The 576716-nt window shown below is 42.7% G+C and overlaps 6 protein-coding genes and 1 long non-coding RNA gene across 10 annotated transcripts; 4 read left to right on the top strand and 3 right to left on the bottom strand.

Annotated features, from left to right (window-relative positions):
* Positions 1-142515: 142515 nt before the first annotated feature.
* Positions 142516-438947, bottom strand: LOC130543018 (uncharacterized). Its single transcript, XR_008958017.1, has 2 exons — positions 438750-438947; positions 142516-144360 (listed from the first exon to the last, which is right to left on the bottom strand). It is a non-coding gene; the product is annotated as an uncharacterized LOC130543018 (long non-coding RNA).
* Positions 438948-473771: 34824 nt separating this feature from the next.
* Positions 473772-491345, top strand: GHITM (growth hormone inducible transmembrane protein). Of its 2 annotated transcripts, none has more exons than XM_057308895.1 (9): positions 473772-473858; positions 475387-475551; positions 476570-476669; positions 478134-478245; positions 478596-478737; positions 482276-482384; positions 487805-487993; positions 488432-488603; positions 489907-491345. In XM_057308895.1, exons 2-9 carry the CDS (start codon positions 475423-475425, stop codon positions 489989-489991), a joined length of 1038 nt encoding a protein of 345 aa, XP_057164878.1. In that variant the 5' UTR covers positions 473772-473858; positions 475387-475422; the 3' UTR covers positions 489992-491345. The 2 variants fall into 2 exon arrangements, with proteins under 2 accessions (XP_057164878.1, XP_026360365.1); XM_026504580.4 differs by having other exon boundaries at positions 473845-473980.
* Positions 491346-495470: 4125 nt separating this feature from the next.
* On the top strand, positions 495471-509029 carry GPR15LG (G protein-coupled receptor 15 ligand). Its single transcript, XM_057308779.1, has 3 exons — positions 495471-500803; positions 502443-502532; positions 508098-509029. The coding sequence occupies exons 1-3, from the start codon at positions 500734-500736 to the stop codon at positions 508181-508183; spliced, it is 246 nt and encodes an 81-aa protein (XP_057164762.1). The 5' UTR covers positions 495471-500733; the 3' UTR covers positions 508184-509029.
* Positions 509030-516138: 7109 nt separating this feature from the next.
* CDHR1 (cadherin related family member 1) lies at positions 516139-537684 on the top strand. The gene is made up of 17 exons (XM_057308572.1): positions 516139-516217; positions 516811-516906; positions 517867-518012; positions 519001-519051; positions 519746-519835; positions 521034-521120; positions 522285-522401; positions 523483-523626; positions 525445-525523; positions 527084-527184; positions 529848-530051; positions 530572-530724; positions 532239-532403; positions 532902-532969; positions 533471-533699; positions 534347-534604; positions 535293-537684. Exons 1-17 carry the CDS (start codon positions 516163-516165, stop codon positions 535827-535829), a joined length of 2580 nt encoding a protein of 859 aa, XP_057164555.1. The 5' UTR covers positions 516139-516162; the 3' UTR covers positions 535830-537684.
* A 4590-nt stretch (positions 537685-542274) lies between these two features.
* LRIT2 (leucine rich repeat, Ig-like and transmembrane domains 2) lies at positions 542275-546450 on the bottom strand. The gene is made up of 3 exons (XM_026503987.2): positions 546341-546450; positions 545031-545812; positions 542275-543035 (listed from the first exon to the last, which is right to left on the bottom strand). Exons 1-3 carry the CDS (start codon positions 546448-546450, stop codon positions 542275-542277), a joined length of 1653 nt encoding a protein of 550 aa, XP_026359772.2.
* A 6121-nt stretch (positions 546451-552571) lies between these two features.
* Positions 552572-561112, bottom strand: LRIT1 (leucine rich repeat, Ig-like and transmembrane domains 1). Its single transcript, XM_026504011.2, has 4 exons — positions 560991-561112; positions 558481-558947; positions 554608-554913; positions 552572-553545 (listed from the first exon to the last, which is right to left on the bottom strand). The coding sequence occupies exons 1-4, from the start codon at positions 561110-561112 to the stop codon at positions 552572-552574; spliced, it is 1869 nt and encodes a 622-aa protein (XP_026359796.2).
* Positions 561113-563922: 2810 nt separating this feature from the next.
* On the top strand, positions 563923-574679 carry RGR (retinal G protein coupled receptor). 3 transcript variants are annotated; one of them, XM_026504583.2, is made up of 7 exons: positions 563923-564001; positions 565859-566015; positions 567145-567266; positions 570188-570341; positions 571778-571895; positions 573996-574109; positions 574548-574679. In XM_026504583.2, exons 1-7 carry the CDS (start codon positions 563923-563925, stop codon positions 574677-574679), a joined length of 876 nt encoding a protein of 291 aa, XP_026360368.1. The 3 variants fall into 3 exon arrangements, with proteins under 3 accessions (XP_026360368.1, XP_044241907.1, XP_044241908.1); XM_044385972.1 differs by having other exon boundaries at positions 567133-567266; XM_044385973.1 differs by lacking the exon at positions 573996-574109.
* The last annotated feature ends 2037 nt before the right edge of the window (positions 574680-576716 follow it).

Raw genomic sequence — 576716 nt, 5'->3', positions numbered from 1 at the left:
GATATGTACTAGATGAAGCTTATATTCAATACCGGGATTCCGGTTTAAAAAAAAAAATGAATAGCTCATGGTAACTCTCATGAAGACAGGAAGTACCTAAACAATAGTCTGGAATATCAGATGAGTTAGGTTTGGGACAAGGTAAATCCAGCTATGATACTCAAGATTAAAAAACAAAAGCGAAAAAGAATAAGGGATGAAAATGTGACATAATCTCTACAGTCAGTGACAGAGTTGTAAATTGAAACCATTAGGGTAGAAGTAATCATTCAGAAATAGTGAATAGTGGGAAGAGGAAGGGATAAGAAAGGGTATTTTAATTAGGAAAAGAGATGCTTGAATTTGTTTCGCTCTGATGCAGCATATTGTCAACTACAGAAAGTGCCATTGGTCTTACAGAAATAGACATAATCACAGTGACATGACTCCAGGTAAGGGGAGACTATAAAGTGTGACAGAGCTTTGCACTAAGAAGGAAAATAAAATGGGTCAACTTCTAGAGAAATTCAAATACATGCGCAGAAGAAAATCTATACAAGATTCCTATTGCAACATTGTTTATGTAAGGAAACCAACAAGGAAAAAAAAGAAACAAACTGTATCTATTAACAGGGGAATAGATTTAAAAACTTATGATTTAGTCACAGGGTAAAATATTATACATAGTTTCAAATGAGTGAACTAAATATGCACATATCAACTTGTCAGAAAAACATAAGACATGTAAGAAAAGGATATTACAAAATTACAGGCAGAGTTTTATAACATTTATGTAAACAAAAAAGCACAATTAAACCCTATGTATAGCATCAAGATATGGATGGGAAGGACACACAGCTAAGCTGCCTATGAGATAGAAAGCAAGAGAATGACTGGGAAGGTTAAAAGAACATTTATGCTTGCACTAATATTTTACTGCTGATAATAAGAAATTATTAATTCAGACCAAATCTGAAGCTGATGATAAAGAAAATGTCTGGGGGAAATAGACAAAAATGTTTACAAAACATCACACAGCTACCAAGATAACGAGGAATGACAGGACGAAGATCTGAGATGATAAAAGTACAACAGATGATGCGGACTGAGAGAACCAAACCACTCAGAGCCGCTCTTGCTCTGGGAGCCTTTCCCAATAAGGAAGAAGTGGGAAAGGGCTGAGTCGCAATTCTGGTAATGCATGAAGCCAGGGAGGCAAAAGTCAGAATCCAGAGCCTGCCTCGGTTAGGAACACTGGATAACACCTCCCTCAATGAACTACTTGAGAACCAAGGGTGAACTGGATGAACTCTAGATGAATGGTTGAGCTACATATTATTTGTATCGTGTTAACTATAAATTCTTCAAGTTAGATAAGTGGATCCAAATTGCTAGCATAATAAACACCCAAACCCTTTACTTTCTCTGGAGGAAGATGCAATCATCATAGAGATTGAATTATTTCTGAAAATAATTTTTCAAATGCAATGTCCCCCAAACTAAAGTTTCTCGGGGCACGTGTGGAGACAAGCTATTGTGAGCAGGAAACAACCTAAACAGAGACAATTAAAACAGTTAATTAATCAAAATTATGAGATAGACTTTAAAAATACTAGACTTCTCTTGTTCAAGGAAATTAGAGCCAATTCTATCAGGAGGCAACAGGAAATAGCAATGTATCTTAAATGATGGCCTATGGCTAAATCTAGCCAACAATTTGTTTTTGTACGGCACATGAGCCAAGAATGGTGTTTACATATTAAATGGCTTACAAATTAAATGTTTATGTGATAATCTACACAATATCCTCGATCTTGCTCCTTGACTGGCAAAGCCTGAAACATTTACTACCTGGCCCCTTAAGACAAAGTTTCCTAGCTCCTGGGGATGAGTTATCTCCAGATATATCTCATGAAGTTTGAGCTTAGAATTAAAAAGATATTTTAAGGACTGAAAGTTCAAAAATACTGTAGTGTATGAACTTATCTGCAATGAAGCCAGGAAGACAAAAAGAGAATAAAGAATATAAGTAAGAAACACAAAAGACACCTTAGGGAAAAAAATGACTAGCAAATAGCAAATATTTAATTGGAGTTTCAGGAGGAGAGGCAAAGGAGAATAAGTAATATTTTAAATGATTATGGATAAAAATTTTCCACAGCTTATGAATGACAGCAATACACAGATTCAAAACCACAATAAATCCAAATCCAGATAAATAAAAAAGAAGTCCACACCTGGACCCAGGACAGTAAAAGTCCATTAAAAAAACTTTATAAAACCAAAGATAAAAGAGAAGATCCACAAGCAGGCAGAGGGAAAAAATAAATAATTTTCCCTTCAAAATAAATGTTAAGACTTACAGTTGACTTTGAAAAGCAAAAAAGGTGATGGTATGGACTTAATTGTTTTCCCCAAATTTATATGTTGAAGCCCTAATTCCAGTGTGACTATATTTGGAGATGGGGCTGTTAAAGAGATAACTGAGGTTAAATGAGGTTGTGAGAATGGGGCCTTCATATAATAGGTCTGGTGACCTTATAAGAAAAGAAAGAGACATCAGAGAACTGATCCCCACCTCTGAGCATACACAGAAGGCCATTTGAGGATGTAACAAGAAGACAATAGCCAGGAAGAGAGGTCTTGCCAGAAACCAACCCTGATGGCATCTTGATTTTGGACTTCTAGGCTTCAGAACTTTGAGAAAATAAGTTTCAGTTGTATAAGCTATGCAGTGTGTCATACATTGTTATGGCAATCCTGGTAGACTAATCTGGTAACCAAAAGGTAGAGAACTGTAGTCAATATATTGAGAAGAAATATTTTCCAGACTAGAAATCTATTATCAGCAAAACTGTTCTTCAAAGATAAAAATAAAAATATAAAAAATGTTTTCTCCCAGAGATCCACGTTACAGGGGATTTTAAAGGTGACATAGCAAAGAAGCTAACCAACCAAAATCTGTTCTCCTCTAAAATGAAGAGATGTGAATGAAAAGTACTTCTCAAGTCAGGGTCTATATATTTTCAGGCCCTTTCATCTAGATGGGAAGAAGTTGACTAGACATAAGCAATGCGAAATTTAAATGTATTATTCACACCAAGATTGTGAAGTGTCTGGAATGGCTTCTGCAATTTCTATTTCCCTTCTTTGGTGACTTACCAGGCTATGTTTTGAAAATGCAATTACCATAAATTGGAAGGATTCTGGACCCCTGAGTCGAGAACTGGAAGAACTTCAACTTATAACTTGATGTTTGGGGTCTCCCAAAATAACCATGCAATCATGAAGATCTCCATATTTACATGAGCAAAATCTAAAATTGCATTGTGTTAAGAACAGATGTTCAGATTGCTTACCACACCATTAAATGTATGCTAACTAATTAGGTTCTTGATTAAGCAAAAAAAGAAATAATCCCAATGTGAGGAAAAGAATACAGGAAGGAAGAAGACTAAAAATTGGGAGCAAAATAAATGAGCAGAGTCCAATGAGACAGAAAGAAAAGAAACGATAGAGAATATTTTAAAAAGACAAACATCAGTTCTTTGAAAATGTTTTTAAAATTAAAAAATTCCTGAAAAGACCAATCAAGAAAAAAAGTGAAAACATCAATTATTACTGTCAAGAATGAAACTGTGACTATCACTGTAGATCTACAGACATTAAAAAGGATAGTAAGAAGTTTGTAAATATAGAAATTCTGAAGAGTTCACAAGGCATTAATGGAACTAATAAATGAATTTAGAAAGATTGCAGGATACAAGGTCAATATTCAAAAATCAACTTTATATCTATGTATGGCAATAAACAATCACAAAATAAAGTTTAAAAATATGTACAGTAGCACAAAATACATCAGATATTCAGAAATATATTTAGCAAAGGATATGCCAATTAGCTACAAAATACAGCTTTGAGAAATTAAATCAGACCCAAACAATATGTTTACAATGTCTTTATAAGACATTGCTCTATAAAATTTTAAGACATAAAATAAATGTAGAGTTCACAGATTGAGAAATTCAAAAATTTTAAGATATCTGTATTCCCCTACTTCATCTAGCAAGTCAATTCAATGCTAATAAAAATTCAATTGGGATATTTTGTAGAAATTGACAAGTGTACTCTAAAATTCCTTTAAAATTATGAAAGACCTATAAAGTCACATAATAAAGAAAAAGTTAAAATTTTACCCTACGTGATTTCTAAAACTAGTATAAAGCTACAGTAATTAAATGTGATATTGACATAAAGATAGATAAATATATCAATGAAATAGAAAAGAGAGTCTGGAAATAGACACAAACGTAGATGCATGCTTGATTTTTGACCAAGGTTTTAGTTTAATTCAAGAGGGAGCCATGCTAAAACAATCAGATATCCGTATGGAAGAGAATGAGCCTTGTACTCTAACTCATACAATAGATACAATTAATTCACATCATACCATGAACCAGAGACCTAAATGTGAAAACTAAATTTTAAGCATCATGAAGAAAAACATAAATGAATATTTCTGTGACTTTTGTCAATAATTTCTTAAGATAAGAAAGACACTAACCTTCAAAAATTAGATATCATGACATTTAAAATTTTCTTCTGAACAAAAATAGTTTTAAGGAAATAAAAAAGCAAACTACACACGGAGAAAATAATAGCAATACATAATTCTACATACAATTCATTTCCGTAAGACAACCCAATAAAAACAAACACTTTACCAACAAACATCACAATGGCCCTTAATTTAATGAAAATTATTAGTTATTAGGGTAATACAAATTAAAAGCACAATGGAATAATACGCCCCTAGAATGGCTTTAATAAAGAGAGAGATAATATCAAGTGTTAGAAAGAGTATCGAGCCAGTCAGGTTTTCATGTATGGCCAATGGAACTATGGGGCACCTGGGTGGCTCAGTCGGTTGGGCGTCTGCCTTTGGTTCAGGTCATGATGTCAAGGTCCTGGAATCGAGTCTGGCATCAGGCACCCTGCTTAGCGGGGAGTCTGCGTCTCCCTTTCCCTCTAACCCTTTCCCCTGCTCATGCTCTCCCTTGCTCTGTCTCTCAACTGAATAAATAAAAAAATCTTTAAAAAAAAAGGAACTATCACAACCAATACAGAAATTGATTTGACAGTTTCATAAAAATTTAAATACTCAATAAAATGATCCCCAAATTCCTCACTTTTGTAATCAACAAAGAAACTAGAACATAGATCTCTAAAATAAATATTCATAGTATAGCACATAGCATAAAATCAATGGGAAAAAAGATTTCTATGCCTTTTATAAAGGTCTAACATATTAATCATAGTAACAAAGAAGAGTAGAAAAAAATTAGAAAAAAATTGGCAAAGATAATGAAAGAGAATTTTCTAAGTCTGTTAAGAGATATTAAACCACAAATACAAGAAGTCCTTTTAACCTACAATGGAATATGTGGAAAAAAGCTACAACATGCACAACATGGTAAAATAGCTTAAAATGACCCAATGAAATAATCTTACTTTTAAACAGGTCAAAATGAGACAAACAGTTGATTTATAACAGAAGACAAATAAATGAATTTTTAGACTGCTAAAATAATTTTCAAGCAGATTCTGTAGCTAACCAAACGCCTTTCCAAAATCTAGCTTTTAGCAGAAGCCTCAAAAGGATCAAACAGATTTCAAATAACTACATTGCCTTCCAGAACAATGCCTGACACTATTTCAAGGAATGCCAAAAAAACGCAGCACTAATAAATGTAAAACTTACAATGTCTGGCATCTAATCAAACATTGCTAGTTATAAAAGGAGCAAGGAAATTTGGCCCAAAATGAGAAAAAAAAATAGAAATAGGGTCCAGAAATAGCAGATAATGGGATTTTCAGACAAGAGCATTAGAAATGTGATCATAAACGTCCACTATGTACAAAGACTGAAAGTGTGAATATAATTTAAAAATGGAGTCTATAAGAACTAAATAGAACATCTAGATATTAAGTGCCATTTTTGAAATACAAATTTTACTAGATGAAAATAATAGCAGATTAGATACCTCAGAAGAAAATGCAAGTATACCTAAAAACATCACAACATAAATTATTTAAAATGAAGACAGAGAAGGGAAAAAAAGGACTGAAAAATAATGAAACACGGCCTTGGGAGTCTATAGAGACATAACGAGAGCACTTGAACTTTATTAGAAGAGGAATAGGGGCACCTGAGTGGCACAGCGGTTAAGCATCTGCCTTCGGCTCAGGGTGTGATCCCGGCGTTATGGGATCGAGCCCCACATCAGGCTCCTTCGCTGGGAGCCTGCTTCTTTCTCTCCCACTCCCCCTGCTTGTGTTCCCTCTCTCGCTGGCTGTCTCTATCTCTGTCGAATAAATAAATAAAATCTTTAAAAAAAAAAAAAGAAGAGGAATAAAAGTCACAGAAAAAATACTTGAAGAAAAAGTACCTGAAAACTTTCCAAACTGGGTATTAAGTCTAAAGCAACAAATCCAAGAAACTTCACAAATTCCATTTAGAATAATTACACATACACAGCACACAACCAGGTGCAACATACATCAGACATTGCTGAACATTAAATACTGAGAGAAGGTCCTAAAAGAAAGGCATAATATGCACACAGAAATAAAGAAACAACGTGAACAGATTTTGTGTCAGAATTATGAAAGCCATGATTTAATGGAATACCATGTACAAAATGCTAAAAAGGAAAAAAAAAGTCATTTATATCCAGTGAAAATTCCTTAAAAAAAAAAAAGGAATATAGAGACCTTTTCAGATGGGAAAAAGCTTTCTGGTGAGAAAGAAAGTTGGATATATGCCCCCCAAATAGAGAAATGGAAATGGTAAATAAGTGCGTAAATACATCAGATGTTAGAATTTCTTTAGAAGGTAATTTATGGGGTGCATGGATTACAGTCTGCTGCATGGATTAAAACATGAAAAAATAATGAATCATGGAACATTACATCAAAAACTAAGGATCTACTTTATGGTGACTAACAATAAAAAATTATTAAAAAAATAAAATAAAACATGAGAAAAGGAATAGCAGTAAGCACGAGGAATGAAAGGGTAGCTAAAGGAAGTATATTGTCGTAAGGTTCTTACATTAGACGAAGAGCTATAATCCTATTTGAGGATACACTGCGCTAAGTTAAAAACATACATGTTCTAAACACTACACATGCACTGAGATTCATGTAAATCAACGGTTAGAGAAAAAAATGGAACCTTGAAATAGTTAATGAAAAGACAACATAAGAGGAAAAAAAACCAGTTGAAAATACACCAAACAAACAAACAATAACAACCGCCACCACCACACAACAAAGACAACAACAACAACAAACCAGAAAAGAAGTGGTAAGATAATAGATTTCAACTCAAATATATTGAGTCTTATGTTTCATATGAATGGTAAAAACCTTCCAATTAAATGGCAGATATTGCCAGACTGGCTAAAAAACAAAACTCAGTTATATGCTGCATATATGCAATTGGCTCTAAATATAAAAGGTCAGCTAGGCTAAAGGTAAAAATAAATACAATGCAAATCCTAATCATAAGAAAATTAGAGTTACTGTATTAATATCAGACAAAGTAGCCTACAGAACAAAAATTATCACCAGGGACAATGTGTGTTATTTCATAATGACCAATGAATGAATGAAGACTTAAAATTCTTAAATGCCCATCTTAAAGCTCAGAAATAGAGCATTAAGATACATGAGGGAAAATCCTGATAGAACTGACAGGAGAAATAGACAAATCCACCATTATAGCTAGGGATTTTAATAGTCATCTCTCAGTAACTTATAAAAGTAGTCAGAAAATCAATAGGTGTATAGAAAACTCTATAGTATCTAATTGATATTTTCAAGGCCTGCCCAACAAGAGGGGGATACACATACTTTCCAATTGCATGTGAAGCATTCAACAAATTAGACTATTAACCTCTAAAGAGTACTAATTTCAAAAACTTGAAATTATAAAAAGGATGTTTCTGACCACACACGAAAAAAATTAAATTAGAAGTAAATTACAAAGAGAGACTGGAAAAACCTGAAATAATTGGAAATTAAACAAAACACAGCTATATAATCCCTGTTCAATTAAGAAATAACACATCTGAACTGAATGAAAATCAAAGCATACTATATCAAAATTTGTATAAGTTATAATAAATAGTTGAGACAATATGGTACTGGCATAACGATAATACACTGATGTTACAGAAGAGAGTCCAGGAATAAACTCACATACATAGTTGCCTGATATTTGAAAATGGTGCCAAGGTAATTCAACAGGTAAAAGACGGACTTTTCAACAAGTAGTGCGGCAGCCACTGGATATACATAAGGAAAAAATGTGACTTTTATCTATGGTTTACACAAAAATTAATCCTAAATATTTCAAAAGTAAAATGTAAAAGATAAATCTCTAAAACTTGTAAAACGAAACATAGGAGGGAAAATTTTTGCAGCTTTGGAGTAGACAAAAGATTTTGTAGGTCAAAAAAGCATGACACAAAAAGAAATATAGTGATAAAACATACTTCACTAAAAGTAAAACATCTGGTCTTCAGAAGACTCCATTATAAAAATGTCCACCTTATAGTAATTTGTTAAATTTTACTTATGCTTTATGTACTTTCTGTGGATATTATATTTTCCAAAACTAGAGTTGAGTAAGGGGTAATTTCTAGTTTATTTCCAAAGGTAATTTAATATTTATCTGAAGCAATATTATAAAAAAAAAATCTCACTATGGGTCAATACAATCTCAGCATGTTTGCGTTTACATTATTACTAATTTCTCTGACATTCTTGATATTTTTCATAACCAAAACACATATGAAGATCATGTGACATAATGAATTTCATGTGATATTATTAAGAAACACAGTATTTAATTGTGGGTTTATTTCTGGGCTCTCCATTTTGTTCAGTTGATCTATGTCTCTGTTTTTGTGCCAGTACCATACTGTTTTGATTACTACAGCTTTGTAATATATCTTGAAATCTGGGACTGTGATACTTCCAACTTTGTTTTTCTTTTTCAAGATTACTTTGGCTATTTGGGGTCTTTTGTGGTTCCATACAAATTTTAGAATTATTTGTTCCAGTTCTGTGAAAAATCCTTGTTGATATTTTGATAGGGATTGCATTAAATCTATAGATTGCTTTAGATAGTACGGATATACTTAATATTTGTTTCTCAAATCCATTTGTGTCATTTTCAATTTCTTTCATCAATATTTTATAGTTTTCAGTACAGGTCTTCACCTCCTTGGTTAAGTTTATTCCTAGGTATTTTATTATTTTTGGCAATTATAAATGGGATTGTTTTCTTAATTTCTTTTTCTGTTACTTCATTATTACTGTATAAAATAAAATGGATTTCTGTATGCTTATTTTGTATACTGCAATCTTACTAAACTCATTTATCAGTTCTAGCAGTTTTTTGGTGGAGTCTTTTGGGTTTTCTAAAGATTTTATCACGCCATCTGCAAATAGTGGAAGTTTTACTTCTTCCTTACCAACCTGGATGTCTTTTATTTCTTTTTGCTATCTGATGGCTGTGGCTAGGACTTCCAGTACTCCATTGAATAAAAGCGGTGAGAGTGGATCCTTGTCTTGTCCTGACATTAGAGGAAAAGCTCTCAGTTTTTCCCCAAGAAGTACGATGTTAGCTGTGGGATTTCATATATGGCCTTTATTATGTTGTGGTATATTCCTCTAAACCTACTTTGTTCAGGGTTCATTCATTCATGATAAACGTCGCACTTTGTCAAATGCTTTTTCTGTGTTTACTGAAACGATCATGACGCATCATGTTGATTAGATCTGCAAAGACTGAGCTACTCTTGCATCCCAGGAATACATGAAAAGAGGCTCAGCATCACTGATCATCAGGGAAATGCAAATCAAAACCACAATGAGGTATCACCTCACACCTGTCAGAATGGCCAAAATCAAAAACATAAGAAATCACGAGTGTTGACGAGGATGTGGAGCCAAAGGAAAGCTCATGCACTGTTGGTGAGAATTAAACTGGTGCAGCTACTTTGGAAAGCAGTATGGAGGTTCCTCAAAAAGTTAAAAATAGAACTACCATATGATCCAGTATTTCCACTACTTGGTATTTACCCAAAGAATATGAAAACACTAATTCAAAAGTATATACGCACCCCTATGTTTACTGTAGCATTATTTACAATAGCCAAATTATGGAAGCAACCCAAGTGTCCATTGATAGATGAAAGGATAAAGAAAATGTGGTACAGATACACACACACACACACACACACACACACACACACACACGAACACAATGGAATATTATTCAGCCATAAAAAGAATGAAATCCTGCCATTTGCAACAGCATGGATAGAGGTACAGAGTACAATGCTAAGTGAAATAAGTCAGTCAGAGAAAGACAAATACCATATGATCTCATTCATATGTGGAATTTAAGAAACAAAACAAAGAAAAAGAAAATAAATCCCCAAAACAGACTTTTAACTATAGAGAACAAACTGGTGGTCGCCAGAGGGGAGGTGGGAAGGAAGATGAGTGAAATAGGTGAAGGGGACTAAGAGGACACTTATCATGATAAGCACTGAGTAATGTACAGAATTGTTGAATCACTACATTGTATACCTGAAACTACTATAACACTATATGATAACTATACTAGAATCAAAATTTAAAAAATAAAAACTAGAAAGAGAATTTCAAAAATATAATATTGTATTTTTAAATTATTTCTATACTATTACTAGCTTCATAAAAACAAGAGATGTATATAAAAAAATCTAAAAATGAAAACTATCAGTTATTTTTTAATGATGGTAGGAAACAATATTTTTTCTTTAAAAAGTCTTAATTTTTTGACTACAGTTTATGTAGTTAGTACATATTATATTTGACACATTCAGAAAAAATATTCTAATGAGCATCATAATTATGGTATTTCAGATATACTCAGGGTAGTGACCCATTCTGAAGAAAACCAGCCCTGTGCATTTCAGAAAAGGTCATCTTAAGTTCTGAAGTAGTGACCTTTCTTTGGGAAGGAGACAAACAAGAAACTCCTGTTAAGACAGAGTCAGGCTAAGGAACCGTTCTCACCAGCAGATTTGCATGTTGCTAACAGCTGATTAATTCAGTGCTCACTGATGGCACAGTGTGGGTGTCATTACACTATTTTTAATGCTTCATACAGATGGCTTTAAATCAACAGTTTTAAATATAGTGGGACTCATATTTATGTTTGAGTGACAGGTTGTCACATACTTCTAATACTATTCTCATTTTTTTATTCAAGTGTCAATTCATAAAATGCATAGATGAATAAAATCTACCTAAAAACTGTGTTAATATATTCACTAAGGATGTCAAGTTCAAACAAAATATCCGCTAAAAACAAAAAACAAAACCAAAAGCTGTGGTGTAACAAAAATAAGGTGTCCATTTATTCAAATTAGAAGATTTTACTATAAAACATGGGTTTGGGTTACAAAATAATACCTAACAACCTACCAAGGCAATCTCATTTAATGCAATACAAGGTTTTTTAAGTACCAACTATTTAGTAGCTACTGTGACAGGAGTCGTACATGGAAGTGGACATTTGGAGAGAGAAAAGAAACGGCCCTTCCCTTGGAATATAGCTCTGTCCTTGCATTCTTCAGTGTTTATGGTGGGTTTCCATTGGAAATACCAAATTTAGATCAAACACCCATGTCACTTCCCTGAAATGAAATCCATTTCAGCCCAGTTTGGCTTCAGGAGCACACCAGTCTGAGCTGGGTTTAACTTCCTGAACTCATGAGGAAAGGATTCCAAAATCACCTGTTCTTGCCTGAAACTGACAAGCTTTTTGAGGAAAAACCAGGGGCCAATGTCTGTTATCAAATCCAGTCTGTTGCATTTATGGACAAACCCTGTGACCTCTGGGACAATAAGGCTCTATAATAGAAGATGGGGAGGGTAAAAGAGTAAATCAGAATTTTTTGCACTAAGTTATTAATTAAAAACAAATGGAAAGTTTGCATTTCTGGGAGGATAGAGTAGACATATTTTCCCTATTCCTTCCACTAAATACTAAAGTAAGCAAACATAAAGAAGACTCTGAAAGATAGAGAGAAGGAAGACTGGCTAGAGGTCTCAGAACCCGAGGAACAAAATGGTGGTGAGTTTTCTGGGTTTTCTTTTTGCCTTATGTATCCCAAACTTGGAGCCTGAAGACGGTGGAGAAGCCAGCAACCAGAATATGCTGCAGGTTCAGACCAAAACAAAACAACAACAAAAGCCTGCTCTCTATGCCCAAAGGGCCCGAACAAATAGATACAGCAAGACAGAAAACTTTGAGGCAACAACTGTTCTACTCCAGCCAAACACCACAGAAATAACTCTGACCTCTCCCCCACCTGTGCCAGTTAAAGGCTAAGTAAGGAGCCTAGAATTCTACCCTCTGGCAACTATAATGAGGTCCATTACCCCTGGTCCCCACCAGAGTAGTGTCAGACAAGGATGAGAAGAGAGTACTTTTATCCCTGATGAGTGGTAACAAGCCACTAATTCCTGATGAGATGTCAATGAAGGCCACGTGAGGAGCCTGGACTTGTACCACTTAATTTCTCTCTTGGAATGGTGTCAGAGGAGGCCAAACGGGGAGCAAGGACTTTTGCCACCACTCAGCTGTAAGACAAAGTCACCTGCCACATCACCTCTATGCTTTATTTCAGAAGGAGGCCATAATGGGAGCAGTAACAAGGTACCTACAGCCAGGGAGGTATCAATGGAGGACTGGTAGGAACTGGCATTCCCACCACCACCCAGCTTTAATAAGGATCCCTGCTTGGGTGTTGACTGAGGACAATGGGGAACATGGTCTTTTATCCCCAGCTAGCAGTAATGAGGTAGTACCCCTCCATTCCCAATGGAAGGCCTCTATGAAAACAGTGTGGTGTTTCCCCCAGGAAATTAAAAATAGAACTGTCATATGATCCAACAATCCTACTTCTGGGGACATATCCAAAGAAAATGAAAACAGAATATTGAAAAGATATCTGCATTCCCATGTTTATTACAGCATTATTTGTAATAGCCAAGATATGGAAATAGTGTAAATGTCCATCAGCAGATGAATGGATAAAGAAGATGTGATTGATACATATATTGGAATCACGGATTACACACACACACACACACACACACACACACACACACACACACACACATATCTCTCCAATAGAATCTCACTCATCCATGAGAAAAAAGGAAATCCTGCCTTTTGTGACAAGATGGATGGATCTGGAAGGTATTATGCTAAGTGAGAAAAGCAAAGAAAGATAAATACTATATGATATCCCTAATGTGTGGAATTGAAAAAGCCCAACTCATCAAAAAAGAAAGTAGAAGGGTGGTTACCAAAGCCTAGGCAGGGGGAGGAACTGGGAAAATGTTGATGAAGGACACAAAAAGATGCGTAAGTTCTGGAGATCTAATGCACAGCACAGTGACTGCAGTCAACAATACTGTATTACATACTTCAAAGTTGTTAAGAGACTAGATCTTAAGTGTTCTTACCACAGAAAAAAAGAAATTATAATCATGTGATATGGTAGAAGTGTTAGCTAATGGGTAATCATATTGCAATATTTAAATATATCAAATCAACATATTGTACGCCTTAAACTTACACAATGTTATATGTCAATTATATCTCAATAAGAAAATTAAAATTTAAAAAAATTAATAAAAGAAAGGAATCAAGTGAGAGGAGCCAGTGTACCTGACACCTAGAATATATAAGGAACTCAAAATGTTTCAAAAATACAATTAGAAAATAGGTAAAATACATGAATAGACATTTCCTGGAAGAAGATAGATGGCATATAATCACATGAAAACATACCCATCCTCTTTAGACATTCAGAACATGCAAATAAAAACTACAGTAAGTTATCACTACCCACCTATAAGAATGGCTAAAATAAAAAAATAATGGCACTGACAAATACTGAGAAGATGTGGAAGAACTGGGTCACTCAGTTCTATACTTTGATAGTGAGAATGTAAAAATGGTACACTGTGGAAGAGTCTGGCAGTTCATTAAAAAACAACAACAACATACGACTACCATAAGACTGAAAAATTGTACTCCTGGACATTTATCCCAGAGTTGGAAACTTATGTTCACACAAAAATCTCTACATTAATATTTAGAAGAGCTCAAGGGGGCACCTGGGTGGCACAGTCAGTTAAGTGTCTGACTTCAGCTCAGGTCATGATCTCAGGGGACTGGGATCGAGTCCCATGTCAGGCTCCACGGCTCAGTGGGGAGTCTGCTTGCCCCTGTCCCTCTCCGTCCACCCCTCCCCCTGCTCGTGCTCTGTCTCTCTCTCAACAAATAAAATCTTAAAAAAATGTTTATAAGAGCTTCATTCATAATAGCCCCCAAATGGGGAAATATCCTTGAATGGATGAATAGTCAGTCACAGAAACTGTGGTATATCCATACATAGATACTATTCAAGGGAAAAAAGAAAGAGAATAGAGTACTCAGACACACAACCACAGCAACCTAGATGAATCTCGAGGGAGTTATGCTCAGTGGAGGAAACCCCCCCCAAATTACATACGGCATGATTCTCTTTATATAGCATTCTTGAAATGACAATGTTACAGACACGAGACCAGATTAGTGTTTGTCAGGGATTAGAGAGGCATCTGGGGAAAAGGTGTGTATGGCTATAAAAGGGCAACATGAAGTATCTTTGTGATAATTGAAATATTGTGTATCTTAACTATGTCAATGTTCATATGCTAGTTGTGATGTTGTATTGTAGTTTTAGCACTTCACTATTGGAGAAAAGTGTGTGAAGGGTACATGGGAATTCTTTGTCTTCCTTTTTTAAATGATTTTATTTATTTTTTTGAGAGAGAGAGAGATAGCAAGAAAGATAGCACAAGCAGGGGGAGAGAGAGAAGCAGGCTCCTCGCTGAGCTGGGAGCCTGACATGAGGCTTGATCCCATGACCCTGGGATCATGACCTGAGCTGAAGGCAGACGCCTAACCGACTGAGCCACCCAGGTGCCGCACTATGTATTATTTCTTATAACAGTGTGGAAATCTACAATTATGTCAAAATAAAAAGTTTAATTTAAAAAATAAACAGGGGACAGCCCACATAATTAGAAGACAGTGTGTGATGGCAAAATGACTATATAAGCAAAGCACTGTTGAATTGAAGAATCTAGTTAAACTCAATAGGGACAGCATCTCAGAAGAGCGGGCATACAGCCAGGCCCACGGAATTAACAAGGTCCTGAAGGACAGAGACTCATGGCCGAAGGATGCTGAAAGCAGCATCAGAGGAGCAGACAGGTGGGTGGAGAAGTGAAAGGGTAGGGGCAGGATGGGGATCCTGTCTGTGGAGGCAGTATGGTGTGGAGGGGGAGAACAACAGGGGGATTTCTGGGAAGCAGCTTCCACAGGGCTAGAAAGGATAAAAACTGGAAATTTCACAAGTTCAGAAGAAGGTGTTCAGTGGCGAAAGGTGTATCAGAACTGTGATTTGTGAATGCCAGAGGACAAGGACACCTCTTACTCAATGTCGTGTCACCAAACTGCTGTCTAATACCTGGCGAACAACACATGCTTCATTAAATTTGTTGATTTCACAAAATGTAATTTTGATACAATGATGGGGCAGTAGACAGATTTCTGTGGGCAAAAGAGTCCAAGGGAAGCGAAAAAAATAAACAACTCTCTTAAAAGACTTGGTTCTGAAGGTAAGAGCAAAAATAAAAATTAGAAGGCAAGGGCATATTTAATACTATGTTCTTTCTGTGATTTTCAGATGTGAGAAACCTGAACATGCTCTTCACTAGGAAAAAGAGCCAAAGAGTTGGTGAGAACTCGAAAATCCGGGAGAGAAGATGAAAGGTAGATATGGAAATGAACCTTAAGGAAGTAAAATAGATGCAGATGTTTGTAGGTGGAGAGGTAGGAGTGCATGCCAGATGGCCTCTATTTTTCACTTAAGTGGGAGGTTGACTGTGCTCTGCCGGAGAGGAGAGGAGAGGAGACAAGAGCAAGAATGCAGGCTGGAAGAAAGCCTCAGGTTTGGAATACGTGGAAAATGAGTAGAAACTGAACTACAAGCGTAAACTCATTTTTCACGGACATTTGTCTCCACTTGAGCCTCACCTTTACTCACTGATGTATGCTTCTTCACTTTGAAACTAATAACCCCAACCCCAAATGAGGTACGTCTCTTCTGAACCAGTTTTCTTCTTACAATAACTGAAGACCAAAAGGGCTCTGTATAAATGTCTAGGACTGTTTTCCAAATCATATTTAATCAACACAGCATATTCTTGAATTTATATAAACATGTTGTTTTTCCAGAGACATATTTCAGCATTATGTTTTGTTCAAGGACAAAATAAACGGAGGAACCTAGAGATGGATTTCCTCACTTACCTTTGTAAGTGCCCTCTATTGAACACAAAATATCTTATGAGTCATAGGACAGTATGATCTATTTTTAGACAAATACTTTTGTAAATTTCATGTACAATGGTAGAAGAGTATTTTAAATCCTAATTGAACTAAGCCATCTCATTACCTGGCTATACTGACCGATGAGCGTTGCCATGGTGATGAGGCAATCAAGTTAGCAGGCCCTACTGTGAGAATTTTCTATTCCAGAGGCTTTATCAAGTTCCATCTTGCTCATCTCCAAACGCTTTCTAATCAGCGGGGATATAAAGAAAATGATTCCGTGATACAGAAATAGGCACCACAAAGGAAAAAAGGTTTTTTTTGAACAAATCTAATGACAGCGTATGCTGACATATAATTTACAAAGAAATAATTTTTTTTAAGTTCTAATGCTTTAAACTTCTCAACAACAAATTAAAACTCTTCAAGCTATATGTATCAATTTTTATATTTTAAAACGTTTATAAATATTCAGGTAAAAATCAGAGCTTAAACAATCAAATGTTTTATTGTCTGCACAAATGGTCTCAAAGATAAATATAACTTGTGTTATCAATTCAATTGTTTCCTCTCCAAATTCATACATTGAAACCTTAATTCCCAATGTAATGGTATTTTGGACATGGGACATTGGGAGATAATTTGGTTGAGGTGAGGTCATGAGGGTGAGGACCCCATGATGGGATTAGTGCCTTTAAAAAAAGAGGAAGAGACACTAGATGATGTCTCTGCCCCCCCTCCCTTTCTCTGCCCCCCTCTCCCTTCATCCTGTGAGGACACACGAAGTCTGCTTTCCCTGCAAGCCAGAAATAGGGCCCTTACCAGGGAAGCAAATCAGCTTGCACTTTAATCTTGGAGTGTCCAGCTTCCAGAATTGTGGGAAATAAATTCCTATGGTTTAAGCTACCAAATCTATGGTATTTTGTTATGGCAGCCCAGATGAATAATACGGATTGTTTAAATGAGAGTTTTGGGACCCAAATACATCTTACGACTTGGTGGAGGTCAGATATTGACAAACACTAAGTAAGTTCCACGCTCAGAAATAAAATCTAAGAGGAAGATTTCAGAGTAGTTTCAATTTTATCTCAAAAAGGGAGTATAGAACTATAAAGCTGTATTTGAAACTATAAAAAAATTTAAAATTTTATCACTTCTATATGTTTGTATTGTTATTTTCTTAGTCTAAGTGGCCATAAAAATTTTCAAATCCTAAGGCATAAAATTGTGTTTAGGAGCAGAAAGAAGAGGAAGAGCCCAAAAAAACTATATCCTTTTTTTTTTTTTTTTGTCATTTGCATTATGGGAGGAAAATGGAATAGAATGCTCGTGACGGGATTTAATAAAAGTTGCAGATAAAAATGGCAATGGACTAACCATGCCAATAAGTGTCCTCTAAATCTCTCATTAAAATTTCTGTGAAGCATACCAAAATATAAAACAAAGATGAACAATCACACTGTAAGCCCAAAAGGATATAGGACAATATGCCCGAATCTGGAGTTCATTTATACTGAGTAGATTCTACGTGCTACAAAGGTGAGTATCCGCTCCGTTTTATTTCACTCATGGATGCCCAGAATCTAGGATAGCCCTTGGCACTCATGAGGTTTTCCATAAACATTTGTCATTATCATTGTTAGCAAGACAGTTACTGGGAATTGATTGAGAAGAACCTTTTGAACCACACAGCATTCGGTTTTCCCTTAGAAAGACAGCATCATGGACAGCTTTTAAAGAAAATAGACACACACGATTCCCCATCTCAATATAAATTCAATGACATAGGGATTACACTGACCAGAGGAAAACACAATATGTAAGTGCTATCATTTAAGCCATTCAGAACAAGAATAACCTATCTATTTCCTTTTAACAACTGTTCTTACATATATCTGGCTCCATAACTCCCAGGACTTCCCAGCACAGTAACAAGAGAGGTGTGTAAGGTAGCATGCCACAATGTGGCGAATACAGATACAGACACCTAGGGAAGTCTGAAATAACAAAATTTAGGAGCAATTAACTCTGGGTTATTTAGACTTTCACATCCTACATGACACAAAGGGGATGATAAACAACATTTGCTTCTTTGGCTTAGCCCTAGAATTGAACTGTCAGAGAAAAGCAGTTCAATTGGAATTAATTCTAACACGTACACACACACAAAAAACAATACCCATTGACATGGCAAACCAGAATGGAGTGGGATGCTTATTCGTATAACCTTCACCTCTAGATCTGAGTGGGAAAAGGTGATAGCATCTAAGTGAACAATGAACAATGAACCTACGGTCACGCCATCTGTGCTTCCTGGAGGCCAACATCAGAACACCAAACTGTGAATTAAATGGAACACTGACCTAAGCAATGATAAACAGGACTTATGGAATGCTAGTTTGAAACTTGGAAGGAGTCACAGGGAAAACGATTGCAAATAACTTTTCTAAAAGGAAAAGAAAAAAATATATATATGTATATATTTATCACCAATGACTTTGCATTATTTTCTTCTTTCATGCACTAAACATAGATTGAGTTTATTCAGTAATAATAAAATTATAACCTCTAATATAAAACTGAACCGTCCTCAAAATATTATTTTAGCAAAAATATGCAGAATGAATGTGTAAAACACTGGTTCATTGGTCAGTGATGAAACTCCTTATCACTGCCTAATTAGCAATGCTATTATTCTATGGGAATTCTGACAATTTTTTATAGCTTTGGACAATCTTGTAAGTTTGTTTTGGTCATTTCAACAAAACACCTTTAGTAAAATGTGGTGTGTCTTGAACAAAGATAAGTGGAGTTCTCAGTGAGAAACCGAAGTCGGTGGAAGTGTTTGTATCACTTACATTTTTACCAACTACTGGCCCACAGCCCTGAGAGGTACGCAGTTACCCCACAGCCCAACTGATTTCCCATTCCCTTTCTCTGTGACAGTACCTACGTCATGTTCTTTCTCTCCCTTCATTTCCTGTCTCACCAGCCAAACGGAAAGCCCATTTATAGCTTAGAGTAGGAAATTCTGATATGATGCATGTAAAGAATAGAATGTTAAGTAACCAAGTGATTCAATAGACTCTTTGTTCTCTGATCTTTTCTATTTGAGCTCCTTTTTTTCCCCTTCAACTTGTAACTCCTCCAAAATTATTATACTGTAAATTCTTACCAACTAATTCTTTTTTCTTCCTTGTTCTTTTCTCTACCTCCCCATAAATCTCTGTAACTTGGGTTTTCTATTAGGCTTGCTAGTGTTTTTATTTGGATGACCATATTAACGCATGAAGTAACCTCTTCCAAAAATTCCTGTAAAAAGAAACCAATTCACTAGATTATCTTAGGATATAGGATAAGATTGTTCTAGTTTTTAATTTTTCTTCCTCCACCCTGTAAAGTATCAAAGATATCCCGACAAAAATTGAGAGAAATAGCTATTGCAGGAAGTTTCATTTTTCTACTTTTCCTTTTTTCTTCCCTCTATATTCAACAATCTACTAGGTTGAGTACCTCTTATAACAATGGATACTAATATTGCAGTAAATAAAATTTTGAAAATATTTCTGGAATTAGTTTTATGAGACATAAAATTTGCGGCTAAATGTTCCTTTAGAATCACCATGGCTAGTCAATATTTCTGATTTGGGGAAATAGATTCCCATCCAATCTCACGATTTAAAGTAATAACTTTGTGGTAAGAGAAATACCTAATTATCCCACTTGTCATAAATGTGTTCTGTGGACAATTAAGTATGTCAACTTTGTACAGACTTACAGAGATAGAAGATGTGACTTTAAAGTATGTGAATCCATGGAGGAATTCTTTATGAGACTGTCTTCTGCATTAGAAAAATGCAAACAAATCTTGCTTATGACCCAGTAGAGCCATATTTCTGACTTGCAGTAAAATCCTTAATTCTCAGATTTCCTGTTTTCCTATGCACACCCTTCTTCCATTCTTTATATTAGCAAACTTTCCACTATATCAGAGGGGCTGGCTTGTGCCAGGCACAGCTTTTTCAAGGCTGTCTCCCTGCTGATTTGTCTCCCCTGACTAGGTTCAGTTGGCTTTAAAAAACACTTTCTGCATCGTTTTGAACTTGATCGATTTCCTTGAGACATGAGCTCACATTAGAAATGCATCTTTCCAGATGCTGAAGCACACGCTTTCTCTTTCTGGATCCCTGTGAGGCATGAACTCTGGTGACCCAGCCTGGCAATTGGAGTTTCTGTAACAATGTATCACTAGTTTTCCTCAAATCATGGCGGCGTGCAAATGCTCGAGCCTTTGCTTAACCAGAGCAAATGAAGAAATGTCCTTAGACCCATCTCCATGCTATGACGTCACTCACCAATGATGCTTTCTCTATGAAGTCAGAAAGAATAGTCTACGTCCCAGACTGGGCCTCTGGTTGTCCCAGAACCACACATGATCATATCAATTTTCTTCCATCAACTACAGCAGATGTTATCTTTAGGATCTCCACTGTTGCTTAAACTTAATGCATTCTAGTATTAGCAACTTGGCATTTCTCAACAAATGGTTGACGGAAAGAAAACAATTCTTTTTCTTCAGCATATATTATACCTCTGATACAGCATATAAGCCATACACCTATGTCAATATGTTAACATCAATGACCTTTGGGAAAAAATATGATTGCTTTTTTACGAACGAAAAAAGATCAAGTTTCAATAGGGCTGATAACTGACTCATGAATACACCACCCCTTATTTGAATAAAGTTTCATTAGGTCTTTACCCTTTTTAAGGCTCCATCCTCCTTTCCCAACATCCACTGGGGACTGTAGAATCCCATTAACAGATTTCATTTCCACCTCAAACCCTGCCATCATCTTAGAAATTCACTAACTGTGTCACACCTGCAGGTACCCCACTTTCAATTTTCAACAAGTTTACAGGAATTACAACAGTACTTAGGTAATTAAGCTATAAGGTCTTAGCAACTAGGATAGTATAGTATTAGTACATGGATAGGCAAATCATTCAATGGAAGATAATAGACGGTCCAGAAATATACCTACATATACACAATCCCCTGATTTGTGACAAAGATGTCATTGCAGAGCAGTGGGAAAGCATGGCCTTTCTAATATATCATGCTGGGTGGGTGGTTATGCATATTAAAAATCTGTGGCCCTATCCACACAAATCAATTCAAGGTGGACTGTACATCTAAATGTAAAAGTTGAAACAATAATTTCTGGAAGAAAATATAAGACAAGAACTTCGTAACCTTGGGGATAAGGAAAGACAGTATAAATGAAGCACAAAAAGCAATAACCTTAGGGGTAATAATTGATAAACTGGTCTACATTAAAATTCTCCTTATCAAAACACAGCAGCAAAGAGTGGAGAAGCAGCCCACAAAATGGGAAAGAATATTTGCAATGTTGTAACTGACCAAGGGATCCTATAAGAAAATACAGAAAGAAATAAGAAAAAAAAAGACACACAGTTGAAAAATGGGCTAGACCCTTAAACAAGCCTTTCAGTAAAGATGATATTCAACTGGCAAATAAACATATAAAAAGAGGTTCAACTTCATTAGTTATCAGTAAATGCAAATTGAGAGCACAAGAAGATATCACTATACTGATCAGAATGGCTAGAATGAAAAAGATTGAGGACACCAAGTGCTGGTGACCATGTGGTGACCAATTCTCAGAATGCTGCAGGGTGGAAGTGTATACTGAAAACACTTGACAAAGATTTCATTGCATATAATACAGCATATACATACCCTATGACCCAACAGTTCTATTTACTGCTATGTATTTTATAAAACTGCATACATATTTATACCAAAAGACATATATAAGAATATTCATACCAACATTTTTTATAAGATCTCCAAAATAAAAATTACCAAATATGTGTATCAACAGTAGAATGGATATAAATGTTGTGGGATATTTATACAATAGGAGAAACTATAAGCTCAAACGTTTGTAACAATGCATAACAAAATGCTTGAATTTGTCAAACATAATTTTGAGTCAAAGAGGTCAGACACAAAAGAATACAAACATTGTATGATTAACATCACGGAAGCACAAAAACAGTGAAGTTTATGATTTCAGAAGTTGAATTGATGCATAGTGACCCGGTAGGAGGCATGAAAATGCTTAGGGATCTGGAATCTTCTATTTCTTGGTCTCAGCGTTATTTACAGGACACTGTGATCACTTAGTGAAAATTTACTAAGCTTACACTTACAATTTGTGTGCTTTTTACTATATATGTATTACTAAAATAGAACAGTTATTAAAAGAAAAAATTCAATCCTATTTCTCCCAATTTTATCACATAAGTACTAATTAAGCCTGCACTTTTTATCCCTCTGTCATTGCCTCAGTTCAATCCCTCATTGTATCTCACTCTTAAAATGCAAGTAGCTTTCCAACTGGTCTTGCTCCACCCAAAGCCATCCCCAGGCAGTCATCTGTGAAAAATCTCTAATGGGCAAATATAACCACCCCTGCGGTCTATTTAAAATGCTTTAATGTCTACCTATTTACAGAATCTGGTATTCAAGCACCTTGCTGGCAAATCTTACATTATTTCTATTTGCCTCAAACTGTGTCTTTGTGCAGAGCTCACTCTCTTGTTTATATCCTCAGTGTACACTAAGAATGGACATATACATTGTATAGTGTTCAAGAGATAATAATAGCCAAGTTGATGTCTGAAACCCAGTGTGCATGGCTCCATAACTCATGTTCTTTCCACAATATCACACTCCCATTATTGCATATATGGGGAACTTGTTTATTACAGAATCAATGTTCTTTAGTTTAATAACATCTAGCTTAGAAGAGTTAAATAAAAAAAAGAAGGGAAAACATAAAGAATCAAAGCTATTACAATTTATTTTTATGGTTTTCCCCAGCTGTTCTTCCATCTCATAGTGTACTTAAAATAGCAGAAACTTTGACATTGTCATTTATCCTAAAGGAAATGACAAACAACTAAAAAAACTTATCAGGGCAGGAGAATAACATAATCAAATTACATTTTTCAAAAACCAGAATGAGAGTAGTGATGAGGTAAATTAGAAGGGGCAAGACTGAAAGTAGAGAGAACAAGTAGAATCTATTTAATTAACACAGATAAAAGTCACCGACAGCTTGAAGATAAATTAAATTAGAAATAAATGATGTAACATTTCAAAGATCATGAAATTTCCATTCTTAGAGGTGATGAGAATACTAATAAATCTAAAGGACATTAAATCATCACTTCCTAAAAAATGTGGGTTAGATCAGATGATCTTTTGATCTATATCATTCAAGTATAAGACTATAAAAAAATCCTCCAGAATCTCACGATCAGGAATCTATCACACCCATGAATGCTGCTTGAAAATATCATTCCTAGATGTTTTGCAAGTGACTAGCAACTTAAAATATTCACAGATTGGGAAGTTATAGAAGAAATGGTGGAGAATCTTAATGGGAGAAATCAATATTCATAATATGTAAATATTAATATGGTGAATGTAGTTGACTGAAATATATAATATTTATTATCAGTAATAATAATAATCCAGGTTTAAAATCCAACCTGATTAAAAACTGGGGCCAAAGGGAGGAAGAAAATAACATGCTCTCCTACTTTGTGGTAATGTATATTACGTACTCTCATAAATAGATGTTGTTCTTTCTTAGGGTGATAAGGAAGTGAAATTTAAAACATGTTTGCTTTTTGAAGGTGATCATACTTAAAGTAATTAGTATGTATAAGATTCAAGTCACTGAAGAAAACAGAAAGCATAAAGAACTTGTTTGATATAGATTAATCTAGGCAAGAGGAGCAATAAAGCCTAAAAAATAGAAAGTATAAAGAGAGCAAAAGTATAATGAAAAATGCCAGTTACCACAATTATTGTAAAAGGATTAAATTTCTCTTGTATTGGTAAGAGAACCTGAACCAATTATATGATGTTCACAACATACACAACAAAAATGGAATGAAACAGAAAAACTAAACATAAAAAGATGGACAATTATATACCAGGCAATTACAAATGAAAAGAAAGCAGTCTTGGCGATATCACTATTATAGATGTCAAGGCAGAAGCATCAAATGGGAAAATGAGTATGCTTTATGTGAATAACAAATGAATGAATGAATACATATAAATGGTAATTATGAATATTTATGTTTCAAATAATTTGGTATCAAAATATTTAAAACAGCGATGTAGAAAAACAAGACAGTTGATAAAATTATAGCCACAGTGAAGGAGTATATCTCAATCTTTAACACAGAAAACAGGAAATAATTAATAGAGATAGATGACTTTAATAAAACAATACAATGAAAACTTACACCTATAGTGTTTACTATGTGTCAGGCACCTGCTATATCTATTATATGTATTATTACAGTTATTAGTTCATTTACCATTTATGACAACCCTCTAGAAAGATACTATTATAATCTCATTTACAGATGAGGGAATTAATGCAAACAAGATTCAGTAGCTAGAATAATGTTACACAGTTGAGATTGGTTGAGTCAAATGTTAAACACAAGCACCTATCACCAGAGTTTTAGCTCTTAGTTACTTTACATAATTTATTCATTAGTAAGTCAAACTGAAGAGGCATAAATAAGTTTTGGGCCTAGATATAGATTGTACACATTCTTTTAAGTGTCTATAATACATTTTTACACATAACAAATTTCAAAACATAAACAAAATGTAAACATAATTTGTTTGCCTCAAATAAGCATAAAACTAAAAATAAAAAATAGAATAAAATATGCTTTGATAAATAAATTTGGAGGTAAAAATGAATTTAATATTGATATTACAGACATTTTACAATGAGAAACCTACAAAACTTTGGGGATCAAAGATGTACACAGAGAAAAATGAATATACTTAAATGAATATATTATCGGATAACAGAGAAGGCCAAGAAAGAAAGAAAAACAAATAATATAAGTGTAGGAAAAGAAAATAAATCTGAAGAAGGCTGAAAGGAGTATTTAATGATTTAGAAATATAGTATAATATCAAGTAAATTTGAAGAATGTACATAAGTCTATAAATGCATGATCCTCATTGTGTTTTTATAAGTAAATGATATATAGAGATTATTAAGTTAGGTCAGAAACATGCTAAATGTACTGTGGTAATACTGTTAGTGGAATTATCAGAAATTATCATTTTTATGCTTTAAAATATATTTTACATGTTCTACACTAAACATTCTCATTCCGTTTGTATGTACAATAACTACTACTTACACAAACTGTGATCAGCACTGAGACATACAATGATGAACAAAATGGACAACAAAAGCAAGAATCCAAAGAACAAATTAAAAAAAAAAAAAAAAGAAACTTTTTTAAAAAGTACACACGCAACAGGGTGGATCACTCAGAAAAGCACTGTTAGACAAAAGAGGCAGAAATTAATTTATGATTCTGTTTATACAAAAATGTACTAAAATGATTTGCAGTGCTAAGATTCAGAATATGGCTTCCCAAAGGACTGGAGAATGGTAGAAAAGAGAATCAATAAGAAAGGAACACAGGAAAACTTCTGGGTTGATGGAAATGTTTTACACCTTGTTTGGAAGAGGATTACCAGAGAGTATGCAATTTTTTGGCAGAACACTTAAGAAGTCTATTTTCCCAATCCTTGAATCTGAGTTGGCCTTGTTATTTGCTTTGGCCAAAAAGATAAGGTAGAAGTGACACTGTGCCACTCCTGAGCCTATGCTTCAAGAGGCATTGCTTGTGACTTTTTCTCAGAACTGTGTTGCTGCCCAGATTAGTCTTTTGGACAGTGAAAGACCATTTGAAAAAGAGCCTAGTTTTCTCAACCTTCCAAATCATGGCCATCCTACACTAGATTGCCCTCAGTCAACTCCCAGCCTACCATGGATACCTGATTCTTGCTGAGACCAGAACTATGCAGCAGACTAATACACTAGTGAGCAATAATAAATGCTTATTGTTTTAAGTCACTTAATTCTAGATTGGTTTGTTATGCAGCATTAGCTAGCTGATACATATGAAAACAAAATTTGTCTTCCACTTTTTTTGTGAAGAAAAAGTGACTTAAAAGACTTAAAGGAGCACTTAAAAGAGAAATGAAAACGACCCTAAAATATAACAATTGATCAGATAAGTATCTCTTTAACAATTTTCTCTGGGTCAACAAATGTACTAAGAAAAAGAATGATAAAATATTAGAGCTGTATTTGAGATCTATTCAGATGCTATTTAGAGATGAGAGACGGACTTTATTATGTCTTATGTAAAATCTCATTGAGTAGGAATAACTGCCTGAGTGCTAAGCTGTGAAAGATTGTATAGTAATAAGTGTACTCAGGAGGAAAGATGACTTACTAATGCCTGCATTAGCATGGAACACAAAACTGGCTTCTATTCCTGGTTTTGTCCAATCTCCTCATTTTGAGAAGAGAAACTGAGACCATGAGAGGGAAAATGTCTTAAAAAGTCATTAGTGGGGACGCCTGGGTGGTTCAGTTGGTTAAGTGTCTGCCTTTGGCTCAGGTCATGATCTCAGTGTCCTGGGATCAAACCCCGCATTGGGCTTCCTGCTCAATGGAGAGTCTGTTACTCCCTCTGCCTCTCTTCTTGCTCATGCTCTTGCTCTCTCTCATGCACACTCTCAAATAAATAAAAAGAAATAAATAAAATCTTAAAAAAAATGTCATTAGTGGCAGATGTAGGTTTTAACCCATGTCTTTTGAGTAAGTCAATCCAAATTTCACCTCACCCACATGTAGTTTTGAAATACTGAAGCCAAAACAATGGTTACTAATAATTATCTAACAATTTTAATATGAGTTAATTGTTGTGTAGTAAATATATTACTACAAAGCAACTGAAGTTGTCAAGTGATCAACAAGCTCCCCTATGACTTCTCACTTCTACGGTTTAAGCCTATGATAAAAAAAAAAAAAAGATAAGCAGAGGGATGCCTGGGTGGGCTAAGTTAGTTAAGCATCTGCCTTTGGCTCAGGTCATGGTCCCAGGGCCCCAGGATTGAATCCCACATTGGGCTCCTTGCTCAGCAGGGAGCCTGCTTCTCCCTCTGCCTGTAGCTCCCCCTGCTTGTGCGCTCTGACAAATAAATAAAATCTGTAAAAGAAAAAGATAAGCAGAAATACAGAAGAACCACTCCTCTCCTTTCCCTCTCCATGTAGAGTGCATTGATACTATGTTCTGTTTCTGAATACTATTAACCTAAGATTTACTATGATAAATACATTTGTTAAAAAGAGGAAGTATCCATTCTTATCTCTGATAATTTCACTTGAAGGGGATGCTGGGTCACCACAATTCCCAGCTGCGGTTAGAGCCAAGTTTTCACCCTGTAGCAGTAAGGAGACCGACTTGTGGAAAATCACTGACTCTGAGATAGGTAGAAACCAAGGAGAGTCCCACGGGAAAATTCAGTCAGAAAAATCAAGCTGATTAGAGGAGAGACAGTTTCACATTGGGAGGGAGATGTCAATTGTACACGCATCGTTTGTGGCGTCCTCAAGAGATATGCAATAGAAACTGGCCTAAAGAAACTGGCCTAAAGTTTGGCCAAAAGACTATGATATTCAGGCTCCAGAGTTACAGTAGTTGACATAGTATATTATTATATTCAACAAATTGGATCCAGGACATATCATTTCATTTACTTTGAATATGAACAACTTTTCATATCAAGGGTGACCAGAGAAAACACTGCCAGAGCTCACTGAAGGCTCTTCATATCAGAGAACGACACGATGTCCTATGGGGCTTCCAAATCTGGATTGAATGAACTCTGGAGTTAAACATTTGAGCATATTATTCTCAGCTGCCCATTTTAATCATGGGTGAGAAAGATCAGGCTTTTTGGCCCTATTATATAGTCTCACATGGGGAATACCTCATTCATCAAAGTTATAGATTTCAGATATGAATGTATCAAAGGGAATTTGTAGGCAGAGCCATTAACATAGTGTGTTTAGTGGATCTGCCAATAGGTGACAGATGTGTCCAGTGTCTAGCCCTGGCAACCATTCTCGATCTTACTTGGGCCCTAACAGATGTCATGCACTTCTCCAAAATGATGTGATGGAAACACTATCGATTTGGGATCAAATAGACTTGAGTTTAATTCTGGCTCTGACACAAACTGCGTGACTTTGCTCAAGTGTATTAACCTCTTAGAATTTCAGTTTCCTCCGTTTTACAATATGAAAATTACCTCATAGGGTTGCTTTAAATGTCAATCTCACAATGTTAAGTCATGAAAGCAAGTAATGTATAAGGAAAGTGTCTAACCTATATCACGGGCTCAGTAACGTCAGTGCCCTTCCACCTAGAAGGCGAGGATCATGCCTCCTCCATCGTTGCCCTCACGGATCAACAAAATGAAAGATACTCAATAAATGATAGCAAAACTGCTATCCCTATTTCCAACACTGATACATTCATTTGAACATGGGAGGCTTTTAACTTTCATCTTCCCGAATCTCTTATTAATTATAAAGTCAGCTGGATGGAGTTTCATCTTAAACTTGAATTGACCAAGCCCCTGGACCTCAATCATGCTGTATGTAGCCGGGGTATTTGTTGTCATCGAATACTAAAGTTGCCAACTTACGAAAACACTATATATGTTTTTGGTATAAATCAGAATTCATCTTATAGTTTCCAGGGCAGACAAGCAACAGCAGAAGGAGATGATTTACGAAAATAAAGGGAATGAAATTTTTTTCCATTAGCAATCTTCTGTATGCTTTGAAAAAACAAACAGGATTCACCCTGTCATACAGTCTCACACTGTGACAGTCTCATTTATCAAAGTTATGGATTTTAGATATGAAGACATCAAAGAGAATTTGCAGGCTCCTCAGTAGAAGCCGATGGTATATTATGTAGTCATGTGTATATTATGGTAGAAGAATATCTCAGTCCAGCTGCGGGAGAAGAAGCAGAGCTGAAGAGCAGCTGAGCTAACACCCTGCCAAGATCTGGACTCTCTGAGACCTGGCATCTTTCCATCCTTCTCACACACCTTCCCCCGACTCCTGGTCCTCTCCTTTTCTAATAGTAGCCTGTAGTATAGCTGCTTCTTTCTGAGAACCATGGACCTTTGACACTTCCTTATTAATCTTTCATTGTTATAATATTTTCAGAGAGAAGGAAGGGTGATTGTAAGTACAAAAACCAGGCTAGATTTAAAATCCATGGACTCCTCTTAGTCCTGTAACTTTTGGGGTCACAGAGTAAATCAACTCACTTACCTGACCTGGAGCAAATCAGTTCACTTTTCTGAGCCTCAGTTTCCCCAAATGTAAAGAAAGGGAGAAGACAAGATGAACTCTTTAGTGTTGAACCAATTCTAAGGCCTTTTCTGATTCATTGTCATCTCCTTTCACAGCTCCACACTCTTCAAATGGAACCAATTCATTTATCTGCTAGAGCAGCCACAGCTTCTGGCCATGGACAAACAGCTGGGGGCAGGCATAGAAAGGCAGTTCTAAGACTAGTTCTCCCTGTTATTGGCTAGTCGGTCACGTAGGAAGAACTTCCAGCGACCACATTTTCAGAACCCAGATACCCTTCTTTTTGGTACTTCAGTACCTCCCGTGGGTAACTTCACTCTCTACTCTGAAACTCTGGGTTTTGTTCACACTTCCATTGTCACTTAGGGGGCTCACAACTCTTTCTGCCCTGTGCTCTTTACTTCAGGTTGTGCTTTAAAACTATTGTGGGGGGCGCCTGGCTGGGTTACTCAGACGAGCATGAGACTCTAGATCTCAGGGTTGTGAACGTGAGCCCCACGTTGGATGCAGAAATTACTTAAAATAAAAAGAAACAAAATAAAATAAAATAAAGTAAAGTAAAAACTATTGTAAAAGCTGTGTCTACATTTTAGGAACAGCTGTTGTGAGTCAAGGTCGTTTCTGTTCCACAGCAATGATTAAGCTCAGACTAACTTTTCCCCCCACAATAATGGGCTTGCTGCAGTCATCCTGTGGGACCAATGTCTGCCAGGGGAAAGTAAGTGGGCAGAACAAGGAAAGGATATGGAACAAGCCAGCAGCCCCTGGATGACAGGTCTCCCCAAGAGAGCCTCCCCCAGCTGGAGCCAGCCAAGCCTAGCCTTTCTGCTGACAAATGCTCCTGCTTCCAGGCATGTGTCTTCCGACATGTTATTTGAAAAGTCCTGCAAGGTAGCTCTGTGGCCTCATTTCTCTGAGGATCTCCAGGGAAGCCAGCTTTTGTGGTGACTATAAAATTTATACCCAATTCCCTTGCTTAAAGGCTCTCAAAGTTTCCCCATCACCTAAAGAATAATATGTAAGCTTTTTGGCATGACCCGCAAACATAGCTTTCTCATCTGTCAAATGGGAATAATAATATCGTACTCACAGGGCTGTTCTGGAAATCACATAATCTACTACTATGCCTAGGTTATTGGACAGTAAGTGGGGGAACTCAAAAATGACCAGCTTTCTTCCCCTTCCTACTTCCTGATCTGGTCCTTATCTATTTTATAGGCACATCGCCTACTATTCACTTCCCTCACTTTGGACAACCTACTTGAATTCTTAAGGCATTTTTCAAATTCTGGTTCTTTCCACTCACAACCTGTCTTGAAACTGATGCTGACCTTTTTTTCTTGGGGAAAAAGCCCCTCATATCCCAGCACTTTAGAGACACCCTCCTTCACCCTTCCTCTCTCTCAAAGAATGCACACTCTCCCTACCCCTTCCAGACCACTGCTGCCCTGATACAGTTCCACGCTGCACTTAGCATTTTGTCATTAATGGTAATAACTATCATCCTGTAAGTGTCTATTATTTACCAGAAACTGTATCATTCACTTTATCAACATTGTCCTTACTCCTCAAAATAATCCTATGATTGTGGCTATGTAGCCTGTAGTTTGGGTAAGGAAAATGAAGTTGAAAGGAGATTGTGTTGCCATAATATACGGCTTAGTTGCCTAATTGTCTTCTCAACTAGACTGTTCTTACATAATTGTGTAAGAGAGCTGGCCCCTCAATGAATGACTACTCACCAAAGATAGGAATGTCTCAGAAAAGACTCATCTTTGGCCCTTGGTTCTTTTCTTGCCCACAGCATGGGCTTCTCTTTTCCTTTAAAGACATTTTTCTTTAACCCAGTTCTGTTTCAGTACATGCCATCAAAGAATTACAGAAGAACGTGATAGATCAAGCAAAACGTTTCTTGTTCTACAGATGTGGAAAAGCCTTGGACATGATGGGCAAACAGCCTCGGAGACATTCAAACCCTTCCTGGGGTCAAAAGTGAAGTAGTTAGGGGGCTGGAATTCCAAAGACATGCACTTTGTTTTCAAGCAGGGGTTCTCTGCACAGCACTGGTTAGCAGGTTTGCAGAAATGATTTCTTTTCAAGTCTATAAAAATTTGAGCACAACTAGAAAGGCTTCACAACCTGTGCAGATAATGGTTGAGAGCTAATCTAAGTCAGGTAGGCCATTTATAGTTAGAATCTTTGGTTAATGTTGGCATCTTCCCCAAAATCAGAGGTAGACAGAAATTATACACATGCTCTCCCCACAAGCCCAACTGAGTGTTATACAATGAAAGCAAGTTCTAGACAAAATACTGTCATCCGAAGGACATTTCCTAGCCAAGCAGGCATATGACCCTATTACTACCAATTCTTTAAACTTGTTGAAGTCCTGACTCTCTGTCAAGCAGAGGCTTGACATGAAGCCCTTGTCTGAAAGACTCACCCCAAGGCAAATGCAACAAATATGTTGATAGCATGATCAACTATTATTCTTACAATGTCCAGTGACCAGATATTCTGTCAATCAAACAGAATTCTAGTTCTAGGATACTAGTTTGTGAGGGGTTGAACTACATCAGAGTAGATGTAAGCACACAAATTATTGTAGCCAAATAGCCAAGTACATATATTAAGCACCATAAGTTTTCACTAATAAAGTGTTTTTTCTAATGTATAATGGGCAACCCCCCTGAACATACTCTGATACCAGTATTTGAAACACACACCTCTAGAGGGCCGACCTCTATGGCTAAAGGTAACTCACCATACCTAGGGCCTGAATTCCTTATTAGAAATCTTTGGGCGTTAACCAATTCTCCTAGCATGTAAGTTAAATTGATTTATATACACACGTATTACCTTGTCTACAGACAAGTAAACTGGGGACAATATAACACTACCGCCTTTGTGATTCTGTTGAAAACTTCATACTTCAATGCTGGAACCTTCAGCGCATGGTGTAGTTGTTCTAGGTAATACGTCCACCTCTGCCAGCAGAAACTTTAGTCATTTCTATCCTCCCAAGCACCCATCTGGCACCATGACTGGCACAAAATGAATAAACAATAAATGCATATGATCTTTGAATGAATGACGGAAGTAATCAATAATACAATGAATAAATTAGAATAAGCAGCTTTAGGAATGACTGCTTGTGTTAGTCAACTCGGGCTGCTTTAACCAAATACCATAAACTGGGTGGCTTAAACAACAGACATGCATTTCTCATAGTCCTAGAGGCTGGAAGTTCAAAGACCATAGTGCCAGCAGGTTCAATTCCTGGTGAGAACCCTTCTTCTGCCTTGCAGATGTCTGCAATCTCTCTGTCCTCCTGTGGCAAAGAGCGAGAGAGAGCTCTGGTCTCTCTTCCTCCCATAAGGACACTACTCCCATCATGGAAGCCCCACTTCCATGATCTCATTTAAGCCTAATTAACTTCCAAAAGTCCTGCCTCCAAATACCATCACATCAAGGGATAGGGCTTCAACATCTGAATTTGAGGGTGGAGGGGTGGGGGGGACACAAACATTCAGTCCATAAGACACTCTAGTCTGCTTCTTCCATTGTGATCATTCTGAACAAAACAGCAAAAATGGTAGGAAAGGTACTCTTCCCTCTTAGAAACAGCCAATGACATAGAAGTGGATGAGAAAAACTAGAGTTCTGTATTAAATTAAATTCCACTTGTATCTGACTTTCTCATCCATCAGAGGAGTCAATATGCTCCTTGGAGAGCCTGTGCCCTAAGGTAGGCTAACCTCACTACAGAAGGCAGAATCTCTGTGGTCAGCTGTGATATCCTGGGAGTGTGCAGGGGCACACACAGGTTCCAGGTTAGTAGACAATTTGCCATTTCCAAACCAGCTTTCCTTCCTACCAGTTAATTCCTACCCCGTTTGCTTTACTTCAAGTCTTGATTCTAATGTTACCCAGATAGAAACTGGCCTTCAGACTTTACTGCATATCCTGAAATGAAGGGTTCTCATCATCTAATTTGCATTCTAATAGGCACAAAATTGATTGACAAAACCTTGGTGCTGCTTAACAGGACAAATGAATCATTTGCTTCCCAAATTACAGGGAGCTTTGAGGTCAGACAGCCTGGGTAACCACAGCGCCTCTCTTTCAAAGACAGAGGAATGCAGACAAGCAGCCCCTGGCTTTGGGAGCCATCTCCATTCTGAGTGGTCATTGTCATCATCCTATTACAATACTCAGGGGATCCGGGTATTAGCGTGCCCAAGCCAGCATATGGTGCACATCTTATTAACTTAATCGTGGGCCAACAGCAAGCTGTTTTCAAGATAATTTGGGCCCCTGTGAATAGTCATCCCTCTTCCCAGCCCCCGTTCAGCTCTGGAAGGGATGATGCATGCACATCTCCTTTGCCCAATAGACTCCGTAGAAATCTTGCCAGTGTTTGTAATATCTGCAAAACCCCTCTGTAAATAACACCGAGGCCACACTGAGCAGATTGAAGGCATGAAGCTCAGTTCCGCCTGACAGCTTTTCCCCCAAGTTGTTATTTTTGCAGTTTGGAAGGAAAGAAAGACCCCTGAACAGAAGATTCACAGCAGTCTTAACTTAGACTTTTTTATGGCTGCTTTATGGAAGGTCATTTTTTATATTTTTGAAGGATAAAGTAAATTCCGCTTCTCTATCTGGAAGCCTCTTTCTATACCGGTCAGAGACAAGTTTTGTTGTTGTTTTTTGTTTTAAGAATAATGTAAAAAGTAGGCCTTAGTTTATAAAAGTACACATGTAAATTGGTCTCTGTTCAGGCAAGGACCTCCTTCCTCAACCTCAATCCCTATCTCTTCAAGCCTTCCAACCATGAATGCCAAGGTTTGCAAGGGATTCTTTAGCAAACAGTGTCCTGGGAAAATCTCATCTGGAAAAATGAGAAATATGTTAAAGATGTATCTTTAAGATGGAATAAGAGACTTCACTCAACTTTCAGAAGGATTTGTGACTGATTCCTAGAAGTAAAAAGGAAGATCAATAGGGACATTTTGGTACCCACAGGTAGAGGAGAAATGGGGACATAGGAGAAGAAACTAACATTTAACATCTACTTAGGGAAATAAACAATGACCACCCAAGTGAGAAGAAGTACAGGCTATTTATTCAGAGCTCATTAAAGCAAAGGAATTAGCGAACATCTCTTGTGTTCAGTAAAGACTCAAAGGTAGGCAGATGAGTGAGAAAGCTTTAGCGTGTGTAAAAAGGGAAGTTTCAGGTGTGCCCTGATTGAAAGCCACTGGTGTGGAAACTGGAGGTGGCTAACTAGAAGTAGGTACATCCTACATGATTGGATTGGGAAGATTATCCAGCTTTCTCTGGTTGGTTCTGTGTCAGAAGCAGAAGAATCCAACTGGGAGTCATTGAGCAAGCCCTGGCCCTTCTGACCAGATTGCTACAAAGGCTATGGCTTGACTTCCCAGACTGCTTGCTGAAGAGCTTATCGGTCAGGGTTCGATTGTCCTGTATTTTGTCCACTTGTCATGTCGTGTCATGTCCATTCACATTTTCTATTTATTCACATAATCTCTCAAATGGCAGTTACCATCATTTTGTTTAATCTTCACAATGGTCCCATAAAAAAAAAAAAAAGACATTATTTCAATGTCTCCCAAAAGAAGAAACTGAGGCAAGCTGTTCAAGGTTAAAGAGCTAGTAAGTGGCAAGTCTAGGTCTTGGATGTTGGGAAGTCTGACCAGAAGCCCCCATTGTTTCTGCAATTCTATGCAGCACCGTTGGCTGGGGTGGGGATGTGCACTCCTGGAGGTCACTGTTGGGAGCATCTGCAGAGATCAGGGAGATGTAGGATGGAACCAGTTCTTCTGTGTCTATGATGTTAGGTCCAGCCTGGCTTCAATATGGCCTTTGCTTCTATCAGCTAATAACTAGAGACTGTACTCCAAAATTTACGCTAAGGTATCTGTTTCTAAATTAAGAGGGCTCTCTAGACAAGTAGGGGATGCCTACTGTTGAGGTCATTCTCTCAAGTAACATAGGCCATTAAAACTTTTTTTTCAATTGAGCTTTTATAATGTGAATGATGCTTTAAGTTGCATTAAGAGGAAACAATATTGAAAAATGGTGCCCCCTACTGCAGATTAAAGGAACTTAAAGTGAAGCCCATGGACTTTTTAAATGTGTACCTCAGGGACTAAAAGATACATCTAAAAGATATGCAAAATATTGTGCTTCTAAATATGTGTGCATTTTTCTCCCTGGGTAAAGTGCTGTACTTTTATAACATTTTGACAGTGTTTACTGACCTCCAGAAACAAAAATCCTATCATCCGTCATTTCAACAAACAACAACAAAAGCATTCCACAGTCTATGGTGATGTGCAGTCAGGATTGAGAACTGCTCTAAAGAGAGAAGAATTTTGTTTTCAGTATGGTTAACTTTGCCATGTCTCTGCCATCTTTGTTCATATTTTGAATGCTGTTAAGTGCTTCCACCTCCAAGATGCCCATGGGAGAGCACCAGCTATCCACTGCTGTAGGCACTGCTGACAGAGAAGCAACTTCTTCCTGCCTCCTGGCCACATTTCTTTTCCTAGATATCTGAAATGTTGACTGGTCTTATGAGTTTCAGGTAATATTTTGTTTGAAAATGGGCTATAGTGCAAATAAAAGTTTTGAAAACCATTAAACGACACTAACTTTAAGGACTCTTTTCACTCTAAAAAATACTAAATTTTATAGGTAACTTTTTTTAAAAAAAGATTTTATTTATTTATTTCACAGAGAGAGAGAGACAGCCAGTGCGAGAGGGAACACAAGCAGGGGGAGTGGGAGAGGAAGAAGCAGGCTCCCAGCATAGGAGCCTGATGCGGGGTTCAATCCCAGGACCCCGGGATCACACCCTGAGCTGAAGGTAGACGCTTAAGGACTGAGCCACCCAGGCGCCCCTATAGGTAACTTTTCTTTAGTGTCTGTCACCCATAGAAGAATCAGGTAAAAGGCCTTCCCAGAAAAAAATATGACGCACCCATCCCGCCTCCCTCCTCCTAACGGTTTCCACAGCTAACCTATTCCCATGATAAGGAAGGGGACATTGAGGGTTAGATTCCGCCACTGGATCCTTTCGATTTAACAACTGTCATGTAACTGTGGTTCTCATGGACAGAACCAGTCTTAGAATTAGGGAAAAGCAAATTAGTTCTTTTAGGAATTTACCTCCTTTTTCCACATACTCCCAATATCAGAAGCACCTGCCCTCCCTATATGCAGATTGTCAGTTGGAGGTATGAGGGGATCATGTATCCCTCTCCCCCAAATCCCATCACTTTACACATTGTTTCCACAGCTGCCATTGGACCTATACTACAAATACTTAGTCTTAAGATTTCTTGTATGATTTTATCTTAACATTTTGAAGCTAGATTATATGACTGTTAAACACTGGTGTTCCTCAGGACTCTGCCCTGGACCGTCTCTGGGGTCTTATCCCTTCTTCTTTTAAACAGATTTATTGAGATATAATTCAAATGTGATACAATTTTTCCACTTAAATTTTACAATTAGAAGGTTTTTAGTATCCTCACAAATATATGCAACCATCTCCACACTCAATTTTAGAATATTTTCATCACCTCAAAAAGAAACCCTATACCTTCTAGCTATTAACCCTCTATCCCTCACCGCCATGCCCAACCCCAGACCTGAGCAACCACTAATACACTTAAAACATCTATAGATTTCCCTATTCTGGACATTATATGAATAGAATCATATAAAATGTGCTCTTCTGCAACTTATTCCTTTCATGACACATGTTTTTAAGTTCATCCATTTTGTAGCATGTATTGACTACTAGATTCCCTTTTTATGGCCAAATAATATCCTATTGTATGTATTACCATATTTTGTTTATCCATTTGTCAGTTGATGGGCATTTAGGTTACTTCCATCTTTGGGCTATTATGAACAATTCTTCTATGAACATTTAGATACATGTTTTTGTATGGGCATATGTTTTTACTTATCTTAGGGATATACCTAGAGGTGTAATTGCTGGGTCATATGGTTACTCTATTTTTACTGGATTGACTGTTAATAGCCAGACTGCTTTCCAAAGTGGCTGCATCATTTTAGATTCCTACTAGCTGTGTTCCAATTTCTCTACATCCTCACCAACACTTTTTGTGATCTGACCTGTTCATTCTCGCTATCTTAGTGACTGTGAAATGGTGTCTTATTGTGATTTTGATATGCATTTTCCTAGTGACAATTGATAATGAACATCTTTTCATGTGCTTATTGACCATTTTTATATCTTTCTGAAATAAAGTCTTTCCTATTCAGAGACGTTGACATTTTTTAATTGGGTTGTCTATTAGTGAGTTGTAAAAGATCATGATCTATTCTAGACGTGAATCCATTATTAGCATACGATAGAAAAAAATTTCTCCCATTCTATGCATTTGATTTTTCACTTTCTTAATGATGTATCTGGAAGAACAAATGTTTAATATTGATGAAGTCCAATCTATTTTTTTATGCCCATGTTTTTGCTGTCACATCTAAAAATCCTTTGCCAAACTGAAGAACAGGAATATTTATCACCGTTTTTTCTAAGAGTTCTATACTTTTAGCTCTTAGTTCTTGATTGATTTGGGGTTCATTTGCCAAATCATGTGAAATGAGATCCAACTTCATTCTTTTGCATGTGACTATCCAGTTGTCTCAGGACTGTTTGTTGAGAAAACAGTATCTATAGTTTTTTTCATTAATAGTCTTGGCACCCTTGTTGAAGATCAAATGACCATAGATTTAAGGGTTTGTTTCTGGATTCTGAATTCTATTCCTTTGATCTGTACATCTATCTTTGTGACAGTTTCTCATTGTCTTGACTATTGTTGTTTCACAGGAAGTTCTGAAATAAAGAAGCGTGAGTCTTCCCACTTGTTCTTTTTAAGAATTGTTTTGGCTATTCTGGGTCCTTTGGAATTCTATAAGAATTCTATATTATTTTAAAGATTTATTTACTTATTTGAGAGAGAGAGAGCACACCTGCAGGGAGAGGAAGAGGGAGTGGGAGAAGGAAAGAAGCAGACTCCCTGCTGAGCATGGAGCCCAAGGCACAGCTTGATCCCAAAACCCTAAGATCGTGACCTGAGCTGAAATCAAGAGTCAGACTCAACAGACTGAGCCACCCAGGTGCCCCAACTATAAGAATTTTAGAATCAGCTTTCAAATTCTACAAAGAAGTCAGTCAGGAGATTGTGCTGAATTTGTAAACTGATTAGAGGAGTATTGCTATCTTGACAATATTAAGTCTTCCAGTCTGTGAACATGGATGATTTCCATTTATTTAAACCTTCTTAATTTCTTTCAACAATGTTTTGGTAGTGTTCAGAGTACAAGTTTTGCACACCTTTTGTTAATTTAATCCTAAGTATTTTGTGCATTTTTATATTTAAAATGTAATTGCTTTATTATCATTTTCAGACTGACTACTGCAAGTGTAGAGAAATACATTTGATAATTGATTTTATATATTAATATTGTATCCTGTAACCTTGCTGAACTCATTGAAGTCTAGGAGTTTTTCAGTGGCTTGCTTAGGCTTTTCCATAAATAAAAATTATGTGATTTTTGTTCTTCAACTCCTCCTTTACTGCTTTATTTTTCATTTTCACTAAGTGAATGTTTTCTAATGGAGTGTTTAACTTAATTAGTGGTATTACCACTATAGTTTTTGAGTTCTTTTTTAGTGGTTGCTCTAGGATTTATCGTATATATTTTATCAGACTCAGCTTCAGATTTATCCTAGTCCAGTTTAAGTGATATAAAGAAATGCTACTCTGATATAATTCAATTCCCTTCTCTACCTCTTGTGGCATTTCTAAAATACACGTACCTATTAACATTACTAGCTCACTTGAACTGCCATAACAAAGTACACAGACTGGGTGGCTTAAACAACAAATTTATCTGCTCACAATTCTGGACACCAGAAGTCAAAGATCAAGGTGTCACTCTGAGGCCTCTCTCCTTGGCTTGCAGATGGCCACTTTCTCACTCCGTCCTCACAGGGTCTTCCCTTTCCCCTGTGCATACACATTCCTGGTATTCTTACCAGCATTTGTGGTTTATTTTGAATTTCTTTAATGACTAATGATGTTGAACATCCTTTAATATCATCATTTGACACTTATGTACCTTTATTGGCATATAAATATACTCTTCAAATATTTTGCCCATTTAAAAAATTGGGTTATTTTGTCATTTTTGAGATTTGAGAGTTCTTTATATATTCTGATATATGTTGCAAATACTTTCCCCAGTCTATGACTTACCCTTTTATTCTCTTAATAGGGTCTTTAAGAGAGCAAAGTTTTTTAAGTTTGATGACATTCATTTTATTTTATTATTTCTTTTATCAATCATGAGTTTGGTGTTGTGTCTAAGAATTCTTGGCTTACCCAAGGTCATGAAGCTTTTTTCCTATGTTCTCTTCTAAGAGTCTAATTATATTTTAATTCTAATTTTTCTTTATTTTTTAGGTCTTACGTCACTCTTTCAGGTAGGCCTTCTCTGACTGCCCAGACAAGTTCAGATCCCTGTGTTATACATCTTTAGAGCATTTTATACATTTTCCCATATGGGTTATAGCTCATGGGTGTCTATTTTACCATTATATCCTTGAGTCTAGTACAGCTTACTCTATAGAAATTAAACAAATCAATAGAAGGATAAGAATGTATAGGTACCACTATACAACATGGAAGACTATAGTAAGAGAAGGTATGTCCTAAGTGCCTTGGCTACTTGAGCTCAACAATTTGTCATGAAGGAATGAGGTCAAGCTGAAGTTATTGTAACACTTCTGCCCCAGGGCCTATTCTAGAGGGGAAAAAATATACAGGGAAACCGCAAAGGGAAAGGAAAAGGGCTAACACTATTTCAGGGTTTATTAGGTCTCAGGCATTCTGTATAAAAATATATCAGGCTCAAGGGTGTTAACCCTTACCTTGACCAAGGTTACTCTTCTAATAAGTTGAGAAATTGGGACACAGCTTGAGGCCTGAATGCAAACTCCAAACTCAATGCTTTCTTCCTATTCTTGTGCTACTTTCCAAAATAAAGACTTAAAAGTCACCTTTTGCAAGTCTATGTAGTTGTCAGAATATACCAATATAAAGCATCTTGAGAAGATTATGGATTTTTTTTCCATATTCCTTGAGAGAATAACAAAGCATCTTAATACAAAAAGCTCATCCTGATCTACCTTGTGGCCAGAGTACTGCTTTAGTCCGCCTGAGTTATCTAATGACAAGAACACTTGCAAGTCATACCAAAAGACAAGAGAGCCTAGAAAATCTGCTCCTAATGGTGGGATAAGCTCTTAAACCCCTTAGAAAATTAAATCAGTTAATTGTAGAATGGTTATGAGAACACGGTTATGAGGCATATGAGGAAAGAGCATAATTCCTCACACATAAGAGAGCTCAGCAAATGAGAGCTTCCTTTTCCCTTCTTTCACAACACTAGGGGCTGCCGCCACTGATAAAAGGTCACAAAATGCAAAAAGAGGCTTTGTGCTGACTTGCTAGCCTCTCGGCCAACTCCTAAAGATATTGTTGAGAATCTCTGCCAAGAAGCCCCACTTGTACCTCAGGAGTACAGCCGAGTCCAGCAACAAGGAGCTTTTTCTCTCTGATTGGAAAGACATTATTGCTCAGGGGTCTTTAGGACATCCCAGCGTCCCAAGCCCAAGTCTGGTTTATATCCTAGCAATGAATAGGGTTTGTAAGTCTTTCTAGGTAAGGTTTTGAGACTGGAGGTTCAAGCACCAACTCCTCTAGGGCTCAGTTCTGCTCAGGGCCAGGACCTCTTCAGGTGGGAAGACATCCAGGCTCTCCATACAGTTGACTCTGCAAACACTTCATGCTGTAGTCTGGCATGAATGTTCTAACCCAACGCTTCTCAAACATTAGGTACACAGGATTCATCTGAGGATATTGTTAACAAGCAGATTTGGACTCAGACTAAGTCTGCATTTTTAACTAATTCCACAGATGGCATTTTGAGTACTAAACTTTTAAAAAAATATTTTATTTATTTATTTGAGAGAGAGAGAGAGAAAGAGCAAGCAAGAAAGCACAAGCAGGGGGGGGAGTGGCAGAGGGAAAGGAAGAAACAGGCTCCCCACTGAGCAGGGAGCCTGACCATGCAGGGCTCGATCCCAGGACCCTGGGATCATGACCAGGAGTCAATCCCAGGACCCTGGGATCATGACCTAGAAAGGTAGATAGATGCTTAACCAACTGAGGCAACCAGGCACCCCTGAGTACTAAATTTCTAAGCCACTGATTCTCAAATTTTAATGAGCATTAGAATCACTTAAAGCCTTGTTAAGCTCTGGCTCCACCCATGGAGTATGTGATTCAGTAAGCTTAGAGTATAGCTCCAAATTTTGCATTTCTAGCAAGTTCCCAGGTAACACTGATACTGTATTTTGAGAACCACTGGTCTAAGACATACATAAAAGGGCCACTGTGATGCAGAATCTCATATTCATGTGATTCTCCTGAACTGACACGCCTAGGCTTGTGCATTGTTCTGGCTTCCTATGACCACTGTGCTTTCAGTCCCACACTTTTTCTTGTGTCACCTTTGTCTTCTGCTCTAATGCTTCAATTTCCTGACTACTGCGGCTTCTGACTGAGAGATTCATTCCCTTCCCCAAATCAACAGAGTGGGAAGGACTACATAGAACATGGATATTGAATTATGTGGTCCACTGGAAGACTGTCTTTGCAGACTAGTTACTATATCATTCCTCTATCCCAACAAATTACACCTGATAATATAATTCATCAGAGACACTTCTTAGAGAAAACATGATCCCACTAAAGGATCATGTTCCAAAAGGAATGGTGGAGAGAACTCCTAGAAGAGGGAACAGAAAGCTAATTCCATCTACCACCCACCAAGGGCTCTGTCCTATGTCCCATCACCACCATGGTGGCCCCATTTTTACATTCTTTCTTCACTGTGTCAGTGATCCCTGAGGGAGATGGAGTAGGAACGGCTCATGTCCATTTCTTGAATTGAAGCAAAAGTTGTTCTTTCCCTTTAACCTTGTCCATCCTGTGACCTAGAAGGGCCCCTCTTGAGCCCAGTCTATAGCTCAACTCGGAAATAGTCAGAGACACGTCATTGCAGCACCAGACAGCTGCTGGCAACTATTAGGAGAAGTGACAGACATTCCCTCCCCAGGCTTTTAATGTGGAATCACTCTTTTCCATCAAATCTGTCTGTCTGCACTTGACCTTTCAGCGAAAAGCATGTAGCTGTTAACAAGCCTCTCCTGGATAAGAAGCAATAAATCCACTCCCACTGCTCCAGCTTCCTTCCATACTGTGGGTGCTCTACTCTGGATACCTCCAGATACCACACTGGGTTCCATTCTGGGCATACTGAGGGACAGGCTTTCTTCATGCCTCATGTACAAATTCAAGTGGAGGTGGAATTCTCCATGTTAGAAAATTTCAAAATGCCATATTCAGTTCTCTGCTACCTCTTAATATTAATTAATCTGTTCCCTGAAGAGCCAAATGGAGTTGGTAATTATAGAAAAAAAAGTGATAAAGATCAACTATTTATTTTCCCAACAAACATTCTCAGCTGACCAATTAAACCTTTACTAGGATCTCAGACTCTCAGCATCATCACCTCAGTTTGGAAAGGATTATAGGTTAATAAAATATATGTTAGTAATTTCTATGAATTATTCACATTTTATAATAAAACGGCAACTGCTTATATCTCACCTTTTACGTGCCAGCCAGTGGTTTTAGTGTCTTATGTATAATAACTAATTTAATTCTCACAACAACTAAATAAATTTGGCATTGCTATTAATTTCATTTTACAGAGAGATTAAGTATTCTACCAGGATCTATTGCGTGCTAGAGGCAGGATTCAAACTCAGGCTCTCTGACTGATTATTTCCTACACTTTACATTTCCTAAATCACTTGCATATGATCTGTTTGCTTTGGAAGGCAGGTAGTATTCTTACAGTTTGCAGGCAAGGAAGGTGAGATTAGGAGAGGTTATGTGATATCTGAGTTTTATGCAGGGCATTTCGGGAATTCATCCAAATCCCCTCTTTAAGAACCATTTTAAGGTAGCCCAGAATTTTTAAATGCATGTTCTCTCACCTTTCCAATACTGAAGTCATGAGACAGAAGACCCAACCAAGGCATAGAGCTTGAGAGAGCCATACACAATCCCATGCACAATTAGAACCAGGGAAGCTCAGCAGAGTAAACTAATTTTTATCCAACAGTTTTAAAGTTTTGATCACCCAGGGTGGGTGGATAAACAAATCAGTGAGAGTTCTTTCTGCATCTTGACACACCAAGCTCCGGGTCCCTGGGTTTCTAGCCACTCATTCATAATGTGATTCCACACAAAGTTTTGGAACTCCCAACCTTACCATTACATTCTACTGGGAGAAACCAGCCAAAGGCAATGGGGGTGAGCCTGGCCTCCCTGCTCCCCCCCCCCCACCGCCATCTGCCTCTCTGCCCTCACTTCCAAACATTGCACTGATGACCCTTAAACACTGAAGGCAGCCCTCTTGGAGGACTAGAAAAACCAGTGGGAGCCAGCAGGGTCTGGTCTTTGAGCCAGCCTGAGTGGGCACTTCTGCCAGAGTCAGGCCGCACGGCACAAAGGGCCCACTCTCCAGAGCACTAGCCGCTGATAACCTACCAGGTAATTCACTGACTGATTCTGTTTGTTGTTTATTTCCTATGTAGGCCCCACAAAGGGAGGGACCTTTTCTTAATTGATGCTACAACTCAGAAGAGTCCTTACGTCATCCCAGAGGCCAGTACAGGAAGTCGAGGAGCAAATGAAGTGCCTTCTAAATATTACCTGTGTCTCCTTAAGCATCTCATATTATTAAAAATAAAACTGGTTATATTTTTGCTAAAACTACGCATGTCCATTTATCCAAACTGGATGGCAGAACGGGCCTGGTATTATTGCAGCCATCCACTTTGCCTCTCTTTCATTTTAAGTCCTCACCATCCCCAATGTCCACTCCTTCAGACCGGGAACTCATTGTCTGGTCTTCGCTTGAGACACTGTAAAGTTTCCCATCTGCTTCCTTGCCTCCTTCTGGTGCTTATTCGATGGTAACACCAAGCCGCAAGGATGATTCTACAACCTACATGTAATCCTGTCACGATTTTGCTTACAATCCTTTCATGATACTCTACACTTTGAGGATAATGGATACCTCCCCCCTCTTGGAATACAGCTTTGTCTATCATCTGGCCCTGCCCTCCCTGTAGCTGCCTTCTTCAGCTTGGGTTTCTCTCTCTGGCCACACCTGACCACCTGCCTGGCATCCCACTGGCTGGCTCATAATTGCTCTTTGTTCTCTGACTTGCCACACACTTTTTCCCTGACCTGGAAATAGCCCTTCTCCACCTGGTTGCTTCCTCTTCTTTAAGGCACAATTCAAGTTTTATCTTCTCAGGCTTAGTTTCATGTCCTTCTTACCCGCTCCCATAAACCTATCGTGCGTGCCCACAGTCGTAATTTTTGGATATTCATCTGTCTCCTCCACTATATTGTAAATTCTTCAGGGCTAAGAGATGTGCTTCAACTGGACGTCATTAGGACCTAGCTCAGGGTCAGGGGTAGAGTCTTCACTGAAGAAATGTTTAATAAGATAATTTGAAAGGAGCAGAGAGAAACGCTTGCGCTTGTCTCTTTCCCCCATCTTCAGATGATTCTCACGAGTCGTGAAACAGCTTAGAAAAAATTGCACTTTCAGCAATTAGGGGCAGTGGAGATGCAGCGTAACTCGAGGGTCAGCTATAACTGGGCGAAATTGTAACTCTTGCAACTTGGTATTTTAGTGGTTTGGACAAGAGCCAGACAGGTTATTTATTTTTTTTCCAGCTAGGCCTTATCCAGGTATTTTCTGACATTTTAAGGAAAATGATAACACCTTCTAATTAACACGTAACATCCTAGACTTAAATTTTTCAATCATTACAGAGCAGCTATGAGCTCCTTCTTCTTTTGTCCTTCCAGGCCCAAGAACCTGGATGCCAAGCCCATCCTCTCTGGCTAAGGTGGGAATGTGTGGGCATTGATCTAAGTTTAATTCAATAAAAAGGCACAAAAAAAGGTACAAAAAAATGTTTAAACATTTTACAAACACTAACATTGTGAATTATGGTTTCCTAACCCACATTAGGAATGGTGTAGCCTAGAGTGGGGTCAGAATGATGAGACAGAGACCGAGGCAGAGAGGACAGAGGCAAGGGTGACCAGCTCTTCTCTCATTCATCTGGACTCCTCTGGACCCCTCCTGCATTGTCATCCCTACACTTGAAAGCCAAGACTGCAGAAGTCAGCATATAGCCATAAAGTGTGGGGGCTCCCACATCCAAGTCACTGGACCTGGGGAACTTTATACAGTTCAGTCTGACTCAACACATCACCATTCAGACAAGTCAATTCTTTCTGCAGTTGAGTCAAAGAGCAAAAGACATGCAAAGAGAGGACAAATTAATAAGAACAATGCTTTATGTACTTACAATTAAGGATAGATAAGAGCCCCTTGAGGCAAATGGGAAAGGGGCAGCTATAGGCAGCCATGGGTGTCCTGCTGCTTCTGGCCCAGAGCTTGGATCTGCCAGAGCAACAGTCAAGCTAAGAATGGCTTGGTTGCTGATACATACAGAGCTCTTTCCTACTTGACACAGTGGAATTTCTCAAGTGCAGCATGCTGACACCTGGCTGGCCTCATCGGCTCCATTCCCTCTAACACATGTACACACACCCCCTGAGGTGTTGGGTTAAGAAGACAAAGAGAGCTTAGGTTTGTTTGACATAGCCCAAACGTCTCGAGCCTCTGACCAGCAGATCCAGTTCCATTCACACGGTATTGTGGTGACATTCCTACAGAAAACCTTTCTTAGTTGCTGAGATCCTGGATCTTGCAGCAGAGAAAAATGAATGGCTTGAAGGCCTAAACGCCCATCTCCAGTGAAGCCCTGGGCAGGTGATGAGGGTGGCCTAGAAGCAAGACAACTATTTGCTGTGCTATCAGAGACGCATTTGCTCTCACCAGAGGCAGGGACAAAAGTGCTTCCAAGCACAGGTATTTTCTCAGTAGAGCTGGCTCTCCCAAAGTCAAAGGGGGTATGTGGAATGGGGGGATCCCTGGTGTTCTCACAGAAAGTAAGACTGGCAGTGTCCCTCTGAAAGTGTAGGGTATTTTCCCCTCTCACTGAAACAGACGTGCTCTGACCATAAGTTCCCCATGTATTCCAAATATTAGTGAGAATGGTAGTATCTCCAGACACAGACAGGATACTGGCCCCTCCTACTGCATCACCTGCTCTCTGGACACGTGGGCCCAGGTACTCTGATGGAGACAGAAATACAGGGGCTTCCAATCCTAGGTATGAACCTGTCAATTCCCATTGCATCATGAGTACTCTGGACAGGTGGGCCTTAGGTGCTCTGAATGGAGACGGGACCAGAAGTAGCTCCAGGCATAGGTATGCTGCTATCCCCCCATATTGCAATACTTATGCTCTGAACAGGTAGGCCCCAGGTGCTCTGACTACAGGCAGGAACGATAATGGCTCTAAGCAAAGGTATGGTGCCAGGCCCTCTGTTGCAGCACATGTGCAGTGGTCAGAGAGTCCCCAGATGTTCTGAAGAAAGGCAGGAAGAAAAGTATCTCCAAACACATCCTTCTGCTTAGGGATGTGCTCGGACCGGAAGGACCTCAGGTGATCTGACCACAAGGAAAAACTGTCCCCTGGAACATGTTTCTTCTCAGTAGTGTTGTCTCCTCCAGTAGTAGCAGGTATGGTTTGGGTGGTCGTGGAGAGGTAAGGGGGCCCCAAGCGCTCTGACCGCTGGCAGGAAGGAAAGTATCTCCCAAGACAGTTTGCTTTTCATATAGCTGGCCTCTCCACCTGCAACCAGGACAGGAGTCTGGTGCTCAGGTGAAGCCTTCCCCCACTCCACAAGAGGCCAGCTGAGCACTGACAGGGATGCCAAAGATCGAACACAGGAAGGTCAAACGGACAAAAACCCATCAAGCTGGGCTGCCAGTGGGTGGCTGGGCTGCATGAGAGGTGAAGTCTGCAGCTTGTGCTAGGCTGCAAAGATTCCAAAAGGGGAAAGAGCTGTCGCAATCAGTGGCTTCAGGCCATAGGCCACCAGGAGACAGTACTGTGGGCCCGGTGGTTTCTCCTGGGTCGAAGGAAAGGTGGAAGTTTGTACTTGGGTCGTCAACTGATGGTGTGGCCAGCTGGTAAAGCCCAGAGTGAAGCAGTGCTGCCGCTGGGCGAAATGTTCTCAGAACAACCAAGTGCCAGGGAGTATGGAAAGAAGCTCTCGCTGGAGACAGGGAAGATGGGGGGAAGGCAGCCAGGGAAGGGGGTGTGGCATCCATATCAATTTCATCAGAGTCAAAGGCAAGCTTGGATGCCGAGTGCGCAGAAGGCTGGCCGCTGGAGTGGAGGCGGGTTCGGAAGCAGTCATGGAGAGGCCACTACGTACTGGGCTGCGCTGAGGAAGAGTGGCTCCTGCCTGCTGCTCTTCAAGGACCCCCAAGGGGGGGGGGTGATTCGTGGGCCAAAAGGAAGGTTGCAAATTGGAGCAAGGCCACTGACCATAAACGCAGGTACGCTGGGCATCTCTGCTGCCCACTGCCATGTGCCTGGACAAGTGGGAGGGAGCTGCCCTCCGAGTCTGGGGGAGACCTGAAGATGAAAGCCTGGGAAGGGGAAGTAGTGGCCAGGATGGCTACGCCCAAGTCCAAAGCAGGCAGGCTGGCTGAGTCAGATGTGCTGGCTGCGACAGCGGACGTGACTGGGAAAGAGCTGGGCTTGATGGCGAAGATGGGTACTGGTGGAAGATCGGAGGAGGGGTCCGTAAGAACAAGGGAGGAGAATCCACACAGTCAGGCATAGGTGACTCCATTCTGCCGGGGAAAGGCCTAGAAGAGAGGGGCGAGGTGCTAGGAGGTGAGAGGGTCCAGAGTTGAGGATGCTGCAGCTGTGACTGCGGGACTGGAAAGCAAAGGACCTCCATGCTCATTTCTAAGTAAAATCCCCAACTATGGTCTTAAGCCTGAAGAGAGAAAGAGATTCCACAGGAAGAGCAAAAAGAAGAAGGAGTTGTACATCTCATTTTACAATCAGTATCTGGTGCGGGGGAAGGTAGAGGGAGACAAGAAGGACTGGGGGCCTGGCAGGCTGGTCCGTCAAGTCAATGACTGATTATGGTTGTGGCCAGCTTCTGCAAAGGCAGAGGTGAGGGCTGGCAATCTGCAGACTCCTGCACAGGCCGGGAGGAAGAACAGGCAGGCTGAGGGGCACTGCAGTCTGAAGGGGCCTTAAGTTGCTCCTCTAAGTCCTTGTGCTTCCATTGGAGCTCAGCGTTCTTCTCAAGCCTAGGACTCCACCATGGGCAAGGAGGAAAGGAAATTAATTCATCTTGACCTTACAAAGCAGCACTGGCAGGCAAGGAAGCATCAGTGAAACTGGCAGTTTCCATTTTGTGGGTGGAGAATTCCCACTGGACAGAGTCTCTGAAAACTTCTCTGCCTGTGTCTTCTTTCCTGACAGAGAGGGGCCAATGGCCTGGCCTTTATCCAGCACTTTCCGTTCACCTCTTATACAGCAGGGAGCAGGATGTGGCTGAGTAGAGAGCCCCGTTGCACCTGGATCACTCCTGCAAACACACAGGTCACCTCTGGCAGGGCTGTAAGGAGCTAGTGAGGGCAAGAGCTAAGAGACACTGAGGATTTCTGACCTCAGTTATCTTCTGGGAGCTTGAACTGAGGTTTCCCTTCAGAGGCCTGAGGCTGCCTGAAAGGCAGGGAAGACTCCAGAGATCTCCAGGAGCCTAGATGCAGATGGTACATTCTCACTGTTGAGGGGGTGGGGAGGGCGTGAGGAGTGGTGGCTGTCCTACTTCTCTGATTGTCCTCCTCTTTTGAGATGCCTTTCTGGCAGTTTTCCTAGAGCCCTGGTTCAGTCTCCTTTAGTCAAGGAAGGGGGGGGTGGTTGTGACCTCATAGAGAAGTCAGGCAGCTCACAAGGCAGAGGGAGTCCACCTGTGCTCTTGTTGGAAGACTCTACCATTCCTGAGTGGTCAAGCATCTTATCATTGCCAACTGACAGCACCAGCTTCTTGGAAGAGTACAACCAGGACACCAGTGGAAGGATCTCCAGAGAGGGGCTCTGAGTCATTGGATGGCACATCGCCTCTCAGGGGCAGTGTCAGAGGGGTAAAGACAGCCATCTCGGTACAATGGCTTGTGAACAGGCTGAGGAGAGGCTCAAGGGCAGCAGGTGACCCCAGCCACACAGGAGCACACCGCGAGGGGGTGAATGGGTGGCCAACATCCGGGCGGAGGCGCAGGGGGGCTGCGGGAATGGCCCCTGAAACTCAGTTTGTGCGTTCTTGAATCTTTGGAGTCGGTACGAAGCATGCCAAGGCCTCTTGCTGCCGCCTCCCGAAGCCAAGCACGCACTCATCTGTCGCACGCTTGTGACGCATCCTTGGCCACGTGACACGGAAAGAGCGCGAGTGAAGGGCACAAAGAAAATGCGCCAAAGGGCAAGGGCAAAGCCAGTGGCCCAGCCTCCGCGGGACTCTCCAGCGCTTCCAACTTTCGGCTCTAGCAGGTTTTTGGCACCGGATGGGCCTTGGACCGTGTCGGGCAAGGTGGGGATCGCTGATACCCAAGTGGGCAGGGCTGGCACCCCCAGGATCCGCAGGCTCCTTGGCAACTGGGCCTGCAAGGTATCTTTGGCAGTCACGTCTATGCATCAGATCCTCCTTTCGGGATAACAGAAATGGTTTTATCTCAATTATGTTGGTGGGTACTTCAGTGAATACGTTTGTCAAAACCTACAGAACTGTATACATCAAATAGGTATCTTCAGTTTGTGTAAATTTTGCCTTAAAAAAGTTTATTTGAAAGCCATTTGATGTAAGAGTATACACAGCATCATTTTAAAGTCATTGTTTTATGGGTAAATATTGTTACACAGGTGAAATTGACAAAAACAACGGCAAAGAAGGCTAACATTTGTTCATAACTGTTATAAGAATTTATAATACATTTCAGAAAATCCAGTCAGGAAAGATAATGTTAATGCAGTGGAATGGCAGGCAATGGGAAGGCAAGACATGTAAGGGTGGGGAGGGAGGAGGGGAAGGGAAGCAAAGCAATTCAAGGAGGAAAACAAAGCGTCAGCAAGCTGGTGCAGAAAAGGCTTGGGGAACATAAGCACAGGTAGCAAGCCCTTCTTACAGTGTCCATCCCAGCATCCACTGATGAGAAGACCATGGGCCATGGGTTCCCAACTGCTGGGACACATGCCTAAACTGTGGGGCCCTAACTCAAGCTGTTCCAGTCAGACCTTCTCTTGCTGAATCAAGACAGCAGGCACAAGGAGAGAATAGCTCAGAACTTAGAGAGAATCATTTATGGGTGGGCCTGTCCTGGTTCCCATCAGCTAACAAATCACTGGTGTCCGACCCCTTTCTACCAATTCTGGTGGTTCAGGGCTTGAGACCCTGACTTCCCCAGATTGACAATCTGCTGACACAAAACCAAAATCAGTATTCTCCAGAAGATTTTTAAAGGACCCAGGATCTCACAGCACATTCAAATTGTCCGGGACATAATCCAAAATTACCACAAAAAGAACAAGCAAAACCTAACACACAGCAGGTGCAAACTCTGAAATGATTGTTAGAATTATCGAAGACTATAAAAAAGCTACCATGATGTAAGGGTGACCACTTTTGAATTCAATGGAGAGAGAAAACTTCTCAACTATAAAAAAAGAGCCAAATTTGAGAAGCATAATATGTAATAAATTTTAAAATTCTGCACGGTGGCTCGATAACAAAATGGAGATACAAAAGAAGAAGAAGAAGAAGAAGAAGAAGAAGAAAAAGAGGAGTCAGTGAACTTGAAGGTAGATTAATAGAAATTATTCAATCTAAACAGAGGGAAAAGGACAGGGCAAAAATTAACAGATTCAGGGACCTAGAGAAAAAGATAAAAAAGGCTACTCTTCAAGCCATCAGAGTACCATAATGAGAGGAAAAGGAGGGGGTTACAAATAGGGAAAGGTGGAAAGCTAAAATTAATCCTGTCCTGCCATATTAGAAATAGAGACAAAAATTTAGAAATTTAATATAGATGACTCCTATGTATGGAAATAGAGAGGTGTATTTGTATATGGGTTTGTGTATTTACCATTTCTGTTTGCTAGAGAGGGTTTGGCAGTAAGGACACCCTAATAGTAATGAGTGTAGCTAGCATCCAGTTTTTAGTTTCTAAATGCCATTCCATCATATAAGGACTCTTTGATCCTTAGGAAAAAATGGCTGATTTCAGACTGGGCTGGAAACTTGCAGGTGAATGGGAAATACCCTGTGGCAGCAAGTGAGGAAATGCTCAAAGAACAGTGGGCTATGTCAATGTAACACTGAAGCCAGAACGAAAGGGCTCACACTGGCCAAATCAGGGAGAATTTCAGCATCAGAGTAACAGTTACAGATTCTGACTCATCAAATAACATAAGAATCCAAGAGTCTGTGGTGATACAAACAAATAAATACAGAAAAACGGAAATAAATTAAATAGAAGGGAGATCTATTCCTTTCACTAGAATGCCAACTAATAAGTGTAGAAGAAATGATGAAATTAGGAAATCATCATTTCATAATAATATAATTTATTTAGTGAGGCACAAATAATGAATAAATTCTAAAATTTGTGGGTGAAAGTGTGAGTAGAATTAGAATATTTACATAGTTTTCAAAATTTAGTAATTACAATGGGAAAAAAGACAGTAATCTTCTAGTCGGAAATCTGGCAGATACAGACACTAATCAAGTATCTCAGCTATGATTAGTAACGGGACAAGTTGACAGCATGTTCTCGCTGGCATGACATACTGAAAAGTATACTTACCACATTACCACTATGATGTTCCTGCCAAAATGGGTAATTTTAGCCACGTCATGACAAAATAACAAAATGAAAATGAAAGATATTCCACAAAATAAGTGGCTTGAACTTTTAAAATTGCCCTCCTCGTGAAAATCAAGGAAAAACTAAGAACCTGTTGTAGATTAAATTATCTAAAGTAAAGGAACGTAACAACTAAATGCAATGTGTGCTTCTGGAGTGGCTCTAGGACCAGAAAAAAAATTTTTTTAATCTTCCCCCACCTTTGGCTATGAAGTGTATTATTAGGACAGTTGGTGAAGATTTGAATAAGATCAATAGAGAATTCTAATAATATCCGCCAAGGTGAACCTTGTAAACTTTCAATTGCAGTGTGATTATGAAAGAAAATGACCTTGATTTGTGCAAAAGACACTGAAGTATTTAAGGAAAAGGGACATCATATCAACAATATATTATCAAATACCAACTAGAAAATGTAATAGAGAAAAAGATACCACTTACAGCTGCAAAAATTCTAAGATATCAATGAATAAATGTATATGTGTTATAAAATGTCACAACAGGAAAGAATATCTGAATAAATAGGTTTTCATAGATAGGAAAAATCAATATCCTAAAATTTCAATTCTTCACAAAGTTATCTCCAATACCAGTAGGAGTCCAATAAACATGTCAATGATATCGTTTGCATTTAGACAAACTTATTCTAAAATCAATGTATACCAATAAGGAGAAAAAATAGATAATCTAAAAAAAGGGAACAGAATGGAATCTTCCTTCACAATTATTAGCATGGTAATTAAGACAGTTGGCTATTAACACAGCAAACAAACAAACAAAAAGCAGATTGTATTAGTCTATTAGAGCTACCATAAAAAAAATACCATAGATTGGATGGCTTACACAACAGATTTGATTTTCTCACAGCTTTGGAGCTAGAAGTCCCAGATCAAATTGGTGCCAACCAATTCCTGGGGAGAGCTTTCCTCCTGGCTTGGACATAATGGCCTACTTATTTATCTTTACATGGCCTTTGCTCTTCACCCACATGGAAGGGAGATGGAGGAGAATAAGAGTTCTGGCATCTCTTCCTCTTCTTCTGAAGACACCAATTCGTTTGGATTAGGGCCTCCCCTTCATGATCGCACGTTTCTTTTCTTTTCTCCCCAATCTCCTTACGGTCACATGGGGAGTTAGGACTTCAATATATGGATTTGTTGGGGGGAACACAACTCAGGCCACAACATAGATCAATGCAGTCAAACAGCCCAGAAACAGGCACACGATATATGAGAACTTGGTTCGTGATGACAACGACGCTGACCAGAATTTGGCCAGACTGCTTTGAGCCCTCCTCATTATGCCTCATCATTGGACTGCTGGGAAGTTTTAGCAAAGAATTTTGCTAAGGCAGTTTATGAAGCATCTCCTCACCCTTGAGTCAATCAAACTTCTGTTCCTCCACCATTAATATCTAACCAAATTCTCCTTTTCTTAATAGCTAACCAAGTTGTTCTTTTTCTTTCTTTTTTTTTTTTTTTTGAAGCAGTGTCTATGCCCAAAGTGTGACTTGAACTCATGACCCCGAGATCAAGAGCTGCAGGCTCTACCGACTGAGCCAGCCAGGTGCCCCTGACCAAGTTGTTCTTAGAAATATTCCATTCTGGGTGTTGTTATATGCAAACAATGAATCATGGAACACTACATCAAAAGCTAATGATGTACTGTATGGTGACTAACATAGCATAATAATTAAAAAAAAGAAAAGAAAAGAAAAAAAAGAAATATTCCATTCTCTCCCTCTTTCTGTCCCCTGGAGATAAATTTCTACTACGCCCTGTTGTATTCTGAGTTGAGTTCAGTCTCTCTCCCCTACAGAAATAGTTTGTTCCCTATTTTATTGAATAAAATCTGTCTTGCTGTTTTTAACAAATGTCGGAATAATTTTCAGATATAAATGGAAATTTAAATCTTAGGGGAAATGGGATATTGAAAAAAGTGGCAGGAGACAACTGGTGTTACACATTCACACCACAAATGATGATGATGACAATGGTGGTGATGATGATGATGATGACAAAACAATATATTAAAACCCTCTTTTATGACCATAGGTTAAATTTTATGATCATAAGTTAAATTATCTGTTATTTTATACCGTAAGGTAAAAATAACTTTCAAATGAAGTAACTGTATGAAAAATAGAAACGTCAATATTTTAAATTCAGTATTAAATAAAACTTAGTTGAATTCAGTATTAATTAAACTTAGTTGAGCAGAGAGACAAGTTTCAGCACGAGGAGCCTTGAAAGGCTATAATGCTGTAGAGAATGTAAAGCCCCGGGTTAACCATTAGCCTTTGCTCGTGTAGATAAGAAGAAGATCAGTGATTATTTACATACCAGTTACCATGAAATATATTATAAATTGTTATTATAAAATTTAGTTTCTGCCTAAGCCTATTTCTTTTTTCTTTTTAAGATTTTATTTATTTGATACAGAGAGACAGAGATAGCAAGAGAGAGCACAAGTGGGGAGGAAAGGGAGAAGCAGGCTCTCCCCAGGAGCCTGACATGGGGCTTGATCCCAGGACCCCGGGATCATGACCTGAGATGAAGGCAGATGCTTAACTGACTGAGCCACCTAGGTGTCACATAAGCCTATTTCTTTTTTTTTTTTTTTTTTTTTTTTTTTAAGATTTTATTTATTTATTCGACAGAGATAGAGACAGCCAGTGAGAGAGGGAACACAAGCAGGGGGAGTGGGAGAGGAAGAAGCAGGCTCATAGCAGAAGAGCCTGATGTGGGGCTCGATCCCAGATCGCCGGGATCACGCCCTGAGCCGAAGGCAGACGCTTAACCGCTGTGCCACCCAGGCGCCCCAATAAGCCTATTTCTTAAAAGAAGGAAAGTACTTTCCAAAAATCATAAAATTTGTTTTCAAATGCCAAGAACTGCTGACTTCTGACTTTGCAATTATGAATATTTACTATAATAAACTATATGTCAGACTGTTTGTTACAGAAAAATGTGTATGTCCCCCTAGAACTATAAATTACTTTCCATGGGAGCCTACTCTTAGCATTTTTTGATGATAAGTTGGCTGGTTATATACTCACTTACCTTGATAAGAATATCTCAACCAGTATAAAAAATACTCTGGGTGCTTGTAAAATTAGAAGAGTATATAAAGGCATTTCTCCTTTAAAATACCATCTTACAAGTAAATTCTAAAAGATTAATTCCAAAACACAATGCAAAAACTTGATTTTTAATGACAACCAAAAATAAAAACACCTTTTGAAACTCTTAGAAGAGGCATCCTACCAGCAAGAAAAGATATACACACACATATATACACACAAACACACAACCCTGAAGAAAGCTATTGATCAAAAAACTTCTGTTTTAACAAAACCGTCATTAACAAACAAAAAAGATAGGAAATATATTTGGAAAGGTATTTACAACATACAAAACAGTTACTGAGAAGCTGTAAAGAGCTCTTAAATTTCAATGTAAAAAGACAAACTTCCTGTAGATTTTTTTTCATATCCCTTGAAGAAGCAGGGCATATGAAATTAAAAGCAGTTCACAAAGGAGGAAACCAAATCACCAAAAAACACAAAAGAAAAATCGCACTCATGATGGGAAGAACCAGAGTAGAAAATATCTGGCATGTCTATTAAAGTTGGCTAGGATTTTAAACAAAAGGCAAGTCTTCCTATCTACTAGTGGAAATATACAACATATATATATATTTACATTACCAAATATACATTTGGTATAGTCAAGTTAAAAACTTGACTGGGTCAGGGTGCCTGGATGGCTCAGTCAGTCAAGCATCTGACTCTTGGTTTTGGCTCAGGTCATGATCTCAGGGTCCTGGGATTGAGCCCCGCATTGGGCCCTGTGCTCAGCACAGAGTCTGCTTGTCCCTCTCCCTCTGCTCCTCTCCCCACTCTCTCTCTCTCTCTCATTAATAGAATCTTAAAACAAAAAATCTTTGCTGTGTCTTCAATGGTAACCCTTCAGTCCTACAACTGGTATATACTTTTGAGAAATCCTTGTGCGTGAACAAGAGTAGACATGTCAAGGATGTTTGTTGTAACAGTGTAACAATAAAAAATTCAACAGCAATTAAATGTCCATCAATAAAATAAACTGTGGACTATTTATATGTTGAAATACCACATAGCATTTAAAATGAATGCATGTGATTTATATATAGCAGTATGGAAAGAAGTCTAAAACCTAATGTTAAGCAAAAAAAAAAAAAATGCAAGTTGCATAAAAAATAATAATTTCTGGGAAATTTAAAAATAGAAATACAAAAAGCAATTTATGTATTAACTCTTCCCAAACACAGCATAAAATTGTACAGCATATGTGCTGATTAATTTTATGTGTCAACTTGGCTAGACTATGATATCCAGCCAGATGTATATATCTATATAGAGAGAGGGAGAGGGAGAAGGAGGGAGAAAAGCAGGGAAGGAGAGGGAAAGTAAGGGTAGGAGGGAGAGGAAGAGAGAAATAGAACTCTGATTAATATAGTATTCAAGTCTCAAACATTCATAGGAAATATGTGAAGCCAACTTCAGGTTTTGGGGGTATGTCTAAGGAGGGAGAGAGGGAAATGTTTTGGGGGCAAGAATTAAAACTTTGGCTTTACCTATGATGTTTTATTAAAATATATATCATATATAATTTCATAGAAGTATGCACATTTATATATCAAACAAAAATGGCAAAACGTTAACATTAGTTCCAGGAGGGAGGAACTGAATGTGATTTCCATTCTCTCTACTTTTTTATTCCTTGAAGCTCAAAGTAAGTACTGCATGAGAGCAGTTTTACCCCAAACACTGAAATGGTGCTGTTTTGTATGGTGTTGATTCACAGGGCTGGGGGAAGGTTGCCTCAGTGAAATGTCCCTCATGCTTCCCTGCAACTGTGTTTCATTTTATTTCATTCAGCAACATTAAGTCTCCTAACACAGTCTCTACTACTGAGGGAAACATGCCTTGGATTGGGGGGGAAAAAAGTTTTGATAACTAAAATTAAGATACCCAATTGCAAATCAGTAACTCTAATTCATTCCTCAATCTCTATCATCTACATCTAGTTGAGTGAATGAGTCGTCTCAGCTAAAAAAAATTGCAGTTTTTCAAGATTAAAAATGTATTAGTTTTTTTTAAAGATTTTATTATTTATATACTGGGGGGGGGGGCAGAACATAGGGAGAGGGACAAGCGGACTCCATACTGAGCATGGAGCCTGACATGGGGCTCGATCTCAGGACCCTACGATCATAACCTGAGGTGAAATCAAGATTTTGTTGCTTAACCGACTGAGCCACCCAGACACATCCCAAAAATGATAGTTTTTGATCCAACAATGCTAAGAGCGAAACAGAGGCCAGGCTATTTCCCTTCTCTCCTACAGCTTCAGAGCTGGAGTTACAAACGAGGTTTCCTCCACCACCTGAGCACATATATGGAGGGTGCCCAGCAGAGCTTGTTACCCACATTATTTAAATGGGTGTTAATATAAAAATGAGATACAAAACTAAGTAAGTTTGGAAATTATTAAGCTAAACAAAACTAAATGGATTTTATGGCAAGATTTCACAGAACATCTTGCATATTGATGTACTTGATAAAATTTCTAAAGAAGGATACAAAATGCAATGTGTCATCTTTTACCCATGTCATCTTATTTCATAAAATGTCTCATAGGACTAGTGTCTGATACAATGTTATGGGAAATGCCAACATAAAGACCATCAGTATCTTTGGGGGCTGAAGCCCTGGTAAATATATTAGCCTCTCTATATATGAAGAAAGTCTTTTAAATGTGTGCAATTTTCCCTTGGGGGGGAAAGAAACCAGGTCTACCTGACATAATGATAGCAGCTAGGCACCATTCTCTGCTTGACAAGCTGTCAAGAATTTGAGGTCACTATGAAGTCACCTTCACTTTCTTCCTCTCTTGGCTAAGTGAGTCAATGGACTTCCTCAGAGGAAAACGAGCCAAAGATAAGTAGAATATACTGGAAATTCATGCCTCGCAGAAAAACATGCGTGACAGGCATTTTTAGAAGCAAGCTTTTTCCTGACAACATACTTTTTCATATTTGTGGAAACAGTGAGCTGTATCCTGTTCTACAACAAAAACACGTATACACATACACACGCACATATGCACACATACATCCCTCCTCACCCCACTATAACATACAATTAAGTTATGGGCTTCCAAAGATTATCCATTTTGTGCAAGATAGCAACTCTCCATTTATTCCCCTGAGCCGCTGATTTTCATGCTTTAATAGCATTACAGAAAATCCATTCCTTGCTCTCTTTAATACAAGGGCATCTGACGAGTTCATCAGTCCTGTCTTCATTTGATGCCAGTCAGCATTTCCCTAGCTCAGTACAGCTGCAAAGAGCTTTCCAATCTGACCTTCTGTATTCCAGTGCGTGTCAAGCTAGTGAGTGGCAGGAACAGGAAGAAAAGGAGTAAGAAAAATAAAAGTTCTTCTAAAATAAATTTCCCACTAGCTTTTGAATCAGAAGCAACAGCAAAGAAGAACAGATAATTTTGTAAGGTGTTTTTTTTTAAGCGTTTTTATTTTTCTTTTCTTTTCTTGTTTTAAAGATTTTATTTATTTATTTGACAGAGATAGAGACAGCGAGAGAGGGAACACAAGCAGGGGGAGTGGGAGAGGAAGAAGCAGGCTCATAGCAGAGGAGCCTGATGTGGGGCTTGATCCCATAACGCTGGGATCACGCTCTGAGCCGAAGGCAGGCGCTTAACCGCTGTGCCACCCAGGCGCCCTGCATTTTTATTTTTCTTTGCCCACCTTCTTTACAGGTGGTTTTCAATATCAACACCTAAGAAAATCAGAGGCAACTAAGATGCTGTAGGATGGTAAAACTGAATTCAATTTCTGATCCCAAAATGCCTCATGTGGAACCTTGGGAGAGCCACTGATTCTCTGAATTCAATTTCTTCATTTTCAAAAGGAGGAAATAATAACTGTGGCAGAGTCCATAAATTTGGTACACTTAATGCCCACTCTAAATCTCTCTTCTGGATCTTCTCTTATCATATTTCCTGGAACACCCAAACTAGACCTTCCAGCAGAGCACCTTTAAAGCAGAGGTCGCCATGTGATATGATTCTGGACAATAAGACCTAAGAGGATTTCTCTGGGGTTTAGAAGAAAGGCTATGCTTTTCTGACCCAGACTTGAGATTCAGTAGGTCTCACAATCTCCCAGGTGATGCCAATGCCTCCATGGATTGCACTTTAGTAGCAAGGGTCTGAGAGGCAAATGATGGAGGACCTTATCCTCCAATGTGGCAGGAGAGGTGCAGCAGAGGGATGGTGTGCAAAGCAAGTAGGGTGCTAAATTCAACATGCTCTTCTTAACAAGCCTGCCCTCAAGAGAATCCATTTTATGAAAGCAAAACTGACTAGGGTTTTATCAGAGCCTACATGATCTGGGGGTGGGGGGGGAGAAGGGAAACACCCAACTCCAGCTGACTCTAGACTTCCAGAGAGGGAAGGAAAATACCTAACTCCAGCTCTCTTTAGCCTTCCTGTCTCACCTAAGGCAGCAAAGCAAAACAAAACCGAGAAGCCCTGTAAAGGCCACAACTCAGGGCATAGGCTCCCTGAAAGACAGGTGTATAATCATAGTTCTTTAGAAGCTTTCCCTCCACCCACACCTTACCATCACAGCATTAGGGCTTCTGTATAATAATACAAGAATCCAATCAAAAGAACTGCCTGATTCAGACTTCATTTAAGAAGGAGTCCCCAGGGAAACTTAAAGCCAATAGGTGAGACAAAAACAAGGACGTCAAAGGAAACTAATCTATGACACCTACAGCTACAATGCATAATGAACATAGCCTAGCCCCAAGCCCGATATACTTAAAACTTTACACTAGAATCTATTTACCTGAGTTCCTTTTACCCAGTACATCATGTCAGGCTTTCCAAAAAAAATTACAAATCATACTAAAAAACAAACAAACAAACAAACAAACAAAAGTTTGAGAAGAGCAAACATCAGAACCACACTCAGACATAGCAAAGATGTTGGGATTGTAGGACTAGGAATTTAAAACAACTATGATTAATAAGCTAACAGCTCTAATGGAAAAAACTCAGTGGCATGCAAGGATAGACAATATAAACAGAGAAATTAAAGTCCTAAGAATGAATCAAAAGCAAAGGCTAGAGGGGCGCCTAGGTAGCTCAGTTGATTAAGTACCCAACTCTTGATTTCCACTCAGGTCATAATCTCAGGGTTGTGAGATCAAGCCTCACACTGAGCTCTGCACTGGGTATGAAAATTCCTTGGGATTCTCTCTCTTCTTCTCCCTCTGCTCCTCCCCCAGCCCTGCTCAGGTTTTCTCTCTCTAAAAAAAAAAAAAAAAAAAAAAAAAAAAAGAACATGCTAGAAACTAAAGACACTGTAACAAAAATGAAGAATGCATTTGATTGACTCACCAGTAGAAAGGAAAGAATCAGTCAGGAAAGAATCAGTAAGCTCAGAAAGGTCAATAGAAACTTTCATAATTGAAATACAAAAGGGAAAGAAAAAAGGATGAAAGGAACAGAATATCAAAGAACTATGGGACAATTATAAAAGGTATAAAAAAACTGCATAATGGGAATACCATCTGGAGAAGACAGTAAGAAATAGAAAAAAATTTGTACCAACAGTAATAGAATTTTCCAAATTAATGATAGACACCAAACCATAGCTGCAGGAAGCTTAGAGAACAGAAAGCAAGATAAATGCTAAAACAAAAACAAAAACAAATGCTGATACCTATGCATATCATATTCAAGTTGCAGAAAATCAACACAAAGAAAGTATTTAAGGAAGCCAGAGAAAAATACCTTACCTACAGAGGAAGGAGAAGAACTACATCAGACTTCTCTGCAGAAATCATACAAGTAAGAAGAGAACAAATTTAAAGTGTTTACAGAATCACCAACATGGAATTCTTTAATCAGCAAGTATCCTTCAAAAGTGGGGGGGAAATAAAGACTTTATCAAGCAAATAAAAGTTTAAAGAATTTCTTGCCAGTAGGCCTGTAAGAAATGTTAAAAGAAATTCTTAAGAAGGAAAATGACAGAGATCAGAAATTCAGATCTACATAAAGAAAGGAAGACCTTCAGAGAAAGAATAAGTGAAGGTAAAATAAAACCTCTTATTTTTCTTATTCTTTATTGACCTAACAGGTAACAGTTTGTTACTAATAGCAACAATGTGTTAAGAGACGATCCCTTAGACAGGTGATATGAACAATGGAGATGTTGTCAGGGATGGGAGAGAGGAGTTGGGTGTGTTCTGTTAAAAGCTACTTGCACTACATAAGAAGTAATACAGCATTACTTGAAAGTGGACTTGTATAAGTTGTCAATGTATATTGCAAACTCAAGAGTAACCACCAAAAAAGTATGTATTTTGCCACCTAATGATCACCACTTTATTTTGATTAGGCTATCCATACACACAAAGACAAGAGAAACAAATGGAATCACACAAAATGCTCAAATAAAACCAGAGAAGGCAGAAAAAGACAAAAAAAAAAAAAAAACCCAATAACAACGAATAATAAACAGTATAATTATGGTAGATATCAATCCCAATATATCAATAGTCCTTTAAAATGTCAATGGTCTAAATACCCACATTAAGGGACTATAAGAGTGGGGGGGAAACAACACACCATTATCCAAATTTATGTTGTCTACAAGAAACCTGTTTTAAATATAAAGACACAGATTAAAAGTAGAGGGATGGAGAAAGATATGCCACTTTTTTTCTGTTTGACTTCTAGGAAAACAATTAGACCCAAATCCATGATGTTCTTTCTCCCAGTAGCCATTGATGTATTGAAGATTAAAACTGTTCTGTGTTTCTTGGTTTAAGGTAAATATATGTGTAGATAAAGTCTTAAATGTTTTATTAGTCTACAGCTAATCAGTTTATTATCATTGTATGTATGGTGAGATGGATGTTTTTGTATTTTCATCCTTTGTGAATTAAAATCATCACTTTTTTTAATGTTTTTTTATTATGTTAGTCACCATACAGTACATCCCTGGTTTCTGATGCAAAGTTCAATGATTCATTAGTTGCGTGTAACACCCAGTGCACCATGCAATACGTGCCCTCCTTACGACCCATCACCAGTCTATCCCATTCCCCCACCCCCACCCCTCTGAAGCCCTCAGTTTGTTTCCCAGAGTCCATAGTCTCTCATGCTTCATTACCCCTTCTGATTCAATACCATTGTCCTGTCTTGAGAGCTTGATTTTTAATAGAAAATAGATATTGGTGGAAATAAATTGTCAAATGGAAATGCATGATCCATGATAGAAAATACTGATAAATTGGACTTCATCAAAATTTAAAACTTCTGATCTGTAAAAGACATGTTAAGAGAAGAAAAGCCACACACTGAGAAACTACCTTTGCAAAATACATATTTGGTAAAGGGCTGATACCCAAAATATACAAAGAATTCTTAAAACTCAACAATAAACAACTTAATTAAAAATGGACAAAAGGTCCAAACAGACACCTCACCAAAGAATATGTACTGATGGCAAGTAAGCTTATGAAAAGATATTAAACATCACATATCATCAAGGAATTGAAAATTAAAACAATGAGACATCACTACACACCTACTAGAATTGCTAAAATCTGAAACATTAACAACACTAGATGTGGGAAACAACGTGGAGCAACAGAAAATCTCATTCACTGATGAGAACACAAAATGGTAGTTATTTTGGAAGAAAGTTTGGCAGTTTCTTGCAAAACTAAGCATACTCTTACCCAGAAAGGGCACGTGTTCCAGTTTATCATTGGAACAAGTCACCTTTCAAGAGTGCAAGAGGGGCATTAAAAACATGAAAATTATAGAGTTTTTAAAATAGTTATTGGCTGATAATTTGGTTTATTAAATTAGCAAATTATGCTATGGAAAAATATCTTCTTTGTGTGTAAATATCTTCCTCCTTCTGGTTTGTTATTCTTTCCCTTCAGAATTTAAGGATGATCGTTTCTTTGAATTGGCTTCTACCATGTGTGTTGAGAAGTCAGCTATCCATTGAATCACTGCTCTTTTCAAATCTAGTGTCTACCCTGGAGAAATAACTTGCACAGATCCACATGGAGAAATGCAAAAAACTGTTCAAGACAGTATTGTTTGTAACAGAAACATTTTGAAATCTTCACATGGAAGTTTTATTTAAAAAATCCACTGGTGGAGCAATATTGAATAAACTATGGCATGTTTTTATCATGGACAGCATCACAACAGATATAAAGTGATGATCTCTATAAACTGACATGAACACATTATTTTATTTATTTTTTATTTTAGAGAGAGAGAATCTGTGGGTGGGGGGAGGGGCAGAAGGAGAAGGTGAGAATCTCAAGCAGACTCCACGCTGAGCACAGAGCATAACGCAGGACTTGATCTAAGGACCCTGAGATCATGACCTGAGCTGAAACCAAGAGCCAGATGCTCAACCGAATGAGCCACCCAGGCGCCCCTACATGAACACATTTTTAAATGAAATACTGATGAGTGGTATATTGTCCCTCCTTTCTGAAAACTTTCTCTTATTCCCTAAGACTGGGTTATGTGTGATTGTCAAGTACCACCCCTTCTTAGCTCTATCCTATCTTGAAATTAATTATTTGTCTAGTTAGTCGTATCTTCCAATAGACTGTAAACTCCACAATTGCAAACATTAGTTTACACTGCTTGAGAAGACTTGAGTGTCCAACCTACCCAGTCCTTCTTCGATCAGCTTCAGTTTCTTCCCTCCTGATCTGTGTTCTTCATAGTCCAGCCACTTAGGTACCACAAGTCTCCACGGGAGTCATGAAAAGATCACCTGGTGGGACCTCAGAGTTTCCTTCCTAATCTGGACGACGACCACAGCAAGCCACAGACGTAACATGCACAGAGTTCCGAGCACTCAGAGTTGCTCCCAGGGTGGGGTTAACTCTGCTCCTTATCAGAGGGGAAAACTCTTCTCTCCTAGGTGGCTCAACTTGTGCCCTGGACCACAGAGCATCACCTGCTGAGTCCACCTTCTAATCGGGTCACTGAGACCTCAACCTCAGCCCAGCCAGACAAAAATGAAGCCTTTTTCCCTCAAGGAAATTTTACCACCTACTGATCACCGATTCATTTTCAGTAGGCTCCAGGTTTGACCAAGGGCAGGAAATTAACATTTTTGAGTCTCTACAGTACGACAGGTGCTGAGTGTGCATTTTACTCCCTTTGTATATTTAAGATCCCCTTGAGACAGGCCATCCCCATTTTAAAAGCAGGCGATTGCAGCACAGAGGTTAAATGGTTTTTCCATAGACACATTAGTATTATTGATCAGATCCATGATTTAAACTTAGAGCTGCCTAATTCCAAAGCCTATGTTTTCTCTACCAAGCCACTAAGATCTACGTACAACTAAAAAACAGGATAAGTTTAAAGCCTTGCTATGCAAAGTATGATCTAAGGATGAGTTGCGTGGCACCATGTGGAAGGTTGTTAAAAATGCAGACTGTCCAACCCCAAAGCAACTGAATCAGAATTAGCATTTTAGAAAGAATCCCCACTCTGGTGATTTTTATGCGCATTAAATTTAAAAGAGCATCCATTAATGATATATGACAGATTTGTAGATCGAATGACCAAAAGGATGGTGATTGGGTATATATTAGGTAACCACCCCTGAAATAGGGCAAAAAGATGAAAGAGTACTTTGGGAGAGGAGAAGAGTGATCCAGTTTCAGATATTTGGAATATATATGAAAGACATTCAAGTGGAGGTATTCAGGGGAAAATTGGATATAGTAGTTTGGAAACCAGAAAGAGTCTCCGGCTGGCGATGCGGACTGGGTAGTTGCCATGCAGTGTGGGACGTAGGGCCATGAATGTGGGTGAGGCTGAAGAGGAAGAACACATAGAAAGAAAAGATCCAAAGACGAAAGTAGCCCAGAGGCTACCATGTGAAAGTTTGCAATTCCTCTGAACCATTTGTCTCCCAAGATTTAGAACTAGAAACCTTATGTTGGAAGATCTTGTTAAAAGTTAAAATTTTTCAGTATGAGAAAGTGGTCTCTAACAGAGCTCTTCCATGAATGAATGGGCTTCCTGGAGAAATAAAGAGGAGTCCTTATTGTATCCCATCTAGCACACACACTTGCCAGGGGTGCTACAGAAATAATTTATAAACGGAAGCCCTGGGACTACGGCAACCCTGAAACTCCACCACTACCCCACTGCCACGGCTAAATGGTGATGTTCGTAGTAAATGTCCCTGCGTGTTCAAATTCCAGTGTGGTTAACCGGAACTGCAATAAAAGCCCAGCAAATTTTGATGTGAAGTGTATGTGCATATATTTTTAATTCTTTATACAGAGAATTAAAATAGATAGCTGCCTCAAGTTTATATATCACAAGGATTTGTTAGAGCCCTTAAAACTTGCTGTTGTAAATCTCTAGCACTGTCCCAATGCAGACTAGGGTTACGTTGGGAAAGTACAATGTGAAATACAGTGAATTGAAAGTCTTAGAAATCTGTCTAATCCCTTCTCTCCATCCTTCCCGATATATAATCTTTACTCTATTGTTAGAACTGTCCAAAAACAAGATCTGAACATGCCAGGTTTGGGATGGAATGGTGGAAAAGGTATTACTTTTGAGGAAAACCTATTGCCTTCATAAAGAACCCAACTCTTGGGCTTTCTAAGTGGTCCTTCACAGACTGACCCAGACCCATCTTTAGGTATCTACTGTTCACATTTTTCTCTCTATAATGGCCTTTGCTTTACTCTTCACCTGGAAGAATTATTCTCATCTTTTAAGATCCCATTTAAATGTTCTTTTCTCACTAATGCTTTCCCAAGTAGATGTAATCCTTTCACAGCAATCTGCACATACTTGTAATAGAGCAATTAAGACACTTTTCTAGTGATGGTCAGCCATGTACTCCAGAGCACTGAATTTAGGAGCAGTTTCTGTTCTTTTCTTCTTGTGTGCATAGCATCGACCGGCTCTAGTTATCCCTAAGGCCTCAAACGTTTATCAGAGAAGTGCCACCCTGGTAAGTGTGTGTGCATGTCTGCCAAACTGTGTGCATGCCTCTGTCCACAAATTTGAATACACGTACACACAAATAAATTCCAAATTGCTTTTTTTCCCTTTTTTTTTTTCAGGTGTGCAAAACTGTAGTTCTAGTCTGGCATTTGCCTGAGTAAGTGGACCCTTTTAAACAAGCCTACAAGAAACGAAGTAAAGATCTGTTTTCAAATTTGAAGAGATTCAGGTAAGTTCTAGGAGATGTACAAAAGGGACTCATTGGGGCGCCTGGATGGCTCAGTTGTTGAGTGTCTGCCTTCAGCTCAGGGTGTGATCCCGGCATTCTGGGATCGAGCCCCACATCAGGCTCCTCCACTGGAATCCTGCTTCTTCCTCTCCCACCACCGCCCCTGCTTATGTTCTCTCTCTCACTGGCTGTCTCTATCTCTGTCAAATAAATAAATAAAAATCTTTAATCAAAAAAAAAAAAGGGACTCATTGTCTTGATTACCTACTCATCAGATGATCTGTGATTTCTCCACTGTCTTCATTTCCCTTATCTCCACCTGGCTTATATGTTGACCGAGGATACAGAAGCACAAAAAGAGTAGCCAAAGCCTATAAAGGAGGACTAACCAATAACTAAATTTGCCCCTTTCATTGTCTGCTCACAACTCAAACTGGGGAGTTAGTTTTGAGGGCACAAATTAGCAGTTAGTGTTGAGGGCAGCAAAATGCAATCCTTAGACAAGGATTTGAAACTTGACTCTTAGTACATATCTGACTCTGGAAAGTCAATTCATCCCTTAGATTTCCAGTTGGCCCATCTGCAAGTGACAACATCTCACATCATGGTTTTAAGATTATGAAATAGCTCATGTGTAACCCACCATTGTGTGTAGAAGGATAGCATGGTAAAAATGATCTTAGTGTTGTCTTATAATTGGCTATATAGGTAATCCTGGGAGTCACTCTGTTAGTCTGAGTTCTCCAGGGAAAAAGAACCAATAGGAGATATATCCATCTGAACATATCTCATACATGACATCTGTCATAAGGTATTTCTCATGCAACTATAGAGGCTAAGAGGTCCGAAGATCTATAGTCTGTAAACCGGAGGCCCAAGAAAGCTGATGACATGGCTCTAGAATCCTAAGGTCTGACAACTAGGAGAACCATTGGTAAAAGTTCCAGTCTGAAACTCAGCAGGCTGAAGACTCAGGAAGGACCAATGTTTAAATTCAAGTCCAAACGCAGGAAAATACCAATGTTCCAGCTCAAACCTCTGAGTAGACAGAGGTTTCTCCTCAGTCTTTTTTGTTCTATTCAGGACTTCAACTGACTAGATGAAGCCCACCCTAATTAGTAAGGGAAGTCCGCTTTACTCTGTCTGCTTATTCAAAGGTTTATCTCATTCAGAAGCATCCTCAAAAACACAGACTAATCTTTGACCAAAAATCTGGGCACCCTATGCCCCAGTCAAGTTGACGCATACCATTAATAATCACACACTTACTACTCCAAATTCAAGCATTGTATTATAACCCTTCTGGAGTTCCTGTCATAGCAGACATTCAGGAGTGTATCTCTAATCAATTAATCTAGTCTCCATGATCGGTCTGCTGTCACTGAGTCCTGAGTTCACCTGGCAACCACCCATTTCTGTTCATATCAGCACAGTCTTGGGGCAATGTCATACAGAACAACCCCTTGCCCTGGTACTATGCTTTTGGTCTACTTACCCAATATTCTGCTAAACACAGCATGATTGTTGATTCCTCCTGGAAGAGCATTAAAAATAAAACCGTATCTTTGGTCTTTTAAGAATCAGGTTAGAACCAGATTTAAAAGTGTGTGTCACTTCTTACCTATCCATTGGTGGGTACCAAGGGGTCTCTGTGTTTGTTTGTTTTTTGTGGTTTTTTTTTGGTTTTTTGTTTTGTTGTTTTTGTTTTTTGTTTTTTGTTTTTTGGTTTTTTTTTTGGAGGAGGTTATCTCAATGCAGAGAGGGGGTCTGCCTTGATTCTAGGGATCAGGCTCCCAGGGTCCTTCCCACCACACTAGCAGGAAAGGCTCAATGATTATTGGGTACCTGCCCAGTTTGATTGTTTGAAAGTAACCATTCACCTCTTAAAGACCTTGAGCTTTTGGCATCATAGACTCTAAATTGTGTTACACAATTCATTTGAAGAGGGCCGATGCCCAATAATGCTGATCTATTTTTTTTTCCCCACTCAGCAAATGGATGATTTGATTTTCTCCTCCTCCCAATTAGCATCAATGGTAGATTTCCTAACGGTGTGATTTGAGCTTGAAGGTTAAACATGGCACGCCTGTCTGTTGTTCAGATCAATGCTGCTCTGACATTGCTATTCCTCACCCTAACTTCCGTCAATGATTTGATTTAAACCAGCTGCTTTTGCTAATTCAGTAATTAGTGACTTGGCAAAGCACTAATTGTATTGGGAGGTAGAAAAAAAAAAACCCTCAGATTTACATATGTAATGAAATTTCAGCATGAGAAGGTTGTTCCAAAGAATTTAATATCTAATATGAAACTCAAATTTAGAAAAAATAAAAAGGAAAAAAAAATTACTAACTGCTCTAGCACCTAAGATCCATACAGTTGTCTTGCTCCATTCTGTGAACGCCAACTGTGTGCCAGGCATTGTGCCAATACATTACTAAAATCCCCACAGTGACCTTAAAGGGTAGTTATCAGCTCAACTCTAGAGATGAGCCACTAAAGCCTAGGGACACTCAATGTTTTTCTCATTATCTCCCGGCCAGAAAATGAAAGAGAAGAAATTCAAATTCCGTGTTCTTTAAATCCCCTTTCACAAGTTTCAGATATTTTTTCGTGCACTCCCAATGGGTAAAATTCTGTGAAAATCACACAGATACCCAGTCAAGAAAACTGAATGTTTTATCCTGATTGTTCATTTGAATGGCTGGGATGTTGTATCCAATGGCTCCACAGACAAAGCCGCATGTATGGAACTTAGGTCCCATTTAAAGATCCAAAATTGTCTGTGTATTTGGTCCTGTGTTAGAAATTACCTAGCACTGTTGAAATTTCTGCTATTAACTGTGTACACCATCTCATATTATAGGTCTAAAAATGTCAATCCACACGCACTAACCTAATTGTAGGCATGAATGAGTATTCCTTTGTCCCCAAGCCTCCTGGCATTGTCTGTATTTTATCCCAAGAAAAATTTCTGAACATTAGAAAAAAAAAAATGTGACTTTTTTCTATTATCCTATGCCAGCTTTGGAAATAAACAGATAAATGATGACTAGACCTGCAACATTTTATACAGAAAATTGCTTAACAATAAATAAATCAATCCAGCAAGAGAAAAAAAGTCTGCTTATTGAAAAAACAACACTCAGTATGGTTTTGCATGCATTATCGCCTTTAATCTTTCTAGGGGCTTTGTCAGGTAGGGTTTATAGGAATGAGGAAATTGGTGCTTGAGAAGGTCAAGTGCCTTGCCCAAGGTCACAGTGCTGGTGAGGACGAATGCTTGTATAACAGAGCCCCTGTGTTCTGTACCCGTGATAAACATAGCTAATTAGTCAGCACACTCTTTTCTGCTAAGCCTGGAAACTTTTTAGAACCCCCTCTCTGCACTGAGTGCCACCCCCCCCCCCCCCGCAAAAAAAAGAAAACCCACAGAGAGCCCTCGGTAGTCAACAATGGACTGATAAGAAGTGGCACACTTTTAAATCTGGTTCTAACCTTACTGCCAAGATATTAATATACTGGCAAAGCCATTTAGACATTTTAAAGGATGAGGCCGGCAGCCACATCATGCTGCTGCCTCACTTTGGTGAGTTAATACATCATGTGTGGTGGATCTGGGTGCCAGCGTCTCTGATAGGTCACTGAGGCTCATAGCAAAGAGGGGATTACTTACACCAGCTGTTTTCCCCAGAGACAAACACCAACTCACCCAAGGCCTTATCAATGGGGGGGGGGGGGGCGACTGTTTACAGAATTGAACTTTTGTTTAACTAAGAAGACACATTTTAAAATTGATTTTCTCTCAAAATGCGCTTGGGTTTTGTAAATGAACACAGGAAGCAGCTTTCTATACTTAAATAACAATTCCCTGGAGAGAGTTTGCAGAGCAGACCCAGAGTTAAAGATACATATATAAACTACACTCCATTTCTTTCCACACCAGGCAACCAGGTCTCTATCATTTAAATTAGGTGATCTGAAGTATGCAGAGAGCCTACACCATGCTGGGACAGTGCTTAGACACTCAAAACTTCCCCTTTTCATTCTGACCTCCTTTGTAAGGATTTCTTCCCTCACATGCCTCCAAAGATCGTTGATAAAGATTTTGAACCAGTAAAACCCAATCTTCTAATTAAATTAAATATAAGTTATGGTACATATAATTCCATTTTAACGTTATTGAGTTCTTTTTAAAAATAACATCACTTTATGAATATTTTCTCTGTTATGGGTCATTATTATACTTTAATTCTTTAATCATGGTTTTCTTTAATTCTTGGAACATATTTATAATAGCTGCTTTAAAACATGCATCTGCTATGTCAACTATACTTAAAAAAAAAAGTCTAAGCAAACAAAACCGTGCATCTGCTAGACACAACATCTAATCTCCCTCACAGTTTTTATTGACTGTGTTTTTCCTGTGAATGAGTCACACCTGTTACACTTTCCTGTTACTTTTTATGTCTCATGAATTATTTTATGGAGAACTGCATCTTCAGATCATACAGCAATTCTAGATTTTGATCCCCCTTGGGTATATATATTTATGTTCTTTATGGGATTTTTTTTTCTGTGATTTGCCTGGTTTGATTATCTATAGAGTCTGTCTCCTCACACTGTACAGAGGCTGAGCTCTCAGGTCATTTATATTTAGTCTCATTTTTATTTTTAGGCATGGTTTCCTAGGGCTCACACCTGGGTCAGCAAATCTTAGTGGTGAGCCAATGATTGGTCGGACGTCTTGCTCAAAAGCCTTGAGTCCATAGTCCTATGGAACAATAAGTTTTCCATAAAGTATTCACAGTTGGGGAAGTTTAAAAATATGTCCCAGGTTGGTTTTTTTTTTCCCCCTTGGGCTTTCTTCTATCTCTTGTGCACATGTGTAGGAGCTCACGTTCAGCCAAGGCTGTGTCGATCGGTACAGCCCTCTCCAACTTCTCCTGTGCTGCACACGGTCTGGCAAAGGCGTGCTGCCTTCTACACAGCTGGGCTTCCCGGGAACTTACATACACTCACTATGACTGTTTCAGTTCTTGGGTTCCCTTCTTATCCTTCTGGCTCGTCCGCCACTCTGTTGCTTGACCCAACCAGTATGATAATTCTAGACCCATGCTGACCTTATACATTCTTTTGCCACCAAGATCACCACTGTTTCAGACTCACAGATATGGGGTTTTTCTAACTTGCAAATCAAGTCAGCCTCCTCCAAAAAAACAAAAATAAAAAAACGGATCCACTGTTTTTCACAGTATTCCTGGCCCTGGTCGAGCTATCACACGTATGAAGATGGGGTAACAGGAATATGAAGCTACTGTCCCATTGATTTCATGCATTCAGTGCTGTATTCTGTGGATCCTGGTGTCAGTCTGCTTGTTTATTTGTTTCAGAGCTACTTTTTTTTTCTTTTTCCTTTTATTGTATATTTTGTATAGGTAATCCCTGCAGGCTCATTCTGAAATTTTTCAAAAATTTCTTCAGTCGGCTCAGCACTCAGTGAGGCCTGTCAACTTAGATTTGTATTTATCTCAGTCAATGAAATATTCTGCCAATTCTTTAATTATTTCCTTCTTGTATATCCTCCAGTGTTTCATCTGGAACTCCCAATAGATAAGTGTGGAAACATCCTATTTCTCAATTTTTTAAAGTTTCCAGATCTTTCTTTCCTTTTTTGTTCTTTATTCTAGAAGAATTTCTCAATCCATCTTCCTGTTTTAATGATTTGCTCTTCAGGAGTGTCTCTGTTCTTTACTATAACTATTGATTTTGTAATGTTTATAGTTTTCCTTTATCAGGTCACTGTTTTATTACATTTAATGACAGGATAGACATCTATGATACAATATCATTTTCTAAATTTCTGTACTTTTTGAAACTCTTTTCATTATTGTACTAACTCTGCTTTTCTCTAATTATATCAGTTTTCCTCAAATGCCTTCTCGTCTTTTATGTGGGTTCTCATCTTTGTTTTTTAGATGCCCTGTAGGCATGTGCGTGAACGCTGTAACTTTGTGGCTATCTCCTTTAGTAGCCATGGGGAAGTAGCAGAAGACAGTATTCAGGAATGTACAGAAATATCTAGTTTTCAGTGAGTAGTGAAGATTGTACCATCTGTAATTTTCAGCCTCCCAGGAAACTACTCTGACTTTCAGGCCCCATACCTCCACTGTTTTCATTATGGTGTAGATGTTTCTGAGACCCAGGGCTTTGCATAAAAAGCAATAGAAGGAAGAGATCAAGGAGTCTGGACACTGATGTGTGGTACTGCAACCACCCAGCTCTGAGGGGTTCCATGCGATCCCTCCATTTCTGAGCTTGGAAAACCTTGTCTACCCTTTTGGGTTTTGATCTAATTCTTTCCTGAGTCTGTTATGGGCTATTTTTTACATCAGGAAAATCTTATCTGCCTTCTGTCCTCCAGGGAAGTTTCATGATATCTGATCTACTAAGGCCACATTTTCTCTTTCACTGTAACATAACAAAGACTGTCATAGATTTAATTTTCTTAAACTATTTTCTGTCAAGTGTTGCTAAGGATATGGAGACAAAGGAAGCTTTACACACTGTTGAGAATGTAAACTGGTACAACCACTGTGGGAAACAGTATGGAGTTTCCTCAAAAAATTAAAAGTAGAAATACCATATGATCCAATAATTCTAATACTAGGAATTTACACAAAGAAAATGAAAAGATTAATTCAAAATATATAATATATATATGTATGCCCCCCCATGTTTGTTGCAGCACGATTTACAACAGCTAAGTTATGGAAGCAGCCCAAGTGTCCATAAATAGATGAATGAGGAAGTGGCGGTACATACATACAATGGAATATTATACAGCCATAAAAAGATGAGATCTTACTATTTGTGACATGAATGGACCTAGAGGGTTTTCTGCTAAGTGAAATAAGTCAGACTGAGAAAGATAAATACCATATGATTTCACTTATATGGGAAATCTAAGAAATAAAACAAATGAATAAACAAAACCAGAATCAGACCCATAATTACCCAGAACTGATGGTTGCCAGAGGGAAGGGATTGGGAGATGGGCCCAATGGGAGAAGAGGAGTGGGAGATACAGGGTTCTAGTTATGGAATGAATAACTCATGGGGATAAAAGGCACAGCATAGGGAATATAGTCGATGATACTGTAACAGCATTGTATAGTGATAGATGGTATCACCTGAGGTGAGCATAAGATAATGTATAGTTGTTGAATCACTATGCTATACACCTGAAACCAATGTAACATTGTGTCAACTATACTCAAAAAACATTTCAATAAAATAAACTCAAGATTGTATAAAGTAAAACAAAATATATTTTCTGTCAATTCAAAGTGTGCTATCTGCCAAAACTACTTACTATTATATAGTCATTTTTTCCCACAAAAGTACATAATCTTGTGGGGTTTTCTGCCTGTTTTTGTACCACCAAAGCCTATTACATTGATTGGGAGTTAATAAATGTCGAATGAGTGAATTATTTCCAGGAACAAGGAATTTTAGAGACTGCATAATTTTTATATATTTTTAAAATGTAATATTTTATAATTTGACATTTATTTAACATTATTAGAAATTTTAGTCGTTTCTTAAATTTCAGTATAAGGTTCCAGTCAACACTTTCTCTTTGTCTCACCGTGTTGCCTTTTAAATAATTTCTTTATAACCTTTTCTAATTCTATAATTCTGTTTATGGTTTTGCTTAACCTGCTATTTCATATTCTTTTCAATATTTAATTGTTCATTTCTGGGAGCTGTTTGTTATTTTTAAATCTCATTTTTCCTACCCATCACCAGCCTCAAAAACTAGAGACGTACTGTATGGTGACTAACATAATATAATAAAAAAATATTATTAAAAAAATAAATCTCATTTTTCCTTTTCATAGTCTTTTGTTTCCATAATCTTAATTCCCTCTTTAAGTTATTTAAAATAGTAAGAATATTTGGATCTAATACACCTGTTCCTAAGCCCTTGAGGGTGTGATTCTACTCTGTTGGTTTTTCTCATTTTTATTTATCCTGCTTTGTGGTGTTTCTTTTTTTTTAATTTGGCTCCTAATTATGAGCTCATCTATCCTTAAAACTCTGCTTGTAGGGATTCTTGAGGTGTTGGGTGAAGCTGGGTTACTCTTGAGAGTCTTTCATTTGCCTCTTCCAGGCTCTTGGGGACAATACAATACCAACTCAGAACCACTTTAACCTAAATTCTTAGCTTCCGGTTTTAATTACCTCTCAGGAAGTGTAAATGTGGGTTGTAAACCCACATGAGTATTGGCTAATGTCTACCTAGTCCAAAGAAAAACTACTTTCTGCTATATTCAGCACGAAAGACCTAGATAGAAATATAAATTCCTTCTTTGATTTATTTGAACATAGTAAAAATATTTGTATATAAGTATACTATTCCTTAAGGGTACAGGGGCAGCTGCCTTATTCGAAGTCCAGGCTGACAATCTTATGTGGACCCTCCTAGTAAACTCTCATTTGAGACTGAGGTTTTCGTTTGTCTATTTGTTTCTTTAAGTCCTTACTCTAGACCATAAGGTCACAAAAACTAAGTCCAAGGTCACTAGAATTCCGCAGAGGATTTATATGTAAAAGTTGCTTATTGCTATGGATTCCCACTTTGACATAGTTTTGGACCTCTAGAACTTACTTCCTTTCTACTCAACAATACTTTTTTTAATCCAGCATTTTTCACTGTTATTAGGAGGGTCTGCCAAGGTATCTACTTTACTGTACAGCCAGAAAGAGAAGGTACCATTTGTCTAATCTCCAAAAGACAAAAATTTTAAAATCAGTTAAATGATATGCTCTAAACGTAGAGCACACTTCATGAAATGCAGCACCATGGCCCCAAGTTGTATATTGTTGCCTGTGATCTTCCATTCAAACTACCCTCTTCATATATATTTTGTTTAGCTAAGTTTAGACCGTCTTCAGTGCTCAAGTTCAAACTTCCAACTTAAAGTCTGTCTGAATATTCTAGCCAATATTAATTTGAAATATCTCTCACTTATCAGACACATAAATAGGTTATATTCCAAACTGAATAATGAATTACCATCTCTATTTTCTATATTGGGAAACAGAGCTTAAGACTATGTAAGTCAGGAAGCACTGAAATTTGTGTTTCCATCTTTCTGCCGCGCCCTCACCTTGGGGCTGCACTAACAGAAAACACCAAAACTTCCTTCTTTGCAGCTTGCAATTTTATCCCCAGCATGTGAACAGTTGTTGTCCTTAAGGGCAGCTTGGGAGGGGGGCTGTTTTAACCCCCAGATTGTGTTTATTAGTAGCCCCAATCAAAAGGAATCCCAAAACATGCAATCTAAGTAAAAAAAGTAGGCCTGTTTCACATCCTGCTTCAACTGTGGAAGAGAAGTAATTGTTATCCAAAGGGGTCACAACAGGCCCTTGGCACTTGCTGGTTCTGAACAGCCCGTCCTCCAACTACCTAGGCTTTGATTTTTTTTTTTTTAAACCTGTGCCTCATCTGCAGGAACAGCAGCTACAACTCCACGGCATCCTCCCTCTTTTTTCCATCTCTGCTTCCTCTACAGAGTGTAGATGATGTTCCAGCTCATGGTAGAGTTTGGTTTTGGGAACCCTGCTCATAGTCATACTACCACCACTGACCTTGCTCTTAAAAATCAATAACATGTAAAGCAACTTTTTGAGGACTGAACCGTGTAGTGTGTGTACATGGTAATACAACTTCACATGTATGATAGGCAAGATGCTATGTTTCACTGAACTACTTTGTAGGATTTGAAAATTCCTCTTTTCTTTTTTAAAGATTTTATTTATTTGAAAGAGAGAGAGGCAGCCAAAGAGAGAGGGAACACAAGCAGGGGGAGTGGGAGAGGAAGAAGCAGGCTCCCAGCAGAGGAGCCCGATGTGGGGCTTGATCCCAGAACACCGGGATCACGCCCTGAGCCGAAGGCAGACGCTTAATGACTGAGCCACCCAGGCGCCCCTGAAAATTCCTCTTGAAAACATCCCTTCCTCTGGGTTCCCATCTGCTCTGTACCATGAAAAGATTAGCACAAATAACCCCCAGAAACGTCCTCCAATGTAACACTTGATCACCAAGTCATTTCCTTTTCCCTGTCTACTCATACTTGGTTGAATTCCTGCTTGATTTTGTCTCTTTCGGGTGTGTTCCTTCCATTACCCTAATGTATGTCTGCAACTTGAGAACAGAGACTGTGTCTGTCCCCTGCGGGTCGTTCCCCATGGCAATGATAACAACAAGGGCACAGGGCAGGCACACAGGGAGTGTGTGGAGGACCAACTTCCATGGGCCTGAGTCACGGGCCACTGTTCCCTTGAGCTCCTCCCTCAACCTCATACCCCATATCCCAGGGTTCCTTAGAAAGCCAGATACCAGATGTGGCTTTCTTATCGCATATGCTCTGTCGTGCCAGAGCTGTGACTTCATCTAGTGTGGTGAGGTCTGACCACACCCACGGGTGTGGACCGCCATTTACATGTCATCCACAACAACCAACAAACACTCACCCCCTTCCCTCTTTTCCATAAAGCCCCCTCGACTAACTGTGCAGCTTAAAATTAGTTAAATATCATCTAGGTACCCTGTTACAGCATACAATTCACTTAAGTTCACTTAATAACAAAGATGTGTGTTACATTGATGTGGAAAGAGGAGTTCAGAAAGACAGAGCGATTCCCAAGGTCACACAGCTATTTAACAGTAGAGTCAGCTCTGGCATCCCATGAGCTTCTATGATCCAAACACCACATTACCCTCCGGAATACAACAGCACTCACGGGGTCTTGCTCAGGGGAAGGAAGAAGAGCAGGTTTCCACATCTTTCTCCCCACCCCCACAGCCCAAAGCAGCCCTAGCACCAGGTCTGTGATTTCTGTGGATGAACGGGATTAGGCATCTTAACTTGTAGGCTTCTGTGGGAGACACGGAAGCTCATGGGGCTGTATTTCTACTTGCGTCGTTTCCTGTGTGTTCATGGCTCAGAGAACATGCTGTGACTGATGAAATAGAAATTTGTCTGTCTTGCACTCCAGGTTTCATGGTAAAGGCTCGAATTCTTGTGGACTACCAGGTATTTTTGTTCGGGATTCAATTTAGACATAGAGCCCATGTCTCTTTGTAACTTTCCTGCATTCTGATCCCAAAAAGTAACCCCAAGGAATAGTTGGAGCCAAAGGAATCTCAAAATTTGCTTGTTTGGAAATTTCAGAAGGGCCAGACAAATTTTTAAAACATTATTTTTTTCTCAAATTAAAAAAAAAAATCCCTCTAATGACCACCTGTTTTCGTCTTCTTTTGGGTTACTACAACAGGATACCTTAGACTCAGGGGTTTATAAGCAACAGAAATTCACTTCTCACAGTTCCAGAGACTGGAAAGCCCAAGATCAAGGTACTAGCAGACCTGATGTCTCGTGAGAAGCCACTTCCTGCTGCATAGACACCCATCTTCTCACTGCGTCCTTATATGGTGGAAGGAACAAGGGAGCTCTCTAGGAGCTCTTCCATCAGGTCACTAATCCCATTTACGAGCACTCACTTTCATGACCTGGTCTTCTCCTAAAGGCCCCATCTCCAAGCACCATCTCACTGGGGATTAGGCTTCATCATATGAATTTGGGGAAGGGGGGGCGGGGAGGAGGACACAAACATTCAGCCTATACCATTTGCCTTATTTGGAAAAACAAAACAACACAAAATCTGTTATGAAAACCAAAGATGCAATTATTTTGTCGTTTTCATTGTGGGGAAAGGCAATTTAGTGGGACGAAGAAGTAAGTAGAACATCGCACAGTGACAACACAGCTTCATTTTCTGGAGCTCGTCTCATCACCTTCCCACGCTCTGACTCTTCAGCTTGTTGGGCTTAAGGATGTTTCTTATATGTTATTTTCTATCTCCCACTTCCTAATAATCTTGATTTAATCCAAGAATATTTTTGTATATTTGCAACAAGCCAAGCACTGTGGCAGGGACTCAGCATTCAGTTCTCAGTTACCTCATTTATTTGTCCACCATTCTAATGAGGCAGGTATTACCTCTAATAAGAAAGCAGGGGCTCAACGAGGCCAAAGGGTCATGGAAACAGTAAACAACAGAATAAACAGGAACTCTACTACACTGAACCAGAGAGCTTCTCCAAGACGTCAGGCTACGCCAGCTGTCAAAGGCCGCCCGTTCCAGCCCTCACAAACTCAGAATCTTAGGACAATTAACAGATAAGAATCAGTTATGCTTCCTGTGCTCCATCATCCTATTTAGATACCTCCGTTCTAAATATCAAGAGAATATTATGCCTCAATTTATCTGATTGCAAGTTAATTCTTACCTACGAGATACGTGCACACACACAATATCCTTTCAATGAGAACATAAATCAGGTCAAAGAAGGTTCAAGATCACTTATTCATATTCTTTCAGTTTCATAAAACCAAGAGCTAACATTTATTAAGCATTTACTATGAGATATAGCAAGCAGGCTGATGAACACTTTGGCAGGCTTTGCGTCATTCAAGTCTCCTGACGACACTGGCATTATCTACGTTTGACAGAGAAAGTTTAAGGGTAGAGCAAGAAACAAATTAGCTTCAATCCAACTAGAAGGGGCGCCTGGGTGGGGCAGGGAGTAAAGCGTCTGACTCTTGCTTTCAGCTCAGGCCCTGATCTCTAGGTCGTGGGATCGAGCCCCGCATCAGGCTCCGTGCTCTGCAGTGTCTTTTCATTTTTCTCTCCTTCTCCCTCTGCCCCTCCCTCCACCTCTCTAAAATAAAAATACATCTTAAAAAAAAAAAAGCATCTATATAACATTCACCTGTTTGCAAAAGGAGGCAATCAGGATTTGTAGAACAGGCACCCATTTTATTGCTGAGCTGAGCTAAGAACGCAGGCCTCTGTCTGCCCACAGTACCACGTGCTCTGCCTCCAGATACCTTAAATTTCTCCGTGTATCTTTATGGTTAAGTTGCCAAACACTAAGACCCAGCCCATAAGAGAGGTGTTTCAAACTCACTCCTTTCAGATTCCTGGGACTTCCACAAGCCTCCTGGGCTGCTTATCATTTAGAATGACCTCTTCGCAGTGCTGATTTCTGGGCTAAACGCTAATAGTAATGAATACAATAATAAACATGATCGATGATGATGATGCTATCACTGCAGTTTCCATTCCAAGGAGCCTCCCTTGTCAGAGAACGAATGTGAGGGGAGAACAAATCTGAAATCTGCAGTGAAAAGGCTTAGCTGGTAAATTACCATATGTGCATCTGCTTTGATTTTTGCATTTGCTGTAAGACAATATGAATTCTAAATGGCACTTCACCCCAGAAAGTGTGAAATCTGAAGTCTGCGCTGTTACAGTCATACAATTGAGTTCTGATAAATAACGTCAAGTAATTGGACACTTCATGCACCATTAAGACCATTTCTGTTCCCACCAACCTGTGTGGCCAATTTTATGTTTAGAAAAGCCTGGGACAATCTTCTAGGACTAGACCGTGAGATGAAGATGCCATCCAGCAGCAGAATAGTGTCCATTTTTAAAGACAGCATTAATGGAGCTCCTCATTTGATCTTATTTAACTGCCATGCCTTGTAAATCAGTTACATGGAGATTTCAAGCTGTGCTGACACATGGTGGTGGCGAGGGGCGATGTACACGGCCCCTCTGCTCTCCGAACTCTTTCTCAAGCTCCATTTCCATAATGAATGAATATTTATTCTCTGGGACATTTTATAAGCAAAATAGTCCTGCTTCAGAAGAAGGAATTAATCCGCAGAAGGTGAAAAAAAGCGCTAATCTTTGAAAAAGAGGATTGAGGCTGAAAATCCCATACTTAAGGCTCAGGGGTATGATCCTAGGCAGTGAGTCAGATATCAAATATAGAATATTGTCATAGCTGAAGAAATGGGCAAAACATCTTTTCATAAAAGAATATTTCTTATCTCCAATTTCATATCACTGCTAAAAAAATGCAGTATCCATGTGGCATGAAATAGCTCTTACACATGCAAATTTTCAGAGAATACATGTTATTTTTTTTCCAAGTTTTTATTTAAATTCCAGCTAGTTAACATACAGTGTAATACTAGTTCCAGGTGTACAACTTAGTGATTCATCCCTTCCATACAACACCCAGTGCTCATCACAAGTGCACTCCTTAATCCCTATCACCTATTTCACCCATCCCCCACCCACGTCCCCTCTAGTAACCATCAGTTTGTTCTCTATAGTTAAGAGTCTGTTTCTTGGTTTGCCTCTCTCCTCCCCTCTTTATTTAAGATTTTATTTATTTGAGAGAGAACGAGCATGTGCAGGAGTGGGGGGGGGCAGAAGGACAAGCAGACTCCCCACTGAGAGGGGAGCCCACCTTGATCCCAGGACCCCGAGATCATGACCTGAAGTCAGATGCTTAACCGACTGAGCCACCCAAGTGCTCCTACTCTTTTGTTTTGTTTCTTAAATTCCACATATTAGTGAAATCATATGGTATTTGACCTAATGCTCATTAGCTCCATCTAAAATGTTATTTTTGTGATCCAAAGCTATACCTTATAATAAGCATAAGGTTTCACTGAATAAATATATATAAATTAATTAGTGCATGCTCTGGTATACCTAAGAAGTGTTACCCTAAGTGTCTTTATTCCTTCTGTTCCAGACAAGCTACTACTGATTTCCTGAGAAAACACACAGGGATTCTATACCGTCTATATGTCAGAGCAGAGCATGGGGCTGCTGGGTAAGACATAGATTGACATAAACCAATGGATGGAAGAAATCCTCAGGGCTCAAACTCTAGCCAGGCTCAAAGTACATCCTTATCACAAGTTCACCAGCTTCTACTCAGGTCCCTTGAAATCCAGAGCTTATACCCACACAAGGTCAATGTATGGCTAATATATTAGCTAAAATACATCTGTATTAAACTTCCCAGAGGCAACCCACTACTGCCTCTTAAAATCACACAGAGCAAGCCCACTCCTTCTTTTATATATGGAAGATGCTAAAAGGTTACTCAGATATTTGTCACCTGAAATAACTTCCAGTCCCATTGGTAACTATGGTCTAAAGATTCAGGAGTGGCAAGGCCCTCGCTGAGAGCTTTGCCCGTTTCATTCATTCCTTGGGCAGCTGATCAATCAGATGGCTATTGGGCATTATCTCTGTGCCACTTCTCTTGAACCTTTAAATGCGACTCTTTCCTAAATGACCTTCTTTTAGTCATAACTAATATTTGTAGTTATTTTAGACTTCACTATAACTCATTACAACCTATACAACCTACAAGTCATTACAATTATAATTTAATTTTCACAACAACCCTATAAGGATTACATTTCCCATCTAAAGGAATAATGGGTTAAGTTTACTAACTTTCCCAAGTTCGCTTAATTATTAAGTTTCAAACATACTTTTGTCTAACTGCAAATATATCCTCAATAATGCTATTTTACTGGGGCCTGAAAATCCCACTCCTTTCTCATCTACTTTTGAATCAGGCATGCTCTCTAAAAAGCCCTTGTTCTTCGGAACATATGCTATCATTTATCCAACAGCCCATTAACGTGAGGCTCATTAGAAATGGACCCCCAAAGCAAGGTTCAGTGAAACAAGTCCCAAGACAAGGGCTGAGGAAAGAAGATGACAGCAGTGGTCCTAAGGCATCTGTGGATGCCAGAGCAACTAGAGATAAAGGTATTCTTTGTAGGATATCATAAAATGCTCACAAATCCACCATATGAATAAGGAATGATTTTTAGGGGCTTAAAAGTTGAGTTCTGTATTTGGAGCACAAAATCAGCCATCAACATGGATTGGTTTCCGTTGAAACTCACTTGATATACACATGTATTTTTTCACTTGAAAATATTTTGACCCCTCTCCATGTATCAGGCATTATACCAGAAGCTATGGAGATGATGTAAGGAGGAAAGTCATGGCCCATATTCTCACAGAGCTTGCTTTCTTACTGGAAAGATAGACAACTCAATAGCTATGTTTTAGCTATCTATGTTTTACCACATTGTAACGTAGTAAGTGGTATGGTTGCTTCTACAGGATCAACGGCCGAGTCCCTAGGCTAGCGTAGGAGAGTCCGGATGGTTGCACTGGAGGAAAAGTTAAGCTTCTGATAATGAGTAAGAATGATCTAAATGAGAGGGAAAGGGCACATTCAGGATCAAAGCAACTCAGAAACTGGTGGGGAAAAGGTGACATAGGAATCTAAGAACATTAGCAGGGGACAGACTAGGAAGTATTTCAGTCATGTCAAGACAACAAAGATCACTCTGAATATTTCAAATTGAACAGAATGTAACACAAGGCATTGATTTTACGAGGGATGAAGAGCTAGAAACAAATCGGACAAGAGAGGGAACCCCGAGCTTCAATAACGGGGCCCTCCAGGCTGAAGGAGCATACGGAGGAGGTGGTGTTACAGGAGCCCTGGGACCAGAACCACACAGCTGCTACCAGAAATGCGTCAGGAGGCAGGAAGAGAGGGAGAAAAGCACCCTGGCTTCTCCCCTTCTTTTAGTTTTCAGCCAGCCCTCCCTGAAAGCCTCATGGTGAGGGAACCTGGGAGGTGCAGTCTCGTGCAACAGCGAGAAGGGCAGGGAAGAACGGTGGTCTGAGAACAAACGGGGAGTGTGTAGCCCTTACCTCTGTGCAAAGAAAAGTCTTTGAAGGGTTGCTTCTTTTGTGTACCGCAAGTACTCCTAACAGAAAATCAGGGGCAAGAACCAAGGCTTAGGGACAGTTATGAATGAAAAAATGTAAACTGAGACAATTATATCCCTTACCCTGTTTTCATTAAAGCTGAAGATGATCCTTACTCAGGGAGGCTCTCTGGCCAGACCAGAATAATAACCTGTGTTCTCTGGGACAGCAGACTGATATCAATGGACCAGAGTGCGGGGCCCCGAGTGCAGAACTCAGGATGGTGGTCATGGAAAGTAGGGAGGAAATAATCAGAACTTCGGATACTTGGTAAGGAACAGGATCAGAGAAGGAATCTGAAAGGAAAGGAAGAGACACTCCCCCTGATCCTGGTTGACTCTTACTTTCTCCATATAAGGTACTTTCCAACCACCCCAGGCAACCCTCGGTCATCTCTTCCACCTGCGAATCTCTAGATTTGCAGCGTTGTCCCATGGAAGGTTCTAGGAGGATGCCAGTGTGCAACATCTGCACAGTCTGATACTTCAACCACTCACCATGTGTGACCACACAAGCATCTGAAATGGAGCTACCTGACTCATTTCTAATTTTATTCATTTTAAATGGATTTAAAATTTAAATAGCTACATGTGGTCAATGGCTAGTGCATTGGCCAGCACAGCTGAAGCACCTACTGTCAATTTTGTGGTAACGATTTGGACAGTTTTAAAGTTACACAGACCTTTCCATTCCCACTCTTCCTCATCCTAGCTGCCGTCTTTAGGTATATTGCAAAATGTTGCCAAACCAGAGTTTCCTCGTCTTTAAAAATTGGAATAAGAGTTGATTCCCCTCAAGGATTGGAAGGATAAAACAGAGAAGTAAATTAGCCAGCACAGTACAGAGCTCTAAGAAGTTTCCAATAAGGATATGTATCCTTTTCCCCAGGATTTACACTCCCCCTCTTGGTGCACTGCTGGGAGTGGTTTTAGATAGATAAAATAACAAGAAAAATAAAATTAAAATTAATTCAATAGAATAAAATATGCATTTTTTATATGAAGACTATAAGAACTCCGTCTGACTCTTTCAAAGATTCAGACTCACTCTTTCTCAAAATTGCTTCCAGAGTCATTTTCCAAGCCATGCAAGAAAAACACTTCATTGGCATTTAGTTGCATTTCTAGCTTTTGAGTCATTTTTATATTAGCCTCTTTTTAAAACTATACATTTTGTATTAAAACTTAGAAGACATAAGAAAGTAAAAATGTCTTATCAACCCACAAACAGGAATTAAGAAGTATTAACATGTTTATAAAAATCAAAATAGGCTTTTTTCCTGGTCTTTTAAAAATTAAAAAAAAATCACATTTTATACACAATTTAGTACCCTAAATTTCTCACAATATTCTCACATGTTTATGTCATTAATTATTCATTAAAATGTTTTTCTAAACAGTTGCAAAATATTCTATCATATGGATATATCAAACCACATGAACTACTCTTATGTGGCTTTTTTTTTTTAATAAAAAATACTTCCTGGTGCCTGGGTGGCCCAGGTCATGGTCTCAGGGTCCTGGGATCAGGTCCCATATTGGGTTCCCTGCTCAGCAGGGAGTCTTCTTCTCTCTCTCCCTCTGCCACTCCCCCTGCTTGTGCTCTCTCTCACTCTAATAAATAAAATATTTAAAAAAAAAAACCTTAATTTTTGAGCCCTGACTTTGAATGTTTTTTGTTTTTTCCAAAATATAACCTACTATAAAAGATATGGAAAGGTAAAGGAGAGTAACAGTTATCAAATATCTGCTATAGAACAAGCTTACTGTATATACTATCTCATTTTGTCCTAGAAATCTTGAGATATGTAATATTATCCAATTTTTAGCCTTTCAGGTATAAAACTGCAAAAAGTTTAAGCCATTCTACCATATATTTAGGAAGGGTCTGAACCAGAATTTGAACCCAGGAGTATCTGATTCCCAGTCCGTCCTTTACACGAGCACATGACAGCCATTGGATGGCTTCAGCAGAAGTATAATGGCAATTCCAAAGTATGTGTGTCATTTTGTATAACTTGGTCAACTCTCAGAATATTCACACAGGTGGCTATGGCAGAAGAGAGGCAAAAGGGTGAGAAGTAATTTGGCTCATGCTAATTAAAAAACATAAAACCAAAATCTTTTTTTTTTTTTAACTTGACTTCTTCATAAGATTGTCCTTGTCAAATATGCCTGAACACATCAGTCAATCCCGCGGCGGCATTTCACTCTCCCTGGCAGCCAGGACCTTTCTGCAACTGCCCAAAGTGACAGTTTGAGCAGTTTTAATTAACAGGCACGATTAGGCTGGAGGAAATTATTTCCCTAAATGCCAATCAGTCTCATTCAGCCTTTCAAGGGATCCCAAACAAAGACTGCAACGGGTACTGCTGCTGGCAGTGGGATACCCAGCCCTCGGGCCAGCGACAGCCACCTTTCCAGACTCCACTGGCCGTAAAGCAGACGGGATCAGGAACGAACTTGGACAAATGGTACAGAAGCCCTTTAATACCTGTCCAAGAAACAATCACAACCAGAAGCGTCTCCAATTTCTGGGATTTCATTTCCAGGAAGAGGGGAAGCTGGCCAGTTAGAAATTCTGTTTCTTTTAACAAAAGAAATTGATCTTTGCAGGTTTCCAGCTCTGCAAGGTTTGCAGGTTTCAATGCGCTTCTCAGATGGAGGGCCTTTGAAGATCCTAATGTAGGGGGGCAACCAATGAAAGAGGGTGGGGTGCAAGTGGCACCGACTAAGCTAATTTACACCTTTGGAAAAATAAAGATGATTTTTTTTTTTTAAATGCAGTAGATTAAGACATCACCCACTAAGTGCACACACTATCAAGTGTTTTGAATAACAACTCCGGGATTTTCTAGCTGATACTGTGTTTCTTTTTGTTCCCTGTGGCTCAAACTAAAAAAGAGCTGGTCCGCCTATAAACTTGGATGAAGATATTTTAGGATGAGATTCAGATAAAGGCCTGAACCTTGAACCTTGTCTTGGTAAATTGCAGATAATACATTGGGGGACCACCTGTACTTCACTGAGACACAACATAATGGGTAAAAACATCCACTGTGGAACCCTGCGGCTGCTTGGGTTGGGAATCCTGGTTTACGTGTACTCACTGTGTGACTTTGACTCAGCTACTTCACCTCCTCGTGACTCAGCTGCTTCGTCTATAAAGTGGGGTCAATCACAATACTTTCCTCCTGGGGTTATTATAAAGATTGAATGAGATACTTTTGTAAATTGCTTTGAACAGTGTCTGAAACACCCAGATAAGATAAGAAAATTACATATTGCGAGTCAGTCACCCTAAGTCTTGAAAAAACAGCAATCCTTGGCAATGCAAAGGGTATATTCCATGGAAGAAGATTCAAGTTTTTAACATGAACTAGAACCATCAGTCTCTCGTAAAAGTCTGAAAGCAAACTCTCAAAGGAATTGAAGAGCTCAGAGTTAGAGACCCTCTTGTACGTCAGATAAGGAGGGAGAGGCAGTGATGAGAGAGAATGAAGACAGCAGAAACCCCTTACTTCTCTATTCTAAGCCAAGTTCATTCTCAGACTCTTTTTCCTCTTGTCCAATATGAATATCAGAAGGAAGAATGGAATAGTTACATCTGTGAATCTTTTCAAGATTAAATGCCTGTCTTAGTTTCTTAGGGTAGCCAAATATGTAGGAACAGGGGACTCTATTCTCTCTCCAAAAATCATTTTTAACAAGAAAAACAAATAGAAAAAAAAATGCTTTGTTAACTTCAGCATATCCTGATTATTCCAAATTATGCCACTTCTAAACCTTCTCGTTGACTGAAATTTTACCCTGATTCACAAAACCTACAAAACCTATCTGGTGATATTAAAGAAATAAAGAGCCTGCAAATCAGCACAGAGAATAGGAATTATTTTCCATGTTTCTTGTCACAGTTTGGAGATATTTTCATCAGAGAACTGTCAATTTTACAGACTGTTGAAGATTTATTCTAGAGTCATCCATTATTCAACTGGAAAAGAGGTGAACAGAAGTGGCAGATCGACTGACCAATGTCATTACAGAGGTAGGATTAACAACAAATTAAAATATCCTGAAGTCCTGGGCAATTTTTTTTAAAGATTCTATGTATGTATGTATGCATGTATGTATTTATTTATTTGAGAGAGAGAGAGCGCGCAGGAGCAAGGGGAGGGATGGAGGGAGAAGCAGACTCCTCGCTGAGCGGGGAGTGGGACTCAATCCCAGGACCTTGGGACCATGACCTGAGCCAAAGGCAGACACTTAACCAACTGAGCCACCCAGGTGCCCCTGGGTGATTTGTTATCCTACAACAGAAACCAAAGGAAATGAGGAACCAGAGCATTACTCTTCTAAGGTAATAACAATGGTTCTTTTCAACTTATGTCATTATAAGCATAGTGTTTCACAGAATTCTCAGAGCTTATCTTTAATTCTTACGGAAGTCAAAGGTGAGATGGAAGTATCTCTAGCAATACTCATAATTCTAGGTGACATTAAAAATGGTTATAATTTTATGTGACTCTAGGGTTTCGTTATACTATCCTAAGCCTTATTTCATCTGATTGACTCAGGACAATCTAATCATTATGCCTATCCTGCTCCTGAATTCTCTCCTGTAGGAATCCTTCAGTCAGGGTTTTTTTGTTTTGTTTTGTTTTGTGTGTGTGCTTATTTTTATTTATTTATTTTTTACCACTGCTACTCTGAATCTTGCCAAATTCAGCACTACAGATCTCTTTTAATGATTTAGATCAGAAATCACCATTACTGGTCTCTTAGACTCCATCCTTGCCCCAGGCCCCACTCAATTCTTCCGATCCCCTGACAACAAGCATTGGGCCCTCCACCCCGCCCCACACACAAAAAAAATTGCCTTCATTCTTTATTTAACCATGTATTTCAGCAGCATTATTGCGTGCTTCTCGAGTGCGGCCGGCTCCCACATCAATATACCAGGCAAGAACAAAAAGGGAAGGAAAGGGTAATGACTTACACCAGAAGACTGCTGTAAAATCTATAGGGTGGAACTTGGAACTCAATTTGAATTACCTTTCCATCTGGCATGATGAGCAGAGCCTGTCTCACATTATGGGCATCAATTTCCTCATAGTGCCTTTAAACAGAAGCCTATCTGAGCTCCGCTCCTGTAGGTCTGAAGATAGGTGCCATGGTGCAGGCCACATCCACGTCTCTTTTCCACGATCACCATATTTGGACACGCTGCAATTTGTCTGTTAGGACAGCGGACTGCAGAAGATCCGTTTATCTACAAGTTGAAAATCCTGGCTGACTCACACACAGAAAGAAGCACGTGACCTCTATGAATCAAGTACGGCTGCTGAAATTAAAAAGTCTCTCCCGGTATGGCCCACATTATACTTTTAAATTGTAGAGCAGGATGAACCAAGTTGTGCAGGAATTGGCTCTTGGAAAAATACCGAGCACAGTTTCGCTTTGGTTGGACTAAATAATTACAACATCCACCCAGAGCCAGGGAAAGGGAGTGCGTCTCCCAGATGAGGGTGTGGGGAGAAGAAGATCTGAAGTGTGGCTTGTGCAGCGTGCCTTGTGAATTTCTGAGTTCATGGCAAACTGTAATAGTTAGGCTGTGTCCCAGAACACAAAACCAAGACCCGGCGTTTATTCTCTTTCTGGGTGCCTTTTATCTGATGTATTTTGGTGAAATGGGGGCAGGTTTTCACCTGGAAATTTTACTACTTGTTTCGCATAATCTCTCTTTCCCTCCTTCCCTTCTGCCTTCCCTTTCCTTCTTCCTCCATCTTTCTGTCCTTTGCCTTTTACTGGAATCTGTGCCATAAATAATGATACGGCCCTTCTGCAGGACTCCAGGCAATATTTGCTTTCTCTCCACAGTGACTTATTGGCTTCTTTCATAAGTCTTCAGCTCCCAAACTCAATTCCTCCTCCTCCTCACTTTCAGGTAGGAGTGATATAACTGGAGCTTGGGAAGAACAGCCAGTGATTACCTGGATCAGAGATCACCTTCACCTCAGACTCTGTCCTTATCCTGAGCCCCCCTCAATTCTTCATTAGCATTTGACAACTGACTTAACCCAAATATGGACATGAAATGTGCAGCTTGATATGCCACTCAAAGTGAAGCTGCCCTTCCTTCACCCTTCCCTTCTCAGCGGTGCAAAGGAATTGGAGAAGGAAATGTCTAAGGAGTACTTTTTAGGGATGCCCGGGTGGCTCAGTCGGTTATGGCTCAGTCGGTTGAGCATATGCCTTCGGCTCAGGGCTCAGGTCATGATCCCACGGTTGTGGCATGGAGCCCCACCTGGGCTCCCTGCTCAGTGGGGAGCCTGCTTCTCCCTCTGCCTCTCAGCTCCTCCCCAGCCCCGCTCATGTTCTCTCTCGCGCTTGAGGTCTCTCTCTCTCACAAGCTCTCAAGTCAATAAATAAAATATTTTTTTTAAAGGGGGGGCTTTTTTTTTTAAGATACTCCCCCACTAAGAAATGCAAAACATTTGCTAACGCAATTTGTAGTCAGCTAGCCTTGGTTCAAGTGCTGGCTCTAGTATCTTCTACCTGTGGCATCACTTCCCTGAGCTCTACTGTTCTCATCTTCAAAGTGGGGTCGATCATAATCCTCTTTCACAAGGTAGTTCTTTCAGTCTGCGTGTGTTTATGGGGCATGAACCCCGTCCAGCATTCTTCTAATCTCCTTACTTGGTTTAACTCAATCTATTCCACCAACAGCCTTCAACATAGGTGCTATTGTGATTCTTATTTTGCCAATGGGGAAAAGAGACAAAAGGACCACGTTATGAGATGCCGGGCTACTGAGGTTGCCGCAGTGCGGGACACTTTAGTGAATCTGGGCTTAGCTTCGGAGTCTCGGAAGCTACTCCGACCTCTCTGATCCTTGTATCTACACCGTAGGATGGCAGCACCCTCCAGCGGGCTGCATGGTGCTGACACCGCACAGTGGAAAATACGCGGCAGCATGCACTAGGGCAGTTTCAATGCACACTGATTCCTCCCTGGCCCAATAAATATCTCCCAGGCCAAAAACTTCTTTCAGAAATGGCTACCCTCTTGCAAGGGGACTAAGGAGAGGATGAAGGAAGAGGCAATGCTGCCAGATTCTAATCTCCCTTCAAATCAGCTTTTGCAGAGAGAGGAAGGGACTCTCACACACAGCTCTGCTGGTTGGCTTTATTATCTCAAATTAATTAGGAAAATACCGAAGACTCTAAGGTGGTAAGTTAATTTGTCCAAGGGTCACCGACAAAATAAGTAGTAGTTACATTTCTAATTGTTTTGAACTCTGAAGAACAAACTCTTCATTATAATACCTTATATTGCTGTGGTAGTTTTAAGGATGCTCACTGATTACTTTTAGCTCTCTACCTGGCACGTGATAGGTCTGCCCCTATATTCAAGTGGGGCTACTTTTCATTTATTTAGTCTACTACTTCTCTTTTCCTCAAGCTGTTATTATTATTATTTAGACGTCTAGGCACAGAGGAATTGGCACTGAGAAGGAGGTAGGCTAGTATATGAGTGTCCCAAAATTTATGACAACTGAGTTGCTTTGTACAAACCTCAATGTGCTTAGGACCTGTGCAAATGAGTGAGGGTTGACTGTGGACCAACTGATAATGGAAGAGCAGAGTAGAGTGATAAAACAGGAAGATCACCAAATCTCCTAGGCAGTCTCTATAGTAGTGTCATTAAAAATCTTGTAATTTTGGGTAAATCACATCATTTCACTGAGTCTCCATTGCATCAACTATAAAATGAAGTTATTTCAACTTTCTATGCCAGAAATCAGTATATGGAATGGAGGGCGAGGTAACTATTACATAAGAGGTCGGTATTAAAAAATTTAAGGAGGGCACGTATTGCATGGTGCACTGGGTGTTATACGCAGCTAATGAATCATCGAACTTTACATCAGAAACCAGGGATGCACTGTATGGTGACTAACATAATATAATAAAAAAACATTAAAAAAATTTCTCTGTGCAGTAATTCATTGACCATTCAGTTTCTGGATTAGTCTGCACTGCTAAAACTGTATCCAATTTTCAAAAGATGCATAGACATTTTCTGATCTCTCTCATCAGAGGAGACAGACCCGTGATATCAGTGATTAAGAGCATCATAGCTGTAGAGTTTCCATACTGGTTTGACCATTTGATTTATCCATCAATATTTGTGTTTATTTGGGGGATTCAACTGCTATTTTCTAGAGCCTTATTCTCTTAAAAAACCACCTGATCTGATCAGTTTGGAATCATCATCAGGCTACTATCCAAATCGACTAAGGGAAAGAATTCCAGAATTCCAGAAAGTTCAGAAAGGTGATGATTATTAATGCCTTGGGTCTTCAGAGCCTACTAGCGTGCCTGGCATTGGCCCTCAAAAAACTGTAATGAATAAAAATGTAACATACTGGGGCGCCTGGGTGGCTCAGTCGTTAAGCGTCTGCCTTCGGCTCAGGGCGTGATCCCGGCGTTATGGGATCGAGCCCCACATCAGGCTCCTCCGCTATGAGCCTGCTTCTTCCTCTCCCACTCCCCCTGCTTGTGTTCCCTCTCTCGCTGGCTGTCTCTGTCTCTGTCGAATAAATAAATAAAATCTTGAAAAAAAATGTAACATACCTAAGGATATATCAACATACATTTTTCCTTCCCTCATCCAGCAGATATTGAGTACTTACTGTGTAGTAGGCATGGGGCTGGGGGCTGGGAACAATGACAAGCAAGTTAGACATGGAGCTTACCTCTTGGTTGAAATGGACACTAAATTATCATTTACACAATTAGATACTGAATTCCACTTGGGGATCTTTTACTACAGAGGTAAATACAGTTTGCCAAGAAAGCATATTACTTGATCCAAGCTCTGTGAGGAGGGTCCAGGGTAAGATTCCCTGATAAAGTGACACTTGAGGAGAGATGTAAAGAATGGTGAGTAATTAATGACAGGTCAGTGTGAAAAAAGGGCATTCTAGAAGAATATGCTTCAGGGCCTCAAAACGTAAAGGATAAATCTGTATTCAAGCCCCTGAGGGAACCCCAGTGTGACCATGATGGAAAGAACCAGCCAGAGTCCTATTTTATACATTTGGTGAGGCGGGCAGGAGACTGCGCCTCTGGGGACTCACAGGCTATGCCAAGATTATCTTCTCACTAAGTCAAGAAGAAAATGAAGCTCTTGAGAGATTGTAAGACCAAGATTTGTTTTTATAAGATCATTCTGGCTGCACAAATGATCAGAGATTGGAGAAAAATAATAAGGGATACAAGGAGACCAGTCGAGATGGGAAGAAAAAAAAAAGAAAGAAAGAAATGCAGGCGATTTGCTATTTGGGGAAAAAATTAACTGGTGAATTTGATGGAATACAGTCATTGAGATGCGCTGATTGATGGAGAGAGAAAATGTTGAGGAAAAATCCCAAATTTCTGACTTGCACTCTTCAGACTGATTCAGGCCTCTTCAGTCCCAACTTATCCATTAGGCTCAGGGGGCACAGTGTCCTGGGCCCACAATATTTATAGAGGCCCACAAAAGTGTTTTAAGTCTTTTTAAATTATAAAAGCAAAATGAACTTTTAGTACAAAGACATTGCTTGAATATATAATAGTAATATATCTATCTTTACCAATGCAGTAAAATGTAATCTTCAATATTTTTATGGAGGAAGCAAAAGTGCCCAGGCCCATGGAAGTTACAATGTGACCCTGGGCCAGTTGTCACGGAGACAGGAAACTGGAGGAAGACCATGGGGCTGGTGGGTTACAGCAGCATGGTGCAAGTCAGTTTTGCCATCAGTTTAAGGTTTTGAGGCACCTGTAAAATATCATAGAAATGACAAGACGTCCTTTAGATATACAACATAAAAATTATGACGGTGTTTTCAAGGTCTAAAAATAATGCTGGATTTGGAGTCATGAAGTACGGATTTCAGTTCCAGCTCTACTAACTATGCTGGACTTTCATGATGATGGTGGTGGTGGTGGTGGTGGTGGTGGTGGTGGTGGTGGTGGTGGTGATTGCCTAAAATAACATCATCTTTCCTCTATGAAATGCTTCAAAACATATGATTGGGTGAGAGGTGACACTTCAGCTGTAGCAAGTGGTTACCTGACCCCCAAAATAAGCCACTCAGAGCCCACCTGTGGGACTTCATATCTGAGGTGGTTGAGAACACCCTTATGCCCTCCAGTAGCAAAGCCATTGGAACGTGCCTTCAGCCTTGCCAGGGGAAGGATAAACTACCACGTGGAGAAACTTGCTTGAGAAAGCAAAGCCAAGCTACAGAATGGGACAGATTCAGCATAGAGCGAGTCCTGATGACTTCAGTGCCCCTATTTCTAATCTTCCCTGGCACATCTACCCCTGTACTTTTCAGATAGTTGACCAATAAATTGTCTATTCTGTTTAGGTCAATTCCAGGTTTTATTTCTATTATTTTCAAAAGCAAGAGTGCTGACCAATATAATCACAAGATACCCATACGATCTTGGGCAGATCATATCATCTCCCCAAGCTTCATTTTCCTGGTCTGTAGCATGAATATGGTAGACCTTACGTCACAATTTTGGGATGATGATTACATGAGAAATTTATGCAAAAATGCTTCAAAGTTCAGTGTATAACATGCATATATTAATTATCATTGTTACTATGAAAGAGAGAGAAGAAGAAGGACACCTAGAGTTGTCAAAGGGGGACTCTTTTGACCCTAGAAGGATGTGGCTCAGTTACTAGAAACCATCAGATGTGGTTTAAAGAGCCCCCCTCAATGTACACTCTTAGATCGAAGAAGTCGCATTATTTTTCTGCAGTGTTCTCTATTCATGTTAATCTTTACTAATTTGCTAGTATTTCCCACAATCAGCCTGCTCTGTAAGAAATTCATATAAGGCTAGAGTGAGTCTGCCATCCACCCCATTCCAATACGCACAACAAAAACAACCTCTCTGCCTTCAACACACCCTGTTCTAACTTTATTGACCTTTATTCATTATAGTATAAATTGCTGATATCTATAGATCTTGAAGTCCTCAAGGGCAACTTCACGGTCTCATTTCTATGCATTCCCAGCACTGCACATAAAAAGGTACTCAACAAATGTTAGTTCAATAAATGGATGAATTCAGTTGTATTATATCTCTAACTCACAAAACACACATTAGTATCTCTAAGGCCAATAATCTGTGTTCCACACCACAGAATCGGAAATAAAATCCAACCAGCTGGATCGAGATTTGAGAGTGTTTGTGAACAGGTGGTGTTGCGCTCGAGGATGGCCTGGAGCCCCTTTATGAGAAAGCAGCCCTGTGTGTCTAGACGTAGATTGTCTGTAACTCAACCTGGGGCAGGCTGAAGACTCTTCTTAAGAGTATCTGAAAAAAACACATTTCCATATAAGATAATTGGCTGCTCAGGACACGGCCACCCACAACCCCCAGTGCTTACTTTTGAAGGCCTATCCTTAAGGCATCTATATTTAATTTCTGTAAAAACTGATAACTGAGTCAGGAACAGCCTGTGGTGGTAACTATTTGTAAATTATATAGGCATAAAAGAGCATCATAAAGACTAGAACTCCAATTTTTCACATTCCAATAAACATAGCATCAATTAAAAGCTGAAGGCCAAGATGCTTAGCCAAGTTTCCATCCAGATGGAATTTATAATAAGTGTTATAAAGCTCTGAAAATCAGAGATTCTAGCCAAAGCAAGGACAAGCTATAAAAGGTGCACACCTCCTTAATGTGACAATAATAACACCACAAACATGGTTCTTAGTTTGCCAGAAATTTTGCTCTTTCTTTTTTTTGTTGTTGTTGTTCAGTAAACATTTATTGAGAGCCTACTATGTGCTGGGGGCTACATTGAGGCTGGGGTGATGAGTGGGCCCCCATGAAGCTGAGAAACATATATATACAAACCCAGACACAGATACACAAGCAAATACCACGTGCAGTTAGTAATTCAAAATCAGTCAGTCTAAAACAGTCTAATTGATGATCAACCCCTTCAAGCCTATGCTGCGGGTTGCATGTACCACCCCAAAATTCATATGCAAAAGTTCTAACCCCACTGTACCTAAATGTAACCTTATTTATAAATAGGGTCATTGCAGATGTAATCAGTTAAGATTGGTCATACGAGGGTAGGGGGTCCCTAATGCAACACGACTGGTGCCCTCATAAGAAGGGGGAATTTAGACACAGACATACACTCAGCAAGAGCGCATATGAAAACCAGAGTTATGTTGCCACATCACAAAGTGGGAGAGAGACCTGGAACAGCTCCTTCACTAGTGCCTTCAGAGGGAACATGGCCCTACAAATACCTTGGTCTCAGACCTCTGGCCTCCTGAACTATGAGACAATAAATTTCTGTTGCTTAAGACACAGAGTTTGGGGGTGCCTGGGTGTCGGACCCTTGGTTTTGGCTCAGATCATGATCTCAGTGTTATGAGATCGAGCCCCACATCTGCCTCCTTGCTCAGCTCAGAGTCTGCTTGAGTTTCTCTCTCCCTCTCCCTCCGCCCCTCCCACTTGTGCTCTCTAAAATAAATAAATAAATCTTTTAAAAAAAAAGACATCCAGTTTGTGCCTTGTTATAGCAGGAAACTAATACATCTTCACTTTCTCTGTACAATGAACACTATAAAACCTACATATTAGTGTTGCACTGATTAAATGAGATAGTGTATATTAAAAGCTTTTTGAACTTCAAATTCAGCGTATAGTACATATAAAGAGGTGCAAAGATGTAGGTCTTCCACAGAGACCTTTTTCATAGCTCAAACCATATTGGGTTTCCAAGCAACTCTGAAACCCAGGTTTCAGATTTTAAGAGCAAACTATGCAGTCTATCTAGACTTGCACTGTCTGATACAACAGCCACTCGCTACATGTGAGCACTTGAAATGTCCCTAGTTCAAAGTGAGATGTGCTGTTAAGTATAAAAAACTCGATTTTAAAGACGGTATGAAAAAAGACAATATCTCGTGCATATTTTTATACTGACTACATGTTGAAAATATAACATTTTGGATATACTAAGTAAAAAATATTAGTAATTTTACATATCTTTTGCTAGTTTTACTTTTTTAATGTGGCTACTGGGAAATCCATGATCACTTCCGCGGCACACATTCTGTATATTGGACAGCACGAGTATAGAGGTAAAATGTGTCCCTCTGTTTTTCTGAAATCACATCCTATTTCCCATCCTGGGTATTTGTGAGTTACAACAGGTTTTCCTTCAGATCACCCCATCGGAGCACACTGTGCAGCTGAGAGCTTAGCAGGGTCTGCCTACTAGAGTTTCCATCAGCTGTGGCCACAACATCAGGGCAGGTTTCAAATGTTCGGAGGTTTGATACCCCTCCTCTGTCTTCCATTCCCACTCTGCTCATTGGAATGGTGGTGGGGCTCAGGTTTCAATTCACAGCTAATTAGGAAACCAATGACCTGTGTTTTTAGGTAAAGGAGGCTGAATATATGAGAAATGACTTCCCCAAGGCCAAACAGAAGAATCTGGATATTCTGACTTTGAAGTCTTGCAGACTAGAGTTCCAGCCTGCCATTTATTTTCCCTGAGATTTTCAACAAATACTTACTGAGGGCCAAGCATTAGTCAGGTGATAGAGATACAGATGAAATCAGCCATGAAGGGACTCAAGATTCAATCTGAGAAACTAATATGTACCTCCAGGTTTACAATGAAAATTGCATAACATCCCATCTGAAAAGTGCCTTGTTCTGCATGGACATATCTATTAGCAGAGTTATCACCCCAGATGACACCCTGCATGAGACAGTTTTAGGGCCCTGACACATTGGAGTTGTCGAGAGTCTTCTTTCTCCCAATTAAGCGAGGCTTCTGGTAACCCCCCATTTCTCCCAAAGTATTCCCTGTAGATGTATAAACATTGAAGCCCAGAACCGTATGCGACATACACCCCCAGATCACACAGACTGTTAGTTTTGTGACTTATTTGAATTATTCTGGCTTCGAAATTTAACCGTTTTGTTCTTAGGTTGTCAATATCAACAGTTACTGAACAGCCCTATGTTCTGTCCTAGACACAAGGAATGCAAATATCTGGTTTATAGCAACCAAGTGCTTAGAGTAGAACATGCATTATCCTTGAAGGAAAACAATGAGTTTTCCATGTGTAAGTGCCATATTTTATCTTCTAACATCCTAGAGCCCAGACACTTGGTAAATATTTTTTAAATTATTATTTTGAATGATAAGAAAAATTCAATATCTGCATTGTGTGTGTGGTATGAAAAATCTTTTTTTCTTCAAGGATCACCCCACGGACATAAACTTCCAGGAGAAGGCATCAGTGGTGTTAGCTGCCATCTGTCTTTTAAGAAGAACAATCTCTGAGGAAGATAACTGAGAGTCTGGTATGGTCTGCATAATTTTCCAGATGTTCAAGAGCAAGTTCCCCACTGGGCCCTCAGGAAGATCTGGGCAGAAATAATTTTTCTACTACTTCAAGTCAGCCTTCAGAGATGGCATAACTCAACAGAACTCCAAGGTTTCTTCATTCCCCATGATTTTGTCACCTCTCCCTTGAGCCTTTAATATTGTATTGCCCCTTTGAATTTACAGCTCCGTGCACTTGTTCCCATGCCTGTTCCCATCACCAGCTTCTCTGCTGCTCCTTGCTCTCCGCTGATATAATGAAAATCACCCAAGAAAACCCTCTGAAAAGCAGGTATGCTGAAGAGTTATGTGTGATGAGGCAACACAAAGCCAGCAAAGATCCCAAAAGCTTAAGAAATTCAGGAAGGTTATTGAGGAACCAGATATAACTACAAAAGCCACCTCTGGTGCAGGAAATACAGACTGCAGGTAACCTCGTGGATTCTGCTCCAGTCCCAAAGCCTTATCCATATAAGACAGAAGGCAGCCAACCAAGGCTGTGAGACAAGTTGCTGTCCTCAGTGAAAGGTTGCCATGAAACAGACAGGACATGCTATTGGGCAGGGATCAACACAGGACAAGAACACAATCCTCATACTGAGGATGCACGACAAAGTCAGGACCTACAGAACTCTAAAAAAAAAAGTTTCGAGGAGACACTTCTGATATCCTTCTGGACACTTTCTTGGAAGCATCTCCTTGCATTCAGGATCCCAAGGCATATACCCTTCTCACTTTATCAGAATGAAAAACAGGATTTGAGAAATAGATAAATCTAAGTTAACTGTAGCCTACTTCCTAGAAGAAAGCAATATTAACATCATAAATATATTTCTTTTATATATATCATATATATACTTATAAACTTTATATAATTGGTATCATTCTATTAATTTTATATTCTGATTTTTCACATAGATTATGTATTACGAATTAGCTCATGTCATATAATGTTCTTTAAAGTATCACTTTTAGTGGAAGACTAATACTTCATTGTATATAGTATGCGCCATGATTTATTTAACACTCTTTTTGGGGGGTTATTTAACACTCTGTATGGTCATCATTTTGTGATAAGGAAAATATGTGATATGGTATAAAAATACCTGACATGAAAATCACTGGTCCGAAATCTTTGAAACTTCCTGAGATTGTATTAAGGAGCATGAACATTTTAAACACCTGTACTATATATTGTCAAACTGCTTTTGAGAAAATACTGACCACTCTTTCCCACTAAGCAAGCTGGGGATGCAGATTTCAGCTAAACCTTCTCATATTAAAAATGACTGGCTTTTAAACTGGTTGCTAAGTAGATATGCAAAAGAATGATATCCAATTTCTGTTTACTATGCTTTTTGGACATAACAAGTAACAAGTTGTTTTTAAAATCTTCATTAGACATGTGACTTTCCTTGAGAAATGACCAGTTCTATTCTTTGCCCATTTTATGATTACTTCAGGTGATGTCTACTACTACTTGTCATACATGTGTTAGTCCTATAGACATTAAGAATATCAATACTTCATGGTTTTGGTCAATAATCTACCTGGTTTTTCTGTTTTTACCTTTTTGAAAATGTTTTGTTGTTTAAGTCTTCAATGTAATCAAAGCCATCATCTATTGTCTTGGCAACTGTCTTGACTGTTTTCATGTGTGAGGAGAATATCTTTTTCCTCAAAAAGTCCAGAAAGATATATAAAATACTTTCACCTTTTTTAGAAATAGCTTTCTCTTTTAATACTTTATTCAATTAATTCACCTGTAAATCAATTTAGTGGGCAATTATCCATGTCCAAAGGCCATTTCTAACACCAAAATAATTGTAGATTATATCGAGAAAAGGAATGTCCTAAAATAACCATATGTAGAAGATTTGATAGAGTGAAATTCCATGTTGTTTTAAAAATCTTTTTCCTGGAGACTATGTTAGGAATCAGAAAAATGCTTATGACATAGTATTAATTGTAAAAATGCAATTTAAAAAATCTTTATAGTTTAACCCCTATTTTATAAATACAACAGTATTTACAGTTCCAATGATGTAAGCAGCTATAAATATGAAATGAATATATGTAGATTCTAAAATGTTACAGACGGTTGTTTCTAGGTTATGAGATTACCATTGATTTTTTTTAAAAAGATTTTATTTATTTATTTGACAGAGACAGAGATAGCCAGCGAGAGAAGGAACACAGACAAGGGGATTGGGAGAGGAAGAAGCAGGCTCATAGCGGAGGAGCCTGATGTGGGGCTCGATCGCATAATGCTGGGATCACGCCCTGAGCCGAAGGCAGACGCTTAACCGCTGTGCCACCCAGGCGCCTCCAACCATTGATTTTTATTTTATACTCTTCAGTATTTTCCAAATTTTCTACATTAGCATTCATGTCTTTTAAAATAAAAATTACAGTTTAAAATAAAAATTACAATTAGTATAGGATAGTTTGAATTGAGAATAAGGTATTGCTTTTTCCATTAATGTTCTCATAAGAATAAACTTTTCCATAGCCAGTTCTATTTTCCAAAGCATTTCATATCAGTTTTCCTTTCTTTCTTTCAGTGATAAAAGAAAATAGATGGAAAATCTTTCTCTTGAAGCATGAGTAAAGGTCTGAGGTTACCTGTTACCACCTCCCAAACTAGCACCCCATTCAGGTTGTGTTGTTTGATTTCCTATGAATACGTTGTATCTTTTCAACCAGTTCATGCTATGGTATATCATGCTCTCTTGCTTTACAATGCATTTCCCCCCTTCGGTCCCCTTCTCCACTGGTTTCTGACTGTTGACAATACTTAAACTCCTTAGGATGTTTTTCTTGATCTCCCTGACCACCTTCCCTCCACCTGCTCTCTCCTGCTTTCTCACACCTTGCAATGTCATGCTCTGTCTCCCTTCTAATCATGAGCTTCCTGGGGGTAGCATCATGATTTATTTATTCTTTGAATAGCGTGAGTCCTGCTCATTTGTAATACTGAATTCAGTGAGTGCAAAATATCTTCACGTGGCTGCATTGCATACATTTCAGTAAACTTTAAAAGGAAAAAAGCAGTACATTTTCTGTATTAAAAATTACTTTATTTCTTTAAATGTTAAACATAGAGCACTAATTCCATTTTTACATATACACCCAAGGGATATGAAAATATATGCCCACCCAAAAGCTTGTATCTGAATGTTCAGAATTATTCTTTAAAGGAAAAAAGTAGAAGCAACCCAAATATCCATCAACTGTGTAATAAACAGAAATGGCATATTCATGCGGTGGAATATTATTTGGCAATGAAGAGGGATAAAGTACTGATGATGTCTTTGATGGCATGGATGAACCTCAAAAATATTGGGCTAACCCAAAGAAGCCAATCACAAAAGATCATGCTATGTGATACCATTGATATGAAGTGTCCAGAATAAGAAAATCTAGAGAGACAGAGAGGAGATTAGTGGTCACTTAGGGCTGGAGGAAAAGTGTGTGTGTGTGTGTGTGTGTGTGTGTGTGTGTGTGTGTAAGAAAGAGAGAGAGAGAGAGAGAATTAGATGGCGTGACTGCTAATGGGTATGACATTTCTTTCCAAGGTGATGAAAACGTTCTAAAATCATGGTGATAAAATTACAGTAAAAGACCATGGTGTTAGTTGTACATCTCTGTAAATATGCTAAAAACCACTGAATTGAACACTTTAAATGGATGAACTTTATGATATGTAAATTATTTCTCAAAAAGCTGTTAAAAAATATATACATACAGTATTACACATATAATGTAATATACAATAGTTGGAGACCTGATAATCTACACCTCTTCCCTGGGTTGCAACCTGTCCTCAAACTCTAACCCGTGGCTTTGCCACTCTCCACAGTGAGGGAGAAATTTAAGGATATAGTGAGGTATGGAGTTGGGCAATACAAGATATAGGGACATCTGTTGTGACTGGCAATATTTTTAAAGCATTTTTACATTCTGAAGCTTCAAATTGGCCACAGCAAATTGTCCCAAAGTCAAAACAACCTCATCAATTCAGCTATATCAAAATGTGCCATTTCTCCAGCTTCTAGCTCCCCAGGGCTTAGCGGTCAGTAGTTTGCTCCTCTGACCTTCCACAGACCCCTATTTATGACTCCATTATGTTGTAGTATTATTGGACTTCGTATATGTTCCTCCTGGAAGGCTCGGCTAGCTAAGCTTGGAGCCCAAAGACCGCAATGGATTTATCACAGAACTCTGTCTTCAAAAAACTATCTGGAAAATGATAGTTATTCTTTATGTGCGCTGAATGAAATGGGGGGGTGGGGAGAAGCAAAAAGAGATGACTTCAATGCCAACTTTAAAAGTGTGCATTTTCCAACCTCCATCCCCCAGAGAGATGTTGAGCAATTTATTTGATGTCCTTCAGAAAAGCTCTGTAACATAAAGCAAGAGAAACTATGATCAGATATGAAAGTGAACCTGCTGCACAGCTCTATAAAAATGCGGACTAAAGAAGGAAGGAGAGTTTTCAGTCACCGCGTGGAAGAAAACCAAATACCCTGGATGTTCTAATTTTACCGGAATGAAATCAAGGGGTAGGCAAGTTGATCGTGAAGATCTTCCTTGCTAGCATTTCTAAGTCTGAAATTTATGAGCCAGCGTTCTTGGTGCTCTGTCCTTACAGACCCCGCACTGTGCCTTCCACACCCTACCTTTCCACCAGCTGCCCAACAACAGATGACAAACAACAATGTAAGAAATTGTCAGGAGACAATGGCCCCTACGAGGTCCACGTATTTACTTGCTCTGAATTAAAATGCTCAAACCGCAGATTCACTCTCATCTCCTGTATTTATGGTTCCTTCTGCCTTGAAGCAAGCACAGTGAGCAAAGCGATAAATCGGCTGAAAGTCTGTCTCATTTCTAGGCAGTCCCTGTAAATTTCCGAGCTGTTCTTTGCAAGCCGTCATTCTGATTTGTAACATTCAACAACACGGTCAATGACGCACGAAGGGTCTGCAGGCCCTTTTCCTCCAGCTGAGCAGCGACCACGGGGCCCTGGCCTCTCACTATTCCCGGAGCGTCACACAGCAGGGCTACTCCAGAGCATCAAGCCCTTCCCAGGGAGACGATGAGCCTGTCCTCCCAGTCAAGACCTTGGTCTAAAATGTGGCCGGCGCTGAATGGGGCATGACCTTGTCTGCATGAGTTTGACGTCACAGACATTGAGAATGCTACAAGTCCTAAATAGAGAGTCCTCTCTATACTTAGGAAAACACCAGGTTCTCTGGGGAAATTCATAAATCCATTCTGTGCCAGCACTCTCATAGAAACTGAGGAAACAGAAGGAAATAAAACAGAGACCTTGACCTCTTGGAGCTTAGATTCTGCTGCCTTGCTTTATTCATTGAGAAAATAAAGGGATAAATTAATGATTAAGCATAATCCTTTCCCTCATAAGAGGTTAGTAATAGCCTTACTAAATTGTACCTGCCGCTCCAAGCCAGGCTATACTGCTCCTACAGCACAACTCAATTAGTGAAAGTAAACTACATGATAAAACAGGTCTTTGAGATTATAACTCTGTAGCTTTTCTTATGTGCAGTACTTGGCCCCCAAATTCTGGCTATCTTTGCCAACTTCAAACCTTTCTTCTGAATCACTATGGTCTTGTTAGGTCTCTAAATATCCTGCTTATTGCCACCTCAATGTTCCTACATAATTTTTCAGTTTTCTTTTCTCCTTCCATTTTTGTAGTCTATAATAATTGAGTCAAGTCTAACACAGGGCAGTGCAGAAATTCACGTACTCCCTAGTCAAGCATCTGCCTTCCTCTTCTGCCGAACACAGAAGGGGGTGGAGTCAGACTCTATAAAATAAATATTTCCTTCCATGGATCCTGGAAAACAAAATAGGGTGGGAAATTAAGAACTTGTCCTCTTCCCACGCCCGAAACAAGGGCACACTTTGATTCTAGGTGTTTACTCATAAAGACTGGACAATAAAACTATTAGGGGCACTCTTAGCAGGTGGGGTGAAGGGAGGCAGAGAAGCTGGATTTGAACCTGAGAAGTCACCGCTCTAGCAGTGTTCACTAGGAGGGGGAATCCTGCGATCAGTCTGAACAGGAGCCTAACACCCAGGAGTTCCAGAAAGCTGAGCCTTACCCAAGTCCCACCAAAAAGTGGGGGCCAGAACTGTAAGAAAAAAAATCAGAAACCAAACACCAAATACTCCAAAGCAAGGCATGAATAAGAAACACTATCACGGGCACAGGTTCATGAAAATAGCAAAGACCAGGCAGTGAAAAAATGAAGAAGGGTAAGAAGGGAAGACACTCAATGCTCATTACTCCCGGGCCACGTGCTGAGCGCTCTCACGTACAATACTTCATATAATCCTCACAATAATTTTTGTGAAATTTATATCATGAAAACCCATTTTGAGAAGGAACAGCAAATCCCCAAGGATCTGAGAAGTGAATAAAACATAAATAAAATCACCCAGATGATAACCAGAAAGCAAGGATTAGAGCTCATGGTTCTCTGACACCAGGAGATCCATGCTCTACTTTCTGCAGCTTTATCCTCAGAGCAGGGGAACATCACCACTACTTTACATGAGAAACTTCCATTTCACTTTACTCTTTTTTCTCTAATCTGATAGGACACAAAACGAATTGACCATAAGGCAGGAGGAACATAAATTACTACTTGATGTTCTTAATTATATACCTTGTAACAGAATCAAAATTAAACCAGAGCTAAAATATTGTCAGCTATGTATGTCCCTCCAGAACAAAATTATCACCAGTTCTCTGCCCATTTAGCAGCAACAGCTTTTCATGATGTTTTAATATGGTGATCCTGCCGGAAACACATTTTTTTTTTAAATTGTAAGACCTTAGAATTGGAAGAAACTTGGGAACTCTCCCAGCCTCAGGAAGGCAAATATCTCATCTCATATACTAACTTCCATGGATGGAAAATGGCTTCAGGAGCCCGGTGTTGAGAAGCACCATAAGGACCACACCCAGCTCCAGAGACGTGGTGTGCCTAGTATGATGGGAGTACTATCGAGGAGTACAAGATATTTGCCAACCTTTAACTGACCTGACACTCTACAACTAGAGAAAGTGCCTCATAATAGGATATAAATACTATTCCCTATACATTACCTACCTTAATCTTCCTAGCTCTCAATGGTTTTGGTGTCACTGTTATTGCCCTTCTATAATAAAGCTAAGAAAACAGAGGCTCTGGAAGGTTAAAACTTTGTCCAAATTATTTTCTAATAGTGAACTAGTTTGTGCTTGTCACCAAGTGTGGCTTCAAAGCCACACTTCTTCCTGGAAAGGACTCACTGCTCACTAGAGGTTTATTATTTCAGACTTTATGTGAGCTGCGAGTGTGGATGGGAATGTGTGCATTGTGTGTGTGTGTGCGTGTGTGTGTGCGCACGCACATGTGTGTATGAGTGTGTGTTTCCCCTTAGCTGACTCACTTGTGGATCCTGCTTGCACAGTCACACACTGGCTCCACTTACCTCTAGGCCACTCTACACCAACAGCATGTGTAGACTCCCATTCAATCCAGATCTCTGAACCTTCCTTAGCTGCATCTTGATGATCCCCCAAGAAAGGATAAATGCACACATTGCAACTAGTTAAGACCCTCGGTGTCATTGTTTTAGAACTGTTAAATAACTCTGAGCTGATAGTGTTGACACATGTATACATTTTTTCTTGGCTCTTTTTTTCCCTTCTACTTCTGAGCTCACTCAGTCTTTTATACACACATACATACACACATATATGGCACTACCATGTGCCAGATACCGTTCCAGGCATCTGGAATACAAAGTGAACAAGACAGACATAAATCTCTGCCCCTGCAGAACTTACTTTTCTACAGAGGGAATTAGAGAATAAGCAATGAAAGTAATACATCATTTGGTATGTTAGGAGTTGAGAAGTGTTATGGAAAGTAGAGCAGCATGCGGAGATTTGAAGAGACACGGGTAAGGTTGCAAGAGCGACTTGTAATTAGGATGGTCAGAGCAGGCCTTGTTGAGAAGATAAAATGTGAGCAAATACTAGAAGGGAGAGAGAGAACTAACCATGAAGACATCGGCGGAAGTGAGTTCATGGAGGAAGAAACAGCCGGCACAAAAGTCGTGAGGCACAGGCATGCTTGACATACATAAGACACAGCAGAGAAATATATTCCTGTACCTGGAACAGAGTCAAAAGGGAAAATAACAGAAGGCAAGGACAGGGGAGTATGAAGGCTGTAAATCATGCAGGGTTATTGTGAGGACTTTGTCATGTACCCTGAGTAAGACAGGGAAATACTGAAGAATTTGAGCAAGGGAATGACTTTATATGACTTGCTTTTTACGACTCCAGCTGCTGTGTTGAGAATAGATAGGGTGCTGGTGGTATGGTTTTGAAAGCACGAAGCCAGTTTGAACACTACTGCAGAAATTCAGGCTACAGATTATGTTGACTTGGGTCAGGACAATAGCAGAGGAGGTGGTAATATGCTGTCGGATGCTGAATTCATTCTGAATATAAATCCGGTAAGATATCCTAACACTTTAGATGTGAGGTATAAATGAAAGATGGCAGTCAAGCAAGATTTCTAAGTTGGGCTTGAGCAACATGAAGGAAATAGTTGCCAATAATTGAGATGGAAAAGTCTGCAGGCTATGTAAATTTAGGGAAGGAGGACAGGATTCTAAAGTTCTGCTTATGCATGTAAGAGTTGAGATGCCTCTTAGACTTCCAAGTGGAAACTTCAGGTGGGCACTCAAATATACACATCTGGACGTGAATGGAAAAGTCTAGCTCAAGAAAAGGATGACAGTAAAGGAATTTCTCAGAATACAAATGCTATATAAGCTTTGTGAATTATACCAAAGGAGAAGTTTCAAAAAGAAGACAACCATTCCCTGGAAAACGCCAACATCTAGAATTTGGGTAAAGGAGGTGAAATGTGAACAAACAAGATAGAAGAACAACAAAATAGTATGCTGCATCACAAAAGCCAAGCAAGAATACTGCTTGTAGAAGGTTTTATGGTTTTGATTACTGAGAAGTTGAGTAATCAGAGAAGGAAGAATGTGTTTGGCAATATGGGGTTCAGAGGACAGCAGGTTTAGTGAACTTGTATGAATGAGAACCAGACAGGACTCAAAGGAAGAGAGACAGGGAGATGAAGACATGTCCCCTCAAATGGACAATCCTTTGCAGGTAAAATAAGCTAAAAGAGAAGACTGTAAACTGAGAAGTCAGTGTACTGTACCTGGTTTCAAATCATGGCCCTATCGCTTATGTATTAACTTTGGAAACCTGGAGACATTATTTCTCTTCATTATTTCACTTGCTAAGTCTAAGTTTTCTTCTCTGGAGAACACAGCTATTGGTAGTACCGATTTCACTGACATTCTGTGGAAATTAAACCTATGTGGACCCCTTAGCAAAGTACCTTGCAGATAGTAGGCTTTCAATAAATGTTAGCTACTATGATTATTTCTATTATAATCATTAATGGCTTTACATTGAGACATTTTACTGTGAAGGGAAACATAGAAGTGGGAGTTGTGGGAAGGAAAGTTACGCATCTTTAAATGTAATTCTAGTTCTTGCTACAAATATACATACAGAATGGCATGCAAATACCACATCTCACAAACATTGCTTGAGATAGGCATAAAAATACCCATCGGGCACATTTTCAGTAAACTTACAACGGTTTCCATTTTAAGATTTGAATATAACAGCACTGGTGATGTCCCTGGAAACATCATTAAATAAGATTCACCTGTAAAACCATTCAGATCAAAGAACATAGTTCTTTGGAGAGGCTTTCAGAAGCACAGAGCTTAGAACTCTGTAAGCTACTAAACTGTCAGATAATTCAAATTGTTAATGGAACATCACTTCTTAAAATAAGTATATGCTGTGTTTGCCTGGAAACTATTTCCCTGTACCTACCTTTGAGTTCCTGATGTTTCTGATCCAGAATTCTACATAAGTGTCAAATATCATTTATTCCTCGGGATGAGGGAATCGAAAATGTCAGTAAGTTCGACCAAAGAACAATGCGACAGAACTGATCCCCAGAGCCAAGCGATGTAAAAAACTGGATTGCAATCCAGGGGATTGAGCCACTTCATTGCCAAAATGAACAGACAGGCATGAGGAAATGGCTACTTTAAAAACTAAAGTTAAAAAATCAATTTTTCCTTATTTCAAAGCCAGATTTGACCACATTTTATTTTCTGCCCCGGGCCCCAGCATCTTACACAGTCTTTAGGCCATTAGGTACCACAGTGAGTAACACTGAACTCAGTTACTCAGTGATTCCAAAAGATATTTAGGTGGTAAAGTTTAGATTTTGGATACTGTGCATAGAGGGAGATGGATTTAGTGATGACATTCACTAAGATGGGGAACAAAACATAACTTCAGTTGTGAACGTGATGAATTTGAGATTCTTGTTAGATCTCTAAGTGGAGGTGTCAAGAAATTTGGATATAAGAATCAGTGGGTCAAAGAAAAAGTCTGGGCTACTTCTAAAAGTTGGGGAGTAACATCATGCAAGTTAGCACTTGCTGCTTTGAACCCAGGGGAAAGGAAGCAGAATGACAAGAGACTAGAGCCTAAGACTCTCCGTCTAAGACTAGAGCCTGAAGAACTCTAACATTCAAAACTCAGATAGGGGATACTGAACAGGTTAAAGTACCTGGGGAGAGTCCAGAGTAATACAAGAAAGACCAAGAGAGTGGTTATTCAAGTCAAAGGAAACACGTGTGAAGAAATGGATCATACTCAACTTGTGGAATTCCATGAATGATTAAAGTGAAATCTGAAATATACTGGAATTGGGGCATGCAGGTCACAGACGATCTCAAAGTATAACTCTAATGCAGTACAGGCATAAGTCAAACGGAAAGTGTTATGGATGAGTGGAAACTGAGAACACGCATACCTCTCTCTTTTGACAAATCTGAGAATGGATAGAAAGAGAGATACCCTTTTCAGATAGACTGTTGTTCATGAAAAGAAACATTACTAGCTTTGTATGTGGATTTTGTACCCTGTGACTTTACTAAAAAGAAATCAAGGAAATAGTGGCATCAAAAAACAAAAAAGAATAAAATACTTAGGAATAAATTTAACCAAGAAGATGAAAGATCTGTACACTGAAAACTACAAGACATTAATGAAAGCAATTGAAGAAGACACAAACACATGGAAAGATATCCCATTTCATGAACTGAAAGAATTAATGTTCGTACTACACACAGTAATCTACAGGTTCAACAAATTCTTTGTTTTGAATAACTAAAAAAGTTATTTATTTATTTATTTATTTATTTATTTATTTATTTATTTGAGAGACAGTGAAATGAGAGAGATCAGAGAGAGGGGGAGAAGCAGACTCACCGCTATGAAGGGATCCCAGTGGGGGGTTTGATCCCAGGACCCTGAAATCATGACCTGATCTTAAAGCAGACACTTAACCAACTGAGCCACTGAGGTGCCCCCAAGACATTCTTTATTAAAAATTCCAATGGCATATTTCACAGAAATAGAAAAACCACCCTAAATTTCATATGGAACCATAAAAAAGCCCCAAATGACCAAAGCAATCTTGAGAAAGAACAAAGCTGGAGGCAACAAACTTTCTGTTTTCAAATGGTATTACAAAGTGATAGCAATTATACAGTATGGTACTGGCATAAAAATAGACATGGTGATAGTGGAATAGAACAGAAAGCCCAGAAATAAGCCCAAGCATATATGGTCAACTAATTTTCAACAAGGACTCCAAGAAAACACAATGGAGAAACAACAGTCTCTTCAATAACTGTTGGGAAACTAGATATATTCATTCGAAAAAATAAAATTGGACCCTTATCTTGCAAAAAATAAATAAAATCCAACTCAAAATAGATTAAAGACTTAAAAATAATACCTAAAACCATAAAACTTCTATAATAAAACCTAGGGGGAAATTCCCTGGTATTCGTTTTGGCAATGATTTTTTGCATATGACACAAAAAGCACAGGCATCTATGGAGCACCTGGGTGGCTCAGTTGGTTAAGCATCTGAGTCTTGGTTTCAGCTCAGGTCATGATCTCAGAGTCTTGGGATTGAGCTCCCTGTGTCAGGCTCCACGCTCAGCATGGAGTCTGCTTGGGACTCTCTCCCTCACCCTCTACTCCTCCCCGCTATGCGAGTGTGTGCACGCTCTCTCTCTCTCAAATAAATAAAACTTTTTTAAAAAGTACACAGGCATCTGAAGCAAAAATAAATGTGGCACTACATCACACTAAAAAGTTTCCGCACAACAAAGAAAACCATCAACAAAATGCAAAGGCAATCTATGGAATGGGAGAAAATATTTGCAAACCATGTATCTGATAAGGGGTTGATAACCAAAGTATATAAGGAACTCAACAGCAAAAAACTCCAAATTACCTGATTGAAAACTGGGCACAGTACCTAAACAGGCATTTTTCCAAAAAATCCATACAAATGGCCGGATATATGAAAAAGTGCTCAACCTCATAATCATCAGGGAAATGCAAATCAAAACTGCAATGAGATATCACCTCATATCTATTAAGATAGTTGTTATCAAAAAGACAAAATATAACAAGGGTTGGTGAGGATACGAAGAGAACTCTTGTACACCGTGGGTGGTCATGTAAATCGGTACAACCATTATGGAGGTTTTTCAAAAAGTTAAAAATAGAACCACCATATGATCCAGCAATTCCACTTCTAGGTTTTTATGCAAAGGAAATAAAATCAGTACCTTGAAGAGATATCTGTGCTCCCACATTCACTGCAGCATTATTCATAATAGGCAACACATAGAAACAACCTGACGCTCAATAAAGCTGGAAAAAATTTTAAAGCCCCCAAAACATCATGTAGTGCAACTTGTAATACAACTTTTATTTAAAAAAAAAAAAATGAGAGGGGCACCTGGGTAGTTCAGTCAGTTAAGCATCTGACTCTTGGTTTTGGCTCAGGTCATGATCTCAGAGTCCTGAGATCAAGCCCTGCAAGACTGCTGGAAATTCTCTCCCTCTTTCTCCCCCTCTGGTCTCCAAACAAACAAACAAACAAACAAACAAACAAATAAAATCTTTTTAAAAAAGGAGAAAGGTAGAGCATAGCTGAAGTAGGGAGGGGAGTCTAGATATATTTGCTCTGGCTTGGTTTTTTGTTACTATCTGCTCTGATGTGACGGAGAGATGGTACAGAAAAGAGGGATGATACAGGGTGATGCAGGTGTAAGTTTCCTGAGAAGGAAGAGAGCAGGGGCTTGGAACCAAGATGCATGATGGACTAGTCATAAATAGAAGGACAGGTATCTCCTCAGTCAGAGAGAGTGGGGGGAGAGAGAATTGGTGCATATAGAGGTTGGTTGTATAGGTCTATGGCCTCAGTCCTCATCGGAGAATTAGGGAGAAGGTAGAAGGATCAGAGTTTTGAGGAATGTGAAGACTTGAAATAGTTTGGGAGGGGGAACTGAGTGGAGAACAATGATCATGAATGGAGTGGTTCTAATTTTCATCAACTGCCTAGGAAAAGGAAGATAGCTAGAAAGTTGTGTTTATTTACAGTTGATGGTTTACTAGCATGAGAAGGGAAGGCCAAGTTACAAGCCTTGAGGACAGTGGGACACGAAAGTATTGGCAGAGAAACAAAAACAGATTTTAATAATGGACCAAAGACAGATCAAGATTCATGGCTTACTCTACAATGTATCACCAGCAACTAGCATCCGTAGCATATAGTTAAGTACTTAGAAATGGTCTGCTGAAACAAAACAAAATAAAACAGTATTGTAGAAAAACTCTCTCTCCTCTTGAAAACAGCTGTAAATTGTAGGGAAGGGAGGGTGTCAAAACAAGAAATTGACTTCCAGGAACTTTGGAAACTCTGCTTGGACAATTGGTATCCATTGATTTCAACATTATAACCCAAGTCCATTACACAAACACAAATTATAAATGTAAATGCTATTCTACATAAACATACTAGCGTAAATAATTTAGGGGAAAATATTTTACTGTAAATCTTAGGGAAGAAGGATTTATCATAAATATAAACCATTAAAGTCACTTTTAAAATATTAATTTATATTCCGTCAAAATTTCTTAATGTTTAATTTCTTTTATAAGTGGTTGTTCGGTCATGTAGTTTGGGTGATTTAAGATTTCGAAACACTGGATTGGCCTTTTTTCGTGAGATAAACATAAGCATTTTAAATTCAGAGCTGCTTTAATCAGTACTAGTGCTAAATTATTTAAAACAGGTATTTTCACATGTCTGGTCCTCAAATGTATTCTATGACTACCCCCACTCCTTAACTGCCAAAGAAAAGAAAAAGTCTAAGTAATTTAGCATGCCATTCATGCCTTCCTCACACTGAGCCCAGCCGACCTTTCTTACCTCATGACTTTTCCAACCCTCCTGCCCCACGGTCTTGTATTCTTTGCCTCAGCAGCAACATCAGAACCCGGAGACTTCTGACTCACCCAATTCCTACTAGGCTCTCAAGCTGGGGCTTCATCATGCCATTCTCCCCCTGTTGAAATTTAGTTCACCCTGAAGCATAAGTTCCTATTTTGCAAGTTTGGGGATGTCTTCTCACATGTCCATGCCCCTACACCCACAAAAAGGAATTCCTCTGCCTTAGGGATCCTTTGGCGTTCTCTTGTAACATATTGGATCTCCCTACAGTACTCTAGGCCAGGACCTGCAAAACACTGCTATAGTAATCATTATTATTTGGCAAATTGGGCATGTGAAAGGCATTTTTTATTGAATTCCAAAGAGAAAACAAACAAAACAAATAATGTGAAGAAGAAAATGAAATTTTGTTTCCTTAGACTGAAACATCTGTCTTTCCTGATAAGCTAGAAAAAACTGAAAGGTGCTTTGCTTCTTTTCCATTTCAAATTTAAAAGTGGCCATTGCTCAGGATATTAAAAAGAAGGAATCCATGTTTGCTGAGATGATTTTGCGTATTATATCCACACTATCTTAAAAACCTAACAACTGGGGCTCCTGGGTGGTTCAGTCAGTTCAGCCTCTGACTTCGGCTCGAGTCATGATCCCAGGGTCCTGGGATCCAGCCCCATATTGGGCTCCCTGCTCAGTGGGGAGCCTGCTTCTTCCTCTCCTACTCCCTCTGCTTGTGCGTGCTCTCTTTCTCTGTCAAATAAATAAAATCTTAAAAACAAACAAAACCCCCACAACAATTGGATTCTAGGGTTCAAGTACACTCTTCCTCTAGCATAGCATCAGAAGTCTGGGAACTTATAATTCATGGTTACTTTTGCATTATTGTTTTTATTTGTAAAATCATTTATTTATTTATTTTTTTACTATGTTCCATTAGCCACTATACAGTACATAATTGGTTTTTGATGTAGTGTTCAATGATTCATTAGTTATGTGTAACACCCAGTGCTCATCACAGCACATGCCCTCCTCAATACCCATCACACTTTTACCCCCTCTCCCCACCCTCCTCCTCTCTGAAACCCTCAGATTGTTTTCCGGGGTCAACAGCCTCTCATGGTTCATCTACCTCTCTGATTTCTCCCCCTTCAGATTTCCCTCCCTTCTCCAATGGTCCTCCGTGCTATTGCTATTAGTTGTATATAACTAGATGAATTTTTACAAAATGTTCATAACCATGTAGGTACCATCCAGAGCGAGATATATGAGCTCCCTGAAGTCTTTCTGTGTTCCTTCCTTACTACCAATGTTCCCAAAGATGACCACTATTTTTGTTTTTGGTTTATGAGTTTTGTACATTTTGAGTATAGTTAACACACAATGTTACATTAGTTTCATGCGTACAGCATAGTAATTCAAATCCTCTGTATGTTATGTTCACCTCAAGTGTAGTTACCATTCATCACTATACAATGCTATTACAATATCATCGACTGTATTCCCTATGCTGTGCCTTTTATTCCCATGACTTAATTATTTCTAACTGGAAGCCTGTGTCCCTCACTCCCCTTACCCCATTTTGCCAATCCTCTCACCCCCTTCCTTCTGGTAACCATCAGTTTGTTCCTTGTATTTATTGGTCTGATTCTGCTTTTTATTTTTTGCTGTTTCTTAGACTCCATATATGAGCCACTATTTTGATCTTTAGTCACCATAGATTAATTTTGGTTCTTTATATATTTAATAAAATGGAAGCACACAGAAAACACTCCATTGTGTCTGGCTTCTTTTCCTAAATACAAATTCATGAGATTCATCCACATTATTGCACACGGCTTGTGTCAGTTTATTTTGGCGGGGGGGTGGTCAGAGGGAGAGAGGGAATCTCGAACAGACTCCCCGCTGTGCATGGAGCCTGATGCAGGGCTCAATCTCAACCCTGAGAACAGGATCTAAGCCTAAATCAAGAGTTGAATGCTTAACTGACTGAGCCACTCAGGTGCCCCAGTAGTTGTTTTCATTGTTGAATGATATTCCATTGTATAAATATACCACCATTTTTTTCTCCTTTCCATTGATGATGAACTTTTGAATTGTTTTCATTTGGGAACTATTGTAAACAATGCTGTGATAAATATTTCTGTACGTGTCTCTTAATGAATATATTTACAGATATTGGTTAGATACTTAGGAGTGAAAATATCCTGGGGTCCTGGGGTATGTTCAGCCTACAGTTAGCTTCAGTAGATAATGCGAATTAGTTTTCCAAAGTAGTTCTATAATTTATACTCCCACTGTCAGTGTATTAGAACTCCCACTGCTTCACCTCCTTACAAAAGATGTCCTTTCGTAAATTTAGAAATTGTGTATGTATATTACAACTTCTCCCATTTTAATTTGCATTTTCCTGATAAAAAATGAAGTACAGCTATTCTTCATATGTCACTTGGATATCCTCTTTGTGAAGTAGCTGATCAAGGTTTTGCCTTTAATTTTACTGTTTTACATGGGTTTCCTTTTTTTTATTGATTTGTGGAAGTTCAGCTAATGTGAAGTATATTGATTGATTTTTGACATGGGAAACCAGCTTTGCATTCCTGGAAAACTGCTAAGGTGGCCACATAGAGCATATGTGGCCTTACTATATGCAATAGTTCATAATGTTTCAGTAATTATTTGCTTTTGTTTTGTTTAGGATCTTAGATATTTCTCTACGAGAGAAATTAGTCTGTGATTTTTGTTATAATATCCTTTTCATGTTTTTATACAAGGTTATTCAGACTTTATAAAATGAGTGCATAAGTGGGTTATCTTTTTTCATTAAATGGTAGACTTGTACATGTTTGGATATTATGCCTTTCTTACTTACTTGGAAAAATTCACCAATAAAACTATCTGAAAATTGAAATTTCTTTGTAGGAATGTTATCAAATTGGAGTCTCTCAGAATTTTATATAGTTTATATAAATTATTAAAGTACCTTTTTTCTTCTTGTGTCACTTTTTATAAATAGTGTTTCCTAGGAATGTGTTTATTCTATTTGGATTTAAAATGTATTTTAAGAATGTTGTTACAAGTTTTTTAATACCTGAAGAATCTATACTGATGCTCCTTTTATACCGATACTGATGATTTACCTTCTTTCATTATTTCTTATCAATTCTGGCAGGATATTGTCAATGTAATTTTTTTTCCTTCAAAGAAGAAACTATTGATTTTCTTCACTCTCTCTGCTGTAGGTTGTTTCCTATATCATTAATTCTTGTTGTTATCTGTTTTACTTTCTTCTTTGTACATTATTAGAATTTAATCTGTTCTGTGGCCTCCTGAGATCAATACATAAAACAATGATTTTAAGACTTTCTCCTTTGCAATATCCATTTAAGGTTAAAATGTCTTTCTTTTTTATTGTGGTTAAATAATATCCCTGAACGCCATAGATCTTAAGTGTGAATTTTGATGAGTCTTGACAGATGTACTTATCCATATAACCACCATCACAATCGAGATACAGAACATTTTTTTCTAACACATCAGAAAGTTGCCTTACAATATTTTCCTGTATTTCTCCAAACCCTAGAGACAACCACTGTTCTGATTTCTAAGCCCATAAATTTTGCTTGGTTCAAACTTCAGATAAATAGAATCATATAGTATATACTACTGTGTCTGTCACCTCTCTTTCAACATAATGCATCTTATTATCTTTTAAAACATTCTTTCTTATTGAGATAAAATTTGCAGACAGTGAAAAATACACAACTTAGGTGCATATTTCAGTGAATTTTGACAAATGCATAACCTCTCTTCTCAATCAAGATATGGAACAATCTAACACTTCAAAAAGGCCTCTAATGTAACCTAAACAACCACTCCTCTGGTTTATATCCTGTACATAGTTTTGCCCCTAATTTCATGTAAGTGTAATATACAATATTGTATATAATGTGTATATAGACCTCTTTGTGTCATTTGACCTAACATTTTGGAGATTCATGCAGGTTGTAACAGATTTTAAGAGTTCAATCTCTTATAGTACTGAGAAGTATTCTAATATGTTAATACACCATCAATTCCTCTTGCACTGTCCTGTAAATGGACATTTGGATCCCCTTCCCCCAGTTTTTGGTATCAATAAATATTTTAAACATTTTTATGCAAATCTATTTGTGGACACATATTTTCTTTTCCTTTGAATAAATGTCTGGAATTACTGGGTCATAGAAGTAGGCTTATATTTATTAAAAAATGCCAAGCAAGTTTTCTAAAATGATTGAATACTTTACTGACCTATAAGCAATGTAGGAGTGTTCTATTTGCTCTACCTCCTATTTAATATTGGGGTTGTCAGCTTTTAAAATTTTAGTCATTCTAATGAGTACAAAGTGTTATCTTAAGGTGGTATTAATTTGCATTTCTCTGATTACTAATAATATTAAGCACTTCTTTATAGGATCATTGGGCATTTATACATCTCTTGTGAAAGTCTGTGTTCAAGGCAAATGTAATTTTTATGTTTTTGTATTACTGATTGGTAGAGGTTCTTTACGTATTTTTGATAAAAGTTTGTCTCCAAGTGCTTTTGCTACCTCCATAAATAATATGCTACTCCCCTTCATTATGTTAATAGGGGTGTAAGGACAGAGCTATTTTACAGCTATTATGCATATACGTATGGATGCCTGGAAATTTAGCACTGACTCTTGACCAAGATAAGGGCAGTGGAATCAGTAACGATTTATTATGTGAAGTTTACTATCTAAAACTTCCCTGGCAACACCTCAAGCTGGCTTGTTTATGAGGGGTGTATACTTGGCATAATCAGCTAGTCTTGTTTGACCACATGGCCAGAGTTGCATGAAAGACTCTGTCGGAATGTTTAGAAAACTCCCCTGAAGCCAAGTTTCACTGCATAAATTTCGGTTGGTTTAATCCTTTGGCTAAGCACATCCTTGTACAAATAAGAAAGACCCTAGGGAACCGTGCCTGGAAGCGTCTTGGACCCTGACGCTTGCCTGCACACTCCTTCTCCTACTGTCCTATATTCTTTGCATTGCTTAAGTATGGTCTGTGAAGTTCATGGGTCCTTTGCTTATCCATTACTGTAATCTTTGCAGTGGGGAATACATCGATCGATGTGCACTAAACCTGTAATCCAAGAACTAACCTGATATGTTGTGCTTTTGTTTCTATCATCAGAACTTGGCCATTTCATCCAAATTGTCAATATCTTATCATGAAAATGTTTCTAATGTTCTCCCATTATCCTTTTAATATTGGTAGCAGTTATAATGATAGCCTCTTTTTCATTTCTCAGACTGATAACTTTCTGTCTCTGCATATCACCCTCCGTATGTGCACGTGTGCATGTGGGCATGTGTGTCCTCTAACTAACCTTCATTTAGGTGTATCAGTTGTATTAATTTTTCCAAAGACCAACCTGGACTTTCTTAATTTTCTCTATTTTATGTGTTACCCACTTTATTATTTCTGCTCTCACCTTTATCATTTCTTTCATTTTATGTATCTTACAGTAATTTATTTTTTCCAAATTAAGCGAAAAAGTGATTTTAAATCTTTCTTCTTTTCTAATAAAAGCACTTCGAGTTATAAATTCTCCTCTACTGCTGTTGAAGCTGCATCTCCCAAATTTAGCTATGTTGTAGTTTCATTTTTAGTCAGTTCAAATCTTTTAAAAATTTTCCTGTGATTTCTTTTTTGACTCATGTGTTTAGAAGAGTAAGGTTAATTACAAATTTTATGGTGTGTCTTGGGTTTTATATTGATATTTTTAATTTCATTCTATTATAAGAGAAGAAACAGTAAGATTTTAAACCATAAGATTTTAAACTCTAAAAATTAAGACCTATTCAATCATCATCATATGGCTTTGTGAAATCTCTTCGTGCACTTACAAAGGATGTCTATTCTCCAGTTGTTTTGTGTAGTTTTAAAAATAGCAATTAGTTCAAAGGTTGTTCATAGTCTTGTCGTTGAAAGAGGAGATTAATATCACCAACAATAATTGTAGGCTTGACTATTCTGTTTTGCTAGTTTTGCTTCATGCATTTTGAAATTTGACTGTTTTAGTGATGTGTGATGTGATGTCTTTTTTAACTCTGAAGTATCACTTTTCTTGAAGTCTATTTAACATTAATTTAGCCACTCCAATTTTACTATGCTTACAGTTTTTATGGTGTATAGTTTTCCCTCATTTAATTTCAGCTTTTCTTGTCCTTAAACTGTGTCTCCTGTTGAAAATACATGGTTGGAAGACCTTGTTTTTTTCATCTAGTCTAACAAATTCTCTCTTATTTGCCTTTTTAGTCTCTTTAATGTAATCGTATACATAGTTACTCCAGATTCACCATTTTGCTACTTGTTTGGTTTAATATTTTTATAGGCAGAGTTTCTGATGCATAAATGAAACCATTTGGCTCCTGCCACCCTGTTACCATGATTCTCATTGAATTCAGGGAGCCCCACTCAATAGTAGCAGCTCCCACTGTCATTCTTGGCCAAAATTATGGACCACTTCATGAATGACAGTGCTGCCCTCATCAATGTACTTTTGATGGCTTGGTAAATGAAATGTCCTCTGCATTCTTCCGTGGGACATAGTTAGGGAGTGGATGAGCAGATCTTCCATAGTAATTTCACTCCAGCATTTCAAATTCCCTCAGCCTTTGGATACTTGCCTCTACAAGACAAGGCAAATTTGGGCATCTCACCTTCAATCATTTAAGTTCGTGTTTCAGTCAACAAACCAAAGCACACTGTTAGAGCCAGCTGATGGCACTAATATAATCCATTAAGAATCTCTCCCAAGGATACCACCATTAATAAATTCAGCCCAACATAATTACATTTATTCTACCTCTTTTCAATATCCCATTTTGTACTTGATCTCTAGGACCTTTTGGGGATTAAGCTCAGTTATAAGTCTAGGAACAACATTTCTAGGGGAGGCACTGGAGGTAGTATCAGGAATTTCCTTCAAGATAACTCCAGAAAGACCATTTAGGCTCTTCTCAAACAAGGGAGGGAAGGCTAGATTCTATTGGCAAAGGAGGCTCAGCAAATATCAAGGTCTTTAGCTTAATAAGAATCTTCCCAATTTACAAGATCCCACCTCTTCACAATCAGTGCCCTAACTTCAACGAAAGAGAACTTCCAAGGTTGTGAATTCATTTCCATTGTAGCCTAGCCATCCGCAGGCTTTGGGTTTATTTTTCCCAAACTTCAATTTTATGGCCAACAGAGATAGAGCTTCTTTCTGGTTTATTACCCGGAATTTGAAGTGAATTCAAAGTCCTAAGGTCAAAATTTTCTTTCCCCACATTCTTCATATAAAACAAACCTTAGTCCCAGTGTTCCATTTCCATGAAATGCTCTATTTGGTCACCCAAAGCTTATTGGCACTTAATTCCTGGTGACCAAGGTAACAAGTTAATTAACTATTTGCTACAACATGTGTTAGGCTACCAATATATATATATTGATGATATACTATCAGCATCAGGGTCATTAACGCCTCTAAACATAGTCAGAGAAGAGAACCAATCCAGATCCCAATCTCTAAGGTTCTGTCCCTCTCAAACTACTTCTGATACTAATAACTGATCAACCAGAGATCAATTGGAAAATCAAAGCCACTGTAAGTACTATGAAATAGGGGGATTGTTTTAAGAATTAGACCTTACTCAATTCTGACAAAGCTGGGAAAATGAAAGTTTAGAAAAGATAATTGGAGTAACAGAGAAAGAACACATGAATCTGTCCTTCTGAACACAGATGTAAGCAGGTGAGTCAGAGCTTAGGAGAACCTAAGAAATCACACATGCCCAACTGCCAGTGAGAGATCATGAGGGGGTAATTTGTAGGGAGGCTGATGGGAAGCTGGGAGTTCCTGTGTAACTACTGCCTCTGTGTGTCTGCAACCAAGCATTTGGTAGTGGACTAAGACCATCTGTTAGTGGCCTTTGTGACTACCTAATAGCATATGGAGGACAGAATCTAGGTGACTGCTGAAGCTAGTACAGCTCCTGCCTGGCTTGTCTTACTGCACTCACTCTTAGAACCCAGCCACCATGCTGTGAGGAATCCCAGACTGCATGGAGACAAACTGAAGTCCTTGGCCCTCTGACACAACTGAGATCCCAGTCAGGAGCAAGTGCCAATGCACCAGGTGAGTGAACCAGATCCTCTAGCCACAGTCAAGACTTTCCAGCTTGACAGTCAGTAAAGAAGAGATAAGCTTTCACCATCAAACCATGCCCAAATAGAAGATTTGCAAGCAAAATAAATTTGTATTGTTTTAGGCCAAGAGTCAACAAACTTTCTATAAAGGGCCAAATAGCAGCATTTTAGGTTTGGCCTTGTTGCCTTCTCCCCCTTTTCTCCCCTTTTTTCTCCTTCCTTCTTTCCTTCCCTCCTTCCTCCCTCCCTCCCTTCTCTCTCTTGCAACATTTTAATAATGGCAAAAAATATTCCTAGCTTATGGGCCACACAAAACAGGCTGTGGGCTGGATTTGATCCATGGGCCATAGTTTGCTGATTCTCTTTTAAGCCACTAAATTTTATAGTAATTTGTTATATAGCAATAGATTATCAGGGCAATCAGTTAAGTAAATTGCACAAAGATGAATTGGCAAACCTAGTGGATAAAGAGGAAATAAAGAATCACACATGTGTGTATGTGTTTGCACACTTACACCCAAAGTGCACTTCATAACAATTTTAATAACTTTGGTAGGCATAAAATATCAAACATAAATACAAAAATAGCAATATACACAAGCTCCCATTGAAAAAAATACATTATTGAAGAGAAGAAAACAAATATCTGTTGAAAGCCTGCTGCATTCCAGAATCTCTGTGGCATAATGACCTGCATGACTGTACTTATCTTCATAAGAACCTTATGAAGGAGGTATTTTTATCCCTATTTTACCGATAATGAAACTCAGGTTTAAAGGCAGCAAATAATTTTGTCAAAGCCTACTGATGAGTAATAGGTGAGCTTAAATTCAAATCCATTCCTAGGTACCAATCTCTAAAGCTTATAGTTTTAAGAATTAGCCAGAGTGGATCTTAAATAAAATCATTTCACCTCAAGTCCATATCTCCAGATTTCACTGGCCTGTTTTACAGGTGAGGAAACAGAGGTTGACAGTTTATTAGAATCTTAGCAGCACACAGCAGGCATTAAAGCTTAGTTCTTCCTCTGCATATAACACCTTCACCTCTATGCTTGGCTGATTTTCAGCCACAGTGTATTTAATATGCACATTTAAATTAGTGATGCCATTTTTTCACCTAATTGGGCATCTAAAATTTTAGATATGGTTCTTATTTATAAGACAATTGTCCTTGAAATTTATGAAAACATCTAAAAATTTCAGCAAATAAATAAGATGTATGTGTATGTATCCTGTTAGACAACAGAAAAGGGGAGATGTTTCTAATGCAACAGTCAGAAGCAGAGCAGATACCCAAAAAGCAGAGCAGATACCCTATGTTGTTTTTGAGTTGGAGAGAATCCTCTGGGAATCAGTGTTGCTTTTTGACTCCATTTTTGTGATACATTTAATTCATGCCAAGCATTAGATGAGTTCATGGCACAGGGATCTCCAGGCAAGTCTTCTTGGGAACATATGCCCATCCTTTTCTTTTTTTTTTTTATTTTTATTTTTGTAATGTTTTATTATATTATGTTAGTCACCATACAGTACATCCCCGGTTTCTGATGTAAAGTTCGATGATTCATTAGTTGCGTATAACACCCAGTGCACCATGCAATACGTGCCCTCCTTACTACCCATCACTGGCCTATCCCATTCCCCCACACCCCTCCCCTCTGAGGCCCTCAGTTTGTTTCTCATAGTCCATAGTCTCTCATGCTTCATTCCCCCTTCTGATTACCCCCCCTTTCTTTATCCCTTTCTTCCCCTACCGATCTTCCTAGTTATGTTCCATAGATGAGAGAAATCATATGATAATTGTCTTTCTCTGCTTAACTTATTTCACTTAGCATTATTTCCTCCAGTGCCATCCATGTTACAGCAAATGTTGAGAACTCGTTCTTTCTGATAGCTGAGTAATATTCCATTGTATATATGGACCACAGCTTCTTAATCCAGTCATCTGTTGAAGGGCATCTCGGTTCCTTCCACGATTTGGCTATTGTGGACAATGCTGCTATGAACATTGGGATGCATATGGCCCTTCTCTTCACTACGTCTGTATCTTTGGGGTAAATACCCAGTAGTGCAATGGCTAGGCCATAGGGTAGCTCAATTTTTAACTTTTTAAGGGACCTCCACACTGTTTTCCAAAGTGGCTGTACCAACTTGCATTCCTACCAACAATGTAGGAGGGATCCCCTTTCTCCACATCCTCTCCAACAATTGTTGTTTCTTGCTTTGTCTATTTTTGCCATTCTAACTGGAGTAAGGTGGTATCTTAGTATGGTTTTGATTTGAATTTCCCTGATGGCTAATGATTTTGAACATTTTTTCATGTGTCTGTTAGCCATTTGTATGTCTTCATTAGAAAAGTGTCTGTTCATATCTTCTGCCCATTTTATGATTTATTTGTTTCTTGTGTATTGAGTTTGAGAAGTTCTCTGTAGATCTTGGATACCAGTCTTTTATCTGTAGCATCATTTGCAAATATATTCTCCCATTCCGTGGGCTGCCTCTTAGTTTTTTTGACTGTTTCCTTGGCTGTGCAGAAGCTTTTTATCTTGATGAAGTCCCACAAGTTCATTTTGTCTTTTGTTTCTCTTGCCTTTGGAGATGTGTCATGAAAAAGGTTGCTTTGGCCGATGTCATATAGGTTGCTGCCTATGTTCTCCTCTAGGATTTTGATGGATTCCTGTCTCACATCGAGGTCTTTCATCCATTTGGAGTTTATTTTTGTGTATGGTGTGAGAGAGTGGTCAAGTTTCATTCTTTTGCATATAGCTGTCCAATTTTCCCAGCACCATTTATTGAAGAGACTGTCTTTTTTCCACCGTATGTTTTTTCCTACTTTATCAAAGATTAGTTGCCCAAAGAGCCAAGGGTCCATTTCTGGGTTCTCTATTCTGTTCCATTGGTCTATGTGTCTGTTTTTGTGCCAGTACCATGCTGTCTTTGTGATCACAGCTTTGTAGTACAGCTCGAAATCTGGCACTGTGATGCCCCCAGCTTTGTTTTTCCTTTTCAACAGTTCCTTGGAGATTTGGGGCCTTTTCTGGTTCCATACAAATTTAAGGACTATTTGTTCCAGTTCTTTGAAAAATGTCATCAGCATTTTGATCGGGATAGCATTGAAAGTGTAGATTGCTCTGGGTAGCGTGGACATTTTAACTATGTTAATTCTTCTGATCCATGAGCATGGAATATTTTTCCATCTTTTTGTGTCTTCCTCAATGTCTTTCAAGAGTGATTTATAGTTTCTAGAATATAGATCCTTTACGTCTCTTCCCTTTCTGCACCTGATACTTTTTGATCTCTTCTGAGCCTACTCTGAGGTGTTCATGCTGGAAAACCTTTATCCAGTGCTTGTAGGACCTGAACTTAGGCCCCTGATGCAGGAGCACCAAAATCTGCCCATCAAAATCTGCCCATCAGAAGGTTCTCGCTGGCCATGGAAACCTGTTCTCTCCCCCTCATTCTTTGTAGAGCAGTAGACAGGGACCAAAAACCCGCCCATCTGAGCTGCTCAACTCCATCTTATCTCTGGCATTATGGGAAAAAAAATCATGAGGGAGCAAAGTCACGGAGACATGGAAGCTGATGTTTAGTTCATCCCCTCTTTACATAGGTGGAATTTGCATTGGTATGTAATTATCTTCTTCTGGCTACAAACTCAAAATTTTAAGTGGTCACATGACCACCTTTTGTCAGCACAATCTGAGCCAAAGCATGTATAAGCTGGTGCACTGTTATCTATGTTCCTTTCTCTGTTTCAGTGGTTGTGGAAACCTGTGGTCAGATGGAGACACCCGAAGATCAAAGCATGCTGGAATGTGAGCCCCACATGAAGGACAGGAACCCTACGATGCTGCCCAGACATACAGCCCACTCTGAGTGAACAAGAAATAAACTGTCCCATCATCAAGTCACTGAGATGTTGATGTTTTCATTTCTGTAGCATAGCCTAATCTATCCTGATTAAACACCAAGCAAATCCAAGGTGTTGGCATCCATCAAGACTCTGCTGATTCTAATGGATCTATTAGGATTTGCTTTCTAGGCTTAGCACTTCAGAATAGTGGTGTCAAAAGATATAAATTCACCGTAAAACCTCTGACCATCTCCTTCCCCTAGTGGTTCTTCCTCCATGACATTTGGTTACCAGTGGGAGACCAAGTCTCCCCTTAAACTAAGGCCCCACTTTGTTAATTTCTGAAAATATAAGCAACATTGTTAAATATTCCTTTCTTAATTTTAGAAAGGTTTACCTTATCAGATGTACATCAAGTATCCTGGGTTATTTTTTTTCTTTTTAAATTCTCAATTTTCTCCCAATGCATTATATATCTAAAATTTAGTAACACTGGCAATCAGGGTCATTATTGTTGATAAAATATCCTTCAGTATCTCCCATTGCTGGTTTTCCAGATGAATTATAGCATTATTTAATCCAAAACTGTATTTGGATCAGAGCTGCAATTGTGCTAATTTTATAAGGTAAACTGGGAATACTAAACCTTTTTACAATATTTAGCCATAGTATCCAGGTACATGATTTATCTGCATCAATTCTCTTTATTTATCCCAATAAAATGTTATAGTTCCCTTTACAAGTATATAATACAATTCTTATTAAGTTCAGCCCTTATTATTTTAGGTAATTTAGTTCAATTATGATTGGAACCTCTTTTATAATTTTATAGTTAATTGTTGCTGGTTTAATGGGATGATTTTATCTTTGATATTTTTATTTTGTTTTGGTGTCTTTATTAAACTCTTAATACTTACAAGAATTTTCATAACATCTGTATCATAAAAATGCAAAACTGGAAATAATTCAAATGTATAGCACAGAGATATGAATAATTAATTATAGTATGTTTATATAACAGGATATTACAATTAAAAAAAAAAACAGAATTAACTAGTGATCCACTCAACCTCATGTTGAGTGAAGATGCCAGACCAAAAGAGAAGATCCTGTATGATTCTATTCACATGAAGTTTGAAAACAGGTAAAACTGTTAATTAGGATGACAGAAGAAGTCAATACGTTGGTTACCTATAAAGTGATATGGACAGAGAAGGGACAAGAAGAACGTCTGGACTGATGGAAATATTTTGTTTTGATTTGTCACATGGATGTATACGTATCAGCTATACATTTCTTTGTCTATTTCCCTATATGCAAATTATGCCTCATTAAAACAAACGCACACCATAGATAGAACTAACCTAATGGACCCAGAATTCTAAAGAGGGTGACACTTTCTGGGGAAGAGCATGTGGGGAACTTGTAGAATTATGAGAATGTACATCTTGATCTGGGTGGTAAATATGGATTAATACAGGTTAAAATTCATCACACCAGGCACATGAGTTTTGTGGACTTTGTGTATATCATATCTCAATGGGAAAAAAAATCTTAAAGCTAACAACTTATTTTTTCACCTGACTCTTTTGAATTCTTAGTACGCAATAATATTCTGCTTTATTTTCTCTCATTTTATTTATATCTTTGGTTCAACTCACCAGAGTTAGTTTCTGTTTGCAAAGGTATATATCTAGTTGATAATATTAAATGACTTCTGATTGGAGATGGTAATTTATGACATGAAACAATACCTTTCTCCAACAATGGATATTAAAACCAACTTAAAAGGCAAATGAACAACTGGGATAAATAGCACAGAGCTTAGAAATAGTATGAAATGCACAATCTCCCCAACAGAATATTCGGAAAAGAGTTGAAAGTGTAATTTATAAAAGTTCAAATATCCAATTAAAATATTTAAAAAGTTTAATCTCACTGATAAGCAAAGAAACAAATTTAAATAAGACATTTTAATTATTAAATTGATTATAGCTCAGTAGTTAATGGTCCAGCTCTGGAATCATACTGATTGACTCTTCTCTGTAATTCAATTTCCTTACATATACTGTAGAACTAGCAATAACATGTCGTGTTTGTAGAAGGATCAACTTTGTTAATATTTATAAAGTACTTAGTGATGTGTCTGGCATAAATACAGTACTCAATAAATATCAACTATTATCAACTATTATCATTATGGCTCAATAAATATCAACTATTATCATTATGGCTTATTATTTTTGGCAAAGATGAAAAGACTGATACTGCTCTGTGATGATAAAGACAGGAAAACAGCAATGGTGAATGTGCCAAATTTTTACATCTTCCTGGAGGACCCATTTGTCAGTATGTATCAAAATTTTAAATGTATATACCTTTAAACTCTGGAATTCCACATCTACAGACTTACCACCAAATCTGCTGGCACTTCAGTTTTGGACTTTTCAGCCTCCCAAATTGTGACAACCAAATTTCTGTTTATAACCCACCCAGTCTATGGTATTTTTGTTATAGTAGTTGAAACAGACTCAGACGGAAATTGGTACCAAGACTGGGTGTTGCTGTAACAAATATCTAAAAATATGGAAGCAGCTTTGGGATAGGTCATCCTGAAAATAAAGACCACAATGAGAGAAAAACAAGTTTATCTGGGATCAAAGAATTGCCATTTGGGGAGCACAGATTCAGGTAAATACCCAAATAGTGTTCCCACTTATAGAGTGAAAGCAAAGGAGTTTTATGAGCAAAAAGATGGAGGTGATTACATTACTCAGATAAAAGAAAGAAAAGTATTGTCAGTTGGTAGTAACAGTTACAGTAACACTTTTTGTTACACATTGATGGACGATTGTGTTGGTGTTAACCAACCAAATACTTCTGGTACGCATTAGTTAACTCCCCCGTTTGCTGAAAGTTCGCAAGCCACAGCCTTATGATCAAGATGCCCACTGTCCTGTGGACCTTTATGAACAACTGCTTGGGAACCAATTGCTATTTTGCCCCTTCCAAAAGTTTTGGCCCAGTTCAGGCAAGGCTGTTTATCTACAATGGACTAACTCTGTTTTCAAATGGTTCTAGCCATGTCAATTTTTCACAGACTGATGATGGGTAGAGGCTGGAAGAGTTGTAAAGTTCATGCCAGAAAAGCTTACGTCGCTATGAATGGAACATTAAGGTACCATCTGGTAAAAGCTCGGAAAGAAAAGAGGCAAACTTTAGAGAAAGCCTCAAGCTTCTTAGAGAATACCTAAGTAATCCTGAGTAAAATGTCTGTAGGAATAGAGAAGATAAAAGCCGTTCTGATGAGATCACAGATGGAAATCTAGAGTGCCCTATGGAACACTGGCGGAAAGGCAATCCTTGTCATAAAGTGGCAAAGAACATGACTAAATTGTATTCATATTGTTGTGTTTTGTGCAAGCCAGAACTTGTGACTGATGGAATTGGATATTTGGCAGAGGAAATCTTTAAACAAAGTATTGAGGGAGTGGCCTGACTACTTCTAACTGCTTATAGTAAAATTTGAGAAGAAAAAAATGACTTAAAGATGGAATTGTCAAGTGAAAAGGAACCAGAATGTAAGATTTGGAAAATGCTCAGCCTGTATTGCAAAGAATGAAAAAGAGTGTTCTGGAGAGATTGCAAAGGGTGTAGCCAAAGGACGACTTGATTTGGAGATTAGTCAGAGAAGCCAGGAACAATGCAAGAGAGGTCCTAAAGGCAATTCAGAGATCATTAGGGCTGCCAAGCCATTGTGGGCCCAGGGTGCAAGGGTCAGGTTGACAATGGATTCAAAGGACAAACACCTGCAGGACTACAGTGTCAGACCACCACTGCTTGACCTACTCGAGGGACCCACTCCCCTCACCCATCTCAGGTGTGGCCCCTCGGGGCCTGTGCAGTATGGGCCACGGTGGCTGCACTGAAGACAGGGCTGGCAGCAAACTCTGGCCGGAAAGGCCCAGGGCTATCTCCAGCAGCACATTGAGTGCACTGGGGGAGTATTACGGCCCACACCCAGGTAGATTTCAAAAGATGGGGTTGCCTGACAGAGCCATGAACTCTAGGTGTATGCCTACAGCTTTCTAATTCATGCACTTTAAGATATCAGTTTTCCTCTAAGACTAATCTTAGACCTATTCCTCATGTTTTGATATATTGTGCTTTCAACGTTAATCAATTTTTAATATTCCATAATTTCTATTTTTATTTCACCTGTTAATAATCTGGAAGTACGTTCTGTAGTTTCTAAATGTATGGCGATTTTTGCTACTGATTTTTATTTTTATTGCTTTTGTGTAATCAATTTTGAGAATGTTTCATTCTCAAGGGGGGGGACTCACTGGTTTTTGAGGGCTAGGGTTGGAGAAATTCCACATTTGCCTCTGTTGGGACCCTATAGGTTTAGCAAACTCAGGGATAATTTTTATGTCAATTCCACCTCTTAGTAGCATAGAAATTTGACCAAACCCCTCCCAATACATAGAGTACATTGTTCACGTTCCAATATTTGTAGGTGCCGTCCCTAGTTATGGCCCCAGGGCAGACTGCTTATCTCCCTGCTGAGCTCCCTGTGGTGAGATCTTTGTGTCCTCTTGCACTACTCCGTAGTCACATCCAGGTTCCCGCCTTTAAGACGGAAACTTGCTTCCAGCTCCTGCTTGTGTACAGAGTGGTCTTTATTAGGCATCAAAACCCCCAGCCTCTTCCTCCTGTGCACAGGTAAGCTTCATTTTATGATTATTACGGATTTGAGTTCCCTTTGTATGTAGCATTGAGTATTTCCTTTTCTTGCTTTCAAGCTCAGATACATGTGGGGTTTTTTCCAATGATTTTTATACATTTAGAGGAAAGTCGGGTGTTAAGCATCTTCTCTGTCTCCCCATTGAGAAACAGTGGTCTGGCTTTGAATTCTGGGATAGCCTTTCTGATACTAAGATCTAGCACATATCGACTGCCTTTTATACCACAGAGTCACAGATAATAATAAATACAAAAGCTAAGATTTGCTAAGCTTTATTGACGATTCTGAGCCTAAAGTCCTGCTTCTGTGTTGTCAGAGGTAGTACGGCATAATGGTTAAGACCGCAGACTCGGGAGCCAGATTGCCCTTAAAAAAAAAAAAAAAAAAATATATACACACACACACACACACACACACACACATATATTTATATTTATTTATTTAGAGAGCGAGTGAGCACGTGTGTGAGCAGGGGGGAGGACAGAGGGAGAATCCCAAGCAGACTCCTCCACGATGAGCACAGAGCCCGATGTAGGGCTTGATCTCATGACCCTGAGATCATGACCTGAGCTGAAACAGAGTGGGATGCTTAACTGACTGAGCCACCCAGGGACCCCTCCAGATTGCCTTCTTTCAAATCTCAGTTCCTTGACTAATTAACCACATGAACTTGGGCTGATGACTTAGCCTCTTCACAAAAGCAGTTTATACATATAATTATAACAATGCTCAGCGCAAGTAAACACTGATGACTTAGCTATGATTCTGTGTCCGTGTACAGGAATGCTATGTCTTTTCATCCGCATTATTCTTATGAATTAGGTCCTATTATGGTCCCTCAACACATTTCCTGGCACAAAACAGGCTCCCAATAAATGTGTTAAACAGATAAGAGAATACTCGGTATTTAAATATGGAAGCAAAAATTTAACGTGGGCAGATTATCGAGCCTATGTCACATAGGTAATTAGAGGTAGAGCGGAGTTTTGATTGGTGTCAATTTTACCATTAATAAACACGAACGTTCCTCAGCACCTGGAAACCTCCCTCCAACCAGCTGGGGCACCACGGAAAAGGGAGTTTGTTCAGCTGTCAGAACCCACATCCCCCCCACCCTTCCCCATCCGTTTCTACCGACCCTCTTTTTACTTTCCTCTTCCCTGTGAAGTAAAAGACATTCATTATCTTTCATTATCTCCCTTCTTCCTCTGGACTTCTAAAATTGCCCTGTTCTCTTATTTTATACCAGTGCTTTTGCTAATGTGACTTCATTGCCTGATGTTTTTTTTCTTCTCTCTTCTCTAGATCAATAGTCTCTGTCCCCCTCACTCGATAATTTCACCAGCTTTCATTTTCATGTCTCTTAAAGCCTGGGGGTGGTGGTGGAGGGAAAGCCATTTGAACCTCTTCCTTTTATAATGTTTTGTTTTCCTCCACAGCAGAGCAGTTTCCTTTATTGTGGTGGCAATTTTGTCCTTTCTGATACCCTTTCTGCCAACGTTTCTCCACCTGCAGAGGTTACTGCAGCCCTTGGCCAGGTTCTAGGATGTTAAGAAAATTGAAAGATGATATTAGGTGGCCAGGCTGGTGAGGATCTAATATGATCAAGGCCAGTAACCTCTGAGGTTTCTATTGCAAAATCTTGCAGGCATTTTATTGTAAGGAAAGTTCTGTCTTTCTCTGGATCTCTTTTTGGTCGTTTTGATTTATAGGAAAGGTGTGCCATCCCAGGATGCCCTGCCAGTGGAAAATGGCAGAGTCATTCCCTTTGTGTAGTATAACAAAAGGAAGAATCTCGACGAGAGAGAACCAATACACGGCCAGTGCCACATGAGATCAAGGCTAGCGTGGCACATACTGTGCCTAGATACCACAGGACAGGGCAACTGCCTCTGTCTTGTTGGTCTCTGTAATACCTTAAGCTTTTGTGAAATCAAATCATGGATGCTAATGATCTCCCTCTCTGAGAGAAAGGAAAATTTTATCATCAGAAAGGAAAACCTAATGGTCATGCATCGTGTGCCTAGTACTGGGAGCCCTAGTGTATGTCTCTCTACGATCATCTAGAAGGTGGGTATGAGGTCTCCATTTTATGAACGAGAAGCACGAGGCTCCCCAACGTTAAGTCATTTGCCTTTAATACCAGCGCTAGAATAAAGTGCCCAAGTTTGCACGGGATTCGAAGCATATTCTCTCCCATTCACACCTCACTTCTTCCACCATTCACAGGTAAGTAGAACCAGTCCATCAGTGGACCACCTCTTCCTGGAACAGAAAAGCAGGGCTGTGACCACACTGGAAGCCCTTTATCTGAGGAGCTCCCTTTGTTTGGGCACCCAGGCTGGAGAGCTCTCCAAGACAAGCAATGAACATAGATTAGGGTCAAGCAACCGGCTTCTCCAATGCTTGAGGAGGACTTGCTTTACTCTGGGATCAGTTTTTGCTGATCTGAGAAAACTGTCTGCTGTGTCTGAGGACAGCGACTATCTCCCTCGAACCTCACCTCTGCCTGTGCCATGGGGCTTGCCAAGAAGAATTACTGCCCACACCACTGCTAAGCTTGGCCGCAGGGCATCCTTGCACCAGGAGACAGTGAGCAGAGGTGATGGTACTTTGCAGCATGAGGTTATGTTATGTTTCTGGTGGTGCTTGCTCTTCTCACCCTCCCCCAAGGGCAGCGTTCAACTAGGGGCAGCCACCAATATGTAGTATGAGCAAGGAACTCGTGTTCAATTTTGTAAGCTACTGACATTCCTTTGGGCTTGTTTTTGTCACAAGAACAAATCTCAATACTGTGTGTGCACCGTGCTTGGCATACCGGCCGTCTTGCTGCCCTTCAAACATACTGATCCACCTACTGTTCCTGCTGTCTGAGAAATCGTGCCCTTTGGTCTACACATACTTTTGAGTTTTCATTATTCAAATTTTTTGGCAACTATCCCTTCCTTGTAGGTAAATTCACTGACTATCAAGACCATAAGATTCATTACTTAATTTTCTAGTGATATTTGATGTCCCCTGAAATTGTATGATGTATGCATTTGTTAACTTGCCTATTGTCTATTTTGTCCCCCCGACTGTAGCTCCATGAGGACAAGTGTAGTGGTCAAGAGCGCAGACCCATCAGCCCAACTGCCTGGGTGAGAATTCTGGCACCAACACTGATTAGCTGCCTGGCCTTGGGTAAGTGATTCAATTTACTGGACTTTTTCACCCTTACTTGTGAAGTTGGAATAAGAATGTAACATTTAACTCATAGGGCTGTTGTTAGGATTAAACGAGTGAAAAATGTAAAGCACTTAGCATGATGCCTAGCACACACTAGGCACTCGATGAAGTTTGGTATTATCATTAGTATTGTACACCATTGCGTTCCAGACCTGAGAACACGGCCTGGCATAAGGTAGTGGCTTGATCATTTTTATAAATGGATACATGAATGACTGCTATGAAGATTCAGGAAATCCTTCCAATAAAAACTAACCTACTTCATAGTTGAGAGCTGATGGCCATCAATGAAAGTCAAGGAACAACGTAAAAAAAAAAAAATGCTTAGCTTCGTTCCTGGTATTTAGTAATAATGGTCCTAATAATGATATTAATAATAACAACAGATATCAATATTACCCTTTAAGCAGTTAATAGTTACTTGCTGCCTACTTCACTACACAACTGTAAGACAGCTATCATTATTTTAGGTGAGAGCACAGACTGGGAGAGAAGTAATGTGGGTTTATCCCAAATTTCATGGCTTACTGGAGCTGGGTTTTGATTCATGTTTCTTTGACTACCTGATGGTGCAGAGCGCTTATTAAATAATCACATCTTTCTTGTCTTCTACTAGCGCTAATTCCCATGATGGAAGTTGGTTATCTGCTATCCCCTTGAATAGGTGTAGCCAAGTGATCCTTTTGTTGTCAGTTTCAGATTTAATACACGTTGAGTTTCAACTCCATAGCATTCACTATGTTGCACTGAGGGTTTGGGGGGAAACAACAGAGAAATTAGATATGTACCTGGCACCTAAGGAGTAGAATAATATATGTAACTGCGAGTCCTAAAAGGAAAGCAGGTGAAATGTGCTCTTTCTATTACTTTCTCTCCTAATCATTACAACCCTCTGTGCTTTACAGACAAATGGAGGCACAGAGATTTCAGGCATTTGCCCAAAGTCATATTTCTAAGGAAGCAAAGGCACCAGGATTCAAATAATAGATGGTCCCAGGTATTTTCTACAGTCTCTCTGCTACAATGTATGATGAACAACTTCTTTTTGTTGTTTGTTTATTTGTTCTTGTCTTAATTGGTGAAGTCAAAGCTGAAGGCAAAGATGGTCAAGGATGAACCATGAGAGACTATGGACTCTGGGAGACAAACTGAGGGTTTTAGGTGGAGGGGGGGTGGGCTAGCCCAGTGATGGGTAGTAAGGAGGGCATGTACTGCATGGAGCACTGGGTGTTATATGCAAGCAATGAATCGTGAACACTACATCAAAAACTAATGATGTACTGTATGGTCACTAACATATCATAATCATAATAATTAAAAAAAAGGATGTACACAGTAAGTAGCATATGAAAATGCATCTAGAGCAGACCATTTCCCACCAAGGTACAGATCACTGCATAGAACACATCTACAGCAACTACGGGATCAGTTAATGCCCTTGTCTTCTCAGTGAGCTCAAACCTGGGGTCTTTTTACTTGCTAGTGCAACTGGGCAGCCAGATGTGGCCTGGGGCCTTTTCCTAATTGCTCTGCTCCAGGCAGCCCTTATTAGGGGCACAGATCATGTATTCCAAGTACAACAGTGTCTATATACCCTTCCTCCACACCTGTTTCTTCAGCCCCTCCCACCTTGTTGTTCCCAGGATGTGGTTTGTCAGAAACACAGCACAAACTCAGGGCCATAAATCACAGCTAACTTGGTAGAATTAGCTCCCCTCCAAAGACAGATACATGGCGGGCACCCCTCTGCTTTGCAGAGAGCCCGCCTGAGAGTCCTATTGCTTCAGCATATAAATCAGTACCAGGCATGCGACAGCATCCTGACAGCAGGACAATTATTGTCCTGAAAATAAGAAATGCAAATTTCTCTTCCCTCATTGCAGAGGCAACTAGCAGACTTATTCTATGATGTTGATCAATGACTTTAATCTATGCCCGCCCACAGTTTATAAAATGCATGTACCACCTGTCACCTTTCTTCCTGTTGGCTCAGGACGGAGGCAGTATTTGATTTCCCTGGGTGTCATATGAGTCATTTGGACTACCTTGAAAAGGTGGCTATTAAAATAGTAAGTTTTAGAGAGCAATTTTTAATAGCAGCTATTTTACTTGTAAACTGAACCCAGGAGGCTTCAACACGTAAGGAGCTGTATGACCTTGACAAGTTAGTTGGCCTCTCTGAGCCAATTTCTCAAAAGCCTGATATAGACAAAAATACCTACAGTGGAGGCTGGCTTTGAGGGTAAAGTAGGAGAATTTCTTTTTTTTTTTTTTTTTTTTAAAGATTTTATTTATTTATGTGACAGAGAGACAGCCAGCGAGAGAGGGAACAGAGCAGGCGAGTGAGAGAGGAAGAAGCAGGCTCCCAGCAGAGGAGCCCGATGTGGGACTCGATCCCGGAACGCCAGGATCACGCCCTGAGCGGAAGGCAGACGCTTTAACGACTGCGCTACCCAGGCGCCCCAAGTAGGAGAATTTCTTACCTTGTGTTTACTAGATTGTATTTAGTATTACTCGGCCAGAGAGCTACGTAATGCTTAGGTAAAACGAGATGAAAAACTGAATTCATACTATTGGATCAGTCAAGGTACAGGAAAAAAAAAAAAAAAAGAATGGCTGCTTTACTAAGAAATTGTTCAACTTTATTTTTCCCATGGCAATTGACAGAAGATCTGGCTGAATAAAAAATGGATGATGATCACTAGAAGAAAAGGAGACTGGCGTGGACTAACTGTACTCTGTTTCAGTCACTGCACAGGACTCTCACCACAGGTAAATTGTATCTATTATCCTGCGCTCTTCTTCAATCCCAAAATAGTCTCAGGAAGCTTCCCTGTGGAAGGGTTGTTTTAATAGCATCATTGGTAAGGTACAAAAAGGTGTATTCTAATTTGTAAATGATGGAGGATTTAAAAAGATTATGATTTGGATGCAGGAATTCTGGGTACTGGAGGAAGACATATGGTTTCTGAAATCCAGATGTGTCTGACACTTAAGGCCAATCAGAGGGCAAAAGACCATAAAATGCCCAAATACATCAGGAAGAGAGGACTTACATCAATCTCTCTGAAGGGGAGCAAAGCTACAACTGCTTCGTCTTCCCTGATAACTCCACGGTCATTTATTAAAGAATGTGAGTTAGGATGATGACAGAAGCTTCCTCAACTGTGCCTTTCTAGGAACCTTCCACTGTCTATCCATGGACATCATGAAGTCAACATAATTTCTGAAAACCAGAATGGTCTACCTTTTTGATGTTCGCCCAGAAACCCAAGTAGCTATTGCAATAAGAAAATCCTTGCAGGACCTAAATTTCAGCTGCAACTCATTGCAAGGAAGCGCAGCAGGTGCATGAGGCCTTGTGCAGCTGTTAAGACCAGAAATGTTCTGGCTCTACCAGAGGAATGATGGACCAGTTGATCATAAAGATAACTGAGGAGGCAGAGAGGTCTGATCGAAGCTTCAGACTCCTATGAAAGAGCCTTGTAAATAGAAAGGTCATCTATGAATACTTCCTCTACAGGCAACTGGCTGGCCATGACCATCAGAGCAATAAATTGTGGAGGTATTCATGGGAAGGGAGTAGGAATAAGAAGGGGCTTTCCTTGATAGTAATGTAACTGTTATGGACTGAATGTTTGTGTCCTACCCTCCTCCCACAACGAAGTCATGTTTTAGCCCTAGCCTCCAGTGTGATGGTATTTGAAAATGGGGCCTTTAGGAGGCCATGAGGGTTAGATGAGGTCATAAAGGTGGGGCTCTCATGATGGGATTAGTGCCCTTATGAGAAGAGACACCTGACAGCTTACTCTCTTTCTCCCTGTGCTTTCACAAAGAGGTTATGGGAGCACCCAACAAAATGGAAGCTACCACCAACCCAAGAGAAGAGGCCTCAGAATGAATCCTACCTTGCGGTATCTTGATCTTGGACTTTCTAGCCTCCAGAATAGCAAAAAATGCATTTCTGTTGCTTAAGCACTTCGTCTACATAACGTTGTGATGGAGGCCCAAGCTAAGAGAGTGATCACGAGTGCTACATCTGCAAACTCCATTGAGTTATTGCCCTTGAAAAACTAACGTTAGCTTTGGACAGTGACATAGAGCAGGCTAACGGAGAATGCAGCGAGCACGTAGCCTCATATGCCGGCGTGTCAAAAATCAGGTGTGTCACTTTAAAGATTTAATCCAAGAAATAGGTAGTCTTGGCAGGAGGTTTGAGCGATGTGATGTGGTGGGAGTTGAGGACAGCTCTGATTGCTACAGCCACCAGTGTGGCTCTGCCCACGCAGCACCCCAGCTCACCAGTCCCCCCCTCCTGGCTTCAGTGGCGTGGCCTGGAAATCTCAGTCATGCTACATGGTAGCCAGTTACGTGACCAAGTGTGGAGGAAGTACTTGGAGAGAAGACGAGGAAAACAGGGTCAGAATTTACTCAGGCACCCAAACTGGAAATCAGTTATTTTCATCCAGACATGCATCTAGCTACTAGCGTCAGCTGTTGCTTCGACAAAAAAAAAAAGCTCTTGAATTCTTTCTCTTGTCTCCCTTTCCATTGCAGCTTCTACTTGTCTTTTAATGTGAAATTCTTTCAATACTTCCTGCCCGCATATCCATGCCTCTTGTTCTTCCTCAAAACCAGCCTCTTATGGGTTTCCTGCAATACCAATAACATGCTTGTCTCATAGATCACTCCATGAACAGTTGATGGCTCCCCACCTCCCGAAAATGCTCTGGCCCTGATCTGTTGCCCCAGCTTCATCTCTAGCCACTTCCCTCTCTAAGCCCTGGGCGAGCTCCCTCATTATATTACCTGCATTTCCCTGAACAAGTCTTTGACAGTCTCACCTGCAGGAATGGCCTTTTTAAACTTTTCCCGGTCCCTAGTGCCCTTACCCTACCGTACATCATCAGAAAGTAATTACTTCTTCTGGCAGGCAGGAGAATGACTCCCCAGAGATGTCCACATCCCATTCCCTGTAACCTGTGAATGCATTATTACCTGGTGAGGGAGAATTACAGTTGCCGAAGGAGGCAATTTGAGCGTTTATCATTATTGTTCCCACACTGTAGATGAAGAGAGAGGTTCAGAGAAATCTAGAGATTAATTCGTGTTCCCTCAGCTCATGAGAGACTGAGATTTGAACCCGGTTTCCCTAATAGGCGCTCCCATTCCATTGTACCATGTTGCTATATAAGGAGCATGTTAGATATTTAAACAGCATTGCCTCATGAAAGTGGTAACCCCCATAAAACTAAACAGCGGGGCAGATGATAACTGCCGGAGGCTAAGCCAGATCTGACTGTGAGTGCCAAACTGCCGTCTCAGCACCGAGGCTGACGCACAGTCTGCTTGCCCGCCCAGGCACTAGAGACAATGAGGAAGACCTTCCACATGGCACGAAAGTCCCCAGAGCTCCAGGAGGCACAGCCATGTGAGTCCACTGAACTCGCTTTAATACTTAAGCCAGATACAGCTAGGGCAAGGGTCTGGCTTTTGTCATCATGAGCTGGGATACTGCCTGCAGAGTTTACCAGATGTCCAGGTCCACGCAGTGCCTTCCTGGCTAAGGCATTCCCCTCAGTTAAGCAAACAGAATAATTACAGAAATTGCAGTTTTGATATTTTATTAACGAACGAGCTTGCACTCGGTATTGAAGGATATCCATGAGCATATGCATATTCATGTCATGAAAGCATTTTGGGTTTACTGGCATCTCAGGACTGCAGGGGCACAGTTGGTACCTGGCAGCTTAAAGCGAATAAAATGAAATCTTGCCCTTTTACAATTATATTAAGCTAACTCATGAATCAGGAAGGTGGCTTTCAATCATCTCATCTCTTACTTGTATTTGATAAATGAGGGGACTGAAGCCTCTGGGGCATTGATGGAACTTGGTTGTAGTCACAAAGCTAATGCACGCTGGAGCCTGGATCTCTACCACGATTGGTGGCCTTGGGCTTCCGCATTCTTGTTTTGAGGGAAAGTCACGCACATATAAGGTCTGAGTTCTCTCTCTCCTTACTTTTCTCCTTTCCTTTTGCTGCTGTTTCTCTCTCATTCTTTTATTCTCCAACTCATTGTTCAGTGATTTTCCTATTTGTTGTCTGTTTCTTGTCCTTTTTCTTTTACTCCCCTTTGAGAAAGAAGAGCAATATTCTCCACATAGTGTGTTCAACATGAACGAGATTTTGTTTCTGTTTTCAGTGCTTGTGAAATGGAAACTCAGGATAAATGTCTTGTCCAAGTTCACACAGCATCCAATACACCGTAGGACTGAAACTCAGCTTCCTTCACCATCAGTCTCATGATTTGTTTTATTTCTTGTAACCACACCACATTTTTCCCGTTATACTGAAAACTTATGACCTATGACTTCCATTACGCTATTAGCAACATGACAGCAATTTTCTTTCTTCAGTACCTCTATAAACTCCAAAAGTTTTAGTCCTTTTTTCTCTGAACTCACTAAAATTTTAAACGAAGGGTTCACACAAATCTCATCAGTGGGACATTATGGCAACTACTTTCAGCATCCACCAGAGGTGTCTGTAAGGCAGAGCCTCTGTTGTGATACCTCATAAAATAAATATTATCCTAATTAGAAAAGCATAAAAAATATTTGCAACAGCTACAGATACATTCATGAACAGATATCACATCATTAGCACATCCGTCTCAATTTATATATACTTTGAAAATCTCATTTACTTAGTTCCTTCTTGTCTTTACTTCAAGGATTACCAATCACTACCTTGATTAGCCTAGATTACCCAGAATATCTTTAAGGAAAAAGAATCGGTTACACGTTCTTCTGACGTAACAGGGCAAGTAAATCTAATCCATTCCCCTGTGCGCAACCAAACTAGACTTTCCTGACCTCATTTCTTTCACCAACCCTCCCTCCTCCCCTCCCTCATGGGCCTCTGGAAATGCCTGGGTGGCTAGTGGGGTAGATTAACAGATTTTCTATTTGCTTGAGGGGTAATGGATCTTGTGGACTGCTAAAGACTGAATGAGTTTAGGCTAATGGCTGCCGACGTAGAAGGCCGTGGCGCTAGAACCTGGTATTTATGCTACTTGCCTGACCACACTCCTTTCTAGAAGAATCTGCCAGTCCTTCAGCCATTATAAGAATCTGCCAGTACTTCTCTCTGGCCCATGATCTCCACTCTTTACAGCTATTTGAACCAAAGATGAGCACTCCGTCCAATGGCAGTAAGATACCAAGCTGGACAGTGATTCATGACTTGACATGAAAAAGTGAATGTGGTCAATTAGAGTCTTCTTCCAGGAATTTGAAATAATAATGAAATAGTTTATGGTGAGGGAGATCTATAACATAAAGATGACAAAGCAAGACTGACACCTTGCCCTGCTTCCATATAAATAAGCATAATTATTTAGTATAATCTTATATATACACACACACATATATAAACTTTGCATTAAGAGATAAACTGAAAAATTCAACACCCTGTCTACCTCTATTCCCCAAAATAAATAGTCTTGAGCCCTTCCTGTGTATTTTTGATCCTCTAATGAAAACAACTTTATCTCAGACTTTCACAATACTGATATCCACAGACATATACCAACCCTTGTTGTAAATTATAATTTGTAGATTATACAATATTGTGGATTATAATTATTATAAGAGGCAACTTTTTTCTACCAATGATCAGACTATTTGCAACTTTCTTTTCCTCTAGAATCTCACTGTACTTTTTATTCAGAGAACCCAGTTCTTCTGAAGACTGACCTTTCTCTGTGGCAAACATTTAAAGTAAACATATTTTTCATTTTTCATCCTCAATATTTTCTTTGATCTCATTTTTTTTTATGTACAAAGATCATGAGTAAGGTCCCATGAAATAAAGAGAGCTTATGATTTCCAGGTCAATACCAGTTTCGGTACACATGTTTACTTAAAATCAACATCCTCTTTTGGGAAATAAAACAGGTGACCTGTTCCTTATAACCAAAGAATGAAACTAAAACATAGCCCAATAAATTGAGAAGGTCTGACCATCTTTAACACTGAGGGGAATCTATAGAATACTCTCGTTCATGGGAGGTCCCCAGCTAAACTGAGGATCTTTGGCTAGGAATCATAAGGGAATGAATTATGAAGTGACACATGAAGGTATACATAAAATTTCTATATAAATAATAGGTAACTTCCAACCAAATGCCTTATGCATTCCTAGAAATGCATTCCGCAGGGACAAGTGTCCATTTGTGATGATTAGTGTAAAAATGAGAAAAAACTATTGTGTGGTTACTTTTTATAAAATACATTTTATGAAATTTAAAGAAATGTTCTTCATTTAAATATCACATCTTTTCTATATTCTGGAGATTAAATATCTTTTATGAAAAGATGGTAATATTAAATACCGTTTTTTTCTCTATGTCTTGACTTGGCCTAGTAAAATATGTCAATCTAAAAGTAGCTTTTATTTTTATTTTTTTTGAGAGACAGAGCGAGCGAGTGAGAGAATCCCAAGCAGGCTCCACATCCAACACAGAGCCCAACACGGGGCTCAATCGCACAACCCTGAGATCACGACCTGAGCCGAAATCAAGAGTTGGACGCTTAACCAACTGAGCCGCCCAGGCGCCCCTAAAAGTACCTTTTAAATTATACTAAAGTTTAAAGTTAAAAAACTGGACCACTGAGGCACAGGGCATGGAATCAAATAAGAAGGTGTTTAGAAGCTTCGGAGTCAATTTCCAAATAAAGGAACTTAACACCAGCCAAAGAAGCCCATTTTCCCTAGTTCAGCATGGAGACAACTAGAGTAGAACCAAGACCTGCTAGGAAAATACCAATGCGCTTGAGCCGTGAGACCAGAACAGAAACCGCTGATATGGCTGTGAACGTGACATCCACACAATAATCAGAGACTCTACTGTGAGCCTTGGTGCAACGAAGGGAAAGAAGGTGCTAATCATAGTGAGGGTGAGGCACAGGTGTCGTTGCTGCTCAGGAGCTGACGGGGTCACCCTGGGAGACTACAGATGATGAGGAGGGAGTGGGGGGGTCGGAGTCCTAGTGATTTTGATGACAAGGTAGGCATCAAAGATTACTCTTCATTATCATCACTATAATCTTCTTCCCGAGGATAGCTCCTGATCAGCGAAGCCTAGGGAAAGTGGCTCATATAAAGAAGTCAGCACTAGGTGGAGTGGACCTGAAGGAAATGGGAAATCCTTTGAACATACACCTTTTCAACTCCTGTGAACTGTTTGACTTTTCCATCTAGATCTATGGTTCTTACTCCTGGCTGCATTTTAGAAATACTTAGGGAATTGAAGTAACCTCCCTAAAGAGTGCAGGATGAGTTTAGAGGCCTTGACCTCATTTCATCCTGGTAAAAGCCAGTTCATTCAGTTCCTCGTTACAAAATGAAGTCATTGGAATAAATGATCTCCTTCTAGCTCAGATATTCTGGGATTCTATTCTCTTGCACACTTCCGTAGTTGTTGTTGTTTTTTTTTTCTCAAAAGTAAATGCCATGACTTGATCCCATACAGAAAAATCAAATAGCTTTTACTGTATTTCCATTCAAATTTTGAATCACATTATGAGACTGAACTCAAGTATCTGAGTTTTTTTGTCTTAAAGGAGAGATGGTGGAGAATAAAAGTATCTTACTTCTCTTTCATTGGGGAGGCACAGCCACAGCTCACTGAAGGGTAGGCAAATCACATGGTGACATATCTAAAGAACTTTCTGGAATTCTACCCTCCAAAACTTTTCAGAAAACTGTTCATAGGGAGGTGTCTCTTTAGAGGCACTCTTCTACATAACTACTTGAGGAGCACTTGAGAAGGAGCTCAAGTGTTGCTGTCTGCTGTATACTGCAGGACTCGGATGCTGGAGAGACTGCACCCACAGCTGGGGACGTCCTGTGAGGGACAGGAGCCAGATCTGGAGAAGCCACACACTCCACAGGAGTCGACCCAAGGAGCACCCTGGAACCAGGAAGCAAAACTCCTTTCTTTCCCCTGCAGTCACTCTCTGTCACCCTCTACTGTCAAAATTTAGCATGTGTTTACTAGCAAAGGAAGAATATTCAAAGATCCCAAATCCATTTTCACAGACGTGGCTAAAGGGGTTAATTAGAAGCTGAGATGCAATGCGCTGATTACTTGCACATGTATCCCTTAAGCCCATTAAGGGATACATGCCTGTTCATGTTTCATTCTGTCTGGGTCAAACGGATTGCAGAATATTGCTGGAACCTGCCATGGATGTATATACCAATTGTTCTCTGTGTGCTGTCCACGAAGTCTCCACTGTATGCGACCTCCCCAGGCAGCTGGATTTTGCTCTGATTCCTAATCTGTACCTATGTCTCCCTGCTGTTCCTATTTTACCACTGGGTCTAAACTCTGGCTGTGGAGTTCTGACCCCTGAATAGCTCCCTCCAAACTCTTCCTTAATATTCTTTAATTCCAGACTCTAAAGTGCAAGGACATTCACTAAAAGGTATTTACTTCAGGTTAAAGCTGCCATGTTCGTCTTCATATCCAGTGTGGAAAGATAGCAGGAGACAATACTGGGTGGAAAGAGGAGCAAATGATTGAGGAAAGGAGAGTTCAGCATTGCAGTCTCTAGGCGGCAGTCCTATGGAGCCACTGCTATTTGCAAACGTCCCATCAAAAGTGCTGTGGAGCTCTGCTGGCGTGAGGGAGGAGTTAGGGCTCCAGAAACCAGAGAGATCATGATGAGAGCCACAGAGTCCATGAAGGCAAATGTAAGGATTCGACACTGCCTTTAACACAACGCCTATGACGTTAATTTTTAAATAAAGTTATTCCCAATATCACAGGGTAGGATAAAAATGACATGGATGGGGGGAAAAGGTGAAACACTGAAAAGTTGGAATTTCAAGGTCAGAAACAATTACTGATACTAAGCAGAACTGAGAATACTAAGAACTGATCAAATACTTAGCATAACTGAGTATAGTTGACCGTGTTCCCTCATTGATTCTCATGATGGATTTTTTCATTTTGCCTGTTTGTTGTTTAGTAGCATCTCCTTAAGCAGAGTGGCTGGGGCACAGACAGCAAGCGTCACGGGTGTGACATTCCCTCGTTTCATACTGACGGAAAGACGGCACTTGACATTTTGACATTTGATTTTAGAACACGATGGAGACAACATATGTTGAGTATGGTTTTTTTTTTTCCTTTACTAGAGCTACATGGTGCAAATGTTCTCCAACTGAAGCTCCCACTGACCCCCCAAAACAAGAAGTACCTTTGGTCCTGGGCTTTGTTTTGTACCGGAACAGGTATTTCTGAAGTGAAGAATACAGAAATCTCACCTGCCTCATACAGGGGCCCACAGCAAAAGGAGATTCTGAACGTGCCAAGTTCCAGAGTCAGCCTTCATCTCTCCAGGTCCTGCAATTAAATCACATTGCAAGCACATCAGTGTGGCCAATGTTAATGAGGAGCTCAGTACCAACTCATTAAAATACCAGTCAAGCCCTTCTGGCCACCTATTTAAACTGACACTAATCATGTGTCTGGTCTGCTGAACATTTCCCTGTGTGGGTGTGTGGGTGTATGCACGCCATATTTTATTTTAGTAAAAATTCAATATTTTGTTCTTTTAACATTTATCTACAGTTAAGGGAATTCAGAATAACACAAAAAAGATCAAAATGTCCTAGAGCCCCACTGCATAGAACAGTTTCATTCTAGAGGTCTACAGATACTGAAATCCAGTATTTTGGTAAGAAAGGGGAAGACGTGAAGGAGGAGTCACTACATATCTCCCTGTTTGTTGCTTCTTATGGTCTTTCTCACTTCCCAGCAGTGCTATCTGGACCCTTACCAAAATTAAGCCAAAAGTTGACACTCAATTTTAACTCTGGCATTTTGGCTGTCAACTTGTATCAAGCGCTTGAGTCTCCCTTTCTTTTCCTCATATATAATGATTTTTTTTTTTTTAATTTGTGCTCACTGGATATGGATGCCCTTAGATATTCATCACAGGACCAAGTAGGGGGCTCTTATACTCCCTCTCGGGCATGGGACTAGTTTGGCCATGACACGAGAGTGGTCCAGACTAGGTCTTAAAAGGGGAGCAGACAGGGACAGAGAGCTCACTGAGGAGGGATTCCTTCACCTGGGTGGAGGAATGGCAGTTGGTAAAATGAAATGTCACAGTGGACATGACATGTGCATGAACTGGAGACCAGACTTAAGGTACAGACAGAATCCGATGGAGCTGGCATAAATTCTGTTTTTACCACTTAACAAAATGTGTACCCTTAGGCGACTTACCTAACAGCTTGTTGTTTCTGTTTGTAAGTAATGGAGGTTAATAATTACACCTTCCTCACTAGATTATTTTCTGTATGCATTAAAAATCAAGGTGAACCCCTAGCACAGGATCTGGTACACAAGAGACGTTAAATAAACACCGTTCCCTCCCCTTTCCTCCTTGCTGCCGATTTATAATCTATTGAGGTCTGGAGTTGAGGGGAGGAGTGCGTTTGAAGTCATTTTTTTCCCTTAGATTTCTTTTGGCTCAATATGCCTGTCTCCCGTTTCCTACCTTAGAGTTTATAACCCCAGGTTAGCAATACCGAAGGTGTTGCTATGGCTACCACTATCCTGTGACTTCAGGTAGTGAGAAAGCAGCAGGAGACTGAGTCTGGGCTTTCGGACAGATGTCCTCAGAACCACAGAGCAGGCAGGGAGAGCCTGGTGAGGACTCCTGGGCATGAGATTCTTGGCCTTCAGTGGGCAAGGCTGAAAGCAAGCCTGTGATGTGAGGTCCATGGGTATCAGGCCCATCCTACGCACCATGATCTCTGCAGCCATCATGCCCTTCTGAATGAGCAACTGTCACATCCGGGACACTCAAAATGCAAATTCAGTTTTCTCTATATTTTTAATCTCTTTTTTCAATTTCTTCTCTATTTCCACCTGACATCCTTTCTTTCTTGCCCTGAAAACAAAGTCTCCCTGTTTTTTAACTCTGGGGGGAAAAAAGAGAGAGAGAGAGAGAGAGGAAAACCTTTTTCCTTTCATTAAAGTTGTTTACTGAATCGTTCAGTTTACGGAAAGCAGCAATAACCAGGCACTTTGTTTTTCTCCGATTCTATACCATACGTTGTGTGATAATAATTCTTCCTTTTTATTTTTTTTTTATTTTTCAGCTACCTTCGGCGTTCTAACAACACAAGTTCACAGTATGAACAGAACTGCTTCATCGATCCAATCAAAATCCTCAACTTGAAAGGCAAACAAACACAAGCAAAACAACACAACACAAATTACCTAGCCACATACTGCTCCAGCCGTTTAACACAAGTTATGCCATTTCATCTTCCCAGCTCATCTGTGGAGTAGCTGACATTTGCTCTTTTTACAGGAGAACTTTGCCTGAGGTCAGAGTTAGTAAGTGTTTAAGCCACTAGATGAGCCCAGGGCCACCTGACTGCAAAGCCAACTCTCTTCCTGTTTAGTTGCCTTACAGTGACATCAACGTGTTGCGCTCAGTACCCAGCACACATGGTGCAAAGGTAGACTCGGCATTAAAAGCCGCCTGTTACAACTGCCCAATATGGCGTCTGAGATTTTTTTCTAAGTCGGTACAGTATTCAGCAGTGCAACCTGTTTCCAGGGTTGCTGGTCTTTGAAAAATATGTATTTAGGGAAGCAGAGGAAAGGGCTGATGTTGCCGGTGGCATTTCATGCCTAATGCATAGTACTATATCCCTCAGCTCTTGGAAAATGAATTGCTTTCTTTTTCTCACTTCTTAGAAGGTTTGGTGACTATTCACACAACAGAAACAAAATACATGAGGTTCTTTTTCAATCTGAGCCCCGCCTCCTGTTAATCTGTAAGAATGACAAGAAATGAGTCTTAAGACCATGAATAAGCAGGGCAGGAGGGCTAGGCAGCTTCAACGACCAGACCTAATTCTTCATCTCTTAAAAGAAGTGAGCAAGGCTCACTCCCGGCCAGGACCAAAGTCCTGCGTGGGATGTGAGGTCTGTGCACGTTAGGCCTACACTTGCTCTGTGTAATATCAGGCCATTCTAAAGAAACAGCTATCACCTTCTGGAGACTCAAGGCACAATTTCATTTTTACCTGTATTTTTATCTCTATTTCTAGCCTAATCTCTAGTTTCAACCATATAACCCTAGTACTATTGCGAGGATTTAATGAAATAACTTATTTGAAGTTCCTGCCTCACTGGCATATACCAGATGCTCAATAAAAAGTTCCTTTTCTCTGCTCCCTTTCCTTTCCGAAATTGAGGACAATTCACTTCTCTCTTTCTGACACGAAGCACTCTTGTCTCATGGCAAATCTAATCCATGTAGGTAATAGTTCTGTGCAAGAATCAGAAGGCCAGCATTTACTCAGCAAAATGGCATTGTAATGTTATTTCCTTTGGGGGTCTAATTACTTGATAAACTGACAAACATCCTATGGAGAGAACAAATCAGAGACTTGGCCCTCACAAAGCTCACAGCCTGGCTGGGGACAGAGCTAAAGAGGGAGTCATGAATGTGGGCCAGGGAATGCTCACCTGACTTGGGGACTCCAGATTAGGACCTTGGGATCATGTGAGTGCAGCAAGCCTTCATTACCTTCAGGCCAAGTGGATTGCTGATGATGGAAAAGAATTGTCCATGACATTTAAAATCCTACAGCTCCTCCACTCTTTTTTTAATAGATTTTTTTTTTTATTTATTTGAGAGAGTGTGAGAGCCAACGGGGGGGAGGCAGAGGGAGAGAATCTCAAGCTGACACCCCGCTCAGCACAGAGCCTGATGCGGGACTCCATCTCCTGACCCTGAGATCATGACCTGAGCGGAAATCAAGAGTCAGACACCTAACTGAATGAGCCATCCAAGTGCCCCCAACTCCTGCACTCTTGAAGATAGGACTGAATCTCCACCACAGAGAAGCCTATTAGCAATCACCCTGATATCCAGAGTTTGCAGTCAAAGAGAACCAGTCCAGGACTCAGCTTATTAAAAATATTAGTTCCTAGTGAATAGTATTTCAATATTTGGACTGTGATCCTGAGAAACTCTGTATAATACATGTAAGCAGAAAATCTGTCTACACTCTTTCTTAAGCTGCACTGACATGGCCCAGTATGAAATAGAAATTAGGCAAATCCCTCAGCTGTCTGAGAAAAAAGCCAATCCAATCTGATGGGCCAGATGTTGGACTAGGTTGGCTGCCACTGGATGAAAGGATGATATACCTTCCCTTCCAGAGATATCTGCAGAGTCTTCTCAGAAGGAAGGCTCTCCACAGGGGAGACTGCTGCTAGAGAGATCCAGGCAATATCTTCACTTCTGAGCCTTGGCTGAAAACACTAGTCATCTTGGCTAGCTTGTTTTTCTTCTCAAATGTCAACAGTCTAGAGAAACCACACGTTGGGAAACAGAGGAAGGCAGCCAATGACTATTCAGTTCACATTTGAGTTAAGGCACTGCTCTGTCTGCTTGTCTCACATCAACCATGCAAGAGGTCATTAACCCTGTTCTGCAGGAACAGAAATCAGGATCACAGGGTTGAAGTGACTTGCCCAAGGTTACTCCACTGGTAAAAAGTAAGATCAGATTCAAGAGCCTGACTCCCTGAATAAAAAAACATACCGTTTTCCATCCCACTGCACGGCACCTCTCCACAGGACAGGCTCCAGCTCTTGTTCACTCTGTTCCTCTTACTTTCCCTTCCCATGTTCTTCTGTCTCTCTTTGTTCCCTCTCCGTCTTTTTCTTCAGGTTCTTCCCTCACTCTTGGCTGTATTTGAGTGGCAGGAGGTCAGGCTTGCTAACACCGGTTCGTGCTTCTCATTGCCCGTTGTTTTAAAGACAGCCAGATTTCTATCTGGGGGACAAAGCTCTCCATGGAAAGTGAGAAGACAACATTGTTCCTTACTGTCGAATGACAAGGATCATTAACTTTCTGATGTTCTTCTTTATCTCTTTTTATATATTTGTGGAGTTATCTATCACTTAAGACACCAGTTTGGCAAATGGCACTTCAGCCATTGCTCCCACAGCATAGGTAGTAACGGGGCCATATGCTTGCAGGCAGTATAAAATTGTCAAAGGAAGATTAACTCTTTTCCCACAATTTAATTCTATAGAAAATTTCCATTATATTCATACTTGTTGTTTTTAGTCATGATTCATTTACAGTGGCTGATAAGCATTATGGCCGCCTTTCATTTCCTGACAGTGTCCAAGACAGTATTTTATTATGATGACATGAGATACAAGGTTAATATTAGCCAACAGGTCACATGCATCATTTGCTGTCCACCGTAAAGAACCGTGATTAAGATTTTAAACAAGCATGCTGTCGGAAAGGAATGCACATTGCTTTTAAAGGCACAACTTCGGTTTCATTGAAGAGCCTAAATGGCTGCAATCCCCGTTAACAACATCATTTATTTTGGAGAGCGGCAGTTTTTTAAACAGCTGTTGGAGCACAAATGTAGGTCAATGTAGGGAAATTATGCAGAAGAATTTGCTCCATACTTCAGAACCGGGCCATGCCTCGAGGTCAGCGCACACATAATAATGCCAACACGTCACTCTTCACACACCTGCTTCTCCTCCTGGCTAGCCCTGCCCAACTCCTGTAAGCAGCCATGTCCAACTTTATGCACGCACTGAATACATAGAAAACAAAACCTACAAATCATCCCGGCTCTCAACTGGTCACCTTGTCCTGGTCCTCCAGCCCGGATCTCCTTGGTCCTGGCTCTCCTGGCCGTGATCTTTTGTTCCTGCCTTGTCTTCACATCAGACTCCTGGCAGACCAGGACTGGGTTCCCCAGGATTATTAGTATGGAGTTTTATGTGGCTTAATGCTTCAGGACCTGTGCCAGGATATATTCTTCCTTCTTACAAGTTAACAGATGAGCATGCAGGAAGTCAGAGTGCAAGTTACTATAGTAGCAAGTAGAAGAGTGTTCCAGTTATCGAATACGGAGTGGCAAACCACCCCAAAACTTAGTGGCTTACAATCACTACATGTATCTGCAGTTTGGGAGGCTGCTAACCTCTGCTCCACTTGGTGTTAACCATTTAAAGACACTGATGCAGTCTATACAGGTGAGCCCCTGGACCTCAGAGAAGGAAATGGGTGGACAATAGAACTGGAGGGGAAAATGTACAGATTCCTCAAAGTCATCAATATAGAAGAGGGTAGGAAAGGAAGAGAAACTATTCACTGAACAGGTAAGTAAGTACAGGAATATCTAATGAAAAGCATCTGGCAAAGTTTATGATGGATAAGGACTTACTAAGGGCTATTTGGACAGCAAGCAACAGAGCAAGAAAGTCCTTGTTGGAGTCCACCTAGACATGTCATGACTCTATGACATGAATTTGAGAGAGTCTGCACTTAGTCCTTGAGACTGTCCTTTGACAGTCTCTTAGCTCTTTACTCTTAGTTAAGAGAATAATACATCTAAAAACCATTTATAAACTATGCAACCATTTTGATTTTGTCTTTTAAACATTCTTTTCTCTTAATAAAAGGAACATTTTTATAATTGTCTAGTTCTAATAAGTTTTGTTGAAACTTCAAAATGGGGGAAGAATAACTTTTGGGGAAAATACACACACACACACACACACACACATATATATATATATGGAAATACATATGTGTGTGTGTGTGTGTACACACATATGGATACATATTTACATATATACATTTATAATTTATATCCTTATATATGAAAAAATTTCTTTTTGCCCAGAATTGTAGACAACAGTTTGTATTTACTAAACATTTTCCCAAAAGTTGTTCTTATACTGTGCATACACACACACACATTTTATATATATATATATATGTATATATATTCTGGGGTGATAAAATCTTAGTCTGGATTTGAGGTCTCTACTACCTGCTTTCTCTGGAGTAGTATCTATATGGTAGTTCAGGTTGGGGGGTGTAGGGGAGATATTTACTCCAGAATGTGCATCATGGCATCTCTTAGGAGGTCTTTCGTTGACAAGCCATGTATACTCTTGAAGAAGTGATCCTTGGTTTGATATTCAAGGATCTTGTAGTTACAGAGGCGCTTTCTAGTACTTCTGAACTCTCTTGAGCACATATAAACATTCCAAGACTCCTGTACCACCTTGTAGCAATACAAAAATTTCCTGAGGTTTCTAAGATCCTACATGCTTTGGCTCAGCAACACTGCCATTATTTCTTAGGAGCACTAGACATTTCAAATAGAAAAAAAAAAAAATAAGACTGTGTGTGACTTCTCAAAAGAAGCCAGAAGACAGTGGAAAGAAATCTATGAAGGGCTAAAGAAATCTAACTGCCAGATATCCCTTTAAACAGAAAGTGAAGTAAAGCTATTTGCAGGCAGAGAAAGAAAGAGAATTAATTTCTAGCAAACTACCATTTCAAAAATACTAGGGAGAGTTTTCATGGAAGAAGGACAATAATCCCAGATGAACCCATGGAAATCAGAAAGAAATGATGAACGATGAGTGGTTTTATATGATAGTAACACTAAATGAGTATTAGTCTTATAAAACTATAGTAACAATATTTTAGAGGTCTTAAATGATACGCCAAATTAACAAATATGATAACAATAACACAGAATGGTGGGCACTTTAAATGAAATAAAAATGTTTTAGCAACTTTCCATTATCTGGGAAGTGGTAAAAAGAAACTAATTCTTGTTAGGCTTAAGTAATTTAAGTTTTGTACCATCTTAGCTAACTACTAACAAGATAGTAAATGGCTATTTAATAAAGGAATATCTAAAGGAAAAGAACATACAATAAAAAGAACTTGATCACTAAAAAATACAAGAGTAATATAAGGAAAGTTGACTAGCTGTGTCAAATTGAAAGCACATATAAAAATGATAGATTTAAAACTTAACATACCATGAATTTAAGGAAACTAAACAATTAAAAGAAAAAAATGGTGAGATGATTAAAAACTGTAACTTAAAAGAGATATTTTTTAAAGATTTTATTTCTATGAGAAAGAGTACATGAACAGTGGTGGGAGGAGCAGAGGGAGAGGGAGAAGCAGACTCCCTGCTGAGCAGAGAGCTGGACACAGGGCTAGATTCCAGGACCCCAAGATCATGACCTGAGCAGAAGGCAGACACTTAACCGACTAAGCCACCCAGGCGCCCCAAAAGAGATAAGTTTTAAACTTTGGAACAAAAATGGGAGTAATTGGTTAAAAATGTATAAATGCAAAAAGCAAAAAATATCAGATATAACTATACTAATTTTTATAAAATTTGATATAAAAACAAAAACTATCACTAGAGCTAAAGAGAAGTCAGTTTCATAATGATAAAAGAGTTAAACCCACAAAGATGATTTCTCAATTCTAAATCTGTGTGCGCCTAGGGATATTGGTTCCAATTCCTTAAAGCACAAATTAACACAATAAAAGGAGCAATAAGCAAATCTCCAATTATTGCGGCGGACATAAACATATCTCCCTCAGAAACTGATATAATAAGAAGACAAAATATTAACAAGCCTATGGAAAAGAATACAGAAAGTTCTTTTGAACTTGACCTAATTGATAAGCACACCACACTACAAAAAGCAGTACATGAGTAAATATTCGTTTCGAGTATGAATATTTACTAATATTGACTAACACTGGATCATAAGGAAATTCAAAAAGTTTTAAATCATTCAGAATATATTCATTGCATATTCTCTAAGCACAGTGGGATTAAGCTAGACACTGATAACAAAAAAACTGGAATCTCCACATATCTGGACATTAAGGAAGAAGAAAATTAGAGAAACTATACTTCTGGATATCAAGATTTTTGTAAAGCTATAAAGCTTCAGATAGTATGGTACTGGCATCAGGAAGATAAAAATAAAACAGAATAAAAGCTCAGAAAGAGATCCACATATAGACATTCACTTGATTTATGACAATGATGACCTCACAGCAAAGGAGAAAGGATATTCTCTGTCAATAAAGAGTCCATTGGATAGTGGTATAAAAATATTTATCCCTAAGCCACATCATATGCAAAAGTTAATTACAGGTGGATTATAGATCCAAATGTGAAAGGTAAAGCAGTAAAGAAAATATATTCATGAACTTGATATGAGAAAGATTTCTTAAAAAGGATACAAAAGGTTAATAAATATAAGACTGTAAAATTGAACTGCATTAAAATCAAGCATTATATTCATCAATAGGCACAATTAAGAGTCAGAAGTCAAGTCATTGCAAGAGTGAAGATATTTGCAGTGTACATCACTGACAAAATATTTATGTGCAGAGGGCTCACCAAAACCATAAGATCCCAATAGAAAACTGAATCAACTACTTGAACTGGCAATTAAGATCCAAATGTCCAATAAACATTTGAAACAGTCTTCAGCTCATCAATCATCAAACACATGCAAATTTTTAAAAAGCAATATAAAATGCCACAATCGGCAATTCAAAAAAATACTAAAAATAACATTTGTTGGGGAAGCATGGAGCAATGGAAACTTTCATAGTTTTCTGTTGATAATATATGTTGGTACAACCACTTAAGTATACTGACAATATCTACTAAAGCTCATCTTACATATATACTCTGACACTGTAATTCTACTCCTCAGTATATTCCGTATGTATTTTTCACAGAAAGACATTTGCAAGAACATTGGCGGCAGCATTGTTCCTGATAATCTCATAATCCCAACAATGCAAATAGCCATCAACACTCGAATGCATCGATCTGTTGTGTCATATTCATCTAATACGGTGTTCCAGAGAATTGAAAATAAGCCTCACACACCAAATACGTGAACATGGATAAGTCCTGGATAATTTGAGCAAAAGAAACCAGACATAAGAGGGTACATATTGCAAAACTTCCTGCAACATACAAAACCATCCAATGGTGTCAGAAGTCACGATGGTGATTACTTTTGGAGGGAAAATGATGGAGAGGGGCACAGAAGCTTTAATTTATGAAAATTAAACCAGCTGACCTTAATTTTTATATCACTTCAACCTTTCACTCTCATGATAAATCTGAAATTTAAAAAAGGAAATGATCTAGCTTTACACTTGTGCCTTGTGCAGAGTGTGAGTGTGTGTGTGTGTGTGTGTGTGTATTTCAAGTTTTTTTAAAGGAAAAACAACTTAAGCCAAAGTTTATTCACTTTTAAAGATTGACTGATTGAAGAGAGAAAGTGAGCATGCATGAGCAGTAGGGGCAGAGGGAGAGGGAGAGAATCTCAGAGTTTGAGCTGAGCCCAATGTGGGGCTCGATCCCAGGACCCTGAGATCATGACACCCGACTTTGGCACCCAGGTGCCCCAAGCCAAAATTTAAATGGTTCACTATAATTTTGCTGTTAACTTTTATGTAACTCTAAATATTTTGTTCAAGTTATATTCTGATAAACAGCGGGAGACCTGGGGTTGTTAGATGACATTAAACCTACCTTCCTCCCCACTCTTCCCTTTCCCCTCTTGGCTCTTGCTCTGCTGAATGTCAGCCACCATGTGCAGAACTACAATGCCCTTCGTTCTGTGAAAGCTGGTCTGTCCTTATTTTCTTTCCTCAGGGAAACCTTTCACAGGATTACAGGGTGGAATGATTAGGTGAGGGGCGAAGGAACTCTAGAAGCCGTCCTCCCCTCCACATTTGCCTGCTAGGGCAGTCGGACTTGAGGAAGGCTTCACTCGTGCAGGGGTACCTTTTACTTGGGAGGCATCTTTGCCCACTGAAAATTAATGGAAGCAAGGCTAGCTGCTCAGTAGTGATCCTACCTCTGGGACTGATGAGAAAGCACTTGGACCAGATCCTAAGATTTCAATTTCCCAGGGCAATAAAGTAAAGGGTTAGAGCATCCCATGCTCTAACAGTTCCTGATACCCAGAGGGTTAAGAGAGATCATTTGGAAAGCTGAGAACCCAGGTGAGAAGGACAGGCACCCACCAGCAGACTCCAAGAGTTATAGGAAGAGTAGCTTTAGAGATTTTGGCCTCACCATATTGTACTTCTGGGTACAGATGCCTTCCCACATCTAAGTCATTTCTCCAGATGACCTGGAGATCGGAACATTAAAATCTGGAAAGTGTGCCTGAGGCTCATTTTTCTTATGGCAGAATAAAATGAACCAAATACCAACACAGAGAATTGCATGTACTTGTAAGCTCTTCTTGACCTCATCCATTTTGACTGTATAAATTACCTGATTTAACGAAACTGTTGGAACAATGCCCCTACTTGAGTGTCTTGGTTCTCTAGTGTGGTTATAGCAGATGGCTGTTGGAACATCTTCCCAGTTCAGTGACATCACTTTAACTACATCCTGGCAGCCTCCCTCCCTCCCTAATTCCCAATGGAGAATTCCTAGTAGGCATTTTGCACATTATGATCATGCCCCTAATCTTGCCCCTGTCTACAGTTGATTGGGCCACATGACCCAAGGTGGGCCAATCAGAAGTTTATCTCTAAGTTTTGAAGTTTAGAGCTGAATAAGAAGTTTTACCTTTTTGGATACCCAACGTGTAAGTCAAAAATGTAGGCCACTTTTCTTTTTTTAATTATATAGGCTTAGAAGTGGAGAAAACTGATCTGCAGAGGAGAGAAATAAGATATATAGAGAGATACTATCAAGTGTAACCACCAGTACTGAATTCTTGCCCTTGGGTTTCAAAAGACACCCCTCTCTCCTCTCAAGTAATGTACCTATTTATGCTGAGTGATGGAAGTGTAAGATCTATATATTTGCTGGAAACAAGTCCTAACATACAGGATACTACCACACTGAAAAAGCAGAGGGATAAGTATTCCATCCTGACACGAGCACTGCTGGCTCAAAATGTCTGCCCTTCTAAATCCATAGTGTAGCTTCAGGTGGGTCTTGTCTGCCCTCTCTCAAAGATCTCTGTATCCTACATGAAAAAGTGAAGCCTTGCTTGTCCTCTGTTTTGCAATTTCCCCCTAGAACCAAATGAGATCAAGGCAGTTACTTTGTTTTGTTTCATAATTGCCTTTCAAGATGATGAAACTTGTAATTTTTTTGTTTACTGAATTTTTTCTTCTTGCAATTTGTTCATGTTTTCATTTGACAGCATCTTACACCGCGGATGAGGGGGAAGGACAGCACCAACTTATTTTCTATTATTGTGCGTGGAGATCTGCCTGTAATTCTCATTCCCAAAAGAGCAAGCACGCAAGGCTACCTTCCCTTGGCAGAGGAAGGAGAAGCAGCTTTCGCGGGCATCCCAGACAGCAACAGAGGAAGTGTCCGCATTATGTGCAGACTTGCTTTCCAAAACCGCGCCTATGTGATCAAGATCGATCTCGTAGGCAGCAATTACAGAATCACCAGGGAATCGATGCAGCTAAATTTACACTGACCTCAGCAGAATAGTTTATAGTGGAGTAAGTACCTCCAGGCTCTTGTCTGGGGAAATTCAAATAGATACAGACACGGATGTTCCTCAGACAATCTTTTTCTGGGAACACATGGTTGGTCAGAAGGATAAAGATAGATCCTGGGCCACGTGGCATCCACAAGACCTTAATTTTTGTGGTTTAGTTTCGGCAGGAAGAGAGAGTATCATGAAGTAATATTACTAACAGACTAGCATTTATTGCGTCTTTAACAAGTACCTAGCATGGTGCTAATAACATATTTCATAATATGAGGAAAAGTATTATTGTCCCCACGTTATTGATGAGCAAACTGCAGCTTAGGGAAGTTAAGTCACAGCCCTGAGTATCAGAGCTGGGACTCAAGGTAGGAAGTCTGACTTCACTGTTCAGGTTGAGAGCTCGCTGTGAGCCATTCCCTCATCTATCCTTCAGACCATAGCACATCCGCTAAGTTTCCACTCCCAAGGTCTAGGCAAGGGCAGACAGAGAATCCCAGGGCTGAGTGTCATCTGAAGAGCAGAGAGAAGCCTGGCATAAAGGCCTGGAGAATCATGTTAGCAGCTGAGTGCAGGAATAGCAAGTAGCCAAACATGCCCAGTGGCCAGAAGGGACACGGAAAGCAGTTGAGTTCATCGTCCATTAAGATCATGGGTAGCAAGTGGGTCCAAACCCCCTTGAATTAATGCAGGGGCCAGGAATAGGTGAAGAAAGTCTTCACTGCTGGGCGTGCAGGGGAGGTGCTCAAGCACCCAGGGCTTTTGTAGACAACGGGAGGAAGCAAGCAAGCATCCTCATACAATCATCAGTTCATTCCACTCTGCAGGGAGCTCTAGCCTCAGAGGCAGAGCCCATGGCATGGTTCTGGCTGTGTCGTTCTGTCTCCATCCAGGTCATGTGACTTTCTAAAGCCCTTTCCTGTGAGAGAGGGCAGAACCCTTACTTCTCCTGGTTTCATAGCCAAGTCACATAAGGAGAAGGAGTAGAACTAGTATCTGTGCTACCCTAACTGTGGGCATGATAAACAAACCCGAAGGGCTTTGCTTCTCCAGGGATCACTTAGCCCACTTCGGCCTCAGAGCAGACTGCTCTACGGCTTCTTCCTGATTTCTTCTCTCGTTCCTTACCTTTGCGTCCCTCCCACATGCCTCGGCTGCTGGTCTCTCTCAGTCCAGTCTCCCTAGAATACCTGGTGAAGTATCTCCAAGTATTTGGGGAACCAAGTCCATGCCTTTTGCAATGCACCTTGATCTTTGGACGTTTCTGGTAGGTCCAGGTCTTTTTCAACACCTTTCTGTGACTTTTACTCCCCTAATGAAACAGCTAGGAAAGCGCCGGTTTTATTTTCCTGGGGAGATTTGGATTTCCCAGAAGCTGGGACTCCATCAATTCAACAACCAACCGTCCAGAATCAGGAGAGCAGAATGTGGAAAGAAAATGAGGAAAATGAAGGAGTTTAACACTTCTGAGGGATAAAGTACAGGTAACAGAGCACCATCTTTCATGTGTTGGAAGTTGGAGGTGAGTTTTGCTTGAACTGGCTAATTATGAAGGCGGTCAGTTTAGCACCAAAGTTAGTCCGTTGACTTTTGAAATCATGCTTATCAAAACAGTCATTCCAGCACTGACTAACCAGTCTATCAGTGGGAATATCTACAGAAATCTAGAACAGAAAAAAAAAAAAAAAAAGTCAGCACAACTCCCATTTGGGAAGTTTACTGCAGGTAGAGGGTGGTTCTCTAATTTGTTGTGTTTCTCTGAAGAGCATTCTAGAATTGAAGGACAACAACAGAGTTGATTCAATGGCTGCATACAGTGCAATTCTAGTTAAGACCCTCACTGGAAACTTCCCACTTCTCTACAGTAAGTGGCTTCAGATGAATACAGTCCAGAACCTCCACATCTGAGCCCCCCAAAGAGAATCTCCAGAGGAGTGATGGCCTTGTGGTGACTACTTCAAATATGTGGAGAGGAGTCTGTTCCTCTAGTTGATGTCACCCACCACCTCTGCCCCCTGAGTGCACTGCTTTGCCTGCAGATCTCTGACTCAAGGGACTGAGGAACCTTAGTCTAGAGGTAACAGCTTAGTATTTGCACAAGACTTACTCGAATTCGAACAGTGATCAATAATGAACAAAGTGCCCCAACACTCTGGCTCATCATACAAAACTTCCCTGACCGTTATCGCTGCTTACTCCTACCCAAGACTCACGGGCCCTGGATGATCATGGTCTATCTTTTAAGATGCAAACTTTTATCCCCAAGAATCATCTGTACTTCTTTTGTTCCTTCCTTCAAGGTTCCAGCCCCACTGGCATACGCAGAGCCCCAGCTAACACGTGAGCTTTTCCCCCAGCACTCTTTCTCGTCTGGCCAAGAGAACTTTCCAACCCTGACATCCACTTCACGCTTACAGCCTGCCCACTCAAATCCCATTTCCAGTTGGAAAGACCTTCAGCAGGACAGATTCTTTGAATGAGCTTTCTCTGTAAATGTGACTTGTCCCTCACACAGGGTATGGGCTGTCCTTTGCAGAGCCATTCTAAGATAGGGGTATCATCATTGTGCCCACTTTACCAATCAACGCACTGAAGAATAAATAAATTAAATGATTTTTCCAAAGTCACACAACTCACCAAGGGTAGGGCTGGGGTTTGAATCCATCCGTATAAATCTGCCTGCTAAGCCACAGTGATTCTCTGCCGGCTTCAGCGGTCTCAAGTCTCTAATGCACATCTTATATTTCATGAAAACAAACGGTCTGTCATAACGAACTCCAAAGCTGCATTGGTATGTTTTGAAGCAGCCAACTTTTATTTATTAAGATCTCTGGGTAAACCTGTTTAGGCTCACTATTTATTATTGTTCTTCTTGCTCTGAAATGGAACTGGCTGGGAACTTGAAAAATGGACGGAGAATTGTATCATTGCATTCTGACTGGTTAAAATCCCTCCTTCCGGGTGGAACTGCGGCTGTTCGCTATCAGTTGTTCTCGACATTCATCGTGGAATTACAGTGCAGACCATTAAGCTTGGGGGTATTCTCAATTCTTTGCAATTTTGAAAGCTGTGGAGGTCCCACTGAGCACACAAGGCTGAGAAGTGAATGTGTATTGTTACTGGAATGCTTTGTGCTTCGAGAATCCCCGTAGAGAAAAGCAAAAGGAGGGAGAATGTTAAACTTGATTCAGACCAAAAAGGATCTGTGACCCCTCTTGTTTGCCTTTACCAGATCTGTCAATGCCTCTTCTCTTCCAGAGCAGCTCTCAGCTGGGCTCTAAAGCCCCCCAAGGGAATGCCTGGTTCTCTAAGACCTCCTGGGTAGTATGTGGGTCCCTTAAAGCCAGGTCCTTCCAAGACCTCAGCTTAGCTGCCTGTTTCGTGGTGAACTTTTCCTCCCCGTTTTCATCTACAGTGCCTTCAGAGTTGTCCTTCAATTTACCTTCTCTCTCCTGTAGCCAGACTTTCTAGCATCCATTTGTGAGAGGCTCACTACAGACAGGAAGCAGGCCCTTTGACTTCTATCCCTCAGCTCCCTCCTATCAAGCTAGTCTCCCTGAATCTCTCTTTCCCCATCTGGTATTGAGCATGATTGATTGCCAACATTGGTAAGATGCACAGACTACCCTGCACTCGCTATGAGGACCGTGATGGCGTGGCCATTCCTAGAGACTAAAGTTTCAAACCATTATAGTCCTCTTCAAACCAATCATTCTACCAATGTGTTCACACGTGTATACGTGTGTGCACGTATGCACGTGTGTGTGGAAATGGGAGAGGCAGAGAGAGCGGACCTTTGACTAACTTTTCATTAACATTACTTGATCCAACAAGTAATTCTAGATAGGAAGCCAGGGCCCTAGTGTGATGCTGTGAATCTCCCATGTATGATTCTATAAATTAGTTTTCACCCCTTTGTCATACTGAGAAGCTCCTTGGGAAGCTTTATGGCTGCTACCCCCTGAAATGCACAGGAAGCTGGTGAAGGACAGTGGGGAAGGAAGGTCAAGGCTGGAGGCCCAAAGGCATGGAGGGTCCTTACCAGGAAGTGCTTGTGGGTCAGAAAGAAACATATCAGAAGCAATTGCTAGCAGACACAAGAGATGATAGGATATTAGAAAATCACCAGTGTCCAGGAATTTGTGAGGGTCAACACAGGACAGTGAGTGAAAAAAACATTTTTAGAGTTTTTCGGCCACACTTTATCACACTTGCAGATCGACAAGGGGAAAGAGGGAAAGCAGCCTCTTAGATCTGCTCCCTGCACACTCCTTGCCCCCGTCAGATTCATTTCGGCTTGTAAGGGGCAGTAGGTCAGTGACTGTGGTTCACTCCTAACTTTAGAAGACACTCTCAGGACACACCATGATTTTCCTCAGTTAGCATGATTGTCACATTAAAAAGCAATGGACATGTTCAGGAAAAGCAAACTGAAGTATCAAATCAGCTGGAAAATTAGAAATTGTCTCTATTTAAATATATACAAAATCTACTTGTTTGTTCTTTTTAAGAAAATTCAAATGTCTGACCATGGACAACTGTCAATTCGAGCTCTGGCACAACAGCTCTCTGCCAGGAGCTCTGACGTCACCGCACCCCCATGTCCTCCGCTCTCCACCCCGCACACTGAGAAGCACACACTCAGCAGTGCCTGTTCTCCCTCTGGAACATGCTGGCCTCTTCCTTCTCCTTACCTGTGCCCTGTGCCCTCCTCCCCAGAGACCTTACGCTTACTCTCTATCCACCTGGAATGATCTTTCCTCCCTTCCTTGCTTCACTGACTCTGTTCACCTCTGCTCACCTCTTCAAGACATACACTCCTAAGTGCTTCCTCATGTGTGATACTAAGCAGAGACACTGTCATGCTGATGTCAGATCTCTGGCAAGCCACTCAGAAGCATACACTGTGAGCTACAGTATTTTCTTGTGCTGCAGGTCTCATTGCAGCTGATAAAAAGTGGGGTTTGGAATGTGATTCAAGTTGTCTCAGTTCCTTTAAAGTTCAGAACATTTTCTTTTTGATAAACTAAGTTAAAATTTCCTAATTCCCTATTGGGTCTTTCTCTCCTCTCTGAAATGTGCCCTCCCTCCCCCACTCCTTCCCAAGGGTTTTTTTTGTTTTTTGTTTTTTGTTTTCTTCCAGGGTAAAATAAGGTCTACACGTGCCCAGGGCACAAGGTAGACCAAAAGGGTCACTTGTCCCCTGCTGCTCTCGAGGTCTTCACTGAACCCTTATCCTGTCGGCTAACCAGGCTCAGGTGAGTCTAGGCCTTCCCAGGTTGTTGGGTATTATGCCACACCCCCTGCCAAGGACCCACACATCTTATCCTCGTCTTCAGCCATGATGCCCCTCTGCTCTCATAGCCTTTTTGTCCATCCCCAGGCCTCTCTGGTCCACTGGACAGTGGTGCTATACCATTAAGCTTTGGAGACAACATGGGGATGAAGCCATCAGTTGGGGAGTTCTCCAGCCAGAGGCAGGCAGGGGAGTCTGCATTCTGACATTAAGAGAAAGAAACACCAAACCTGGTTCTTTGGGCATGACAGTTGGTAACAGCATTTTCCAATGCCATGGAGGCACAGGATCACAGGAATATCTTTAGACTGGCCAGATTCCTGGTCCAGCAGTGACAATGGTCTCCTAGATTTGCTGGCAGCAACAGCTGGCACAATTCTGGACCCTGCTTTATCTAGTAGCTGTGGTCTAATTAACCAGCATCCAGAGAGTACTTCTGAGTACTGACTTAACATCATGAGAGCAATTGAGAACTGATCACTTCAGGTCTAGGGCTTATTATAGAAATATGGACCTGAGAACCAAAGAAAGAAATTCTCACCATAATTCTCACACTCATGTAACTCTAACATTTACTAAACATTCTTTCAGAAAACAGATATTTTGGCAGATACTTTCCTCTTGTTGTAGATTCAAAGCCAAGGGCCTGGCATTGAGGAGCTCACATTGCAATGGAGAAGAGAGAAAGCAACTCAAATGTGATAGATACATTCACAGAGTTCTGGAAGAACTGGATTTTGGGGATGAAAACTCTTTACATAGGCTATCCAGAGTTTTAATTACTATTCATTGTTGTGTTGATATTTTGAATCAAATTTTTAATTACAACACTTTTTTAAAAAAGATTTTATTTATTTGACAGAGAGAGAGACAAGCAGGGGAAGTGGGAGAGAAAGAAGCAGGCTCCCAGCGGAGCAGGGAGCCCAGTGCGGGGCTCGATCCCAGGACTCCAGGATCACACCCTGAGCCGAAGGCAGATGCTTAACAAATGAGCCACCCAGGCGCCCCAAATTATGACACTTTCATGAAATAAAAATAAATTTGGGCTTGGGTAAACACAGATTCTATTCCGAAGGAGTATTACAGGAGGGACTACTGCAGTAATGGGGAGAGACTATTCAATAGGGAGAAGGATCCCACCATGAGATCTGTAAATATCTCCAAGCTCAGGCAGGAAAGGGAGGAGTCAGGTGGGACAGGAAGCACTGAGTGTGAGGAAGAGAGATGTGTGGATGAGAGGTGGCCAGTGGCATGATCTGAGAGATGATCAGAGTGTTCGACCATGAGAATCCATTCCTGGGAGGGGTTGTTAAGGAGAGGCTGTATGCTGGCTCAGTTTGGGGGCAGGCCAAACTTCAAGGAGGGGGAGGAGGAAAGTTAACTAAGTTTGTTAGTTAGGCACAACAATAGGTATTTTGTCCATACTGGTCAGTGAGTATAAACAATCCAGCTGGCTAATCATTTATAGGACAAAGAATGGGAATCTGGACAGTCCGTGTCTGGCCTTGTCATAGGTAAACAAGAAGGACACCTGACAGTCAAATCTAACCCACAAGGCAAAGGATGTTGCTTTGCAGTAAACCATTTCCTGGAACACAAAAAGCAGGGAGATTTCTTAATTGTTGCTGTTTTTCCAAGACTACAGGGCTCAGATAAAATTCAAGTACTTTCTGTGTGAATTTGAGCCTCAGTCTTCTCATAGAAAAACTGGGATAAAAATGGTTTCTGTGTCATGGTGAGGACCTAGATGGAAACTTACATACAAGAAGTTACCATAGTGCCAGGCACATTTGCAGAGTTCAATAACAGTAATCATTATTATTCAGACTTTTTGTTGTTATTATTACTGCATCCTGGGCTTCGTTTTTATTAAAGCAATTTTTATCATCTATTTTTAAATTGAATGCAGGTAAGCAGTCTATAGTGAAGCGTTTAACAAAAAATGAGTATGTAATTAATCTTAATTTGACCCCATTACCATCCAAGAGAGAGCCAATGGCACTGGAAGCATTTGACCAAAATAGGACATAACAGTGAGATCTTGTTAAACTGAATTTTAAGTGTGATTTCATTCAATTCATTCCCCGGAACCCATGCAATGTGCTATTTACAATCTAAATGAGCCCAGGTCTCCGGGGAGCAGAGGCTGGAGGTTTCTCTGCTAGCCTTAGGAGAGGCCAACTCTCTGGGGGTTATTCCTCTGGGTCTCCATGTGTACTCAAATTCATGCTGATGTGGCCACAGCAGCTCTTTCTATGAGCATTCAGATTCTTCCAGATCTTTCTTACACAGGGGACGGAGCTTCTCCTCACATCTTCTTATTGGTTTAGAAAGGATTCCTTAAAGACTTTACACAGGAGCCTTAAATATTTCATGGGCTCATCTGCCTGTTTAATTATGTCTACATGCAAAAAAGGCTTCCTGGCTAGGCATACATTTTGCAATACTGTTATATAAATATTTAAACAGCTGGGCTTCTTTGTATCCTCAAGAAAAGTACCAGTCTTTGCCTGGGAAGAGAGGCTCAAAGAGAAGAAGCTGTGGAAATGTACACATAAGTAGATCTCCACACAGGAGCAGGGCGCCTCATTTTTATTTTTAAAGCTAATTGAACAAAAAAAAAAATATTTGCCCTTTGCCTTGACTATTTGCCAGGGTAGCTTATAAACATGCTATAGTGGGGCTTTGGAGCACAAGACACAAAGGAGAGTCCTGGTTTTACCATTTTCCAAGCAGACAAAACTTTGCCAGTCATTTAACCTCTCTGAGCCTTATTTTCCTCATTTAAAGCACGGAAGGAATAATGGTGCAGTCACTGTGGAAAGCAGTGTGGTTGTTGGTCAAAAACTTAAACATAGATTTACCGTATGGTCCAATAATTCCACCTCTGACTAGATACACCAAAGAACTGAAGGCGAGGACTCAGATTTATACGGCCGTGTTCATCGCAGCACTATTCACAGTAGCTAAAATGTGGAAGCAACTCTAACGTCCATCAACAGGTGGACCAGTGAAATGTGATGTGTACCTACACGAACACACTGAAGTATTATTTAGCCTTAAAAAGGGAGAAGATTCTGATATAGCCACAACACAGATGAACCTGGAAGACATTGTAAAAGGACATTTCAAAATGGAGTAAGCAAGTCTAGCTGAGAGAGTCTCTTTTTAAAACAGGGTCAGGAGGCCATGAGGGAGGAGGAATCTATGCATGTCCTCATTAGAGAAACCATGATTTTTTTTTTTTTTTTTTTTTTTTAAATAAACCTTTCAGCCAGTTGTAAGTCCTCAGCCGGGACTTAACTTCCTCCTCCTCCTGACACCTGATTCTTCCACATTCTTCGCTTCGAAAGAGGTCAATGCATCTTAACAAGTTTCAATCCTGTATTTGCATATTACCTCAACCAATGGTAGTTAACCTCATTTCAATCTCTGTTTTGCATGGAGGACCTGAATGAGAACCACACTCGTAGCCTTTTGCCTATATAACTCTTCCCCTTTTTGTCTTCCTTAGAACCCAATTCAGGTTTCTGCCTGAATCTGTGTCTCCCAATTTGCAATTCAAATTGCCCAAATAAATGCCTATTTGCTTAAATTTTAAGTTCCTTCTTGGTTGACAACATTATGCTAAGAGAAACAAGCCAGACCCCAAAGGACTAATACTGTATGATTCCACTTCTGTGAGGAAACTAGAGTAGTCAAGTTCTAACAGAGGTACAAAGATGGTTGCCAAAGGCTGGGAGGGAAGATGAAAAAGTCCTGCAGGGGGACACTACTGATGGCGGCACTTCAACATGGGTGCAGTTTATGCCACCAAACTGTGCACTTAAAAATGGTTAAAATAGCAAATTCTGCGTTATGTGTATTTCACAATAAAACAATGGGAATAATAATTATATTAGGAAGGAAGCATTTCAAGTGCTAACTAAATCACATATATTAATATGCGAAATACTTTGTGCAGTAGATGGCACTTAGAAGTTACCCAAAAGATAACAATGCCTTTGTCATCCAGGATTCAGAATTACATGGGTGAGGGCTTTGGAGCTTCCTACATTGCCTGTGCCTAGGAGGGCCAGGGAGGAGACTGATCACAGGTGAACAGTGATGGTTCCAGCATGGATGGCTTTACGATCTCAATAGTCAGGCTTTTCATGTATATATCAGGTAAAGCAAACAGACCTTTAAAAACCTAATCTTGGGTACCTGGGTGGCTCAGTCAGTTAAGCGCCTGCCTTTGGCTCAGGTCATGATCCCAGGGTCCTGGGACTGCGTCCCACACCAGGCTCCCTGCTCAATGGGGAGCTGCTTCTGACTCTCCCCACCCCGCTCCTGCTTGTTCTCTCACTCTCTCAAAAATAAAAATACTTAAAAAGACCCTATCTTTTCCATGTGCCTATACATACATTCTAGTTAAACTTTTAAGGTGATGTGGATTCACATACAGTTGTCAGAAATAATGCAGAGATCTTACGCGTTTTTTACCGTCTTCCCCAGTGGTAGCATCTTGCAAAACTTTAGGACACTCTCATTACTAGGATATTGACAACAATATAGGCAAGATCCAGAACACTGTCATCCCCACAAGGATCCCTTTCACTGCCCTTTAATAGCCACACCCAACTCCATGTCACTCCCCCCACCATGTACACACAACCATCCCTAACTCTGGCAATCACTAATCTGTTCTCCATTTTTATAATTTTGTCATTTTAAGAATGTTATATAAATGGAATCATACAGTATGTAACCTTTGGGGAAGTGGCTCTTTTTACTCAGCAAAATCCTTCAATATTCATGCAAGCTTGGCACTGACAATTTTTAAAATAAAAGCATAACTGATTAAAGAAATCGAGGTCCTGATAGAGACTTATTTCTCTCTGAATGGTCACGAAAAGCGAACTTAATGAAGATACATGAGCAGCAACGAAGGAGCCAACAAGGATGTTGACACACTTGGGACAAGCCCCAGTGAGGATGCATGGCCACCCCTAAAACTGAAGCCGAGAGGGAGAAAATCACCTATTACCAGATCCTAGTGAGAGGGGAAGCAGTGGAGGAAAAGGCATGCCTGGCAGGAGCAGGGATCAGGAAAAGACGTAGCTACTCCAGACTGCAGCCAGAAAGACATGCCGTCAGATTCCCTAACTTTAAACTGACCCCAGCAGGAAGACAGTGCACCAGGAAACAAAAGCAGCCTTTAGAAGCCAGCCTTCTTGCGAGGAGGAGGAGGAGGAGGAGGAAGGAGGAGGAAGGAAGGAGGAGGAAGGAGGAAGGAGGAAGGAGGAGGAAGAAGAAGAAGAAGAAAGAAGAAAGAAGAAAGAAGAAGAACAAGTTACAGGTGGATTTAGGGCCAAACAGCAAATAACCAGCACAACAAATAATGCTAAAGTCCTGTCCATTCAACAAATATTTCCTGAATGTTGACTATTGCAAAGCTCTATTCTTAGCATTGGAGAAGCACAGTCAACAAGAACAATTAAGTCTTTGTCTTTAATTCCAAGGAGGAATAGACAATCAGTATTTTGCTGAAGTGATGCTTTTGAGTGGAGAAGAGCTGATGGAATCTAATGCATCAAAGGCAGGTTGGCCTCAGGGGCATGAGCAGTGCCTCCATGATACCAGCTGGGCACGCAGAATAAATGGGCCCAGATAACTATAGGTTTGTAGAGACACAACTGGAGTATATAGAAATTCTCTTCTGTTGGTTTCTATTTTCTCAGCGAGAAATGAAGCAAGCTGAGAGGGAGGATAATTGAGGAGGAGTCTGAGCTTTGAGAAAAGAAACCGAACAAGTCACCTAGGACAGCTGGAGTGTAAATGGATAAGATCACAGGTATCTTTTCAAATATTCAGCCCAGACCACATCCCAGACCAATTAAATCACAACTGTTGGGAGTGGGACATGGGCAGAAGTGTTTTCTGAAGCTTCACAGTTGATAGCAATGTGCAGATAAATTTGGTGAGCATCAGGCCAGAGAAATGAGGCATGGCTGCTGGACAGCATGGAGGTCAGAGGTCATGCTATTAACATAAAACCAGTTGGCATGGTCGGTTTCCACACCAGCTTCAACAGCATGTGTGTACTTAAGGAGTGGGTAGTAGGTTAGACTGAACCAAGGTTGGGTTTATCCAGATGAATATGATGGAGGGAAAGAAAGACAAGGGGGCTGAGATATAGGGGAAATGGTGATTAATATGATGGAGGTTGCACTCTCAGGGCTCCATGTGTGTAATAGTAAGGAAGGACTCAAGGGCTCAATGTGTGTAATAACAGTGAAAAGTCAATAGGATAACAAGACTATAGGCTCCTCTGGGGTCAAAGTTTGGAAGGTCACTATAGGAGTGAGCTGGAAAAGTGGAAGGTGGTGGTCAGATTACAGGAACTTGGAACTGAGACTGCAAATAGAGTACACTTACTGGTAATACTAGATTCTAGAGAATCGCCATGGGAGTGAGTAACTGAGGAAAGCTAAAAGAATATCAGGAAGATCACGTTAGAGACCTGAATGTCCAATATACTATAAAAGGTCCTATGTGTGGATGGTGTAGTCACCAAGAAATATGTCACAGATGGTATTATAAAGAGTGGCATTAAGACAGATACAAAAAATAAAAAAAAAATCATATTTAAATGTATTGAGACAAATCTGAAGGGGGGGGAAACAGAGGCAGATCCTGGCTCTACCATTTCTCTGTATGGGATATTGTGCTGACGACTTCACCTCTCTCCGACCCACTTTATTCATCTATCAATGTAGATGATGGTCGTATCTTCTCAATAGTTTTGTTACAAAAAGTTAGCTGATGCAGAACCTTTAGCATGCTTAGAACACTGCCGGGCATTCCCACACTTCTCTGTGATCCTTGACTGTTCTCGATCTCATGGCTTACTCTAGTGGAGAAGCTCTCAATCTTGAGCACGCATCAGAATCATCCTGAGGGCCAGAAAACATACTGGGCCCCTACCCCAAAGTTTCTACATAAGGTATGGCCTGAGAATTTGCATTTCCAAAAAGTTCTCAGGTGAAGTTGATTCTGCTGGTCTGGGGCCCCGTGCATTAAGAACAACAGCTGGGGATGGGGACCAGAATCTGTGTTTTAACAAACCTCCTCCCCCAGGTTATACTTAGCATGGACAGAAGTTTGAGAACTGTTCTAATGCTTAGTAAAACACACACACGCAACCCTTGTCTGGTTCACCTTAGCCTATCCGTAAGTCCTCAGGCCATGGTGGCATCAAATCTCTCTTTTTCTTTTGCTCCAGTAAAAACTGATTAATCTATTTCTGCTCAGGATCTTCCTTGCTTAGTTGCCTAAATAATTTTCCACATGGCTTGGTAAAAATTGGAAAAGAATGTGTCTCACCAAATGGGTTGAAATGATTTTTGACGTTCAAAGGAAACACGCACTTACCAGCACTCATCTTTCTAGCACTAGAAATGGTAAGATTTAATCATCAAAGGCTTTGCCATGACATCCTCACCACTGCTTAGGAGGATTTTCATTATCAGAAAAAACTATCTAAAACTTGAAAATAAAAATGTGAGTCTCATATCCTTCGAATATCATATAGGGGCAAAGACTAAAGGATTGTTTGGAAGAATATACTTAGTTCATCTCTTTGTTTAAGACAAATTGAACGTTACAGCCTTAATGAAATTCCTTGTTAACACATCTATTTTTGTTCAGTAGTGATGCAGATAATTTGTCAAACAGATAACCCCCACAAATGTATGGGCTATTAGATATTAAACAGTTTCTATCTAACTTAGCAACGGTGTCTTAGCATTTCTTTGTTAAACTGCCCATTAACACTCTGGCTTCTTAAATGCTCTTTCAACCAGTCACAACATTTACTGGTTCCCTCATTAATTAATGAGATAAATCCTTGACAGATGCTCATTTTATATTTGCCTGAGAGTCATGATTTTGCATTTCTGAAAATAGTACTTTGACACTGCTCACTGAAGAACTCATTTCAAGTAATCTTGCAGAGGACTGGGCTTGAAGCTCGGTGAAAACGACCACTCTGTGGCATAAATGCATGACTAGTACAAAGATACGATGCAACGAAGGATGATCCAAGTGCATCAGGATGGGAGAGCTAAAGAGCCTCTTGTTTTGTTTTGTTTGTTATTCTTCCAGTTTCCTTGTGGGAGAGGTACTAGAGTTGTGGCTAGTCAGGTATTCTACCTTTTTCCAGGTAAAGTCCTGCCGAACAGAAAGCAAGAACTCCAGAATGAGGACCCTTGAAGCTCTTTTACTAAGCTATGCTACCTGGAACTAACATCTAGTGCTGGTATAGATTCTAGGTCACTTCTGGCAACATGTCACAGTACTGTCCATGCATCACGCATGTGTGGTCACGCTGTAACCACGTAATGATGACCAGCTGGGACATAAACTAGAATATCCTGCATTATGAGGCAGGGAGGAACTGAGCCCTGCAGGCCTGGCCACATCATATTTATTCAATCTTCTCTTAATTAAATCCAACTTCCCCAGATGGAAGGAACATTTTTAAAACAAAGATACGAAATTATTTTTCCCAGAAAGGAGGATGTTCACTAAAACCTCATTTTCTGAAATGCAAATCAGCAAAGATTTCAGAAGGTGAGAAAAAAGCAACCCCAAGAAAATATGAAGGAATGAAGTAATACACGGAAATGCAGGAAAAATACAGAACTAAGTTAGTAAAATTGATGAGTAAATTCAAAATACGGTTGCTTAAAAAGTTTTAAAAATAGAAAAACTAGTTTAATAAAATAAGATTGATATTAGAAAAGAAGTATAATGGATAGGATGATTAAATTATAATGAATTACCATCACAATTTTGTGATAAAATAAAATCTGCCACTGGAAGACCTTCTTTTTTTTTAAGATTTTATTTATTTGACAGAGACAGCCAGCGAGAGAGGAAACACAAGCAGGGGGAGTGGGACAGGAAGAAGCAGGCTCCCAGCAGAGCAGGGAGCCCGACGCAAGGTTCAGTTCCAGGACCCTGGGATCACACCCTGGGTCGAAGGCAGACGCTTAACGACTGAGCCACCCAGGCGCCCCTGAAAGACCTTTTTCTAAATAAAAGAGACCAACAAGCACTACAATAACAGCACCTTGATAAATAACAGAAAATAGATGTGAGTGATAGGTACACTCACATTTATGGCTGGAACTGGTATCTTAGTACTTACATTTTTTATGTTTTCATATTTCAGAAAGTATTGTCGACATACTTTGTCTATTTTTTGTTAAAACACAATAAAAAGCATCATTTGCTTTTTAAAAAAAAATAACAGCACAACTGGCACCAAAATCAACACAGAAAGAAGTAGAAAGGGGCGCCTGGGTGGCACAGCGGTTAAGCATCTGCCTTCGGCTCAGGGCGTGATCCCGGCGTTGTGGGACCGAGCCCCACATCAGGCTCCTCCGCTATGAGCCTGCTTCTTCCTCTCCCACTCCCCCTGCTTGTGTTCCCTCTCTCACTGGCTGTCTCTATCTCTGTCAAATAAATAAATAAAATCTTAAAAAAAAAAAAGAAAAGAAAAGAAAAGGAAAGGAAAGGAAAGGAAAGGAAAGGAAAGGAAAGAAAAGAAAGTAGAAAGCCTAAACAGAGCAAAAGAGGAATTGTCAAAGGTTATCCAGAGCAGTGAAGGTCACCAGTGTGAGAGGGATTTTCCAAATTATTCCTTAAAGATTTCATATTATCATCTATGCCAAGGCATGGATCAAAAGGAAAGTTATCCAAGATAACTCTACAAGGTAATGAGCACCTCAATCCCTAAAGCTGATAGTTTTCACAAAACCAGAAATGAACTGATCATAGTTAGCCATGTATATGAAAATCTAAACCTACCGAAAATGAACACTAATAAATCAAATTGGGGATTCAAGCCTGATGTAACATGAAAAAATTCATATACATCACATGGTATGTACCAGTTTAAAGAAATCATATTAATTTTATAGGTATAGAAAAGAAATTTGGTTATTTCCAAACTCATGCCAATAGGTAAATAATTCTTTAAAAGACAGGATTCTTCAAGTTATTTTTTTCAAAATGGAAATATCTTTTCTGAATAAAAACACAGAAACATTGTTTGGTAGAACTATACTGATATGATGTGCAAGTGGGATATATCCACGCTCATGGATCTTCTGGGTGGTGTCTGAATCTCTGCAAGTGTGGATGCCTATTCATCAGCTCCTAGCGTCAAGTGGTTTAATTCCCAGGGGAAGCTATGCAGTTAGAGGCAGAAGCTCACGGAAGAGACTCTGGAACTAAGAAAAGCCCAAAAGAATAAGCGGAAGCTGAAAGGAGAAAGGTAAGCTCTTTCCTTTAATGATACTACTTTGCCACAGCAAGAAAGCAAACAAATGAAGGCGACTGGTCTCTTGGTCTGTTAAGGATCTTGTAGGAAGAATAAACAAAAGCCACTGGCAAGGCCAACAGCAAGCTACTCAAACTGCTAGTAAACTTCTTCCAAAGGAAAATAACTACCCTCTCCACTGAAGGAATAAACTAGACTGGGTTGATTCCAAAATGGGGTATGTGTGTGCGTGCCTGTGTGTTTGCGTGTGTTGTAGACAAGATCATCTACTATTATTCCATTTGCATTCACTTAGGCGCTTAGGAAGGTTGCTGTGGATCATTAGATCGAAATACGGGCTGCAGAGGATGCTCTGAGAACATTCTCTGTTCTCTGCGCATCTCCTCAAGCTCACGTCAATGAACAAATACCCTGGACTCTAGGGAACAGCGCGGGTAATGGCTAAGATTCTGACTTGATTATCAAGTAGGGGCAATGGATCCTTTATCAGCTCCACTTATATGTCTTTATACATCATCTTGAAAATGGGATTATGGTCTTACCCGGATAATTTTAAATGTTTGTGGCAACAATATCACTGATCTCCCATTAGAAACTGTTAAGCAGTTTCCTTTTTAATTTTCCTGTATCTAATAATCATTTTATTTTTTTGCAAATACAGACCCAGTAATTTCCACAGTAATGATGGTTTAAACAAACTAACTGAAATAGGTCTAAGGACAAAAGTTGTTCGATAATTACTGAGTTTCAGGGGTCTATGGAATGTTTCAGTCATAAGAAACAGTGCCACTGAGACCAATGAACAAATTAAGGTTGTATTAGATGTAAGAGAACCTAGAGTATTTCCTAGCCAATTAACAATTAAATTAATATCCAAAAGGAAGCTGGGCGGATGTCTAATACCACAGCTGGCTGCCAAGATCAGATCCAGCCAGTTGTCAGTTATGATCGCACTACTTAATACTGTTTGAGAGGAAATTTTAAGAATGACATTAATTTTCAAGTGGAAAGAACATTTGAATAAACTGTATGTTTTGTCCATAGATGCACAATTATGCACTACTGATAAACCTTCCATCTAAGAAAAAATACCAAACTGCTCTGATTTTTAAGGATACCATTTGAAAGATCTTTCAAGTTGCTGAGAAAATAGGTGAAATTGAGAAACTGGGTGCTATGATTGAAGAGTGTGAAAAACTAAAAAAATTGAAGCCCTTTAATCTATGAGAGCAAGTCTGTGGTGAGGACTGTGTAACTGATTGAAAGTGTTTTTCTATAGAGAGAAAAGACAATCAGAACAGCATGCCTACAAACTAAGATTTTTATAAATAAGGCATAAAGTCTTCTTAGGTAAAAAATTGTTTAAGATTTAATTAATTTGGAAAAAAGGAAAGAATGAAGTAATAAAGAAAGGTAGCTTATAAGGAAAAAATACTAATACAGAAGTTAAAAGTAGAAAATAAAAGTATGTCAACTTTATCTTCTCTGCACTATCAAGAGCACAATTTTGTAATAATTTGATATTTATGTTTCATTTACATAGTATATACTTATATCTTTATACACTATATTTCCCATGTGTAATATGGGAATTTGTTACTTTGTCTGCAAAAAATTGGCACATACCATACATATTGCTCTCTAATATTAGTGTATATACTTTATTTTTTTGTTTCTTTGTTGTCTAAAGATTTTATTTATTCATTTGAGAGAGAGAGAGAGAGAGCACAAGCAGGGGGAGAGGCACAGGGAGAAGCAGACTCCCCACTGAGCTGGGAGCCCGACATGGCGCTCCCTCCCAGGACCTGGAGATCATGACCTAAGCTGAAGGCAGATGCCTAGCCATCTGAGCCACCAAGGCGCCCCTAGTGTATATACTTTAAAAATATATCATGGACTTCTGCTGGTGGGAAGCTGGAATAGATAGACTTTTCTCTATTCCTCTCACTAGATACAACTAAAATCCCTGAACATTATATGTAAAACAATGCCAAAAGGCTCTAAAAGATGGAAGAATGCAGACTGCCTAGGAATCTCAGGACCCTAAGAACAGCAAGGTGTTTTTTGGGGGGGTTGGTTTTGCATTTTTGTTTGGCTTGGTTTTTGGTTTTGGGGGCCGGGGGAGGGGGTTGTTGTTGTTGTTTGTTTCGTTTCGTGTAGCGTAGACTTGGAGCCAGGCAACCTATAAGGCCCCAACAAAAGCCTATTCTCTCTACCTAAAGGACCAGGAAAGGAACAGCATAACTAGATAAAAACCTTTTAACCAGTAACTGCTATAGTCTGGCTACCACACACCACAGAAAAATCAGTAGCCCTACTCCTACTCTTGGCAACAAAGGCTGAGTTGGGAGTCTAGATGTCTACTCTTGCAAGACTGCAATGAAGCACCTCAATACCACCTCTACACATGTTAATTTAACAACTTAGAAAAATGGACCAATTCCTTGAAAAACATAAGCTACCACAACTCACCTTATACTGAACAGATCTTTTTCATAGCTCTATAACAACTAAGAAAATCAAATTTGTTATTAGAAATCTCCCAAAAAAGAAATATCCAGGATCAGATGGATTCACTGAAGAATTCTACCAAGTGTTTAAAGAATAATTAACACTAATTCTTTATAATCTCTTTCGTTTAAAAAAAAAAAGGAGAGAAGACTTCCCAATTTATTTTAGGAAGTTAGTAACACTCTGATATCAAAACAGACAGGGACAGGACAAGAAAAAGAAAACTCAGACCCATAACTCATGAATATAAATTAAAAAGTCCTTAACAAAGTATTAGCAAATAGAATTCAGCAATATACAGAAGGACCAAATGGGGTTTATTCCAAGGATGCAATTTTGGTTCAATATTCAAAATCCAATCAGTTTAATCCACCACACTGATAGGCTAAAGAAGAAAAAGAAATCACACGATAGTATTTGTCAATGCAGAAGAACCATCTGACAAACTTTAACACCACTTCATGATAAAATCTCTCAGAAAAATAAGAATATAGGGTAATTTCCTCAACTTCATAAAGACCATCTTCAAAAAAGCTGAAGCTAACATTATACCTACTGTTGACAGACTGAATGCTTGCCCCCTAATATTGAGAAAAAGGCAAGGATACCTGTTTTCACCACACTTATTCAACTTAGTGCTTGAATTTCTAGCCAGCGCAATAGGACAAGAAAAAGAAATGAAAGCATTAAAGTTGGAAAGGAAGAAATAAAACTGTTTTTATTAGCAGATGACATGACTGCCTACATAGAAATCTACAAAAAAACTCCTAAAAATAAGTGAGTTCACTAAGTTCACAGGATACAAGATTCACATACAACACCAACAGTACATAGAAATACCAACACTGAACATGTGGACATTGAAATTCAAAAGTTATAATGCCATTTACAATCTCTAAGAAACATGAAATACTTAGATGTAAATCTAAGAAAGCATCCACAGGATTTGTGTGCTAAAAACTACAAAACACTGATTAAAAAAAAAAACCACCTAATGTCTAAATAAATAGAGATACATACTGTGTTCATGGGTTGGAAGACTCCACATACTAAAGATGTCAATTCTCCCTCAAACTTATATACAGATTTGGTACAATCCTATCAAATTGTTAATAAAATGTTTTTTTCTAGACACACAGATTATCTCAAAACTTATATGGAAAGGCTCAGAAACTAGAATAGCTAAAACCATTTTGAAAACAATAATAAAATGAAGGGGGCCAGTCTACACAATTTCAAGACTTATTTTACAACTATAGTAGTAACACTGGGTGGTATTCTCATAGATGCAGACACATAGATCAATAGAAAAGAATACAGAACCCAGAAATACACCTACACACAGATGCCTGTTTTTGAAAAAAAGTACAAAAGCAATTTGACAGCGAAAAGATGGGCTTTTCAACAAATGGTGCTGGACTGAATTGACGAGCATATGCCAAAAACAAATGTCAGTTTAAATCTCATACCTTACAAAAATTAATTCAAAATGGATCATAGATTTATATTGAAATCTAAAACTATAAAACTGTTAGAAAAAAAGGAGAAACTCTGAGATCTAGGGCTGTACAAAAATTATTTTACTTGGATCCAAAAGCATGACCCATAAAATTAAAATCACACCTCAACATAATTAAAAAATTTTAATTTATAAAAGACCATATTAGGACAATGGAAAGGTAAAGGGGGGGGGATATTTGCAACCCATAGAGACAACAAAAGACTTGTATCTAGAGTATATAAAGAACTCTCAAAAATCCACAGTAAAAAACAAATCAAAACAAACCAAAACCAAAAACAAACAAAAAACCCCAAAACCCAAATAATGCAATTACAGCACAGGCAAAAGAGAACAAGAGAAATTCCACTGAATAAGATTTAAAAAAAATAATAATAATAAGCACATGAAAAGATATTCAACATAATTGACCATTAAAGAAATGAAAATGAAAACCAAATTGAGGTATCACTATATATACCTCTCAGAACAGCGAAAATAAAGAATAGTGAAAATACCAAATGCCAGCAAGGATGTGGTTATAAAAAAAAAAAAAATGAGTGATACAGCCACTCTGGAAAACAATTTGGCAATTTCTTATAAAATCAAATATACAATGACCATGCAGCCCAACAAGTGCACTCTTGGGCATTTATCTTACAGAAATGAACACTTGTGATCACACAAAAATCTATACCTGAATGTCTATAGCAGCTTTACTTTTAATAGCCCAAGATTAAAAATGCCCCTGGTGTCCTTCAACAGGTGAATGGTTAAACTGTAGCAAACCCATCCATGAAATAATTACCCAGCAATAAAAAGGAACTATTGAAACATGTAATAACCCAGAGGAATCACCAGAAAACTACACTGAGTGGGGGGGAAAAAAAGATAATTCCAATTCCAAAAGATTACATGTTTAATGATGAGATATATATAAAAATATATGAATTGGATGGATGGATGGAAATAGAAAGAAAGAAAGAAAGAAAGAAAGAAAGAAAGAAAGAAAGAAAGAGAAAGAAAGAAAGAAAGAAAGAAAGAAAGAAAGAAAGGAAGAAAGAAAGAGTCTAGTGGTTGCTGTGGGGGTTAGAATGAGAGCGGAAGTAGGTGGCCATAAAGGGCACCATGAGGAATACTTGTGATGATGGAAATGCTCTGAATACTATCTCAATTTCAATATCCTCATTGTGATATTGGACTCCAGTTTTGCAAGATGTTATCTTCGCTGGAAACTAAGTAAAGGATATAAATGATTTGTCTATATTATTCTATAACTGTATATGAATATAAAATTATTTTAAAATAAAAGTTTAATTAAAAAAACTCAATGGGCAGAAAGTCATAATCAAGAGGTAAATTTTAATACTAAGTTTTCCATACCTTTCTGGGACCCAGTGATGAGTCATGTAAGAACTACAACACTATGTTGTATCCCAAGTTTTCCTAATGTCTCTTTTTCCTTTTGTATTTATTTCATACACACACACACATGAACAGTTTTTTTCTTTCCATTTCTCCTTGTAGCCCAGTGCTGACTAGAACAATGTGAATTCTCTCAGTTCACAGACATCAATATTTCCTGTCAGCTGGCTCCAAAAATCTTTCTCTGAATTTCTCTATCTCTGGGGATCACCAAACTCTCAGAAACCCCAAAAAGAAGTATTATGATATTTTCTAAGAATTGCTTCCTAAGAGCATTCCTCAGTTTTTTTTTTTTTTGAATTCTCTGATTAACATGTACTACCTTAATGAAAACACCAAAAAAAAAAAGAATCTGGAATGAGTATTAGTACCTAAACTCTTGTATCTCCTCTTCAGAAACTTGTGGAAGATTCTCACAAACAATAACAGCCAATGGGAAACAAAGCACTACTTTATTCAACATTGACAAAGCACTTCCTACATTAATGCAATGCTCTGTTATAAAAGCTATTTGGTAAAATATGGTAGAGGCCAAAGTCTTCAACCATGTTTCTTATTTCTTCCCAGCTAGGCCTTCAGGAAGAATGTGACCTTACAAATTCATTTACCAGATATGGATAAGCCATAACTGAGAAGCTAGGAAGGTGGTGCCCACCTTGAAGAGGCAATGAATTGAGTTTGATATAGAAACATCAAAATTTCATCTAAAGAGACCACTGACTTGTTCTCTTAGCTGTCTTTTTTTTTTCTATGTTAGATTATCTTTCCTTGTCATTATGTAAAAGTAACTAAATGAACAATCTAAGACTATTATATTTCCCCTCAAGAACTGGAGGTAATGCCTGTTAGCACTTTACCTGGCTTATCACTCAGTTTACAGTTAGCAATAATTAAGCATTCTGAAAATTCAAATGGACATCATTACAGATAGATTTTTTTTAAAAAATTATAATCCTATGTAGAAATATAGCAAAAACTTTTAGAGAACACTTTCAAAATCATGTAAGACAAAAGTGTCCAGTTTGACTACTACTTTTCAATACTGAAATGTATCAAAATTAGAGGGAAATAGTATTCAATGCTTTAAAATATTATTCTATTTAATTCTGAATAACTAAAACAATCACCAGGTTCAAAATTCAGGTGTAAAACTCTATATAGTGAAACATCTCTCTCCTATTCCTATCTCTGTTCTGTTCCTTTCCCTGGAGGAATTTATATTAATAGGTTCTTTTATATCTTTCCAGATATAATTTACATACACATATTCAGGAAAGAAGATTATTTAATGATGAACTTTATATCTGAGCAACAATAAGTTTTCTCTCTGTAGCCAATTTCAATTCAATGGGAGCTGGTGCTTAGAATTACTCTAAGGAGGATATTTCAAGTAATACCATGTCTCAGTTGGGTGAAGCAATTTATCAAATTAACAATATCTGCTATGGGCAAGATATCCAATGTGTGGTAACCTGCAGCATATTTTGAATTCCTGAATTATCATTTTTTTAGTTGTCAGGGGAGTTAAACAAAAATACAACAACTCCAAGAGAACAACCCACATAATAAAATAGTCAAGAAAAACTTAAAATCATAATGTAATCTATGATAAAGCCAGATAAACCTCCATACCTAAATAACTTCTTCCTCCTTCTGTTACAAAAGCTAGGGAAGAGAGAGAGATCAGAAATCACTGTGGGAGAAAATTGCCTCATATCTGTAGAAAGAGAAGAATGAGGAGAGAGTATGGAGTATTCCCTTGCCCAGGATTTCTTAGTATTTATAGTTAATAACAGGAAAAACAGTGCTCTTCTCCAGTTTCAGGACTTCTGCCTTTGAGAAGGTGCTTCTGCAATACTTATCAGTGCCCCTTGGATCTTCTTGACCCAGTGAAAGGTGCAGTTCAGCTATTGTCCACAGAAGTCTCTAAAGTAAATTGGAACCAAAAATTAATTAAATTTAACTTCAAGATCATATGTACCCTGGAACTCCAAGGGACCTCAAATGGCCAAAACTTACTACTAAGTCGTCCAAGTAATCAAAAGAATGCAAAACTGGCAAAAAAACAAAAACAAAAACAAAAACAACCCAAACACATAGACCGAGGGAATAGAACAGAGATCCCCAAAATAAATCCTCACATACATAGTACCAAGACCATTTAATGGGAAAAGGCAGTCCTTTTTATGGTGCTAGGAAAACCGGGTATCCACATGCAGAAGAATGAAGTTGGACTCTTACCTTATATGATATACAAAAATTAACTCAAGATGGATCAAAGCTCTTTAATCTATTTGGATTTATTTTTGTGTATGGTATAAAAAATGGTCATTTAATCCAAATGTTGCTATCCAGACCTAAGTGTGAGACAGGAAATCATTAAAATCCTAGAAAAGAACAGAGACAGTAACCTCTTTGACATCAGCCATAGCAACTTCTTACTAGATATGTCTCCTGAAGCAAGGGAAACAAAAGCAAAGATAAATTATTGGGACCTCATCAAAACAAAAAGTTTCTGCACAGCAAAGTAGACAATCAACAAAACTAAAAGACAATCTATGGAATGGGAGAAGGTGTTTGCAAATGACATATCTGAAAAAGGGTTATCATCCAAAATCTATGAAGAACTTATCAAACTCAACACCCAAAAAATAAATAATCCAGTTAAGAATGGGCAGAAGACATGAATAGACATTTCTCCAAAGACAACATACAGAAGACCAACAGACATATGAAAAGATGCTCAATATCACTCATCATCAGAGAAATACAAATCAAAACTACAACGAGATACCACCTCACACTTGTCAGAATGGCTAAAATTAACAAGACAAGAAACAACAGATGTTGGTGAGGATGTGGGGAAATGGGAACTCTCTTCCACTTTTGGTGGGAATGCAAACCAGTGCAGCCATTTGGGAAAACAGTATGAAGGTTCCTCAAAAAGTTAAAAATAGAGCTACCCTCTGATTCAGCAATTGCACTACTACATATTTACCCAAAGAATACAACGACACTAAATCAAAGGGGCCCATGCACCCTGATGTTTATAGCAGCATTATCAACAATAGTCAAATTATGAACAGAGCCCCAATGTCCATCAACTGATGAGTGGATAAAGAAGATGTGGTGTGTGTGTGTGTGTGTGTGTGTGTGTGTGTAGGTATGTATGTATATAACTATGAAATGCTTAGAAGAAAACATAAGGGAAAAGTTTCATGACACCGGATTCAACAATGACTTCTTGGATATGCAAAAGAAAAAATAAATCAGACTACATCAAATTTCAAAATGTTTGCCCATCAAAAGACACTATCAATAGAGTAAAAAGTCAACCCACAAAATAGGAGAAAATATTTTCAAATCATGTATCTGATAAGGGATTAATATCCAGAATATATAAAGAATTCCTACAACACAACAACAACAAAAAAAACCTAAACAACTCAATTAAAAAGTGAGCAAAAGACTTGAATAGCTATGTCTCTAAAGATTTACAAATGGCCAACAAGCATATGAAAAGATGCTCATCATCACTAATCATTAGAAAAATGAATATTAAACCCAAAATTATGATGGATTTTATTTTTAAAAGTTGGCAAGGATGTAAAGAAATTGGAAGCCTTCTGCATTGATGATGAAAATTTAAAATGGTTCAACTGCTATGGAAAATAAGGTGATTCTTCAAAAAATTAAACATAAAAAATTAACCATGTGATACAGCAATTCCACTTCTGCGTATATACCCAAAAGAATGGAGAGAAGGTTCTGGAACAGATATTTGCACACCCATATTCATAGAAGCATTATTCACAGTAGCCAAAAGGAGGTGGCAATCTAAGTGTCCATGAATGTATGATTCATAAACAAAATGTGGCCTATACATTCAATGAAATAATAATATTCAGCCCTAAGAAGGGAAGAAAGCCAGGCAATACTAAAAATAAGCAAACTCAGAACTGGCTACATAATCTGCAGATGTAGGGCCCCTTGTTCACAAGTTATGAAAAATTTCAAGATGGTGATAGCAGAGCATAAAACCAAGCATGGGGCCATGAAACTGGTCCCAAGCAAAGTGATATGGAGTGGTGGAGTATACACAGTAAATGCAAAAAAGTATGAACAAGTGATATAAAGTAACAGGTTTGAGATTTTTAGGGAAGGTGAAGAGGAAAGGCCTCCCTGAGAAAATGACTTCTAACTGAAGATTTGAAGAATGGAGGGATGGTGACATGGAGCATTCCCGAGGGTGCAAAACCCCCAAAATAGAAGCATATCTACACCCACCCTACTGAAGAAACAATGGCTGGAGTAAAAGAGAGAAAGAATAGAAAATATGAAACTGGAGACTTACTGACATGGGGAGAACGATATAAGACAAATATCATGTAAGGCCTTTCAGATCTTACTAAATACTTTGGCTTTTATTATGGGTGGCATCACATAAAATCCCACACACCCAGGATAGTTTCATACCTTTGCTTATCACAGTAAACACTAAAATAGTTTTCCTAAGTATCTATTAACATATCTTGACCTTGAAAGAAGAGGAAGTGGACATGAGATATATATTGAGCTCCTCTTAGAAATCTAAAATCAAACAATGAAATGAATTCAGCAAGGTCTCTCCAAATACTATCATTTGCATTTTGCCATACCTATCTTATGGGGTACCTCAGAGCTCAAAGATCCTTCTGGCTCCCAGGACCATAGTTTGACTCATTCCCTCCTCCTCACCCCCATCCAGTACATTCATTTAGGCCCCACTCCCCCTAATGACAAATGCAATGGTTACTCTTGTTATAAACTCAAAATATCTAAATAATAAGTATTTTCTAAAATGATGTTTCCTTGGAAATTCACCCTTAAAATAAATCTTTCAGCACAATACTGAGATCTATTTGTAGAATTTTCACAGATAGAAACTTGTAACTTCTGATCACATTAAACTGCTATATTAACCATTCTGTATGTACAGTCAGAAACATTTATTGAATAAATGATTCTACCAATTGCAAGCCATTATGCTAAGATTTATGAAGGAGACAATGGTGGAAAAGACATCATCCTTTTATGTAAGGAGCTTCTCCTGTGATACAGAAGAGCAGACAGGCACTCAGCTTGCTGGAAGGAGACGCAGGGACAAATCAGAGTTGGATCAAGTGTGAGGCAGACCCAGGGAAGCAAGAGATCACTTCTGACTGCAGAGTAAGGTGAGGCTTCCTGAAGATGTGGCAAACACAGGGAAATCATAGTCAGGTATATTTTCTACTGCTCATTCATTTGGTGACAGAGAGAGAGAGAGAGGGAGAAGGTAATGAAGAGAAACAGGTGTAAGAAGAGGGAATGAAAGGATAGGAAAAAAAATGGGGAGACATAGTTGGGGAAGAACAGAAAATCAGACAGGAGAAACCTTGGAGAAGAATTATAATTGAGAAGATATATACAAGGAAGAAAAAGGGAGGAGAGAGAAGAGGAAATAGGAAAAAGGGAAAGAATTTGAAAAGACTGAGGGAAATGAGACATAGACAGAAAACCCTCAAAGTGAAGAAATGCCCTGTAAAGTGATGGAACTCCTTACAGTGCACCAAAAGGCATTAGGCTGTGGGTCTCTATCCAAGAGTTCCCCTGAATACATAGCCTTGGGTCTGATATCTTCATCTCCATGTATTTCTAGATCCACTCAGATGAGCATTCCTTTACATTTTGCTTTTATTCAACATAGCAGCAGCAAACACTCTCACTCACATTGCTTAGAAAATTTCTCAGGGTCAAATCTCAAAATCCCATCCCAAGAGGCACTTGGGTTTTTGCCTGGTGGTTGTTTCTCGTTTGTGTGAAAGCCACAGAGCTTCTGCACAAAGGCCCTCGCAAACAGAGGTAGGAATCGAGAACACTTCCACGTGCCCTGAAGCTACCCAGCGGGTCTAGAACTAAAAGTGAAACTTTCCCAGCCACTTTTTCATATACAAATAGTGTTAAATTTGAAACCAGCAGCTGTGCACTTTAACCACTTTCTCTTGCGTGATTTATTCCAATTGCACTTCTTAAATAAAACTTTCATTTTAGATATGGAAATAGATTTCCTTCCTGAACAACTTGTTCTTCTAGAAATAAGTGTTGAGTCAGATATGTGACAATGATTCTCCCAAAAGAAATATGCACCATAAACAGCATCTTCCTATTTGTAGTTGACTCGTGTTCGTCTGTGATGGGAAAGCTTCTTCATCCACATTTTGGGGATGAAAAGGAAGTGTCTCATGGAAACAGAATAAAAGAGATTTCAGAGGAATGAGAATTACCTACGGAGCAATTTAAAATATCTTTCAGAAGCAGGAAAATGCAATTTAAGATATCGGTAGGTACTCAAGCAGGTAGTTCCATGCACCGCTTCTCACAGACATAGAAGCAAAAGTATATTTTATAGTCATTAGTATGGAAAGAGCAATTTTCACATCAGAATTTTCCCTGCTTTATGTTTCCTAGAACAATCTTTGCTTTTACTATTTCATAATAACCGAAAGCTGCTCTTAGTGAACATTTCCCCTACAGCTCACATTATGGTAAACATTCTATGTAAATTATCTCATTTTATCCTTACAACAACCTTAAGATGAAGGCACTCTGATACCCATTAAACAGACCAGGAAACGAGAATTAAGAGACTCACATAAGGCTCCTACGTCATATGCCGGCGAAAGTCAAGACCTGGATAGGCACCAAGCCTAGCACACTCCAAACACTAGGCACTTCACCACTATCCTGTGTGGCCTCTAATTGAAGCTTCCTTATCGGAAGATGTGTTCAGCATGATAGAATGCCAGCTGGGGGGCTAGGTAAGGTAGGAAGCTACCCGAGGGGTCCACATGGGCAGGACTTGTTTGGTGAAGCAGGAAAACGGTGAGGAGAAAAAGTTCAAACAAAGCCCTTGAAAGGAAAAAGCAGATAGCAATTGTGTGGACCAGATGGGGAATAAATGTACTATGATCAAAAGCCAAGTTTCAAAAATATATATGAACTTGAAATAAATAGGAACAGGTCAGAAATAAGTGAGGATTTTCTGGGAGATCTCATTTAATGCCATGTAGGTTGTCCATAGGTTTGTGACAAATGGGTGAATTAGGCTAAAGAATATTGTCCTTTATCAGACAGTAATTAACTCAAAATAGTGACAGGTCTAGAAGGAGCAAATAGGCAGGAAGTTCTACAAACTATAGCGCTATTATCATAATTATCATCATTAATTATGAGAAGCAATATATGGAGTCAGAAATATGCTACATACATAAAAGATGATATTGGACACGAATATTAAATCAACCTCATGCACCGACGTGTCTCTATATAGTATCTTTTCTAGTGCCTTCCAGATTTTCAAATTGTACCTAGCATTATAAGTATTTTTTGTGGAAAATATGACATCCTAAAATTAAAAATATAAAAACTTAAAAATAATAAAATTATCTTAACATTCATAAATCACCATTAACATCTGGTACATATTGCAGCTACCTCTCATCTTTATGCATAAATAAGAAAGAGGGACGGAGAGCAAAAGGAAGAAGACAAGAGAAGGGGAAATAATAAGAAATGTAGAAAATGTAGGAAGACAGTAGGGGAAAAGGAAATGAAAAAATAAATTTATAAACATTATATAATTCTATTCATACTACTTAACTATCTCAATTTATATCTCAAGCTATAAGCTGGTGTTAATTTTTCTGTATAAAATTCTCCTGGGGATTGATGTGCCTTTTTTCCTGGCAGATAACAGTGTTCTTTATTTCAGAAGAAATTTTCTTCAAGTTTATGTATTTCATTACATTTTATATTGTCTTTGGTCTTTTCCAAGGATGCCAATTACATATGTGTCATATCTCCTTTCATCTGTATCTATGATCATTTCTATAATAAATGCTTTTTAAGTTTTATTCTGTTTTGTGTTGCTGTTCGTATGCCTTTCATCTCTCCAAACGATTTTGTTTTTCTCCCATTTTTATCTGCTTTTTGACCCCTACATCTCAGCTCATTTCACAGCTCATTTTTCTTCTCCTCTTGACCCTTTTATTTCTTTTTTGAGATCCTCTGTAAAAGAGAATATGTTGGCTACCACATCCTGGAGGGAAGATGTTTAAACAAAATTCAAATATACAAAAATGTAACTTCCTTTATTGTGTGTAGGTGATCTCATACTGGCTCAAGCCTCTCTTTCTGCCTAGAATAGAAAACATTTTCTATATGACACACTCATATGTTTTCTAGATTTATTAATTTTAAACACAATTGGCTGACTTTCTGTTAAGGTTATTGGTTATTAACTCTCTTACAAATTCACCATGGGATTAAAAGAGAAATTCACAAAACATTAGCAAATACATAAAAAACCGAATCGAGAGACCCCTCAACCAAACCCAGGCTCCTCTGAGCTCTCTTCTCATCTAGGCTGTGTCCCTGGGATGCCATAGTCATTTTAAGTTCCTGTCTGGGAAAGCTCAAACCTGCCAGAAGAATTTCTGATAGCTCTGGCCAACACCTAAATATGGAGTTCCTGTCTCCTGGTCTCTATGGAAAGGTAGAAGCATAATGTCAATACACACCGGTTAGCGACTCCAGACGACCTAATTACACTAATAAACGTCCCAACCTGCTTTCTGTAATCTTCTATTTCCCTGACTTTGCTGGAACCCCTGATCATTCCTCCTCCCTCTGTTCTCCCACTAATATGCCCAGTCACCTCTTCACAGATTGGAATTGAGCTGAATTTGCATTCCCCGTTCTCCTCCCTTCTACAGTAGTTACTGCCTAACATCTATCCACTTTCTGTAACAAGTGTCTGGCTTTGTTTTTCTTTGACAGATGCATCAAGACATACCATGTACATGAATTAAAAGACAGTATTATCATAACAATTCTGTCCAGATTATTCCATAAATTCAATCTATAATGTCAATAAAAATGGGCAATGTATCTGTGTAATTTAATCAGATTCTAATATGGAAAATAAAAAGTTTGATAATAGCCACTATAATTTATTGGAATGTAGAAGGAATTGCCTTATAAAATATCCATTTTATTATAAAGCTATTTTGATTAAGACAATGTAGTACTGACAAGTGAAACCAATGGAGTAGATGGGAATTCAAACTCAAACACTCACATGTAAGTAAGCTTGATACAGTATTGGGATAATTAATCAATGGGAAAGAATGGACTATTTAATATATTATTCTGAGACAATTTATCTACATGGGGAAAAATTAATTTTTTCAGTTTGCCTAATTCATAAAAATAGATTATGATAAAGTTTTAAAATACCTTACACACTTTATGTTTGTTATTCATACACAGATATATAATTAAAATGTATAAATGCATGGAATGATGAGCAAGTAAGAGTAGGGTTACTTCTAGGGAAGGCAGGTGAAAGGTAGTCAGAGATGGGACAGAGAGCTCTGTGCCTGTAATGGTTTATTTCTAAAAAAATAATTTGAGGCAAATTTGACAAGGTATTATCATTTTTAAATGTCTGCTTTATTATTCTCTATAACTATATACAAGTTGGAATTATTCTAAGTAAATTGGAAAAAAGAATTAACATTCATTGAACTCTTACTCTATACCAATCATGACACCTAAGGTCCTAATTTACAATTTCATATATTCCTCACAAAAACTCTACTAAGTGGTCATCATTTAGGTCCATTTTATTTACAAAGAAACTGAATTTCAAAAAGGTTAAATTTCTAAAAGGTTAAAATATCCAGAAATATCTGGTTCCAAACACTGTGTAGACACTAAAGGGTGGATTTTTTAAAATGTGTCTCTGGTGGGTATGTAAGGTGGTATAGCCACCTTGGAAAACAGTATGGAGGTCCCTCAGGACGTTAAAAATAGAGCTACCCTATGATTCAGCAATTGCACTACTGGTTATTTACCCCAAAGACACAGATGTGGTGAAAACAAGAGACACATGCACCCCAATGTTCATAGCAACAATGTCCACAATAGCCAAACTGTGGAAGGAGCGGAGATGTCCTTCGACAGATGAATGGATAAAGAGGATGTAGTTCATACATACGGAATATTACTCAGCCATCAGAAAGGATGAATACCTACAATGTGCACTGACATGGATGGAACAGGAGGGTATTGTGCTAAGTGAAATAAGTCAATGAAAGAAAGACAATTATCCTATGGTTTCACTCATATGTAGAATATAAGGAATAGCATGGAGGACCATAGGGGAAGAGAGGGAAAACTGAATGGGAAGAAATCAGAGAGGACGACAAACCATGAGAGACTCTGGACTCTGGGAAACAAACAGAGTTGCAGAAGGGAGGGGGGTGGGGGAATGCGGTACCTGGGTGATGGGTATTAAGGAGGGTACGTGATATGATGAGCACTGGGTGTTAAGCAACTAATGAATCACTGAACACTACATCAAAAACTAATGATGTACTACATGTTGGCTAATTGAACTTAATAAAACATAAATTTAAAAAAAAATAATAAAATCTGTCTTTGAAGCAAAGTATGATAAACCCAAAGCTCTTATTCAAGTTTGGTTTGTCTCTAAAGTGCCTTCAGTTTTTATTAATATAACATGACAATACATGATGTTTCCAATTTTCCATGGTGCCTTAGAACAAGTTTTCAACACAATCATAAAGACTGTTGCTAATTTGATAAAAATCTTACCATGCATTGCCAAATGGATGGTGTGCCACAAGAGAATGGGAATGATTTCTGAAATATTTTCTGAAGTTATGTGCCATTTTGTCCTTCAGGGTAATTAACAGAAAAATCGCCTAGGTACAAGTCTGGCTGTGATGCTTGCTGTTTCAATTCCTCAGTTTCTGGCTGGCCTGCCCAGACATTTAAACCTAGAACAAGGGTTTCAGATTAGGGAAAGAAAAGGAATTGGAAAAACTGCTTTTCTAGGTAAAATCAGCCAGTAAGGATGATTACAGATAATAGGAAAATCCATTACATTTTTAAGCAACCTTTTTCTGTTCCTATTTCACAATTTCTCTAAGGTAAATACTTCAAGGTGAAATTGCTGTTGTGTCACAGGGAATACAAATATGCAATATTAGATATTTTCAAAATCCTTCCTAGAATGGTCATGCTTACTCAATAACAGTATATGAATTTTCCTATTTCACGCAAATCTAACAAGTGGAATTATCAAGCTTTTTAATTTGTGTGAATCAATGAATCTGATTAGTGTGAAATGCTATTGTTGTTTTAATTCGTACCTCTTGATTCCCCCCAAATTAGAAAGGGATCTTTCCTTTTCTGGCTATTTTAATTTCTTCTGTGAATTGCCCACTCTTATCCCTTATCTACTTTAAAATTGACTTATAATTTTTATATTCATTTCGAGGAGTTCTTTATATACTCTGGATATCAACCTTTTGTCAGTTATATATATTGAAATTATTTTCTCTAAGCTAATAACATACTTGACATTTTGTTTACCTAGAAGCTCTGCCACATTATCTTGTTAAAAAAAAAAAAAAGCTGAAAAATACAAGCACTGAGGGGGATATGATTGATGGATACATTCATTCCAAGTGCTCCAGTGGCTTAATTAAAAACTAAAACTCAGTCCTCTAGCCCTCTGTCTGTCAAACTTAAATGACCAATGCTGGAGCCCTCAGAAATGTCTACTTTTTATGGCTTCCAACCCTCTGAATACTGCCTTTTGCCAGACACACTATACCTTCTCTCAACTCCTTTGACATTGGAAGTGTGTCTCACTACTGAAGTCACATTCTCCTTATCTGTTTTCTCATCTGTAACATGGGAATTTTAATATCTACTCTACATAATGTTAAGGAGGAGTAAATGAGACATGATTGACAAAATTATGATTGATAGAATGCTAAAAAAAGAAAGACCCCAAATTTTATACATTTGAATAATTCTACCCTCCCCCCAAGAGAGGAAAACAGAACCTACTAAGGCCAAAAACATGTGTGGCCATGAGCTTATGAAAATGAGCAAGCACTGATGCTATCAAGATTACTAGGACATGTTAAAGATCCAGGTCTCCTGGTCTCCTGTGAACAGGACACAGAGGAGCAAAGCCTTGACCCTGCCCCAGGCATAAAGTCTGATTAGATATACTACCACATATCTAGGACCCAAAATGGCCTACCCCATCAAAGAAAATTAAAATACATTAAGAATATTTGTTTGATTTAGCCCAAAGAAACATTAAATGTAAATAGTCTAAACACACCAATTAAAAGACAGAGGTTTGCAGAATAGGTTTAATTTTTTTTGTTTGTTTGTTTAATGACCTGACTACTACCTGACTATATGAAACTCACTTCAAACATAGGGTAGATGTAAAAGAATAGAAAAATATATACCATGAAAACACTAATCAAAAGAAATCTCGAGTGCGTATATTAGTACATAAAGTAGACTTCAGAGAAGAGAAAATTAGCAGGGACAGGAGATATACTAACAATGATAAAGTAATCCATTCATTATCAAGAAGACATGATAATCTTAAATATGTATGTGTGTATAAACCAAACAATAGTGTTGCAAAGCACATAAAACAAAAATAAGCAAAAATCTGAAACCAAAACAAAACAAAACGGAAGAAATAGAGTAATCTATAACTATACTTGAGGACTTCAATACCATTCTATCAGTAACTGACAGAACCACTAGACAAAATGTCAGTTATGATAGAGAAGAACTGAACAATGCTATCAATCAACAGAATCTGACATCTATAGTACACTCAACAGCAGAATATGCATTCTTTTAAAACATGTATGGAAAATTCACTAAAATAGACCATACTGGGGTCATAAAACACCTTAAAAATATAAAATCACATAATATTCTCTGACCATAATATATTCAAACTAGAAATCAATAATGGAAAGATAACAGAAAAATCTCCAAACATTTACAAGCTTAACAACACACTTCTAAATAGTATGGATCAAAGAGATGTCTCAAGGGAAATAAATATATTTAAATTAATAAAAATACAACATATCAAATATGTAGGATGAAACTAAAGAAGTGCTTAGAAGGAAATTTAAGTCGATAAGTGTTTATGTTAGAAGAGAAGTCTCAAAGTAATGATCTAAGTTGCCACCTAAAGAAACAAGAAAAAGAACAATGTAAATCCCAAACTGGCAGAAGGAAGAAAATAAAGAGCAGAAATTAATAAAATGGAAAATATAAACAGAATAGAAAAAAACAAATTTTGGGGGGGAAAACTAATAATATTGATCAATCTCTAGCAAGAGTGATAAAGTTTTTAAAAAAGAGAAAACACAAATTACCAATATCAGGAATGTATCAGACTGTATCATTACAGATTGCACAGACATTAAAAGAAAATAAAGGTACATCATAAACTAATCCTGCACACATAGATTTGACTACTTAGATGAAATGAACTAGTTCATCAAAAATGATAAACTACCAAAACTCATCCAAGATGGTATAGATAATACAATTAATCCTATAACTATAAAAGAAAAGGAATGCATAGTTGAAAACTCAAAGCATCAATCTCCAAGACAATATGGTTTCCCTGGAGAATTCTGTCAAATAGTTAAGAAATTCTACACAACTTTGTCCAGAAAATAGGAGAGAATACAACCTACTCATTTTACTTTGCCAGCACCAACTTAATACCAAAATCAAAGATAGTATTTTTTTAAAAGGCCAACATTCTTCATGAACAACAGTTCCCAACCAAATATTAGTAAGGTATGCTGTTGTTGTTTTAATTCATATATTATATATATTTGTATATATATAATATATATTTGTATATATACACATATATTATATATAGTGTATATATATAATATATATATTTGTATATATAAATCTGGTTCAAAATTTTTAAAATCAACATAATTCATCACATTAACTTTCTAAGAAGAATAAAATCACATAATTGTATTAACTGATATTAATGGAAGAGCTATTTGACAAAAATATTTAAAAGCCACTGTTGAAAATCTTCAGAAAACTTTACATAGAAGAGAAATCCCTCTATTTGATAATGATCATCTATAACACACCTACAGCTAATATCATACTTAATGGTTGAAAAATGGAATTCTTGCCACCTAAGACTAGGAACAAGACAAAGATGTTCACTGTCACCACTCAAATTTTACATAGTACTGGAAGTTTCAGACAGTGTAATAAGGCAAGAAAAGGAAATATAAGGTATACTCATTAGAAAGAAAAAAACCCCACAAACCTGACCTACTTGCAGATAGTATAATTTTCTATGTAGAAAATCATAAGAAATGTATATACAAAAAACTCCTAAAATTAATAAGTGATTTTGATGAAGTCATAAGATACAAGGTTAATGCATAAAAATCAAACATTTCTATATTCTAGCAATGAACAATTGGAAAGCAAAATTAAAATGTTATATCATTTAGAATCACTACAAATTAAAAAAACAATTGAGTATATATTTAAAAATGTACAGGAGCTACATTATAAGAAAATAAATCTACAGACCATTATCTCTCATAAATATAGATACAAAAATCCTCAATATTAGATATCAAATACAATGTATAAAATTATTAATTTTAAATTAAATATTAATAAATTAAAATTTATTAATAAGTTAAATTACACCACAAACAAGTTAAATTTATACCAGTTATGCATAGTTAGTTCAACATTCCAAAATCAGTTAATGTATTCCAATGCATGAACAGGATCCAGGGCGGGGAGGGGGAGAATGCACATATAATTGTAACTGATGCAGAAAAGGTTTGACAATATCTAACATCCATTTTTCCAGCAGAGTAATCCTGAGCATGGTCCTTACCCTGCCAAACTCAGAGGTACTGAAAAATCAACAGATTTTGTATTTTTATCATATGCCTATATGATAACAGAGGCTATTATCACTTAAACATATAACTGTATGTTTATATTGTATAAACCTTACAATTTTTACTGGAATATTTCCTGGTGCCATTTTCCTCAATTTCTTTATCCCTTGGAATACTTGAAATACAAAACAAATAATCTTGTCAGATATAAAGGTAAAGATGTATGTTTTAGAAAAAGGCTCCTAACATTTATTTACATCTTCACAGAGTAAATACTGAGTATTTCAAAATGAACTTCGAATAGGAAATGGATTCTCCTGACTCACAAATCCTGATTCCAGAGTCTTTTCCAGAATAGGTAAATGAGATCTGGACATGCACTCTACTGTTTGCTTCTCCTGGGACTTGAATGCACATGCTGAACAGTGAAAGCAGCTAGAAACTTCCTTTCACCTCAACCTCAGAGTTGAAACTGAGACCAAAGGACCCCCTCTTTGGGCAACTGCAAAGACTAAATGAGTAATTGAAGCATAAATTCTTATCACCATCCTTTCCATCAGCAGAGACACTACTACTCAGATAGCTTGTGCTAGGATTGCCTCGTTTCCAAGGCTCCAGTAGTAAATCTAATCTTTTGCTTGTCTTTATCTCAGACTCTCAGATACAAAAGAATCCCAGAAGGTCTCTCAAGTGGCACCAAGGGAAAACCCTTTAATTCCACTTATTGTTCTCATGACTACATTTCTCTTCTATCAGCTGTTTCTTCTGGTCCAAGAATCCCTTCCTGTATCATGTATCTATGAAAGCTACACTGATTTGATTGCCATCTACTGTTTTCATTGGTATAAAGAGTATCATTCTCATGCTCTGAAAAGGGCCCCTAGTACAAAGGAAGACCCCATGTGACTGTGTCTCTGCCACATGGCCTCTCCCCCTGAACAAGATGGTAACTAGTGACTCTCACAGAGAAGCCCAAAACTGACAAAGACAGAGACACCATGTCATGTGCAGTAAGTCACACTCATGCTAATGCCAGGAAAGAAAGTTTATGAACTTCTGCTGCTGAGATTCTTAGAGCTCTCTTGATTCCTCCTTGTGACTCAATGTTCAGCTCTGTGATTGTACATGACACACCACGAAGCTTCCTATAACATTGCTTACTTTCCTTAAGCTAAGCAGAGTTGCTCTCTGTTGACTGCAACCAAAAAACAACAAAACACACCTAATTTTTTTTTGCCAGGGAGACAAAAAAAAAATTGTAGAGATGGGGATAAGGACAAGTTTCATCCACTTTACGATTTTGGAAGGTCTGGCAATGCTTCTGCCTTTAATGTAATGGTGGAGGTCTGTGCTGGAAAAAAAACAGAATCTGGGGATTTTTAGTCCTATGGTTCTTCAGCTGGCTATGAATCTCTGCCCTCTGATTCACCTTCTCCAGAGTTCACATTATGCCTTTTTGTTTTGAAATAAAGAAAATGAGCAATAAATAGTATTCCCAGCAAAGTGAGTATATTCATTTATTAAGAAGTAATTATTGAAGAACTGTTATTATATAGTAATTAGAGTTTATAAATTAATTTCAAATATATTACTTTCAATCCACATGGACTATTTAGGAGATAAATATTGGTAAAATGGGGATAGTAATAACTATTTTCTCATTAAATTTATCATTTCATAATTAACTAGTGTAAGTCAATTCTAACATTTTAAACTTTTAGAAATAAACTGGAGGCTCCTATGAGTTAGGTATATCAAAGAATATAAGAGCTATCTAACTCTTCTTCCATCTCCTCAATTCTCTTCCTATTGAAATCATCCCAGGAATAAGAAAAGGCTAAAGCAGAAATAGTACACCTATATTTACTAAGTGAAAAATGCCAATCTGAAAGTTAACATACATTATTCCAGCTATGTGACATTCTGGAAAAGGCAAAACTATAGAAACAGTAAAAACATCAGTGGGCAACGGGACTTAGTGGGGTGAGAGGGATGAGTAGGTAGAGCAAAGAGGATGTTTAGAGCAGTGAAACTACTGTATGTAAGGGTGCATACACGCCATTATACATTTATCCAAACCCATGGAATGTACAACACCAAGAGTGAACCCTAATGGAAACTATGGACTTTGGTGTATAATGACGTGTCAGTGTCAGTTCATAAACTAAACAAATGTACCACTCTGGTTGGTAAGATGCATGATATGCGTGAGGGGAGGCAGGGGAAATATGGGAAATCTCTGTACATTTTCCCTCAATTTTGCTGGGAAACTAAAATTGCTCTAAAGAATAAATTCTTTAAAAAAAAAAAAAGAAAAAGAAAAAGAAATAGATGCAACTGAAAACCAGAAACTCCTAAGAAATTGTATGAAATTTTGTTCCCTGCAGCATGAGTATTACCAGGCTAAAGACTGAGGTTAAAAAAAATTGTAAGGCAAAAGATAAATTTATGAGCCTCCTTCCCAATAAAGTAGCCCATCCTCATAGGAAGAAAACTGAGGAGATCCTGATGCAACTACATCCAACTCAATTAGGAGAATCAGGCACTGAAAGGAGGGAGAGCCGGGGAAGTCCTCTCAGGATCCCTCCCCCCGCCCCCGCCCCAGGGTTCACACATCCATGAGAAAACTCTCAGAGCATCACCTGGAGTTTAGCCAAGGTTACAACTTTTATTAGGAAAAAAAATACTTCAATTTAAAAAACAAGAATCATTGGACTGAATAATACATAGAAACCAATGGTTTTGATTCTTCACACTATACATAAGACAGTGAGCGGCCATTGCTCTCTTCTACTCCCAGATGGCCCGTGAAATCCCACAGTGACTTTGGCTAAAAGCCCTGAGAGTGGATGGAGCCAGAGGGTATTATGCTAAGTGAAATAAGTCAGCCAGAGAAAGACAAATACCATATGATTTCACTCACATGTGGAATTTAAGAAACAAAGCAGATGAACATATGGGGGGGGGAGTACAGGAAGGAGAAAGGGAAACAAATCATAAGGGACTCCTAATGATAGAGAACAAACTGAGGGCTGATGGAGGGAGATGGGTGATGGGTATTAAAGAGGACACTTGTAATGAGCACTGGGTGCTGTAAGTGATGAATCACTGAATTCTACTCCAGAAACCAATATTGCATTGTATGTTAATTAACTAAAATTTAAATAAAAAGTATAAAAGAGGAATATGAAGCAAGGACACAGATGTACAAGTGACTTCAGCAGAGGACAACACAGTGAGACTGGGTTGGCCCCTAATTTTTTTTAATAATAATATTTTTTATTATGTTAGTCACCATACAGTACATCCCCAGTTTTTGATGTAAAGTTCCATGATTCATTACTTGCATATAACACCCAGTGCACCATGAAATACATGCCCTCCTTAAGGCCCCTAATTTTAAACAACACTGAGGTTAAATGTTCACTTGCTACCTGAAATGAATTGGAATAAACTTAATCTTTCATTATCAAAAAAAGAAAAGTCCTGAGAAACATGTCGGGATGATAGAGAATCCCAAAAAGGGGAAGGGTGCCCAGGAAATCAGGGCTCTCTTTCTAAAATGTCATCAGAATGAACATTCACACTACCATTTAGATAGGTAGGTAGTTGGGCTTTTGTTTTCCTCAACATGCTAGACCCAAGGGAGTTATGTTTGGCAAGCGCCATTGCAGTAAGGTACTCAAGTTCCTATTACTACCCCTTGGTTATTTATTCGGCTTTAGCTATTATGTAGTTGGTCTGGGAAGGAACTATTGTTAGAGATCTGCTAATTAAGACAGTTTCATTTTTAAATTTATTAATTCAATATTCAATAAATATTTGTTTTTACTGCAAATGACATACTAGGCAATATGCTTTGTCTTGGGAATATGACAGGCAAGAATAACTGATTGTGGGAGAAACATACAAATGAAACGATCCCATAAATATGCACTTACAAAGTACAACACAGCCGATGGTGGAAAACGAGAGTGTCTACTAGGAAGACCAGGTCTGGGAGTCAGTCTAGGAAGACCAAGGCTAGCATTAAGATCCAAAGAATGAGCTGGAGGCAGGTCCTATATGTGCACCCCCATAGAAGGCATCACCGTGCTGTGCAGAGCTGAGCAAGACATAGTGCTGAGCCCTAGAGCTCACAATAGGCACAGGTACTAGACCTTGAAGAATGAAAAGACTCAAGGACAGAGAACAAAGGAAGGGGGATTCCAAACCGAGGGAGCTGAAGTATGGTTTCCCCACTTCCTAAAATGTTATCTTTGAAATACAAAGAAAGGAACCAGGCTAGGAGCAAGGAAAACCTAGCTCCCATCAGATAGAGAAAATCCTTCCTGTGTAATATGTTAATCTTGCCTGCTTGAGGCACAGCCAAGGTCAGGGCTCACTTACCCATGTGCTTTGCATTCTTAAACTCAGATACTTTTTTTATAATAATATTTTTTTATATTATGTTAGTCACCATACAGTACATCCCTGGTTTTTGATGTAAAGTTCGATGATTCATTAGTTGTGTATAACACCCAGTGCACCATGCAATACGTGCCCTCCTCACTACCCATCACCAGCCTATCCCATTCCCCCACCCCCCCTCCCCTCTGAACTCAGATACTTTTAACCTGCCTTCTGTGGGAACAAACAAAGTGAAGGTCCTCAAGAAGATGCTGCTCTTGGCCAGTGGGGGACCCCAGAATATCATGACAGAATCCACCACTACTCACTCTTTACTGAAGATGAGCTTTGTCACAGAAAAAGGGAGATTATCACAGACCTGCTTCTATCAGTAGACCTAGCTATTGTTCACAGGCTTCAGTTTTAAATTCCATTTCTTTTCAGTTTTTAGTCAGGAAGTCAGATATATATCCTGTAGTGTGTATAAAGGGGCCATTATGGCAGGATAAATTTAGCCTTAACGAAGGACTGTTTTTGAAGGCTGTCTTAATCCTGATTCATTTTACTGCTTCCTTCCATGGCCTGATACATGGCACTAGGAACCCACTGAGAATGATTGTTGGTGAGGAAAGTGGTCCTTCTGTTTTAAACAAAACATCTTTGTTTCATATATAATCACTCCAAAAAAGAACCATGTAACTGGACTATTGATATAAACAGCTCTACAACAGATGCGGTATTTCCCTCTCTATAGCCAATTGGGACCTCAAATACCTTGATGATGATCAACTTTCTCTCACCTTACATTAGATGCGGAAAATACAGCAGTTTCCTCTCCTTGTTACATGTTGAGAAGCTAGTTTTATCTGTGGGGCATCTGATTTAAAAGGTGTTAATTGTGTAGCAGAAGAATATAATCTCAAGAGGCAAAGAAAAAGGAGCATTTGAAAAATGAGAAGGTGATTGTGTTGGTGAATAGTGTCCCGGTAACAAGCATTTCTCTGTGTAAGAAGTCGTCTCTATCTATCACTCAATCTCTATCCTTCAGGGTAGAGATCAGGTCCCAAACATCATTTAAATAAAATGAATCCATATGGTAAGCATGGGTACTGAGTGGAAAGTCATGTTTATTATTAATTAGATGTTTCCTATAATCTCTCTTTAAAAATTAGCATTTAAGTAGAGAAAAAAGAGTACAGAATTTGGGCTTACAGAGACCTGGGTTTGAATCCTGACTTGGTCTTAAAGAGCTGAGTGACCTTAGGCAATTACATTCATTTTCTCACTATTTTAATAAATTCAACCCCAGGAGTTTAGATTCAAGCAATAGGAGAGTGACCCATTTCTCCTAGCTCCTCCCTGCTAAGCAAAACTATAAGCCTTAGAATGACTCAAAAGAGAACAAGGGAGAATTCTGAAAAGTGGTTAAGAAGAAAGCGAGGTGTTTGGGACCCCAAGATTGGAGGAATAGCACCATGGCAGGGCATCTTACAACCCACACACATCAGAAGGCAGCAACCCCACATGCTATGGTTCATGACCTCCAACCTAGCACTAGAAATCAGCCCAGGTGGGCTCATCCCTCCCCCAGATTGACAGGAGCCCCCTCAGACAACAGGTGAGCCCAACACCATTAGCAAAGGGGATAATTTGGGACCACCAGCCAAAATAAGCAACAAGAGGAGCACTGATCTTCTTCATTAAGCCTGAGGACTCTACTTTCCCTCAAAGAGACACCAAGGTGGGCAGGCAGAACAGGACAAAAGAAACCCAACTACATCAAGTGGCCTGGTCCAGAAAATGTCTTTGTCCATGCATTCTAAAGTCACTCTGTACCTATCCAGAGATACCTGAGCAGTGTGGGGGAAAGAGCTTGAGAAGGAACCAGGAGAGGGATTCCCTCCATCTCATGGTCCAACAAGAAGATACATCCAGCAGATCGACCTGGAAAATCCCTTTCACCTCTCAGGAAGCACGCACAGGACCAGTGGGAGCCCCATGGGCACCAGAGAAACCAAACAAACTAAAAGAGCACTCCAAAACTGCCACTGGAATGACAATGCACATGCCAGGACCCTCATGCTAAAACTCAACACAGTGACTGCACGCAGAAATAAAGGATTTAAATAAGACTAAATATCCCCTAACACAATAAAGTGTCCAAAAATCACTCATCATACAAAGAATGAGGAAAATCACCACTAGAATGAGAAGTCAGTCAACTGATACCAGTACCAAGATGAATCAGTTGATGAATTATCTGACAAGGATTTTAAAGCAGCCATCATAGAAATGCTTTGACAACCAATTATGAATTCTCACAAATGAAAAAAATCTTAGCAAAGAACCAGATATTTTTTTTAAAAATGTAAATTATAGAATTGAAAAATAAGAGTATTAAATTCAACCCCAGGATGGTGTGTTTGTTGTTTGAGTTTTAAGTAAGATGGCACATGGCAAAATGCACAGCATGGTCCCTACTACAGAATATAAGCCCAGTGAAGCTTAAAATTGTTTCTTTTAAATAAGTCTTACAACTTTTGACACCAAGAGATGCTATATTCTTATAGCTAATCACAAGTTGAATCAAAGAAATCATTTCAGGGATGCCTGGGTGGCTCAGTTGGTTAGGCGACTGCCTTTGGCTTGGGTCATGATTCTGGAGTCCCAGGATCGAGTCCTGCATCAGGCTCCCAGCTCAGTGGGGAATCTGCTTCTCCCTCTGACCCTCTCCCCTCTCATGCTCTCTATCTCTCACTCAAATAAAATCTTAAAAAAAAAAAAAGAAAGAAAGAAATCATTTCAACATCAACCCAAGCAAAATGTTTTCCCTTAATTATGCCCCTTGTTGCCTTCTACAGGTAACAAAATTAATCTGCAAATAATAATTAAGAAAACTTAAAGGATTTTATTCACCCTTAAATTCGTAATTTGATACTGTCAATATTTATATTGGTGGAACCAATGACCTCCTTAATAGAAGCAGGACTCTAGTCTTGTACATCCACTGTTGGTGATTACCACAGACAAGCTCATTATACAAGCCTTATGGTTTATTCAGAGCCAGGTTTCCCTACCCAACTCCTTCCCACCCTCCCACCAATTCCAAGTTAGAGCCATCCAGTGAAGCTTGGAAGCCATGGCTCCCAGCGTCCCGTGCACCAGCCAGGTCAGCCACAACCTCCCATTCAAAAATGCTGCTAGCGCTCTAGTGTGGCACATAAATGGGAAAAAGGTGTCATACACAGACATTACACAAATCTCTGTTACCTTTCTAGTATTGGAAAAACTGGTCCTCTCACAGTGAGACTAAACCAGTTCTTCTTTCTTAATTGCCAGCACTTTCCGTGAGCCTAAAACTCCCAATCCAAACTCTGAGTAAATTATCCTACCTTTTTGGATTTAACATATGAAAATTCAAAAAGGAATACAAGATCAGGCTGTGTTATCTGATAGCAGACACTGGTGAAATAGCTGATCATACCATAATCTGTAATCACCAGAATTAAAGCGCCAAGTGAAAGCAAAATTTGGGAAGACTGAATAGTCATACCCACAGACCAGTATGAAAGGCATTTAAAAAAAAAATCAAGGGTTGTGGGACAGAATGTTTATTATTAGCAGTAGATAGGTTTATTTAAAAAGTTCAAAATAATTCTCAAGACACATACTGAAAATTTGGGACTTGTTATGACTATACTCCAAAAGTAAAATTGGCAGTTAGGGTTGAAATAGCAGAAATTAAACTAAGATTTTTGAAGAAGGGGTTGCAAATTACAATACCAGGTAAATGCACAGTCTTACCAGGTCTTTCATATGGAAATTAATACTTCAATTGAGAAAGCATGGAATCCTAAAAATTAGAATGAGGATCAACCCAGAAGACTGAAACTCCTCACACTGACTGAACTCCCCGTGCCGGGTCTGATGAGTTATTCCCGACATTCTTAAAGAGCCTGTAAACATCTTCACTCATGGAGTCATTTTCATTGCTTCTCATATACCCTCTGTCTTCTCATTCCTTTCAATCGAATATCCTTCAGTGTGTGTAATCCTAGACATAGAGTCAGATGTCAGTGCTCCCCAAGGGCCAATAATGATGTCAGACCTATGAAAGGAAACTTTTCCTCCAAAAGAACTGAAGGGCTTTGTCTCTATCTGCAACATTCTAGAAATACATGTAGGGATGGATTCTGACGGTGCCATGCAAAAACATAAAAACAAAAAAGAGCATAGCATTAAATTTCACTTAATAAATCTATTACATGCTTTGAAGCATTTCTGAATTCAATGTGTTAGCACAAACAGCAAGGAGTAGTTCTAACTGGTTGCTTGGTCGATTAACTGAAACCTGGGTTTGACAAAGGCCCACGCTAAATAAAGATGCCAGCAATTTCTTAATGCACTATTAAAGAAAGACTCCAGAGACTTAGGCAGATGCAAATATTGAAGTGGATTTAACACATGCCATCCCCTGTCCAAAGCAAGCTCTTCTCTTGGGGCCAAGGATGCTGGTAGGAGCTCCTATGACTGTAATAGTTTCCTTAATTAGAGTGGGAATAACACAATCACAAGTAGTTGGTGCCAGGGAATGGTTGCCAGAGTCAGGAGAGTATGGGGGCCAAAAACACAGCATTAGGGATCAGAATGACCTGCTGTGAAATGACCTTCATGAGGGATAATTAATAAATAGATGGGCACCCCACTAAGTTCCCCATGTAACTAGCGAGAAAACAAAACAAAGAAAAAGTTCTATGAACATAAGGCAATCAAGAGAGTAATAATCCCTCATCTAATACCCTAATCTAAGCCTGTTCAAAGACTCCAAGGTTTATCGACTAAAGGGGAGGCTGGGTAACCTTAAGGTCTCCAAGAACATCAGCAGCAAGAACTCCGGATCTTACTCCTAGACTCTCATAAAGGGGCCTGTGGCCACTTTCCAGGGTAACTATGCAATGGGGAAAGGAAAATACTCTCTTCAGAATTTATTAATCACTGCTGCCTGGGGTAACACTTATTCTTTGGGCCCCCTAACAGCACTACATTCCACCATTCAGAGTATGGACCTAGTATTCTCTATTGCTCTCATCTAAAATTATCTATATATCCTCTATTGTAGAACTAGTACGATGCTGTACACATGCCAGATACAGAGCCCTTAGCAGGAATGGCTATCCTCAATGGCTAGTAAAACCTACACACTCACTTCTTGACACATAAAGCAAGGACCAAGTGGAAGCATCTGATCATAATATAATATCAAATCCTATTCCTATCCCTGAGGAACTGCAGAAACATGTTCTACCATGGAAAACTTGGGGTACACAGGAGATAATGATCCAGGTTGTTCACAAAAGATATGGATCTTAAAGAATGACAGACAACACAAACATTACCAGATAGTGATCACTGTAGCTATCTGTTTGAGATGCAAACTATTTTCCAAAACTTAGCCATATAATTCCTTGATCCTGATACTGAGTTACTGCTCTGGTGGATATTTTCCCCTATGACCACGGCAAGGGAAGACCATTCATTAAGTGGTCCTCACTTGTTCTAGAATTCAAGGTCTGGCAAGAAAATGATGGCATATTCAAAATGTGTAGTAAAAGACAGTTCACCGATAACACTATTTACAAAGGTCTAAACAGGATTAAAGAGCAGCAGGGAGAGATGTTAGAGTAGCCTGGGGTTAACAATAGCAGGAAGCCATTATCACCCCCAGATCTGAAGACACAAATGCAAGACAAATTAATCGGACCTGTAGTTGTATGATGGGGCAGTCAGTGGAAGTTGTGATCTTCAGTGGAGTAATAAAACCATGGCCAACTGAAGGGCTGGTGGGAGAGAGCCAGGGGAAAGCACCACCTTGATCTCGTTCCTCCCCACCTTCGATATCCCGCCAGTACATTCTGCTAGCTAAACCCAGCGGGAATCCAGACAGCGAAGGAGCCTTAGAGCTCATCCTCAAAGGTCATAGATCAGGGTGGAGAAGCAGAGAAATTTGATTTATAAGGGGCAGCGAGAGAAACTTCATTATACTTGTTTAATGTAATGATGCCATCTTGGGAAAGGGCTGGGAGACCAGGAAGTGTCAGATTTCCCAGATGACATGGTAGGAGTTACACACGCCAGAGTGTGGGAAACAATCTACACCGTACAAGGGCAGCCACCTCCACACGGTTGTAGTGTCCAGTAATCTGGGATGGATCCGAGTACATTTTCAGAAGAGAAGGACAAGTTGCTACACGCACTGCAACCTCTCACAAAGGAACTGGCCTAATGGCAAGCCCATTTTAATTTCTGAGGTGACATATACACATTGAGATGTGCTATTCTGATGAATTTACCTAGAGAATAGAGACTGTCCGCTTAGAGCAGGACCTAGAGCAAGGCAGGGTATCCAGATGGTCCAAGCTAGCAGTCAAATTTTATGACCCGGAGGATCCAATGATGCTTAAAACGTTTGTGCAAGATCAAGGTGCTTCACAGAGCCCAGGTCCATCGCCCCCAGGGCAGTAGGGATGCTTTGGGGCCCGAGGTCATGCGGTTAGGGACCTGGGCCCAGAATGGCAGCAGATGTGGCAGCTGCATCATCTGCAGGCTTTCGGGCTGCGTGCTGAGATGCTGTGGGAGGTCACTTGTCATCTATCCCTGGAGCCCTTCACCGCAGCCTCTGCACAAATATTAACTCCACCCTCAGGACCGGACAGGAGCGCCACCGCTCAGGCCGAAAGCTTTGTCAGTAAATCATTACAAAATAATAGCGGCCGCATGGACATTGCAATAAAACATATCAGGGAGTTATTTAGATTCTTCAAAGAATTTAGAATCTCCAGCTCAGAAAACTGCAATATTGCAAAGCAAATAGAAATTAAATTTAAAGATCATGGCATTCCACAGAAAAGAACACTATTTTCAAAAGAAGCTTCAGTTGAACCAATTATTAATGAGGAAGACAATTTCAAAATGAATGTTTCCTTTTTAATTGAAAATGCAATGATAGACTGCATAAACAGGCATTCTGAATTATAGACAAAGCAGGAAGGCACTTTCAGTTTCTTGTCCAATCTCCATACACCACAGAAAATGTCAGAGGAGACATTAAAATGCCACCGTACAAATTTACATTTAAAACTGATTTTACACAAAACTGATTTCAGAAAAAAAGTGCTCCATGAGAATCAACTTTAGATGTACTAAAATTTATATTTCAAAATAAGTCATCAAAAAATCTTTCCCATGTTGTCACAGTCCATAAAATGCTCTTAACAGCTCCTGTGACAGTGCCACCAGTAGAAAAGTATTTCCCCATATTAAAAAATTATCAGAAATTATTTGCAGTCTAGAAGGGGATTAAGAGGACGCTTATCATGATGAGCACTGAGTAACATACAGAACTGCTGAATCGCTATGTTGGTACACCTGAAGCTAATACAACACTGTATGTTAACTCTATTGGAATTAAAACTTTTTAAAAAATTTTTTGCAGTCTTGCATTTGCCAAGAGTGACTGGTGTTGCTTTCAGTTCTATTGATTGAAAGTGAATTTACTGTTAGTATAAATTCTGATGACCTAATAAGTGAAATTGCAGAAAAGAAAAATAGTATAATCAAGATATCACATTAATTACTGGTATTTATTGTTTTATATAATTTATGGTACCAAAATGGGTAGGTTTTTTTTTTTTTTGTAATTGATAAGTTTATGTTACTTGTTTTTTGGTTTTTTTAAAGATTTTATTTATTTATTTGACAGAGAGAGAGAGACAGCCAGAGAGAGAGGGAACACAGGCAGGGGGAGTGGGAGAGGAAGAGGCAGGCTCCCAGCAGAGGAGCCTAACGTGGGGCTCAATCCCAGGACTCCGGGATCAGGTCCTGAGCCGAAGGCAGATGCTTAACGACTGAGCCACCCAGGCGCCCCTATGTTGTTACTTGTATCTCACTGTTACTTTTTTATAATAAAATATTTTTAAAGGAAGAATTTTTTTTTATTAATATCTTTAAACATCACTTTTTTCCTACTTTATGAGCAAGGGCTCCACAGTTTCCTTGTTCAGTGCTCTCGTCAACTACGGGGCCAGCCCTGACAGACACTGCCATCTTCTTTTTATCCTGACCTGAATGCAGATGTGTTATCTAGAGGTACAGGAGTCATTCTGAAATCAGGAGGAGAAAATCCAACATACTGAAAATGAACCATCAGAAATAAGGGGAGTCTCTGCTCTTGATACTGCCATTGAACTAATCCATTGTTTCTAACCTGCCTACCTCTAGATACCCCATATATGCCCAAAGGTAAAATAAAACAGCAATAATTTGAAGTACAATTCATCTACTTTTCTGTAATGTCTATGCATCACTCAGAAATCAGTTCATATGTCCCAGTTTGAAGAGAAATTTCCTGATTCCTTAAAAATTTCCCTTCCATGTCATATTCATTCCGTTACCATTTATTACATACATTACCATCTTCAATGCTCTCATTGTTTGAATGACTGTTTTCTCTGAACTAAATTATGAGAGCTCCATAAGGACGGAAATATTTTGTCTTATTTACCGTGACACACCCAGCCCCTGACACAAAGCACCCACTCAAGAAATATTTGTTGAATGAGTGAATGAATGAATGAATCAAAGACTTCCCTCAGCGAAGACACCAGGCTCAGATCACAAAACAGGAAAGGGAAAAACGCCTCTCAATCATTTCTTCAGCAGCGAGAACAAAAGAATATTTTTCTACAAATACTTACAACAAGCGTAAGTTATTGTGGGCTCTAAATTACCTTATCCTTTTTGGGGAGAACGTCTCTTACCTAAGTCCAAAATGTACCAAACTGGGTTTCTGTGAAGGCAGAGGGAGCCTGTTCTCTCTCCTTCAGAGCTGGACCTGTTGTCATCATGCCACCAGACGTCACCACCCCACCTGCCACCATTACAAGGCCCCCAGTGTTCCAAATGCTCAGCGTCTGGGAGAGCAGCCCATGGACACTGATGCATCTAAGATTGTCTTTTGACTATCATTTTTCAGCTGTTGTAGGAACAACCACATACCAGGGAGCTAAATTCATGATATAGAAAGAAAAAGCTCATCATTAGCGCTACCCTTTCCTCCTTGAAGCATAAAGGGCTCTCACAACCCATCTTCCTGAGAACATGCATATATAACCCCATCTTTATTCCCCCATCCCAACTGGACCTTGAGATGTGTTCTTCGGTTATCTTATTCATCACCTCAATATTTGTCTCTGCTTTGAATACATGACGCATTTGATCTCCGCATCCCACAGGACCTCCTTGCCCCTTCCTTTTAGTCGAGTTCAGATTGTTCTTCACAAAAATTCGGTGCTCGTTCATTCACATCAATGAAGGTTCCCTTCCAATCGGAGGGTCAGAATCTCTTCCCAAAGTGAGACAATTAGATTCAGGTAGGACTACAAATCCAGTGGTTGCCCCACCCACGCAGATCAGGCACGTGTCATTCAGCCAGGCATTTGAAACATAGAAGGCCCAGGAGACCACATCAGGGTGATCAGCATTCTGATTTAGAAGTTAGAGCTGGCAATATACAAATGCAATCTAAAGTCCTGCAAATATATTCTTTGAAGAAAAGATAAACTTTCAAAAAAACGCACATGCGCATACACACACACCCTGCTAACAATAATGATCAGGATATTAGCAAGTCTCAAATCTCATATATTCAATATTTATAGGAAAACAAGATTTCCGGGAACAAGGATGACTTTTTTTAATTAACTGTTGGCATTGCTTCAACATAGACTTTTATAGGATGTAAGAAAGCATTTGGTAGTACACATCTATTCTGTGGGGTGATACAGACACAAACAATTTCTACTTCCTCGTTTTTATAAGTCCCAAAGCTCTCTCCTGTCCGTTTTATACTTGGAATGCCCCTGTAAAGGGAATACATTATTATCAACCCAATTATACGGTAAGAAAGCTGAGATGGGATAAGTTTAAGGAACTTGCCCAAGTTTCATCAGGCCCATGTCCTTCCTCCCGCCATGATGATGAAGTGCCCTTCTCAGTTTAAAAACGCCCCAGGATATAACAACATTGAGTTTGGGTATCATAGAGTTCTTTGTGTTTTTTGGCTAATTTGAGAGTCTTTTTTGTATAACAAAACACTCTTCTAGTGTGTGGCAGTATGTGTGGAAACACAGAAAATGGAAGGTAACAATGAGACAAAGCATTTATGTGGCTCTAACTTCCCAAGCTCTCAGAATTCTAGAGATAACCCCTGCTGTCCCCACACATTAATATGCAGTATTCCTATTTGACGGATTAGGTCCAAAAAGTTTGTGAATTTAAAGAAGCGAAGCTAGCAATTTGGTGACAGAGCAAAGTGCAGTTTTCATCAAATACTTCGTCTGGTCGCATGAGCTGACCAGCTCATGTTTGCAGAAAAAAACTGTTTGCAGTTTTATTCAAGAAAACAATAAGGCTGAAACTGCAATATAAATGTCCTAATACATCAAATTCCTGTCTTTGAAAAGGCAGAAAACCAATAACTGAATGAGATCTCCTGGCTGAGAGCAGTTTTTGGTTTTTGTTTTTGAACTTCAATGACACTGAGCCCACTGGAAATATTGACCTGGAGCCCAAAAGTGTTACTTGATGAAGACAAACATACTAGGATAGACAGAATTAAGTGGCCAAATCACTCACTCATCAATTCATTTAATAAATACTTTCTGAGAACGCATTTTGTTCTGTGAATTGAGAAAGGCAGGAGATAAATTAGATGAGTTTGCTTAAGGCGAGCAGAAAGAGAAGTGCACTAGGGACAAAAAGTTGATGTATCTATTTGGAATCAAATTTAGCTGCAGGAAACAGAAAACATTACAGTAACTGAAAGAAACAGGGTTGATTTTTCTCTGTACAATAAAATACCCAAAGAAGGTAGTTGTTGACATTGATTCTGCTGACCAGAGATACCATCTGGGACACCTATTTTTATTTACCTTTCTGTTCCACAACATTTAGCATTGTATCCATTGGTTTTTATTACATTAAAAAAAAAAGCCTCCCCAAACTTAATGGCTTAATCAACAATTGATTGCCTCCTGCATGTGGCCAGTTGTGACGTTCTGGTTCAAGTCAAGCCTTCCTCGGCTACCGTCAGTGGGATCCACCCAGGTGTTTGCCATCAGCTGACATCACTGGGGGAGGACTGGCTTTGCTGATGTTAACTGAGCTCTCTTGTCTAGGGTCTTGGCTGGAGCACCTGGGCTCATTGTGTCCCTTGTGATTTCTAATTACCCAGTAGGCTAACTGAGGCTTGTGTGCAGAGGTGGGCAGGGATTCCAAAGACTGAGTGAAAACGTGTAAGTCTTCATGAGGCTCAGAATTGGCCCACTGCACTGTACTGAGTTCTACTGGGAAGAGAAAGTCACAAGGGCAGCCCAAACTTAAGAGGAAGGGGAATGGACTTCAAATTTCAACAAGAACAACAATGTGGACTGAATACAAAAGGAGAAGAGTTGTTGTCATTTTTGTAAAATAATCTACCAATCTCTGCTCTGGCCAAAATTATTCATAACCTTCCTATATGGAAAAGATGCTCATTCCCATCGGACTTCTGCAAAAGCCTCCTGCAATCACGCCATCACTCTTAAAGTCTGGGTTTTGATGATCTTCATCCAGGGTACAGGTTATTTGCCTCCACAGACTCAACAAATAGTGAGACAGAGAATGGGGAAAGCCACAACAGGCGGTTTTATTTAATGAGGAGAAATGACAGTGCATGGCATTCTCTGGTCCACAGCAATTTTAAATTTCCACCCAACAAATGTTCCCAGACCCTCAAACAGCGGAGCAGGAAATGTTTCTTAATTACAGCTCAGTTCCATTCTCTGGGGCTGTCCTTTAGTCCAACATCCTCTAGGAATTCTAGGAATGGATCACAAATCCATTCTCTATGTTATTCACTTTTCCCTCCAGGTTCTTGATGTCACCTTCTGAGATAACCTTTCTTTCATGCAAGAAATAACCTGTGTGTGCGGCTGAGTAGCCTTTGTCAGCCTGCACCCTTCCTGTGCAATTTATAAAACCTGAGTCCCTCTGAACTCAGTTAGTGATGTTTCTGCCATTACCAGTCCCTTAAAAACGTTGTGAGCTTTCTATATGTCTGAGTATATTCTATTCCATTTGGGGAAAATACCACACCTACCACTAGTTTTCAATACATGCCTCTCTGTGTCTTTTAATTCACAGCACTTTGGGCATGGCGGTTTCCTGTGGGACACTGCCCTTCAGATTCCTATAAAACATTTTTCTAGCTGAGGGTTTCTTCTAGATGTCTCCTTAATTCTTTCAGACATCCTGACAAAGGATCTTACAGGCGCACTCCTGATTTGCTTGATACCCTTAGGCTATATTCTACCTTAAGAACCTGCTACTGGATGAGAATACTGGAGATAATAGTTTCATTTTCTATCCCTGCCAGTCCTGGTTCCTCCATATTCCCTCTAAATTCCACTTGCCAATTAATAGTTCTTATTTTAGCTTATGTGTCCCCTGTAGTTCCTTATTATGTGCAGCAAAAATAATCTAACTGACGAGTTCATCAAGTATATTTTTTTAACCTTCCAAGTTACTAAAGGCAACATTTGCCAATGATTTCACAACTATATAACATAAGGCTTCACTTTCCAGACTCCAGTTTTCAGCTTCTATTAATTGCTCATTATTTTCCCAGCTATTTGTAGCTCCCTGGCCCCAAAGCCCATGTTTCTACTCTCCCAGGCCCATTTCTGAATCAGTTAGATTTTGCTTTGCAACAAGTCACTTCAAAATCTGGTAGAAAAAAAGCAAGGAGTGCGCAGGTCATCTGGGCAGATCTTCTGGGTGTGCTGGCCTCAAGTCTTTCAGCAAGGCTCACTCATGCACCTGTGGACAGCTGCAGCTTGACTAGTGCTGACTTTGCTGATCTTGGCAAGAATATCTCCTGTGTCTGAGGCTTTGTAACAGCTGGACCAGCTCCCCGCTTGTGGTCTCTCATCCTCCAGCAGGTTAATCCTGATGTGTTCTCATGGCATGGCAGAAATCCAATCAAATGAGCAGAAACACACATGCCTCTTGAGACCAAGACTCAGAACTGAACAGCATCACTCCTGCCATGTTCTATTGCCCAAAGGAGGTCATAAATTCATTTCAGATTCAAGGGTGGGGAAACAGACTCCACATCTTGATGACACTTGCTGCAAAGCCAGGTACAAAGGGAAATAGGGAGAAGGAAAGAATGGGCGGTTTTTGCAGACATTTCACAGAAGCATGTAGGGTTTTATTCTGTTATGTAACACTTCATTATTCCAGATAACTTTAGCAATAATCTGAGGGTGATCCTTTGCCGCTATGTGAATAACCTGTTTTATATACTTTCATGCAATGGGTTTAATATTCCCTGACAGTGAGTTATTAAATTATCACACTGGAGTTTTCAAAATAACGATTTTGTAATTATACCGTGTTTTCTCCATTTACTAGCTTGTAGATTTTGGTAAGAGCACTTTCCTTTTTCTTTCATTCCTTTTCACTCTTTTAGTTTGTGTGTGACTGAATACATGGATAATTTCATTCAAAGTGTTATAATCAGTTAGTCACGATTCTTTTAGATGTTCGAATTGTTCTAAATATGGCCAGTGGGAAGTGCATCAAGCTGGCTCTTTTGTAATTTTGGCGTGACTCATTGGTGTTTGCACACCTCGTTTTGTCTTTAGAGTGCATCCCATCAAAAAGTAGTTAGAGTGCTCTGTTCAAAAGTTACTTGAAATAGTTACTTCCTCCACGTAACTGAGTTATCAATTTGATATAGTTAGGTTCATTTGTTTTGATTTACATGCAGTTAAGGGTTTAATTTTTTCCATTTTCATTTTTGAATATGTAAGACATTTACACGGCTTCAAATTAATTTAAAAATGTATACAGAGTATACACTCATTCCTATCCACAGTCCCTCCACTGCATTCCTACCTATCCCTATCGTAATATATCCAGTCCTGAATATATCCTTCCTGTTTCTTTTGCAAAAATAAGCAAATATAAAATATTACTGTGACCACGAGATATCACTTAGAAAAAGTTGAATCCATATCTCAAACTATACTCAGAATAACCAAATGTAAAAATGAAGTCATACAAGTTACAAAAAAAACATGAGTAAATATTTTTTTATAATCCAGGGATAGGGGAGGTTTTTATAAATGTCACTCAAAATCTAAAAGTAGTAAGATAAGAGCACCTGGGAAGATGGCTGAATAAGAGGACCCTAAGCTCATAAAGATATTCACTAGACTTGAGAAAAGAGTGGAGGACATCAGTGAGACCCTTAACAAAGACATAAAAAAAAAAAAAAGACCCAATCAGAGACAAACACAATAAGAAATTAAAATACACTAGATGGAATTAATAGCAGACTAGAAGAAGCAGAATGAATTAGCAACCTGAAGGACAGGGTAACGGAAAGTAATCAAGCTGAGAAGGTGAGAGTAAAAAGGTTATGCAAAATGAGAACAGACTTAGGGAACTCGTTGACTCCATCAAGCGTAAAAACATTCACTTTATAGGGATACCAGAAGAGAGAGAAAGGAGGGGCAGAACATTTACTTGAAGAAAAAACAGCTGAAAACTTTCCTAATCTGAGAAAGAGAACAGATATCCAGATCCAGGAGGCACAGGCATCCCCCAACAAAATCAATCCAAGGAGGTCCACACCAAGACACATAGGAATTAAAATGGCAAAAAAAAGTAGTGATAAAGAGGGAACTTTAAAAGAAGCAAAAGAAAAGAAGACAATTACATACAGGGGAAACCCCATAAGACTATTAGCAGATTTTTCGGCAGAAACTTTAAAGGCCAGAAAAAAGTGGCATGATCTAGTCAAAGTGCTAAAAAGAAAAATATCTGCAGCCATAAATACTCTATCTAGAAAGACTATCATTCAGAATAGAAGAGATAAAGTGTTTCTCAGACAAAAACTAAAGGAATACAAGACCACAAAACCAGCCCTATGAGAAATGTTAGAGGGGACTCTGAATAGAAAGGAAAGACCAGAAGTAAGAGTATGAAAATTAGGAAACACAAAAGCAGTAAAAGTGAGTATACCTGTAAAAATCAGTCAAGGGATTCACAAAACAAAAGGATGTAAAATACAACACCATATACCTAAAATGTTGGGGGGCGGTAGTAGAGAATGGGTTCAATCTTAAGTGATAATTGACTTAATATAGACTGCTATATGCAGAATATGTTATATATAAACTTAATGGTAACCATAAATCAAAAACTAGTGCAGACCTGCAAAGAAACAAAGAGAAAGGAATCCACTAAAGAAACCCAGGAAACCATGAAAGAGAACAAGAGAAGAAAGGGTCAGAGAAAAACTGCAAAACCCACCACCACAAAACAAGTAACAAAATAATATATATCTACCAATAATTACTTTGAATGTAAATGGACTAAATGCTCTAAAAGACACAGGGTGACCGGGATGGCTTCATCATACATGATGGAATATTACTCAGCCACCAAAAATGAATGAAATCTTGCCATTCGCAGTAATGTGTATGAAACTAGAGTGTATTATACATTTGTTGGGATGATCACTGGGTGTTATATGTGTTACATGAATCACTAAATTCTACTCCTGATACCAACACTACACCATATCTTAACTTGAATTTAAATTAAAAAATATCAAAATAAAAAATAAAGCCTGTAATCCAATTTAAAAAATAAATTTAAAAAAGACACAGAATAGAATGGATAAAAAAAAAAAAAAACACCACAAGACCCATCCATATGCTGCCTACAAGAGACTCATTTCAGACCAACTGACACCTAGAGATTGAACATGAGGGGATAGAGAAATATTTATTATGCGAATGGATGTCAAAAGTTAGTCAGTGTAGCAATACCTACATAGGACAAAACAGACTTTAAAACAAAGACTGTAAAAAGAGGTAAAGGACACTATATAATAATAAAGGGGAAAATCCAACGAGAAGATATAACAATTGTAAATCCAACTTGGGAGCACCCAAATACATAAAACAGTTAATGACAAACATAAAAGAATTAACTGATAGTAATACAAAAATAGTAGGGGACTTAAAAACTCCACTTATATCGACGGACAGATCATCCAAACAGAAAATCAACAAGGAAACCACGGCTTATGAATGTTAAGCTGGACCAGACAGATTTAACAGATATATTCAGAACATTCCATCCTAAAAGAGCAGAACACACCTTCTTTTCAAGCGTGCACGGTACATCCTCCAGAAGAGATCACATATTAGGCCACAAAACAAACCTCAACAAATTAAAAAAAAAATCAAAGTCATATCATGTATCTTTTCTGACCAAATACTATAAAACTAGAAATCAATAAGAAAAAATCTGGAAAGATCACAAAGATATGTAGATTAAATAACACGCTACTAAACTAGAGAGACCAGTTGGAGACTGTGGGAACAATCTAGGATGGTCATTAAATGGAAAAATCTGAGAAATGTCTTGTAGAGAAAAACCATGAGAAAATGCCCCCAAAAGTCTTTGGCCATAACTGGGAGGCCACACTGAAGGTGATTAATTGTTTTATGGTTAGATTACTAGGCAAATATTCAAAAAGATTATAGATTTAAAAGAAGAAGTCACTCTTGTGTCATCATGGCCAAGCGAGGCTGCTGATGCTTGGGTTAAACCCACGAAGTGGTTCCACATTCTAGAACCCTCCTCAGCTGAGAAACCTCCTCATCCTATAAAGCTCAGCCAACCCACCACACATCTTTGCCTTCGGGGAGGATTTCTGGCCCACTGTCTCCTGGACCTCTTTTCTTGAGGCTTCCATGACGCCTTGTGCATATTTCTACCACCATACGCGCCACATTGTTATAAAATGTTCTGCTTATACACCTCTCTTACCCACAAAATATGGCCATCTTCAAGGGAATATAATTTTACCCATCCATGTCTCCAGTGTGACAAGCCAAGCCCCCAGCATGTGGAAGGTGCTCAGTAAGTATTGCTAAATGAATGAGGAAAGGACTGAATGAGTTCAATTTGGCAGGGAAAAAAATGCAAAATCTGCTTTTTTTGGTTAAAGAATGAACAAGTAGATTGAATTAAATCATCAAGCCTGGCTGAGTGCTGTAGCCTGGAAAAGATGTGAACATTTTTTAGATTTATTTTCTCTGGAAAATGAAAATACTTATTATTGGTAGAATTAGTCACTGAATCTGTCTTCTAATTTTCTTACTGATAGCTTTCTTAATGATAGTCATGAAGACAGTCCCCATAGAGCCGAGGAAATCATCCAAACTTCATCAATCCAAAATCCTAGTAAGGACGATTCATTAGATCAGACTGCTGCCTTCACTTTGGATTCTTTCAGAACAAGCTAATATTAGGCCACAGAATTCTATGTGCTGAAATCAATTCCACACACAGCCACACATAATCTATGTATTCCACTGATGATGTCAATACCTCAGTTTTAGGAACTGGAAGTTTTGTGAAGCCAAATGCACTCATTTACACCCTGGGCTCTCTATCTAGACCTTTGCAGCATTTTTCAGCCAGACCATTACTGTAACATTTTTTCTCTTAACTGAGTTTAAACAAGTGAATTCATTCTTTAAAAAAAGTTAAAAATAATTCTTAAAGGAATGAGAAAGTACAAAGTAGAAAACATTTTTTTTCTAATTCAGAGACTTTATCCCAAGGAAATGGCCATAAATAGAATTATTTTGTTGCAAAGACTGTTCACTGTTCAACATATCACTGTTTTAAATATCAGTAAACCGTGCCCAAGTGCCCAAACAACAGAAGCCTATTTAAGAGAACTATGGTATACACTGTGTGAACTTTTCAAACCTCTGATTTCTTTTTCTTCTCTCCCTACCCCCATCAACCTACTCTCCACTGACAGTGAAACTTTTTGTAGTCCTTCATAAAGAAAAACAGAAGTCGTCAGAAGTAAATATCCCCTTTTCTCATCAAACTAAGAAACTCACCACACCTGTCATCTCACCTTTCTTAGAGTTACAAAGGAAGACATGTCCAAAAACCAAATTCCCCAAATGGCCCTGGATTTTTCCAATTCCATTTTCTTAGGGAACTTTCCACTCTACTCTTCTGGATTATTCTGCTCACTCAAGATTCTTTTAAAAAGGCAAACAGATACATACTCATTTTTGCTACTACCCTATCTTCCCCTAAAGATCATACTTCATAATAATAAATTCTAAGCTGATGCCACTTCCTACCTCCCATCCCCTCCTCAGTAGATATACCAATAAGGCCTTTTCCCCCACCAATCAATTGAAAATAATCTTTTATTTATTTGAGAGAGAGAGAGAGAGAGAGAGAGAGAGAGAGAGAGACAACAAGCAGGGAGAGCAGCAGGCAGAGGCAGAGGGAGAAGCAGGCTCCCCGCAGAGCAGGGAGCCCAATGCTGATGCAGGACTTGATCCCAGGACCCGAGATCATGACTTGAGCTGAAGGCAGATGCCCAACCGACTGAGCCACCCAGGCATTGTGAACATAATCTTAATAAGGGCAGCAATGATTTTACTGCAGCTAAATCAAAATGAACAATTTTCTGTTCTCACCTTACTAGAGTTGTCAATAATACTCTATGCCAGGACTGGCAAAGTATATCCCATCACATGTTTTGGAAATAAAGTTTCATTTTTTTTAATGTTTTTTTATTATATTATGTTAGTCACCATACAGTACATCCCTGGTTTCTGATGTAAAGTTCGATGACTCATTAGTTGCGTATAACACCCAGTGCACCATGCAATACGTGCCCTCCTTACTACCCATCACCAACCTCTCCCATTCCCCCAGCCCCCTCCCCTCTGAAGCCCTCAGTTTGTTTCTCAGAGTCCATAGTCTCTCATGCTTCATTCCCCCTTCTGATCACCCCCCTTCCCTATCCCCCCTCCCCTACCGATCTTCCTAGTTCTTATGTTCCATAGATGAGAGAAATCATATGATAATTGTCTTTCTCTGCTTGACTTATTTCACTTAGCATTATTTCCTCCAGGGCCGTCCATGTTGCAGCAAATGCTGAGAACTCGTTCTTTCTGATAGCTGAGTAATATTCCATTGTATATATGGACCTACAGCTTCTTAATCCAGTCATCTGTTGAAGGGCATCTCAGTTCCTTCCATGATTTAGCTATTGTGGACAATGCTGCTATGAACACTGGGATGCATATGGCCCTTCTCTTCACTACGTCTGTATCTTTGGGGTAAATACCCAGTAGTGCAATGGCTGGGTCATAGGGTAGCTCAATTTTTAACTTTTTAAGGGACCTCCACACTGTTTTCCAGAGTCACTGCACCAACCTGCATTCCCACCAACAATGTAGGAGGGATCCCCTTTCTCTACATCCTCTCCAGCAATTGTTGTTTCTTGCCTTGTCAATTTTTGCCATTCTAACTGGCATAAGGTGGTATCTTAGTGTGGTTTTGATTTGAATTTCCCTGATGGCTAATGATTTTGAACATTTTTTCATGTGTCTGTTAGCCATTTGTATGTCTTCATTAGAAAAGTGTCTGTTCATATCTTCTGTCCATTTTATGATTTATTTGTTTCTCACGTATTGAGTTTGACAAGTTCTTTGTAGATCTTGGATACCAGTCTTTTATCTGTAGCATCATTTGCAAATATATTCTCCCATTCCGTGGGCTGCCTCTTAGTTTTTTTGACTGTTTCCTTGGCTGTGCAGAAGCTTTTTATCTTGATGAAGTCCCACAAGTTCATTTTGTCTTTTGTTTCTCTTGCCTTTGGAGATGTGTCATGAAAAAGGTTGCTTTGGCCGATGTCATAGAGATTGCTGCCTATGTTCTCCTCTAGGACTTTGATGGATTCCTGTCTCACATCGAGGTCTTTCATCCATTTGGAGTTTATCTTTGTGTATGGTGTGAGAGAGTGGTCAAGTTTCATTCGTTTGCATGTGTCCAATGTTCCCAGCACCATTTATTGAAGAGACTGTCTTTTTTTCCACTGGATGTTTTTTCCTGCTTTATCAAAGATTAGTTGCCCAAAGAGCCGAGGGTCCATTTCTGGGTTCTCTATTCTGTTCCATTGGTCTATGTGTCTGTTTTTGTGCCAGTACCATGCTGTCTTTGTGATCACAGCTTTGTAGTACAGCTCGAAATAAAGTTTCATTTGAACACAGCCAGGATCATTCGCTTACATAGTATCTAGGGCTACTTTTGGGCTATCATGGCAGTGTATTCTCTCCCTGAACCACTCTCCTCCCTTAGCTTCTCTAACAACGATCTCTTGGGTTTCCTTCCATTTCTCTGGCTCCTCTGATTTCCCTCTTGGTCTCCTTTTCTGGCTCCACTTCGTCTGCCAGTCTTTAAACAGCAGAGTTTCAGGGCTTAATCCTGAATCTTCTCTTCATATACTTTACCCCTACATAGCCTCATCTATTCCTTTAGCTGAAATAGCAAATCTAGTTTGACAATTCATAAGGCCTATCACCAACTCAGATTCTCTCCTGGGCTCCAGAATCATTTAGCACTGCATATAAAACAACTCCATGCGGATGCTTCACTGGCTTCTCAAACGTGAATACCCAGAAGTGCACTCTTACTATTCCCCACCCACACCCAGCCACACACACACACATAGTCTGTTCCTCTTGAAGTATGTCTTATGTAAGTTCGTGGATTTCCATAGCTCTATTAGCTCATACTAGAAACCTGGAAATTATACTTGGAAAATTCTTCCTCAATTCAGTACTGTCAATTTCATTGTTGGGATAGGTCTTGAATCTACTGAATCTTCTTTATATCACTGCATCATTTCTGCAAGCAACTAGCATTCCTGCACTGAAGTATTGTTCTAGTCACCTTCTAAATGAATACCTTATTTCTAGCCTCTGATCAAGCCATTCTCCACGAATCTTCCAGAGAACATGTTAGATATGGCCTGTGCTTCCCATTGTAGGGTTCTACATAATCTGATTCCCGTCCGCACCTCCTCCTCATCAGGACATTCTTCCATTGTCCATTATGTACCCACCCACGCTAATCTTTAAGACCATAGGAGATACCAAGTTATTTCCTGCCTTAGAGATTTTCACTCTTTCTTTCTCCTCTTCAGCTGATTAACTCCCATGCATCCTTCAATTCTCAGCTTCATTGTCACTTTCTCAGAGAGGCTTTCCTTGACCACATAGTGGAAACCAGGTTCTTTGTTATAACTTCTCATTACGCTTGAACTTTCTCTTGATAAAGTACCAAGTATGACTCAGAGCCAAGAGAAGTGCTCAAAAATTAGATATCTTTATTTGGATGATATCAAATTAATTCTGCCTCTATCCAATCTCCCAGGCAAATGAGAAATTCAACTTTAATAATCCTCAGAAATTCCTGACATGGGGCTATGACAAATATTAGGGTAATTATACAGCAGCAGGAAGTATAAGAAACTTTCGGTTATTGGCCACCTGTGCAACAGGTTAGTGTTGAGATGCTCATTGCCCAAGTTCATGCAGTCAATGCTTTCTAGTTAGAGAGGACTACTACTGTGCCATGCTGGGGCCCAAAATCCCTGGGAGCACCTCCCTAGGCACATCACACTTTTCTCTGAGGACTTGCCATTCTCCTGAAGTCCCAGTGTTCCAGAACCCCTTGGTGCTCTTCCTCCTAGTCAAGAATCTCACTTCCCAACTTCATTGCTTCTCTTTTCTCTCCCCTCATTTGGGTCACCTCCCTAATCCAAAAGCTTTGCTTTCTGATCCTTCCTGGAGGAAATATTCTATCCCAGTATGACTGAACTTCCCTTAAGGTCATGGACCTTAGACTGGCTCTCAACCCTGCTTAGCAACCCAAACAAGTTTCTCTAGTAAGCTTGCTTTCCTGTTGCCCAAAGAACTCCTCCATACCGTCTTTTCTCTCCCCTAACTGCTCTCACATCCCTCCAGACTTCAACTAATGACTCTCTTCATACATCATTAGGAAAAATAAACCAAGCACACAAATGTCTTCAAATTCCCTTACCACATTTATAAACCTACTTGAAGCCAACTTCTTAATTCTTGCGACAAATAAGGAAATTTCCTAATTCCCATTAAATACCAATTTATCCAACTGTCCTGTGGATTCTTTTACTTTTTGCTGTCTTCAAGAATTTGCTTCTTCAGTTATCCATTCTCTGTTGCATTACCAATCTCGCCTCTCATCTGTGTTTTTCATCAGCAGACTTGCTTATGACTTTTCATTTTAAAGTTAAAAATAACTCTCCTGTATTTTTCAGCCACTGTGCCATTTCTCTGATTCCTTTGATGGCCCCATCTAAATGTTCTAGTTTTCTACATATACTACCTTTAGCTCCTTACCTCACAGTGATACCTCATCCTATATCATTATGGGTTTTGTCTTTATCATTTAAACAAATGTTATCAAAATCACCAAAAAAGTACATGTTGCCAGATCTTGACATTTTTAAACAACATTTTCAATCTCTCAAAATCCTTCTACACATTTTATCCTCCTCAAAACACCCTCCATTTTTGCTTTTATAATACACTCCCCTAATTTTCCTCAAATCAGGCCTAACCATATCTTTTCAGCTACTTTTTCAGGTTTCTCTTCTACCAGATATATAAATATTTAAGTTGTCCAGATCCTGAGGAGACAGGCATTACAGAAGCCACTTCTCAGAACTGACTGACTTTCTGGGCCCTCTTCTGTCTAGGCTAGAAATGTATGGGTTGTTCTGGGGTTAGAATGCCAGGTAACCCTAAAGACAAATACTTCATTAGTGCAATTGATTTGACTCTTGGTCTATTCTGAGATGACAGATTTAATCATTGGGTTTCTTGATTCGCATTCTAGGGACTAATATCCTTACTTAGTTCTGCCTCAAACCTGTCCTGTTTGGGAAAGACTCCTATCACCAACGTAACGGTAGGGCCCATTCCTTAAGAGGGAAATTTCACTTTCAAGGATCTCTTTCTTCTGTGTCCCTCCTTCTCTGAGGTACCCATAGTTGAGCCCATCTGCAGCCTAGAACAGACAAAATAATTGCTAAATTTAGTACGTGTCAGGATAGATGACCAATTTTATTGGATACTTGACTTTTAATATGTTGACACTTCCAATCCCCAAGACTACTAGGCAGAATCTTCTTGTTAAAACCTGAATTCTAGTGTTGCATGTGTGGCTATACCCAGGTGACTATCCCTCTGGAAAATCTGACCCAGTCAGCACCATCTACAGTAACAGTACTCTGTTGAATGCAGCAAATAGACACATGGATCTCTGTGTTCAGCTGTACTCCAGGAATTTCCAAGGTCGTTCAGGGGGAGAGCTGGGAAAGGTACTATTCTGAGAGGTCATATTCTACATGAAAAGGTGGCTGTCAGTCAAAGGGATCCAGGAGGCAGTGTTGTCCTAATGATTCAGCAGCACCCCACTTGCCTTCACTTTCCAAGATTGTCCAGTTAAAAATCTGCGTGTGACCCTAGGACTCCTGGCAGTCCCACATTAAAACCACAAACACCTACAACACCTTTTCCATAGCTACGGTGTCTCCAGGGCTGTTATAAACTCTCTCAATCCCTTGAAGCAACTAAGGAAAAACTGCTCTGAAATTTATCTTTCACCTTTCTGTCTCAAAATAACAGATTCCAATTGCATGGTACTTACTGGTTTTCAGGGATTTTTTAATGCTAGAATTGGCAGGAAGGTTTGAATGAATTTGCAGTCCTATATTCTTTTTTCTTCTTTACATATTTGGAATGCTTGCATTTAGTTTCAGGGACAGACCTGAGGCAAGACTGACCTAGAAATTTCTATAGCATAGTATAGTCTCTCTGTGGACCTCTGCACCATGTACGTTCAAATTGATTCAACGAACAATATATAAATACTGAATGATGGCTGAGGATCACAGAGACTCAAAATGCAGGTTCAATCATAGTGAAAGAACAAATTGGCAATAGAAATGTGTGAGTAGGGCAGCTGAAAAACCTAATAAAGTAAGATACTTCAAGATGTCACCTGTAAACAGTTAACTATCATTTGGGCCTTGGAACTAAGATATCAGAAACTTAGTGAAGAAAAATAACTTAAAGAAAAAAGGAAGGCTTTGCTTTGTGTTCAAGCCCTATGAGGAAGAGAAAAGACCTTCCAACCCAATAAATATAAGTATTGGCCCTACGGACAGGAGAGGAGGGAAAAGTTTAATCTGTGCAGCAGTCTTCAGTTGTGGGCTTAACTTACGTGAAAGAAGAAAGCTCTTGACAGAGAAGAATAAAAAGAGGACCTAGAGGGAGAAAGGGTCATCACAAATACAACTTGCAGAGATTTCTGGCTACAGTGGAGGAACAAAACTTACTCAGACCTTATAGAACATGAAAGCTGAGGGAAGACAAAGTGCAGGGAAAGGAACAAATGGCAGAGCTCACACCCCTCTCATGAAGAACCTAAGGGTCCAGTCTTTGGATCAACAGCCATGTACAGTAAGACATGGCGAGAAGACACTTTTGTGCCTAGTTTAAGAAAATATTTTCCCTAAGGAGGTGTGACTTATTCAATTAGGCTTTAATTTCTCTTGGAAAAATAAATCGTTTCTATAGGGAGTAGGGGATCAAATAGTTTTAAAGAGTCACCGCAAATTCCAGGCATATAACATTGCTGACAGTTTATTACATGGACGATGTCATCTGGTACCCATTGTTCAAGTCTCTGATGAGCTTGTTTATGAAGAGGTTGCATCTATTTTGAAATGAGAGACAGAATCATGGATGAATCTCAGCCTGATATACCTGTGCCCTTGTAGACATGTGATGTCCTGAAGAGATCTAGGTCAGAAGTTTCTAGGGCAAAAATTTGGCTTGTCATTGTCTTAAGTAAATGAACCACCCAATCCTCCTTCCAAACAGGAAAGTAACAAAGAAACAGGGGTAAGGATGACAGAAACAGCTGGGGTTCTCCAGCACCCAGGCTCTTTCTCTACAGCACTTAGCCATACCCTCAGGATGCCCACAGAATTGACTCTGAGGTTCATTATGTTAACAAAAAGAAAAAGAAGGAAATTATTGGTCCTACCAGGAGAAGCTCAAGGCTTTCCTCAAAGCTCAAGGACCACAGTGAAGGTTAGCTTTTAGGATAACTATTGGCTATGTTCACGGTTAGAGCAAGACACTGGTACAATCTTATGTCCATGAAGTAGAGGTAAAACATTTGTTTCAGCTTCTTCTATTGCCACCCCTCTGTAAATAGTTTGAAAAAGCAACATATAAAACTTTGGTAAGCTTAAAGTGTTTGAAGATGGGACTGGTGTGATCAGATGTACATTTTGTAGATATATCTGGGACTACGGTATGAAGGGTGGATTGGAAAGAATTAATTATCAGGGAGATCAATTAATACACAAGACAGGATAAGTCTCTGAATCCGAAAGTTCACCATCCTTTGTGAGCGCACATATTTTAAGGATTTGCTCTAAAGTTTTCTCAAACTCTAAAATTGTCCTTATATTTACATGGAGCTAAGTGAACAAAATTCACACTACTGACTGTTTTTGTAGACTTCAACCACAGGCATTGGGCTGCTCCACTGCCTTAGCCCAGACCAAAGTCCTGTTCTGTGTGATTTGATTTCCCATGCAAGTGTCTCCATCCTCTGGTTCCTGTAGCTTGCATTTTCTCTCTCTCTCTCTCTCTCTCTCTCTCTCTCTCTGCTTTCTACAACACATCTACAATCTTTCTTTTAGATATAGAAACCAGTGCAGCACATACAGCAGAGCTGTGGGGAAAGGGTTTTCTGCTGGGTTTCCAATATCTTTTGTAAGACTGCCTAGAGATTAGTTGATCTTTGGGGCTGCCTAACTGCATCTTGAGTGGTCCATCACCATTTGTCACTTAAATGTATTAATCAGGGTTTTCTAAAGAAACAGAACCATTAGGATATACAGAGATATACACAATAAGAAATTTATTGTAGGAATTGGTTTGTACAAGCATGGAGGCCAACAAGTCCAACAGAAGCAGGAAACTCCGTGGTGTAATTCACCTGAGTTCAAATGACTGAGAACCAGGAATGCCAATCTCCAAGAGCAGGCGAAGATGCATGTCTCAACTAAAGCATGGAGAGAAAATCTGCCCATCTCCCACCTTTTTGTTTCAACTCAGGCCCTCTACAGATTGGATAATGCCCACCCATATTCAGAAGACAATCTTTTTTACTCAGTCTACTGATTCAAAGACTAATCTCTTCTGGAGACATCCTCATAGACACACTCAGGAAATATGTTTTACCAGGTATTTTCAACCATCACGATGAGAGTAGCAGAATAACTCATTTACCTTCTCTGTATGCAAAGACCACACACTTCCCTCCTCTAAGGAAGAACTCGCTTTAGATTGGTTTTAGGTATTGACTGCACACACATCAAAAGTAGAAAGTTAAGAGCAATAGTAATGACACTCATATTAACTTCTCCTATTTCTAATGTTCTTTACAAATTATACAGCATTTTCAAATGAATTATATTATTTGTTGGCCAAAACAACCTTTTTTAAGTAGCTTCACCAATCTAGAGACTGGGATTCAGAGAAGTTATCTGCCTAATGTAACACAGCTGAATGTGGCCGAGCTGGGGTTGTACAGTATCTCCTGGATCGCAGCTTTTCCCCTCCTCCACCCTGGAAAAATGGGTAAGTATGAAGTCAACTGACTCTACTTTATCCTTTTGAAAGGTGAAGAATCATTCACTTTGTCTTCCCACCTTAGTATTTCCTAAACACTTTCATTAGCAAGCACTCCGCTTTAAAGAATTTTCCAGTCTGCCAAAGCTTGTTACACTCTTCAGTATTCACACATCATTATGATTTTCCTATAAAACTGAATAATCTGTGTATTTAGTGTGCTCACTCATGCTGAGTTGGAGAGAAAAGGGCATCTTTCAATGTGTCACATTGCTGTAATTCTTGTAGGTCATGGCTATTTAAATCCTCACATCTATACATCAGTTATCACATAACTGTCTCCAGGGATTCTTCCAGTTAAAAAAAATTACAACTTTAATTTTCAGGTCCAGCATCCAAATTGAGAAGGGGGTGGTTACTTTCCATCATCTAACTGCTGCCATGAAAAAAAGCCAGTTCACTGGAAATTTTACATTCTGTGGGTTTTTGTTTCCTGTGAAAAATATTTCTAAAATCCGTACTTGCCCAGAACCCTTTTCTTTATGAACAGCTGGACCATCCTGCAGCCTTGGTTTTCTGTGCCTGGTCTTCCAGGCATAGAAGTGGCTCTAGAGCCGTTCACCCAGCTGGTCTCTCCCCTCATCTCCAACCAAGCAACGTGATTGGGAATACCAGAATTTCTTTCCTTTGCTCTTGCCTTGTTCACTGAATTTTCAGCAAAACCATGAGTCCTGTCTTGGGATTTGGATTCCATACTCACTCTTAATTTGAGCACATCTGGGCCTTGTCACATAGTGAGAAAAACAAGTGTTATTTCTTAGACATACTGTTAGATAACAACATGACATTAGCCAAGTCTGTTAATTAAAGAAAAGTCTAGATTAACCAAGACTGAAAAACAAAATTATGTAGTATTGGTCTTCTCAGCCTAGATGCAAAGTCGTGTTCCTCATTCCTCCTTCTTTTTGAATTTCTCTTTCAGATCCTTACTGCAGACGGGGTGGGGTTGGCGGGGGGGGGGGGGGGGATCATGTTTGGAGGCCATGAAGGGTAAGAATGTATGAAATGTGAGCTAATTCCATGAGGATGTTTGCCTTCTATGGATCTCTCAGCCATCCATTTCAGAGATCCTGAACAAGATTTTATTCACAACCCTCAACAAAGTATAGTGGATAAAACAAAACCAGCTTTATCTGCTCTACCACAACAACTCACCTTGCCAGATCCTGATTTCACAAGAAATGTTTGAAGGTTACAATAAGTTAGATTACATGAGTGGAGTAATACGTTTTAAAACAAATCACAAAGGCCCACAGGAGATCGTATTAATTCCAATCTACAGGATTTTTTTTATTGCTTCTAACATTTTAAATATTCTACATATTTTTTCAGCACTTTGATTTGGACGTCAGAAGGATATGTTGGGAAAGCAATGACACCACCTACAAAATCCAGGTCCAAGCTTTGGTTTGACCCAAAATATTGACACTTCCAAGTTTGTCCACCAAAAGAGCAGAGAGATGCTTTGGTTCTGAAATCTATGGACATATTACTGTTGAGAGTATCAGGAACCCATCCTCCAATAGTTTCTCATGCTCTTAGCACTGCTTATGGGGGGGGGGGGGCTTGCTGCCCAGGTGCAGTTTACTCCTTATGGTGAGGGAGATCAGGAAAAAGAGAAAGACAAAAGAAGAGAAATAGGGGCAAAGACAGGAAAATGGTATATCAGGACATGCTAAGCTATAATGTGCTAGTGGAAAAAGAAAAACACAAAATCTCAGTGGCTCAAAAGAACAAAGTCTCATTCCTTGCTTGTACTGCATGACCTTCTTTGACAGGATGGAGGCTATGGTTGTATCATCGCATCTTCACTTGAGGATCTAAACTGAGGCAGTGGATACCATTTGGAGCAATGTACCTTCCTATTGCCATGAGAAAAGGAGAATGTGTTGATGCATGCTCTAGCTATTAACACTTTCTCTGGGAAGTGACACATTTTATAGACCAAGCAATAGTCCCATAATCACACCTAATGAGAAGCGTATTCCTACACTGTGCCCAGAAGGGAAGAGCTGAATATTTATCATAATCCTGATGATTACCACAGTCGGAAAAGAAAGAGGTAGAGTCAAGGAATATCCCTGGGTCTGAGCTGTGAGCACTGGGCCCTGGAGGGAAGTATGTGGGCTAAGAAAAGGCAGATTCTACATTAAGTAGGGTGCTTATGTTTACAGCAGGAAATCCAACAGACAGGAGAAGTAATTTCCCCAAATTCCCACAGGAAGGAAATGGCAGAATGAGGCTCTTTGGTTTCCTGTGCCCAAGTCTGCTGTCTCTCCCATGCTCCAAACTGTCCCAGTGAGTAATTAATTGACCATTTGATGTCTGCTTTCCAGGTACTTCCAGGGAAGCAGAGTAAAAACCTAATATAGGGCACACAAGAAATCAGTGAAACTACCAAGTCAGTATAAATTAAAGTTTAAGTTGTGTTACAACAGCCCTAAGAATGAGTGCTTGGTACAGCCAGGGATCACCCTGGGAAGCTTTCCCAAAGGAGACAGGATTCATAATTGCCCTCTAGGGATCAAAAGGATTTGTTTAAGGGAAGAAAAAAGCAGAGAACTTTCAAAATGAGCCGAACAGCAGGAGAAAAGGCAAAAGGGAAGGAGAAAGCCCATGCACCAGTGAGAACCCCTGGGGGAGACTGGGCTGGGGAGGATGGAGGCAGCAGGCAGGGACACAAGCTGATGGGCCCACCCAGCAAGTATTCCTCGGCAGGAGAGCCGGCTTCCTGCAGACAGAGATGGAAACTGTGAAGGGCTCCTGAGCAGAGACATCCTGGTGAGGCTGGTGCTTAAGAAGGTTGACAGCAAGATGATTTGGTGGCGGGCGAGAGAGAGTTTCAAGGAAACTCCCACTCCAAGAAGCCATTATAATGATCCTGATAATAGGCAGATTTGGAGCTGGTTTTTAAGATGCCCAAACTCATCAGGTCAACAGTACTTAAAGTCTTGATTTCAGTTCATTGACAAGGATTGGGTGCTCATTTTCAGGATACAGTTTGTGAGTAACCATCTGGGAAGGGATCCTCCCCTTGGTCTCCAGGATGAGAAGGAGTTAGTGGGGTGAACCTTTGGCATGGGGGTCAGGCAGCAGCCATGCAGCAAACCCCTGCAGCAGGGAGATGAAGAAGTCACCGCCCCAGGATACTGAGCTAACCCTTGAGCAAGACAGAGGGTAACCTCTCTGAACTGACACGACTGGACAATTCTGGGCCTGTCATTATCTCTCTGAACCTGAAAATGAGCCTTGACCCAGACTCACAGCTCCAGCTCCCTGCCATTAACTCCACCAACCAGCACAGCTTTGCTAGAGCCAAGGAACCTTACACACATTCCTTGGGAGAACTTAATTGCCTACTTATTGCTATTACTGTGATTAACGAGGGCAAACCTGCTCCTACCAATACTTTATAAAAAGAGTGGGCAGCCACCTATTAGAACACAGGAGCCAGGAACCATGAATTGCCTTCCAGCCAAGCATCAACACATGACCCCCAAGAGACAGACAGACACATACATGCACACACACATTTCCAGGGACCTCGTGCACACACATTGCTAGGACAGGGCCTGTCTCCCTCTCTCCTCTCCTAGGCCTTCCAAGCCAACGCAGCTCAACTGATTGTCCTATCATCAGGCCCCTGGAAGTCCAGCCACTGAAACAGCTGGAGGTGACAGAGAAGTCAGGCCATTTCCGCCAAGGTGCAATAGAAGAGCTGAGCTGGGACTCATTCAGATTCAATTTATACTCTGCTTCCTTCTGATTTTATGGTGCTTTTACTTTCATGGCCCTGAAAAAGCATCTTTGTCAAAATACACATCATAGTATTAGGCCTGCGGAGGCAGCACTTTACGACACCCTCCCCTGCGAGGGCACAAAGGGGGAGGGGTGTGACATAACTCCTATTTATCCGTTGGCGACTGGCTCCCACTGTAAGGCAGAAAAGATCTTGCTGCTTCCATTAGGAAGCTTTCTCTTCCTGAGGACGGTAATTAGCTAAATGCTCTTAAACTCCAGTATGGAAACAGCTGGGTATATTTCCAGGTGATGGTTCAAAGCTTTGCTTGTAGGGATCCCTGCCTTTCGAGATGTTAATTGCAGTGTGGGAAAAATAGGAAAAACATCTAGTAAATAACAAAGCTAGAGATTCAGGCAGGAGGCAACTGGTCGCAGGAGCAATGCTGGCGGCAGAGGGAAGTGACAGTGAGGGCCAGTTCCTGATATATGGCCTGCCCCGGGCAGGGTGGACCCTGGTGAATGTCAGTTGGCTCCAAGCTGAGCTCCGGCCAGAGCCACATAAGACTCGGACAGAATGAACGGTACGGTCCAATGCTTCTCACAGGCATGTCAAAAGAAAATTATTTTTCAAAATGACATCAACTTTATATATAGGCTAGATTAATATGGCTTTTTTTTTTTTTTCTGGACTTTCTCATGGCAAGGCTATGGATAAGTTTACTTAAACTGAACTGTTCCCCCCTTTTCTGGTAGAGGTGGTGTTCTTCCTTTACCCTAAGCATTTGTTTGCTCGGTCTCGGATTGGCGTTGACCTGGACCCTGGACACAGTTGTCTTGATGATGTGTCACTGATCAGAGGCAGGAATGCCATGAAGAGCTTGAAGCCTGCGACAGGAATTCTGGACAATGTGACAGACTTCTCTCCAGGTAGGAAGCTGTCATGGGGCAATAGTTGGGGTACCCTTCAGTCCTAGAGCCTCTATACTCAAATGTTACCTCCCCAGACAGTTCTTCCCTGATAAATCTCTCACTAGAAGAATTCCTCCTTCCCAATCATTCTCTATGTCTCTACCATGAGTTATTTCCCTTTATAGCACTTACCTAAACATATTATACCGCACCCAAATTCTTTTACCGTATGAAGGTACATGGTAGGCTAAATAAAGTTCACCTAAAGATGCCCATGCTCTAATCCATGCAACCTGTGAACAGGTGACCTTACGTGGCCAAGAGAACTTTGCACATGTGAAGAAGTTCAGAATTTTAAGATGAGGGTATTATCCTGGATTATTTGGGTAGACATGATACAACCAGAGGAGTCCTTATAAGAGGAAGGGGGAAGCTCAGTCAGCAGGAGATAGTGCTACAACGGAAGCAGAAGGACAAAGGCCATGTGTCGTGGAACCATGAGCCAAGGAATGCAGGTGACCTCTAGAAGCTGGAAGAGGTAGGATGGATTCTTCCAGAGGTTCTAGAAGGAACCAGTCCTGCCAACATTTTGAGTTTACCCTTCTGAGGCTCATTTTGGACTTTGGCTCCAAACCTGTAAAATAATAGAATTGTACTGCTTTCAGTCTGTGGTAATGTGTTACAGCAGCAAAAGGGAACTAAGAGAGGATCTACGCTGTGCTCCCGGCCCCTAGACTAATGGGCACAGAGTGGGGAAATAAATGCCACTTGTTGAATGAAGAATGAATTAATGAATTTATTCCACACTTAGCAATATGAAACTACAAAATTTTTGAGGGTAGAATCCAGGCCAGACCTGGCTTTTTCTCCCTAGTTCCTGGCACTTTATAAAAAGTAGTCAGAAAAAAGAAATAATATTTGATTAGTAGTTCAAAAATACTACTTGATTAGTAAGAGGTTCAAAATTGTATTTCCAGCTGCATTCAAGCATCAATTTGCAGAGAACCTGTGTGTATGAGACACTAATAAGCATTAAGAGTAAAGACCAAAGAGACCTCACCTAGTCATACAGTTACTTACAGCTTAGTCAGGAAGAGATGATGGAAACCAAACACTCCACACCGCAAGAAGTGGGGCATAACCTTAACTGAGCACCTACTATGTGACAGGCACTGTGCTGGGATACATTTTAATAGAGTCTAATAAATCCTGAGTTCAAATTTCAGTTTGTGCAAATTACTTCATCTCTCTGAGCCTCAAATACCTCACTGTGACTCTGGGAAAATAATAGCTACCTGACAGGGCTGATGAGAGGGTTGGTTTAAATGAGCTAATGTTCGTGAACATACACATTGTGTTGCTTAATTTCAGGTGTCAAACTTAGGTAGGCCATGGTGCCCAGATATGTGGCCAAACGTTATTCTGGACATTTCTGTGAGGGTGTTTTAAGATGCGATTTACACTGAAATTGGTGGCCTTTAAGTGGAAGATTATCCTCCATAACGTGGGTTGGCTTTATACCATCAGTTGAAGGCCTTCACAGAACGAAGATGAGCAGGAAGGAATTTTGCTAGCTGATGGACTTTGGGTTTCAACTGCAACTTCAGCTCCTACCCGGGTCTCCAGGCTGCTGACTCACTCTACAGATTTTAAACTTGTCAGCCTCTATAATGCAGATAAATCTCTACACACACACACCCTGTTGGTTCTCTTAACAATCCTAATACAAACATATAGAAGTTGTGTAACTTCTTTAGGTATGATTACCCTCATCACACAGAAGAGGAAATTATGGATTAGAGAGAGTAAACATATTGCCTTAAGCCATGCAGATAATGAATGCTAGAGGCATCAGTCACAGCCAGCAGTACCTGCCACCTAAGCCTGGATTCTCCATCTACAATGTTGCCCCCACTCTGCTTTAAAAGCTGGCCAGGCAACATGCTAAGAGAATCGCAGATGTCAAAATTTATTGAAATTCCAGAGTTCTTAATACCTTCCCAAGCACAAACAGATGCTTAATCAATATGTAGTGCTCTGATCCATTACATTGCGTTAGACCACCCAGGCTCTTTGGGACTGCTAAAACGAGCCTCAGAAAGATGCCATGTCATGAAGAGGATGCTCTGAGAAGCACTGCCCCCTTTAACCCCTGCATTTTAACTCTGTATAATCTATTTGTATCCTACTACAAACACAGACCTACTGACTACACTCTCTAAAATTTCTTTCATCTCTTAAATATGCAGATTTACACTGTGCTCATCTACGCTTCCCCTACCCTCAGTAAATATGAATAAGTAAATACAGATTTGTTTTCAAAAGGACTGACTGGCAGATAATTCAAGGATATGATATTTATGAATTGTTAACACTGCTTTACACCAAACTAAGAGTTGGAAGGATCCAAACATTCCTAAATGCAGTCACATCTGTCTCTAGTGCAGATGGAATAACTGGGATAATATCTCTGGGATCATATTTACCTTCCCACCTGAAACAACAAAAATATAGACATAATATATGAAACAATGGCAAGACATTAGACATCAGGAAGGGAGAACATGGATCTTGGATAAATAAGAAATAAGCAAGATGGCCCTAAAATCACCATGGCATCCTTCCTCAATAGAGTTTCCAGACCCCAATGCAACCCAACTCCTTCCTAAACTGAGGAAACTGAACTAAAAGTCCAAGGACTGCAAGGTAGCTAGACTTTACAAAACATAATCCTGGAGAGGAGAGGAACCATGATGTGACAAAACTGTGGAGGTCTTCAGAGAGTCACTCCTGATTGATTAGAACACACATGTGAGGAAAGCACTCAAGAAAGAGAATGACCTTAAGTGGTAGAAGTAACAGTGCTGGGCTTCACAAGACTGGGAAAAATTCCTGTTCCTATGAGCTGGAATGGAAACCCTCAAGAACCATGAGACATTGGGTATAGCACACAAAGGGTCTTACATCAGCAATGGCAGATAACTAGCCCCAGATCAAGCACTGCTCTGGTCCTAACAAATACCAAAAGCAAAACCTAAAAGGATTAAACCATTTCCAAGTAACTATATCACAGGGCGGGGAGGAGGGGGGAGCTCAAGAATATCTATATGAATATAAGAAAAAAAAATCCAGCACTTAATTAGGTAAAATTTATAAGACTGACATCAAATAAAAAATTACCAAGCATTTGAAGAAACATACAAAAAAATATAACACACAATGAAGACATAAATCAATTGAAATTGACCAAGAACTGACATAGATATTAGGACATTATAGTCATTGTAAATGTATTCCAAAGTTTGAAAATGTTAAGTAGAGACATGCACAAATCAATCCTCAAAAAATAAAATCTACAAGGTTTAAGATGAAACGTATACTAGATGTATAGGTTAGACATTATAGGAAGAAAATATCAGTAAACTTGAAAACACAGCACTATTCAAAATGAAACATTTTTTTAAAACAATGAAAGAGTATAAGTAAACTGTGGGATGATTTCAGAGGACTAATATATATGTAGTTGAAGTCCCCAAAGAAGACAGAAGAAAAGACATCTATTTCAAGAAAGAGGCAAAAGCTGTCCAATTTGATGAAAACTATAAATTCACAAATCCAAAAAGCTCAGTGAAACACATTCATAAGAAAAATGAAGAAATATACCAAGACCTATCATAATCAAATTGCTCAAAAGCAGTAATAAATATAAAATGTTAAAGGAGGATCGAGGGGGAGAAAAGACATGCTATGGGAAGAGAAACATTTTTTAAGGCAATAGACTTCCTTTTTGAAACAATACCTATGAGAAGATAGTAACGTAACATCTTTAAAGTACTGAAGGAAAAAAAAACCCTGTCAATTTAGAGTTTTATATCCAGCAAAAATCATCTTTTCATTTGAAGACAAAATAAAATCTTTTCCAGACATCCAAAATCTGAAAGAATACATCACCAGCTGACCTGTACTACAAAAAAAAAAAAAAAAATGTTAAAGAAAGTCCTTCAGGTAGAAAGAAAATAATACCAGACAACAGTATGGATCTACAAAAGGAGTGAAGAACACCAGAAGTGGTAACTCAATGGATAAATATATGAGTTTTTGATATTATCTAAATGTCTTTAAAAGACAACTGACTGTTTCAAAACTATAATGTAGTATGGGGTTAATAGCAACTACAGAAGTAAAATGGATGCAAACAATAGCACAAAGGAACATAGGGGATTGCCTTGCCCTTACCAACCACTTCTCTACTCTTCCCATGAGTTTGACTTTTCATTTAGATTCCACATACCAGTGATATCATGCAGTATTTCTCTTTGTCTGTCTGGCTTCACTTAAAGTAATGCCCTCCATTCATGTTGTTGCAAATGGCAGGATTTTCTTTTTCCCCAGAAGTGAATAGTATTCCCTTGTGTGTGTGTACATGGGTGTGTATAACTGTGTATATACCGTATACATATAATTATGTATATTTAATATACATACATAATATATATATCTTCCTTATCTATTCATCATTGACATACACTTAGATTGCTTCCTCATCTTAGCTCTCATGACTAATGCTGCATTGAACATAGGAGTGCGGATATCTCTTTGATACCCTGTTTAATTTGTAGTTAAAAACTTTCCTACAAAGAAAACTCCAGGACCTGATAGCACTAATGCTGAATTCTACTCAGGAGTTAGGGGAGAAATAATACCAAATTTATTCAAACTCTTCTGGAAAATTGAAAATTAAAGACTGTACCCCAGTTCATTCTCTGAGGCCAGCACTTCCCTGATGTCAAACCAGACAAAAACATTAAAAGAAAAAAAAATACAGACTAATAACCTGTATTCAATTATTAATAACTTCATTGACATAAATGCAAAAATTCTATCCAAAATTTTAACAAATCAAATACAGTGCATAAAAAGGAAAATATAACAAAGTGGGATTTACTCTAAGAATACAGGTTGGTTTTACATTTGAAAAGCAGTAAATGTATTTTGCCATATTAACAAACTAACAAATAAAACCCGTATGATCATCTCAATAGATGCCTATATATATATATATTTAACTGATTTTCAATTAAGATGCAAAGCCGATTCAGTGGAGAAGGGATACATAGTCTTTTCAACAAATGCTGCTGAAACAAGTAGCTATCCAGACATTTAAAAAAGGTGAACTTCAGCCCTTCAATAGTACCATATGCAAAAACTCATTCAAAATGGGTCACAGACCTAAATGTTCAAGCTAAAACTATAGTTTCTAGAAGGCAACATAGGAGAAAAATCTTTGTGACCTTGGCTTAGGAGAATATTTCTTAGACACGACACCAAAGAGATGATCTTGTGGGGGGGGGGGGCGGAACTGTACAGAAAAGAGTTAATGAAACAGGACTGAGACTGCTATCCTTGAAAGACATACTTGAAAGGCTGACCCTTTCTGAGTGTCTGGAAACTTGGACTTCAGGAGGATTCCCACCATGCTCAACTGATAATACTAGCACACTGCGCCCAAACTGTTTGTACAAACAATATGGCTTATGCTGAACACATGCTTTCCTTCAAGCTCCTTCACCAGAATTGGAAACTTCTACTCTTCCAAAGGTACTAAAGACAAGCCAGAGGCTGAGAAAAAAATATCTGCAAAGCCTCTATCTGGTAAAAATACTTTTATCAAGAACATATGAAGAACTCTAAAAACTCAATAATAAATGAAAAAATCAATTTTATAAAAAATGAGAAGATTTGAATAAACATTTCAGCAAAAAAAGGTATATGTATGACAAATAAGCACATGAAAAGATGCTACATATTACTAATTGTTAATATCATTAAAGGAATGCACCTTTTTACCAGTGAGGTATCACTACACACATTAGAACGGCAAAAACAAACCGATCATATGAAGTACTGGTTAGCATGTGGAGGAGCTGAGAATGTAAAACAGTACAACCACTTCGGATAACTGTTTAGTAGTTTCCTAAAAAATTAAACCTACACCTACCGTATCATCTATGCATTCCACTCCTATGTATTTACGCACAATATATGAAAGCATACGTCCATAGGAATACTTGTACATGCATATTCATGGAAGATTTTTTTGAATAACTAAAAACCTGGAAGCAAGCCAAATGTCCAACAAGTGAATGCAATATAATTACACTGACCATAAGACAAGTGTAATTTTATTTAAAAATTAATTCAGTATTCATTGTAGATGGCATACACTCAATGGGACACAAGCTCTAAAAGTTACATACTCTGTATTCTATACACGTATTCTATGTATCTGTGACTATTAAGAATAATCACAGTGGAGATGTCAAAGTCTAAATTTGAGCTCCTTCACAAACATGAGGTTCCTGTCCAAATGGACTTCCTAACCAGCCACACGACACGATCCCCATCTGCCTTGCAGATGTAGTTTGTCGGACTGCTCTCATGCCCAGGCCTAAGGCCCCCCCATTTCTTACCTTTGCTTCAAAGTCCTCTCAAGACCATGCACAAAAGACCCCTATTTATTAAATCTCTGCTTCATCAAAGTTCTACACAAGCCACAGTGAAAGATTCCAGACTGACCTCGATGGAATCTGTCCTCTAGTTTGAAATATAAAGATCAAAACATAGGAAATGCAACAACAAAAGTACAAGTGATGACAATGTATAAAGTACCAGAGCCCAACAGGTAACATTTGGTACAATTACTGATGCCCTTGATGACACTCTGAGGTGATGAATGACTCCCTTGCCCGTCAAATGTTAGAAGTCACCAAAGAGGATAATAAAATTCAATGCTGGGGTGGGGGTGAATATCAGGAGGACCCAAATGGCAGTGAACGTTTTTTTTTAAAGGCAACACTGAGAATATAATAGGAAAATAATGAGACTGGCTTATCTTGCCTTTTCAAGGAGATTCTTGGAGCACCACTCTTCCTAACATTTTCTGCAATAATACTTTTTTCCTTCAGAAAACACACCCAGAATCTGAAATGAAAAATCTGTCAAGCATGTGGTTGTACCACGAAGGATGGTCCGCTGGGGAATGGAAGAGCTGGCATACTGAGAGAGGCATCAATTTCTGGAATCCTAAAGCTTAATTTTTGCTACAGGCTGCCCTCCATTAAAAGGAACTTGGAAAGAAAATCAGCAAAAATTGGTTTCAATATTCCGGAAAATGATATTTTTCATGAGCTTCCAACTTAATGGAAAGCTAAGTGTTTTCAGTTACTGCATCAAACTCTTTCAAAGTTTACTTCTATTAATCACGTAAAATACATTGTTTTCTCTCCTTCCTTTTGTCCAGTTTCTATTTTTTGACTGAAGTACATTCCTCTCCAACCAAAAAATGTCACTTGAAAGATCCCCATGCCCACCCACCTTCCTCAGAGGCATTTCCCTGGTTCTTAGACAAAGAAGTCACAGGCTGAATGAGGCCCCCTTACATCTGAGACAAAGACACAATATCAGACAGAGGACTTGGTCAATAACCATGGATCCATTTATTGATTGTCTATATGAGACAACTTGGGCAAGAAGGTTCCTGTGTGCCTCTTAGGCTATGCCTATTTCCCCAGCCCCCATCTCATCTCTGTTCCCACATGATTTCCACCTTCAAATCCAACCCACTCCTATGCTCTGGAATCAGGTAGGATGTCACACAGAAGAAACTGAAGATGCAAACTGGTGCAATCACTCTGGAAAATAGTATGGAGTTCCTCAAAAAGTTAAAAATAGGGGTGCCTGGCATTGCAGTCTGTTAAGTGTCCTATCTTGGTTTTCAGCTCAGGTCATGATCTCAGCATCATGAGATTGAGCCCCACATCAGACTCCATGCTCAGCACGGAGCTGCTTGAGATTCTCTCTCTCCCTCTGCCCCTCCCACTCATATTCATTCAAGCTCTCCCTCTCTAAAATAAATAAATCTTTAAAAAAGTTAAAAATAGAACTACCCTATGATCCAGCAATTGCACTACTAGGTATTTAACTAAAGAATGCAAAAATACTAATTAAAAGGAATAAATGCGCCGTTTACAGCAGCATTACCTATACAGCCGAATTATGGGAACAATCCAAGTGTCCACTGACTGATGAATGGATAAAGAGGTGGGGTGTGTGGGTGTGTCTTTATGCATACAATGGAATTACTCAGCCATAAAAATGAATGAAATCTTGCCATTTGTAATGACATGGAGAGAGCTTAAGAGTATTAGGAGTATTATGTAATAAAGTCAGTCAGAGAAAGACAATTGCCATATGATTTCACTCATGTTGAATTTAAGAAACAAAACAAAGGAATAAAGGGGGAAAAAAGAGAGAGGGTGGAGGCAAATGGAGAAATGGACTCTTAACTACAGCAAGCAAACTGATGGTTACGAGAGGGGAGGTGAGTTGGGGGACAGGTTAAATAGGAGATAGGAATTAAGGAGGGCACTTGTCCTGATGAGCACTGAGTGATGTATGGAATTTTCAATCATATATTGTACACCTGAAACTAATATCCCGCTGTATGTTAACTGGGAAGTAAAATAAAAACTTAAAAAATAAAAAAAAATTAGAGAGATTTAGAATGCAACATTAATTGCCTGTGATAAAGTTGGAAACAATCTAACAGTCTATCTAGGAGGAAACAGTTAAATATATTATGGTATGCCTATACCATGGGCAACAAGATAACTATTAAAATAATCTATAAAATAATCTATATGTACGGACTTGGGAAGTTGTCCACAACATACTGTGAAGTAATAAAGCAAAGCTACTTACCAAAATGCATAGGCATATGGCAATATCTTTATAAATTTTTATTTTAAAAAACTTCTGAAAGGAATAAACTATGCTTTAGGTGGGATGGAATAGGTAGGGGAAAATTATACTTTTTTATTTTATGAAATTTTGAAGTATTGGGGTTATGATTATTTTTACATGTCTTTTCCTTGTTTTTTCACATAAAAGTTTTTAAAAATCAGTAAGTAATGGAACATGTTTTCATGTTTTCCTTTTATCTTTTCCATCATTTATTATTGAACTAACCTAAGTACATCATGTAGCAGAAACCATGTGTGTCTTGATCACTGTTGTGTCCCTTAGGCCTAAAACAGTATCTGGAATACTGAAAATATTCAATGAATATTTCTTGGATAGATGGGTTAACTAAATAGATTCAGTCCCATCATACTTGGATCTGATGTCTTTGGGCTAATTGCACTCTGCCTTGTTCCCATAATCAAGCACCACCTTGTATCCCATCATCATAATTGTGTCCCCATCTTTTTCTCCTGCATGTGAGATCTTTGTTTTGACTCTTTTCTTGATTACCTGTTCCATTGCTCTCGCTCCCCTCCTACCAGGTGATGGAGTCTTCCCACTTGATTCTAACTAAGCAGTAGAAACAGTGCTACTGGGGCATCTGGGTGGCTCAATCGGTTAAGTGTCTGCCTTCTGCTCTGGTCATAATCCCAGGGTCTTGGGATTGAGCTCCACATTGGGCTTCCTGCTCAGTGGGGACCCTGCTCTCCCTCTCCCTCTGCCTGCCACTTCTCCTGTTTGTGCTCTCTTTGTCAAATAAATAAAATCTTTACAACAAAACAAAAACACTGCTACCTAGGGAAAACTCTTCCATTTTTTACTGCCTACTTACACTCAGATACAGTTAGCCCTGAAGTTACCCATTACATATTTGTCTAGATTCCCCATAAGATGCTTAGATCATTGTACTGCCTGTTCTTTGACTCTTTCTTTCCCTTTGGACAACCCCCTAATTTAGCCCCCTTTCCATGTTCCAAAGGTGGGTCTGTTTTCAGAGGTCCTCCACCAAGGAGCAGATCTGATTCCAAGTTCTGATCTCTTCCAGCCTACCCCAACCCTACTGCAACAAACTCGGTTATCTGTCCTTGGACTGAGAATGTAATACCCATAAGATGTCTTATGAAAACTCAGAAATATCCAACTTTTCCATGATCCTTTTATAGTCATATACATTTTTCTGAATTTTTTTATCCAACTTATTCACCTGAAATGAAAACACATCACCACATAATAGTCTACAAGAACCTTTGTTCCCTTCTGGCCCTGCTCTGTGGGTCTTCCAGCTCAAAAAAGTCATTTTCCCTTTGATTCTTTGTTCATAAATAGAAATCTATGAGACTGTACCTTTGGTTCTAGTCACCTAAGAGACTCTATAGAGTCCATGGGTTCACCCTACTCCTCTGCAGCCTAAATAACCACAACAATGAAAGCGCACTGCTGAAAAGGTTGTGACCCTAGCAAAGATTTAGAATATATTGTCCAAGATTAAAGAGCCAAGTACAGATTCAAGAGAACTCGCGCACGCGTGTATGTGTGTAATAATGGTACTTGTTAGGATCCTGCCCTAAACTACTTTGTCTATTAAATGTTCCATTTAGCAGAAGGCAGCTTTTACTAAGAAATGCATACAGGAAAAAAAAAATCAAGCCACGGTATGTATAAACATAGCTAGATTGAAGTGAGTGAGCAATGATGTTGCAGGTAAGGTCAGGGACCCGGGAACGTCTGAATCTTGCTCTCAGTCCACTCTTTTTTAAGATCTCTGGCAGAAATTCAATCAGAGAATAACACAAAGAATATTTTATATTTGTTGGAGCTTAGGTTCTGAGGCGTAATAGAGCAGGCTGTCTGAAATGGGCCACAGAAGAGAAAGGACACTTCTTCCTAGGCTAAAGAATCCCACAGACTCTGGAAAGATATGCTCCAAGTTTACTGTAGGGCCCTTAGTTGAGTCACATGATTCTTCGCGACAATGGGGGAAACACATTGGCCAACAAGAAGCAAGAGACCCAGTGAAGACCCAGAATGTTTGCAGCAGGCCTCAGTCAACTGGCCATTGGCCTTTTTCAATTCAAACATCATACATATTGATTAGTTATTATGGAAAAAAAAAGATCCTTCAGAATGAGGCTATAAAGAGAAAAATGTGGATGGCTGGGCTTTCTCTCAGAGAATCAGTAATGGAAAGGCTGTCTCCTCCCAGTTATTAGAAAAAAAGAGTTCCCAAAAGTCCACCTCAAAACCACACTGATCCCCACTTCCCCTGAAAGCTGTGCCACTGGGACTGAAGCTCAGTACAATGTCCTGGAATCTGACCCATTCAGAAAAACAGCATTTAAGGGTAGGAAGAAGTGAGAAATAGTAGCTAGAAGCTTCTCTTGACTAGCAGTGTACTTTATTTCATTTCCAGTTATTCCTCCCATAACTAGTCAGATCACAAGAGCTCTGTGCCATAATATGAGACATCATTGCATATCAATCAATGATTATTGACTCTTCAACTCATGACCAGCACATGGATCATCTGTATTCTCAGGACAGTTCTAATGTGACCAAAAACAGAATGTGTATCTCTAACCCAAATAATATTTTTCGTATTTCCTTTCCCTCTGACAGTAGATACCTAATCACATGGTCAAATCACTTTCACCAAGAACGTTCCTCGACTATGAGCTCTCATACTGTAAGACATTCAAGGTCACACATGATCTAACCTTGAATAAAGTTATGAAAGATAAGAACTCTAAGTTTAGATTTCAGTTGCTTTGAGGGTTTTTTTTCCCCACTATGTAAACTCTAAAGAAGGGGGGAAATGTTTAAATTGTAGGGGTTTTAAAATCATAGCTACACCAAAAAACAAAATAGTTTTCCTGCTGAGATATATTTTCAAGTGGCAACACTGCCTCAAGCCAAAGGCAGGAGTATAACCCAAAAGGGACCATTCGAAAGGAAGGAAGGGCCCCAGCCATGCATGCCAGTGAGCTTCACTACTCTGGCTAGCCAACTCAGTAATACCAACGTTCAAGCCAATCCTATAAAATGCTGTCATAGGGATAGGAAATGCTCCCCATTCACAGGAAAACTCTGCAATAGTGCGATTTCCTAAATCAGGAAGCAAATGACCTTCAGGATGCTCTGGATGACCACACACTGGCCAAGCTACAGCCTTCATGCAAGCTTCAGATTTTCCAGATCTTCCCAACATTGTGAATGAGAGGGCTAGTCTTCCTCTCTATCTCTACTCTTCAGCCAAACTGGACATCTTCTAGTTCCCCAGTGAAGACCCCAAGGGCCTCCTTCCCACACACTGTTGTTTGTGTGTCCTAACCTGATTTTAAACAAAGATACTTCCTAAGGGATACTTTTCCTGTGTCCCCAGACACCTTAGTTCTGCTCTCATATGTTCCCAAGGCACTTCTCTTTACTGCAATTGTGTAGCTTGCATTTAATATCGGACTCCCCACCAGACCACGCATTCTACAAAACCCAGGGACCATGCCTATCTTGATTACCTCTTTATCCCAGACTTCTAGCACAGAGCCAAGCACATGGTACTTGCTTAATAGTTTCTCAAATGAATTCATAATTAACCAAGAAAATATAATCCAATAGAAAGTACATGTGAGACAGGAAAAGTTCTCCAACTTTCAGAGAACAGCACCTCCGGTGGACAAAGGTCTTAAGTTAAAAATAAAAAAATTAAAAAAATTCTATGAGTTATACATTTATAACCAATTGTACCATCTCTGTGCAATTTCTGCCTTGGTGTCTGGCTAGGCTTTGTCAGGAAGATTCAGATCCATAAATGAATGCTATAATAGAGCAGGAGATGTGGAAAAAAAAATTCAGCTCTCATTTCTTGGCAGCGTGACCTTGAGGAAGCCATCTGACCTCCCCGAATTCAGTCATTCACCTACAAAAAGATGATAATGATTCCTGAGGTATCCTATATGAAAGAATTTCCCAAATTACAAAAGGCTGGACACACATAAAAAACTACTGTAATGTTGAAAACACATCAGAATTTCAAATAGAAAAAAATATAGAATTGCAGGATTGGAGAGTCCAAACAAATTTCCCTTGCAACCCAATGAATAAATGACAAGGCCAGAGACTGTGAACATGTGGCCTGGGAGGACTCCAGTCACCCTGCCCACCAGACAGCACCACTGTTCCTGCCAAAGGAGAGGCTGGATACTGATTTTATTTAAATAGATTCCATTCCATCAGATTGTCTGATAAAAATATTTTCCCATATTCTCCATGAATTCGCAATGAAGTTCAACAATGTATAAAAGCCACTGAAGCAAGAACACAAGCTAAATGAATCTGGGCTTATGAGTGAGGATGGCCTCACACTTGCAATTCAACCACTGCCTTCTGAGAGGCAAAGCTGACAGGTTTTAATATTAAGGGAAAATGGTCACATTAAGAAAACCTAAGAAGGTAGTATTACAGTACCTGGAGATGACCCAGTTCTGATGTAATCAAGGACATTTTACTACCAATGAGAAACCTGATAGCACCATCCCAGCCCATCCCATGCCAGAGTGGGACAGAAGGGAGAGTCGAAGATTGAACATTTTGTAGCTTGTTTATCTTGAGTCACTCCTTAATCTCTCTGAGATTTTGGTCATAGACATGCATGAGAAGAGACATATGGGGGGCATAACTAGAAGTTCCAACCTGGAGAAGGCACTGCTGGGGACTCGAGGCAGCAAGCATTGGAGGAGAAGCACAGACAGAAGCTGGTGGCTGTGGTCTAGTGGGACTGGCTCAGAAAAAGGCTTCTTCTCATCTGGGATGATGAGGGACTAGGGGACCGTCATGGTGGGAGCAAAGAGTCTGGGCCTAGCTACCTTAGATCACTGCAGAACGAAAGCTGGCCCACAGGACTGACTTTCCATTGGTAGCAACACCTTCAGAAGCTCTGTAGAAAAGCTGCCAGTGGAAATCCAGAGGCTTCCCACTGGGAGTGTTCTCCCAAGTGATGAGTCAGATGTAAACCAAGAGACCTGTGCATTCTTCATTAAAGTATACTGCGACAGGGCGTCCCCGACTCCAAGCTCTTTCGAACTGCTAATCATTTCCTATACTTCTTGCCCCCATCATGGAGTCAGCCAGTAGAGAAACCCAAAGCCCACTCAAATCTGGTGCCTCTGCCTTTGAAGAGATTCAAGTTTAAGTTAGACACTAATGATGTAGCTGTTACCAAATACACAAAGTGAATGCAAATGTTCACCATCGTGTGGGGGCCGCCCGAGGCACCCCAGAAAAATTCACTCTGCTGCCTGTACATTTGGTTAGTGAAGAAACATCAGAGGGAGAAGCCGTTTAGCTTTGGGAAGCAAATCCTCTAATAATCATGGGAACTGTCAGCTTTGAAAAATGGAAATTTTGTGGAACTCCTGTGGGGTCCCCCCAGGGTTTTGCATATGGTTTCAGAAGGGGGATCTTCATTGATATTCTACAGAGATTCCAGGAAAATCTATCCAGGGCCCCAACTTCCTGCAAATCCTCCTAATGAATCCCTGGGCAAAAGAGAACAGTTATGATACTCCCAAAGCAGGCTTCAGACCAAAACACTGACTGTCTCGGTGGAAAATAGAAATAAACCCTAATATTTCCACGTTCTATACACACTTCTTATTTTTCTGGCTGGCCTAGGAGGAGTCATCTGTCTAGATTAGGTGACTAGAGTTTTGGGATTCTTGCAAGAAGCTGCTTATGCCTGTCTGATGCTTGCACCCTAAGATAGCATATAAAACTGAAACGGCCCACCTGAAAGGGGCTTTGGGTTTTCTTCTGAACTGCACAGAGAGACCTGGTTTATTAGGAAGGCTCTGAGCCCCCCATGTAAGGCTTGAATAGCAGGAAACAAGAACAGATTATGAGTAGGAAAAGGCTGCAAGCATGAGCACTTCTAACTCCCCATTCCAGTTCACTAATATACAACAGCAAAATGCATTCTGTCCTCTGCAGCTTGTTTTGATAGCCCTTATATCATTTATCCTTTATCTACTTCCGTATTCTACAAATTGGTCCCATAATTCCCCCCCCCCCCGAAGTTCTTCTCACTAGGAGAAAAAAAGGGAAGAGAGCAAATGGATCTACCAAACATATACAGAACATTTCACCCAAAGCAGCAGAATATACATTCTTCTCAAGCACACATACAACAGTCCCTGGGATAGGTCAGGTGTTAGATAACAAAACAGGTCCTAGTAAAGCGAAGAACACTGACATCACACTATTTTGTCTGACCACCATGGAATGAAACAAGAAATTAACCACAGAAGGAAAACTGGAAAATTCATAAATATGTGAAAATTAAACTACACACTCTTGAACAACCAATAGGTCAACAAAGAAATCAAAAGAGAAATTAGGAAATATCTTGACAAAAGTGAAAACGAACACACAAGAGACATACCAAAACTTAGGAGATGCATCAAAAGCAGTACTAAGAGGGAGGTTTAGAGCTCTAAACACCTAGATTAAAAAAGAAGAAAGGTCTCAAATCACCACTTCATTTTCCACTTTAAGGAACTAGAAAAAGAAGAGCAAAGCCTAAAGTTAGCAGAAGGAAAGAAAAAATAAAAATTAGAACAGATATAAATGAATAGAGAATAAAAAAAATAACTGAGTTGGCTTTTTGAAAACATCAATAAAATTGAAAAACCTATTAGCTAAAAAAAACTAGAAGATTCAAATAAATAAGATTAAAAATGAAAGAAGAGACATGATAACCAATAACACGAAATACACAGGATCACAAGAGACTTCTGTGAACAATTACATGCCAAACAATTGGCCAACCTAGAAGAAATGGGTAAATTTCTAGAAGCCTACAAACTACCAAAACTGAATCATGAAGAAACAGAAAATTGGAACAGACCAATAATGAGTATGGAGATTGAAGCTGTAATCAAAAACTTCCCAACAAAGAGAAGCCCCAGTCCAGATGGCCTCACTGGCAAATCCTATCAAACATTTAAAGAATAATTAACACCAATCCTTCTCAAAGTTTTCCAAAATATTGAAGAGGAGAGAACATTTTCAAATTCATTTTATGAGGCCAGCATTATCCTGATACCAAAGACAGAAAAAGAGACTTAAGACAGAAAACTACAGGCCAAACAGACACATGAAAAAATGTTCAAAATCATTAGCCATCAGGGAAATTCAAATCAAAACCACACTAAGATACCACCTTATGCCAGTTAGAATGGCAAAAATCAACAAGGCAGGAAACAGCAATTGCTGGAGAGGATGTGGAGAAAGGGGATCCCTCCTACATTGTTGGTGGGAATGCAGGTTGGTGCAGCCACTCTGGAAAACAGTGTGGAGGTCCCTTAAAAAGTTAAAAATTGAGCTACCCTATGACCCAGCCATTGCACTACTGGGTATTTACCCCAAAGATACAGACATAGTGAAGAGAAGGGCCATATGCACCCCAATGTTCATAGCAGCATTATCCACAATAGCTACATCGTGGAAGGAACCGAGATGCCCTTCAACAAATGGCTGGATTAAGAAGCTGTGGTCCATATATACAATGGAATATTACTCAGCTATCAGAAAGAACAAGTTCTCAACATTTGCTGCAACATGGATGGCACTGGAGAAGATAATGCTAAGTGAAATAAGTCAAGCAGAGAAAGACAATTATCATATGATTTCTCTCATCTATGGAACATAAGAACTAGGAAGATCGGTAGGGGAAGAAAGGGATAAAGAAAGGGGGGGAATCAGAAGGGGGAGTGAAGCATGGGAGACTATGGACTCTGAGAAACAAACTGAGGGCCTCAGAGGGGAGGGGGGTGGGGGAATGGGATAGACTGGTGATGGGTAGTAAAGGGGGCACATATTGCATGGTGCACTGGGTGTTATACGCAACTAATGAATCATCGAACCTTGCATCAGAAACCAGGGATGTACTGTATGGTGACTAACATAATGTAATAAAAAAACATTAAAAAATACTGTATGGTGACTAACATAATAAAAAATCATTAAAAAAAAAATAGAACTACCCTATAATCCAGTAATCACACTGCTGGATATTTACCCAAAGAAAATGAAAACGCTAATTTAAAAAGACACATATACCTCTATGTTTATTGTAACATTTTCTACAATAGCCAAATTATGGGTACATCCAAGTGCCCATCAATAGATTAATGGATAAAGAAAATGTAATATGTGTACAGAAAGGAATATTACTCAGCCATAATAAAGAATGAGATCTTGCCATTTGCAACATGGATAGACCCAGAGGTTTCAATGCTAAGTGAAATAAGTCTGAGAAAGACAAATATCACACGATTTCACTAAGATCTGGAATTTAAGAAACAAAAAAAAGAAAAAAAAGAGACAAACAATAAAAGAAGATAAACTCTTGAATACAGGGCATAAAGTAGTGGTTGCTAGAGGGAAACTGGGTGGGAAGGTGGGTGAAATAGATAAAGGGGATTAAGAGGTACAAACTTCCATTTACAAAATAAATAAGTTATGGAGATGAAAAGTACAACACAGGGAATACAGTCAATAAGATTATAAGAATGTTTGGTGACAGATGGTGACTACAGTTACCGTGATGAACACTGAGAAATATACGGAAATGCAGAATCATTACATTGTATACCTGAAACAATATAACACTGCATGTTAATTATACTTCAATTAAAATAAATAATAGAAATTTTTAAAAAGAAAAAAAAAGAAAACTACAGGCCAATAATCCTGATAAATAGATGCAAAATATTAGCAAACCAGATTCAACAGCATCATCACCATGACTAAGTAGGAGTTATCCTGAGGATGCAAAGACGGTTCAACATATAAAAATCAATCCAGGTGATACACCACTTACAGGACAAAAGAGTCAAAGCATATGATTATTTCAATAGATGCAGATAATACATTTGTCAACATTCACCACCTTTTCATGATAAAAACATTCAACAAAGTAGGTACAGCAGAGAATTAGCTCAACATAACAAAAGACACATACAAAAATCCCACAGCTAATTTTATACCCAATGGTGAAAACTTGAATGCTCTTCTTCTAAGATCAAGAACAAGGCAATATAAATTGTATATTCAATGTTCTACTGGAAGTCCTAGGCAGAGCAGTTAGGAAAGAAAAGAAAAGGCATCCAAATAGAAAGGGAAGATGTAAAATGACCTCTTAGCAGATGACATTCTCAAACATACAGGAAATCCTAAAGATTTCACAAAGGAACTGTCAGAACCCAAATAGCTAAAATCATGTTGAGAAAGAATAAAGCTGGAGGTCTCACACTGGCTGACTTCAAAACATATTACAAAGCTACAATAGTCAAAACAGTATGGTACTGGCATAACAACAAACATAGAGACCAATGAAACAAAATAGAGAGCTTAGAAAGAAACCTACTCATACACAAATTATCTTCAACAAAAGTGCCAAGATACACAAGGGAGAAAAGATAGTCTCCTCAACAAATGGTGCTGGGGAAAACTGGCTATCCACATGCAAAAATAAAAAAGAAAGAGAGGAAAGAGGAAAAAAAGGAAAGGAAAGGAAAAAGGAAAAAGAAAAGAGGAAAGGAAATTGTACCCTTCTCTTACACCATATACAAAAATCAACTTAAAATATTGTTAAGACCTGAAACTATGAAACTTCTAGAGGAAAACATCGGATGAAAGCTTGACATTAGTCTATGCAATAATTTCTTAGAAATGATAGGCAATAAAGAAAGACAGGCAACAAAAGCAAAAATAAACAAGTGGGACTATATCAAACTAAGAAATTCCTGTACAGCATGGGAAACAACCAGCAGAGTAAAAAGGCAACTTACAGAATGGAAGAAAATATTTGCAAACTCCGTATCTGTTAAGGGCTTAATATCCAAAATATGTAAGGAACTCCTACAACTCAACAGCAAAACAACAGATAACCAGATTTAAAAGATGGGCAAAGGACTTGAATAGACATTTTTACAGAAGAGACATAACAAATGGCCAATGGGTATTTGAAAAGATACTCAACAACAATGCAAACCAAAACCACAATGAGCTATCACCTCACATCTGTTAGGATAGCCATTAACGAAAAATAAATAAAAATAACAAAAATACCAAGTTATAAGGATATGGAGAAATTGAAACCCTTGCACACCATTGGCGGGAATGTAAAATGATACAGCCACCATGTAAAACAGTATGCAGCTTCCTAAAATAATTAAAATTAAACATAAAAATATTTTATGTTCCATCAATCCCACTTCTGACTATTCATCCAAAAGAACTGAAATCAGGATCTCAGAGATATGTGTACTCTCATGTTCATTGCAGCATTATTCACAATAGCCACAGGTGGAAAGAACCCAAATACCCATCAACAGATAAGTGGAAAAAGAAAACGTGCTATATACAAACAATGCAATAAGGCTAGCCTATCACATGCTACAACATGGATAAACCATAAGCACGTTCTACTACATGAAATAAGTCAGCCACAGAAAGAAAATATTGCATGATTCCACTTATAGGAAGTATCTAAAGTAGCCATAGTCATAGAAGCAGAAAGAGAATGGTAGTTGGCAGAGGCTGGGAGTAAGGCGAAATCGGTAGTAAGTATTCAATGGGCATTGAGTTCAGTCACGTAAGAAAAAAGAAAAAGAAATCTAAAAAGACCATTACCTTTTTTTTTTTTTTTTTTTTTTTTTAGATTTTATTTATTTATGTGACAGAGAGACAGCCAGCGAGAGGGAACACAGCAGGGGGAGTGGGAGAGGAAGAAGCAGGCTCCTAGTGGAGGAGCCCGATGTGGGGCTCGATCCCAGAACGCCGGGATCACGCCCTGAGCCGAAGGCAGACGTTTAACGACTGTGCCACCCAGGAGCCCCTAAAAAGACCATTATTTTAACAGTCAGTCTTGCATCCAGTGAGAATCACAGTGCCCCATGACTCTGTGAGGCCTAGTGATGTAAACAGAATTCTAAACAGAATTCAGGTAAATGCCCTTGCTTTTCCCAGCCTCACTCAACCAAAATTTGATTCCTCTCATCATGGACTTAGTCTTACCCAGTGTCCAAGCCATTTGCAATCAAGGCTACCATATCTTGGCATCAGGCTCAGGAGCCTAGGATTGCTGCCCTGAGTCTATGATGGCTGAAATGAGCTTGGGGAACCTGTTTGCGCACTTAGCCTAGTAGAGATCTTACAGTTGTTTAACCATTCTTCCAACGTTAGACTTCCAGTTTGCTTGCATTTTTCATTATAGTCAAATAATAAGCATGCTAACATAAAGTTACTGTGCAGATCTCTGCTAATATTCTTAGAAAACATTTCTAGAAGGGAAATTACTGTGAAGACAGATAGTATCAAAATTGTTTCTAGAAGTGTTACTATCAATTTACACCCTCACCAGTTACCTATGAGTGCCCAATTCATCTTGTCCCTGAGTATTATATATTTTTAAATTATTTTCAAATTTCAGAGGTGAAAATACTTTCTACCTTGAATGTATCTTTTTTGATTACTGGAGAGGTTGAACTGTTTTCCATAGCTCTTGGCCTAATGTATTTCATCTTAGATCATCAGAGATGAAATGTGGTTATTTACTGTTGATAGCCTCTACATTCCCTCATTTACATGACTAGGTAACTGATAATTTCTATCACTGTGATTGAATATATTTTATATTATCTTTGTATTTGCCCTATGCTATGGTGATACATACAAATCAAAAGCTGCTTACACTTTATTATAAATTGCAACTTTAATCAATGTAAAACCATGTTTATAGTCCCTTCTGTAATAGTAATATGTAATGTCCCTTCTGTTAATAGTCCATGTAATAGTCCCTTCTGTTCTTTGTGTTAATTTGATTTGTAAATGTTAATATTTTCTTTTAATATTTTAATATTTTAATATTATAGCAAGTAACAAATCTTGATTGTAACTTTAACCAAATTGTAGAATTTGAATTATTAGTAGGAGACTGAATTAACCCCTTCATAACTGTTACGGTAACTGATATGTACATTGTTATTTTTGTTATTTTGTTTCAAGCTGTATGCTAAGTTTTTCTGTCACTTCTTTTATGCTTCATCTTTGGTGTTATAGACTATGGCTTTTATATTCTCTAGGGTTTGGAAGATAGAAATCACGCTTTTAATCATTAATAGTCTGAATACTATAAATACATAATTAAACTTCCATTTAATAATGAAGAATGAATTACAACTTCCTAATTCTCACAAGCATAGCAAGAATTTTTGTGCACACATCTTTCCCATTCATTCTGTCCCTTTATTTGCAGCAGTCAATAATTTTTTCCTGAATAAGATAATGGGCTGATATTTGGCCACAGACACCCATACATCAAATGGCAGGTGTCCATTCTGATCATTCAGTTTTCCTCACTTACTGGCTAGAAATATCACTGGCTGTGGACTTGGGTTATTACTATACAAGGATTACATTTACAATAAAAATCTTTGTTAAGCAATAGTTTGGGCTTTTATAATACAAATGCTTTTTTAAAAATCCTAATATGTAGATTAGATATTCTATGTTGTTGATTCTATATGTTAAGTCATTCTTGAAAAAAATGCAAAAAATTGGATTACACCTTTAAATTACTTGTATGTTTTAGGACAGTTTGATAGTAGTTGGTTATCCTCTAAGACAAAGGAGAATATCTTTTAGTTGCCTTTTGACATGAGGAACAACTTGACTTAGCATGAATTTTTTTTGTGTTTAAGAAATATTTGAAAAGACAGGTGTTTGGGAGAAAAATAAGCCTGATTATAGTTCACTTTATGAAACTGATTTATTCGGCCATTCTAGGCTGCTTCTTTCTCCTTACAATGAAAAACCTTGACAGTCCTGACTAGTACTTGGCCTCTTTCATTAATTTTATCCACTACTCAATAAGTTCATTTGAATTATAGAGTCAGACTTTTTTAGTTCAAGGACAACTTCTGTGTTACCTTTGGTAATTATTACTCAACAGAACTCAAGTTTATTCCTTTGGAACAACTAAAAGCTTAGGTTGTATTTCCAATATCTGCCTTCTGTATTTATCATTTTCTTTATCTCTTTGCCTTTTCCTCTATCCTGAGACCGATTTTTTTTTTCTTTTTAGCTTATTATTCACATTGCTGAGTCTATTTTGTATATTATCAATTCAGCGCTCTAAGAATCCCAACAGCGATTTATTTCCAGTGTGGCATTTTTGCTTCTTGAACTTTTTTTTTTTTTATTTAAACAAGTTTTCTTTACATCTATGCTTCAATAGTAGTCTTTCATTGCATTATGATTTCCAGTATCTCTATTATAGACCAAACTTAAAACTCTTTGAAGACACCAAGAGGTGTTTTCAATGTTTTCTTTGTTGAAAAAGAAAACTCATCACTTTTAGAGGTATTTTCTTCCTTTCAATCTATAGGGTCATACTCTTTCTCTATTATATTTTTACAAAGCCTAGGAAATTTTCCAGCTTTATTGAAGTACCATTTACACGTAATGAAATTCATCTATTTTAAGCATGCAATGTGATGAATTTTGGTAACTGTATACAATCAGGTATACTCCACCACAATGGAGATAAACAATATTACCACTATCTAAAATGTTTTCTCTTGCTCTTTAATAGACAATCCTCTTTGTCGTCCCTTGTCCCCAGGAAACCTTGAACTGATTTCTGTACCTATAGTTTTGCCTTTCCTGGACCTTCATATCAGCAGAATAATGTAGTATATTTTCATGTGTTTGACTTCTAACACTCAGCATAATGTTTTTGGGAATTACCCTTTTTGTTCTGTGTATTAATATTGCATTGAACTTAAAAAAAGTAGTACGTGTCTTTAATTGTTGAGTAGTAGTCCGTAATTCTATATTTTCTTCATCCATTCACAAGCTGATAAACAGTTGGGTTTCCAGTTTTGGCCTATTACAAATAATGCTTCTAGGAGCATTCATAAATAATACGTAGACACACATTTTCATTTCTGTTGAGTGAATACCTAAGAATGGGGTTTCTGGTTGACAGGGTAGGTATACTTTTAGCTTTAGAGAATACTCACTGTCATCCTATTTTCTGAAGTGTCTGTACCATTTTATACTACCACCACCAATAAAGTATGAAAATTCCAACTGCTTCACATCCTTGCTAATATTTGGTGTCCAGGGGGCACCTGGGTAGCGCAGTCGTTAGGCGTCTGCCTTCGGCTCAGGGCGTGATCCCAGCATTATGGGATGGAGCCCCACATCAGGCTCCTCCGCTGGAAGCCTGCTTCTTCCTCTCCCACTCCCCCTGCTTGTGTTCCCTCTCTCACTGGCTGTCTCTCTCTCTCTGTCAAATAAATAAATAATCTTTAAAAAAAAATATTTGGTGTCCAGGCTTTCTAATTTTAGCTATTCTAGTGGGTTTAGAGTGGCATTTCATTTGTATTTCCCCCATCACTAGTGAAGTTGGCCACCTTTTCATGTACTTATTAGCCATGGGTCTATCTTTTCTACAGTTTCTCTTAGGATCCCCCCACCCTGCCCTTTTTGTTGTCTTTGTCTTTTGACCATTGAGTGGAAGAGTACTTTTTATATTTTGGATACAAAGCAAGAATGTGTTTTGCAACTATTTTCTCTAAGTTCGTGGCTTGCCTTTTCATTTTCTTAATTATATCTTTCAAAGAGGTAAAGTCTTTAACTTTGATAAAGTAAAATTTATCATTTTTATGCCTCATGCTTGTCTTAACCTTACCCAAAGTCACAAAAAAAATTTCTATTGTTTATTCTAGAAGTTTTAGAGTTTTGATTCATATATTTAGGTTTTTGATTGATTTCAAGTAATTTTTTACATGGTGTAACGTAGGGGTCAAAGACTGCTTTTCCCATGCAGGTATTCAGCTTTCCTGGGACCTTTGTTGAAAAGAGTATCTTTTCCCCATTAAGTTACTTTGACACCTTAGGTACAAGCCAAGTGGCCATATATCTATTTCTAACCTCTCCATTCAGTTCCGGTGATCACTGTGTCTGTCTTTACCACAGTATCACCCTGTTGTGATTACTGTCCCCTTAGAGTAAATCTTTATATCAGGTAGTGTTAAATCCTTCAATACATTTTGTGGTTTTCAAAATTGTTTATTCTATTCTAGGCTTAGGTATTCTTTGGTTTTCCACTAAAATTTTAAAATAAACTTGTCAATTTTTGCAAAAGCTCCTAGATTTTTTGATGAAAATTGCATCAAACATACATATTTGGAGTGAATTGACAGCCATGCTGATGCTTGCAATACATAAACACAATATATTCCCTTGATTTATGGTTTCTCTAAATTAGTTTGTGATATTTTGAAGTTTTTAGTGTATATGTCCTAGTCATCTTTAATTTATTCCTAAGTGTATTATTTTGGGTACTATTATAAATTGAGTTCTTAAATTTTGTTTGGATTATTCATTGCCAGTATATAGAAATGTAATTGTTTTTTCGTATCTTCAACTTTGATAAACTTATTCACTCTAACCTACTTATAAATACTTTAGGGTTTTTAATGTACATAAGCATGCAATCTGCAAATAAGGACTGCTGCTTTTTCACCTTCAGTCTTATTCATTTTATTCATTTTCTTGCCTTATTTCACTGGCAGGACTTTCAGTATAATATTAAATAGGAGAAGAGAGCAATCCCATTGCTGAGAAAAGAATTTTAAAACCTCCAACTATTACTGTGGAATTTTTGCCTCAGGTATTTTGAAGCTCTGTCATTAGTTGCTTCCATGTTTATGATCATTATGCCTTCCTGAAATGACCAATGTAAATTACAAAATTTCCCCTTTATCTCTGGCAATACTTAGTCTTAAAATCTATTTTATCTGATATAAATATAGACATTCCAATCTCTGAAAGCTTAGTTGGCAAAATGTATCTTTTCCTATTGATTTACTTTTAATTTTCCTGTGATTAACATGTATAAAGCATCATTTCTAAACAGGATTGTATGCTGGATTTTATGAGAACTAAGTTGTAGAGAATCTGGTCTCTATTATTTTTCCCTGGTGATATTTCTTTTGTTTTAATAAACAATTATCTTAGATGAATTTGAACTATGAAGTCTGTTTTTTATGCAGTATTTCTGTCTCAGTTCAGATCATTTATCTGAGTCACTTTGAGTCTTAGAGAAAATTTGGGGATTTCCTATCTGGATCTTTCCCTCCAGGATCCTCCCACTCTTTTCAGTGGTCACAGTCTCCCTGGCTTAATTTTGTTTATTCCCCAGGCCAAAATACTCCAGATTTTTCTCCTGGTGTCCCTACGCCACTACTGGTGTGGCTCATCAAAGGTGTTTGGGTCCAAGCTAAAAACCATAAATACAGGAATACATTTCATCAAACTTCCTTCCTCTGAATGTGTACTCCACACCACCTGGGCTACTGATGTCACCCTCTAGTACCTCACGGTGCTGTTTTTTAAATTACATATACTCTTTATAGTTATTTTCTGGGAGAGATCCAGTCTAGTAGGATCTTAGACTGACAATATCATCAGATCTCTACCTATTCTCCCATAATGACTGTCTTTTCCATTAACCTTAAATGGGGATGTATCAGTGTAGATCTGACGTTTGTTAAAATGGTAAGCATAGTGTTTCCAGATCATTCTTACTGTCCATTTAGGTTCTTGAAACATCTTCCTTTCAGATCCAGTTAAAGAACAGGTTGAAGTACGCAGTTCCTTGTTCAATAGCAATGCCCAACCAGCCACTGATCCAAGGTCTCCTGCTCCAAAGATCAGGTTTACTGTCCAAACTGACGTATCAGTTACCGTTCAGATACTGTAGCTCATGAAAGCACTGTTACTTCCTGCAACATTTTATGCTTCTGTTCTTGTTTACACTCCTTTTCCCATCTGCTATGAAATTAGAGTGTGACACTGTTTTAAAGCCCTTATGTTTGGGGCACCTGGGTGGCTCAGTTGTTAAGTGTCTGCCTTCGGCTCAGGGCCTGATCCCAGGGTCCTGGGATCAAGCCCCACATCGGGCTCCCTGATCCACTGGGAAGCCTGCTTCTTCCTCTCCCACTCCCCCTGCTTGTGTTCCCTCTCTCACTGGCTGTCTCTCTCTGTCAAATAAATAAATAAAATCTTTATTTAAAAAAAAAAAAAGCCCTTATGTTTACTACTATATTGGATCCTAAAACTTTTGATCCCTGATGGACCCAAATAAAGGGAAGATGATGGTTTTAAAAATAGCTCCTAGGCAACCAGGGAATAACATCCCTTTTTCTGATAAGTCATGCCCCCAGAACACCAGAACTAGAGGTGACTCAATTGATTTCACACATTCTTTGAAGTAGTTTGTCCTGTTTTGTCTTTTTTTTTTTAGAAGATGAAGTATGTAACATATAATAAAAATACAGTCTTCATAACCCATACTCCCCCATGGTTTAGTAAGTAAAAGTTCTACCCTGCCAACCTTAAAATATAAAATAGCCAGTTATCTTACCAGCAAAATGAGTTTATTCAGGACTAGCAAAGGAAATTGCAATTCAAGACAAGCAAACTAAGGTGACCATGGTCAAGTCCAGACAACAAAGGAGAGGAGTGTTCCTTTTATGGAGAAAAAGGGGAGGGGCTCTTTAGGATAAAAGTTCATTGGAGGAAAACGAGAGTTCAGGATAGCAACCACTTCTCACTGACTGAATATGTCCATTTCTCTTTGGCTAGGTTGTTGTTGATGGGCAAGGAGAAAATCTTCCTTCCTCCTGACGGGATACATTAAGTCAGTTTCTTCCTATTGGAAAATGTGATGTAGGATTCTTCTTGCAGGAGTTTGTGAATGGCTGCAAGTGGAGGTGCATGAGAGCTTTGGGGCTTCCAAACCATGTTAAGTAAGGTTTCCTTTGTTCATTTTCGCAACCTGATGTTAACACATCACATTTCTGATGTTTTAGAGAGCAATGACTGATATTTGTTTTATTGTGATTTGTCATTTGTATTTAATGAGAAATCAGGAGATATGTCAGGCCCATGAAGCCTGGCATCACATTAACCCAAGATTATCAATAACCTGATTTCTGATTTAAATTCTCTTCCAGACTTAGATTTGGCTTCTAGTTAAGCTCTTACACTGACTCCCAGTGTGACCTTGGCCAAAGCCTTTCTAGATGAGGACTATAAAATTACCCACCTATGATGAGATGAGGAACTTAACCATAATGTAAATCAGTATACTGCTTCATTCACCAAAGGAAGAAAGAGAGAGAGACCAAGAAACACTCTTAACTGTAGAGAACAAACTGATAGTTACCAGAGGAGAGGGAGTGGGGAATGGGTTAAATAGGTGATGGGGATTAAGAGCACACTTATCATTATGAGCACTGAGTCATGTATAAAATTATTGGATCACTGTATTGTACACCTGAAACTAATATAACACTGTATGTTTACTACTGGAATTGAAATTTTAAAAACTTAATATCACACCAAAAAAAATCCTATGAAAGAAAAGAAAGGAAAAAAGAAAAGAGGAGGGGAGAAAGAAAGGGGGGAAGGGAAGGGAGAAAGGAAGGAAGAAGGGAGGGAGGGAGGGAGGGAGGAAAGGAAGAAAGAAAGGAAGGTCAGCTGAGTGAACAGTGTAATTAGTTATGGATTTTATTTACATTCCTTCATTCTGATGGCTTTTTGCAAACCTAGGACTGAGGAGAACAGCATAATCAGGCTTTAACTTAGACTAATCAAATCTGAAATTTCAAACTTCCTCAATAATGCACTCTTCATATCTCTAATTATAGGTTGATACTGAGGAGAAAGCATTCTTGGGATTCAGTAAAATATTTATTCATTCAACAAATATCTGAGCACCTACTATGCACCTAGTCCAGATACAATAATTGATACATCAGCAAACCAAACAAAAACCCCTGTCCTTGTAGAGCTATCACTGAGTGGAGGGGATGGGGCACAGATAATAATAAATAAATCATTATATTATATTTTAGAAGGTAAAGATTACTCTGGATATATTTTAAAAGAGCAAGAAAGATGATGAGGAAGAAGGGCAGTAATGAACAACAGGTTACAATTTTAGGGTGGCCAGGATTACCCTCATGAAGAATTGAAAAAAACTTTTAAAGAGATGAAGAAACCAGCCATGTGAATAGCTGGGCAAAAAACTATTCCAGAAAAAAATGTCCAGCAAAAAGACCTTAAGAAGTAGGTATGCCTAGAGTGTTTGAGAAATCAAAAATGCCAACAGAGCTGGAGAAAATGGAGTCAGGTAGGGACTAGAAGGAGCCAGGAGGAGACCAGATCACGTAGGGCCTTGTAGAGACTTGCGGTTTTGTCATTAGTCAGCTGGAAGACTTTGGAGGGCTTTTGAACAAAGGGCTTATGCAAAGACTTTAATTTTAAAAGGCTTGATCTAGTTGCTAGGTAGAAAAGAGCCTGAAGCAGGGCAAAGGTAAAGTTAGGGGGCACCTGGGTGGCTCAGTCATTGAGCGTCTGCCTTCGGCTCAAGGGCCTGATCCCAGGGTCCTGGGATCAAGCCCCACATCGGGCTCCCTGACCCACTGGGAGCCTGCTTCTTCCTCTCCCATTCCCCCTGCTTTCGTTCCCTCTCTTGCTGGCTGGCTGGCTCTCTCTCTGTCAAATAAATAAATAAAATCTTAAAAAAGAAAAAAGGAAAAGGAAAGTTAGCAAACTTTCGTAATAGTCTAGGCAAGTCCAGGCAAGTGATGATGGATGGCTCAGACCACGTAGAGGTGGTGAGAAGTAGTTGTACTAGGAATGTATTTTGAAGCTGGAGTCAATGATATTTCCCAATTTATTTTTAGATCAAGCATGAAACAGACAAGAGTCAAGATGACTACAATGAATTTACAGGGAGCAAGAAGAGAGATGGGCTGCCATAAAGGAGGTAGGGAAGGGAGTGTATGAAGATATCTGCAGGTGGGATGGAAATTCTATGAATTTGTTTTCAATATTTAAGCGGAATTGAGAGGAGGGAGTTAGAGATGTACAGGTCTGGAGTTCAAAAAAGAGGTCTGGATTCAAGATAGAGCTCTAGGAGTCATCAGTATATAGAAGGTATTTAAAGTAATGGAAGTAAAAATTACCATTCATGAAACTTCCCAGAAATGTTTTAAACGGAATTCTAATTTTTCTCCATCTCCTACTCCAAACCATTTCCAACACATCCTACAGAGAGATGCTGCTAGTTTATAGGTTTTCAGGGCCCTGGCTCTGTCACCTGGCCTGGATGCGCCTGCTGATACTGACTGGTTGGCAGGTACACATCACCAGTCATCAGGAAGTCATGCAGATGACAGATTTGGCTCTGAGTGCCTGAAGCAATTACACATACCCTAGTCCTGGCAGCTCCTCCAGAATAAAGGCAGGGGGCCTGCCAGGATCCCACCTTGATGGTGTGAATACATAACTGTGTATCACCTAATGAGGCGGCTGCACGCCAATAACATTCTTGCTTGTCAAAAATTTTATACCCTAAAGAAAAACAATACCAAAAGCTGAGAGACTCTATTAAAGCAGTCTGGATAAAGAAGTCATACACCCCACAAATAACCAAATATTAATTCTTAAAGTATTTTCCCCCAAGTAATAGAATAGGTATCTATGGAAACAAGAGAAGGCAAAGATGATTTAAGGCCAGGAAGGACTGGAGAACATCTATGTTTAAGGAAAAAAAAAAAAGTAACATTGACATCACCCATGCAGTCTTGCTGGAATCAGAGAACTCAGGTATATTTGGGGGTGGGGGGAAGAGTAAGCCAAAAGCAAGTAGAACTAACGTTGGAAGCACTAATTGAACTCTCTGGGTGGCCCTCAAATAGGTACAGTTGAGTTCGAAGAGATGCCTTGAACTTGGGCTTGCTTTGGCCTACTATCTATCAGCTCTGGCGTAAAAGGTCATCAGAAAAAGAGCCTCTGAATCAGCCATCTCCAACTGCCCATCAAAATATCCATAAAGTAGCTCAGAAAAACATGAAAAATCAAAAAAGGACTGAAAATAGGTCCTAAAAGTCAGCCAACTGCCAAAAGGGAGTAATGTAAATGTAAAAACCAAGAAAACAATATTCAGTAATATATTCTGTGACCCACCTGGCCTGTTTCCCTGGTGATAGGTACCATGACCTCTCTTCGACCACAAGCTGCCATGGGCAAAGGCCTTGAACAGACATTTCTTCAGAGAAAACATACAAATAGCCAACAGGTATAAGAAAAGATGCTCCATACCGCTAATCATCAGAGAAATACAAATCAAAACCACAATGAGATAGCAACTAAGATCTGTTAGGATGTTATTAAAAAAAAAAAAAGACAACAAGTGTTGGCAAGGATGTGAAGAAATCAGAACCCTTGCACACTGTTGGTAATGCAAATTGGTGCAACAGCCTGGAAAACAATATGGTGGCTCCTCAAAATATTAAAAATAGGATAACTATATGATCCAACAATCCCATTCTGTGTATTTATCCAAAGGAATCAAAATCAGGATCTTGAAGAGATTTGAAAAAATGGGCAGAAGATATGAACAGACATTTTTGTTGGCTATCAAAGAAGATAGCCAACAGAGATATGAAAAGACACTTAACATCATTAATCATCAGGGAAATGTGAATCAAAACCAACTTATACCTGTCAGAATGACTAAAATCAAAAAGACAAGAAATAAGTTCTGGTGAGGATGTGGAGAGAAAGGAATTCTCATACACTGTTGGTGGGAATATAAATTGGTACAGCCACTGTGGAAGACAGTAATGGAGGCTCATCAAAAAACTGAAAATGGAGGTACCATATGATCCAATAATTCCACTACTGGGTATTTATCCCCTGAAAATGAAAACACTAATCCAAAAATATCTATGTAACCCTATGTGTATTACAGCATTATCTATAATAGCCAAGATATGGAAGCAACCTAAGTGTCCACCAATAGAAGAATAAATAAAATGTGATATATAGAGATGCACATATATTACACAATGGAATATTACACAGCCATAAAAAGGATAAGATCTTGCCATTTGCAACAACATGGATGGACCTATTGGGTACTATGCTAAGTGTAGTAAGTCAGACCGAGAAAGACAAATCCCATATAATTCCACTCATGTGGAATCTAAAAAACAAACGAACAAATGAACAAAAAGGCAGAATGAGACTTATAGAGAACTGATGGTTGCCAGAGGGTAGGGGAAATAAACAAAATGAGTGAGGAAGAGTGGGAGATACAAGCTCCCAGTTATGGAATGAATAAGTCACAGAATAAAAGGCACAGCCTAGGGGATCTAGTCAAGGATATTTTACTAGCACTGGATGGTGACAGATGGTGGCTACACTTGTGGCGAGCGTAGATAACACAGAGGGATGTTGAGTCACCATATTGCACACCGAAAGCCAACGTAGCATTGTGTGTTGACTGCACTCACATTTTTATAGATAAAAATTAAAATAAATAAATGCAAAGGCAGTACAACTAGAACACAAGGTAGCTTTCTGACTGCAAGGACTCTGCTTTTGGAAGCTCTCTGAAGGCTATTTCTGCTCTTGCCCTGTCCTTCATCTCCCCGCAATGAGCAAGAATAAAGAAAAGACGTATGAGCACGCAGTTCAGACATAAAGCGGAAGTTATGACAGGGTGTAAGAGAAGCATATAAGCCTGCCTTTGCTGGTGTCCCAGCTCTGCCACCTTTTCCTTATCCACTGCTTTGTTCATACGTTTACTAGAGCTTTCGTCACTGTCTATTGTATTAACTGCTTAGGCCTCTGCTTCCCCACCAGGCTGCATGTGCCTGGAGGGCAGGGACTTTTGGTATTTTCGGGTTGTTCATGCTAGCACAGAGCTTTGTATATATTAAGTTTAATCATATGGAATTGCTGCTTTCAAATATTTTGGCCTACAGAAAAAAAAAAAAAAGGAGCTATTTTCATATAACTCAACCTGATAGGATTCAATGAGTATATATCTAATAAATGATGAATTAAAAAGAGACTGACTCTCCACAGGGTAACCAAAATCAGACTCACAGTACAACTCTAAATATCAAAAGACAAATACCTACAGAATTTTAAGTATTAAAAGCCTAAAATGTATACCCAGGCTGCCTTTCAAATGTGAATGCCACAGAAAAACCGTCTCGGATATTTCCGTTCTCAGAAGTCATACCATTCCTGTAAAATTTATGAAAAAAGATAATTTTGAAGACTTATTCCAAATGGCCAAGATATTCCAAATGGTACTGGCATATTAGTGTTAAGTAAAACTCCTGGCAGAATCTCCAAGGAATATAAAAACTCGGAACAGACCTGCCTAGTGACCTGAAAGGCGGCAGAGGGCCAGGATGCCTTTCACAGCATCCAGATGAAGCTAGAAAGTAAGCTCTCCGGCTCAGGCTAGCTGCCTAGCTCGGGGCAAGTAGAGATCTGGGGAGCTGAACCACCTGAAGGCTTCGGGTCCACGTGTGCGGAGTGGGAATATCCCTCCTCCTCCCTCACCTGTGGTTCAGGCAAAGAGCTGGCTGGAAAGGTTGGCAGGGGAGAGGTTCCAAGATATACTATGGGGTACCCTCCCCCCAAATCAGGTAGAGCCCAGGACTTCAGACTGAATGATACTCAGCTCTAGAAAAACAACAACAAGACCAGACACTGAACTGGAGTTTAGGGGCCCGCCTCTAGTCCCTGAGAATGGAGCGTCCTTCCCAGACCCAAGCAGATCAGAACACGAACATCATAGCAAAGGAAGGAGACAACGGGGACCCCTGGTCAGGTTAGATCCGCAAGAGCGCCCTAAGAAGCTCTTGCTTCACTTCAGTGCCAATCCTCCCAGATCAGAGACTGGAAGTGTGGCTAAGCCAGCAGGTGGGAGTCAGGTGTGAGGACTTAGGAGCACAGAGTCACATGTCAAATGTCTCTCCATGGTCAGGGAACCTGGGTGGCTCAGTCGGTTAAGCGTCCAATTCTTGATTTTGGCCCAGGTCATGATCTCAGGGTCGTTGAGACTGAGCCCCACATTGAGCCCCAATGTGGGGAGATTCTCCCTCTCCCTGCCCCCACTCCCCCCCCCCAGCTCTCTCGCACGTGCTCTCTCTCCCCCTAAAATAAATCTTGAAAAATAAAAGTCTCTCCATGGCTGAAGGATAAATCCTGGAAGATCAGGTCCTGCGTGTCAGCCCTAAGCACTCCAACAGACCTGTGTTTTGTCTCACTGAAGTACACCCACCTCTGGAGTCACCGGCTCCCTCCCCCATGTGACCAGCTCTAAGTCACACACCACACTGCTCTGTGTTTCTGCTCCTTGGCAGGGACCATCTCCCTGCATCTCCAGGGCCTATCACAGAGCCAGACTATAGAAAGATACACAAAATACAGGACATGTGGAGCTACACGTGAGCTCTTCTAAGCTGTTGAGGACAAGGCAGTGTGAGTCCTGAGTGGGGCTGCTGAATTTATTGGCACATGGGGAAAAAAGGGACTTGGGGGCCTAGAGCTTGGACTTTACCCTGACTGCCTCTTTGATCTCAGGCTGTAAATCGTTCATAGAAATTCTCATCTTCACCCTCCTCAAGGCAGGAAGGTGACAGGTGCAACTGGCTGGCATTGAGGAATGCTTATAAATGATGACAAGAACTCGGGGCTTGAAAAGTGTTACGTTTGGGTGTTATTTTTTAACTCCAGGAGACAGCACCTACGAAATATATTTTCTGATTTTATTGCCTCCATGCATGAATAAATAAATATGAGGCAATCTGAGGTAGTGGAACCACTGTAGGCTTGGTTTCACAGATGCGGTTTCAAACTCTAGCTCTACCACTTAATGAGGAAGCAAGGTGATAGGTTTTAAAGCCGGGACACTATCCTTTAGCCCACAGAGCTGTGAAAGTCATTGACAAATCAATGTAACAGGCCTAATTCTGAGCTGGGTTCCTATTACACACCCAGCAAATGTCTATCCCTTCCTCGGGCACCAGGGAGCATCCCCCACCTTTCTGTGTCAGATTCCACTCCAGAGCTTCAGAAATCGATGCATCAAGACAAAATAATTTTTAACTTCAGAATAAATACTACATAATGCCACAAATACCAGAAAGTTCCTTATCCTTAGTGTTTCTTATTCAGCTAAATGATCTGGAGAATCACCCAGGGATTCTGGAATCCATTGGCTGTGGATTTTAAAGTGAAGACTTTAATGTTTCTGCCAAACTGAAAAATGCTGCGAGATGCTTTGGTGACTATGGATAACCTCGATCTGAGAATGAAAAATAATACTTGGATTCACCTCTGTAAGGGCTTCAGCTGCCCACGCCCCGGACCCTGCCGGGACAGCATCCTCCAGAGCACCCATGTTCCTTCGTCAATCCTTCCCTGGGAGTTTGGGAGGCTCAGAGAAAGACTGAAACAGGGTACAAGCCAAACGAGTTTAACTATAAGGCACAGAGGGACCTCAGAGGCTTAGGCACCATGCAGAAGAAAAGCAGCTGTGAGGAGAGGAGTCTGAACTGAAATGCATCTTCCAGGGGTCCCGTTGGCCTGCAAATTGGCACTGTGTCTAAGGCAGTGACTAAGCACGTTTTCCCACCAACACATCTTACTCTCAGAGGAGTTAAAGCTGGTGGCTGCTGAAGCAGGACTGCAGGGGATCCTTAAGCCAAGTGTGATGACCAGGGGCGGGGGAGGTCAAGCAGCCCTGTGCCTTTCTCTGTCCTAATTCCGAAACGCTTAACCCAAGCTGACCTCCTCATTCCTCTCGGCTGTACTGCCCGTGGTTGCTCCGCTGTTTCCTTCCATGCTGCGTTCCTACCAGTAACCCAGACAGGAATTACTATGAGTGAGCAACGCCCGGGGAAGTATTACCATGGCTCCTTTTGTGAACACATGCGCGCTCTCTCCAGGTAAGTAGATTTCAGTGGACTCGGAGCAATACCTCTCATTTAAGCTGATGCTTCAAATCCATCCCTGTCCTCCCTCCTCCTGCTCTCCTTGTGACTAACTTATTCCCGGAGGACCTCAGCATTCTGGGGGATGACTCTGAGTAAGGCCGGAGGTGGAGCTGAGGGTATATTGATGGGTCCAGTCCTGTAGGTATAGGGGTATAGGCTGAGGCTGGGGCAGGGCTCTAACTTAATAGGAAGAGGAGGCTAAGCAGATGTCCAAAACTGGCCAAATCAGAAATCTGAGTTTTGGGGGTCCTAAGTGTACCCTGAGCTTCCCCAAGATACTCAAAATATCAAGTAGACACAGTAACTTGATTCATTTCTCTCCTACTAGTAGGAAGGGTTCTCCCTGTCCTCACAAGGCTTGATCTAGACTGGGGTGATCCTGTAGGAAAAGGGAGCCCTTAATGACTAGGGGCTGCACCCCAAAGCTACATGTCCCCAAGCTCTAGCCACACTGGTCCTCTCCCCCAGGTCGTGGCCTTACACAGCCTCCTTCCCCTGGCCAGAAAGTTCTTCTACTATCCTTGTCTCCATATGGGGGCTTCCTGGTAATCCTTCAGCTTTCAGCTCACCCTAAGCCCCCGATGAGACCAGACCACCCTGTTATTTATTTTAAGGGGGCCCTGCACTTTTCCTAGAGAGCCCTTATCACAGTTGATAATTATCAGTCTCGATACCACTTGATTTATGTCTCTTTCCTCAAGGTTGTGAGATGCATGTGGCAGAGACGGTATGGATTTTATTCCTGACCCCAAGAGCCTAATAGGTGTAACCAATAATTATCGCTTCACAGTTAATGCATCAATGAATTTGTTAAGGACTTCCCTCACAGCAATGTGCTCGGCATCTTCACTGTGCCCCCTCGTACAATGCACACAAGGATCTAACACGGTTGGTAATCTCATCATCCTCACTTTACAGGTGAGGGAACGGAGGCTTAGACAGTTTCGCTAATCTGCCCCAGGAAGGAGTGGTGTCACTATGTGAACTCAGGCCTGCCTGATGCCAGGGGTTGAGCTCTTAGACAATGAGCCACGGTTTTTTGCAAAGGGGACAAACACAGGCATGAAGCCTGAAGTCCTGGCACTGGTGATGGTCTTACTTGCCCTCACGATGTGTGCAGCTTTGGCATGTCACTCCTGTACACTCCCCAGGACTTGGTTTACTTTCCATATGGAGGCAGCTGGACTAGATAATCTCTATTTGGAGCCTACTGGAACCTTCTGGGGAAACTGGAAAGTATCTCCTGGGCAAAGATGGAAGCTACAGGGCCTTTATATCTCTGAAGAGAAATGCTCAGCACACCAGTGAAGGAACAGCAGGAAATAGGGCCTCAGACATTGAGGTGAAGGGAAGCTCTCTTCAGATTACTCCAGTCACAGGCAAGTTCTTCTTTCATGGCCCTTACTCTAAGACCAAGCACTTGGCCTGTACTCTGCCTTCCCTCTACTCTCTGCTGTCGCCATGTTTCAGGCTTGTGGCTCACATCTTAGTGGTCCCCAGACACAGGGATCCATTCCCCAGAGACACACTTCCACCCCCATTTTCAAACACCTCTTAGATACCCACACGTATTGTACCATGATTTCAACTTCACAATGTTTCAAACAATACTCTCCAGCTTTCCTTCTAAACTGACTCTCTTTCAAACTCTTCATATCCTTTAGGGGCCTAACAATGCTCTTGGGCATCAAAGCTAAAAAGTAAAAGTAAAAGTAAAAGTAAAAGTAAAAAAGTAAAAGTAAAAGTAAAAGTAAAAAAGTAAAAGTAAAAAAGTAAAAGTAAAAAAGTAAAAGTAAACGTAAAAAAGTAAAAGTAAAAGTAAAAGTAAAAATAAAAATAAAAATACCTCTTCCAAAGAAAGTCATCCTTAACACCTCTCTTTGCTCCATCCCCTGTATCCGGCCATCCCCAAGTCTTACAATTGCCCTGTTGCAGTATTTCCCAGAGCGATCCCCATCTGTCCCTAGCCATTTCCACTCCCCCAGGGGCAGGCCCAAGTCATATTATACCTAAACTGCTGTGGGAGCCTTCCTGCCAGTCTCCCTGCTTTGGTCTCTCCCAATTCAACCCACACTGCCACCCTTTGTCCAGTCCCAGTCCCTTGGGAGTCATCTGAAATCAAAAGTCAGTTGTCCTTAAGGATCAGAGGTAGTGAGAGAAGAAGAAACCAGGAATGTCGGGTTTCGGTTTGGGCCACAAGATCAATGGAACTTTTCTAGGACATGGTGGAGACATGGCAGGGGCACATTCCTAAAACATGAATTTCCATAGTGGTACCATGCTACCTACAAAAGTAACTGCTGGATCTTTATTATTATTATTATTATTATTATTATTATATTATTATTATTTAATCTATTAACAAGCAAAATGAGGCTTTGAATGCCAATGTAAACTTCACTCTTCTGCAATCCATACCCAGCAACTCCAGTTGGGCTGCTCTGGCGCTGTCCCACCCACAGCACACTTACTCCTGCCTCTTCCATATAATTTGTCTCCACCTGTAAAGACCTCTACCCTCATTTGCCACACACACACAAATCCAAACATCCTTCAAAGCCTAACTATTGCTGCCCTGCCTTAAGTTTCTTCCAACTTTTCCAGGTCAGCCCAGCAACCCCCAAGCACACAGATGACTCTTGGAGTTCCTTTAGCCTGAGCGTGTATCTCCCCAGTGGCTTTTTAACCACTTGCTAACCCATTTACTAGTCACTTCAGGAGGCTAAAGGAAAGGTGAGCTCCTTAAGCATGGGAAAGAACCCTGCCTGATCCTCCCTTGTGTGCTCCCCAGCCCCTCGCACAGCTCTGAGTCTAGGACATAGACTCACCAACAGTTGCCGATTGCTTGGTTGGGATACTGGGTCAGATAAGTTGCTTATCTGAAGTGTGTGCACAGACCCACAACCAAGACATCCTGGAGATGATGGGCAACAGGTTTCTCGTTAGCTCTAAGGCCAGGATCCCCACTTTTATCTACATGGTTGCAGTTCTGGTCCCATATCGCGGAAATAAGTCATGGTTATCTAGATCATTGAATGCCCTCATTGCAACACCCACAACTTGGAGTAGCTGTGTGTATCCTCAACCAGAAAGCTTGGAGTGTGCAGGGATAGAAAACTCCAAGCAACATGTCTATGTAGGTACCACCACTGAAAACTCCACACAGAGAGCTATTTAAGATTCAAGTTGATCTTGCAACTGCCTGCAGCCTGTCTAAATTCTAAAGCCACCTGAAGGATTTACCTTCTTAAGGAAAGGAAGTGCTCAAGCATGGCTCTACTTATCTCTTTTTAAAGGAGCCAAGAGAAGGCACTGAAACATACCATGGATTTCCAGCGACATAAAAAGACTAAAAGACTATTAACAATGAAGGCTACAATAGAAATTGAAGAGTGTTCGTATTCAAGCTCAATATTTGAACTTCCCTCAAGCTCCCAGACCTTCACCCAGATTAAGTGTGTCCTTTTATCTAAAAATGTTTCTGAGCCACTCTGTTCCTGAGATATGAATTTCCTCTTCTTCCTGGAAAAAAAAAAACCCGTTTCCTTTCTCTTCCTTTCTTATTCATTGTCCTTTAATACAATGCCAACTCCAGTGCTTGTCATCCTCAGGCCCAAGACAGTGGCTAGGTCAGCCTCCATAAACATCCTCTAGCTAGACGATGTGCCTGAATGTCATTTCTGCTGCATTTCTGCTCCATGGAGCCACCAGGCAATTCTGAGGGGCTGTGTATTGGGCTGAGGATGCCTGTATCACAGAGACATCTGCTGGAGCCAGCCTCACACCACAGCTGTATGGCACAGGGCAGCCCAGAGATTCATACAACATGTACCAAGAGGCACAATGCAGCCCGATGGCTTCGAAGTTAGCTTATGCCTGTATGTCTAGTTGAGCCTATTTCCTGCCAGCTCTAGAATAAAAAAGCATAAAGAATATTCACTGGGCATCCCTTATGTGTAGATACAATAGTAGGTGCTTTCCATATACCACTGCAAGACCCTGTCATTGCCCCAGAAACAGCTGCTAGAAGTCTCATCCAAACGGAAAGCAGGCACGTGTGACTCGAAGGCTGCTATCTGACTTTCTGGGTCTGCAGATCTGAATGCTCAAGGTCTATCTAGGTAGAGTCCTTGTTTATTGTTCTGCTTTATTCATTAATCTGTGGCATCATCCACTGTTCGACATTCCTTTCCCAACACATGTAACTGTTATCATATGGGGCAGGAAAAAGATGGGGCTTTTATCAAGCATTTACTAAGAGCTAGGCCCATTTCATACACCATCACACTGAGTCCTCAAACAATCAAGTTGCTATCTCCACTTAATAAATGAAGGTTCAAGAAAGCTGATTAAGTTGATGAAGATTGCACAGCTAATTAGCCACTGGCCTGAAATAAAAACTCAACACCCTTTTCCCAATCTACTTGAGACTTGTCCTTTCTACATCATAACACTGTGCTCACACTTCTACAAAGTTGGCCCTCAGCATGTATGGAAAGTAATTTTTCATAGGCAAAGTCAGCTTACTAGTAAGGAACAGAGCCCCAACATCAGCAAGAGTCAGAAAGAGAAATGGAGGCTGAAATTCCATCTGGAGAAGAATTATAGATCAGCTGAGCACATTTTTTTTTTATAACTAAAATGCATCAGTACTTTTTTGTATTTCTTTGTGAAACATCTTAATAAGCAGGGGGTGGAAAATATAGTGGAGGCCATGCTGCGACCATCTAGTTTGCAAGAAATAACAAATGAGCTCAAACCACCAGGAGATAGATTGGTGCAGAGGGAGAGCAGCCCCTGATTCCAAAGTCAGGACTTAAGTGGCTTTAGCACCTGAAACAGGTGGACTTCCCACAGGGATCTCTGATGATGAAGGGGGAAAGCAGCCACACGGGGGAGAAGGAGCAATCACAACAAGGTCAGAGCAGAGACAACCTGCGAAATTCAAGGTCACAAAGGAGCTGCACAATGAAGATGCCAAGGAGACCTGAAAAGAGGAAGCTGTAGAAAGCAAAGGAAAAATCCACTGATGACACCAAAGGTGGTGAAATGCCCCTATCACAAGAGACCAAAGAAGCCAAGCCTGGGATATATGGTATATTGTGTCTGTGTTTGTGAATACGAAAAGCCATAGCTACCCGCATGCAAAAAATCTGAGTAAATGCGTTGGCTACAGTTCCCTGAATCTGCCTAGCAGACTGATAAGCAGGATGGCCCAATCCCCAGGATAGATGTGGACCACACTGAGTACAGACACCCAGGGAATGTTCATGACAGAAATCATCTTAGCACCATAGCCAGGCTGCTGGATGCCCACCCTTCAAGCCTCTCCACTATGGCTCTGTTAGGAATCACAACAATTAGGTCCAGCAAATTGACACACACACACACACACACACACACACACACACACACACACACACAGTATCTTCAAGACTGTATGAACCACTGTCCTCTCCAAATAGCTGTGACCACCACCACCCCAGCCTGGCTGTAAATCAGAAGTTAATCTTAGAGCATCGCAGCTCATGTAAGTGCCTGGGCACTTACTGGTAAGTGTTCCAATGGGGTAAGTTTTCCAAAGGGAACATTTGTTTATAACTTTGTCTCCCTGGGACCTATCATTTTAGTAGGAAGGATAACACCTTTAGCAGATAGCAGTTATTTGTATTACAGTGTGAATCAGGATGAAATCTTTCCTTCACTTTATGAACAAAGAGCAATAAACTTCCCAAGGAGGAGATCTGAGCTCAAAAAATCTGAGACTTACTCCTGCCCCATCCACACTGTATATAACCTCGACTTCTCTGAGCCTCAGCTGTTCTGTAGGTAAAATGAACATTAAAAACTCTCTCGTGAGGTTGGGGAAGGTGGGGTGATATCATGGAAGTAAACATATTGATGTCAATTGGGTATTATTCTATAAGTGTTCTTCCAAATTTGAAAACTGTAAAAGCATTGAAATGGCAATTACAAATTGGAAGTTTTATCTGCCAGCTGGAATGGATTCCAAGCTTGGGAAGAGCGGGAGTCCAGCTCTTCCTCCTCCTCATCTTTTATTGAGCCTACTGTGTGTCAGGGGCTAAGTTTTATACAGTTTCTCAGCGAAACTTCAAAATAACTTCCTGAGGTAGACATTTCTATCCATCCATGGCAGACAATGAAATCAAGGCTCAGAGAAGTGAGGTCCCTTTGCCAAAGTTCTCACAGCCAGTATGTGAGACAATCAGAATATGAACTCAAGTCTCTGAGACAAAGAACATCATTTACCTGCCTTTCAGCAAATGGCCATGGGACTGAGTCCTTCATGGGAACTCTGGCTAATTCTGCACAAGCTAAATTCCCTAACTTCTCAGCTAAACTGTTTAACTCCCAACATCTAGGAATTATTTTATGTGTCTTATGAGTGCTCTAAACCTCAAAGCCACTGAACTGGAGAAAACAAATCACGTTTCCTTCCAAGTGCCAGCACTCTGGGTGTCCCTAGTGCCTGTCTTGCTGAGAAGGATGTTGTCTCTAGGCCCAGGCGACACCCAAGGGGAGAAATGTCAACACTGAATTAGCTGATTGGATTGCCTTATAACCTGGGGACAAGCACATATAGCTCTTTTTCTGTGTGCAGGGATATCAACTAGAATGTCTACAGCTAAGTAGATTCCCTCTTCATTGATCTGCCATGGTTTGCAAATGACCCCTCTGATAACACAAGTTTGGGATCCTTAAAGGAGCCATAAAATCAAATATCCACTAACCTATCACTAACACGGACAATAGCTTAAACCTTTCCTTTCTCAGTGGTGGCCTGGGGCTCCCACCCACAGTCAGGCTCAGAGCTCTGTAGGCACCATTTCTCATGGGGCTTAGTCAGCACTGAAGTCATGGGTATTTCACAAATGGAAACCCTGTTGCCAGGACAAAAAGTGAATGGTGCCAAGATTACACCATCCATGTGGGGCCTCCAGCCAAGGCCAGAAGGATGGAGCAGAAACAAAAGCAAAAACAAAACAATAACAACAACAACAAAGTTTTATGTTCAGGGTTGTTCAGAGCTCACTGATTCATCCAAATATATTTAATGAACACAAACTGTCAGGTGCTTGGTCAGGGGCTCTGGATGAAACAAATGGTTTCTCCAAATGAGTTCCAAGACTATGGATCTGGTTTTATTAAAAGATATATTGAGAGAACGACAATACAGTGTGATAAGCGTATTCATCAAGAGATGCGCAGACACATTTAGGACAACATCAGCCTATTTGCTGATGACCTGGTGGACTTTACAGAGGAGGTGTCGCATGAGCCCAGACCTTAAAGAAAAGAACAATTTCTACTAGAGATCACCTGGAGGTGTTAAGGGAAGGAGAGAATGACAACTTCAAGTTTGGAGTGACTTAGCAGCAGCAGGGAGAGCTGGACAGCAACTTAATATGTCTTTACGTAGCTGCTGAAGAGGGAAAAATTGGTAAAAAGGCTGCCGGGAGTAAGAATTCAAGGCAGAAATGACCATGTCAGGGGCTGAATGGCCAACAGCTTCCCCAGAGACTAGCAGAGTCCAGATTAGGTGCCAGGACCCTGTCTTCTGAGGACACCTGCAAGAAAGATCCTTCACTGTGCTGGAAGGGGAAGGAGAGTTTGTTCCTATGGGATTTTAAAAGTCCATTCCAACACCTATTAATCACATCACCTCGTGAAGGCTGCTCAAAGGGCAGGAAAAGAAAACACTAGTCGGGAAAAGGAGGGTTGCTGCCTCTCCTGTGACCTGCACGACAGATGCAGCTGGCCTTGTTCTTGCCTGCAATGTGGCTCTTGCCACCAGCAAAAAGATGAATTTTTCAGCAAGAGCTCTGCTGATGCTTTTCTCTGTTCAAGCCCAGACAAGAAAAATAATCATCTGTTAAAACAAAAGAGAAAATTAAAAACTATCCTCATTTACAGATTGCTTTCATTAACATACCAATGCCTTAAAGAGGGGGGGAAAATCTTGATAGGATTAGATGAGGCGATTCAAGAAGAGAACAGTCAAGGGAAAATGGAAGGAACTAGTAATTCACCAAGGCCCAGTGATTCTGAGACAATGATGATGGAACGGCTCCGAAGCCAAAGAAGGTGGAGGCTGTTGGTCTGAGTTACTAAGTTATGTTGTGGAGTTCCACGAGGGGTTCTCTGGGCAGTACTTTTCATCCTCCAAGCCCTGCTGGAAAAGCGAAAGCACGTGGGGTTGGCTTGGGTTGTGGTGGCATTGAAGCCTAGGTCAACGACAGCAGTGAAAACTAAGCTGGTCTTCCCCTATACACTTTTCAGGGGGCAGAGCCTCTCTAAACCTTCCCTCACTCCCCAAGTAATTCTCTCAGCCACCCACAAGCTCCCAGAGGACATTATTTACATGCCTATCCCAACACCCACTCTAGTGGCACGTCCTCTGCTTCTGTCCCTCACTGGGACTAGAGTCCCTCACTTGGGGGGGGAGGGGGCACTGATTTTATTCCATATCCCCTGCACCTGATGGAAGACTTGGCACAGAATGGGAACTCTTTTCAGGGTGGTTGAGTATCGTAAGAGCACGTGCTGAGTCCTGTAGTTGGAGCACTGAGCATGTCACTCAAGCTCACTGTATAACCAGGGTCTCTGAACCCCCAAATCCACTGCCCCAGGCAATCTTCAGCGTCAACTGTATACTAAATTGTTCACGATGTGCCAATTGAACTTACTGATTTCTTTTTAATAGAATTTAAGATTTTATTTTATTTTTAAGCAGCCATCATGCCCCACGTGGGGTCCAACATGGGGCTTGAACTCATGACTTTGAGAGCAAGAACTGAGCTAAGATGAAGAGCCAGACACTTAGCCAACTGAGTCACCAAGGCACCCTGAACTCATGGATTTCTTTTCTTGAACTGCTTCTCCTAACTTTCCTCATGCAATTGGTGTCTTTGATGTCAGCTCCTTGGATGTACTGCTAACTCCTCATTCTCCCATGCCTTCCTTATCCCTCCATAGTAGAAAATGGTCACTAAACCATTTAAATCACGGAACATAAGGGGTCCATCCAGCTTCCGTTTCTTGGTGCGCTTGGATTGAATGTAAGCATACCCCCTCATCTCCAGAGAAACTTTGAAGATTGCATTCTCCTGTCCCGTTAAGAAGAGAGAAACAAGGTTTTTCATTGTCAATGACTGGGTTCTAGGTTTAATAAGCCTTCAAGCTCTCCTACAGAAGAACTGGAGAACAGGGCTGATGAGAGGAAAAAGCGAATATACTAGACGGAGCAGTTCTGAAGAAAACACAACTCAAAAGGAATTTTCCTGGGGTTAAAAAAGTCCAAGAATGGGGAAAGGGGGAAACAGTGAGAGTGATGATGGGAAGAGTGTTGGGAACCTGAGGCTTCTCCTCAGGAAGCTGGCTACAAAGAGACAAGGACATGGAGTGTGGGGCTCTAAGGGATCCTGGGAGGGACTGTGTGCAGGTCCTGGGAGCTGAGTCATCACTCAAAGACCCTGCCACCTACACCCAGACTCCCTTATGAAGAGTGGACTTTATCTCCTCTGTATTTAGCCCACTGCCTGACCCCTGGCACGAGAGAGGGACAGTCATCTATGTCCTTAGGCTTCACTCTAGCCGTGGGTAGTAGCCAGCCTCCAAAATGGCCTCCTGTGATTCCTGCCTTGCAGTATTCATACCTGTGTGCTGTTACACACACACACACACTGTACCACAGAATTCTGCAGACATGCTGGTGTACAACTCCCAAAATTATGTTGTAAAAGACTGCAGCTTCTGTCATGTTTCCTCTGTCTCTCCCACACACGTTACACATACTACTTGCTTTGGGGGGTGACCAGCTGCCATATCACGAGAAGCCTCAGACAGTCAATAAAGAGGCCCTTAGGGCAAGGAACTGGGGTATCCAGCCAACAGCCAGTGAGGAACTAAGGCCTCCTTCCAACAACCACCTGAGAGTTCCTGGATGCAGATCTACCCCAAGTTGAGCTTCGAGAGGACTGCAGCCCCAGCCTGGAGTTTAGCTTCAACCTCATGAGAGAGACCGAGCCAGAACCGCTCAGCCAAACTGCTCCCAGATCCTGACCCTTACAAACTATGAAATAGTATCTGCTTTGTGTTTTACACCATTTGGGGGTACTTTGTTATGCAACAAGAAAACACACCATGCACTTTACCCTATGCAGACAACATTTTTTTTTTTTTTTTTTACTTCTAGAATATCTCAGCACCCAAGCATCCTGGAATAGATTGCTGGACACTCGTTGGGGTGGTGGTGAGAATCTCTGCCCCAGCTCATAAACACAGGGCTGAGGGAGCAAAGTTTAAAGCTTACACCAGCCTTGTGGGGGCCCCATCTCTGTCATTTGTCCCAAGCCACACACACTGCCCACTGCCAGATAGAGCCAGAGCCTCTTCTCCAGGCCCCCTGACATCCATCAACCTCTCTTCCCTCCTCCCATACACCTACTGTGCTTGCTGTGAGAGTTCTGAACCACAGCCCTATCATGGCACTTCCCTCCATCATCTTTCACTCACTCCTCTGATTTTTTATAGAATAATGTTTAATTACAATTAGAGCCCAACACTCCCCTACCCCCAGGTAAGCTCCGCCTGCTCTTCCAGCTGTGTTTCCTTTTCCCCTGGAGAGGAAGAGGGGAGAAGGAGGAGGAGACAGAGTGTTTCTGCTTCTGTTTCTGTCCAGCTGTCAGGTTTGTCTGAGGGGAAAAGTAGCATCCCCACTCAAATGCCAGCCCAGAGGGAAGGGGGTGGCTCAGACCTCAATTTCAGCAGGTGTCAGTGTCGCTGGACATCAGATCTGGCATGAAAGGAGGTATTAACAGGAAAAGGGATGGACAACCACAGGTGTCTCCCTGCAGTCCAGCCCTGGCTTCTAGGAACACAGTTTCTGTCAGGAACACGGCCAGGAAGCCAGGAAGCCAGACTGGCAGGCGTCATGCAGTGTGTCAATAGAGCAGGCTGGATCAGCCCGGCACTCAAGCCAGGTATCTAGCAAGCTCAGCAAGGTCCAAGGGTAGCAGCCTACAGGTGCGGGGGATTTAGGCAAAGGCAAGCACCATCGCGCCTGGAAAGCCAGACTAAACGTGCTCTGTTCCTGGCTGGGTGAGCCCTGGCCTGGGCACTCAGGTGGGTGGGGCTGAGCCTACAAGGAGAAGCTCCTGGGGCACAGCCCTTCAGGAACAGAAGCCGGACCTCACTTAACATTTCCCTTAAGGGAGGTTAGCTCCTCTCAAAAACAGCATTCATCCCTTCAGCCATGAGTTTCTATCAGCACAGGGTTACACACACAGTTCCAGAAGCCACGCCTTCAAGTTCAGTGGCAAAGAAGGATGCTCTGGCCAGCAGGGGGAGATGTACTCAGTCCTCACTGAAGCCTGACCAGCAAGTATTATAGGCTCTCTTTTCCTGTTCTTTTATTTCCTTCTGTTTTTGGTTTGTTGTGGTTTCTGTTGTTTCTTTTCCCTTTCATTTTTCTCTCCTCTCATTTCTATCTTTCCCCCTTCCCTCCTCTCCTCTAGACACATACCCCAGTCCCCATCACCCTTTCACCTCCCCTCCCTCCACTCTCTTCCAACTCCCAATCTTTCTGCCTCTCCTGCCACCCTAGCTCATGAGGCCCTGCCCTGCAGTTTTCTAAACTAAGGACGTACAGGAGGAAAGGTCTAACTGCTTCGGCCCGCCACGGACGCCCCTCCACATTCTTGTCAGGCTCTTCAAACTCATTTCCCAACATCTATCTTCCCTTCTCCCAGGTGGCTTCTCCAGGAAAGGCCCACCTCCATCCAGGCTACACCTCTCTGCACCCCCTTGGGGACTGAGCCGGGCTACAGCCTCACACCACATTTGTTAAGACATGAGCGATCTAGCATTAGTCAAATCATTCAAAGGTTAGTGTGAGACAGTGACACAAACAAGACTTCAAACACTGGCTGTGGCGTTCCTCCAAGCTGGGTAGTTTGGGGCATATGACTCACCCTTTCACACCCTCTGTTTCCCAATCTATAGAATAGCTATTCTAACATAACCAAGGTTCCTGCAGGGGCCAGTGAGACAACATAGTAGCACACCCACCCTGCTGCTTGGAACATTGTAAATACTCCAAAATTACCAGGCATTTCATCCTTCACCATATCCCTTCCTTCACCCTCTCTCTCTCTAAACAAACTGAAAATCCCCTAAGAACATGTGCCTTAAATTTGAAGACCCGCCTAGCCTAGCCCTACTATAACGGCCCTGTAAGCTGCTGGTGTCAAAGAAAGGGGAGATTCTGATGACAGTGAGAGCAGCAGTACAAGGCACTCATTACAAGAAGGGTCTGTGGAGAGTCGATGGTCTCACAGATTCACTGTGGGGAAAACAACTCAGAGTTTATCCTCAGCAAAAATCTCCCCACCTCGTTGACCAGACCAGGCACGCTCACCTATGACGTCATCTTCCAGTCTTATACCGGGAACGCCGTCTGTTTTCAGAAAACCTACACTGCCAGCCAAGAAGGCCTCAATACCCAAACGTCACCCTCAGGATCGGTGTGGCCGCGGCTCACAAAGGCTGCTGGAGGGGAGGATTCGCACCAGGGAATCTGTGCCATTTAGACCCCAGCTCACAGGGGCCTCCCACCCAGGCTCTGCCCAGACTGGCAAACCTAACATGCGATGTCTCGGAATTAGTTTGTACTTGTGTTTTTCTTTCCTAGCAGTTAAGAACCGGCCAGAGGATGCTAGGCTGCACTCTTCATCCTCAAAGTAGGCAAACCTTCAGGTAAAAACAGTCGGCAGATGTCATTTACAACCAAAGAGCACCCTTTGGGAACATGAGAACTAATGGCTGGAGGGTCCAAATGTTGCCCACAATTCCGCCCAGGCGGGTAAACTAAACATGCATTTCTTTGGCCCCCAAGGATGGTATCTGGTACCTTTCCTGAAAAAGAAGAGGTTAGGGAATTCAACATCCTACTAAGGCCCTGATCTTCGCTCATCTCTGTCAGGGCTTTCTGTAGCAGAGAATGGCATGCAGAGCTCTAATTACTGGAAGGAGAAAAGAACGAACTGCAAAAGGGCACTGAGTTCTCTCACAGGAAGAGTCATGCCCTAAAACAAAGAGCTCTGGTTTGGGGCATCTATTCTTCCGGTCAGACCCACCCGCTAGATCTGACCAGATTTTCAGCTGTGAAGGTGCAAGACCCCTACTCCTCGCAGCCCTCCTCCTCACGAGGACCCTACCCATTGCTCCACCAGGACACAGTCAGGGACCCTGCCATCTTAACAGTCATTTGCAAGAGCACTGTACCATTTCCAGCCACAGGAACTCCCCTATTTCCTAGCTAACTAGGACTGAGAAGTTGATAGGCTGCTTCTGGAAAAGCGAGTGAATCCAAAAGGCCAACTCTCCAGTTCCCCACTGGGGTAGTAAATGCAGGTAAGCTGGCAACTGGCCTTTTAAATGTCTCACAAAACTCACTGGCTTCAGAAGGATGGGGGGGGGGGAAGCCTGATTCTTTTCCCCTTGTTCTTTCACTTCAGAATCCGCCTCGTTTCTTTAGATTTTTATTTTCCTTTTCCATGGAAGGGACAGAATCATTAACAACCCTTGGGCTTTCCCAGGACCACATTAATCTGATTTGGGGTATTTCCCTTCGGTTAAAAATGGTAAGCAGTGCGCCAACTCCAAGCTCCTGAAATGGAAGGCTGTGTCACTCACTTCTCATGCAAAGCCCCAGGGCTCCCTGGTGGAATTGGAGACTCAAATTGGCCTTGTTCTTTTACCCAGGCAATTAATAATGCATTTGGAAAAAAAAAAAAAAAAAAAACGACTTGTTTGCTAGGCTCCAGAGACAGCTGCCAACATTCCATAATTGAGTCCAACCTGCTCAATTAAGGTGCTTTTCTAGAAGATCTGCTGGGTGGGAGCTGCGGGGGGCCTTGCCAAAGATCTGCTCTCTGGGAAGGACGGTCTGGCTGATTATTTGCATAATCAGACCAACTTCCCCCACACGTGTAGGGCACTTTTCGGCTTACAGAAGGCTTCTCAACAGTTACTTGAGTTAATAGTTACTGCTTGTGTCTCCCATTTGCATTTCCAAAAACCGTGGGCAGGAGCTAAGCCCCACCGTAACTTCTCAGGTGCAATCTGATTTCATACAGGATTGTTCAATTCGATTAGTTAGGTTTGTCTCTGGGTTTTTCCATCCTGTTAACATTCCAAAACTTGGGATACTTCTTTCCACCAAACACCTACCCAAGAAAAATGACTCATCTCCAGAAACAAGTTTTAGGCATATGTGCTTCCTATTTAAATAGAGAGTCCTCTCAACTCTCTGTTCTTCAAAAGATACAATTTAAAATCTTTAGCCAGATTCTCTATTCCTGCATGTAGACCTAAGTGATTAATTTAAACCACTATGTGGTAGTGTTCCGTTGGGTACATAAATCACAGTGTATACATTCATTCCCTTCCTGAGGAGTGGTCCTTTTTGGGTATTTCAAACAGTGTTTAAATTAAAGTGCCTGTACGTGACTCTTGTGTATCACACCAGAGTTTCACCGGGGCTAGAAATAAAATTACTGGTGTTGGGGCACCTGGGTGGCTCACTTGGTTGAGTATCTGCCTTCAGCTCGGGTCATGGTAGCAAGGTCTTGGGATACAGCCCCGCATCAGGCTCCCTGTTCAGTGGGGAAGCTGCTTCTCCCTCTCCCTCTGCTGCTCCCCTGCTTGTGCTCTCTTGCTCTGTAAAATAAATAAAATCTTTAAAAAAAAAAATTTTTTAACTGCTGGTGTAAGAGGGAGAAACTGAGAATGTCTGACTCCATTTTGCTACTATTTCCCTTGCCGATGTGATCTATAGGTTAGAACTTCTGCTTAGCCCTGCACATAAGCATGGTTCGCTAACATTCACAAAAATTACTTTTTAACCAAAATTAACCTCACCTGAGGAGATAAGGAAGTACATACAGAAATGACTCTGCCGGGATGCCTGGGTGGCTCAGTCAGTTAAGCGTCTACCTTCGGCTCAGGTCATGATCCCAGGGTCCTGGGATGGAGTCCCACATTGGGCTCCTTGCTCAGCGGGGAGCCCGCTTCTCCCCCTGCCTGCCCCTCCCCTTGCTTGTGCTTGTGCATGCACTCTGTGTGTCAAATAAAATTTAAAAAAGAAGAAATGACTATGCTATGTTTAAGATTTACAGGTACAACATGACCAGGTTCTTACAAGCAAAGATCAACTGAAGCAGGACAAAGAAGTTACACGACCTTCCTTGACGCAGACATCAACGTACAGACATCAGTACCTTTTGACTTCGGACTCCCCCCTCACCGCCCCGCTTCCTCCTCTTCCTAACATAAAAGAAACTCCAAATCTCATGCTCCGAGAGATGGCTCTTTAGGACAATAGTCCACCACCTCCTTGGTTTGCTGGCTTTCCAAATAAAGTCACTTTCCTCACCCCAACATCTTGCCTCTCCTTTTACTGGCCTGTTGTGTGGCAAGCAGATGAGCTCGGACTTGGTCACAATTTGGCAAGGCAGCCAGGAGCAGCTGCCAGCAGGTGGCCAGCCAGACCTGCCCCAGGGTTCTTTCAGGTAAGTCCCTCGCAGTGGCCAGGACCATCTGCTGGGGGCCTTCCTCTTTGACTTCCTGGAGCGGGACTGACCGCCCCTGTACCCGGCTGTTGGGGCAAGGAACTGACAAACCTTGACAAGTCAACAGACTAGAAAGTAGGGTAAGTCTTACCGGCGTGTACAACCAGGAGCTCCCTTTCCCTTTGTTTGGGCTTTTCCTCCAAAAGAAGCCCCTCTGTGTGCCTTTGTCGGGGGTGCCCTGCTGAAGAGGCAAATAGTTGTGAGACTTTTACCCAGTTTGTTTGTGAACCAGTTCATCCGCATTTGGTTGGTTTGTTGCTGGGGCTTTTGCAGTCTTTGGACAGAACGAGTCATGTTAGATTTGCTTTGTAAAAGGTTTTGAATGTTCTCTCCACAAATAACTAGTGACTCTGAGCTTTCCTCCTCCCATTCGGTTGCCTCCAGATAGAGGTTTGGGTTTGGCTCTCTTCCCTTGTCTAGGAGGCTGTCTGGTTCAGTCTGTGAGGCTCTGACTTTTGGAGAAAAACCAGAAACTAAGAAGCCATTTGGTTCAGTTGGTGAAACTCCAACTTCCGGGAGGAACGAATGCTAGCAGAGGTACTGCGGGCTGCATTCGGTCATAGTTCTGTTTCATCTGTGTTCTGAGCTTTTGCCTAGGAAGATGGGGAATGCTCCTCCTGTCCCCAAAGGAAGTGCATTATTAGCATGTATTTTGAATAAAGGGTACAGAGGGCTGAAAAGCAACCAGAGAAAAAAAGCTTATTCTGCAAGAAGGAGAGACAGAAGACGGAGACTCCGCCTCCACCTCCCCCATTCCTGCACCAGGAGAGCACAGCTCACATCGCCTGCTCCTGTACTGTCCTGGGTGCCTCTGACGCTATTGGCTCCTGCTCCTTTTACCCTCACTATCAAGGAACAAAAAGCACCCCATGCTGTTGGGCCACCTCCTTATGAGGTTCAAACAGAAGCAGCGATCCTATCAGCATAAAGGGTCCCAGGGGCTCCTCTGGATTGAGACCACCCATTTCAGATCTTCCCACAGAAGCCCCAGGTAAAATGGACAGTGGGGAACAAACTGTTTAGTGGACCCAGGTGTGACATATTCAGAATTAAAGCTAATTCAAGGTTGTTAGCTTAATTAAAATAAACATGTCTTTAGAGTTATCAACATCAAACAAAGCTTTTATGCTACCAAGGTTTATTAAAGGTCAAGTAAGCTCATGTTATCTCTGTTGCAATTTATCAGAAAAAAGATGACTTAAAATGATGGTTAATTTCATCTGTCTCATGAAGTTTTCATGAGTAAGTAAATAATAAGTAATTATTATTATTTCATGAGCAAGTAGGTTAATAAAAAGGTTTATAACGAGAGACTATGGACTATGAGAAACAAACTGAGGGCTACAGAGGGGAGGGGGGTGGGGGAATGGGATAGACCGGTGATGGGTAGTAAGGAGGGCACATATTGCATGGTGCACTGGGTGTTATACACAACTAATGAATCATCGAGCCTTACATCGAAAACCGGGGATGTACTGTATGGTGACTAACATAATAAAAAATCATTATTAAAAAATAAATAAATAAAAAAATAAATAAAAAGGTTTATAGGTAAACTTTTAAATAGCTTTCAAAATCTTTGGTAACCTGAAACTTTGATAAATTAAAAGGTAAATTAGGTTAAATTCATTGGATATCTAAGTCTTTTCCAAGTAAGTTAAAATGCTATTAATCACTAAGCATAGGTTTGCCAGCTTTTACCTTATTACAGAAAAACGAGATACTTGGGTCTGTTAATAAACATGATTTATGTTTTACTGAAAGTCGTACTATGAAAAGACACATTTCTAGAAACTATAAAATGTATTTATGAATTTGCCAATCTAAGGAATGCTGGTGTAACAGTTCACAATTGGTTACTACTTAGTATTGATTGGAAACTAAGGTTTCTAAGAGTTAAAATTTTTTTTATAATTTTTATTTTGTTGTATTAGTCACCATACAGTACATCCCCAGTTTTTGATGCAACGTTCCATGATTCATTAGTTGCATATAACACCCAGTGCACCATACAATATGTGCCCTCCTTAATAAGAGTTAAAATTCTGATAAATATAATTAAGACTGGGGAGCCTGGGTGGTTCCGTTGGTTAAGCATTAGACTCTTGATAACAGCTCAGGTCATGATCTCAGGGTTGTGAGATCGATCTCCACGTCAGGCTCTGCGGTGGGCAGGGAATTTGCTTAGGATATTCTCTTCCCCGCGCCCCCCCCCCCCCCACCTCCAGTGCACGCTCGCTTGCTCTCAAAAAAATAAAAAATAAACAAAATATATACATAAGACTGCTAGAAATGATAAGGAAAACAACTCTGCGTGTAGGGAAAGCAGGAGAGGTATAGCAAAGGTATAAGGAATGAAAACACATTTTTGTTGAGGGAAGAGAAAGTAATTTCCTGAAAGGAGACTGGTCCTTTAGCGAGGAAAAACCTAGGACAAAATCTGAATGAAAAAAAGTTGTAGAAAACTTGTGAAGGGGAATCTTTGGAAAAAATTTAATGCATGGTTAGGACTAAGACTGGAATGAATGAGTTGTTAGAGTATACCAGTTTAAGCTTGGAATATTGTTTTTCCCTTGTTAAAAAGACAAAGTTTTCTTGGATTGTTGGTCTAATCTTGAAAAATTGTAAATAAACTTTTTTTCTTTATCTGACCAGAAAAATAAAGTTTCCCTGTTTTGTCTTCATCACATCTTTGTGTACTTAAGAAATTTAAAGCTTCTCAATATTAAAGGAGCTAAGTTTTGCCAAAAACAATATAACCTTCTGTACAGTATCTTCTTGCCCGCCTTGGTTAAATGGATAACATTAAATTTTATAATAATCTATAACCCTATTTAGGCATGTGCTTTAGAACCATCTGAGGTTTTTAACAAACTTCCAAAAAATTCAAATTCTGAATGAAGTCTTTTTGACTACTTAAGTTTATATGGTATGTTAAATTACATGGGAAGCATTGTCAAACAAATGATAAACCTTCCTAGGTAATATTGTGTGGGTAAATGCTGCAACTAATTCCAGAAATTATATAAAATTCCTAAAGTTTTACTATGTCATGGTATGTCATCAGATGTAATTCTAATTATTGAAATATGTGTCACAAAAATAACTGAATTTCCTTGTCAGCTGCATTATAACAAACTCTCATCTCCCATTTTTAGCCATGGCCATTTTTGAGTCTTTTGTCATTTACAGTTGCTGCTTCACCTCAGTGCCCTTGTAAATGTGTTTCAGCTTCAAGCAGATACACGAAAATAACTTTTGGCAAGAACAGGTTTCTGATATCTTTAAGATCATAAAACTAAACTAAGAATTTCCCGAACCAATGGAAAAACTGCATTCACACAGAAGAATTAGTAACATGGGACTGAATGAAGGAAGATGATTATAGTTTTTATGATTCTTATTTGAAACTTTGCTGGTTCTCTAATGTTTGCTCTTCCAGATTTAAAGAAACTTTTTTTCTCTTAAGATACCTAGGACTTACAGAAATATCAAAAAAAAATATTTCTTTGTGAACAAATTGAAATTTATCTTTTCTCCCTACCTGAATCTTCCAGAATTCAGGAACTCTCAGTATTTTTTCTTTCAAGGCAATTTTAATTATTTGCATAAGTTCAATAAGAATCTGTTCTCCTGGGGCACCTGGGTGGCACAGCGGTTGAGCGTCTGCCTTTGGCTCAGGGCATGATCCCGGCGTTATGGGATCGAGCCCCACATCAGGCTCCTCCCCTAGGAGCCTGCTTCTTCCTCTCCCACTCCCCCTGCTCGTGTTCCCTCTCTCGCTGGCTGTCTCTATCTCTGTCGAATAAATAAATAAAATCTTTTAAAAAAAAAAAAAAAGAATCTGTTCTCCTTGTAAGAGGACACCACTGAAAACATTGGTTATTTGACCAAGGCTTTGACTGAAATGTCATATTTGAGACACACATAGACTCAGATATGGCGAGACAGTTTTCAGGAACTAAGGTTGACTTTATGGAGCCAGTAAAGCCCCTTGAAAATGGTGGCCTGATGCTTTGCTTGAAGAGTTCCCAGCAGCCTTGGGATGACTTGGGTTAAGTGGCCAACTCTTGATATTTTGGCTCAGGTCATGATCCCAGGGACATGAGATTGAGCCCCACACTGGACTCCAAATTGGACGTGGAGGCTGCTCTCAAGATTCTCTCTCTCCCACTCCTTCTGCCCCTCCTCCCACACTTGCGTATGCTCGCTCTCTTGCAAATAAAAAATTTTTAAAACGCACAAAAAACACAGACTTCCAAGCAGCCTTACCAGTTTAAGAATGTCAATTCCTGGTAGGTGCAGGAACCTCGGGATATTTCGTAGACCTCAAGAAAAGAGGAATTCACCCAAATACACAAGTATCACAGGCAAATTTGAAGGGGAGGATTTGGCTTGGTTTCTAGCCTTGAAAGGCTATTAGGAGTTCAATCTGAAATTCCCCATAAATCTTCTAGCAAAGCAGGCTTTAAAAGAAGCTACATGGCCACTCTTCCTGCTATACTTATGTAAATAATTAGGCCACATTTGCTAAAATTAGACTTATTTTACAACAAATTAGTCTGAGTTTGGGTATCTTTCATAAAAATAAGTAATTTTAGAGAGAAAATTATGTTTTAAATACACACCTTTGTGGGTGTGGGTCTAGAGTCTAGTTCTGATTGTCTTTGAGTGTTGTTTGCCTATAAAACTGGGCTAGATCCTGAATTCTTCTGGTTTCCTCAAATATCTGGCTATAACTCTCCAAACAAAGGTTTCCAATCTTCTCCCATTCTCTTGAAATCACCGAAAACGAAAACTGCCCTTTTTCCTGAAGTCCTGAAAACTAAAACTAGACAACTTGAGGTAAACTTCAGAGAAATTGCCACAACAGTTCTCATATAGGCAATCTTCATGCCTGCTGCTCTGTGGACCACTCAAAAGGATAGCCAGAGACATTTGAACTACAAAACAGAGGAATCCATTAGGTTGCCACTGCCTGCTCGCACTCCATCTGAGAATGCTTTGAGCCCTTGGGGCACCTGCGTGGCACAGCGGTTAAGTGTCTGCCTTCCACTCAGGGCGTGATCCCGGCGTTATGGGATCGAGCCCCACATCAGGCTCCTCCGCTATGAGCCTGCTTCTTCCTCTCCCACTCCCCCTGCTTGTGTTCCCTCTCTCGCTGTCTCTATCTCTGTCGAATAAATAAATAAAATCTTAAAAAAAAAAAAAAAAAAAAAGAATGCTTTGAGCCCAACACCCAGAATCTCACTGGCAGCACTCAGGACTGATACTAGGCTTATAATTTGCCCCAAACATTAACCTGTGTTTTTCTGTTGTTTCCATAAAAATGCCTATGGTTACTTCTAAGACCCCAAGACCAAAAAGAGGCACAAAGAAATATTTCTTAAGTCAAATGATTCCATTCTGCCATTGCCCTTTCAGAAGGAGGTAGTCAGATGAGAGACGATACGACCCCTTGTCCCTGATCCCATAAGACTGTGGAATGGACCTTTGACAATGGGGAACTGTAACAAGGAGAAACTTAGCATGTCAGACTCCATATTGTTTCCATTTCCCTTGCTGCTGTGATCCATAGCTTAGAAACTTTGCTTAGCCAAGCATGTTCAGCTAAGCTTTGCAAAACCTGATCTTTACCCCAAATCTACCTCACCTGAGAAGATAAGGAAGCATACACAGAAATGATGATGCTATGTTTAAGATTTACAGGAATGACATGACCAAATTCCTGCAAGCAAAGATCAACTGACCTAGAATAAAGACGTTACATGACCTTCCTTGAGGCCTGCAGACATCAGTACATTTTGACTCCGACCCTCTCACTCTTGCCCTTCTTTCTAACATAAGAGAACCTTGAATTTCATACCAAGCGGAAGTGGTTCTTTGAAACAGTAGTCTGCCATCTCCTCAGTTTTCTGGCTTTCTGAACGAAGTCACTTTCCTTACCCTAACACCTTGTCCTTCATGGTCCATCATGTGGTGAGCAGCTGAGCTTGGACTCTGTTACAATGCATCACAGGACATGCGTATTTTCAGTGTTATGAGGAATAGGAAAATAGTTCTGTAAATTGCTTATATAATTGCACTCTCACCAGTAATGTAGGAGTTCATTTTCTCTACATCTTCATCAAACTTGTTACCAGTCAGTAATTTTTAACAATTCTGTAAGTAGGAAATAATCTCGTTTTTGTTTTAGGTTATGCTTCTTTGATTGCCAGACAGATTGATAATTTTTTTTTTCTTTTAGGAGGAGGACATTGGTATTTCCTTCTCTGTGAATTGTCCATATTTCACTTATTTTTCTTTTTCTGAAGTGTTTCTTTTTCTCATTCATTATACAGTGCATAATTTGTTTTATTTTTCTTTGTATATGTTTAAATTTTTTATCTTCTTTCTTTTCATGTTAAGTTGTTGGTCAAAAAATTCTTGAATATCAATTGTACATGATACTACCTAATATCACTATAATGCCTCAAGTGTCCAATGCCACACCAGACAGAAATAGCAATAGAAGGTATTCTTGATTTACTGCTGGCTTTTAAGGTAATGCTTCTAGTATTTCACCACCAAATGCGATAAATGCTGCAGACATTTAGAAGATACCATTTTTAGGAGACATTCCCTTCCATTTCTGTTTTAAAAGACTCTCAGTTATAGTTCTTCAATTAAAACCATCCCAGGACACCTGGGTGGCTCAGCTGGTTAAGCTTCTGACTCTTGGTTTCAGCTCAGATCATGATCTCATAGCTTGTGGGACTGAGCCCTGTGTCAGCCTCTGGGCTCAGCAGGGAGTCTGCTGGAAGAGTCTCTCCCTCTGCCCCTCCCCCCAGCTGAGTGCATGCTTGCACACACACTCAAATAAACTTAAAAAAAAATTCCTGCATTCCTAGGGAATCCATGCAGCATGAATACATTCATGCTGTCAGTGTGTTTTGATACTTATCCTCACACACACACTACACACTTCTACACACTATACATGCACATCCCTGGATTCAGCTTAATAATTCAGGTAGGATTTTAGCCTCTACAATCATAATCAAGCTGCAAGTTTTCTTCTTTTATGCTGACTTTGCCTGATTTTGGAATCAAGGTTATAAGCAGCTCAAAATTCATTGAGATGTTTTCCTTCTTGTCTATTCTCTGAAAATACTCCTATAAGGTAAAGATTATCTATTCCCAGAGGTTTGGAAGAAAAGGTCTGCACATGGTCTGGGTCTATTTTTCATTAGCATTTGGGGCAACTCAGTAGATTTCCAGTAACTGACTTCTCCTTTTAGGGGAATTTCCTATTTATAAGTAATTTTCTAGAAAGAATTTTCTCTTTCCAAATGGTTTTCTAAAATTCTATTCATTAAAAATTACCAATTTGGGGGGACACCTGAGTGGCTGACTTTGGCTGGGGTCATGATCCTGGGGTCCTGGGATTGAGTCCTTGCTCAGTGGGGAGCCTGCTTCTCCTTCTCTCTGCCCCTCCCCCTGCTTGTGCGCGAGCGTGCTCTCTCTCTCTCCGGCAAATAAAAAATCTTTAAAAAAATTTTCCAATTTTTCAGCACATAGTCGTTCATGATTTCTCTCCATAAATATTTAAAATCCCTATTCCCTTCAGCTTGAGGGTCCCTGAACCAACCAATAGTGAAAATTAGATCTTTAACCCTAGGGAGGCTACAGACCTATGGTCACAAATTTTTGTAGGGAACATTTTTCCTATCCAAGGTCCAGGCAGAGACAGACAACTTTTTCTATCTGCCTCGGTGTGTCGAAGGGTATATTTTTTTCTGAACTACTCTGTCACGCTAGTTTACCCTACTACTTTATGCAATGGTCTCAGTTACAACATGATGCCTTATACAACATGCTTTTTGTTCTGCATTTAAGTGTTAAAACACACACTCCTGGAAAGGAGTTAGGATGGCAGAGGAGTAGGGGGACTCTAAGCTTGTCTCATCCCTCGAACACAGCTAGATATCAAATTCTGAACACCCAAGAAATCAATTGGAGGTCCGAGAGAACAAAAATTGAAAGTCTACAAGTAGAAAAGCAATCACCTTTTGGAAGGTGGGAGGTGCAGAGCTGACTTGGGGGAGATATAAGTGTAGGTGCTGTGGTGGGGAGGGAGCCCTGCTTATGGAGGCTACCACAAATATTATAAGCACCAGAGTGCAAAATCTGAAATTTTCGAAGTCTGCTACCATGGGGATGAGCCTGGCTTATGCTGCACAGGTGGTGAAGTGGGGCGGAATCTCAGGAGTCACAGGGTGGTCTGAGGATCCCCTTGGGTCACCAAGCAGGCTTCAACCTGCTGCGCTGATCCCAGGCATAGGAGCAGGGGAGCCACCTGAGAGCACCAAGCCTTGGTGTCAACTTTCTGCTCTGTTTTGCCATAAATCCCAAATCGCTGCACAGTCCATGTGACCACTTTCCTGGAACAGGCCAGCAAATGGCAAAAGCATGGTGAGACCGTCCCTGGAGAATCAGCGCAGGTCCACACTGCAGGGGTCTCTGAAATTTGGAGTTTCAAAACTCAGTTGCATGCCTGAGATTAAAAAAAAAAAAACTGGGACACAGGCAGGGTGAAGGCAGGATTCAGACAGACATCAGGGACACAAAAGGGGTGATTGATTGCTCTCCTTGAGGGATCCCAGAACAGTGGGGGTTGCAAACTTTCAGCTCTGGGGCTAGAGAACTGGGGGCCACCAGCTTCAACCCACCCATCAGCACTAAAAGCCTTTAGGGAGCAAAACAGCGCCACCTAGTGGAGGCCAGAGCCACTTACACGAAGCCCCATCCCCCGCACTCCAGAGAAGCATTTCCAGTGAAACAAGATAGCCTGAGAATCAGCCCGGCAGGCCCTTTCCTCAGAAGACCAGCACAAAGTACTCACACCAAGTCTACTGATCATACAGTGCTACAAAGCTTCAGCTCTAGGGGAAATAGGATCTAGCTTCCTTTTTACTTTTATTCTTTATTCTTTTTACTACTATTCTTTATTTTTTCAATTCTTTTTATTTTTATTAATTTTGAGTTATATATATATATTTATTTTCATTTTATTTTTATTTTGGGATCTAGATTCTTTTAATAAGCAGGCCAAAATACACCCAGGATCGGGGGGGGGGGGGGGGGGGTTGGTGTTTTTCTTTGCTTTTTGTTTTGTTTTCTTTCTTATTTTCTGGACAAAAAGACAAGATGGAGAAATTCACCCCCAAAGAGCAGGAAGTATAACTCATGGCCAGGTAGTTAATCAATACAGATATAAGTTATAGGTTGTCTGAACTAGAATTCAAAACAATGAATATAAGGATACCAGCTGGGCTTGAAAAAAAAAAAGCATAGAAGACACCAGAGAATCCCTTATTGCAGAGATAAAATAACTAAAATCTTGTTAGGCCAAAATTAAAAATGCTACAACCGAGATGCAAACCTAAATGGAGGCCATAAACATGAGGATGGACAAAGCAGAGGAACAAATCACTGAAACATAAGATAAAATTAATAATGAAGCTGAAAAGAAGAAGAGGTAATGGACCACAAAGGTAGACCTACCTTACTCAGCAACTTACTAAAACATGGTAACATTCTTATCATGAGTCCCAGACCATGAGGAGAGAGAGAAAAGGGGGCAGTTTTTTTTAAATTATAGCGGAAAATTTCCCTCATCTGGGGAAGGATACAGACATCAAAATCCAAGAAGCATAGAGAACTCCTGTTAAATTCAACAAAAGCCGACCATTGCCAAGACATACCATAGTCAAATTCACAGAATACACAGACAAGTTAAAAATCCCAAAAGCAGCAAGGGAAAAAAGTCCTTAACCTACAAGGGAAGACAGATCAGGTTCTCAGCAGACCTGTCCACAGAAACTTCACAGGCAAGAGAAGAGTGGCAGGATATATTCAATGTGCTGAATGGGAAAAACATGTAGCCAACAATTCTTTATCCAGCAAGGCTGTCATTCAGAATAGGAGAGATAAAGAGTTTCCTAGACAAATAAAAACTAAAGGAGTTCATGACCACTAAACCAGCCCTGCAAGAAATTTTAAAGGGGACTCTGAGCAGAGAAAAAAGACCCAAAGCAAAAGGACTAGAGGAACAGAGGACATCACCAGAAACACCAACTCTACAGGTAACACAATGGCACTAAATTCATATCTTTCATAATCACTCTGAATGTAAATGGTCTAAATGCTCCAGTCAAAAGACACAGAATATCAGCACAGATAAAAGAACAATATCCATCTATATGCTGCCTACAACAGACTCATTTTAGACCTAAAGACACCTGCAGATTGAAAGTGTGGGGATGGAGAACCATCTATCATCGGAATGGACGTCAAAAGAAAGCCAGAGTAGCTATACTTATATCAGACAAACTAGATTTTAAAACAAAGACTGTAACAAGAGATGAAGAAGGGCATTATATCATAATTATGGGGTATATCCATGAAGAAGATCTAAGAATCATAAATATTTATCCCTCAACTTGGGATCATCCAAATATATAAATCACTTAATAAAAATAAAGAAAGTCATTTTTAATAACACAGTAAAAGTAGGGGACTTTAACACCTCACTTATAGCAATAGACAGATCATCTAAACAGAAAGTCAACAAGGAAACAAGGGCTTTGAATGACAGACTGGACTAGATGGGCTTAGCAGACATATTCAAAACATTTGATCTGAAAGAAGCAGAAAACACATTCTTTTCAAGTGCACATGGAACATTCTCCAGAATAGATCACAAACTGGGTCACAAACCAAACGCCAATAAGTACAAAAAGATTAAGATCATACCATGCATATCTTCAGACCACAGTGCTATGAAACTTGAAGTCAACCACAAGAAAACATTTGGAGAAAACTCAAATACATGCAGGTTAAAGAACATCCTACTAAAGAATGAATGGGTCAACCAGGAAATTAAAGAATAAAAAAAAATACATGGAAGCAAATGAAAATGAGAACATGACAATTCAAAACTTTTGGATGTGGCAAAGACAGTCCTAAGAGGGAAGTATATGGCAAAACAGGCCTTCCTCAAGAAGCAAAAAAAGTCTCAAATATACAACCTACCCTTATACTTAAAGGAGCTAGAGAAGTAAGAGCAAATAAAGCCTAAAGCCAGCAGAAGAGGGGAAATAATAAAGATCAGAGCAGAAGTAAATGATATAAAAACAAAAAGCAACAGTAGAAAAGATGAACAAAACTAAAAGCTGGTTCTTCGAAAGAATTAATAAAATTGGTAAACCCCTAGACAGACTTAAAAGAAAAGAGGATCCAAAGAGATAAAATTACAAATGAAAGAGGAGAGATCACAACGAACACCACAGACATACAAACACTTATAAGAGAACACTATGAAAAGTTATATGTCAACAAACTGGACAATCTGGAAGAAATGGACAAAGCCTAGAAACTTACAAATTCCCAAATTGAAACAGGAAGAAACAGAATGAACAGTATGGAGGTTCCTCAAAAAACTAAAAATAGAACTACCTTGTGATCCAGCAATTGCAGTACTTGGTGTTTACTGAAAGGATACAACAATACAGATTCAAAAGGGTACATGCATCCCGATGTCTGTAACAGCATTATCAACAATAGTTAAATTATGGAGACAGCCCAAATGTCCATCAACTGATGAACGGATAAAGAAGATGTGGTATAGATACACAATGGAAAATCACTCAGCCATCAGAAAGAATGAAATCTTGCCATTTGTGATGACGTGGTTGGAGCTAGATTAGGCTAAGTGAAATAAGTCAGAGAAAGAAAAACACCATATGATCTCACTCTTATGTGGAATTTAAGAAAAAAAAAAAAACAGATGAACATATGGGAAGGGGGAAAAAGGGAGAGAGGGGAAAAAACCATAAGAGACTCTTAATGATGGAGAACAAACTGAGGGCTGCTGGAGGGAGGTGGGTGGTAGATGGGCTAAATGAATGATGGGTATTAAAGAGGGCACTTGTGATGAGTACCAAGTGTTGTATGTAAGTGATGAATCACTAAATTCTCCTGAAACCAATATTGCCCTTTCAATTTAACTAAAATTTGAAGAAAAAGAAAAAAAAAAACTAAGAAACCTAACAAACAAAAAACAAAACTCCCCCCGTTTGCTGAGATAAGTGACCTCCTACCACCAAGGCCACTGAAGGATTTGTCCTCACCCCTACCAGTCTGTTTCCCAGAAACCTTTTCATTTCTAGCATACACCAATTACCCATTCTTTCTTGCAAGTTTAATTCTGCATTTAAAAGGATATTCATTTCATAAGCATTTCTAGCGCTGTAACAATGGCAGGGTCTTCAAGTGTATTTATTTGAGGTATCATGGGAAGACGAGAGTCGACTGGCTCCTAAGGCTGCAGAGTCCTGGAATCTGGGGAAATGGAACCACTGAGAAAACCTAGGCCTACACAGGGAGGCTTCGTTGAGGAAGAAACATTTTAGCTGAGAGCTGATGGACACGCAGGACTATTTATATAGAGCTGGGAAAGAGGAAGGAAGCATGCTTAGTTGTAAACAGATCTTCACAATGTGAATTTAAGGCAACCCCAAATGATAACAGTTTGAAGGGGAAAAGCTAAACAACAACAAAAACAAAAAATCCTGAATAAAATGGAGTAGACATACATTAAGTGAGTAAGAAAGAACTACTGAATGAAGGGAGAAAACGCTCTGGTTGAGACCCCCAGATGAAACAAGGCTGTTTATTTAGCTACGTTCAAACCCTGAGAGCATCAACCCAGAAAAGCCATTCCCAGAACAACTGGCCCCAAACAGACGCTGCTTTGAGTCTGTGTAATTGGTGCTGTGCTAAGAGGCTGGTGGTGAAGTGGCTGGATCCTCGCCGGAAACGGGCCACTTCAGCGTAACTGGAGGAACAAGATGTCCTCAAACGGAGTCCAGTGCCTGCGTAATAAGGGCTGTACTGAGCACATAAAGCCCAAGGTGAAACGAAGCACTCTAGTGAATGACACAAACATTGGCTAAACTTCATCTCACTCTAAGTTCTAGCCCACTTTCCACCTTGTAAAGTGAATCAGAGCCATTTTTATTCATGAAGTGAATAAAACCCAAGGATGAAAACCTACTGTTCCACTTGAAAAGGTGCCTTTTATAGCTGGCTTGAGAGCTGTGAGCAAAGTGATAAAAGGGGCGGGGGTGGCTGGACTATCTCCCCATTCTTGTCAGAACAAATTCACACATACACTAAAGTGTTTTGTCTTTGTCTTAGTTTGGCCCCAAATGCAAGCAGGTGATAAAACAGTTTGTGAGCTAAATCCATTTTGAAAGCAGGTGTTACAGATGCTCCCGGACAGGTGAGGGGATCAGGGCCCGCTCCTATTAAACACTAGTTCTAACCAAGCCCTTTGAACATCCGCATCCCATCCACGGATGAAAATCTTGATTACCTGACAAAAGGCTGTTTAATCACTAAGATCTGAGCAAGCTGAGCAGGTACTGAAAGCCTCCTGCCCTCCCTCCACTTTGCACGTAAAGACGTCGGTGACACTAAGGAAGAAATTGGAGTTGTCCGTCTTGAGCTCTGGACCCATTCCCTCAGCAATATATTCTTTGCAGGGAAAATGCTAGACAGAAATTACATTGCAACTAAATATTTCTTCATCACTAGCAAAATTTCTAGATTCCGATATGGAATTATTTTTTCTTCGTTTTCTACGTCTTCCATCCAAATTTTTTGGGAGGGATCAGAGTTCACTCAAAATCAGTTTGTCAGGACTATTTTGCGGTAGGGATGTGATCTTACCAGCTTTGGTAAAACAGCAATGCAGTACCCCGGGCTTCATGATGGGCCTTAATTACAAATACACAGACACATTAAAGTGCTGAGAGAGAGAAAGAAGAGAAACAGAAAGGAATAAACTGCAATTCAGAAGGAGACGCCCCTTTCCTGTTCGGCATCTTCCAAAACAATTTCAGTCACACTCTAGGCCTTATGGGAAGTTAACAGATGTTATACTTTTTTTTTAAAAAGTGAAACAAATTCAGAAAACACTAGGTTTCTTTTCAGGACTTCTCAAAACTTTTAATATTCAAGTGTACATTATATGCCTTCAAAAAGGGGAAAAGGTATCACTTGCTTTTTCGTATGATTTGCATATGAAACCCATGTTCGTTGAGGGTTTAACGTTGTATCACTTAAGATTAGTGTGGCAGAGAACACTTTCCCGGAAGTTCCTCATACAACTGCTTACCGTGGTCTAGAGCTAACGTGAGGGAAGAGGAGAGCGGTGGGAGGGGTAATGATGGAGGAGGATAGCACAGGACAATAGTGACCTGAGCTGGAAGGGAATTTTTGCTCAGGATGTGGTGTGAAGGAAAGGCACAAAATGCTGGCAAGACCTGTACCCGGAATGTAGAGGAAGAAATGTCAAGGACCCAATTCAGCTGAAGTAGGAGGTAAAAAGACAAACTAAGGGGAATTATGCTTGTAAGATTTTATGGACGCGTTGTTCCCTCAGAATTCATGTTTAAACCTGGGTTTGGTGTTCACTGTACTATTCTTAAACTTCTTACATCTGTAAATTGAGTATTTCACCAAATTTTTCATCTTTCTAGCCTTTATTTCGTCAAGTACCATTTTGGCCCATTCTCTCCCTTCCTTACGGAACCATACTATTTGTTTGTTTGGTGTTGTATTTATCTGAGGTTCTTCTCGGTTTTACCTTCCGATTAGTCATGATCTTATGCTTCATTAAATAAGGTCTAGCTCTTAACCATAAAGATTTTATCCTTAATCCTAGGACATGTTGCCCTCACTCTGAAGACCTAATATTTCTTGGTTTTCCACTGAAAGTCTCAGGTACTTAGAGGCATCTCTTTACTCTGCTCTGGAACTCCACTATCTCCTGTCCTGTCCTATCACCATTCAGCTCTTGACCTATAGGGGAAATCTGTATGAGACCTTATAAGGTCCTTCGCTGGACACATGCAGCTCAGCGTTTGGCCACAGGCCCATGCTGTATCCTCATGTAGACTACAGGGGGTGCTTCCCCTCTACCTCATTTCCACACAACTGTGTCTCCTCAGCTATCTCAAGCTGCAAATTACAACAGCGACTTCATCTTTGAATTCTCAGCTTAGAGGGAATGAGGCTCCATTTGGGATCACCTGCTCTTCTTTACGTCGGGAAAGTGACTCCAGACAAAAAGCCAGAGCAATTGTGGGGGGCTCACCTTGTTCTGTTTCTCTCAAAGATCAGTAGCCTACACTGACTGTTGCCCAATGCTTCATATATTTTGCCTGGGTTTATAGTTATTTTCAGTGGGAGGAAAAATCCAATAGCACTGTCGTGGCTGGAAGCAGAGTACTCTAGAATTTTGATAGCATGTTCATAGTTATTCAAAATTCTATACCCAGTCACCATGTTATTTATGTATAAAAGCCAGCTGAAAGTCTTACACTTGCTAGGGCTCAGAAAACATACCACCCATACAGCTTTCCTGAAAAAGAAGTACCCAAAATTCTGTAACCTCCAGCACTGCGTAAAAATTCAATTATATTTCAGATGCAACGTAAAAGAAATGATGGAGAAGACTGAAACTAGTCAAATTTATATTTGTTTCTAAGTAACTACTGACATAATTATGAAATATTATGCAAATTGGAAATGAAGCCTTTAAAAGATGAAATTAAAATGTTATATATATTCGCTAGACTTATTTTATGTAGCACCCCAAATTTTGCTAGATTCAGTGTATATAACTTTAAGAATTTATTAATTTGACAGACAGAGAGAGGGAGAGCACTAGGGAAAGTGAGAGGGAGAAGAGGATGCCCCAATGAGCCTGACGTGGGGCTCGATCCCGGGACCCTGAGATCATGACCTGAGCCAAAGGCAGATACTCAACCTACTGAGCTACCCAAGTGCCTCCAGTGTATGTAACTTTCATCTAGCTTTCTGAAGCAACCACTTGTACTTTTCTAATTGGACATGGAGGCAGAGTGTTGGTGCCCCCATCCCTGTGGATTTGAGGGGTCTGCTGTGATGAAAGCTTTGGATTCTTCGTATTGCCAACACCAAGTGCCTTTCTCATATATGCAGATCATAGATGCATATGCATCTTGCCACACACAGCTTGCTTCCTATCTCAAAGTTGCCCTGCTATCAACTGTGGAACAGGAAGCCTTGGGACCCAGCCAGCACCCACAAATGCACAGCCCAAAGACAACAGTGTTGATGCTGAGTTAAACTTCGACTAATAGGATACAGGAGTCAAAGGTACCCTTCTCCCCCTTTCTTCTGAATGGATTGTTCAGAAATGCAGAATTTTCTTCCAGCTACTGGGAAAATGTCTTATAAGAAAAAAGCAGTCCACTTGACATGAACTCAGAGCAGCTCAGCCACATATTGCCTTACATTTGGTCTCCCTCCCTCATTCCAGTTCTTCCTCATTCCTGTTTCCCTGGGATTGCATTCTCGCACTGAAGAGGACATAAGAACGTCACATATGATATCATAAGATGGATCGAAAAGCTAAGGCTATCTTAAAATAAGAATATTCTGGGGAAAGAAAAAATGTAAACACATATTAAAACATGTCCTAAAATGGAAGAATCAAATACTGTTTCAATCTTGCCATTGGTAAAGAAATAAAGTTTTAAGTGAAAGATAAAAGTCATTGATATAAAAATAACTTCTGGTCACTTGGGGAAAAAAATCTCAAAGAAAACTTATAAAACGTAGAAAAATATAGGACAAAAAGGGAGAAAAAAACTAGCAGAAAAGAGGGAGAAAAGGAAACATAAAATACAATCAATATACCACAAATGGATTTTTTTTTTTTAAGAGTAAGCACTGCTTGAAACTATGGGTAACAGATATGGACGCCAATCTACTGTACTGGGGGATACAGAAATTAAGCAAGCAAATCAACAAACATGTAACTGCATGCCCCATGATTGCTATGAATGAAAGCGACACTTCCACGTGAGTCTGTAACAGGAGAGCTGACCTAGCTTTAGCTTCGGGTTGGAATCAGAAGCACAGCTCAAGCCCTATGCTTGACAACAGCCTTAATAAGGGGCATGCTCTTCAGCTATCCGAGATTCTGTTTTCTCTCCCATAAAATGACAGCGAGTAATAATTCCTACCTGACAGGGTTTTTTGTGAGAACCAGATGAGATGCTGCTGCTGAGAACATTTTGCCATCTCTAAATCACTTTACCTGAGGATTTGTGACTTGGTTTCTAGGCCCCTTAAAAACCAACACAACCACTTCACACATAGTAAGTGTTCACGACTGAAAAGGTCCTAAAGCTTTTAACCGGCCCCCATAGTGCCAGTCTAACAAATAAAATGATGGAAAGTCAAGCTGATGTTTTCTGTTACTATTCTCTCTCTTGCGTCCCTCCCATCACCACTCACACCCTCAGAAAGATTTTCTTTATGGGAGAAGTTGTGACAAGAGATAGAGTAACACGTGTATTTTTTAAGTAGGAGAGCTAATAGAGTAGCATTTGCTATAATATGTAGTGAAACAAAGCATCCAGGTACCACAAATGACCGGGTCTGCCTCAGTCCATTCACTTAGATGAATCATGAATTGCTTTCGATTCTTGCTTCCACCTAGCTACAGGTTTCCAAACCGAAATCCTGCTACTGCGTTCAATAGGTACAGATGATGGAAAAGCCCTTCCTTTAATGATAATTTGCTAGGAAATAGTTTCTTTGTGACTCCCCTTCCCCCACTGAGTTGTTCCTAGAATTCAAACAGAAAGGGGACTCACTCCTGTCATTTGTCCCAACTACGATATCTTGAAATGACAGATAATGCACAATTTGCTTTTCTGAAATAGAGTCCCATCTCATGAGCTCTGAAGCAGGAATAAACGAATTGACTTTTGAGAAATCAAAAGAGGAAAAAAAAAACCTTTCCAATCTTTGGCAGCACAGGAAAAAAAGTATTTAATTCACTGTAAAACCTGAGCCCTATCACAGGTCATGGTTGGGGCTCACCTCAACGGCAGCTGCTGCCATTCTAATTTGATCGCCTTTTCTAAGTTTTTAGACATACAGTTTGATTCTAGGCCTGAATGTTTTCATGGAAACATTGGAAAATCAATGAGATCAGCTTTACATCTTGCAATCCAGCATCAAGGGATTTTTTTTTAATTTTTAATTTTGAGATAATTATAGATTCATATATGCCGGTACGAATATTAATATATTTCCTCTTTACTCCATTTTCCCCAGGGGTAGCATCTTACAAAACTACCTAGTACAATACCACACCCAGGATATTTACACACTGATGCAATCTATAGATCTTAGATTTCCCCCGTTTTACTTGTGTGTGTTTAGGCTATGAATTTTTTCTCACATGTATAGATTCATGAACCTAACATTCTGTCTCCACAAGCATTCTTTGTGTTGGCGTTTTACAATCTTTCCCACATCCCTTCTTGCCCTCTCTGTAATCTTTTGGGACTTTTTTTTTTTCATCACTCAACAGAATTCCCTTGAGTACTTTCCAAATTGTTGCACATATCAATAGCTTGCTGCTTTATATCATTAAGCAGTATTCTATGGTGTGATGTACCACGGCTTAACCATTCAGCCATAGGAAAACATCGATTGTTCCACATCCTAGGCTATTTCAAATAAAGTTGCTACTTACATTCGTGTACAGATTTTTGTGTAAACATAAATTTTCATTTCTTTGGGATAAATGTCCAAAAGTGCAATTGCTGGGTCCTATGGTAATCGCATGCTGAGTCTTATAAAATCCTGGGGAACTGTTTTCAGAGCGGATAGAACCTCTTACATTCCCACCAGTGTATGAGTGATGTAGTTTCTCTGCAGCTTCATTAGCATTTGTTATTTTATTATTTTAGGCATTTTATCAGACAGGCAGTGATATGGCATTGTGGTTTGCATTTCCCTAATGACTAATGATGCTGAACATTTGCACATGTGCTGTATTTGCTCTTTTCTCATCCTCCTCCTCCTCTTACCTTCTTGTAGGTTGCTTGGGCATTTTTTAGGATTCTATCTTGACTCATTTATTGTGTTTTTATGTATAGTGCTATGTGCAGTTCTGTTGTGGCTGCTCTGTGTCCCAATATACATCAATGATTTTGTCTACTAGTATCAATGTTCTACCACTTGGATGGAAGCATGAAAACCTTACTTAGGTCACTTTACGTGCCCTACTTTTAAATGTCGTGTCTTGAGTATCAGTGTTATAATTTACATTTTAATCATTACATAGGATTTATAAAACTCATGAGAAGGTAGTCTACCCATTTTTCTGTTCTTTCCATGGTTCTTCCTTCCATCCTCATGTTCCAAGATTCTTTCTTCTGTCATATTTCCCTTCTACTTGAAGAAACTTTTTAGCTATTCTTTAAGGACAGTTTTGCTGGTAGCATTTTTTGTTAGTTTTCTCTCAACTTAGAATGTCTTTATTTCCCCTTTATTTATGAAGAACTTTTGCTGGATATAGAATTCTTGGCTAACCATTCTTTTCTTTCACCACTTTAACAGTATTATGACATTTCTGGCATCCATAGTCTCAGATGAAAAACCCAGTCATTTGAATTAATCTTCTCCCACAGGTAATGTGTCATTTCTTTCCTGTTTTTTTGAGGGTGTTTTGTTTTCTTTTGTTTACCTTTTACCCCTGCTTTACCCATTTCTCCCACCCCCCCATCTCTGATTCTATAAGCTTGGTTTTGTTTTAATAGTCCATATATAAAAGAGACCATACAGTATTTGTCTTTCTCTGACTTATTTCACTTGGCATAATGCCCTTGAGGTCTATCCATGTTGTCACAAATGGCAATGATCCATTCCTTTTTATGGCTAAATATTTTACTGTGTATGTATATGTATGTGTATATATACATACACACATAGTTCTTTATCCATTCATCCACTGATGGACACTTAGGTTGTTTCCGTATCTTATGAATTGTAAATAATGCTGCAATAAACGTGTAGGTACAGATATCCTTTTGAGTTAGCAGTTTCATGTTCTTCAAATAAATACCCAGAAATGGAATTGGTGGATATGATCGTTCCATTTTTAATTTGAGGAACATCATACTGTTTTTCATAGTAGCTGAACCAATTTACATTCCCATCAACAGTGCACAAGTGTTCCCTTTTCTTCACATCCTTGCCAATATTTGTTATCTCTTGTCTTTTTGATAACAGCTACTCTAACAGATGTGAGGTGCTGTCTCATTGTGGTTTAGATGTGCATTTCACTGATTAGTGACGCAGACTCTCTTTTCATGTAACTGTTGGCCATCTGTAGGATTTCTTTGGAAAGATGTTCAGATCTTCTGCCCTTTTTTAATTGAGTTTTTCCTATTGAGTTGTAGGAGTTCTTTATATTTTTTGGATATTAACCCCTTATCAGATAGATGATTGGCAAATATGTTCTTCCATTCAGTAGGTTGCCTTCTAATTTTGATGTTTCCCTTACTGTGCAGAAGCTTTTTAGTTTTACATAATCCCACTTGTTTATTTTTGCCTTTGTTACCTTTACTTTTTGTGTCAGATTAAAAAAAAAATCATCACCAAGAGCTTTGTCAAGGAGCTTACCACCTGTTTTCTTCTAGGAGTTTCATGGTCTTAGGTCTTACATTCATTTTACATTAACTTTTGGTATATGGTAGGAGATAATGGTCCAGATTCACCCTTCTGTATGTGGCTGCACAGTTTCCCCAGCATCATTTATTGAAGAGACTGTCCTTTCCCCATTGTATATTCTTAGCACCTTTGTCATAAAATGACCACATGTGTGTGGATATATCTCTGGGCTTTCTATTCTGTTCCATTGAGATACATGTCTGTTTTTATGTCACTACCATCCTATTTTAATTGTTATAGCTTTGTAATGGAGTTTAAAATCAGGGAGGAGCATGGCACCTCCAGTTTCGTTCTTTCTCAAGATTGTTTTGGCCATTCAGGGTCTTTCATGAGTGAATACAAATTTTAGGGTTGCTCTACTGATGTGAAAAATGCCATTGGAATTTTGATAGGGATCACACGGAATCTGTACATTGCTTTGGGTGGTATGGACATTTTAACATTAATTCTTCCAATCCATGAGCATGAAATACCTTTCCATTTATTGTGTCTTCAATTTCTTTCCTTAATGTCTTGCAATTTTTAGTATACAGGACTTTCACTTCCTTGGTTAAATTTATTCCTAGGTATTTTATTCTTTTTGAAGTAATTATGAGATTTTAATTTCTCCTTCTGATAGTTTATTAGTGTATAGAAATGCAACTTTTTGTGTATATTATTTCTAAGTTTTTTAATGGAGTCCTCGGGGTTTTCTACATGTCATCTGCGAAGAGTAATAGTTTTACTTATTTCTTTTTTTTGCCTAATTGCTCTAGCTAGGACTTCCAGTACTATGTTGAATGAAAATGATGAGACTGGGTATCTTTGCCTTTTCCCTGATCTTAAAAAAGCTTTTAACTTTTAACCACTGCTTTAAAGAATTTTTCTTTTAAGTTTTCAGAAGTGTAAGATGAGTTTTGGCATTAATATCTTTGCATTTATTCTATTTGGATTTTGCTCACCTTCAATCTGTCAGCATATGTCTTTCATTGAATTTGAGAAGTTTTCAGCCATTATTTCTTCAAACACTCTTTCACTCTTGCTGTTGTCTCTTCTTCTCGGACTCTACTCATATGTCTGGGTATTTATTGTTCCTCAGATCCCTGAGGATCTTTTTTTCTTTTTTAGTTTATTTTCACTGGGGAAATTCTATTGGTCTGTCCTCAAGTTCACAGTTTTTTTTTTATCTGAAGTTTATTTTTTTAAATAATTTTTATTGTTATGTTAGTCACCATACAGTATATCCTTAGTTTTTGATGTAATGTTCCATGATTCATTATTTGCATATAACGCCCAGTGCACCATGCAATATGTGCCCTCCTTAATACCCATCACCGACCTATCCCAATCCCCCATCCCCTCCCCCTCTGAAGCCCTCAGTTTGTTTCCCAGAGTCCACAGTCTCTCATGGTTCATTCCCCCTTCTGTTTAACACCCTTCATTCTTCCTTCTCCTACAGATCTTCCTATTTCTTATGTTCCATAAATGAGTGAAACCATATAACTGTCTTTCTCTGCTTGACTTATTTCACTTAGCATAATCTCCTCCAGTCCCATTCATGTTGCTGCAAATGTTGGGTAAGTTCTTTCTGATGGCTGAGTAATACTCCATTGTATATATGGACCACATCTTCTTAATCCAGTCATCTGTTGAAGGGCATCTCAGCTCCTTCCACAATTTAGCTATTGTGGACAATGCTGCCATGAACATTGGGGTGCATATGGCCCTTCTCTTCACTACGTCTGTATCTTTGGAGTAAATATCCAGTAGTGCAATTGCTGGATCATAAGGTAGCTCAACTTTTAACTTTTTAAGGGACCTCCACACTGTTTTCCAAAGTGGCTGTGCCAACTTGCATTCCCACCAACAGTGTAAGAGGGTTCCCCTTTCTCCACATCCTCTCCAACATTTGTTGTTTCCTGCCTTGTCCATTTTTGCCATTCTAACTGGCATAAGATGGCAACTCCAGGTGGTTTTGATTTGAATTTCCCTGATGACTAATAATTTTGAACATTTTTTCATGTGTCTGTTAGCCATTTGCATGTCTTCATTGGAAAAGTGTCTGTTCATATCTTCTGCCCCTTTCTTGATTTGTTTCCCGTGTATTGAGCTTGAGAAGTTCTTTGTAGATCTTGGATACTAGTTTTATCTGTAGTTTCATTTGCAAATTTCTCCTCCCATTCTGTGGGCTGCCTCGTAGTTTTTTTTTTTTTGACTGTTTCCTTGGCTGTGCAGAAGCTTTTTATCTTGATGAAGTCCCACAAGTTCATTTTTTCTTTTGTTTCTCTTGCCTTTGGAGATGTGTCATGAAAAAAGTTGCTGTGGCCGATGTCAAAGAGGTTGCAGCCTATGTTCCCCTCTAGGATTTTGATGGATTCCTGTCTCACATCGAGGTCTTTCATCCATTTGGAGTTTATCTTTATGGTGTGAGAGGGTGGTCAAGTTTCATTCTTTTGCATATAGCTGTCCAATTTTCCCAGCACCATTTATTGAAAAGACTGTTTTTTCCATTGGATGTTTTCACAGATTCTTTCCCCTATGATCTCACCTTTATCAGCACTTTGGGGGGGGGGGTTCTTTTCAGTGAATTAATTTTTCAGTTCTATCCTATCACTTGGTTCTTTTCTCAAAAAGAAAAGTAGAGAAGCATCTACTCCTTCACTGAGATTTTTTAACTTTTTCATTTGTTTTATGAATACTTAGAATTAGCAGAGCCTTTAATCTTTGTGAGATAATTTCAACATCTGATTCATCTCAGTGCTGTCATCAGTTATCTAATACCAGTTGTAATTTTCCTGGTTCTTTGTAGGTTGGGCAATTTCCTATAGTATCCTGGACAGTTTACCTATTATGTTAGGAGATCCTAGTTTCTGCTTAAATAATTTTAGTACGCAGTCACCGTGTTTCAGGATCAACACATGGATCCCTGGCCTACTTTTATGGGCTGTAGTTCCAATGCATTTTAATTTTCAGAGTCTTTGGGATGCTATTTTGGTCTATTGGGTTTATCTGATATTGCTGAGATTTCCATTGCTCCCTGCTGATGCTGCCTGAGGGAGAAGGAACTTCCCCAAATGGGCCCCCTGATGCCCCTAGGTGAGGGAACAAAGAGCTCTTCTTGGACCAGATTCTTGTTCTGTCAGGATGCCCCGTACCTGAGCCACTATCTGCTTGAAGTCTCTTGTGGGGGAAATGATTCTCTGGGCTGCAGAATACAGCGGCTTCTTGGGCCAGCTGCTTGTTTTTGCAGGAACCTTCTGCCAAAATCTCCTGGTCACCCCATATCTCTAGGTTAGGAAGGGAAATCTCAGATCCAGCAGGGATGGAAAGTACTCTCTGGGCCAGACCATTTGTTGTGGCAGGACTTTCCCCACTTGCAGATGCTGCCTGGCCACCTGATGTCCTGAGGTAGGAAAAAGGAGTCTCAGGTCTAGTAGGGAGGGAAAGTGCTTCCCTTGGCTCAAGAAGGATCCCATTGGAGTCCTCTTATTAGTTCCACTACTTTTATAGGCGGGACCTCCTATCCAGTTCAGGAGAAGAATGAACCTACCTAAGTCACACTTTCTGTAGTTAGGTTGGAGGTGGGGGGACACCTGGTCTGGGTTCCTTCCTACCAATGGGTGGAGAAGGCTAAGATGTCCTCTATGTTATTCCTTCTGTCCCAGTGTCCCTAACCAGCCCATTTTTCTCTGTTCAGACTTCTCTTTTGGTTACCTCTCTTTTTCTAAGGCTTATAGTTATTCTGAGCAGAGTGGAACAGGGAGAAATGGTTTCGTGCCGTCTTTATGCCTTCAGCTTTGCTTCTGAACCAAATATTAAATTGGCAATGTATAAGACAAAGGCAGGTTGCAGAAGTATTTTGTTTATTCCAAGCTATTTTTTTAATGTGTGTCTAAAGTTAACGACAAACAATTAAAAATTAGAAGTGTTCACAAAAAATTTTGCAGCTCTGGATTCTCTGAGAAAATTAAATGTGGCCACCCAGGCCTGAACTGGGCCACTATCAGCTGAAGAAGTAGAGAAGCATCACTCTTCAGACCCAGCACTTGTACCAAACCCCTGTTTTTAGGCCCAGCTTTCTTAGTCATTTAAATCACCAGTCTGGCTCCTAGAGTTAAGAACCCTGACAGAAGGGGGAATGAACCATGAGACACTATGGACTCTGGGAAACAAACTGAGGGCTTCAGAGGGGAGTGGGGTGGGGAATTGGGATAGGTCGGTGATGGGTATTAAGGAGGGCACATATTGCATGGTGCACTGGGTGTTATACGCAAGTAATAAATCATGGAACTTTACATCAAAAACTAGGGATGTACTGTATGGTGACTAACATAATAAAAAATTATTAAAAAAAATTATTTCACTGTGGGGGGAAAAAAGGACCCTGACTTAGCCTATTAATGAGCAATCACAAACCTTTATAAGTGAATTTTACAAACACTTTCCCATAAATTCTTTCATTTAATTCTCATCATAAAATTTTTTTAAAAAACTGGCACTATTTAATCCTAATTCTAAATAACAGGTTCTATTACTTCCATTTTATAGCTAAGAAAACTATGTTTTAGAATGAGGATGTGATTTACCAAGGTACTGGGCTATTTAGTGGCAGAGTTGGGATTCAACCCTCATCTTCTGACCCCACGTCCAGTGTGCTTTACTTGCCCCCAATGGCAGAGAAGACTAAGATGATATTGCAATAACCAAAATATTGCCACAAATCATAAGGCCACATTGCTCTTATATGTGAATGTCCTTTTGAAAACAGACTTTCAGATTCCCACAGCTACCATTCATTTGCACCTAGGTTGTATACTTACTTCATCAGGGCAGTTAGAACAAAAATCTGAATCGCCCCCAAAATAAACGAGCATGACCTTTCCAATCAATTCTACCAAGCCTTAGGCAGACTGCTTTGCTGACACTTGGGTTGATGGGATGGATACAAACCTACCACACGTTTTCCCACCCCTACAGGTTTTAAATATCATCCAGGAGATTAGACCGACACACTTTTAAACAATCCAAAATATATACATAGGTTGCCATATAGGATAGAAATCTCGGTTGTGTAGATTTGCATGGAGAACAGCTACTGGAAAGCAGGGAAAGTTGAGCTACTTAAGACTTAATGATTTATTCTGTAGTCTCTATCTCCTATAAAAGGGTGACCTTTGATAAAACTACTGGGAGAATGGAAGAAACCAGAAGTGTCTTAGAAACACCATGAATAATGCCTCCTTGTGAATGATCTTTCTGGTGTCACTGCTGCAAACTCAGCCAAATGACAGGTTTTCCTGAGGGATAGATAAAGAATAACCCCATCTCTGCAACCATGCAGCAAGAACTGTAAAACAGATAGGCTCAGACGAATGAGAGAGTGTGTGGCTTGAATAGGGAGGCAGCCTGTTTGAATGGAGAGGACAGAAAGCAGGTGAAGTGTTAGAAGCAGCAACAATCGAGCAAATACAAAGTCCAGAGGGCAGAGTGGTTTTAAACCATGGGCTCAAATTCTAAAATACCCCTTCATTTCCCTTGAAGTTGGCAGGCTTGTTACCACTTCCGACCAGTGGAGTGTGGCAGAAGGGATGCTGTGTGACTTCCACAGCTAGGTCATGATGGCCACGTTCAAACACCTGCTCCTGGAGTCCTGAGCTGCCATGCTGGATGGGCCTCATGTGGGTTTCTCCAGATGGGAGCAAGTGGAGTCCAGCCTTCCTGCCATTCCAGCCCAGGTGGCAGACATATGAATGAAGACGGTTTCAGATAAATCTGATGCCAGCCATTTGAATCATCCCCAAACCCAGTAACTCTTCCCAGATGGGGCCCCAGACATCACAGAGCAGAGACAATCCCTGCCATCCACGTCCTCTCTAAATTTCTGACAGATGAAATCCAATAGCAAATCAAAATTGTTGCACTAAGTCACTAAATTTTGAAGCTGTTTGTTACGCAGAAATAGAGCAGAGGTAGATATAAAAGGCCGAACGGGGGAGAGAAAGAGGTAAGTTTAGTACAGAGCTGGCACAGGAGGTAGAATTAAGCATGACTAGAGAACGTAGCTGAAATGTCAATGGGAAAGTCAGTGGTAGGAAACAACATGAGCTTCTAAGAACTATTAGCCTGTGCTGCAAACCCAATTCTGGGTGCCAGCAACACACACAAAATGCTAGTATTACATTCATTCATGACAGCATGAGGTTATTCTCCAGGAAAATGCCAACTGGTCTTTTATACATTTCCTTCTGGATGAAAGAGACAGCTCTCCCTTTCACCAGAACATGCCTAACCCAGCCCCTCCTCAGCCTGCAGCACCAGGTCTCACAGAGCCTTGTGGGCAAATGTTGCCCAAGGCATCAACTCCTCAGGAAGCTGGAATTCACCAGCACTGGGGGAGGCGGGGGGCTTGGTTCTTGGAGTCCCGTCTCCCAGAGCTACTCTACACCTGAGGGCTCAGTCCACTGGATATCTTGTCCGATGCACCAGCTGAACACAACTGCCCTCATGTCTTGGACCACAACACATGGCTAGGATGTTGGCACCCCCTTTACCTCCCTGGGCTGGACTCGGGCCCACTTGAACTCCTGGTTAGCGTCCTATACGCACCAGGCACGCCACCTGACTTCGATGCTTCCACAGTCAGACCAGAGTCCCCATACCCCACTGAATGTCCATATAGTGAGCAACTGGCCATCCTACTTCGGGGAATTTCCCTAAAGCTCTGTTTGTTCTCCAAACCCCAGTATCTCCTTCCTCCAGCTGACAGTGGACCCACCTACCTTGCAGATAAACCACCAAAGTTGTGATATCTTGCAGGAAGTGCAGCATTTTGACAATAGACCAAACCTTGCCCACCCAGATCCACTGTGAAACCTTTTTTATTTTAAGCACTTCCTCTGTGAGTCCCCAACACCAGTGAGGAAGGTCAAAGACGTATGCCAGCTCAGTGCTTACTTGATTTCCTTGTAGCTAGCTGACTGCAAAGCAAGCCCTCCTCCACGGAGCCATTTGTCTAAGTGGGGTAGTTAAGTTCGGATTTCCAGTTATACCTGTGGAGCCAACCCCCAGCTTACTCAGCTCCGAGACTAGAGGAAAGACTTAATGGACCTCAAAGTCTCACAAGTTGGCAATTTAAGCAGAAATTTCCAAATTTTCCAAAGGAACCGCTTTCCTGCTTCAGCTGCCAGAAGGGAGAACAGAAGGGGAGAATGTGACAGCCTATCGACCTCCCTGCCAAGAACACTGGGCTGCAAGGTTATGGAGCACCACCTTATGGGTCACAAGCATTAGCAGATACCTATCAGCCAATGATAAGCATCAGAGAAACCCGCAACAATGAACTCCTTCTTTCTCCCAGAAAAAGGGACGCAGGAGCAGGTCTGAGGGGCTGGGAGAAGTTCTGAGCCTTGATTGAGCCCCATTGTTGCACGGTCTAGGAAGATTGCACAGCTGGGCTAAGTGTTGTATTCAGCAAAACACATGATGGACAGTGCTTTTGTGCCGGGGACACTCCAGTCAGCACGGAGCCTTAGACGGCTGAGAAAATTAAAAGCCTTTACAGGCCCTTTCACAACACACTTGATTTCTATATTAAATTTGAGTGTGGATGGGCATTGTGTTGGGTAATTGCCAGCCCTGAATGTCACCATAGGTGACAGGCTCGCTCTGATGTCAGACAACGGGGAAAAGCCAGCTTCCCCCACCCAGCTTCCCCCACCCCCAATACTCGGGCAGCCCCAGGTATGAGTGATAGCACGGGTGGGGGAGGCTTTGAAAGAGAGATGACTGGATTCTTGTCCCATTAACTTCCAGCCCCACCTGATCTTGTATAGGAGAATAGGACCTATAGGCTTCTGACCCCTAAGTCACAAGCCCAGGCTGGCAGAAAAGTCACCTGTTTCAACAACACAATTCTCCCCAGGCAGCAAGCATCGAACACCAGGCAGAAGAGAGTCTGGTATTACATGCAGGAAACAGCCAGGTTGGCCCTGAAGCACGCATCATCCCAATCAACAGAAGGTAGATGACTCATCTCCTCAGGTTGATGATTTTTTCATGGGAAATTGGAGACATTCTCAGAATGCACCAGGTGTTATGGCAGTGGCCTGTCCATGGCAGGTCAAGCAGAGCCCAGTCCTAGAGAGACACCTCAACTCCCCTCATCCTCTGTAATAGCTTCTGCAACGTAACGTAATACAAGACGGGGTCCTCCTTGGCTCAGAGCCCCTCTACCCCCAACCCGAGTGAGCCCTCTGAACATAGCCTCCAGTACACCGGGCAGACTAAGGCCAGGAAGCAGGGTCTGAAATCCGCTCGCTGTATGCTTTGGAAAACTCAGGCATTCATGCAAATCCCTCCAGGGCATGGTCTCTACTCATCTTTGCCCCTCCATGTTCCAAATCAATGTCAAAGGGAAGAAGGGACAGCCCAATTCTCTGATGAAGTTCTCAGGAGACTGGTTGGTTTTTCCTTTCTTTTTAAATTATCTTTATCTAGTTATCACTTCTGAGCAGAGGGGCCTAGGAGGGATGTAGCACCTGCCTGAGATCATATATTTGAACCCCAATGCCTGTGACTGCCTCAGGGTTCTCATCCTAGCACTTGGATTCCCAGCCTCCTCAGAGCCTGGGTTTGGGGTAGGGCAGAGGAGATGCTGCCAGCCCTAACCATCACCATGAATTGCAGGGAGCAGCAGAGTTAGGAGAGCGTGTCTCTAATCCCGGGTCCCACGTGTACACAGCTCAGGAGGGGGGTCCCAGCAGACACCATGGTTGAGGTCATCCTCAAACTTCCAAAGCTCATTCCTGCCTTAGAGGATCTGCATTTGCTCCTTCCTCTTCCTGGACCATTTTTTCCAGACCCTTGCTCAGCTGACAACTTCTTTCCCTTCAGATGATAATCCAAATGTCACCTCTTCAGAGAAACCTTCCCTGACCCACCGGAAGCGCAGACCCTCAGTCACTATTCCATCACTAAATCTTAGTGTTCCTTCTTAGCACTTGTCACTATCCAAATTATCCTGTTTATTCATTGTGTCCATGTGCCTTACCGGTCTTTCTTCACAGAACTTCAATTCTGTGAAAGCAAGGACTACATCTCTCACACATGGCTGCCTCACCAGGGCCAACACCACCACCACGCCATATTAAGATCATCCAAAGTTACTTAAGTAGGACAGCAAGGCTTTAGGCCCCTAGTCGACTCCTGAGATGGAATTCTTCACCACAACAGAGAAGAAACTGCTACTTTTCTTTCTGGCTTGGACAGCAGCTCCGTACCCAAAACAGACAGATTCTGTGCCCCAGTCATGGTCTCCATTGCTCAGTACATGAACACGGGGGTTCTGCAGGAATGGGACAGCCCCAAAGCCTTGTCCTTGAGCAGACAACACTTCTGGAAATAAAAGGTACCATGTCAGTCATGCTGAAGCAAACTATAGCCAAACTCTGACGAGACAATTTCCTGCACACCCCGGCACACCACAGTGCCAGGGAAGCAATGTAGACAGCACACACACCAGCCCTCCCTTTCTTTGAAGCTCCAGAACTGCACCAACTCTCCTGAACCAGGGCCTCTGCCTGCTCTTAACCTGGTGACCAGCCTCCTCACCTGAGGGCTCCGGAGCCAACAAGAGATGGGCAGCCTCCAAACGGCTGCCATTCTCCTGTGGCACATACAGCAGCCAGGAGGGGGACCACACACCATTGGTCCTGCAATTCTGCAAGCATTTGTTGAACCCCACTTACGTGCCAGGCACACGAGTAGGCAACAGATAGCAAGTAAAAAAACAATTAGAAGAAAACTCCTGCCCTAATAGACCCTCCCGTGTGTTGGGGAGGGTGAGGGAGTAGAAAACTAGATAAGCAAATACAGCTCCACGTGATACCTGCTGTGATGGGGGAGGTAGACTATGCCTCCACAGCTCCGAGACTGCACCCAAGCCAGGCCTCAGGGACCAGAGAAGGCTTTCCTGCTAAACTAACATCTGAGCTGAGACCTAGAGCAGGAGAAGCGGCTACTGCCCCGAGATGGAGGAAGACAGAGCCGTCTGCTCGGACAACAGACCAGCCATGAGCAAAGGCGGGAAAAACCAAGTCATTCCATGAGACTGGACACAGGAGTCTGAGAGGGAAAAGAAAATAAGCCCAGCAAAGACATACAGATGCAGGTCATCTCGAGGCATTTAGGTATTACCCAAAAGACTGACGGGCAGGCCCTGAAGACGCTAAGGGAAGGAAACACAGTCTGAGCCATGTCAAAGAAAAGCCACACTCTGGCTGACATTTGGGGGTCAAGAAGAGCACGTGAGGCTGAAGGCAAGAGAGCAGTGTAGAGGCCGGCTACACCGCGGTGCCAGCAGCCCAGGAGCAGGGCAGAGGATGGGCAGCAGGTGCTGGGGGACCCGTCCATGCCCCAAGGCCCAGGAGCGGCTACAGCAACAGCAGGATGGAGTGGCCCAGATGCTCAGAGGCTGTGTCCATACAAGCAGGGCTCTGCCTGCACTCTCAGTGCTCCAGAGTGTTCTCTTTCCTGAGGAAACCCTGAGGGTAGCAGCGCTGCCCCCGGAGAAGGGGAAGGGCCCCATTCTGAACATCAGCCAGCCTCAGCATCTCACCTCACGAGGCTGCACAAAGCATACCTGGGGATGGGAGAGCAAGCCGGACACCTGCCTTGTTCTCCAGAAGGCTCTGCACAGGACGACAGTCTCACAGGGCAGCAGGCGAAGCCACAGCCCAGCTCACTGGCTGCCATTCCCACCACTGCCGTGGGGGGTCCCTGCGGAGTGTGCATGACGTGGACGCCCTTCTGCAGGCAACAGGTGAGGAAAGGGATAACATGGTAAAAGGAAGAAGGGTGGCCCTGCCATGGGAGCTTCAGGAAGAGGATCTGGGTGGAGGAGAGGACTGGGCATTTCACATACCCTCCCCCAGGCTTCCGGCCCTCACACTCAGGCATGGCTCTGAGCAACTCCGAAGGGCCCGGCAAGGGCAAGGCTTTGGGCAGACCCGAGTGAGCTCATCAAGCAGGCAGCACACGCAGCTGTTCTGCCCGTGGGTCAGCATCTTGGAGGGGCGCTTGCAATCCAGGCAAGGGTGCTGTGAGTGGGGATTTGGGGACAGTCAGCCATCTTTGACTCTCCAGGCCCACTGTCTTTGATTCCACCTCCAAGTCTGACTTCCTTCCTCAACAAATTCATACCAGAGTTGGTCATCTACTCTCTTTGAATGCTTCCCTGTGTCCGGGGTAATTGGGGTGACAAATGCCTCTCCTGAGTGGGTTCCCATTTCTATCCTTTTCTTCTCAGCAGAAGGGTGAGGACTCCTGCCCTGACGCTACCCCTCTGTCTGGCATGAGGACAGTCACCCTAACTTCTCATTCATGAAGGATTAGGATTATGAACTTCTTTCATGTGTGCCAAATTGCTCACTTTCTAAACAGACTACAATTGCATTTTTTTTCATCTTTCATCCAGCAGTTATGCATGAAAATTATTTTATTCTATTATGGATTTTTTTAAAAATTCTGTTGTATCCCAGTCAGGAAACGTGGCTTGTGCCATGTTATACTCTCCAAAACATACCGAGATTTCCCTTTTGGTGTACGTGATCATGTGCTGTTGAATCCTTGATTTCTCTCTTAGTCAGCTGAAATACATCTTAGCACAGTTTCTAGGAGGAATGAGGAAGTGGCAGACTTTCTGAACCATCGCATTTCTGAAAGTGTCTTTTTATGGATTCACACAAGAAAGACAATTTAGCTGAACACAGCATTCTTGGGTCACAACCTTCTTCATTTAAGCCTCTGGAGACGGTGGTTCTGGCTTGGAGGGGAATCTGAGGTGAGCAGATGTTTCTTCCTTTGTAGGTACCCTGTTCTTCTGTTAAGAGGCTTGCAGGGTTTTGTTGTTTTTTTGTTGTTTTTTTTTTTTTAAACTCCTCTAAATCGTGTCATATTCTCTTATCCTGTGTCACCCCTAGTGGCTCTGGAAACACAGCGATACCTCAGAGCAGGTGAGACACCGTGTAGAGCTGTGCTGGTGGGACCCATAGCTGGTGTGCCAAATCAAAAATGTGCAGACTATACGCTGCTGAGTGAGGAGGTACAAGACACCCACAGGAAGCCAAGAGGTAGCTCCCTAGAATCTGAGCTCCCACTTTGGGCAAGTGAAACCAATAGGGTCTGTTTGACTAAGAACGTAGTTTCAACATGCCTGCACAAAGAAAGTAGAGTCATAAGATTTCTTAGAGACCCCAGAAACAGTGAGTGGGGGGAAGGGTGCTATCCAATGAGCTAGGGGAAGGGCAGTCCTCTAGCCCAGTAATGGAGGAGAGGGGGGGCAAGGTAGCAAGTACCTATTACTTATAAGGTGGTTGGGGCAGAGATCACTAACTTTTCCCAGGCATCACTCTGCTTAGTTTAAAAGGTACCCCCAGTAAAAGTGGGAACTTACAGCAGCCATCCTGAACTCAAGTCCTTATCTGAATGTCCAGACTGTATGTGAACAGGGTTATCATCCTTCAAAATGCCTAGGTAGCAACTCAAAAAAAAAAAAAAATTATTTTTCCCATCACGGAAGGGTGGGGGGTGGGGGGGGATGAGGGAGGTGCTGATGCTAGCTCTGTGGCTTCTGGGAAGTGTTCCCCACAGGGACATGGGGGGGACCCTACTTTCCACAGTAATCTCCCAAGCTACACCAAGTATTAACAATAAGCACAATAACTCAGTCACGCACTCCTACGCACTCATTTCCCTTCCGTGAGCCCAGCTTTATTATAAATCAATAGGATTTCTACAGCAAGGGCAAATGTCACATGTGTGGGACTGAGCAAATAATAAGTTGAACCTTGAAAAGGATTTTCCTAGCTGTTTGATATCTTCTCCTCCGGGCTTTTGTCTCAGTGACAGATGCTGCTGTTCACATCCGTGCCCTGTTTCCCTCTGAGTGTTGCCCCTGTCCTTGCCTGAATCTAGCAGTTTCTCTGCCTCATTTTCCAGAAGGCACACGTAAAGGAGGACAGCTTCACAGGGAAACAGGCCATGCCTGCCCAGCATCAGCACGTGCCACTCCTGCCACTGTTACGTGAATGCTCCCCAGCACACTCCTGTAAGAACATGTATGGCGGCCCCTTTTAGAGGAAACCCCCACCCCAAGATGATGAGTTAGATCAGACCTGAAATTGCTACATGGCATAGTCTGATATACAAGGGTAAAAACCTTAAACTCTCATTTAATATCTATTATGGACTGAATGTGTCCCCCTAAAATTCATACGTCAAAATCTAATCCCTGATGTGATGGTGTTTGGAGGTGGGGACCTTGAGAGGTAATTAAATCCACGGTAGAGCCTCCCCCCTCCCCCACTCATGATGGGGCTGGTGCCCTTATAAAGAGATGAAGAGTCCAGTGTGCTCTGCTGTTTGCCATGTGACAACACAGCAAGATAATAGCTGTCTATGAAATAGGAAATGTGCCCTCACCAGACAGAATCTACCAGTGACTTGATCTTGGACCTCCCAACCTCCAAATAATGAGAAATAAATTTGCTGTAAAGCTACCCAGTCTATGGTGGGTGTTTTTGTTCTAGCAACCCAAACCCAAGACAATAGCTCTTCTGTATCATTCTACCACATATTTGTGACCAGAAAGCACTTCTATGACATACTAGTACAGAGAGGTGTATGCTCCTGAAATTCATCTATTCCCAAGTGCTTCCAGAAATGCCAGACCTAAGAGGTATTCCTTACTAAAATGATGTAACTATCACATGAGTTTCAGTTGAGAAAGCCTATCCTAGGAATTCACAATGCACATTAGTGTTTTAAAGGCTCTGAAAAAGCATAAAGAATACCACTGAACTTTATTTAGCCCAATGGTCCCCAAATTTTTTGACCACAAAGAATCCTTTTCAAGTAATACTCGTTAACATCAGATGGATTCCAGAACACACTTGAAAAAATACTGTGCTAAGAAAACCTTCCAGATCAAAGGATTTGTCACACTGCCTCCTTGCCACATGCCCTCAGCATGGTCCCAGCCGGAAATTAACAAAAGAGGAAGCAGAGTGTAACCTGTTTATTGAATTAGCTGGAGTCGGTAGGGCGCCTTCTCCTCGGGTCTCCTCCTAACTTGCTCAGCCAAATCCAAGGAGTCTGTCCCTGAGTGAAATCCCACACAGATTCAGAGATTTCTCAGTCATTCTAAGGTACTAACAGGGGTCTCATGTTTAAAAAAAAAAGAAAAAGAAAAAAATAGTAAATCCTGTCAACTTGAGCACCATAACTTCAATCTTTCATCCAACTTACAACTTCTCTCCCCAAACCACCACAACAGGGACAGAAGAGAGAACTCACAATGGGAAAAGGAGGGAAATTAGTCTTTTTAGCCTTTTCCTTCATCATTGCCCCAGGTTCTACTGTCCCTCCCCCATGCTCCGTACAGCACCTGGCTGCTCCGATGTTGGGGAAGGAAGAAGAGCCATGGGAGAAGAATGTCAACATGTCTGATATGCTTGGTGCTGTTTCCCATCTTCTCTGGGTTTTTAAATGCCCTTAGTCATAGCAACAACTCTCTTGTCCTATGGGGGCATTCCTGGGGTTTCTTCAAAGATCCCTAGAGCAAAGACATCCTACCCGCACGCGCTGGTTTAGATTTTGTCTCTTCTAGCTAATAGGACAATGCCCTGAACCCGTGGCATCCAGAAGTCCGAGAGGGGTCATCTCACCCTGGTAGGTCAGTCTCTTGGGTGAAGAGCCCTTTTCCAAGGGACCAACACCTGCTGCTCACTCCCACTCCCCACTCTCTGCATAGCTGTCAGAACTAACCCTAGGAAGTGTCCCAGCTGACAGCCTTCTCAGGGATGGGTTAAGTCTATCTCCACATTCTCCAAAATCCAGGGAACACTTTTCATGCTCTCTTTCAGACTCTCCAAAGCTCCCCCTCCCTCTCAACTTGATGGGGAAGAACTCGCTTCGTTCCCTCATGGGAGTGGGAGATGCCCAGCTCACTGACATCTCTGTGCAGGTTGGAGCCCCTGGACATAGACTCTGAAATGGAGATTTACACCAAGGAGTTTTATTGGGGGAGCACAGGCAAGAATGACTCCCATAAAGAAGGAAAAGGACAGACTGACCAAAGGGAGAAGCTGACCTTCTGCATGATTGCATCGGCTCTCAGCTGCTCTCCCAGGAAGCTCTGAAGCTGGACTGGCCCTTCTCAGTTTGCAACAAAGGGTCAAGTCTCGTACCCCTACATGCTGACTGGATACAGGCTGCCCTCAGAAAGTGGGGCACAAACTGAGGGGTACTAACTCTCCCAGTCAAGGATTTTCCGGAGAGGGATGCCTCCGTGAGTCACAGGAGCCAGCTCTCCCAGCAGCAGGTGGCCTGAAGGTCTCCATCCTGAAGGGCGGGACTGGGGGCTACACTACAGTGCAGTGCTTTCAAAGGGCCCCACCAAACAAAGATGAACACCTACTCGACATCCTCTCAGGAAACGAGCACTTGTTATTTTGTGTCGATTCGTGTTGCAGTTTTCCTTCTTGTCAACGGGAACACATCAGGTATTTGTTAAGCTGGTTAGCAGTGGTGTGACCCCCAGGAGGGACGGCAGTGGGTCCCTGCTCTTTCCTGGCTCTGCCCACCATTGTCTGGATCCAACTCATGTCACCCTCTAGTCTCGATTTCCCTAGATATAAATCAAGGCTACAAAAACCACCCTGCCTACCTCTCTTGACCATGGTGACCTACAGATGAGACGTCTGATACACATGAAAGGCCTCAGGATCTGCTACGGACAGACTGGAACCTCTTCAAAGTATTCACATGGTATTAATAGATTTGCTGAGCCTTTTCTGCTCAAGCCCCCTTAGGGTTTGGTGATCAAGTGTCCAAGGAAACAGCATTCATGAAGGAAGTTTTACAGGGTCAGTCTTCATCCCAGGGGAAGCCACCAGGTACCACCTTAAAGGATCGGGACAGAACATGCACGGCTGCGTGTCAGGGTAGGTCAGATGGCAAAGCAATGCCACCAACCCGCCACAGAGGCTGTGTCACAGAGAGCAGGGATGATATCCAGTACTTCTGGCTCTGCCCTTCACAAAGATATGCAAGTCACTCCTCATGCTAGAATCCTCTGCATCTAGGAAATGAAAGCCCTGTCCTAGGGCAGGATTTTCAAACTCTTTCAGGAGCATAACCCTGTTTTTAATTGGAATTTTTTCTCAAACCCTAGTACATGAAAGAGTTAAACAGGGTTCTCATGATGTTTAAATACAGGCTAGTGATGAAGATCTTCTTCAAATTTTGTAGTCTTGGGAAGCCTATTAATGCAATCGCTACAAAAAGTTTCTGTGTGGCTACCATGCACCAGGCACGGCACTAGGCAGGAAGTCCAGCAACGTGTGACAAGTTGGATGGCTACTGCCCGCCTGGAATTCAAGGTCAATCGGGTGGGCCAACTTATGTGCAATTACACTGCAGAATGAGAAGTTCTCAGACCGGAGAATTTTAAGCACATCAGAGATTTTAACCCAGGTTTGGTGTTATGAGAAAGTCATGGTGGATATTCCGGGGAAACTGGGTCTAGAGGAGGTGTTAGAATGACTGGCCACTGGATATGAGGGTGATCTGGCTGTGACATCTGTCACCTGATTGATCACCAGGGTTGATTCAGCTGATCTCGCTGGCTACGCCGTGTCCCCTTCCTCCCTTACCACTCCAGATGTACCCCTCCTAAAGCTATACATTTGAAGAGGACGACCTCCTCAGGAGACGAGGACTATTCTTCGGTCAAAGGTATATGAGCAGCTCTGCTCCCCTGCTAGAGCCTCCAAACAAACTCTCAAGGTCCATTTGTGGGAGGACATAGGATAATCAAGCTTCCAAGACTCCAGATACATCCAAAAGAGGTGCTCATGCGGCGGTCTGCCTTTGGAAGGGAGGAAGGAAAGAGAAAGAACGACGGGCTACTAAGAGAGAAGACTCTTCCTGGTAGAAAACCTTGTTTTTCCAGAGGCCCAGAGGAGGGAAGGAGGGAGGGAAGGAGGGAGGGAGGGACTTTTGAAGAACTGAATAAAAACTGGTTCCAAAATAGAAGAAAGAACTGAAGATAGGAGATGGACGATACAATTAAGCACTGCACAGACCACAAAAGGTCACTCATGAAGTACCAAGAAAATTGGGTTTTATCAAAGTGCCATGAAAAACCACAGATGGATTTTTAGCAAAGCTTAAGAATCGCTAGTCTAGGTGACCTCTCAGAGTGCCTCCAACACTAATGCTTCCAATAACAGATTTCATTAAGCCCGACCAATAAAGTCTTGCACATTAATTAAGCCATCCAACAAATATTTGGTAAACGTAATTAAAAGGTGATTATTTAAATCATAAAGACTTAGTGAAACATCTTTGGGGGGGAGATAAAGGTAAATCTATTTCTGGCAGAAAACCCAATTTATATTCTCAAAGGACCTCATCACATCTCCAGTGGGAAAGGAAAGGAAGGGAGAAGATTCAGAAGGGTACAGCCAAGGAGAAGGAGGCGGCGGCTGCCTAAAACAATGCAGGTCAAGACCAGGACACTTTGGAGCTGAGAGGAAAAAGACTGAGGGCCCACAAAGCACTCAGGGAGAAAGTTAATTGGGATGCTAGGTCAGGGCAGCTAAGAAGGTGAGAGCTTCCTAACCCCCACCAGACCAGTTAGTAGGTGACAGAGATGGTCCCCAAGGACTAGACCAGGGAGTGCGGGTCCCTAGGAGAAGCTGGGCAGCGTCTCAGGTAGGTATTAAATCTGAGAAGAGACAAAAACCTTCCACTCAGATGAGTTATCAGCACCCCGACTTTGATTGACATTGTTGGCCTCCAGAAAACCCTACCTCTCAGTGTTTACACCCTCAAAGAGTACCTTCCCACGCTTGACTCAGGCTTGGCCATGTGAGTTGTGTTGGTCGATGGGACATTATCGGGGTTGATGCAAGTAGGGGCCTGTCCTCTTAGAACGCCCTCTTGGAACCCAGCCGCCATACTGTAAGGAAATTCAGGCTACCTTGTTGGAGAAAAGGGCCACATGGAAAGGCTCTGAAGGATGACATCACATGGAGAGAGAGGCTTCAGGGAAAGAACTTAGATTCCCTTGCCAAGCTCCCAGCTGAATGCAGCCATATGGGTGACCCCAGCCAACACTGCACAGAGCAGGAACGTGGCTTCGTCAACTCCAGAATCATGAAATGTAACAAACTGTTGCCACTTTAAGTCACCAAATTTTCTAGTGGTTTGTCATGTAGCAATACTATTAGAAAGAAATGGAAAGTAAGGAGGCAGGGAAGATTGAAACATGGAGAACAGACGTCGAAGTTCTAGTGTCAGTGAAAGTTCTAGAAGAACAACGCAGAAAGAATGAAGCGGATGAAGTAATAAGAATTTCTCAAGATTCTCAAAACATTATATTCAGACTACATATCCTCACCGAGACGAGACCACACACCTAGATCACAACGGTGATGGTTCAGGACACCAAAGATAAACACAAAATCCTCAAAAACTTCTGCAGATTGTTTTAAATGTCACCCGGAGTAGAATAAAAATACGAACATTAGACTTCTCATTGGAAACACTCGGCGCCAAAAAACAAATTCCTCAAAGTTCTGAAGAAAATTACTTTGAACCTAAAATCTTATGTCCAACCAAACTAATATTCAAGAGGGAAACAAAATATAGATATGTATGGACGTAGAAGGATTCATAGATTTATCTCATTGAACACCTGTGAAAGAACTGAGTACATACACAAAAAAACAAATGAAACAATGTGAGATACAAGAAATAAAGAACAAAGAAATCACTGAAGCTTGTGGTTAAGTATAACCAACCACTGATTCCTGTTTTAAGTTAAGAAGTTACTATGTAGAGCCAAAATGCCCGACAATCTCAAAATAAAATGCACGGCCATGAAAGAGAAGAGGGACATAAAATCATGCTCGGGATTGGGGTAAAGATTCTGAGGGACAAAACCCCAAAAGGGTGAAAACAAAACAAAATGGAATTAAAGAGAATTAAAGGGGAGTATGAGAAAGATTGAGAAACACAAAATAAGGTGACAAGGAGTTTAAACTTTGAAAGTCATAGAAACTGACAGGCTTTACTTCCTTAACTCATTAGCGGAGTTTAAAAAAAAAAAAATCCAGTTACAGATTTTGCTAATGGGACACACGTAAAAGGAACAACAACAAAAAAAAAAGGGTGTTAAAAACAAAGACACAGAAAATGTTTCTATCAGGCAAATGCTAACGACTTTATCAGCTTGGGGGTCTATCAATGATGCAGCAGGAAGTGCCACCGGGATCTCAACTAGTGTCAGCATTGGACTTTACCATAGTTGTCGTCACACCACCTGGGTGTATAAACGAAAAAACCAATAGGTATGGCGTCAAAATTGAGGAGACACATGGTGCTATATCACTCAACCTGGAATAGTCTAAAAGAGGTGAAGTATGTCAAAAAACCCCAGAACCTCCATGTGGCTGGCCACATCTTTCTGGCTTCTCCTGACAGAGAAGGGGAAATATGATAAGGGCCACAAACAGGCTGCTGGGGGTTCCTCCCTCAGCATCCACTGGACGTGTGTGCCACACGGCTTGGAGCTCTGACAGGAATCGTGGGCTTGTCTGAGAAGAACATCGGTTGTCAGGCAGGCCTTTTCGCAGTCCAACCTGGGTCCCCACACCAGTGTTTGCCATTCACTGCCTGAGATCAGGAGGTGTAAACAGAGAGCTTTATGCCAAGTCTGGTCTCAGAATATTTTCTTTGGCTCTCATGATGCCTTTTTAAGTTTTGAATTGCCAGTATTTAAAACTTGGAAAATTCCACTTTAACAATATAAATGTCTGGCTTTTGACAAATCAGGAGATCTGGCCATATCAGGCCAACATTCCCACAAGGCAGCAGTCAGTTCAGTTCAGGGAGAGGAACGGCCCCCCCTCAAAGAGTGCACCCACTTGCCCATCTGTCATTGTGTCTGACTCCAGGTGGTCTCCTAGTCAGGCTTGACAGCTGCTTTGTGACTGAGATCATCTCCAATCTGTGAGCCCAGAATCCAAACCCAAGGATTCCAAAGTCCCCAGGCCTTAGGTGTCTCATGGAGACAACACAGACTTTCCAAGTGGGAAGGAGTCCTAGATCTCCTCTAGACCAAGTTCCATCACTTACCAGTGAGGAGGCAGAGGCCAAAGAGAGAAGGGAGTCTGCAAGGTCACACCATGCATGGCACCAAGAAGGGACAGAGTCCTGGTCTTCCTACCAAAGCTCCATGTTCGCTCCCCCCTTTGACTTAGCAACTTCCTAGGGGGAACAGTATATTGCTCCAGCCTTTTATCCCCACCAGAACTGTCAGGATACATACAAGGGGTCTACTTACTCCCTTTTCACCCAAATGAAGAGAGAAATCGATCTCAGATGCTATTAATAATCATTAAAATTGCCCAGGTTCAGTGTTGGCAAGGACGTGGACAAACTGGAAGCCTTCTGTGCTGCTGGGAGGAATGTAAAATGGTGCAACCATTACGGACAACAGTATGGTGGCTCCCCCAAAAGTTAAAAATAGAATTACCGTATGATCCAGGAATTCTACTTCAGGATATATACCCAAAAGTTTTGAAATCAGGGACCCAAAGAGATATCTGTACACCTGTGTCCACAGCAGCATTATTCACAACAGTCAAAAGGTAAAAACAACCAAGTGTCCGCGGACATACGAATGGATAAACAAAACATGGTAGATAATAAACATACGATGGGTTATTATTAAACTTTGAAAAGGAAATTCTGACGTGTGCCACAATATAGATGAACCTTGAAGATGTTATGCTAAGTGAGATAAGTCACAAAAGGACAAATGTTCTATTATTCCCCTCACAGGAGGTACTCCGATTAGTCCAATTCCTGCAGAGGGTAGACCGATGGTTGCCAGGGGCTGCAGACAGGCGGCCGTGGGGTTATCGGTTAATGACTACGCAATGTCAGTTTTGCGAAATGAAAATGTTCTGAGGATGGGTGGTAAGGATACTTGAACAATGTGAATGTACTTAATGCCACTGAACGGTACACTTAAAAATAGTCTGTGTATCTTATCACAGTTAAGAATAATTGTTTCCACTGCCCCATTTCTAAACTCTGCAGTTGCATGCTTTTGACAGTGTTTCACCTTCCCCCAGGCACCATGGAGCACACAACATGCCCTGTCCTCTAGAGGAAGATGCAAAAGGGATGGAGGGAGACTCCCACCTACTGTGCACCAGGCCAGGGGTTGATTGTCATAGGTGTGCTCCTTTCAAAAAACGGGGGGGGGGGGGGTGTCAGTTTGAGAGTCCTCATTTTAGAGAAGACATCAGTAAAGTCACGCAGCTGACATGAGACACAGCCAGGGTCAGGAGCAGGAAGGGAAGCACTGTCCAGTGATTAGAGCAGACACTCTAGAGAAGGACTGCCTGGCTTCTGATTCTACCTCCCCCAGATCGTCTCTGCACTTGGACAGTTTGCTTAACCTTTCTGGGCCTCAGATAAAAAAGCAGGGACCCTGCAGATAGGAAACAGTGCCAACAGGGACATCTTGCTGTGAGGACTAGAGGAGTTAGAAGTACTTAGAAGAGCACGTGGCCCATAGTAAGAAGCATATACGGTCAAACCTTGAATAACGCAGGGGTTAGGGGTGCTGCACCCCATGCAGCTGAAAATCCATGTAGAATTTGACTTCCCCAAATCCTAACTACTAGTCTACTGTTGACCGGAAGCCTTACCAATAACAGTTGATTAACACGTTTTATATGTTCTACATATTATATGCTGAATTCCTAAAGTAAGCTAAAGAAAATCGGAGAAAATACAGTAACAATACTGTATTTATTGGGGGAAAAAATCCATGTGTAAGTGGACTTGTGCAGTTCAATTCCATGTTGATCAAGGGTCAACTGTTTTCGCTTTCATTATGAATATAATCGTTGTTTTGTTGTTACAGGTTTCTGATACACTTCCCCTGAAACAGAGCTATCTCTACAGAGAAAAACTGTTCTACTCTCTTATGCCTAAAATCCAACTCTACACCTCAAAACCTATTTGCCACATATGCAGAAACACGTCTACTAAAGGAAATAGGGTGTTGTAACACGTTGTCATGATGGCCTTGATGACATTCTTCACTGCCATCAGCTCGTACTGAGAAGGGACAAGAAGGGTCCAGGTGAATGTCTCCTGAGGACTTAGTTTAGAAAGGCTGAGCCCCAAACTCGCTGCTGCTCTTCTCATTTCTATCTCCCAAGCCTGCCTGCCTCCAAGTGTCCCTTGGCATCAGGAGCTGGTGGCAGTGGCCCCATTTCCTCCCTGCTCCTCTAGATGCACCCTGAAGGGGGTGCGCATCCTTTCCCAGACACCCTTGAGTCCACTTAGCCCTCTTTCTCAAAGATGAGTAGGCCCTGAGGTCCACCAGCCTCCCCAGGCCATTCCTGCTGCCACACACTTAGCCCCACGTGCTGCCCTCTCCCCTGACTTGCATTATCTTAGCGGCCAGCTCTGTGCCTGACTGAACAAGCACTCAGACAATACAGTTGTGCTATCCTTCCCTCATGTCAGAGCTCTGATTTCTAATGACGCAAAGACGGAAGACGTGGATAATCCCACTCCTCCTGGAAGACAGGGTTGGAGAGCCTACCTATTAAACCTGCTATTCGTCCCTAAAATGAACAGGTTTCCCTGCAGTGACCTACAGATGTAAAATGGCTATTCTTCCCATGGGCTCTGCAGGTAGGAAGGCAAAAATACAGAGCACAGCCCACTCTGGCCTGCTCCCCTCGTGATGTGGGCCCACAAATGCAGGCAAATGAAATCTGTCTCAACCTTGTGAGTAATCCTGAGTGAGTCCTGTCTCTCTGCTCTCTGCCCAGTCTTGTCTAAATTAAAAAGCCTCAGAGAGCAAGAAGCTGTCCACCGCAGAAACACCAGGCCTACCGAGCAGCAGACAGAAGAAATTTACCTCTTCCATATCCAGAGCGTCTAGGGGGTACAAATGTAATAAGGTCTCTAACCCAGCTCACAGATTGACTTGCAAATGTGCCTTGCCACGGCTCTGCACATTCCCCCTGGAAACCAGGGCTATTTCTTCGTGCTCTTGCTGAGTGTTTGCTCGGATATTGGCTCTATTCCCTGGATTCCCGGTCAGACCCAGGTAGGCATGCTGCACGGTCTCTGCCTCACAAGGGAGGCAAAGCAGGTTCATGGCCACTGATGTTAATCATGCCCATAACCTGATAGCCAGGTTACAATCCTGCACATGAAGGAGGTGCCCCCAGTTCAGCCTGATGGTCTACCTCTGGTTCTGTCAAAGCCTGCATAGCTGGGGTGGGATGGAAGTGGATTTTCTCCCACTCATCAGCTTGACAGAAGTCAATCTGCTTCTCAGAAGAGGTCTGAATAGTAGTTTAAGCACATATAGGATCACCTCCAGATGGTGTCTTTCCCAGCCCCAAATCCAGGAGAAGCACTCTCCGCCAGGAATCTCTCTCCAATATCTTTAATATTTCCAGATAGGTGGAATCATAGCATCAGACTCAGGAAGCCCACTCTGGCCATGGCGAAGAGACAATGGTACTTCTTCCATTGCCCCATTACTCTTTCTCCAATCATGTGCAAAATAACCACAAAGCAGCACAAGTAAACAGAAATGAAAATACCAACCACAAAGTTTTTTTTTTTAGAAACAACAATGATCAAAAAGGCAGGGGAAATGCTGAAGGAAGCCCACGACCTGAAATGGATTTCCCACCAAAAATCAAAATTAAAAAAAAAAAAGTTGTATGTAATTATGTATTATTAGGTAACTAAGAACTAAGACAGGTATCCTAACCATAAAACTAAAAGAATAAAAATTAGAAGCAATAGAGTTAGGGCTACAGAAAATCAGATTGGACTAGAATTTCAACTCAAATTATGAGAGAAAAAAGAAAATAATATTACAAATATTAAGAGGAATACTTGAATTCTTGACTAGTTCAATCATGATATAGGTCAGCTGGAACAGAAGCAATACTAAAAGATATAATTGAAGAAAATGGCTAAGAAATTTAAAAGAATATTGAAAATTAAAGTGATCTACTGGGTTCTGGAAAAATTATGATGCAGAAGTCAGCACCTAAATATATTCTAGAATTATTGGGTCCTTCTCTATTAAGAATAAATGAGCCAAGATTATAATATCAAGCCAAATTTTCATTTATGTGTGACAGTGATGAAGGTATTCTTGACGTGAAAATTTTCGTTAACATGAGAAAGGCTATTCTCAGTAATAACCATAGTAACTAATACTTACTGAGCATCCCTCTCCACTCCAAACTGCTGGTCATTATTCCATGATCCACCATGCACTCACCCATTCGATCCTCACAATCTATGAGGTAGGTACTGCTATTATTACCACTACCACCCCCAATTTACAAAGGAGGAAACTGAGGCCCAGAGATTAAACTCTCCAATGGGAGACAGCAAGTTAATGATAGAGCCAGGATTGGAACCCAGTCGTCAGATTCAAATCCCAAACTCTGAAACACTGTCCAATGCTGAATCTAAGGATGGACGAAGTCTACCACAACCGTGATTGTTATGGGTTCAGCAGACAATCAGACTCAAGAGACCCAATAGCCTTTCACCTAATGCTAAACTGACTTAAGTTTATTAAAGGACACAGGACAAGAAATGCGGTAGATACTCCTCTTCAACTCCTAGGAAAGCCTAGCAGGCACGATAACACCTCACTTACATGACACAGGTACCATTGTCCTGGACAATGGCCAAAGCTGCGGGGGGGGGGGGGGGGGCACCTCAGTACAGAAGCAGCAGCCTCAGTTTCTCACCAGTCTTTCTAGTCACATAGGCCTGGGGCCTGCATGCCAACTCACAGGGCCCCTAGGCCAGACACAGTCCCTCACAGCAGACGTGGCAGCTACAATAGTCCACATTTGTCCTGTATAGTTTTCAAGAGAATCAAACTGGGAAAAGACAAACTCAGAGGTCATTCTCCCAGGCAGGCACAGACGGGACTCCAGGCCAGAGAGGAGCTCTTTACTTACAGCTACGTACTTTGTTGTAAGGAAATTTGGAGCTTCTTGTAGAACACATTTCTCTTCCACTTTCTGACATCATATGACTATTACTTGCTTCAAATGTAAAAAAGTAAATCCCAAAGAGAAGGAACAGGAAGAAGAGTCAGGTGTCCATTCTAATTACACAGAAGAAATTCTTTCTCTAGGTAGCATTCCTTCCAATGGCACCATGGAGGGAGTGGGGAGGGTATTTTGTAGGTACCTGGAGAAATATCAGCACCCAAAAGGGCTGAGGCTCTTGAGTCGTTAGGCCAGCATGAGAGAACAAAGTGGGCTGCAACTGGAAACCAGCAGGCCCAGTCCAGGGATTCGCCAGGAGACTAATTCTGATTTGAGGAAACAAAATACCTACCAAAAAATATATATATATTTCAGACACTACAAAGGCCTCCCTGAAAACTCAAGAGAAGTGACAAGGCATGTTCTTAAAAAGTCAACAAGAGCTAATCAAACGCTGACAGGCTTCTAAAAGGATTGCTGTGTGTTTACTTCAAAGGTGGTCTTTGAAGGTGTTTCAGAAGTCAAGGACGCTTCCAGGGAGAGTCAACACAAAGTTACCTGGAGTAAAAAAAGAACAGAAACAAAAAGGCCTCTTTTGTCTTGCCAGAGAGAACCAGGAAGGAGCAGCAGGAGACGTGTTTAGGGCAGAACCCACTGCTACTAGCCTGTAAGCTTCTAGGTCCAGGGCAACCCCTCTTGAAGGGACAATCCTAGATCAAGTACTGGTATATGGACGTTCAGCCTAAATGTTTCCACGAGGATGGCTGAGGAGGGGAACTGACATCAGGCACCCACTCAGAACCCTCTTGTGTTAAGCAAAATACATGCTGTCATGTCATCCTTTATAGCTGAAGTCAGCAAACTGGCCTATGGGCCAAGACCAGCCCTTCACCTCTTTCAGTAAAGAGTTACTGGAATACAGCCAAGACTGGTCTCATGAGCATGTAGCCTGCGCAGTCACTGAGGCCCCAACTTAGAAGGGCGCCATATTTGTTTTAATGTGCTGCTGCTGACTTTTCGAAATTCTTAATTTTTAAACAAGGAGCCTCAAGTTTTCGTGTGCACTGGGCTCTGCATACTATGTAGAGGGTCCTGAACATAGCTATGTTTATGAATGGTTGATGGCTGTTTTTGTACTCCAGTGGCAGAACTGAATAGTTACAACAGCCAAAAATATTTATCATCTGGCCCTTTTGCAGAAAGTTTGCTGCTCCTGCTTATATGATGCTACACTGTGGCGTACACGTTACAGAGAATACAGGTAGGAGCATGGTTGTGCTGTGCTGTAACGGAGAGACAGCAGGCTTGCATTGAGAAGACCCAGGGGTATAAGCTGAACTCTAGGAAACAAACATATGGTTGCTGGCGGGGAGGTGAGTGCGGGGATGGCGTAACTGGGTGATGGGCATTAAGGAGGGCATTTGATGTACTGAGCCCTGAGTGTTATATGCAACTGATGAATCATTAAATTCTACCTCTGAAACTAAAAAAGACCCAGAGGTAAGCAGCCTGGCTCTACCCTCAGTAGCTCGTTGTTTCTACTTTACCTCACTTCTCACCCTGAACGTCCTCAACATTATTTAAAATTTGTGTCCCGTATTACTAACTAGAGTTAAAATTTTCTTCACAATTCTTACTTTATGTGTAAGAGATCTTATACTTCTAAAGAAGTAAAAGAGGATGTAATAAAAGCTTATGAACTTGTCACTAAGTGTACAAAACTAAGAAAACCCACCTGATCGCTGTCCATCTAGCACATCTCTGGGGAACCTATAGACTCCCTGTGTCTTGGAACATCCTTCAGGGAGAAGGGGGACTAAGTTATTGGCTGACTCCTTACCATCTTCTGTTGAATGTTCTTATTGGTTAAAGCTACCTCCAGGGGTCATTAACTTTCCCACTTCCAAGTTGTGTCACCCCCCGCTCTGAGCAGTCACCTCTTGTAGCAGGTCAAGTTGAACCTAGCACTGGAGCTGCCATGGCAACAAGGGAAGAATGCTGAAGCCCACCCTTTGCCAACGGGGGACCTCAGGAAACAAGGTGCTAAAGATAATTCATGATATTAAGTCTTCCAACCCATGAAAATAGGATGATTTCTGTTTGCGTCTCCTTTAATTGTATTATTCTTTGTAGTTCTCAGCATTATTTTGTAGTTTTCAATATGGAAGTCTTTTACCTCTTTGGTTAAGTTTATGCCTATTTTAATCTTTTTAATGCTACTATAAATGGGATTGTTCTCTTAATTTCCTTTTGGGGAGGCTCATTATTAGTGTATAGAAACATAACTGATGTTTGTATGTTGATTTTGTATTCCTACAATTTTACTGAATTTACAAATATTTAAGGCTTTGCAGGCTATCTGCAAAACAATCAGTGTGATACATCACACTAACAGCATGAAGGCTAAAAACGCCATGAGCTTCTCAATATGGAAAAAAACACCTGACAAAAGGCAACACCCTACCATGATAAATAACTCAACAAAGGAGGCACAGTAGTAATATACCTCAACATAAAAAAAGGCTACGTAAGACAATCCCACAGCTATCATCGTACTCAATGGTGAAAAACTGAAAGCTTTTGGATATAAGACCCAATACAAGATTTGAAAGATTGGCTATAGGCAAGAATGACCACTCTTGCCACTTCTATTCAACGTAATACTGGAAGTCCCAGCCAGAGCAATTAGGCAAGAAAAATAAATAAAAGGAATCCAAATCAGAAAGGAAGATGTAAAACAATATTAACAGATGATAAAATCTTATACAGAGAAACCCTAATTGACTTTTATTAATAAAACCATGAAGAGGGAACTTCTGAAATTTTGACAGTTGGAACTTCAAAGGCTCACTGTAGATTTCATTTTCTAAATTAAAAAAGAAAAATGTTTTGTAGTTCCCTTTAGTGACATCTTGATGTTCTTTCTCAGCTTAAAATGTTAAATGTTTCTCCGTAGTCCTAGTGGAAAAACCACCCGCAAATTTAATACAAAGTGCCTGTAATTGGATCTGCATATCAACAGGGGTTTGAGATTCACGTGACCACGGAGTATTTCAGGAACACGGATGACAACACACTTTCCCAGGATGGATGCTCTGGTGCATGCCCTCCCCACACCCACCACCATAACTGTACACTGTAAATATAGTGCCTAGAAGCCAGAAAAGTAGGAATTGGACTTGTGCCAAACTGAAGCAAGATAACGAAAGTTTACTGGGGCTTCTGGAAGCAGAAATTGAGTGTAGGTGGAAATGCTGGAGGAAAAAGTAACTAGAGCTGCATAATTACCAAAGAATAAAGTTCTAAGGTGGCTTTGGTATATGACTGAGGCAGCTCAGTCTGTTCGCAGGGTGGATCCCTAGGTTTTCCACTCCAGCCAGCCAGCCCATTTCACTTAATCTCAAGGGGTCTTTAATTTTGACTATTATTCAGAAACAAAGTTTGTATTATAGCACAGAGAAGTTTCCTCCCAAATTGCTAATTCTACCTGAAACCCATTAACATTTCCCTCTCCCATGATATTTAGAACTCAGGAACGAAACAATATAAAGCAGGAGTCAGCAAACTTTTTCTGTAAAGGACCAGAGAGTAAATATCTTAGGCTTTGCAGGCGATAAAGGTCTCAATTGAAATTACTCACTTCTGTCCTTGTAGCATGAAATTAGCCGTAGCCAATATGTAAATGAATGAGGATGGTTATGGTCCAATAGAACGAAACTTTACTTTAAAAAACAGGCAGCTGCCAAGACGTGGCCCACAGGGCATAGTCTGCGGACCCTTAATATAAGGCAAGTGGGCAGCCTCACAAACTTACTGTTACCTTCCTGGAAGGCCTGACTGCCCTCGCCTTAACTGTGAACGTGGCACAACTTCTCATGCAAAAGATGTGCTACTTTGTGGACTCTGCCCCACTTGGCCCCGAGTCCCCTCCTCCTCTTTTCCTGTACAAATTCTTTGTGCTATCAATCTGAACTCATCAAGCAAATGAGTGCTGACCCCAGGCTAATAGCTCTCCCATTTCTGACCGCGGGTAGTCAAGCCTGCTCTGGGGTCCAGCAGCCACCTCTCCCATTTCCAGCAATGACTGGTAACAGGAGGGAGCCTTTGTACAAAGAGAGCTGGCTCAGCAAGCTCAGGAGAAAATGCTTTTCTCTTTCAGTAAGGAAAAAAAAAAAAAAAGGTTAAAAATGCCAATGTTGTGTTTGCACTCTAATTATTCTATTAATCCTGACCTTGAAAACTGAAAATCAACTACCATATAATCATAGCGTAATTGTCTGGTAATATCTGTCCTTGAAACTAAAACACTGGAATCAGTTCTCAGAGCTGGAATTCACACGGTAATTAATCTTAAACTCATGGAACAACTCAGACACGGCAAAATATATGTGCCTTAGTCAACTCTCGATGAAGATACTGTGCATTAAAGTGGCTGATGTATTTGGGCCACAGAAGGTTTGCAGTGAAGGAAAGTAAATATGTGCTTTTTCGATGTGTTTGTAACAGGCAACATTTCCTCACAGCTAGAAAGCTGGAAGGGCAGAATTTAGAAGCCCTGTTTTGTCTACTCCGGACATCAAGTTAATCAATCTAATAAGTATCTAGGAGCCAATCAGGTAATTAGTTATCTAAAACAATCCTGAAAGGCTTTGTAGAGATGAAGTATCAGTTACCCAAGGGATGACATACAGTTGACTCAAGCACAATGGCTTAGGAGAGCCAGTCAGTAGTATCTTGTTCCAAGAGCTCAGGGTGTTTAAAGAAGGACCATAAAAGGGGAGGAGGAGAAGGAAAGTGAAGGTACAGAGGCAAGGGATGTGCCCAGCCAGCAAAGTGGCACAGCAAGGGATAGGGAGTTTGACAGAGCCCAAACAAAGACACTAGAATACAAAAAGGGGAGTCTGCGAGTTGTAGATCAGTGTTCCTGTGATGTTCCTGTACGTATAAATCCTTGGGGGGGGGGGGGGCTTAGCCATGTGCAGATTCTGATTCCATAGGCCTGGGGTGGAGGCCAAGATACTGTGTTTCTCATAAGCACCTGAGGATGCACCTTGTACATCTGAGTGGCAAGGATGGAAGTCCTTAGTTCCAGTCGGAAAGGGATGGGCAGAGGTTAGAAGCCGGCCCTGAGGGATCACCCCATCCAAACTTCTCATTACATGGATAAGGAAATGGAAGCCAGGAAGGTTAAGTCATTCGCCCAGAGTTATGGTAATGATAAAGCCTTCTGACTGCCATTTCAGTGCCTTTTACCTTTCTATAAAATCTCTACGGAGGATTCCCAAGGACCAGCCAGAGTTGGAGGGTTTTTCCTTTTAAAGTTTCTTTTTTTTTTTTTTTTTTCCAAGATTTTATTTATTTGACAGAGAGAGAGAGACAGCCAGGGAGAGAGGGAACACAAACAGGAGGGAGTGAGAGAGGAAGAAGCAGGCTCCCAGCGGAGGAGCCTGATGCAGGGCTCGATCCCAGAACGCCAGGATCACGCCCTGAGCTGAAGGCGGAGGCTTAAGGACTGAGCCACCTAGGCGCCCCCCTTTTAAAGTTTCCTAAAGAATTTCTCTTTTATATATGGACAGTGTGAAAAGATATTTCCAAATCAGGATATTTTTTTTATGACAATTTCCTAGTAATCCTGTAACAGGTGTTTATTACCCAGTTAAATCCAGGACTATGCTAGGAAGCACAGAGATCATCTTCACAATGAATCATTAACTTTCCTCTACTTTGAATAATTTTTATACACAAAGATTCTTTGATTTCAATTAATCTGAAAGGCTGTGATCTGAAGAACTGGGTCAATTTGAAAATAAAAAAAAAACAAAAGCAAAATTCATGGACTTCCCTAAAAAGGGGGGGGGGGGATTTCCTGGGGAAGGAAACTATAAAATTATTTACTTTGTCACCACATTATCTAGGAAAATTTCCATGTCAGCAGTTGTAATCATGGTCTCCCAGCTCGTCTAGCCAAATGGATTTCTGAGTCTCCTTCCAACTTTTATTCCAGGTTGCATATCCCTATAAACCTTTAAGTCTGAAATGTTGTAACATCTTAGACATGATCTCTGGGAAAGGAGAATGCTACATTTCTGAGCCTTTGTTCTACTTTTCCCTGGCGCCCAGGAAGAGGGTAGACTGGTCTGTTCAGAGATTCCTCGGGCAACCAAAAGGCCAAGAATCCAAGCCCAGTTAACACTCACATCCAGTCCACTAAGCGCTAGGCCTCTCTGTCCGAAGGGAACACTCATGGGGGACTGAAGAGAAATGAATGCTTCACGCCGAGTCCCAGCACTCTGCCTGTCCGACCAGATCAGCCAGGGAGACCGTCCACTACAAAGCCTCACAAACTCTTCATAAGGTATTTCATTAACATTCCTTGATATCCCCTCGGGGGTTTTATACTCAGATACCTGGCCTGGAAGCCACTTCTGGAACGTTTGATGGGGGCTCTGTTGCTGGCCCCCCTCTGAATGGGCAGACCAAGGACTTTGTAGCCATACATTTAAATAGCTTGTTTAGCTGTGCATGTTCCACATTAATTGCTCCTGCCTTCAACTGGATTTGTGCTTAGTAATTTTCTCCCTATGCAGATAATACAGATAAAATTTGATGGGCTGTGCTGGCCCTGGGCTGGACGACGCAAAGCCTTGATGCGGATACGTGCAGAGGAAAGGGATGCCGCAGATCATAGTTGGCGGGGCTCTGTGTTCCAGAGCAGGGTGCCTGGTCTGGCCTATCATTCATGCCTCTTCCTTTACATTTCTCCTAACTTTGTCAATGAGACACAGAACCAACCAAGCAAAGGATAAACTTGCTTAATGATTCCTGATCGGGGGCACAGGGTAACTATTTTCAATCACTTTCTCTTTACGTTCTCTGACCCTCAACAAATTGTTGAAGACACCATTAGGGCACTTCACCAACCCTGGAATTTGGCTCTCTGCACGCATTCATTGTAAGCATTCTTAGAAGAGCTAGCCAGTAAGAGTATTTTCCATTGAGAGGACTTGCATAAATCAGAAGTTTGTATTTAGCAGAAAACATTTTTCTCCTTCATGCCGTGTTCTGGTTCTACAAAGTTTTAGAGTTTCTATTCTAGCTGTTCCATGTTTGGCCAGCCAGCCCATATCTGTCTGCCTTGCTCACCCCATCTATTCACCAGACAGGTGCAGAGTGACTCCCCAAGAGAATATTTTGGCCAGGACGTTGTCAGTGTTCTAATCACCAATGGCAATGCCAGGCACCAAGGAATGCAAATCCACATAATGGCTCTGGGCATTCGGCTTGGACTTACAAGCTGCTGTAGGTAGCTTTTATGAATACTGAGTAATTATGACTTGGGGACAATGCTGAAATTTATTAACAGTAAGCTTTGGCCTGATACCACAGTCACACTGCATTAGAGAAACCTCTGGCATGCCATTCAGCCTAAACTACAAACACCTCCTTGCTGCCACTCATGGATCTTGGATGCCGATTAGCTTTGCTTGCATCTGTTCGCACAGAGAACTCAAGGATGACACCACTATCTGTGTGGCAGTGTCCTGGTGAACCTGGAAGGTGTGAAAGAAGGGAGATCTCTACCGGCATTACCTTGGGATAAATCGGTTCTTCATCTAATGTTATCAGCGCTAGAGAAGGCAGTGTCTCTAACCTAAAATGTTCCTATCCTTCTCCCTCATCCCAACAAACCCACTCCTTTCCACCTTAGTAAAGGTCACCACCAACCCTCAGTTGTCCAAACTAGAAACTGGGGGCTGTTCCCAGCACTTTCCTCTTTCCATAATCCCAGCACCTATTAGTAACCAAGTCCCACCCATTCAATCTCCACAGTGTTACCTGAATATATTCTTTCATAGCCTCATCACAGACCCCTAATTAAGGTACTGAGCCAGGCTAGTAAAATATCCTTAGCTGGGGTCTCCTGCTCTCTAGCCCGACCTCCTCCCCATTCAGCTCAACCCACCCTCCACACATCATTAGTTTTTATCCTAAAATAAAAACCTGCCCATGGCACTCCTCTTATTTAAAGCTTCTAATGGCTCCCATAACCTATAGGATAAAATTCAGACTCTTTACCATTGTTGCATTGAAGGTTTACGGCCTTCAAACCCACCACCCACTTTTTCAACTTCACTTCCTGCTGTTACTTCCACATCATCATGCTATGTGAGCCCAACTACTCTTTCCCAACTGAGTCAAACACTTTCATACCCTCTTCCGCCTGAAGTGTCATTTCTCCTCTCTTCTCAGCATGGAAAATTCATGTCCACTTTCCAGATTTGCTCAAAGATAACATCTTCTGTAAGACTTTCTCTGATGCCCTTTACTTATTATGATATAATGATTTTTCTTGTGATTTTTTCTTTTAAAGATTTTATTTATTTATTTAACAGAGAGAGAGACAGCCAGCGAGAGAGGGAACACAAGCAGGGGGAGTGGGAGAGGAAGAAGCAGGCTCCTAGCAGAGAAGCCTGATGTGGGGCTCGATCCCAGAACGCTGGGATCACACCGAGCCAAAGGCAGATGCTTAACGACTGCGCCACCCAGGTGCCCGATTTTTCTTGTGTTCTAATCAGTATTTCACATGCCTTTTATCTAAAGTCACAGTGGATCTTCCTAGTCCCTGAATTTCTAGCTCCTAGCATATATTCTTTATACACTGATATTTAGGGAAAGAAGAAGAGAAAAAGTCCATTAGTGTGTTGCTTAGAAAGACCATATAGAAAGCACAAATTCTATCCTTTATATGGGTGGATATCCCATAATACTAAAGAGTCCAAACTTTTGGGGGAAATGGATGCTGTGCAGATGTAACTTCCAACAAGCTGGACAACTGCCCCGTATGCACTGAAGCCTGGTATTAGAAAAAAAAAAAATCACATTTGCCCCTCAAATCCCAGGCTCTCAGTCAACTCCCAGCCCAGATGAATAGTAGGCCGCTGGCATGATACTACCATCCCCCGACATGCCCAGCTGCACTCCTGTTGTGCCTTCTGGGTCAAAGTTCAGCTGATGATCAGAAAGAACGATTACACAACATTTGCAGCAACACGGACGGGACTGGAGATTATGCTAAGTGAAATAAGTCAAGCAGAGAAAGAATTATCATATGGTTTCATTCATTCATGGAACATAAGAACTAGGAAGATCGGTAGGAGAAGGAAAGGAAGAATGAAGGGGGGGTAAACAGAAGGGGGAATGAACCATGAGAGACTGTGGACTCTGGGAAACAAACTGAGGGCTTCAGAGGGGAGGGGGTGGGGGAATGGGATAGGCCGGTGATGGGTAGTAAGGAGGGCACGTATTGCATGGAGCACTGGGTGTTATACGCAAGTAATGAATCATGGAACACTGCATCAAAAACTGGGGATGTACTGTATGGTGACTAATATAATAAAAATTAAATTTTTTAAAAATTAAATTTAAAAAAAAAAAAAGTTCGGCTGATGGAAGATAATCACAGCAATATAAATAATGGCTCCAAAACTTCTGATCAGGCAGAGCTGGGTAGAAGAGGGTAAAGCCGTATGCAGAGTCTACGAGGGACAGGAAACAAACTTTGAAGGAAGTCACACGTTTTTTCCTTCAATATTTATTCACAAAGACAAAACTAAGACAGAGGTTGGGATTTACTCTTTTGCTGGTGATTGACAATTTTAATGCCTGTGGTTGAAGTGCTAATCTGCTAAATGTTAAATATCTTAATACCTTTTATTTTCATGGAAATTGGACTAGAAAGAAATGGGGGAGGCCAGCAGGGAAGAATGAGTCCTTCCAAAGACCAAGTCTTCTCCCCACAAGGGACACCAGCCCAAGCATGCACCTCGCCCCAAATCTCCAGGGAACCTCTGGTCAAACCTTTTCAATATCCATTTCCATTTGGGGACTAGATCTTTACGTCTCCACATATCGTAATCCAGAGTAGGACACTAGAGGGTGGGAAAAAGCACATGCTTTTTATTTCCAGGCATGCTTGGCTCTGTCAAGGACTTCGATGCCAGACTACCACCCTTAATCTGTGTCAGTTTCCCTATATGAGAAATGTGAAATAAGCCACACAGCATTGTCACTTCATCTGAAGTGACAAAAGTAGGGAGCAGACAATTGACACACAATAAGTGTGTAATAAATTCCAATGACCCCCCCCAACTCCCTTCCAACGGTAGGCACATTTAATATTTTTTAGCATCTACTAGAAATCTGAATTTGCTGAAGTGATCAGAAAGCCCTGGTATTTGGCTGAGCCAATGACGTTCAAAGCCCCCACACTTCCTCCTCCTCACGTACATAACTGTCACGGGCTCTGCAGGTCACAGTGCATGTTAGAAGGCAAAAGGAATTTGATCTGCATCCTCAAGTGAGATAAAAGGTGAAGAATGAACAGGATAAATAAGATCATTCCCCTTGTAGGTCTTGCAAATATTTAGATCTCATTTTGAAAGCACAGAAACTAATCTCTGCTATGTTGAGACTTTTTCTTACACACTTAATGTGAAATACAGCAGTAAATTGATGATGTTGGTATTTCTAAATATCCATAGTCGAATGAGGCAACAGGTTAGATAGGGGAAAAAAGAAAAAGTAATTTCTTTTCAGAAGGAAGTAACCCATTGATATTACATCAGTTGCTGCTAGGTCAACCCTGAATTGATTTTTGTGTAGTGAATAGTTCTCTTTTCCTGCATTAATAGTTAAGCAACAATGAGTACTGGCAATTTACCAAAATTAAATTACAGAGCCATCAGCTAGGTCTAATGATACAAGTGTCTCTTGGAGCAAAGAGGACTTGGAAGATAAGGATATATGCCCAGATCCTTTAAAAAGAGTTAAGGGATAACTTATCAAGAAAGATAAAGTGAAGCCTTCTCTTATAATGGCAATTTCAACACATATTTCTTTTTCCTTGGCGAACCCTTCCCTCCAGTTCTCACTAAAAGACCAAAGTCCATAAAATTAGAGGAAAACTTGTAATCAGTAGTGGAAACAGAGAGGAGGACATTCTCATTTTAGAAACTTTTAGGAACTTCTATAAGGCCTCTTATAGATTGGTCTGGGTTGAAGAAAGGTTATGGCCCATTCCTTCTCCACTACCCACAAAGTTAGCATAAGGGACCCAAGCAGGACCCCTCAAACATCCCAAGTTGGAGATGTGTGGGAAGGAAATGAAGCTGGGCCTGGGGACAGTTGACTGACAAAACTGTTTACACCGGCGCTGCTGGGAAGGGAAGAAAGATCTGGTAAATCCAGGCATTAGAAAGTTTAAGATAGCAACAACAGAACATTAAACCAAGCATGGAGCCCTTTTAAGCATGGGCCCCTAGGTGACTGCACAGATGACGTGCCCATGAAACCAGCCACACCTACTCACCTGAGTAACTACTCATAATCTCCTTGTCTGTCGTCCAGCTCCAGCCAGTTCATCACCCTAGTATTAATCTGGGCATCCTCCTCCACTCTGACCCACCCAACCTTTCCTTTGTACTCTGGGAACACATGGCCGTTGGCCAGAAAACTCCACTGCTCTCTGAACTCCTCCCTCCCCGCCCCATTCTTCTCTAACCTGGTTATTCCTGAGGCCGACCCTGAAGCCTTCTCAAGCTGCTGCTGGTACCTCTTCAACTTAGTTGCACGTATTGCATGGTGCACTGGGTGTTATATGCAACTGATGAATCCTTGTTCAAAAGGCATTAGAAAGTTTAAGATAGCAACAACAGAACATTAAACCAAGCATGGAGCCCTTTTAAGCATGGGCCCCTAGGTGACTGCACAGATGACGTGCCCATGAAACCAGCCACACCTACTCACCTGAGTAACTACTCATAATCTCCTTGTCTGTCGTCCAGCTCCAGCCAGTTCATCACCCTAGTATTAATCTGGGCATCCTCCTCCACTCTGACCCACCCAACCTTTCCTTTGTACTCTGGGAACACATGGCCATTGGCCAGAAAACTCCACTGCTCTCTGAACTCCTCCCTCCCCGCCCCATTCTTCTCTAACCTGGTTATTCCTGAGGCCGACCCTGAAGCCTTCTCAAGCTGCTGCTGGTACCTCTTCAACTTAGCTCTCTTGGTGAGACGGAGATAGGAACCCTCCTTGCCCCACCCCTCACCTTGCTTCTAAACATTTCCTCCCACACCCTGCTCAGAGGCCATGCCGGTGCCATCTACACCTCCCAAACACAGAATCTACTGGCCACCTAGTCACACCCTGCACTCACTCTAGGCACCCTCTTGGTCAGTCTAACATCCCTGTAGATAACCTACCCCACACCTAGCTTGCTGATCAGCAACTGGACTTTCTTACCATCCCCCACTCCATCCCAGCAGCTCCCCCCCCCACACACACACACACAATCCCATAGGCATTCCTTGAATGAAACTGAACCACCGCAAAATCTCATTTTCAGGTATTTCATTCCTACCGGTCTTTCTCTCTTCCAGTTAGTTTACTTTAGCACCCCCAATAAGACAATTATTTATCCTCATTGAGACCTCCAGTGCATTGACTCCCTCATTATTGCATTACCCATTACTCCCCTGCTGTCTTTACTTTTTGCTGAGTCCAATTTAGACTCTATTGTTCATCGTTATAATTGCTCCCTTGCAGAGTCTTCATCATCTCCCTTACTTCTTTCCCTGCTGTATATTCATGTGGGGAAACCCCAACTGTCTGCCTGCTCCATGCCAACTTGAGTCAGAAAACCAAAAGGGATCCCAAGTGAAAGGTCAAATAAAATGACCACCACACCTTGATCACCTGATACCTTTTTAATTTCAAAGCCAGAGGAAAAAAAATTCTAAGCACTCAACAAAATAAAGCACACTACTACAAAAGAACAAATATCAGATTAGGTGATAAAACATCTTCCCTAAAATCCTAAATCCATCCGTTAATTCTACATGATTTTTCAGAGTAAAGACTGCAGCCTCAGAATTCTGATCCTTGCAAGCTCTTACACACGTACAAGGACAAAGCAGCAATCTCAGCTGGTCCAAGTAGGCTCACCGCGTGTGTCATCCCCAAAATAAACTCACTTCACATGTCGCCAAAAGAGGAATCAAAACCAGAAAATCAAAAGTGAGGGAGTCATCTCAAAGAATAAGAGTAGCAAAACAAGTTGTCCAAATAAGTGTTAATATGGTTCTAAAACTTACTGTGTTAAAAATAAATCCCCTTATGAGGATTAAATATAAAATGCTTCCACCAGCATATAGTTGGCGGTGATCATTACAAAGAAGTTGATTGGTTACCAATCTCAATCTCAAGTCTCAAACGCTATGAAAAAATTCAAGGAAACTGAGGAAAAAGAAAGGATGAATTGGAAGATGTAGAGAGAAAGGAAATAAAATCATATGAAGTTCTCATCCTATGCCACGTTAATTTGGAAAGTACCAGTGTTCTTGCAGCTAAGAATGAGATGTGGGAGTATGTGTGCACACACGTGTGTATGTGGTTTCATGTAATGTTGTGCTCCTCATTCTAGGGGTGTGCACCCTATTTACCCATTTGTTCTATAACAAATGTTACAGAACATTCGTTCTGTAAATCCATAGGGCCACCGTGCAGTGATGCAACGCGGTGGCCCTATACACAGCCAACTATTCACTGAGTGTGAGTCTTCCTTTGCAGCCCCACAGAAGAGATGGCCAAAGAGAGAGCAAACCCCCTTCGAAATAGGAACTCCTGCCCGGGCCCTTGGACCTCAAGGCCATCTTGTCTCCCGTACAGAAGGTGGTCTGCCTCAACCCACACAGCCAGAGAAGAAGCCCTTCTAGCACAAAGCCACAGCCTCAGCACCAGTCCTAAGAGGATCTTCAAGATTCCCACTTCCTGAGCCCAGGACTTCCCATGACAGAGCAGCAGTGTCTACGCAATCTGCCCTCTGTGACTGACTGCCCTCACGCCTACTGAAGATGGCTTCCAGCACAACAACGAAACAGTGCCGCACGCCAGGCATCTTCAACAGCAATGGCACCTGTTTGAATTGAGAGTGGAAGCTGCCAGAACCAAGCAGAACAGAGACAGATTGAGAACCATGATGTCCCAATTAGAGGACACAAGATGTCAAAAGAACCAAAAGGAATTGGAACCAGGAGGATACCAATTATCTCAGGGCCACTTTTTAGAGAGTTCCCGTAATTTCACTCATTTTGTGTGTATCATAATGCTCACCTTGAGGGTACATTTATAATCTCCAAGGTGGGGAGGCCCCCATCCCAGACTCATTTGCTCCGATTCCCGAAGGTGATACTTAGTGTCATTTCTCTTAAGAGTGTGTTTGGAAAATGTCCAGAATGGTTATTCTAACAAAACCTGCCTGAGGGGAAGGGACATGGCTCTCGAAGATGCTATCCCCTCACATAATGTTATCAATAGATATTCTGTTTTATTTTTCTGAATTCACACTAATATTGCTGGGGCTTGCGGGCTGATTGGAGGGAAACAGGAAGATGTGTCCCCCTGGATATGAATCGCAGTGCAGCCACAGCAGCCAGCTAGATGGAACCCATACACACCTGCTCACACTCTATCTACCGCGTGGGATGATTAATATCCTGCTCACAGCCTTCCGCTTTCCATTTAGTTTGCCAAAGCTGCAGTTACATACGACTGACTTTCCCAAATTGGATATTAATGATTTACTCTCTGAAATCTAAAGGTGCTTACAAAACATGATAGTGAGTGGCTGAGAAATAATGCAAATAGAAAACACTCCCTTCTCCCCATCTGGCTGTGGCCAGGCTGATGATTTATGGGAGGTGGTCCCTGTAGGCTCCTGACTACAGCAGAGGTGGGTATAGGAAGAGGGGCTGGCTGCCCATCTGCTTCAAACATCTCAGTTTTCTACTGGCAGCGCGGGGATCGATGGCAGGGTGAGAGCTCTCCCCACACTGCTGAACTAATAGAACTCATGCATATTCTCTCACAAAAAGCAAGAGGCACTTCGGTCAGCAGCAGCAAAGTACAAGGATTGGATGCCCAGGCTCTGTCTCCAGCCTCTCAGGTCCCACTTCCAGCCCCAAGAGCTCTTCACACCCTTGTCTCTGCAAATCCACGTGGATATCACCTTGGAGACCCAGCCCAGGGCTCACCTCCCCACAGGACTTGTCCCCGACTTACACCATATCACACCGATTATGAATTTCTTCTCTATCCTGCCACCCTCCTGCATGGAATCAATTTACTGGTCAACTTAGAGAGTTGACCACTACTGCATAGCACTGGGTCTCAACTGCGGTATTTTTCAAGCAGAGGCACACTGATTTATCATAACACTCAGCACTTACACAGCAACTTAGTTTATAAAGCTTTGCCCTGTAGATTGTCCATGTTTTACCCTCATATCCTCATACGACCTATGAGGTGAACGGGTCCATGTTTTACCCTCATACCCTCATACAACCTATGAGGTGAACGGGTCCATGTTTTACCCTCATACCCTCATACGACCTATGAGGTGAACGGGTCCATGTTTTACCCTCATATCCTCATACGACCTATGAGGTGAACGGGTCCATGTTTTACCCTCATATCCTCATACGACCTATGAGGTGAACGGGTGGAATAACAGAACATTTTATTATGCTAACTTTTTTTCGTAACATCTTTGAAGCTATTTGGATTAAAAGATATTTTGACATAGTTTAAAGACAAGTCACTATTTCAGTTTTAACTTTATGTAGAGATCTCCCTATTCCTAAACCTTACCCCATAAGCAATGACCTACAGCCCTCCTCCCGTTTTCAAAACAACCCTCCCTCCCAGCACACACATGGGAATTTGAGACAGGGAGAGACGGGAAGGGCAGGATCATGAAAATGTTTTGTGTACATTTCTTACTAAAACATGGGAGAAATATTATATTTTAAGCTTTATCAAAATGTCCCATGCAACTAAAGTATGCAATACTTTTTTCTAGACATAAAATAGATGAAGAAACAAGAAGCCAAGTTGTTTGACCAAGTTCATACCACTGGCAATGATGGTACTATGCTTGAACTCACCTTTGAGTTAGTATCATGAGTTCTTACCACACTGAGAAGTTCTTATCACACTAGAGAAAATGTTCCTCAAGCATTTATGGGGTACAGAGTGAATAACATTTATGGAGTTACCAAGTACAAGCACTGCACCAGCCTCTTTAAATAATTATCTCAATAGCTCAAGGCAAGTGTCTTTGCCTTTCCCACATTCAGATGAAGGAATTTGCCCAAGGCCAGGTAACTAGAAAATAGTTGGGTTAAACTTAGCGCATCTAGGGGCGCCTGGGTGGCACAGCGGTTAAGCATCTGCCTTCGGCTCAGGGCGTGATCCTGGTGTTACGGGATCGAGCCCCACATCAGGCTCTTCTGCTATGAGCCTGCTTCTTCCTCTCCCACTCCCCCTGCTTGTGTTCCCGCTCTCACTGGCTGTCTCTATCTCTGTCGAATAAATAAATAAAATCTTAAAAAAAAAAAAAAAAAAAAACTTAGCGCATCTAGGTGGCTTAGTCGGTTAAGCGTCTGCCTTCAGCTCAGGTCATGATCCCAGGGTCCTGGGATCCAGTCCCGCATCGGACTCCCTCCTCAGCAGGGAGTCTGCTTCTCCCTCCCCCCTCCCTCCGCCCCTCCCCCCTTCTTGTGCTCACGCTCTATCTCAAATAAAATCTTTAAAAACAAACTTAGGCCTATGTGATTGGACAGTCTCACTCCTAAACTTTCAAAACCATGATTCCAACTCCCAATCTCTCCCTGGCTTTTGGCTCATTCCACCCTTTCACTAATAACCTCCCCTTGATGCTGTTGCTTCCACCTCCTTGGGCAACAGAAACATTTCTAGGAACGGTGAAGGAACCTCACTGAAGCAGGAGGCAAGAGAACATGGCACCTAGTCTCAAGTGTTCAGATCAGGAGGAAGGGAAGGGAAGTGGTGCGTGCTCATTACAGCGGGCTCTCTGCCCTCTTTGGCTATGTGTCATTGTGGACTTCCCACCAAGACACAAAAAGCAAGACTGAGTGAAAAAGAAGAGCAGGACAAGAAAAGAGCAGGAAGACAGGAACTAGAGGGGGTGATAAATTCAAATGGCAGGGATACTGTTAAGAGGGAGTACGGAAAGGGGCTAAATGAGGGAGTTTTCAAGGTTGACCAAGTTCCAGATCAGCCAGATACTTAATCTCTCTGAGCTTTAGTTTCTGCACTTGCAAAACAAAGATGATTATCAGTGCTACGGTGATAATTAAATGAGATAAAGCCTAAAACCTATTTAACCCAGTGGCTGATTCACAGCAAACATTCAGTAAATGTTTGATCTTCTTACGGACTTTTTAGTATGAAAAACAGCAGAATACCCAGAAGAAAAAGGGCCAAGCAAATATAGGACCAGATGAACAAATAGGTATAGTGGACATGAAAACTGGCAACCATAACCACAAAGGGGAGAAAAGCTTATGTCTTATGTTCAGAAGGGAGCAAATATACAGGAAGGAAGCATAGAGGTTGTTTTCCTTCATCTCAATGAAGTTTCACAGAGGCCACTGTACTCATTGGCATCAGTGGCTGGGAACAGGTTTGGGGTCAGGGGACATCCATTTCTATTCTAAACCACAGATGTGAAACCGACCAATGAACAATTTTTCAACAGATGTACAAAGTCCCCGGAGCTGTACTGAATGACGCTCGTAATAGAATTAATAGTAGCCAACAGTTGTCGGGAACTCATGCACGCCAGGTGATAGTCTAGGCACTAATACACAGCATCACTACTCTAAGCAGATACTATCACTTACCACTGGCCTATTACTATCCCTGTATAACTGGGGCAATCAGATATAGGGAGGATGAGAAACTTACCCACAGTCACAAAGTTGGTGAATTGTAAACATGGCTGCACTCTCAAAGCGACCAACTCAAAGCCCAAACCTTTAATGGTGGTGCTGACCTTAATCCCTAACTAAATATAATTTATGAGACTAGAGGGCCATAAATATCTTACAGCAGAATTCTAAAGAGCTGAATTGCTGCAGTCATTTTGAGGTGCTATAGAAAGCAATAGGAAATCCTGGTTTAAGATTGAGGACTAGCCACATGGTTAGCTCTTCTCTTTGAAGAAGAAAAACATTAACACCTGAATTTTAGAAATATCAGCTGACCTGCCCTAGTCTATTCTCTGCTACTCTACCAACCAACCTCAATCTTCTTGCATAATTCTCAGTAATATGACAACTACATCATTTGAATTTGGTCCAGCCAAAATCTTGCACCCATCCTTGACCTCCCCCCCCACATGCCACATCTAATCCATCAAGTCCTATCAACAATGCCTTCACACTACAACCAGAACTCAACCACTTGCCACCACCACCATTGTTGCCACTGTGGTCCAAGTGAACTTCAGTTCCTAGTAGGGTTATCGCGAGAGCCTAACTGGAATTCCCATTTCTGCCTATGCCCCCTATACTCTATTTTCCCCACATCAGCCAGCATGACACTTTAAAACACGTCTGTTTAAATGTCATGTCTCTGTTTAAAGTCCCCAGATGGCTTCCCATCTCAATCAGAAAAAAGAGAAAAAAGAACAAAATTCTTACAATGGCCTAAAAGACTCTACATAGCATGACCCATAATCTCTCAGACTTGCTCTCATGCTAGATTCACTCTACCTTAACCACATAAGCCTCCCTCCTTTTGATGGAATAGGCCAAGTAGGCATCAAAGCAGGACCTTTTCATGCAGCATGGCGCCTTCTCCCAGACAGCCTATGGTCTACTTTTATTCATCCTTTGGGGTCTCTGCTCAAATATCGTATCAGAAAGCCCTTCCCAGAGTACCCTTTTTAAATTAGTACCCTATCAAGCTCAGATATACCCGTATCTATCATCATCTAACATTTTTATTTTACCTGTACACTTAATTGCCTGCCTATGTTCCTCCACTAGACCATCAGCTCTCATGAAGGCAAGAATTTAGATGTGTATTGTTATTGCTATGGCTCGAGTGCCTAGAACAAGGTCTGAAAACATACGAGATACTCAATAAATATGTTCTAAGTGGTGAATAAAGAAAGAGATTTAAGTAATTGGCTCCTGTGATTCTGAAGCCTGGCAAGTTCAAAATCTGTGGGGTAGGCCATCAGTCTGGAGACCCAGGGGAGAGTCTACGTTGCAACTAAAGCCTGAGAGCTGTCTCCTGCAGAATTCCCTCTTGCCCAGAGAAAGTCAGTCTTTTGTTCTATTCAGGCTTTCAATTGATTCGATGAGACCTACCCACATTATGGAGAGCAATTGGCTTTATTCAATTTAAATGTTAGTCTCATCCAAGAACACTGTCAAAGAAACACTCAGAAAACTATTTGACCATGTATCTGGGCACTATGGACCAGCCAAGCTGACACATAAAACAAACCAAAACAACATCCTATTAAGGTGAATCAATAGGATGTATCAGATTAAAGAAGAATGTGTTCGATCATTAAGCATTTAATAGACACCTGGAGTGCTACACACTGTGCTAAGCACTGCAAGGAGTAAGTCCAAGTTGTCCTCTTCAAGGACCTCATAGGAACTACGTACACCCCTATCGTCCTGCATGTGTTATCACTGCTTCGTGTCCACTTGACCAGCTAGGGGCCCAAGAGAGATTGCATACCTCATCAGCCAGGCCCTTGCTCAATGAACTAAGTATACACACATCAGTAAGGGGTTTGGTGGCGATACAGAATAACTGAGCAAATGTGAAGAGCCAGACTTTACAGAAGAGTGAAAAACAGTCAGCCTCTCTCGAGATATGTGCCTAACTGCCCCCTTCCCTAGAGACTGTCTCTGGCTACAAGGCTGGCCCCCAGCAGCCATGTCTGTACTTCCAGCACTTGGCTTCCTTCTCCACCACTACACCCCCACCCCTGCCTCCTGATTTCAAGTCCCTTGAATCCTCCAAGTCATGGTTTCCTCTGGGAAAACCTTACTAGTAGTAAGCTCCATGAGAACAGAGATTTGTCTGGATTGTTCACCTAGCCTGACATATTAGTTGTCACTGTAATTATGATGATTATTACTGCAGTTATTAACTCAGAAAAGGGAAGTTCTTTCTTGAGTCTGCCCCTTCTGAGCACTAGCATTGTGTCTCTAAGACTCAGATTGAGTTCACTTTATGCAGTTGTCTCTTTAGAGCAACGCAAAGAGGACTTTTCCACTCCCAATTTTATGATGAAGACATAAGCTCATGCCAAAGCTGACTGAGCCCACACTCAGTGAAGAGCACTGTGAACATTTCTCCACGTACACCTGACACTCTCTGTAGCACTTCCTAAGTTTTGTCTACTTGCATGATGATTCGAATAATCTGCATTTCCCTGACTAAACTACAATTCCACAGGAACTAGGAGTAGTTTTATTCACAGTTGAATCCCATCATGTAACATGAGGACTGGCTGAAATAAGCCAAACTAGGCAAAGCCACAGAACCAAATCTCCAAACTGCAAATGTCAGTGGTGTAACACAATAAAAGCCTATGTCATATTACTTGTGCTCTATGCCTGTCATGGATTGGTAGGGGGCTCTGCTGCACACAGTCACTCAGGAACCCCAGGGAGACAGGAGCTCCACCTTTCTGTTGTAGCTACATGACCTGGATCACGTAGCTTCCTCAATCACTGGTTCTGTTCATGTGCAGAAATGTCACGTACCAGCAATTCAATATTTTGGCCCCTGGGTAACACGTCCACCCACAGACCCTTGGCCGACAGGAGTCTCCAAGGCCAACTAACTGCAAAGCGTCTGGGAAACGTAGACCAAAAACTTTTATTTATAAGCATGACTCTCTCTACCATACTGGCACCATCATAGGTGTTTGATAAATATTTTTGATTGAATGTATGAATAAGGGATTGCTAACAACAAATTCTGAACATTCTACAATGAGTCTTAATCTGTTTCAAGCCCCACATCATCCTAGGTGGAAGAAAAGATTCCGGGTCCATCTGGTTATTCTTCTAAGCCCCAAGCCATTTGCTTAAGTTTCCATTCAATGTTCATAATGCCCATATCATGGATAAGTAATGACTCAGAGTCTTTGGTATTTGTTTGGGAAGTTCTTCAATGGGCCACATTAGTTTGCCCATAATTTCCAGTGAACTAGATCTGGAAACAAAGACAAAATCCTGGCTCCAGAACTTAATCAATGATATTCAGGACATGAAAACAGCAAAGGGGTGAAAAAATAATTTTCTCTAATAAAATCTTTAAGGAAAAATAATAGCAATCATATCTAAAAGCACAAGAGACAGAAACAAACACCTAACAAGGTCTGCCATACAATGTACAGAGTCTAAAATCCTGAAGAGGACAGTCCTTCTCATAATGGACCCAAGCACACAAAACTACACTTCTCTGATTGTTTTTACTAATTCGCCATTTCTGGGGAAAGGGTTTCATCACCTCAGATTCTTGAGAGACTGGGGACTCTGAGAAACAAACTGAGGGCTTCAGAGGGCAGGCGGGTGGGGGAATGGGATAGGCTGGTGATGGGTAGTAAGGAGGGCACGTATTGCATGGTGCACTGGGTGTTACACGCAACAAATGAATCATGGAACTGTACATCAAAAACCAGGGATGTACTGTATGGTGACTAACATAATAAAAAAAATATTATAATAAAATAAATACATTTTTTTAAAAGAGAAAAAAAAATAAAATTCTTATCCTTCAGTAAGCCAGTCAATTACTTGTGCCCAACTGAAGAATGGGTTGAAGGACAAGGAGAAAATAGGAAATTCCAAAAACACATCAAAAGAATGAACCCAAAACCCCACTCTAGACATACTTGTTTGCTAGCCTCCTCCCACAGTGTTTCATAAAGAGCTGGCCCCCAGAGCAGGAAGCAAACCCCATCCACATAGCCAACAGACCCCAGACTGTAGAGGTCCATTTGCTTGCTGGCCTGCAACTAACAAGATGCTCTCTTATTTATTCTAAGTCTTGGGAATCTGATAAGTCATCAATGGCATGTCCCTAAGATAATAAGGTATGCAAACTCAGGCCTAAGCAGCCTCAATGGAGCTGAGCAAAAAAAGTGAAAGGACTCTGGTCAAGAGAAAGATGATCCAGAGCCAACAAGAGCAGCAGACGTGAGGATGACATGCAGCCCCAGGAAAGATGGGGAAAAAAAGAATCTCAATATCCGACTTTCCAGGCAGGCTGCTCTTCACAGCTTGGCAATAACCCTGTCCTCTCCATGTGATTGGACTTGAGGGAGGTCTATCCCTTTCAGCCAAAAGGGACTTGATTCTACAAATATTAAGGTTATTAATGATAGTCAGCATTTACTAAATGCTTATTTTGTGTATCTGGCAGGACACTGAAACTTTTATGTTATCGTCTCATTATTCCTTAGGAGGGCAGTCCTATTTTTTTTTATCTCAATTTTACAACTCAGGAAGTTAAGGCTCTGAGAGGGTAATTTGACTATAGCTCCCAGCTGAAGCAGAAATTAAACACAGGTGGATCTGACTCAAAGTTCACGCTCTTAGCTCTCATACTAGACTGCTCCTTGATCCGAGCTGGGCAATCTTAGGAATCTGAGAACTACAGGACAGCAACCCATTCCTCTCAAAGTCTGCCCCTGTCACTGACCGTGACCTCATAACGAGGTGGGAGGAGCCTGAGGTTCAGGGTAAGAGTTGGATTTCAATCCTGGCTCTACAGTTTATTTAATCATCCCCCACCCTCACCTCCCCTTCTTCTAATATTGTCTAATGTTCAGGGTTGCAAGGGAATTAAATGGCAAACGTGAGAAACCGTACCTAACACCAGGCAGAGCACCCAGCTTTTAATAAGTATCCGTTCCTGTCCCCATTTGTGTGGTTTAGAAGATCCAAGTATAGTACACAGCACATAGCAGGTGACTGTACGTTAGGACCCTACCCTCCCTGCGTTCTACAATCTCTAAGGTGTCTTGGCCATCAGCTTGATGCCACCGTCACTTCCAGGCATCCACGGAGCCTCAGCTCAGTGCCTTTACGTGGGGACCACTCATCTCGAGTCAAGGCTGTTTTTCTGGTCTTCTAAAACGTGTGCGGCTCTCAGGGAGCTGAGAGAAGAGTCCGTGAAAAGCAAGAGATGCCAGCCTGCTTTTACTCAGATTTGTCACCGGCGAACAATGCTGCAGTAGGTTAATGAATTTTTCCAAAAGAACGAACTGTCACGGGATAAAGGAGAGCAGGAAGAGGGGGACTGCCTGTGTGACTCTAGCACAGGCTTCATTAACACTGCTCACTACAGACGACTGCAGGGGAGCTCAGCCGGACAGGGACTCCTGCCCACCCGAGAGGGGTTCTAACCACGTGTCTGAAAAAGGCGTCTCTCCACTCAGCTGCAGCCTTGCGGGGGTGGTCTCTGGATTTCCGCTTTCCTCAGAAAACACGAGAGCTGGGCATCCTGCCGCACCCTCTCCTTGCAGAAACGCTCCCCGGGCAGGGTAGAGCAGCACCAGTGCAAGGAAGGGAAAAGCCAGAGGCCCCCACCTCACAGAGCCGCTGAAAAAACCTCACTTCATTGAGCTTCGGAAGTTGGTGTCCTCTATGCAAAGTGTAGTTGTGGGGCCAGCGATGCCTGCAGCACCTGAGAGCTTGTTAGAAACCGTGCAGATTCACGAGCTCAGTCACCGCCCTCCTACACTGGACTCTGTGCAGTGCAAGGGCGGGGAGGCTGTAGACACAGATCCTGACTCCAGAGGTCTGCGGTAGGGCGTGAGATCCCACGTGTCCAGCAAGCTGCTGAGAGGCCAGCGCCGCTGGGCTACAGGGCACACTTGGGAGGAGCAAGCCTCCACGTAATGAGTGAGCCCCTGTGCGTTGAGTCACTGACCTACCTGGCTGCGATGAGCTCTGTCCTCAGGCATCCGGGTCACCCCAAACTGTCACTCATCCAATCCCACTAGAGCAGAGAAAGCACACTGGTCACCAAAAGCGGGAGCACCTCCTCCAACAGTGTGCACAGTTAGCCCTGGAAAGGAGCTCCCAGCTGGTCACTGATGAAGCTCCCTCCTGGTCCCGGGGGCGGGGGGGGGGGGGGGGGGGGCGGGGGGGAGACCATGTGACCAATTGTCACCAGGGTGCTGTAAGCAGGAATACCATAGATTACATCCAAGCCAGGGCTCTCAGGAAGCGGGGGCCCTTTCTCCACTGTCTTCCCACCCTGAAGTCTTGGAGGACCCTAAACCAACAAGATGGAAAGAGATTGGGTCCCTGGGTTAACATGTGGAAGAAACCCACCCTTTGGCCTTCAACCCTGAAGGGGACAGTTACAGAGGCAAGAAACTGATTTCTGTTGTTTTACGAAACTGAAACTATGGTGTTTTTTCCCCCAGCAGCTAGTGTTATATTCATACCACCACCATTATAGTCTCCCCAAAATTATAACAGTTACATTTTCCTTAGTCATGGCTACTCCCTGCCAGGCACCGTTCAAGATGTTTTATGCACATTGTCTCTTCACCCTCACGGAGAAAATGCCCCCTGTTTTGCAGACCTAGAAACCGCAGCTCCAAAGGCATCAAATGACTTACTGAGGATCCCCCCTCCAGCAAGTGCAGAGCCAGAACCGAAATCAGGTGTGTTTCACTGGGAACAAGAGCGAAGCTGGGACTGCAAGGGACTCAGTTCCACGGAGATCTGTCCGCACAACGAAATGAGATTTCATCCCAGGCTAGTCATTACCACATCATACTGCTGCTTTTACGCACCTTCCCAAATGACTTTTCTCTGCTGCCTCTGTCCTTGGTACTCTCCCTCACAAGGTAATTACTAATAAAACTCCTGATGGTATGCAGGAATTCTCCACCCATCTAGCCGTAGGCCTCTCCTGGAGCTCCATTCTCTCCAGTCTCTGTATTTTGCAGCACAAAATGGTTGCTGTCAAGATGGTTTAATGTTCCTTGTAGGTCAAGGCTATTGGTTGCTTCAGCAATGCCCTTACTGCTGAGCCGGCCTCCTTCACCAGCTGTTTGTTTTTGTGGGGTTTTTTTCCCTCCCTTCTTCTTGCATAGATGTACACACACAACTAAAAGAACAGTTGCACTAAAACCTCCCCAACCAAGGGGGGGCACTTACATATGGGGAGTCAGCCCCGAAAGCCCCTACACTCCCCGCTCCCCACCCCTGCAGGGAGCCTAAGGTCAGACTCCCTGGGAGTGCTCATGTGCCCACATTCCCTGTCTTCACCTCACAACCTCTGCCACTTCCCACACAGGAATGTGACCAGTGAGGGGGCCATGCTACTCGCACAGCTCCGCTGGTCATTCACAGCCATGTGCAGAAATTACCTCCAGAGTGAGATGATGGGTACCGGGTCGGGGTGAGCCCGAGCCAGTTTTTGAATTGGCTGCAGGGACAGAATGAGGGATTCTGCTGGAGATGGGGACCAAAAACGACAAGGGAAAAGGGAAACCAAAGCCTTCCCCCGTGGACATCACCCACGCCTGGTACCAGGTCTTGAGTGTAGGAGGTGCTCCCTTACTACTTGCAGAAACAGTTGAAAAAACAATGAGCAAATGAGTAAGTAGGTGTTCCAGGCATGTAAGATACGTCCAAAAGTGGAAGGAGGGACTTAAGATCTCTAAGAGATCAGGGAAAGCTGCACCGATGAGAGCCCTAAGCTGGGATGTGAAAGGATGAATAGGAGCTTCCTATGGGGACAAGGACTCTCATTTCGGGGATACTTCCACCTATTCTCTATAGCTACGGAGGGGAACAGAGACTTGCAATAATGCTACCTTTCGTGTGCATGCCAATAATGAGTGTCTCGGTCTTTTCCTGACTTGTTTATCTGTCTCTAATTAGATCCTCATGGGCCTCTGATTACCATGCCAAAGCAGCTGATGAAAAGACAGCCTGGGAGGCAGGCTCATTGGCAAATCACTGGTGACTGATGTGAGAGAGCCTTCAGGCAAGTCTCCCAGTGTTACCAGCAAACACTGAGACCTGGTAAGGCTGCACTGGGCATACGCAGCATCGCAGGCAAGATCTTACTTAATCCTTTCAATGACCCTTGGAGGAAAACTCTGGCACAGCGGGTAGTGTGGCTTATTCCTGGTCGAGGGCTTGGCAGAACAGAGGCAGAACTCAAACCCAGGCTGTCTGACGCAGAACACGTGCTTTTTCACTCCAGTACCAGGACACCCGCACACCTGTTGGTGAGGACAAGCAAGACCATTTCTGACCACCATAGGCTGAGGCTCCAGAAGGAAGTATCTTCTGGAAACAAATTCTGCAGTGCACAAGCAAACACAGCAGGGTAGACAGTGGGGCTGAAACGCAGCCCGCAGCAGCCCGCACCTCGGGGTAGCGTGGTGTCCTGGGGCTGGAGGAAAGAAAGGATGCTTTTGCCTAACCACCAGGCTTGGCTCTCTAACCCATGTGTCTCAGGGTTATGCCCAGAACTGGCTCCTTTTTCTAACTCCTCATGCCCAGCAAAGGCACTTTCTTAATTTGCTCAAAGGCACTGTATAGTGTAGCCATAACCTGCCTTCACCTCCATGGCATGCTACAACAGATAAATTTGGGGGGCTGTGGGACCCACCAGGCTGAGATTCAAATCTCTGTTATGCAACTTACTCTGTGTGACCTGGAGTAACTAATTCAACTTCTCTGCAACTCAAAAGTCCTCATTTATAGGTTTAGGGTAATGTTACAGGTCTCAGCAAGAAATTCTGAAACTTGAGTTAACGATGAAGTTGCAAGTGTAACGTGTTTGGCTTAGATGCTTAACAAATTGTTAATTCCCAAGAAACAATCCGGGAACCAGAAGTCTAGACAGAGACTAAAACACTTCACAGAGCAGAAGGACTTGCTCAGGGAAGACATTTCACAGCTGTATTTGCGAGTTCTTGTCACATGCAAGAGTGAACATGGAACCTTCCTGGTTTGGACACCATCAACCTGCCTCCCCAGCCTGCTGGTAGTGGGCTGGGGGTGAGGGAGGGTAAGGGCTAAAATAATAGAGGACCATGCTCCTGTTCAAAGACTAAGCAAGCACCAGGGAGGATTCTAGAAGGAGTCATGAACACAATTTTGAATGAATAGTAGAGTCTTACACTAAAAAACTGATAGCTTATTTCACTTATCAGAGAACTCTATTATCTATGTGACACAAGGTGCTAATGTTAGAGCTGGGACAAGAAATCAAGCTAAGTCCTGGTCGAGTGGGGCATGAGCCCACCTACTCTAAGGTTATTGCCTGATGAGACCATATCTAATTATCACATAAAATAGTTCCCAGCATAACACGCAAGCACATAATTGCTGCCAATGTTTCACACTTCCTTTACTTACCTTGCACTCTAACAGGCATCAAATGCAAGCATTTACATGCAACTGTTCTGCAAGCTTCAGAGCACTTGGTAAATACAAATGATGACCTCAACACCTGACCCCTCTGAACTCCATTTCCCCATCTTTAAAGGATGGAGCATATAGCCTGTCCTCCACTGCCCCCACCCCACCATCCTGCAAGTTGATAAAGAATCAGATGAAGAGAAGAATGGGAAAGGGTGGTTGGAAGCCAATTCACTCTACAATAGGTGTCATCCATGGTCCTGTTAACAGGATACAAGCCAGCAGGGAGCTTTCTTCTTCAGGGAAAAAGAAATCACCCTTTCAAGAAAGGGTTCATGCCCATGACCCTCCCTACAAGGAGTCCTGAGGCCATTTTTACTAGATTGTGGAGATTGAACCCTCTGCCGGACAACTACATCAACATTTCTCAGGTCTCTGAAAGCGACAAAGCCCTCAGAGCTCTTTCTCAGAGACTCTGGAGCCCACGATAGAGTTAAAGAATCGGGAGACCTGGCTGCCTCTGACCCTTCACAGTGCTGTCCTGGGGTCCTCACGGAGCCACAATGGGACAGTTCAGATCCCCGGTGGGGGAGAAGCAGCAGGAGAAAGGAGCTCAGGAAACAAAGGTCCTAGCTTACTTAGTGACTTGTCCCTGTGCACACAGAGAACCTGAGGAAGGGAAATGCTGGCAGGCAGGCGGGGCGAGGCAAGGCAGAACAGTCCTGGACCTAACTGATGTTTGCTGCTGTCCAAAGCACCCCCTCTCGCCCCTCCCCACCCCACTAGGAATCAGGATCAGCTCAGCTTCCCTCTGATTGATAACCAGGCCCCTGAATAGGTCAAGCCCTCCTGGACATGTGTCTCCATGTGGCTCAGTAGAAGTGGCATTTGAAAGGAGAAATGTCAGAGAGAAAGGTCTTGAAATAAAGATGCTGATTTCCGTAGCTGTTGAAGCCTCTGAGCCCTGCGGCTCCAAAGGCCACCCTTGGGGCCCTTCACACAGAACTGCAAAGGTGAAAGCTCTGGGACACTGTTCTTCCTACGCTCCAGGAGGGCCTTCACCCAGCTCCCCAGCCCACTTCCACACGCCCAGCTGCATGGGACCCAGGCCATGGCTGGTCGCTCTCTACTGGAGTGCAGAAATAAACACACGTCTGGGGCTTCTGACTCAGTGGAAGAGACAGCTGCAGATAAGAGCCTTGTGGTATGCCAAGTATACTGAGCAAGGACTGTGGGAATTCAGAAGAGGAGCTTACCCCAACCCGGGGAGCAGGGAAGTCTGAAAAAGCAGGTTTCTGAGTGGGGTCAGAAAGGGGGAGAAAAAGCACCAAGTACGGGGAGGGGCGGGGTTTTCCCAGCAGGGGGAGGCTCCTGTGCAAATCCACCACAGAGGCACAAGCCGGTAGACTGAGAGGGTAGGTTCTAAGCGGCTGAGGTTGCTGGAGAACGAGGAAAGGATGATGCCAGAAGGTCAGAAAAGGTGGCAGGCTGGGCACAGGGTGCAGGAGGAGAGCAGAGAGGAGATGCCGCAGAACCTGGAGCAGGCGGCTGTGGGCTCCGATTCTGGCTGCCACACAGAACTGCGGGAAGGAGCAAGCCAGGCAGAAGAGGAGGTCCTACTTAGGAAGCAGAGAGGATCCAGGTGAGGAGTGAATGATGGACCAATTAGACAAGAGTCATGAGGATTCCCGCAATTTCCCAGGTGGAACCCCCAGGATCTGGAACCTGCTGAAATCAGGAGTTTGATATTTGAAAGAGATGGATGTGGAGGGACAGGCAGGCCACCCGCTCAAAAGAACCCCATGGTGGTGGGTGGCATAGTGCACCAAAACAGAGCTCTTTGAGGACAGCCATGTTTGGGGGGCATGGGGAGTTTGAGGGGCCTGCGAGTCTTGCATGGAAAAATGAAGACCTAGAAGCTCGATCAACCTGTAACTCCTTCCTGCCACCACACTGCAAGGACCAAGTCTGGCAGTTCACATTGCACGAGAAAGGCCACATGAATGAATGCTTTGAGGTATAGGGCAAATCACTGGGGAACTCATGACACAGGGGTGGGGAGGGATGGAGAAGCACATTAACACTTACTGAGACAAGGATCTATCAGATGGTACACACAGTTCACCTAACTGGATTCTTACGACAGTCTGGGAAGTGGTGCCATTCCCATTTAACAGAAGATACTGAAGACACAAAGGAACAAGATAGGTTATCCTTGCCCACAGCTCCTAAGTGGCCTCCCTGCACTTCAAACCCCACTCCGGTTTGTGCCACAGTGGTTCAGAGCTCCAGCTATGGAACTGAGTGAGCCTAGATGACACCTTGGCTGTCACCTGTTAACTGTGTGGCTTTTGAGAAGTTACTTAAGAACTGAGGCAATCTCAACAATGGAATGCAAATATATAGGATATGCACCCCCTGGAATGGTTGGAGAATTAAAGGAGATGTTCTAGGTAAGCCTAGAACACAGCTCCTCGCACACCACAAGTATTTAGCAGGTTATCAGCTGACATTGCTCCAAAGCTCCTCTCCCAGCCTCAGGACAGCACGGTCAGGGCCAGCAGAAGTGGGGCCTGTGGTTGCGGTCTTGTTCTTCCTCTAAGAAAAAAGTCATTTCATCCACTTGCAGGTAAGGAACCCCAGAGTTAGAGGCTGAGGCCACCCAATGCATTTTGTCTTTTTTCTTGAGAAGCAGATGGAACACACTGATAAGAAAAAAGCCAGAACCTCTCCCAGGTGTTGTTTGCGGGGAGTTCATTCTTCTCTGCCTTTGGTAATGTACTGGCTCTTATACATGTATTCTAGAAAGGAAATCAGTATCATTTCTCTCTCTCCTCTACATGTACACGTACCGCCCCCCCCCCCCACACGCACACACAGCTCCTTTGCCTTAAAAAAAAGAAAAGGAAAAAGGAAAGAAAAAAGATGATATTACTTGGCCTTGAAAAGTTGCACCAGTGTTTGCTAAGTGCCCTCCCAGGTTCAGCAGCCTCAGCATCATGTGAGAGCTACCCAGCAATGTGAATTCCCAAGTCCTACCCCTAGGCCTATTGAACCGGAAGTTCTGGGAGTTGGACCCTCCTTGTTACTGACAAATCTCCTGGTGATTTTGATGCACTCAAGTTTGAGACCCACTGCTTCAGATAAAAGCAGGAGTCACCCCAACTCGCCACTCACTGGAGTAAATGTTAGAGGAAGCCCGTGGGGTCAATCCTTACACCCCCCAATCTCAGCATCAAAGATCCTTCCCCCCCCCCCTTTTTTTTTCATCTCCCACACCCTGGGCTACAGAAAAGGGCTCTTGACCACCTGGGATATCTGTCACTTTGAAGAGGTATCTCTAAGCAACAGGTCCTACCTGGTCCTACCCTAAGCCAAGGATTCTTCAGCCCCAAATCTAAAGTCAACAAAATATTTTCCAAAATAAACCACATATCGCTTTTCCCCCAAATTATCCCATCCTTCAGATGCCTGAAAAAGTCGTCAATTGTTATGTGACTTTTATTCCCAGAAACAAATGCCGACAGAGGTTAGGCTGACAACTTGAGTGAGTCAAGTGACCTGGGTTGGGGAGTAGTTGGGAATGGTGGGGCCTGTGGAAAAGGAAGAGCGCATGACAATCTTTAAAAGCAACTGATGGTCATCTCAGCTGCAGCTTTACAGGGAGTGAATCTAATGTGGCCAGGGTCTCCCAAACATTTCAAGAGAAGCCAGAAATCCAAATGTTTGTGTGAAATCCTCTCCAATGTAAATGTTAGCACAATTGTTTTCTAAACACTGTGTGTGTCACACAGCTGTGAGCCAGACTTGGCTACAGGCTGATCATGACCTTTGCTCTACAGAAACACAGATTTAAAAGAAAAAAAAAATCAGGGAGTTTTTGACTACAATTAACTTGGTTCCTGATTGCCTAATCATTTTGGATAATGACTTCTGTTAAATAGGACTTTGAATCTCCAGGACCAATGAACTCCAGATGACACTGGTGAGCCAGCACTGACCACCTGTAGTTCCCTTCCTAAAAATCTGTCACTCCTCCAAATTAGAAGGGAAACACTAATACAGAGGAAGAGGAGACACTGACTGCTGTGTGCCTTTGTCCCTGGATTGGATTGGCTCCTCCAAGGACACTCCTTGAGTAAACAGTGACATCCACCGGCTAAAAACTAGATCCTGACTCCTATTCAAGAAAGAAAAGAAACCTCCCAACAGGTTAGCAAGATAGTGTTGATCTGGGCTGGGGATTTTCAGGTACCAACAGACAGCTAATAGGAATGAATCCAAAGCCAGTAGAAGGATTTGGGGAGAACACGGATTTGCATAACAAGAAAGAAATGTGATTCCCAGCACACGCTGGGCTGCTTTAGGTTTCCAATCACAGAGATCTCCTTGCCACCCTCAGGATCAGCTGTTAGATGCTGGATCCAGAAGGGACCTGGGGCTCTATACTGCCTAGTCCAGGCTCCTCAAACATGTGGCTACTGAGCCCTTAAAATGTGACTAGTCCAAATTGCAGTGTGCTGTAAGTGTAAGCTACACACAAATTTTGAAGACATATTAATGAAAAAAAATAGAACACAGCTCATAATTTTTATATATATGACATGTTGAAACAGTCGTACTAGGTTAAATAAAATGAAGTTATTTTTATAATATATAGGTTTCTTTTTACTTTATTGTCACTATCAGAAAATTCAAGGGGCGCCCAGGTGGCTCGGTCGGTTAAACGTCCAACTCTTGATCTCAGCTCAGGTCTTGATCTCAGGGTTGTGATTTCAAGCCCCATATTGGGCTCACGCCCAACTTAAAACTTTCCAAATCACGTATGTGACTGACATTCTATTTCAGGGAGCAGCACAGTTATAGGTCATCCAGCACAATCCTTCTCAGTCCTGCTGAGTACCAGAAACTCCTGGGGAGCTTGTAAAACATACAGATGTGGGGGCTCCCCCCTCACAGATTCTAATTCAATTGACGGGGGGGGGGGGGTATATAATGGGCAGAAGCACCATAAATGTACTCTTTCAGTTTCCTTTCTCCATCATTTCTACATCTAAGCTGCCCTTGATTCCCCCGAATTTTATTGATCTGTAGTCTTCCCTAAGCACCACTTTTATCCTGTACTTCTCTGCTTGCAAATATATAATGCCTTTATTCACTTAACAGACATTAGGCACCTACCTTGTGCTCCAGGCACTAGCAATACAGAATGAAGAAGACCGACCATTTTCTTCTCTCTTAGAGCTTATATTTGGGGTGGCGTGGGAGAGATCAATCGAATCAGTTAATCAAGAAAAATATCATGACATTGGTCTTAGCAATATTTTTTGGACCAGTCTCCTCAGGCAAGGGCAACAAAAGCTAAAATAAACAAAATGGCATTACATCTAGCTTAAAAGCTTTTGCAGGGTAAAGAAAATCATCAACAAAGTGAAAAGGCATTATACTGAATGGAAGATATTTGCAAATCTAAATACTATAAGGGGTTAATATCCAAATGAAGAACTTAATATCAAAAACAAAACAAAAACAAGCCAGGGGCGCCTGAGTGGCTCAGTTGGTTAAGCATCTGCCTTGGGCTCTGGTCATGATCTCAGGGTCCTGGAATCAAGCACCCCCTCCCCTGCATTGGGCTCCCTGCTCAGTGGGGAGTCTTCTCCCTCTCTCTCTCTGCCCCTCCCCCTGCTTGTGTGCGTGCGTGCAGGCGCGCACACGCGCTCTCTCTCTCTCAAATAAATAAAATTTTTTTAAAAAACCCAATTAGGGGGGCGCCTGGGTGGCACAGCGGTTAAGCGTCTGCCTTCGGCTCAGGGCGTGATCCCAGCGTTATGGGATCGAGCCCCACGTCAGGCTCCTCTGCTGGGAGCCTGCTTCTTCCTCTCCCACTCCCCCTGCTTGTGTTCCCTCTTTCGCTGCCTGTCTCTATCTCTGTAAAATAAATAAATAAAATCTTTAAAAAAAAAAAAAAAAACCAATTAGGGGCGCCTGGGTGGCTCAGCCGCTTAAGCGTCTGCCTTTAGCTCAGGTCATGATCCCAGAGTCCCTGGACCGAGCCCTGCGGCAGTCTTCCTGCTCAGTGGGGAGTCTGTTTCTCCCCCCACTCATTCTCTAATAAGTAAAATATTTCTTAAAAAACCCAATTAAAAATGGGCAGAGGACTTGAATAAACATTTCTCCAAAGAAGATATACAGATGGCAGACACATGAAAAGATGCTCAACATCATTAATCATCAGGGAAATGCAAATCAAGACCACAATGAGATATCATCTCACACCTGTCAAATTAGCTATTATCAAAAAGACAAAAAATAACAAGTGTTGGTGAGGATGTGGAGAAAAGGGAGCCCTCACACACTGTTGGTGGGAATGGGAATTGGTGCAGCCACTGTAGAAAACAATATGGAGGTTCCTCAAGAAATTAGAAATAGAACTACCATTTGACCCAGCAATTCCACTTCTGGGTAATATCCAAAAAACCAAAAACACCAATTTGAAGAGATACAGGCATCCCTGTGTTCACGGCAGCATTAATTACAATAGCCACGTTATGGAAGCAATGCAAGTGCCCACCAATAGATGAATAAAGCACACGCGTGCACACTCGTGCGCACACACACACACACACACACTACCCAGCCATAAACAAAAATGAAATCTTGCCATCTGGAATAATGTGGATGAACCTAAATGGTATCATGCTAAGTGAAGTAAGTCAGAGACAACTACCATGATTTCACTTACATATGGCATCTAAAAAACAAATAGACAAAAAACAAACAGAAACACATACTCAGATACAGAAAACAAACTAATGGTTACCAGAGTGGGGAGAAGAGCTTGGGACACAGGCAAATACGTGAAGGAGACGAAGAGGTACAAACTTACAATTATAAATTACATAAGTCATGGGGATGTAATATACAGCAAATGGAATATATTCAATCATATTGTAATAACTTTGCATAGCAACTAGACTTATCATGAGGGTCACTTCACAATGTATAAAATTTGGATCACTATAATATGCACCTAAAACTAGCAGGGTATTGTTTGTCAATTATATTTTAATAAAAAAAAAACTTTCAAATACCTACAGAGAACTGAAACAAAGTGATAGAAGATACATTGGGTTGGGTGGCCATGGAAGGCCTCTTTGAGACAGTTCAGCTGAGATCCAGGTGATGCCAGCCATGAGAAGATCACGAGGAAGAGCATCCCAGGCAAAGGAAAAAGCCAATACGAGGTTGTTGGTGCATTTGAAGAATCCAAAGGCAGCCATGGTGACTGAAGCAGGACAAATTTAACTAGGATTGGGGTGGATGAGAAGGGGAGGGCAGGAAGGTTGAGGTTTACTAAGGAAGTACTTATTAAGGACAAATCAAAGACTCTACATCTGGACTAGGTTAAGATAAAGCAGGTTAAAATAAAGAATGTTCCAGGAGAAGGGACACTCCAAACAGAGGGAACAATGTATACAAAGTCCCTGTGACAGCAGGGAGAATGTCCCAAGCACTGAAAGACGACCCATGTGGCTACATCACAGTGATAGGACCCAAAGACAGAAGATGAAGCCAGAGGGGGAAGGACCTCAAAATCCCTGTCAGGAAGGCAGGCATTATCCAATAGGAAATGCTTTTAGAAGAGGGTGCATTCATACTTCAAAAAAATAAACTAAAATTAAGTTACATATGCATGTATGTGCTTGCTTATGCTGGAACACCTTTGGAAGGCTGTGTAAGAAACATAATAGGAAAATATAGGAGATTTACCAGGACCCTTACATTTACTGTCTGCTCTGGCTGGAATGTTCTACCCCAGGACTTATATGTGATTCATGCCTTCATATCATTCAGTTTTTGCTCAAGTGTTAATTCATTAAAGAGCCCCTTACTGACCACTCTATATAAGAGCGCACCCCAGTCACCAGTCCCAGCTTTATTTTCTTCATAGCACTTCAAATTATATTGGTTTTTTTTAAGGTTTTATTTATTTGACAGAGAGACAGCCAGTGAGAGAGGGAACACACAGGGGGAGTGGGAGAGGAAGACGCAGGCTCCCAGCAGAGCAGGGAGCATGATGCAGAACTCGATCCCAGGACCCTGGGATCACACCCTGAGCCGAAGGCAGAGGCTTAATGACTGAGCCACCCGGGCGCCAATATTGTTTCTAATAATACACACCATCAGGAAATTTATCTGTCCCACTCACCAATACTGGATACATAGCTAGTATCGCAGCACTTAGGCCACTCTAAGTACTCAGTATGTATGTATGTGTTGAAGGAACAAGGAAAACATTATTTGGCTGTAATGTGGAGGGGAAAAAATGGAGGAGGATCAGAGTAAAGGAAGAGAGAGGTGGTTAGAATACTATTTAATAGTCCAGATGAGAAACAATGGCTTGGAGTAGGGTAGTGACAGAGAAGGAGAATTCAAGACAAATGTGTGGGTTAAGGGAGCTAAGTGATATACAGGGAGGGAGGAGGGAAGGCATTTCTCAAGAATAACTCCTCGGATGGATGATGATGGTATTTGTTGAACTGGAGAATATTAGAAGACGGATTCTAAGGTAGAAGATCTTGAATTTGATTTCAGAAGAGCTGAGCTTGACATACTTTTGAGAAAGCCAAATGGAAATATTGAGAAGGCTGTTGGATTCTGACTTATTTACAGCTGAGATGAAATGATAGGTCTTGGATTTGCTTTAAAATATACCAGCCAAGAGGACAAGGGAAAAGGGATAGATGAAACAGCATGGCAGAATGTCAGTTGTTGAAACTGGAGAGTAAGTAGTGGTAGTTCATTATTCTAACTCGGTAGGTGTTTGAAATTTTCCAAAAAGTAAAAGTGCTTTAAAGAATTCAGTTGGATGCACGAGTCTGGAGCTAAGAGGAAAGGCTCAGACTGAAATACAAAATTGGGTGACACATATTTAGAGGTGGTCGTTGAAGAGAACATCTAGGCAGAAAGGATAATAAGGGATTGGAAAAGACAGACCTCATCCTTGCAGAGTCTATCACTTAGTGGCTGGGCAGAGGCAGAGAAGCCTGCAGAAGAAACTAGATGGAGTGGCCAAAGAGGAGAAAGAAATGGGCATGACTCTGGAGATGTTCATTTCAAATCAATGCTGTTTGAGGAGGAAGCTCTAGTAGCTTAGAGAAAAGCCAGACCGAGAAGATCAGTTTAAGGACCTAAAGAAGTGACAGGTGGAGGAGTCCCCATTTAGGGCAACCTGGGTCAGGACAACAATCTTTGGTAGAAAGATTTCCTTTCAACATGAAAAGAACTTCTCAGGAATGAGAGGTGCCCGGAGAGTCTTACACTTGTTAACAAATGGTCAGACATTTGGTTAACGAATGGTAAGATACCGTATCAGACACCAGAGAGATGCAGAAGAAACTCTTGGGAGGGGAAAGGTGTTTGCCAACAGAGCTTGGGGATGAACTGGGAGAAATACCAACAATGAGAGTGAAGAGGGAACGCTTCCACCTCCAGTCTGCTAATCAGATGTTTTCTCACATCATCATTGCTCTTGGAAGTCTTTTCTTCCCTCCCGGATTTTAATCTAGTTTCCTTTGTTCTTCCCTTTCACAACCCCTGGGCGCAGAAGAGTGGAAAACACTTGAGTGAAGAGTGAGTGAGGACAGGAGGGGAGCCTCAGCGCCCCCACCTCTGCCAGCCTCCTCGGCTCCATGTACGCTGCCCTTCCAGGAACTTAGAAGCTTGACTGGGTGCAAGTCTAGGCGCTCTCTCTCGTGTGTGCTCTCTCTCTCTCTCTCAAGCAGAGTGATCTAATCCAGCACATCACCTCATCTCTCCACGCCTCTAGCTTCACCATCAGGAAGCTGTCCCCATCTGATAGACCAGTCGTGAGTATCTGAGACATCACTATGGGAAAAACAGCTAGAGTGGCTGGGAAATAATAAACACTAAGTGTTAACTCTTATTATTCTCTACTTATCCCAAATGCCTCCCCCCTAACCCCAAGTCCAGTCTCCTTCCTCTATAACCTTGCTTCTGGATTTTGTCTAAAAGCCTAAAGTGCCCTTCCACAGCTGAGCTTGACCACCTGGCAGACATCCGGGCATCTTTCAAGACCCAGCTGCCCCTGCTCTGACTCCCCCACACACAGCCTGGCACCCTTCTCACTGGGCCTTGCAGACCCATATGTTCACCATCCTGCTGTGTGATGGCACATTGTGACTTTATAGACTGTTCTTCTCCAGACAGAAACCCCTGAAGGCCAGAGAAGGGGATCTCACCCTCTCCACACATCTGTACTTAAGTCACAATCTGGCACAGAGGAGACACATGATAAAGGTTTCCTGAGGATGTGAACACTGAACTTGGAATCACAGAGACTGGTACTTGTGTGAAGGCTCTGCTATGAAGTTTTCAAAGGCCAGTTATTCTAGGTTTTAGGCCTCGGTTTGTGATCTGGAAAACGGTGCTTGCCTGCCTGCCTTATAGTAAAGCTGTGATGATTAAAGTAGCCAAAAGAACGTAAGGTAGAATTCCTACTGCTTCTGCATCTCCTTGAGGATTCAGGCACTCAGTTAAATCCTTCAGCATGCACTTGGCCCTCCACTAACTAGCCACTGAGCCTGCTCTCCTTGTTAGGCTGTTTTCAGCTTCTTCAGCTAGGAGTCCAGCCTCTCCACCTGGCTGTTAAGGCACTGAGACCTGGAATTTTCCTTCTGTCTCTTTTAATAAATGCAGGTGCAGCTTCCTTTAATGGGCTGTCAGTGGGCAGTAAGAATCCAGACTACACAATTATATGAAACAAATGCTCGGCCTCGCTGCTAACAGCTGTGAAGCTCAGAAAACCCTTGTCCTGGGAAACCAAGATTCTAGAGTCTGTATGTTAAGAGCACAGCCCACTGCTGTTAAGATACAGCCTTGTTCCTGTGCTTTTAGCATTATTTTTCTCTTAAACCTGGGAGTTCACACAGCAGGGTAGGATGGCAGAGGGTAAAAGAGGATGATGGCTGCTCTTTAGAGAAATAACCTGCAAATGATTGCTACTGTAGATGGACAACCTTGCCTGCTCGACCTGCATTTCCAGACCCCCCACAATACCTGGGCCTTTTCCTTCACTACTTTCAATAGCCATAGCTCAGCCCCCACAGCCCATGGCTGAGCCCCTGTGGAAGTGAGGTCCTATGGAATTCGGGCTTAGTATGAGTCAAGTCCGAGATGCTGCCCCAGCCATCCAACTGCCCACAGGGTGTGACTTGGGAGTAGCTCTAATAATTAATAAATTAATAAATAATAAAATAATGGGGCGCCTGGGTGGCTCAGTCATTAAGCATCTGCCTTCAGCTCAGGCTATGATGCCAGGGTCCTGGGATCGAGCCCTGCATGGGCCTTCCTGCTCAGCAGGAAGACTGCTTCTCCCTCTCCCACTCTCCCTGCTTGTGTTCCCCCTCTGTCTCTGTCAAACAAAATCTTAAAAAAAAAAAAAAAAGAAAAACCACCTCTGCCAGGCTCCTAGAAGGCCACCTGGGCCCACTATGTTGCATGTTAATACAAATCCACCTGATGTTTGTCTTAATGCAGACCGGAAGCCACTGCTGGTAGCTCTGCTCATCCCGTAAACAAAGCCCTGCATGAATCCAAGCGCTGGACTCACTTGACTGGGGCATCTTTCAAATGTCCTATAAGAAGTTGCTTACTATCCTTTGTCATGCCAGCTCAGGAAGAACTAGTGCTAGCTGTGGTTTATGCTTTCACTTTCCAAAATAAAAATTTTTTAAAAAGTAGAACATTTGACCCAGGGAGTAGGGCCTGCTTTCTGGAGGCTGATCATTAGTATTTAACCAATGTTTACAGAGCACCTACTGTGTGCTGGTTGGGAAGGGAGGCCATTAACCAAACCAGAGTGGGTTAGGTTTCTGGGATGGATGGCTGAGACAAAGGAAGATAATAGAAGCAGGCAGCTTACACTGTGGTGCATGGTGAGCTCTCTTGCAGACCCGGGGAGCCACGGCGAGGGGGGAAGAGGTCCAGCAGTGAGCTCTGGAGACTGACAGCAGGCCTGAGTGCCCTCTCTCCTCCTGCCTCCATTATCTGTGAGAAATTCTCAGGGATTTGCTCAGTCTCAATCTGAGGTCCTTCCTCCACACAACGGAGGTGACAATCCGTCTTTCAGGGGGTTGACTATGACTTAAGAGGCATTCAGCAAACATTAGCTTCCGTCCCCTTAAGCTAGCAGATCAGAAGCTGGAGAACCAGTGGGCTTTGGAAGCAGAACCAAATCAGAGTTCCAGACCTGTAGCTTATTCGCTGTGTGAGGCTGGGAAAGTAACCTACCACCTCGACGCCTCATCCCCTCTGCCCTCCAACGGAGATTATGACGCTTACCTTGTGGGGCAGAAGGGGACAAAGGAGTTAATTCACCTCAAGGCCTGGTAAGCACTGGGGGTTGCCCAGTCCAAACCTTTTGATCTCCGAGATGCCCTCCCTGAAAGGGCAAGGACCGTGTTTGGATTTGTCACCAGCATATCTTGGGTGCTTGGCCCCAAATCTCCCAGTGCATAGCAAGTGAAGAACAATCCCGGAAGGAAGGAATTTTTCCAATGGCAAAACAAAGACTCAAGGATGTTAAGTCATTTACCCTTTCAAGGGTAATTTTGCACATCAAAAAGTCAGTTGGTGGCCAAACCTGGGGATCTTTCTAGTACACCAAGGTAACAGACAGGAAGCAGCAGAGTGCACCCCAGAAACCCCAGAACAGGGGGGACCTGACAGGCACATGTGATCGCTCCTCCTGCCTTGAGCTTGAGCTGAAAAAATTGCACAAACGCCTCAGGGCTAAAGGGGAAGAAAAAAAAAAAGACTATTTCTACAATTTAGTTAGAAAAAAAAAGTAGCTCAGGGTTTGTGACTACATGGGAAGAGGACCCAGCATGCTGGGATTTGTGGGGTCCCTTAAGCTCTGTCGGCAAGATTCAGGGCAAGTGCTAAACTACAGCAACTGAATTTTCACCTCCACATTATGTTCTGATAAATGCAAAATGGGAGCAGGTCTGAACCTGCTTAGATGAACCGAAAGAACGAGGAGGCAGAAGCTTAGGATATTAGGGCCTTTCTGAGCTTCATTACATGTGACACTATCTCATCCTCTACATGCTGGGAAAACTATGGAAATCACCCTTTTTTATCACTGAGCCCGTGACAGGAACACTTAGGGGAAGCTGTCACACTTCGGGATAGAAAATCTATCTCAGACAGCAAGGGCATGTGCCCAGATGCATGGAAACCCGTTCAGAAATACTTTGCAAAGTGGTCGCCAGGGCTTGGGCCACAGCAGGCATTCCACACCCAGGAGAGCAGGCCTTCTGCTACCCAAGGGCCCAGGACCCAATCTGTGGATTGTTCAAGACGGCCCTTGGTCAGCCAGTTCTTCCTGAAACACCCTTCTCCATGTGATTCCTCTTAAATTCCAATTCCTTTTACTAAGCATAGGACCTTGGGTAAATCTTATCAGCCCCCGCCCCCACAAGCCTGCATTCTCAACTATAAAAAAAGAAGACAAGGACCCACCCGGTGAGCTTGTCGTGAGCTCCGACTTAAGGAAGGCATGTCAAACATTCAGTGAGGTGCTTGGTCCCTAGCCGGCTCTTAGCGGTGCTGCCATTGTAATGCGTGTGCTCCCCTCTGCCGGTGGACCAGCCACAGGAATGGAACTTCAGAAGCCACCTCAGATGAGATCTTTGAGTTTCTTACTTTGGATTTTCCCCAGAAAGTGTCCGTGAGCGTACAAGCACTTGACTGAGAACTGGGTAGTGAGCTGCCTGCCCGTTGGATAAAGCTCTCCTTGGCCTTCTAGAACTGAGGACAGTAGAGAGAGATGGCCAAGTCATGGACAGCTCAGGACTTGCTGGGTCCTTCTATAATCAATTACCGTAATCAAGGTACACAGTTCTCCACTCACCTTCCGCTTCTTTTATATATAAGTATTCGCTCCTTTCTGCATCTCTGCAGTGGTTTTCAGTAAGAGCGGGATATATATCCCTAGTTCACCCTGGTCGATTCTGCCCCTCACTTCAGCCTCTCCTGGTTCCCTAGCTGAGTCTAATATCCAAAAGATACATGAATTCTCCTTCTAGAAAACCTGCCTCCTTTAGCTTTATCCATTTATCAGTGGGTTGTAGAATCAGAAAAATGTGTTGCAGAGAGCAGACGGGAACAGTAACATTTTGGAACATGAACAGTAGCCCGGAGTTGTGTAATAAGCAGTGGAGTTCAAGTTCGTGAAATCACGTGCCCTAGGGTCAGACTGCCTAGCATGATCCTCCCTGTGTGAGCTCAGGTAAATTACTCAGCCTCTCTGAGCCTTAATTCCCCCAGCTGTAAAATGAGAGGAAGCAGCTCATCCTTTGTGGGATGTGTTGGGGCAGTTAACTGCACTCGTACAGGTTTCGGAGACCTAGTAGTGCTCGGTAAACAGGAGATTTCATGTAATCTTCCTAACAGGCCTGTAGGTGTTATTAACCTTCCCATTTACAAATAAGGAAATTGAGGCTTAGAACATTTACGTAACTTGCTAGTAGCCCTGATAGCAAAGCGGATCTGGGAACCTAGCCCAGATGGCCTGTCCTAAAAGTCCCATCGGCACCGGGCTGCCACCCAAGAGTGGGCTCCGTGCACATTTACTGATGAGTGTGTTTCTCTCATCCATGGTTCCAACTACCGCAATTCAGTCATCTCTCCTGTACTACCAGGAAAAAAAGCAAAGCAGGTGTCAGGTAATAAGTAGTAAGAATAACAGCCCGAGTTTTTCCTTCCTCTGTTAATTTCCATGGAAGCAGAGGCTCGTCTGACAAGTCCTTAATGAGCAATTCCTATCCAAGGCCCCAAGTGCAAATTTTGTCCGCACACACAGCATGTCACAGCCGACAGCAAAATCTTAGACGGGCTTTAGATAGGAATAAACTTAGAGTGAGGAGTCCTACAACACACGTACAGGATTGGCTGAGGTGCCAACTGAAGAGGTTATTCCTTCTGCGGGTGAGATCTACAGCCAGCAAAGATTCTCTACCTCCAAGCACCTGCTCAGTCTAGACTTCAGACAAACAGACCATTGTCCTAGCCTCTGGGCTCGAGGGGAATAAAGGAGGATTCCATGGAGGGTCTGGGGGTGGTAGGTTAAGGAGCCAAGCCATGGCAGAGGCCTATTAGAGCACCTACGGGAGACCACCAGCTCAAAATGGGATTTGTGGAGATTAAAACAGATACACGCACGCCTACCTCACTGTATTGCACTTTGCAGAGTTGTTTTTAACACAAATTGGAGGTTTGTGACTACCCTACGTCTAGCAAGCACACTTTCTCCTACAGCATCTGCTCACTTCACGTCTCTTTGTGCCATTTTGGCAATTTCCACAATATTTCAAACTTTTTCATTATTATACTTGCTGTGGTGATCTGTGACCTTTGACGTTACTATTGTTTTTGTCTGGGGGCGCCATGAACCGTGCCCATGTTAGCCCACAAACTTAATCGATCCATATTCTGTTGTGACTGTTGCACCTACCAGCTGCTTCCCATCCCTCTCTCCTCAGGCCCCCCTGTTCCCTGAGACAATATTGAAATTAGGCCAATTCATAACCCTACAATGGCCCCTAAGTTTCCAAGTGACAGGAAGAGCCACACATGTCTCACTTTAAAGTGAAAGTCAGAAATGATTAGGCTTAGTGAGGAAGGCGGGTCTAAAGACTAGATTGGCTGAAAGCAGAGATAGGCCAAAAGCTAGGCTGCACCAAAGAGTTACTCAAGCTGCGAAGGGAAAGGAAAAGTTTGTGAAGGAAATTAGAAGTGCCACTCCAGGGGCGCCTGGGTGGCACAGCGGTTAAGCGTCTGCCTTCGGCTCAGGGCGTGATCCCAGCGTTATGGGATCGAGCCCCGCATCGGGCTCCTCCACTATGAGCCTGCTTCTTCCTCTCCCACTCCCCCTGCTTGTGTTCCCTCTCTCGCTGGCTGTCTCTATCTCTGTCGAATAAATAAATAAAATATTAAAAAAAAAAAAAAAAAAGAAGTGCCACTCCAGTGGACACAGAAATGATGAGAAAGCAAAGCAGCCGTATTGCTGGTAGGGAGAAAGTCTGAGTGGTCTGGATAGAAGATCCAACCAGCCCTGACATTCCCCTCAGCCAAAGCCTAATCCAGAGCAAGGAGCTAACTCTCCTCCATTCTGCGAGCGCTGGGAGAGGCGAGAAAGCTGCAGAAGGGAAGTTGGAAGCTAGCAGAGATTGGTTCAAGAGGTTTAAGGAAAGAGGTCATCTGCATAACATAAAAGTACAAGGCGAAGCAGCAAGTACTGAGAGAGAAGCTGCAGCGAGTTACCCAGATGATCTGAGGTCATAAATAAAGGTCGCTACACTCAACAGATTTTCAACATAGGTAGAATGGCCTACTGGAAGATGCTGTCCAGGATTTTCAGAGCTAGACAGGAGTCAATGCCTGGCTTCAAAGGACAAGCCAACTCTTTTGGTAGGTACTCATGTAGCTGGAGGCTTGAAATTGAAGCCAACGCTCATTTGCCATCCTGAAAATCCTACGGCTCTTAAGAATTAGGTTACATCGACTCTGCCTGGGCTCTATAAACAGAAGAACAAAGCCTAGGTAACAGCACATCTGTTTACCACAGGCTTTACCGAATATTTTAAGCCTACTGTTGAGGCCTATGGCTCAAAAAAAAAAAAAAAAAAAATTCTTTTAAAACATGGCTGCTCACCTGCTCACCCAAGAGCTGATAGAGATATACCATGAGATATTTGGAGGCCTGTTAACACAACATCTGTTCTGCAGCCCACGGACCAAGGAGTAGTTTTTTTAAAACTACTAGTTTTTTTAAAACTACTAGTTTTTTTAAAACATTAAACTCTTGTTATTTAGGAAATACTTTTGTAAGGTTATAGCTGCCAAAGATAATAAAATCTAGAGGAATCACTACGTTTTTAAATTCGAGTGACTTAAATTTTAGTGATTTAAAATCACTGAATTTCTAAATTTAACAGTTATGTTAGTTTCAGGTGCACAATACAGTGATCCAACCAACAATTTTCTATATTACTCTGTGCTCACCATGAGCACCCTCCTAAATCCCCAACCGTTCCACCCATCCCCCACCCGCCTCCCTTCTGGGAACCATCTGTTTCTTCTCTACAGTTTAGAGTCTCTTTCTTGGTCTCCCCCCCCCCACCCTTGGTGGTTTTGTTTCTTAAATTCTACATGTAAATGAAATTCCTCTGATGGATTTGGGCGAAGTAAACTGGAAACGATCTGGAAAGGATTCACCATTCTAGATGCCATTAAAAACATTCATGATTCTGGGGCGACTGGTTGGCTCAGTAGGCTTGCAACTCTTGATCACAAGGTCGTGAGTTCAAGCCCCACGTAGGGCGGGCGCACGCGCACACACACACACACACACAAACACACACACACACACACACACACACACACGTGATTCACGGGAAGAGGTCAAATATCAATATTAACAGGAGTTTGGGGGAAGTGGATTCCAACCCTCATGAAGGACTTTGAGAGATTCAATACTCCAGTGGAGGAAGTACCTGCAGCTGTGGTGGAAACAGCAAAAGAACTAGAATCAGAAGCAGAGCGTGAAGACGGGACTGAATGGCGGCAACCTCATGATCAGACCCGAACAGATAAGGAGCTGCCCCTCATGGCTGAGCCAAGCACGTGGTTTCCTGAGATGGAATCCACTCCTGGGGGAGAGGCTGTGAAGACTACTGAAATGACAACAAAGGATTTAGAATATTCCATGAACTTAGTTGATACAGTGGCAGCAGGGTTTGGGAGGATTGTCTCCAATTTTGAGAGAAGTTCTACTTGGATAAAATGCTATCAAATAGCATGGAATGCTACAGAGAAATTGTTTGTGAAAGGAAAAGTCAATTGATGCAGCAAACTTCATTGTTGTCATATTTTAAGAAACTGCCCCAGCCGCCCCAGCCTTCAGCAGCCATCAACATGGAGGCAAGACTCTCCACCAGCAAGATTATAACTTGCTAAAAGTTCCGATGATGGCTAGTATTTTTTTAGCAAGACTTTTTAAAATTAAGGCATATACAATGGCTTTTTAGACATAATGCTATTACTTAATAGACCACAGTATAAACGATTTTTATATGCACTGGGAACTCAATTTATTTTAATTATTTTATTTAATTTATATTAATAAATTAAAATTTATTAATATATCAATAAATTAAATTTATATTATTTTATTTAATTATTTTATTATTTTATTATTTTTCACTTTATTCTGGTGGTCTGGAACCCAACCTGCAATATCTCCAAGATTTGCCTATACTGCTTCTGTATGCAAAGCAGCCCAGACAGCATGATGGATGGGGCTAAATATATCCCAGCCCCACATAATTTCTTTCTTACTGGAGAATTCTAGCCAACTCAATGCTGGCCTGTGTGTGATGAATGAAGCCTAGAAACCGCCTTTAGTATTGGGCCTGACAGCTTCCTGAAAGCTTGAGGAGGAGAAGCTGATTGGACCAGAGTTTGAGTTCAGACTGGAGATTGCACGTTGGAATCACCTGGGAAGCATTTAAACATTTCAAAGCCTGGGCCACATTCCAGGTCAAGCAAAGCACAACCTGCCGAGTGGGACAGGGGCACCCTGCGTTCTGGAAGCTCCTCAGCCGATTCCGATGGGCAGACAAGTTTGGGAACCACTGGTTTTGACCTGTAGTTCTTCCCTGGGAGAAATTTTAACCCCCGGGGGCGTCTGGCACTATCAGGAGTTATTTTTGGTATCACACTGGGGGTGGTGCTACTGACATCTAGTGGGAAGAGGCCAGGATGCTGCAAACATCCTACCATACACAAGACAGCCCCACCATGGGCAATTATCTGGCCAAAATATCAATAGTGTCCAGACCGAGAAACCCGGTTTTGACTCTTGCTACTCAAGGTGTGGTTCATGGACCAGTAGTATCGCAGGAATGCAGAATCTCAGGGCCCACCCCAGACTTCCAGGATCCCCTAGTGACCCACATGCACATTTTAGAAGCACTAGATTATTTTAGGGCTCTTTCATATAACAGGAGGTCCCCTCCGTGTAAATTTTTTTTTTTTTTTTTTTTTTTTTTTTTTTAAACACAGCCATGATTTCTTTCAAGATTTAAGATTCTCACCCCTCAAGCTTCTGGACAGGAACAGCCTCAGGCTTTAGAATCCGACACAGGTTTGGATCCCAGCTCAGTGTCAGATCATCATCAATTACCAAACCAGGTCTCAGTTGCCTAATCGGCACACGGAGAAAACGGACACAGACTATGCAAAGTTAGAGTCTGAGCTTCACCAGCTTAGTGTTTGACCTTGAGCAATTTATCTTCCTCTTTTCAACCTGAAGTTCCTCCTCTGGATGGAAAAAGAATAAAATTGCACCTGATCATGGAGATTATCCAGATGTCGGATTTTAAGAGGCCATCATGGGAAAAAAGGGGGAAAATAAAAGCTATTAAAAAAGCTAATGCGGAATAGGTGTTCACATGCAGTCATCATTTGCTTGCTTCCTGAAATACAGTAGGAGCTCCATAAATGGGATAGCCTTTAATTCAAATCGCACACTGAAGAACCATAAATCTCTTCCCTGCATCAATCTGGCGGGGCATATGTTCACAGTCATACACTCCCCTCCATCCATTCTGGGGCCAACACATAAGGAGGATGTTCTCATCTGCTGTTTTGTCTCATTGCTTCTGTTGAGACTGCAGCTCACGAGTGGGCGTCACACTTCGCCTTTCTCCCGCAATCCCACAGCACTTTGCAGTTGGGTGATGTGCGCAGAAAGTCCTCAACAAATGTTTTCGGCTCGTGACTTGGAATTCAGAGAGCCCCAACTAGTACGAAGGGAACAGACATTCAAACCTGATTTCTCCAATCCCCAACCCCAGGCTGGCTTTATGTCACTACACTACCTTCTCCATGGCCCGTGCTCCTGTGCACACCCAACCCCCCCCAACACACACACACACACACACACACACACACACACACACACACAGAATGCAGCAATCAATGAACAACTCTTTGGTGGGAATTTCTGTAGGGAGAGGATTATTCATCTTTTACTCCTCAACTGAAATGAAAGTGCCTGATGAGAGAGCTATGCACCCTCTCCTTGTTCTGTGTGCATCGGGGCCCTTAATACACGGCCGAGCTCACCATGGAAGCTCAACAAATGTTTGTTATCCAACCAATTAGTGAGTTGATTAGGTCACAATTGACTGACATGAATACAACATAAGCATAAAAGATGCATGTTGCAATTCTATAATCTCTTAGGAAAGTCCTGGAGCTCTCTGAAGAGTTTACTACATTTGGGATACACCTATTCACCCAGCCCTCACCACCAACTTCAAGAAAAACTGGACCTTCTACAAAGGGAGGATGATGGGAGGGGTAGAGGAGGCATCGAAAACTTACACTACAGAGTTTTAGGTTCTCTTGTCATGTGGAGGAAAGCCCAACAGGGCATTTTGAAGTGAAAATGAGCCCGAAGAAGTGAGAGAAGGGAGAGGAGGAGCTCCAGGAAGGAGGGGAGAGAGCAGGACCTCAGGATAAAAGAACCACCAGCAAGTGAAGAGTGAAGCATTTTCCTCGGTGGGTCTGCAACAGGATGTGCAGAGCATTCGGAGGGGTAGGCCAGACGACTCCGTGACCTCAGGGGCTATAGAGAGTGTAACCGACACTGACAGGAGTGTAAGTGCCACACTAGATGAGCCAGAACCCGTTTCAGGGATTCTGGGCAGCCTACAGTGCCACTGGGGCCAAGTGCTTTGGTTTTAGCCCAGGGACCATGGGTAAGTTTGGGGAGGTTCCTATTCCAAAGACAAAGTATAGATTGGAGCCGTTGGACTTGACTGCAGCAGCGGTTTTCAATTCCACTGTCTGCTACAGAGACTAAGCACCTGCTAGGTGCTAACTCGGGCAAAGCAGGAATGGGATAGGCCGGTGATGGGTATGAAGGAGGGCACCTATTGCATGGTGCACTGGGTGCTATACGCAAGTAATGAATCATGGAACTTTACATAAAAACTAGGGATGTACTGTATGGTGACTAACATAATAAAAAAATATTATAATAAAAAAAAGCTATGAAAAAAAAAATGAGCACTGACTTTTTCCCCAGGTTAAAGGTAGATGTGCTAAGTGGCCAACTTCTCATAACAGAAAGCAAGCCAAATTACTGCTACCTCTCACCCTCTGTCTCCTACAGAGGTCCCAGAGCCAAGGGTTTAGCGGAGCGATTGTCACCTCTTGGGGAATAAGAGTCTTCCAGGTCTTGAGTGGAGCTCAATCTACCCAAATTCCTCACCTCTCTTGGGGGTTGGAGGACAGCTGTGAGTTCACCAGGGCAGAGCTGAAAATTTCTAGACCTGAGGCAACAGGCAGAGATCAGCCCGAGGTGGGGGGGGGGGGGAGGGGAGAAAGAGAGAGAGAGAGAGAGAGAAAGAGTATGAAGTGGAAACCCACACCCAACAGCACAAAGCAGCTAAGGCCCCGGGGCCTGGGAAGCGAGGGAGGAAAGAGTGGAGAGTAAGAGATGCATCTATTCTTGAGGACTTTCTCCAAGGAGAGGAATTTTTTTCCGGGCTGCTGTTTGTGTCACCCATGGGCCATTCACAGAACCCAAACAGGAACAGGGGCCAGCTCTGTCTGAGGCCTCATGATAGCATTTCTTCCATCTTAAATAAATTTTAAAACCCTCACTCTTCCGATTGAAGAGCGGTCTTAGATGGATCTGGAGCACATTGTAGGTTACTAGGAAGGTAATACAGAGGGTAGACCCAGGTCTTGTATTACAGGGAAATACAGATTACAGCTCTCAGGAAGGGAAAGAGGTTGCATTTAAGGGATAATAGGGGCGCCTGGCTGGCTCAGTTGGTGGAGCATGCGACTCTTGATCCTCGGGTTGTGAGTTCGAGCCCTACACATTGAGTGTAGAAATGACTTAAAAATAAAATCTTAAATACAGGGATAATATGGAAATGGTATTTTTTTAATTACTTTTTGAAAAACAGAAAATGTACGACATTTGAATTTACACACACACACACACACACACACACACACACACACCTGTTCCTCAAAACCAAGTCTGTCTCTGGAGATACTAAAGGTGCAGAAACCCTTCTTTAATGTAAGGGAAGGCTGTCCCCTCTGTCACTGGTAAGACTTTACAAAGAGCTATTTTCACAAGCATTTGTAGGAATGAAGTGTGGCCCTTTGATTGTAGGTGAGGAATGGAATTTCTGACCACCTACTTTGTTCTAGGCCAGCAACTGTCCCAGATAGGTGCCTATATAATTTAGCTCTTTTATTCCTCAGAACAACCCAATGAGATGGTGCTATTTCCTTTCTTCATAGTTTCTTTTTTGAAATTCAATTAGCCAACATATAGTACATTAGTTTCAGATGTAGCGTTCAGTAATTCATCAGTTACATATAAGCCCAGTGCTCATCACATCACATGCCCTCCTTAATGCCCATCACCCAGGTACCCTATCCCCCCACACACACACACCTCCCCTCCAGCAGCCTTCAGTTTGTTTCCTATAGCTAAGAGTCCCTCATGGTTTGTGTCCCTCTCAGATTTCTTCCCATTCAGTTCTCCCTCCCTTCCCCTACGATCCTCTGCACCGTCTTATATTCCACATGAGTGAAACCATATGATAATTGTCTTCCTCTGATGGACTTATTTTGCTCAGCATAACACCCTCCAGTTCCATCCAGGTTGATGTAAATGGTAAGATTTCATCTTCCCCTTACGGAGGACAAAACCAAGATTCAGAGAAGGGTAATCACATTCAAGATCTCGCGGGTAGTAAGTCCATGATTTTATCGAACATTTGCACGTTGACAATCTGATACTGACTTCTGCCCCCGCCCCTCCCCAACAGACCACCCTCCCAACACCAGACCACCCTTGGCTGGGATACCGCATCTCCCTACACATCATTCTAAAGGCAAGTTGGTTTTAAGCCAATCTACCAAATGACCAAAGAACATCCTCCCTTCCATAACCAGCCCGATTCCTGAAAGGGGCAAGAAGATGTGGTATCTTTACAGAGCACATTGATACTCATCTCGATTACCCTCCTCCCTCTCCATTCAAGCAGCACATAAATTACCAGCTCTGTTGTCAAATGCAGCATGTAGTTGTGTTTAGCATAACACCCCAAGGGAGAAGAAGAGCCATCAGCTCTGCTATGGGCCGAGACAAGCCAAGGGGCACCAGAATGAAGGCTGAAGTGTGGTGTCCACCCTCTCTCTTCCCACCTCCCTCAGAGCCTGGCAGGCCCGGACCTGTCAGTCCCCACAGACAGGAACAGAGAGATCAGAGTGCGAAGTGGGTAAGCAATCCCAGTAAAGGAACTGCGAGCCTTTTACTTGTCAAACCGTGCAAATCTAGGCAAGAAAAAAATATTTCCACCTCCTTTCTGATGGCCAAGGAACAGGTCCCTCTCTACACCTATTTCAGCAAATCAGTACAAAGAAACACGATTTGGGTAATTACTCTGAACCATATTATGTAATAATCATCTCACTTAAGGGACGCAGCAGAAATTAGGGAAAAGCCTGACATCAGGGCTGCTATCGGACTTGCCCAAGGTAACACACAGCAGGTAAATGCAGAGCTGGTGGTACTTTTTTCCTGGACTCCCCTTTTGGGGCCACACTTTTGCTTTATCCCAGCATGGAACCAATTCCCTCCAGACCTTGCTCCAGCTCACTGGCCCAGCCGGAAATCAACTGACCAAGAAGGCAATCTTTGGGAAATCCCCAGATCAATACAGGTCACTTAAAAAGCAAGGATCCTCACCATCTCTGTCAGCTGGAAGCCTGACAGCACATAAAACTCAAAAATCAGAACCTATGACTTAGACACACAATTCTCTCCCCTCTTAAAGTTCTGATAAAGAGCTCCAGGAGGGATGAGGAACCCAGGCTTTCTCAGTTTTTCTACCCCATCACCCTCAGACAATGTCTTCCATTCTCAAAGTCCCCTTAGCTTCCAGAGGGCTGCTGGAGCGCTGGCATCACCTCTGAATGCCAGGAGGAAGCAAGGAAGGACAAAGGGGCTCTCCCTCCCTTAAAGAGCTTTTCTAAATCTTCTACGCACAAACTTCAGCTCCATTGTAGCCAGAAATCCTTACACAATTACACCGAACTGCAAGGGAGCCTGGCACGTAGTTTATGCAGGGCACGTGGTCACCCTGGTCTACACCAGGAATCTGTTTCTAAGACAACAAAATTAAGATAATGGGGAGCGAACAGTGGTGTCTGACATAATCGCCACCCATCCCATCACCACCATCATCACCAGCACTCTAATGAGGATTTTCTAGGCTATACACCTTAGCTCAGGGCAGCAGGTAGGGAAATGGGCTCACAGAGCCTAAGTAACTTACACAAAGTCAGAGAATTGAGATGTACACCTGGAAGACAGATAAAAGCTATGCTAATGTCAAACTCCAAAATGTATCTACTTGACATAAATATCTAATACGATCGAAGTTAATTAAGAAGAAATTTGTTTTTTTTACCTTGAAGGCAACTGTTGATCCAGATATCCTATGACAAAGCTCTCTGGCTGGCTCCAGCCCAGGATTCTAACCACAGCACTACACTTTCACCTTCCCATGGTAATTTCACTTGACAATTGCAGAGAAATTATGGGATCAGGGGACCCTTGAATCAGCCATGGAGGAAGCTACCAGTCATGTTTGAGCATGAACCAACACTAGCACCCTCTGAAACCCCACCCTAGAAGTGGAAGCATTATATGCTTTTTATGGAGGAGGATACCAGAAAGGCTAAGGCCGTGATCAATTGATTGCTTGCTCTCTCTCTACCCCCTACCCAAACACACACGCTTGAACTTTTCATATTTCAATCAAGTGACAAGTACCATTCTACTGAACAGACACCCAGTATCACCCTTCTTTTTCCTCTAATGATAGCTAAAGATTCATTTCTCTCCTTAGTTTATTCCTATTGTGTCCTGAAACCTCCTTCATACTTACTTTGCTTGGGAGTTCTCTTTCATAACTATTTCAAGAGGAAGGCCGACCTGGTTATAACCCCACTCCTTGGTCTGCACATCCTCAGGCCGAATTGGATGCCAAGTTCCCAAATGGGACAAGGTCAACAATCCAGAAAAATGAAGCTTTCCAGCTGCTAGAGGGAAAAGTAAGTATTCTTATTAACCCATAATCACAATGTCAAACTATGGAAAGCCTTAGCCAATAGCATTCTTGCAGGAGATGTTTCAGCCAGGAAAAGCTGAAAGTTGCCTAGAACATTTCCCTTTAATGTTCTACTTTAGGATTACGTTACTACCAATAGCCAACATGCTTGAAGATGCTGTACGTAGAACTGAATCTGGCAACTCATTTCGATCACGTCCTGGGCCTAGCACTACTCAAAACTGGCGATACAGGAGCAAGGAAGGCCAGCACCCTGCCTTCAGGTAATTCATAATCTAGTGAGTAAGACAAACACACAAGTTAAAAATCCCAGGTCACAGATTTAGGGCTCTGCCCAATGAATAAGTTACTATCAACATTCAGAGGAGGACATCAACTCTATCTAGGGCTATCATGAGGGACTGTCTGAAGGAGACAGAGTAAGAAGATAGGCCTTGACTCTTTATGTCATCCAGAGGTAGTAAGCCTCCCACAGGGAACCTCAGTTACTGGTCTTGAGCCTGTAAGGGCTTTATCCCAGGCCCAGAAACAGATGCCCCTCCACCTGCATTAGTGATTAGCACAGACTTTTACTGGAAATTTGCTGGGGAGATTGAGAAAATGATAAAAAAATAAAGAGCAAACACAATTTTAGATCTCTAGGAGAGCTTGCTTTCCCTCGCTTGGGTTAGTCCCCAGCTCTCAAATGCCTCACTTCACCCCCACTGCCCCACATAACCTCTAATCTCATCCACATCCCAAGTCACCAGGGTTCCCACCCTCAACCTCCATGTCCAACTCGGCAAAAACCAGAGCCCAAAGGTCTGCAAAGAGCTACTTGAGAAAACACTTCAGGGAGTCATATCGTGTTATGCAAGCCCTTAGAGAATCTCCTCCCACCCCAGGCTACTAATCAAAATGTTTACCCAACAAAAACCAGGGCTGAGGAAAGAGGGATCATTCTGCTTCTAAGAAAGTAAAGTGTTCTCCATATCCTTACACTGAGAATGATTTTTCCCCAGGTGTAGAAGGTAGAAACGGGATTTCAGGAAAGGAAATCACAAGAGGAAATCACAAGAGCAAAGACAAGAGGCTATGAAAGCGCATGTCCCATCAAGAATTCCATCCAGGTGGATGTCACACCCAAGTACCCCAGCAGCAAAGGGTGTGTGGTGCGGTTAGAGCAAAAGGACCAGACAGGAGTCTGGAATGACTGAGCAAGATAGAGACGTGAGATCACCTCCTTCTGGTTCCAGGTGTGGTTTTATTCTGGGAACTTAGGGTCACATTACTGCACTATGTTCCCAGCCTCCATTTTAGCTTCCCAAGGTGTCACGGACCTTCCTAATAGGGGTAATTTATTAGCCTGCCCCTTTGCTGTGTTTCATTGCAAAATGAAGAGCACAGATAGTAAAGTGTGGTTACAGTTTCAAATTTAATGTCATAGTAACTTGGGGATTCTATAGGTTCATGTACACACACACACACACACACACAGTTGGTTCTGTTACATCTGCTTTAGTTTTTAACTTTTTTCGAACATTTAGATTCTGCTTATTTCCAAAGAGAGAGAGAATTTGAAACCACTTACCTTCAAAGAAGTATAATCAGACTTCATTCAAGTTAGAAGACAATAGCCAAATACTTAAGAGATTAGGAAAAATAGGAAATTTTTAAAGTTCTGGTTAGGGAAAGCTACCACTCAGTCAAAATGGAAGGCTTACCAGCAAGCAGGTTAAAGGCTTGTATGTGATGCATTTAAAAAAAGTGGGGAGGGGGATTCGTATTCCATGGATATTCTTAAAAGGGAATGGTCTTCATGGTTAAAGAAATGCTGGGAACTAAGACCCATATCTTAGTAAATAATAAGATACTCCCCTTTATTCCTCTCATTCTCTTTCAACACTGTGTGGAATCTCAAATTCCAACACCATGTTTTATTTGTTCTTGTCCTACATCCTTAAGTTGTATTTGAAAAACAAAAAGCACACACCAACCCCAAAAGGTTCTCCTCTCCCAGTTGCGCTTATTTGACAGCAATGACAGCCTTCTGAATTCACCCCAGTTTCACACCTAACTCACAGACCGAAGGGACATTATCTGATCTTCCCACCAAAGAAAGCTAGGTAGGCTTAGTGGATGTCACACCACACACAGAAAAATGGGAAAATTCAAGATTACTACCTCTCAATCCTCGTTAGCATGAAAACATAATTATACATTTTACATTTTTCTGAGGCAAGGGTCATGCCTGTCAGAATACCTATTGGCTTGCAATCTTGTCGCCATCAGTTAAAAGGAAAGCATCAATTTATTTGAACAGCCTTTGTCAACGTTGGTCTGAGAGTGTGCTGCATGAAATAATAATGATTAGCATTAAATTAATAATAGCTACTGTTCATTGAGTGTCTCCTACTCTAAGTGCAAGTACTTTGCAAACAGTATGTTATTTAATTCTTACAACAATCCGGTGTATTATTCCGGTTACATTAATGAGAAGCCGAAGTTGATAGAGGTTAAGTAACTTGCCTATTTCAAGCTCGTTCCAAGACAGAAGTCAAACCCATGTGTAACTGTGTGTGGATTGTAGAATACAGTGAACAATATCCTCAATAGAAATTTGACCACCACAGAGAAGAGCTACACAATATATGGCAATGGAGACCACCGACATGATGACAATAAAGCTCCGTTCTGGAAAAGCAATTTTACAGGAGGAACAGAGCAGAGAAGTTATTAACCCAACCCTTCCTATAAGGGCTATCCTCCATCACCCTCTCAATTCACATGGACACAACCAAGGATCCCAGCTCCATTTCGTCTAAGGTGATCCAGAGTCCCTGGTTCTAGAGTGTTTTTGGCCCATGAGTGACCCAGGATAAATAAATCAGACTCCTTTTTCCATGAGATTCCCATCTGGAATTAAGAGATTTCAGTCTGGCCTAATCTACCGAAAAGATATGAAAATTCAAGCGCTCTTCTGTGGGTTAACCACAGTTTCTACAACGTGGCCTGGAGACATAAGGATTCTGTAAAGAAATGAGGTGGCCTTGAAAAAGGAAGGTGGGTGAGATCTGGAAAGGCTGCGGGCAGCCAGCTTCTGGTTCCATTCATTCTCTAGGGTCAGCTGCCTTCCTGCCCTGTGCTCTCTGAGGCCAATCTGTATGTTGTTAATAACCTCCCCCACTTTTGTGTGTGTGTGTGTGTGTGTGTGTGTGTGTGTGCGTGTGCTTAAAGCAAATCTTGTAGATTCCTTCTCCATGGAAGTGAAAGAGTCCTAAAGACTCAGGGTAATCTGATCAAAGAAGGTCTGGAGTTCCCTAGTGGTCAACTTTAAGGAATACAGTATGAATCCTGGGGGAGGTTTGAGGGTCGAATAATCAACACATCCCTCAGATTTCCCCCTCCCACAAATCAGTAATCTCTTTCAGTTTGAAAGAAACTGAAAAACTATTCTAAAGTAAGGCTCAGGCCAGAATCTGAAGAGCCAGCATTCTTTGTTCAGAACATCCAATACCCTAGAGCTGAGAGCCACGAGGTCAAAGATCGTGTGTTTGATATGATAAAGGTAGGCTGATAAGGTAAGGGGCTTCACCTGCACATCCCATAGCAGGTAGTTAAGGCCCAACAGTGAAGTTCAATATCAAGTGCTGCCTTGATATATAGTAAAACTGCCAGATCCTCAATGACCGAACCACAATTCCCCTTCCCCTCCACTCCCCCAGAGAAGGTTCCCTGGTCAACAACTCTCCTTATCAAAACGGCCAGGTAAAGTTCCTGCTTATACCTGTAGGTTTTCTTTCCCTGACACCCCATGGAATTATTCAAACCCACCAACCACATCCCACCACTGCCTCCACCACCACCCCCACCATGAACCTGAGGCTACCACATCCTCTTGATACTGCCAAGCCTGCCTTCCACACAGCCCATGGTTGTTCATTCTATTTCCAAGTTCAACATGTCTGTGGCCCTGTGCGGTGCAGTGCAGTGCCTTCCTACCCTGGGCTATGAGTATGTGTGATAATGAATACACTGCTCTCAATTTCATCTGTCCAGTATCAAGTGTTGTGTGTTTGGCCATCACTGTAGCCCCAGAGTAGTTCACCAATGGGGTGAACAGGTCATTTAACACAGCAGCACAGAGATTGATCAGAGGAGGACCTGTTTGGGTAGCATGTACCTATGCAGATAGGAATACAGACCAGCAAGAGCCTCTCAGTGAGGGAATGCTTCTCCAGGCTTCCATGGGAACATGAGAAAATTCACTGCAAGAATAATGGAGCATACCTGAACCTGCTTGCCAATTATACCATCTGCTGGGACCTTGTACAGAATGACTAAGGAGGACAGGGTCAACCATCAAATGGTTACTAGGTCATTAACTTCAGAATAACCCATAGAGAAAAGATAGCCAATCTACACTGAGGTTCTCATGCGAACTTCCAAACCCTGTTTATTCAAAACTTAAATTAAGAAACTTAGCTAAGTGATACCAGGCAAATTACTTCTGTTGTGATTAGAAACACACCTGTCTTTTCCTTTTTTTCATTGTCGCAGCTCTGATGATCCTCTTCTGTGGGTTCTTCACTCCCCCTCAGTGTGTTCATCTGTTAAACGGGGAGAACACTGTACTGCACAGGGTTACAGTAATGTTTGTGTGGCACTTAGAGCAGCTTCAACACGCCCAAGTTCTTACTAAGCATTAGAGGAACTTGAGAGGGAACATCAATTTAGTGAAACCTCACAGAGCTATGATCAATCTGGAAAGATGTGAATAACTCAAATGAATCCAAGAACAAGGCTGCATAATGTGTGATCTAAAGCATTAGAATGTGTAGAACTGACAACCTTTCCAGTCGTGGGGAAGGAAAGGGTGAATGTGGGCTGGGCTTGCCAAGTAGGTTTTTTTTTGAAGAGAAGGAATTGATCTTGGCTTCAGAGACACATGGAAGTGTTAGAGAACATTATTGCAGAGGAAATGAAGCTCTAACAAATTTCTCACTAAACACAGGCTTATGGTCCTGGAAAACATTGTGATTAGCTAAATTGCATTTGGCAAGATCACGTTTTTAAAAAAGCAAATATCACTAAATCTGCACTTGTCAACCCCTACCTCATTGCCGTATCTCCTCCAGAAACGTGACCTCCTGAGGATGGGTCACTGTTTCGTCTGGGTTCTGGCTGTACCAGGAGAGGGCTCTCATGCTCCATTATGTAACTAACCTGTATACTAGGCTTCAATCTCAATCCAGACTCAGATGTCCAGTGAATGTAACTTTCTCTACTATTTTGTGTGTACTCCACCTCAGCTCCAGATGGCAGAATTTCAGGGGACTTATATAGTGCCACAGCAGCAACAGGGCTAGAATCTCATGTCCTCAAAGTTATCCACCTGGGGTTGAGATGTCCATCACCCTGCCTGGCCCTAGATTTTTGGTCCATGTGAGTTGACCCAGTCTCAGAGGCGCTACTTCCCTCCCATTTTACACACAAGGAAATCATCCCACTGCTGAAGGCCTTGCCACAAGACCATTTTCTCAGAGTCCTGCCACATTCCCAGAACTATACCCGATAAGACTAGGATCCAGCAACATCAGTGTTTCTACTCCTCCAACTCAGTCTCTCTCCTCTAAAAGTATTCCTCTTCTTTAAAGAAAAAAAAAAATGGAGGAGACTGAGGGGCAGGGAGGTAGAGAGAGGTTTCGTTTCCCCAGTATTTTTTTCTAGACCATGAGTCCTTTCTGTTCCCCATAAAGGATGACACTTTTAAAGCCTGAAGCCAAAAAAAGGATTCCTCTCTTCTTTATGTCACCCCCCCTTCCATAAGTGGATGAGCACAGACCAACTGAGCTGCTTATGTGGGAGAGGGGCCCAGAGGAGAGAAGGAATGACTAGGGATAGAAATTCTTAACATAAGATCATCATCTAACCTCATTCTGCCTGTGAATCTGCCTCCCCTCCCTGTGTGTGATCTCCATCACCATATGGACAGACTGTGTGTTCATCTCTGCCTCCACAGAGCATATCGGGTCTAGGAACTCAGCATCAAGGGGAGGAAGCAGGGCTTGCCCTTCCAGCCAACATGTCCTACTATTTCATTATCCTAAGCTGGACTCCCCTGGCTCTCCATACCCTCACACCCAAAGAAATAGGATATACTTTCTTTTCACAGGGTTTGGAATGTGTTCCTTTCCTTTCCTAAGGTGCAAAATAAATAATGCATAGGCTTTTTTACCATTTTCAGCGGCTAGAAGAAAATGTAAGTGCACGCATGTATGCCTTTGTAGGTTTATTCGCAAACATCCCCATGAATTAATTTATGCCCATATGCTAACGTAATGAAATGGGCTTTGTTCCAGGAGTAAAAAGACCTTGCCTTCTATCAGTAATTTTAGAACTTCCCAAATCAACTAAATATAACTATCACTGTGTCTTTGAGTGGGCCTCCGGGAGAACCCAAACTATGACAACTGGGATGGCTTCTGGGTGGAAAAGATGCCTCTGGAAGTTACTAAGCAGGAGAGGAGGGAGGAAGATGAAGAATGAAGACAGGAAGCACCTGCAAACAGTGGCCACTCCACAGGTGCTTTCTGACTTCTATACCCCCACACCTTTGCCCAACACACACGGACACTCAACTACTTTGTGAACATGGAAAGAAGCCTTCAAAATAAGCTAACAATGCTTTTACACTATGGGAAGGTGATTTTCTGGATACAAACAGTTCTCTCAGTAAGGTCCCTGGACTAATATCAGTAGGATCTGGGAACTCGCTGGAAATGCAAATCCTCAGGCCCATCCCAGACCTCAGAATGTCTGAAGGTGGCTATCAGCAACTGGGGCTTTAATAAGCCTTCCAGGCAGTTCTAATGCACACTCGAGTTTGAGAACCACGGTTTTAGGCCGTAGGAAGATGACGGAGGACGGTAAGCTGTGGGTGTGACAAGACGACGAGGCCAGATCATAGGCAGTGAGGCTTTCTGCCACTTCCTTTTGGGCATGGCATTTATCCAGACGTTTCCTCCTTCTGGCCTATAAAACAGTTACCACCAATAATACATACTTCCCATGGGTTTCCATGAGCATGAAATGCAGTAATGCATATAAAAGGTCTTCATAACTGTTAAAATGCCATCGAAATGTAAGGCAAGCAGGCAGGCAGGTTATAAAAAGCCAGCAGCAGGAGCAGGAGAACAGCTTGACTGGAGGTTCCAGCGCATTCTGAACAGCCCTCTGAGGGCCTCAACAGCTGCTGGGATCAGCCCCACATCTCAACAAATTCAACAGCCACGTGTCTGCCCTTGCCAACACATGCAAGGGCCTCTTTCCTCTTTTGCCTACAGCCCCCCGGGACCAGTCTCTCAGAGCAAGCGGCCACTTCCGTCTGACGCCCTCCCTGCATTGTGACTACAGATGGTGATGATTTACAAAGGGCAGGTTTGAAAGATGTCTGGCTCCAGCATTTTCTCACTGCATTGCCTTTTCAAACGTACCACTAAAAGAGCAAAGAGCCAGCAGGGAGAGAAGGAGTATAGGGCCTGATCAACTCTCCGCACAGCCCACACCCTCCCCTCTGCCTATCTCAGCTAGGCTTCCTAGGAGGCTGGCCTGCTGTGTGTTGGAAACGAGGGGGTAATTAGGTCACAGGCAGAGCAGGGTCTAGGATCTGAGGGGGTGGCTTGATTCAGATCTGGGCAAGCAGCTTGATCACGCCCCTTCCTGTTTACAGAATAAAGGCATGCAGCTCCTGAACACCCTGAGCCCTGCTGGAAAGGGCCACAGCAGGTGATGAGCAAAGCAGTCTCCCTTCTCTGCAAGTGGACTGTCATGGTTCAGCTTCAACTCCCGGAGTCCCTCATGGCCTTTGGGGCTGAGTGCTGCAGAAAAACTGATGAGCAGAAAAAAAATACAACACAATGGGGCCATGACAGATCCAGCCCATTTCCCTGGCATTTTATGCATCCTGGAGAGTTCGGGCACTACCCGCATCTATCCTGGTACTGAGGTTTTCTGGTAAAGAAAGAGCAAACTAAGAAAAATGGTCTTATCGTAGATTTGTTTTGTCGAGTATAAAAACTGACAAGTGATACCAGTTTGCAAAAGGGAGAAAACTTTCTACAATTGATGTATTTTTTTTTCTACAAACTCAGATGAGATGACCTCCAAATCACTGCCAATTCTGAGATGCAAGCACCCCAGCAATTCTACTTGCTAGAAAATCTAGAAAACTATAGTCCTTGGACACACTGAGTTACAACTCCAAGCACAAAATTCCGGGACCCATTTTTACCTAATGTCTAAGATTACTCTCAAGTGTTTAAGCTTCTCCCCTAAGCAGCATGGCCTAGTCCAAGTTCCTGAAGCATAAATTGAAATGGTATTACACTTTTAGCTCCCAGGTCCTGACAGGAGGCCAAGGGGAAGAGTGTGTGGATACAATGGTCACCCAAGAGAGAAAGGATGAATGATTTCCTTTCTTATGGCTCTAGACAAATTTTGTAGATTGACTTAGAGCTTGAGACAACACCAAGAAAGGAGGGCGGGAGAGGGTATTCTCCTGGCCTCCTGCTTCTCTACAGATGGCTTGAAAATATCACTCAGCCCAGCACTGCAGCCAAGGAAGATGGAGAAATGGGAAAAAGATCATACAAGGGAAAAACAGCTCAACCCTGTGGTTTTATAAATACAATCTCTTTCCTTCGTACTGCTGTTCCCCTAAGCCTGCAGCTACAGCTTTTCACATTTTTTATTTGTACAGTTGCCAGTTTAGCTCAGAGAGCAAAATAAACCACAGCTCTCAATTAAATCTACTCTGAAAACTGGCGGTGCACGTTTGGCCAGAGTCTTACCTACATTAAGCTGAGGTCTCCAGCCAGGGAATCCCATTTAGCTCTTCCTTGTATTTTACACTTCCAGTGTGAGAGGATCCATTGAAGCTAACACATTAGCTTCAACTGGAAGGATTTTTGGAATCCGTGTGTACAACAGCACAATGTGAAGCTGTAGAAATTCAGTCCCAACCATCTCGTAGCAATAGGACTTCACATAAAGACTACACTGAGCTTCCTCAAGACCTCAAAGCAGATCACTGATGGGTGCTAGACTATCCAGGGATATAGGGGCTAAGAGCATCACACCGATGTTCACCAGAGGCCTGTCCTTGGGCAGCCCCGTGTTAGATCCCCTATATGATAGAGGCAGGGATTGCCTATCAAGTTCAAGGGTTAGGTTCAATAAGTCCAGCCCACTTCCATATCCAGAATTCAGGGTTTGCTGACAAGACAGCAGGTAAATATGCCCAAGAGCACAGAGCATCCTAAGAGACAAAAGGTCAAACCTAGACTCCATTCCCTTTTATGGCTCCATGTTTTTATTACAAACCAATTATCTTGCCCTTAACATCCATCAAGAGTGGGAAGTGGGGCCTCCATCCAGAAAATGTTTAATGCTCATTGCTCAGTGAAATGCCTGGAGGCTGAAAAATGAACAGGGTAGTTCTGGCAGAGCATTCTTCCCAGCCCATTCGAAGTATATCATGATGGACACTTCCCAGCCTGAGATCTCCTCAGGGGCTCCTGCTTTCTCCTGCCCATGTGGCTGCTCCATCTCCAAGGACCACCTACTCCCACTTGTGGATTCCTCCTATAATAGAGCCTTTTTTCTCTTCAACTTTCTTGCTTCCCAGCACCCTGATCTCCCCAAATACACACCCTGCCTTTTCTTTCCCCTCATCTTTTAGCTGAATAGGTCCATCACTCCATCAAATGCACCCATCATCTTCCTAGAAGGAGCTCAGGGTGGTTGGGATCCAGGAAACCAAAAAGGGGGTTATGTGAAAGATTGAAAGCACTGAGACTATTCAGAAGATGAGTGCAGTAGTCTGCACATGGATGAGGAGAGTTTGGGGACAGGGTTGAGGCAGTGGAGACAGTGAGAAGGAATCAGACTGAGAAAGAATTTAAATGGATTACAATGGATTGAACGTCAGGTAGGAGTGGTATGGAAGAGTTCATGGCGATCTCTACATTCTTGTTTTGAGCAAGAAGGTGGATGGTGGTGCCATTCTCAGAGTTGGAGAAGCCTGGGAGAAGGTATGCAAAAAAGCAGCCATGAGGAGGTCATGTTCGAACACAAGTCTTGCATTGCTTACTGCACATCTAACCAGAAATGCTCGACCGGGCAATATATAAATGTGGAGCAAGAGCTGTAGATGTGAGAATAATCATGCATCATAACCTATGTTGTACCCTGAAGCTGGTGAAGTAGGTCTTTTCAGTTAAATGCTACCTTGTTATGGGCAAGACCCAGAAAGACTAAGAAATTTGCTCCAACTCCCTAAGCTAAGTAAGTGTCTCATTGCAACAAAGGTCACCTATTCTTGTATCTAGTCATCTACTGAACATTTATGAAGTGCCAACTATGAGCCAGATACTGTGGGATCTAAAAAATACTAGAATGAAAGAGACAACGAGGACAGAATGCTGAATAATGCTCATTTTGAGGAGCTTATAGTCTAGTGAAAAAGACAAAGGCACACAATTATAGAAATCTTTGGAAGGGTAGCATCCGAAACTGCACAGGACGTTGTGGCCATACCAAAGAAAGGTGCCCGACCCCAGCCAGAGGCTCCATGTGCCTCTCACGTCAGTCCACAGCTTTCCTTCCACTGTGCTCATAATTAGGCCAAGGGCACCCAGCTCGGCTACGGCAGAGCTAAAGCTGTAATTCAGTTATATGAATCCCGGTTGGGACTTTACACACCAGTGATACTGCTTATAGTACCATCAACCCTTCATATAATGATGAAAAGTGAAGATCCGGGCAACCCTAGAGCTATTTTAATGACCCACGTTCTCCATTTAGGAATTCAGTATCTTCTCCACGGGCATGTTGCTGTCTGCATGGTTGTGACCTGGTGATGGAGAAATCCGGGACTTAATTCTGGCTCATTAGAGGAAGCAGAGTGAGACCTTACTGTAAGGGCCCCTGTACATCCACATCTCTACAGGATACAACACACACAAGAGGTAGATCACCGTATTAGTAACTTAGACACGTGTTACGTATTAGAAACTGCTCCAAGCACTGTTCATACATTATCTTATCTTCTCAACAATCATACGAGGTAAATAAAATTAGCAGCCCTATTTTACAAATGACATGACCCGGGGTTGTAAGTGGTAGGTACAGGATGGGAACCAGGCAGCGTAGCCACAGAGCACTCTACGTCACCACGTTGACCACTATGTTATGATAAATGGAACTTCAAGCAGTAGCAGCATGTTGACCCTCACGGCTTTGGGGCTCTCTGCACAGCAGCACTTACAGTGTCTACCCTAAGCAGAAAAATCCCCCCACCTTGCCTACCACTGCCCTACCCACCTTCTCCACCACCACCCCTCCCTCTCACGCTCTGCAGACATTGCCCCTCAAGCCATACCAATTTACGTAATTGCTCTGTGCTTCTCTGCGCAGACCAGATTTACACTGTCCAGAAACCTGCATAAAATGGATTCTTCATAGATACTAGGGACTCTTCCCCTTTTGCTGCCATTTTTATGCTGTTAAACTGCCCACCCATCTGCTGATAAAATACAATAATGTGATTTATCTCCAAGCACACAGAAACGTCTCAGCAAATTGGATTTACTTTATCTTCTAAAAAAATATTGTTTGGGGTTTTCCAAGATGTCCTTTTCACAGCATCATCCTCATGATAAGTTGAGATGACTTTGAGAAAAAGGGAAGAACTTCACTTATTCTCACTCTCCCATCTGATTCTGAGATTTGTCGGCCCTGTACTCTCCCTGGAGGCTTTGCTAAACTCCCAGAGAGCAGCTCTGTTATTCTCTGCTCTCACTTCTATCCTAACCATGGGTTCTACCTCCTGGGAGAGGGACTTAGGGGCCAAGCGAGAAGGTAAGCCCTCTTCACCCTCTTACCCTGCATCCATGATCTTTAGGATACGGAAAATAATGACCCGGGATGTCCTGTCACTTATTCCCAATCCCCCTCGCTCCACTCTCATCCTCCTGCAGATCAGAACCTCACTCGCCCAGATCCTAATCTTTTCTTGAGAGCCCATTGGAGTCTGTATTTTTTAGCCAACTACTCCTTCACTGTCATTCCATTTCCTGAATGGTTCCCAAACTGCCTTCATCTAGCTATTCCTGACAAGACCGATTTCTCCATAGTCCTGTCCTCAAGGGAAGGATGGTCTTCTGACAGCTCTACTCCTTATTTCAGGGTGTATTTGCACTTTGTTTGCAGGGATGGAGTTGTTTGCAGGGCTGGAGGACTGTAGTAAGTGTAGGTAAAGAGAATTATTGTTCGCTTTGTACTGCTTTGCCTACCCTCAGATCATTACTCTTCCAATTCAATCAAAATCCCCTCCTCCCAGGCCCCCAGTTCCAGCCAATTCCACCCTTTATCCATCTCACTGCTGTTGTAGCCTGGTTCTTTCATTGCATTTAAGAAAATGCTTTGGGGGGGGGGTGGCGCCTGGGTGGCACAGCAGTTAAGCGTCTGCCTTCGGCTCAGGGCATGATCCCGGCATTATGGGATCGAGCCCCACATCAGGCTCCTCCGCTATGAGCCTGCTTCTTCCTCTCCCACTCTCCCTGTGTTCCCTCTCTCGCTGGCTGTCTCTATCTCTGTCAAATAAATAAATAAAATCTTAAAAAAAAAAAAAAAAAGCTTTGGAGCTTAGCCCCAAATCTGCTATCATTTGGACTTCATCACCCACATGGATGGTTCAATCTCCTCAACCCACACCATCTACGTGGAGAACTCAACCCAACTGAAGACCCCTTGACCTCCTCTAAGATTTCACTTTCTTCCCACTTTGGGAATCCCCTTCCATAGCCACATCTTGGATTTTCCTCATCTAGAATTGTGCTAGCACTGACTCCTAAACTCAGAGATAATATCCTCCTTCTTAGTCATTCTCTCCCACTAAAAAACTATTCCATATCTTTCCTCCATAGTCACTTCTTTCTGTTGACCATGACCTTGTACCCCCTCATATCCTAGGGTCCATGGCCCTGGATCACAGGACCAAAACTTTCTGTGGAATTCTTCCTTATATCTTCATTCCTACTTTCCCCTACCCTTCCAATGTACCCTCCAGGTCAACATTCATGGTCCCATAGGTGGACATTGGATATGATGGGGGTGGGGAAGGTGGACAAACTGCACTCCACTCTACTGTGTAATCATAAGGAGTACTAAAATCTTGGCCCTTTTAAAGGAAAATGCCCTACTCATAGTATCTGAAAATAAAGCCCTTGTCCTTCATCCCCCAACCCGCAGTCCCAGTCTATTGTACTGAAGTTGGACTCCTGAACCAGTATCAACAAATTCATCAACAAATTCTGAATCCAGTACCCAGTGGATGATCAATGAAGTGATCTAGTACAAACCACGGCCAACACCAGGAAAAGCTAATCAGATTCATAATCTGAGGAATGTGAGTAGCAAAATACAGAGAAATCGAGTAGCTCATTATGGGAAATAAAAACAGGTATAATAAAAAGAATAAAATAGGGAAGTCCCAAGGTAGATCAAGGGCCATGAGGAGCCAAAAGATGCCAAGAGCGAGCCAAAATTGTAGGAAACAAAAGTTATGATAAAACAGACTCCAAATACATGATTGTTTACACTGCAAAATTCAAACTGATATTTAATCTTTCTCACTTGTTTATGCCACATATGGTCACCAAATCCACCTGTGAATCCAACCCCTCCTTTTCTTTCATCTGCTATTGCTCTACTAAGGCTGTTCTTTCGGATGAACTTCATTTAAGAGTCTTTCAGTTGGTCTCCCAGCCATAATCTCTCTTCTATACCTTCCGCACGGCCATTAGAATTGTTTTTTGAAAGCAAATTTCACTCTTTCCTTCCATCCTTAAACACTTTAGTTATTTCTCCATCCTTCCTGATGGTGTCCAACCGTCTTAATATGGAATTCATGTTGTAAGACATAAGAAATGCACAACGTATGGGCATTTCTATCCACATTATCTTCTTTACCATACCACCATTGTATCAACACCATGATCACCACCACCACCCACCCCTTCCTCCATGCTCCCTTCACTCTAACACACCTAATTTCTTATTTTCCAAACTTGGCAGACTCACAGACCATGTCTGAATGCTTCTTAAATGTCTAAAAACCCCTTATTTCCTCCTTGAATGACTTTTACTCTGAGTTGGACCCTAACTTCTCTGGGTTTCTGTATTTGTATCTATGTACATACCTGTGCTCATTGTCCATATTTGTATCTGTGTACATTTTACACTTTCTATAATCAATGATCACCAATGCTTTAACATTCCTACTGAGAGGTAGAGGGAAGGGTTCATCCCCCCTTGAATCAATATGAGCTCATGACTATTTTGGTCAATGAAACATGACAGAAGTAACTCCAGACCTTAAGAAACTGGTAGCTTCAGGAAACCATCAACAAAATTAAAAGGCAACCTACTAAATGGGAGAAGATATTTACAAATTATGCATCTGATAAGGGGTTAATATCTAAAATGTATAAAGAACTTATACAGCACAAAACACAAAAAATCCAATTAAAAAATAGGCAAAAGACGTGAACAGACATCTCTCCAAAGGTGACATACAGATAGCCAACAAATGCATGCAAAAAAGTTGGACATCACTCATCAGGGAAATGCAAATCAAAACCACTATGAGATATCACCTGCACCTGTCAATGGCTAACGTCAAAAAAAAAAAAATGCAACAAGTGTTGGTGAGGATCTGGAGAAAAAGGAACCCTCGTGCACTGTTGGTGGGAATGCAAACTGATGCAGCCACTGTAGCAAACATTATGCAGGCTCCTCAAAAATTAAAAATAGAATTACCATATGATCCAGTAATCCCACTACTGGGCATTTACCCACAGAATATGAAAGCACTGATTTGAAAAGACACATGCACCCCTACATTCATTGTAACATTATTTACAATAGCCAAGAAATGGAAGCAACTTAAATATCCATCGATAGATGAATGGATACAGATGTGGTGTACATATACTATGGAATATTCAGCCATAAAAAAAATGAAATCTTGCTATCTGCAACAACATGGATGGATCTAGACGGTAGAATGCTACGTGCATAAGTCAGAGAAAGGCACATACCATATGATTTCACTTATATGTGGAATCTTTAAAAACAAGCTCATAGATACAGTGAATAGATGGTCGCCAGAGGCAAAGGGGTAAAGAATGTGCAAAATGGGTCAAAGAAGTCAAAAGGTACAAACTTCCAGTTATACGTAAGTCATAGGGATGTAATGTAACACATGGCGACTATAATTAATGATACTGTATTGCATATTGGAAAGTTGCTAAAAGTAAATCTTGCAAGTTCTCATCACAAGAAAGAAAGATCTGTAACTATGCATGGTGACAGACATTAACTAGTTATGGTGATCATTTTGCAACATATATGAGTATCAAACTATCACGTTCCACACCAAAAGCTAACTTAATGTTACATGTCAAATATACCTCAATACAAAGATTTTAAAAAGCAAAGAAATTGGTAGCTGCTACTTTCTGTTCCCTTTGAACATTCTCTGTGGTTTATAGAAGTTTTAAAAAGCCATATATGGAGTCTGGACCACTCTGAGGCTGACTATCCTGGAGAAACCGTGTGCAGGTACTGTAGCTGACAGCTGTAGCTAAGCCCAGCTTTCCAGAAATCCCCAGCAAGGTTCCAGCTAAGTATATCCAGCCGGGGCAGTCAGTCCACCAACCAGGGATCACCGAGTCACCCCTGTAGATGCCACATGGAAAAACAATTGCCTAAAAACCCTGCCCAAATTCCTGGCCCACAAAAATCAAGATATATAATAAGATGACCATTGTTTTAAGCTGCTAAATTTTGAGTGATCACATAGCATAGGTACTCGCACAATCTCATATGCCAGAACGGAAGCATCAAGACTAATCATCTGTATCTGCAGGATTGTGCGAACTACGTGTGAACAATTTGTGTACATTAAATGCACAAATCACAAAACCCACTCTAATGCTCTGGGATCTGTTCTTCACAGCCAACAAGGCTTTAAGACATGTACTTCCATACCATAAACCCCACTACTGGCTCACTTGGCCAGCAGTATAAATCAACACAGTCAAAAGGAACACTGGAGTCCTAGAAACCTACTTGCAAATGGCTCCACACATTTTTTAGATAGCTCCTAATAAAAATATCTAAGTAATGAAACACCAGAGGCCTTGTTTTTACATCCCGACTTGTATGGATAATTTCACCAAATCCCTATGCTCCAGAGATCAGACCTCAACAACCTTTACTGTAAGGAACCAGGTAAGTATTCTAGGCTTTTTAGATCATAGCAAATACACAACTCTGCCATGATAGCCCCAAAGCAGCCATAGGCAACACAGAAATGAGGGGGGCTGTGAGCTGAAGGTTTTGCCTCCCCAAAGTTTACACGCTGAAGCTCTAATCCCAAATGTGATGCTCTTTAGAGGTAGAGCCTTTGGGAGGTAATAGGTTTAGATGGGGTATAATGGGATTAGTGTCCTCATGAGAAGAGGAAAAGGCCTGTGGTACAGCATCCCTCTCCCCCCACCATGTGAGGATAAGACAAGGGGACCAGCTGCAAACGAGGAAGAGTGCATTCACTAAACACAGAATCAGCCGGTGCCTTGATTGGGGACTTCCCAGCTTCCAGAACTGTGAGAAATTAACGTTCGTCATTAGCCACCCAGTCCATGGTGTTCTGTCGTAGCAGCATGAACAAAGACGGCGTGGCTGCACCCCAAATAAAACTTTATTGATACACACAGGCTGAAGTTGGGTTTGGCCCCGGGGCTGTAATTTGTCAACCTCTGGCCTGAACTATTACACGAAGATAATAAAACCGCACAGGAGGATCTGTAGGCACTAAATGGATAAAGGTGTGAAAGTCCTTTGCCGACAATAAAGCAGGATACAGATGAGAAGAAAGGACAGCTGAGAGGGGAGGCAGAAAGCAGTAAAGATAACCTCTTGAGTCCATGATTGCTGAAGGCCCCACTTTGATCATGACGTATGAGGCGGCATGGAACAGGAGCACTCTGGAACAGTCTGCAGTCCTGCTCCTGGAGACCAAATTTGAAATAGTATTTAAAGTCCTATTTCCTACAGCCTCGGTTATTTAAGATTTGGTTTATTGCTTTTCAGAGCATAAAGAACCAGGATGCAGTTTTCAAGACTAGATTAAAACACCTCTTCCAATGAGCCATGCAAAAAGTTTTAGGCCAGGCGTTCCCATAGCTCTCTCTTCTTTTAGTAATCAACTAAGAATACTGCTACATCAGGCACTGTGCCAGAGGGTCATGGATACAGAACTGAGTAAGCGGTCACCTTAACCTGAGCCCATGATCTAGGAAGGGAAGCACACACATCACTAAAGGTAAGGATAGTGAAATGAAAAAAAAAAAATTAAAGACTCAGTGGAACACTGTCATTCATGCTGCCACATATCTAAGTATTTTTACATTTTTATAGTTCTCCACATTTTTTAATACTGCCTTCTCAAAACGGAATCAAAAATGAAAATGTTCCAAGTCTCCCTTGCTGCTACAATGCAGACATGTGGCTTCAGTTCTACCAATCAGACACATCTACACAGGATCCAGATTTGTGAGTCCCATGAGGAAACAGATGGGTGCTAGACACCGATTCAGGGGGAATGAGTGGTAGCAGACATAACATGATCTGGGACCAGAGGCAGGAATGGCTACTTTACCTGGGCCAGACCATGAGGTCACCCTAGGAGCTGCTGCTGGAAAAGGAGTCTAGAGCCTATTTTCCCAACCCCTAAAACCACCAAGGAAGCATTTAACTTCCTCAATTAGTCCATTCCTGCTTACACTAGAATGGATTCTGTTGTCTGGCACATGGGAATATCCAGGCTTACCTAGGGTTAAGTGGTGCAAGAACGCTTCTCCGAGGCAATGTTTAACTGGAGTCCTTCTAGAAGGACATTCTAAACTGAATGAACCCCATCTGCAAAGACTCTGAAACCTAGGAGAGTCTGCTTTGTTCAGGAAGGATGGCGAACATGGTTGAAATATTTGGAGCATAAGAAGTGACCGGTGAGAGTACTGAAAACATAGGCAGGGATTGTGACATTTTCTCTAATGCGTTGGAAGGGCATTTGTATACTGAATAAATGGAGCACCAGTAAATGAATTTAAGCAAGGGATTGCCAGGATCATATTTGCATTTTAGGAAGATCCCTTAGCAGCCATGTGAGGCGAATGCAGGGAGAGAGAAAGACCAGAGCAGGGAGAGCTACTAGGAGGTTGTTGCCGTCATCCAGGTGAGAGGTAATAAGATCGAAGTTGAATCAGTGGTGGCTTAAATAGGGAAAAAAGCAGATTGATTTGTTCTGCTGAGATTTTGATTTAATCAGGAAAGAGGCAATGCAGCAGACTCACCCATGTTGCCTCTCTACTAAAGGAGATAATATTCCTTGAAAAACAACTGAATTGCAGCCTTGGATCTCTATTTCCCCAGGGCAGCACTGCACAGAGCCAGCGTGTGCAAACCCGTGGATACTGTCGTGAATGTTTATGTGTCTCTAGAAGCAGACTGGAAGGAGGGAGATAAAAAGCTTTATTTTATGACTATTGCCCAGAGATTTTTTTTTTTTTTTTTTTGAGGACAGGTGCCTCTGGGACAAACTGTGAAATAAATCTTAGAAAGGTGACATGGTTATTCATTTCTACAGAGTCTCATTTTTCACTGAGTTTCTACATCCAACCTCCATCCCCTTGTCTAGGGCAACACATCAAGAAATTCTCCTACCTAAAGAAACGGGAGTTATTAACCTTCTAGCACAAGGGCTCCAGATTTCCGAACAATTTTCTTATTCAAAGGAGGAGGAGGAGGAACATGGGATTCCAGGAACAAGGGAGTGAGAGCCAGCAAGCAGAAGACCTTCTCAGGTGGCCCTCCATGCTGTACCTTCATGCGACGCCTTTTCCCTCACTGCCCTGCTTCCTCCCTATATGCAAAAGTAGTAGAACATTCTTCCACTTCCCAGCTTTCAAGCCTTGGGCAATGAACATGGCCTAGTCTGGATTTAAGAAAAGGAAAACACTCATGTCGGATACCGAGGTTTGGGGAGGATTAAGGTAACATGTGAAAGGTATACAGCACAGAGGAAGCACTAAGCAAATCAAAGTTACTAGGATTACTCGCATCCAGTTAGTCTGTTCACGCCTTATCTTCAGCTATATAACATGTGCCTAGCAGTCAACCAGCGGACACTTGCATTATTTTACATAACCATCTCCTATCCGGCATAAAGGTTGTTGCCAATTACAGACAATGCAAAACGAGCATCTCTGCCCATGTAATGCTTCATAGAGTCATTTCCTTGTTTTCCTCAGGTTAAAAAAAAAAAATCTAAGAAATCGTACTGTTGTGCCAAGTGATTTGGACATCCTCATGGCTGCTGTACAATCCTACCCTCCCAGCTCATTCTCTGAAACAACGATGAGCCACTTCTCTCAGTGAGAAGTGCTGGCAACCAAAGCTTCCGACAGAACTTCGGTTGCTCTTTACGTCTCAGGCAATAGTACAGGGGTTTTTTTTTGTTTTTTTACTCAAGCATAAATTTATGAAATAGCAAACAAGCTGAAGTTGTGTTTTGAGTCAAAGGTGTTATGTACACAGGTTCAAAAGTTGTCAGTTCAGAATTTTGGTTTCATAATTGTATTTGTTTCATAATTTTCCCCATTGTACTGAAAATTTATGGTTCTAGGGCCACCTGGGTGGTGCACTTGGGTAAGCATTGGACTCTGTTTTGGCTCAGGTCAAGATCTCAGGGTCATGAGACAAGTGCTGAGTGGGGCTCCATGCTCAGTGCGGAGTCTGCTTGAGGTTGTTTCTCCCTCCACCCCTCCCTTCTGCCCCCCCCCTATTTTTACCCCCAAGATGTAGGATTCTGGTGCCTGGGCGGCTCATTCAGTTAAGTGTCTGCCTTGGACTCAGGTCATGATCTCAGGGTCCTGGGATCGAGTCCCACATCAGTCTCCCTGTTCAGCTGGGAGCCTGCTCCTTCTTCTCCCTGTGACCCTCCTTTCTGCTTGTGCACTCACTCTCTCACAAAAATAAAATCTTTTTAAAAATAAAAAAATAAACATATGGTTCTAGTTGTCATGTCTTAAAACAGACAAGTTTAAATATTAGGTGGGGAAGGAAACTTATACACATTAACACCAAAGAAAACCTGTAACAGGACCAAAACTAATTGCATTAATGGGTTAATTCCAGATGGTATAATAGGGGACATCATCATCTTCATCTTTTTCAGTATTTTACAAGTTTTTCGTTTTGTTTTTTCTTCAATAAGTGTTCTTTAATGTACATGGTCATGTCTATTTTGGAGAGAGAGGGCAGTGGAAAAAGTCTTGGCATGTATCAGACTGACACAAATGCAAGACCTGTTCAGCCCCTTACTGGCTGGATTTCTCCTCTGAACCTAACTTGCAAACTCATGTTTTTTTTTTGTTTGTTTGTTTTTTAGGTTAGTCACCATACAGTACATCCCTGGTTTTTTATGTAAAGTTCGATGAATCATTAGTTGCGTATAACACCCAGTGCACCATGCAATACGTGCCCTCCTTACTACCCATCACCAGTCTATCCCAAACCCCCACCCCCCTCTGAAGCCCTCAGTTTGTTTCTCAGAGTCCATAGTCTCTCATGCTTCATTCCCCCTTCTGATTACGCCCTTTTCTTTATCCCTTTCTTCCCCTACCGATCTTCCTAGGTCTTCTGTTCCATAGATGAGAGAAATCATATGATAGTTGTCTTTCTCTGCTTGACTTATTAGTATTATCTCCTCCAGTGCCATCCATGTTGCAGCAAATGTTGAGAACTCGTTCTGATAGCTGAGTAATATTCCATTGTATATATGGACCACAACTTCTTAATCCTGTCATCTGTTGAAGGGCATCTCGGTTCCTTCCACGATTTAGCTATTGTGGACAATGCTGCTATGAACATTGGGGTGCATATGGCCCTTCTCTTCACTACGTCTGTATCTTTGGGGTAAATACCCAGTAGTGCAATGGCTGGGTCATAGGGTAGCTCAATTTTTAACTTTTTAAGGGACCTCCACGCTGTTTTCCAGAGTGGCTGTACCAACTTGCATTCCCACCAACAATGTAGGAGGGATCCCCTTTCTCCACATCCTCTCCAGCAACTGTTGTTTCTTGCCTTGTCATGGTTTCTGTGATGACAAGACACGAGAGCAAATGTAACTGTCCCTAGTGAGTAGTAGGAAGTGAATAGCCACCTTAGTCTTTAAGATGGAAGTGAGGAAGGCGCCACCCAGTGGCCTCTCCAAGTATCAGCCTCCTTCCACCGCGCCTGGTGCGCTCTCTCCCCATCCACTGGGGCCACCTTCTTTTAAGGCTGCATCTCAGACAAATTAAGAATAAAGAGCAATTATAGAACAGATAATGGGTAATTGGTTAATTAGCATTTCAGGGACAAGGAAAGAAGAAACTCAAATCCCCCAGAATAAACAGCAGGCTGTGTCAAAAAGATAAAGCCCACAAAAAGGCTCCGCTCAGAGCCTGAGCAAGCTTTCCCTTTCAGCCTGTCTGCGCTTTTGCTTCCTCCTCCGGTCTTTCTGAAGCCACTAGCATCCTCTCCCTTCCCTTGGCACTGTAGTTTCCTTTTGCCTAGTGCCCATATTCCGGCTTTCCATTTTTTCCCCCCATTTCCCCATTGTCTCTCCCCTTGACTAACAGCAGTTTGGGGTTTGTAATCTTTATATCAACGGAATGGAGACTTTGATTTCTGTACCCAAAAATATTTGAGACTTTTGCTATAAAGGATGCATAAAACCGGGTGCCTGGGTGGCATAGTCCGTTAAGCAACCCACTCTTGATTTCAGATCATCAGGTCATGATCTCAGGGTCCTGAGGTCGAGCCCTGCATTAGGCTCCGTGCTCAGCGGGGAGTCTGCTTGAGGATGCTCTCTCTCCCCCCTCCTCCTTTGTCCCTCCCCATTCTCTAAAATCAAGGACGCATATAACATAGAAGTATTTTATTTGAGTCAGTGGTAAGTCACAGAAGGAAAGTCTCCCACTATGTTAGCATTGATCCTGAATATTTTGCCCTTGCCAATTTGCTATGTGAGCCTGATTTCCAGAACTAGGAGTAAGAAAGCCTGGTCCTAAGCATGTTCTTGGGACTCCCCAAAGGACTAACCCAGGGGGCACAGAAAAGATTAGCAGCCCCCTATTTCTAGAAGGTTCTGTTACAATGGTTGTCACAGTTTAAGAGACTTTTGGCAGGGTAACAGATGTCTCCTCAGACCCAACCAGCCCAAGGAGACAAGGCTGGGGGCCAGGAGAGTGGTAAAAATAGGAAATCAGGAACATGGATCACAAGAACCCTAGCCTCCAAATGCATCCTTCTCTCTGGCTTGAGCTGCCACAGTAGCCAGTAAAGGGAGTGTACATACAGCTAACAGGCATTTCTGTTCTCAAGAGGTCTGTGGTCTTCCAGTCAGGTCTAAGTCAAAAGCATGGCATCCACTCATGCTTAGACTTTACCCAACAGGCAAAGCATTGGTTGGTAGCCACCATTTGCAAAAGAGACTACAGTGGGCAGGAAGTTAGGATTGCTACATAAAATTAAGTTTTTAAGAGAACAAGAACTCTGACCTTTACCTTTTCCAAGACATCTGTTCGAATTCTCTCTGGACTGAGTTTTAGTTCTTGGATACAAAGATAAAGATATACCATCCTAGACATTTAAAATAGGAGATGCAAACTTTTGTATGTGTGAAAATCGAGACGTTGAGAATTCAGAGCTGTCTATTAGAACTTCTGGTCTTTTTAGATGACCCAGCTGCAAAAAGCTGTGGTTCACAAGAACAGCTCTGCCTTGCTGAGCACCCCGGACCCCAGCTCCCGTTGTCTGGTCTTTACCTTGCTCCTACCAGCTTTGACAACAGGGCAACCCAGACTTGCTTCACTAAGGTCTGGTACCACTTGTAACACTCCCCCACCTAAGCTATCTGACCCTACTCAAGGCACACAACCAGGCTTCGGAATACTGTACCCACTCACTATCTTCCAATGACCAAGAGGCCCCGTCTGATGCATTCCTACTACTTTAGTGCTGGCCTTGTCTGGGCACAAGACTGAGAAAGGAAGCACAGTCTCAGAACACTTCTCTGGAAGAAAGAAGTCCTTGGTGGTCAGCCCCTACAGCCCAGTCAATTGACAGTAGATGCTGAGGTCCCTCGGCCTGGAAACCAAAATCAAGGGAAGGATGCCGAGTGTGCAAATTAGGGCTATAGCATATTGTACTAGCTAGAAAAATGGAAGGTCACTAATATGGCAGACACACCATGGAAATGGACATGGAGCAGAAGAGAGAGAAGACAGGGAAGAGGTCCATGAAACTGTACCCACCTTTGAGATTAGAGTATAATCTAAGGCAGCAAAATTTAGTATGGGACAGAGTCTAGGAGTCTTAAGTCTGTTAACTCTGAGGGGCTCAGAAACCCATCATTTCTTTCAATTACCTTCATTAAAAACCACCCCAAAATGTAGTAAATTAAAGCAAAGACCCTTTTTTCCATTTCATATAATCTGTGGGTTTACTGGGGCTCAGCTGGATGGTTCTCACGCTATCCTCACCTCGGGTCTCTCATGAGGTCACAAATGGTGACAAGGGTCGGGACTTCCAAGATGGCTTCTCCTACACATCTGGCCAGAAGGCTGGGATGGCTCTCCACGTAGTCCTTCCACATGGGCTGCTTTATGTGACAGCTGGATCCTAGGAGTGACTATCCCAAGTGGACAAGCCCCAGGGTCTGACAGCATCATACTTGCTTTGGTTAATGGAGCATTAGCAAGTGAAGTGGCCGCCAGAAACAGGAAAGCTTGCATACTGAGAGGCAGGGTTCATTGGAAGCTACAAAATAAACAGTTTCTGCTATCCACACTCAGCAAACTCTTTGTGCTCCCAGTATTTTGTCTATTTGGTTCTATTCCCTATTAGTATTTCATATAGATTTGTGAACTCCCCAGATTCTCTCCACTGAACCGAATGAAAAATAGGGTTTTATTCCCCATTTCTGTTGAAAACTTTAAAATGAAAGCAGAGCCTACTACCCTGCTCTCCTACCCCAAACACAAACATCCCCCCACACACACACACAGGCACGCAGTGATTACGGACGGCAGGGGGGAATCAGTTGGACAAACACCCAGGGACAGCCCAGTCTCTGGGCAAGACCATGTGTGCAACAATCTCTACTGGAATCTTGCCCCAAAATAATCCCAGCAAAAATTGCAGTGCCTTCAGTTTGTTTCTCCTTTTAAGGGAAGCTGTTCCCTCACGCGATGGGCATGGTTATGGCACTGGTTACAACAAAAACATCAAAAACTTCAATACAATAGCTGGCGTCCAATTACTATCTGGTGCTGTTCTAATGTCACCAGGCCTCTGCAGAGATATTCAGAGGAAAACTGAGTGAAGCCTCTCTACTGGCGTGAGACCAGCTCATTACTGGTTCCCATAACATAGGGGCCTGATGCAGTTTCTGAGAACTTAAACTGGGAACCAAGTCAATCTCCTTGTTAATGGAAAACTTGATTGAAATGGAAATTTCATGTACCTCCCTATCTAATCACTGAACAAGACTAGGAGAGTTTCACAGGCATTTCTGCTTGCATTTCCCACCTTCTATTTCCTTTGCGTGTAAGAAAAATCCACAAAAAAATACATTGACGTTAAATAGGCATTGAGATAGGCTTAGCAAAATACAAGCAGGAAACCTACAATCCAAACAACAAAGGACTGCAGGACCTTAATCTGGCAGCAATCTAGCCCTCTCCGCTTTCAAATACACAGGAAACAGAAAACACATTGGATCACACTGCATACTCTTACTTTTGAGTTTGGTTTACTTAAGACCCTCCATACAGTTCATTCCCACCTCTCACTGAGCTGAGAAAAATGGCAGCAACATGTAACCAAGCTGTGGCTCAGCAGGAAAGGAAAGATCACTTATAATCAAAACGGCTCTTGCTAACTCCCTAGGCAAGCACCGTGTTGGAGACCTACCAACCACTTCTAAGGAATTCTGACCTGGACAGCATATCCTCCAGCTTCGGAAGAGACGGCTGTGTCTTCCATTGAATCTGAAAGCAAAGCACATGGCTTGCCTAGAAGGGCCATGCTGTACATAGACTGTATTTAAACGCCAGCGTCACGATACAGAGACAGGCTTACCCCATGAGGCACAATCGGAAACAGAGCCCTACCAAAGGAACAGCTAATTCCCATTTTCTATCTGATTCTTACTCTGGGTCTGGATCACATGCTCACTGAAAGGAATGATGGGCTGAACTGCCTGCTCTATTCGTAGGATTCTCCTTCTCCCTCCTCCTGACCTGTCTGCCAAGCACAAGTTGTTGAACCCCTACAACGTAAATACGCAGATGGTACAACTCCACTATATTTGACCTCTTTCTCTCTGGATGTCTGACAGCTTTGTGCCACGTTTTAGGAAGCAGGATGCTAACTCGTTAAGAGCAGAGGTCTGACTGTCTAGGTTCAAACCTGGCCCCTCCCCTTGTTAATCTGCAATCTTCACGAGACACTTCACTTCTCGGTGCTTAGGGTTCTCATTTGAAAAATAAAAATGAGATTTTTGTGAATGAAGCCCTTAATACAGTTCCTGCCTCATGGTACCCAGTCAATAAACACAATGGTGAATAATAGTAGCCTCGTTACTGTTATGGTTATGATCACAAATCAGATTTACAGCCGAATCTTCGTTCAACCCGGCCAGGCCTTGCCCAGAGGCAGGAAGAATGTGAGACGTCCCTTCTTATTGGCTCACACGAAGTCCATTTTGCTGTATATGCCCCCCAACCTTAGTCCCTTAGATGCCCATTTTCATAGGCTACATGCCAAGGTGCAGACGCGGTCTTGCTACACAACAGAACCCACACTCAGTCCTCCAGGTGCCAGACTTTCTGCCCAGGAATCTAAAGGCCGTTCCCTATGGGACTGCAACCTTGGACTCCCTTTTAATAGGCTCTCAGAGCCTCCTCGCAATGGCCGCAGCCAACAATCCCGTTCACCTCATGTACTCAGCTTTCTGCACCACCAACTGAACTCATCACTGCTCAGGCTCACCCATGATCACCCCTAGTGGCCCTGCAGGGACCTGGCTTCCAACTTCCCCAGCCCCACAAAATGACTGCAAATGAACAGACAGAAGTTACTGAGTACACAGCAGGCCCTGTTCTAAGAAGTTGCTAGAACTTCTAAGGACTCATTTCATCTTCGCACCAACGTTATGAACAGGTACTATTATTTCATTCGTACAGAGAAAGCGACTAGAGCACAGAAAGGCTAACTTTCCTAAGAAAACACAGCTACTAACACTGGGTGCTATGATCAACTCTAACATGCACTCCGGCTCCAGAACCTGCACCACAATATATACAAGAGTAAAAAGTATGTGTACGTATGCGTGTGTGTATACAGGATATAGATGTATCTATGACCTATATGTTGTATCATACATACTATATACGCTGTAGCACATGGCTAATAGGTATTAAGACGTAAGATACAACATAAATAAAAATATTTTGGAAGGGTTTAGTGAAATATAAACTTTCTATTATCTGAGCATTTAACACAGAGCCTTGCATACAAGATCAAACATCTATTGATTGAAATAATTGGAAAACCTCTTGCCCCAAAACAAGGTCCCTGCCTTGGCATCTCAGTTCCTTCAGGGACTGGATTTTCTGGTCCTGAACTCCCTGGTCCTCTGGATTCAAATCTGTAAGATCTGCCGAGAGACCTCCTGACACATCACCGCCTACTCACCTCCTACCAGTCTTTGGCCCCACCTCCACACGGAGAGATGCTTGATCTGGGGATTGTTCGTTCTCCCACCAACCTTGAGTTACTGACATACCATACGTAGGCTTGAGGTGTGCAGGGTGATTTGGTGAGTGCACATGTGGCAAAATGATCACCGTAAGGTTATGTAACTCCGCCTCACCTCAGTGTTACCATTTAAGATCTGTGCAACTCCCAAATACATACTACTGTTCACTGTGGTCACCACAGAGCTTGACTAGTAGCCTTCATACTGTGTCTCCCTTTCTGCAGACCTTACACAGGATTCATACGCAGATCACTCTACCTCCCAAATCTTGACCTTAGCCTTGCTCCCATAGTTGAACCCCAATACTTGTCTAGAGTGCAGGTGTCTGCCATGTTGCTGTCCAGCTAGCCTTAGGACTTTGAAAACAGGCATATGTGCAACCTGCCATCTCTTATAGAAACCACCAGGTCATTGAGAACCAGCCAGGCCCTCTTATTAAGTCTCTTTGGAAATTGGAGATGTACTTTTCACACAGGTACACGGACAACATTGAAAATTATAAGTTCTTATTAAACACTGGGCCCATTTACCGAGGTTTACAACCAAAGCCATATTACTCAATCTTGACTTCATCAGGTGATCTGGAAGGCATTTTCTAGGAGTACTTACAAGGTACATTTAAAGTGTATCTTAACATGTCATGTGATTAGAACTCAGTTTAAGTTCTAACTAAAATATGTAAATAGGCAAAGCGTGTCCTTAAGAGGAGACACAATATTACTATCGTTTTCTCAGGACTGTGCCAGTTACTCCAGGCTGGGCGGAATCTAATCCGAAATCGATTCTCATCATCTAGAAATCATCAAGCGAACGGACATAAAAACTGTCATCAGAAGGATAAATAATTTGAGGAAAAAAATATATTGAAATTGTACAGCTTCTCTCAGAGAAAGATAAAAGCATGTTTCCAGCTGACTGGGTCTGACTGGAATCACCCGGAGTTTGGATAAAGATGCCAAGCACTATTCAGCTCAGTGAACATTTATAATAACAGTAATAAGGCAGTACAATTAGAAAAGTCTTCACAAAGGGTAAATAATCTCATTTAATCCTACAACAACACTGACTTCAGTATCCTTTATCCCCATTTTATAGTTCAGAGGACAGAGGTTAGAAGTCGAGACTTGCCCAATATTACATGGCAAATTAGCTCATTGATTTAATAAACATTGGAGAAATCATCACGTGCCAGGCATTGAAATACAAGCTGGGAAGTCAGACAAGACATTTTCCCTGTCCGAATGCTATTTGGATGTATCGAGTTATGGTATTTCCTCCTCCTAGGTTTTCTCCTTGCCTGGCCTCCCCATTGCCCTTCATGCAATCCTGTGGTCCGCTCTGGGCACATGGCTTCAGGGAAAATGGCCAGGGTCGAAACAAAAGTAGCTTTTCTATCTTTCTGTGAATTCTGAGAGAAACCTCAGACATCATAGGAAAAGGTCTTGAAGAAGCTCAAAGAATTTGTCCTAAACTAGACCAAGATTCCCCTTGCGCTCTGAGGAAAGGAAAACTCGAGGAAAAAAGGTATCCAGGGGTCCTGGGAAAAGAGGGGGCCCATAGCTCCTCTCCAACAGTGCCACCAGTGAACTGGATGACCCTAGAGAGGAAATGGCCGTTTGTCCAAGCATCTGGGAAGAGAGGTAGCCTTACATGTGTGGTTAGGAGCAGCAGGGAGCAAAGGGATAGGACACGGCCACATACGTACACAAAGATGAGATAGCTGCATAGTGACCCCTCTGACCAATGACTGTGCCATGTCCTAGGACCCTGGAACTGGGAAACAAAAGCAGGAAGAAAGAACCTAAAAGGTTCTGAGGTTGGGGGCTCCAAACAGAAATAAAGGTACATTATAGAACTCCAGTTCTTCTATACCTAAGTTCATGGATGGAGATTCATACCCACTACCCAGATAATGGAAACAGTGGGTAAGGGAGTCCTACTATTTGTCAGGTGAAGGGATGTCCTGAGCAATCGTCTTGAAAACAATATAAATTCTGGGCACAACACTAAAACACTACCTGAATCCCCTGAGGAATGAACGAAATGAATTTGCAGGGGAGCTGAAATTTAGAAGAAACTGGCACCGGGCGTTCCCCATCTTTGTGGTTGTGGTCAGGACATGGCAAGGAGTCGCTTCTGAGAGAGACTGATCATCTTTCTGTGCAGAGGGAAAAAGAGCCCAGCGCTGCCCCTGGGAAGAGAGCAGGGTGGGCTGGGGGGGTAGGGGGGTGTGCACTTCAGAAAGAAAACCAAAGCAGGGAACCCCCGTGCTTCGTGTAAACTCGGCCGCAGTCTCTGGCTGACTGCTGCATCACAAATGGCAGGGCAGGCTACAAACATTCTAGTTCATTAAGAGGGTGGTGAAGGGTAGTTAACAGATTTGGGCTGCAGTCCAGCCATTATAACTATGCTCCAAGAGGTAAAGGAAAATACTCACAATGGAAGACATCTTAGAATAGAAAAAGAAGTGAAAACTTAAAAAAGGATTTCCTTTGAGAGAGAGAGCACGCACATGAGCGGTAGGAGAGCGGCAGAGGGAGAAGCAGGCTCCCCGCTGAGCAGGGAGCCTGACGCGGGGCTCGATCCCAGGACCCCGGGATCATGACCTGAGCCGAAGGCAGACGCTTACGTGACTGAGCCACCCAGGCACCCCAAGTGAAAACCTTAAAAGTGATGAATGCTGAAAATTAAAAATCCACTGGACAGGCTTAATATCAGAATAAGTATGATGAAGGGAGGAAGGAGGGGGAAGGAGGAAAGGGAGAAAAAAGGGAAAATCCAAAATTTGAAAAACAAAAAGATAAAAGATTGAGAAAAAAAATTAAAAGAGCCTAGTGATATATGGGAAAGTTTCCAACAGAACATCTCTCTAGAAAGAAAGCGGGGGAAACGGGGGGGGGGGGGGGAGGGAGAAAAAGAAATAATGGCAGACATCACCTCCAACTGGCATTCCTGCCATTTTCTGTCCCACCTCCCCATGGAGAGAGGACCGAGGCCCAGGCTTGCTCAACCAACTCCAAATGGCATAGGCACATTATAGCAAAACCGCTAAAAAGAATCAAAACTAAAAACCCTGGAGAAAACTAACATATCACATGTAAAAAGATCAGCCCTTCAAATGACTGCAAATTTCTCATAAAAACCATGGAGGACAGACGACCATGTCAACCCAGAATTCTGTATCCAACAAAAATATCCCTCAAGAATGAAGGCAATACACGTACGGATGACATGGGACTTAGGTCATCTGACACACGCACACCTACACTGTAAGAAATGCTAGATGAAGTTACTCAGGCAGAAGAGAAAGGATGCCAGGAGAGATTCAGATCTTTGCAGAAAATCTAAATAATAAATATCTAGGTAAATGTAAGAAAATTCTTTTCCTCATGATTTCTCTTAAATAGATAGGACATTGCCCTGTTGGGTTGGTAAGGTAAGTAGAAGCAATACACGTGACCGTTGTAAAAGAGGGATGTTGGTAAATACATGCCTATGGCGGAAGGGTTTCTACATTAGAATTCATATTGTAGGATTTGTAATAAAGTAACTAAGGATAGATATTGTACCAATCGGGATCCAGTCTGGACACAGAAACTGTGCCAGTCATTTGAACAGAGCGGATTTAATGGAAAAAGTTAATCAGTAGGAATGATCTACTTAAAGGGGTAAATGTGGATTCTAAGAAAAAGCAAAGATAGGACACAGCTAGTAACTCTGCAGCTAAGAGACATAATTACACAAGGCAAAAACAAAGAACTTGGAAGAGACCCATCCCCCTCCCAAGGCTGAGATTAATTCCTCACCGGAGAGGTGGTGGCCACCACAGGAACACACAGCCTTCCAGAGGCAAAGAACACTGTCAGCCTGAGACAGAGCTGGTCTTCGAACAGCCTGCTGGGTGGCCCAGAAACCTGCAAGGGGGTACACACAGGCAGGAGTTGATCCAAATAACACGGCCTGCTGGGATGCTGGTGGGCCTGAGCTGGTCAGCAGCAAGAGGCCCCCTGAGTGGCAGAACCTCTCTGGAGGGGGAGCACCCCCTGGACTTTCCACGTACTGACACGCTAGCAGTTATGGCATAGGAGGGAAAAAGACCCAAGGGCCAACCAAGAAAAGCAGCCCTCTAAACTTTTAGCCCTCTGGTGCCCTCTATCGACAAAGTTTAGCATTGCAACAACTGGCAAAGGAGAAGGATGCATAGGTTTGGGCTCCAGAATCATAGAGAAGGGGGAGGGAGGAAAGGAGGGGGGTGGATTTGGAACAGAGAGGCAATAAATTGATGACTAACTCAGATCTATAGTCTTATCCCTGGAGATATTGCTAAAAAATGCAAAGATCGTAAAAGCCAATAGATACATTCAGAATTCTAAAAAACATTTAGATAATCCAGAGACAGGAGGAAAGGAAAAACAAAGGAACAAGAAATAAAAGGGATAAACACCACCACCACCAAGAAAAAAAATACAATAGTAGGCTTAAATCTCAAAATCAGTGAGTGGGGAAACAAGGTCAGCCACAAAAGAATACCTACTGGTAGATTCCATTTGTATAAATTTCTAGAAAATTCCACTGAATATATAACAAACAGATCGGTAGTTGTCTGGGACTAGAGGTAGAGGGAGGGTGATTTACTACAAGGTGGTATAGGGAAACTTCGGAAGGCAATGAAAATGGTACGTTTATTGTGGTGGTTTCATAGGTATACACATCTGTCAAAAATCAAATGTACACTCTAAAAATGCACTCTATTTTACATGTCTACCTCAGAGTTCTTAAAAGGCAACAGATAAAATGTTCCAATGGGGACAGAGTCTGGGGAGCTAGACATTTGGGGGGAGAACTGAATGGCCATCTGATGGACCCAGTTCCTGTGCTGCCCTGCCCTATGCAGCCTCCCGCCTCACCAATGGGGCCCAGTCTGACCTAGGACGACACACAACCTCAAAGATTAGAGCTCCCCAGACCCGAGCTCAGTGGAGCTAAGGATAAGTAGTATTTTTGGTGTCCAAGGCACCTGCTGCACTGATACCCCTGCTTGTAGTGGAAGGAGAGAATCACCATTAGTAAGGACTAGATACAGAGATCTCCCGGACAGGCCTGGGCTTGGGCTCAGTCTCCAGGAGCTGACTTCTGCTTTGATGGACAGAACTTCAAGGGCCCAACAGCCCCATTGGAAGAGTGCTAAGGGATAAAGGTACAGTCAAGTAAAGACAAAACGCTGAGGTCAGAAACCACATTTAGAGTCAGGACTGTAATCCATAACCATTCACTTCCCTTTCTCCCCTTGGAGGTCTGGGGAGGGGTGGAGGACACAGAAATCTGTCCCTATGTGATTCACCAGTATGGCAAGACTTTTCCCAGGTCTGCCTGCTTCTGAGAGCTTGAAATTGGAGGATCTGAGGGGAAAATGAGAAGGGTTTTCTGAGTCTAATAAAATCGACTATGAGAATTTCTTTAGAGCAAACAAAATGGAACACACCTCATAACAAAAATAGTCTTTAAAATAAGTAACATTTTATTTTGCACATATAAGGCACTGAACTAATTGCTAAGTGGTAATGGAAGGCTTTTGAAAGGACTGACCTTTCAAAACACAGTGATCTGCTTACAGTAACATAAATAGAACTATATGAACTAAAGCCACAAAAATGTTTTTCTTTTAGCAGATAAAATGCTAAAAACATCCAAACGAGTGACGTTTCCTTCAAGGTCATCATGTTGGCAAGCTGCGCATTTATTCCCAAGTCTGTTCAGAAATTCTATTTTGGAAATGAATCATCCAATCTTCATCATAAATTGTCTTGCTATTCACAGGGTCTCTATGCTACCTGCGATCTGAACACAGCCACTCTGGAGCAAACAATACATACAGGTAATGTCGGCCGGTCCACTGGACAGATTTTAAACCACAAGCCCTACCTATTACTATCTCTGGGACACTCAGCAGCTTCAATTTCTCTCAACAGATAGCCCCTTCTATAAAAATAAGAATACTCCTGTCAGGAAGAAGTGGTTTTGTTTTTTTAAACATGACAAAGTATCAATAATCGATAAACACTGGGGTCCTAAATCTTCCCTCAGTAAACTTTTCCCCTGGAAGATTTTTTGGCAATAGAACAGATTTCAAATCAAAATCACTTGCTTTTGAATTCTTTATTAACTCCATTATATTTCAGCAACTACTGTAAGTCTAGGTAGGACAGAATGGCCTGATGCTCTAGAGAGTTCCAGAATCTACCCTGGCAGTGTGACCTTAAGCTACCAAGCACTTCTAGATCTCCGTTTCTTCATCTACAGTAAGGAATGGTAGTAATGGCCTTAAGACAGTTCCCTTAGAATGTGCCGTATTTATTCCAGAATGAAAAGGTATTCGGGGCTGAATGGTGTTTCCTCAAAATGCATTCCCCATTAAGTACTGAAGCGCTAAGCCCCAGTAGCACAGAATGTGACTGTCTTTGGAGACAGGACCTTTAATGAGGTGACTAGGATAAAATGAGGTCTCGTGGGTGGGCCCTACTCCAGTAGGACTGGCATCCTTATGAGAGGAGATTAGGATGACAGACATGCACAGAGCAAGGGAAGACCACGTGGGGACACAGGGAGAAGACCACCGTCTGCAAGACAAGGAGACACGCCTCCAAAGAAACCAACCCTGCCGACACCTTGTACTTTTAGCTGACAGACCCGTGAGAAAACACATTTTTCTTCTTTACACCACCCATCTGAAGTATTTTATTATGGCAGCCCTAGAAAACTAATACAAAAGGGAAAAATATTCTAGTCCTGCATGCTCCAGTAAGACCATTCCTCTCCAGCTTCCCCATTACCATTATGGGCAAGAGGGAAGAGGAAATCCCAGCGCATTAACAGTCCTAGCCAGATCCCACCCCCTCCTGCCCCCCCAACCTTCCAGAACTCGAAGCTCCCCCCAAATAGTCTGCCCTGACTCCACCAAGGCTGATCCCTTTCTCCATTTCTCTGCTAATTCCAAGAAGCCACAGACAGACCCATCACCCAGACTCTCCCCTTCACAAAACTGTTTATCCCTAATTTTATCCCACTTCCTGGACCTTTCCCTTTACAAATTATGAAAATGTGTCATCGGTAGAATCCCCACAATCATTTTACTAGAAATTTCCTTTATTCTTCTGTTTTACTGAAAGTTGTTCCACCCCCCCACACACACACCCCCCCCCCCACATAAGAACATGGATTTCTCTGCAATCTTCTCAAATGCTGAGTATTTTCTCAACCACTGAGCCTAGCAATGAGGTAGGTTATCCTCCTAGCTCTCAGTCGCAGTTTCTCAACCGATTTCCCTTTCTGTTCTCCACACACACACACACACAACCTCCAATCTTAAAATCAACACATTGAGAAAACACATCATTCCCTCCTGTGACGGTCCTCAACAGACCTCATCACTCCCGGATTTTGTCTGCTTTTTGTCGCTCTAGCAACCTACCGTGATTTCTCGTGATTTTGAAATTCTTGGGAGTCCTCTTCCCAGGTTCTTCAACCTCCTTTTCTCCAGTGACTTTGTTCTTTACCACCTTTCAGAGTCCTACCTTAGGGCATCATACATCACCCCTAACTGTTCTTCCTCTCCAAGTGCAGTTTCAAGCCTCGCCCTCTGTTCATCATTCCCTGTATTTCATTCATTCACTCAACAATTACTATGTCCCAAGCACTGTTCAAGATGTTGCCCACGCAGATCAAAACAAGAATCTCTGCGTTCATGGAACTCACGGGATTTGTAAAGCATAAGCCATGAAGGAAAGATACAGTATTTAGTTTGTGATAAGGGTTACCAAAAAAAAAAGAAAAGCAATCGTATGCCAGTTATAATTCAATAAAAAAATTAACGATAAAATAAGTCAGGAAAGGGGAGTAGGGAACACTGGAGTTTTGTTTTTAAGGTGGCCAAGGATAGCCACAAAGATAGTTCAGCCAAGATCTGAATGCTGTGGAACTGAGCCACGCAGATTATTTAAAAGAGTGCTCCTCAAAGAGGTAGCAGGGAATGCAAAGGACACAAGAGAGGAGTTTGTCTGGGGTATTTAAGGAATCTTGTGCAGACTAATGTGTCTCAAGGGGGCTGATGGGGAAAACCGTAGAAAAGGAGGCCGGATAAGTGGAACAGGGGATAGGGAAGCAGATCCCAGAATTCCAGAACTCCCGGAATCATTTAACCCCACCAATCCATTGATCTGACCCCATGGTCACCATCCCTAACACCACTATGGCCTGACCTCCTCTCCTACCCAGCTTGGATTCAATGGTCCATCCTATAATCACTCACTTGCAGATTCTCTCCACTCCTTTGCCTCACTGTGTGGTATTCAACTGACAGAAGACAATCTCCAGTTAAGTCCCAGTCCCTGCCTACTCTGTACCTGCACCCACACAGGGAACCAAGGCTGGAGACCAGCACACAGCATACTGATTGATCACACCTGAAATTCACAGCCACTGATCTAAAAGGAGCCCTTAGTGTGCCCCAGCTATCCCACTGCATTTCTGTACCTCCTTATCCCAGAAGACCATTTCACACCCTCTTCTCCTTTGGCAACCATCCACCACCTCCTCTCAGCTGATCGTCTTAGTTCCATTCCTTGACAAACAGAAGAGCTTCCATACTACCCCACCGCTATGTTTACCAGCCTACCACCTAGGTGCCCACACAGCTGCCTTCCCTGCCGTTACCACGGATATGGTGCTCTCGCTCACCTCTCAAGAACCGTGCTTCTGCTTAGACCACGGATCATATACCCTCTTACCCACAAAGGACATCTCTCAAGCAACTGTCCTGCTCTTTCCTGAATTACCACTTCTTCTCTTCTCTACTGGGTCAAGCATACCAATATGCTATTATCCCATCTTTAAATGTATATACACATGTATTTTGCCTATACATCTCCTAAAACAGTCTCTTTGTTCCACTTATCTATACTTGTTATTGAGTTGTGAGAGAGAAAGACACATACACACACACACACACACACACACCAGTAATTCATATGTTGAGGTCTTTAGCCTATTTCAGAATGTTCCGTATTACACACACACACAAGTAATTCACATGTTGAGGTCTTAAGCCTATTTCAGAATGTTCCGTATTACACACACACACACACACACCAGTAATTCATATGTTGAGGTCTTAAGCCTATTTCAGAATGTTCCATATTTGGAAATGGAGTCTTTGTAAATGTAATTAGTTAAGACGAGGTCATACTGGAGAAAGGCAGGCAGGCCCTAATCCACATGACTGGTGTCCTTATAAAAAAGAAATTTGAACATGGAAGCACACACATGGGGAGAATGCATGTGAAGATGATGGCCGAGAGATTGGAGTGATGCAATAGAAGCCAAAGAATGGCTTCTCAACCCACTCTGAACAGGTTTTGCCCCTACTGCTTTCCCAAAGCAAGTCAGGTCTGAGTCGCCAATAGCATCCACACAATTGAATCCAGACATTGATATTCAGTCTCTGTGCTGACTTCACAGCACGTAACAGTTGTTCCTCCCCTCTGACATATTTTCTGTACTTGCCTTCCGAGACATGACTTCTTCAGGTTTTCCTCCTACCACACCAGTCATAGGTTCTCAATTCTTACCTGGGTTGCTTATCTTTATCATTTGTTTACTATTCTTAGAGTAACACGTAATATACAAGCAGAAAAATGAAAGCTATACCCTCAGCCCAATAAATTATAAAGTCTAGGACTGTGTGATCACCACCTAGACAAAGATCTAGAACTTTCTGGAACTCTAAGAAGCCCTTCACAAACCATTTCTTAATGAAACTTCTCTCCCCCAGAGGTACCAACTCTCTGAAATTTATGGTAATCTCCCCGAGAGTCACATTTAAGTATCCCATGATGATTATACGTTTTTCTATTCTCAGCAGTCTATCAAGTTTGCTTTATAGGTTTTGAGACTTAGAACCATAACAAATTTAAATGTTCATGTCATCTTGGTGTAGATATCATTTTGAAGTGATTTTCATTACCACTAGTAACACATTTAGCATGGAAGTCCATTTTTTCTAATATTTTAGTTATACCAACTTTCTTTTGGTTAATTTTTTTTACTTAAGATTTCTAAACCCTTATATTTTAGTTAGATCTGTTATAAACATGCGCGGTTAGATGCAATTTTAAGGTCCAGTCCGATAATCTTCGCATTTAACTTGAACATTCAGTACATTTACATGTAACTAATACTGTGAAGTTTAAATCTACCATCCTCTTTTGCATAATGTTTGCTTCATTTATTTAGTGCTTCCTTCTCTTTCTTGCATTTGGATTGACAGTATTTTTATTTCTTTATATCTTCTATGAGTAAAGATCATGTACTCTTTAGAGACTTAGTCTACTCATTTGCCATTAAAAAAAAAAAAAAAGATACCATAGATTGGTTGGCTTTACAAACCTCTCTGTTCTGGAAACAGGGAAATTCAAGGTCAAGGTGTTAACAGGGTTGGTGTTTGGTGAACACTCTCTCCTTGGGTTGCAGATGACTGCCTTCTCATTATGTCCTCACTTGGCCCTTCCTGGGTGCTTGTACATGCAAGTGGAGAGAGAAAGCTCTGGAAGGCCCTACCCTCATGATTTAATCTAACTCTAATGACTTCCTAAAGGCCCATCTTCAAACACTATCACACTGAAATGTTGAAGCCCTAACATCCAGAGGGGGACACAAACATTCAGCACATAACAGTGATTATTCTAGAAGTTATAACATGCACACTTAAATGATCAAAGTCTAAAGTTAATCAAAATATTTACATTGTTTCCAGATAAGATATCTGTTCTAAGGCTTTTATATTCTAACACCATTATGCATTACTATTTTATGCACCTGACACATTTACGCATATATTTTCCACTTTCCTTGCATTCGACTCCTTCTGTTCCTGTCCTGAGAGATTTTCCTTCCACTTGAAGTACATCCTGTAATACCTGATAAAAACCTCACTTCTTATTTATCTGAAAATGGCCTTGTTGTGTTTCCATTCTCAAAACAGACTTTTGCCATCATAGCTTCACAGTTGTTTTCTTTTGGCACATTCGACACATCTTCTGACTTTTATCCTTGCTGTTGAAAAGTCAATTGCCAGTTTATCAGCCACCCCTTTGAAGACACTTTGATTTTTTTTCTTCCGGTTGCTTTTAAGATTTGGTTTTTACATTTTCCCTCTGATGTATTTCGATGTACAGTAGCCCCCCTTATTCACGGTTTTGCTTTCTGTGGCTTCAGGTACCCAGGTCAACCAAGGCCCAGAAGCAGAGGACCCTCCTCCTGCCATGCAGTCAGAAGGTCAATAGCAGCCTGATGCTACAGCACAATGCCTAAATCATTCACCTCACTTCATCTCACCCAGTAGGCATTTTATCATCTCACATCATCACCAGGATGAATACCTGAAGATATTCTGAAACACCAGTCACATGATTTACTGCAGTATACTGTTATAATTGCTTTATTATTGTTAAACTATTACTGTGCCCAACTGATAAATTTTATATGTATGTATAATAGATATAGGGTCTGTGCCACCCACTGTTTCAGGGGGGTCCTGGAATGTACCCCCAGTGGATGGAGGTGGGGGAGAAGAACTACTGAACTTTCTATTTTTCTAGAGTTCATTGAAAGTGCAGGATAACAATATTTGTTCTTCCAATCCATGAGCATGGAACGTTTTTCCATTTTTTTGTGTCTTTTTCTCTCGTAAGGATTCTGTAGTTTTAGAGTACAGATCCTTTACCTCTTTGATTAGATGCACTGATGAATTACTGAACATTACATCTGAAACTGAGAATGTACTATATGTTGGCTAATTGAAATTTTTTAAAAAGGAAGCACATGATAGCTATCAGTTGTGTGTTCAAATATTGCCCCTACCCCACTCTCTGCTCCTGAAATTCTCATCTCCAACTTCATCTTCTGGGGACTCCCCCCGCCCAGGTTTTCCACCTCCCTGCCCTTTTCATGTTACATTCTAGATACCTTCTGATATCTATGGTAGTTCTCTAGTTGTCTGAGGAGTCTAACCAGCCAAACAACTCCACTGAATTTTTATTGTCGAACATCTCAGTTTTGGAAGTTCTACGTAGTTCATTTTCAAATCTCTCGTTTTTATAGATTTCTGTTAATATTTAAGCTTCTCATTTATTTCTTTAGACCAGGAAGCATAACTGTTTCAGAATCTATGCCTGATAATTCTATCATCTGAAGTATTTGTGGCCCATTTCCAGGGGTGTTGTGGGCGCGGGGGGACTGGTTCTCACTATGTTGCCGTATTTGTGAACTTACTTATCTTTGTGTGAACACAAACTGAGTTTTGTAAAGTGTATCTAAGACCAGGGATGAATGTGCTCTCCTCCAGAGCTGCTTTCCGTTTGCTTCTGCCGGGTGCCCTGGGGGAGAACCACCTTCCAGCCCATTTCTCGGCTTGAGGTAGCCTGACCCACTGGGGTACGCATATAGAGAGGAGCACATCTACCCAAAGGCCAACCTGCTGTCATAACTTCTCAGGAATGATGGAGTTCCTGTTTATCTTCCTTTCCTGTTCTCTTCAGAGAAAGGCATGTTTCTCCATAGTCCCCTTTTATGGGGTGTCGGGGGGGGGCAGTTAGAGTTCATTCTACTTTATCACCTTTGACTTAACCCTTGACAGTCTGATTAATAAGACTCCTTTAAGACATCCCGCCTGAGGCAGGTCCTGGCCATCGGTCTCCTTTGCTCTTCAGGCCATTTCACTGAAGCCCAAGTGTGCAGTAGCAGCAAACCCCCTCCAGATTTGGGGATCCCAATGGTCTACATGTTTTTCTAACTTTAGTTTTTCTCCCAGAATTTAGACTTTCAAGTCTTGCTCTTAATAGAGGAGGGCTACCCCCCTATTTTGTCCAACATTTTACGTTTTAGAAGTATTAGAATAACCAAGCTTACTTAACTGGAAACCAGAATCTCCCTTACCTCTTAATCTTAAAAATGCCCCAGCTGCCCATTTTTGGACGACTCCTTTTCTCTACCTACACTTATTCCCTAGGTTATCTTACCCAGATTCATGGTTTTAAATATCTATGATTGCATGTCTATCTCCATAATTCTTCCTAAACTCCATGTACCTATTAATGTATTACATGTGTGTACATGGAAGTTTACTCTACATTTGGATGTCCACTAGATCCCTCAAAGTTGGTAGAGCCCCTCTCTAGCACTCCTCCCACACCCTGTGCCCTCCCCAGCTTGAACGCTCACTCCACCCAAATGACTCACGGGTCTCCAAACCAAGCATGCTCCCACTTACCTTCAGACCTTTACACATCCCCTCCTCTTCCTCTTATTCGCTTTCTCCAAAGTTCACTTGGGGAACCGCTTACATGGTCAAGGAAAGATTTCCTAGAGCATCAGTCTAGGTTGAGTGTTCCCCGTTTTCCCACAGCATGCTATGTATATATCTACCACTGCATTTATCAAACCCACAGTGAAAGCACTTAGTTTAATGTCTAGCTGGTAAAAATCTTGGGAGAGCTAGGACCAACTAATTCATCATTTCCCAAGTTCTAGCATCGTACTCGACACATACTTGACACTATACATGTAATTCATTTGCTTGAAAGACGCATGTTAAGAATATTTGAAAAAAAAAAAAAAACACAAAACGAACAAAAAAAAAAAGCTCCAAAAGTCTGCAACACAACAATCACATTTGAATAAGTATACAGCCTCCCTAGGAGATTCCTTTGAAGGGAGACAAATATACAGTTGCTCGCAGATGTCTGCAAGTACCTTTTTAATATAGTTTCCCGGCTCTTCTACAAACCTCCTCTAAGGTTTAATCCTTAGTGCAGAGCAAAAATAAAAGCAGCAGGGATCGAAAATAGCTCGATTTTACCTGGGCAATGGGAAAGGTATTATTTGTGACTTCCACTCTTCATCCTATCATTTTCCAAAGACAGACAACTGGACTGCCAAATAAAATAACTGCCATCCTTCCACTGGCCCTTTCAGTACTATAAGGGAGTAATAAGGAGGCCTCAGGGCGTATCTCCCCATCATGCCATCCATCAATTTCAGCACGGCCTCTGCTCTACATTCAAATGTTAGCCTCAGTGGATACCATGGATCATAGACTTCCGCACCAAGTGCTCGAACACAAACAGGCACACTAAAAACATTGACAAGTGGTTTTCTTTATGGGAAAGTATACGTCATTTAATGAAGTCCCTCCAAACACAACTTTTGTGACTTACAGAGAAGGGGTAAGAGCGGTGAGAGAAGGAGAGTTGAGACTGTACTGGAAGGGACGTTGGATCTCGACAGAAAGTAAGCCAATCATTTTGACATTTAAGAGAAGCAATTCATAACTCTGCTCGGTTTCCAGATTTTTATGTCCAGGATCCACTCACTCTTTTAGGGTCACGGCATCCTGGGAAAAGTTCATCCAAAAAAGAGACAATAGGGGAGCCAAAGGCAAATTTATTTCTTGTCAACAGGGGCTCTATGTTCAGCCGAAGTACCCCATCCAACATGTTCTGTATGTGCCTCAGAAGACGTGAAAACCTGATCCTAACAAATCACTTTGAGTTGAAATGTATTTACCCTGGCAAATTTGATTTTCAGTCAGTATAAGCTGCAGGCACAAGCCCCAAACTCACGAGTTCGCACAATAAGCCTTTATTTCTCACTCGCGCTGCACTTCGAATGCAGGTCAGGGGCAGAGGGAGCTACAGTCACTTTGATTGCTCCAGGGCCCTGGTTAATTGAGAACTCCTCTCCACATACTCTGCACAACCACCGCAAGAGGAAGGGAGTGGGGTGGGTCACTCACTGGCTGCTCAATCTTCTGCAGGAAGTAACACGTCACTCCTATTCCCATCTTGCCAGTCACAGCCATTCACACAGCCACACCGGACCTGGAATGGAATAGAGCACCACCATCCTACCATGTGCCCAGAGAAAGAGAACGGGGATATTTGTGAACACCATTATTTTCAACCACAGTGACCCTTCCCATATTTTCCACACGCCCTGCTCTAAGTATTTGAAGTGAATAGGATCTTCAGGAGGCAGCCCTCAAAGGTGAAAACCACCGGTGAGCTTTGGAAGGGAAAGGACACATCCACAGCAGAAGACTACCCAGTGAGGTGGTGGCAGAGGGGGCTGAAGCACTTGAGGGAATACAGAACCAGATCACCCACCAACAGCGGCAATTTGTCAATTCAGGCCAAGGTAATCCAAGTAAAACCAAAGATTTTTTTTTTTATTACCTTGAATTATCCAGATAAGTTACCTTGATGCTTATCAACTCACCAAGGAATGAATGAGTGACTACATGCCCGCATGGAAGGTAGATGTGAGGAGTACAATTATGATAGGAAACGTATTAAGTAGTTACTCATAATCCCTGATTTGTAAGGATAGTGGATACTAAGAATGATCTTAGATTCTGTTGAGCTAGGGTTAAAAGTAGAGATGCAAACTATAAAAGAGGCAAAAGCTAAATTGAAACCTAAGTGATTAAGAGATCTGGAAGGGAGGGTCAGGAGATTAGAACACGGGTAGCCAAGAGAGGGCTGGAGATGGAGGGAAGGAGAGAAGGACTGGCGGTGTTGGAGGCTGGGCTGGGGGGGGGGGGGAGCAGCAAGCATGGCAGTTTCCCCAGAGTTAAGGTATGTGGAAAGAATCCAGGACATGAAAAAAGGTTTTGCTATTCAGGGTAATAAGCCTTTCCTCACAAAGCCCTCCTCTGTGAGCCATCAGCGTATTTCAGTATAGGATTATAGTTAGAGAGGAATTGATGGTATACCCAAAATGGCCCCATGGGTCACTCAAGAAGACCTAGGCCTTTGCAGGTGATCCTGTAACAGCAACATGGATAGAATAAGGCAGAGGCACAGATGCAGGGAAATCCAATTTTGTTGAAGAAGCAGAATAGGGAACAACTTAGAAAGGAGATGCAAAGGGAGGAGACTTCCAGAAACTTTCGGACGAAACGAATGCATTTTGTGTATGGTAGGATGTGCATTACTGACAGCCACGCACACCCTAACTCCCAATGAGTCGCATCCAAGCACAACCCCAACCCCTTGAGTATGTGTGGAAACTGCCCTGCTTCTGTGCAACTGAATATGGTGACGGTGAAAGGATAGCCACCCCCTTGATCGTGTTATGTTACCTTAGACTCCATCCTAGCAGCTTTGAGTGAAAGCATTTCCAGCTGGCCTTGAAGATGTAAGCTGCCATGTTGTGAGGGGACCACATGGCAGGAAACTGCAGGGTCTTCAAGGATCTGAGAGTGGCCCGACTGAGAGCCAGCAAGACAGAAACCTCCATGCTACAACCATGAAGAACTGAACTATGCTAATAACTTCTTGAGCTTGGAAGAGAACCGTGAGTTCCGGCAAAGGAATGCGGTCCAGCCAACACTTTGATTAAAGCCTTTGAGATCCAGGATCAGAAGACTCAGCTTAGCCATGTCAGCCCTACTGTCTGATGAAACCTGTGGAATAATGAACATGTGCTGTTTTCAGCTAAGTTTGTACTAACTTTTTAGGTACCAATGGTAAACCAATGCAAGAGGCAAACATCAACTAAAGAGGAACCCACCAAGTGGGAAAAGAAAAGTGCTCCAGGCAGAGGAAATAACACAGGGGCGTAGAAAATGCTGGCTTACTGGGGGGCAAAGAAAATGCTGAGTGTATTGGGCATGGTTGCTCTGCAGAGAGGGTGGGGGACACTGGGCTAAAGAGAAGGGTATGGACAAGATCATGAACAGTCTGCTCTTTTTCCAGAGGGGGAGTTTAGGTTTTATTATTAGGTTATAGGGGGCTCTTACCAGACTTTCGCCGTGTTTTCAGATTTCTGGGACTTAGCTGAGACAGGAGACAAACCATGGATCACAGCTACCCTAGTTCCATCATGCCTCTCAGCCTGCTACCACATTCCCTTGAGCCCCTATTCAATGGAACACAGGATGAAAATTGTTCCAAGCTCAATCGTAATGTTTCCTTGTGTCCAACACCTGAAATCCACTATCCATTTAATACACATTTATTGAATATTAACATGGATCCAGCACTTTTACAGATGCTAGGTACACAACTGTAAACAAGACTTGGCCTCAAGGCTTAAACTCTATTAACTGATGTTAGTAATCGATACTTCAGCAGAACTTGGCAGTTACTTTTAAGTGCTGTTACATAGGGATTTAAATTTTCATGCCCAGATCCACTTTTGAGTGAAATCTGCCTGCTCTGTGGACCCATGCGTTCTGTCATGTGACATGCCCACCCAACACAATTCCACCACAGCTCATTGGACCAGATGGGAGGACGGTTCAAGAGCAGCAAATTCAAAGGTTAACCAATAACAAATGACCTGACGTTGCCCCAAGATGGACCAATAAGATGGTCTTAGAAATCTTGGTGAGAAGGAAAACAGAAGCCAGTTAAAAACAGCTGCAAGAGACAGGTGTAAAAAGGACTTACAGTATCATCCGAACTTTTTCATAGACGCTTTTGAGAGTGAAAGAGTACACTAATTTAATATTTTATAACTATTGCCAATTATGAAAGTGTTACCAAAAATAAAGAGTTATATATACCAGACAATGAATTATAAGAAACACCATAATAAGAACATTCAGATTGTCCCTTGATTGGCTTTATGCCAGGACTGCTCAGCTTTTCTGCAATCCACATACCTCACCCACAAATCTCTTAAGTTTCTTAACGAACTTGTGACAACTTTGCATCTCATAGGCTCAGGCCACAGTAAAACTAGCTGGTAGACTAAATGGCCAGCAGAGGCCATGCTGAATATTTCTCCCATAGCCAGACAGACCAACGGGTTAGCTCTAACTGTTCCTAGCTGAAGTGCATCCCTTATTTCTATTTTACCTACATACTATTCTTGAAGTTGGGGGGGGGGGGGTATTAGCTATATTACATCTAAAAGGGGTCCAGAAAAGAGAAAGATTGTAGTCTTTCATATTTAACCATGGATTAAAATACTACTACATTCACTGCACTGGTATCGCACATTCTACCAGACAAAACCATGGTAAGAGCTAGAAGTACAAGGTGAAGGTCTACCAAACTTGCTCTAGCTTATTTTAATGCTACTATTAACATTCCAGTAAAAGTGAAAATCCAGGACAAAGCTAAACCAGAAAGGATACCAGGACGAGCTATCAAATGGACCGGTCCCGTGCACAGCAGACATATGAGGACCCCAATATAATGGCAGAGTGTAAATCAAAGTTAGGACTCATGCAGGTCCACAGTGAAGCAGAGCTAGAAGAATGTGTGAGACCATGGGAACATGAAGAAGGTAGAGAGCAAGTGATAACTAGAGGTATTCCTTACTGAATTCCACTTTCACTTCAAGCAGATCTTTATAATTCACTTCCATGTTTGTGAGCTAGCTTGAATAGGTCTTAACATAGACCCCAATTACAGTAGCATGCTATACGGAGAATTCTTTTCACAAGCAACAGAGAACTCAACCCAAACCAGAGGGGCTTAAAAGGGAATGTACTGGGTCGCATAACTAGATACAAAGTGGCTGCAAACAGGTCTCGATTTCCACCTCAGATGATATCACCAGGACTTAGCTCTTGGCTCTGCTGCCTCTGAACTGGTCCCACCCAGTAACCTGACCTTGTTTCCCCATAATTCAGGCTCCCTCCGTATGGGGAGAACCACTCTACACCTGTCATTACCCCAGCAAGCAGAGTCTTGTCCTAGTGTTCTCTTTAAATGTCCTGAGGTTCACCCTGATCAAGTCAGCTTAGATTATTTCCCCAACTGAGTTAACCATGAAGTCCAAAGAAAGGAGAGCAGCTGATTAAACCCACACAGGGACCCCTGCTGGTACCCTGGATGGGTTTGATCCTATTTAAATCGCAAGACAGGCTGTGGCTAGTGGTCCACCAAATGTTTCACTTTGCCCAGAGACAGTTTCCCTGAGACCAAGTAACTGAACTCCAGCCAATGGATTGGAAGTGAAGTGCGCCCCCTACTGGCCTGGCCCATAAAACCTCCCAAGTAAGCCTCCAAGTTGTCCTAAACAGTGTTTTAATACTGATTCTTATGTTTTAAATTTAAATAAATTAGAAATCTAGATTAGAAACTTAGTTCCTTGATTGCACTAGCCGTGTATCAAATGCTCAAAAGTCACATGTTAAATTTCTTATCTTAATTCTGTTATTTCTCTGGTGGTACACCGCTCCAAGTATGTTGTGCTCGGTTTTAATCACTGCCCTAAGTATTCAGATCGGCGGATGTACTAGAACTTAGAATAAGTTCTAGATCCTACACTTGTTCATCAATGTCCAAGTTTGACCATTGTTATGGTCTCTGGGTGGCTCAGTTGGACGTTGGGCTCTTGGTTTCAGGTCTGGTCATGATCTCAGGGTCCTGGGATCAATCCCCACGTGGCGCTCTGCTCAGCAGGGAGACTGCTTGGGGATGCTCTCTCCCTGCTCGTTCATGTACGCTCTAGTAAACCTTAAAAGATTAAGGGCATGCCGTGTTCTGTAGAAGGATGAGCTCCCTAGAAGGTAAAAGACTTAAGTCCCAACGTCCTCTGCACTGCCGAGCGTTCACCATCACTCTGTTCCAAATCTACCCTGCATTGCCCTGCTGGGATGCTTGAATATTCCTCCCCTGCCTACCAACACAGTATCAGCCTGAATCAGTAGGGGGCGCTGAAGAAACACTGGCAAAAGGACAGGTTCTTTCCTCTGGCTCCTGTAGGTTTTGTTCCCTTCTTGTTCTTGCACTGCTGAGCTGGTGTGCAGGACAACAAATGAAGCTCTCCCGTAGCAGCCTGAAGGGACACTTGGGCAGATGGAATCCCAGGGAGCTCCATGGGTGCCCCGACCCAAACACAGGTTTCCCAGTGGCCAATTCAGCACTCCTCCACAGGCAGCGTCCCAGCAGTTATCAGCACCCCAGCAGGAAGTTTCTGGTCTAAGACTGCCAGCAACCCTGTGGGTATTTCCAGCTTCCCAGTGCTGGCCCATAGCTCCAGAGTCAACTATGGAGAAGCTCCGGCCCCAGCAACCCGGTGAACTTTTCTGCCACGTGGTGGGCCATAACGATACCCTAAGGTAGTCTGAATGCCAGGGATGAGGAAGGTTCCCCTTCCCAGTTAGTCCCTCCTTGAGTACTCACAGAGCCCTAGTATCTATTTTAGAGTTCTTTCCTCTTCCCCCTTCGTAAAGTTCCTGTAAATAGAGTTAATTCTTTATATGGAACTTGTGTTCAAGTTACTGTTCGGTTTCTGGCTCCGGACTAGACCTCCTTTGCAATTCCTTGCACAGGTGAGACTGGGGGAGACCCGTCCCTTCCCCCAGACATTGTGAATCTCTTCTGGAAAGCAGAAATAGATCTGATGAGCTCAAAGCTAGGTAACTAGAGCTAGAATCCTTGGAATACCAGTGGTTATCTATTAAAAAGCAACTTCATGTTTCACACAGTTATTAAAATGGACTTCTGACCAAAAAAAAAAAAAAAAAACTATCACAATTCAGGTTTTATGGATAACATGTGGGCGTTGAGAAAGGTCTTGAAGTAGACGATGAGTGAACATGGTCCCATTTGCTAGCCCATCGGCAGATCCCCCCCCCCATATTTAACACTGAACGGCATTTTCTTCCAGTGTGGGTCTCCAAGGACCCTCAGTAGTGTAAGAATTGTTCCAGGCAAGACTGAGGCAGATCTGCATCTTCTCATGCTACTGGCCACACAGCAAGACCAGCGTCTTCAATTATTCATGCTGGCTTCTCTACAAGTCAAATCTCATTCAGGCTACTAACCTGTCCATCTCAAAGCCCAGGTGATGGAAACCCTTGCCGAAGCGACATGGTCAGTTCTGGGCTGCGGTGGCCTGACTGGTGCTTGGGTGTCAGGCTTGGGGCACTCTGCTCTATGGAAACTTCAAACAGAAGTTGTACTGGGGGAAAGCTCCATTTGTTCTTTGTTATTTTACTGAGTTATTTCCTTCATTGCAAACCCATCAATCATCCCAAACTTTAAACAAACCCGTAGAGAAATACACAGAATTTAAAAGAACAAAATGAGGGAAAATTTTCCCGGGCTAAAAAAAAAAAAAAAAAAATCTCATCCTGCTGTTGAAAGGATCTCAAGGAAAAAAAAAAAAAAAGAAAAAGACTGGTATGTATAGATGCTTGTCCCTTTGCTCCTTCCAGCTCCTAGATCCATGGGGGGAGAGGGAGCACACAGAGTCTAAAGGTTAAGAAGAAAATGGGAGGACGCAATAGGTATGTCTGAGCCTAGGATGACCAGGACAGGGGTCTGCAGGGGCTGGGGGGACCACCCTCAAAAGCAGAAGGAAAATGGCTATTCACAGTGCACTGCATTCAAGGACACCCGTTGCCAGGATGAAGGGGGGAGCAGGCTGGACTCCAGAACTGGTGACTGGCTTACCTCCCAGAGCCCCTGCTTGTCTCCCCACCATCCTGATCCCTGCACCTGCAGTGTCTGGCCCCAGACTGTCCTGGACTGGCAGGGATCATTTATTTCCCATTACTTAAAAAGACTGGGATGTGTCATGACCAGCGATGAGCAGGGGAAGCCGCAGGCTTTGGAGTTAGTTAATACTCCAAGTGGCCGGTGGGTCCTAATCACATCGCTGTGAATCAGGGTTCCATGTGGTCTCCTTCCTTTGCCCAGCCTTGAATTTGCTCCCACTCCCACGCGGTCTCCACACTCCCGTACGCACACGTGCATACATGTACACTCGCACCCACATGCACACCCACACGGTCCCAGACCCGTTCATCCTCACATCCCTATGCACACACTAACGTACTTGTGCACTCACAAGCACGTCCAACTCGTTCACAAACACGACCTCACGGCAGCAGCAGCTGGAACAGGCTGCCCCGAGGATGCTCTGGTCCTGTGAGAGGTACAGTGGGTTCTAATTAATATCAAGGAAGTCCATGTGTCTGGGGTTGAGGAAGACCAGTGTGCATCACCATTTATAAGGGAGGAAAATAAGATCTACTTTTAGAGTCGATTATCTATACATCTTAAGGTGTTGCTTTTAAATAGCTTCCTGACTTCATCACAGCCTTAACCACCATTATGGTAATATATTGCATTTTTGTGAAGGTGCCGTTTTTGGGGAAAAAATTAAAAAGGCTCCAGAGAGACCATTTACTCCCCTACTTCAGTCCCAGAGCCCCAAACGTATTTCTGGGCCTGTTAATAGCACCAGTTTGTTCTGGCAGGTGGCACCAATTATCTTCCTCGTTTAGGATGTGCCAACATTTCCCTGCTGGTGGCCAAGACAGAGCTGGGGAAAAGGTATTTTTATATCACGATTGCCACAGATAAATGATGGCCATGAATTCTGCCTTCTCCCATCAAGACATGGAGTCTTCCCTGGATTCTGGGCCAGAGACCTTCTGACCCAGTAGCATGCAGCACGTCCTACTGTAGCATGTAGGCCACCCCACGCCAGCTCCAGGCCTAGGCTCTAGAGGGCCTGGTAGGGTCTTTTGCTCTCCTGGAGCTCCCCGCCACCATGTAAGGTTGGCTACCCTGTTGGAGACCCCACGCAGAAAGAGAAAGGCACCTAGCCAGCCCCCAGGTGTTCCAGACATCGCAACAAAGGGGCCAGCTGAGTAAAGCCATTCACTTTCTGCTCTAGCCAGTCTCCTAGTGCGTGCAACCACACGAGGGACCCCAGCCCCACCAGCTGGAATAGCAAGGAGCTGGCCCGCCTGAGCCCTGCTCCGGTTATAGAATTCTAGGTTTTAAGGAAATTTGGGGGTGTTTAGTTACACGGCAATAGACGGCAGACAGAAAATGCTTACCGGGGCTAGTGAGAGTCCCCAGCTGAAGCATCCATGTGCACACTGACCTCCATTCTAGGTGACAATACTGTGACACCTTAGATCTTAAGCCACTTATAAGTAGTTCAGGAGATAAATATAGGACTTCTAAGATCTCCTCAAATCAGGTGTAGTTATCCCTATTTTGTAGCTGAAGAAACGGATGTTTAAAGACCAACCTCTTTTAGAACATTTCTAAAATAGGAATCGAGTAGGTAGTACTGGATAAAAGTTTGTCGAGTAAACAAGCGTTTCCCCAAATCCCAGGAAGGCCTCCTCAGGGTCTTTGGCTTTCTTGCTGCACAGCACACTCTGGTGCCCCAGGTACCGCCCCCATCAGGAACCAAGCGTAAGCGTGTATTTACTTATGTAAGCCCGATCTCTAACCAGCTGTTGCAATGTGAGTGCTTTGGGTTTCGATTTCTTGGTTTCGTTGCAATGGAGCACACTGGTGTGAGTTTTAAGCAGTGTGACATCCAACAAAATTAAGATCCCCCCATCATTTTGTAGTGCAAATTAAAGGGATAGAAGTTTTACAACACAATGTCCACAATAGCTGAACTATGGAAAGAGCCCTGATGTCCATCAACAGATGAATGGTTAAAGATGTGGTGTACACACACACACACACAATTTTTCAGCTGTCAAAAAAAATGAGATCTTGACATCTGCAATGACATGGCTGGAACTAGAGGGTAATAGGCTGAGCGAAACAAGTCAGGGAAAGAATCATTTCACTGATATGTGGGATCTAAGAAACAGAACAGGATCATAGGGGAAGGGAGGGGAGAAAAAAAAAAAAATCAGAGGAAGACAGACCATAAGACTCTTAATCTATAGGAAACAGGGTTGCTGGAGGGGAGGTGGGGGGATGGGGTAACTGGGTGACGGGCATCAAGGAACACACTTGATATAATGAGCACTGGGTGTTCTAGACAACTGATGAATCACTAGACTCTACCTCTGAAACTAATAATACACTGTATGTTAACTGAATTTACATTTTTAAAAATGCAAGGGGAAAAAAGTTTTGCAACAAATTTATCGGTGCGCAGGTGGGGGGGGGAGAAACAGAGGAATAACTAGGCTTTGGAAGATAAACCACGGTGCCTCTTTGAAGATGAAGTCAAGTTGTTCCTTCAACACACACTTGGTAAAGCCCTCCTCTCTTTCGACCTTCAGCATCCCAGGAGAAGCTTCTGGAGTAAAAGCCTCAGCCCTGGACTCTGTATCATTTGACCAACATCCACCCGACCTGCCACTATACTAGCAGAAGATTTGCTAGGCCAATGACCCATCATTGTCTCCAGAGCAGTTTGCCTGACGCACACATGTGTACATTCGGATGGACCCACAGACGTGACTGGTGAGCCCTCCCATGCACTCCTGGCAGCAGCTTGCTGGTGGAATAGGGAGAACAAGGCTTTCCAGTCAGACTGACCTGGGCTCAAATCCTGTCCCTACCACTTATTGTGTAATCTTGGACAAGGTACACAGCACCTCTGAACTCTGTAAAATACCTCCAAGTGTTGTTTTAAAGGAGGGAGCCCTAGCCTTCCTCGCTGTCTCCCTATCAAAGGAGGGCAGAAACACACCTTGGGTACGTTGGTCCAACATGGCTAACCAGATCAGCTATAGAACAAAGGGGTGAAGGACAGACTACTAATTGTCCCCCAGTATCCATTCTCCCTTCTTCCTAGAGAAAGGATCCACAAGTTAACAGGCCACATGAAATGTGGCCACCACTGCTGCTAGGTGTATGGCCACATGACAAAGCTCTGGACAATAGAATCTAAGTGGAAGTACCAGCTAGGACCCTTGTAAAGACTCTTCTAAAGATTTTATTTTATAGAGAGCACACAAACGGAGGAGCAGAGGGAGAGGGACAAGCAGATTCCCCCCCCCCCCCCCGAGCACAAAGCCCAATGTGGGGCTCAATCCCACAACCAAGATCATGACCCAAGCTGGAATCAAGAGTCAGACACCTGACTGGGCCACGCAGGCAAACCAACACTCCTTTAAAGGAGGCCGCCTATACCTGTTAGTTCTTTCCTCATTTCTGCCAAATGGAACTTAGTAGGTGTGGAGACTGGAGCCTAAGCAGCCATCTTGAACCACGGGGACAAAATCCTAAGAGTGACAGAGCAACAAAGACAGTTCAGCAACAAAGGCTGATGATCAGAGTTACCAAACCTGCCAGGTTCCTTTAGTGAGGGAGAAACAAACTTTTCTACCACTTTTTTTTTTTCTGTTACCCACAACTGAACTTAAGCTTTACCAGCACTGGAACTTAACAGGATTGGTGGTAAATTTGCTCATAATACTGCTCAAGAACAGGCTTTCCAAGAGTGTTTATTCCCGATTCCTTAAAAATGGAGTCCACCCTGTTGTCTGAAATGTTCATCTTCTTCAAGCAAGGACACTGTTGGCCCCAATCTAGTGTGCTTGGTAGCAGAATCCATGGTATTCAAAACTCTTCAAAATCATCTAGGAATCCCCGTGGCTTCTAGACTGAAATGTTAAATATTAAGCGAAAGGCACAACTTGGGAGAACGTGCCACCTCAAACCACGTTATAGTCAAGGAAGATAATCCTATCTACAGGTTTTAATGTTTACTAGGTGCGAAGTGCTATGTACTTGACCTACTGTGTCTCATTTAATATTTCCAACAAACTTGGGAGTAGGTATTGTCATTCCTGCGCTACAAATGAAAAACACCAAGGCTCTAAGCCACCTCACCAACTGCCTTCCCTAAACACCATCCTGATGGATTCCGTCAGGAGCAGAGCACCATGGTCCTGCTTCCCCATACCCGCGCATATCTAAATCTGAAGAAGGTGAAGGGAAAAACCTCTCCGCTATGTAGAGAGATGTTCCTTTGCAGACATGATTCCTGAGCATAAAAGGCATCACTAAAAAAAAGAGAGAGAAAAGTATTTTCTTCTGATGACCTCTTCCTCCGACTCCCAGCTCACATAGATCCTTCCCAAGACGGAAGCAGGGTTTGGATTAACATCCACTCACCCTTGATTCAGGAGATTTCATTTCAAACCTTCTTGATCTACCCAGCATTGATAAAGCTTCTCAACTTTGTGTTGGCTCCTAAGATTAGTTCTGAATCATGCATTCGTGCCCTCAGTCATTTTAAAAGACCTGACTGCCGGCTCTAAGATAATTTAGAGACCAGCAGAAAATTTATCACCCGCTTAGTTTGGAATTTGTACTTGTCTCCACTTGAGTTACCAGGACCTCTAGTCAGATGCCAAAATCCAGACCCTGAGTCAGGTCTGTTCCCTGAATTCCACTTGAGAAGAAAAATTCTGGATGCGTAAAAATATCAAGTACGGTAAATATCTGGCCTGAACAGGATTTGATGTTAGATGAAATTAACATACAGGCTTTCATCCTAAAGTAAAATACGTTATCCTAAAATACAGAACCGCTCTCAAAGCAGTACTAGCAAATACACACCGGAGCTAAAAATGTTCTTACGCTGAAACCAAAGTACAGATTGAATACACCGATGGTGCTCTTAGTGGTTAATGGGTAAAGATTCCCGGAGGTTAACAGCGGAGGATTAAGGAGATCGCAGTGAGAGAAGAGCTGCAGTCCCTCATGGAAGACGGTCTGCCTTGGGTTCGCCTTCCCTTGTCTACACAGTCACAGGCATCCTCCACCTGTAGTGAGAGATGCCCAGAGCGCCTGGGCCAGGGCAGCGGCTATGGTTCACAATTGAAAACGAGCTATCTCAAACCTTGTGTTTGTCCACAAGTATTAGAAACTGCTTGGTCTTGCCCTTTCAAAGCTGGCATGCATAGGCACTTTAAAAGAGACCATGTGGGCTGCTCTGAAGGGCCTTATGCTCACCAGCTCAGGATCAGGGAGGGAGACCTCTGGAGCCCATGAACTAATAACCCCAGGTGCACCGAGGCCACTGATGCTCACACACTTTCCCTGAGACCCATGGGAAATTCATTAATTCGCCAAAAATGAACCAAGCCTATACCATGTGCTGGGCATGGTTCTGGCTGCAGGCTATAGACCAGACAACACTCCTGTCCTCCTAAATTCTACCTAATGTGGGGATGGGAGTCAATACAAATGGTATGTAGTAAGTCCCTGCTGCAGACACTTTGGATTCTGCACCCACGTCCACAGGGCACCCACCATTCGGTACAGAGGGCGTCTCAGCACAGGCTGATGAAGTGGGGGCTTTCTCCAGCCACAGGAGTAGGGTGGGCATTTACAGAACAAAGCCAAAAGTGCTGGTGAATGAATGCCCCAGAAATGACCCCCAACTGTAAAGGAACAGAGCTAACAGATTTGCCTCTCTGTTCCAAATCTACCCTCTACTGGCCTCCTGGGATGCCAGAGCATCTTCCCCTTACCAACTGGCACATTAAACTTCCCTGATAGAAGGTGCTGGAGAGACCCTAGAGGAGGAAGGGGTTTCTCCTCCTGGTTCTGGCATACCGTTCTCTGCTCTCCTCCAGAGTGACAGTTAGTGCTCAAGGGACACCATCTGCAGACACGCTCCTCCTGCCACCTACCATCCCACGGCTTCAATCTCACAAGTTGCTCCCCAGGGAGTTTTGCAGCAAGGCCCATTCCCAGGGGCCACTTCCCCTGGCACCCCAGAAGGCAGGTGGCCAGTGAGTGCCACAGGTGCCACCCCCCCCCCCCCCGCATACTTCACCACCCTGTTCGCATCAGCCACACCTTTCCAATTAGATCCAGATTTTTGGCCTCATGGGGGCCAGAAGGGGGAGGGGGATACCCCCTCCAGGGTCGTTCCTTCCCTGGTGCTCTGCCACAGCCCTAGACACCGGGACCATTCCCTTTATCTTCCTATGTTCGTTAGAGTCCTTACACCTTAGTAGGCAATACCCAGGCACGGGTAATTTATTAGGTTGTCCCTGTTCAAGTTACAGTATGGTCTCCTAATCAGACTATTTTAAGGACTATTTCCTTTCATTCCTAGCTCAAAATGTTAAAAACAAACCCCTAAGCCTCCTCGATTTCTAAATTATCAGCTTCACCTAGAACACCTGGATAGGTCTCCAAAAACTTAGAAAACAAAGACCTTTTCCCCCTAACATTCCACCTTTAACAACGTATGCCCCTCGGAATAAGCAAGACTTGGAGTAAATAGTGTTTATTACAGCATCATTTCTAGCTCAGCCTCTCCCCTTTTGTAAGAACTTATAACTTGTATTACTTTATTACAATTTTACAAGGGGGGGGGAGGTACAGAGGGGGAAGGAAAGGAAGAATCCTTAAGCAGACTGCTCGCCCAGCACGGAGCCTGACACAGGGCTCTATCTCAGAATGGCCTGAGCCGAAATCAAGAGCTGGACACTTAACTGTCTGAGCCACCCAGGCACCCCTTGCCTTCTACATTTCTAAACCCAAATGGAATATAAAGTTCATGAGAACAGGTACCATTCAGTCCTGTTCATTGCTGACCCCACCCCCACCCATGAGACTAGATGGGATCACCCAGGAAGCCAGGGTACAAGAAAAGATCTAAAACAAGTTAAAAGGGGGTTGGGGGAAGAATGGCAAGAAAAACAAGGGAATGAGAGAAGCGGCCTCTACACATCCATCTCCCATCCGGTAGTGGAGACTAGCATTGTGGAACTAGAAGGTCCTGCACAGCAGCAACTCCCATAGGGGCATCTGCTTCCAAGAAGGCAGAAAAGTACAGCTAAGGAGAGGGGCCGACCACCCCAGACCCTCCCGGGGTCCAGCAGATCAAATTAGCTTAGAAAAGACCCAGAACATCTAAGGATCCTTTAAGAAAAGCCAAGAACACGTATCGCTGCTGTAGGTGATTATCACTGGAGGAGAGAGTGGGGAATGTGCATGCAGTGGGAGGGGAAGCCGCTGTACCCCTAGGAGGGGCCCCTGGGCCGCACAGGCCATCGGCGTCACAGGCTAGACTGAGCGAGGTCACCTGCAGCCCATGGGCTGAATACGCAGTGTGGAGAAGACCCTTGGCAGGAAAATACAAGAGGCCCAGAAGAAACCTGCTCTCCCCCAACTCCAACCTGTTAGCAGTCACCAGAGAGGCCTCCTAGGGTGAGTGGGGGTTGCCAGGAGGAAGAGGTCCACAGCCGGGTACATCAGGACGGAGAATTTTTTTTTTTTTTTTTAAGATTTTATTTATTTATGTGACAGAGACAGCCAGCGAGAGAGGGAACACAGCAGGGGAGAGGGAGAGGAAGAAGCAGGCTCACAGCCCAGGAGCCTGATGTGGGGCTCGATCCCAGAACGTCAGGATCACGCCATGAGCGGAAGGCAGACGCTTAACGACTGAGCTACCCAGGCGCCCCGTGGACGGAGAATCTTGAATCCACCTGGGAAAAGCCCCTGGATCAGGTTTACCATTTGTGAAAGGCCCAGGACTAAATTCTCCCCCACTTACGGGAATGAAAATCTCTACAGTTATAAACCGTGGGTTCTGTTGCTGTGCTCGCAGGTTTTGAGGACAGTTATAACGGTTAATACCGGTTACATGTGGCCTGGATGAGTGCTCCCCCAACTGCACTTGTGTGTGTAACATGGTTACGACGGCTCCAATTTTTGCCCAATTTGGTTACTATTTATACTACATAACGTTCCTCTTTAAGTCACCTTGCTTTTATATTTAGCTCCATTCTAAGCAATAAAATGTTACAGGTTTGTCGTGTTCACTTTATTGCATATGTTAAATACCTATTTATACCTATTAAAATAAAAGGTCTGATCTTTAGGCTACTTAAAGTCCTCTTCTATACCACTGATAAATGTAACACATTTGGGAAAATGTAGTACTACAAAATGTGTAATGTCCTTCATTATTTCCAAATCACAGGGAAGGACTTGAAGGTTCTCTGAGAAATGTCAGAAAGGCTAAGAAGGATTCTGTGAGCTGTTGGCATTCTCCTGACGGAAAGAAAGATACTCTGCCCTATTTTAAGCTTTTCTCTTCAAACAAATGCTCGTCACTGGAGACATTTGGAAATATCAAGAACAGAGCTGCTAGATGCTTCCACTTCCCTTGTAGGATCTCCACATCCCCCAAGCGAGGTCAGCTTGTACAGAAGGAGCCCTGTAATTTTTGGTAAACATTTAAAGGGAAGAGAGTAAGGCAATGACAATACGTAAACATCTTAGAGAATCAGCATATTGCTGAGCTTTGCGGAAAGGATACTAAAATAGAAAACCAGAACCTGGGTCCCCCTATCTCAGCTCTGCCACTTACAGGCAAAGCTGGGGACCTGCACATAAACTGCTCCCCATCTCTCAAATTCAGTTTTTCTTTTAGGAGTGGCCTAGATCAGACCAGAGCCTCTTAGGCTAAGGTGGGCTAGACAGCATTACGGAGTAATACCCTAACAAGACTGTGAAATAAGCAGAAGCACTCAATTTTTCTAGATTTGGTTATTCTCGGGGGGGGGGGGGGGGAGGAACAGCAACCACTGGACAATGTGGTCTCTAAGGCATATTCAGAAACCAGTATTCCTTCCACGCTTTTGAGTCCGCTATCCATGACAGTTCAGAGGGGCATCTCCTTAGGGAGGAGTTCCGGGGAAGAGGAGCAAGGAGCAGTCAAGGAAAGCGTCCTACACACCCAGGACAGAAGGGATAGGGGGCCTTTCTCCTGCCCTGGAAGGAGAACGACACCCTTGAATATATGAGCACTAAGGGCTCACCTCAAACACGGTGCCACACCTTTGTTTCCTTCCTCACGCTTCCCCTGCAGACACGCAGACTCAGCCCAGGAGCACTGGGGAGGTTAATTTACCCGGCCAGGCTTGGTCCGGCCCTGTGAGCTTGGCAGCCCTTGGGTTCCAGGCACGGATTTCCTCGGAGGTAATCTTCTAGGCTTTCTGCTCCAGAAAACCCATTCAACACAGCAATGTAAGGCTTTGTATTGACGAAGGCAAGGCCCTCAAGGTGCACAAAATGGCTCGAAGATTTACAGTTGCCTGAATTTTCACTTCTGACTCCTTTATGATCTTGGTCTTTTAAGCTTGACAAGTGTATCTCCCTTTGCATGCATTCATATCCTGTAGTCTCTTGTTGCTATGGTGTGAACTGCCTTAGAATGGAAGTTTCCTGGCACAGGGATGAGCCCATTGGGGTCACCTTTGTATGTCCCACCTGCCGTCGGCAGGGACTGCCCATTCCATGGATTCAACGGCATGCCATTTCATTGTAGGACAGGCTGATGTAGACACAGCCACATTGGGGCCACACCAGAGCCCTCCGCCAGGCTGGCCTTTAGGAACCATGGAAGACGGACCCAGTTCCCCTGCAGCAGCTAGAATGGGAACGAAGCGAGCCCTTATCCCCTTGAAATAATCTCAAGCTCAGGAAAGAGGACCCTCACCCAGGCCAAGCCCAGGTTTTCCAGCTTGCAGGGCTCTTGCTACGGACTCCTTGGCCTCACCATCAACGCTGTGCACAAGGCAGCCCAGCACCCCTTCCCCACCCAGCTCTCACTGGAGCACCAGGGGGTGTGGAGGGAACCCTAACACTCAGTACCACCATTTCAAGTACCTGATACTTATTTCACAAACAACCCCGCAAGAAAACAGGACAGCCACCACCCTTTTACAGATGGGGGAGACAGAGTTAACTTGCCTGAAACCAGATTTCTGAGCACCGGAGCCAATATTCAAACCCAGGGAAGTGGGCACCTCCCTCACACAGCTTGGAAAGGTATGCACGTGCGCTGAGCTCTTGAGCCTTTTATTGACCCTGCTTCAGCTGATTCTCAGGCAAAACCACAAGATCCAGCTGCAAAGCCCCGAGACTACATTCTGGTTTAAAGCCTTCTGCTGGTGAAGGCAAGGCCAGAACGTCACCAACAGAAAGCAATATATGTAAGAAACCTGGCTGAGGCTGATTCAGATACCCTTGGAGTACAGGTCCCCCAGGGGCACCCTCCCCCAGGCTGTGGGCCCACGGTGGCTGCCCACTCCGTGGAGCTGGGGCCACCTAGAGCTGTGCCCCTTCACTAGGAAGATCGTGTGTGGCAGAACTGTACAGAGAAATAGTCCCTATTACTAACTTGGAAACATTTTTTTTGCTTACAGCATTCGCAAATGAACTCTGAAAGGTCTGGTTTTCAGTCAGAATTCTAACCAGGGGGACGTCTTTATATACATATATACATACATACATACACACACACACACACACACACACACACCCGGCTAGTGAAACTGGGCAGTTCCTAGTGCCGGCCTTTTCACTTTCCTGAATGTGTTTAAACTATTAAAACTCCAGCTCAAATGCCGCCTACTCCAGAAAGCCTTCCTAGATCCCTTCAGGCAAAAAATTCTTTCCCCTCTCTAAATGCTAAGAGCTTTTTTGCTTTAGCTCCTTAGACACCTTTGTCTTCTATGTGTTTCTCCTCCCCCCTGATCTCCTGGGAGGATAGGAGGACCTAGCTATGCCCTCCATCTCCACAGTGATTAGATCAATACCAGTCAACAGGTATTTGAGTTCTGGTAATTCTGGTCCCCAGTGATGGCTGTTAGAAATTAGATTGTAATGGTCAGTCATGATCTCTGGTGAGGATTAAAAACAATGAAAGTCACAAAGTGCAAATAAAAGATTGGATTCGAAATGAGAAAAGTTAGCATTTTACTTCTCATTCAAGATTATACACTTGTATTAAGGATGGATACTATCAGATCAAGCCAAGAACCTACTGTTATCTCCATCTTACTGCTAGAAACAACCTGAATTCTTCTGGTATAAACCCATTCATTGACCAAGTCTTTTCAGGTACAGCAACAGGGAAAATTATCTTAACATTCTTTCCGCAACCCTGCCACCCTCCAGTGATATTGGTGGATGCCTTTAAAATATGTAAAAATATTCAATGCTTCGATTATCCTCTGGGAATTTTAACCGCTGTTTTCGTGTAATTTCTTGGTGTAATTTTTCCCAAGAGAATGTATCAAAAGAAAGTGTGCATAGATTTACATATGTTATTGCTAATAAACCTCCCAAGAAGAAAATAGCCTTCCATCCAGGTGAAGACCATATTGCTTTAAGTCAAAGCTGATAATCAGATTTTTTTTTTTTTTTTTTGTAGAGTTAAAGAATGCTAGGCTACAATTCAGAGGCAACTGGGAAATAGAAGTTGCAATTTTGCGAAGTGGCTACTCACCTGATGCTCCCGTGAGCACGTTCCTATCTCTATTATGCTTTAGCTACCATTTTGTCTGCCCAGAATGTGTACACCCTTATTAGGAAGTAATTCCAAGACAGTTCTGGGGGAGGCAGAGGGATGGCCGGGTCTTCCACCATGGATGCCACAGGGATGGCCATTCCCTCCCCCAGTTACCTGGCTCCAAGAATGTAGTCATGGGAGGATGAACCTTGGTGTAATAGAAAGAATAAGGAAAACCCTATAAAAGTTTATAAGAAAGATAGCATCTCAAGTTAGGATAATAGTATTGTGGGTAAGTTAAGAAGTCCCCATAGTTTAAGAAGAAATATTTACAAGTGACTTATTGGGATGTCTAGGATTGCTTCAAAATATCCCAGTAAGAAAAGTTAAGTGGAGGATTAAATAAGATTGGCAGAATTGTAGTAGGGAATCTAGGAATGGATTCATGAAGATTCATTATACTCCTATCTATGCTCCAAGTTCTTCATAGAAAATTAAACTTTCTCAAGTCCGAGAGTGTTGCAGGCAATGTCCTGGAGCAGCGGTCATGTCAGAGACAGTGGCAAGCACCTAGTGACACCAGGGTCACCTGCCTGTGACCACCCCTGGCTAATCTTGATTGCTGCCCATTTTCTGAGCTGGGTTCTCCGTTCTTCCTGGAGATTCAGTGAACTACCCAATGCCCTACGACGCTTTTGTTTTCGGCTTACGTTCCTGTTTGCAGCCAAGAACTTGAACGTTAAGACCCAGTAAATTTAAGACTCCCGAAGACTTTCACGTCGTCTTACCTGTTGAGGGCAACTAGTTAACATGAAATAGGACCAACAATGGCAAATAGGTTATAGAAACACAGCTCTTCTCCCCTCCTAAACACATGACTGGCTTTGATAGGTAATTAGTAGGACATGGACTTCCTGTTAAACCTGCTTAAGGCCTCAGAATCCTCAACACGGGCTTCAGGCAGCCGTTGCCTAACCTAAGTGAGGAATTCGATACTTGCCACCCCCAAGCAAAGCAGAAGAGGAAACGCTGCTGCTTTTCCCTAAAATAATCATAATTTTAAGCTGATTACAAACGAGTTTGATTACCACATCTGCCTGCTTTTCTCCACCTTCCCTTTCCCAGTTGCAAAGGTATAAATGGCAAACATTCAGAAGTATCAAATTCAAAAGGCAACTATAAGGCAAGATATTTAGAATCCCTTCTGTTCAATCTCCTCTCTGCACCTGTCCATAGCTCTGGGAACTCTGGGAGTTTCTCGGTGAAATCTGAAACTTGTTCTGAACATAGAGCGCAAAGACAGACCAGAAGGACTTTTGTCACAAGTGCTCCAGATCTTAACCTGCACAACCAGCGTCCTCCTAACTTCACAAGCCAGTTCGCTAAGCTTCGCGGTTTATCCAGCTCTCCCACCTAGCCTGCCAGCCCTGAGGCCAGCTCTTCCAACTTTCTAACTTAGACTTCAGCCCCCCAGTTGGGCATCAGCGGCTAAACTGCCCACAGGAAATGGTAGCTTTCCGCCCTCCCCCCCGCTTCCCTTCTCTGCCCTGTGCTTTGCCCAGGTCCTCAAGCATGCACCGTAAGATACTCAGTAGCTCCAGGGTGCCCCACTGTTCACGTGGCAGTGCACAAGCACCAGGGAGAAGTACAAGTCACCCCTCCCCCACATAGACACGATAACCCACCCAGGATACCCACCCCTTGCCCCCTCCGGCAGATGCCTCTCTTCCAAGGCCCGTTTTTTCGCGCTCTAGCCAGCTCACCCCTTGCCAGTCCACAGCCCTGTGGACTCCGCAGATGAAACCAGAAATTTCCCGAGTACACCAACAGCAAGGAGAGCCCCAAGAAAGAGAAAGACCACGCCAAGGTGGTAGATTGGAAGCTTAAATCCAACAACTTACCAAGCGGGCTCATCCTGGACTGCAGCGAGGAGAGCAACTCCATACCCACCCGCGGCCGTCCTGCGGTTTATATAGCGGCTTCATGCACAGTCAGCCCCGTGTGCCACCCAAGTGATCTCAACAACGCTGCGTACCTGAAACAGGCTCCAGCTGGGGAAGCCAAGAGGAACTCACGTTCCAAGCACAGAGGAGGGGGTCACGAGCCTCTGATTGCCCCACCCAGCCCTCAGGCAAACCAGGGTCATGTCCTCTCCGTGACCTCCTGCAACAGTATCTTCCAAGTATTTGCCACAACCACAAACCCCTGCCCCTTGCACGCACACGCCTCATGCATGTTTCATGGTAGGGCTTTTTAAGCCCCCTCAAGAACAGCAGGGCACAAGATTTAGCATTTCCCAGCACAAGAGGAGGTGCCAAATTGCATAGCACAAACTCTGGCTTCTAGAACTTTCCGACTGTAGAGGCAGAAACCAGTAAACAGGATGAAGGCTAGCCTCCCCCAGGCCGTGAAATTCAAAGAAGCCCCCACGGACAGAAAATTTCTCATTTCTTTTTCAAATTGATCTAAAAGTCCTATTTGTTTAAGTATAACAACAATCCCTTTCCTCAAATGTTCAAGGACGCCCAGCTTCCCGCCCCACTCAATTTGCCCCTAGGAGCGCCACACCCATGTCGGGTTGGGGCATCTACCCACCAAGTCCTGCCCCCCATTGGTTGTTGGTGACTGGGGGGACACCAACTCCCTCCCACTTTCAGGCCTGAGCATGTGTGCTGAGCGAGCTCCTTGCACTTTGGAGAAGTACCCAAGTGGTTGCCTGAGAGCTCCCACAACACTGCAGCTGAACGCAGAGGTAGGCTGAGGGCACGCAGCACGGGACAGCAACAGCATCTGCTCCGTGTCTCCTAAATAATCAAGTTTTAACAGGTGTTAACTATTTATGATGTTCCGTGAGTGCCTCAGGAGACAGTCATGATATCTAATCACAGAACAATTTTATAATTTAAAAGGGATTTGATTCTCTTCTCTGTCTAGACAGAAAATAAGCTGGGAGAATGACTCAGACCCTGTGTATTTAAACAGAACACTTCATGTGCACCTTAAGTTAAGATATGTTAGTCTCTAGTGTGGAAAGTCAGATTAATACACATTACTTTGCAAGGAAACTAATTAAATTTTTCTATCTTCCTTCTTGGCCTCTATCAATTAACTGTAATTTAAACTTTACCTGGGTCTTTCCATAGAGGAACTAAAGCACACAACCGAAGTCCTAGAAAGCAAATACAGTATTCTTAGGGGGAAACTCGTAAGTACGAGATAAAAGCTGAGAGACGTGGGTAGTTTGCACTTCAACCATTTTCAAACTCTATTATTCAAAGAGGATAAAGCCTAGATGGTACAAAGAACTTCACGAATATACTGGCCCACATTATCCATTTCAAGGAGATATTAATGAAATTCATATTTCTCAAAATAAAGAGAATCAAGCAGAGAAACAGATCAAATCACAGGACAAAGAAAACTTATCCCCCATAATATTGCTCCCTAGGCTTTTTCTTATATGAGTTCTGGATGTTTCTGCAGGCTAATCAAAAGGCTTGTTGAAGAACAATCAGAATGAGAGCGAACAGAAAACTGTTCTTGAAAGTTTGTGGGACTTTAACCAGCCCTGCACAGCCTGTGAGAGCTAATGGGGTGACATCAGCAGAAATAACTCATATTCCTGTGGGTCCTACCCCTGCAGGGCACTTAAAGTGTTTCTTAGAGGTCCCAGGGATATCTCAGGTGTATTTATGGACATGTCCACCCCATGTGAGTGCCGCTATTGTCCCTCTACCTCCTACCAGATGTCCTCTTTCCCATTACAGCTGAACTCCTGGAACCCCCTAGATACCCATGCTGCACAGTGGTCCCCACCCTTTCTCTTTTGCTCTGTTGTAGGAGTGTCATGAGTGTGGCTCATGCCCTAATGTCTTAGAGAAACAGCCTTGTTAGATTTTACGTTTAGCACACCTATTCTCCAAGGGACTCCCATCTTCTGTGAAACCTAAGGAGTAAGGACTTGCACAAGAACCAAAATGACAAACACTTTTAAATCCTCCCAACCACATCCCCGTGGCACTGGGTGGTTTGAGACTTAGTGCTCCCTTCTCCCTTCTCCCCTCTCCCTTCAGGGAGCTTTCTTTCCAGGAGGCACCATATTCCCTCCGGATATAACCAGGCAGTCCTGAATCTCTGTCTAGGACCCGCTTGATTAAAAAAAAAACAGATAAACAAAAATGATTGTTTTTATTTTTTTATTCAATTTTTAATGCATGTTTTCCTTAATAAGCACTTACTCTAATTGCTCAATGAATGTTCACGTGACAGTCTCAGGGGATCGTGTTAAAATGCAGATTCAGTAGATCTGGGATGGGGCTCAAGGTGCTACATTCTGAACAAGCCAGCAGGCGACGCAGTGATGCTTCTGCCTCTGATCTTGGGCCAACCCTCGCGATGCGAGGCACCAAGTGTTTACAGATACGTGTGACACACCCTGGCCCTCCAGGAGGTTACAGTATGGCTGGAAAAATAAATGCATCCCTATACAGTCAGTAGTACAAGAAAGCCTCTGTCTGAGAATGAGTACCTGTTCTCCATAATGCCCAGGTGTGGTCCATGACCCAACTCCTACAAACGTGCACAACAGCAGAGGTTCTCACACTTGAGTGAGCAACAGAAACACCCGGACGGCTTGTTGAACACAGATTACTGGCCCCACCCCCAGAGCTCTGTCTTATTAGGTCTGGGTTGCAGCTCAAGAATCTGCATTTCTAACAAATTTCCAGGTGCTGCTGCTGCTGCTGGCTCAGGGCCCACGCTGTGAGAGCCTCGACTCTAGGAACCCCAGGACCAGAAAGCCTCCTGCTGAAGGGACAGATACCTTCTAGTCATCGGTGTGAGTGAGGATAAATTACTCCTGGATGCCTGCCCACCCCCACCCCCAACAAGACTTTTAAATAGAATCCAGACCTCTTAACACATGCTTCCCTGACAAACACGTTCACAAGAGCTTTTCAATATTAATCTCCATCCTTTTATCTTTAAGCTGAGTCTTTGTGTTTAAAGATTTTTTTGCGTGGATTACTTGTAGAGAACATACTGTTGGGTCTTTTGTTTTTTAATACACTTTCCACTCTGACAATCTCTTGTCTTTTGATGGGTATACTAAGACCATCTAAATTTAAAGTGACGAGTGGTATATTTGGGTTAATTTCCACTACATTTGTAACTGTTAATCTATTGTTGCATTTGTCCTTTGTTTCTTTTTTGTCCCTCTTTTCCTTCCTTCTCAGGCTCTAATTGGCATTTCATGTGATTCAATTTTATCTTATCAGTGTATCAATTATATTTCTTTTTTTATACTTCTTTTTAAAAAGTTAGTGGTTGCCCTAGAGCATACAATATACATATTTAACTAATCTAAATCTACTCTGAGAACACACCATACCTCTTCATGTGTATGTAGTGTGGCTCCTGATAACAAAGTATTCCCAGTTCCTCTCCTCTGTCCCTTGCGACATTGCTGTCCTTATTTTCAATTACCCATATGCTAATGATCACCCAATTGTTATTATTATTACCTCGAACAGTTATCTTGTAGATTAATTAGGAATAAGAAAACAAGGGGGCCTGAGTGGCTCAGTCAGTTAAGTGTCCAACCCTTGATTTCCACTGAGGTCATGATCTTAGGGTTGTGGGATCGAGCCCCCAGCCAGGCTCCGCACCCAGTGGGGAGTCTGCTTGAGATGCTCTCCCTCTGCCCCATGCCCCACTCACGTGCATGCACATGCTCTCTCTCTCAAATAAATAAATGTTTTTTTAAAAAAAGAACAAGAAAAAATAATTTTACTTTATCCCTTTGCCAATGCTCTTCCTTTCTTTATGTGGATCCAAGTTTCTGACTTTTACCATTTTTCTTCTGCCTAAAGAATTTCTTTTAACTTTTCTCACAGGGCAGACCTGGTGGTGACAAATGTCTTCAATTTTTGCTCTTCTGAAAAAGTCTTTACTTCTTCACTTATGAAGTTATTTTCCTGGATTTAGAATTCTAGGTTGGAGAGTGTTTTGATTAACATCGTAAATATTTCAAGGGCACCTGGGTGGCACAGTCGGTTGAGCATCTGGCTCTTGGTTTCAACCCAGGTCATGATCTCAGGGTCATGAGATCAAGCCCCATGTTGGGCTCCTCAGTGCAGGAGCTGCTCAAGAGTCTCTCACCCTCTCCTTCTGCCTCTCCCACTTGTGCTTGCTCTTCTAAAATAAGTAAATCTTTTTTAAAACATGTATTTCATTCTATTCTCTTCTTACTTGCATGGTTTCTAATTAGGAATCTAGCATAATTCTTGTCCTTGTTTCTCTGTAGGTGTGGGATTTCCCACAACCATTGCCTATCCACTAGCTTCTTTCAAGATTTTCTTTTTGTCTTTTATTGTCTACAGTTTAAATATGATATGCCTCGATGAGAGTTGGGGTTTTTTGTTGTTTAGGAGAGGTTTGTTTTGTTTGGGGTTGAGAGTGGGGTCTCATTTAACCTGCACGATGGTCTCTGTTCCTGGATCTGTGGTTTGAAGTCTGTAGTTTATTTTGGATCATTAAATGGAAAGTTATCAGCCATTATTGCCTCAAATATTTCTTCTGTTCCATTCTCTTTCTTCTCCTTCTGATAGTCCAATAATGCATGTATTAGACCTTTTGAAATCATCCCTTAGTTCTTCAATGTTCAGCTCTCTCTTGGGTTTTTTGATTGTTTGTTTGTTTTCATACTTTTTTCTTTGTGGATTTCAGTTTGGAAAGTCTCTGTTGACCCATGTTTAAGCCCACCGATTCTTCCTTTGGCTGTTTCGAGTCTGCTGATGAGCCTACGAAAGGCATTCCTCCTCTCTGTTACGGTGCTTTTTGTTTTCCAGCATTTCCTTTTGATTCATTCTTAGAATTTCCAACTCTCTGCCTACATTAGTCCTCTGTTCCTACATGTTGTCCACTTTTTATATTAGAGCTCTTAGCATAGTAATCCTAGCTATTTTAGATTCCATGTCTGAGAATTCCAAAATTTGTGTCATATTTGAGCCTGGTTCCAAAGATGGCATTTTCTCTTCAATGTGTGTGTTTTGTTTTGCCTTTCAGTATACCTTGTAATGGTATGTTGAAAGGTAGACATGCTGTATCAGGTCATAGGAACTGAGGTAAATAGGTCCTTAGTGTGAAGATTTATGGTCACTGGGTAGGGGTCAAGTTATGATTAATGTTGGCTTAGCTGTAAGTGCCAGAGGCTTCAAATTCCTCTCACATCATTATTGTTGTCTCCCTTCTTGACTTCAGGCTTCCCTAAGTACTCTTCCTCTTCAGAGAAAGTCTTTATCTTTCAGGTCTCTCAGCTTTAATCTGCTGTTATGACACTGCAGCCTTGGTGTGGTGGCAAAGTGTGGGGGAGGGGGAATGTTCTATAATGTTATGATCAAATCTCAGCTCTTTAGTGGGCCAAGGACCCAGTGCTGTGAACTTCACAAGTGTTTCTCCAAAGAGTAGCTTTCTCCCACTGCCTTCCCTGGCTGTAGCATTTCTAGTGTATTCCCTTGATGCTCTGACCTCTGTTGACTGTTTTACCCTTTTTAGGTGAGATAGGAAGGCTAGAGGAGAATGAACTGGAAGGAATATGTTTGTCCCAGGTGTAAGAAGGCCCTGACAAAAATCTTTACCTCTAGAGAGTAGGCATGTTGAAGAAGACTGTGGGCATGTTTCATAATGGCTACTTTCCCCCTGCCAGAGCTGCAGAGGGTCTTCCTCAGATATCCACCACAAGAACCTGGTAAGGGGGAAGCCTGGCTGGTTCTGTCAGAAAAGCTTGCAATTCTTGATCTCAGGGTCATGAGTTCAAGACCCACATTGGATGTAAATATTACTTTAAAAAAATAAATTTAAAAAAGAAGAAGAAGAAGAACGTGGTAAGGTTCTTGGAGCTAAAACCCATGAAATTGTGAGGGGCCCTCTAAGACTGCAGTCCCTAAAAGTTCTCACTCTCATGCTAGTCCATACTCAACCTCGAGCAATTTGCCAAAATTACCACCAAAGTGTTCTTTCCAGTTTGTGGCACCAGAAACTCCCAGTCCAGGTAAATGGGTCTTAGCTGTGTCTCTCTGGATGAGCCTGTCTCTTCAGATTTCAGGGTGGTGCTCTTCCCTGCATCCTCATTTCCATAGTCCAAGAAAAGTCATTGGCTATCAGTTTGTTGGGCTTTTGTTTGTAAAGATACCAGTGACAGCTTCCAAGCTCTTCACATGTGGTAGGTGAACTGGAAGTCCTTTTGATGTTAATCTAAACACAATAGTTCCCTAAAGGAAAGAAAATAAAGTCCTATGGCATTTCAAAACCAAAGACTATCCATGCCACTGAAGTACCTTCCTCAGAACTTTTGTTGGGACACAGGACCCAGAACATAAAAATTCAGGTGCTTAGCTGTGATGTTTCTGCCCAAGACATTGCTAGCCCTCTTGTAGAGGGGCCTGATTTGATCCCCGGTTCATTCTACTCCAGAGATAATTTTTTTCTTACCTATAATGTTTGAAGAGATCTGATTCCATGCACAACATGGCCAGCACACTGGAATAATAAGCCATCACTGTGTTCCCTTTTATTTCTAAAGAGGGAATATTTACAATAAAAGCCACATCTAAAGAGCTTTAGGGTTAGGCAAACATTCTTGAATTTAAAAACGGAATGCCTTCAGTTAGCTCTGTGCTGACTCAGTACTCATTTGGAGTATGCTCACTTCCTTTTCTATGGGGACATTTTCAAATGTGTAAATGATCCTGTCGTCCAATTCCCAGTTCTGATATTAAGCATCTGATTCAAATATTAAACATGATTAGAAACTAGAAATACAGGGGTGCCTGGGTGGCACAGCGGTTAAGCATCTGCCTTCGGCTCAGGGCGTGATCCCGGCGTTATGGGATCGAGCCCCACATCAGGCTCCTCCGCTATGAGCCTGCTTCTTCCTCTCCCACTCCCCCTGCTTGTGTTCCCTCTCTCGCTGGCTGTCTCTATCTCTGTCAAATAAATAAATAAAATCTTTAAAAAAAAAGAGAGAGAGAAACTAGAAATACAAATTAAATGAGGAATGAGGTATATTTTTACTCACACTATATTCACAAAATTGGAAACCAGTGGAGTGGAGACCATGGAAGTGCAAAGCACGGGCATCTAGTCACCTGACACAGCTGTCCCTGTGTCATCTTAGAAAAGTCCCTCATTGGCTCCTCTCAACGTTTTGGCATTTTTGCCTGAAAATAGGAACAATGATAACACCTGTTAATGGAGCTTCACCTTTTGCAACGAAGACTGAATGAGGGAACCCATGAAAACCTTAAGGCAGTATCCCACAGACAGTGAAAACTAAGCTTTCCTTATTGCCAAGTCCAGGGTCATTGTGGATGTCTGAAACACTCGCAATATGTCGGTTCTGCACATATACAGCCTATAACCAATATGGGCTTCAAACCTAAGGTCTCAAATCGCCTTGTACTTTATGCCCCTTTTGGCTTTTCCCGCCCACTGTTTCTTCAATCCTTTAAGTTATCTATCAGACTTTTGACCTTTTATTGTCTTCCTATTTCCTGTGTTTCTCCTATTTAGAATTCCACCTCCAGTTTGAACTTCACAGAAGAATTTCAGCTTCACTAACGTTTATTATCAGCAAATCCCTAGACAGAATTTGTGTTGCTTTTCCACCTCTTTTTCCGTGGGGAGACCCATCCCACTGGACCCTGCTCTGGCCTTTGGATCTCCCACCCACATGGCAAACTTCAGTTGGTGACATCATAATCTGTAAGTTCTTTCAAAAAGCAGTACAAAAGTATATATGGAGAGCTTAAATATTCATCCCTCTGGCTTAGTTATCTCACTTTGGAAAATATATCCCAAGAAAATAACACAAAATATAGGGATAAAACCATGGTACACAACATTTTTCATTTTTCAATACAGCCTTATTTGTGAAAGTGATAAATTAGGAACAAACTAAAAGTCCTACAGTAGAGGAATGCTTAATTAACTTATAGCACAAACACTTCACAGAATATTATGCAGTCATTAAAAAGAATAATGAGAAAGAGTACATATAACTCAGAGTAATGCTTATGAGTTAAGTGAAAAAGCCAGGGATAAAACTATATATTCTGTTTGCAATTATATAAAAATACGGGTGCATATAGAAAAAAATAAGGAAATACTCAAAAAGGATGGTAACTATGTTACTGAGATTAGTAATGGTTCTCTTTTCTGTTTTTTAACTTTCTGGAATATTATTACATCATTTTTAAAATGAAAAGAAGTTCCTTATAAAATGGGACGCCTGGGTGGCTCAGTCCATTAAGCATCTGCCTTCCACTCAGGTCATGATCCCAGGGACCTGGGATCGAGCCCCGTATCTGGCTCCCTGCAATGCTTCTCCCTCTCCTCCCAGCTTGTGTTCTCTCTCTCTCTCTCTCAAATAAATAAAATCTTTTTTAAAAAAAGGTAAAACTTTCTGTTTAAAAAAAAAGGTCTTTATAAAATGTGAATAAATAGTTACAAGGCCTAATTCAGCTTCCCAAATATCTTGTGCTTTTACCTTAAATGACTCATATTCCAGGCTTAATTTCTCATGTTCGAAGGATGTTCTAGAAGTAAATATTTTTCTTTCCAGATAGAATAAAGGGAGTAATTTAGTTTACTGAGGAAAATTTGACCTCCATATTGAATTAATGTTATACAAAGATAATGCTTTTGCTCCTCTGTGAACAGGCCATGTGTTCTGAATTGTTTTTCTCCTCATGGGGATAGAGTTGAACTGAACTATTCTATCTCCTCTCACCTTGCTCTCCAGTCAGCTGATGATGAGACATTTGTAAGGCTGGGAACTGGGGGCACTTAGGAACCTGGCCAAGCAAAGCAAATTGACCTGTCCACTGAGCACACTGAGACCTTGGCCAAATACTCAATTCAAACGAGCTCAACTGAAATATAATAATGAAATGTTTTTAGGTGATTCTGTGCCAGCTAGGTGAAGCACATTCTTTGACAATGGAATGATGAATTATCTTGGATACCACCAGATAACAGTGTGTGTGTGTGTGTGTGTGTGTGTGTGTGTGTGTGTGTGTTAATATAAAGCACCTGGAGAAATAAGGGGGCTTGCTCGTGCTAACGTACAAAAAAATAAATCTTATACTTAAAACCATAGTCTGAATGTGAAAAGGGGAGCATGTCTAATAATAATTTAAGTTTGTTTCCCCTCCTCTGCTACTATCCTATCTCTTTCCCAGCTCCTTCAAACCCACTGAAACGGTGGGCTATACACAGTCTCTCCTTCTTCACTTCCCACAGGATTCTGTAGGGTCTGCCCTCACCACTGTGCTGAAAATTATTCTGATTAAGGTTACACATTAACTCATTGTCGCTTCTGTTTCTGCCTTTGTCTAACCTGACTTTTCGTAACTTGCATGCCAGTGAACATTCCCTTCTCCGTGAGACCTTCCCTCTACCTTCATTCTCCCACTGTGTTGGTTTTCCTCCTACCGTTCCTGGCACACATTTTCATTCACTCTATATTAGTTTCTTTTCCTCTTTCTGCCTTTATGTTAGTGTTCCTTAGCTTGCTATGACTTCCCTCTCTTCACATACTTTTCCTGGGCAAACTTCATGCATTTCCATGATCGCAACACTCACCTACCTACTGATAACTTAGAGATCTGTGCTTCTATGGCAGCCCTCTCTTCTAAGCTCCAGTCTTTTCTATGACTAACTACTTAGACAGTCCTCCTTAGACAAACATCCAGGGATGTTCCCTGGGAGTACCTCAACTCTGCGTGCCTATCGCTGAATTTGTCTTGGCTATCTTCTTCCAAAACCATTTATTCCTCCAATGTTCCTCATTTCCAAGACATCTAAGAAGTCACCATGTTCTCTTGATTCTAACCCCCTTTTTTTTAAATGTTTTTTTATTATGTTAGTCACCATACAGTACATCCCTGGTTTCTGATGTAAAGTTCGATGATTCATTAGTTGCGTATAACACCCAGTGCACCATGCAATACGTGCCCTCCTTACTACCCATCACCGGTCTATCCCATTCCCCCACCCCCCTCCCCTCTGAAGCCCTCAGTTTGTTTCTCAGAGTCCATAGTCTCTCATGCTTCATTCCCCCTTCTGATTACCCCCCCTTTCTTTATCCCTTTCTTCCCCTACCGATCATCCTAGTTCTTATGTTCCATAGATGAGAGAAATCATATGATAGTTGTCTTTCTCTGCTTGACTTATTTCACTTAGCATTATCTCCTCCAGTGCCATCCATGTTGCAGCAAATGTTGAGAACTCGTTCTTTCTGATAGCTGAGTAATATTCCATCGTCTATATGGACCACAACTTCTTAATCCAGTCATCTGTTGAAGGGCATCTCTGTTCCTTCCATGATTTGGCTATTGTGGACAATGCTGTTATGAACATTGGGGTGCATATGGCCCTTCTCTTCACTACGTCTGTATGGGTAATCTTGATTCTAACTCTTAAACATGCCTCATATGATTTGCTTACCTGCACTGTCCTTGCTTAAGTTCGGGTCCTCGACATCTCTCCTAAATTATTTCAGCAGTCCCCTAACTTGTGGTCTCTCTGCCTCCAGTTTTGCTTCTTTCAATCTCTCATCCATATATCAAAAGCATGGTAATCCTGGCATTACTCAAAATAATTCAGGGACTCTTCCTTACAGAAGAACTCCAATTAATATATGTAGAAGAAATGATGGAAATAGGAAATCACCATTTGAACCCCACTGTAGTAGTAGATCGAGGCAAGACCCGTGGGTAAGTGCTAAAATTCATGGGCAAAAAATTAAGGAGAAACTAGACGTTCGGATGGTGGCAAAGAATGTCCTTCCAAAATATTTAATAATTACAAAGGGAAAATAATAACTTCCCAGGGGATAAACCTGGCATACACCACCTCAGCTATGTGAAAGAGGTTATCACCACTAATAAGCATATCAACACCAGGTACCACCTGACATCATGCACCTAGAAGGACAAATCACTTCTGTGATATACTTGCCAAAGAAACCATAACCTCAATCTAATCGCGAGGAAACTGCAGACAAACCCAAATCAAGAGGCATTGTATGAAGTAACTGACCTGTACTTTTGAAACATGAAGGTCAGGAGAGACAAAAGGCTGAAAAACTGTCACAGATTAGAAAATACTAGAGACATGACAACAAAATGCATGCAGTGTATCTTGGATGGGATCTTGGAAGGGATTTTTTTTTAAATGTAGTGGGAAAACTGGTAAAAATCTGAATAAAAAAATCTGAATAAAGTCTATAATCATTTGGATTATACCGATGTAAATTTCTTGGTTTTGATAAACATATACGCTGTTGACATTAGAGGAAGCTCCGTGAATGGCATGTTGGACTTCATACTATTTTTGCAACTCTTATGTAAGTCTAAAATTCTTTCTAATTAGAAAGTTAAAAAAAACACAGAGCATTTCCCAAGTACTTATAAAATAAACTCCAATTTCTTTAGTATGACATTTAAAGTCCCTCGTGGTCTGACCTACTTGTCACCTCTGTCTCCCACCGCTACTCATAACACACCCAAGGTTTCAGCTATACTACACTTCTTACCTTGTACCACTTTTTATAAGCACACAAACACACACATACTCATATACACTCACTCAACACACATGAGGCCCACAGATAATTGTCTAATTTTGTCATTAATGGACATAGGGCTAAATTTTGGGTTCCCTGATTCCTAAACCACTGTCTTTATTGAATCAATATAATTCCAGTCTGCTCACTGGGACACCCAAGTTTTGACATATGACATGTCATAGCTAAGTCAAGATAGTCAACTTAATTTTTCCATCAGCTTAATTGAACCCTTTGATGGGGAGTAATACCCTATAATGGTGTATGTCACACATGGAATTAAGGACTTTGAACTCATTCATTTCAAATGCAAACACTGCAATCAATTCTCATGAAGCCAAAAATGGGCACACTTATGCACATTTACAAAGTGCATAGTTCTGCTTTTATCAGTCCCATTACAATCCTGTCTAAATCCTAAAGTGAAAATGAATGTCACAGGGAAAAAATTACTGGTGCATATAAAAAAGCCTGGTCTAACTTTTTAATATATTCACAAACAGGGATTTCATTCTTTTATTAGTAGTTAGGAAAGGTTGCATTAATATTCAGTAGTTAAATGTGCCATTCTAAATTTTTCATAATTTCCCAGGGGGGAATAAATTTTTTGGAAAATATTCCCAGTAGGTGAATGACTTTAATAACACAATGTCCGTAAAGATGGCAAATAAAATGGCTCGTAGATCTAGGCTTTGGCAAACAGTTGAAATAGCTCTTCCTTTATAGACAAGGGTTAGCCCTGCTCATTTGACATTGATTGAGATTGGTTAGCTTCTGTACATAAGTGTGTATTAACTTTGGGGTCCTATTCACTGTTAGGGTTCCGAAATCCTTTCTTGAAATCTTTCAAAGTGACACCTTAGTAGAAAGAGCAGAGAGTACAGGCAGATGGTCTTGAGGAAACTGAACAGCTCTGAAATAAATGAAGATGCTAAATGAAATTCTGGGTTTCTAAGGGCACCTGGGTGGCTCAGTCGGTTATGCATCTGACTCTTGATTTCAGTGTAAGTCATGATCTCAGGGTCATGAGTTCAAGCCCCACATTGGGCTCCACACTGGGCATGGAGCCTCCTTTAAAAAATAATATAAATAAATAAATAAATGCACCTTTGGGGCACCTGGGCGGCTCTGTCAGTTAGGCGACTGACTCTTGGTTTTGGCTCATGTCATAATCTCAGGGTCCTGTGATCAATTCCCAGGCAGGCTCCACACTTTGCAGAGAGTCTGCTTGAGAGTCTCTCCCTCTGCCCATCCCCCCACTCATGTGTGTGTGCGTTCTCTTTCTCTCTCTCTCTCTCTCAAATAAATGAATTAATCTTTATTAATAATGAAGTGTACCACTTAAATAATCTTTATTTATTTGAGAGAGAGAGAGAGTGTGTGCAGCAGGGAGGAACAGAGGGAGAGGGAGAGAGAGAGAGTCCAAGCAGACTCCCTGTTGAGCGCAGAGCCCACCCCGGCCTCAATCCCATGACCCTGAGATCATGACCTGAGCCGAAACCAAGAGTCAGTTGCTTAACTGATCGAGACACCCAGGCACCCCTAAATAAATAGATCTTAAAAAAAAAAAAAAAAAAGAAAAACTCTGGGTTTCCAATTTCTCTTTTTCCTTTCTTGGTTGTGGAGATAAAGAGTGACCAACCAACCTCTATTTACTTTTTTAAAAAAAATTTTTTAAGACTAGCAACTTGATGTTGCGGAAGAGGAAATTTCTTACTCAAGTGAGGAAAAGAGCTACTAAAGCCATGGAAGCAGGCAAGCAATCATAGCAGGACAGAAAGGAATGCAATCCTGTCAAAAGCTTGTCTTCACAGGGTGCTGGAGAGCACCACGGAGCCCTCTGCAATCCGCAGGCAGGAGCAGACGCCACATTGCCTGGCTAGAAAGAATCACAGCAAATACACACAAAGCTCATGATGGACTCTTTTCTAGAATTTGCTCACAATCAGGTAAACAACATTTTTCTTGAGAATTCCATGTCTGAGGATTCCAACCTTTTGACGTAGAAGCTATTTTTTGTCTCCCGAAGTCCTAAGGTAGATTTATAGATCTGGACGAGAGAGGCTGGCAGTTTCCAGACAGGCTCAAGTTCATGGGCAAAAACATCAGAGATATTGGAGAAGGTGTGATGGGAAGATTTGGGAACTACCCCCCCCAACAAATCCCTTCTCTGATGGAGATATCAGCAGACTACATGAAAACAGCAACTGTTCTGAAAGTGGAAAAATAAGATTATGGAAACATACATATGGGGGAACATGAAGATAAATCAATGAAGGAGATAGATGGGTAGACCAACAGTGTCTAATCTACATTTATAGAAAAGCTTCTAGACTTATATGGCCATTGTATTAACAGTGCTTATCTCTGACCACTGGGATTATGGGTTGCTTAGTTTTAATTATTTTTGATTCTGTCAAGCATTTGCTTTTTATATGTCTCTCAGGTAACGTTGCTCAGTCATTGGAAGCTACAGCTCTAAGCAGCATCTTTTCTGGGAAAAAGATTAAACCAAATGATGAAATGTTCCTCCTGGATCTAGGATTTTGTTACGGAGCACTAAAGAGGGAACAAAGAAAATCAAACAGAGATCTGGGTATCTTGCAAAGTGCTTTTATTGAATAGAACAATGAGCTTTTAGCCTATATTTCTATAGAAATACTGATTTTATTTGACAATTACCTTCCAAATATTTACATACGACCTTCCTTTATTATTTTAATCACTCTTTTAAATGAGACTATAAAAATTACAAATGAATTGCTTTACTGTAAGAACAGTGTTACACCTTACATTAATGGAACTCTAAATAAGGAAAAAAATACTAATCCTGGTTTTATTTTAGAGATTTTTGTTAACTACATCTGAAATTCGGTGAAACCAACTGTTGTCCCAAGTTGCCTTTAATAAACTCAACCTCTAAAAAGTGTATAATTGAGTACCATGATCTCTTGCAGAAATGGTAAGATAAAGAATTGCTTTATGGTAAATTTATTCAGAGATCTGATTCCTCACAAACAGTGTGTATCATTAGGACTTCTGAACCAAAAGCCCATCCCTACCACTCAGGCACAGACTCATGAGTACCCACAGCCTGGCAATAGGAAGCAAATGCTACATTCCCACTATCTTAATAATTCAGATTTTGTGGCAACTGTGCAAGGTGTTTGGCTCCCATCTGCAATAGGGAACTTATTAGTTCTGAAATATATAATGACTTCTTTCTTTGAAATTAGCCTCAGAGGAAGTTACATATTTCAACTGGATACTAACAAACTGATAGCTTTGAACAAATTCCTTCCTTTTCCTGGAAAGGTCACACTACAGAATGTTAAGATCACTTTAGTTCCAACTGTGGGGGCCTCGACATTAGAATCTTCGCCTAGTGTAAACCTGCAAGCTACAAATTTCTATTCATTTCTAAAGCAAGAACTAAAAATAAAATAGTAAATAAAGATTAAATATATAAATGAAGGATGAACATAAACGCTTCTCCGTAAGAAGGATTTGGATCTAAATATTATTCTGGTTTCTCTTGAGAACAAGGCTCAGGAACCCCAACATGCTAAATATTCGAGAGTGTTCGCAGCGACTGTGTTCCCAAGTCCGTGGCGATATGGGTGCTATCTCCATACGTCCCTGTTAAGATATTTATTATAAAGGCTGGAACAGAGAAGATTCTCTTGCTAAATAAATACAATAATATAAATGCACTTAGCTGTGATAGGTAAGCCCCCAAGCCCTGTAAACCGTACCAGGAGAGGTATCTAGAATGGAGGGCAGGAGGCAAAGCCATGGCATGCTCTGGTTTTTACCCCAGATCTAACTTTTAAAACTTCAGTGCTAATTCACTCCAAGGAGAAATTGTATTAAGCACGGAGTCATGTAATTTCTGCTGATGAGCACAGCCATGGGGACAGCTGATCAAGTCATCTCTCCCAGCAAAAGGGTGCCAGCAATGTAGTTATGAGTTTCAGCTCCAAATTTCAAAACCACCCTATTTGCTAATGCAATTGTAGGTTTGTTGCCGTTGCACTCAGCTAAATATATAAGTGACTTAGTTCTATCTTTTTTTATCTTAACTTAGCAGGAATGGCAAGGAAACGTGCTCCGCCTACCAGAAAAAAAAAATGATACATCCATTCGGGAAATGAATGCAATGCGAGGTGATATGAGAATTTCTGGAGGAGTGTCAAAAATCCTTAACAAAAAAAGTTCTTAGCGTGAGGATGTGGAGTGTGTGTTTTGAAATCTGGGTGAGTGAATGCTGGCGGCAGAGTTTTCAGCTAGCGCCTACTGAGGCTCTACAAAGAAGTCTCCTCCGTGGCCCGTTGACAATGACCATGGGCTGGGACCGTTTTCAGGGTATTTCTTACTGAGCCTCCATTTCATGCAATCTCAGAGCCTTCAAGAGAGTCACGTAGGGTATGGCATCTATTACAAATTTCTGCATTCTAGCCCTGCAATGGCTTTTAAAGAGATTAGGCCTACACACAGGACGGCATACGTGATTTGCCAGGTCCAATGCAAAAGGAAATTTTTAGTAACTTTTGAACATTTTTTAAAACAGCAAAAGCAGAGCATCAAACCAAGCACTGGATTCTTGGAAGCAGAGGGCCCTATGTGACGGCACAGGTCGTATACTCATGAAGACATCTCTGCCTTCTTCTAGAATCAGTGCCATGTCCTGGCTGTACTTCTCCCCAAGAATCCATTGTGATTTCTCTGATTTTATGCCCCCTTCAACTTCTTACCGAGAGACAATGTATGTTCACACATGTGTGTGTATGGCGTATGTGTGTGTGTGTGTGTGTGCATGAAGAACCCAGGAAATGCATGTTGAAAAAAGAAGCAGAGAACCCTGACTCTCATTTACTCAGTGTCATTGAGCTCACTGCTGGATTTCCTGAGGCCTTGGACTCCTGAGCCAAAGCACAGGATGCTCACCTTTAAATCCTTGCTCTAGATTATTTTTCAAACATAAAATATTGCCTTGAGCATAATAATATCAAATGCTCACATTCATAATACAAAAAGAATATTGAAAGGAGAAATGTCAGCATTTTTACTTAGAGGTATAATAAAAATACAAGGAGATTAGGCATGAAATATTATAAAATATGAAATGCTAGGAGTACTTTCATTAATATTAATAGTTACCATTCTGCATTTAACCAGGTATGATTAGTAATTGAACTGTGTTAATTAATGTTACAGCATAATAGATTCAGAATCCATAAATAATGTAAGGTTTTTATTTTTTAATTATTGATACTTTCTTTAAAATCTAAATTATCCAAAGATGTTGCCAATGACCCCATGTTACTGGACCTGGTTTTAATAAGAAGTATCTCCAGAACATTGCTTGGGGAAATTCTCTAAGAGTAAATAAATACAAAGAAGCAAAATGCCTGAGAGAAAGAATGAAAAGCAAATGGACATTCAATGATGTCTAAGCAAGGTTAATTTGCAGCCCAATTTGCGGCTTTAACGCGCGCAGCTAGCGCCACCTATAGAAACAACAATGAAAAACACTCCTGACAGCCACTAGGCTGTTCTGCAACAATTGAACTGGATCAAACATCACAAAGGAATGAGTCAGCATTTTAGTGAAAAACTGTGGTCTTTGTTCAGTAAACAAAGAGCACTTCTCTAATGAGCCTCGGCACTGAGCTACTAAAGATTTATTGGAAATGGAAAACGTGCTGTATTATCAAGGCTGCTTCTAAGTCTTATCCCAGCCTATTATAAGAGAAAAACACAAGTGAGACAAGCATAACAATTCTACTGGAAAGGGAAAGAGTATTGAGCTTTTTATTGTAATTAAGATACCACACTGCTTGTCCTTTTTTTTTTTCTGACTCGTTTAAAAATATTTTGGGGACATCTGCTTTCTGCCAGGTACTTGAAAATAAAATACTCACTCTGCCCTCAAGGTGCATCGACCTAATTGGAATAATATACACATATGTATATAAATAATGGAATACGGCATAGGAAGTATTAAGTATCATAAGACTCTTCTGGCTCAGATAAAAACTGTAGTACCTAGCAGTACTTCCAGCCGGAAGATCAGAGAAAGCTGCATGGGAAGTGGTATGTGAGCTGGACTTTGAAGAAAGAGTTTGATTGGGACAGAAGGGAAAAGTGGGAAGATACAATTTGCGTGTGAAAGAAAGCAGAGAGAGACCCATTTGGAAGGGTACCCAGGAGGGCCAGATCATAAGGAATCCTGAATAGCAAAAACTTGCATAGTGTCTGCAATGTGCCATGTACCAGTCCACAGGCTTCCCCATGTTATCCTCAGAATGGTCACGAACGGGTCAGTACCGTATTAACACCTCAGTTTTACGGATAAGGAACTGAAATACGGTGAGGCTACCTAACCGGACAGAGACCACATAGCTAGGAAGGTTGGAACCATGTTCATCCCCACCCCACCACTAAAATAAGGACTGCTAATTACTATTACTTCTCGCTCAGAAGGAGTGTGGACTCAATTCTGTTGAGATGGAGAAATGGAACTGTTCTTGTGGGGTTTTTTTAAGTAAATAAATGCTTTCGGGGGGAAAAAGGAACTAAATGCTCATTATAGAGAACTCAAAAGAGGGAACAGAAAGAAGTGGGGGGGGGGGTACCGTTTTACTTCCCAGAGACAATGCTGCTCACATTTTATTCTGTTTTATTCCGGTTTGTTTTAAAACCTCATGATAACAAATTGAAAAATAAAAGAGGGGCGCAGGGGTGGCTCAGTCTGTTAAGCATCTGCCTTAGGCTCAGGTCATGATCCCAGGGTTCTGGGATCAAGCCCCAAGTCAGGCTCCCTGTTCAGTGTGGAGTCTGCTTCTCCTTCTCCCTCTACCCTCCACCCTGTTCATACTGTCTCTCTCCAATAAATAAATAAAATATTTTTTTAAAATGTAAAATAAAATAAAATAAAATAAAATAAAATAAAAGAGAGCTTAGGCTAGAAAGAAACAGCCTACCCCACCATCCCTGCTCCCCAGCCCCCAGCCCCTCAGGCAGCCTTTTTCTAGATTTAACAATTAAGACAAAATCTATGGCATTCAGGTATGCTATTCCTTTTGTCTTAATGTTTGAAAATTACAGCATTGCTTTTACATCTACTATTAGTTATCTTAATCATTTTAAACAACAAAGTAATCCTCTACTTACTCTATTAGCTTGAGATGGTTTATTCTTTCCTTTGCAAAATGAGAATATTAATGCTTTATTCATCCATTCAAGTGGCCTCCCTTGACCTTCTGCAACTGCACTTTTCCTTTTACAGGACAAGCCTGTTAACATTTATATTCTCTGCTGCAACCACAATCAAGTCTTTTATTCTTTGTATTTAGGTTGACTTCAAGAGCTAAAAAACCAATAAACAGCATTTACGTTAATATGACACCAAATAATTTTTTACTGCAAGGCCAAGTATAATGCTGGGATTATATTTTCTTTTTTACAAGCCCAGTGTCACAACTTGGGCCATGGAGAGGAGAATGATCCTTGCATCGAGGTGAAATGGGTTCTCTTACACTCTATCAATTGTGTTTAAAGTCATTGCATAATGTATTTTTACTCAAATTTGAATCACAACAGCTTGTGATCCTATTGCGATTTTGTTAACGGGGGATGGCCTTTAAACTGCCTTTTTTGGAGCCTTCCATACTTCTGTTTCAAGCTGGAATGTTTGTCTCCAGGCCTGTGGCATAGCTCTTATCCTGGATTTGCCTTCACTGCCTTCTCGGATTGGATCGACTGCTCCCTCTTGCCCCCTCCAGTGGATCCGGCCTCTCTCTTGAGTTCCTTGTTTTTCTAGAGTATATCATTGTGAGACTTCCTAAGAAGTGAGATAGGGAAACTGAGGGACTCCACTAAAATCTGCTTTTTTCCTCCCTTTCCTGCTTCTCTTCTTGCTAGGACATGCACCCCCACTTTATACTTACAAATAACGTATGTTCTCCTTGTAAGGGACAAGCAGTTAATGATTTCTTTGGAGGCTTCCAGCACGATACTCTCTAGGAAAGGACCAGGCAAAGATGACCAGCAGAAGCCATCCTGTGTGTATTCCGGACCACGAGTCCTAGACATCTTGATCCCCTGGCTTTAAGAAATAAGTGAGTTATGGAAGACACCTGGCCCCTTGTCCTGGTTCTGACCAGTTCCTAGATGCCCGAGAGGACACATACATCAGACCACAATGCTTAACAAAAACCTAAGACACCAAGCAAAGACAAGACTCTCTCTTCTTTCCTTTCCAGGTCTCCTGGACGCTCTGTCTGTATCTGCACTCTCTGTACCTTCAGTAAACTCTGCTCTCACTTCCCCCTGACTCACATTTTATTTCTATCCTGTGCAAAGCCAAGGATCCTCTTGCCTGATCCTGTAGGACCCCCCTCTGGGTCCTGGGACCCAGCCTGTCTATATCAGAAGGGTTATGCTGTTGATAAGCTTTCTGATTCCATGAACTCCAAAAATGTCTTTATCTTATTAAATACCATTCAGATTCCCAATGGGAAAAGTGAAACCACTATAAGCACTTAAACAGAAGGAATATAATGGAGAAAATTGGTCACATAATGGAAAAACTGTGAAACCAAACAAGGGAAAAGGCAACCCAGATACTACAGACAGTAGACATTCATAATCACCCTCACGCTGGGAGGACAAAGCAAGAGGTGTTAGCAGATCCCATGAGAAACCGGAACCACAGAGAAGACACAGAGCTAGAGGCACAGGGGAAGGAGGAACCTGGTTTCTTCATGCCTTCTGCACTCCCACTGCTTGAACCCAATCAGAAGCCAATAAAATAGGAGCCTGAGAAATCCAGCCTACGGAGCCAGTCCCCTGCAGTTCAAAGCAGAGCAGAGGAAAGGCAAGGAATCTCTCCCAGAGCAAACTCTTGCCCTCACTCACACTTGATTTGTTTTCTTCCTTGGTATAATATTCTAGGTCCTCAGTCCTATTCCTTCAGAGCTCTGAAGGCATGACTCCACTGGCATCCAGCGTCCAGTGTCGTGGATAAGAAATTTGATGCCTGATTCTTCTTCCATTCTATGTGGTTTGTCTTTTCTCCTGCCCATCAAGCCACCAAAGAAAGTGGAAGTCCCAAGCTTCCTATTCAAAGACACTCCCAGCCACATCTTTTTGTTTTCATTCTCCCCTCAACCTTCCAGCCTATCATACCAATTTACCTCCAGAGCAAAGAAAGAAAGCTTTTGGAACAATTCAAATCCCTGGCATTTGAGAGGACAGTCCCCAGGATTCCCCAGGAGGATGCACTCACTTGCCCATAGTCCACCAAACCACACATGACCATATCAGAGCCTCCTCATAGGTGTTGAATGAATAAATGAAACTATCTGGAGATAAGAGACCCTGGGGAGAGGAGACTCACTTCTCTTCCTTGTTTATCCAGGTGCCATCAGAAACTCCCCAAGTTCTCCCTCAACATATCCCTATATGGGCCCCCCCAGATCTGATCCTATTTCCTACCATACCAAACCTTCCTTCATGACCCCTGGAATTCATGATGCATAGCCTATAAAATTCCTTCCTCCTTCTGAAACCCCAGCAACATTTAAATGTCTACATCGGGCATCAACCTCCATAGTTCGCAATTACTGTCCTACCTCCTACCTACTACCATCACTCTCCCTAATTCACTGATGACTCTAACAACTACTGTGTTAGCTTCCTATTGCTAATAACAAATTACCACAAACTCATTGGCTTAAAATATCAGAAATGTTTTACCTTACAGTTCTGGAGTCTAAAATAATTTCATCAGGGCTATGTTCCTTCTAGAGGCACTACCTTCTGGAGAGGAAAATGTATTTCCATGCCTTTTTCTAGCTTCTAGAAGGTGCCCACATCCTTGCCCACCACCCCACATCACTGCAACCCCTGCCTACATCATCACATCTCCTTCTTGGACTCTGATCCTATAGCCTCATACCTTGGACACTTGTGATTAAATTGCCCCTCCCCTCTGTAATCCAGGATACACTTCACATCTAAAGATCTTTCACTTACTCATATATGCAAAGTCCCCTTTGCCATGTATGGTAATGCATTCACAGTTCCAGAGATTAGAACAGGGGCGTTTTAGGGAGCCATTACTGTGCCTACCACACCACCTCCCCTTCCACCCCTAGTCCTAGCACCATTCTTGGGGCATCTTCATCATGGATGGAAGATCCATCCAACGCTTAGACCTCTCAGCTCTTTGTCATTTTAATCATCTTCTACCATACTTCAGTCACCTATTCCATGCTCATACTCATGACCTTGACATTACCAATAACCACACTTCCTCCAAAATCTGAATTTCAGAATATCCAATCTTTTTTACCACAATCTCATTTCATTGAAATCATCAATTCTAACAATTATTCAAATTCAGAAACTTCCAAGCCATTAACCATACCAGTTTCTTAGTTTCTCTCATCTTTCTCACATCTACTCTGACCCAGCCTAGATCCTATGGCCCATAATTATAAACCCTCCCTTGAAAACCTTTCATTTATTTGCCATTTTCACCCTCCTACACACAGACCTGGAAAAGTCCCATCCCCTGGTTAAGTCCAATCAAGTGATTTAATTCTTCTAGTGGTGGGATAACAGGAGAAAGAGCAGGCTCAGGACCATCTTTTAAGAGTACATAATATAATAAATATAAAAGGGCCAGCAACTAGTAATGTCTGCCCATAGTAGAACTCAATAAGTTGTAGCTATTATTAAACTGCCCTTGTGATCTACTTTCTGTGTTATTGATAAAACGGTATAATCTTGATAGCTAACAAACCATTTTGCCATCATTATCCTTTTTTGAAAGATCCGTGTGGGCACCACACTTGTGGGTTTCTGATTATGTAAACCAGTACTGAAATATTTGGATGACAGTGCTTTATTACAAACACACCACCATTTCAGTAAATCTAAATAAATCCTAAAATATGATTTTTTTTACCTGAAAGGATTTTCATTACTTTTTTCAAAACTATCAGTGTGTTTGATGCTTGAAACTGACATATAAAATGACATAAAACGAGTGCTTTCTGCCCATAAGCATTTATGTACTAAAAAGACAAGCAAGGCAAAATGTAAAACACAAAAGATAAAAATGAAAATAGTGTTGGGTCTGCTGTTTGACAAGAACATTTTGAAACGTCGCAGGTGAGCTTCATCAGGGACTAATACAAAGTAATTCACTCAGAAAAAAATATATATATAATCTATATTTATAGAATAATGAGCTCAGAACCATCTGTTATCAACCAGTAAAGAAGACATTAGAAACTACTAAAATGAGACACTAGTCCAATGTGCTACAGAGGTGGGGGGGAGGGGACTAAGACATTTTAAAAAGCAGAGTATAAATAGAATGTAAAAAGGTATCATAAACCACATATTATGTATAATATATGAAGACCTATTTGGTTCTGCTCAAGAAAGATAATTGAAGCTCAAAAAAAAAACAAAACAAAACAAAACCATACAGAGTGGTATCTAAAAATCATAAAGTGAGACTCTCAGTATTTACTTCTTAATACCAATAATGAAAATAATAAAGAGTTATTGTGCCTCTACTCAGCTCAGAAACTTCACGCACGTTACATTACTTAATCCGCATGGGAACCCCATGAGACACATGTTACAGTCTTCATCTTGTAGGTGATGTGTTAGTCTGCCTCGGCCGCCATTACAAACTACCACAGACTGGGTGGTGTGAAAAACAGAAATTTATTTTCCCACAGTTCTGGAAGGTAGAAGTCTAAGACAACAGGGTTGGTGTCAGAAGAGACCTCTCTTCTTGGCTCATAGCTGTCATCCCACTGTACCCTCAGATGAGACTAAGAGTGTATATTCCTCTTCTTCTAAGGACATTAGTCCTCTCAGATTAACGCCACATACTTATAACTTCATTGAACTTACCTCCTTAAAGCCCCATCTCCAAATACAGTCACATTCAGGGGTTAGAGCTTCAACCTATGATTCTGGGGGGACAGAAGTCAGCCTATAACACATGAGAAAGTCAAGACCCATTCTCCACACTTCTCTGCCCCGCCATGGGCCCTGGAAAACTAACCTGCGGGGACTGTATTGTCCCAGGTGCCTCTGGCTTAGAGCTGGGTTGGTCATTGGGAGGCACCAGCAGGTGATCAGAGGGTGAGAAGTTGGAGTGTTTGTCCCCCTGGCTCCCGCCCTGCCATGCCATGGGTTTAATGCTAGTCACAACTCCTGTTTAGTGATCCCTCTCCTATACCTGCAATCCTTGCCATGATCCACTATGACCATCTCCTCCCCCTTATCCTTCCAGGCCCAGGGTGATAACAGCTTCCCACTACTGCTAATTCCAGGGTGCTTTACCATCCCCATGCATGTGTTATCCCAGTATACATATTTGCAAATAGTGACTTCATTAGACTCTCTTCAATTGTCTCTTTAATGTGCCATCTGCTTCCTACTGGATGCTAATACGGTAAGTGGCACCCAGGAGACAGACTCTCAAAACCTTATTCTGAAATGGCTCACATATTTGATGAAAGCACCCATAACCTCTTTTCCAGACACGAGGTGGCATCACAATTACTCAAATCATTACTGGTAGTAGCAAGGGATGTGGTTTGAGTCCAAGGAAGGAGTTGAGAGACAGCTACGGCATTTAGTTGCGAAGACGAAAATGTGGCATTTGCTTGTCAAGGTAAGTGAGGTCATTATAAAGACTGTGGGGCCAGCTGGCTATTTCTGCCTATCCTACACAGAGAAGAGGACACTGAAACTTTGAAATCCAAACTCAAGTATGGGTGTAAAATCAAAATACCGCTATGAAAGGAATCTCTTATCTCCTGTGACCACCGAACAAATATAGTTGAGGATCAAACTCAGGGCCTGATTGAAAGGATTATGAAGTTGCAGCGGGAGTTAATGGAAAATCGGCCAAGTCCCTCACATTAAGGCAAGGGCATTGGTGCAGAGAGAATGGTGTGGCAACATTGGGGCAGATACTAATGAGCCTGAGAATTTTGAACCCGCGAGTACCCCTTAATCTTTTTTACTGGCAGCAGTAGCCACACACACACACACACACACCTACCTGGCCCTCATCTAAGGAAAGCAGCCATTGCACCACTTAGAAAAATAATAAGAGGAAAAAATGAAACAAGACGAAACCAGAGAGGGAGACAAACCATAAAAGACTCTTAATCTCAGGAAACAAACTGAGAGTTGCTGGAGTGGAGGGGGTGGAGGGATGGGGTGGCTGGGTGATGGACATTGGGGAGGGTATGTGCTATGGTGAGCGCTGTGAATTGTGTAAGACTGATGAATCACAGACCTGTACCCCTGAAACAAATAATACATTACATGTTAATAAAAAATTTTTAAATAGTAATAATAATAATAAGATTCAACAACAATCCTGAAGCACTTCACTCACCAGAGTCACAGACTCTCCTCACCCATGCTACCCCTCATTGGCTCTGGACCTAAAGTAAGAGTTAGATTTCAGCATAGTCCAGACAGAGCAATGTAAATCCTGCTCCTGGAGAGACATACCACATACCAGAAGGAGTGATGGGATCTCACCAGTTGGTATCATCAGGAGTCCAGTTAGCATGTATGGAGGTGGGATGCTAAGGGTGTCACACTAAAGAAAATTAAATATATGGTTTGATTTTCAATATGGATGCACTTGCTGGAACTTGGGACTTGTTTTTTTTTTTTTTCTTTTTTTTAATTTTATTTTTAAGCAATCTCTACACACAACATGGGGCTTGAATTTACAACCCAGAGATCGAGAGTTGTATGTTCCACGGACTGAGACAGCCAGGCATCCCTGGAATTTGGGATTTATATGTATTAGCTTATGAAAGTGCCTTTATAGTTTTCTAGTTGGTTGACAAGCTTAGACTCAACAACCGCCAATCGTCTATGAGTATGAGATGCCAAAATTTCTCTGGCGTGCTAGAGAACAGTGATTTTACATGGATCAATACCCCATGGAGATGTGCTTAAATAGTTTCCTGGGCCTCGTACCCAGAAATTCTGATCCAATAAGTTGAGGGTGTCCTTGAATTTGCCTTTCTAACAAGCTCAGGGATGATGTGACTGCTGCCAGCACTGGGACTTGGGACTACACTTAGAGAAGTACTGCTATAAAGGGATCTGAAGACTCAGGGATAAAAAGAACATTGGAGTATATCCATTATGTGCAACTGCTGGACCACCCCTGAGCCATACTCACTGAGAGTGCTTTGGTAAGAGGATAACCAACATCCTCAAAATTTCCATGGGGGCTGCCCTCTGTAGGTTGGAGATGACAGTTTTGAGATGTCAGCATAGAATTGTGCTCCCTGATGTCAGTGGGAATGATGAGATCCTAGTGCACTAGAGGCCAGATTTTGATCCTTAACAATTAGATAACAATGGGAATAATTATCATAATAAACCCCAAAGATAGCACAGTACTCAGAATATTTTGCCCCATGGACAAATGTGACTAAATGGACCATTCAGTACCTGGAAATGAAATAAATAAGTAGCCTAATGGAGTGCTCTTTCATAATATGTAAGCAGAAAACGTCTTGGTCTGATAAGCAGACACCGGATTTAAATTGCCATAGTGGAGATTCATTTCTTCTTCCCTAGTTCCCAGACCAAAACCAGTCAACTGACTCAGAAATCTTTGTTAGAGGGGGAGACTACGTCCCTCTGAAGAAGCATCTTGAAATACAGCCATAAGTATGGACTATGACTCTCCTTCCAAGTCTTCTTTGGAAAGATCTATGACCATTTACTAGAGAAACAAAAATACCCAGCCCTTCCGGAGGTTGTTAGATACTGCCTCTGAAGTGTCACTAATCCCTGAAGAATCACAACGTTGTTGTGATCCACTGTTAAGCATGAGGACTTAATGGAGGTCAGGTGATATGTGACATCTTAGCCTGAGTCTGTCTTACAGTGAGTCCAGTGGGTCTATAGACACATCCTGTGGTTATTTCCCAAGAACTGAAACATACAGTGAAGAGATTACTTATGACTGGAAGAATCTCCACATTGCTTTCCTGATCATGCAAATTATGGAAGGAAGGGTCAAGTGGGAGCCCCTGGAATACTCCTTGCCAAAATAGTAAACAAAAAGCACTATGCATTCCCAAAGAAATGCAAGGAATAATGTCACTCCCAAAGACTTGAAAGATGCAAGTGTGGTAATTTCTTCACATCTCCTGCTGGTGCAAAAGGCTTCTACATCTTGGCGATGACTCTTAATTATCATAAATTTAATCAGGTAGTGATGTCAAGTGTGCCTGAAGTTCCAAATATAGTATCTTTTTTCTAATCCCAGTATAGTTAACATACAGTGCTATATTAGTTTCAAGTGTATGATATAGTGACTCAACAATTCCATACATCACGGGTGCTCATTACAAGTGCACTCCTTAACCTCCATCTTCTATTTCACCCATCCCCCCACTGATCTCCCCTCTGGTAACCATTAGTTTTTCTCTATAATTAAGAGTTTGTTTCTTGGTTTCTCTCTCTCTTTTTTCTTTACTCATTTGTTTCTTAAATTCCACATATGAGTGAAATCATATGGTACTTGTCTTTCTCTGACTGACTTATTTCTCTTAGCATGATACTATCTAGCTCTGCCAAATACAGTATCTTTGCTGGAGCAACCACCAAACACCCTGGCAGCTGGTATGTAACAGTTAACGGAGGAAATATTTCCTTTTCTATTCACATCAATAAAGATTGGCAGACAAAATTGGCCTTTATGTGTTAAGGTGATCAGTCCATCTCTGCCTTAACTCAGTACCATGTCAACTTGACCGCTCAGTACTAATATGCTCCAGAGCTACACTGTCCAATATGGAAACCATTAGCCGTTTGTGATCGAGCACTTGAAAAGTGGCTATTCTGAATGGAGATGTGCTGTAAGTATAAAACACACACTATATTTCAAAGACTTGGTACCAAAAAATGTAAAATATCTCATTAATAATTTTGTATGCTCTATGTTGAAATGATAATATTTTGGCTATGTTTGGTTAAATAAGGTAATAAAAATTAATTTTACCTGTTCCTTTTTACTTTAATGTGGCTACTAGAAAAATTAAAATAGCATATGTAGTTCATAATATATTTCTATTGGGCAGCACTAGTTCACTGAACTTGGTCAACAGAGAGGAACAAGTACCCAAGACGCCTTAGAAAGATATATGGATGCCAGAGAATAAGAAATAAAACCTGCAAAAGTACAGAGGCTGCCATGTTGGTAGTTTCTAGGAGTCCCAGAGGTCGACGAGGACATGTCATATATCCACTCTAGAATTAGAGATGAATTACTGCACCTCCTACTGGCCATCACAAAGAAGAACACTTGGTGGGCCTCTGAAATGTGGAGGCAGCATATCACATTGGGTATGCTGCTCATGAGAATTTTTAGGTTCATGTGGTTTGTAGTTCTTCCTTATCATCCCTCTAACATCTTCAACATCCCCTTTTTTATTTCTGATATCGATCATTTGTGTCTATGTTTTATTTTCTTGAGCAATGTAGATAATGCTTTATTAATTTTATTGATCTTTTCTAAAAATCAGCTTTTGATTGATCTATTTTCTCTATTGTTTTCTGGTTTCAATTTCACTGATTTCTGCTCTTTATTTTTAAAGACTTATTTATTTATTCCAGAAAAAGAGAGAGAGCACCAGCAGGAGGGGCAGAAGGAGAGGAAGAGAGGGAATCTCAAGCAGACTCCCCACTGAGCCTAGAGCCCAACGTGGGGCTGGATCTCATGATCTTGGGATCATGACCTGAGCCAAAACCAACAGCTAGTGCTCAACCTAGGCACCCCAATTTCTGCTCTTTCTAGTTTCCTTCTTTCTGTTTTTGGTGGGGTTTAATTGCTTATCTTTTACTGATTTCTCAAAGTGGAGCTTTGATTATGGATTTGAGACCTTTCTTCTCTTCTAATAGAAGTACTCCGTGGTATAAACCTCTCTGAAGCATTGCTTTAGCTGCATCACACAAATTTCCTATGTTCTATTTTTATTTTAATTCAATTAAAAATATTTTCTATATTCCTTCGAGAATTCTTCTTTGATTCTTTTTGGGTTACTTAGAGATATATTGTTTAATTTTCAAATATTTGAATATTTTCCATATACCTTTCTGGTATTGGTTCCTCACTGAGTTCCATTATAGTCATAGAATATACTTTATATGAGTTTAACTCATTTAACTTCGTTACGGTTTATTTTATGGCCCAGAACATGGTCTATATCTTGGTGAATCTTTCATGTACACTCGAGAAGAATGTGTATTCTGCTATTCTTGGGTGAAGTCTTCTGTAAGTATCAATTAAATTGTTTGTAGTGTTGTTCAGGTCTCCCATAACTTCTCTGATTTTCTCTCTGTGTGTTTTATCATTTACTGAAAGGGAAGACTTGATGTTTCCAAGTATAATTGGGGATTTGTCTATTTCACCCTTCAGTCACATCCCTTTTTGCTTCACGTATTTTGAATCTCTGTTTTGTAGTAGGGGCACACGCATTCAGGACTCTTATGCCCTTTTGATGAATTTAGCCTTTCATCATTATGTAACATCCCTCTTTATCCCTGGTAATTCTCTATGTCCTGAAGTCTACTTTGTCTAAAATTAAGATAGTTACTTCAGCTTTCTCTCGCTTAGTGTTTGCAAGGTATTTCTTTTCCCATTGTTTTATGTTTAATCTACATTATTTATTTAAAGTAGGTTCCTTCCAGATGGCATGCAGCTGGGTCTTCTTTCTTTAAAATCCAGTCTGAAAATCTATAACTTTAATTAATGTATTTAGACCATTTATACCCCAGTTGTATTTGTTGTATTGATATGTTAATATTGATATGTTTGTCCCCTCTGGTTTTTGTTCTTTTATTCCCCCTTCCCTGCCTTCTTTTGGAATATTTGACTATATTTTAACATTCCATTTTAATTTATTTCTTGACTCTTTGGCTATATATCCTTGAATGATTTGCTGTTGTTTTGGTTTTGGTTTCATTTTTGTTTCGGTGTGGTTGCTCTAGGGTTTACAATATATACATACCAAGCTTTCACAATTGACTCAGATTTAATATTTACCACTTGAAGCAAAATTAAGAAGACTTGCCGCCATCTAGATTTCTTGATATCCTCCCTTTATGTTAGGATTGTTGTGAACTGTGATTTATAATAAATACATATTTTAGTGGCTATGATTCCTGGCCCACAGTTCCTAAAAACCTTAGAATTTCCTAAGTGCTAAGAGTAATAGAGGTGAAATGGGTGTTTTTTTGTTATTCATCACAAGCGCCTTCCAACCACACCTGTGTTCATGTTAATAAGGTGATTTTTGGAAAGCCTCTAGGTAACTACATGATGGGGACGGGTTGCCAGGAAAACCAACCGTGTGATTAAAGGGTTGAAATTTTCAGTGAAAACCTCCCACCCCTGTCCTTCAGGGAGGTTAGAAGGGCTGGAGGTTGAATCTGTCATCAATGGCCAATGATTTAATCAACCGCGCTTATATAATGAAATCTCCATAAAAACCAAAAGGACAGAGTGTAGGGAGCATCCCGGTTGGTGAACAGGTGGAGGTGCTAAAAGGGTGGTAACACCCATGGAAAGCAGGGAAGTTCTACCCCTTCTCACACACCTTGCCCTATGCATCTCTTCCGTCTTGCTGTTCCTAAGTTGTATCCTTTTATAATAAGTCAGTAATATAGTAAACGGTTTCCCTAAGTTCTATAAGCCACTCTAGCAGATTAATCAAACCTGAGGAAGGAGTTATGGGAACCTCCAGTTGACATGTTTTGTGACTTTTCAGCGTTTGACTTGAGTCGTTGTGACACACAGCTATACTTCCTACTCTTGGATTCTGTGAGATTTCTCAGGAATAAAACATTTCTGGTCCATTTCATAATTCTGGCCACAAGTTGGTTTGAGACATGTTAGATGGAGATGTCCTAAAGCAGTTAGAAACAAAGGATAGAATGATAGAATTTTGACCAAGAGATCATAAAATTACCGAAAATAACATCTCACTGATAGAATCATAGAGGGAAATACCAAAAACTTTTCTGCTGAGCACGCCTGCCATCAGAGTGGACCACTATAATCACAGAAGTCCTAGATTCTAGACCAGTATTTTTCAACCATTATTTCATTATTGCTTCTCTAAGAAGCATTTTTAGACATTTTTCCCCTAATTTCCCTCCCCCATGAAATTTTAATGCCACAGATAAACTTACCTATGTAATGTGTGTAATGTATATCTGTTATACTATATATATCTTTATAAACTATATATTGTATAATGTTTTATTTGTTTTATATATATATATAAAGATTTTTTTCAGCCTTCAAGAACCAGTTTTTAATCCCCATTGAGAATGCTTCCTCCAGACCCAGATCTACCATTCATTACTTTGCCACATTTTCTTAAGCTATTATCATTTATGAGTTTTAGTGTCCTCTTTGCAACCTGACCAGAACGTGTGAGATTATTCTCAAGATTCCTCCAGTGTTCTGTCCCTGAACAGATACTATCCTATTAATGAACTTGGTCTTTTGACCTACCTATTGCATTTGGTTGCATCTCTGAGGGAAATACGTTGAAAAATTGCCAGTAAAATGAATACAAAAATGAACTACATTTTTCCTTAATCTGGAATCAATGTTGTTTTGGAGCCCACAGTCAGCCTAAAGCACATAGCTTGTCTATTCCATTCTGGTAAACTCAGGCCAGTCTGACAATTTATCAGTCATATTTAGGACATCTCACTATCAGTCGCCTTCTAGTTCAAAGCCCTTTCTTCTCTCCTGGGCCCCTTACCACTGAGAAACTTTACATTAAACAAGAGGAAACAGGTGTGGACTGCTTTCTATTCCTCCGCTCTACTTTCTTTCTGGTCAATGTACCAGCTCCCAGGAAATGCTTTCAGCAGAACCCAGAGGAAGCAGTTCCTTCTTAGCTATGGCTTCATTTTTCTTCAGTTGAGGTTGGTACAGTTTGATCTCTTAGAGAGATGCTGGCTCTGTTGCGTAGCACACACCATGGTGTGTTGGTGCCCATGTGAGATATTTCTGGAAAGAGACTGCCTCACTACTGAGCAATGTCTTAAAGGGTGCAAACAAGATAGCCCACGCTCACAGCTACATTCTTGGGTTTATCCAGATCTCAGGGATTCTAGGAATCTGACATGGCAAATTTTAAATCCAAGAAAACAAGGAGGGGAAGATTTTGACTCCTCCCCACCTGCTTTGTTTTCTGCCACTTAACAAAGGCCATATGAAAAGCAGCTACCCGGTGCCCCCCCCCCCCCCCCCGCCACGTTCACAGACATTACCAGCCTTTCAGGGAGAAGCACCTTCCCTTCTTTGGGAGACACAGTGAGCACACTGGGCAGGGCAGTGGTAAAACCTTCACAAACTCCCCTTTCAACTCTCTTTCACCCACCCCACACCTCCTGATGCAAAAGTTTAGTGGGGCAGGGTGGGGGCACTTATTTTAACAAAAATAAATAAATATTTGTTCTTCAGTCCTTGCTTTTGGTTTTGCTCATCTATAACCCAGCACTTTCCACTTAGCCAGCAGGTGGAGGATAAGGAACCAGTCAGCAGGCTTCAATAAAAATAGTGGTGGATATACAGCATTAGGATTCGTGATTCATGTCTTTTTCTGATTTTTGCCCTATGCTCCAAGGCCTTAGAAGCAGAGAACTTACAATTTAACACTTCATACTGATGCTGGCAGGCAGCGTCCAGGGATCTAGAGGGGGTCTTGCAGGACTAGCCAAGAGGGTCCTTGGCTTCCCGGAGGCTGGAAATCAAATAGGAGCCAGCAGGAAGTGGGAGTAGAGCTTATGGAAGATATAGAGAAAGCAGATATAGAGGGAGTGTCTGGGAGACTCAGAAAAGAAAGGACCATGAGTCTTGTCTTTGCTCAGGGTCAGGGGGTTTTCACCGAGGAGAGTGGCCTGGTATATGTGTCCCCTCAGGCATCCAGGAACTGTTTAGAACAAAGATGAGGGCTCAGGTGTTATTCCTTGGAGCCAGGGGGCCTTGGCATTTAGATGTCTAGTGCTGGTGGTCTGGAATATCCATATATGAAAGCTTTGCCCGTCTATTCTCACCTTGTCCTTCCTTAGATGTTATCTATTCTAAAGAAATCATTAACTCCTTGTGCCTTACAAGGAGTGTAAAGTGTGGGCGGGGGTGCAGGTCCTAGCAAGAAGGACAGGGGGCATGTGTAAAGTGGGGTGGGGGTGCAGGTCCTAGCAAGAAGAGAAGCAGGAAAAGAAGCAAAAACAGATTTTCACAGAGTCCTTCAGTTTCCCTCTCTCAATACTGACTTTACGTACCTACTTCCCCCACATCTGTAACTCTTTCTGTATCCTATCTCTAAATTAATGGTGTAATTATCCACCCAATTTCACTCAATTCAGAATGCATGGATTATCCTGGTGCCTCCCTCATCCTTATCCGCTATATTCGATCAGTCATTAAATCCTGTAAATTCCTCCTTAGTCCTATATCTCTGTCATAACCCCCTCTCTGTCCCTCTACTCTCTTAATTCCAGCCTTCAACACCTTTTGCTTGAACAATTGCAATAAATTCCTAATTAGTTTCCAGTCAATGAAATCTCTCCCCACCCCACACTGAGTATATCTTCCCAATGATGTGACCCGGTAACGCTCCTTTTTCAAAATATTTGACATCTGTGGAAACAATACAAACCCCGTACTTGAGAAAAGAAAGTATGCAATCAGAAATTTATTTTCCTTTATCAAGTGAATACGTTTTAACTAATAAGAATCTTATAAATCGCCTGGGTGGCTCGGTTGGTTAAGCGTCTGCCTTCCGCTGAAGTCCTGATCCTTGGTCCTGGGATCAAGCAGGTCAGGGTCCAGGCTGCTTCTCCCTCGCCCTCGCCCTCCCCCTGCTTGTGCGTGCTCTCTCTTTCTTTCTCTCTCTCTCTCAAATAAATAAATAAAATCTTTTAAGAAAAAATCTTACAAATCACTTAACAAGGCATATTGTTTTTTCAGGTACTGTGTTGTGAATCCCTTCTCTTTGCTGATAACAGAAGCTGTAGGGAGAAAAAAAAAAAAAACCCCACGAAGGTAGCTAACAAAGAATCCATGTGCTAGCTAATCAAATTGGGTGAAGATCTAAAGATTAAATTGATCTTGCTTGACCTGTTCGCTATCTTAAGTGACAGATTTCTCTACAGTGTTTTCCTGCCATTTTCAAAGTAAAGAAATAAAAATTGTGTGCTGCCAAACTGTTTTATTACCCACATAAAATGTAAACCTTTATGTTTGTCAAGATTTACATGGTTAGAGGATTATCATAAATCACAATTAACAATAGCTGTGGAGATAAGGCTCATGAATTTTACATGTTGTTAATCATCTTATCTAACATAGCACCCCTCCAAGGCTTTCTGCAAGCTCTATTTTTTTCCATAGTACTTATCACCACCAAACATTTTGCCTATTTTTTGTCTCCACCAGAAAGTCAACAACGCCGTAAGGGCAAGGACTTTGTTTTGTCCAAACAACAGTATTGGTTGTTTTATTCATTTGTATACATCCCAAGTTCAGTGCTTGATACAAAGTGAGACTCAGCAAATATTTGTGTAATGGATAAAAGATAGCAAAAGAAAAACAAAACAAAACCTCCATCATGTAGCCGAGAAATGGCTTTTCACTTTACAAATTGTGTATAATGAATCGTCACAGTCCTCAGGACAAGGCAAGAGACAGAGGCCGTTTTTATCATGCCTGTTATACATCTACACACTGAAGCCTGAAAATGTGTCGTGGGGAAGTCAGAGCAATGGGGGAAAGAATCTGCTAAAATCTGGCCGGTAACCTTGTGTGATTTAGACCCTTTCCTGGATTTCATGAGCCAACCTTAGGCGTCAGACCCAAGAAACCAATTGGCTGCACTCTGAAACTACCATGTTTGGCACACTATTCATCTCGCATCTTGAGAAGGGGGAAAAAAGCAACATGAGGAAAAGAAAGAGGATACGGGATAATTTTTACTTCTCACACATTTAATATTCTTTTTCAATTTTTACGTGATTTTTGTAACTGCCGCCGGTGAAACTGTTGACACAGAAACGAAGACTAGCTCTGCTACCCATAGATAACATGGCTATAGTGCCTTCGCTGCCCATACCCAAAATGGACGCTGACTATGACGCTCCCGACACTTCACTACTGGCCCCGTCCCTCTAGCCCGGAACCCCTCCTCCCTACCGTGCCAGCCCTTCCGTCAGAGATCTGCTCATGATTGGGTGATCCTAGTGTTTGGCGATTCTCCGGATGTTGCGTCACTCAGTGAGTAGGGGAAATTGCGCGCGCGGAGACAGTAAGGAGCGGGCGGAGGTCCGGGGAGGTGTGCGCTTTTGCGTTTCGCCGGCCCGGAAGGGTAACTGCGGTTGAGGTGACCGGGGACTGAGGTATGGCTACTCCGGGCCTGCTGGCACCGGAGATCCACTGTCCTGACGGCCGGCTTCGCGGGTCCGTTGGGTGCATCCGAGGAGGTCTGAAGGCGGAGGCGCTGCTGGCTGCGTCACAGCCCAGCGGTGCCCCATCTTGGCGGCGCGTTAGGGTCATCGTCCTGCGGGTGACCGGGTGAAAGAGGGCGGCGGCGGTGGGGCTTGGGCAGACGGCAGGGGCTCGCCCCCGCTGCCCTCTTCTCCCTCGGGCAGAGCTGCTGAATCACTCAGCGGCTGGGCCGCACAGCCGCCGCCCTCTCAGATAAGGGGCTGCTGGAGCGGGGGTGTTGTAGGGTTGTGCGTTGACTTTGGGAGACTAGAGACTTGCTGCCGAGTTCTCAACCGAGTCTGGAGAGCTGGGTGAAATTTCTCGGGGGACGAGGCGCTTGAGCGCATCAATGCTTGCGGTGGCGTACGGGGTCCGTCATACTTTATTCATTTTATAGCTAAAATACCTCAGTCTCAGAGGGCAGACTCTCGCGAGGCCCCTTTCTGGCATGTGGCAGAAACAAAATTTCCACTTGGTTCTGTTGGGCGACATGGAGACCACCAGCGAGGCCTCATTCCTAGTCGATGTGTTGAGTACTGGGGGAGATAAACCACACAGGCTGAGATGATGTAATGGCGTGAAAGTAGTAGAAGGTCTTGGTATCTTCTCAGTGTTGTACACTCGTTATAAATTCAGTGGCAGAGCTGAAAGTACACTGGGTTAGGTATTTAGCAAGGATTCTTAGCTTTGGGGGTGCTAGGTAAAACGTTCCGGGGTCCTAATGATTCACATTAGAACCAGAGTTAAGGCCCAGCATCTACATTTTAAGATGAATCCCAGGTGGTTTCTGTACCTTCAGTACTTTCATCACATTTTGAAGGGAAGTAATATTTGGCATGTTTAACAGAAATGTATGTTTGATTACTGTTGATGTGAAACCTTACAGTGCAGCATGACCTTGAAGAGTTATTCATCTCTTCCTTGGATGACATTTTTCTTCTGCTCCAGGTCTTGTTTTAAATTTTCCTGTTGATTGCTGGTATAAATCTTAAAACCACATTTATAAACTGATCACACGCTGCAATTGTTTTAAGATATTAACATCTACTTTGTATTAGACACACAACTTTTACGGAGTCATACACAATATTCAAACTGGGATTTAATTCTCTTTTGGTGGTCATCCCATATTGGGTTCTTTGGGGTGGAGTTCTTGAAATAACAAGGAGTAAGCCAACAATTCATCATTAACATTTAAAAAGTGCACTACGTTTTTCTGTTAAAGTATGATTGACGGGCTCTTCTGTGTCTCTGGATCTTTTCTGTGTTACCCCCTCAGTTGGTTAATGGGTTATTTTTTGTCTGCGTCTTGAACTAGCATTTCAGATCTGCTTGGTAAACCTGGTGCACCACCATGCTGGCCGCAAGACTTCTGTGTCTCCGGACACTCCCTTCCAGGGTTTTCCAACCAGCTTTCACCAAGGCCTCCCCTATTGTGAAGAATTCCATCACGAAGAATCAATGGCTCTTAACACCCAGCAGGGTAAAGATAATCTGATATCTTATATTGTATCCTTCTCTTTATGCACCGGGACATTTTTGTTGTTGTTTTTGTTTTTTGACTGTATGAAGCTCCCTGTTCTGCCTTTAGTGATTTACTGAAACAGTTAGCTCTAATAATGTCCCAAATCAGCTCTTTCTCCCCATTAGTGTTGTGTCATTCTGTTCCTTCTTATCACATGTGAAAGACAGAAAGAGCTCCTATAACTTTCTCTTTACTTAGAGCTTTCGGAGTTTCATTCAGAGAATTTATAGTGATTTGTGTCCGATTGAGAGGTATATGATACAAGAAAGAAATTGTGGAGCCTGTAGTCAAAAGCTTAAGAACCCAGGAATATTAACATTTGGTCAATAGCTTATTAATAAGTTACTAAAAACGTCATTTCAGCTCTTGGTTAGAGAGTGCTAGAATCCATCAGGTTAGAGAGACACCCACTTTCTTTTATAATAGATTTCTCCATCATTCAAATCAGAAGTATAAATTTTGAAATGTGAGGTAGATAAGGAAATATATACAAGCTAAAAGAGACAGCTGTTTTCCTCTTAAATTAACTGTTCTGCTATTGAAAAAGAGCTTAAAAAAAGAAAAGGTAGCAGTCATCCCTCCCTTTGACTTTATGTTAAGAAAGGTAACTTTCTTGAGCCTATTTCCTAAATGAAAAAAAATGTAGCTAATACTTACTGAATGCATGTTTTTTTAAAAGTTAGTGTTTAAAATATGATCTAGGGATATAAATCTGTAGTTTATGAAATAATTATTCTGAAATTTTAAGAAGTTAAGTTGTAAACTAAGAATCTAAGTGAGTCACTTCAAAGATCAACCACAGGTAGGGTCTACATTTAATTTTTTAGATTGGCTGACAGACCTTTATAGTGAAACTACATACATAGAAAGTACCAAGTTATATAGAATTTTCTAGAGTAATGAGATTTAATTGTATTTTATTAATAACATTCTGTTTTCCTGTATGTATCGTATGTCTTTGTTTCATGTATGTCAGGAATATGCCACCAAGACAAGAGTTGGGATCCGGCGTGGGAAAATTGGCCAAGAACTTAAGGAGGCAGCAATGGAACCATCAGTGGAAAAAATATTTAAAAGTAGGCAGCAGTCTTTAGTTTTTGAACTGGAGTATGTGAATATGTTTTAAGAAGTCCATGAACAGCCTTCTAAAAATATGTGCAAATGAAAAAAAATTAAAATATGTGCAAACTTATGTATGTGAGCATTTTCTGTGAAGAAAGACAGTCATTCTTCAGGATCTCATGACCCAGAAAAGATTGATAATTCAAATTGGGTTCATTGGTTCCCAGTCATATTTCTTCCAGAGAAAATTTTACTTTTACCATTTTTTTTAAGATGATATTTATTTATTTGACAGAGAGAGAGACAGCCAGTGAGAGAGGGAACACAGGCAGGGGGAGTGGGAGAGGAAGAAGCAGGCTCCCAGCGGAGGAGTCTGATGTGGGGCTCGATCCCAGGACTCTGGGATCATGCCCTGAGCCGAAGGCAGACACTTAATAACTGAGCCACCCAGGTGCCCCTACTTTTACCATTTAAAAAAAAAAAGGATTAATAGTTAATATGCCATGATATAAAAGGTAAAATCTGTTAAGGAAGTCCAATTGAAGTTGAATAAAATCTTTACTCAAGCATACAATATTTATGTATGTTTTAAGTTGAGAGAAAATCACTAAAACGGATATTAATAAAAGCCTCGCTGTTCAAGAAGAGTCCTCTTAATTGGTTGTTCATATATTGCCTCCCTGGAAACAATACCTTAATGAAGTTCGTCTGGATTTCAGCTTTGCAAATTTAACTAGATTGTTAATCTACCCAAATCTATTCATAGAACACTATTGCTGTTTGTAAGGACCTTACAGAGTGTCGATATATTATAATGGGAAAGAGCTGTAATCTGTATCTCTCTGGGCATTTCTTTCTGATTAGTAAGTTTGCCCTAAAAGATAAATTATATGAATCATATAGCTATAGCATAGTAGTATTCTTCATGAACAAATTCAAACTAGAAGGAGTAAGATTCATCCAATTAAGATTTGGTAAGTTGTTTCTTTCCCTTGCTCTTACTTTAGGGCACCCTCTCCCTTGATTCTGCATACACTGATTACATTTTTGGTTCCTTTTTTTCTTTGCGTCAAGCATCATCTTTATTAATGGCACTTTATACGCTGGTATGACTATTAACATTTCTTTTTCATCTTTTTTTTTTTCATAAGAGCATCATGAGAACATAACCTAGATTCTTAGGAATAAATTTAAATAAAGAAGTATCCCCACATTACAGATATACTGCCTCCTTAAATTTCTAATCAAGTCTGACCCTTTTTGTATTAATACACCTATGTTTTAGCAGTGTCCTTTTTTACTGGTTCCCTAATTTTGAAGCCACTTAATCCCCATATGTTCTAATTATGGTTGTTAGAAAGGACTATGGTATATAGTTCGATTTTCCTCATACAAATATTAGAAGGGGCTTACCATAAACATTTTAATTTAGTCAAGATATGACTGTATTAATGTGCATTTCCTCTTGTGTTCTCTAGTTGATCAAATGGGAAGATGGGTTATTGCTGGAGGGGCTGCTGTCGGTCTTGGAGCATTGTGCTACTATGGCTTGGGAATGTCTAATGAGATTGGAGCTATTGAAAAGGCTGTGTAAGTAATTAATTTCCAAACATTTGCAATCTTCAAGGTTCCAATTTTGTTTTCATCCTTCTCTTTTGCCACTTTTGAAATGTTTCATATCTAATCTTCTAACTGTAGAAATATACTTGAATAAAAATAAAACCTCTTGACATCTGTGCAGACTTAAATAAAAAATCTTTTACTAACGTTATATGTGTTTAAGCACGGAGAAAATGTGTTTCTTTGTATATGTGCCAAGTGCTTATGTTTTATATCATTTAATTTTATGATTAACTCCAATGTATGCATCATTATTTCTATAATAAATGAGATAAGATTAGAGCAATAAGTTGGTATTAACTATGTTGTGTCTTTAACAGAATTTGGCCTCAGTATGTGAAGGATAGAATTCATTCTACCTATATGTACTTAGCAGGAAGTATTGGTTTAACAGCTCTGTCTGCCCTGGCAGTGAGCAGAACTCCTGTTCTCATGAACTTCATGATGAGAGGCTCTTGGGTGGTAAGTCAGCTTGTTTTTGCTTTCCTTTTTCACTAAGTATCAAAAGATTAGACAAGATATTGGGGGACAGGTATTAAATGGAAAGGAATCCCTTACTATATTGAACAAGTAGTTCAAATCTATGAATTAATAGTGCAGCTGAGACAAATTAGGAATTACGTTCTGAGATAAATCAGGAATTATTCTTTGTTGAGTTTGTATTTAAATAGTGGCAAAGGGGTTGACCAAGCTTAGAGGAATATCCTACGTACCTAGCAGCAGAGATCAAACAGCCTGTGTTGTGTAGCAGTTTATTTAATAAAGCTGGGGGCAGGGGCGACATGACAAATGCAAAACCATCTTAGAAGTCAGTGGAAAATATTTGTTGCGAACACTTGAACTTTCTTGACCCCGTGTAAGGTTTTATATTCTGTGTTTCTTGAGCATTTGTTACTTTGTTAGATACCAAAAAAATGATTTCAAAAGTGGTAGCTGTTTTTCTACTATCTGGTTGAAGAAATGAGCTTAAGTGGTAAAGGATGTGCAATAAGAAGTAGAAAGTGTAAAATCAGTTGAAAGACTCTCTTTGTCTTGGACTAGTAGTGAAGTTTCGTGCAGGAGACATTTATTTCATCAGAACTGTTGGAGGCCAGCATTTTTTATTGTAGGAGAGGTCAAAGGTAGTCTAGGTTTGCAGAACAGCTTGAGGAAAGGAGAAGAGGTAGTCCTTGAAACTGGCTTCATACATGATCGGGATCGAGCCCCGCATTAGGATCCCTGCTCAGTGGGGAGTCTGCTTCTCATTGCCTCACTCGCTCTCACTTGCTCACTCTCTCTCAAATAAAATCTTTAAAAAAAAAAAAAAAAGACTGAGATAAAACTGGCTTCACAATAGTGTCAAGAGTGGAATTCGAGTATTTGAGGTCTAGCGTGTGAAGAAGACACAATTAGGGAATATTTGATTGCTACACTGAGGAAAGTGCCTAAGTAGAGGCTATTGCAGATACTGAAACAGCAAAAATATATATATATTTTTTAAAGATTTTATTTAGTTATTTATTCGACAGAGATAGAGACAGCCAGCGAGAGAGGGAACACAAGCAGGGGGAGTGGGAGAGGAAGAAGCAGGCTCATAGCGGAGGAGCCCGATGTGGGGCTCGATCCCATAACGCCGGGATCACGCCCTGAGCCGAAGGCAGATGCTTAACCGCTGTGCCACCCAGGCGCCCCAGCAAAAATATTTTTTGTATTTGAGTTCTAAGAACTCAAATGGAAGAGACAAGAAGCAAGTATACCAGCTGTGTGTTTGCATGATCTGAAATGAAGGATTGTAAGAACGTGAACTATGAGTTTGAGACGGGAAGGGAGACGGGAGAGTTAATATACGATTTCCCATCGGTAACCAGCTCTAGCTTCCATCCAACTTCCGAAGCCATAATATGTCCACTGTACTTTCCAGGGGAGAACCAGTTAGGATAGCATGGCCATTTGGACACTATTCAGGTGCGTGTTATGGATCTCCTAGCCTAGAAGTCCATGAGGGCACAGACTAAGCATGGTACATTCTCACCGGGAATGTAAGTTTTAATCAGATAGATAATATAAATGCTTTTTAATGAAACACCATGGCTATAAGAGAAAAATTAAAATATACAAAAGAGTTTAGCCCCTGAAATAAGACTTCAGAGAAGTTCGTGCTTGGGCCATATTCTCATCTTCCTGTGAGCATAAGATCATTCTCACCTGCTGTTAGGGCTACTTAAATAAAATAGTTTGGAAAGCCAGGCAAGTGCTGCAGAGATGAAGATGAAGCTTTTTGAGGGTGGCAGACATACAATGTCAAAGTTGGTATCAAGTGATTTTAGAACAGAGAAGAGGCTTCTGACACTGCTCGTGGCATTCAGTGTCCCTCCCAGAAAAACTTTGCAGGTGAGGAGGTAATCCTTGAATAAGTCAACCAGATAGAAAAGATGTGTTCTTAGGCAAAATGAACAGAATTAAAGAGGCATGAGACGGGGGCGTGTTTGCATCCCCACCATTTTAATGTAGCTTGAGTGTGTAGAGTATGGAAATGTAAAAGGCAGAAAATGCAACTGGGTCATGAACATGAAGGACCTTAAAAGAAAAAAATGCAATTGTGGTAAATATCCTGAAAATGCCGTACATTTGTGTGAAGTATAAAGAAATGTGTGAGTGGTTTTTAATAATTATTTCTCCGTTAGAAAATGATAGGGTAGAACCCATCGTGCTTATTTACATTAATATGAGCAAAGGCTCTCCCATATTCAGCGAAAACAGCTGTTAACGTCTTTATCTATACTTTATGTCGGAGGTTGAACATTCACATGTCGTGGGTCAGACAGATAATGGAGAGGGGCTAGGCAGGCCTGGTACGTCACACAGGGAATTAGTGACATCTAAGCAAAGGCAAGCATTCACATTCAATTGATTTTTGAGTAGTTGGGCTACAAAATATCTGCTGTTTTGTCCAAGAGCTGCAAGTTTGCAGTTTCTGCTTCAAGTTTCCTAAAGATTCATTATCATCATTTTCTATTCCGTGCATTTCTTTCTTACACGCACAGGAAATAAGTGTTACAACAATGGCAATCTAAGGCAAAGAAAATGGATGGAGGACCAAGTCAGCCAGAAAACTAAGAGGATTGAGAAGTAGCATCTTACTCTCCTATTTTCCATATGCTTCTGTTCTTTAGGTTTTTATTTAGGATATGATGGAGTTTAAGACCGTGTACTCTCTCTCTCTATATATATATGTGTATATATATATATATTTATATGTATGTATAGCTATATTCTAATTGGTGTATCATGATTTTTTAAAATGCTTTCTGTGCTATACAAAAATAAAAATTATTTTGGGGCTCTTATTTTTTTTTAAAGATTTATTTAAAGATTTTACTTACTTGAGAGAGAGAGAACAAGCATGGGGAGGAGGCAGAGGACAAGCAGACTCTCCCCACTGAGCAGGGAGCCAGACATGGGACTCAATCCCAGGACCTGAAATCATGACCTGAGCCGAAGCCAGACGCTTAACCAACTGAGCCACCAGGCACCCCAATATTTATTTATTTATTTATTTGAGAGTGATGGAGCATGTGAGCTTGAGCATTGGGGGCGGGGGGCAGGGGCAGAGAGGGAGAGAGAATCCCAAGCGGACTCCATGCTGAGCTCAGAGCCTGACCTGAGGCTCGATCTCGTGACCCTGAGATCATGACCTGAGCCGAAACCAAGAGTCAAACGCTTAACCAACTGAGCCACCCAGGCACTCCTATTTTGGGATTCTTAAAGAGGTTTTGTTAAACCTTTTGTCTAGCAAAAATAAAATTTTTTAAAAGATGGTGGTATCAGAGAGCTCAACTTAACTCACTTGGAGGTGTCTGCAAAACTTTGTGTGACAGTAGGGGGCAGTCTTGCCCCTACTAGGATCAGTTCATTATCCTTAATCTTTTTAAACAGATTTTTTTGAGGAACTAGCTGAACTTGGAACTTATGGGCTTCTACTTACAAGGATTGATTTTTATCAGTAATATTTGTCTTTCAGACAATTGGTGCAACCTTTGCAGCCATGATTGGAGCTGGAATGATGGTACAGTCAATACCATATGACCAGAGCCCAGGCCCAAAACATCTTGCCTGGTTACTACATTCTGGTATGTTCTAATTTAAAATTTTTACTTAACAGCCTTCATTACTATCTTTTGTGGTGTCTCTTCACAATTGTAAATGACTTGTGCATAATTTAATAAAACCTTGTGTTTAGAAAACACAAATTTTTTATACTTATTGGTGGTGGTTTATTGCGGGACCTCTACTCTGAAAAGTTAATGATTCTGATACCAAGACCATAGACATCCGCAGTGTTACATCTGGCCTCCTTTGACAGTCCGGTATATGTAGATTTCCTTTATGTATTTTGTCTACTCCTGGGAGGTTTCAAGCCTGCTACACATTACTTGAGAATTGTTCTTATGCTGTATATTTAGAAGAATTTAGAAATGAGAGTGGAGAAGAAAAGGAGGAGGTAAGACACGTGAAAGAGTAGGAGATGATGATTTTGCAGTAGAGCATTGGAAGAAAGAACACAGTAAAAAAAGATTTTTGGAAATGCATTTGTGTCTGATACGATTAGCTGGGTCATTATTTAGATAGGTTTGGCACAAAGTTACTGTGGACGGGGGCAAAGGCTGTCCACCTGTAGTATTGTAGGACAGTTTTAATATCCTTTTACAGGTATATGTTGTGATATCTCCCTTAATTGTGGAGAGACAGATACTTTAGATAAAGTGTTTTCCATCTCAGGTATCACAGGATAGTCGCTGTCTGTGGGTTGAGTAAAGAGCCAGCTAGACCCAGAAACAAAAATACTTAGATACATATTCTCTACTACAAAACAAGACAAATTTTATTTTTTCTAATTTTTTTCTATTTGAGTATAGCTGACACACAATGTTACAGTAGTTGCCGGTATACAACATAGTGATGCAACTTCTCTATACATTTTGCTATACTCCCCACAAGTGTAGCCACCGTCTGTCACCATACAGCACTATTCTAGTATCACTGACTGTGTTCCCTGTGCTGTGCCTTTTACTCCTGTGACTACTCCGTAACTGGAAGCCTGTATCTGCCTTCCCCTTCACCCATTTTGCACACCCTGCCACCTCCCCTCTGGCAACATCAGTTTGTTCTCTGTCTTTATGGGTCTGTTTCTGCTTTTTATTTGCTTATTCAGTTAAAACAAGACAAATTTTACAAGCATTTCCCTGAAACGGAACGTGAAGTGTTTCTAACATGGGTTAATACATGGAAATTAGGTACTTGGCATCCAGTATGACAAATTCCTGGTGTGAACTATGTCATTTATATTCTTCATGTGCTGTCTTTGTTTTGGTAAGTATGAGACAGCATGACTTGACAACCTTGGTTTTCAAGTCTGTTCTATTAGGTCTGAGGTTATTCAACTGTAGATATTCTCCATGGAGCTTTACAGGATAAAATCCTTGTGATTGAGGGAGGTGGTCCATTATCTTCTAGTACCAATAACCTTTTTAAGAAAAAATTATTCAAGATACAATGTGTACTTCTGTAAAATGTAGTATCTCTGAATGCCATCTATAAATATTTAAGGATTATTCAGCTTAAAAACAACTACATACCATCGTGGTATATAGAAAACTTTTTTTTTCTCGAGTATGTATCTTTGCATTTAAACACCAAAATCCTCACCATCTGAGTTAAGCATTATTATCTTGCCCAGTGAATGGAGTTCTGCACCTGTTTCCCATTTTAGACACTGAGTTCCTTGAGAAAACAGGTTCAGTGTTTTTATCTCTGATAAATAGTAGATACTTAGTGACTTACTGAATTAAATTAAAATAGCTGTGTAGTTTCAGTTTAGAATAAAGGCTATCTGGGTTGCTTAGAAAACTCCTTTTAATCTGCTATTATTAGTGTATAAATTATTTGGGTCAAAGTATTTTATGTGTTGGAGGGGGACCCCAAGACCACCCATTCATTCATTCAGTGTTTTTTTAGGAGTCCTAAGACTGAGCATATAGTTGTCCTCAGAGCTAAGGTTTATTACAATAAAAGGACACGTGATAGCATCTGCAAGGGGAAAAAATATAGGCAGAGTGTGGAGCAATTCATCCACAGGCTTTCAGTGCTCCCTCCTTTCTTTGAGGGGACTTCTCAAGCAAGTGAGAAGTGGCAGTGAGGTGGAAGCCCATTAGGGACTTGGTGCCTGAGGGTTTTTATTTAGGGCTGATCATGTAAGCACCTTCCTAGCAACTACCAAAATACAGATGTCCAGAAGGAAAGCAAGCTTTCCGCATAACTCACATTGTTTTCACAAGAAGTCTCACCCTCCCACTTATAGAATACTTCATGTGCCAAGTTCTTAAGTAACCGATGACCTTAGGCCTGCTATGGTAACCCTTCCCTGTACAGCATGAATGCGAGTTTTTGCTTTACATTTCACCCATATCTTAAGAAGCTGTGCAAGCAAGCATTAACATTTCCATTTCACGGGTGAGGAAGTGGAGACTATGTGAGGTCAGACCGGCAGGTGCCACAGTCAGAACTGACACCGTTATTTCTTCAAGTCCATCCTTCTGTCTACTCTTTCTTTCACTGGTATGTTTGAGATTGAGACCTGAAGGGGGTTTGATGACCCAAAGGCAATCCCTCACAGTATTAAAGGGACGTCAGAGTTGGCTTTTGACCAGTATTAACATCTCAGTGCATTCCATTTTCATTTTTCACCCAAATGTTTAGCACTGTTTCAACACAGCTGTGGTCTTAATCAGGGCTAAGTGATACTGTGCAGGAATTACTGAAATGATCGTTGGAAGACTATTCGAACTGTTTTTCCCCCCCAGCTTTATGAGGATATAATTGACACATAACACCATATAAGCTTTAAGATGTATAACTTGTTGATTTGATACATACATACATTGCAAAATGATGACCACCATAGCATTAGCTAACACTTCCATTCCATATTTACCATTTCTTTTTTGTGGTGTGAGAACATTTAAAATCTATTCTGTTAGCAACATTCAAGTATATGATAAAGGATTAGCTATAATCACCATGCTGTACATTTGGGTCTTCACATTTGTTCATCTTATAGCTGGAAATCTGTACCCTTTGACCAGTATCTCCTCGTTTCCCCCATACCTCTACCCCTGGTAACCACCACTCTACTCTGTTTCTCTGAGTTTGACTTTTTTAGATTCTTAGTATAATTGAGATCCTGTATTTGTCTTTCTCATACTTCACTTAGTATAATGCCCTCAGGGTCCATTCATGTTGTCAAAAATGGCAAGGTTTCATTCTTTTTTATAGCTGAATATTATTCCATTTTGTATATACACCATATCATCTTTATTCATCCATTGAAGGACAATTTGGTTTTTGTATCTTGGAGATTGTGAGCAATGCTGCAGTGAACATGGGAGTACAGTCATCTCTATGAGATCCTGATTTCAGTTCTTTTGGTTATAAACCCAAAAGTGGGATTGTTGAATCATATAGTAGTTATAGTTTTAATTTTTTAAGGAACCTCCATACTTTTCCATTGTGGCTATACCAGTTGGATGAATGCCAGTTTGATTGGCAATAATAATGTTGAGATATCCTTGTTAGTTTTGTAATTGATATGTCCTTAAGCAGCAAACATCTATTACTATTTAAAATTTTTATGAGAAAATATCATTGAAAAATCTCTGACAATCTCCTTTAAAGTTTTGCTAAAGCTACAGGAAGGCTGGACTACAGCTGCACACACCATCAGAACCAGGCCTTAGAGAACAGGCTCATCAAAGAGCCAGATAGTGGGGCACAGACCTTTAGAAGGACCTGCAGCGGCTGATGAGAAAGTCCTAGAGGACCAGACCCCCCCCCCCCCCCCCGCCAAAGGCCTCAAACTTAAGGGCTATTGTTATGAAAAGGCCAGGACTCAGGTGCCCACATTCTGTGAGGACAAGTCTCCCAGAAGGCCAGAACACACAGAGTCTGATTGCCAAAGAGCTAGGCCATAAGTATTGGACCTCTCAGAGGACTCTGGCATCTGGGACGAGACCTTGGCAGACCATGGTGGCCAGGATCTTTGGAAAACTAAGCCATCCAAGGGCCAGACCCCCAGTGATAAAAGCTCCAGAGATAGAATCTCCAGTAAACCTAGCCATGAAGAACGGAAAAACCAGAGGATTGTACCATGGCTGTCAAGGCCACCTGGGAAACTGTCTTTGTTAGGGTGAGCCTACACAGGAGAGGACCACTGGCAGGACAGGCCATGGAAAACAGGACCACCAGGCTAGACCCTGGAGAGCCAGGGGAGGACCAGGTTCCATGGGGTGGCAATGGGGGGTTGGGATGCTATGAAAGGGCCATGAACGAGGCAAGATCTCACTCATCTTTACTCCCTGGTACAAGCTCTACATCCTGACCGCATCCATTGGTGGCTAATGGGGTCAAGAGAAGCGGAGCAATGAGCTGACACATAAGTATAGGGAAAGGAAGAAGGAGGACACTCTTTTATCCTCTGCCTGTGGCTTAGTCCAAATTTCAGGACAGGGAGTTGCCTAGGGTAAGTAAAGTCGGGAGCCTGATGAAGAGTAAAGGTTTTTTCTTGGCTTCTGCAAAAAAATATTGTTTTTTGCTAAAAATTTTGCTGTCAGTTGTAAAACTGATGGGAATCCTAATAGAAATGTAAAGATTCCTAGAGGAATTTTTAATCCAGTGTCCTGTCTGACAGCAAAAGATATTTTTAATTGCTCATTATCATGAGATATCTTCCTACTTGATCTAGAAATGTTACTCTCACAAAAGAGACATACTGGTGTTGAAATTATAGTATGACAATAGCTGTGCCTATTCCATGAGTTAAACTATGGACATTTAATATTTAATAAGAGGATAACTTGTTCTACTCACCACTGAAATAATGCCTTATCTAAGATTTATTTTTTTAATTAAGGAGTTCTGTTTGCTGATTAAATTACTGCTACCTTTCACTGTAATTTTTCGGAACTTGTTTATAAATATCTGACAACTAAAACTACTGTTCACAAGCTGAGATGACATTCCCTGTTCCGAAGGAAACAGCAGTGCCTGTCCTTGAAGTTCCTGCATTTTAGAATTAGCATCCTCTACACATTCTCTCGTTTTACCTTGTTCCCTCTTGGCAGCAGCAGGTTTGACCTTCAGTTACTCACTTCAAGCCTTTTAATCTCAGTTCGTATGTATGTGATTATTGTTGCAAAGAATATGAGTAGGCTCACATCCAGATAATGAACTACATAGAATTTAATAAAGTTATTTAAAAATCTAGATTCGTATTTGTATTCTGAGTTGAGACAGTTTAAGAACAGTGTTACTGTTGGGATTTTGAATTTCGATAGCTGCAAGTTTGGGCTGTGGAATTCAGGGGTAGTACTACCTAAATAAGGGAGAGAGACTTTGTAGTCTTGTTGTTTAACAATCAGGTATACAATTTATCAGAAGTGGCATTTTCTTTTTGGTTGTTATTTAGTAAATACTTAACTACTTGCTCTTTCTCCAGGTGTGATGGGTGCAGTGGTGGCTCCACTGACGATACTAGGGGGACCTCTTCTCGTCAGAGCTGCATGGTACACAGCAGGCATTGTGGGAGGCCTCTCCACTGTGGCCATGTGCGCACCTAGTGAGAAGTTTCTAAACATGGGAGCACCGCTGGGAGTGGGCCTGGGTCTCGTCTTTGTATCCTCACTGGGTAAGTCGCTGTGCTTTGACACTTACTTGGTTCTTGGTATCCTAAAATCATTGATGTACTCAGTTATCCTAATGGAGGGAATTTATTAAGAGTCACTTTTAAAAGTTTAAAAGGGAAACACTAATGAGAGTGTATTTTCTTATTTGGCATTGTGGTAAACACAATTTTTGGTTTTACCAAATACATCTAAAATGGAAAAGTTGGTCTGGGGAACATCAGAATTGCTCTTGATGCAAGAGCCTTTCTGTAATGTGAGCAAATGACCCATTTCAAGAATGAGTGTAATGGGTTTGCAACTTGAATGTGCATAAAATTACACAGTGCACATAATCCTTTTCTTATCTGTGCAGTACACCAAAAGAAGGTCTTTTTTTTTTCTTAAGTAATATTAATCATAAATCCAGTTCTAGAAGATTCCTTTTTTTTTCCCCCTCCCAGGATCTATGTTTCTTCCACCTACCACTGTGGCTGGTGCCACTTTGTACTCAGTGGCAATTTATGGTGGATTAGTTCTTTTCAGCATGTTTCTTCTGTATGATACGCAGAAAGTAATCAAGCGTGCAGAAATAATACCAGCGTATGGAGTTCAAAAATACGATCCCATCAATTCGTAAGTAGTCTTTAATGTCTTTCCTTTGTTACACAGGACATTTGTGTTATTACGGTCTATTTTTTTTTATGGCTGTATTAATTTCCTAGGGCTACTGTAACAGACTACAAACTGAATGGTTAAAACAATGGAAATTTATATTCTCGCAGTTCTGGGCTCCAGAAGTCTGAAATCAGGGTTGATAACCTTCCAAGGGCTCTAAGAGAATCTGTTCCATGCCTCTCCTCGAGGTTCTGGTTTTGGTCAGCAGTCCTTGGTGTTCCTGGGCTTCTGTCATAGACGCATTACCCCAATCTCTGCCTCTGTCTTCACAGCATTTTTCCTGTGTGTCTGTCTCTGTCTGTAGTCATTTTGAATTGAGGCGCACCCTACTCCATTATTAACCTCATCTTAACTCACATCTTGATAACATTTGCAGAGACCCTATTTCCAACTAAGGTCACATTTATAGGTACAGGGATTAGGATGTCAACCTGTCTTTTGAATTCAACTCAAAATAATGGGTTTGTCAAATTGTGCTATTTTATTTCTGTTGCTGTTTGGTCTGTTTTATCTCTTTAGTAACCTATATATCCACAGAACTTTTGATTAGATGGTAACTAAGTATAATATTTAGGTATTCAGTTAAGTCAGTATTTACCTATTTTTGTTGATTAACTTCATGGTGCTGCGACTGTTATATAATAATGCTTTTCCCTTTTCTTGGACTCTCCACCAAAGTAGGTTGTTTTATTTAAACAACTTGAGTTTCATGTTGTCTCTCACATTTTTTAAAGTGGTGTTTTTTCCTTTCCTTTTACATTTGTCTGTTGAACTTTAACAAAAATTCATCATAATTGTTTTTTAAACATGCTGCTTTAACGCAGTTTTGTAACAGTTTTCTTTGGTTGACTGTTGGGGGGGTTGCCTTGAGGAGCTGTATTATATTTTAAAATGCCAGACTTGTGTCTGACACATTTTTGTGAAGGTGTTTCTCAGATTTTGTCTGGATTATTTCATTGTCTATCACCCAGGGTTTTTGTTTTTGTTTTTTTTGCAAGATACGATACTCATAAGAGCGTGTCAGAGGATAGAATAATGATTTTTTTTAATTGTTCTTTAACATTTCAAAGATTAATCTGCCAGAAAAAAATCTCGACTATTGTCTGGGGCTTCTTCAGTTGGCATCTTTTCTTTTTTTAATTTTCATTTCAAATACCTAAGACAGATAATCAGTATTGCTTTTTCTTTTCTAGACTAAGAAATAGTTTTTATCGTTATTAGAATTACATCATCTATAACTGGCCATCATTTTCTTTTCTAGGATGCTGGGGATCTACATGGATACCTTAAATATATTTATGCGAGTTGCCAGTATTCTAGCAACTGGAAGCAACAGAAAGAAATGAAGTGCCTCAGCTTCTGACTTCTTTGATACATCAGATATCTTGCTTGTTGAATAGGGATAGGTATCCATTAAATAGTTTGTACAAGCAGCTTTCATTGAAGTTTAGAAGATAAGACTTGTCAACATGTTTCAGTTGTTCCGGTGATGTGAGGCTTTAGGTCTCCTTTTTCTTCTGCAGAATAAATTAAGTTGTTCTCTTCCAAATAAGCACACACATTTCCAGTTCTCATGTTTGAGTAATTCTTGTATGTTTTGATGAATGTGAAAACTTAAGTATGTGTTGTGAGAATTTAACTGTTCTATTTTAAAATTTATTTGAGTGAAAATTAGCAAACTCTTTTGTTGCATATCTTTTGAAATGCAGAAATATTAACAAGTAATGTCATAAGTGATGTAGAGGTTTGGTAAAGGGACCAGAGAGAAGCGAAGGGTCACCTGCAATCTTTCTTTGAATACTTAGCACTTGTATAATTGATGGTAAGCCAGAAAGAGGGGTCTGGTGATTTGGAAACAAATAGATCATCACTGTTTTTACATTCATCTGTCGAACTTACCAAAGCATTGAGTATAAGACAAAGATAAAGGTGATTCATTCTCCTGATGCTCCTTTCTTTCTCCGTGCTATCTTTACAACATACGTGTGATTTTGTTTGGCTTCTCATTGTTTGACACTGCTAGGACAGTCCAGAATGTTGATTGTATGGAGAATTCCTGGTATGTGTTATATATGTTTAAGTTTTACTTTTGAGCCTTGTAGAACAAAATATCCTTAAAACTCTTCTCAGGATAAAACATTCAAAGCATGGAAACTCTTGTATTTTCAAATATACATATACCGTGTTCCTAATTGCTGAATTTTTTTGCCTATTTATTGAAATGTTTAATAGAATACATGCTTGCCTTTCTCATCTCTTCAGGCTTTGAAGCTTTTATCAGAAAAGCCTGTTTGTGGCTCACACGTAAGATTGTGAAAGCAGTTTTTCTCCCAAGACTTGGTTTCTTGGGTTCCTCTCAGACAAAGCACTAAAAAAAAACGGAAGACATAGGTAGTCTTTCTTCATGAACTGTGTCAGTCAAAACCGTAATAGGCAAAGTGCTCCGTTAGCGTTTACCCCAGCAGACTTGTCCTTCTCTCCTTCATAGAGTATTACCTGACTCTCTTGTGACGTTTGTGTTTTGATACAGAAGAGTTATTTTTGGAAGTTTAATGAATGAGTTAAGTGTGTATAATTATTGAAATGATTGGTATTTTTGACAAGTATTTATTACAGTAATCCAGAAGTAACTATTCTAACCACCTCAAATTACATAGAATGCTTATTGCTGAAATAATAAAGGTTCCGGCCAGATGGTAATTGGTCTTGTAATTTTTCCAGCTGAACCATATGCATACTTTTTGAATAGAGGATTTGTTTCATTTATTTTCTCTTCCTGACCTAGTACGTAGAATACAGTGTGATTATGACCATAGTACTTAACAGCCAGACTGCCTTTATTTGAGCCCCGGCTCTTCCACTTATTTCTTATGGGAGCTTGGGCAAATTACTTAACCTCTGTGTGCCCATTTTCTTACCTATAAAATGAAGACGGTAACAGAACCTACCTCATAGGATTGGGGTACAATGTGTGGGCATTTAGCACCATGTAAGTTTTAGCTGCTGTTGCTGTTTGGGGGGCGGAGTTCTCCTAAGAAAAATCTAAGTGCCAAACTTCTATTTTTTCCATTAATCTCTACTGTATCGGTGCGATCTTAAAGGTCCTGTTGTCTTCAGTCATATTTTAGAACCCAAAATTTATATCCCTGTGTTTGGATGGTGTCACACAAGGTAAAATGATAGAATATCAACAATGGGTGTCAGGCAAAAGCTTCTTTAGAAAAACAAGGTTTTTTGGTTTTTGTTGTTTTTTTTTTTTTTTAATTTAATGACTTGGTATTTTATTGCATCACTTTTTCTGACTTTGCTAAGACAGTGAAGATTTTGGTATAAAAAGTGAGTTATATAGGGGGGTAATCAGAAGGGGGAATGAAGCATGAGACACTATGGACTCTGAAAAACAAACTGAGGGCTTCAGAGGGGAGGGGGTGGGGGACTGGGATAGACTGGTGATGGGTAGTAAGGAGGGCACGTATTCCATGGTGCACTGGGTGTTACACATAACTAATGAATCATGGAACTTTACATCAAAAACCAGGGATGTACTGTATGGTGACTAACATAATAAAAAATATATGATTATAAAATTAAAAATAAATCATTGCATCTTCCAAAAAAAAAAAGTGAGTTATATAAAATGTAAATACAGAATAAAATATCGTAACAGGTGTAAGGTGATAACGAAAAAAATCCCTGGTTGCTAGGCTCCATTAACATGCCACTGAGGGTTTTTCTTCACATCATAGAGAAGAGTGAAGACCTGCATGTGGATAGGCTTTAGGCAAAAAAGAAAAACATCACCTGAAGCTTTACGGGATAACTGAGAGACGTATTTAAAAATCACACAAAAAATAAAGGCCCTTTTGGTTTGCTTAGAATGCTATCGTGGCCATCCAGTCAGAAAACGAGTGTGACAGGCACCATGCTGCCTAAACCCAGGGGAGACAACCAGGGTCCTTCAGGGCAAGTGTCCTAAGAGCACAGCAGTGAGTTTCCAAGGTGTGCCAGGAGGAAGTCTTCCAAGACTGAACAAGAGTTAAACAGCACACAGCAAAGGAAGTGAGGGTGTTTCACACGGCCGGAGTATGATGGAGGAGGGGTCGGAAAGCGAAGGATGGCAGGAAATGCCAGTTCCCTTGAAGCACCTGATGACCTGCTCACAACACGTGTGTGCTCTATGCTAGGACCCTAAACCCTTGAATGTGTTCTCTGCACTTTAAAATGCTAGGATGTGGCGGGGTGCCTGGGCGGCTCAGTCTTCAAGTGTCTCTCTGACCCACTCCCTCTTCTCCCTCTCCCACTCCCCCGCTTGTGTTCCCTCTCACTGTCTCTCTAATAAAATCTTTAAATAAAAAAAATGTTAGGATGTGAGAAGAAAGGCACGTTTCCCTTAAAATTATTCATCTGGATAGAGGGTGTGTGTCATGTTCAAAGTTCTTGAAACTGAACAACACCAGAGATTTGTGTCATTCCAGTATGGTAGGGGGATCCAGATACCCTGTTAACTGCAGATGATTGAACTATTTGCATATTGTGTGCTAAGTCCTTTGCATAAATCATAACATTAGTTTGAGCTAGGTACTTGTAATCCCCATTTTGCCGAGGACTAAGGTGAAGCCCACAAGTTCAATATTTGCACAAGGTCATATGGCTGGGAAGAAGGGGTAGAGTTGAATGTCTTAGCCAGTTACGCGTGGAAAGTTCAACTGATGCCACCAGGCTGAAATCCTATTAGAGAATCAAAAGCACTGTACAAATTAAATAGGTTGAGATTTTGCTAAAAATACTTAGAGCATTAGAATTTTAGTGTTTATCAAAAGGGGCGCCTGGTGGCTCAGTCAGGTAAGCGCCTGCCTTTGGCTCAAGTCATGATCCCAGAGTCCTTGGGTCCAGCCCCACATCCGACTCGCTGCTCGGTGGGAAGTCTCCTCCTGCCCCTCACCTCACTCTGTGCTCTCCCTCACTCTCTCTCTCTCAAGTAAAATATTTTTAAAAGGGGGGGGGGTTGACCTTGGTATCTGAAGAATAAATGGTAATCATGTTTTACTTCCCTGGATCCTATTTCTTATGTATAGTACCAGAAGCTCCTTTCCTCAATTGCTGAGGTCACCTGGAGCTACGAATCAAAGGATTTTTTTAGGGTCAGTGTAATCAGTAAGATGGAGTCCTCCCTAAATGTACTCAATTTAGCTAGCAGTCAAAATGGAAGCCATTTTTCAGGAAAAGATGAAGCTATGACCTTGAAGACTTGGCCTTTTGTAAAGAAGCCTTTCAGGAAGCCGTAGAAAGTTCCTCCAGTACTGACACTTGAAAACTGCAAAAGAAGCATATTATGCCAGAAGCAAAGGTGAAATTAATTAGAGTTCTGATGGAGGAGAAGGGATTATATGGAGCATTTCGGCCAGTTAGCATGAGGGCTGCACAGTCTTTTCTGGTCTGCCTTAGCATTTCATTCTGCCTCACTCATAGCTTGCTATCCTCCTAAGGGGCCAGTCTCATAGTTGGTGGGGGGTATTGCAACATCACTGGATCTAGAAATAGAGAATTGAGATTTTCTAGCAGGACAAAATCGACATTCATGGTCACAAATAAGCACAGAAGTTGAACAATTTTTTAAAATAAGACCTGCTTTCCATGAGCACTTTGTAAAAGTTGCCTGATGACCTGTACGTGTCAGCTAGCCACCATCGTGCTAGCTTGCCTTGTGCTTGGACCACCTGGGCTGCTCACCTATGTGCCCCAGAGTGGTTTTACATAGCATCACAGAGCTAGGTGACACAAGGTTCATATGATGGTTTCATAGGAAAGGTGTTATATTTCTTAATTTTATTTGCTCATTAGTCATGTCACCTCAATTCCAAGATGCTATATTTTTCACACTTCATTTCTGAAATGTGTGTTTAATTTCATGGGTGTTTAATTTTAATATGTGTTTAATTTAATGATTACCATTTATTCTTCAGATACTAAAACTAGGGTTTTTTTGCAAAACTAAATTATCTTAAAATAAGTGACATTTAAGAATTTAAAAATTGTTATTTTCCAGTGGTTGGTTTTTCCATTTCTAATAGTTCATAAGAACAGGTATCTGAAGGATTATCTTTCCATAATTGTAGCAACTTTTTTTTTTAAAGATTTTATTTATTTACTTGAGAGATTGGGAGAATGAGTGGGAAGAGGGGCAGAGGGAGAAGCAGACTCCCCATGGAGCAGGGAACCTGATGTGGGACTCAATCCAGGATGCTGGGATCATGACCTGATCCAAGGCAGATGCCCAATGGACTGAGCCACCCAGGTGCCCTAATTGTAGCAACTTTTACTGATGATTCATAGGGAATCTTCTACAAAACAAAGCAAACCTATCCCCACCCAGTTATGTGCGTCATGCTGATTGAATGGACTGATTTCCCAGCAATGCAGAACAATTCCCAACAGGAGGATCAGTGGAAGTTGAGAGAGAAAGCATTAGTGGTTTGATGTGATCTGGCTGTTCATAAGGAGATAAGAGATTTGATAGGTTTGTTCAATTTGCTACTCTGAAGGAATTAACTCAGCACCAACTGTGGGGAGAAACAAGGATGAATGAGAAACTTTCTTCCTGACCTCATAGCCGGGCTTGAAAGTCTATAGAATAGCATCTGATGGACAGAGGCAGTGCGTAGCCAGTAGGGATCTGATAGCAAAAGCTGCTAGCCCTGCTGACCTTTGAGCAGTGGCTGCTGAAGGCAGGAGCCCTTAACTGCAGGTGGGGAATTTAGGGCCCAAACACAAGTCACTCTTTTTTTTTTTTTTTTTAAGATTTTATTTATTTATTCGACAGAGATAGAGACAGGCAGCGAGAGAGGGAACACAAGCGGGGGGAGTGGGAGAGGAAGAAGCAGGCTCATAGCGGAGGAGCCTAATGGGGGCTCCATCCCATAATGCCAGGATCACGCCCTGAGCCGAAGGCAGACGCTTAACCGCTGTGCCACCCAGGCGCCCCACAAGTCACTCTTTTTAAGAGATCAAGTCAACAAATGTTTATTGAGCCCTCTATTAGGTACCATGTAGTTAAAATGTGAGAAATAGCAACTAATGACCCAAGGTAATTGTGAAGTCATTTTCTGGAAACTACAAAAGCATTTTCCAGACTAATTGCTACAGGAGTTAAGAGAAAGGGGGCAGTCGTGTGAGTGCCCACAGGAATGTCGTGTCCACATACCCCAGCACAGAGGGCTGATGGCTGGAGGGGGCTCCTCGCTTCTGTGGGAAGGGGGATGCTTGGGCGGCCCCCGAATCCAGCAGCATGGGAGGTATCCTGCCCTACTTTGCTGGGGACCCAGCCTTCTCTGCTTGCCAACCAAACGTGTTTGTGACTCTGTGTGTGTGCTCACAAATTGTCTCCCTTACCGTACTGGGTGCCTCAGAAAAGATGGAGACTGCTCACTACTGATTTCAGTAGAGGAGTCATTTACAGAGAAGTTGGAAATGATAAGATTTTCACTGTTAATTCTGAGCAGCAGAAAAAACAGGCATTTGGTAGGAAACTGGGGTGTTCTGTATCTTTGTCAATATATTACAGTTGCCCCTAAGCAATTTTTTTAAAACGGAAAGTACATATGGAGAAAAAGTACATTGGAACACTTTAAAAGAAGCTATCGAGGTTTTAGGAACTTTAGGAAGTGGAAAGACCCAGAAAGAACATCTCTCCATGCTGTGGCCTTTGGCACATCTCTTCTCAGACGAACCAGACCCATAGCCTTCAAGGTCCCCGTAGCCCTGCCCATGCTGTGTCTGCAACAACAGGATTGAAGTTTACCCCAGGATGCAGAGCTCCAGCTGCACCTCGCTCATCCACCTGGATGTGGGGTGAGAATCTGGAAAGGTGACACTTCTCTTCCGGGAAGCCTGTTGCCAAACCTGCAAAGCACAGAACAGACGCTGGCAAACAGGGCCCGTCCAACTCTACCTGCGGTTCCCCAGCTCTAAGCGCTGGCAAAAGTGACCAACCTTGGCATTCCTCTTTGCCCCCGCTGCCCAAGTCTCTGGCAATTGCTCTCCTGGCCCTTACCCTCTTGGTCAAACTTCACATTTATAAATGGGCCTGCTGTTAGTCATTTAGACCCGAATTTCAGTGTGCTTTTTAAAAATTTGCTGTGAAATGTGGCAACAAAAGACAACTGTTGTTCTGCATTAAAGAAGCATCATACATCCTTGAACACAAGTGGAAGGTATTTTTTGGAGACGGGATGCTGTTGACAAAGGGAAGGAAAGCTATGCACCCCTCTTCTGGCAATGGGCCACCTAATCTAACAATTGTTTTCATATAGCACAACACTTCAGCATTACCGTCTCATCAAAAGGATGTTTCTCTCCAGCTTCAGCTACTCTTTTTACAAAGAAACAGAAAAACTAAAAAACAGTTGAGCAATTTGTCCAGGATCACACCAGCTAAAATGTGGCAGAACTCTGACGAGAGCCTGGATCCTGTGGCTCTAGAGTGTAGGGGAGGTAGGAAGACAGAAATTGCAGAGAGGGGTCCTGGGTCCCCTACTCCAGGCTGAAACCACGGGGTAGGTGTGAGGTAATGGGAGCAAAGGGCTCGGAGCTGCAGATTCACAGAGAGAGACAGGAAACAGCCAAGGGAGTACTCCCATCAGATGGTGGCTTCACAAGTGTCCCAGTACCAACAGGAGTGGCCACAGGGTAAAAAAAGGCAGTGCCTGCTCATCTCCCCAGGTACCTTGGTGGTGTGGAAAAGGTGACCTGCCAGCATGAGTTCCATGGAGGAGCCCGGGCCTGCTGTTGGCCACCATGGTGAGGCAGGGGAGCCCACCGCCATGGCCAGGGATAGACAGCCCACAGCAGAGGGGAGGGGACAGTTGGAGGACGCACAACATCTGTGAGAAGCCAGGGGACCAGTGACGGCAGGGGTAGAAGGGACAGACCCTGGATTTAACAGCCTTATTCCAATAGCAGGAGGCAGGCAAGACCCAGGTGGCTGGAGCTTATGAGGAAGTTCGGATTCACTGTAAAACATAGAGGAAGCTGTCGGTTTATTGTACAGTTGGGGGGGGGGCATGTAAGCTAAATATCAACGTGGCTCTCTCAGCTGCTTGTGAGCTCTTATGGAAGCAACGTTAGAAAAGAACCTCAGCTTTGGAGTCAGGCAGACCTGGTTCAGATGAGAAGTTACCGCAAGTCCTCTTGGGAGGTGAAAGAAAACCTCACTTTCCCTTGCTGCACACTGGAAATTCCATGCCATCATCCCTGAGGTTGGAGGGTGGGGGATTAAAGAAGACAACTGATGGATCACTCCCGCGCCTGGCCCCTCCTTCTATTATAAACTGATTGCAGTTTGCTAAGCAAATAAAGGAGGGAGAGTCATTTCTGATCAACAAGGTTCATAAAACATCTTTGGAAGAAAAGTGTCACACAGGTGGAGTAAAGTGTGGGGACTCCGGCCAAAAATGTTCTACCTGTAAAGGGTGGGGACGCTTCAGGCATTTTCCTAATTGACTATAGAAAATAGTCAAGTCACGAATTTGACTTGAAATTTTTTCTTCCTTGTAAATTCCCCTGCGTGTTAGATATGTCTCTGGAGTCTTCTCAGGAAGGCTTCCAAGTGTTCAAAATCACCTTCAGAAATTATTCAAAGCCTCCAATCTTATTATTTTTATACCCAAACCGCATATGCTTAAGGTGTTCCTGTTAAGATGCTTCTCATTTTCACCTCTCTCAACTCAACATGAGATTTCAAATATTCTAAAGAGCCAAAGGTGTTCCTTCCTTTTTTAAAGTAGGAAGTTGATAGCTATCTTTGAAATGTTAAAAAAGCAGGTGAAAATTTGTGAACAGTGATTGTCTCTGGGTAAGGGGGAGGAGGAGCTGGGTGAACTGACACTTTATACCCTGTGTATTTAAACGAGCGGGGGCGAGATGGTTTCAGACGTTTTCCTGAGCACCTACAAAGCAGGGTGGAATTCTGACATCGGAGTCTATTCTTCCCGTTTAAACAGATTGGTCCCAGGACACCTGCAAATCTGTGACTTGTATGTGTGAGTGGATAAGTAACGGAGCCCTGGAGATAGCTGGCTCTTCTGGCCCTTAACTGTGATCTGTGGTGACATAAAAGCTGTGCTGAGAGCTTAACATCTGTTTCTGGCTCCACGCGGCGGGGCTGAGGGGCCTGGGAAAATTACCCAAGTCCAGTGGATCCAGACACATCTCCCTCTTTACTAGCCTGAGAGTCTCATTTCTGCACTGTTGCTAAGCAATTGGCATTCAGCTTTAAGATTTGGCCTAATCCCTGCCCCCTTTGGCAGGAGGTTGCTCTTTTCTCCTCTGATGATAGTTTGCCAAAAGCAAAAAGCAAAAGGTACCTGTTACAACAACAGATCACAGTTGGGTGGCAGCCAAAGGTATGCTGTTGCGTGGAGAACCTGGTGGTGGCTCCCCAAATGACCTCACATAAAAATAAATGAGTAAATAAAATAGTGGTAATAGTCCTTCATGTGGACCATGCATGCAATTCTAATTTCAAGAAACATCTTTGGAAAACTCTGTGGAATTTAGGGACCTGTAATGTGCAATCTAAGTAAGAACAGGGTGCCGGCTGGCAAATGCAGCCTCAGGACCAGGCCCACCCTCTTCCCAGCCCTCTTTGCAACAGTGGCTGCTCGGAAGTCTCTCCTAGGCACCAGCTCCGGAGCTGTCCCTGGTGGGCCCCCCAGGGCCTTCCCGACCACACCCTCCGCCGTGGCCACTGCCTGCTCAGCCCAGCCATCAGGATTCAGAACACAGCTTGAAAAGGGAATCAGGCAGGGGCTGGGCAGGTGACTCACATGATATGACATATGGTCCTTAAGCCCAGTGACCCAACCAGTTTCTTTGTGTGGATTGCTTTTAAAGTTTTCGAAAATGCATATACGCTGACTTTCAAAAAACATCCCCAACTATTGATTTGCTCACCAAGCTATCCAAGCATGTGGTTTAAATTGTGTCTCTAATCTCTAGCCAGAGAGGAGGGCCAGTGAAGCGCCCCGTTGGCCAGTCTCGGGCAGCAGGGAACGTCTGCATTGGCTGCCGGGAAGCAGCAGGATCCCGGGGAGTGGAACCAGATACCGGCATCTTCCCGTGTGCACTTGGAAGCGGGTTGGTTAGCTCATTAGGGCAAAGGACAGATGGACATGATGCCACAAGGGCAAACACAAATTCTGTGTATTTGCACAGCTGCCTCCACCAACAGAAGCTCCGAGGCCAGGCACAGTGCCTTCCATGTCCCTGGGGTCTAGTGCATGGCCTAGCCCAGCGTATGTCCAGTGAATAAGTGACGATGGCGGACTCTTCCCTATGCCCACTGGTGTAAGACGTTTTCTTCCTCCGCACATTTGCTCAGGCTGCCGCTGTACCTGAAGCGCCTTCTCATGTCATCCTAAACATCTGTCTGGGTCCAGCTGCGCCCACCTCCTTAACAGCTCTGTCAGTGTCCACGTGTCACACACGGCCCCTCACACATGCGCCGTCATTCGGGCTTGTGTCCATCTCACAGACGGGTAGCAGACTCAGAGGCATTTAATGGCAAGCTTGAGGTCACACTGCTGTTAGATGACAAAGCAAGAACTCGAACCCAGGTCATCTGATTCCAGGCTCTCTGCTCCCTACGTTTCACAGACGGCTTGAGACTCTTCCCTGAGGCTTTGCAAAGGGTTTTATGGCCCTCCCTGCCACATCTTAGGAATGAGCAGGAAGATCTGTGTTTGATGGAATTATTACTGACACTAAAAGTTAACGTTCAACACCGGGAAGTGGCCCTTCCCTGGTGGGAGTTTCCTACTCTGACCACTGAGGCCAGTGCTGAGAGATCCCAGGGCCGGGCATTTATAGCTGTGTGTGTTACAGTTCACTAAATACTCTAACCTTCTCGAAAAGCTGGTTTTTTCCTCCTGGGAGCGGCTGACTCTACCCTTTTTGAGAATTCCAAGGCTGCTGGTGCCCTGCCCATCGGGAAACACCTTCCTGTATCACCCTATAAACGTCTGAGGTGGCTCCAGGAGGACCTTCGCGGCACAGCTGTCTCCCCAGGACGTGCGATTCCAGCCACCCCACCATGAGGCTTCTAGTCATCTCCAGCCTTCTCTGCATCTTGCTCCTCTGCTTCTCCGTCTTCTCTGTGGAAGGTAGGGCCATCTCCCGGGGTGTGGCTCCTGAGCAGAATGCAGGGCCTGGGAAGGTTGGAACTAGGAAATGTCCGAGGACAGGCCCCCCCAGAAGGCAGTCCCGGGCCCGGGAAGACAGGCTGTGACTCCTAAATCTAGCACCTCTATCCAGAGTGGCAGCACCCCCCCAATCTACATCCACAGCCCCAGATTCCCCAAAGACACACACAAGCTATGTAGAAAGTGATGTGAGGACCGTGGAAGCACACAGCCTCTGTGCAAGGTTGATTCTTGCACCTGAATCCTACCGAGCTAGAAATGCTGAAGGCACTCTGGGGTACGTGTGTCGTGCTTGCAGGACAGCAACTTTGCGTTGAGTGACTGAATTAATGAATGAAGTAGTGGATGAGTCTGAACTTCCTCAGATCTCGCGCACGGCAACCACGTGCAGCGGACCCAGCAGACCGGATGAGCATGTGTGTGTGCTGGGCGGGGAGACACGCTTGTGTGTGTTTGCAAGTGGGGGACATGTTCCTTGCACCCCCATGGATATGAATATTTAGCTCTCCTGCCTTTATTGTTTCAAGTAGCTATTTTGAGCTTTTTCTCTTGCCTACCCATCTAGGCATTGCCTATCTTATTATTATTATTATTATTATTATTTTAGCCATTACGGTGGTTTAACATTTATTGGAGTTGGGGATGTAGACATATAGATGGGGCGAAAAACACCCATACCTTCATGACTCAAGAATAACCATGTTCAACATTTTATTTCTTTTTAATATCGGGGCGAGCATTTTATAAAATTAATATATCTCTATATGTTCCACGTTGTACCCCTTTGTTTATCACTGTATTATTATAATCACCAAAAATACTTATGGCTGAAATTATTCTGGAAGCATTTACACCAAAATGCCAATAGCAATCATCTCTGAGCAGTAGGATTATAGGAAGCATTTGTTTTCTAAAGTTTCTGCCATGAACGTTGCTGCATATGTAATATGGAAAACAGGGATTAGAGTTCCTCATCAACACAGTCCAAAGCAGTGCAATCTATCAGGCCTCTAATTTGGGGGCATGGGAGAGGTTGCCACCGTTACCTTAATGACAGCTCACTGAAGATCAATATCTTTCCCCATGAAGTTTCCAATCCATTTAGAAGCCTCTGGCACAGGCTCCAACGTGTGTTATTTAACTAATATTTTGGGGTATAACTTGCCATCAAGTGAATGTGCTATGATGAATTTCACGCTGAGACATTTAAATCGTTCACAATGTTGCACTATTTTAAGCATGTGGCAAAAAGCCTATGTGTATATAAAACACTTCTAGATTGCCAAAGGGAGAATACTACTAGGTCAATGAGCATGACACTTTGAGTGATGGTGCCGTTTTCTGGACAGGAATGTGAGGAAGACAGTATCTGCCCGCACTGACTTTGTTATTTCTGAAAAAAATAAAATCACTTCCAGGCCCACTCTTTCCCCTCCAGCCCTTCCATAGCCTGACCCATCCTGAGTTTCCTTGAATAAATACTCCTGACCCCAGCACTTGGGAGTGGAGGCTCATTCAAGTCATTCCTCCACAGATCTAACCCCGTGGTGTCCCCAAGCATGCTAAGGAAGGATCTCTGCCCCTCTGTGTTCACCCTCAGGGAGAAAAAATTCTAGTCATCTTATCAAGCCCTCAAAACGCAGGCTCTGCTGTTCCCGAGTTCCCAGCCCTGCCCTGACGACCCAGAAAGGTAAGCACTGCACCCTGTCCGGATGGTAAGAAGAGGTTCTGGGGAGGCCGTGGGACAGGCGGTATATATGGATCAGCCCCCAGCCGTGCCTGGCACAGAGAGACCACAGCAGATGTGATCTTGGCCTCATGGAACTTCAGGTCTAATGGGGGGAACTGACTCCCCTCAAAAAAAGTCAAACAAGTAATCATTTTGAACCAAATACCTTCTGTTAAAAGAAAGAACAGAATGCAATTTGAAAATGGTACCAGGAACACACCCTACCCTGGGTGGGAGGCATCAGAGGAGGCCACATTTGAGACCTGAGGAAAGGCAAGGAGCTGGAAGGAGGAATGTGGAGAGGAGGTTTGGGGCGGGGGAAGCAGCAGGCATGGGGGCCTGAGATGGGCAAGAGGGGGCCATGGAAGACAGAGAGGCTGGTGAGTCATTGGGAGGTATTCAAGGAAGCTACTATCCAAGGCAGGGCTGGCCTCATGAGCTGGCATGTAAGGAAGGGTGACCAGGAGGAGGGTGGGACTCACAGGTTCAGAGAGTCCCAGGAGGCAGGCTGGAGGTGCAGAGCTGGGCTCCATGCCAGGGTGAGGCCTGGAGGAACAAGACTGCCCTCTCCCACAAGCCCTGGGGGGGCACTGGATGCTGAGGGAGACAGGCTTAAGGGGGGCTGCAGGCCCCCAGTTCCCAGCACTGGCCTAGGCTGGGGGCTCCTGGTGCATCGGAGTTGCCTGGCCCCCGTGTGAAGTTAGCACCACTAGACTTCCGCTGGCCTTTGGTAGGAGGGCCCCACGGCCTGGGGCAGGCAGAGCCCCCCATGGGAAAGCAGCAGAGCCCTGAGCCAGCAGGCCTGACACTAATCCGGGGCTCCTGCCCCCTACTCTGTGCGGCCTAAGGCCCCTCCCAGGGGTCTGAGAAGGCCCCAGCTGTGCTGGCTCCTCGGGGGCCATGGCCCAGGGAGCCCATGACCGCAGTCAGAGCCTCCAACCCGCCCCCCAGTCAGCTCCTGAGAGTCTTGTGCCAGGGAGCTTGGGTGTGAAGGAGAGGGTGGGAGGGAGACAGCATAGCTTAGCCTCCGGCCACTTCTTTGGAGAAGCTGACAACTCCTCCTTCCAAACTGGCATCACATCCAGCTGGGGCAGGATAAAAATAACCAGTTCTCACACATTGGACCCAGCTGTGAAGCACCCACCCAGGAGAGGTGAGAGTAAGTCACTGACTGTCTGACTGCAGCTCTGCTCCCCACTGAGGCCCCAGCCCGGTGGAGGAAGAGGAGTGTTTCCATGAAATAAATAAGGCAAAGCCCTAGGGAAGAGAGAAGTTGAGTCCCTCCCTGCTGAGTGAGTTCATCCCCAAACCCCTCCCCAGAATGGACTCACTCACAGGCAGTAAAAAGAAGTTAAAGATGTGCACAGACATGCACGCGTGTGCGTGCGTGTACACACACACACACACACACACACACACACACACAGAGTTCCTAGGAAAAACAGCCGGGTTAACTCCTTATGCACAGTACAAGGGCAGCTGTTTTATTAGTCACTCAACACTTTAGAATAATCTAGGTGTGTGACTTCATGTTGACTCTGGATTTCCTTTAGCATATATATATATATATTTTTAATAATATATATAATTATTTTATATATATAAATATATATATATTTTTAATCCAATTGCAGAAACTTGCAAACAACTTCAAACAAAAAGAGCAAAACAAACCTTTTTATTGGGTCCTTACTATATAATCTCGTTTAAATCCTTGGAACCACCCCAGGGAAGCACTGGCACCATTTTACAGATTGGGAAACTGAGGCTCAGAAAGCATCTGAGGCAGGGCCAGGAGCCCGGCTCTGCCCATCTCTCTCCACCGCAGCAAACTGCCTCTTCCACAGAGAGCAGGTTCCCTGTGGCTCTCGTGGAGACATGTGCATGCCCAAGCCTCCAGCTTTCCCCAAAGCAGGGCACCATCTGGGGTGGAATCCAGGTCCACCACCTGCTAGCTGTGTGCTCTCGAGCAGGTCACCCGGTTCTGCAAAGCCTCAGTCCCCTCACCTGTGAAAGGGGATGAGCATAGAATCAACTTGCCAGGCTCTGGTAAGGAGTCATTGAGGTCGTGACTAGAAAGCTTGGTGTTAGCCTGGCACCGAGTACCCCGTAAACACACCCTGCGGCTGCTGTGGAGGGAGTCGGAGCCCTGCCAGGGCACCTGAAGCAGGAGGTCAGCCATTTCCACACTAAAAACCAAAGCCTAAGCCCAGGCTCAGTGGTTCCACCTGCCATGTTCCCAGCCTGACCCCGGGGCCTTACTCAATGCTGGGTAATCAACAGCAGAGGGGCTGAGGGCGCGAAGCTCGGGGAATTCGGCCTCTGTACTCCGGTTCCCTGACATATGAGAGTGTCTGTACACCCGTCTGTCCAAAGAGAAAATAACAGAGTGTGCCTAGAGGATGTCCCCGAGCTGACACCACCAGCTACAACACACATACGCCAGTGTGAGGACTCTTTCATCTCCATGTCTCTCCAGAGCCTTGCTTCGAATGCAAGTGCGGTGTCTGGCCCGTGGGCATGACAGAAAGTGGCAGGCACAGGACGCTGGGTCAGTTCCACAAAACCAACACCCAAAATGAATGGGCTGAATGAATGACCAATTGCTATGTTTACCCCCATTTACCAGTTTGCTAAAAAAAAAAAAAAAAAGCTTTTCCAAAGTATTCGAAAAGTGTCTATCAATCTGTATAACAGCATGTCATAGCAGCATTTTTTTTTTTTAATGGAGTGTTCAATTCGTGAACTCTGTTAGTGCTTGAAGGCCTCAGGGTGAGGCAGGGGACGGAATGACAGCTGTTTAGGCCCCAGCTGGGGCCTCTGTCAGGTCACCTTCCATCCAGGTGTCCTGAGGTTGTTGGAAGCTCTGGGGGAAGGCTGGGGAGGTCTTTGTGGAAGACCTGCCCCTCCCACAGACTGCCTGGGATCCAGAGCTCCATGCCACCCTCCCTGTTTTGAATTACTTGACCCACACAGGAGACAGGGAGATTCCTCCCGTACCATGGGGTTGTCCTTGACTTTGGGAAGGGGCCCAAACTGCAGAGACAAAGATTACCCACTGAGGACCACCAGTGTGATGACTTGAGGGTTTTGGTGAATTTGGGTGACACCTGGGTGGACATAGAGCCAGTACCATGGACCCTGGAAGAGAGGAGGTAAAGAGGGTGCCGCACCCATCTTGTCCAGTGGGCCAATCAGCCAGAGGCTCTCCTATCAGTAGCCTGGCTCGTTGGGATTATATTCATTAGACATAACTGAAAAACAAAACACTCCCGGGGCTCCTGGGTGGCTCAGTGGGTTAAGCGTCTGCCTTCGGCTCAGGTCATGATCTCAAGGTCTTGGGATGGAACCCTGCGTCCGGGCTCCCTGCTCAGTGGGGAGCCTGCGTCTCCCTCTCCCTCTCCCTCTTCCCCCACCCCCTCTCATGCTCTCTCTCTCGAATAAATAAAATCTTAAAAAAACAAAACAAAACAAAACTACTCCCAACTTCAGTGGCCCAAAGCAACATGTATTTCTTATTTTCCATGAATCTACAGGTCAGCTGAGCAGTTCTTCAACTATTAGCTGGGCTCATTTATTCTTCCACGGGTCAGATATACCATTCTGCGGATCTTGGCTGGGCTGTCTCACATGTTTGGGGGTCAGTGGTCTGCAAGTCTGGGATGGTCTCAGTCGGGCACCTGGACCCTTTTCCACATGGTCTCTCATCCTCCAGCAGCCCAAACTTGTTCACAGAAGCTGCAGGGTTCCACCTATGTGAGTGAGGGCACCCAAGGCCTCTTGAGGCCTCAGAACTGGCCCACCTTTATCCCTGCTGCATTCAGCCGGCCGAAGCAAGTCACCAGGGCAGCCTAAATTGAAGGAGCAGAGAAAGAGACCCCATATCTTGCTGGGAAAAGCTACTAAGTCACATTGCAAAAACAGGGTGGAGAATTGCAACTGTGTTTGCAATAAGTCAACCACCGTATTTATTGTAGGAGCCAGAGAAGTGAGTCTTAGGGATCTGAGGGGGGCAGACAGCGGGTGGAAGCAGCATTCGGGAAATCATGGTCCTTCATCAGGCACACTGACAAAAAATGCTCTCGCAACACGATATTAATAGAAAAGGGTACCTTACACTGTATATTACTGTGACAATCACATTGGAAGATGAAAGCACTTTCAAATAGGAAGAAAAAATACAAAGAAAACCATACCAATACTAGCACTGATTCATGATTAAGATATGAGGCCATGAATAAATTATGATAATTGAATTTATTTTTTATAACAGGTGGTCATACAGCAATTATTGTATAGCACTTCCATCTGCTAACTCACAATAATCTGAAGAGTTAGATACTATTACCGTCCCGATTTTTACAGATGAAGAGCCAAAGCACAGAGAGGTTAAGTCACTGGTGGAAGGTCATCCAGCTAGTAAGTATAAGTGGTAGAGCTGGGCTTTAAATCCAAGCACTTCGGTTCCAGATTCTATGTTCTCAACTCTCACACCACCTTGCAGGTAATAATAATCTGGAAACAAGGAGAAAAAAAGAATAATGTCATCACAGTAATTTAGTAATTCTTCTCATTCGTGTTTCTTTTGTGGTTTTTTTTTTTTTTTTTGTGCAACCATGTTTTATTTTTATTGTATCTCATTTTTTTCACATTAAAATTAACATTACACCATGAGCATTTTTCTTCCTGTTGCTACCTAGTCTTCATAATCGCAGGGTTTTATCACCACTAACCGTTTTCCATCATAAGATGCCATTACTATTTCTCCACCATAGAACATTCAACTTGTTTCCAGAAATTTTTTTCTGGTATTCAAAACCAAACTATAAAGAACAGTCTGATGCATGCAGATTTTTCTTGTGGATTATTCCTCCCATAAGTGGGACTGGTCTGTCAAGATGCAAACATGGCTTTGAGACACACATTGTCTGCAGCATGCTCTCTGGGAGGAGATAGCCCAAGGGGTCCGAGGGCCTGCGAGTACATGTGCGAGGACCCTCCTACCATGGCCATCAGAAACAGGCCTTCCAGACCCTCAACTTTAGTAGACTGTGCTCTTTTTTTTTTTTTTTTTTTAATTTTATCTGTTCATTTGTCAGAGAGAGAGAGCACGCACATGAGAGAACAAGCAGGGGGAGCAGCAGGCGCCCCGCTGATGCGGGACTCGATCCAAGGACCCTGGGATCATGACCTGAGCCCAAGGCAGACAACTAACAGACAGAGCCACCCAGGCGCCCCTAGTGGACTGTGCTCTTGACAGAGCCAGTTTAGCCCATAAGCCACCTTCTCACCACTTTCTGCTGGTAAATCAGATTTCTCCCTGATGGGACTAAAATAAACTGAGCCGGTCACGTTTGCCATGAAGGGTTCCTTCTGGGCCTCCAGGAAGAAGATAAGCTTCTCGCCTTGATTTTTAAAAACTCTTTGTGCCTAGAAATGAACCTTAATTGTGTTCTCTCCTTTCTCCACCCCCACTCTGCCTGCCTCTCTGGCTCTTGTCTTGCCTGCACCGTCACTCCTTCCCAGGGCGCCCTGTGAGGCTCTGCAGACCGTGTAAGTTCAAGCCAGAGTCGCGCATTTGGGTGGTACCTGGGGCTCTCCCGCAAGTGTAATGTTCCCCAGACAAGACTGCACACAGCTAAGACCCTCATGCCCAGTGCTCGAGGCACCCGGAAGTCTCAGGTTCTCCCAGGATGCTCCTCTCGAAGCTGGGGCTGATGGCAAAGATGTCAAGAGCTTCGGCCCATGGAAGCTTCTACCCATGCACATGAGCCTCTTCTCTTAAAGACACAACATTTCTTCCTGCCACGTTGGACTGTGCTCACATTGCCTTTTAGAAAAGCCTGAACTAGAATTTTCTGAAAACCACAACATAAATACAAAGGTCAAAAATCTGGAATGCCTGTCTTGCTGTGTGGCCTTGAACGAGTAAGTTAGCTTCTCTGGGTTCATGTTGGCTTCAGAGATGTAAAGTCGGGAGAGAAAAAAACCCTTCAAGGAAGACCCTTCAGTCACTGGCATCAGTTGGTTTCACTACCCTTTTCAACCCTCATGACAGTGAACTGGGAGGTTGGAGGGCTTCACCTTGGGCAGAAAGGGCCCTAAGAAAGTTCCAGAATTTCAGATGCCAGTCCCAATTATGCCACCAACTTTCAGAGTTATTCAGGCTCCGCCCACTTGGTCTCAGTCCCCACGGGGCCCCTACAGTGCTGACAGTCAAGATGCCACTCTGACTTGTGTCAGCTACAGATCCAGACCCTTCTAAGCCGGCTAGGGTGGAGGGTAACAGGCCCCCAAGAGCAGCGACCAAGTCTGCTGAGGCACAGCCGTCCTGAGATACACGTAGCCTCTAACCGTCCCACATCTGATGGCCCCTGAAGGAACCGCTTCCTAACTTCCTGATGTGAGTCTGCCGGGAAGAACCCTCAAGCACACAAATAATCAATAAACACACAAAATGCATGGCATATCCTTGTTTGAGAAAGTCGGCGATGGGGCCTGAGCCACAGCTTTCTGCTAGAGGCCACCCCTTCATCACAGCAAAATCTAACTATGAGAAGGTAGAGTGGGGACTCCTAACAATAGCAAAGGTCTTGGTCCGACACACCAGGACTCAAATCCTAGTCCTGCCCAGGATTTTCTGTGTGACCTGGGTGAGTCAGTTCCCTTTTCTGTAAAATGTAGAGCCCAGGACCCATTCGGAGGGCTGACATGAGGCTCCCTCACACAAATGGATGGAAAGGGCCCACGAAGGGCACGCAGAGGGGCTCCGTTCGGGAAGTCCCTGCCTTCCCTGCCCCCCCACCCACTCCTCCACCCCTCCACCTCCCCCACCCCCTGGGGCTGAGCTTCTGCCCACAAGGAGCCAGGGCTTCGGGGCTATGGCTCAGAGGGAACAGATGGCCCAGGTCTAAGAGGCTTATCTCTCAGGAAAGCTTCCTTCTTATCTGATTCTCCCAGCAAGGTGAGAAGCCCTTCTCCACGCCACCCGCACAGCCGTGTCTGCGAGTGCCAGGCCCACCAGATGCAAGGCTGGTGGGCAGACGTTCTCTGGCATGGGGCTCTGGGGACAGCCGTCCCAGGGCCAGCCAGAGCCCTTACCTTGTCGTGCCAAACCTTTCCCTTCATTCAGAGCCTGCATTCACGGGCTGGCTCACTCACTCACTCGCCCATTCCCGGGGTAGCCAGTGGCCAGAGAGTGCTAGGTTCTGAGGCTCAGACATGAACAAATGCGGTCCTTGAGGGCTGAGAAGCACCGGGCTGTGAGCACCGGGGCATGAGCTCCGGGGCAGAAACAGAGGGCCGGGCACAGGAGAGGGAGGGAAAAGATAAGCTGACGCTTGAGTTGAAATAGGGGGGATTTCCAGCTAGAGAAGGGATATGCGTGTGCAAGTGTAAGCATGTGTAAACGTGTGCATGTGTGGGGGGGCGAAGAAGGGGAGCAGTAAAGGCCAGGCAGAAGACTTGAGTGAGGAGAATTCACAGCAACTGGACAGCAGGACCAGGGCACAAAGGGAAAGGAGAGGAGTCCATCTGGGGCTCCCAGACTGTCATCAGATACTGAGAGTTTATCGTGAGGATGATGAAGAGCCAGACATATTTGCAAGCAGGAGGGAAGGCATATAGGAAAGGCCATTAGGAGGAGATGGAATGAGCTGGAACTGAGGCAGGGCCAGGGGCAAGGAGGAGAGGAATTAGAGGGGTTCTGAGCAGCAGTGGAGTGGCCTTACAGACTTGGTAGCTGGGTGGGCTTTGAGACTGGTCCACGGTGAACATTCCTGGGCTGGGTCAGACTCTCAGCAGGAACTCCCTCGGCAAGGTGCACCACACAGCCACCAGCGGTGGGACAGCTGACGATTCCACGTCCTTGACCCCAGTCCTTCTCCTCTCCTCTCCATCACCACCAGCCCCGCCCCACCGTGCAACACACTGACAGAAAAGGCAAAGAAAACACTCACACCTAACTAAACATGTGTGTTTGAGAGTCAGCCAGGAAGACCAATCCAGAGGCTGTGTGTCTGGCCACTGAACCAAGTCTAGCCTTATGTTCTGGAAAGCATGGGCCCCAGGAGCCTCAGCTTCTTTGTGGGCAGGAAAGACCAGTCACTTAATGCACACAAATAAAAGGAGGACACAGCCACCCGTTGGGAAAAGGAGGAGGCTGTCTCTGGGGCAGGAATGCAGGCCCTGGCGTACAGGAGACCAGCCTCGGGTAGGATGGGCAGGGACCCACAGGGACCTTCCAGGGACACCAGCCCCTCAGTGCAGCCCAGGCCAAAGGTGGGAGGTGCAAAAGGGAGCCAAGGACCCTGCTCCTGCCTGCTCCCACCCCCACCCCTGCCCCATCTGTCCTTCCTCTGGGAAGTGAGGGAAAGCCTGACACCCACTCCCAAGCAGAGATTCCCATGCAGAGCTGGAGGCTGGCCAAAGGCCACAACCTTTCCTTCCCACTCTCTCACCTGTGGGATGTCACCTCCAGAAGTTGCAACATGAGCTTTTGAATTTGGTGGAAGAACTTTACCCTCAAAGGGTGGATTGAGTCTACAGGGAACATCTGATGAATAAGGTTATTCAAGGCTACTGGGGATCCCATGAAGATTCCATCCAGAAGTGACTTGAATTTATAAAACTTGAATTCATATTTTGCCCTTACTGACTCCCCGAAGAACCTAGACAGAGTGGCAGCTTGCACTAAAGTCACTAGGGAAAAGTATACAGTCTCCATGGCAACACCCTGAGTGTGTGGGGCACGTGGCATAGTTGAGAGAGCGCAGGCTTCACAGATGTGGGTTCAAATGAGGGTTCGGTCAGGTGCCTACTGGCTGACATCGGGGAGGTCAGGTGACCTCTTAGAGCCCCAGATTCCCCACCTGTAAAGCGAGGCTGACTGTCTGTCACACAGGGCTGCTGGGGAGACTAATAAGATGAGAAGTGCCTGGCTCTGAAACAGAAGCCAAATGATGGTCACAGATCTGCTTCCAGCAAACTCGACAGATCCAGGTCTCTCCCCCTCCTCACCGCCATTCCGGATTGCGTCCTCCTGGACCAATTTCCTCCCTGGCTACCCACATGCACTTTACAGCCCTGTGTGTTCACCTGTTCTGCTGACTCAGCTCCGAGCTGATTTCTGGGCAAACCATGTGGGGTAGACCACCTTCTGGAGCGCTGCAGAGAGAGGCCAAGCCCCAGCTGGCTAATGTTCACACAGGACCCCACATGTGACTCCCCTGACCAACTCCACAGCCCTTTTCCCCGCCTTGGAAGCATCATAAAACTTCTAGGGTAAGAATGTGTTCAGGGTTCAAATCTGCTGCCCGAGGCCGGGGCTGCACCTTGCCAGTTTACCAGCAGCCTTGTACCACGTGGACAGGTCCAGAGGCAACCAGCAGACTTGTCATCAACAGCTCCGTCTCTGGAAAAGATCTTTGGCTCATCTGTTGTTTAATCTGTCAAACCACACTGCCCCTCAGGATTTGCGAAGTGTGAACCAGAGGTGGGAGAGGTCAGGTTGCAAGACAGCAGAACAGAAAAAGGTTCTTTTCCACATCAAAAGGTAGCCATTTTGCTTGTTCAACTTAGCGTTTAGAGACACGGTGGGTATGAACACGTATCCATGTGTGGCAGTCTCCACCACTCCCTGCTGCCTGTAGCTCAGCCTTCACACACTAGCCTCCTGCCTGGCTCAGCAGGCATGTCCGTGGATGCCCCTTGGCTACTCCAGTCTACCAACTTGAGGAAGGGTGGACTGGGAAGGAGCATGTCAAAGGCATGCAGAGGATTAGTTGCTGACTAGGACGAGGAAGCCAGACTTACGACATCGTCAGGGACCTCTTCATGCATTCATTTATTCAGTCACTCCTCCAGCTGGTCAACAACTACTCACTGACGACCTACTATGTGACAAGCCCTGTGTAGATACTGAAGAAACTTACGCATGACATGGTCTCTGCCCTAAAAGGTTCACAGCACTCTGTGGGAGATACCAAGGCAGACAGATTACAGCACTGAAGTCTTTTAAAGACCCTGTCAAGTCCCACGTAGGGACCAATTCCCCTTGGGGGCAGAAGATGCCAGGGAAAAAAAACCCTTCTGGAGGAGAAGACGTTCTTTGCTGTGTCCCCTACCTAGACTCAGCCAGGAGGCAGGCTGGATGGCAAAGGAGAGTGAGCACTGTGAGGTGAAGACAGGCAACATCAGGGCGCAGCTTCTGCCTACCTGTGCTGAGTGTCAGTGACCAAGAGCCAGCATCACGACCCAGGAGTCAGAACCACTGGGTACTAGTACCGACGAGATGGGTCCTGGGGAACAGGTGGCAGCCCCAGGCTCCTGCCTAGTACCTCAGTTACGGGGACAGGCAGCGCCTTAGATAGGGGAGGAGTCCCATCTACATGTCAGAGGAAACCAGTGTAGCCACCCTACACCTGGCCTGGACAGAGCAAGCGGACAGGGGAAGGCCACGTTTCAGAGTAGATGGTAGATCGGACAAGAGCAAAGAGGCTGTGAGAGCCCGGGTTGCATGTAGGCAGCTAGAGGAAGAACACACTCGCGTGCCCAGGCTGGCAGCTGACACTCAAATTCCCATTTACTGACAGCCGGACCAGCTGTTGTAAATCCACCTGAGGAAATGCTGTCAGCACCTGACCGAGAGGCTAGACTGATTTAGTGTTTCACTGCTGGTGCCACGGCTAGGAGGCCCTAGAAGAGAGGGAGCTCGTCACCCTGCAGGGGTGATAGACATGTGGAGGAGAAGGCAACGTGTGTCTGAGGCTGCCCAGGGTCTGCAGGTGAGGGCCAAGCCCTGTGTCTCACAGCAGGTGAGCCCTTCCCAGCTATGATACACCGAGCCTTCCACAGAGCCTCTCATTCTCTGCGCCAAAGGTCAAGACCAGGGTCCGTGGTGAGAACCTCCGTGAAGAACTGCTGTTTTCCCAGGTTCTCAAATGCTTTGTGGACAGGGATGGATCTACAGGGATCAGCTTGTCCCAGTTTACCCCAGACCTTCCTAGTGTTATCACTGAATGTCCCACATCCCTGGAAACGCCCTCAGCCCCGGGCAAACCAGGACAGCTAGTCATGCTAGCAGAGCTGAGCCGGTACAGTTGAAGAGGGGTGGTCTCTTTAAGGAAAAAAATATATATAAACTACAAATACAAAATTAAGACTATGGAAGAGACGTGTGAGCAAGGCTCCCAGGAGCTGAAGCTTCAGTAGCTTCACGGTCATCTCCCTCTGCCGCTGAATGTTTCAGCTTTTTTTGGAGTTAGCCCAAACTGGACGTGACTCCAGGCTCATTCCCTCAATGGCCGTGTGAAGCTGGACAAGGGACTTGCCCTCTCTGTGCTTTGCTCCTTCCTTTCTAAGGCAGGGACAATTGCATCAGAAGACGTCATTGTTACACGAGATAATATGGGTAACCACACACACACACACACACACACACACACACCCACATGGCATGTGGGGGTACTCCTTCATTCACTATCCCTCTCCAGTGCAGGTCTGTTGACTGAGTGAACTGAGGAGAAAGAAGTCAAGGCACCAGAACCACGTGAGGAGGAAGGAGGCAGACGGGAACAGTCAGCACACTGGCGAGGTGTTTGCCCCAGGACACCCTTGCTCTGCCTCCAGCACACTGGGTGATCTACAGAAAGCCTCAGTCTCCTCATCTCTATGGAGACTTGTGGAAGCTTGCCTTGGCCTTGTCCCAACATCTTGTGACAGAAAGATGCACAAATGTCCGTGCAATTTACAATGCATTTTCCAGAGTCACCGGGGTGGCTAGGTTGGTTAAGCATCTGACTCTTGGTTTTGGCTCAGGCCATGATTTCAGGGTCCTGACCTCAGGGTCCTGAGATGGAGCCCCACACTCAGGGGGAAGTCTGCTCCCCTTCCTCTGTCTGTCCCCAGCTCGCTCATGCATGCATGCTGTCTCTCAAATACATACATAAATATTAAAAAAAAATAATAAAGCGCATTTTCCAGCCAAAGGGCCAAACCCATGGAGATTCAAGAAGAAAGGTTCTGGTTAACTGGGCCTGAAAATTGCCCCACGCTCTGGGACTACTGATTCATTTCCTTGTCCCGATTCCTCTTGCTAAGTAGATCAAGGAGGGCTGACCCAGGGGGACGGGTGATGTTCTGTTCTGATGAAGGCCCCTACAGAGAAATATTGAGACCCCAGCCATGGAGGCCTCTCCAAGAAGCACACAAAGAGGTCTCTCCATCTGTGGATACACTCTTCCAAGGTCATCCTGGGGAGTGACCAAGCTTGGGCCTAAAGTGACCGCAGTGTGCCCCTGTGAGTAGAAGGGACCAGGCTGCTTCTCCAACCAAACCAGTGTCAGAGCAAGAGAATGAGTGCGAAGTCTGGGGAAATCTACCAACAACCAGGAAGCTTTTCTGCTTCACTTACTTTTCAGCATCCAGCGCCCCCGCCCCCCCCCCAGCAGCGCCTTGCTTTGACTAACTGTCCTTCGGGGATAGGGAGCTCACCCCTCCTGGGGCAGTCCACACCTCTGCTGACCGGCTTTGTTGGCAAGCCTGTCCCAGGCACGAGCTTGATTCTGCCTTCATCCATTCATCCTTCCTTACAAGGCTTGAATGGGTCTTCTACTTCTCCATTGGCACCCACTGGACACCGGAGAGGGAGTGAGGCCACCCTGCTACTGGGTAACTTCAGCCTCCCACCTTAGTGATGACTTGAACACCTCCCCCCCTTCCCCACCATATATGTGAACCCCCACTAGTGATCACACAAGCTAGCGATCCCACCCGCTGGGACAGCTGGCTTGGTCTGGGGGGCAGGACAGAAAGGAGTTGGGATCCCAGTGAAGTGGGCCTGATAACGGCCCCCCATCTGCTCCTCTCCCTACCACAACCCTCCTCTTTGTCTTTTGATCTCACTGCCCCCCCCCCAAGCCTTCAGAGGCACTTCCCTGGAACCTTCCCCTCCACCCCGGCCCCCGCCCCACGCCCCCAGCCGATCCATCCCCTTCTGCCCTTTCCTCCTCTAGTCTAGAGGGACCCCTCTAGTCTCAGGCTGTCTTACAGCCTGGAACGCTCAGGCTCAGAGAGCGCCAAACTCCCTCAAAGTCACGGTGGAAGTTCTTAAAAAGGGAAACCTCCAGCGGAGCCCAGGCCCACCAGAACTTGGGGACCCCCAGAAGCCCCAATTTTCCAGCGCTCTGCTCAGGGCCATCGGGGGGAAGACATCTGGCCCCCTCCCCAGTGCCCCGGAGGGCTGCGAAGCTGGGGACCCCTCGGCGCCTGCGCTCCAGTCCAGGGCGAGGGGGGCGTGGTAAGGAGACGAGTTCGCCGCCACCCCTCCCCGCCCCGCCCGCGGCTGGGAGCCAGGCCCCGCACCTCCGCGCGCACTAATTGGTGTCTTCTGGCGGCTGGCGGGAGCGCTCCAGCTGCGCGGATCCGAGCGGTGTCATCCGCTTAGCGCCCTCGCGCCACCCGGCGCGCCCGCCCCGCGCCCCTCCCGCCGCCGCCCCCACCGTCGTCTCTGCACTCCGCGCAGCCCGGGGCATGCTCCGCGCTCCTGCGCCCAGCCCGGCTGCGGTGAGCGACGCTCTCCGCCCGCGGAGACATGAGGCGCGGCCCCGCGGCCGCCCTGGCCCTGGGGCTGCTGCACCTCTGCCTGGGTGAGTGGCCGCGGGCCCCCGAGGGCGGGGTCGGGACGGGGCGCGGGAGCCGGCACTGCCCGGGTGGGCGCCCAGGGAGAGCTCTGGGCAGTTCGCTTCCACGGTGGGCCTCGGGCGGGGGGACGGCACGGGGAGGGGTGGGGCGATCCTTCCACCTACCGGGTTCGGCAGTTACCCTGGAGACCCCGGATTTGGGGCCAGGACCCCCGCTGCCCTCAGCTTCTTCAGAAGCGGGGTGGGAGCGTTGGCGGCTGCCCTGAAGGCTGCTGTGGCAGGGGAGGGTGTCCCAGGTCCCTGTGTGACCTTGGCCAGGGCACTGCCACGCTCTGGGCGCGGGGTTCCCAGTCTGTCCATTGGTGGGTTGAGATTGGCCGCTGCCTGGATTCTAAGTGCCCCAGATGGTGCTTGCCCCCGAGCCTGAGCCTGCGGGAGGTGGTGGTGGAGAGACCCTCTCCGCAGCTCCCAGCCCAGTCTGTCGGTGTGCTGGGGTTGGGGAGGGGACTGCCAGCCTGGGCAGACTGGGCAGACGTGTGACCACGCTGGTGTGAAGCTGACCTTCCCTGTGTCTGTTCTCCTGCCTGTTCTCTTCCTAGCCCAGGCCAATTTCGCCCCGCACTTCTTTGACAATGGGGTGGGCAGCACCAACGGAAACATGGCCCTGTTCAGCCTCCCGGAGGACACCCCTGTAGGTGAGTAGCCCAGGCACCGGCCCCCTGTTGGTTTCCCAGAGGGTGGCCCACGTTCCCCTGGACACAAGGACTGAACCCGTGACTCCTCTGAGCCTATGGAGACACCCAGTGCCAGGCTGTGGGCCCTCCTGGGGCGCCCTGTTTGCTCTCTGAATTCCCAGGGCAGTTGTAGGAAAGGAGGTCACGGCTGTCATGGAGACCTAAGCCCGGCCAGTCCTGGAGACCCGGCTCCGGGCCCAGAGACAGGACCACCCCAGACAGCAGGCAGCACTTGGCAGCATGATGATAACCCCTAGGCTTGGCCACAGCACTGGCCCTTACTCACTGTTGTGACCTTGAGCGAATATACTTACCTCCTGGAGCTTTGGATCTTTAGGCTTTAAACAGGCCTAAGAACATCCAACTTGCTGGGATATGCATGAGCAAGGGGGAAAGGTGGAAAGAGGAGATTCTCCCTTCTTCCCTCTCTCTCTGTCTGGGCTGGGAACCCTGAGCAGAAGGATAGCTGTGTAGAAATGCACCAATCAGGAACCCCTTAGGACTAATCCAGACATGGGGGCACAATGCTGCACCATGGGTCACTTCGCCTGCCTTAATGGCTCCTCCCTTTTCTCCCATCCCCCACACCCAGGGAACCCCAGTCTTGGCTCCTGGGACTTGAAGAGGCCCTGGAGTTAGGCACAGCAGACCTGAAGCTCTACTGTTATCTGTATTATGAATTACAATCCATGCAGAGACTGATACTAACATCTCACTGACAGTTAGGAAGAATGATGAGAAGGGGTGGGAAGCAGCCCACAGGGATGAGGCCTGCAGCCAATGCTCATCTCAGGGCGGGACCTTCAGCGATGGATTGAATACCCACCTTATAAACAGCTGAATCCCTGGTCCTGAACAGATGCCACTTTTAGGAAAATTTGGGTCCCAGATTCCAGTCTCCCCTTTTGTGTCTCCTTCCAGGTTCTCATGTATATACTCTAAATGGGACAGACCCTGAGGGAGACCCTGTCTCCTACCACATCAGCTTTGACCCCAGCGCTAGAAGTGTCTTTTCTGTGGACCCCAATTTCGGAAACATCACCTTGGTTGAAGAGCTGGACAGAGAGGTATGGAGAGGTGTGAGAAGTGCTGTCTCCCAGGTGTGCAGACAAACCTCTGTGGGCTGGAAGTTTCCCTAGAGGTCATCCCTGGAGAGGTCTTGTAAACCACAGAAAACTGACAGCAGATCAGGGCTGGAAAGAGTCTTTTTTTTTTTTTTTTTTTTTTTTAATGTAAGTTCTATGCCAGTACGGGGCTCGAACTCTTGACCTCAGGATCAAGAGTCACATGTTCTACTGACTAAGCCAGCCTGGGAAAGAGTGGTTTAGAGAGTAGGTCTGAGTCTGGTAAAACTCCACCCCTCCACCCCTCTGCACCTTTCTGAACCTATGGGTGCCAGGGCCTGAGCTGCATTTCTCTTTTGAGACCCCACACCAGGCTGGTGGGCCTTGTTGACCACAGAACTGAACCTCCACCATGAGCCTATGGCCAACTCTGGTCCCACAGCAGACTCCACCTACTGCAGGCCAGGGTAGAGAAAGGAAAGGTTGGTCTCAGAGGCTGCTGCAGGGACCCCGAGGTGGAAGTGTCACTGCGCACCCCTCCCTGGCCTCGTGGGGGCCTGCTGACCTCAATACCGTTCCTCACTGAGGTCCCACCACAGGCTAGGGAGTGCTTGAGATACTGCAGACCTGGACTGTGGAATACAGTGAGGTGTGGGAGAGATGAGGGGAAGGAAGATAAAAGGGAAACCCCAGCTCCTTGGGACCTCCAGCACACTAGGTCAGCATCTGTCTTTATTCTAGCAGAAGAGCATTCTCTCTCCGTGCCTGAATACCAATTGAGTTTATGAGAACCCCTGATGTACTGAGACCCAAAACAAGGTCTCAAACACGGCCAGAGGCAGCTTTGGTCACCCTGCCTTGCACCATAGCTCCCTTGCAATGCCCAGGTCTGCTCTGGTGGGCTCAGTGGGGCAGGGAGAGCTTCCCCCCACCTCAGGGTCCCCAGGTACAACAGACTCCCAGACACTCACTCAATCCCTATGCTTTACAGAGGGACGATGAGATCGAGGCCATCATCAGCATTTCCGATGGCGTGAATCTGGTAAGTGTGCCCCTGAGCCAGCCGCCTGGCAGCACTAGCTCCCTGGGCTTGCCCACAGTTCCTCCTGCCTCCTAGGGGCTCTCTGGCAAATCCAAGCCAAGGCGCAGCGAGAGCTGCTCCAACATATGCACAGGACAGGGCTGCACTCCCAGACCTAGCTGCTCCTTCACCTCCTGGCATACCCTTCCACTTCCTCCCCTCTCTCCTGACAGCCTGCTGCAGAGCTTAAATCTCACTCCTCTGCGAAGCCTCCCTGCCGTCCCCACCACTGGCTGGGCTAGATGCCGCTTCTCGGGGCCTCTGGAGACAGCTTCCTAGACCGTGCACCCACAAACCCAAGGGGAGCATTTACTTAGGCCATGGTGCTCCCCGAGTCGTATAGCACAGGGGCCCTACCCACAGTGCCTGCCATCCCATTCTGCAAAACACGCACCATCAGACTGTGTCTTCTGTCTCTGGGATGGAACACAGTGCTTGGTACCAAGTGGTTGCTTCATAGTAATTGTTGCATGAATGAGTAAAAGAAGGAAAGAAGGAGGGAAGAAAAAAGGCGAGGAAGGGAGAGAGGGAGGGAGGGCATGAAGAAGGAGAGATGTCGGGCAGAGACATACGCCTGGGGTATTAGAGGCCACTGTCCCTTTGTTGCCCAGAAAGTCTCACTGCCCCAACTCCTGTCCCCTTTGCCCCTTCTCAGGTGGCAGAAGAAGTCACGATCCTGGTGACCGATGCCAATGACGAGGCCCCCAGTTTCGTCCAGGAGCCCTACACTGTCCAGGTCCCTGAGGTGAGCAAGAGGCCCCACGGTAGAACCGATGCGCGCCCACCCTGACGCCCTCCCTCCGTCTGGGCTGCCCTGTGACCTGTCCCAAGGGACCCGCCCCAGAGTGAAGAGCACCTCCTCCTCGCTCACTGCGCTCCGGAGAGCCCTTCCCTTCCTGCCCTTCCCCCACCTCCGTTGCCAACCCCTCACACATTCATTGTTATCCACAGGAACGTCCATTTACCATTTTCCGTTATAATTGTAATGTATGTTTATTGTAGAAATGTGAAATATATAGAAGAGTAGAAAAAATGAATTTCAAAAATCACCCTCAATCCCTCCAGCTTGAGACAACATTGTCAAATCTGGGTGTAGTTCTTTCCTGTCATTTTGGAATCCCACAATGGATTTATTTTGTTTGCTTATTTGCATAGCCATGACAATACTAAACATACGCTTTCTGTATACTATTTTTCACTTAATTTACAACATAAGCATTTCCTCAGTAATTGTAAAGTTTAGGTAACTGTCGTTTTAATAGCTTCCTCTTAGTGCATATTCCATCATTGACTGAACTAGTCCTTTACGTTTGGATATTTAAGATGTTTTAAATTTTTGCTGTCATAAGAAACGTCAAATTCTGAACATAAATATAAAACTTCCATGTAGCTAATTCGAATGATTTCCTTAAGATATAGTCCAAGACGTGAAATGATGAGGTTGAAAGCATGAGTTGCCAGGCTGGCAGTGGCTTGCTCTCTCCCCAAGGATGTGGGAGGGACTTTGTCTCCCCATCCCTCACCCACATTGGGGATTCTTGAATTTTTTAATGTTTGCTAATTCAGTAGAAGGAAGATACTTCATTTTGGCTCTAAATTGTATGTACTTGATCGCTGGTAATGCGGAATATGTCTATTAACCATTTCCCCATTTTGTATTTAAACCCTTCGTCTATTTGGATTCTTAGTTTTGGAGGATGTCTGTTTGCTCCTTTCTTTCTCCTTCCTTCTTCCATGCACCTACTCACCCACTCTGCCTGTAGCATGTCTCCTCCTCGGCTGCCTCTCCCCCAGTGGGGTCTCCCTGGTTAATCCTCACCATTTCACCTCTATTTAGCCCTTCACTCCCTGACTGCACCTCTCTATGGCTCCCTTCCCCCCTGTCCCCTGAGCATTCTGTCACTGCCCCGGGACTGACCCCCCTCATGGCTGTGACCCCTCAGGACATACCTACTGGGAGCAGCATCATTACGGTGCATGCTGTGGACAAGGATACAGGCTCTGGAGGGAGTGTCACCTACTTCTTGCAGGTAAGGTCATTACCAGAGGCCTGGGCTCGAGGGGACACCTGGATGGTGGCCACCACCTCCGTCACCAAAGCCCTGAGTCAGCACCTCCACTATTCCCAAAGAGTATCAGCGATGTCACTTCACAAGGATGGGCTGGGCTGGTGGGGACAGGAGAGGAGTGGGGGTGGAAGCCGTCTTCCCCTGACTGGCCCATCCTGGCTCCCTCTCAGTTCCCTGCCACCCTCTCTACCCCCAACCCCTTCCCCGGGAGAGGGCTGGGCGCACTGCACCCACACAGGGTGCAAAAAACCTGCCTGGGCCTAGGCTTATGGAGAGGAAAAAAGGCAGAGCAAGATCTGTCAGGAGGAACAGAGCAGTCACACCACCGCCCCACCCGTAGCCCTCCCCCCAAGCCCATCAAAGACAGAGACCCCCTTCCTGCACCTCCTCCTCCCGGGGCTCCCCCAGGAACCAGCCTCGCTTCCCACAGCGGCTCCTCTTGTGGCTACTCCTCTGTTCCCCGCGGTCAGTCCCTGGCTCTCACAACTGTCACGGCAGTACAGCCGGTGGCTGACAACAGGGGTTCTGGAGAAATCCCCTGGGCTCCACCTGTCCTAGAAAAATCCCACCACCTCCTGGTGGGGCCTTCAAACCCCTCATCTAGCTCTCCCAGCTCTCCTTCCTCACGTGCAGAGTGGGAAAGGCACAAGCCCATCCTCACGGGTTCCTGTGGGGATTAAATATACGTAAAGCTCCAGGAACAGCTCATGACACACAGTAACCCTTTACCGGCTTGAGAATCATCTCCTGTCCCCACCCACCCTCCACCACCCCCCAAGCTGCCTGCGACTGGCCCACAGCCGCTTACTTGTTGGGGTTGGAAGATCCTGAAGGCTGTCTCCACCACTGTGGCTTCCAAGCCCCACTCCCTCTAGGTTAGAGCACTCTGCGGGCGTGTCTACCTGCTGGGAGGTCCAGGCCAGAGCGGAGCTGGAGGCTGGGCAGCAAGAAGGCTAGGGCCCTGCCGGGAGCACGTGGAGGGATGGGAGGGGGACCCTAGGGGCCAGCAAGGCCAGAGTTCCTGTGACAAAGGACGGCGAAGACCCCCTGTCAGTAAGCAAAGCGGCCATTCCTGGGCCGGCCTGGGTCCCCCTCTGAGGCCCAGCCTGCCCCTCACTCTTACAGAATACGCACGCCACCGAATTCGCCCTGGACCGCCACAGCGGTGTGCTGCGCCTCCGGCCTGGGGCCACACTGGACTACGAGAAGGCCCGGGCCCATTTTGTCACCGTGGTTGCCAAGGTAACAGAGCGGGAGGAATGGGGAGCATCTGGTCTTTCTTCAGCCTTCGTCAAGGGAAGCTGCCCTGGGATTGGAAGAGAGTTAGGGTCTATAAGGGAGTGGGGGTGCTCTGGAAGGCTGAAGGTCTGTTGGGGATGGGGGTGGGGGTGCGACTGCTGAGAACTTCCGTTGATGTGGACCCTGCCCGGACGTGGACCTAGTCTTCAGGGAGGCTGGAGTATGTGGGCTGGAGAGGGGATATTCCCTCCTGGAAGAGGGTATATGCCCCATCAGGACTGACAGGCCTGGCTCCCCTCCGGAGGACCAGGTGGCCATGGCCTGGAGACCATGCTCCCTCACAATCCCCACAACCCGGCCTCCAGGCACCTCCTTCTCTCTGCCTGGGCTTGCTCACCTCACCTGTTCCTCTCTGTGTGATCAGTCACCCTCTCTGAGCCTCGGTTTCCTTATCTGCCCACCTGTGAGGCTTCGCTGAGTTCCTCCCATTTCTAAAGGGCAGGGTGTGGGACCCTGCAAGTCAGCAGGGGCTCAGCCAAGGTGGCCGCTCTGTCCCTTGAGGGCGGGAAACCCCAGCTGTCCCTCTGGGCCCAACGTTTTCTTTTCCAGGACAAGAAAGGCCCTTGCTGGTCACATGCTGGCCACAGGCCATCCCACTGCGGCCCGTACCACCTGCCCGATACTCCGTGAGGGCTAGGCTCGCTGGGCACACACCTGCAGGCTCAGGCCTGGGCACAAGTCCTGCTCTTAGTAGGTCTTCAGGAGGTGTTTGAGGCTTGGCTCCTGGTAGGAGGCAGAATTTGGCTCTGACCCCTCCTCTTCTGCCATGGTTTCCCTGGAGAGAGAACTCACTCTTTTTTTCCAAAGGAACACTTTTGAGTGCCTAGCACGTACCAGGCCCTGACTAAAGACCTCCATGCATCATCTCATTTAAATAACCCCTATGAGGCAGAAATGATCTCCAGGTGAAACAGGAGCTAACAGAAATCAGGGCAGCTGGTCTCGAGGCCAGGAAGTGGCAGAAGCCGGATTCCACCGGGGGCCATCCAGAGGCCAAGCTCTCTTCATTCTGATTCTTCCCCAGGATGGCGGAGGGAGGCTGCGAGGAGCTGATGTGGTGTTCTCAGCCACCACCACGGTCACAGTCAATGTGGACGACGTGCAGGACATGGCCCCTGTCTTCGTGGGCACACCCTACTACGGCTATGTGTATGAGGACACCCTTCCGGTGGGTGGCTGGCCCCTCAGCCCAGTGTTTCCTCCAGACGCCACTGCCCCGGGATCCCCTGTGGCTTGGCCCTGGGTCACCCTCCTCAAGTGGCTGGCTCTGGACTGCCTCAGGCTCGGCCCATGAGCATGTCCTTTTGCCAGTGAAAGTGTAAGGGTGAAGAACAGGTGCTGGTGTGTGGAGCACCTGTTGGGGGCCAAGACTGTGACAGGCATTTCTTCACTCATTCAGACGTACTCTAACCCAGCTGCCAATGTTCAGCCCCTCAGAAGGGCTGAGAAGAGAGGCTGGCAGGTGGCCCATTGCCTTGGTTTGGGTGGGGCCTTTTCTACCCCTTGTGTGGGTGAGGGGGGTGAGATTCCTTTGTGCCTCCCCAGCTCCAAGCCTGTCGCCTGGGGTCGCTCAGACCAGTAGTTCTCCCACGGTTTGCTTCTGAACTACCACAGCCCTTGTCAGATGTCATCCACAGGCCTGGCTTGTCCTGCGGGCCCAGCTCCAAGGCCGGCCTCCGTTTCCTCCCCTCAATGCAGTCTTTGCCCCTGGTGTTTTGGTGACTATGCTTGTCTTTGGGCCTCTCAGGGAAGGTCCTGCCCCCAGGCCTGGCATCTAAGGCCCGACCTCCCCTCCACCCCTGAGCCCTCACCAGCCTCTAAGCACCCAGCCCATCTCCCCTGCTGTGTCCTTAGCCTCTGCCTGAGACCTGCCCATGGGCCTGACGCTCCTTGTCCTTCTCAGGTCAGCCCAGGCGTTGTTTTCCTTGCCATCTTTGGTTGAGATGGGAGCTCCTCTTCTCTGCTCCCATGCTATGCACACCCCTTCCTGGGGTACACCCATGTATGTACATGTCCCCCTACCTCAGGCAGACCGTGAGCGCTCCTAGAGCCAGAGGCCAGGCGGGAACCAGACTTCACACAGCGGCCGCTCAAGGACTCCGTGGAACTGAATGGCATTCTCCATTTTCTTTTCCCCGGGCCTGGTTCTTCTAGACCTGATGAGATAATGAAAACACTTAACTGAGGACAGCTTACATGCTGGGCCCAAGCTAAGATACCACTTCTGCGTATCTTCTGGCAGCTGAGTGGTAGAGACGAGCACGGAGTGAGGGAGAAATGGCGGCTCCTCTGGTGGGGCCCGCAGGCAGGGCCGGGGGAGGCCAGCTGTCCTGCCAGGAGCTAAGGGTGGAAAGTGTTGCTGAGGGAGAGCAGGCAGCACTTGGACGGTCAGGAAGCAGCCACGAGGGTGGATAGGCTGAGGAGAAGGGCCTGAGCAGGGGGCTTAGAAGGGGGCGGCAGGCGGAGGCCGAGCAGGCTTGTTGGTTGTGCCGTCCCTGCCCAAACCCTTCGAACAGCACCCCAGCCGGGACCCCAGGAAAACATCCTAGTTCCTGGACTTAGCCTGAGACCCCTCTGTGCCCAGCCCCTGTCACCTGTCTCTGACTCTCCCTCCCTGTACCTCTGAAGGCAAAATGTGGATGAGGCAGCAAGGATGAGGCTTGAGGGAGGGACTGTGGAGGCCAGAGCTGACTGTGGTGCGTGGGAAAGGAGGGGTGTGAGGAGGAGGCCTGCTTGGGGGGCCTGAGTGTCCCTGGGTGGCCACGTGCTAACCTATGTGGTGGGGAGAAGCAGGCTCAGGCTGTCCCTCCGGCCCTGGGAGCAGTGGGTGCTCCAGTCTCCCTGTAGAGCAGGTGTGGGGCACACAGAGGCCTGGCCCTTTTCTTGGGTGGCAGTGGCACCTCCCCTCTGATGGGGGTGAGTATCTGGGGAGGGGAGAGCCCCAGCATCACCATTGGCCTCAGGCAGCTGCTTCCTTTCCCCCCAGGGCTCGGAGGTACTGATGGTGGTTGCCATGGACGGAGACCGAGGAAAACCCAACCAAATTCTCTACAGCCTCTTGAATGGTGAGTCTGGGGCAACTTTGGGGACAGGCCTATTGCTGGGCTGCAGCTCCTACTTCCTGGGTGACCAGAGTGATCTGTCCAGACCTCTCTGGGTCCCAGTTTCCTCATTTGTAAAGCCAGAAGTGCGAGATGTACTGGGGGGGCATGGGGGGCACTGAGTCCCTCCAGGAGGTGACAAGCCTTGGGCTTGTGCTCCAGCTCCTGCTTGTCACTATGTCCAGCAACAGGGAGAGAAGCATGGGGGGACACCAAGAGCAACGTGGGTGGCACCAACTCATGTCCCTTCACCCTGGGCACACGCTGATTAACAAGAGGGGGTGGCAACGTGTCTTACACTTTTTAAAGTTACTGCTTTTTTCCCTCATTCTTTTTGGGGGAGGAGGGGCAAAGGGAGAGGGAGAGAGAGAATCCTAAGCAGGCTCCACGCCCAGCACAGAGCCCGACATAGGGCTCAAACCCATGACCCTGAGATCATGACCTGAGCTGAAACCAAGAGTCGGACACTTAACTGACTGAACCATCTAGGCACCCCTCTCATTCTTTTACATTTCTGGCCTAGAGCATATAGTTGAATTAAAAAAATTAAATGCAACGATGATAATGACATTTCCTACTATTAGCCCTATATATGGACAAGGAAACTGAGGCTCAGAGAAGCTAAAGGGTCTTCCCACATTCCCATTGGATTTGAACCTAAGTCTTCTGGCTCCAAGACTGTGTTCTTAGCACAACTGAGCAGCAACTGAGCAGGTCACGATGGCCCCGGGTGTGTTCTGTGGCCCCCGGTAGCCAGTCCCCATGGGGCCAGGCCCATCGGTAGGATCATCACTCCAGGTGCCTGATGGCAGACGTGCCTGTGTCTCTGTGCTCTCACTCAGACCCCATTGCCTCCCCGACCCTATCCCTAGGATATGTGTGGTGCACACTCTCCCTCCAGCAGTGCACGCATGCATCAGCGCACCACCATCACATGCAGGCTCCTTTCCCCAGGTACACAGACCGCCTTGACTGCTCCCCATCCCCACTCCTCCACCTCTGCAGCCTTCCCATAATTACCCAGCACCTACCATCCCTACCTCTTCTCTCTTCTCCCTCCTCTGCTCCTCCTCCTGCAGCCTCTGGCCTCTTTCTTCCCTCTTTCCCTTTCTCTCCTCTTTCTCCCCCTCCGTATCTCCCTACCTGTGTGTCTGTTTCTCCCTTTCTCTTGCCATCACACACACACACACACACACACACACACACACACACACACACGTGTGCACACACACACACACACACACATGGCACATAAGAGAAGCAAAGTTCCATCAAACCTGAAAGGCAGATTCAGAAGTGAGTTTAAGTCCCAGCTCTACATGCACTGTGTAATCTTAGACAAATTACTTAGCCTCTCTGAAACTCAGTTTCCTCATTGGCAAGATCCAGATGATAGAATTACATTCTATAGAGACTTCAATGGGGGAGTGCCTGGGAACACAGGGCAGTCGGCCTGGCATGGCTCCCCTGCGCCTCCCATGGCCGTGTGTGGAACTGCAGGGCACATCTTTTCCGCCTTGACAGAGAGTGATGGAGCCTTCGAAATTAATGAGACATCTGGAGTCATCTCCGTCATGCAGAGCCCTGCCCAGCTCAGGAGAGAGGTGTATGAGCTGCACGTACAGGTACGCTCCCTCTAGCTTGGTCTTTCCTCCTACTCTCTGGCCCTGGGAGATTCCAAAGGCGATGAGACCCAGCCCCCTCCCCACCACTGCACCTTCCACCCAGGGAGGAGCTGAATGTTGCTCCAAAGAGCACCTACACCACATAGCCTGTGTGAATGCAGCACACACACAGCCCCTGGCAAGGGGAGACGTGAATTCACAAGGAGGTAGGACTGAAGCAGCAATGTCTTGAACATGGGTAGGACCCAGCAGGTGGAGATCAGTGAAGGGCATCACTGGTGGGGGTGAGCGTGGACTGGAGGCACCATGGGCTAGGAAAGCCCCATGAGCCAAGGCTGGAGGTGGTCACAGGATGTAATAGGGAAGCAGCAAGGAGTCAGGGGCTAGAGCAAAGAGTCCATAGGCAGCATGTAGACAGAGACATGGTTGGATCCAGGCTGGGGCCAGAGGAGTGAAGGCCCTGAATACGAGATACAGTTTTTTTCCCGGAACAGGGCCAGTTTTGTGGACATGTGGTCTATGTAATTACACAGCATTCACCATTAGAAGGGCCCCATGCTGGGCATAATGCTCTGCTCTTGCTGTCTTGGAATTCTTAATAATTTTTTAACAAGATTTTTAAACAATTTTTTAACAAAAATTTTCATTAAAAAATATTTTCATTTTTCAGTGGGTCTGCAAATTATGTAGCTGGTCCTGCCCAAGAGCAGTAAAGAGCCACTGAAGGGTTTTGAGCATGATTAGAGTCTTGTTAAAGAGCTCATTCTGCGTGCGTTAGACCAGGGGCGTTCTCAGATTTAGAGTTTGGCAAACAAAGATGTCCAGGACCCAGTTCTGGCAGTAGGAAGTTAGTTTGTCTGGGAGAAACCTAGGACTCTGTGTGCTCTGAGCTCCCAAGTGATTCTGGCACCAGTCCCAGCCTAAGGTTTGAGAACACTGGTCCCAACTTGAGTTTGGAGGGAACCGGATGATAGGCAGGGAGGCAGAGACATTAGTCAAGGTGAAAAATGAAGGCCCTTAGGGAAGAGGGGAGGTGGAATAGCAGAAATACACAAATTGCAAAATATGAAGGAGGCAGACTCCACAGAATGTGGCTGTGACGGGTGAGGGAAAGGACAGGGATGGGGCTTCTGGGGTGATACCATGACATCAGGAGCACAGGAGAGGAAGCAAGTTAGGTAGGACAAGCATGGAGAGTTTCCCAGTCTCAGGAACATTCAGGTTGAAACACACAAATTGGGTATAGAGGTTTGGAACCTGGGGAGACAGTGTCAGCATACAGGTGGCTGTGGAAGGATGGGCTTGGGGAATGGGGTCACCCAGAGGATGGCTGTGGGGACAGAGGAGCACTGGCTGAGAACACAGTTGTGGGAACATTGGAGGCTGAGTGAAGTGGGGGGGTGGGAGCAGGTGAAGGAAATGCAGGAGAGATCAGAGAGGTGGAGAGGAGCCTGCAGAGAGCAGGCACGTTAGCAGAGGACACAGAACCCTCAGGAAGGCAAAGGAGGTGACAGTGCTGCATGCAGTGTGGAAATCAGTGTGAACTATCTCAGTTGGGGATGGGCTGAGAACTGAGTAGGAATTAGGAATGGAGGTGTAGGCTTCTGAGAAGGGATTCGGGAGAGCAGCTAGGGTGTGATGGAGTAGTGTCCAGGGGGCAGAATTTTAGGATAGGTAAGGCCAGAGCATGCTTATAGAACAAGGAGAGGGAGGTCCTTGATATTATCTGTGACAGGAAGTGGTTCACACGGAGCCTGTGGATTCTCGGCCCCAGCTTTGCAGCCCGTGTTAGTTATCTGTTGCTGCATCTCCACACCTCCCCTCCCTCTCACCTTCCTCATGACCAAATGGGCACTGGACAGAATGTGGCAGAACTGTGACTTGAACCCATATCTGTCTGACTGTGAAGAGGGGCCAGTGTGGGGAGGGGCCAGTGTGGGGAGATGGAGAGAGCACTGATTGAGGAATCAGACACACCTGTGTTCTTCCTGTTCTAGCTCTGCCACTCACTAGCTGTGTGACCCCAGGGGACTACTTTACCCCTCTGTGCCTCATCTGTGAAATAAGATCGGTACTAGCACTGTATTGTTGCCTATGGCTGTTGTAACATTCCCACAAACTTAGTGCCTTAAAACACCACACATTTATATCTCACAGTTGCTGTGGGCCAGGATTCCAGGTTCAGCTTAGCTGGGTCGACTCAAGGTCTCTCATGTAGCTGCCATCAAATTGTCGGCCAGGACTGGGTTCTCATCTGAAGGCTCAACTGGGGAAGAATCAGCTTCCGGGCTCATATGACTATGGGCAGGATTTAGTTCCTAGTGTGCTGTTGGCTAGAGGTCACCAGTAGCTCCTTGAGACATGAACCCTTCCAACAGAGCTTCATCGGAGTCTGATCAGAGACTCTCTATCAGCCTCCATCAGAGTCTCATCAGAGCCAGCAAGGGGGAGAGTCTGCTAGAAAATAGAAGTTACAGTCTTTGTGGTCTAATCACTAAGTATATCTCATCACCTTTGCCATGTGCTATCAGAAGTAAGTTGCTAGAGCAGGCCACACCTAAAGAGAGGGAATTATACAAGAGGATGAATCCGCGGAGGCGGGGATCCATGGGGCCATCTTGGAGTTTCCTGACACACAGCAATAGCCGCCTGTCCCCACCCAGGTGACTGAGGTCAGCTCTGCAGGGATCCCAGCTGCCCAGGCCATGGTCCCAGTCACCGTCAGGATCGTGGACCTCAACAATCATCCACCTACATTCTATGGAGAGAGTGGACCCCAGAACAGATTTGAGCTGTCCATGTATGAGCACCCACCTCAAGGAGAGATCCTGAGGGGCCTTAAGATCACCGTCAATGACTCAGACCAGGTGTGTGGTCCTGTCCTCTACCCCGTCTTCCAAGGGGCCTGAGTTGAGAGCTCAGCAGCTTTCATTGCTTATGTGCCAGGGGCCTGGGCGGTCACAAAATGAATGAAAAAAGAAGGTGTAACCAAGGGAGAGATGGGGGAGAGAAGCTAACCAAAAACTCTCTGCTTAGCCTAAGGACACTCACAATTAAAAAGTAAAGTAAGGCCAGCCTTTAATTAAAAAGTCAAGCCAGCCAAACCAAACCTCCCTGTATTTGATCCTCCGGAGTGGTATTTGTGACCACATCCCATTACCTCCTCTGCCCAGTGGAAGGCTAGGCTGTAAGTGTTTGTTACCTGGCTTAGTCTCCATGGCCTGCTAAATCTTTCTGATCCTCGATGGCCTGGCCGACAGAAAGAAATAATAATACTCACCTCCAGGGTTAAGGGCATATGAAGGCTCCTCGTTTAGTATGACTATCTAATGAGTTTCTGTTCTCATTCATCTTCCCCGTTGCCTCCCTCCAAACTCTGTCACCCAGGGAGCCAATGCCAAATTCAACCTGCGGCTGGTGGGACCTGGGGGCATCTTCCGAGTGGTCCCAATGACAGTCCTGAATGAAGCCCAAGTCACCATCATTGTGGAGAACTCAGCTGCCATTGACTTTGAAAAGTTCAAAGTGCTAACCTTTAAGGTAGGTGATGGTTTGCACCGCCCTGAATGGGGGGGGATCCTGCTCATAGCAGCTCCTGGATTCATTCCTGAGAGGTCCCTGTCACCTCCTGCCCCTCCTGGCCCTCTTTTTTTCCTCTCAGTTCCTCTGTCCCTCCTGCTGAGTGGGGGAGCCTGAGTGGAGGAGGGATGAAGGGGAGGATACAAGAGCCTGCTCCCGCTGCTCACATGGCCTCACTTAGTTCCTGGTCCTAAATTATGACTGTCCCAGGAAAGCAAAGGCATTCAAGGTGCCATGTTAATAGATTGAGACAGAAAAACTATTTGATTATCAAGATTATCGTATTTCTCATATGCATTTGACATCTGTCATCAATTCTGATAAAAACTTTAGCAGAAGAGGAAAAAAATACTCCTTTGTACCTGTGATTACTTGAAATTATGAACATGTCAATAATGAATATTGTATATAAGCATAAATACTATATATTAATAAAAAGGAAAAACATACTTTGTTGATATTATTTAAACTGTTATAATTATTTATAATTTACATACATACCACTACAGCAAGCATCATGTTTAAAAGTGAAATTGTAAAAGCTTCCTATGAAGTCAGGAACAAATTGTGGATGCCTGCTATCACCCCTATTATTTAGCACTATTCCTAGAATAACATTATTCCTGGATAAAGAAAGAAAATAAGAAGTATGAACATTAGAAAGGAAGAGACAACATTATCATTATTTGTAGGTGGTGCTATTGTTTGCTTAGACAAATCTAAGAAATGTTGGTAAAACAAACATGGCAAAGTTGCTAACATGACTGATTACAAACTTAATACACAAAATTCGAGAGTGTTCCTACATGTGAAAAATAGCAAAGAGAATAATGAAATAAAAGATTCTCTTTTATAATAACAACTAAAAGATAAAATTCCTAGGAATTAGGGTAATAAGAAATAGGGAGTATCTAAATTAAAAAAAAAACACAAAAATTTAGCAGAGGGATATAAAGAAAGCAAGAAATGTAAAGGCACACCTTGTTTAAAAAATGCAAATTCTCATCAAGTGAATAAAGAATCCAATATCATTTCAACTAAATCTTACCTGAAATTTTCTTTGGGGAGGTGAAGGGGGTTTGACGTAATTAGACTGGTTTTTATCTGGAGAGATAAACCTCTAAGAAGTGTCAGGAAAATAGAAAGAAAGAATATGAGGCAGGAACTTCCCTAACAAAAATTAAATTATATAACAAAATAATTTTTGAAATTGAAATGAAAAAGAAATATGCAAATCAATGGGACAAAAGAAGTTGGCCCAAATACAACTATAAGAACTGCAAGGAAGCTGGCCTTTCAAGACAGTGCGCCTTAGAGGTGCCCCCTGCAGGTGGTGGTGGGCATCGCAGGCTGGCAGCTCAGAGTAAGGCAGGGCAAGGCGGGTGCGTGCTGGACCCTGCGGAGACCGGAAGTGGGAAGGCTTTCTGCCCAGTGACCACCGCCCAGACAAGCCCTTATTTTCTTTCCTTCCCCAGCTACTGGCCATTGAAGTGAACACTCCAGAGAAGTTCAGCTCCACAGCAGATGTGGTGATTCAGCTCCTGGACACCAACGACAATGTCCCCAAGTTTACCTCCCACTACTACATTGCCAGGATCCCTGAGAATGCGCCAGGGGGCTCCAACGTGGTGGCTGTCACAGTGGGTTGGGGACTAGCCCAGGGATTGGAGCTGGGGTTAGGAGCCTTACCTGAAGGGGGCCTGATGATATCAGACAGACCTGGGTTCCAGTTTGAATCTCAAAGCCCAGACTCATTAACTGTGTCCTTGGACAAGCTACCTGACCTCTCTGAGGCTCAGTTTCCTCTTCTGTACGATAGGGATAACAATATCTCTCAGGATTCTAAGGAGGACATAGGCATAAACCCTGAAGTCAGGGCACAGGACCCATCTCCTTTTCCTTCCTCATTTACAAAAGAGGGATACATGCCTTCCAGATCTAAACCTTTTGGTTCTTCCAACAGTTGAGACCTTCCAACAGTTGAGACCTAGAAAACTAGGGCTCCAGAGCAGGCCTCCAGATCAGTTGGGTCAACCCCATATCCCCTTGTGTTTCCATGGAAAGCAGCCCTCAGACACATGGGCTGCCAACATGTCCCGACAAAGGGCAGGGGCCTCTAGGAACTTTCTCTCTTCCAGGCTGTTGATCCAGACACAGGTCCGTGGGGCGAAGTCAAATACTCCATCTATGGATCCGGGGCAGACCCGTAAGTAGATCCAGAATCCTGGCAGTGCGTCGGGCAAGGGATTTGGGAGACAGGGAGCAGAGGGGATCTGTGCTGAAGGCAGGAGGAACCTGGAAAGGATTGGACTGGAGTGGAGAAATGAGCACGAGGGCAAGAGGGGAAAGGAAGCAGTAGGGAGCCTGAGGCAGGGGTTCTGGGATCTGAGAGAAGAGGGTCACTGTCATGGCCTGGAGCTAGGGAGGGGCAGGCCTTGGGTGGAGAGGGAAGGGCTGTGAGTCTGAGTCCGGTTAAGTGCAGGGTTTAGGTGGGTGATTAGATGGGTAGGCCTGCCTCCCTCAGTCAGACTGCAGGGTCGGGGAGAAGATCAGGTGGGCCACTTTGGAGAAGCCGCACAATGCACTGGAGGTAGGTCACCACTGCAGGTGTGTGTGTGTGTGTGTGTGTGTGCGCGCACCCTCTCGTGCCTGTGTGCATGCTCCCGTGCCTGGGCACACCCGAGCCTGAGCTCCCTACGCCTGGCAGCTTCCTGATCCACCCGTCCACCGGGATCATCTACACCCAGCCCTGGGCCAGCCTGGACGCTGAGGCCACGGCCAGGTACAACTTCTACGTGAAGGCAGAGGACATGGAGGGCAAGTACAGCCTGGCCGAGGTGTTCGTCACTCTGCTGGATGTCAATGACCACTACCCTCAGTTTGGAAAGAGCTTCCAGGAGAAGACAATGGTGCTGGGGACCCCGGTGAAAATTGAGGTGAGCTTTGAAGGCTACTAAGCTTCCCTAAAAGCCTCGTTGTAGCTGCTGCAGGAGGCACCGTGGCACAAGATTTTATTTTAAAATAAAATGTGTTGGCTTCCCCCAACGAGCAGGGGTTTTTAAGGTACGTTATATGGCCCCGTCCCCACCTCAACCCAGAGGTAACCTCTAGGAGAGAAGACACTATTGCCGCTTTACAAAAGAAACGATTGCGGCTCGGGTAGTTCACGTGTTTGGCTTGCCTTTGTTCGCACGGCTGCTCTGCCTGCTTTCAAAGCAGTGCTAAGCCATCGTCTTCCCAATGTGGAGAAACGTGAACTCTGAGACCCAACAGACTTGACTTGGAAGCCCAGCTCTCCTCCTTCTCTGTATCCATCCTTAGACAACTCACTCATCATCCAAGCTTTTGTTTTTTTAGCAATACCTACTGCCCAGACTTGTTCTGAGGATGGAACGGTGTAACACACGCAGGGGGCCTGGCCCGACCCTGACTCATCCAATACTTCTCCCAACTCCCATCCACTCAAAATAGGGCCAGGACCATTTCCCATTAACCCAGCAAGGCACATATGACTTATTGGTTAACCAGGATACACAAGGGTCATCCTCGAAGCCCAGCTCTGTCTGACCCTCCCCACACACAGGCCACAGACCAGGACGCAGAGGAGCCCAACAACCTAGTGGACTACTCCATCACCCACGCAGAGCCAGCCAACGTGTTCGACATTGATGCGCACACGGGGGAGATCCGGCTCAAGAACTCCATCCGCTCCCTCGATGCCCTGCACAACATTACGCCTGGCGGGGACTTCACATGGTCCCTAGAGGTGCAGGCCAAGGACCGAGGCTCCCCATCCTTCAGTACCACAGCCTTACTCAAGATTGACATCACAGACACTGAGGTGGGTACCAAGTCTGGGTCGGGAAGAGGGTCGGAGGGCCAGCTCAGGCCTTGCTGCTGTGTGATCAGAGGAAGAGAGGCCATCTCCAGCCTTCCTCCAGAAGACACTCCAAGCTAGCAAAGGCTGCCTCTGCCATCAGACACATAGGCTTTGGAATCAAGTAGAAATCCTCAGTTCAACACCTTTTAATAGTGTGACTTGGGGCTTTGCCAAGCCTCCACTTCCTTTCCTGTAAACTGGGAATAGTGATGGCTCCTTCACATGGGTGTTAAAAGGCAGAAGTCAAATCATGATGTGTAGTTCTCAGCTCAGTATCTGGCAGAAAATCATGACTTAAGGGAGTTCCTGATACACTTGGGCAGACGAGGCCCCCCATCACCAAGAGTAAGCAACACCCTAATCTCCCGAGAAGAGAGTCCAGCTGATGCAGGAGTTCTTTATCTGAAAGAGGTTGTTTGCATTATGCTCTCTCCGTGTGCGATTTTCAGGGGAGCTGCATGCATCACGTTTTCTCTGTGTGCATTTTTTCTGAACGGAAGCCCACAGTACTCATCAGATTCTCCAAGGATGCCTGACCCCAGAAAGAGGGTTTTTAAACCGTCAGGCTTCAGGGAGCTCATGACCCCTGCTCTGTCCTCCAGGGACAGGCAAGAGCATCAGAATGCAAGGGGGTGACTCTCTTTTCCAGATGCTGTCCCGAAGCCCCATGGCCGCCTTCCTGATGCAGACCAAAGACAACCCCATGAAGGCTGTGGGTGTCCTGGCTGGCATCATGGCCGTCATTGTGGCCATAACCGTCCTCATCTCCACCGCCACCTTCTGGCGCAATAAGAAGTCCAACAAGGTCCTGCCGGTGCGGCGCGTGCTCCGCAAGCGGCCCAGCCCTGCACCCCGTGCTGTCCGCATCGAATGGCTCAAGTTCAGGAGGACCAAGGCAGCCGCCAAGTTTGTGCTCAAAGAGGATCCTTCCAATGAGAACTGCAACAACAACAGCCTAGGCAGCGCACTGCCCCCCAAAGTCCCAGCTCCCCCTCCACCACCCACAGTGGCACCCAAGATGGGCGCGGGCCCCTGGACTGTGCCTACGGTCTCTGGCTCACTCACCCCTCAGCAACCCCAGAGGTCACCGAAACCCAAGGTGGGAAGCCCCATCCAGTCAGCTCTGGTCTCTGAGCTCAGGCAAAAGTTTGAGAAGAAGAGTGAGGGTAACAAGGCTTACTTCTAGCATGTGTCCTGTGGACCCGCATTTCCCCAGCCCAACTGTCCTGCTACATGGACCATGCTCCCCACCATCTGCTCCTTAGGGTCACCTCTGTTTTGTACCATGATGTCAGCCCCATATCCACGGCTCTGGACGAGGCTTGGATGAGGGATTTCTCTGTTTATGGGATGCAACTGGCAAATACTTCCTCATGACCCCGATCGTTGGCACATCTCTGATGCTGCCCCGTCCGCAGAGGCTGGGGATCAACAAAGAGCCACTCTGGGTGTCTTCTACTCACCAACCTCCGACCTCAGAGAGTCCCTCAGGCCCTCCTGGGACCTCAGCACCCTCAGTTGAGGATCAGGGTCCTGGCTACATGTGGCAAGGCCAACCAGAACCTGGATCCTGAAGCCTCCCGCTAAGAGCAGGAGCAGGAAAAGGAGGTTCAGCCCTGGCTAAGGCTGTGGTCAGTGACCCTTGCAGGCTGTAGGAGAGCAGATGTGTTAGGGCAGGACAGTGATGCTCTGAAAACTCAACGCCGACTGTGGGGCTGTTCCTCAAAGCCATTGGAAAGATGGAGGATGGTGTCTGGGCAGAGATCGTGGGCCCCTGCTATACCGGAGCGGGACCAGGGGCACAGAGGTATGAGACGGCCCCAGCCAGGGCTGTCCCAGGCGGGCCCAGAAATGTCCAAGCTGGAGCCATGCAATAGTCCTAGAGATACCCAGAAGAGCCTCAGCCCCTCCCGAGGGTGCTGCCCCACCAGGAGTCCTCGAAGAGACAATGCAGGGCTGAATTTTGGAGAGATCTGTTTTTATCCTGCGCACACGGTATAACCTAGGGAAAGCCGTTTAAATTTCCTGATCACTCACTTCCTCATCTGTAAAATGAAGTCAGTCAGTCAGTCAGTCCTCACTGCCTCACTCTCAGGTCCAAGGTGAAGACTGAAATAAATATGTAGTAACAAGGGCTTTAGCCAAGTGCAAAACAGCACAAATGCAGAGTACTTTTCTGCAGGCCAATTCTCTGGGGTGCAACTCTTCCAGAAAGTATTAGGAGCCTTTCAAGCTATTCTGCCAGGCACCCCCAGGAGGGCCTGTGCTGGGTTTGAGTGCAGCCCCTGATCCATGGCAGCCAGAGCTGGATGATGTCATTGCCCTTGACTGAGGCTCCCCCCATCCCGTTCTCCCCCACCACATCCCCCACACAGCCCTGGCCAGCCACCGTCAGAGAGGACCAAAGCCGGGCAGCACATCCAGCCCAAGCCTCCATTTTGCCAAGATGACACATGAGTTTCCAAGGGAGGAGTGATTGCTGGAGGCCACACAGCAGGTTGGTAGCAGAGACCTGGTCTGAGGACTCCTGGCTTCTCGATGTTTCCCCTGGCTGAGCACAGCTTGTCAGCTTGTGACAACCTGCCCCAGGAAAAAAGACACACAGGACTCTATGTTGAGTGCAAGGAAGTTCTGCCCAACTTTAAGGCAACCTGCTTTGCAAGGAATCTAGACGTGTGCAGGGAGAGGGTGTTTGCCTCTTGCTCCCGCACTAATGACCTCTCCAGAGTATCGTCAGTGATTTTATTTAAACCGATTATATGCACATGCGGTTTTTCTGATTTCTGAGTCTGTGTTTTGAGGTGTTACTCAGATACGCCAGTGTGTAAGCTCCTTGCTGGGGGTTCCTGTAATCTCCACCCCAGAGTGTATTAAGAGGTGAAATCCAAAAAGCTGGGAACCCAGACTGAACAAAGAGTTTGCAGCTTACATTTCAGGAGAGGACTGCACTGGACTATGTTTGCCCTGCACGGGGAATATGGCATCCTTCCAGTTTGCATGCGATCAACCTCTTTTGTAAATGGTCAATAAAATCTGTTAAGCAAGGGCCAAGCTGACCTCCCGTTCCTGCTTACACGTGCGTTAGCTGACTCATAGGGACCAGTCTCCCTGACAGTTACGCTCGGCCTGCCTCCTGGCTCCTTCAGCGGGTAGATTCATCCTCCCAACCCCCAGATCTGACTCTGTGGGAGGCTGCAAAATTTTCTCCAAATGGCCACGCGTATACCTCTAATGGTAATATTTGCAGGGCTTGTCTATCCGATTGTGGCCCATCACGGACATGGACTGGGCTTTTCTCCTGAGCAGGACAAGCCCCAGCAGGGTTGCTTGGGAAGGAATGGACTCTGGAGCTAGAACTAATTATCCCTCAGCCCAGCCCGGTGAATGCAGGCATTGGGAGACCTGGCATGGACACGAAAGCCTGGGAAGCAGTGCAGTCTCTGGGACAGTGGTCATGAGAGCCTCTGGGCTAGATGCTTGGGCAAGCGTCCAGGCCCTGGGAGGGGCGTGGGCTCCGGGACAGATCCAGAACTTGAACTAAGGTAGAGGCCGTCTTGGAAACTGAGCCTCTGGGGCAGTTCCTGCTCTCAGAAGTGTGGGGAAAGTACCTAGTTGCTTGCAAGAGCCATACTGAGAAAGAACAGGAAGGTACAGCCAAACCTGAAGGTACTGGAAGTGACCCCCATCCTGTGGGAGTGAGGCTGGGCCAAGTTCTACTGCATTAGGGAATGGTGGGGGCCAAGGGGCTGCCTGCCCAGCTGGGACGGGCCTGACCTATAAGCTGGCACAATTTTAAGCCTCCAGCTGAAGAGCCGGGAGGCAGGGGTTTCAGCTTAGAGAGGCTTTCCCACTTCTGGGCCCCCCCAAAATGGATGGATAATCAACAGATGTGTCTGCAGATATGCCTCCGGGAAACCTGCGGGACAGTGTGTGTTTTTTCCTACAGTTGAGGTCAGACTTTCTAACTATATGAAATAACATGGTACTTTCCAGTCTGACAGCCTTGGGTCCGAATCCTGGTTCTGCCGCTTATGTGTGACTTTGGGCATGAAACTAAGCCTCCCTGGGCCTCACTTCCCACATCAATACATGGTGTAAAAAAACAAAATCATTGCTATGAAGATGACGAGGGCTAATCTGTGTAAAGCACTTAGCAGCAGCTTTGTATCTGCTGATAGAAGCCCAGGAGACAGCTGCTGTTCTTAGATGTACGAGAAGACGTCTGAGGATGTCTGCAGGCTAGAGCACCATATCCTGGAGGAGAGGACTCCGGCTCGTGCTGACCTTCAGGATGTCTCCGCCCACCGATAGGCCCGGGAGCCTCCGGGAGCCTCTCCTCTGCATGAGGAGAGGTGAGGGGAGTGGACTGGGAGGGAGGGGGAGGAGGGCAGGGCCGACGCCCCAGCTCAGGACTGGAGCAGCCCTGGAGGCTGTGTTGGAAAATCTACACCCAAAGGAGTCAGGAACTGAGGAGACTGTCCCTAAGAGAACCTGTGGGACTCGGTACGGAGCAGCTGTCCCTCAGAGTCCAGCTGGCAAAATGTGGCAAAAGCTGGGCCACAGCCAGAACCTCCCGCTTCTCTGAGGCCTTCTGCAATGCTGCTACTGGGACGGCTGGAAGCTTCGAGAGAAGCCAGGGTCAGCCCACCTAGTACGGATGTTGGCATCTGTTAGCAGGCAGGGATGCCTCTCTGACAGTCCTCAAGGGCCCTGGCCATGGGAGGAAGGACAGGGAGAGAGGATGCCATGTGAGGACTGAGGCTGCCACAGTCCACGTGGACACGGCGAGGGTCCTCAGGAGATTCACAGAAATAACATGGGGGGGGGGTGCTGTGAGCTTTGGTGTAGTTTCCAGGATGAAGTGGTAATGGCTTAAACCACCATAAATTGACCCATAAAGTAAGCGACTTCATTTTGCAGCAACAGGCTGATGATGTTGGGACGTGACTTCATGAAATTGTGCAAATGCACGTTTTTAGCTGAATGAGGTTCCGTCATTTATTTACTAATCAATAACACACTCAGTTGTTCTTTTAGCACCTGTTCTGAGCATACTGTCTGTGCCAGACCCTCTTCCAGGTGTTAGGTCTACAGGCTCCAACAAGCCCGAAGGAAGGAAGAAAAAAGAAAAAGGACAAAACCCCTCCCTCAGGTTGACAATGGCAGGCAGACGCGTGGGGCCAGCAAAGGCTTCATTCCAAAAACAAGTAGCTCTGCTTACAAACGTCTCCTGAACCAAAGGCACTCGCCTTAAAATTACTTGGTCTAAGCTCTAAATAGATAAGATTCCCAAGAGCATGACAAGTGAGTCTGAAACTATAGCATCTTTTTTTAAAAAATACGATTTATTTATTTGGGGTGGGGGAAGGGCAGAGCAGCGGGAGAAGGAGAGAAGCAGACTCCCTGCTGAGCGCAGAGCCCGATCCAGGGCTGGATCTCAGGACCCTGAGATCATGACCTGAGCCAAAATCAACGGACTAAGCCACCCAGGTGTCCCTGAAACTGTAGCAACTTTGAAACATTAATTAAACTGAATGTGAAGGAGTATTAGGAGAGATATTATATTATCTATAACGTGCCAGACATTGTCAGAGCTTTACATGTGAAATCTCAGTTATCATCAGGAAAATCCTATGAGGTGGGTAGTATTATTATCCTCATTTTACAAATGAGGAAATTGAGGCACAGAACAATAGAGTAATTTGCCCAATGCCACAAAGCCAGTAAGAAGCAAAGCCAGAACTTAAGCCCAGGAAGCTGGGTTCCCGGGTTCCTGAGTTCCAGAGCCTATGCTCTTAACCCCTGCTGTCACATTGTTTATCGAGCTGGAGAATGTGCATCTTTATCCTAGAATTTTTTTCTTAAAGAGCAATCTAAGGGTCTTAAAATAATCAGATTCCCAGAAATCCTCTCTAGACCGTGTTCCCTCTCCCTGAATTTCCAGGTTCTTAGACGCAGCTGAATGCTGCCCCTGCTTGCTGACAAATTCCTGATTCTCATTGCTGTATGACACATGTCCTCCATGGCCCTTTCCCCCTTCCTGTCGCCGCTGTCCCATGCCCACCACGAAGCTTTCTTTGCCAGAAGTAGAGGCCTGAACATCCACTCCTGCCTTCATGGTAGCCCCAGGCCACTTCACAATTGCTGTCCCCGCCACCACCCGTGGATAGCCTCCGATCCTACGGAGGAAAACACACAGGGGCCGATAGACGCTTGCCTTGCACTGACCACGTTTCTTCAGAGTGTATCATGGGAAATTTCTCATGAACAAATTCTCTACCGCATTACATGCATGTATGTGTTGTTTATATACATATAACTATATGTATATACGATTTTAACATATATGTTCTTAGGTGTGATAATGTCTCTGTAGCTATGTTTTTTGAGGCCTTGGAGGACGTGATACATGAAATGGGCCTGGAAGGATGAGTAGGAATTGGTGAAGAAGGTGGGAAGGAGGGAGGAAATATTTCTAGGAATGTCGCAGGGAGACCAGCTTACAATCAACAGTCTGCAGGGAATTTTCCTGCAGCCCATGAGAAGCTGCAGAAACACAGCTGTGGGTTTAAATCCTGAGAAAGATCACCAGCGGCAGGTCTGCCTAGAAGGACAATGGGGTTCTCTGGGGTTCATGGGGAAGCCTCCCCTCCATGTGCACCCAGATAAGAGGAGACAGTCACCTCTCAGGGGTTTAATAGGAGAGCTTGAAACATTTAATAGGGGAAGAGAGTGGGGGTTATGGCCTCATTTATGTAATAAACACTTGTGCTCAGTGCTGAGACGCTAAGGACACAGGGCTAGACAAATAAGCCTGAAGCTCAGAATCGCATGAGACTAGGTGGGAATCAGGATTCCATAGCACTCCCCATCGTAGATGATAATAATAATGATTATATAGATTATATAGATTCTGTTCCTTCTGACTATGGCCCTTGCAACTCTCCTTTCTAGCAATCACTGGAGCGTAAGCCCTGGGCTGCAGCCAATCTCCTTTTCTCAGTGCTGATGGCACATCAGGCTCTCAGGAGCACCAAGGACTTTTCATGGGGACACCAGCCTCTCATTGCCCCACTGCGCAGCTCTTGGGAACATCAAACGTAGGTGACTCATTGGGGAAGAATAATACTTTCTGAAGGAGACCCAAGAATACTGCAGAGCAGACATTTAGAGGGAACAATGGAATGAGAGCCTCTCTCGGGCGCTGGCCCTGCCGTCGGCTAGATGGGTGATGTTGCACACGTCACCGTAACTCACTGGGCATCAGCCCTTTGGCTGTAGAAAGGAGTAGAATTCTACCTTTCTCCAACGGGATAGCACATGTGCCACGTTCTATGTAATTGTTACAGGGCTATATATATATATGGAAAGAGTAACATTTATTGATTTCCAGCCACCATGTATAATAAGATAATTAATTGGACAGGTCAAAGCTCCACAGGCATCCCTTCCATGAAGAATTGTGTCTTCTTGATCATTGTGTCAAGGTCAGTGCCTGGAACAGAGTAAGCACTCAATAAATAGTGTTGAATAAATGGGTCAAGCCAAGTTGAGATGCCACAGAGGGTCGGTTTAGGGACTAAAGGCCCATGCTCCATATCCCCCTCCCCACCATGTCCAGCCTGAGCTGTTCAGCCCCAGTCTTCCTCTCTGTCTTTATCCTCATCCCCTTCAGCATCTCTGGGGCCCAGGCCATCCTCACAGACAGCTATGTTCTCTCTGTAGGCACAGTCCCGGTGCTGCGGCGCTGCTTGGGGGCACCTGGGGGTCTTCCTGCGCTGAGGACAGCAGTGCAGCCCCCACTCCCTGCAGCAGTGGGGAGCCTGGGCTGCCCACACATAGGCGCCCACAGGCACCGCAAGCAGCACAGCACACAGGACCACTGTGACGTGCAGCAGGCGCTCCCGTGCCTCCAGCTCGCCGTGGTCTCTGCCCGTCACAAAGACCACACACCGGCCCCTGCGTGCGGGCTGGCCCTCCAGGCTGAGACACGCCTCATATTTCGTGCCGGGAAGGAGGTCCTCTACGGTGTATGTGTTGATTCCGGGGCCGATGTGCACCACCTCCTTCCTGAGCGTTTCATCCGATGCAAGGTAGAGGGTGAACCATTTCTCTTCCGCGGCATCCGCCACTGCCAACCACTCCAGCAAAATCCCATGCACCGTCTGCTTGACGACCCGCAGGTCAACATAGGCATTGCCATCGGAAGGGAAAGAGAGAGCATGGGGTGCAGGCAGGGCCTGGGCGGGCTGGACGTGGAGGGAGATGACGAGGGTGCTCCTGCCAATGGAGTTGGAGGCCACACAGGTGTAATTGCCTCTGTCTACCAGGTGGGCGGCAGGTATGACCAGTTCCGACAGAGCAGTATCTTCTGCAGTAGACGACGTCAACACTGGGTGGAGAGAGAGCGACACAGCTCTGATAAACACGTCTCTGATAGAAAGCTGGACAGTGTTCAGCAATGCCAGTTATTTTTTTTTAAGCTGAAAGTGATCATTTGTTAAGCGTGTGGTTGGTGCCCGGTATTTGCCTCTCAGCAACCCTGTAAGGTAAGCACCCAGTTTTATACATAAGAAGTTGAGGGTTGGAATGATTAAGCAATTTGCCCATAGTGAGAGATGTTCAGAGGCAGTGACTGATCTGGAACCTCATTCTTCTGCCTATAAAGACCCCACTTCCAACTTCACTAGCTGCTCCCACCAAACCACCACCGGAAGCCTTGCTGTGCTAACAGCATGGTTTTGGGGAGATCCCTTGCAACTGTGTGATATTGTGAGCTTCAAGAATTGCCTTTTTGGGGTGCCTGGGTGTCTCCGTCAGTTAAGCATCCTACTCTTGGTTTCAGCTCAGGCCATGATCACGGGGTCGTGAGATAGAGCCCCGTGTTGGGCTCCACACTCAGCAGGGAGTCTGCTTCTCCCCCCTCTCTCCTTCTCCCCGTGCCCCTCCCCCATTTGTGCTCTCTCTTTCTCTCTAAAATAAAAAAAATAAATCTTAAAAAAATATTTAAAAGAATTGCCTTTTTATCTCCCAGATATAGAGAGGCTCAGAGCCTGGAGCCAAATGCCTAGATTCTATCCCTTGCTAAGTATATGGTCTTGGACCAGTTGCTTAGATTCTCTTGGCTTCAATTTCCTCATTAGTAAAATGGGATGATAATAGTACTCATTCCCTAAGTTTGATAGTAAGTGTTCAGTGTGAGCTGTTGTTATTACTGAGAGAATTATGTATAACACGGTACCAAAGAAACTGGCTACAGAGCATTAAAAAAACATGTGCATGCATCTCACTGTTCTTCAAGATGCTACAACAATAAATCCTACATTTCTCCTTCACTGGTATTTAATCTCAACCCAATAAGATGTGATTAAAATGATGGGGGAAAAGTCAACAGTTCAGTTCATTAGGTATTTTTAAGTCTCCCAGCGGTTTGTCACTATGCATAACAAATATATGGGTAACTGACTATATTTCTCAAGTTTTACTCCAATTTCTAGTTGTTTTCTAGACAACTTTAAGATATCCCAAAGGAGGTCATCCCTGGCCTTGTGATGTGTCCCAACCCTTCAGGGTAGCATTAAAGGTGATTCCAGCTGAGGTATGAAAACAGAGCATAGAGTTTCAGGACATGAGAGGCAGGTTTGAATCCCAGTGGTGGGTCCCATGGAGGTCACTTCCTCGCCCAGGGTCCCAGTATTACAACTTCAAGCCAATAAGGTCTGAACAACACAGTGGTGGGAAGTGTAAAATTCAGTCAATATCTAGGAATTCCCAACCTATCCCAATGGTAAGAATTACATGGGAAGGAGGAGGGAAGAAGAGGGAACACTTGTTAATATACATTATTCTCAGGCCCTCCCCTGGACACAGGGAATCTGAATCTCCAGGGCAGGGGCCTGGAAATCTTATTTCGAACAAGTACCCCAAATGAGTCTGCTCCAGGAATTTTAGGAAATAAGTAATAGATAACATCTAGAATCAGTCCTAGTAAGAAATTCTATGATTTAAAAATACATGGTATAGTATTTTGCATCTAGAAGACTCTCAAAGAACATATTTGTTCACATAGAATTTTATAATATTTATACACTATATCAAGTCAACTCCAATATATATATTCACATATGGATACACACACACACACACACACACACACACACACACACACATCCCATAGGGATCTGTATGCAACCATTTAAAATCATGCCAATAGTGGAACACTATCTTGGAAACTTTCCTGCTGTGGTGGGTGTAATTCAGGCCCATCCCAATCTTACCCGCACCCTTACTTCACCACTGATCCAATTTAGAACCTCCCTACTGAGGGTAGGGTTGCTGTAAGACCTCACTATTCCCCCAGAAACACTGAGACGTGCCTGTGGCTTACCATTGAATTCCCTCCACATGCTCAGGGGATAAGTCCATGCAATGGTTGGTGAAGGGCTGGCCCGTGCCAGGCATCTCAGGGTCACATTCTGTCCCATCTGGATGGTGACACTGGCACTGGGGGTTGAGATCTGTGGCTTCATGCAAGCACTGAGCTCAGTTTCATGAAAAAGCTGCCCTGCCTTGGAGAGAGGGCGTCGGCATATCAGGTAGGAATTCACCAGGATGACCGGGATGCTGATGGACTTTACAAATTGGACAAGTCCCCGTAGGCGACAGTCACATAGCCAAGGGTTGTTATGCAGCGCCAGCACCATGCTGGAGAGAATCTTGGCTCCACAGCCAGGCTGCTGGTGTTTCTGGTAGGCCAGCCAGTTCAAGAAGACACTCTTGGATACAACTGTAAGTCTGTTGGAGGATAGATCAAGGTAGGTCAGGTTGACCAAAAACTGAAGAGCTAGCTCAGGGAGCACATCAATCCTGTTGTGTTTGAGATCCAAGACTCTCAGGAGAGGAGTGGCTTGAAATGCTGTCCATGGTACTGAACAGAGTTTGTTCCCCTCCAGTCTCAGCTCTTTCAGTTCTGACAGGTGTTCCAGGGCTCCTAGGTGTATTACAGTGACATTGTTAAAATTAAGCCAAAGGTATTCCAACGTGCTCATGTTGATGAAGGACCCTCGGGGCAGTTCAAATAAGGGTGAATTTTCAATTCTCAACAGCTTTAACTCTTCAGGATGGTTCTTTGGGATCTTTCCCAAAGAGAGAGACATGCATTGCAGAGCCCTGTACAAGAAACCACAAAAGCGCAAAAGCTTTAAGATGAACATGGGAGAGGGGGGTGACGCACCTGGGTGGCTCAGTCAGTTAAGCGACTGACTCTTGGTTACCCTCAGGTCATGATCTGAGGGTCCTGAGATCGAGCCACGCATTGATTTCCCAGCTCAGCAGGGAGTCTACCTCACCTCTCTCTCTCCTTCTACCCCTCCCCTCACTCACGCATGCTTTCTCACACACACACTCTCTCTCTCTCTTCCTAAAATAAATACATATATCTTTCAAAATAGATGAACATCAGGGAAGTGAGAACAGGTTTATTCTGGCATTAAATGTATGAATTAAAAGAAAAAATAGATATTATTCACATGAAATAAAAGAGACCCATTTTGGTAAAAGTGCACAGTTCTCCAAAGTTCAGCACTAACTAGAGATTTTGTTGATTTCCTGCCAAATCTAGGCCTGTTCCCACTCCACATCATCCCCAAAGAAAGCCCATCCCCTACAACCCCCTGGCATCCTGTCAGCACAGCGCACCTGCCGAAACTGTCCTCTGAGCAGGTACATCCTGGCAGACAGGATGGTTGAGCTGCATGTGAATCCAGAAAGACCAGAACTAGCAGGAAATAATGAGAAACTGAAGCCATATTCCTCTGTAAGGAACTACCTTGCAAGTTTCGAATAAGTATAGTCCAAGCTTCCGAGTGGCAAATCCTATTATTGGTAATCCATGGTGATGTAGGTCAGCACAGTAGTGGCAAAGCCCCTGGATGCTCTGAGTTCTGTTATGGCCCAGATCACAAGCTCAGTAAGAACTCATGAAGAGGGAGATATGTCTCTTAACTAAGATCACAAAATTCACCCTTTGTCTGATTCTTAAGTCTGGAAAGCAAACTCTAAGCCAGTTGTCCTATTCAGCACTCGTACTGCCTTCCTTCAGTTTCTTACAAAATGATCTGAGAAACAAGCAGGTAATACTACTGTGAGCACTGTGGTTCCGGTTATCTGGCCAGAATTCATCTCATTCTTCATCCATTACAATTGACTCCTGAAAGCTCGAATTTTCAACCACTCTCTAGAAGTTAATGCAGATGGTGGGTGACAAAGATGTGACCACTCCCATCACTGGCTTTCTCCCCACACCTCATGTGATGGATTCATTCCTATACTGCATTAAGACAGCTGCCTCTGCCACATGGATGAGCAAAGTCAGAGAAGCATCATAGTGCAGAGGTTAAGCCACAAGACTGCATTTTCTGATTAAGCAAAAGTGTGTTTCTTATCCTGGATATCACAACTTTCCCTGAATGCTGTGTATTTCGCATGATAAAAATGAGAGACTTATGTTTTAAGGTGAGATATATGTGATTTTGGATACTTGCTCTGCCACTCCTTAATCATTCAACAAATAATTATTGGCCATCTGCACACACTTTCTAGGTGCAAGGGAATTCACTGGTGGGAAAAACTTTTTAGACCCTGTGCCATGGAGTCTTCTCTCTAGCTGATGCTTCCTTGTCTTGAGATCTTTGGAAGGTCACTTAACCTCCATGAGTCTCAGTTTCTCCTCTGCAAAGTGAGGAAATTAATAAATGCTTCATAGTGTTTCTAGGAAACTTTGAGGCTGTATAAAATAAAGTACCTAGCATACAGTAGTTATGTTAATTCCCTTCCCACACCAACAGACTCTTGAGGAGCAGCATAGTCTACTTCCTTATTACTTGGGGTACTTCCTGGTGAACATTGACATTCCATGAGTTCCCCTAAGACTCATGATATACATTATACCCTACAAAAGGCCTCAAGGAAGAAAATCCGCTTAGTAGTTAACCAGTGATGGGGGAAATGGGTCACCAACTAAGCTGATTACACTCCAGGCTTGCCATCCAAGCCAGATATATTTGTTCGAGTTTCTTTTCTAGATCCACAATCTGGCTAGATCTCTGAAGTCCTCTCAAGGTAAAAATCAAAACAAAGAGAGTGCAATGGGTGCAAAGCTTGTGCTAGACATGGAGATGTGCAGTCTAGACCCCCTTCAAGGAATGGGTCTGTGCTCAGCTGCAAAGATTGCTTGCATGAGATCATGCCCTTCCCAAAGCAACCCATATACAACAATTGAGGGTGAAGAAGGCCCAAGGGCCCAGTGGGTTTGGCCTGATTGGGAGCTACTCTGATCTCACTCCAGAGACTTCCACCAGGTTGGCCAAGATTTTGTCAAGCTTGCTTTTTGGAAAAAAATGTGATTCAAATGACTGCATCACAACCCACTAGTGAATTCTTTTCTCACCTCAAAATATAAGGACCTAAAGAGATCTCCATCCCCCACAATTTCTTCTCTGTTCATCCCATGCTAACCTCTTCCAATGAATCCAGCTGAACCTAATCTTCCATAAGTTTGCTGAAAGCTTGAGAAAACATCCACTGGCATGTCATCTCTGGAATTATGCAGGCCTCTTCTGCACTGCTCCTTCTCCTCTTCTGACCCCCTCATCTTCTGGTTTTCTTATTTGGCATATGGGCACAGGGGTGTAGCTGTGTTGTCAATTAAGGCAAGAGACCGGGACAATTTAAGCTGGGTTATGTCATTTACCTTGAATAACTAGGTGGTGTCCCTAAACTCAAGAGATTTAACAACAAGGAGAAGGGGTTTGAGAATATGACACCCCCATTTCCCTTCCTGCAGGATGTTTTCAGGGAACTTGGTTCTTAGAGTTATTGGTAGAGATAGTCGTCAGAGAGGGGGGTCACTCTGTTTATGAAACAATTAGATATAACTAACTTCTTGCTGGTGGTTCTCTGGCTAGTCTTAATAGAAGCTTAATAAGACAGTTTTCTATCTATTCGATCGGAAAATGCTACCCCAATGTCAGTAGAGCTTTGGGATGGCTCAGGCAGAGAAATAGGCGACATATCAAGAAGCAGACATGCTGTCTTCCCTCTTGCTCAAGCTGGTGCTCTTCCCTCACTCCTCCCTCTGCTGCCAACCATATCTGAGATGTCTTCCTGGCTACCCATGCTCTGTGGCATGCCTGTGATAGACACACAGATGACTACATTCCCAAGCTCTCTTAAAATAGGCAGGCTGGTGACTAATAGGTGACTAATATTCTGGCTAATGAAATGTTAGAGGAAATAATGTTTTAAAAGTCCCTATGTGATTCTCCAGTTTCTCTTTCCCCTTGTTACAGCAATTGTTGATATTCCAGATGGTGGAGTCTTCATCAGCCTGGGTCCCTGAGTGAATAAATGGAGCAGAGCCCTCCCTCCATCCACACTTCCCCACAGACTCAAGACCTCTGTAAAAGCAGAGATAAATCTTTCTATGTTAAGCCACCAAAATGGAATAATTGGTAGCATAACATCAGCCTAACCTATCCTGACTACAATGCCTTTGCAATCAAATAACATGGTCAAGTACTTTTAAGTTTATTTTTGTCTCTACTAGATTATATGATAGTTAAAACAAAAATTTCAGCTCTAGGACCTCTAAACACACTGTTAACTGAGTCCCTTGAGTGATAGCCTAATTTCAGTAGCCTACATCCACTTTCCAGGATACAATTTCTGTTACTTGCCTTTTGTACCCTACAATCTACATGTGTAACTTGAGTTAAGTGACATGGGACATACCCTCTCCCTAGGTCAAAAGGAATATAACCATGTTGCAGTCAGAAAAAGACACGACGGAGATGCCACAATTTTAATCAACATCCAAACAAGGCTTCCAAGGACAGCATGCTGTAGGATCACCGTGGTGCAGGCTGGTTTTCATCACTGGGAGACCAGAAATTATTTTCCCTGGACTCTAAGCAGGTTTTCAGGGGCCAACTTATACTAACCAGACTCATATACCAAAAGACCAATATATAAACCAGACATCATTTTATTTTTTCACAATGGGAATTCATTTTTTCCAGTTACATGAATATTCATTCATGAGCATAATCCAGGATGATTCTTCTCTACAAGAGCAAACAAGGGAAAAGAGAACACACAAAAGAAGACTGACAGGTGGGTATTAGGATGCTGACCATCTTGGGGGTCATTCCATCAAGACCACCAAAGTAGGTCTTAATGAATCATTGAAAAGTTTGAACTCTCTCTCAGACACACACATACACACACACACACACTCACATGAATTTGGATAAATACTAACAAATTCTTGCTATCAATTCTTAAATTTTCTTTAAACAAGGTTTAATAAAACTGACTGGATGTTAGTTGTCTTTGGGCCAATAATTGCTCAATCTTGTTTGGCTCTGTCAATAATCTATTGCACTTATATTTGTTCTAATTTGGGGAGTGCCCATCAATCTCATACATCAAACAATCAGAATTGAGGCTTGGGTCTCAACAGCAGAAATACCTTGATAAATCTACATCAGAGTTTGGAAAACTATAGCCTGGGACCCAAATCTAGCCTGCCACCTGTTTTTGTAAATAACATTTTATTGGAATACATCCATGCCCATTAACTTATATATTGTCTACTGCTGCTTTCACATTCCATCATAGGAGTTGAGTAGTAGTGACAGAGCCTACAATATTTACAATCTGATTTTCTTTGCAGGTTATACGTTTGTTGACCCATGATGTAGACAGTGGTTTTGTCATCTTCCAACCAAATAATTCCTCTTACCAATGGCTATGGCCCGTAAGTTATAGTCAGATGTATCCTCCAGGTGATGGACAGAAAATATTCTTATATGGAAATTCCATGCTCAAGTGTACTGGTAGTCTTATGGTTCTTATGGTTTTCAATGACTTGAAAAAATCCATTTCCATAGTGAACTTGCTATAGATTGCGTCTCAGAGATCAACACTGAATAAAGACCCGCAGCCTGGCAGAAAGTTATCAAAGGCTTAGACCCTCTAAGAAAAATCGAACACTACCCTCTATAAATTATTCAACTCATTGGGCTTCAGTTTTTTCATCTGTAAAATCAAGCAGCTCAGCCTCCATAATGGGTTGTTATAAAGATCAAATGAAAGAAAACAGGAAAATATGTTGTAAGGTCATATGTTGCAAGGTGTTTTGTAAATGTGAGAGGGAGTACAGTAACTTTAGAAATCACTGCATTGGGGCACCTGAGTGGCTCAGCTGTTTGAGGGTCTGACTCTTGGTTTCAGCTCAGGTCATGATCTCAGGGTCCTAGGATTGAGCTCCTCACTCAGCACAGAGTCTGCTTGTCCCTCTCCTTCTCTTCCTCCCCCTGCTCACTCTCTCCCTCCCTCCCTCTTCTCTCTCTCCCTCTCATAAATAAATAAAATCTTTAAGAAAAAAAAAGAAATCATTACATCACACTGTTTCATATCTGGCAATGGTTCAACACAATATGGGGTCTCTTAGTTGATACCAGCAAAATAGTTTCCTTGGATCACTTGCTGTCCCCAAATTTCCTCAGTTGTTATCCAATGACCTTGGCACCAAACACCCTGGATGCTTCCCTTGTTAGAGCTCAGTCCTGCAGACAAGACACAACCTTGACCCTTTGGCTGGGAACACTCACTTTCACTTGCATGCAGAGACAACATCTCAGCGGTTTCCCAGTTTTAAGCAAACTGTACAGGAATCCCACTGTGAAATGGGAAATTCCTGAATAATTCCTGAAGGCCCTGAGACACCCTCAGGAACCCAGGTAAGTTTCAGTCAAATAACTGCTACATGGGGACAGAGGTGAGCCGTGTGCCCCACAGCATTGAATGTACTGTGCACCCCACCATGAACGGCCTCTCAGACTCAGATTCCTCCAGACTAAGAGTAAATGAGCAGGAGTCTCTTTGGCATTATCCAAACCTATAGAATTTATTGAAAATTAAATGATGATCTAGGCAGAATGGCACCCAGAGGAAAAATGTTAGAATCCCTAAGTGTATACAGGGAGGGCACAGCGGGTGTCTCTCTGTGTATATGACTGTACAGTGTGGCTAATGTGTAAAGACATCGTGTGTGTGAGTGTTGATGAGTTCGCATAAACATAATCAAGACACCGGAGAGGGGAGTGGCAAGGACTGCCAACTCCAGGATCCATTCCTGGTCCAGATTCCAGCCACCTTCTAGCTGTGGACATTGTGGACAAGGTGGTAGATCAGATCACTGCTCAGCAAACTATTTCCTGCCCCACCGTCACCTCCCTGGGAGAACTGTCCTTCGCAGCTCTGTGGAAGTTGGCTTTGGCCATGGGACTCGCTTTGTCAGGTAGGATATGGGCGGCGATGGCAGCGTGCCAGTTCTCAAGAAACGTGTATTTCTGCTCATTCCTCTGATATCATCCGACCCCTCCGAGAAAGAAGTCTGCTCCAAGTAGCCACGGACTCTCCATCCTGGGCCCCAAATAGAACTCATGGAGCAGAGCCACCCCGGTCAACCCTGTCATTGTGTGAAAATGAGTGCTTATTGCTGCTTACTGCTGAGATTTTGTTTTTATTTCTTATACAGAAAAAACTGACTGATACAGGCAAGTTGGTTAATCCCCCGGTTTCTTCTCCAGGAAAATGGGGAGAACACGAAGGGCCTGCTGCAAAGGGCTGTGATGAGAATGAATTAAGTTAATGTACATAAAGCACTTAGAATACGTCCTGGCACACTGTAAGTGCTTAGTAAGTGTTCGCGGTTGTCGCTGTATGTAAATGTACAAGGAAGCAGCTACCCGGGCGGCCAAGAGTGGGTGGGTGTGGACCCAGGTGTCAGAGTAAGCAGGTGGGAGGAGCAGAGGGAGAGTGGACCGGAGCAGGTGTGCAGGCATCTGGAGGGGAGCGCGCCCCTCAGCAGAAGTACTCATTGATCCGCCTGCCACCCCTGGTGCCCAAGACCTGAGAGTCCAGGCTGGACCTGGCCGAGAGGAGCCTGTCGGCCTCGCTGAGGCTGTGCTGGGACAGCTCCTCGGAGCCGTCCTCGCTGTGGCCCAGCCTCTCCAGGCTGACGTAGGCCCCCGTGGCCTCGGCCGCGCCCCCCGTGTGGCACTTGTGGCACCGCCGCTGCACAGCCCCGCAGCACACAAGCACGGTGAGGGGCAGGGCGATGACGACGGCCACACTGATCACCACCACGTTGATGAGCTGCTGAGTGGCCTCGGCATCTACCACCTCGTCCGTGGAGAAGATGACACACTGCTCCTTCTGGGGCACCAGGTCCCACACACAGACACACGCCACGTACTTGGTCTTGGGTGCCAGCCCGTGGATGGTGACGCTGGTCTTCCCAGGCTGCACAGCCACCCGCCGCATGTTGCGCTGCCCAAAGACTGTGTAGAGGACACTGAAGGAGGTCGTGTTCCCGGCCTGGGGCGTCTTCCACACCAAGGTCACGCTCTGGTAAGTGTCTCCCACCACCTTGAGAGACCTCACCATTCGGGCCTCCTGGCGTCCTGCCGGCCCACTCGTGCGCTCTCCTGGGATCCCCATCTGGAAGTGCTGGAGGGTCAGCTCCCCCTTCATGTTGGGCACAGGGGGCCCAGTGGCCAGGACAGCAGGTCCAGGGATGTCAGGGACATGCCTGGCCACCATCTTGTTGTATGCTGCAGCTTCTGCCTCCTCGGCTGTCCTTGCCCACAGTGCCCCTGGGCTCCCACTCCGTTCCGTGGAAGCCGGAGGCTCAGTGATGGCCAGTTTGATGACAGTCTCAGAGACGCCCAGGAAGTTCTTGGCCTGGCAGACGTAGTCTCCAGAGTCAAGGGGGGACACAGCAGGCAGGCCCAGCAGTGACCAGCTCGTGCCATCGCTGGAGACTTCCTGGTGCACTGCAGGGGGAAAAGGCATAAATGGGAAAATGAATGGGTTTGTCAGCCCCCAGCTTCCCGCCAGGGCCAAGTTCACAGCCCCTGGACTGTGCATGCTCTTGTATACACAGCAGACCTTGTCCTCCCGAGAAAACACTGGGAGTCATTCAACTTTTCTTAGACTAGCCAAGGGCATCAAGATTACCGGGGCTCAAAGCGGGAAGACCTAGGCTCAGGCCAAGTCTAAAGGTGATCTGTCTTCTAAATCTGAGGTGTTCAAGCAACATTCTTCAGGGCCCTGGAGTCCTACGGAACGGACTCCTCAGGGCAGCAGGCAGCGCTTGTGGCGGGGGGGGGGGCGGTAAGGTGGGTCAGGGTGAGCATGAGGCAGAGGCCCAGCTGGAAGTGCCTGGCCACCCTGTCCAGACCCACTGCCACCTCAATCCTAGCATTTTCAACTCTGTTTTACATAATGGAGATCCTTATCCAATTTCGTTTGTCAATTGATTTCAAACTCAGTCTTAGAGCAACACTTGCCAACCTAATTGAAGGAGACACCGAAGAAAATGGTGAGAGACATGAGGTTTTGTGGTCAGGCACTAAGAAATTATTCCTCCTTGGCCCCCCTTTCTGCCCATAGGTGGGTCGTGACTCCTGCAAACCCCACCATCCCTTGCTGGAGATGAACTATCTCTGTCTATACAGCAAAAAGAACACAGGCTGTGCTCTGTAAGCCAAGCACGTAGACTCTCAGAGTCTGTTTACTTACAAAACAAGAAGGATAATCAGGTTGTTCTTTAAAGTTCGATGACATTGTGTGAGGAATATACTTAACATGAGAGGAGCTCAATAGATGGTAACTCACATGGTTAATTACTCCTCGTGATACTGGCTTGACAATTACAACTTGGACACTTACTCTAAATATTAAATATACTAAGAATATCTTCCATCAAAATGGCAGCATCTTGTTCCTCCCAGGGTGAGCCTGGATGGAGTAGCTCCTGGAACCCGTAGGACAGCTTGAGAACCATTGTCCCCCGACCTCCCCCGTCAGCCTCTACAGTCCCTGTAGCTGCACACCTGTGCCGTTGAGTGGACGCCCGTTGGCTCTCCTCCAGCTCATCTCTGGCCCAGGGACGCCGGTGGCCCCACAACGTAGCAATACCGCACTGCCCAGTGGAGACCTGACACTGGCCACCCCTGGACGGAGCTCCGGACTCTGGCACTTCCTCAGTTCCAGCTGGCTGAAGGCCACTCCGGCCAGGCTGCGTGGGCTGGCGCACTTCAGCCTGGCCTCTATGAAGGCCAGATTTGGGGCCCAGCCTTCCAGGAAAAGGGCCAGGTCATAGAGGCGGCAGTCACAAGCCCAGGGGTTGTCCTGCAGCCCTGCAGGGGTGAGAGGGGAGGCAAGAGGTGAGCCCTTGATATTCAGATCCCCATGCCCAGCTCCTCTTCCCCCTTAGGGAAGATAAGGCATGTCCTGAGCTCAGAGTCCTTGGAACTGGCCTCCAGGTCCGGCTCCTTGCCTCACTAGCTGTGGAACCTTAAGGCTGATTCTTAATCTTGAATGATAGCAGTACTTCCCTTTCAGAGGTGCTATAAGCGTAAATACAGATAAATCACATTAAGCATTTGGGTCAGCCATGCAGCGTGCTGACAAAATTGGCAATTCCTGCTGCCATTCTTGGACTGATCCTTTCAGGCTACTGGTCAGGCAGTGAGCATTTCAGCAATCCCTACCATGTGCCAAAATCCATTTCTCAAAATATTTCATGACCCCTGACCCTTGGCCTCTGTCCTCCCAGCTCATGTGGCACTTTCAGCATCACCCCAGCAATGAGGGTGACTGTTCTGAGCCATGGTCCCTTTGGCACAAGCTCAAAGGGGGAGGAGTGAGGAGGCCAGGAAATCAAATCCTATGTCATATCTCCAGCCCTCTTTACTTTAAAATTGAACTTCTTTATAAAGATGAAAGTAGGTCACTGTACCCACCCTGCCCAAAAGCCTTCTACAGATAGAGGGGTATCATGTGTCCTCACTTCTAAGGCACAATTCCTTTTTATATGTTTGCATTTCTGAAATATGAGATGAATGCATTTAATGTGGTGTCTTTTTATCCTTCAAACATTGTTATTAAATTTGATGGTATGTCTCAGAATCAATGGCCTATGATTTATTTACATACATATATTTGATAGAGTTGGAAGGGGAAATGTCAAGGGTTGAGGAGGTTACATTCATCTGCTTCTACATCCATGACTCTCTGGTCCCTCTGAACACAAGCTGGGAAGATTTTTTGTAAACTACTGCATACTGTAAACCCCCACCCATCCTCACCCCATCCCTCTGGCAGCTGCTACCCTGTGTCATTGGTTAAACACATTTAATGACACATCTGCACCCTGAGAATCATCAGTGCCCTGTTGTGGTGATGAGCTAGCTGGCTTTCACCTGTTCTAAAAGAGTCCCCGAAGATTTAATGCAAATGCAAAGTTGGATGACAGGGAAACTTTTACCCCTCAGACTGGCAAAAGCTAAATGTTCCAACCATTTTCATTATTAGCCTCGTGAGGGAAGAGATTTTCATCTACCTCACTGCTCTATTCCCAGCACCTAGAGCTAAGACCCCCACATCGATAGACAATAAACGTTCAGAGTGGGAACAACCCATGGGTGGTCTCACGCACTACTGTGAGGGGTCAGAGCTGGCCCAGCTGCTTGGAGACTATCAGACCCATATCAAAATATCTGACGTGCATACTCCATGACCTAGGATCCCTTTTTCAGTTCCTACCCTAGGGAAACATTTGTCTTCGGGCACAGGGATGCATTGTCAAGAATGTTCTCTGTGTCATCATAGGTGTTAGTAAAATAATGGAAACAATCTAAAGGCCCATTAAAGGGAGAATGGCTAAATTAACTGTAGTATCACTATGCTATGGAAAACTATGCGGTAGTTTACAAAAAATGAAATTGATCCATTCGTAGTAACTTAGAAAGATCTCCAAGACATATTGTTGAGCGAAAAAGTTAGTGCTGGTTGATACATACATTATGGTCTAGACAATATGAAATTTTATGTAAAACACAGAAAGAATTTCTATGTGCATATAGATATAGATATGATGTAAATGCATTCTAAAAGATGGGGAACATGCAAATAAACATAACAGTGGCTACCTGTTAGAAGGGGGAGTAGGAACTGGAATCAGAAGAGGGAACAAAAGAGTCTTTAGCTTTTTCTGTAATACTTTAAAGGTTTACATATATCCAGGTGTGAGTTATGTAATTAAAATCAAAATTAATAATTTTCCGGAATGAGTTATTCCACCTGTCATCCTTGTGGCTATGCATGTGCCTTGGGCAAGAAAAGAGATCTGGTTCACCTGGTAGGCCACTGGTTCATTACAAACAAGAAGGAATCAAGGAGAGGGGTCAGCTGGTGTAACCCATTCAACTCTGCTTTGGGAAACTGAGTCTCAGGGGGCCTTCTCCTTGCTGCATGACCTGGAGATTTAAAAAAATGTTTTTTCAAGGGCACTTAATTAAATTTTGTTTTCAAATAAATATTTTTTTCTACGTAAGTACTATACTTTATGTTACCCTTTATCAGGTGAGAAAGTCTGCAGGGTGGATGGAGCTGGAATGGGGCTTGCCGTTCCCTGCCCTGCTTCCAGGCAGTGAGGCTTCTAAATATTCCCTCCTCCTGAGACTCTCCTGGGCCTTAGGGCAGGAACTGCCCCAAACCATTCTAAGATTGCTCCAGCCCCTCGTGCTGAACCCCATATGAGCCAAGGCATACTCCAGGCACATCTCGCTAGGAAGTCTCCCTTCTGCTACTACTCATCCACTCCCCATCACCCACCCTCTGCCACCATGCCACCAAGGTTCCCATCCCCACATAGGACAGAGGAAAGAGACCCGGTCTACCTGACATGAGACTTAGGCCTAAACCTAACCTTAGACATAACCACTACTTACTAACCCCTAGGTTGTGTTTGTTGATCTGTAAAACAAAGGGTATTGTACTTGTCCTATCTACCCCTGGGATGTGGTGAGGGTCAAATTCTATGAGGGGGCAAGACATTTAGGGAAGCTTCAGGACCACACTAATGCAGATGGCCAATAAGGACTGACCAATGAGCAAAGAGCTAGGACCACCTTCCTGCCATGTCTTCATACTTAGTGCTCCGAGGAGACTCTCAAGGGGATGGGGGTGTTCACATGCTTTGAAGATTGTTGGAGGTTGGGTTTCCCAGAAGCAAACCCTGAGATGAAGATTAGCATGCTGCATGTTCACTAAGGAAAGGAAGGAAGGAAGCAGGAGGGAGACATGGAGCTGAGAGGAATGGGGGCCTAGGGAACCCCTGGGGGACTCCGGAGCTGAAATAGCCCATCATAGCCATGCCAAGTGGCTGGGCATTAGACTCCCACCTCACAAGTCTTCGGATGGGGGCTGTACCCAGAAAGGGTGGGTGGTCTCGGGCAAGGCTACTCTGCAGCAAAGGCGGACAGCTGAAGGCTGCTGCTGACTGCGCCTGCAAAAGCTGGGCAGCCAGTCTTACTTTGACGGGGACCTGGGTGGCACATCGCTGTGCCTGCCACATGTACCTACTGTGTGCTAAGGACTGTCTTTTTACCCACAACTCCAACCTTTTGAGATAGATATTATCATCATTTTCTCTTTACAGAAGGGAACCAAGGCACAGAGAAGCTAAGCAATTTCCCCGGGGACACACAGCTAGTAAGAGGCAGCGCTGGGATTTGAACTGGCAGCGGCTTGAGCTCCAAAGCGGCCAGTGTGTGCCTCTCACCCAATCTTCACTGGAACCCACAAGGCAGGCATGATTTCTATTTTTTAGGCAAGGAATAGAGACTCAGAGAGGCTTCATAATTTGCCTAAGACCCCCAGGCTCCCCAAGATGGCTCCAAGTGGAGGAGACCGCCTCTTACCTAGCACTAGCTTGGTGCGGTGACCGGGAAGGAAGGGCCCAGTCTGCACGTGAGCCCAGGTGGCCAGCAGCTCCTGCGGGAGCCGCATCAGCTGGTTGTTGGAGAGATCGAGGAAGATGAGGTTCCCCAGGAAGCGCGCGGCCTCGGGCGGCACGGCGGAGAGCCGGTTGGCCTGCAGGTCCAGCAGCCGCAGCTGGGGGGCGTCCTTGAGCGCCGCCCAGGGGAAGGTGGCCAGGCGGTTCCCGGGCAGGCGCAGCTCGCGCAGGCGGCGCAGGCCCCGCAGCATCAGGGCGCTGAGCTCGCTGAGGGCGTTGTAGGGCAGCCAGAGCTGCTCCAGGCGGCCCAGCGGCCTGAAGGCCTCCCCGGGCACCCTGCGGATGGCCGTCCGCTCCAGGCGCAGTCTGGACGTGTCCGGAGGGACGGACGCGGGGGGCAGGGTCATGTCGGGGTCGCTGCACACCACCGTCCTGGTCACAGAAATGCGGGACATTAGAGCGACGGTCCTGTCGGGTCCGAGATCCTCCCCCGCTCCCTCCCGGACCTCCGTTCGCGAGGCCTCTCCTGGTCTGCACGGGAACACCGGACCCCAGAACCCGGCTCGGAGCTGCGGTGGGCCCTGGGCATGGCCGGGAGCCTGATTGACCTTCGGCGCGGAGGGGAGCGGCTCTCGCTTTCCGACCCTTTCACGGGCGTCCCAGGGGGCCCCTGGTCTCGTCACCGGCCTGAAGGACCCCGAGCTTAAACTGTTATCTCCCCTTACAGCTCGCACCACCCGCTGTGCACTGAAGTGAAGAGTATTCCGAAATCCTGAGATTTTGTGCATTGCGGCACTGCACGTAGGTGTTAGAAGTGTTCCTTTGTTAAATTACACCTCAATTTTTGTGACCGCTTTGGCTTTTCTTCATTAAAAATATATAAATATAAATTCAAATAGATATATACATTATATATATATATATATAATGTCACATCTGGCCTCTCTGCTTGCTGGCTATGTGTCCTTGAGATATTATATAACTTCTATTTCCTCAGTTTCCGGGAATGGACTCCACCTCACAAGGTGGTTTCGGGGGTTAAATGAGATCATGTGTGTACCCGCTGTGCGTATCTGTCACCTGTCGGAGTGCAATGCTGTTTACTGACCACTGTCACAAATTCCGGCCTTTCAGCACTGCAAGCTCCTTGCGATGGTCCTTCTGCCCGGACAGTGACTTCCTAAACCTTGTTCTTTAAGCCCTGGGTTCTAAGACCAGGCCTGTCCCCGATGCTGTGTGACTTTGAGCCCGGTGCTTTCTGTGGGAGGTAGGGACAGCAGACACTCTTCATCACCCTGGTCACTGTCTTTCGCCACGCGCTATCTCCTGGCCCGCTCAGGGCTCAGCCCTGGCTTTCCTTGGGGAGAGCATCCTCGCGTCTGCTGATCTGTATCAGTTGAAGCATCAGAGACTTGGGTCAAGAATGGAGTTCTTGTTTTTCAGACCACGTGGGATATCCTTTCTCGGGGGTGCCTCTCCATTCTCTCCATCCCCTCGCGCCCAATCAACCCAACAACACCCATTGCCAGGATCCTTTAAGAGTCACACTGATAACTTGCTGTCCTGATAGAAACCATCAGCGGCTACCGGCACCCATCTAAGACGAGGGAGAATGCAACTCCAAAGTGTTAAAAAGATGGTAGGAAAGGCTCTGCGCCAGGAGCTAAAATCCCTGAGCAAGTTGGGAAATGCAATGGTCATTAGTGGATAAGTTGAAGATGTCAGGAAAAAGACAGTGTGAAGACTGCCAGAGAGAAAAAGGAGAGTGGGCCATGGAGGCAGAGCGAGGGTCCACAAATCACAGGGGCTTTGGAACATCCCATGGAAGGGGAGGAGGACAGGATGGAGGTGCTCTCGGGGCTCAGGTGGGGCTTGAGAAGTGAAAGAAAAGGCTGAGGATGGAGGGGTGCTTGGTTGCATTGAATGGGCACTCTTGGTCTTTCAGAGAGCCCATAGAAATGGCTCCTGGGGGCTGGGCCAGAGTGAGGAGACAGGTCGTCGCATTACGGGTGAGATGGTAAGAAATACCTGGGATGTGATTGTGTACCCCCAGGAGCTGAGGCAAGAGAATGGAAGAGGCCTGGGAGAAAATAGGCTGGGGAGGTACAGGGAGGATGGTGGAATGGGAGGAGGAAAGGAAGGAGAGGAAAAGAAAGAGGGAAGGGGAGACTCCCCCTGCCCTTCAGAGGGTTCCTCACCACCAGATCCTGGAAGAGGACTCAGGGAGGATTTCCCGGAGTGGGCACACTTGTGCCCCACCCCCACCCCCATGTGTGAAAGGACTTGGTACTTCCCATGCCTTGCTGGCTGGAGGACAATGCAGAGCAAACCAGCCCCCTACCTAGGTCTCAAGGGCCCAGAAGATGGAGGTCTCACCCAGCCATGTTCTGGGGGCCCTGCATCCAGCCCTCCCCACCCAGCCTAGCTGCTACAGAGCCGGCGGGGGCTACCCATCCCGCACACCTGGTGCCATACCTGGCCTTGCTGCCATCGCCCAGGATGTGGAGGCTGCAGCTGCATTGAGAAGGGCAGGAGCCCTGGGCTTTGGGGTGCCCCCAGAGGGCCAGGAGCCAGAGCATGCCCACTGCCACCCTCATGGCTCCTGGCTCCTCTGTAGCCCGGGCAGGGGCCTGTCCCTGGACTGCTCTGTCATTCCAGCCCAGGAAGCCCAGCAGCTGCCCACTGGCTCATCAGCCCTCCCCGCCCCCCTCCTCCTGAGGCCATCGGATAAACAGGGACAGACTGGGGATTAGGGAGGGGAGCCCTGGCCACAGCACTCAGCGGCTTATTGCTCCTGGAATCACTCAGCCCTGAGGGTGAGGGCGGGGGATCCTCTTCCGTGACAACAGCCCCAGGCCCAGAGAGGCCAGGGAGTGGCAAGGTGGGGCGGGTGGGCAGCCACCCAGGGGCAAGTGGCTCCTGGACCGGCCAGCTTGGCTGTGCAGCTGCCAAGTCTCCCCATGCCAGCCAGGCCGGTGGGCTCCACAGATTGCCGGGGTGTGGGGGCTCAGAGAAGATGAAGACAGACCTGGCCTCTGATGAGGGCCGTTGGAAATTCTCTCTTGGGAAAAAGAAATGAGATGAAGGTGATAAAGACATTAGAAAGAGCCCAAGCTCAAGGGTCAGGGTTCAAATCCCAGGTCTTCCATTTATAGGCTGTGACCTTGGTAAGTTACACAGTCTCTTCATCATCTGAAAAAGGGAAGTAATGTGACTCTACTCTGCATGTTTGTGAATATCAAACACCCCAAGTTTCCCTGATTTCATGGCCTGTGGTAATAGAAGCTCCTTCCTAAGTGGTAACCACTCAATTTCACTGGTACTTACAAGCACCTGGTCCTAAAGATATTGGGAAGATCTGGGGGAGACCACAGAGGCGTGTCCCATGGACTCATGAACTTTCTCACTCTGCTGAGCAAGCAGCTGCCTCCCTGAATGCCCCCTGGACATCCAGTCTCAGGACGCACTGTCCAGGCCAGGCCCTCGTGGACATCATCATCAATGACAAAGGCGTGAGGTGTTCTGTGTAAAGGCAGAGAGCGTCCCTCTCCTCTGGTTATCATACTCTGAGGAAAGTCCCAGAGCAGGATCTCAGAAGTTCTTAGAGAAAGCACTTTTAGTTTTTGTTGATTGTTGCCTGCCTCCCACCTCATCCCATCATAGACACCACCCTTCATTCATTCAATCTTCACGTTTGACCCCAAGGCTCTGCTCTCTGGTCCAGCCTGCCCTTCCTGGCTCCTTCGGCTTTTCCAGAAGATTCCCCAGTCCCTCACACCTATAGGCCTAGGAAAGCCTAGACCAAAGTAGTGTGACCAAGCAGATACCCAGGGCCCCAGCACACGCATAAAGTCCCAGGCCTGTTTTGACAATCTTGGCTTCCAGGAAATGTTGGTTTCCCTCTCTTCCTCTCTTCCAAACCAGCCAATATGATTTTCTCAATGTTTCCCACCTGCCCGTCCTCCTCCCCAAACCAAAAAGGGCCCCCCTTACTGTTCCCAACTCCGCCTTTTCTGCCTTCTGTTGGGGATGTCTTCCTGTCTCTCTTTGGCCTAACTGAGCTCTACCCTAGATTCCTGGCCCTGTCCTGCTTTCCCTTGTCCCTTGAAGGCTTCTGTGATCTTGTAGGCATGAAAAAAACCTGACATAGGTATGAACCAGCAATGCAAGATAGAAATTAGGTAAAAGGGGTAACTAGGTTAACAAGTTTCCAGGAGGATGTGAGCCGTCAGCTCAGCCCTGCGGCATGCTTACGCTTGACTAAGTGGGGACCCACAGCGGGAAAAGCACGGAAAGTGAACATTTATGGAATAGAATGAGCTGCTTGACCCGGAGTCTGGGGACAGGAGATCACGCTTTTGTTTCAGCTTCATTCACAAATCACTGTATGAATTCTTAACTGTTTGAGCCTGCTTCCTCACGGAAACGCAAAGGCTGGTGGTCTCTAACTCATGGAGTTGCCGTAGGGATCATCCTCAGATCGATTAGCCCAGTGCCTGGCTCTCAGCGGGGCCGAAACTGTAGCTCTACTGCTGATAGAACTCCGGGCCTTGGCTTCTTTATCTGAAAATGAGTGAAATCACTCTAGATCAGTGTTTCTGGATGTAAATTTCACCATCGGCCAATGCGTTCCTTCTCATTTGTAGCAGCCAAGGCTCTTAGCGGGGCGAGGGACCACTAGGACAGCAGCCCCTCTGTTTCAAGCTCGTGCCTTGGGAGACTTTTATGCTTGTGTAGCGTAAATGCCCTGTGGGAGTTGGGAGCTGCAGCCCTAGAGGCCAGATCCATGACCTATTCTTCTAACCAAGACAGATGCAAGCTTGGGAAAAGATGTTTGTTTACCTTGCAAAGGAGGGAACTGAGAAGACCCCAGGCGTCCCACCCCAGTGCACATAGCTGGTTAAAGGCAGGTTCCAAATCACAAACTCCGTCTCTGGTCCCAGCTGGGATTCTTTCTATGACAACGGCTGGCTTGCCAATTATCATCCTTTGCCCTTAGCTCGTGAGGACGCACATGGAAGGGCCTGGCTCCTAACCAATTCTCAGGCACAGCTGCCGCTCAAATCCCTCTTTCTGCTCCCTACCCTGTCCTTGGTTATGCAACTCTTTTCTAATTTGGCTCTCAGCCACACACCGTTTGGATTCTGGGACCTTAATCCTGCCTGATTGGGCTGAAACGAATGAGAAAGCGTTCCATTCCAGCTTCACAAAGGCTGCACTGTCCAACTGGTGAATGGGTTCCTTCTACTTGGGCCAAAAGCACAATTTAGGGCAGGGGGCAGCAAGAAGGAGCCCAAGGTCTAGCATAATCACCTGCATGCGCCAGCACGTGGAATGGCCCTTTAAAAGGTGGGGCCTGGCTTAGAGAGCCAGAGAAGAGCCAGGCTGGCAGGAAGAAGGGCCCAGCATGGCAGGATCTGGGTCCCTGCCCACCGGCTTCGGGGAGCTGGAGGTGTTGGCTGTGGGGACGGTGCTGCTGGTAGAAGGTGAGCCAGAAAGGGCCTGGGTGGAGCGGGGACCCAGTGGCCTCCCAGATCCAGGCCACAGCTATGGAGCTGACAAGAAGAGGTCCCCAAACCCTACTCCTCTGTGCCTACACCCATGGGGCTTCTGATGGGTGCACCTGTTGGATGCAGGATGCAGGCTGGGAGCCAAGAGAGAGAAGCCAGGCAAGGTCCGGGGAGTGAAGGACATCTGCCCAGAACATGACCAAGGACCAGGTTCAGGCCTTTTCATGTCCCTCCAGCGGGGAGAAATTTTCATCTACACCCTGGAAATCATGCTAAGAATCTCATATAAGTTCAGGCCCCTGATCAGCTCTGGAGACAAACAGCTCTGTCACCGGCTCTCCGTGTGATTATAACAGTCAGCCAGGTTCTCAGACCCCAAGTGGGTGGTGGTGAAGGTTAGAAGGAGTCATGGGTGTGAAGTGCTAGCCTCGATAGACACTCAGGATTTAACTTCATTTGCCCCCATCCGCTCCAGCTCCACATTGCTCCCACCATGTCCATTCCCCAGCCCTATGCATTTCCATTCCAGGGGCTGTCTGACTCCCTGAGGTGCCTGCCTCAGCCCAGAATCCCTAAGATGCTCCCTGAGGCCAGAGTTGGGACTGGAGACCCTAGAAGTGGGTCAGCTCAGGACTAGGTTAATCGGGAATGCAGCCCTTGTTCACCGATGATCCAGAGAAATCAGCAGCCCATTTCCTCCCCCAACGAGAATGCACAGTGAGAAAGGAGTGGCAGCCACTAGGCTGGTCCCAAAGGCCCCAGACACCATCGTGTGGGGGCCCTGCCCCTTTTCCTCTCTTCTAGGAACTTCACCTTCCAGCAACCCCTCAGTCCTCAAACATGATTGAAATTTTACCACTTTAAGTCTCTGCACATGCTGCTCCCCTTTTCTAGAAGGCTCTTCCACACCCTGTCCTCCTAGTAAGCACTTGGAGTTTGTTTGTTTTTTTTTTTAAAGATTTTATTTATTTATTTGACAGAGATAGAGACAGCCAGCGAGAGAGGGAACACAGGCAGGGGGAGTGGGAGAGGAAGAAGCAGGCTTATAGCGGAGGAGCCTGATGTGGGGCTCGATCCCATAACGCCGGGATCACGCCCTGAGCCGAAGGCAGATGCTTAACCGCTGTGCCACCCAGGCGCCCCAGCACTTGGAGTTTTGAAGGCAGGATCCTTCCCCATTCTTCCCTTTCGATGGGGAAGCCAGGGTTCAGAGAGCAAGAGGAGCAGCTTGGTTGACTGAGCGAAAGCTCCAGGTCTGGTCTGCCTGCTGCCTGAGGTTGCCCCCTCCCGCTCACCTCACCGCCTGCTGTCCCGGGCAGCCCTTAGCTCGTACCTCAACCCCTCCTCCCAGGCTCTCCCTCTCAGAGTGGCATTTTGGAATTAAACAGACGTGAGTCTGAGTCCCAGCTCCACCACTCACCAGCTGTGAGTTCAGGGCAAGTCAACTAGTCTCTCTAAGCCTGTTTCCCAGCTGCACGTGGGGAGGACAGCATCCAGGGGAAGACAGAGTGGGAGGACCCACAGAAGGTGCTCAACCCGGTGCCCACCCTGTGACAGTGTCAGCAGCTGTCAGTGACTGCGACTGTCCCCGTGTGAACCGTGCAGCACCTTATTGGTTTCTTCCTCAGCTTTGAGTAAGAAGGAGGCAGGGTGTACATCTTACAGGCTGCAGTATCTGAGAGCCAGCCCTTCTCAGAAATGTTTGACGAGCTGCACGGACGAGGCTGCCGAGCGCGAAGGGGGCAGGTTGCTGAGGTTCCGTCCACCCCAGGCCCTGGTTCTGAGCCCAGGCGGCCTCTCCAGCCCTGACACCAGCTTCCCCCTTCTTTCCAGCTCTCGCTGGCCTCTGCCTCAATAGTCTCACCATCCTCTCTTTCTGCAAGACCCCGGAGCTGCGGACCCCCACCCACCTGCTGGTGCTGAGCCTGGCTCTGGCGGACACTGGGATCAGCCTGAATGCCCTTGTTGCAGCCACATCCAGCCTCCTCCGGTACGAGCCCCCCACCCCTTCTCTGAGCTCAGGGGCCTGTCTTCTGGGCTCTGGGCAGCCAGGCCAGAGCCATTCTTCCCACCTATAGAAAACTGTCGGGGACAGGGTGGGCAGGCAGTACGTGGCTAAATCCAAATTCCAAACTATCCCTGAAGAGCCACGGCTGATTTCTGGAGCACAGGAGTTGCTCAAAACCCACCTGCAGAGCTGGCTGACTGTAGGGATGAAGGGCGCAGGCCCGGCAACCAGGCTGCCGAGATTCGAGTCCTGGCTTCGTGTTTCTATCTCTTGGCTTCTCCTGTAAGTTGACTATTATTACCTAACTCCTATGTGGCTGGAATTATTCACTTATTATTACGTGGAAATAACTGAAAACGATGCATGGCACCCACAAAGCCCGACAGACGTGTTTGCAAAAGCCCACAGGATTTTGACAAGTGTCTAAAACCAGGTGCAAACCAAGTGCAAACCAGGATCTTTCAACACGATGTCCAGTGTTTACAAGATTGTTTTCTTAAGTGAACAGAACATTCCTGCTCTGGTTCCAGGCACTCAAATGGAGGCTGGAGTCCACCTGGGAGTGCATGCTCGGGGCTGACCAGTCTGGGGGGTCAGAACCCGTGAGGACTCCTTGCCCTGATCTCCTCCTGCCCTTTCCTGGGTTCAGGGAGGGGGCAATGGAAGCTTTTACACTTGCTTGACCCATGGGGCTGAGAGCTGGGAGCCCTGGGGTCTATGCTCTGACCTTGCCTTCATCTGCTGTCTGACCTTGGCTCAGTGCCTTTTCTTCTCTGAGCCTCAGTTTCCCTATCTATAGAATAAAGGCATGGGCTTTCCTGCCAGGGTGTTCCTCGCTGGAGGCTTCTGAGCACACGGAGAGACCCTTTGGTCCTACTGAGGTGCAGCGAAAGACACTGAGCCCAGGGAGTTTGCATCAGGCTCCACCCGTTCTCCCCGGGGACTTGCCCTCTGGGGCTCCTGTTTCCTCGTAGGAAAAACAGACAATGAAGCCCTCTTCTGGGGAGCTGGGCCAACCTTCAGGAGGGTGCCCTCCAAGCTCCTGAGGGGCAGGTGTGGGAGAAGGGCAGGAACAGAGGGAAGGCGTCACCGGCCCCAGTGTCTCCCACAGGCGCTGGCCCTACGGCTCTGAGGGCTGCCAGGCTCATGGTTTCCAGGGCTTCGTAGCATCGTTGGCCAGCATATGCAGCAGCGCGGCCATCGCCTGGGGGCGCTATCACCACTATTGCACGCGTAAGTCTTTGTGCTCCCAGAGGGGAGAGATGTCTACACACTGAGGGTGAGCAGGACAAAGGTCTGCTCGGTGTTTCCCAGTCCAGGGGAGTGTGGGTGGGCGTGGGTGTCCATGAGTATGTGGTGTGGGCATTCATGAAAGGAGGGAGGCGGGGAGAATGGACAGGAAAGGTATCAGGGCACATGCTGGAAAGACTGCCTGTGACCTCAATGTCAGCACAGCCTCAGGCAAGTCAGGAGTCCTCTCTGAACCTCTGTCTCCTCTAAGAGCGGATTTTTATAAGCAACCTCCCAGTTTTATTCTGGAAATCAAATGAGATCGTGGATAAGAAAATGCCCTTGCAGACAGGCCCCTTTGGGTGGCAGAGAGGCGGTGTGTGTGTGTGTGTGTGTGTGTGTGTGTGTGTGTAGTGGGCATGTGTCCCTGCTCCTCATACTTCCACGGGACCTTCACCATTACAGGGCTTCATAAAGACCAGTCCAGCCCCAGATTTCCCAAGCTGTATTGTCAAATACCACCTTCATAATTGGCCATGTCACTGTACCACCTGCTCTGTTATTTACCTGACTGTTTTCCTTTAAAGCGATTCATTTAAAAAAAATTTAAACACCTGCTCCAGTCTCATCCTAAGCAGTATCTCTGAAATCACAACTTTAATGTCCTTAAAATTTTAGAACACATTAAAATAAAAAAACATGTTCACCCACCGGCCATCTAGAATCCCACTCACCACCAGGGATATGGGAACATACTTTGGGGAGCTGTGACTCTGCTAACCCTCATCATAAACCCCAACTTGCAGACTGGGAATCAGAGGCTCAGAGAAGTTAAGTCGCTTGCCCAGGGTCACCCAGCTAGTAGAGCCAGAGCGGGGATCGGGCATGGCCTGGATGCCTCCTGAGGCAATCCCTCCCTTTGTCTCCTGGGCCCCACGTCCTGAACTGTGGCTCTGCCTGGCTTGGAGGCTGCTGTGGTGGCCATGGCAGCATGGCCTGAAGCCTGGGGCACGGCCCCTTTGGAATTTGCAGATCTGCCCTCACTCCACATAAACAGCCCCGCGCCCTTGGCAAAGTTGCACACCTCTCCCCAGGCCAAAAAGTTGATAGAAATGATCGGAACGAAGATTATCATTTCTAGGGGCAGGTTAGTTCCACCTGCCCCAGCTGACCTTGGAGCTCCTATCCTGCTGCTCCTGTCCCAGTCTGGCCCCGGAGCTCCCTCAGACCACCGCGTGCACACACATACACACTCACACACATGCACATACACACTGCACACCTCCTCAGACAGCAACACGCTTCTCTCCCTCGGTATAGAGCAGTTGATCCCTATTTCATGGTCCCTAGAGCAAAGCCTTTCCTGAGCTGGACTGCACCGGCAGCAATATGAAAACAGGGGAGGGGAAAGGAGGGAGTGTGAGCTTATCTACTCCGTACTGGGTGACCCTGGACATGTCACCGTGGTCATCCATTTCCAAAGCCAAAAAGCAATACATGGGTCATGGTAGATATTAATTATTGTGTCCACAGTTAGGGGGAGGGATGTCTTCATCAGCTTGGGCCGCCATAGCAAAATACCAACCAGCTTGAACAACAGAAATGGATTTCTCGCAGTTTCTCAACCCTGGAAGTTTGAGATCAGGCTGCCAGCGCGGCTGGGCTCTGGCGAGAGCCAACTTCTTGGCTTGCAGACAGCAGCCTTTCTGCTGTGTCATCACATGGAGAAGAGAGATCATCTCTCTTGTGTCTTCTCACATAAGGGCTCTAATCACATTGAGGGAACGCCAACCTCATGACCTCATGACCTCTCAAAGGCTTTCCCCTGGAATACCATCGCACGGGATGAGGGCTTCCACGCAGGAGTTTGGTGGGGCTTAAACATTCAGTCCATAGCAGGAGGACACATTTAAGCCAACTGGATCCGGGGCTGTTGTCAGTGGAGGCGCTGTCAGGATGAGGGAGGGTGTAGATCTGCTCTTCTCTTCGGATCGAACCCCACTTGGAGTCCTGCCCTCTGCCCTGGGGCCTTGTCCACAAAAGAACATGACAAATAGACCATAGATAGGGGAAGCCCAAGGGAAAAGCATTCTGAAGCCGGGACCAGGAGAACCACTGGATGGGAAGGGCTGGATGAGGCTGCTACAGAGAGGGGCGTGGGACGAGGGTGCATGGAGGAGGTCAAGTCAGTGGGACGGGTCACATGAAAAACGCTGTTGGGACCGAGCCCCTGCCCTCAGCACTGAGATGGCACCCCAAATCAAGAGTCCTCCGAGGGTATCCTGGAAGCAGGGACAGTGACTTCTGTGTGAGCAACGGACTTCTGCTTCCCTCCCTTATGACCCTCACCTGAGCCACTGCTCATGCTTCTTTCCTAGCTGGCTTGGGGGAGCACACCCATTTCTTTTTTTTTTTTTTTTTTTTTTTAAAGATTTTATTTATTTATGTGACAGAGAGACAGCCAGCGAGAGAAGGAACACAGCAGGCGAGTGAGAGAGGAAGAAGCAGGCTCCCAGCAGAGGAGCCCGATGTGGGACTCGATCCGGGAACGCCAGGATCACGCCCTGAGCCGAAGGCAGACGCTTTAACGACTGCGCTACCCAGGCGCCCCAAGCACACCCATTTCTTTGCTACTCCCTCCTTCTCCGTCCTCTAAAGAGGATGGTATAGGTGTCTACTAGGAGGCCTTCACCACCCATTATCTCTTTTATTCTTCCTAACAGTCCTCTGAGACAGGGGTTATCATTCCCATTTCGTGGAGGAGAAAATAGAGGCTCAGAGAAACTTTTAGCTTGCCTGAGGCCCTAAGCTAGTAGCATCAGAGCCAGGATTTAGGAACATTCTGTGTGACCATGAAGTCCATTCTTTTGCACTCTGCCTAGCTAGCACCTCCTCTTGACCTCCTCCTCCTCTCTCCCATGCAGGCAGCCAACTGGCATGGAACACGGCCATCTCCTTGGTGATCTGTGTGTGGCTTTCTTCTGCCTTCTGGGCAGCACTGCCCCTCCTGGGCTGGGGCCACTATGACTATGAGCCTCTGGGAACGTGCTGCACCCTGGACTACTCCAGGGTGGACAGGTGAGGGGGAAGAAGCAGCTTCAAGGCTCCCTTCCTTGGAAATCTTTGCTTTGAGTTCTTATAACAACAATGTCACAGCTGAGAATCCAAATGGGGGAAATGTCAACATTTGCCAGACGATCTCAACTCCTTGGTCCTGATTCCCACTTGCAAGTTGACGTGGGACTAGGGAAAACCCATTCTGAAAGCCGGCCAAGTGCTGGGCATGTTATGCACAAACTGGGGTATAAAGTTGTGCCCAAGACGGAGTACTACCCAGTGAGCTGTTGGCCTGTGTCAGTTACAACAGTCGCTGAGCCCCATGACCCCTTTGCCATCTTCAGCACAGTCAGCTGTTCCAGCTCTGACTTGATCAGTTTCTAAAGGGAGCTGTGTCCTTTGCTCAAGACAGTCAAAGAACGTTAAGGTCTTTGCGTTGGGAGGGACCTCCCTGGCATAGAGTTTAGTTCTCTGCATTTCCTGAGCATCTGCTGTGAGCCAACCCCTGGGCCAAGCCCTAGAGAGACAAGACTGATGCATGATGGCCCCCACCATCATGGAGCATTTGTCTAGTGCGGCCCCATCCATGTGGCTCTGGGGACACCAGGGCTTAGAGAGACCCTTTAGGGAGCATCTTGGGGAGGGCTCACGTGGGCTCCAGACCCCCTCTTGCTTCTACTTGAGCCACGCTGCTCTCATCTGCTTTACATATTTACTCATGATGCATCTGTCCCTGACGACAGGCTTTCCAGGTGAAACCTGCTTGAGAACCCAAGTCTGGTATGAGTGTCCTGGAAGGGTACCTACAGGTACCCTCCCAGCCAGTGTCCAGTCCTCTGGCAGCCTTTCCTCCTACCCCTCCCTACTGGGCAGCACCAAGGTAACGTGGCCTTCCCTTCACAGAATGGGAGTCTGCCTTCCTGTGACTCCCACCTGGTCCTGGTCAGCACTCCCACTTTCCCATGACCCTCTCTGGGACCCCAGGCTCTCCTGTGGTCCTTTCGATGATTTCTTCAGTGACACAGTGTCCAGTCTCTTAGTCATCTGCGGACCCTTTTCAAATCCCTGTGGATGATCCTTCCTCTTGGGCCACTGCCCTATCTTCCACTTGGTAAACATGTTTCCCAAACTTAAGTGTCCCATTCTCCATGCTTGGGGCACATATGGAAAGCAGGACTGGCACTTGAACTGCCCCACAGAGAGTTCAAGGAGGACTCTCCCTCATCTCGGCCCTCTGGCTCCTAAAGGCAAGTTCAAGAAGGACCTAGTGGCTCCCTGTCTCTAAGCGGAGTCTGCATGGGACCCGGGGGCGACCACACTGAGAGCTTTTGTCTGATGAGAACAGTTCCTCACATGTGGCTGTCTAGAGCAAAGAGTGCGAAGCCTTCAAGGGCAGCTGATCTCCCCCACCTCCCTCTGAGAGATGGTCCTGACTCCTCTGCCCGCTCTGCCTGCAGAAACTTCATCAGCTTCCTCTTCACCATGGCCTTTTTCAACTTCTTCCTGCCTCTCTTCATCACACTCATATCCTATCGGCTCATGGAGCAGAAACTCAGGAAGACTGGCCACCTCCAGGTGAGGACCAGCTCCCAGAGCAGAAGAAATCCCTCTGTCCCTCTCAGGGAACATGAATGATGTGAGAGACAGTAGTTAGGGGTTTTCTGTGTTTTCAGTGATCAGGAAAAAATTCAGCATTCACAGAGCTTGGGGTGTTAGGGCAAGAATGCACCCTCCCCATTGCTAGGCATTGCCAAGACCTGGGAGGAAGGGTCAGGACTGCTCAGACTTACCGGACCCCATAACCTCAAGTGCCAGGGCACCCTGCTGGACCCCATCCATGCTGTTACATTTCATTCTTCCCAAGGATATGAGGGTTGGCACAAAATGATGTACTTTTCAAATGCTCCTTTTAAATTGCTCTAAGATGTTTAATTTAATCACAGGCACGGACTGTTGTTATCCACAACATAAAATCACATCTGCAAGCACATTTATCCAAGAAAAACAATCTTTCAAAATAAGCCCTCCTGGCCATTTCTGAATTTCTGCACTAATATCCCCTTTCCACAGTTTTCTACCTGGACAATCTCTAGCAAATGAGCTGTAACAAGCACCGAAGTTAAAAAAAAAAAAAAATCAGATACTCATACTGCTTTTCTGTGCATTAAGACATTTCATCTTCGCTACCACTCTCGAAGGAAGGTTTTGTTATCACTTTGCCACAGGCTCGAAAATTGAGGCTGTAAGGGTTTGTTAAGTAACTAGCTACAAGCCCCGCAGCTAGTAATAACAGAGTTGGATCAAACCCGGGTCTGGGACTCCATGACCCAAGTGGTCATAGTGCGGAAAAGAAACACTCAATCTTTGTTGAAACACTTAATTTGCCACATTATATATATATATTTTTCCCCTGTAAATTGGAAAAGGACCATACGTATCTATTTTAGCCAGAGATCCAGGTTGCTCTGAGTCAGCTGGAGGACGAGGGCTGGGCGGGGACCAGAATGGTGGCTCTGGGCTCATGCTCTCCTGCCCCTCACCGCCTCCGGGCTGTCCTCCGTGCTGCCTGCCCGACCACTGGGTGCTCAAAGTCGCCACATTTATTGGAAGTTCAATCAGCCAGCAGAGAGGGCTGCCACACCGGTTTTCTTTTCTCCCCCTCCCCGGCCTGACTTGAAACCATCAGTTGCCACGGCCTCAGCATACGTCGCGTCGCTTCGGGTGGGCCCAGGGACCTCGGTCCAGAGCAGAGAGGCTTCCGGAGGTGACACTGTCTCCTCTGAGGGCTCAATGCTCCTCTGGCCTCAGCTCCGCCCCGGAGCCCCTCCGTTCCTGCAAAGCACATTGTTTTCTTTTTTCTTTCTTTCTTTCTTTTTTTTTTATTATGATATGTTAGTCACCATACAATAATACATCGTTAGTTTTTGACGTAGTGTTCCATGATTCATTTTCTTTTCTTTTTTGGAATGAGGGAGGGGCAATTCAAGAGAATAAATGTCTCCCAACTAACATATTTTTATTTCATGAAAAAAATGTGGCCTTTTTCAACTTAAGTCACCTTCTTTGTTAAAGGGAGGCGGAGTCAAAGAAAATAGGCACTGATTTTTTTAGCCTTTTAACATCTGAGCGGGTGCGGGAAGCAGCGTTCATCCTGAAATTAGATCGCAAGTCGTGCGCCTCCCTGTGGCCAGAGGCGGCAGCACAGGGCCTGCTCTCTACAAGCCGCTTAGAACCCAGGACAGGTAGACCCGCCAGGAGGCTGCAGCTGCTGATGGCGAGCTGGTTCTGGGGCTGAGGTGCGAGGGCAGCTCAGCCTGGGGAGCCTCATTCACCCAGCCACACTCACGGAGCCCAGAGTTCCTCAAAAGGAGCGGGGACCAGGAAGGGAGCTCATTATCGGCCCCCTGGTCCCTGCGTCCAGGTAAGTGAAGCATTATCAAACCATTTCTGCAAACAAGACAACTGAGGTCAAATAAGCTTCAATGACAGGTTTAGGGTCACACAGCTGACACGCCCGAGAGGCCCGTCTGGCCCCGAGGTCTGCCGGCTCAGCCCCTTCCCACAGCTGGGTCATGCTGTCCCGCTCTGCGGAGTGCCCACCTGGGCCCTCGGCGCGTGGGGTCACAGCCAGCTAGAGCAAGTCAGTGCCTCCCTCCCGCGACACTCTCTCCGCAGGTGAACACCACTCTGCCAGCCAGGACGCTGCTGTTCGGTTGGGGCCCCTACGCCCTCCTGTATCTCTACGCAACCGTTGCAGATGTGAGCTCCATCTCCCCCAGGCTGCAGATGGTACAGACGCCTCCCGGACCAGAGTTAGAAGTCTCTCCATCTCTGCGTCTCTCTCTCTTGCCCCATCTCTCCTTCCTGCTTTCGGGCCTCCTGGTAGTCTCTCCCTCTCTTCCTTTGAACACTCATATTGCACTGGGAGTTTGCGTGCCTTGGGGCCCACACAGGGCTGCTGCTCGACATTGCCTTGGCCTCACGTGAGAGGATGGGGACAGCCACACTCTGGGACCAAGGCTGAGACTGGTGCCCAGGACGGAATGTGTTTCTGTACATCATCTGACAATTGGTCAAGGAGGCCTTGCGAGTTGCAGAATCCAGCTAGGGACAGATGACTGGTGGCTGTGGGTTAGGGCGTGGGGGTGGGACTAGGGTCACCACGTGGGATCAGGGAGAGGAACCGAGGCTGTGAGGCTTCTTCCCTGAGTCTTTCTGTCCCAACAGGTGCCTGCCCTCATTGCCAAAACAGTGCCCACGATCAATGCCATCAACTATGCCGTGGGCAGTGAGATGGTCCACAGGGGAATTTGGCAGTGCCTCTCACCGCAGAGAAGCGAGCTGGACCGAGCCCGGTGAGGTTCACCGGGGGGGGGGGGGGGAGGCGCTGAGACCCAGGCCCACCTCTGACACCCTAGACTGAGCCCCGTGCTAGGAGGCTGCCTCAGAGCCCTGCCCAGCAGCCTCCGAAGCCAAGCTCCAGACACTTGTTCACCCCCACCCCCCGGGATGGCCCTGTTGGGCCTGGCCCTACATCAGACATGGGGGATTCAGAAAGCACCCAGGCTGCAAGGGAGGACCTGGGACTTTGGAGCCAGACAGACATGAGTTTCCATCACAGCCCTCCAAACGGAGACCTTGGGAAAGTCACTCCCTCGGAACTGAGCTTCCTGACCTGTAATGTAAGGCCTCGACGGGGCAGCAGTGAGGTTTAAGCAAGATAATGTGTACTCACCACGCACACGGAAGCTCATTAAAACAGCTGTTAGGGCTCAGAGTCTTACAGAGAAAGGCATGAAAACTCCCAGTTACTTGTGGCAGGGCCCACCCAGGCTGACAGTGTTCCAATGCTGCTTATTAAAATGAGATCTGGTGCAAGCAACTGTGTGTGCATCTGTTTCCCAGCTTGTGAGATGTGGTGACAGACATGGTGACTTCACCGTGCAGAAGGGACCAGAACATCACCTGGCACATTCAGTGCTCACTGACAGTTAGCCACCAGCACCCGCCCATCAAAGACAGCTGGCTGCGTGCTGCTTAGTTGCCAGCATTAAAAACTCAATGTATTTAAAAGTCCAGATGTCTGACGATGACCCCCCCCCGCCCCAGCCTGGAGGAGGCTCCATGGAGACAGTCTGTAGAACTCAAGGCAGCTCTGCCTTTTGCCCAGGGCTGGTCCCCTTCCTTCAACTGGGGCTTGTATATTCCCTGCAGAGCCTGTAGGCATCTGGGTTTGTGACAGTGATGGGGTCCCCATTCCCAGATGGACATCTGCACCTCCAGCAGAGTCAGCATTTGGGGACAAGGTGTGGCAGGTGCACAGACCTGGGCAGGGCCCGTTGTCCCAGAGGGAAATGGAGGTTGTTGGCAGGAAGGTCATGGGCTCTGCAGAAGGTCTGATGATGGAGAGCCGGCTGCCCCAGGCACTCGGGTGCAGGAAAGATGGAAGCTCGAACCCCAGGTTCGGAGCAGGGAAGAAACAGGTCCCCAGGGGGGTGGGGATAGGGTGGTCACGAGAACAGCATCTGGGGTCCCTGTGTACCAGGTCCTGCCTCTCAGCTTTGCGGATGCGGACAATCAGGTCACTTAAACATAACTCACAAGTCTGCACTCAACAGAGGCTGGTACAGTCATTTGGCAAAACCAAGAGGAATGGAGGACAGCAGCCTTCCCACAGCCCTGTTTTCTAGACCATGCCCTGAGCTGGGTGCTGGGGAGACAAGATGCCGCTCAGCCTCACTCCAGGGACCAAGCGGGGTCCTTGTCTTCGGCCCTGCAGTGGGACTGATTGGGGAAGTCCCGGGGCCTGAGCTGGGCTCGCACACAGGCTGAGTGGGTGGCCACAGACGTGATCGCATCCAGAGCCCAGAGATACTGACCCTGCCCCCACAGTCCATGAGTCCTTAAATTGTCTTTACCGGGGACCTGCCCTTCACTCCACCATTAAAGACACTAACCCCGTAAGGTGGGACAAGGGAACACAATGAGAAGAGAAGGGAGGTTACCCCCAGACTCAGAGAGAGAAGGGGAGGGAGATGAAGAGAGTGAGGATGCCCAGCAAGTAGCCAGTGTCCCCAAACAGATGCTGCCCCTGCCTGTGCTCAAAGAGGTGAGGAGGGATGCAGGTTGGCCAGGCACAGTCAAGGACGCCTATAGCTCCAGCCCTGCACCCCAAGCCTGTGTAGAGGGGAGAAGGTGGGCTCAGGGCATCTCCACCCTGGACTGGGTTGGCAGGAGATGGCAGGGCCTGAAGCAGCGTCCCACGGGGAATGACCAAAGCCCCATGGGAAGCCCCAAGTCTCTCTCCACACCCCCACCTCTCCCTCATGGAACGGGTTTAGGGAGTCTTGTCACCTTTGAGCTTCTCTGCCCATGTCCCAAAGCACTTTAAGGATC

Source organism: Ursus arctos, unplaced genomic scaffold (genome assembly GCF_023065955.2).
Source record: "Ursus arctos isolate Adak ecotype North America unplaced genomic scaffold, UrsArc2.0 scaffold_7, whole genome shotgun sequence".
NCBI lineage: Eukaryota > Metazoa > Chordata > Mammalia > Carnivora > Ursidae > Ursus > Ursus arctos.
This window is presented reverse-complemented; position numbering and strand designations above follow the sequence as displayed.

What these genes read in the sequence shown, in the direction of transcription:
- RGR (XM_044385972.1), top strand. Translation starts at nt 563,923, where the DNA reads ATGGCAGGATCTGGGTCCCTGCCCACCGGCTTCGGGGAGCTGGAGGTG. An exon ending in GACGGTGCTGCTGGTAGAAG is followed by an intron (nt 564,002 to 565,858) that starts GTGAGCCAGAAA and finishes CCTTCTTTCCAG; the next exon opens with CTCTCGCTGGCCTCTGCCTC. An exon ending in GCCACATCCAGCCTCCTCCG is followed by an intron (nt 566,016 to 567,132) that starts GTACGAGCCCCC and finishes CACCGGCCCCAG; the next exon opens with TGTCTCCCACAGGCGCTGGC.
- LRIT1 (XM_026504011.2), bottom strand. Translation starts at nt 561,112, where the DNA reads ATGAGGGTGGCAGTGGGCATGCTCTGGCTCCTGGCCCTCTGGGGGCAC. An exon ending in GGCGATGGCAGCAAGGCCAG is followed by an intron (nt 558,948 to 560,990) that starts GTATGGCACCAG and finishes TTCTGTGACCAG; the next exon opens with GACGGTGGTGTGCAGCGACC. An exon ending in GCGTCCACTCAACGGCACAG is followed by an intron (nt 553,546 to 554,607) that starts GTGTGCAGCTAC and finishes TTCCCCCTGCAG; the next exon opens with TGCACCAGGAAGTCTCCAGC.
- GHITM (XM_057308895.1), top strand. Translation starts at nt 475,423, where the DNA reads ATGCTGGCCGCAAGACTTCTGTGTCTCCGGACACTCCCTTCCAGGGTT. An exon ending in GGAGCTATTGAAAAGGCTGT is followed by an intron (nt 478,246 to 478,595) that starts GTAAGTAATTAA and finishes TGTCTTTAACAG; the next exon opens with AATTTGGCCTCAGTATGTGA. An exon ending in TGATGAGAGGCTCTTGGGTG is followed by an intron (nt 478,738 to 482,275) that starts GTAAGTCAGCTT and finishes TTTGTCTTTCAG; the next exon opens with ACAATTGGTGCAACCTTTGC.
- CDHR1 (XM_057308572.1), top strand. Translation starts at nt 516,163, where the DNA reads ATGAGGCGCGGCCCCGCGGCCGCCCTGGCCCTGGGGCTGCTGCACCTC. An exon ending in TTTCCGATGGCGTGAATCTG is followed by an intron (nt 519,052 to 519,745) that starts GTAAGTGTGCCC and finishes GCCCCTTCTCAG; the next exon opens with GTGGCAGAAGAAGTCACGAT. An exon ending in TTGACATCACAGACACTGAG is followed by an intron (nt 534,605 to 535,292) that starts GTGGGTACCAAG and finishes TCTCTTTTCCAG; the next exon opens with ATGCTGTCCCGAAGCCCCAT.
- GPR15LG (XM_057308779.1), top strand. Translation starts at nt 500,734, where the DNA reads ATGAGGCTTCTAGTCATCTCCAGCCTTCTCTGCATCTTGCTCCTCTGC. An exon ending in CTCCGTCTTCTCTGTGGAAG is followed by an intron (nt 500,804 to 502,442) that starts GTAGGGCCATCT and finishes GTTCACCCTCAG; the next exon opens with GGAGAAAAAATTCTAGTCAT. An exon ending in TGCCCTGACGACCCAGAAAG is followed by an intron (nt 502,533 to 508,097) that starts GTAAGCACTGCA and finishes ACTCCTTCCCAG; the next exon opens with GGCGCCCTGTGAGGCTCTGC.
- LRIT2 (XM_026503987.2), bottom strand. Translation starts at nt 546,450, where the DNA reads ATGGCTTCAGTTTCTCATTATTTCCTGCTAGTTCTGGTCTTTCTGGAT. An exon ending in TCAGAGGACAGTTTCGGCAG is followed by an intron (nt 545,813 to 546,340) that starts GTGCGCTGTGCT and finishes TTTCTTGTACAG; the next exon opens with GGCTCTGCAATGCATGTCTC. An exon ending in CATGTGGAGGGAATTCAATG is followed by an intron (nt 543,036 to 545,030) that starts GTAAGCCACAGG and finishes CTCTCCACCCAG; the next exon opens with TGTTGACGTCGTCTACTGCA.